Source organism: Dendrobates tinctorius, unplaced genomic scaffold, assembly GCF_039654945.1.
Source record: "Dendrobates tinctorius isolate UK_male_01 unplaced genomic scaffold, ASM3965494v1 ptg000294l, whole genome shotgun sequence".
Taxonomy (NCBI): domain Eukaryota; kingdom Metazoa; phylum Chordata; class Amphibia; order Anura; family Dendrobatidae; genus Dendrobates; species Dendrobates tinctorius.
In genome coordinates this window covers 1,030,886-1,573,371 of record NW_027361961.1, presented here as the reverse complement: position 1 = coordinate 1,573,371, position 542,486 = coordinate 1,030,886, and the positions used below count along the sequence as shown (strand labels likewise).

The following is a 542,486-nucleotide window of genomic DNA, read 5'->3' as shown; positions in this document are numbered from 1 at the left end:
CTCTCATAGGCGTAGCGCCCATATTAATGAGCTTAATGAGCAGTACCATGTGACTGCGCACTCACAAACAGGAAGAACAGCAGCAGGGAACGGACCAAGCCACGACACAGGTGAGCCTGATGGAGAATGAGCAGCAGGGTGGGGGAGAATGAGCCAGGTGGAGAATGAGCGGCGGGGGGGAGAGTGAGCCAGGTGGAGAATGGGCGGCGGGGGGGGAGAATTAGCCAGGTGGAGGGGAGAATGGGCCAGGTGGAGAATGAGCGGCGGGAGGGGAGTGACCCAAGTGGTGAATCAGCAGCGGGGGGGAATGAGTCGGTTGGAGAATGGGGGACGGGGGGAATGAGCGCTGGGGGGGTGGAGAATTAGCGCTGGGGTAGAGAATGAGCGCCGGGGGGAATAAGTGCTGGAGGGGGTTGAGCCGGGTGGAGAATGAGCGGAGCCTGCACTGGGGAGATGGCTGCACTGGGGAAACAGGTGCACTGGGGAAACGGGCGCACTGGGGAGATGGCTGCATTGAGGAGATGGGTGCACTGGGGAGATGGCTGCAATAGGGAGATGGCTGCCCTGGGGAGATGGGTTCACTGAGGAGATGGTTGCACTGAGGAGATGGCTGCTCTGAGGATATGGCTGCACTGGGGAAACGGGTGCACTGGGAAGATGGCTGCACTGAGGAGATGGTTGCACTGGGAAGATGGCTGCACTGAGGAGATGGTTGCACTGGGGAAATGGGTGCACTGGGGAGATGGCTGCAGTGGGGAGATGGCTGCCCTGGGGAAACGGGTGCACTGGGGAGATGGCTGCACTGAAGAGATGGCTGCACTGGGGAATCAGGTGCACTGAGGATATGGCTGCACTAGGGAGATGGCTGCACTAGGGAGATGGGTGCACTGGGGAGATGGCTGCACTGAGGAGATGCCTGCACTGAGGAGATGGCGGCACTGAGGAGATGAGTGCACTGGGGAGATGGCTCCACTGAGGATATAGCTGCACTGGGGAGATGGCTACACTGGGGAGATGGCTGCTCTGGGAAGATGGCTGCACTAGGGAGAAAGACTACTTTCACATCAGCGATTTTTGCCAAAGTGCATTAGTCGTACTCACCAATGGGGGAGGCAGCACTAAAAGTGCCTAGGGCAGCATAAACTCTAAATACGGCCCTGGATGTGTATACATTAGAATGTCTGCCATTCAGTTATCATAATTAGTCTTCATGTGTACTGGCCCTACTTATATAATTTAATCAGGATTGATTATACTACAAGTGTTCCTGAAGCCAGACATTGCCATATGTTATCTCTCAGGAGTACTATATATGGTAGGCCTGGAACATTCAACCAGGTGTTGTCAAATTTCCAACCAAATAATATTGTTTTGCTTATTTATAAACTCATTAACTGTCGGTGGTTGAGCGTCTGGCCAATGTTGTGCAATACTTTTGCGAGCTTGATACAATGTTCGCGAAAGACCTATAGCCATTGGGGATTCAAAACTTCCGTAATCTGTCTTACATCTGCTTCCTATTGTAATGTAGCTGTCAGGGGATGGTCTCCCATGCGAGACTTGTGAGAATTTCTGATAGATGTTTGAAATTAAATCGGTTGTGTGTTTTGCCGCTGCTATTGAGTTTTGTAAATATGTTTTCTGTATATCCGGTGCCGCAGCGCTAATCTGAGTTAGATATGCATGTCTAAGGCCTCTTTCACACATCCGGTTTTTGTAATCCGGCACGATGCGGCAAAATTTTTCATAACCGGATCCAGCACCGGATCCGGTTTTGTCCCATAAGCTTTCATGGTCGCCGCATCGTGCCGGATGGTTATGCATCGTGTCCGGTTGTTGCCGGACACAGCAAAAATTAGCCGTCCGGCATCTGCAAAAATCGTTCTCTGCAACATTTTTTGTCAGCGCTGGACCGACTTTTTCCACAGCGCATGCCCGGACTCTGTGAATGTTAACCCCACAAGTGCCCGGCGAGAGAGAGAGAGATCTCTCTCTGTCACCCGGACACTTGTGAGAGATCTCTCTCGCCAGGCACTTGTGGGGTTAACACTCACAGTGTCTGGGTGAGAGAGAGATCTCTCTGTGGGGTTAACCCCACAAGTGCCCGGCAAGAGAGAGAGATTCTCTCGCCTGGACACTAAGTGTTAACCCCCCATGTCTCTCTCTCCACCCCCCTCTCCTCTCCCCTCCCCTCCTCCCCTCCCCTCACCTCCCTTTCAGCAGCTGTCTCTCAGTGGCTGCCTCTGTCCACCTCCTCCTGCGGCTCCTTTAAATCTTGTCCGAGCCGTATGTCTCGCCGCATACACATCCGGTGTCACGGCTGCAGGCCGGATCCGGCGGCCCGGCTTTTCGCCGCATGCCGCCGGACCCCACACACCGGATGTGTGAAAGTAGCCTAAGTTGTAGGTATTGATAGAAGAGGCCGTGAGGCAATCCAAAGTCTTGTAGTTTGTTAAAGCTTTTAAGTGTCCCATTTCCTACTAACTGATCTAAAGGCTGAATTCCCCTTGATTCCCAACCTCTGAAACCAGTAAATTTGTCAAAGTCCACCACTTGCTGATTTTGCCATAATGGAGTAAAATTTGAATATTCCCTTATCCCCAACAGTCTCTCCTCTATCCCACACATTGTACATCATTGCTAAGGTCAGTCTCACTAGCCTATAGTTGCCTGGGTCCACCTTCTTCCCCTTTTAGAAGATAGAAAAAACATTTGCTCTTCTCCAGTCTTTTGAGACTTCTCCTGATCTTCAAGAATTTTCAAAGATTATGGAGAGTGGTTCAAAAATGTCTTCTGCTGTCTCCTTCAGTACTCTGGGGTGTAATTCATCTGGACCTGGAGACTTGAATTAATTTATGTTAGCTAAGTATTCCCTCACTATCTTTCTGTTTATAGATATCCAGGATTCTTCTATTCCTTTAATAGGACAGTGAAGATCAGTTGATGTTACATTTCCTTTCTGAGAGAAAACAGATGCAAAATAGGAATTTAAAAGTGCAGCCTTCTCAACATCCTTTCTTACCATTTCATCATTTTCATGTTGTAAAAATCCTATAGCATCTTTTACTTTTCTTTTACTTTTGACATATCCCCAAAATCCTTTTTTTAGTGCTTTTGACGTCTCTTGCAAGCCTCAATTCATTGTCAGCTTTAGCTAGTTTGATGCGGCCCCTGCAGGTTCTGCAGACAGCATTATATTCTTCTTTAGATATGCCTCCCTCAATCCATTTGATAAACATTTCTTTCTTCCTTTTTAGCATGTGCTTAAGTTCTGTGTTCATCCATCCTGGTTTCCTAAAATGCTTCCTATTCTTCCCTCTTTTTTGAATTGTTGATTGTGCTTTGAGAATCTCATTTTTCAAAATTTCCCATCCTTCCTGGACATTTGTCCTTAAGGATATCCAGCCATTGGATTCCTACTGAGATCTTGATGCCAAGATCTCCATCTGTGCATGCGCTGCCCCCTGCGGCCATTTTCCCAGAGTCCACCGCACAGGAAACCATGGAACTGCTGGGGGCTCATGCCTTTTCATAAAATGTCGGCGGAGCTCCCCGCAGCAGCGGCACCAGACACCCGCAGCGGCATGCCGTACATCGGAACACCCCCTCATCGCGGCCTGCAGCAATGCTCCACTCTTGCCTCCTCCAGCAGCGACGCTGGGACCCCCACAGCCACCACCCCGGTAAGCAATAAGATGCATGGATTATAAGTACCACATTTTATGAAAAAGTTTTTTTCCTATTTTTCTCCTCAAAATTTGGTGTGCGTCTTATAATCCGAAAAATATGGTAGTCCAGCCTTCAAATATATATAATCTATCAGGATATGAGTTAACAACTGTAGAATCCTCATTATTATCTAAAGGTCTCTCCTTTTGTCCACTTTTTATCCTAAAGATTTTGACCTTTCTCTTAAAGTATTCGTTAGGAAAATGACACTGAAACGACACTTTATTATTTGACAGTGAAAAATCAAAATCCACTCTTCCCAAACAACAGGATAACACTGGATACCATATAGATCTAAGAGGGAAGTCCAATTTTTATCCCACAGAGAATAAGGATCATCACTGTAACACCTTCAATGACCTAGTCTTTAAAAATTTTAAATCTATCACAGAAAATCAGAGGAACAAAATACTGTAAAAACACACAACACATAACGGAGAAAGAGAAGCCCTCTGGTCATTAAGTGAAAACAAAAATATTGTAATAATATTGGCTGATAAGGGTGGTGGTATTGTTATACAGAACTGTGAGGATTATTGTAAGGAAGCACTACGAATCCTCTCGGATAACAACTATTATATTAAAACAACATCTGAAGCAATTACTAATGTAATTCCGGAATATAACTCTCTAATTACCAAAGCGTTTCTGAATGGTGTATTAAGTCAAACTGAGAAGAGATTCCTATCCGTTAAAAATCCATCAACCCCCTATTTATCACCTACCCAAGATCCATAAAAACCTTATTAATCCCCCTGGAGACCAAGGTGTTGGTTCCCTTACAAGCAATCTATCGGAATACACAGATAAATTATGCAAATCCATGTTGTTAACCTTGAAAGTCATTTCAGGGATTCCTCTCATTTAATTCAAATGACTGGCTCTAAGGGCTAGGCTGGCTCGGCTGGGGTGTGAAGCGGTGCTGGGTGCATGCGGTGGCTGGACAAGGCACCACTGTCTTCTCCCTCCAGCCTGCCCCCAGCTGTATGCCCCTCCACCCACCCTGTAGATTCCGTCTGCGAGGGCTTGTGTGTTTGGGGGCCGGGCACGGTCATGGCGGGGGGTCCAGGCGGGCGGCTTCGGCAGGTGCCTCTCCACCGCCCCCTTCCCTTCCTGCCGGTTCATCCCCAGTGGGTGCAGCTGGGGAGATGGGCTGGACGGAAACTCGCCTTGGCCAGGAACCTTGCAGCTGACTTAGAACTGGTGCAGACCAGGGGAATCCAACTGTTTAATTAAAACAAAGCATCGCAAAGGCCTGAGATGTGTGGGTGTTGACATGATGTGAATTCTGCCCAGCTCTGAATGTCAAAGTGAAGAAATTCAATGAAGTGCAGGTAAACGTAACTATGACTCTCTTAAGGTAGCCAAATGCCACATCTAATTTGTGACGCACATGAATGAATGAATGAGATTCCCTCTGTCCCTACCTACTATCTAGCGAAACCACAGCCAAGGGAACAGGCTTGGCGGAATCAGCGGGGAAAGAAGACACTGTTGAGTCTGACTTCTATACCAGGAAAGATCTTTGAACACATTATTAAACATGCATGTACATACAGTACCTGGATAAGAATGAAGTGATTAACCAGAGTCATCATGGGTTTGTAACTAATAAGTCATGTCAGACTAACTTAATTTCCTTCTATGACAGAATCACTGACTGGGTGGACAGGAAAATGCTTTATAGTTTTTCTTGACTTCAGCAAAGCATTTGACAAAGTATCTCACACAATCCTTATTAAAAAATGACTAAGTATGGAATGGACAAGGCATCTGTTAGGGCTCATACTTACTTGCGAGAGACTCCCACGATTCTCCTGCGAGTCTCTCGCATAAAAACCTGGAACTGCCGCCGGCACTCGGACCAGAGTGTGTGGCTACATGTCCCAGTGCCGGCGGCAGTGCCATGTTTTCATGCGAGAGACTCGCATGAGAATCGTGTGACTCTCTCGCTAGTGTGTATGACCCCTTAGGTGGATTCATAAGTGGATAAGTGATTGGACCGAAAGAGTGTTTGTAAATGGCTGCGCATCCAGTTGGAAGAATGTCTCAAGTGGGGTACCACAGGGCTCTGTCCTGGGCCCTGTATTGTTCAACATCTTTATCAACGATTTAGATGAAGGAATTGAGGGTAAACTGATTAAATTTGCTGATGACGCAAAGCTAGGAGGGATAGCTAATACTAGATAAGAGAGAGAGGATTCAAAAAGATAAAAATATACTGGAGCAGTGGGCAGCAACTAACAGAATAGTTTTTAACAGGGAAAAATGCAAAGTGCTACATCTGGGCAATAAAAATGAAAAAAGCATATACGCAATGGGAGGAATAGGGCTAAGCAACAGCACATGTAAAAATGACTTGGGTATACTAATAGATCACAGACTGAACATGAGTCAACAGTGTGATGCAGCAGCAAAAAAGGCAAATACAATTCTATGATGTATTAACAGAAGCATATGGTCTAGATCACGTGAAGTCATTACTGCCCTCTACTCCTCTTTGGTCACACCTCATCTACAATACTGTGTCCAGTTTTGAGCACCACATTTTAAAAAAGACATCAACAAACTGGAGCAAGTTCAGAGAAGAGCGACCAGAATGGTGACCGGTCTGCAAATCATGTCATATGAGGAACGGTTGCAGGATTTGGGAATGTTTAGTTTGCAAAAGAGAAGATTGAGAGGAGACTTAATAGCTGTCTACAAATATCTGAAGGGCTGTCACATTGTAGAAGGATCATCTTTATTTTCATTTGCACAAGGAAAGACTAGAAGCAATGGGATGACACTGAATGGGAGGAGACACAGATTAGATATTAGAAAAAACTTTTTGACAGTTAGGGTGATCAATGAGTGGAACAGGCTGTCACAAGAGGTGGTGAGTTCTACTTCCATGGAAGTCTTCAAACAGACTGGACAGACATCTGTCTGTGATGATTTAGTGAATCCTGCTTTGAGCAGGGGGTTGGAAAAGATGGCCCAGGAGGTCCCTTCCTGTTCTACCATTCTATGATAACTGGAATTTCATGCCGTTGTGTGAAGAGAAATGAAATTGCTCTCTGCCCCGGCGTCCATGCAAGCCACGGCATTGAGAGTAGTCGACCCAAATAACAAAGAAACCCCTAAGCCCAATTTGGAGGACACATCAACTGGAGCCAGTGAGCCTCTCCCTAAAGTCATTGGATGCTGTGACTCCCTCCAATGCTTGGGGCATTTATTAGCATAACTGGTCTGCCTGCGGCAAAAAAGGTCAGCTGAGGAAATACTGAGCTGGTGTTACATTCCGCCTGCAAGATATCCATGGGCTCTACAGGGTCATCAACCTGCGTTAGAGGGTTTGTGGGATTAGCAAAGTTCAGAATCCCAGATCTACTCTGAGCTTGCTCCAATCCCCGTTCAGCATGCTGGAGACCTATGCAACTGGAGATGGATATTAATTCCTCCAGGGTAGTGGGAATCTCTCTATTTGTCAAAGCATCCCTGACATGGTCTGCTTAACTCCTCCAAAAAAATAGGTATCAGAAACTTATCAGGCTACTTCAACTCAGTAGCCAGAGTACAAAACTGAATGACAAACTGACTAACCATGGACAAACACTGAGGTAATGCCAGAAGTTGATGTGTCGTATCATATGTTACTTGTGGCCCCAAAAAGACCTCTTTCAGGGCACCCAAAAAAATGAGGTGTTTAGGATTACTTGGTCACCTCGCTCCCATATCGGCGTAGCCCACTCCAATGCTCTGTCTGAAAAAAGGGAAATTACAAATCCCACCTTGGTTCACTCAGTTGGGAACTGTGCAGCCTGTAACTCCAAGTGTACTGAGCACTGATTAGCGAAACCTCTGCAGGCCTTGCTGTCCCCAGAAAATTTGTTGGGCAGTGGAAAACGTGGTACAGGTGGAACAGATGCTACAGCAGTAACCATAGTAGCGGCTTAGCTGGCTGCTTTTGCTGCTGTCATGGTTAGGACATGGTTAATGTACTGGTTTCTCAGGGTTTATTTTGCTGGCCTCCCTTTGGATCTGGGAAGGGTATTTATACTCACTCCAGACTAGGATTCCCTGTCAGCTATACTGTTTTTTTGGCTGTGTGTCTGACCCCTGGTGTGTTTGTATACTGCATAGCTTGTTTGATTCCCGTGTATGACCCGGTCTGTCCCCTCACGCTGTTCTCTGTCTTACGTTTTGGTATTATTGGCTTCTCCGGTTCTGACCTCCTGGCTTGGCTATCGTTACTCCGTTACCGTTTGCCCCTATTGTACCGTCTATTGCCCTTTCTGGTTTTCTGATCTATTGCTACGTTCTGACTATCTGCTCTGTCTAACCCTTTGGTACTGTCCTGCTATCTCATGCTTTGACCCCAGCTTGATCTGGTTTACGTCCCTTCTAGGAGTTTCCCTGCAGCTCCTAGCTCTGTGAAGTTTAGGTCACGCCCCCAGCAGTCACGTGCTTCAGGTTCTGATAGTCTGAAGCACACATCGTCACCACTGCTGCCCTGCTCCAGAGGTATCTTTGAGCACTGTTTTTGTACTCAGGACACGCGCACTGGCTCAGTGATCAAGTGCAGTGCGGTGTTCCTGACATTATAGCTGACCATTTCAGGTTTTTTTTCCTCTGAAGAAAAAAAAAGTGTGTTATCCTCATGGATCCCATACAAGCTTTGGCTGATCAGGTCAAGCACCTGACCCAAATATTCCATAAACTCAATGTGGAACAGCGCACAATAGCCCATACCCAGCAACAGTTGGTGGTTACTGTGCTGTCGATGCAGGGGCTCCTAGTTCTGGGGGTAGAGATGTGTCATTAGCGTCCCCCGAATCTCCGGCCAAATTGCCAGACCCTTTCTCAGGTGATAAAAAGGAGTTCAGGTCTTTCAGAGAAGGATGCAAGATTTTTTTCTCTAAGGCCCCGCTACTCCGGGGACAAGTTCCAGAGGGTGGGGGGCATTATTTCCCTACTTCGGGGGGCTCAGCAACCATGGGTTTTCTCTCTCTCTTCCTCTGCTACTGAATGGATGTTGGTGAACATGTTCTTTGAGGCTCTGGGGCACATCTATGATGAGCCTGATAGACTGCATCTGGCAGAGGATATGGTGATGAGTGTGACACAGGGGAGGCACTCTGCTGAATGGTTCTGTTCAGAGTTTAGACATTGGACGTCCGAAGTTTCCTGGAACGACGCCGCCCTGAGGGGGTTGTTCCACAGAGGCCTGTCTGACCGTCTGCCGGACGCTCTGGCATTACATCCTCTTCCTGATACCCTGGAGGATGCCATGATGAAGGCAGTCTGTATGGATCAGAGACTCCGTGCTAGAGGAATGATGCAACAAGAGTCTCCTTTATACCCCAAATTGTGTAACACTGCACCTGTATCTGAGCCCATGGAGGTTGGGTAAGTCTCGGTTAAGGAGAAAGAGAGAAGGCACCGTAGAGACAACCTGCTACTATGCTTTTACTGTGGAGCCTCTGGACATTGGAAAAGGAATTGCCCCTCCTGCCCTTCTTCAGAGAAACGACTGGGCAACAATTGAGGAGGTTGTCCAGACTCCCAGGTACATTTTTTTTCACGTACAAAGATGATGCTCCAGGTTGAATTGGAACTTGCTGGCGGTCCTGTTATGACCACCGCCTTTGTTGACTGCGGTTCCTCCATTAATCTGATTGATGCCCAAGTTGTGACTCTTAATAAGATAGGGACAGTAAGGTTAAAAGACCCTGCAAAAATTGTGGCTGTGGATTCATCCCCTCTTACGCGGGATGGAATTTGCTTTATGTCTGAAATTTTTTCTTTGGAAGTGGGTTCCACTCATGTGGAAAAGTTAAGTTGTTTCGTTATGAATAATCTGCCTACAGGACTGGTATTGGGGATGCCCTGGCTGCAACGCCACAATCCTTTCATTGATTGGGTGAAGGGGGATATCATCCGATGGGGATGTAATGATAATGGTTTGTGTGGTGACCTGGTTCCTTTGGTCAATCCGATAAAATCTGTATCTGTGTCGTCTGTCGGTCTGGAGGGTATTCCGGAGCACCTGAGAGACTTTGAAGACGTGTTTTCCGAAAGCGAGGCTGAGGCGCAGGCGCTCCCACCACATAGACCATATGACTGTGCTATCGAATCAATACCTGGAGCCAAATTACTCAAGGCTCGTTTGTTTAATTTGTCCGGGCCTGAGCGCCAAGCTATTAAAGAGTACATTAAAGAGAGCCTTCGCAAGAAGCATATTCGGCCCTCAGTCTCACCCATGGCAGCGGGGTTTTTCTTTGTAAAGAAAAAAGATGGTGGGTTGTGACCGTGCCTCGACTTTCGGGAACTAAACAAAATTACTGTTAAGAACATGTACCCTCTCCCGTTGATTCCTGATCTATGCAACCAACTCACGGGGGCCAAATGGTTTTCTAAGCTCGATCTGCGAGGGGCTTATAACCTTATAAGGATCCGGGAGGGGATGAATGGAAAACAGTGTTCCTGTCAACTGAGGGGCTGTTTGAAAACCTGGTTATGCCCTTTGGCCTCAGTAACGATCCTGCTGTTTTTCAGAATTTCATTAATGTTGGTTTTTCTGACTTGATTGGGCGTTATGTAGTCATTTACCTGGATGATATCTTGATATACTCTGAGGACAGTCAGTCACACTTACATCATCTACGTACGGATCTTATGAGACTCCGGGAGAACCATTTGTATGCTAAGCTGGAGAAGTGCTCATTTTTTATGCAAGAACTATCTTTTCTGGGTGTAATTGTATCCGGGGAGGGATTCCGCATGGATCCAGGGAAGGTTCAGGCCATTATCGATTGGGTGCAGCCTCATGACCTGAAGGGGTTGCAGCGATTTCTGGGCTTCGCTAACTATTATAGGAAGTTCATTAAAGGGTTCTCGCAGGTGGTGAAACCCTTGATGGACCTCACTTTTAAAGGGGCAGATGAAAAAAATTGGTCTGTGGCCGCAAAAGATTCCTTCCTTACATTAAAGAAGTGTTTTATCACAGCCCCTGTGTTGGTACAACCCGATTCGTCAAGACCTTATTGCAGTATTGTCACAGGGCCCCTCTACCCTGACTAACCTCAAACCCTGTGCTTTTTTCTCTAAGAAGTTCTCTTCGGCCGAGAGAAACTATGATGTCGGTAACAGGGAATTGTTAGCGGTTAAATTGGCCTTCGAAGAATGGAGGCATTTTTTTGGAAGGGGCCGCTCATCCCATTACGGTCATCACTGATCATAAAAACCTGGCCTATATCGAGTCTGCTAAGAGATTGACCCCCAGACAGGCTTGGTGGGCACTTTTTTTTTTCTCGATTTCATTTTACCATCACGTTCTGACTAGGGTCTAAAAATGTAAAAGTGGATGCCTTATCCCGAAGTTTTGATTCTGTGTCCCCTCCAGAACCTCCTTCCTCCATTCTTCAACCGTGAGTAGTTTTAGCCGAAATCTCCTCTGAGTTACAGAGAGAGATTCTGGAAGCACAAGCTCCCAGGAATAAACCCCCAGGTAAACTGTTTGTACCCGAACAATTTCGTCTCACACTCCTTGAAGAATTTCATGATTCTGTGTTAAGTGTACACCCTGGTATTGCAGCTACCCGGGGGGCAGTAGCTAGGGGTTTTTGGTGGCCCTCTATGGGTACTGGTATAAAAAGCTTTGTAAATACTTGTGGGGTGTGCGCTCGCTCTAAAAGATCTCAGGTCTGTCCGGCCGGGGAATTGGTGCCTTTGCCAATTCCGCATAAACCATGGACACACCTGTCCATGGACTTTATCACTAATCTTCCATTTTCCAAGGGCAACTCAGTGGTATGGGTAGTGGTTGATAGCTTTTCTAAGCAAGCCCACTTTGTGCCATTACCTGTGTTACCATCTGCTGAAACCTTGGCCCGCTTGTTTATACAGCACATTTTTCGGTTGCATGGAGTGCCTGTGAACATGGTGTCGGACAGGGGTGTGCAATTTGTGGCCAGGTTTTGGAGAGCGTTTTGTATGAAGTTGGGGGTGACGTTGTCATTCTACTCTGCCTATCACCCGGAATCCAACGGACAGACTGAACGCACCAACCAGTCGTTGGAGCAGATTCTGAGATGCCTGGCCTCCTCCAGACAGGAAAACTGGTGTGAGGTATTACCCACGGCAGAATTTGCATTTATCTGTCGTATTAATCAGTCTACCGGAAAGTCTCCCTTTTAGGTCAATTATGGGTTTGTTCCGCAGTTTGGGGAATTTTCCCGTATGGATTCGGATTGCCCTGGTGCCGAGGGGATGGTACAACAGTTAAAAACCCTCTGGAGGAAGGTGCAGGGGAGCATCTCCAAAGCCCAGAAGAGGTACAAACATTTTGCAGACAGGAGGAGGGGGTTGGGTCCTGCGTTAACTGTGGGGGAAAAAGTCTGGTTGTCCACCCGTATCATCAAACTTAAGATACCCTCTATGAAGTTGGGCCCCAAATTTATTGGCCAATACAAGATTGTAGAGGTGATCAACCCGGTGGCATACAGATTACAGTTGCCCACCTCCTTCAAAATATCTAACGTCTTCCACAGGTCCCTATTAAAGCCTGTGGGGACAGTTAGAGAAGATCCCTCATCCGTGGCTCCACCAGTGTTGGTAGAGGGTCAACTGGAGTACGAGGTAGGGCGCATCATTGATTCATGGTGGGTGCGCCGGAGACTTCAGTACCTTATTCATTGGAAGGGATATTCCGTTGAGGATCGGTCATGGGTTCCGGCCAGTTCGGTGCACGCTGATCGACTGGTGCGGGCTTTTCATGCCAGATACCCTGAGAAACCTGAGGGTCCAGTGGCCCCACATTTAGAGGGGGGTACTGTCATGGTTAGGACATGGTTAATGTCCTGGTTTCTCAGGGTTAATTTTACTGGCCTCCCTTTGGATCTGGGAAGGGTATTTATACTCACGCCAGACTAGGAAAACCAAGGAAAACTTGGGTTGCTGAATCGTATAAGAACAAACTTTGGGCTCCTGCCTGGGACTGTGGAGCTGATCGTTAACCAGTTCAGCACATTGAGGAGTGTCCCCTCAGATCTTATACTGGTGACAAGAATGATTTCTACACTGGAAATGACAATGTTATTCTCCTGACATCACGCCAACCTTTCTAGAAAACACCGGCGATTGTCTAAACGCTGCGTCAAACATCATGTCCTCACTATAGCTGAAACTGAACCTGTGAAAGACTGAACTCCTTGTGTTTCCTCCCTCTAATAATGTACCTATACCTGACATTGCCATTTCTGTGTGTGGTTCCACTATTTCTCCCCAGCAACATACCCGCTGTCTTGGGGTCATACTTGACTCCGAGCTTTCCTTTGCTCCCCACATTCGATCACTGGCTCGCTCTTGTCATCTGCACCTCAAAAACATTTCTAGAATTCGACCTTTTCTTACTTTTGACTCTGCAAAAACTCTTACTGTTTCTCTTATTCATTCTTGTCTCAACTATTGTAACTCTCTTCTAATAGGTCTCCTTCTTACCAAACTCTCCCCTCTCCATTCTGTCTAGAATGCTGCTGCCAGAATCATATTGCTCGCCAATCGTTACACCGATGCCTCTACCTTGTGCCAGTCATTACACTGGCTACCCATCCACTCCAGAATTCAGTATAAACGTATTACCCTCACCCACAAAGCTCTCCATGGCTCAGCACCACCATACATCTCCTCCCTTGTTTCAGTATACCACCCTACCCGCGCCCTCCATTCTGCTGATGACCTGAGGTTAGCATCCTCAATAATCAGAACCTCCCACTCCCGTCTCCAAGACTTTACACGTGCTGCGCCAATTCTTTGGAATGCACTTCCCAGGTTAATGCGATTAGTCCCCAATCCCTACAATTTTAAGTGTGGCCTGAAAACGCATTTATTCAGACTGGCCTACCGCCTCAACACATTAATCTAATCTATCCCTGTGTGGCACAACCAAAAGTTTTACCATAACCAGGTTTCCCGCATCATGTTCCCACATGCTTTATGCATCCATTAGCCCTCTGTGTCTGTACTGTTACACACTTAACATTATGGCTGGTCCATACAATCAGGGCAATTGTTACCACCCACCTTTCGTGTCTACCTCTTTCCTCATAGACTGTAAGCTTGCGAGCAGGGCCCTCATTCCTCTTGGTATTTGTTATAATCTATGTGATTATTGTTATGCTGTAATGTCTATTGTCTGTACAAATCCCCTCTGAATGTCAGGATCCTGACAGCACCGGCGTGCAGCCTCCGCTGAGCAGGGACTCACCTGCACTGTAGGGGGCCTGGGGTCAGGTACAGCTGGAAAGTATAGATGCACAGGACCTGTGGACGCTGAAGTTAGCATGCAGTCACAGGACCTACGGTCCTGTGACTGCAAGGGGGCGGGGCTTATCGTCCTGCTTTCAGAGATGGCAGGACACTATACAAAAACTCAGAGTCAGGCAAAACAGAGGTCATACACAGTACGGGCAAGCGAGGTACAAGAGGGATATACAGATGGGAGGTCAGACAAAGCCAAGGGTCATACACAGCACAGGCAAAGCAGGTACAGAGTCAGCAAACCAGAGACGTAAACCGTAACAGAGCAGGGTCAGAATACCAGGCAGACGGACAATGATTGGCGTGACGCACGGACAGAGCAGGATCGGGCACACTCAGATAGGAGTATAAGCCACAGGGACGGCTCTCCCCTGAAGCTATAAAAACCCTCCCCAGATCCACAGGGAGGCACTCAGAGTTAACTCCTTCACCACCTACCCAAAACACACCATGACACTGAAATGTAAAGTGCTGCGGAATATGTCGGCGCTATAGAAATAAAATGTATTATTATTATATATAGAAAACCTTGATATTCGACTCGGATTTTTGCTCCTTTGTTCTTTTCAATCACTGTCTATTGTTCGTTGTTTATTCTTATATGATGTTGAAATATATGTTTATACGATTAAATAATAAATAACTGTAGAAAAGGCGGCGCGGGGTAATTGTGCCAGTAGTGAGGGGGAATAATGGCGGGAATGTCACTGACTGAGGAGAAGTCTCCATGTAGTGTCTGCACTCCGGATATCATGTGACCCCTGACTCCTCCCCTCCTGTGACCTCATCACAGGTCCTGTGCGCACAGAGCAGCCATATATGTGGAGTGCGGCTCTGCGGGTGGAGGTAGGTGCTGGAGATTCCCCATTACTGGGCGCGGTGGACATTAACCCCTTCAACACTGAGACTCTTTTGGGGTTTTTGTGTGGTGTGAACAGTGACGTAACAGCAGGGCTGGACTGGGACTGAATATCATCCCTGGTGCACAAACTAAAGCCGTTTCTGTACAGTTTCTAGGTGAGAACACTAAGGGAATTCAATAAGTGACACATGACAATCTACGTCCCTCTCCTTGGGTGTAAAATTTGGGAGATCCACCCCTCTGTGACTGCGCCTGTGCCCCAGGACCTCGCTGACAATTTTTGGATTTGGAAGGGGAATCAGAATTAGGACTTCTCTGTGTGTCTGGAGCTGCAGGAGGAGCTAAGGTCAGTGCATGCTATCATAATGATCATTTATACACTCGGCCCATCCTCCCACATTGTTACAGGGGTTTTCCACCCAGTGCACATTCTTTTATCAGATAGCACTCAGCCCAATGTTATACTATGTGGCAGAGCAGAGCTGTGATGTATCAGATAGCACTCAGCCCAATGTTATACTATGGGGCAGTGCAGATCTGTGATGTATCAGATAACTCTCAGCCCAATGTTATACTATGGGTCAGTGCAGATCTGTGATGTATCAGATAGCACTCAGCCCAATGTTATACTATGTGGCAGAGCAGATCTGTGATGTATCAGATAGCACTCAGCCCAATATTATACTATGGGTCAGTGCAGATCTGTGATGTATCAGATAGCACTCAGCCCAATGTTATACTATGTGGCAGAGCAGATCTGTGATGTATCAGATAGCACTCAGCCCAATATTATACTATGGGTCAGTGCAGATCTGTGATGTATCAGATAGCACTCAGCCCAATGTTATACTATGGGTCAGTGCAGATCTGTGATGTATCAGATAACACTCAGCCCAATATTATACTATGGGACAGTGCAGATCTGTGATGTGTCAGATAGCACTCAGCCCAATGTTATACTATGGGGCAGAGCAGATCTGTGATGTATCAGATAGCACTCAGCACAATGTTATACTATGGGTCAGTGCAGATCTGTGATGTATCAGATAGCACTCAGCACAATGTTATACTATGGGTCAGTGCAGATCTGTGATGTATCAGATAACACTCAGCCCAATATTATACTATGGGACAGTGCAGATCTGTGATGTGTCAGATAGCACTCAGCACAATGTTATACTATGGGGCAGAGCAGATCTGTGATGTATCAGATAGCACTCAGCACAATGTTATACTATGGGTCAGTGCAGATCTGTGATGTATCAGATAGCACTCAGCCCAATGTTAGGCTATGTGCACATGTTGCGGATGCGCAGCGTTTTTTCCACGTGATTTGCACCAAATCCGCAACGAGGGGCTCAAGCAATGTTAATCAATGGGAATTCAGAATTGGTGTACACATGCTGCAGAAAGTTCCACACTGATTCTCAGCGTTTTATTTTCCGCAGCATGTCAGTTCTTTTTGTGGATCTGCAGCGTTTCTACACTCATTGACTTACATTGTCAGTCAAATCCGCAGCTAAACCCCAGGTGTAAAAAAGTCTGCAGATTAGCTGCCGATTTGTGTGCCAAAAATGCCGCAAATAGTGAGGTGGAAGAGTGTATGGACTGAGAATATATTTGTGGGCAGAGACTATGTGTGAGCGGAGAATATGAGCGTGACTCTGTCTGTCTGCGGGTGTCTTTGTCTGTCTGTTGTTGTCTGTGTGTAGCCAGACATCATCTGATAGGACTACTTCTCCCATCCAGCTATGTCTGGTGTCACATATAACAGTGACAGCATAAGCCGATGATGGGATAGTAGTTCCAGCATCCGGCGAGTGTGTTCAACTGTAAAACAAAATAAACATTCATACTCAAACACCTAATTCCCCGATGCCCTTGATCTCCTGCAACAAAAATAAAATAAACCAACACAAATACTCCCTGGCCTGCCGTAGTCCTAAATAACAAGTGTCCCACGATGATCTCATGTGTAGAGCAGTCACATCAGGATATGTGACCGCTCTACATGGCTTCAGTGATACACTGACAGGAGGTATCTTCCCGCAGTGTATCCCTTCGCCGCCGTCAGAGGTCACTGGAGTTTGTGCTGTCACTTGCGTCACCGCTGTATGAGAAAGTTCTCACACAGCAGTACTGCCATAAAGTGAGAGCACTGGAGTGATGAACTCCGGTGAACTCTCACGGCGGCTCAGTGATACACTGCTGGAGATCTGTTATGAATGGGTCACCGAGGAGGAGAGCGCAATAGGCTATGCCACCAGAATACCAGAGAGGTTGGTCGCTCAGCGGATTGCAGACCCCTGATCTTAACAACACAACTAGCAGTAGCCGTGGAGTGTTCCTACATTGCCCTAGACGCCTCGTCACAGCCGGAGAACTATCTAAGCCTAAAGACAGAAAGGTGAAATCTAAACTGCCCCAGAGCAGATCCCCAAAGGAATAGACAGCCCCCCAAACATATATTGTCGGTGAGACAAGATGAAGCACAAACACAGACAGGAAATAGACTGAGCAAATGATGGGGCCCACACTGACTAGATAGGACACGACAGAAAAGGCACTGTCTGCAATCACGCAAAAACCCTAATAATTCCAACACAACTGAAGTACAAAAATACTGAAGTTTGAATAACCTCGCCCCCAGTATATCAGTACTCAGTTGTGAACTGGCAGCTAGCAACAGGCTAATACAGCAGGAGACTGAGCAAACAAACATAAAAATACAGGACAGGAGCCAGCAGCCCCAGGGGGAGCAAGCTGAGCCCTGACAGCAAGACAAAAACAGATGCAAAGGGTTTAGCAAATGACACTTAGCTGAAAAAATGCATGATCAGGCAGCAGACAGAAATCCTCAGTAAGCAAAGAAAGGAGTATCACCGGCAGTCACTGAGAGAAGTCTGCTCGCTTATTTAGTCTCAGTCTCTACCACCACTCCTCCAATTATCTTCTGCAGCTGTTGGGTTAACATCATGTTGATCAGCACCACTACCAGCAGTATCCACCAGAGGGAGCCTTGCCTCAAAAGTCGGATGAAGAGAGCTCACAACAGTACCCCCCCTTGAGGAGGGGTCACCGAACCCTCATCCACACCACCAAGGCCGATCAGGATGGGCCCGGTGAAAAGCACGAACCAATCTCTCGGCATGAATATCGGAAGCAGAGACCCAAGAATTATCCTCCTGGCCATAACCTTTCCACTTGACTAAGTACTAGAGTCTCGATCTAGCCAGACGAGAGTCCAATATTTTCTCTACCTCATACTCCAAATTACCCTCAACCAATACAGGGTCAGGGGGTGCCGTCACAGCAACTACTGGCTCCACAAACCTTTTCAACAATGATTTGTGAAAAACATTATGAATCTTGAACGTACCTGGAAGAGCCAAACGGAAAGAAACAGGGTTAAGGATTTCCAAAATCTTATAAGGTCCAATGAACCTTGGCTTGAATTTTGCAGACGCAACCTTCATCGGAATATTTTTTGAGGACAACCAAACCATATCACCCACTTTGAACCGGGGACCAAAGGTCCTATGCCGGTTGGAAAACCGTTGGGCCTATTCCTGAGAGTGGGACTACTTGCCCACTACTTGGTCCCAAATCTGCTACATTTTGTCCACCACAGAATCCACACTTGGGCAAGCAGAAGCCTCCACCTGCCCCGAAGAAAATCGAGGATGAAAACCAAAATTACAGAAAAACGGAGACATCAAAGTGGCGGAACTAGCTCTATTGTTTAGAGTGAATTCGGCCAATGGCAGAAATGAGACCCAGTCATCCTGATCAGCAGATATAAAACATCTCAAATAGGATTCCAAACTCTGGTTTTGTTCTCTCAGTTTGGCCATTGGTCTGAGGATGAAATGCAGAGGAGAAAGATAACTGAATTCCCAGTTTAGAGCAAAAGGTCCTCCAAAATCTGGAAACAAACTGGACTCCTCTGTCTGACACAATGTTCTCAGTAATCCCGTGCAAATGAACCACCTGTTGTAAAAACGGGCACCAACTCAGAAGAAGATGGCAACTTCAGGAGTGGTACAAGATGGACCATCTTGGAAAATCTATCACAAATCACCCAGATAAGTCATTCTCTGAGACAGGGAGATCAGAAATAAAATCCATTGAAATATGGGTCCATGGCCTGCTGGGCACCGGCAGGGGCATCAACAAACCACTAAAACGAGAACAGGATTTGGACCTGGAACAAGTTCCACAGGACTGCACAAAGTTCCTTACATCACGAGATAAGGCAGGCCACCAAAAAGACCGACTCACCAAATCTCTGGTACCAAAAATACCCGGATGACCAGCCAGCGCAGAGCAATGAATTTTAGCCATCACTCTTTCCCTCCACTGGTCAGGGACATACAATTTCCCCACAGGGCATCGTTCAGGCTTGTCCTCCTGAAATTCCTCCAGGGCAAGTCTCAAATCAGGTGAAATGGTGGAAAGAACCACACCCTCTTCCAGAATGGTAGTAGGCTCGGTCACATCAAGAGAATCCGCAAAGAAACTCCTAGAAAGGGCGTCCGCCTTAACATTCTTAGTGCCAGGTACAAAGGTGACCACAAAATTAAAACGCGTGAAAAACAAGGCCCACCTAGCTTGTCTAGGATTCAAGCGCTTGGCTGATTCAAGATAAATCAAATTCTTGTGGTCGGTAAGGACCACAGCTTGATGTCTAGCTCCCTCCAACCAATGTCTCCACTCTTCAAATACCCACTTCATGGCCAACAACTCTCGATTCCCCACGTCATAGTTACGTTCAGATGGGGAAAATTTTCGAGAAAAGAAGGCACAGGGATTCATCTTAGAGGTTACCGGATCACTTTGAGACAAAACGGCTCTTGCACCAATCTCAGAAGCATCTACCTCCACCTGAAATGGGAGTGAAACATCAGGTTGCTGCAGAACCGGAGCAGAAGTGAATCTCCACTTAAGCTCCTGAAACGCTGAGACTGCCTCTGGAGGCTAATTCACCACATCAGCGCTTTTTTGGTCAAATCCATCAGTGGTTTAACAATACCAGAAAAATTACTTATAAATTTACGATAGAAATTAGAAAAACCCCAAAACATCTGAAGAGCCTTCAGAGAAGTGGGCTGAATCCAATCATAGATGGCCTGTACCTTGGCCGGGTCCATTTCAATATCAGATGGGGACAAAATGAATCCCAAAAACAAAATCCTCTGTACACCAAAGAGACATTTCGATCCCTTAACATACAGAGTATTTTCTCTCAAGATCTGGAACACAGTCTGAACATGTTCCACATGAGAATCCTAATCACTGGAAAAAATCAAAATATCATCCAGAAAAATGAACAAAAACATATCCACAAAGTCCCGGAAAATATAGTTCATAAAAGACTGGAAGACAGAAGGGGCATTAGTGAGCCCAAAAGGCATCACCAGGTGCTCAAAATGTCCCTCCGGAGTATTAAAAGCCATCTTCCATTCATCCCCGTACTTGATGCGAATACGATTATATGCCCCCCTAAGGTCAAGTTTGGTAAACCAACAAGCACTTTTGACCCTGGAAAATAAATCAGAAATCAGGGGCAACGGGTACTGATATTTAACAGTTATTAAGGGAGCGATAGTCAATACATGGCCTTAATGAGCCATCTTTCTTGGCCACAAAAAAAACAACACCTAAAGGTGAAGAGGATGGTCTTATATGACCCTTCTCCAACGACTCCTTGATATAAGATCGCATAGCATCATGTTCAGGTACCGATAAGTTGAAAAGCCGACCTTTGGGAAATTTACACCCAGGCATCAACTCAATTGCGCAATCATAACTCCTATGAGGAGGCAAAGACTCAGACTTAAGGGGGTTTTACACAAATCGCCAGCAATATCGCTAAAGCATCACCGATTTGGTGACGCAGCAGCAATATCGCTAGCGATATCGCTATGTGTGATACTTACCTCCGACCGGCTCCCCTGCTGTCCATCGCTGATTGCGCGAGATCGCGCAGCTCCACTTCTCGTCGGGCGCTTCCTGCTGGCGCCGACGAGCGACGCATGGACGCGGACGGAGGACGTCAGGAGCGCCGTGTCTGAAAGGTAAGTATCGTCCGCTGTATCGCTGCTGCATCGCTGTGAGATCTTCCTGTGTGGAAGCTCACTAGCGATCATTTAGCGATGCACCAGCGATCCTGACCGGGTCATATCCCTGGTCGGGATCGCTGGTGCATCGCTAAATGTAAAGGGGCCTTTACTCTCACTAAATACATCAGAAAAATCAGCCAAATAGTCAGGAACATCTTGAGACTGGAGAGAGGTGGAGAAAACAGGAGTGTCACCAAGAGCACATTGACAACCCCAACTCACCACAGACACAGATTTCCAATCCAACACAGGATTATGGGTTTGCAACCACGGAAAACCTAGTACAATAATATCATGTAAATTGTGCAACACCAAAAATTTACAATTCTCTTGGTGGTCCGGGGCGACCCGCATAATCACCTGGGTCCAAAACTGGGGTTTATTCTCTGCCAAAGGGGTAGCATCAATACCCCTCAAAGGAATAGGGGTCCGAAGGGGCACCATAGGAAAACTACAATGCTTACCGAAGTCAAAATCCATCAGATTCAAAGCTGCTCCTGAATCCACAAATGCCTTAGTGGAAAATGTAGACAAAGAGCAGATCAAGGTAACAGCCAAAAGGAACTTAGGCTACACACTGCCCATCACAAATGAGTGAGCAAAACGTCTCTCTCGTTTAGGGCAGGCTGAAATAGCATGAGAAGCATCTCCACAAAAGAAGCATAACTTATTACGCCTTCTAAACTCTTGACGTTGCGCCCTAGACAAAACCCTATCACATTGCATGGGTTCAGAGGTTTGTTCGAAAGGCGGCACCACGTCTCGCGTAGTTTTACGTTCTCGTAAACGTCGATCATCTTGAATGGCCAATGACATAGAGTCGTCAAGACCAGAAGGGACAGGGAATCCCACCATAACATCCTTTACGGATTCTGCCAGACCTTTCCGAAAGAGAGCTGCTAGGGCATCATCATTCCATTTAGTAAGGACGTGGGTCGCCCTCACACCCAGGGCTGTGGGGTACTCGGTACCGGGCCCAATGAGCTTCAATGGGAGATGTCACAGCAGCTGGGACCCTGCCTGTGGCCCTGGGTGCCCATTGTAAAAGGGGTTGTTTCAGTGTACTGATGGTAGTGAAAGTTTATAAGTGATTCGTGATGCCACCTGTGGTATTTGGCAATAGAGATGTAAGCCGACGCTGCAGACAGATCCTCTGGGACAGATGGTGTGGTGCAGCAATGATTTTACAGTCCTCCACATGCAGGGCTGTAGTCCAAGGGCAGTGTAGGTGAAGTCACACTTAGATGATGTAGTGTCAGGCGCGAGGGATGTAGCGGTGCTGGGCAGGTTGGCGCAGGAATAAGTGGAGGACACCAGGGCATGTATTTCCAAAGCTTTACTCACAGTCTGTTGTGCAAACAGGTGCCCGCTTCCGTGCCGTGTCCTCCGGGTCAGGGACTCAGTCAACTTCCAGGCCAGATGGAATACTCCCTTCCAACACTCCGCCAACATATGTGCCTTTTCTGAACGTCTCCTCTTCTAGCGCCTTTGAGTGAAGTACTCCTAGTACTGAGTTACACTGGAGTTCCTCCTGTCAGATGTTCCTATGAACTCTTCTTGTATGGCAGACAGCTGTAGCCTGCTTCGGGGACTCCTTGCTATTAAGTCCCGGCTCACTAATATGTTGCTGTTGTGCCCCCAAGTCTTGTGTGGGAATAAAGTTGTCACTACTTCTATTCCTCTGGTGTCTGCTGCAGGACCATTAGTATTCGTACAACCTCGGGGACCAGACCCCGGCCTTGCGCTTAGAACTTGAAAAGGGTTCTCCTCTAACCCTGGCCCTTGTTCTGTTATTCTCCTCACGTTCCTTGCTAATCCTTCTTTCCAATGGAGAATCAAGCTTCCTTCCTCTGTCTCTTTCCTGTGCCAGCAGACCCAGATCACTGTGGCCTGCTGCAGCACTTCCCTCTTCCATCCCTCTCCCGGGGATCTTCTCTGTCTCACACTCTGTCCTTCTACATCTTCACTCCCTCACTGAATGAAAGACTGACTGACTGACTGACTGACTCAACTCTTCCCGCTCTTTTGGTGCAAACTAAAATCCACCCACCTCCCAGCACGTTTCGTGTTCCAAGCAGAGAGCCACCAAGGGGTGCTTTGCTATACTCCAAGCAGGGAGCCGCCAAAGGTGCTTTGCTACACTACTGTGGGGTGCAGGTGTTGGAGTGTGGTCAGGTGTTTCTACCTTACCTAGATGGTGGGGCACCACACCTCAGGAGGAGGTGCCGTACCTCTGTGGCGACTGAGCCTCTGGGGCGCCACAACCGCCCACTTTCGGAATTTTTGACAATATAACTCAGCATCATCTTGACCCTGTTTTATTGCCAATAAGGTTTTCTCTGCTTGATCAATAGCATTAGGCTCATCATACAATAACCCCAGGGCTTGAAAAAAGGCATCTACATTAGCCAGAATAGGATATCCAGGTGTTAGAGAAAAGGCCCAGTCTTGGGGATCGCCGCGCAGCAGGAAAATGACAATTTGAACCTGCTGCACCGAGCTCCCTGAGGAGTTAGGCTTCAAAGCAAGAAATAGTTTACAATTATTCTTAAAGTTCAGAAATGTAGACCAATCCCCAGAAAACACATCTGGAGTAGGGATCTTAGGTTCTACAACAGATGATTGTGCGAGATAAGCAGAAATTCTCCACACTTCAGCAGCGAGCTGCTCAACATGACCAGACAATTGCCTAGTCTCCATTAAAGAAAAAATCCTCCTACGGCCCCAGAGAAAAAAGAGGAAAAATATATATAAAATTCTGACACTTTTTTTTTTTTTTGCAATTCTTTCCTTCTTTTAAGTACCCTAGAATCTACAGTTTGGCCAGTGATTCTGTTATGAATGGGTCACTGAGGAGGAGAGCGCAATAGGCTATGCCACCAGAACACCAGAGAGGTTGGTTGCTCAGCGGATTGCAGACCCCTGATCTTAACAACACAACTAGCATTAGCCGTGGAGCGTTCCTACGTTGCCCTAGATGCCTCGTCACAGCCGGAGGTCTAACTAAGCCTAAAGACAGAAAAATGAAATCTAAACTGCCCCAGAGCAGATCCCCAAAGGAATAGACATCCCCCAAACATATATTGTCGGTGAGACAAGATGAAGCACAAACACAGACAGAAAATAGACTGAGCAAATGATGGGGCCCACACTGACTAGATAGGACAGGACAGAAAAGGCACTGTCTGCAATCGCGCAAAAAACCTAATAATTCCAACATGACTGAAGTACAAAAATACTGAGGTTTGAACAACCTCGCCCCCAGTATATCAGCACTCAGGTGTTAACTGGTGGCTAGCAACAGGCTAATACAGCAGGGGACTGAGCAAACAAGCACAAGATACAAAAAATACAGGGCAGGAGCCAGCAGCCCCAGGGGGAGTAAGCTGAGCCCTGACAGCAAGACAAAAACAGATGCAAAGGGTTTAGCAAATGACACTTAGCTGAAAAAATGCATGATCAGGCAGCAGACAGAAATCCTCAGTAAGCAAAGAAAGGAGTATCACCGGCAGTCACTGAGAGAAGTCTGCTCGCTTATGTAGTCCCAGTTACTACCACCACTCCTCCAATTATCTTCAGCAGCTGTTGGGTTAACATCATGTTGATCAGCACCACTACCAGCAGTATCCACCAGAGGGAGCCTTTCCTCAAAAGTTGGATCAAGAGAGCCCACAACAGAGATCATTGTGGGACACTCGTTATTTAGTACTACAGCGGATCAGGGAGTATTTGTGCTGGTTTATTATTTTACTTTTCTTGCAGGAGATGGAGTAAAGGCCCTTTTACATTTAGCGATGCACCAGTGATCCGACCAGCGATCCGACCTGGTCAGGATCGCTGGTGCATCGTTAAATGATCGCTAGTGAGTTGTCACACAGGCAGACCTCACAGTGATGCAGCAGCGATGCAGCGCACGATACTCTCCTTTCACACACAGCGATCCTGACGTCCTCCCGCCCGCCTCCACACGTCACTCGTCGTCACAGCAGGAAGCCCGAGCAGGAAGCTGACGACGAGAAATGGAGCCGGACATTCTCGCGCGATCAGCGATGGACAGCAGGGGAGCCGGTCGGAGGTAAGTATCACACATAGCGATATCGCTATAATGTCACAAAATCGGTGACGTTATAGCGATATCGCTAGCGATATCGCTATGTGTAAAACCCCCTTAAGTATGGTTAATTAAGATTATTAGAGGACTTTTTCCTGGCTGTGTCTTTATTTACCATACAATTATAGAATTAGTAATGGGGGGAGTCTTATTGATGCCTCTCCATTACTAATCTGTGAGCTTGATATCACCGGACAATACAAAGGTCACATCAACCCCACAAATATTACCCCACTTGTTACTGCTACAGGGCAAATGGGAAGAGCGAGGCTTAGGCCGGGGTCACATTAGCGATTAAAACGGTCGAATGCAATGCGATAAAAAATCGCATTGCATTCGAACCCATGTTATTCTATGGGGCAGCTCACATCATGCGATTTTTTTATCGCATCCGATCCTCGGACCGAGACAATGGCAGCATGCTGCGATTGTCACCGATTTTCGGATCGGATTCCCCAATGCAAGTCTATGGATGCGATAAAAAAAACGCATGGAAAACGCACCACACGTGTGACTTGCGATTAAATCGCACAACTTCTCCAGGTCTACAGGATAGGGCATCAGGCATTGGCATTGGATGTCAATTTGATGCTTAGATGCGATTAAAATTGGTTCCTTGCCGGAAAATGGGATGACAGACGGATATCTGGCCAAGAATTCTTTGTGCGATTTCGTACCGTTAAAATGGGACCGATTTTTTAATGGTTGTGTGTGACTCCAGCCTTAGTGCCAGAATTGGCGCAATATTAATAACAGCCCTCTGCTGGTTATGAAAATTATGCGGGAGCCCACGCAGTTTTTTTTTTGTAATATAAACAGATATTGCGCTTGACACAGATTTTGTGTGTGTGTCTTTTATGTACCATTTTATTAATGAGGGTATCTGGCTGACACATATATACAGCTCTGGCAAAAATTAAGAAACCACTGCAAAATTTTCAGTTTGTCTGATTTTTGTCTTTATAGGTATATTTTTGAGTAAAATGTAAATTGCTCTTTTATTCTATAAACTACTGACAACATGCCTTCAAATTTCCAAGCACTAAATTTTGTATTTATTTTTAGAAAATGAGAAATGCTCAAAATAACCAAAAAATGCAGAGTGCTTGCAGACCTCAAATAATGCTAAGAAAACAAGTTCATAATCATTTAGAAACAACAATACTAATGTTTTAACTCGGGAAGAGTTCAGAAATCAATATTTTGTGGAATAACCATGATATTAATCACGGCGTTCATGCATCTTGGCATACTTTCCACCAGTCTATCACACTACTTTTGAGTGCCCTTATGCCACTCCTGGTACAAAAATGTAAGCAGTTCTTTGTTTGATGGCTTGTGACTATTCATCTTCCTCTTGATTACATTCCAGAGTTTTCAATGGGGTTCAGGTCTGGAGATTGGGCTGGCCATGACAGGGATTTGATGTGGTGGTCCTTCATACACACATTGATTGACTTAGCTGTGTAGCATCGCACATTGTCCTGCTGGAACATTGCCTGAGCAGAAGGAAGCAACTGTTTAACCAGGATAACCTTGTTTGCTCCTTGATTCATATGTCCTTTGCAAAGATTAACCTGCTGAATTCCAGCCTTGCTGAAGCATCTCAGATTATCACCGATTCGCCACCAAAATTCACAGTGGGCGCAAGACACTGTGTCTTGTATGCCTCTCCAGGTCTCTGTCTAACCACTAGATGACCAGGTGTTGGGCAAAGCTGAAAATTAGACTCATCAGAGAAGATTACCTTTCTCCAGTCCACTATGGTCCAATCCTTATGGTCTTTGGCAAACTTCAGCCTGGCTCTTTTTTGCTTCTCATTGATGAAAGGCTTTTTTCTAGCTTTACATGACTTGAGCCCTGCCTCTAGGAGCCTGTTATGATGTTCTTGCCGTGCACTTCACCCCAGCTGCCATTTGCCATTCTGTCATGATCCAGGCCGGGTTTTGTATCCTGTCTCTCTTTCCCAGTCTGATCATGTCAAGGGTTAACTTGTCTCTGCCTCGTTCTGGCTTCAGGCCAGCTATTTCTCTCCACTATATCCTGCAGGCAATGTCAGTTATAGTTTCTACCTACGGCATGTGTAGCTGACTCTGCTTGCCCTGATATGTCCTGCTTCTTTTGCTGACTGTACCCGTGTCTGTTTATTCCCCTCGTCCCATCCCAACTCTGTGTTCCCCTTCTTGTGTTTTGACTCTCTGGTATTTGACTTGGCTTGGACTCTGACCTGCTGTTTTGTCTCTTGACTTTGGCATATCTGCTCCTGACCCGTACTGTCCCTTTTGGCTTGTTTCTGACTCTGTGTTTGCTTATTCCTTTGGTACTGCGCTACAGACTAATATCGACCCGACTTGTTTGACTATTCTGCTGCCACCTGGTAATGACCTTGTTGCTGGTGTGTGCAGTCCTCCCTCCACTCCATTGTCATCTAGTGGAGCTTGCTTCTGCCTGCATTGCAGCAGCGTGACACATTCCTATTGTAGGTCGCTTGATGTCATCCGGTGGTTGCTAACATTTGAATATGACAGTTATCCCCATCAGTGGAGTGTCCTTTTTGCCCTCTGCCGGTCTGTAGCTTTGTTGTCCCCAATGTCTGTGTCATGATCCAGGATGGATCTGACAGATTAAATGCACAAAGTAGCCTTTTTTTTTCCTTTGGCTGTGTGCCAAAGGTGGTTTTGCCCCCGGTGGCCATTGGGGTCGTTGCACTGTGGTGATTTCAGTTGTAGTTTTCCCCCCAGTGGCCATTAGGGTCATTGCACTTTGGTTACTTTTGTTTGTGCACGTAATTATGTAACAGGTGTGATTTCTCTATAAAAGAGTATCGGGTGTGTTAATCACTGTTGGTGATAGTTTCTCATTTGCAAGCAAACCTGGGTGAAGAATGGAGCTGAAGGAGAGTCACGATCAGCTCAGTGTGAGAACTGGAGTGTCAGCTATGGTGTCTGCAAGGAGGGCTGGCATGGCTTGGTGGAGTCGCAGCTATGGTGTCAGCAAGGAGTTCTTGCATGGCTTGGTGGAGTGGCAGCTATGGTATAGAGCTGCACTCAGGATGCTGGATTCGGTTGCTGGAAAGCTGGACTCAAAATGTTGGACTCTTTGGCAGAAAAGCTGGACTCATTTCCTGGACTCTGTTTCTGGACAGCTGCACGCAGGTGGTGGACTCTGTTTGCTCCAAGGCTGCACTATGGTGTTGGATCCGGTCGGAGGAAGAAATGCACGCAGGTGGTGGGCTCTGTTGCTGGGAGCGTAAGCAACAGAGCAAAGCTAAGTGGTGTTCCCCTGTTTTGTCATGTTTCCTTATGTGTGTTTAGTGCAGTGGTGGGATCAGTTTCCGCACCAACCATTTCCCTAGTGAGGGTTTAGGTGCAGGGCGAGCTAGGGATTTTAGGTATCCTGATCGGCGCCCGGTGCAGAACCGGCCTAGGGAACGTTAGGAGTGTAGATACACTGACTCAGGGGAGTGCAGGAGGTCTCCACTTCCCCGTTCCCAATCGCAGGGCCACCATTGTTATTGTTACCCAGGTTTTTCCTATCCCCTTGTCTGGTTGTATTAGTTACCGGCCTGCGGGCCACGTCACACTGGACAATTACACGTGCCGTGTCCTGTTGTATCCGTTACCGGTCTGCTGGCCGTGTCACACAGGACGGGGCACGTGACAGTCTACTGCTTGACCTTGTTGTAATGGACTGCTGTCTTAGAAATTTTAAGGATGGAGGCAACATGACGCTCACTGTATTCCTCTGCTAGTAAAGCCAGAATTGAGCCCTTCTTTTCCTCACTCAAGACTTTTCTTTTCAACGCCTTTGGCATGATTAAAAGCTATTTTTTTCATTCCTATTACTTTTGGGATATTACTAGCACTTGTTTTGCCATCCAGCTTGTCCTATCGCAAGAGGATTGTGAACACCACAGCAGGGTTTTTTGTACTTCTCTTTGTTAAATAAGATTTGGTTCAGGTGATCACCTAATCAGAAGCACATTAAGTAGAATGAGGAGTACTCTGGTTGGAACTCAACTGACACTGGAATGGAATGGTTGCCAGAGCTGTGTATATATACATATATATATATGAACAACGACAAAGCAAAGTCCAGCAATGACGTGAGCAATCCAGGATGCTGTTAAAAAATTTTTTCTTTTTATTCATAAATCCATTAAAATGCAATGGTCCAAGCAGTTCAAAACAGATTCTGGACCGTGAAGAAGGCGGGTTCTACCGCTGAAACGCGTAGTCCTATCTGCACGACTTTCCTGCGTTATTGCTGTTTTGAACTGCTTGGACCATTGCATTTTAATGGATTTATGAATAAAAAGAAAAAATTTTTTAACAGCATCCTGGATTGCTCATGTCATTGCTGGACTTTGCTTTGTCGTTGTTCACATTTGTATGGATGGACTCCTACATCCATATCCGGGCACAACGGAGTTAACCAGGTCAGCTGAGGTTCCAGGCGGTTCACAGGAGTGAGCTGGTCTACATTGTTGGACAGAGATATATACATATATATATATATATATATATATTTATTTACTATGGATACGGAATATAATTCAGACCCCTTTAAATTTTTCACTCTTTGCTTCATTGCTGCCATTTGGTAAATTCAAAAAAGGTAATTTTTTTTCTCATTAACCCCATCCCGACATGCGCCGTACATATACTGCTCTGTGGAAGGTGCATTCCCACAAAGAGCAGTATATGTACGGCAGCGCCATTTCCGATCACCGCGCGGCATCTCGCGGTAATTGGGTTCCAAGGGCTGTTGTCCCTGACAGCAGACGATCCCTGTACTGCCCTCCCCCGCATCAGCGGTCGCTGTGATTGGCTAGTCAATTCTGACCAGCCAATCACAGCAATTTGACAATAAATTTAATTTAAAAAAGCATGTGCCATGCTGTGATCAGTGCTGTGTGACACAGCCCCAATCACAGCCGTCACAATGGGTGGGTGTTCGCAACGTCACTTCATCTGATTATCCCCTATGGCGCCGATTGGCTGAACAATAGGTTCTGGCCAATCAGCACCAGATGGGTTCATCTAAAATAGTGATCACCTTCCTGCGCACCATCTTTATGGCTTGTTTCACACTTGCAATCATGAGGGCTGCAGATGGCTGCCTACTTCCTCCTTTCTTCCTCCCTTTTGCGCTTTTGCATTTGTGTGTAGTCGCCGCACACATCAAATCGCCGCATACAGACACATTCGCATACAACACATGTCCCTGCATACCCAATGTTAAAGGTAGGTACGCAGGGAAATGCAGGACGCATACAGAAGTAGGCGGAGTGTAGGCGGAGCTTCAGGGAGGAAGAAAGGAGGAAATAGGCAGCCATCCGCAGCCCTCCTGAATGCAAATATGAACCTAGCCTACCTCAGATTTGGCATGCAGAGCAGTTCTCCAGCTCCTCTGTGTCACCTGAGTAAAATAATCCATTGGTGGCCAGTGTGATTCTCCCTGCTATCTCCTGCCTCCTGTGCTGCTGCTCCAGAGTCATCCTCCCGTGATCTGACATCTGTACTGTGTGACTTATCTGTGATCACAGCAGCAGCACCTCCCCATCCCTGTTCCAGTACCCCCTCCCCTTCTAATTGAATTTTTAGTGCACTTTTCTGCACTTTTTTTGTGTGCGCGGCATCCTGCGCAGAGCATTCGTGCTCCTCCTGTGTCCGCAGTGCTCTGATCAGTATCGTTTCTGATCAAAGGCTGCACCACGGGACTTTTCTTTTTTTAGTTAGTTAGCGTAGCGGACGTCGCAGCGTTAGTGATGACCGATCTTCTTTTAGAGAAAAAAAAAATATTAGTAGTTACTACATCGTAGTTTTAGACGTAGTATGGTAGCGTAGCCGGCATCACAGTGTAAGTGACAACCAATTGTTTTTTTGTTTTTTTAAAAAAAATAGTTTGTATAGCATAGTTGTAGAGGTGGCGTAGCCGGCGTCACAGCGATAGTGACGACCGATCTTGTTTTAGAGAAAAAAAGGCTAGAGTAGTTTTATAGGTAGGATGGTAGCGTTCTTTTTTATTTTAATGTTGGTGACGCCTGTGAACGTTTGTAATTTTTTTTTTATACATCTGATGTATATTTTCTTTTTTTCTTCTAAGTGTTTCTTCTACATTTTTTCGCTCTACATTTTTTTTCTCTGTTTTTTATAATAAATTGTACCCTATATATACGCCTCACACATTACATGTGTAAAAGCACCACTTACACACACATCCTTAGGGTTTTAATTTTTTTTTTTTTTTTTTAAATGGCCCATTCGTCAAGAAGATGCTATTCACCAGAGGAGACTTACGCCTTCCTTGCATCCCACACAGATTCAGACAGTGAGAAATATCCCATATTCGTCTCCACCTCCTCCTCCTCCTCCTCATCTAATGGGGAAGAACCCCCAGCAAGACGCCCTAGGACCCAGGCAACTCCTGCAGCAATCGATCCCATATGGATTGCACCCCCTGAAAATTATCAGCCTGTCATTCCGGATTTCATCGGAAGCTCAGGAATCCAGTTTGACACCACTGGCCTCACTGAAATTGACTTCTTCAAATTCTTTTTCAGTGAGAAAATAATAAATCTTATGGTAGCCCAGATGAACTTGTATGCCTAACAATTTTTCACCCAAAATACCACGTCGTCATACGCCAGATGAATCACTGTAACTGCAGCAGATATGATAACATTTTGGGGAATTGTGCTGCATATGGGCATAATAAATCACACCTCACCACTTGAGCACTTGACCCTATCCCATCCCACCTCCTCCCCAACATCACCACCACTCTTATCCCATCCCTAACCCACCTCTTCAACCTATCACTAACTTCTGGTACCTTCCCTTCTGCTTTCAAACATGCCACAATCACGCCTATCCTTAAAAAGCCAACCCTCGATCCAACAGCCACGTCCAGCTATCGCCCAATATCGCTGCTTCCATTCGCTTCTAAACTCCTGGAGCAGCATGTCCACGCTGAACTTTCCTCCCACCTCTCATCTAACTTGCTCTTTGACAATCTACAATCTGGCTTCCGCCCCCATCATTCCACTGAGACAGCCCTGACGAAAATTACCAAAGACCTACATACAGCCAAAGCTAACGGACAATACTCTATACTCCTCCTTCTAGACCTGCCCTCTGCTTTCGACACAGTTGACCACTGCCTCCTACTACAGATCCTCTACTCTTTTGGCATCAAAGACCTCGCCCTATCCTGGATCTCATCATACCTTTCCAACCGCACATTCAGTGTCTACCACTCCCACACTACCTCCTCATCTTTTTTCAATCAATCAATCAAATTTATTATCGCCAAGTACATATTACATATATACAAGGAATTCTTTGTGGCAAAGAGGCAACATAATATATAACAACAGATACAACAAGTAACATCTAACAAGACAGATACAGTATATAGTCTACACATGACGATTTAATTGTTGAACAGAGAGTGGATAGAAGCTGTTCATATGGCGGTTGGTACTGCATTTGGGGACTCTGAAGCGACGTCCTGAAGGGAGTAGTTGGAATGAGGAGTGTCCCGGGTGAGAGGGATCGGATGAAATTTTCAATGCGTGGGATCGAATACTCTTATCATAAAGATCCTGGATTTTAGGCAGGGGGGAGCCTATAATTCTCTCTGCTGTTCTGAAAGTCCTTTGTAAGCGGAGTTTGTCATGCGCAGTGGCTCCCCCATACCAGATTATCAGAGAGGAACAAATCACAGATCTGATGACAGCATTAAAGAATAAGATCAGCAGATTCTTAGACAAACCATATCTTTTCCGCTGACGCAGGAAGAACATCCTCTGTTGTGCTTTTCTTATAGCAGCATCCACGTTTTTCCCCCATTTAAGATCATGAGAGATGATAACATGGTTGAGGAGGTAAAAGTGGCTGGGACCCTAGGAGGTAGCGACCATGCTATTTTAGAATTTTGGATAACTAAAGGCGGAAGACCTGTGAAGACTCAGACGTCAAGGTTAGATTTCAGAAAGGCAGATTTTAAGGGATTCAGAAAGAGAATTGGAGGGATCCAATGGCTGGATATCCTTAAAGACAAAAATGTCCAGGAAGGATGGGAAATCTTGAAAAATGAAATTCTCAAAGCACAGTTGTTAACAATTCCGAAAAGAGGGAAGAATAGGAAGCATTTAAGGAAACCAGGATGGATGAACACAGAACTTAAGCACATGCTAAAAAGGAAGCAAAAAATGTTTATAAAATGGAAAGAAGGAGGCATATCTAAAGAAGAATATAATGCTGTCTGCAGAACCTGCAAGGCACAAATCAGATTAGCTAAAGCTGAAAATGAATTGAGGCTTGCAAGAGATGTCAAAAGCAATAATAAAGGATTTTGGGGATATGTCAAAAGTAAAAGAAAAGTCAAAGATGCTATAGGATTTTTACAGGATGAAAATGATGAAATGGTAAGACAGGATGTTGAGAAGGCTGAACTTTTAAATTCCTATTTTGCATCTGTTTTCTCTCAGAAAGGAAATGTAACATCAACTGTTATTCACTGTCCTATTAAGGGAATAGAAGAATCCAGGATATCTATAAGCAGAAAGATAGTGAGGAAACACTTAGCTAACCTAAATGTATTCAAGTCTCCAGGTCCAGATGAATTACACCCCAGAGTACTGAAGGAGATAGCAGAAGAAATTTTTGAACCCCTCTCCATAATCTTTGAAAATTCTTGGAGAACAGGAGAAGTGCCAGAAGACTGGAGAAGAGCAAATGTTGTTCCTATCTTCAAAAAGGGGAAGAAGGTGGACCCAGGCAACTATAGGCCGGTGAGTCTGACTTCTATACCAGGAAAGATCTTTGAACAAATTATTAAACAACATGTATGTCAATACCTGGATAAGAATGAAGTGATTAAACAGAGTCAGCATGGGTTTGTAACTAATAAGTCATGTCAGACTAATTTAATTTCCTTCTATGATGGTATTACTGATTGGGTGGATCAAGGAAATGCTGTAGATATAGTATATCTTGACTTCAGCAAAGCATTTGACAAAGTCTCTCATACAATCCTTATTGAAAAAATGACTAAGTATGGAATGGACAAGGCAACTGTTAGGTGGATTCATAACTGGCTTAGTGATCGGACCCAAAGAGTGGTCGTAAATGGCTGCACATCCAGTTGGAAGAATGTCTCAAGTGGGGTACCACAGGGCTCTGTCCTGGGCCCTGTATTGTTCAACATCTTTATCAACGATTTAGATGAAGGAATTGAGGGTAAACTGATTAAATTTGCTGATGACACAAAGCTAGGAGGGATAGCTAATACTAGAGAAGAGAGAGAGAGGATTCAAAAAGATTTAAATAAACTGGAGAAGTGGGCAGCAACTAACAGAATGGTTTTTAACAGGGAGAAATGCAAAGTACTACATCTGGGCAATAAAAATGAAAAAAGCATATATAGAATGGGAGGAATAGGGCTAAGTGACAGCACATGTGAAAAAGACTTGGGTATACTAATAGATCACAGACTGAATATGAGTCAACAGTGTGATGCAGCAGCAAAAAAGGCAAATGCAATTCTAGGATGTATTAACAGAAGCATACAGTCTAGATCACGTGAAGTAATTATTTCCCTCTACTCCTCTTTGGTCAGACCTCATCTGGAATATTGTGTCCAATTTTGGGCACCACATTTTAAAAAAGACATCAACAAACTGGAGCAAGTTCAGAAAAGAGCGACCAGAATGGTGACCGGTCTGCAAACCCTGTCTTATGAGGAAAGGTTGCAGGATTTGGGAATGTTTAGTTTGCAAAAGAGAAGACTGAGAGGAGACTTAATAGCTGTCTACAAATATCTAAAGGGCTGTCACATTGTAGAAGGATCAACTTTATTCTCATTTGCACAAGGAAAGACTAGAAGCAATGGGATGAAGCTGAATGGGAGGAAACACAGATTAGATATTAGAAAAAACTTTTTGACAGTTAGAGTGATCAATGAGTGGAACAGGTTGCCACGAGAAGTGGTGAGTTCTCCTTCAATGGAAGTCTTCAAACAGAGGCTGGACAGACATCTAACTGGGATGATTTAGCGAATCCTGCTTTGAGCAGGGGGTTGGACCAGATGGCCCAGGAGGTCCCTTCCAACTCTACGATTCTATGATTCTATGATTCTATGAACACCAAGGAATTTGGTCTCTGTGACCCTAAGAACCACTTCGTCGTGGATGTAGATTGGAAGTATCTCATGTTGATCTTTCCTAAAATCCACAACCATCTCAGCAGTTTTTTTAGTGTTGAGTACAAGATTATTGGCTTTACACCAGTCACATATTCTTTCCACCTCACTCCGATACAAGTCTTCAGCATTTCCCCTGATGAGACCAATCAGTGTCAGATCATCGGCAAATTTCAAGATTTTTACTGAGTCTGCTGAAGAGATGCAATCATTCGTATAGAGAGAAAACAGTAACGGGGACAAAACACCCCTGAGGTGCCCCGATGTTTGTGACCAAGGTGTCCGAAGTGAATGGTCCAACTTTTACACTCTGTATCCTGGCTGTCAGGAAGTTATAAATCCACAAGCATAAGTTGAGAGGGACTCCAAGAGCTACCATTTTCTTATGAAGTAAATTCGGATCAATGGTATTGAACGCTGAGCTAAAGTCCATGAAAAGAATCCGGACATATGAGTGCCGTTCATCTGTATGATCCAAAATGTACTTCAGTGCCAGATTGACAGTGTCGTTTGCCGAACGATTCTCCTTATAGGCAAACTGAAGCGGGTCCCATAGCTTCTGCGTGAATTTTATCAGGTGGGACATCATAATTCTTTCGAAGACTTTCATAGCTACAGATGTGAGTGCTACTGGTCTATAGTCGTTCAACTCAGAGGATCCCACTTTCTTGGGGACAGGGATAATTGTGGAATTTTTCCAACACTGAGGTACAACGCACTCTTTCAGTGACACATTGTATATATTTGTCAGTATAGGGGCAAGCTGGGTAGCACATACTTTCAGACACATTGGAGATACACCATCAGGGCCAGGTGCCTTTTTGACCTTAAGTCCCTTCAGGATGCGTATCACCTCTGCCTCGGAGATCACTACTTGGGTGTTGCACAATGAATGATCTTTATATGAACAGACTGAGGAGCTTAGAGATGAATAGCCACTGTGTGTAGAGCTTGCCTCAAATCTGCAGTAGAATTCATTTAACTCTGCTGCCAGACTTCTGCTGGGGTTCACTATAGTGGGGTGGCTTTTATAATTGGTGACCTCTCTTAATCCTCTCCATGCAGATCTAGTATCTTTTGATGAGAACCTTTCCTCCAGAATCTTTGCATACTCGTGTTTGGCTAACTTGATCTCTTTAGATAGCGAGTTCCTAAGTTTCTTGAATTCAGTAATATCGCCTGCTTTATAAGCCTCCTCTTTTCTCTTACGGATCAACCTGACTTTATTTGTAAACCACGGCTTGTTGTTTCCCCGAAAGTGGACAGATTTGGATGGAATAAACGTGTCTTCACAAAAACGGATATATGAGGACACTGCATCAACCCATTCATCCAGACCCGAGCATGTTTCCTGGAATACCTCCCAGTCCGTGCATTCAAAGCATGCTTGCAGTTGCAATTTTGCCTCCTCAGACCATGTCTTCTTTGTATAAACTGTAGGTTTGGATGTTTTCAACCTTTGCCTGTAGGCTGGAATTAAATGAATTAGACAATGATCTGAAAAGCCCACTGCTGCTCTCCTCACTGCCCTGTAGGCCCCTTTTAAGACAGTATAGCAGTGATCAAGCGTATTGTTCTCTCTCGTGAAGCAGTTTATATGTTGAGTAAATTTGGGGAGATCCAGGTTGAGTTTTCCTTTGTTAAAGTCCCCCATTACGATCACAAATGCTTCAGGAGATCCTTTCTCCCATTCTGATATTTTGCAAGCTAATTCACCAATAGCAGCTTTAACAGATGCTTGAGGGGGAATATATACTGCAACCAGAACCATAGATGAAAACTCTCTTGGAGCGTAAAATGGTCTACAATTGAGTGCAAGGTACTCTAGATCTGGAGAGCAACCTTTTCCCAGTATGTTAACATCACAGCACCAGCTAGTGTTGATGTAGAGACATACCCCACCCCCCCTTTGTTTACCTCAAGCTACACAATCACGGTCAGCTCTGTAGATAACAAAACCAGGTAGATCCAGACTACAATCAGGGATGGTGTCATTCAACCAGGTCTCAGTAAAACAAAGAGCAGCTGAATTGGCCATATCAGATCTCATGTTACAAAGTAAGTTCAGTTCCTCCATTTTGTTAGATAAGGAACGGACATTAGCCAAGTGGAGTGAAGGAAGAGCTGTTCTGAACCCTCTCCTCCGAAGGCGTGCCAGGACTCCTCCTCTCCTACCTCTCTTGCAGTACACCTCCACAGGTTTCACAGAAGTAATGGATTTTATGTACTCAATTGTTGAATTAGCAATCATGCTCCAAGAAGGGGAGTCCATGAGAAATTGCGGATGATTCCAGAATAATAAATCGTCCCTTGAAATCATAAGAGTAGGTTTACAGAGTGCAGTGGCCATGACTACACTCAGCTTGTAGCTATAAAGACTGAACAGTCACAGCTTAGCAGAGTTAAATGTACAACTTTCCATAAAGGGTGCTCCCAGCACTGCTGGGGGGGAGGGCATGGGTGCAACAAGACAGGGACATCAGGGGACACGCCAACAGTCAGTCCAAACCTGCCCAGCTCACCCTTTCAGCTCCACCTGGATCACAAGATCTCCAGAACATCTCCAGCACCGCACACTCCACCAGCTTTCCTATCCCGGGATCATCTGCATGCTGGAAATGGGTACAAGGCAGGTAGCCAGCAGCTTCACTCTCTCACAGCTGAAACCAGGCACGGAGCTCCACGAGGACAGAAAGACACCGGTCCCAGCTGGTCGCAGTCTCCACACTACTCCCAGCTCTGCCGAATCCTGTAGCCCTACAGCTCCATGTGGACCACAAGATCTCCAGAACAACTCCAGCACCGCACACTCCACCAGGTTTCCTATCCTGGGATCATCTGCATGCTGGAAATGGGTACAAGGCAGGTAGCCAGCAGCTTCACTCTCTCCCAGCTGAAACCAGGCACGGAGCTCCACGAGGACAGAAAGACAACGGTCCCAGCTGGTCGCAGTCTCCACACTACTCCCAGCTCTGCCGAATCCTGTAGCCCTACAGCTCCATGTGGACCACAAGATCTCCAGAACAACTCCAGCACCGCACACTCCACCAGGTTTCCTATCCTGGGATCATCTGCATGCTGGAAATGGGTACAAGGCAGGTAGCCAGCAGCTTCACTCTCTCCCAGCTGAAACCAGGCACGGAGCTCCACGAGGACAGAAAGACACCGGTCCCAGCTGATCGCAGTCTCCACACTACTCCCAGCTCTGCCGAATCCTGTAGCTACGCAATGGTGAGTGAACCAAAGGGAGAATTAACAATTAAACGGGGTAAAAAACTAAAAAACTCAGGAGCCTCATGCCAGAGCAGCCATCTCTCGGCGCTCCTCCTCCTGAACTATCAGAAGTCTCTCTGTTGGAGTCCCCCAAGGCTCTGTTCTAGGACCCCTACTCTTCTCAATCTACACACTTGGCCTGAGGCAACTCATAAAGTCCCACGGATTCCAGTACCACCTTTATGCCGATGATACTCAGATCTGCCTCTCTGGCCCAGACATCACCGCTCTGCTCTCCAGAATCCCAGAGTGTCTATCAGCCATATCCTCCTTCTTCTCCTCTCGCTTCCTCAAACTCAATGTGGACAAATCTGAACTGATCATCTGTGGCGCCCCTGAGGCTTCTGTCACCACAGAGGTACTGCACCTTCTCCGAAGGTGTAGTGCCCCATCATCCAGGTAGGCTGGGAACTCCTTTCCGCATTCCAACACCTGCACCCCACACACAGGATAGTTCAGCAGGGACCCATCCATGCTTTATGCTGGAAAGGTCAGAGAGTGCCTTTTGTGGTCCCTGGCTTCGTAACACGAGAGGTGCTGGGGAGGCGGGTGGAGTTAGATATAAAAGAGTGGGAAGAGTGAAAGTTAGTGGTTAGTTGGTTAGAGGAGAGAGAGGAGAGAAGATGGGTGCCTGAGGGACGTGCTGCAGCTGGCACGAGAAAGACCAGAGAAAGAGACTGATAAGATTGATAACCTAACCTTCCATAAGAGAGAGAGAACAGATCGGAACGAAGGAGAATAGAAGGACGGTGGGAAGCAGGTTGAGAAAGAGAGAGAACCCTTCCAGTCCAGAGAGCGCAAAGGCTGGGGCCCGGTCCCTGAGGTTGATTGGATCTTTATGTCCGGCAACAGACACCGGAGGAGTAGTGAGCCGCTAACGCCTTGCTCCCATCATAGACTTGGGACACAACAGCAACTGAATAGAGAGCCGGGACGCAGTGAGGAGTCCCCGAAGCAGGCTACAGCTGTCTGTCATACAAGTAAAGACTAGGAACAGCTAGAGAGAGGCATTCCAGAGTAACTAAGTACTGGAGTGCTTCGCACCTAAAGGCGCATTGGAGGAGTCGTTCAGTAAGGTACATATTGGCGGAGTGTGGAAGGGAGAATCCTATCCTGCCTGGAGGTTGGCTGGAGCCGGTACCGAGTACCCCGCTGCCCTGGGTGTGCGACGGCGACCCACATCTTTCCCCCATCCCACAGATCTATCTTACCCGACCTTTCTATAACAATTGACAACATCACGCTTTTCCGCGTACCAGAGGTCCGCTGCCTCGGAGTAACCCTTGACTGCCCTGTCCTTCAAACCGCACATCCAAGCTCTCTCCACCTCCTGTCGCATCCAGCTCAAAAATATTTCCTGAATCCATCCCTTCCTCAACCCTCAATCTACTAAAATGCTTGTGCATGCCCTCATCATCTCCCACCTTGAATATTGCAACATCCTTTTCTGTGGCTTCCCTGCTAACACCCTTGCACCTCTCCAGTCCATCTTCAACTCTGCCGCCCGACTAATTCATCTCTCTCCTCGCTACTTCTCCGCTTCTCCTCTCTGCAAATCTCTTCACTGGCTCCCACTCCCTCAGCGTATCCAATTCACATTACTAATACTGATCTACAAGGCCATCTACAACCTGTCTCCTCCATACATCTCTGAACTAATCTCCCGATACCTTCCCTCACGTAATCTCCGGTCCTCCCAAGATCTCCTTCTGTCCTCCACACTTATTCGCTCCTCACCCAACTGTCTCCAAGACTTCTCTCGAATAGCCCCCATCCTATGGAATTCCCTGCACCAACAAGTCTAGCTATCAACCACACTCGGAACCTGAAAACTCATCTCTTCAGGAAAGCCTACAGCCTGCAATGATTATGCATCTATTAGCCCTCTGCGTCTGTACTGTTACACTCTTAACATTATGGCTGGTCCATACAATCAGGGCAACTGTTACCACCCACCTTTCGTGTCTCTTTTTTTTCCTCATAGATTGTAAGCTTGCGAGCAGGGCCCTCATTCCTCTTGGTATCTGTTATGATCTATGTGATTATTGTTATGCTGTAATGTCTACTGTCTGTACAAGTCCCCTATGAAATGTAAAGTGCTGCAGAATATGTCGGCGCTATAGAAATAAAATTTATTATTATTATTATCCCCGCTGCCTCCTCACCACTACTGAAGCTACCGCCTCACCATCACTGGAGCTGCTGCAACCCCCCAACCTACTGTCTCCTTCCCCACCATCCTGTAGCATGTAAGCCCGAAAGGGCAGGATCCTCTCTCCCCTCTAAATCAGTCTGTGATTGTTAGTTGTGATATCTGTAATTTGTATGTAACCCCTTCTCATGTACAGCACCATGGAACCAGTGGTGCTTTATAAATAAATAATAATAACAGAGATTCGGCATTACTGGAGTACTGATATTCTCTATAGTACACCGGTATTCCATATGGCCATGACAAGGACACCATTTGCGACCATCCAAAAATTTTTGCATTAAAATGGTAATGCGCTGTGTCCTTCCCAAGATGATCCAAACTTGATCGTCTATATAAAATTCGACCAGTGGTTGAACACTTCAGCAGAAAATTTGCTAAGGTGCACACACCCCAGAGGGACATCACTATTGATGATTCTCTGGTTCATTTCAAAGGCAAGCTAAAATTCTGACAATTTTCTGCCCAGTAGAAGGACCAGGTATGGAATAAAACTGTACAAACTGTGCAAGAGTACCTCAGGGTACACCTACAGATTTAGGGTCTACGAGGGTAAGGACACCCAGAGTAACCCCTCTGAATGCCCATCCGTCCTGGGGGTGAGTGGGAAAATTGTGTGTGAATTGCTGCACCCTCTGCTGGATAAGGGTTATGACCTCTACATTGATAACTTCTACACCAGTGTCCTGCTTTTCAAGACCCTCTCTGTCAGAGGTACAGTTGCATTTGGCATTATGCGAAAAAATCATTGAGGCCTGCCTAAGCCGCTAATTGGGCAAACGCCGAGAAAAGGTGAAAGCAGAGCCCAATGCAGCGACAACATGCTTTTGGTCAAGTATAAGGACAAAGGGATGTCCTTATCTTGACCACCATACACTATGACAACAGCTCCATTGTCACTGTTCGGTGGTACCACAACACAAGTCCCAAAGCCAGATTGTGTCATGGATTACAATCGGTACATGGGGTGTGTAGATCTCTCAGATCAGGGCCTCCAACCATACAGTGCTTTGCAAAAAGCCAAAGAATGGTACATAAAATTGCCTGTCCACATTGTACAGATGGCACTGTACAATGATTTGTGCTGTTCTGTTCTGCAGGCAATACTGGCATCTTCCTTCAGTTTCAGGAGTTAGTCATCAAGGCCTTAATGTTTGGCCCTCGGGGAGGTGAGGGTCCCAGTACTTCTGAATCTTAGGTCAACATTTCCCAGGTGAAGTTCCCCAAACAGCAAGGAAAGGACGATCACAAAAACGGTGCAGAGAGTGCTCCAAGAGAGCAATCCGAAAGGACAAAATTTACCATTGTGAAACCTGCCCTGAGAAACCTGGCCTTTGCAGTAAGAATTGCTTCAAAGCATAACACATGTCCACAAAATTAATAAAACTTTGTTTTTACCCTGACATGACACACTTTTATAATATGATGTACCCTGCACAGCTTACACATACCGCCACATTATAAATTCATACACCAGTAAAACCAAAAGCATTATAATCATTACTTTAAAACTATGCCTCTAGATATGTTCCTTCAGAGGTGTAGTTTCCAAAATGTGGTCACTTGTGGCTGATTTCCACTGTTTAGGAACATCAGGAGCTCTGCAAACGAAACATTACACCTGCAGACCATTCCTTCAAAGGCTGCAATCCAAAACATCACTCCTTTCCTTCCGAGTCCTGCTGTGCACCCTGCTGTGCACCTGCTGTACCCCATATGGGGTATCGATGTGCTCAGGAGAAATTGCGAAACAACTTGAGTGGACCATTTTCTCCTGTTACCCTTGTGAAAATAAAATCATTGCTAAAAGATTATTTTTGTGGAAAAAATGTGATATTTTATTTTCATGGCTCTACGTTATAAACTTCTGTGAAACACTTGGGGGTTCAAAGAGCTCATCTCACAGCTAGGTAAGTTCCTTGAAGGGTCTCGTTTCCAAAATAAGGTCACTTGTCAGGGTGTTCCAATATTTAGGTGCATCACGTGCTCTTCAAATGCCACATTGCATCCGCTTTCAATTCCAGCCAAATTTGCGTTCAAAAAGCGACCCAGCCCCCCTGCCAGTGCTGCGTGCACGCCTGACTATGTGCCCACAGGGACTTTCTCCTTTTGTTCCAAGACCTTGATCTCTCTCCCCCCCCTCTCCAAAAAGGAGACTATTGCTACTTATCGTGGCTGCCTTCCATGGACTTTCCATGCTCACATATATCTCCATACCTGTAGTCTGACGAAGGTCTGAGTTATAGACCGAAACGTCATATAATTTTGGGAGAATCTGTTGTACAAATAAATTTCTTCTGCATATACTTCTTTTGAGTGCCGGAATTTCTTATACTATACGTTTTAAGGAGTGGTATCCTTTTCCGTGCACCTCAAAGATGGAGTGACGTGTACTCTATTCCTGTTCGATCAACCAGGAAAAGTGTGAAAGCCTCTGGCTGGGAGGGTGGGATCCGAGTTTTGATCTCCCGGACACCCGTCCAGGGCCCCAGGCCTTGGCAAAAATTCTAGGCATCAACTTCGGCCCGGGGGACTACCTCTAGCAAAATTGGGAGGGCAGACTTAGGATCACCGCCCACATGGACAATGGAAGGGTTGATCCTTAACCCTGAGGGAAAGGGTCAACTTGGCAGTGTCTGCATGTTACCAGAACCTCTTTGGACACGAGTCTATAGCCTGTTCTTCTAACTGTTATGGGGGAACAGGTTTAACCTATGTCAAGAGGGAGGTCACGTACTGCACGAGGATATTAGGAGGATTTGGTATGGTCAACCCATTGGTGTTTCTAGTAAACACCTTTCTTAAAACAAACATCGCGAATCTCTGGTTAGAGGGGGCTCCTCCGTGGGTATTCTCCTGCAGGGGATGGATTCGGTCTTTCTTCCAGGGATGGGCATCTTCCGGCTTATGCTACCTCTGTTCTGAAGGTGATCCGCCAGTGGAGTCTGGGGATGTGGAAGATAAGGACCAAGTCGAGGAAATCCCTTGACAGTAGTGTTCTGTTGAGATGTTAAACTCATCAGGGATACCCTTGAAGTTTTGGTACTTGACTTGGCACTGCTTCCATGGGAAACTGTATGTGAGGGACAACCTGAAGTGCAGGAACTCTGATGACCGTGATTGTCCCTGCGAGGAGTGTGACAACACGATGGAAGCATGTAGCACTTCCTCCTTAAGTGTCTCTTTAATACAGAGGTCTACAACAGGCTGACCTAGGCTAGCGTGCTTTTCCTATGCGGAGTGGGCCTATGGGGCATTCAGGTCGCTGGGTTCTACACGTAGAATGCACGGTGCTTAATGTCAATGCAGCAGAAAGCCCTCCCTCAGAAAGAGGTGGTTAGCAACAACTTGGGTGACCTGGGCAAAATACGTTCTTTGGAGTTTGAGAGGCTGGATGCGGGGAGGGCCTCCCGACTTTGGAGGGGTTTCTCCTTTAATGTACCATAGGGAAAGCTAGTTTTTGATGTGAATGAATGGTAGGATAAGATAAGTGGTGTATTTAGGGTCAGATAGATGTGTAGGGGCAGATAGAGACAGGGAGGGACAGTCTAGGGATAGTAAGGGGTAGATAGGGATAGATAGGGTAAGCTTTTATAGGGGAAGAGGGACAGCTTTATCTAGAGAGGAACAGGGTGCTTGATGTGTGTAGTCAGTGTGGGGGCCTCTTAAAACTCCAGCTACCTGGTGGTGGGCTGTTGTGTGGTGCAACTAGCTTTTTGTTTTGTTGAAAGAATAGGGAGAAAAGAAAAAAAGGTTATGGATTGCGTTCTGACCATAAGCAGCGCTGGCTTCTCCCCTTTATTTGATATTGGTTTGTGGCTGACCACCACCGTTGCCATGGATGCTGGGTTATGTTCGCCGTTCTTCCTGTGTTCATTGTGATTGATCTAGGCTGGTGTGCACACACACAGCAGCCCTGCCCTGCCCCAGGCTCTGTTTGATTGTGCACCTGTGTCTGGGCCTGTATCACCCTTCATCTGTGGTGCTGGTTAGGCAGTGTGGAGGTTAGACCTGAGATGTTTGTGTCCGGACCTGGTCAACCTTTATCTGTGCTCGCCTTTTCTGGCTCCATGGGACTTTTAGTGCATTTAGGAGGCTGTAATGGCACAGCGAATATAAAAAACGTAGAGTAGGACTGCCCCATATGAGAATGCCGTGGCGAGGTGGTTCAAATAATTGATCAATTTTTTGCTAAATGTCTCATTTTGAAATACAGTTAGAAATCAATATGTGATATGCACTTTATGTATTGCGTTCTGACCATAAGCACCGCTGGCTTCTCCCTTTTTTTAATTAAGTAATGGATATTGGGCTTGCAGGTGCCAAACTTGGGTCTGACAGGGTTATGGTTTTTGATATGTCATGTTTATGTTGATAAAGTTTATAGGATAATTGTATTAGTTTTGGTTTTGCTGGTTAGATGTTTGTATATTTTGTCTGTCTTGTATGGTAGCGTGTTGGGGGGGGGTTTAGTTATAGGTTGGGTGGGATGTGTGTGGGTTTTTCGGATGAAAATGGACATCCTGGAGGGAAAAAGAAAAACTTTAACCAGGGGCAAATCGACCCATTAAAGGGAATTAAAAAAAGGCATGATAAACTTTTTTTTTCCATGGACTTGAAAATGGTTTGCAGTGATAGGCATGAACTTTCACCTTTCATGGACCTTAGGTGCGTGATGTGGGGAAAATATAAAAAGAATAAATTAAAAAATGTGTGTATATATATATATATATATATATATATACAGTGGGGCAAAAAAGTATTTAGTCAGTCAGCAATAGTGCAAGTTCCACCACTTAAAAAGATGAGAGGCGTCTGTAATTTACATCATAGGTAGACCTCAACTATGGGAGACAAACTGAGAAAAAAAAATCCAGAAAATCACATTGTCTGTTTTTTTTTCATTTTATTTGCATATTATGGTGGAAAATAAGTATTTGGTCAGAAACAAGCAATCAAGATTTCTGTCTCTCACAGACCTGTAACTTCTTCTTTAAGAGTCTCCTCTTTCCTCCACTCATTACCTGTAGTAATGGCACCTGTTTAAACTTGTTATCAGTATAAAAAGACACCTGTGCACACCCTCAAACAGTCTGACTCCAAACTCCACTATGGTGAAGACCAAAGAGCTGTCAAAGGACACCAGAAACAAAATTGTAGCCCTGCACCAGGCTGGGAAGACTGAATCTGCAATAGCCAACCAGCTTGGAGTGAAGAAATCAACTGTGGGAGCAATAATTAGAAAATGGAAGACATACAAGACCACTGATAATCTCCCTCGATCTGGTGCTCCACGCAAAATCCCACCCCGTGGGGTCAGAATGATCACAAGAACGGTGAGCAAAAATCCCAGAACCACGCGGGGGGACCTAGTGAATGAACTGCAGAGAGCTGGGACCAATGTAACAAGGCCTACCATAAGTAACACACTACGCCACCATGGACTCAGATCCTGCAGTGCCAGACGTGTCCCACTGCTTAAGCCTGTACATGTCCGGGCCCATCTGAAGTTTGCTAGAGAGCATTTGGATGATCCAGAGGAGTTTTGGGAGAATGTCCTATGGTCTGATGAAACCAAACTGGAACTGTTTGGTATAAACACAACTTGTCGTGTTTGGAGGAAAAAGAATACTGAGTTGCATCCATCAAACACCATACCTACTGTAAAGCATGGTGGTGGAAACATCATGCTTTGGGGCTGTTTCTCTGAAAAGGGGCCAGGACGACTGATCCGGGTACATGAAAGAATGAATGGGGCCATGTATCGTGAGATTTTGAGTGCAAACCTCCTTCCATCAGCAAGGGCATTGAATATGAAACGTGGCTGGGTCTTTCAACATGACAATGATCCAAAGCACACCGCCAGGGCAACGAAGGAGTGGCTTCGTAAGAAGCATTTCAAGGTCCTGGCGTGGCCTAGCCAGTCTCCAGATCTCAACCCTATAGAAAACCTTTGGAGGGAGTTGAAAGTCCGTGTTGCCAAGCGAAAAGCCAAAAACATCACTGCTCTAGAGGAGATCTGCATGGAGGAATGGGCCAACATACCAACAACAGTGTGTGGCAACCTTGTGAAGACTTACAGAAAACGTTTGACCTCAGTCATTGCCAACAAAGGATATATCACAAAGTATTGAGATGAAATTTTGTTTCTGACCAAATACTTATTTTCCACCATAATATGCAAATAAAATGAAAAAAAAACAGACAATGTGATTTTCTGGATTTTTTTTTCTCCGTTTGTCTCCCATAGTTGAGGTCTACCTATGATGTAAATTACAGACGCCTCTCAGCTTTTTAAGTGGTGGAACTTGCACTATTGCTGACTGACTAAATACTTTTTTGCCCCACTGTATGTATATATATATATATATATATATATATATATATATATATATATATATATATATATATATATAGAGAGAGAGAGAGAGAGAGAGAGAGAAAAAAACGACCAGCACCTCCTAGTGTGAACACATGCAAGCTACAAAACTACACAATATAGAGAAAAAGAATACAGCAGCACATGTACATGAATCTAGGCCATGTGAAAACACAGAAAAACATTAAAACCATTCAATTTAGATAATAATCCTCAAACATATTTTTTGCAAAAAATATTTTCTTACTTACAGTAAGGTGAAAAATGAAGGTTCTTAGTGCACAAATTGGCCAATTCATGTAAGCCCATCAACCATGGCAAGGTGACCTCCCCCTGATAGGTCCCTGCTCTACCGTACATAAGCCACTTCTGGGCCACCAGCCTATAATTTTGGACAAACATGTCACTACCGGGCTAAGCCTACAATTTATGGGCAGGTAGAGCTGATTGCTGCCACCTGCAAGGCCAAAGGGAGGGGTGCAAGATCAGACTGGAGGCAGCTAGTATCCAGCAACTAAATAGAGAGCGTACGGTAGATTTTTCATCTTACTGCAAGTTAAAAAACATTTCTTGAAAAAAATATTTTTGGGGATTATTATCTAAATTGAATGGTTTTAATGTTTTTCTGTGTTTTCACATGGCCTAGATTCATGTACATGTGCTGCTGTATTCTTTCTCTCTCTCGCTATCTATATATATATATATATATATATATATATGTATATATATATATATATATATATATATATACACTACCGTTCAAAAGTTTGGGGTCACCCAGACAATTTTGTGTTTTCCATGAAAACTCATACCTTTATTAATCAAATGAGTTGTCAAATGAATTTAAAATCTAGTCAAGACATTGACAAGGTTTGAAAAAAAGATTTTTATTTGAAATAATAATTTTCTCCTTCAAACTTTGCTTTGTCAAAGAATGCTCCCTTTTCAGCATTTACAGTATTGCAGACCTTTGGCATTCTAGCAGTTAATTTGCTGAGGTAATCTGGAGAAATTTCACCCCATGCTTCCAGAAGCCCCTCCCACAAGTTGGTTTGGCTTGATGGGCACTTTTTGCGTACCATACGATCAAGCTGCTCCCACAACAGCTCGATGGGGTTGAGATCTGGTGACTGCGCTGACCACTGCATTACAGACAGATAGATTACCAGCTGCCTCCTTCTTCCTTAAATAGTTCTTGCATAATTTGGAGGTTGCTTTGGGTCATTGTCCTCTTGTAGGATGAAATTGGCTCCAATCAAGCGCTATCTACAGGGTATGGCATGGCATTGCAAAATGGAGTGATATCCTTCGATATTCAAAATCCCTTTACCTTGTACAAATCTCCCACTTTACCAGCACCAAAGCAACCCCAGACCATCACATTACCTCCACCATGCTTGACAGATGGCGTCAGGCACTCTTCCAGCATTTTTTCAGTTGTTCTGAGTCTCACAAATGTTCTTCTGTGTGATCCAAACACCTCAAACTTGGATTTGTCTATCCATAACACTTTTTTTTACAATCTTCCTCTGTCCAATGTCTGTGATTTTGCCCATATTAATCTTTTCCTTTTACTAGCCAGTCTCAGATATCGCGTTTTCTTTGCCACTCTGCCCTGAAGACCAGCATCCCGGAGTCGCCTCTTCACTGTAGACGTTGACCCTGGCGTTTTGCGTGTACTATTTAATGAAGCTGCCAGTTGAGGACCTGTGAGGCTTCGATTTATTAAACTACAGACTCTAATGTACTTGTCTTGTTGCTCAGTTGTACAACGGGGCCTCCCACTTCTCTTTCTACTCTGGTTAGAGCCTGTTTGTGCTCTCTTCTGAAGGGAGTAGTACACACCGTTGTAGGAAATCTTCAGTATCTTGGCAATTTCTTGCATGGAATAGCCTTCATTTCTAAGAACAAGAATAGATTGTCGAGTTTCACATGAAAGTTCTTTTTTTCTGGCCATTTTGAGAGTTTAATGGAACCAACAAATGTAATGCTCCAGATTCTCAACTAGCTCAAAGAAGGTCAGGCTTATAGCTTCTCCAATCAGCCAAACTGTTTTCAGCTGTGCTAACATACTTGCACAAGGGTTTTTAAGGGTATTCTAACCATCCATTAGCCTTCTTACACAGTTAGCAAACACAAAGTACCATAAGAACACTGGAAATGGGCCTCTATACACCTATGAAGATATTGCATTACAAACCAGATGCTTGCAGCTAGAATAGTTATTTACCACATTAACAATGTATAGAGTGTATTTCTGAATCATTTAATGTTAGCTTTATTGGAAAAAACTGCTTTTCTTTCAAAAATAAGGAAATTTCTTAGTGACCCTAAACTTTAGAACGGTAGTATGTGTATATATATATATATATTATTATATATATTATGTGTAAAGTAAGTGTGGCTTGCAGTGTTTTTCTTCAATTGTACAGGCAGGTGTGCTATGGCCAAGGGGGCCTTTTTTCTTTTCTCATTTATGGGCGAATGGGCCAGTTTTTTTTTTTGCAGTTTCTTTTTAAGAGGGAAAGTGTGAATGTGGATGAATGTGTGTTGGGTAACAAAAGGAAAAGGAAAGAGACATGGCAAAAGTCCTTGCTGGAGGTTCCTGAAGCTGGAATGTTTTGGACTCTGGTCTATATGATCTCTGGTCTATTTGCTTTTAAGGACTTTTGGATTGTGGTTTTTGTTTGTTTTTCTTGTTTTGTAAAATTGTAATATTTCTGTAAGTTTTGTATTTTTATAATATGAGTTCCATTACTGTCTACTGCTGCTGCCTATTACAGATATTTAGTGTTTATTCATAGCCCCAGGTATTAGTGGCCAGGAATATTTTTTTTGCATCTTAATCCTGATTAAGCAAAACCAGAGCACACGTTTTTTTTTCTCGATTTGCTTGTTGGCACTGCAGAATACAACCAGATCCTTTCCATAGCACAGCGCGAAAATCCAGTTATTTTATACAGGGGTTTGGCCGTCACAGCGATCACATCTGAGTGCGCAGAAAATTCTGCCATTTCTGTGGTACTGTAAATATTTTTTTTAAATTCGTTTATTGAACAAATAAAATGAATAACATACATATTGGCCCATGATAGTAAGCATTATTCAGAGTGTACATATTTCAATATTGATTTATAAGGTACATAGCCTTCCAAGTATACGCAAAGAACAGCTGACTATACATTGTGAAGCATGTATAATCAGTCAAATCTCGCAAGTATTTATCATGTTACTCAAATAATAAAGTGTAATTATAAATTCCTAATCTACAACTGCATCAACTGGTATTTACTACTTCACAGCCTAATATCTTATATCATATTATCTCACATGTGATGTCTCAACCTTGTAAGGTAAGATGAGAGGAATTCCACCTCTCCCAAATCTTTTCAAATTTACCCGGGCAACCCCTATTTTGATATAACGTGCGCTCGTATGGAATAATCAAGTTTACCAGGTCAATCCACATTCTAAGGGAGGGACATGAAGTTCCCATCCACCGTAGTGTCAATACCTTCCGTTCCATAAACAGTGTCTCGTACAGAAAGATCCCGATATAGTGACCCCAAATCTCCTCATCCCATACCCCAAACAAGCAGACCAGTGGCTCAAGAGGAATAGGGACTTGCACCAGGGATGATAAGAGTAACGTCACCTCCTTCCAGTAATGTAAAATAGTGGGACACTGCCATATCATGTGAATAAAATCTGCATCTGGTGAGTGACATCGCGGACATTCTGATGATTGAAATCGACCCATCCTAAAAAGTCGTGTCGGAGTCAAGTATGATTGATTTATTATATACAGCTGTATCATTCTATTATTAATAGATGGTGATACTCCGATCAGAGACTCCAGGATCTCTTCCCACTCCTCTTCCAGCGTATTAGGGATGAGTCTTTCCCATTTCCCTTTAATAGAACTTATGGCAGATTCTGCTCCCACTGACAGCATGTATGTATGTGAAGAGGAGATGAGACCCTGGGGACCTGCGATTTAAGGATTCCTATGAGGTAGAGATGAAATAGTACGGCCTACACCCCTACATCTCGTATGCGATTGAAGAGCCGATCTTAGTTGGAAATAGGGGAAAAATTGGGATATCATGTGTGACCTGTAATTGTTCAAAAGACTTTAAGATCCCTTGGTCATACAAGTTTCCCATCGAAGAGATGTTATGCTGAATCCAAAAATCAGTGGATGGGTGATTTAGCAATTCCGGAAAATAATCATTATTCCACAGGGACATTTCAGCTATAAAATCTTTAAATCCAATCACTTTCTTAATTTGCCTCCATGTTAATCGCGCCAGTCGGAGCAAGGGTAGCAGACGAGGGACATTAGTCCTCTCTAACACAAGGAAACCCAGTAGGCAATCAGTTCGTGCAGCGTGAAGCAGATGATTTTCAGAATTGGGAATGTAATTACCCGGCATCCATTTACTTAAAGCTTTAGCCTGTCCAGCCAAATAATACAGGAAAAAATCTGGTAGCGCCGCCCCACCTCCCTTTTTAGGTCTTTTAAGGGTGGACAATTTAAGTTTGGGCCTAGTTCTCCCCCATATAAAAGATGTGATCTGGGAATTGAGATTCACAAAGAAGGATTTGGGTACCATTACAGCACTGTGCTGAAGGGAGTAGCTAAGCTTGGGAAGTAATATCATTTTAATCAGGTTAATGCGTCCGGCTACAGACAACGGAAGCTTGCTCCAAGTTGCAAATTTAACTTTAACTAGTTCCAGCAGTTGGTGGATATTAAGTTGTGAGTCAAGCGCACTATTATAAGATATGTAGATACCCAAATATTTAAAGCTACTTTAGACACAATAGACAGCGAGGAGAGAGCCTCTAGCTGGGGCATCGGGGCATAGGAAAGGGATAACAGGGCGGACTTCTCCCAATTTATATATAAACCTGAATATTTACTTAATCTATCTATAGTGGCAATTACTTGCGGCAGAGTTTCCTCCGCTTCATCCATAAATATCACCATATCGTCAGCATATAGACCAATGGTATCTACCCGACCTGCTATATTTATACCCTTAATGCCAGGGGAAGACCTTATACGTATTGCCAGTGCCTCAATCGCAAGGGCAAATAGGGCCGGGGAAAGGGGGCACCCTTGACGAGTCCCTCTATGTAATGAAAAAGACTCAGACATGGAATTATTTACTATAATACGGGCTTTGGGCTTCACATATAGCATTTTGACCCATTTTATAAATTTATCACCAAAGCCATATCTTTGCAAGCATGCAGAGAGGAAAGGCCACTCAAGAGAGTCAAAAGCCTTGGCAGCATCTAACGATGCAAGTGCCCATTTGTTATCTGGCATTAGGGAGCTATATTGGACTATTGACTGGACTCGTCTGATGTTAATGGAGGTGCTCTTACCAGGCATAAAGCCCGTTTGATCAGGACGTATAAGGTTCGATACAATTGAATTCAATCTGGTAGCTAGGATCTTAGTAAAAATTTTGTAGTCCACATTTGCTAACGAAATGGGGCGATAGGATCCACATTCCAAAGGGTCCTTCCCCTCTTTCCTAAGCACTATGATATTGGCCTCATAAAAGGATTCAGGCATAGATTTCCATTCCCAAATTCCCCGAAATACCTTTACCAGAAGTGGCGTTAATATATCCCGATATTTCCTGTACAATTTAATAGGGAGTCCATCTGGTCCAGTGGCCTTCCCGGAGGCCATGTCCATCATGGCATTTTCTATCTCCTCCGCAGTGAACTCAGCGTCCATAAGGGCTAGCTGTTCAGGATTTATTATAGGGAATGTTACATCTGACAAGTAGTCTAAACACCCCAAATTATCAAAGTCACTTTTAGATTTATATAATGACCTGTAGTAATCGTAAAAACAGCCCAGTATCTCCTCAGTTGAAGACACCAATAAATCATCTGACTTACGAATCTGTAAAATTGTATTTGAGGTGTTGTGTTGGCGTACCAAATAGGCCAAGAATTTGATGCCTGGTTTCCCAGCTCAAAATAAGATTGACGGGTAAAGAATAGTTTACGCTTAGACTTAGTGTCTATATGCTGTTGATCTCCATGAGTTCATTCATCCTCATTTTTCACAGTCTTCTACTAGGCATTGCTCCTACTGGCCAGTTTCCTACTCCACACTGATGAGGGGCAATAACCCAAAAAAGCTGTCTGTGGATGGATGCCATGTTTTGGCATAGGTGGTTTCCTTCATTGGAGACTGCCCTTCCCGTGGTTGTTCCTTCCCGGGGAAAGACCTGGCTAGTCATTGCTTGCATTGAGAAACATGTGATGGTGTCTCCGCGGCTTGTGTTTTGCATGTTTTTACACATTTCCCATAAGGGATGGAGGCATTGCTCTAGAATCACTGCGTTGAGAAACGTGATGGTGTGTCCGCAGTGTTGGATGTTGATCTCCATGAGTTCATTCATCCTCATTTTTCACAGTCTTCTACTAGGCATTGCTCCTACCGGCCAGTTTCCTACTCCACACTGAAGAGGGGCAATACCCCGAAACAGCTGTCTGTGGATGGATACCATGTTTTGGCATAGGTGGTTTCCTTCATTGGAGACTGCCCTTCCTGTGGTTGTTCCTTCCTGGGGAAAGACCTGGCTGGTCATTGCTTGCGTTGAGAAACACGTGATGGTGTCTCCGCGGCTTCTGTTTTGCAGGTTGTTTTTTAAAGACTCTGCCGATAACCCCCAAAAGGCCATTTGCACCACCTGCCATGCCAGTATTATTATTATTATTTATATAGCGCCATTAATTCCATGGTGCTGTACATGATAAGGGGGTTACATACAAAGTTATAGATATCGTTAACAGTAAGTAAATTTACAATGACAGACTGGTACAGAGGGGAGAGGACCCTGTCCTTGTGGACTTACATTCTATGGGATAGTGGGGAAGAGACAGAAGGTCGGGGGTGCATCAGCTCTGGTGGTTTTGAGGTGGCATCTCGGGCGGTGGTGAGGTGGCAGAATGGTTATTGCAGGCTGTAAGCTTTCCTGAAAAGATGGGTTTTCAGGTTCCGTTTGAAGGATCCGAGCGTGGTGCATAATCGGACGTGTTGAGGCATGGAATTCCAGAGGATAGGGGAGATTTGGGAGAAATCTTGGAGATGGTTGTGTGAGGAACGAATAAGTGTGGAGGAGAGTAGGAGGTCTTGGGAGGATCAAAGATTACATGAGGGAAGATATTGGGAGATTAGTTCAGAGATATAGGGAGGGGATAGGTTGTGGATGGCTTTGTAGGCCAGTGTTAGCAGTTTGAACTGGATTCGTTGGTGAATTGGGTGCCAGTGGAGAGATTTGCAGAGGGGAGAGACAGGGGAGTAGGGAGGAGAGAGGTGGATTAGTCGGGCAGCAGAGTTGAGGACAGATTGGAGTGGTGCAAGAGAGTTAGCAGGGAGGCCACAGAGGAGAGTGTTGCAGTAGTCAAGGCGGGAGATGAGTGCATGTACAAGAGTTTTAGTAGATTGAGGGCTGAGGAAGGGACGAATTCTGGAAATATTTTTGAGTTGGAGGCGACAGGAGGTGGCAAGAGTTTGGACGTGTGGTTTGAAGGAGAGGGCACCTGTCGTTACACACACTCAATTAGCACCATCATCAAGTATGTCCAAGTCCTTGTCCCAGAGCAGTGTTCCGTTGTCCATACCCCAGTCCTTGGAATGCAAGCGCAAATACGCAGCCAATGCCCCACAGGTCACACTACTAAATCCACACATTTCTCATCTGCTTGCGCTCAAAATGTTGCCTTTTAGACTTTTGGAGTCGGAAGCTTTCCGCAACCTGATGGCGGCGGCTCTCACTTGGTACTCGGCCGCCAGCCACCACTATTTCTCCGTCCATCCCCGCATTACACAAGCACGTGTCCCACAACATTAGCCATGCCCTCAACAATGCAGTTACTGGGAAAGTCCACGTAACCACAGACATGTAGACAAGTGCTTCTCGGCAGAGACAATACATCTCACTGACAGCACACTAGGTTAACATAGTGGAAGCTGGGACCCAGTCAGGCCTTGGGATGAAACACGCTCTTCCGACGCCGAGGATTGCAGGCCCTAAGTCAATCAGGGTTGCCCCCACAGTCTACAGTTCCTGCACCTCGTCCTCCTCTTTAGCCTCCATCTCCTAAATGGCCACATCAGTCACAAGCTGGAAGCACTGCAGCACTGCCTCAGCCAAGAGGCAACAGGCTGTGCTGAAGCTAATATGCTTATGTGACAAGTTACACAATGCTGAAGAGATGTGGACACCTATGAAAGAGCATGAAAAATAGATATTGGCGCTTCACTAACGGAGGTGCCAATTGAGGTCTACATGTTCTACCCTCGTAGACCATGTAAAATAAGCATCAATTGCACACTCCTTTTGAATGCAAGCAAGATTACTTTTATTAAAGTTCATGTTAGGAACGGCGGAACGCACTAAATAAAAATAATAATAAATTGCGTTCACCGCTCGGGGTCCACCGTGCAGTAGATGATATGACTGCTGCTAAGTGGTGGCAGGCAAGCAATATGGCGGAAATGCGCACGTGGGTTAAACATCACCCAGGTGCGCAGAGCAATCTCTGTTAAGTCACAGAGGTGCCAACAAAGACAAATACAATAAGGCTGAGCCTGGTGGAGTCACAGTATTCAGAGTAAATGCACACACGGTATCTGGTCACAGGAGCAGAGCCAAAGAAAGCAGAAATGCGTCCGTCTAGACCTACCGTGCGTGCGACGTCGCAACTGCGGACGCCAAGGAGGGCTGCAACTGCAGCGCGGCGTAGGACACTGCCGCTAGACGACAAAGCTAGTACGCAAGCGCAATGTCGGACGCTAGCAACTGTGGATGATGTAGTGGCGCGCTGGCGCTGACTCTAAGCTTAGTCCCTGTCCACATACGTAATATCAGAGGGAAGGGGTTTCAAATGAGTCATTCACCAGAATCATACATCCATCATCATCCACACAGTAGCAACTAGAGACTATACTTGCGCATGGCGGAACGGCCATGCGCGCTTTTTATAGCAGCCGGGACCTTCTGCAAGCTTCCAGATCTCCGAGATGGACCAATGAGATCTGGAGCAGGACCTGAGCACATGACTCCCGATCTCCAATGGGAAATCATCTCATGAGCATGCTCAGTAGGAGGACAGAGGGACTTAGCCCCTGGAGAGATTTGCTGCAAGGCAATCTCCTCTGCGGTAGATAAACAGCAAGAGACCGCATAATGTAAGGGTCTGGATTCCTGCAGAGCAGACGCAGAAACCTGACGCCTAACAGTTCAAAACATAGGAGCAACCATTGAATATCAACGCGTTTCGGTCAAAAATACCTTTTTTCCGACTTAACATAAGTTTATACAATAGTGTAACATGTATCGGTAGTACACATACATATGGGTGATTTATATACATGTATAAAATGCAACAAGATAATACAAAATCAAAATGTACTGTCAAAAGCTTGAGAGCAACATATAGGAGCAACTACAAATCTCTCTTGCTCTCAAGCTTTTGACAGTACATTTTGATAGCTGATTTGATACTCTGAGATATGTATATAATCAAGCAATTGACATTAAGACACTTGTGGTATTATCTTGTTGCAATTGATATTTATTCTACAAGCTCTGAAAGAGCAGGCAGATCTGTGACTGACACCGCTGAACCTACAGCCAGGCATGGTCATGTTTGTGAATTCCCTTTCTGGGCTCCCTCTGGTGGTTGCTGAAGGTAGTGGAGCTGGTCAGATTGACAGAGGTGTTGCGAGTTCTCTTTCTGGGCTCCCTCTGGTTGTTACTGGAGGTAGTGGAGCTGGTCAGATTGACAGAGGCTTGCCACCTGATAATGATGACGATGATTGGAGATCTGGGGTTTCTGACTGAATTATTTAAGACAGCTGACTTCCTTCAATCCCTGCTGGTGCTGGTGATTTTCTTCCTGTGGCTTCTGAGGTCTGATGTCTCCTGCTCTGCTCCTGCATGGTTCAGCTAAGTGGTTCGTTTACTAATCTTTTTACATTTGATCTGGTTTTGTCTATCTCTGTTTTGTGCCGGTCAGCTAACTCCTGCTGGGGCTGTGCTGGATCACTGCCCATATGTTACTGCTTGTGTCAGTTTGTTTTGTCCCCTGTTATATTGGTCTCCTTTTGCTTTGCTTTCAGTATATACCAGAGTGCTGATATAGTGGGGGCGAAGTCGTGTGACTTCAGTGTTTTTGTGCATCAGACGTGTTGGATTTTTCAGGGTTTTTGCGTGATTGCAGACAGTGTCTTTCCTTTCCTGTCCTGTCTAGTCAGTTTGGGCCCCATCGTTTGCTCAGCCTATTTTTCTGCCTGCGTTTGTGTTTTCATCTTGTCTCACCAACAATATATGTTTGGGGGCTGTCTATTCCTTTGGGGTCTGCTCCGGGGCAGTTTAGATTTCACCTTTCTTGCTTTAGGCTGAGTTACTTCTCCGGGTGTGCCGAGGCGTCTAGGGCATCGTAGGTACGCTCTATGGCTACTGCTAGTTGTGTGGATAGGATCAGGGGTCTGCAGTCCGCTTATTTTCCAACCTCTCTGGTTTACTGTGGCTTAGCCTGGGCATGCTATCCTCCTCGGTGACCCATTCATAACAGAATCACCAGCCTTACTGTAGACTCTAGGGTACTCTAAAGAAGGAAAGAATTAAAAAAAAAAAAGAAGTGTCAGAATTTTTTTTTTTATATATTTTTTCCTCTTTTTTCCTTTCTTCTCTGGGGCTGTAGGAGGATATTGTCTAAATGGAGACTAAGCAATTGTCTCATCATGTTGAGCAGCTCGCTGCTGAAGTGTGGGGAATTTCTGCCTATCTCACTCAATCTTCTGCTGTTGAACCAAAAATCCCTACTCCTAATGTGTTTTCTGAGGATCGGTCTAAATTTTTGAATTTTAAGAATAATTGTAAACTATTTTTTGCTTTGAAACCTAACTCATCGGGGAGCTCCGTGCAGCAGGTTAAAATTGTCATCTCCCTGCTGCGCGGCGATCCCCAGGATTGGGCCTTTTCTTTGACACCAGGAGATCCTATTCTGGCTAATATGGACACGTCTTTTCAGGCCTTGGGGTTGTTGTGTGATGAACCTAATGCTATTGATCAAGCTGAGAAAACTTTATTGGCATTGAACCAGGGTCAGGATTCTGCAGAGTTATATTGTTAAAAATTCCGAAAGTGGGCGGTCCTTACTAAATGGAATAACAATGTCCTGGCAGCTCTCTTTCGGAAGGGTTTGGCAGAAACCGTAAAAGATGTTATGGTGGTGGGGTCTGCAATCGGCTTAGTTACAAACCTCTCTGGTTTTCTAGTGGCTTAGCCTGGTCCTGCTATCCTCCTTGGTGACCCATTCATAACAGTCATGTGTGACAATGGCTGGATCCTAGTGGCGGCTTTGAGGTGAGGCGAGCTCACACATGTACCCTGCCTGGCCCTTGTGCTTAACCTCGTTGTTCAATGGTTTCTCAAAAGCTACCCGGAGCTGTCAGTTCTGCTTGTGAAAGTACGCCACCTGTGTGCCCATTTTAGAAAGTCAGCTACAGATTCCGCCACCCTTGCCGTGCTTCAGCAGCGTTTGCAGCTTCCGGCTCACCGACTGTTGTGTGATGTCCCCACGTGTTGGAACTCGAAACTGCAGATGTTGGAAAGGATTTGTGAGCAGAAGAGGGCAGTTGTTGACTACCAGCATCAACAAGGCCGTCGATATTCAGTTCACACTTCACCCTTAAGACCTCAGGAGTGGACATTGATGTCAGACATATATACCATCCTCCAAAACTTTGAGGACTTCACCACGATGGTGAGCGGTGATGATGCCATAATAAGCACCACCATCCCGCTTCTCTGTGTTCTGAAACGCTCTCTGTTCACAAAGAGGATGCATTGCAGGCGGAGCATGATGAGACTGAGCAAGGAACTGTACAGGGTAATTACACACACCCAAGCTTCATCTCATTCCAATGTGGATTGGGAGACAATTAGGAGGAGGAGGAAGAACAGGAGCTACTTTCATGAGCTATAGATGGTACTACAAGCACAACTGTCATACGGTCTGTTTAGAATGGATGGGGAGGATGAGGAGAGCATGGTCAGTCATCCTCTTGGTGAGGACACAGAAGTCTTGCCTCTTAGCAGTCTGGCACGCATGGCTGAGTTTATGTTATGCTGCCTTTCCCATGTTCCTCGTGTTCTCAAAAGTTTGGGTGACAGTCATTACTGGTTGGTGACACTTCTATACCCATGCTACAAGGAGAACTTTATATCTCTTATTCCAGAGGCAGACAGGGGTACTAAAATGGTGAAGTACCAGAGAGTCCTTGTTGCGGAAGTATTAAAAAAATTCCCTTCTGAAAACGGTGGCCGCAGAGGTCACAGTTCGTTGGAAAACCAAGGAGTACAGGCGAGAGACACAACTCAAATCAAGCAGAGGCAGGGGAACACTGGCAAAGTTCTGGGAGAGTTTTCGCTGACCCTCCCATCACAATGGCTCTGAGGCGCGGAGTGCTCTCACAAGGAGTGCAAAGTTTTGGAAGATGCTGAGGGAGTACCTTGCTGACCATACCAACGTCCTCCGTGATTCCTCTGTGCCTTATCTTTATTGGGCATCCAAGCTGGACACGTGTCATGAACTGGCTCTCTACACCTTGGAGGGCCTGCCCTGCCGTTAGCGTTTTATCAGAGCTGGTATTTCGTGCCACTGGTGGAATTATAACTGATAAACACATCCGCCTGCCAACTGAAAATGCTGACAGGTTGACTCATAAAAATGAACAAGGGATGGATTGAGCCAGACTTCTCTACACCACCGAATGATAACAGCGTAACATAAAGTCCAATCCAGTGTCTTTTTTTGGGTGGTTTATTCCCATTCACCCCTTCACACCCACACATAGGTATGCGCTTCCTGATTTGGCATTTTTGCTGTTGTACTTCTCCTTTTCCTCATCATCTACCACCACTAGGTCACCAGGGTGACCATGGTCTGTGATGCAACACCCATGTTATTGTTTTAAAGGGTGTTTATGATGCCTGTAAACACATTTTTTAGACAGTATGTTGATGTATACCCCCAGGGGGAAATGTTTGTCAGCCCATACACTTACTGTATGGGCATTACAATTATAGGAGACCCACTCCTTTGTAATGGGAACAGATTTTAAGGAGGCCCTCCTCCATGTCTCTTCCAAGGGGTATTGGGGTGCGTCCAACTTTGTGGCAGACCTTGCATTTACTGCATAGGCAAACAGTATGGGAAACCCACTTTCTAATCATGTGAACTTTGTTGGTTGGTCAGCTTCAACAATGCAATTCTCCACTGCTGGTTCTTCAGGCTCACCACTGCAATTCACCAATGCATGTTTTTTAGCATCAACACTGCAATTTTCCACTGCTGGTTCTTCATCCTCAACACTGCAATGCTTCACTGCAGGTTCTTCAGTCTCAACACTGCAATTCTCTACTGCTGGGTGTTTAGACTCAACACTGCAATGCTCTGCTGCCAGTTATTCAGCCTCAACACTGCAATTGTCCATTGCAGTTTCTTCAGCCTTAACGATGAAATGCTCCACTCCTGGGTCTTCATCCTCAACACTGAAATTCTCTAATGCTGATTCTTCAGGCTCAGCACTGATATGCTCCACTGCCGGGTGTTCAGCCTCAACACTGCAATGCTACAATTTAGGTTCCTCGGGCTTAACGCTGCAATGCTCCACTGTCAGGTGTTCAGCCTCAACACTGCAATGCTCCACTGCCGGGTCTTCATCCTCAACACTGCAGTTCTCCACTACTGTTTCTTTAGGCTCAACACTGCAATGCTCCACTGCTGGTTCTTCAGGCTCAACATTGCAATTCTCCATTGCTGTTTTTTTAGGCTCAACACTGCAGTGCTCCACTGCCTGGTGTTCAGCCTCAACACTGCAATGCTCCACTGCCGGGTCTTCATCCTTAACACTGAAATTCTCCACTTCTGGTTCTTCAGGCACAACACTGCAATGCTCCACTGCTGGGTGATCAGTTTCAGCACTGCAATGCTACAATTCAAGCTCTTCGGGCTCAACATTGCAATTCACCAATGCAGGTTCTTCATCTTCAACACTACAATTCTCCACTGCAGGTTCTTCAGCCTCAACACTGCAATTGTCCACTGCAGGGTCTTCATCCTCAACACTGCAATTCTCCACTGTCGTGTCTTCATCCTCAACACTGACATTCTCCAATGCAGGTTCTTCAGGCTTAACACTGCAATTCACTGCATAGCCAAATAGTATGGGAGTACAAACTTCCTAATAATGGGAACTTTGGTTTCATGTGGCAATCCTGTATGTCGGTTCAAAGGGTTATTGGGGGGCGTGTAACTTTGGGGCAGGGCAGGCCAATCCTTCAATGCATAGGCAAACAGTATGGGAGTAGCAAAGTACTAATAATGGGAACATTGCTTTCAGGTGGCCATTCTGTATGTGGCTTCAAAGGGGTATTGGGTGTGTCTAAATTTGATGCAGCGCAGGCCTTGCATGCAATGCATAAGCAAACAGTATGGCAGTGCCAAATTACTAATAATGGGAAATTTGGTTTCATGTGGCAATCCAGGACGTCTGTTCAAAGGGTTATTGGGGTGCGTGAAACTTTATGGCAGGGCAGGCCTTGCATTCAATGCATAGGCAAACAGTATGGGAGTACCAAATGAGTAATAATGGGAACATTGCTTTCAGGTGACCCTTGGGTACGTTTCATCAAATGTTTATTGGGGTGCATCGAAATTTGGGGCAGGCAATGCATTCAATGCATAGGCAATAACAGTATAGGAGACCCACTGTTTAATAATGGAAATAACAAAGCATAGCAGGCTGATGACTCCCTAAGATTAGTAAGGACCTACTGCTGGCCCTTTAAAGACTGCCTGATGGCCCTATAAAAAAGACTTTGTAACTTTCAGAGTCCCTCCTTCATAAATGAAACAGGATGTGTCTGATGATGTGTCACACACCAGATGGCCAGATGAGATTGTAAAATGTTCAAATGACATTTCCCAGTGAATGCATTTGTCTTGGTTGAAAGCTATGCTAAAGTTGAAAAATGCATCAAAAATGCTATGTGTGAACATAGCCCAAGTGGTGAAGAAGCATTTTTGTTTTGGGTTATTTATTTTGCCTTACAATCAAATCATTACCCTGGAAAGGATGTTCCTTAACATATTTTCCGGGAAAATTCATTTTGGTTTTGTTTTTGTATATTTTATAGTGGCGTAAGACTGACAACATTGTTCACAGCAGTGACCTGGGGGTCAGAAATTCTTCCAGGGGTCTTCCCCATGATGTTCCCATGTCATTTGAGCACTGTTCCCATTGATTTCTGCCGCATTTAGACCCTAAAAAGACCCGTGGGGGAAGCCATGGTAAAAATGCTCAGGTTTCCCATAGACTTACATTGGGCTCGTTGCTCGGGTCGAGCACCCGAGTATTTCAATATGCTCGACCCGAGCAATGAGCACCCGAGCATTTTAGTGCGCGTCCATCACTATCTATAACCCATCTGTCCTGGAACCTCCGCAATTATCTATATCAAATATTTTTGTGTTTTTGAATTACCGCTTTTTGAATATTGTGCCTTGGATACTATTTTAATCATGATGGAATGAAGTTTGATTCAAATATTTCAATATGAGGAGCTCGAATTTTCCCTTTTTTATTTTGTCCACATTATGCACAACTGGTCGGATAGTGGTTTCCATGCAGACTGGACGTTTCATGGTGAGCTGGCATGCCTCTTTTTCCTTTTTCTCAGAGATCTGTCCCACTACCATCTTACAGATCTTTCCTAACTTAAAAGCCTATGTCAGGTTCTCCTTAATCTGACTAGGTCAAATGGCTTGACACAGTCCACACACTCTTTTATTTTGCATATGCCAGGACCGCTTCCTCCTTCTTTGTGCAAGGAGGAGCAGTGCCAGAGAGAAACAAGAGAAAAAGCAAAACATCCCTCCCTTAGGTGACACTACTCACACTGACCTATTTGTTGATCTCTCGACTAGAGATGACTTTGCCTTTTTTAGGGCCGAGTCGGGTTTCATGAAACCCGACTTTCTCAAAAGTCGAGTCGAATGAAATCGGCCGACTATCGGGAAAAGTCGGAGGTCCGACTGAAACATGAAACCCAATGCAAGACAATGGGGAAGCAAAGTTGGCAGGGAGTGGAGGACAGTAAACATACCTACAGTGCCCATTTCAATGCCAACGACATCAATTCTTATTACTTAAGCTTGTCAACCTTAATTTACTTTATAATAATAGTTACGCATTGAATACTGGGGATTATTTGGCTAAAGTTGTGGGGGGGTAGGGCTGGAACCAGGTTTTCGTGTGGCCCGTGCGAAAGAGGGTCAGTGGGCCCCTGTAACACATACCACAATTCATGATGCTCCGATACGGCAGAGAAATATAGATATAATACAATGACAAATACTTCACTTCTTACATTACGTGACTGATATCTATTTTAAATTCTACAATAGTGCAAAAACCGGACAGTATATTCCTCCATACAGTATTATGGCCACCACATAGTGCGCCATACAGATTAATGAGCCCTATATATTGCTCCATACAGAATAATTGGTCCCATATAATGTTCCATACAGTATATGATGAGCTCCACATAATGCTACAGTATATGATGGTCCCCATATAATGTGCCATACAGTATAGGATGGTCCCCATAGAGTAGACTGAGCCCCACATATAAAGCTCCATACAGTATATGATGGACCCCATATATTGCTCCATACAGAATGGGCTCCATATAATGCTCCATACAGAATAGGCCCCATATGTGCTCCATATAATGCTCCATACACTATATGATGCCCCATAAATAATGAACCCCATATGATGCTCCAGTGTATGATGGGCCCCATGGATGACGCTCCATTGTATGATGGGCCTATATAATGCTCCATCTATAATGGGCCCCATATGATGCTCTAGTATATGATGGGCCCCATATGATGCTCCATTATATGGTGGGCCCCATGGATGATGCTCCATTGTATGATGGGCCCCATATGATGCTGCAGTATATGATGGGCCCCATGGATGATGCTCCAGTGTATGATGGGCCTATACACTGTGTGCAGAATTATAAGGCAAATGAGTATTTTGATCATATCATCCTTTTTATACATGTTGTCCTTCTCCCAGCTGTATAGGCTTAAAAGCCAACTGCCAATTAAGTAAATCAGGTGATTTGCATCTCTGTAATGAGGAGGGGTGTGGTCTAATGACATCAACACCCTATATAAGGTGTGCTTAACCCCTTCACTACCAAGGGTAGTTTGCACGTTAACTCCTGGGCCAATTTTTACAATTCTGACCACCGTCCCTTTATGAGGTAATAACTCTGAAACGCTTCCATGGATCCCGGTGATTCTGACACTGTTTTCTCGTGACATATTTTACTTCATGTTAGTGGTAAAATTTCACTCAAATAACTTGCGTTTATTTGTCAAAAAAATGGAAAAAATGGAAATTTGGCAAAAAATTTTAAAATTTCGCAATTTTCCAACTTTGAATTTTTATGCCCTTAAATCACAGAGATACAGCACACAAAAAACTTAATAAATAACATTTCCCACATGTTTACTTTACATCAGCAAAATTTTGGAACCAAAATTTTTTTTTGTTAGGAAGTTAGAAGGGTTAAAAGTTGACCAGCGATTTCTCATTTTTGCAACATCATTTTATTTTTACGGACCACATCACATTTGAAGCCACTTTGAGGGGTCTATATGATAGAAAATACCCAAAAGTGACACCATTCTAAAAACTGCACCCCTTAAGGTGCTCAAAACCGCATTCAAGAAGTTTATTAACCCTTCAGGTGCGTCACAGGAATTTTTTTGAATATTTAAAAAAATTTGAACATTTAACTTTTTTTCACAAAAAAAATACTTCAGGTTCAATTTTTTTTATTTTACCAAGGGTAACAGGAGAAATTGGACTGGAAAAGTTATTTTGCAATTTGTCCTAAGTACGCTGATACCTGATATGTGGGGGGAACCACTGTTTCGGCGCATGGCAGAGCTCAGAAGGGAAGGAGCACCGTTTGACTTTTTCAATGCAAAATTGGCTAGAATTCAGATCGGACGCCATGTCACGTTTGGAGAGCCCCTGATGTACCTAAACAGTGGAAACCCCCCACAATGACCCCATTTTAGAAACTAGACCCCCCAAGGAACTTATCTAGATATGTGGTGAGAACTTTGAACCCACAAGGGCTTCACAGAAGTTTATAACGTACAGCGGTACAATTAAAAAATCATATTTTTTCCACAAAAATGATCTCTTCACCCCCAATTTTTATTTTCCCAAGGGTAACAGGACCCTAAAAGTTATTGTGCAATTTGTCCTGAGTACGCTGATACCCCACATGTGGGGGTAAACCACTATTTGGGCGCATGGCAGAGCTCGGAAGGGAAGCAGCACCATTTGACGTTTTTGGCTGGAATTGAGATCGGACACCATGTCGCATTTGGAAAGCCCCTGATGTACCAAAACAGTGAAAACCCCCCACAAATGACACCATTTTGGAAACTAGACCCCCCAAGGAACTTATCTAAATGTGTGGTGAGCACTTTGAACCCCCCAGTGCTTCACAGAAGTTTATAACGCCCGGGCGTGAAAATAAAAAAATCGTAGTTTTTCCACAAACATGATCTTTTAGTCACCAAGCTTTTTATTTTTCCAAGGGTACCAGGAGAAATTAGACCCCAAAAGTTGTTGTCCAATTTGTCCTGAGTACGCTGATACCCCATATGTGGGAGAAAACTACTGTATGGGCACATGTCTGGGCTCAAAAGGGAAGTAGTGACGTTTTGGAATGCAGACTTTGATGGAATGGTCTGCGGGTGTCATGTTGCCTTTGGAGAGCCCCTGATGTACCTAAACAGTGGAAACCCCCCACAAATGACCCCATTTTGGAAACGAGACCCCCCAAGGACATTATCTAGATGTGTGGTGAGCACTTTGAACCCCCCAGTGCTTCACAGAAGTTTATAACGACCGGGTGTGAAAATAAAAAAAAATCAAGTGTTTGTCTTGGTCTGAGCGCCCTAATTAGCCGTACTTCTCTTTCCTTATACTCAGGGACATGGCCAAGGTAAGGAAGGCTGGAAAACAACCACCATTGAACAAGAAACATAAGATAAAACGTCAAGACTGGGCCAAGAAATATGTTAAGACAGATTTTTGTAAGGTTTTATGGACTGATGAAATGAGAGTGACTCTTAATGGGCCAGATGGATGGGCCCGAGGCTGGATCAGTAAAGGCCAGAGAGCTCCACTCTGACTCAGACGCCAGCAAGGTGGAGGTAGGGTACTGGTATGGGCTGGTATCATCAAAGATGAACTTGTGGGACCTTTTTGGGTTGAGGATGGAGTGAAGCTCAACTCCCAGACCTACTGTGGTCCCCTCATAAAATGTGAGATCTACAGGGAGTGAAAACATTACACCTCTCGGAACAGTGTCTGGGAGGCTGTGGTGGCTGCTGCACGCAATGTTGATTGTAAACAGATCAAGCAACTGACAGAATCTATGGATAGAAGGCTTTTGACTGTCATCGTAAAGAAATGCTATGATGGTCACTTTTCTTTTTTTGGTTTTGAATGTCGGAAATGTTTATTTCTAAATTTTGTGTTATATTGGTTTACCTGGTGAAAATAAACAAGTGAGATGTGTATATATTTGGTTTTTATTAAGTTGTCTAATAACTCTGCACAGTAATATTTACCTGCACAAGCAGATATCCTCCTAAGATAGCCAAATCTAAAAAAAAAAAACACTCCAACTTCCAAAAATATTAAGCTTTGATATTTATGAGTCTTTTCGGTTGATTGAGAACATAGTTGTTGTTCAATAATAAAAAGAATCCTCTCAAATACAACTTGCCTAATAATAATTATGCAAACAGTGTATAATGCTCCATATATAATGGGCCACATTTATAATGCTCCAGTGTATAATGGGCCCTGTATATGATGCTCCAGTGTATGATGGGCCCCATGGATGATGCTCCAGTGTATGATGGGCTCCATTTATAATGCTCCATATATAATGGGCCTCATATGATGCTCCAGTGTATAATGGGCCATATCTATGATGCTCAAGTGTATGATGGGCCCCATATATAATTCTCCAGTGTATAATGCTCCCCATATATTTCTCCAAACATTAAAAAAAATGAAATACCTCTCCTCGCTGTGCACTGCTCTACTGTAGACTCCTCAGCGTCGCCATCTTACAGTTCTCTGCACTTGGACTGTTCAGGCAGGGGGTGTACAGACGTGACGTCATCGCGCTCTCTGTCCTGAATGTCACTGTCAGGAAACGCGGAAGAGGTCACAGCGGTGGAGCAGGGAGAGGTAAGTATTGCAAGTGCTGGTGCCCTAAGCAAGCATGGGGGGCCCACCCGTGGGCGACGGCACTGGCACAGGGCCCCTCATAGTACGACGGTGTCTCTGACGGCCAGGTATCCATCCACAGACAGAGGGGCAACACCCCGAAACAGCTGTCTGTGGATGTATACCTGGCCTTGGTATTTCACTTGTCATATCTGTAAACTCGTAAAGAGCTGGATATTGACCTAAAGGACCACTTAATATGGTGGTAATGGTGGTTTCCGAAAGGTGCCACCCCTTGGCTGGGTCCTTCCCTGGAGGAAGGTCTGGCTAGTCTCGTGTTTGAGACTCTTAACCCCTTCCCGACCTGTGACACAGTGTATGCATCATGAAAGTCGGTGCCAATCCGAGCCATGACGCATACCCTGTGTCATGACTTCAATGTCCCCCTGCGAGTCAGGTGACCGGGGTCACTGAAAGGTCACCTGACCCGCAGATACAGGGGACTTTGTACTTCACCACAGGGGGCATGGCTTCGCCCGCACGTGGCTATGATTGCTCTGATTGGCTGTTAAAATTGAAACAGCCAATCAGAGCGATAGTAATATTTCATCAATGAAAATTGATGAAATATTAAAAACCCGCCATGGCCGATGCTGCAGTAGCATCGGACATGGCTGGAGACCCAGTTCCGACCCCCCCACGACTCACGGGGCCGATCGACCCCCGATACCGACTGATGGCGGCAATTTGCCGCCGCCGTCATCATCTGCTCCCCTCCCCCATTTCTCCGCTCCCCCACCTTCCGACACCCCCCTCACCCACCCGGTACCTCCGATGTCCCACTCCGGCTCCCGGTGTCCCGCCGTCCTGATTCATGGGCGCCGCCATCTTGGAAAATGGCGGGCACATGCGCAGTGCGCCCGCCTGACTCTGAAAGCACTGCAGATTCATTCATTCATTTTGATTACTATGATATTCTTTCACAGTGATCAAAATAAAAAAATAGTAAATACACCCCCCTTTTATCACCCCCATAGGCAGGCACATATAATAAAATAAAGAAATTATTTTTATTTTTCCATTAGGGTTAGGGTGGGAAATAGGGTTAGGGTTAGAAATAGGGTTAGGGTTGGAACTAGGGTTAAGATTAGAGTTAGGGGTGGGTTGGGGTTGGGATTATGGTTAGGCTTGTGGCTTGAGGTAGAGTTGGGATTAAGGTTAGCGATGTGTTGGGGTTAGGGTTGTGGTTAGGGTTATGATTAGGGTTGGGATTAGGGTTAGCGGTGTGTTGGGGATAGGGTTGGAGTTAGAATTGAGGGGTTTCCACTGTTTAGGCACATCACGGGGTCTCCAAACGTGACATGGCGCCACAATTTATTCCAGCCAATTTTGCGTTTAAAAAGTCAAACAGTGCTCCCTCCATTCCGAGCCCCGACGTGTGCCCAAACAGTGGTTTACCCCCACATATGGGGTATCAGCATACTCAGTAAAAATTGCACAACAATTTCTCCTGTTACCCTCTGGAAAATAAAAAATCGGGGGCTATAAAATTATTTTTGTGGAAAAAAAATTATTTTTAATTTTTACGGCTCTGCATTATAAACTTCAGTGAAGCACTTGGGGGTTCAAAGTGCTCACCACACATCTAGATAAGTTCTTTGGGTGGTTTAGTTTCCAAAATGGGGTCACTTGTGGGGGGTTTCCACTGTTTAGGAACATCAGGGGCTCTGCAAGCGTAACATGATGCCCGCAGACCATTCCATCATGTCGGCATTTCAAAACGTCACTACTTCCCTTCCGAGCCCCGACGTGTGCCCATGCAGTGGTCCCCCCCATGTATGGGGTACCAGTATACTCAGGACAAACTGGACAACAATTTTGGGGTCCAATTTCTCCTGTTACCATTGTAAAAATAAAAAATAGTGGGCTAAGAAATCATTTGAGGAAAAAAAATATTTTTATTTTCACGGCTCTGCATTATAAACTTCTGTGAAGTCTCTGGGGGTTCAAAGTGCTCACTATGCATCTTGATAAGTTCCTTAGGGGGTCTAGTTTCCAAAATAGGGTCATTTGTGGGGGTTTCAACTGTTTACGAACATCAGGGGCTCTGCAAACGTAACATGACGCCCACAGACCATTCCATCAAATCGGCATTGCAAAATGGCGCTCCTTTCCTTCTGAGCTCTCCCATGCACCTAAACAGTGGTTCCCCCCACATATGGAGTATCAGTGTACTCAGGAGAAATTGCACAACGACTTTTGTGGTCCAATTTCTTCTGTTAGCCTTGTGAAAATAAAAAAAGCTGGCTAAAAAATCATTTTTGAGGAAAAAAAATCATTATTTTCACTGCTCTGCGCTATAAATTTCTGTGAAGCACTTGGGGGCTCAAAGTGCACATTACACATCTAGATAAGTTCCTTGGGTGGTCTAGTTTCCAAAATGGGGTCACTTGTGGGGGAGCTCCAATGTTTAGGCACACAGGGGCTCTCCAAACGTGACATGGTGTCTGCTAACGATTGAAGCTAATTTTCCATTCAAAAAGTCAAATGGCGCCCTTTCCCTTCCAGGCCATACCGTGCTCCCAAACAGTGGTTTATGACCACATATGAGGTATCGGTGTACTCAGGAGAAATTGCCCAACAAATTTTAGTATCCATTTTATCCTGTTGCCCATGTGAAAATGAAAAAACTGAGGCTAAAAGAAATTATTTGTGAAAAAAAGTACTTTTTTTTTTATGGATCAATTTGTGAAGCACCTGGGAGTTCAAAGTGCTTACTATGCACCTAGATAAGTTCCTTGGAGGGTCTAGTTTCCAAAATGGGGTCACTTGTGTGGGAGCTCCAATGTTTAGGCACACAGGGGCTCTCCAAACGCGACATGGCAACCGCTAAATATTCCATCATATTTTCAATTCAAAAAGTCAAATGGCGCTCCTTCCCATCTGAGCCCTGCCGTGCACCAAAACAGTGGTTTATGACCACATATGAGGTATTGTTGTACTCAGGAGAAATTGCCCAACAAATTTTATGATCCATTTTATTCTGTTACCCATGTGAAAATGAAAAAATTGATGCTAAAAGAAAATTTTTGTTGGAAAAATTAAAATGTCCATTTTTTCCTTCCACATTGCTTTAGTTCCTGTGAAGCACCTGAAGGGTTCATAAACGTCTTGAATGTGGTTTTGAGTACCTTGAGGGGTGCAGTTTTTAGAATGGTGTCACTTTTGGGTATTTTCTGCCATATAGACCCCTCAAAATGACTTCAAATGTGAGGTGGTCCCTAAAAAAATGGTTTTGTAAATTTTGTTGTAAAAGTGAGAAATCGCTGGTCAACGTTTAACCCTTATAACTTCCTAACAAAAAAAAAATTTTGTTTCCAAAATTGTGCTGATGTAAAGTAGACATGTGGGAAATGTTATTTATTTAACTCTCTGGTTAAAAAGAATAAAAATTCAAAATTTGAAAATTGCAAAATTTTCAAAATTTTCACCAAATTTCAGTTTTTTTCACAAATAAATGCAAAAATTATCGACCTAAATTTACCACTAACATGAAGCCCAATATGTCACGAAAAAACAGTCTCAGAATCGCTAGGATCCGTTGAAGCGTTCCTGAGTTATTACCTCATAAAGGCACACTGGTCAGAATTGTAAAAAATGGCCAGGTCATTAAGGTCAAAATAGGCTGGGTCATGAAGGGGTTAAATGAGGCTCCACGGACTTTATTTGCATATTAGGATTGATCCAGCAGCACTGAAGACTCTTTCTGATAGCACACTACTAGCAGGGCAAGCAAGCTCCTGTAAGGCATATTGTGCCAATTCAGGCCAGGTGTCCAGTTTACAGGCCTAGTAGTCAAAGGGGAATGAACTGTGAGGGAGAACATCGATAGGGGAGGAGAGGTAATTTTGAACCATGGTTGACAACTGCTGTCTCCTGTCTGTTGCAATCGATTCAGTATTAACAGTCGTGTGAGTGGTACTCGAGAAATCAGTCCACAACATGGTCGTGAAACCCCTGTCTCCAACGCCAGTTCGGCTGTGTGCACCACGAACACCTCTTCCATTTGGCCCAGTATGGCTCGTGGTAGAACCTGCACCACTGCTGTGTGCTGGGAATGCCTCTAACAAACCAGAGTTGCTTATTTGTTCACCAATATTAGCTCTAGGTTCTCCTGTGGCATGATGTTCTGTAATTTGCCTTTATAGCGTGGATCGAGGATGCTGGCCAACCAGTAGTCGTCATCCTTCATAATTTTGGCAATGCGGGGGTCCCTTCTTAGGATCCACAATACATAATCACACATGTGGGCCAATGTTCCAGGTGTCAATGATGCACTGACAGTGGTGGGTGGAGGAGCACTTTCTGCCAAATCCACATCCCTCCAGTCATGCACAAACCCTGTACCTGACCTTGGCAAGCCAACATTTTCTCTTGCCCCCCGAGAAGCATCCTCCACCCCAAAATAATCACCCCCCTCATCCTCCTCTTTCTCCACCTCGTCCAGGAAAGTTCCCTGGCTGACTGTCATCAAGGCTTCCCTCCTCCTCCTCCGCTGCAGACGCCTGATCCTTAATGTGCGTCAAAGTTTGCATGAGCAGACGCATAAGTGGGATGCTCATTCTTATGATGATGTCATCTGCGCTTACCAGCCGTGTGCTTTCCTCAAAACACTGAAGGACTTTACAGAGGTCTTTCAGCTCTGACCACTGCACACCCGACAACTCCATGTCTGCCCTCAAACTGCCTGCTCGTGTATCATCCCACAAATGCATTACAGTCTGCCTCTGCTCGCACAGCCTCTCAACCATGTGCATGGTGGAGTTCCACCTTGTTGCAACATCTATGATTAGGCGGTGCTTGGGGAGGGGGAGCGATCGCTGCAGCCTCTGCATACAACTGGAGTCTACGGGCGAGTGACGGATGTGCGAGCACAGTCTTCACACCTTATGGAGCAGGGTTGGTAACTCCAGATAATTATTTATGAAGCACTGCACCACCAGGTTCAAGGTGTGAACCAGGCAAGGTATGTGTCTGAGTTTTGCAAGGGCTATGGCCGCCACAAAATTACGTCCGTTATTATTATTATTATTTATATATATAGCACCATTGATTCCATGGTGCTGTACAGTACACGAGAAGGGGTTACATACGAATTACAGATATCACTTACAGTAAACAAACTAACAATCACAGACTGATATAGAGGGGAGAGATGACCCTGCCCTTTTGGGCTTACATGCTACAGGATGGTGGGGAAGGAGATAGTTATCACTGACTACCTTGCCTGGCTCAAGATGTAGACTGCCCAGCCATGACTCAGTTTCTCGCTGCAAGTAGTCGGTCAGTACCTCTGCGGTGTGTCTGTTGTCGCCCAAAGACATCTTCTTTAAAACAGCCTGCTGATGCTTACCACTAGCTGTTCGATAGTGGGGCACCTCGTGTGCAACACTGGCAGCTGCGGATGGAGTGCTCGTGCGACTGAGCTCTGTCGACGAGCTTACGCTTCTGGAGGAGGAGGAGGGTCGAACGCCTACAGCCAACTGTTTCCTATACCGTGGGCTAGGCAGCACTGTTCCACCGCCGCTGTCCCCTGTGGAGCCTGCATCCACCACATTAACCCAGTGCGCAGTGATGGACACGTGACGGCCCTGGCCATGCCTACTGGCCCATGCATCTGTTGTGAGGTGCACCTTTCCACTCACTGATTGTTGAGTGCATGGACAATGTGGTCTTTCACATGCAGGTGGAGGGCAGGGATGGCTTTTCTAGAAAAGAAGTGCCGACTGGGTAGGTCATAGCGTTGGACAGCGTAGGCCATGAGCTCTTGGAACACTTCGTTTTCAACCAAACGGAAGGGCATCATCTCTAATGAGATCAGTTTGGCAATGTAGGCGTTCAAAGCCAGTGTAAGCAGATGAGAGGTTAAGTACTTTCTTGTCCTACTCAGAGTGTCTGCTAGGGTGAGCTGGACTTGAGAGCTGCATATGGGGGAACTAGCGGTGGATATGACAGACTGAGAGGGGGTTGATGATGGTGGTGGTGGTGTTGATGGCCTAGATTCAGTCTTTCATTGCAAAAACATTGTGATTCCCTGACTGCATTGGCCTTGCGACGACACCTCAACATTTCTTGCTGGTGGTGTGCTTACCGGTGGGCTTACAGTGGGGGAAGCGATGGAGCATTGCTGGCTACCTTCAGTCGGAGCAGGTGCACATGTGCTACCTGAGGTTTTGTAGTCCGTCCACACTTGCAAGTGCATGGTGATTAAATGTCTAAGCATGCAACTGGTATTCAAATTTCGGAGGTTTTTTCCCTCAGCTAAAGGTCCTTCCGCACTTCTTACAAATTACCTTTCCCTCATCAATAGGATTTTGGTCAAAAAAGTGCCACACTGCACTCTTCCTACTATGGTATAAATTTTCAGGGCTTGCACGCTGTGCTAAGGCTGGTTTCACACTTGCATTTTTTTGCGCTGTTTTTTCGCGCAAAAAAAGCATGCTTTTTTTTCCGATTCTTAACATGGGTGCGCATACACATGCGTTTGTATGCGCATGCGTTTTTTTGTAGTGTGCGCTCGGGCGCACAAAATGCACTCTGTTGCATTTTTTGAGCGTCCGACTTGCCCCCAAAAAACGCATGCGCACACAATGCATTTTTTTTCACCCAACCACCCATTATAGTCTATGGGTTCGCTGACGTGCGCATGTTAAAAAAACACGTGCATTTTTTTAAAAAAAACGCGCGCAAAACCGCAAAACAATGCATGATGCGTTTTTTATGTGCGTTTGCACTGCGCACTTTGCGCAACGCAAAAAAACGCAAGTGTGAAGGTAGCCTAATTTGACCATCTGGCCAAGCTGTCCTGTAACTCTTTTTGTGTTTTTACCACGTTTTTGGACAGCTACGGGCCTGCCAGATAACCACTGCTGCGATGTCGATGCCTGCTGCGGATCCTTCTCTTCTGAGCTATTGCCAGAGGCATCCTCTTCCCCCAATGGATGTCAATCCGGGTCAACAACTGGGTCATCCATCACCTCCTCTTCAATTTCATCTGCATCTTCCTCTGTGTCACTGTGTAAGGTGGTATAGTATGCGAGAAGGGGCACCTGAGTTTTATCAGGGTCAGATTCTGGCTCAGTAGACTGTGAGGGCATTGTACGTATTGCTCTGGGTCAATGTACCAGCAGAATCATCTAGCAGTGGCTGTGCATCAGATTTATCTTTGACTGGGGAATTCAGGATTTGACTTGATAACCCAGGCATGGTGTCATGGTCACGTGTGACTGGACACACCGCCTCCAGCAGGGCGAATTTATATGACACGCGTGACCCTGGATACACCGCCTCCAGCAGGGCTAATTTAAATAATAGAACGTGCAGCCAGATACACCGCCTCCAGCAGGCGAATTTCAGTAGTACACGTATGTCTGGATACACCGCCTCCAGCAGGGCGAATTTCAGAATAAAGGGGAAAACCAGGAAAACAATTACAATGGTGGCCCTGCGATAGGGAACGGGGACGTGGAGACCTCCTGCACTCCCCTGGGTCAGTGTCTCTACACTCCTAACGATCCCTAGGCAGGTTCCGCACCGGCGCCGATCAGGATACCTGAAATCCCTAGCTCGCCCTGAATCAAGCCCTTACTAGTGAAGTGGACGGTGCAGAAACTAATACCACCACTGCACTAAAACACACATTGAGGAACGTGACAAACAGGGAAACACCACTTAGCTTTGCTCTGTTGCTAATGGTCCAAGCAACAGAGTCCGACACCTGAGTGCATCTTTTCCTCCAACCGGATCCAACACCTGAGTGCAGCTTTCCAGCAACAGAGTCCCGCATCTGAGTGCAGCTTTACAGCAACAGAGTCCAGCATCCGAGTGCAGCTTTCCAGCAACAGAGTCCAGCATCTGAGTGCAGCTTTCCAGCAACAGAGTCCAGCATCTGAGTGCAGCTCTCTTCCAGCAACAGAGCCCAGTGTTGTGAGTTCATTCTCTGGTTCTCCAGTTGTGAGTCTTCCTTCCAGACTCCCTCTAGTGGTAACAGGAGGTAGTGAGGCTGATTTGATCGGTGGAGATCTGCCACCTGAGAATGAGGATGACGATTGGACCTCAGGAGTCTCAGATTAGATTTAAGACAGCCGACGCCCTATTCAGTTGCTGATGATTCCTTCTGGCTTGTCATCTCTTGGTTTTCAGCTCTGTTCCAGTCATCTAAAGCTAAGTTTTTCTGCTAATGTTCACACTTGATTTTGCTGGTCTAATCAGTTTTTTGTGTGGTCAGACAGCCCCGGCTGGGGGCTGTGCTGAATTTCCACTCTTATTTATCAGTATTTTGCCAATTTTCTTTTTGGCCCTTACTAGTTTGGTCTCTTTTTGCTCTGTCTCAGAATATTTCAGATTGCTGATATAGTTGGAGAAGTCTAGTGACTTCAGGGTTAATTTTGCTATCAGAAGTGTTGGACATTATTTTTGTAGTGTTTTTTGCAGGTTGCAGACAGTGTCTTTCCTTTCCTTTCCTTTCTAGTTAGTTTGGGCCCCATCATTTGCTCAGCCTATTTTCCTGCCTGTGTTTGTGCCTTCATCTTGTTTCACCGTCAATACATGTGTGGGGGCTGTCTATTCCTTTGGGGTCTGCTCTGGGGAAGTTAGTTTTCCCCTTTTCTTGCTTCAGGCTTATTTAGTCCTCCGGCTGTGACGAAGCGTCTAGGAACATCGTAGGTACGCTCCACGGCTGCTACTAGTTGTGTGGTAGGATCAGGGATCTGCAATCTGCATAGTTACCAACCTCTCTGGTTTTCTGTGACTTAGCTTGTTTTGCTTTTTTCTCCTCGGTGACCCATTCATAACAGTCCAGCATCTGAGTGCAGCTTTCACCATAGCTGCCACTCCACCAAGCTTTTCAAGAACTCCTTGCTGACACCATAGCTGCCACTCCACCATGCTTTACAAGAACTCCTCACTGACATAATAGCTGCCACTCTTCCAAGCTTTGCCAGAACTCCTCGCTGACACCATAGCTGACACTCCAGGATTCTGACTGAGCTGCCAGGAACTCTCTCTAGCTCCTTCCTTCACCAAGGATGGTTGGAAAACACCATTATCACCAACAGTGAGTGAAACCACCTGCTACACCTTTATAGGCAGGACCCAAGGAATCACACCTGCTTCATTATCATGTGCAATAACACTAACCACCACCGGGGGCAAGCTAGAACAAAAGCCACCACCGTGCAATAACCCCAATGGCCACTGGGGGCAAAACCAACTCCAAGCAACCAGCTCATAGGAAAAAAAAGGTTACTTATTCAAAACCTGTCATAATCCAGCATGGATAAGTGTAAGGTTATACACATGGGAAGGAGAAACAGATGCTACAATTACTTACTAAATGGGAAATTGCTGGGGAAATCAGACATGGAAAAAAACTTAGGCATCTTAGTCAATAAGAAGCTAAATTGGAGTGCCCAGTGTCAGGCACCTGCCACCAAAGCAAATAGGGTCATGGGATGCAATAGAAGAGGTCTGGGGACACGAGATGAAAACATAATTCTCCCTCTGTACAAATCACTCGTCAGACCACACTTGGAGTATTGTGTGCAATTTTGGACGCCGGTGCTCAAGAAAGACATTACTGAACTTGAAAGGGTTCAAAGGTGGGCTACTAAAATGATAAATGGAGTTAGTTCACTACAATACCCAGAAAGGTTATCAAAATTAGGTCTATTTACTCTAGAAAAGAGAAGACTTAGGGCAGACCTAATATATATGTACAAGTATATCAGAGGGCAATACAGAGATCTCTCCAATGAACTGTTTGTACCAAGGACTGTGACAAGAACAAGGGGGCATTCTCTTCGTTTGGAGGAAAGACAATTTCTGCACCAGCATAGAAGAGGGTTCTTCACGGTAAGAGCAGTGAGGCTCTGGAATTCTCTTCCTGAGGAAGTGGTGATGGCCAACTCACTGAATGAATTTAAGAAAGGAATGGATGCTTTTCTTGTGAGTAACAGTATAGAAGGTTACGAATAACATAATATTATAGGTTGATGGTTGACCCAGCTTAGGGGAAGGAGTTTTTTTCCCTATGGAGAAAATTGGCTTCTACTCTGTGGGTTTTTTGCCATCCCCAGGATCAACAATGCAGAACAGCTGCACCAAAAATAGACTGAACTAGATGGACATAAGGTCTTCCTTCAGCCTTCAAAACTATGTATGTTACTATGATCATGACACATGGTATGTGAAAGAGCTCCATGGAGTAATCTGAAGTGTGGCCTGCTGCATCTTTCACTTTTGGTGGGGGTGAAGGACAAAAGGAAAGGTGTTGTTCCTGACCAGAAGCCTGCACTGACAACTCAGTGCTTGCATTTTTTGAAACTTCAGAAGAGGAGGCGATAGAGCTGGAGGCTGTTTCGGCAATGTAAGCCAAAACCTGTTCCTGATGCTCCGGCTTTAAAAGCGGTTTACCTACTCCCAGAAAAGGGAGCCTTCCAGGCCTTCTTGAGCCAGATGATGACGCAGGCTCAACACCTCCTGCCTTAGGTGCTATTGTGCTTTTGGCACTACCAGCAGATGCACCACCACCACCATCAGTACCAGCTGGCCCCCCCCGCCCACATCCGCGGCCTCTTCCACCATACTTCCTTATGTTTGGGAAAATGTACCAAAAATACCAGCAGATATATGGTACTGTATCAGAAGCGTACAGCTGTGTACGGTGAAGGGGAAAATTGTAAATCTCTGTATATATTTCAGGAGTCACACACAGACGCTCACAGGTTCAGTATGGATTAGACAAGAATATAAAAAGTTGAAAAAGGGTACTGTATCAGAAGATACCAGGTGTATATAGTGTTGGGGTAATTGAAAAATCTCAGTATATATTTCAGGAGTCACACACAGATGCTCTCAGGCTCAGTATGTGTTAGGAGTGGCAGAAGGCACTAAATAAAAAATATAAATGAAGTGCCTTCGCCACCGTGCGGTAGATGGAGAAACCACAGCTAAGTGACGCAGAGCAATCTGGCGGTAAAGTGCGCAGGGTTTAGATAGCACCCAGGTGCACAAAGGAATCTCTGTTAAACGCACAGAGCCAATAAAGAAAATATAACAACGCTGAGCCTGTTCAGAACACAGGAACTCAGCAGTGCATGAGCGGTATATGGTCACCGGAGTAGTTAAAAAACAGCACTCACTCCGCAAGGACCTACCGTACTCTCGTGGAAAACTGCGCTGCAACTGTAGACGCAAATAATGGCTGTTACAGCAACGCAGCGTGAGACTTGCTGCAAGGTAACACCGCAGTAACGCAAGCGCGATGTTAGACGCTAGCAGGTGCAATAGTGGAGCGACGGCGCGCTGGCGCTGACTACTGGCTATAACTCATTCCCTCACACAGCCGTAATATCAAAAGAAGGGGGTTTCAAATGAGTCATTCACCAGTTCATGCATCCATCCACACACACACAGCAGCAGGTATGACTATACTAGCGCATGGCGGAACAGCCATGAGCGCTTTTTATAGCGAACGGGACCTTTCGGAAATCTCCAGGTCTCCAAGAGGAGCCAATGGGATCCGACACAGGACCTGAACACCTGACTTCCAAACTCCAATGGGAGTTTGTCCCAAGAGCATGCTCAGATGCAGGGGTAGAGGACTTAGCCTCTGGAGAGAGTTGCCGCAAGACAATCTCCTCGGCAGTCTCCTCTACAGCAGGTGAAGAGCAGGAGGCTGCAGAATGTGAGGATCTAGATTTCAGCAAAGGAGAGGCAGAAACCTGACTCCTAATAGTATGGATTAGACAAGAATATAAAAAGCTGAAAAAGGGTACTGTATCAGAAGATACCAGGTGTATATAGTGAGAAAACAAAAAACACAAATATCCTGAACTAAAAAGTAAAAAATATACTGCAAATAATGCATAAAGGTAATAATAATAATAAGGGTATTTAGTAAACATAACTTTGATCAAAATAATGTACAAGCCATCCCGCCACATCACGGCAACCCTTGTGGGACAGTCCCTACTCTAGTATTTAAAACCTTTTCACTTGCCAAGTGGCGTGAATGTGAATAAGGGTCGAGCGGCTGAACCACTAGTAACAGCTTAGGCCAGACTGGATGGCTTTCCCAGCTCAGAAAGAGGGCGGTCACACCCATATATGCACTGAATGCACAATGAAATGAATAAAAAACAAATCTGAACTGAGAAAAGTAAGTTAATGTGTATGCACAATGTAAGTGCATATTAACACATGACCATTAATCAGAGAAAACAAAAAACACAAATATCCTGAACTAAAAAGTAAAAAATATACTGCAAATAATGCATAAAGGTAATAATAATAATAATAAGGGTATTTAGTAAACATAATTTTGATCAAAATAATGTACAAGCCATCCCGCCACGTCACGGCAACCCTTGTGGGAGGGTGCAGAATGTGAGGATCTAGATTTCAGCAAAGGAGAGGCAGACATCTGACTCCTAATAGTATGGATTAGACAAGAATATAAAAAGCTGAAAAAGGGTACTGTATCAGAAGATACCAGGTGTATATAGTGTTGAGGTAATTGTAAATCTCCGTATATATTTCAGGAGTCACACACAGATACTCTCAGGCTCAGTATGGATTAGACAAGAATATAAAAAGCTGAAAAAGGGTACTGTATCACAAACGTACAGCTGTATACAGTCTAGGGGTAATTGTAAATCTTCGTATATATTTCCGGAGTCACACACAGATAGTCAGCATGTATTTGTCCGTGATACCAGCCGGTACACGGTAGTGTGTGAGGAGCGTACAGCTCTGTACAGTGTGGGAAAAAATGAACGCTCGCTAAATGTGCAGAAAAAAAGAATAAAAGTATTAGTGCTGTGTACACACAGCAATACAGCTAGCAGGCAGCTTATTAACCAGCTCTTCTGCTGCACAAAAGAAAATTCTCCCCTGTCACTGGCAGGCAGCCTAATAAGCAAAGCCACTGAAGAAGACTCAGGTCTTCAAAAATTCATTTATAACAACAAGCAAAAAGGCAGCAACACTTACCTGCCCAGGTCTCGAACAAATGCACTGCAGGGTGCAGCCAGCCCATATAGCAAGATGTCAGCAACACAGGTGCAAAATACCAGATTAACAGCCACTCTCCACATACCCATTCCTGGAGGGGGTGACTGCCCAGTATACAATTGCACAATGAGGGTCCGCATAGGGTACCGTTCACACAAATTTTTTGCACTACATTTTTCGGGGTGCAGCCGAGCCCAGACACGTTTGGTCTCGTATGAGGGGTGTTCACACTGGGAGGCATTGAGAGGGTGCTGGCCAGCCCGCCTAATCGAATAGTAGGGGCGTTACTAATAGGCTGTGAACCAGACACCATGCAGTTCCCTTGTGTGAACGGTACCCTATGCGGACCCTCATTGTGCAATTGTATACTGGGCAGTCACCCCCTCCAGGAATGGGTATGTGGAGAGTGGCTGTTAATCTGGTATTTTGCACCTGTGTTGCTAACATCTTGCTATATGGGCTGGCTGCACCCTGCAGTGCATTTGTTCTAGACCTGGGCAGGTAAGTGTTGCTGCCTTTTTGCTTGTTGTCAGGCAGCCTAATAACCAGCACTGCTGCACACAAGAAAATCCTCCCCTGTCACTGCACACTAACTCTACAGCACAATTGCTATCAGCACAAGCACAGAATCACTTTTCTTTCCTGCCTAACTCCCTACTGAGAAACAGTGGCAGCAACCTCTCCCTACGCTAAGATCGGCAGAAGTAAAATGGCGGTCGGCGGTCAGGGCTTCTATAGCCACTGTGATGCCACAGAAAGCAAGCCAATCACTGCAATGCCCTTCTCTAAGATGGTGGTGGCCGCTGCCCATGTCATCTCATTGCCCACAGTGTGCGTCCTTGCTCACTAGCTGAGAAAAGGCGCCTGCAAGCATTATGGGAAACGCGACTTTGGAGCTTGGGTCGACGAGCGCATGGCCGACTTCACGCTATGGTCGGGTTTCGCTTGGCGAAACCCGACTTTGGCGAAAGTCGGCGATTTTTTTAATCTGACCGACCTGATTCGCTCAACTCTACTCTCGACTAATAGATTTGAGCAGTTGGAAGCACAGTTCTATAAATACATATGGCATGGAAATCTGCCTCCAGATCTAACTTGGGCTTTTCAGTCTTTAATGTCAAATAAGACCATTACTATCAAGACAGCCAACAAGGGGAGAAACCTTGTTATTTTAGATAATGATCAATACAAGCAGATGTGCCTTAATATACTAAAAGATCGGAAATATTACAAGAAGCTTGACCATGATCCTTTTTGGAGGATTTTCAATAGGAATTGAAATGTTTACTAGAAGTAGCAAGAATGAATGGTTTTGATAAAAATGAACTTGAGTACCTACTACTTGACTATGCACAGGTCCCCACCTTCTACAGTGTTACGCCACCTGCCACCGCGCCGTCCGTCCTCACTGTGCTCCCCCCTGAGTCTCGGCGCACTCACCTCTCCCGGCGCGCTCCCGGAGTGAGCTCGGGGCCCTCGGCTCATTCACTTCTACTGCGGCCGGCTTCGGGCGCTCGCCGGGTGCACCCGCGCACTGCGCTCCATTGACTCTGCAGCGCACTTTCCCTGCCTGTGCTGCAGCCGCTCCACCCCGTCTCTGTGACCCTGGAGGACCCTGACCCAGAAGTCCTGCCAGCATGCCCTATATCAGGTAGCCTCGCCCCCTGCCCTATGCCTGACTATCGTTTGTGTTTCACCTCTGATTCAGGTCCACGCTTCCCTGCGTTATCCCAGCCTTGCACTCTGTCTGGTGTCCTGTGCTTCTGAACCTCCTTGTGACCTTCCTGTGTTCCTCCTTGTGCCCGTCCGTTCCAGCCTGTGCCTGCCACTACCTGTCTCATCAGCTCCTTCCCTCCAGCCACCTCCTTCCGGACCTGCAGCAGATTCCCTGTGGTCTCCGGTTGCTTTCTCCTGCTGTCCAGTCCGTCTAATGCTTGTGTCTCCCTCCATCTGTCCCCGGGTATCAGCTTCAGCGGCGATAGTCTCCCCTGTGCTTGCCCCAGACGCTCCTTGTATAGGGGGTGGTCCACTTGGCCAGCTCGCCCAGGGGAGGTTTGTAGTCGCGGTTCTGCGGGTTCACTTCTGGATCCCCTCAGCCCCACATACAGCCTCCCTCAGATACTTAAGGGCGTTAACAATTGAAATGGATGCCTCACTGTATCTGGGATGATGCGTTTGACACATAACATCAGTGTATTAGTTGAATATTGTGGAACTTTGTCACCAGTTTACCCTCATGTGTCAAAGATAGGACAGATATGCTGAATAAAATGGAAGTTGTTACAATACCATCAAGTACCCTCCTGTTGAGCCTTGATGTGGAGTCTTTGTACAGTTTCTTCCCACAAACAATGGGGTGTGAAGCAGTACAGTATAATCTGAACATGTTTACAGTTTACTGAACATAACAAATTTGTTATTCAGTTGTTGCAATTCATCTTAACCAGAAATGTACTTTCGTTTTGTCATCTTTATCAACAGCAACTTGGGCCTTGTGCTCTGAGTTTTGCCAATCTGTATCTTGGGTGGTGGGAAGACAGGATTGTTTTTGATGACATGGAACAATATATCTCATCCGTCCTATTGTGAGCGAGGTACTGTATATCATTGACGTGTTCATCTTATGGTCTGACCCTGAAAATCAATTTGTTTTGTTTGTGGAACATCTCAATCGGAATTATGTTGGCCTTTATTTCTCCAGCTTAATCCAAAAAGAAAGGCTTAATGTCCTTGATGTTACAATTATTAATAATTTTCATGGCCAGTTGGAGACAACCCTATACTTTACTGTAACCTGACAGTCACTAATAGCCGTCTATCATGGGACAGTTACCATCCTGAGCCACTTTGAAGATTCCAAAGGGCCAGTATTTAAGGTTGAGAAGAAATAGTTCAAACATGGGGGACTATATGGCTAACTCTCAGGAGTTTCAAGATCGCTTCCTTTAACCCCTTAAGCCCCAAGAGTGGTTTGCACGTTCATCACCGGTCCAATTTTTACAATTCTGACCACTGTCCCTTTATGAGGTTATAACTCTGAAACGCTTGATGGATCCCGGTGATTCTGACATTGTTTTCTCGTGACATATTGTACTTCATGTTAGTGGTAAAATTTCATTCATATAACTTGCGTTTATTTGTGAAAAAAACGGAAATTTGGCGAAAATTTTGAAAATTTCGCAGTTTTCCAAATTTGAATTTTTATGCCCTTATATCACAGAGATACGGCACACAAAAAACTTAATAAATAACATTTCCCACATGTTTACTTTACATCAGCACAATTTTGGAACCAAAATTTTTTTTTGTTAGGAAGTTATAAGGGTTAAAAATTGACCAGCGATTTCTCATTTTTGCAACGCCATTTTATTTTTACGGACCACATCACATTTGAAGCCACTTTGAGGGGGCTATATGATAGAAAATACCCAAAAGTGACAACATTCTAAAAACTGCACCCCTTAAGGTGCTTAAAACCACATTCAAGAAGTTTATTAACCCTTTAGGTGCGTCACAGGAATTTTTTGAATATTTAAAAAAAAGAACATTTAACTTTTTTTCACAAAAAAAGTAATTCAGGTTCAATTTTTTTTATTTTACCAAGGGTAACAGGAGAAATTGGACTGCAAAAGTTATTGTGCAATTTGTCCTGAGTACGCTGATACCTGATTTGTGGGGGGGAACCACTGTTTCGGCACCTGACAGACCTCAGAAGGGAAGGAGCGCCGTTTGACTTTTTCAATGCAAAATTGGCTGGAATTCAGATCGGACGCCATGTCGCATTTGGAGAGCCCCTGATGTACCTAAACAGTGGAAACCCCCCACAAGTGACCCCATTTTGGAAACTAGACCCCCCAAGGAACTTATCTAGATATGTGGTGCGAACTTTGAACCCACAAGGGCTTCACAGAAGTTTATAACGTACAGCGCTACAATTAAAAAATCATATTTTTTCCACAAAAATGATCTTTTCACCCCCAATTTTTTATTTTTCCAAGGGTAACAGGACCCTAAAAGTTATTGTCCAATTTGTCCTGAGTACGCTGATACCCCATATGTGGGTGTAAATGACTATTTGGGTGCATGGCAGAGTTCGGAAGGGAAGCAGCGCCATTTGACATTTTTGGCTGGAATTGAGATCGGACACCATGTCGCATTTGGAAAGCCCCTGATGTACCAAAACAGTAGAAACCCCCCACAAATGACACCATTTTGGAAACTAGACCCCCCAAGGAACTTATCTAGATGTATGGTGAGCACTTTGAACCCCCCAGTGCTTCACAGAAGTTTATAACGCCCGGGCGTGAAAATAAATTTTTTTTTTTCCACAAACATGATCTTTTAGTCACCAATTTTTTTATTTTCCCTTAGGGTACAAGGAGAAATTGGACCCCAAAAGTTGTTGTCCAATTTGTCCTGAGTACGCTGATACCCCATATGTGGGAGAAAACTACTGTATGGGCACACGTCGGGGCTCGGAAGGGAAGTAGTGACGTTTTGGAATGCAGACTTTGATGGAATGGTCTGCGGGTGTCATGTTGCTTTTGGAGAGCCCCTGATGTACCTAAACAGTGGAAACCCCCCACAAGTGACCCCATTTTGGAAACTAGACCCCCTAAGAAACTTATCTAGATGTGTGGTGAGCACTTTGAACCCCCATGGGCTTCACAGAAGTTTATAATGCCCAGGCATGAAAATAAAAAAATCGTATTTTTTCCACAAACATGATCAATTAGTCTCCAATTTTTTTATTTTCCCAAGGGTAAAAGGAGAAATTGGACCCCAAAAGTTGTTGTCCAATTTGTCCTGAGTACGCTGACACCTCATATGTGGGAGAAAACTACTGTATGGGCACACGTCAGGGCTCAGAAGGGAAGTAGTGACGTTTTGGAATGCAGACTTTGATGGATTGGTCTGCGGATGTCATGTGCGTTTGGAGAGCCCCTGATGTACCTAAACTATTGAAACTCCCCACAAGTGACCCCGTTTTGGAAACTAGACCCCCCATGGAACTGATCTAGATGTGTGGTGAGCACTTTGAACCCCCAAGTGCTTCACAGATGTTTATAACGCCTGGGCATGAAAATAAAAAAATCATTTTCCACAAAAATGATATTTTTGCCCCCAATTTTTTATTTTCCTAAGGGTAACAGGAAAAATTGGACCCAAAAGTTGTTTTGCAATTTCTCCTGAGTATGCTGATACCCTATATGTGGGGGTAAAACACTGTTTGGGCGCATGGCAGAGCTTGGAAGGGAAGGAGCACCATTTGACTTTTTCAACGCAGAATTGGCTGGAATTGAGATCAGACGCCATGTTGCATTTGGAGAGCACCTGATGTGCCCAAACAGTGGAAAACCCCCAATTATAACTCCAACCCTAACCCCAACACAACCCTAACCCTACTCTCAGCCCTAACCCTAGCCCTAACCCTAACCCTAGCCCTAGCCCTAACCCTAATGGGAAAATGGAAATAAGTACATTTTTTTATTTTATTATTTTTCCCTAACTAAGGGGGTGATAACGGGGTGTTTGATTTACTATTTATGGCGGTTTTTATGTTTGGCGGCTGTCACACGCTAAAAGACGCTTTTTATTGTAAAAATAGTCTTTGCTTCACCACATACTGAGACCTATAATTTTTCCATATTTTGACCCACCGAGTCATGTGAGGTCTTATTTTTTGCGGGACGAGTTGACGTTTTTATTGGTACCATTTTCGGGCACGTGACTTTTTTGATCGCTTTTTATTCCGATTTTTGGGACGCAGAATGAACAAAAACCAGTTTTTCATGAATTTCTTTTGTGGGGGTGCGTTTACACCGTTCCGCGTGCGGTAAAATTGATAAAGTGGTTTTATTCTTCGGGTCAGTGCGGTTACAGCGATACCTCATTTAGATGTTTTTTTTATGTTTTGTCGGTTTTATGCAATGAAAACTATTTTATATAAAAAATAATTATTTTTGCATCGCTTTATTCTGCGAGCTTTAACTTTTTAATTTTTTTGCGGATGACGCTGTATGGCAGCTCGTTTTTTGCGGGACACGCTAACGTTTTCAGCGGTACCATGGATATTTATATGCGTCTTTTTGATCGCGCGTTATTGCACTTTTTGTCCGGTGGTATGATAATAAATCATTATTTTTTGCTTTGTTTTTTATTTTTATTTTTTAAGGGGTTCGCTAAAGGGGTTAACTAATGGGACAGTTTTATAGGGCGGGTCGTTATGGACGCGACGATACCAAATATGTGTACTTTTATTGTTTTTTTCTATTTTCAAAAAATGAATTTATTGGGGAATATTTTTTTTTTTTACTAATTTATTTAGCGATTTTTTTAAAAATTATTTTTACACTTTTTTTTTAACTTTATTACATTGTCCCAGGTGGGACATCACTGTCCTGTGACAAATCGCTGATCTGTCACATCACAGATCACTTATAAAGTAGATATGACAGGCTCAAACCCCAACTTAGGTGCTCTGGGAAAAAAACAAGACTAAAGTATAGGAGTAACCCCGGCACACTAATAACATGAAAGTAAAGTCTTCTCAACGACAGTCTTTAATTGTTGTGATTTTATTGATTGTGAAAAAAAAAAGGGTGGTGTTACAATCCAAAAAAGGGTGGTGTTACAATCCAACGTTTCAGCTCTACATCTCGAGCTTTCATCAGGGATATGACTAGAGCCTTGGTTTTGAGGTGTGTGTATAAGTGGTATAGGTTTGCCTTTGTAATCCAGCTGCTGGAACGGTACCTATAGTAACCACGATGTGTAGGGTCAGCACGTGACTCCCGTCCTTGTGTCCTAAATCTAGTCAGGTGTGGAGGACTAGATTTAGGACACAAGGACGGGAGTCACGTGCTGACCCTACACATCGTGGTTACTATAGGTACCGTTCCAGCAGCTGGATTACAAAGGCAAACCTATACCACTTATACACACACCTCAAAACCAAGGATCTAGTCATATCCCTGATGAAAGCTCGAGATGTAGAGCTGAAACGTTGGATTGTAACACCACCCTTTTTTGGATTGTAACACCACCCTTTTTTTTTTCACAATCAATAAAATCACAACAATTAAAGACTGTCGTTGAGAAGACTTTACTATCACAGATCACTGTGACAGATCAGCGATCTGTCACAAGCACTGCTGCAGACTTCCTCATGCCTGTGCTTTGCAGGCAGTGAGGAAGTCAGCTCCCTACAGGCCCCCCGAAGGTCCCCGTCGCCATCTTGGATCCGGGGGCCTGTAGGGAAAGAGCCCCCCACAGCAGCGCTGCACATTGCGCTGCCGTGGGGGGCTCAGGGAAGCACGAGGGAGCCCCCTCCCTGCTGATGCTTCCCCTTAGCCCCTGGTACACCGCGATCGTGTTTGATCGCGGTGTACAAGGGGTTAACGTGCCGGGTGTCAGCTGTGATAATCAGCTGACACCCGGCCGTGATCAGCGGCGCTCACCACGTGAGCGCCGCTGATCGCTATGACGTACTATCCCGTCCCTGGGAATTAAGTCCCAGGGCACATGGACGGGATAGTATGTCTGATGGCAGAAAGGGGTTAAAAAGGATACCCCAAGCGTTAGCTAGGGGAGGAATACAGACATGTCCTATCACAGAACTGTGAATCCCTATTAATCCGGTAGGCCAACAAGTGGAGTACTAATATGATTCATCTGATTGGTACTTTCAATAATTGTAACCATGAGGTTAGGGATTTGTGGGATATTTTGATGGCTGATTGTGACCTGCCTGGTGTATTACCTGATAAACCTAAGCAAGATATCGAACATTATTATGGTAGGGACTAAGTCAGGGGTGGACACAGACTGTAGTGGGCCCCTGTGCAAGAAATTTTTTGGGCCCTCCCCCCCTACTAGCAGCAGATCTGGCAGACTTCCGCACCTCTGCCGCTTAACGGGCGACTTGTGGCACCATTCCGGCAAGCCTAATTTATTCTCTATTGGGCTTGCGGCCGGCCGAGGCAAGTGCAGATGTGCTAGATCCGCGTTACATGGTGCCACTAAAATATGCAGCGGATATGCTGCATTTTTTAGAGCAGGAAAATCTACACCATGTCAATTTTTGCTGCGGATTTTCCCACCGTAAATGTACTGTATATCTAATATTGAGGCTATGCAGGGCTGGTTATAATATCTGTAGGGTGCTGCTGGGCTGTATTTATTATTTGCCAGTTGCAGCCTCCAAATTATATACACAGGCCAGCACAGCCTCCAAATAAAGCAATATATATAGCCCACTAGCCCAGCATTGCCTCTATTTGTTAATATATGCAGCCCAGCACAGCCTCCAAATAAAATATGGTATACAGCCCAGCTTAGCCTTCAGTTAATATATACAGTCCAGCAACAGCCTTCAGGTAATATATACAGCGCCCAGCACAGACTCCAGGTAATATATACAGCCTAGCACAGCCTCCAGTTAATATATACAGCCCAGCACAGCCTTCAAGTAATATATACAGCCCACCACAGTCTCCAGGTGATATATACAGCCCAGCATAGCCTCCACTCCAGGTAATATATACAGTCCAGCATAGCTTTAAGGTAATAGATACAGTCCAGCATAGCCTTCTAGTAATATATGCAGCCCTAAACAGCCTCCAGGTAATATATACAGCCCAGCATAGCCTCTAAATAACATATATAGCCCAAGACAGCCTCCAGGTAATATATATAGGCACCCCCGTTTCCCTTTGTTTCATAATGCTCTCCCCCATATGCGGTCTACTTTTGGCATAGTGGTTCTCGCCCTATGTGCCCCCCAGTTTATGCTGCTTCTCCCCATGTGGCCCCCCCAGTTTATGCTGCTTCTCACCCTATGTAGGCCGCCCGATTCATGTTTCTCCTCCCTCATGAGCCGCCCCATTCATGAGCAGCCAAGCACCTCCCCCAGGGCCCCTCATTCATGAGCAGCCATGCTTCTCCCCAGGGGCCCCCCATTCATGAGCAGCCAAGGCCATGCTTCTCCCCAGGCCAGGGGCCCCCCATTCTTGAGCAGCCAGGCCATGCTTCAAGTCCTCCCCAGGCCAGGCCCCCCCATTCATGAGCAGCCAGGCCATGCTTCTCCCCAGGCCAGGGGCCCCCCATTCATGAGCCGCCAGGTCATGCTTCAAGTTCTCCCCAGGCCAGGGGCCCCCACATTCATGAACAGCCAGGCCATGCTTCTCCCCAGGCTAGGGCCCCCCCATTCTTGAGCAGCCAGGCTATGCTTCAAGTTCTCCCCAGGTCAGGGGCCCCCACTTTCATGAGCAGTCAGGCCATGCTTCCCTTCTCCCCAGGCAAGGGGCCCCCCATTCATGAGCAGCCAGGCCATGCTTGAGTTCTCCCCCAGGGCCAGGACGGAGCCCCCCCAAATGCCTACCATGCTTCAGTTCTCCCCCAGGAACCCCCAAAATCATGCCTGCCTCGGTCCCAGTCCCTCAGTACTGCTCAGCTCTGGTACTCTTACCTGGAGCAGGCAGGGCAGGCCAGACCAAGAGGATCCATCCACACTGTCCGCACATTCCTGAGGTGCAGCAAGCATGGGCATGGCACATGTGACTTAACACAGACAGACACACACTGACCTGCGGCTGCAACTACCGTCCGGCCGACGCCAAAGGCACAGTGAGAGTGAGTGACAGTAGAGTCTGTCTCCTCCTCTCCTCCCCCACAGCGGCAGCGCAGCACACCACTGACATGGCTGATCTCACCTCAGGGCTGGCTCCTCTGCATCGGCGCTCGCACTCTCAGGTGTCAGACCCGCTCCCGACGTCTCCTGCAGCGCTGCTCTCCTCCTTGCGCCTCGGCTCCACGGCACTCCACATGGACTAGAAATAATTAGCCATGCGGTGCTGGAGGCAAGAGGGGCCCCCTCTCCCCCGGGGCCCCCGTTCAATGAACGGGCTGCACGGGTGGTAGGTTTGCCCCTGGACTAATTATAGGATATTATTTTTGATGATACTGTATTCAGTGTGTGTGGGGGGGGAGGGGGGTCCTGTTACTATGCAGGGCGACACTCGCTTTTTTCTTCATCTGGCATAGTGTAAAAATTGGAGAAAAATTGGGTAAAGTACTCTAGATAAAGGTGTTATTGTTTGCAGAGACGAGTCTGGCTGGAAAAAGTGATGGCGGCCTCTGCTGGATGAAGATGAAGGACTTCAACTAGAGATGTCACCGCTTAGTCATTGTGTTGCCTATACATTGAAACTATACACTGTATACTATACACAGAGGTCTTGTGTATAATGTCACTGGTGATAACTGTATTACCTTTACACTGACAGTATATGCAGAGCTCCTATGTATAATGTCACTGGTGATCACTGTATTACCTGTACACTATATACAGAGCTCCTGTGTATAATATCACCGGGGATCATTTTATTACCTGTACACTGACACTATATACAGAGCTCCTGTGTATAATGTTGTAACAAGGTGGCATGAGGTGGTAGTCCACTATGGCACAGTTAGTGAGCACCCCGGCACCTTGTACATGAAAAGACAGATAAAGTCCTGGTACTGCTATACAGTTGGTTACCTCTATTACTGCAGCTTCTGGCTTCCAGGAAACACCAAAGTCACAGTTCATTTCCAACAGTTGAACTTTACTAAACAGTAAGGCATCCATCACATCAGCAGCACAGTTCACACAGGGCAACATTTCCTGTACTTTCCTTTCCTCTGTCATAAGGGCAGACTCTCTAGATTCTCGCTTTTTCTGTTCCTGGCAATCCCTGCCGTCTCCTTGGACCATCCGGGCCCAACACCTGGCTTTCCTATACCTGTCATCTGGGCAACATCTTTCAACAGTTCTTGTCCCATCTGTAGTTTCAGCATCACCAGCTCTCTGTCAGCCCTTTGTCTGGTTCCAATAGGGAAAGATGCCGGGAACGCCATCTCAGCTGCTCCCACCCCGGTATTAGACCCCGAATCCTTCCTGGGGTTGAGTCCTTTAAGCTAGTGCCTGACTGCACTATTCTCCAGCTGGAGGTCCCCTTATTGCCATCTGCAGACTTATCCCCCACGGCTTGTTACTGTCCACTGCATGCACCTTGCCTTGGGCAAGCTGCCCGGGCATCTGAGACTAAACAAGAAATGCCTTTCCTATATCTTTATGCTCTATGCTGCTCTGTAACCAAATTGAGGATAGAAAACCCATTAAAATAATTGAAACAATTCTATAGCATATACTAATAACTATACTATAGCATGGGTGGATGCATGGATTAATATGGACAATCGCAAAAAACATCCGCATTAACACAAGAAAAAACAAGCGATCAAAAAAAGTCCAAAAGACTAAATTAGTTCCAAAGATAAAAAATTCAATCTTTATTATAACATGACCAGGATATAAGGAAAGGGGATTAAGTCAGACATGACCATGGTAGCACGAAGGCGACCAAGTGGGGCATACAAGGGGCAGACAGACAACAACGGGGAACACAGGTGACTTAAACATGATTATGATGGTAACATTAAATATACATGACACCTAACCCCGATTATGCATGTGAAAACCAAACAAGGTACATGGATATAAACATTAGCACTACAATGAAGTAACCCATAAAAACATCTTTACCTGATGGAATAGTATGTAGAGGTCCACCCGAGTATGACCCCCCCAACGCACGTTTCGGCAAATGCCCTTTCTATGCTGCTCTGCTCTAACTCCTCACAACTAATTAAGCCCTGTGCTGACTATCTCCTAACCTATTCTATAATACTCTCTATCTCTAGTCCTTAACTCTATAATGCCCCCTCTATTCTAATCCCCCTATGGTCCTATGCTGTCCCTAAGGTTACAAACAGCATATAACAAATGCATCACATTAAAGTACACAAACATCAGTAAAAACACATATAAACGTCACATCTCTCATTAATACACCATGAAGTGCCGCATGCTAAGTGTTAACAATGCCCCCGGAAGATGAGGCACGTGAAGGTCTCCGCCTCCTCCTTACAATGTCACCGATGATCACTGTATTATCTGTACTCTGACACTATATACAGAGCTCCTTCATATAATGTCACTGGTGATCCCTGTATTACCTGTACATTGACAATACAGGGTAGGCCATCTATATGGATACACCTAAATAAAATGGGAATGGTTGGTGATATCAACTTCCTGTTTGTGGCACATTAGTCTATGGGAGGGGGGGAACTTTTCAAGATGGGTGGTGACCATGGCAGCCATTATAAATTCGGCCATCCAACTTTATTTTTTGCAATGGGAAGAGGGTCATGTGACACTTCCATCTTATTGAGAATTTCACAAGAAAAGCAATGGTGTGCTTGGTTTTAACGTAACTTAATTCTTTCAAGGGTTATTTACAAGTTTATGGCCACTTATAAAATGTGTTCAAAGTGCTGCCCATTGTGTTGGATTGTCAATGCAACCCTCTTCTCCCACTCTTGACACACTGATAGCAACACCGCAGAAGAAATAAACTGCCACGGGTTTTGTTGCAGCCGCAACTGTGCCATCTCTGCGGTGTACATCCAAAAGAGTTAATATAAAAAACAAATGCTTTCCGTGTTAAAAAATAATAAAATCTGTCTTCTGCTTTTTTATGCTTTTTTTTGTTTTTACAAGAATTGTTGGTTTCAATTTTTTTAAACATTTTAATATCTGCTTTTTTCTGGTGTTTTTCTTGTAATATAGGAAACCTATGGCTAGAAATAAGCCCCATAAAACACTGTACATGGAGACATTGCTGTCAAGTACCATATTTTTGGATAATAAGAAGCACTTTTTTTCCTCCAAAATTTTAGAGAAAAGAATGCGTCTTGTAGTCCAGATGTACCTTATAGTGGCTATGGGCCGGAGGAAGCAGCAGATATGGAGAAGGTTACAGGAGGCAGGAGCCAGCGGCTGCTGCTAACACAGGTCTGCTGTTAAAGAACATGAATATTCACTGCTCCCCACGCCTATAGTCCCTCTCACCTCCATTCACTGAAGCCGGCTCCTAGAGCTAAAAGGGACTATGGGCCTGTGAGCAGTGAATATTCATTCTCTTTAATAGTAGACACACATGATTGCTCAACCACTATTAAATAAAATGAATATTCACTGCTCCCCACTCCCATATTCCCGGGCGTGGGGAGCAGTGAATATTCTGGCAGCTGACCTCGGCGTGTTGAGGCTGCTTACACGTTGTAAAGCCAAAAAAGCGACCATAAATATGATATGTCAACTTCCAACAGATAGTATTAAACCCAAAGAAGGGAAGTGCCAGACAAGATTTAAAATATAAGTGATTTATTCATTAGTTATTTAAAATTGTTACAAATAGATACAAGATTATGCAGAACAAGGCAGAGTGATTTCCCATCAGCACAAATTAAACCATGTGAGCTAGGTACAAAGAAGGTTTAAAGCCCAGAGACAAATACCAAATTAATAGTATTGTAATAACCATGTGATTTATAAAATTATTGAAGGTGCAAGGCTGGACTGAACAATATAGTAGCAGCAATATGACCAAGTGGTTATGAGGTACAAAAAAGTGCAATGTGCCACAGTGCTAAAATATATATATATATACTCATATGTGTGCAATGCATATAGCTAACTAGTGTCCAAAAAGGACAAGGCACATACACATGAGATACAAAAAAGTGCAATGTGCCACAGTGCTAGAAAATATATACACATAAGTGTGTAATGCATACAGCTGAATAGTGTCCAAAAGGACAGGGCACATACAATCGAGTATCAGATGTTGTAGTAAGTGTACAAAATAGCTGCTAACAGTTGTTACCTGGTGGTGCTGATGGGAGAAGGTCCCCGATGCGCGTTTCGCTATAACCGCTTCTTCCAAGTTGGGTGTAAGTGAATGGGGGTGATAGTGCTGTCTATTTATATGCTGCGGTAATGATGGCGCTGATGTCAGCCGTGCAAGGGGTCGGGAGCCGCAGGTCCGGCGTCCCACGTCATCAAACCCCGCCCACCTCCGACACGTCAGAAGGAGGGAGTGATGACGCGACGAGACGCGTTACTACGGCAACCCGATCCAGACACCCGGCACAAGCGCACACCACAGAAGTCATATTAGACGGCATGATGAAACAGGAAGAGAGAAGGGGCAAAATGGATAATGAATTGAAAAGGGATAATAAATGTGGTAAATAAAGAAAATGTGTAAAATAACTGCGGAAGTGATAGAGTTTATGTGTCATTTGAAATACTATCAGCTGCCATAAAAGTGCATGCAGATAATAAATAAACATATAATAGATCATAAATATAAATGGAGATTCAGTGGCGCTTATGTGAGAGATTAGTTCCAGCAGCAGCACTAAGACACCCGTCACAGCAGTGTCAGAAAAAATATGGTTGATATAATAGATCATATACATCAATTAATCAATGATTAATAAGACAAGTATAATAATATTAAATAAATAAGAATAAATACATAGATAAATAAATTGGGGGGAAAAGTGAAATAACCATGGCAGTGAAAATGTGTATGCCAGATAAAAATCAATTAATCACATACAAAGTACAAAGAGCTGCCATAAAGTGCATACAGATAATAAATTACATATAGTGAAACATATAATAGAACATATGCACTAATTTACCCATAATTAACCAATTATAAACACATATAAATAGAAAATTCATACAATAAATATCATGATTAATCAATTAATATAAAGCACAACTAGATATGCTCATATAAAGTGAGGAATGTTGACACGAAGATTGATTAAGCCAACAAGTCCAGAGGAACTAAAGCACAATCAGGTTCCATCACAATGAAAAGAGCTAAAAAATAAAATATACAGTGCCTTGCGAAAGTATTCGGCCCCCTGGAACTTTTCAACCTTTTCCCACATATCATGCTTCAAACATAAAGATACCACATGTAAATTTTTGGTGAAGAATAAACAAGTGGGACACAATTGTGAAGTTGAACTAAATTTATTGGTTATTTGAAATTTTTGTGGAAATTCAAAAACTGAAAAGTGGCGCATGCAATATTATTCGGCCCCTTTAACTTAATACTTTGTTGCGCCACCTTTTGCTGCGATTACAGCTGCAGTCGCTTGGGGTATGTCTCGATCAGTTTTGTACATCGAGAGACTGAAATTCTTGCCCATTCTTCGTTGGCAAACAGCTCGAGCTCAGTGTGGTTTGATGGATATCGTTTGTGAACAGCAGTTTTCAGCTCTTTCCACAGATTCTCGATGGGATTCAGGTCTGGACTTTGACTTGGCCATTCTAACACCTCGATACGTTTATTTGTGAACCATTCCATTGTAGATTTTGCTTTATGTTTGGGATCATTGTCTTGTTGGAAGACAAATCTCCGTCCCAGTCTCAGGTCTTTTGCAGACTCTAACAGGTATTCTTCAAGAATGGTCCTGTATTTTGCTCCATCCATCTTCCCATCAATTTTAACCATCTTCCCTGTCCCTGCTGAAGAAAAGCAGGCCCAAACCATGATGCTGCCACCACCATGTTTGACAGTGGGGATGGTGTGTTCAGGGTGATGAGCTGTGCTGCCTTTACACCAAACATATCGTTTGGCATCGTTGCCAAAAAGTTCAATTTTGGTTTCATCTGACCAGAGCACCTTCTTCCACATGTTTGGTGTGTCTCCCAGGTGGCTTGTTGCAAACTTTAAACACTTTTTATGGATATCTTTGAGAAATGGCTTTCTTCTTGCCACTCTTCTATAAAGGCCAGATTTGTGCAGTGTAGAACTGATTGTTGTCCTATGGACAGACTGTCCCATCTCAGCTGTAGATCTCTGCAGTTCATCCAGAGTGATCATGGGCCTCTTGGCTGCATCTCTGATCTGTCTTCTCCTTGTTTGCGATGAAAGTTTAGAGGGACGGCCGGGTCTTGGTAGATTTGCAGTGGTATGATACGCCTTCCATTTCAATATAATCGCTTGCACAGTGCTCCTTGGGATGTTTAAAGTTTTGGAAATCATTTTGTATCCCAATCCGGCTTTAAACGTATCCACAACAGTATCACAGACCTGCCTGTTGTGTTCTTTGGCCTTCATGATGCTCTCTGTGCTTCAAACAGAACCCAGAGACTATCACAGAGCAGGTGCATTTATACGGAGACTTGATTACACACAGGTGGATTATATTTATCATCATTAGTCATTTCAGACAACATTGGATCATTCAGAGATCCACAATGAACTTCGGGAGTGAGTTTGCTGCACTGAAAGTAAAGGGGCCAAATAATATTTCACGCCCCACTTTTAAGTTTTTGACTTTCCACAAAAATTTAAAATAACCAATAAATTTCGTTCAACTTCACAATTGTGTTCCACTTGTTGTTGATTCTTCACCAAAAATTTACATTTGGTATCTTTATGTTTGAAGCATCATATGTGGGAAAAGGTTGAAAAGTTCCAGGGGGCCGAATACTTTCGCAAGGCACTGTAAATATGCAATACCAGATAAACGCACTATCAGTACAATTTTAAAATGAGAGAAAAGGAGCAAAACTGATTACTTCATTTAGTCCATGAGGTTTCAATGAATCTATTTTAGAGATCCATCTTGTTTCTAACTGTGCCAACTTCATTTTCATATCACCGCCACGTGAATTACTCAAAAGTCGATCAATACCAATAACTCGGAGTAGGCTAGAGTTGCATTCATGGATTTTCTTAAAATGTCGGGGTATTGGCTTCAACAAAGTTAAATCATTGATATCACGGGCATTCACAATGTCACGCACATGTTCTCGGATACGTATCTTTAATTGGCAAGTAGTCATACCCACATATATCCAAGAACAGGGACAAACAGCATAGTAAATAACATGGTCTGTACCGCACGTAATATTGTGAGTGATGTGAAAGGTTTTGTCACCCTGGGCATTTTTAAAAGTCAAGGCCCTATCCATATTGGCACAAGCCAAACAATTCTTGCAGGGGTAAAAAACCCATTTTGGACCCCTAGAGCCCAAATAGTTTTCTTTAATTGCACCTCTATATTGGCTATGGACCAATTCATCTCTTAGATTTTTTGTTCGTCTATACGTAATGGCTGGTGCAATACTGATGTTCTTCACCAAAACAGGATCACTTCTTATGATTGGCCAAAATTTCAACAAGGCTTGCCTCATGGAATTCCATTTTTCGTTATATGTGGATATAAACCTTACCTCAGCAGATTCAGATTTGGATTTCCTAGGTTGTAATAAGTCAATTCTATTTTTACTGCGAGCCTTAGACCATCCATGGTTGATGACCGATTAGAATATCCCCTTTCTGAAAAGCGTTGTCCAAGTTCAGAGAATTGAGTTTCAAAAGAGGAGTCACTTGAACAAATTTTCCTTGTTCATAAAAATTGACTATACGGGATACTGTTTTTCAAAGGTTTGGGATGAGAAGAGGTTGCATGTAAAACTGAATTTACGGCTGTCTGTTTCCCATATACCTCTGTATGTAAGAAACCATCATCTCCCTTGAAAATTCAAGTAGCCAAAAACTCAATACTCGCTTGGCTATAATTACACATTAACTTAATGTTGAGATGGTTATCATTAAATTGTTGAATAAAGAGTAATAAGTCAGTTTCAGACCCCACCCAGATGACAAGAATGTCATCAATAAAACGCATCCAGGTTGATACTTGTTCAATCAATGGAGCACAGTTGGTTGGGAAGATGGTACGTTCCCAAGATCCCAGAAAAAGATTTGCGTATGAGGGCACAAGTGCCGCCCCCATCGCAGTTCCCTGAAGTTGGAGATACAGGGTTTCTTTGAATATAAAGAAATTATGCGTAAGAGCATATTCCAGTAAGGAGATGAGAAACTCACTAAACCCACTCTCAAAATTGGACATATGTAAAAAATGTTTGACTGCTTCGATACCATCCTCATGTCGGATTGATGTATATAACGATTCGACATCAAGGGTGACCAGCCACATATTGTTTTCAAGAGGGATGCCTTCTAATTTCCTAAGTACATCACTAGTATCCTTAATATAAGACGGCAAGGATTCAACCATGGGTTTCAGGTGAAAATCAAGAAATGTATTGATTATTTCACACAGACCACCGCCACCAGAGACGATGGGTCGTCCTGGCGGATTAGTAATAGATTTGTGTACTTTGGGCAATAAATATAGACAGGGGGTTTGTGGTTTTTCAGGGATGAGTCCATTGCTCAATTCTTTAGAGATAATGCCATTCAAAAACGCCTGTTCAGTTAGATCATGTAACTGATTTTGAAAGGAGATGGTAGGGTTAAAAGATAACCTCTTATAGCAATTGGAGTCCCTCAGTTGTCTTAATGCCCTTTCTCGTACATCGAGGATGGCCACAAAACAATATTGCCCCCTTTATCTGTAGGTTTGATTTATATTTTTAAGGAGATTAAGTTCTTTCAAAGCAAGCCTCTGATTCTTTGTGAGATTGTCATTGCGTATTCCATTAGGGATGGAACGATGAATCCAAAGGGAGTTCGTAGCTATATTCCGCGCTGCCGCTTTAGACAAATTCCAGGAGAATGCTGTATGATTGCAGTGGTTTTATTCTACGCGTTTCAGGGGTCTCATGCCCCCTTCATCAGGAAATACCACAAATACATACAGGTATCACAGACATAAATAGGTTTGAAAGGATGCTGGATTTCAAAAAAATGAGTGCCAGCAAGTCAGATGATGCAGTGTCAAAGTTCAATGACACCACATGATTAACAGTTAACCTAAGATATATTACAAAAGAATACGTATTTTAAAAGATTTTTTGATTAAATTTTCGTTTACAAAACAGATAATAAAGTCAAATTTACGATTTAAACAAAAAAAAAAAAATGGGGAAGGGGAAGGGGGGAGTTTATTCCTGTTTAGAGGTGGATACCTTACAAGTGGACTATCGTATGGAAACAGCAAACCGCTTTTTTTTCATTGAAAGCATTGCAATATTTATACAAAAAGGGGAAAAAAGTAAAAACATAATTTTAATTCTTTACCAATTAAAAATATATAATTTTAGTTAAATTCTAAAAAATTAAATATAAAATTATTTTTTAGTATAGAGGAAATGGGTTAAAAAATAATAAAGGATGCTAAAAGCAGCAACACACGAGAAGCTGCACAGCTGTCAGCGCTGCTCAGAATGAGAACGCAAACAGCATGGATTCATTACTTCACTGATACAAAGATCATGGGCAAATTTTAGATTTAACATGAAGCACATAAAAAAAGGGGGTTAATATCAGATGCAGCAACACACAGGACGCTGTGCAGGAGCCAACTACTGCTCAAAGAAAAAACGCAGGATAAAGAGGCAGAGTGAATGGGTGGCTTCATTAATAGATAAGATCGCAGGCAGTTTTTGTGTTCACCCCCTGACACATAAGTCTTTTCACTGTGAAGGAGTGGCAGTAACATTCTTGTACTGTTCACTAATCTCTATGACTAGGCAATATATGCATGGGAGCTGAGTTAAAGGAGAAATAAGATACTATTATCAGCCGGGGTCATTCTTTCATGTCAGACTAGTAGAATTAGTAGCGCTTACCCGGGCTTAATTAAAGAAGAAAAAAAAACTCTTCAAAAAATTCTTCAAAAAATGCAACTAACAGAGATAATGTTTAAGACAGAGGTATGAAAGTGATTGCTCCCAAGGGCAAAAGGAGCTAAACCTGATAGGAGGCTATACAGGATTTTCATATATATAACACTCTTTTAGAGCTAACGCACAAGCAATATTTAAGCAAATACATAATTTTTTTTTTTTTTTTTTTTCATTAGACCAAGGAGGCACAGTATTGTAAAATTAATTATAAATATAAATATAAAATTGCAATTAGGTATTGCATTAAGTGCAAACAAATCTATAAAAAATATATAAAAAACCACAAGGCGGGGACTGCATAACTAAGTTGACATTATCAACAAGGGAAACTGACACAAATAGTGCAAATAAAATTTTAAATTTAAATAGAACAAAGAGAAATTATCGCAAAGAACTCAGAAGCCATCTATACACATGAGGGTTTTTTTTTTTTTTTTTTGTTTTGTTTTTTTTCCCCTTAAGGTTGCAGAGCATGTGAATATAGATATAAACAAAAATTCCACTGTCTAGGTAAAAACCTCAGTTATTTCATTTAGACCCTGTGGTTTCAGACTCCCTAATTTGTAGATCCAATAGGCTTCCTTTCTATTTAGTTTTGTTGATCTGTTCGATGCACATTTAGGTATATGATCGATAGGGCTAATTTTTAATAATTTCGAATTCTTATTATGTACCAAGGCGTAATGTCTGGACAGCCCATGAGTAAGCAGGCCTTTTTTAATATTATGCCGATGGGAGTTCAATCTGAGATGTAGGGGTTGTGTGGTCCTCCCCACATATTGCTTACCACAGGGACATTCAATGACATAAATGACAAAGTCAGAGTTACAATTTAGAACAAAAGGGATCATAAATTTCTCTTTAGTAGAAAATGAAATTATATAATCAGCTTTATGATTTATATTAGAACAGCATAAGCAGTTCCTCGTGCCACATTTAAAGATTCCTTTAGTTGAATTCAGGGTGTAACCGTTAATGGGGCTAGCATGAGCTCTCAGGCGGCTAGGGGCTATTAGATCCTTGATTGTGGGGGCTCTACGGAATGTAACCCCGGGATTCCTAGGAAGGATATTGTTCAGAATGGGATCGTTCAGTAATATATGCCAATTCTTATGAAAAATTCTACGGATTTCATTATGTTCAATGGAGAATTGCGTTATAAAATTCATTGAAAAGTTCTTATCAGTAATAACTTGCTCTTTAGGCTCCAGCAATGCTCTCTGATTTACTTTGAGAGAGTTTTTAAAGGCATTCTTAATTAAATGTGAAGGGTATTTTTGGGCAAAAAATCTTTTCTTTAAAATATTGGACTGATCTTTAAAGTCAGTATCCAATGAGCAGTTTTTTCTAATCCGGTGAAATTGATTGTTAGGAATGTTATTCAACCATTTATTGTAGTGCCCACTATTAAAATGAATGTAGCCATTGGTGTCTACTTTTTTAAAAAATGTTTTGCTACATATTCTGTCTTCTTTAATAAAAAGGTTAATATCTAAAAAAATAATTAAAAGACTGCTGTAAGCTGCTGTAAAAGAAAGATCCCAGTCATTACAATTTATTGTCTGAATAAAAGTTTCAACATTGTTAGTGGAGTTGTCCCAGATAAAAAATAAATCATCAATGAATCTTTTATAAAAAATAATATTTTTGCTCCAATTTTCATTCAAAATAAAGGAATTTTCAAAAATCCCCATGAAAAGGTTAGCGAAAGTAGGTGCTACCTTCGAGCCCATTGCGGTCCCCTTAACTTGTTGATAAAATATTTTTTCAAAGGTAAAAAAATTATTTTTCAATATAAAATCAATACCTTTTAAAATAAAATCCTTTTGAGCCAAAGAAAGTCTAATGTCAGATTTTAAAAAATGATGAAGACAATTCACACCTACATCATGTGGAATATTAGAATAAAGTGCAGTCACATCCATAGAAATGAAAACATATTGTGGTTTCCAAGTGATTTCTTGGAGTAGATACAATAGATGAGTTGAGTCTCTGAGGTGACTTTTTAATTCAAATACATGCGGTAACATAATCCTATCAATGTAATGAGCTAGATTAGAGGTTAGAGAGTTAATACCCGCAATTATCGGTCTGCCAGGAGGATTGCAAAGACCTTTATGTACTTTAGGTAAGTGATAAAAAAAAGGAATGCTTGGGTTTTTAATGCTTAAAAACTTTTTTTCTTTATAATTGAAAATATTCTGGGAAAGACCCTCAATGATTAAAGCATTATAGGCTATAATAGATTTAGAATAATCGCTAAATGAGCTTTTAATGTAGTAGCTAGTATCAGATAAAATTCTATGAGCTTCATTAATGTAGTCACATCGATTTTGGATTACAATCCCACCACCTTTGTCAGCCTGTCTAATCACAATCAAACTGTTAAGAGAAAGGGATTTCAATGCTTGTTTCTCTTGTCTATTAAGATTAGGTTTCTTCCTTTTACTAATGCCCCTCCGTGTTATTTTTTCAAACTCTTTTTGTACAATATCGCTGAAGGCATTAATCTGATGACTTTTGTCCTCAAGGGGATAAAAATTAGATTTATAAGGTACATCGAGATGAAAAAGATCATGAACATCTTCATCCATTTCAGCAGAATCCTTTGTGGTGTTTTTAGCAAAATATCTTTTGAGAGTTAATTTTCTAATAAAAATCTGCAAGTCCAAAAAGAGGTCAAAATCCTTTGATTTATTATTAGGGCAGAAGGATAATCCTTTGGAGAGAAGGGCTGTCTCACTACTGGTAAGATCATAATCTGATAAAATAAAAATATTAGAAGCATGACCCTCCTCACTACTTGTTAAGGTAGTATTTTTCCTTTCTTTTTTTCTCCCACCTCTTGTTCCTCTAAAGCATTTTTTCTTTTTCCTTTTTTTGGAAGAAAGAACTGATCTATTTGAGGTGTGCTCTTGAGAGCACAGGGTAAAAAAGGCACAATACCATTTTTGGAAACATTAGAGTTATCCAGTATAATGGTATTAATAATTTCTGAGGAAGCAATAGCACTTGTTGTGGGAATATTCACAGTATCAAGCTCATTAGTATTGAAAGGTTGAGAGGGTAAAAGCATGCTTGGTGTAGTATCATGTATAGATAAATCTAGTAATGAAATGGGGAGGGGGGAAGATACCGATAGGGAAACATTGCCCCCTTTCGTGGGTGGACAAGAATTTTTGAAGGTGGAGGACATTTTTACTTTTTCCATTTCCTTATCCACAGGGTCTAAATGAAATAACTGAGGTTTTTACCTAGACAGTGGAATTTTTGTTTATATCTATATTCACATGCTCTGCAACCTTAAGGGGAAAAAAAAAAAAAACCCTCATGTGTATAGATGGCTTCTGAGTTCTTTGCGATAATTTCTCTTTGTTCTATTTAAATTTAAAATTTTATTTGCACTATTTGTGTCAGTTTCCCTTGTTGATAATGTCAACTTAGTTATGCAGTCCCCGCCTTGTGGTTTTTTATATATTTTTTATAGATTTGTTTGCACTTAATGCAATACCTAATTGCAATTTTATATTTATATTTATAATTAATTTTACAATACTGTGCCTCCTTGGTCTAATGAAAAAAATATTTGCTTAAATATTGCTTGTGCGTTAGCTCTAAAAGAGTGTTATATATATGAAAATCCTGTATAGCCTCCTATCAGGTTTAGCTCCTTTTGCCCTTGGGAGCAATCACTTTCATACCTCTGTCTTAAACATTATCTCTGTTAGTTGCATTTTTTGAAGAATTTTTTGAAGAGTTTTTTTTTTTTTTTTCTTCTTTAATTAAGCCCGGGTAAGCGCTACTAATTCTACTAGTCTGACATGAAAGAATGACCCCGGCTGATAATAGTATCTTATTTCTCCTTTAACTCAGCTCCCATGCATATATTGCCTAGTCATAGAGATTAGTGAACAGTACAAGAATGTTACTGCCACTCCTTCACAGTGAAAAGACTTATGTGTCAGGGGGTGAACACAAAAACTGCCTGCGATCTTATCTATTAATGAAGCCACCCATTCACTCTGCCTCTTTATCCTGCGTTTTTTCTTTGAGCAGTAGTTGGCTCCTGCACAGCGTCCTGTGTGTTGCTGCATCTGATATTAACCCCCTTTTTTTATGTGCTTCATGTTAAATCTAAAATTTGCCCATGATCTTTGTATCAGTGAAGTAATGAATCCATGCTGTTTGCGTTCTCATTCTGAGCAGCGCTGACAGCTGTGCAGCTTCTCGTGTGTTGCTGCTTTTAGCATCCTTTATTATTTTTTAACCCATTTCCTCTATACTAAAAAATAATTTTATATTTAATTTTTTAGAATTTAACTAAAATTATATATTTTTTATTGGTAAAGAATTAAAATTATGTTTTTACTTTTTTCCCCTTTTTGTATAAATATTGCAATGCTTTCAATGAAAAAAAAGCGGTTTGCTGTTTCCATACGATAGTCCACTTGTAAGGTATCCACCTCTAAACAGGAATAAACTCCCCCCTTCCCCTTTTTTTTTTTTTTGTTTAAATCGTAAATTTGACTTTATTATCTGTTTTGTAAACGAAAATTTAATCAAAAAATCTTTTAAAATACGTATTCTTTTGTAATATATCTTAGGTTAACTGTTAATCATGTGGTGTCATTGAACTTTGACACTGCATCATCTGACTTGCTGGCACTCATTTTTTTGAAATCCAGCATCCTTTCAAACCTATTTATGTCTGTGATACCTGTATGTATTTGTGGTATTTCCTGATGAAGGGGGCATGAGACCCCTGAAACGCGTAGAATAAAACCACTGCAATCATACAGCATTCTCCTGGAATTTGTCTAAAGCGGCAGCGCGGAATATAGCTACGAACTCCCTTTGGATTCATCATTTCTTTGGTCACTGAAGACCTGTGGATCTGCAGCAGCCGCTACCTACACGCTCTTATCTCATCCTAACCAGGTGAGCATATTTCATGATATACTGTCTTTTGTAACGTGGATAAGACCCTATTGCGCTTTTTTGTCTCCCCCTTTTTTTGCAATAGTTATCAACTAGCAGGATCTGGGAAAATCCTCCTGGTTCAAGACTGCACAGCAGCAGAGGGTCCGTTACTTTCTCACCTTTTTTTTTTTTTTTTTTTGACTATGGAATACTTTCAGAATCGACTGGCCTCTAGAGAACGCCTGATTAAACAGACAATTGGTTGTGTTGAACCCAGCTCTGCTGTGGATCTGAATCAACACATATTTACTGATGAAGAAACTAGAAATCTTCGTAAAATATTTTATAGTTTCAAGGAAGCACTTAAAGAAGAACTTCACTTTCATCTGGATGCTCATTTTCTCTCGATTTATTTGAGAGAAAATATCTGCCCCAGAGGTCTCAGAATAATGCATGAATCACCTTTTCCGGATGACTGTGAGTTCACAAATGACTGGAATAATATTGTAAATAATTGCATGTCAGAAATGTTATCTGCCCTCTTTAAAAAGAGGTCCCAGCTTTGCGATATAGCAACAATTAAGATCAAACAAATCTACAATGATCTTTTACCTTTTATAGCGCACCCAGAATATAGGAAAATAAATTCAAATGTGACGACATTTATTATGCAGCTAGAAAATGACACGATAATGAAGAAATCCAAAAAATTACAGAGGGACAGGGAAGATTATAAACGAAAAAACAATAACGAGAATAAGAACTTAAAGAGCAATTGTTTAATTGCCTCTACTAAAAATGATTCTGCTTCACTACAGCCTATTAATAAACAGACCTATACTGTATCTCTTACAGAAATAAAGAAATCAAATGGTGATTCGGGTGGATCTAGCCCACAACCCCTCCATACCAAAACTCCTATTACTAATCTGGACAATAATTCTGTCTCCAGTATCCCCCCAGATAATATGAGTACTCCAAAATCCTCTGGCAAAGCTCTTAATAAGAGTTTTCTTAATCACTCCCAAACCCTGCTTGAAGCAAGGGAACACCTTGAAAAGATTAAAATTCAGATTAACAAAAACATTGCTGATAAGGAAATGGAAAAAGTAAAAATGTCCTCCACCTTCAAAAATTCTTGTCCACCCACGAAAGGGGGCAATGTTTCCCTATCGGTATCTTCCCCCCTTCCCATTTCATTACTGGATTTATCTATACATGATACTACACCAAGCATGCTTTTACCCTCTCAACCTTTCAATACTAATGAGCTTGATACTGTGAATATTCCCACAACAAGTGCTATTGCTTCCTCAGAAATTATTAATACCATTATACTGGATAACTCTAATGTTTCCAAAAATGGTATTGTGCCTTTTTTACCCTGTGCTCTCAAGAGCACACCTCAAATAGATCAGTTCTTTCTTCCAAAAAAAGGAAAAAGAAAAAATGCTTTAGAGGAACAAGAGGTGGGAGAAAAAAAGAAAGGAAAAATACTACCTTAACAAGTAGTGAGGAGGGTCATGCTTCTAATATTTTTATTTTATCAGATTATGATCTTACCAGTAGTGAGACAGCCCTTCTCTCCAAAGGATTATCCTTCTGCCCTAATAATAAATCAAAGGATTTTGACCTCTTTTTGGACTTGCAGATTTTTATTAGAAAATTAACGCTCAAAAGACATTTTGCTAAAAACACCACAAAGGATTCTGCTGAAATGGATGAAGATGTTCATGATCTTTTTCATCTCGATGTACCTTATAAATCTAATTTTTATCCCCTTGAGGACAAAAGTCATCAGATTAATGCCTTCAGCGATATTGTACAAAAAGAGTTTGAAAAAATAACACGGAGGGGCATTAGTAAAAGGAAGAAACCTAATCTTAATAGACAAGAGAAACAAGCATTGAAATCCCTTTCTCTTAACAGTTTGATTGTGATTAGACAGGCTGACAAAGGTGGTGGGATTGTAATCCAAAATCGATGTGACTACATTAATGAAGCTCATAGAATTTTATCTGATACTAGCTACTACATTAAAAGCTCATTTAGCGATTATTCTAAATCTATTATAGCCTATAATGCTTTAATCATCGAGGGTCTTTCCCAGAATATTTTCAATTATAAAGAAAAAAAGTTTTTAAGCATTAAAAACCCAAGCATTCCTTTTTTTTATCACTTACCTAAAGTACATAAAGGTCTTTGCAATCCTCCTGGCAGACCGATAATTGCGGGTATTAACTCTCTAACCTCTAATCTAGCTCATTACATTGATAGGATTATGTTACCGCATGTATTTGAATTAAAAAGTCACCTCAGAGACTCAACTCATCTATTGTATCTACTCCAAGAAATCACTTGGAAACCACAATATGTTTTCATTACTATGGATGTGACTGCACTTTATTCTAATATTCCACATGATGTAGGTGTGAATTGTCTTCATCATTTTTTAAAATCTGACATTAGACTTTCTTTGGCTCAAAAGGATTTTATTTTAAAAGGTATTGATTTTATATTGAAAAATAATTTTTTTACCTTTGAAAAAATATTTTATCAACAAGTTAAGGGGACCGCAATGGGCTCGAAGGTAGCACCTACTTTCGCTAACCTTTTCATGGGGATTTTTGAAAATTCCTTTATTTTGAATGAAAATTGGAGCAAAAATATTATTTTTTATAAAAGATTCATTGATGATTTATTTTTTATCTGGGACAACTCCACTAACAATGTTGAAACTTTTATTCAGACAATAAATTGTAATGACTGGGATCTTTCTTTTACAGCAGCTTACAGCAGTCTTTTAATTATTTTTTTAGATATTAACCTTTTTATTAAAGAAGACAGAATATGTAGCAAAACATTTTTTAAAAAAGTAGACACCAATGGCTACATTCATTTTAATAGTGGGCACTACAATAAATGGTTGAATAACATTCCTAACAATCAATTTCACCGGATTAGAAAAAACTGCTCATTGGATACTGACTTTAAAGATCAGTCCAATATTTTAAAGAAAAGATTTTTTGCCCAAAAATACCCTTCACATTTAATTAAGAATGCCTTTAAAAACTCTCTCAAAGTAAATCAGAGAGCATTGCTGGAGCCTAAAGAGCAAGTTATTACTGATAAGAACTTTTCAATGAATTTTATAACGCAATTCTCCATTGAACATAATGAAATCCGTAGAATTTTTCATAAGAATTGGCATATATTACTGAACGATCCCATTCTGAACAATATCCTTCCTAGGAATCCCGGGGTTACATTCCGTAGAGCCCCCACAATCAAGGATCTAATAGCCCCTAGCCGCCTGAGAGCCCATGCTAGCCCCATTAATGGTTACACCCTGAATTCAACTAAAGGAATCTTTAAATGTGGCACGAGGAACTGCTTATGCTGTTCTAATATAAATCATAAAGCTGATCATATAATTTCATTTTCTACTAAAGAGAAATTTATGATCCCTTTTGTTCTAAATTGTAACTCTGACTTTGTCATTTATGTCATTGAATGTCCCTGTGGTAAGCAATATGTGGGGAGGACCACACAACCCCTACACCTCAGATTGAACTCCCATCGGCATAATATTAAAAAAGGCCTGCTTACTCATGGGCTGTCCAGACATTACGCTTTGGTACATGATAAGAATTCGAAATTATTAAAAATTAGCCCTATCGATCATATACCTAAATGTGCACCGAACAGATCAACGAAACTAAATAGAAAGGAAGCCTATTGGATCTACAAATTAGGGAGTCTGAAACCACAGGGTTTAAATGAAATAACTGAGGTTTTTACCTAGACAGTGGAATTTTTGTTTATATCTATATTCACATGCTCTGCAACCTTAAGGGGAAAAAAAAAAAAAACCCTCATGTGTATAGATGGCTTCTGAGTTCTTTGCGATAATTTCTCTTTGTTCTATTTAAATTTAAAATTTTATTTGCACTATTTGTGTCAGTTTCCCTTGTTGATAATGTCAACTTAGTTATGCAGTCCCCGCCTTGTGGTTTTTTATATATTTTTTATAGATTTGTTTGCACTTAATGCAATACCTAATTGCAATTTTATATTTATATTTATAATTAATTTTACAATACTGTGCCTCCTTGGTCTAATGGAAAAAAAAAAAAAAAAAATTATGTATTTGCTTAAATATTGCTTGTGCGTTAGCTCTAAAAGAGTGTTATATATATGAAAATCCTGTATAGCCTCCTATCAGGTTTAGCTCCTTTTGCCCTTGGGAGCAATCACTTTCATACCTCTGTCTTAAACATTATCTCTGTTAGTTGCATTTTTTGAAGAATTTTTTGAAGAGTTTTGTTTTTTTTTCTTCTTTAATTAAGCCCGGGTAAGCGCTACTAATTCTACTAGTCTGACATGAAAGAATGACCCCGGCTGATAATAGTATCTTATTTCTCCTTTAACTCAGCTCCCATGCATATATTGCCTAGTCATAGAGATTAGTGAACAGTACAAGAATGTTACTGCCACTCCTTCACAGTGAAAAGACTTATGTGTCAGGGGGTGAACACAAAAACTGCCTGTGATCTTATCTATTAATGAAGCCACCCATTCACTCTGCCTCTTTATCCTGCGTTTTTTCTTTGAGCAGTAGTTGGCTCCTGCACAGCGTCCTGTGTGTTGCTGCATCTGATATTAACCCCCTTTTTTATGTGCTTCATGTTAAATCTAAAATTTGCCCATGATCTTTGTATCAGTGAAGTAATGAATCCATGCTGTTTGCGTTCTCATTCTGAGCAGCGCTGACTGCTGTGCAGCTTCTCGTGTGTTGCTGCTTTTAGCATCCTTTATTATTTTTTAACCCATTTCCTCTATACTAAAAAATAATTTTATATTTAATTTTTTAGAATTTAACTAAAATTATATATTTTTTATTGGTAAAGAATTAAAATTATGTTTTTACTTTTTTCCCCTTTTTGTATAAATATTGCAATGCTTTCAATGAAAAAAAAGCGGTTTGCTGTTTCCATACGATAGTCCACTTGTAAGGTATCCACCTCTAAACAGGAATAAACTCCCCCCTTTCCCTTTTTTTTTTTTTTGTTTAAATCGTAAATTTGACTTTATTATCTGTTTTGTAAACGAAAATTTAATCAAAAAATCTTTTAAAATACGTATTCTTTTGTAATATATCTTAGGTTAACTGTTAATCATGTGGTGTCATTGAACTTTGACACTGCATCATCTGACTTGCTGGCACTCATTTTTTTGAAATCCAGCATCCTTTCAAACCTATTTATGTCTGTGATACCTGTATGTATTTGTGGTATTTCCTGATGAAGGGGGCATGAGACCCCTGAAACACGTAGAATAAAACCACTGCAATCATACAGCATTCTCCTGGAATTTGTCTAAAGCGGCAGTGCGGAATATAGCTACGAACTCCCTTTGGATTCATCATTTCTTTGGTCACTGAAGACCTGTGGATCTGCAGCAGCCGCTACCTACACGCTCTTATCTCATCCTAACCAGGTGAGCATATTTCATGATATACTGTCTTTTGTAACGTGGATAAGACCCTATTGCGCTTTTTTGTCTCCCCCTTTTTTTGCAATAATTAGGGATGGAACGAAATTCCTCAGTGACCAATCTAACAAATAATTCAATCTCAGGATAAATATTCAAATGAAGAAATTTTTTGGATTTGGGAACTGGAAACTTACTGACAGTAGATGTTGTAGGTGTTGAATTGCACAATTCCTCCAATATGGCAATCGACTCCTGCTCCTCTGGAGTCCATTCACCTGTTGTGGGGGACTTGTGATGCAACTTCCTCAATACCAACTTTCTTGCAAAAAGATGCGCTGTAAAATAGTCAAAAGGCGCCACAGGGGAAAAGGTTAAACCTAAACTCAGGACATCAACCTGATCCTGGGTCAATTCAATGTCAGATAAATTGATTACCTGTAGTTTGGAGGGCACATTAGAAGACCTTAGGTTACGTTGCTGATATGGACTGTATCTACGATTACCACTTCATCTTCCCCGGTTAATGAGACCTTCTCTTTCAGGCCTTGGTCCAGATATGCTTTCAACAGATGACCCTGATGACATATATGCAGCCCTATCCAAAGAATGGGGCTGGTGCCATTTGTATACATTATTGTTCTGGTAATCATGTAGATCACGTTGGAACTTTTTTGTTTTTGTGTCCTGTATCTCTTTTGCCTAATTAGTAAGTAATTTATTAACTTCACCTTTAAAGGTCTCCATGTCAGTTATAGGGAGGACACCATTCAACTTGGTCTGAATAGACTCAATTTCACCTTCCAAGGATTCCAGAGATTTCTTGTTAATACAAATGAGAATTTCCATAAGAGATTTAGAACAGATAGTACATGTCTCCTCCCATCTATTACGGAGGAGTTGATCACCAACAGGGAAAGATGGGAGAATCCTAACCCTAAGTCCACGAGGTACAAGGCCTTTCGATAAATAATTTTCCAGTGAACCCTTGTTCCACTGTGGGGAAGGTGACTTGACGGACAGACGTGACTGGTAGAAGGAAGGGACGGTTTGTGCACTAGTGACAGAGATTGACAGGTTAGAAAGGTAACAGCAGGGAAAGACAGAAAAGGGAGTGCAGTACCGTGAAATGACCACAAGATGGCAGGGGAGAGTAGTACAGGACTTAACATCAGCTTAGGGCTTAGGAATCCGCTTAGTCATGGGGGGCGGGGAGATAGGAGCCCGGGTGGGAAATTCCCCTGTGAGAGAGGGGATAAATAGAAGAAGGCGGGGCTCCAGGAGAGTTTTGTCCCGGGAGGAGCTCAGAAGAAGACGGAGAAAGTGAGAAGAGCTCGGCCAGGGGGACGGACAAAGGAGAGACAGGGGGGTGGCCCTGACCCGACGGACTGCAGGACAGGCAAGGAGAAGAGGCAGCCAGGGGGGAGACCCTGACTTAACGGACCACAGAACAGACGAGGCCCCGGGGGTACCGATTGGAAGACGACCTCGGGCAGGTGAAGCGCTGGGGGTAGATTGGTCTAGGACGGCCCCCAGTGAAAGATCCGCGAGGTGCGTTACTGCGACTGGAGCTGAAGAATAGGTACCCGGGCATTGCGATACAGTGGTGTAAAGAAGCTGCGGTGCATGTTTGGTGGTCGTCAGGAGGACGAGAAATAAATCCAGAACTGTTACAAGTGGAAGCTGTCTCCGTCTCATCTTTGCCTCGTCTGGTAAGCAGTGGCCCACCCCCCTAGCCCGGCCCCCCTACCACACCACCATATACACGTTCTTTTTCTAGTGAGTTGTTTAAATGTATTTTTCAGTTCAATAATGCTCCCACTCTCATTACCACCACTCTGCACATGTTCTCCTTTAAAGATAGAGTCAATATTAGAGAGCCACGCCTGGTCTCTAGCTTTAATATCCATGGTCAAAAAGTACTGTGAAAACACAGAATAACAGTTAGAAAACCAAAAAAGTGACCATAAATATGATATGTCAACTTCCAACAGATAGTATTAAACCCAAAGAAGGGAAGTGCCAGACAAGATTTAAAATCTAAGTGATTTATTAATTAGTTATTTAAAATTGTAACAAATAGATACAAGATTATGCAGAACAAGGCAGCGAACATTGTGCACTGCTTACACTCTGAAATTAGCTGATGGCATCAAAACGACGCCATGCAGAGGGAAGGTGAGTAAAATTGTTCATTTTTTTATGTGAGCAGCATGATGGGGGCCATATATACGAGGATCAGGTGGCATCTATACCACGATGATAATGAGAGTCGTGTATATCAAGGTGGGAATGGGGGCCATGTATACCAGGACGGGGTGCCATGTAAACCAGGATGGGGTTGGGGGCCAGCCCTATATACCAGGATGATTAACCATGTAAACCAAGATGGGGAAGGGGGACATGTATACCAGGATGAGGGGCCACTTATACCTGGAATGGGGGCCATATATAACTGGATGAGGACATACATCTCATAAATGAGAGCATATATACCTGAATGGAGCCACTTATACCAGGATTGGGACATATATATACCAGGATGGGGGATATATATATACAGACCCTATTACCCCTATAACAATATCAGCAGCAGATCCCCCTCCCATAACAGTGTGTCATGACCACATTTTTTGCTTCAATTTTTTTTCTATTTTCCTCCTCTAAAACCTAGGTGCGTCTTATGGTCTGGTATGTGTTATAGTCCAAAACATTTGGTAATATCTGTCCGTTGTGTTTTTGAAAGCAAAAAAGCTTTTATAACAGCCTCAAACTTCTGTGTGTGACTCAGACCTGAGATCTAACGTGATAGAAGATTACAGTGCGGGGAAGACGGGAAACCTTCATATAGACGGCCGGTGGGGATGGAGTCAGTGACGGACTCTGGCCAAATATGTTTCTAGAGCCGTAGTAGAAGATGAAGATGTCGTCCTCATCATGAAGTAGTTATTTCTCCTGTCCCGTGTAATGAATATCTCCTGCAGTATTGCTAATGCCGATTCCAGTGTCGGGAAATGAGACGAGAATTAGCGTTATGGAAGATGAGTCTATGAGGAACGTATTCAGCTGCCGACTCCGAGGGAGAAACTGCTTGTTGTCTGTGGCCTAAATATATAGGTTTTATTAGATGTCAGGGAAAAAAACAGAATGTTTTAAAATAATAAAAATATAATTGCTGCTTGGGTCCCCGCCGGTCTCTGTATTTTTTGGTTTGTCCTAACGAATTTGTGATTCCTACAGCAAATCAGTTGCCGAAGCAGTGACTAACATAGCCAGTGACTGGGAGCATGGAGGAGATGTGTTAGTCAGCAATTCAACTTATGTTCCAGTCCATAAAAGACTAGAGAATACATCTACACGTTTTATCTTCTGAAATGTTTCCCCTTATTGTCTCCAGTAATTGTATTATTATACGGAATTCTTTATAATGATTCATCGTCTTCCCATTCAGGTCTCTACAATATCAGATCCTGTCAGTGGACATCTTCTATATTAAGAGAATTTTTCTTGACTACCCAAGAATGGATATGGAGAGGGACAAGATGGTGGAGAGGATATTACACCTCACCCTAGAGATCCTCTTCCGGCTTACTGGAGAGGTGAGAGATTCTGATGACGTCACATTACATCATTCTTATCTATGGGAATAACAGATGGACAGAACTGGAGAGGTGAGGACTCTGGAAATGTCTGTAGTAAGATTTATTAATGTGTATTTCCATAACCAGGATTACATAGTAGTGAAGACCTCTAGTGAGCGCTGTAAGGACCCTGTGTCCGAGGGATGGGGAAGACCGCTGAGCCCAATCACTGGGCCTCCACCTCACCCACTGATACATGAGGACATCAATGACCAGAAGATCCTAGAACTCACCTACAAGATGATTGAGCTGCTGACTGGAGAGGTGACACTGCTGGGAATGCTGGGATATTATACAGTAACGCTATGAAGGGATCGGGGGGATGAAGGTACCATTGTATGTGTCAGGTTCCTATAAGGTGTCAGGATGTTGCTGTCTATTTCTCCATGGAGGAGTGGGAGTATTTAGAAGGGCACAAAGATGTGTACAAGGACGTCATGATGGAGGTTCCCCAGCCCCTCACATCACCAGGTAATAGACAGGACTAAATACACACGGCCTATAATTATTTTATGTAAAGAATGAATTCAGTCCCTGTATGTGTTTCCTCCAGATCTATCCAGTAAGAGGACAACACCAGAGAGATGTCCCTGTCCTCTTCTTCCACAGGACTGTAAACAAGAAGATCGCAGTGTTCCTCAGGATCATCAGGTAGATGGAGAGAAGGTGTCAGGAGATCTCCCCTATGATGTGTAGACGGCTGTGAAGGTCTTGTGCTCAGTCTTGTTTTATCCACCAGTATTATATGGTTTATACTTGTGTAATGAGAACGGTGGAGATGGCAGGATTAGAGCTGATCATAGATGGGACTTCTCCATCTGTCGGTGACTTTTACAATATTTGTTTCAGGGTGAAGATCTGACCCATATTAATACTACAGAGACATATGTGAGGGGTGATGAGCGGTGTAAAGAGGAGATTCCCACATATGACTACCCAGGTGAGTAGTAACCACTAAATGCAGAGAAGTCACAGATTCTTCTCAGTCACCGGCTGTGGCTGCTTTATTGGTGGTGTAGTCTGGACGTGTCACAGTCATGTGATCCCCATTTTGCTGGTAGGGCACAACATTCTCCTCCATCCAATGGCTTTGTGAAAGTGTGAAAACCCTTTTGTATAGAGCTTACAACCTGCTGGATCCACCTACACCCGGAGATTAGAACACGCTGACCGTTACCAGCTCAGGTCTGTAAACTTCAAAGCCAAATAACAGCGTATGTAGAATGTGCTGACAGGATGTAATGCAGGGCATCTAAGAGAAAGTGGAGGGTAATGATGCTGTTGGCTTCCTAGATCCCTGATATCTTCTTGGATGAATCTCCCTTCTCTCCCTTCTGTGCTGCTGAATGTGCTCATATGGTCCCTACAAGACCAGGTCCAGTCTTTCTGGCCAAACTTCGCTTTTATGATCGACAACATTGAATGTGCAGTGAGGCCAAGTGTGAATTTCTGGACAATAACAACAGAGTTTCCCTTAATCCTGACATTTAGATTTCTTTTAACACCGACTAATGTCAAACAGGATTGTGATAAACCACATAAAGCACATTACACCTGTGCCATGATATATCTGTAAGCTGTGCGTGGCTGATGGCTGTAATATACATTTATTCACACCTGCAGGAGATGTGCTGGCATGGCTCTAGCCCTGGGTTCATGAATTCACTACACGTCATAAAGTACATCATATTTTCGATCCTAAGGGATTCCGATTACTGCAAAATCTCTGCTGAAATGGGAGCGCTAATACTTTTTCTATTTTTCTGGTCAGGACTTACAGTAGCTCCAATGGTCCGCCATAAACTCCAGTGCCACTCCAGTTTAGTATTGGAGTTCTCCCCTCATGCAGACTTTGTTTTTGGGGATGTAACATAGAACAAAAAAATGTCTTTTTTTTCATGTTTATTCTGGTTGATAGTTTAATTGTGGTAGGATCAGCCTGCCTCAGTTATGTGCAGGGCCGGCGTTAGCACCAGGCAGACCAGGCAGCTGCCTAGGGCCCCCGCTCCCCCAGGGGCCCCCCAGCCAGTGGCATGCCGCTAACAGTGGCATATCACGCAGCCGCTATGGGGCTCTCATGAGTCAGGGGGCCCGCCGGCCGCCAGTGCCGACTCCCCCCCCGGATTCAATTGAGAGTATGGTGACTTTTCTCCAGAAGTGCAGGGGTGAATGAGGAGGGGGTGTGTCTGGACTACATCTCCCGGCATGCACTGGACACGTCACTCCCGGAAGTATAGTGTGGATTGAATGAAGAGACTGGAGCAGGTGAGGAGCGAGCGCCACTGCTGGGGGGAGTAGTCCTCACCTGGGGGGGAGTAGGTCTCTGCCGGTCCATGGTGTGGGCTGCTACTCTCTGGTATCAGCCTCCTGCATTACTGGGATGTTCATTAGTAACTCTGTGTTTCCCCGGGAGGTAATGAGAAGTGTGGGATAATTCACATGCTGCGCTCTTCTGCCTTCTGTGCAGAAGTGGCTCCTCTGGGTGCAGGCTGCTCTCTGTCACCAGCTGCTCCTCAAGATCCGTCTCAGCCATCTCTGGTTATTCAGGCTGAATAAACAGCAGATTTGTTTTCTGTTTCTTTGTTTTATTCTTTGCTTTATTCTTCTTTGTGGCCGAGAGATGAAGAATGAAGCCGATGTTTGTTGTTACGAATGTGCAGTCCCCAAGTCTGCGTTAATTTTGCCTGAAGTTTTTTTTTTTTTAACAAGTGATTTTAGATCTGAGCATTTTGTATTTTTTTTAAACTTGCGGCTGTACATGATCAGCAGGGTGCACAAGGGGTTAATGCGGATGGGGGCAGCAGGACCGGGCACCACAGAGCGTGTCCAGCCCCCGCTGCTGCCACCATGCATGGCATAATGATGCTGTACTGCTGCAGGACGACGCGGCCGCTGGTGGCCCCAAGTAACAGGACACATCCAGCCCCTGTAATATCCCGGCCCACTCCATCACCCTCTAATATTCATTATATAAAATATATCATAATGTGTCACCTGCAGAAGTACAGTTCAAAGCAATGATGGAGGAGAGAGCGTCAGCTGATGCTCCCTCTCCCATTATTCCCTTCTGCCTCTGACACTGCATGTGCGCGATGACGTCACTTCATCGTGCACCCACTGTGTGCTGTGCAGACTGCAGCCACTGAGACCGGAGCCGAGCCGGAAGCAGCGCGGGCAAGAGGAGGAGAGGTGAGGATTTCATTTTTATTTTTTTTTAAATATATCAGTGAGTAGTGGACTGTGGGTCCATTCTCGGGGGGGGGGGGCTACATTATATTCTATGGGGGGCTGTATTATAATCTATGAGGGAGGATTGCATCATACTCATTGATGGGGCTACATTATATACTATGGGGAGGTTGGCTGTATTATATTCTATGGGGGGCTACATTATATTCTATGGGGGGCTGTATTATATTCTATGAGGGAGGATTGTATCATACTCATTCATGGGGCTACATTATATACTATGGGGAGGTTGGCTGTATTATATTCTATGGGGGGGCTACAGTATATTCTATGGGGGGGCTGTATTATATTCTATGAGGGAGGATTGTATCATACTCATTCATGGGGCTACATTATATACTATGGGGAGGTGAGCTGTATTATATTCTATGGGGGGCTACATTATATTCTATGGGGGTTATATTATATTTATTATATTTTATGAGGGGTAAATGCATCATACCCTATGAGGGGGCTACATTGTATTCTATGGGGGCTGCATTATTTCTATAGGGGGGCTAGATTATATTGTATGGGGGCTTCATTATACTCTATGAGGGGGCTACATTATATTCTATGGGGGGCTGCATTATACTATATGAGGAGGGCTACATTGTATTCTGTGGATGGGCTACATTATACTATATAAGGGGGGTGCATTATATTATATGGAGGGGCTGCATTATACTCTATGAGGGGGCTACCATATATTCTATAGAGGGGCTGCATTATACTTTGATGGGGGCTGCATTATATTCTATGGGGGTTACATTATATTGCATGGCGGGGCTGCATTATACACTGAGGGAGCTACATTATATTCTGTGGGGTGGCTGCATTATGCTCTGTGGGGTGGCTGCATTATACTGTATTGAGAACTATAGGGAATACAATATACTATATGAAGAACTATGGGGTGCATTATACTATGGGAAGTGAATTGTAATACATGGATGACTATGGTGGTGCATTATATTATATGGAACACTACGAGGAGTGTATTATACTATATGGAGGACTGAGTGTATTTTAATATATGGAGGGCTATGAGGAGTGTATTATACTATATGGAGGAATATTCTATTCTTCCGACAGGTATGTCCATCCACCCAGCTCTCCTGCTCTCCTGCTGTCTGTCTATGAAGGACACACAGTGCGTCACCCAGCTTTGCACATAGACTTGCCTCTGCACCTAGCATTCACATGGTATGTCCATCCACCCAGCTCTCCTGCTCTCCTGCTGTCTGTCTATGAAGGACACACAGTGCGTCACCCAGCTTTGCACATAGACTTGCCTCTGCACCTAGCATTCACATGGTATGTCCATCCACCCAGCTCTCCTGCTCTCCTGCTGTCTGTCTATGAAGGACACACAGTGCGTCACCCAGCTTTGCACATAGACTTGCCTCTGCACCTAGCATTCACATGGTATGTCCATCCACCCAGCTCTCCTGCTCTCCTGCTGTCTGTCTATGAAGGACACACAGTGCGTCACCCAGCTTTGCACATAGACTTGCCTCTGCACCTAGCATTCACATGGTATGTCCATCCACCCAGCTCTCCTGCTCTCCTGCTGTCTGTCTATGAAGGACACACAGTGCGTCACCCAGCTTTGCACATAGACTTGCCTCTGCACCTAGCATTCACATGGTATGTCCATCCACCCAGCTCTCCTGCTGTCTGTCTATGAAGGACACACAGTGCGTCACCCAGCTTTGCACATAGACTTGCCTCTGCACCTAGCATTCACATGGTATGTCCATCCACCCAGCTCTCCTGCTCTCCTGCTGTCTGTCTATGAAGGACACACAGTGCGTCACCCAGCTTTGCACATAGACTTGCCTCTGCACCTAGCATTCACATGGTATGCCTTTCAGCTAACCCCAGCTTACCCCAGTGTTATTTATGACCTTGTTTACTCTGGCTTGATCATATACATCTGGTCCACTCTTAATTGTCTGGCCAAGATGAGCAGAGACCACTCCTCTCTGCTTCACACCTGACTGCACTTAGTTGTACATATATTGCAGAGTACAAGTCTGCATTGTGATTGCTAGAAGTGTGTGCTAGAAGTGTGAAGATTAATTTAAGAATTAAAACCAGAATTGGAACTGAAGGGAACTGAAGGTAACTGGACACAGTCACTGTAAACAATGTTTCTGTTTGTTTTCACTTTCACCCCAATAATCCTTCACTTTCTGCTAATTCCCCTAATCCCTACTCCTAGTAAGGAACTGTTCATCTCTTCTTCAATCCTCCCCATCCACCTCACCTCCGCCTCAAAACTGTTCCTTAACATACAATCCTCTGTCTCCAAACACAGACAGCCCCCTCATGCCCTCTCCTGCTCCCACCTGCTAACACTTTCTCTGCTCCTTCTCACTGCTGGTGATATCTCTCCAAATCCTGGTCCTCCTCACCACATTCCCACAGTCATTTCTACCTCCCATCCACGCTCTATCACAACCTTCCGTAACCTCTCCAACCTTATACCCATTCACCCAGCCCCCGCTTCCCCAGTCCCACTAACAGGAGCTCTGTGGAACGCTCGCTCTGTCTGCAACAAGCTTTCCTACATCCATGATCTTTTTGTTACTACCAAACTCTCCTTCCTCGCCATCACCGAAACCTGGCTCACCCCTTCTGACACAGCCTCTCCTGCTGCACTTTCGTATGGCGGCTTCCACCTTTCTCACACCCCCCGCCCCAGCAGCAAACATGGTGGAGGAGTTGGTTTTCTCCTGTCAGATACCTGCTCCTTCACCCCAATCCCACTGCCACCCTCTGTTACCCTCCCTTCCTTTGAGGTGCACTCTGTGCGCATCTACTCCCCCTCCAACCTCCAACTGGCTGTCATCTACCGCCCCCCAGGGCCAGCCACCACCTTCTTTGACCACTTCACCACCTGGTTACTTCATTTCCTTTCCGCGGACATCCCTACTATCATCATGGGCGACTTCAACATCCCCATTGACACTTCCCTCTCAGCTGCCACTAAACTTCTATCTCTCACTTCCTCCTTCGGCCTCACTCAATGGTCTTCTACAGCCACCCACAAAGATGGCCACACACTGGACCTCATCTTCACCCGCCTCTGCTCCCTATCTAACCTCTCTAACTCACCTCTTCCTCTCTCTGACCACAACCTGCTCATATTCTCCTCCCTCTTCACTCCATGTCTACAATCCCCACCCCACAAACTTTCACACCCTCGCAGGAATCTTAAACACCTTGACCTACACTCATTCTCCGAATCCCTCCTCCCTCTTACAGATATAAGTTCCTTACACAATGCGGATGACGCTGCCGCTCTATATAACACCACAATAGCTGTAGCTTTGGAATCCACTGCCCCACTTACACATACCAAAACTCGCAAAATCAACAGACAGCCCTGGCACACCAGCCTGACCAAAGAGCTGAGGCGAGCTTCCAGGGCTGCTGAGCGCAGATGGAAAAGATCCCACTCCAACGAGCATTTCATCGCATTCAAACAGTCCCTCACTACTTTCAAGACCACACTCGCCACAGCTAAACAAACCTACTTCTCATCTCTCATATCCTCCCTGTCTCACAACCCTAAACAGTTATTCAACACCTTCAATTCTCTCCTCCGCCCCCCAGCACCTCCTCCCTCCCCACTCATCTCAGCTGAAGACTTTGCCTCATTTTTCAAGCAGAAAATTGATAACATCAGGGACAGTTTTGGTCAACAACCCCCAGAGCCCTTCCTCCCGACTTCCCAGCCCTCCACCTTCAAAACCAACTTCTCCACCATTACAGAAGATCGACTCTCCACTCTACTCTCAAGATCACATCTCACCACCTGTGCACTCGACCCGATCCCATCCCACTTCATCCCAAACCTCACCACAGTCTTCATCCCAACCCTAACCCATCTCTTCAACCTATCACTAACAACTGGTGTTTTCCCCTCAAGCTTTAAACATGCCTCCATCACACCTATCCTCAAAAAGCCCTCTCTTGACCCATCCTCTGTATCTAGCTATCGCCCTATATCACTTCTCCCATACGCCTCCAAGCTACTGGAACAACACGTCTACCTTGAACTGTCCTCCCATCTCTCTTCTTGCTCCCTCTTCGACCGCTTTCAATCTGGCTTCCGGTCACACCACTCCACTGAAACTGCCCTTACTAAGGTCACCAATGACCTCTTAACTGCCAAGAGCAAGCGACACTACTCTGTCCTCCTCCTCCTGGACCTGTCGGCTGCCTTTGACACAGTGGACCATTCCCTATTATTACAGACCCTCTCATCCCTCGGCATCACAGACTTGGCCCTCTCCTGGATCTCATCATACCTAACAGACCGGACATTCAGCGTCTCCCACTCACACACCACCTCCTCACCTCGCCCCCTATCTGTCGGAGTCCCACAAGGTTCAGTCCTAGGGCCCCTGCTGTTCTCTATTTACACCTTTGGCCTGGGACAGCTCATAGAATCTCATGGCTTTCAGTATCATCTTTATGCTGATGACACACAGATCTACATCTCTGGACCAGATATCACCTCCCTACTAACCAGAATCCCTCAATGTCTGTCCACTATTTCATCCTTCTTCTCCACTAGATATCTGAAACTCAACATGGACAAAACAGAATTCATCATCTTTCCCCCATCTCACGTGACCCCCCCTACGAACCTATCAATTACAGTAAATGACTGCCCACTCTCCCCAGTCCCACAAGCTCGCTGCCTCGGAGTAATCCTTGATGCTGATCTCTCCTTCAAACCACATATCCAAACCCTTTCCACTTCCTGCCGACTTCAACTCAAAAATATTTCACGCATCCGTTCATTCCTCACCCAAGAATCTGCAAAAACCCTAGTCCATGCCCTCATCATCTCTCGCCTTGACTACTGCAACCTCATGCTCTGCGGCCTCCCCTCAAACACTCTCGCACCCCTCCAATCTATTCTAAACTCTGCTGCCCGACTAATCCACCTGTCCCCCCGCTATTCCCCAGCTTCTCCCCTCTGTCAATCCCTTCACTGGCTCCCAATTGCCCAGAGACTCCATTACAAAACCCTAACCATGACATACAAAGCCATCCACAACTTGTCTCCTCCATACATCTGTGACCTCGTCTCCCGGTACTTTCCTGCACGCAACCTCCGATCCTCACAAGATCTCCTTCTCTACTCCCCTCTTATCTCCTCTTCCCACAATCGCATACAAGATTTCTCTCGCGCATCACCCCTACTCTGGAACTCTCTACCACAACATATCAGACTCTCACCTACCATCGAAACCTTCAAAAAGAGCCTGAAGACCCACCTCTTCCGACAAGCCTATAACCTGCAGTAACCACCGATCGACCAAACCGCTGCACGACCAGCTCTACCCTCGCCTACTGTATTATCACCCATCCCTTGAAGATTGTGAGCCCTCGCGGGCAGGGTCCTCTCTCCTCCTGTACCAGTTATGACTTGTATTGTTTAAGATTATTGTACTTGTTTTTATGTATACCCCCCTCACATGTAAAGCGCCATGGAATAAATGGCGCTATAACAATAAATAATAATAATAATAATAATAATAATATGGGAAGTGTATAATACTATAGAGGACTGATAAGTGTATTATAATATATGGAGGTCTGAGGACTATAGTGAGTGTATTATACTATATGGGGGACTATAGGGAGTGTATTATACTATATAGAGGACTGGGGAGTGTATTATGCTATATGTGGGACTATAAGGAGTGTATTATACTATATGGAGGACTATAGGGAATGTATACTATATGAAGGACTATGGGGAGTGTATTATACTATATGGAGGGCTATGGGGTGTATTGTACTAAACAAGCACCGAGTGATTGGATTGTTGATGCTGGAACAAAAATCATTGTTCTCAGCAGCACATCACAGGTGTAAACTGTAGAGGTGCTGCTGATGACATGATACTGTATGGGGACAAATTGATCCATTAGTGATTGTTCTGTCCCCATTCTTTCTCCGTTGGTGTAAAGAGGCCAGGAAACAAGTGTGGAACGACTTCAATATTGTCGATCACACTCGTTTAGCGGCCTGAACACAGCGCACGTAAATACAAAATGCTTCTGTGTGATGTGCAATATGTTAGCATTTGGGGCCCCATTTTAAACTTTTGCCTAGGGCCCCACTTTGCCTAAAACCGGCCCTGGTTATGTGAGTAGTTTCTTCTTTTTTTAAGTCTCCATTACCTCTTCCAAATGTGCAAGATCTAAATTGAAGCCCCAGCTCTGCAGTATTATAAAAAGTTCTCTTTTAATGTCTAATATTTTTTCTTGAAACTCATCTAAAAGAAAATATTGGCCCTTATGATAGTTTAGATTGCCAAGAATCAACAAGCCCCGTACTCTAATTCAGTGTTCCCCAACTCCAGTCCTCAAGAGCCACCAACAAGTGAGGTTTTCAGGATTTCCCTTAAGATTGCACAGGTGAGATCTGCTCACCTGCACAGGCAATAATTCCACCACCTGGGCGATACTAGGGAAATACATAAAACCTGAGGACTGGAGTTGGGGAACACTGCTCTAATTACTGCAGAGAGGTTTCACCACTAGTTACTCATATTTTACTGATGAAGACTATTGAATTTGAACATTTCAATAGATGTGTTATTGTCTATAGTCACAGTTTTTGATTACAGTAGTTACTGCCCATAATACTCCCATTTTTCACATCTGACGTGTCGTTTTATGTGGTGATAAATTTGGCATTCTTCACAAAGGATAATAACCATGTATAAGTATATAAGGGGACAATACAAATATCTCTCCGAGGATCTGTTTATACCAAGGAAGGTGACGGTCACAAGGAGGCATTCTCTGTGTCTGGAGGAGAGAATGTCTTTCCACCAACATAGAAGAGGATTCTTTACTGTTAGGGCAGTGAGAATCTGGAATTCCCTGCCTGAGGAGGTCGTGATGGCGAACTCAGTCGAGGGGTTCAAGAGAGGCCTGGATGTCTTCCTGGAGCGTAACAATATTGTATCTTACAGTTATTAGGTTCTTTAGAAGGACGTAGATCTGGGGATTTATTCTGACGGAATATAGGCTGAACTGGATGGACTAATGTCTTTTTTCGGCCTTGCTAACTATGTTACTATGATAATAGGAAACAAATGGACCTCACAGATTATTTTTCAACTTCTCTTGAATCCAATAATACCCTGTACATGGTTATACACTACTGTCTGGGAACATGGCAAGGTTAAGAAGGGAAGGAGCGTCATTTTGCTATTTGAATGCCCATCTTCTTGGAATAGTTTACAGACACAATGTATTGGTTACCTGGCAGCTCAGAATATAGCTACCACGATCAGGCTTGGCACTATCTACTCCGCTTTGCAGATCCCAAGGATTACCTTGCTCATCATCCTTTACGTGGATCTGTTCTTACCCATAGACCCCGAGGCTTGGGCCATGGTGCTACCTGCTGTTCTGTGGAGTGAGGTGGGATGAAGAATAGTCAGGTAGCTGGGTCAGAACCAGGAGGGCAGAGAAAATGCAAAATCAGAAGAACAAGATTAGTCACTAAGGGGTCACAACAGCTGAGCACAGAGAAGACTGAATCAGAGAAGAACAAGGCTGTGTCCGGCATCTTCCTGCAATTTGCTTTGAGCTTTAGTAGGGTGTGGTGCTTTCCAGTTGGTGAAAGCAGAAAGCAGATTACTCCAGATGGACAGCACACACACCCATAATGCCAGACTGGATGATCACAGCATCCCTAATCTAAGTGGCTGAACAGAGCCTGCTCCACCCAGAGCTTCTGGTTCCCACATCTCCATCCCCAGCATTGCCTACTGAATGAATAAGGCCATGCCTGGTGAAAGAAGCAGAGGTGGCAGGTGCAGATCCCAGACAAGATGGTACACACCACTATCACAAGCCTTAATATGACAAAATGCAGAAAACCAGAGCAGTAGAAAACCCCATAAAGTGGCTCCATTGTGGAAATTATAACCCTCAGTGAATTAATCTATAGTAGTGACTATTTTGACTCCACAGCCACTTTCCGGAAATTAGCATGCAGTGGATGTTGGAGATTGAAAAATTGCAAATATTCCATTTTATTATGTACCACATAGTGCCCAGATTGTGCTCCAGGAGACACCGTAAGTTAAGTGGGTTCTTCTCACTATAATAATGACAAATACATGGGTGCTAGTTTTGGTTTGGACACACTGCAAGGTTCAGAAGCGAGAGGAAAATTTGACTTTGTGAATGTGGATATTGCTGGATTGGTATATAGAAGGCATGTTGCTTTTCAAGAGCCTTTGAGCCATTAATAATATGGAAACCTCTGTTCTTCCACAGAGAGATGGTGGACCAGAGTGGGGTAATGTTTTTTGTGCGATTAGTAGAAGTTTTTATTGGTGGTGTTTTTACCTACAAAACGTTGTTTGGTGACTTTTTATTCCATATTTCGGGGGGGGGGAGCTGAATGACAAACAGTTGTACTCCACGCTCTACTGGTTCATCCTATAAGATTTTCTATTAGATTGTGAATGGTCATTGTCTTGATGAATGATTCAAGATTTCATAGAATCATAGAATGGTAGAGTTGGAAGGGACCTCCTCGGTCATCTGATCCAAGTCCCTGCTCAGTGCAGAATTCAGTAAATCATCCCAAACAGATGTCTGTCCATCTTCTATTTGAAGACTTCCATTGAAGGAGAACTCAACACCTCTTGTGGCAGCTTGTGCCACTCATTGATCACCCTCACTGTCAAAAGGTTTTTTCTAATATCTAATCTGTGTGTCTTCCAATTCAGTTTCATCCTATTGCTTCTAGTCTTTCCTTGTGCAAATGAGAATAAATCAATAAAGCTATTTTTACATAATGTAAAAAATAATTGGTTTTATTCTTAGCAGATAACTGTACCAGGAGATCAGAGGGACAGCTGACTTCTTCAATTTTAAAATCAGATGATACTGAGATCACACAGGATACAATTAAAGTGAATGCCACTATTCCAGATATACCATCATCCCTTCACAGCAAAGATCTGTCATCTGATTCACTACCGACTACTAAGGGAAATCAAAGACACAAAAGAGGCATTAAAAAACAAACTGCTCCTAAAACAAGGAAGTCTTTATCATGTTCAGAATGTGGGAAATGTTTTAGTCAGAAGTCAAATCTTGATGGACACAAAAGAACTCACACAGGAGAGAAGCCTTTTCCATGTTCAGAATGTGGGAAATGTTTTAGCTGGAAACATCATCTTGAAAAACACCAACGAACCCACACAGGAGAAAAGCCTTTTTCCTGTACAGAATGTGGAAAATGTTTTGCACAGAAATTTGAACTTGTTAGACACCATAAAGTGCACACAGGGGAGAGACCTTTTTCATGTTCTCAGTGTGGGAAATGTTTTAAACGGAAATCAAATCTTGATTGCCACCATAGAACTCACACAGGGGAGAAACCTTTTTCATGTTCTCAGTGTGGGAAATCTTTTAAGCGGAAATCATATCTTGATAGCCACCGTAGAACTCACAAAAGGGGTAAGCCTTTTTCATGTTTAGAATGTGAGAAATGTTTTGCAGATAAATCACATCTTATCGAACATCAGAGACGGCACACAGGGGAGAAGCCTTTTTCTTGTTCAGAATGTGGAAAATGTTTTGTGAAGAAATCAGATCTTAATAGACACCATACAATCCACACAGGGGAGAAGCCTTTTTCATGTTCTCAATGTGGGAAATGTTTTACCCGGAAATCGAATCTTGATAAACACCAGGGAGATCACACAGGGGAGAAACCTTTTTCATGTTTAGAATGTGGTAGATTTTTTGACTGGAAATTTCAACTTAATAACCACCAAATAATTCACACAGGGGAGAAGCCTTTTTCATGTTCAGAATGTGGGAAATGTTTTAACCGGAAATCGAGTCTTAAAGAACACCAAAGAACCCACACAGGGGAGAAGCCTTTTTCATGTTCAGAATGTGGGAAATGTTTTGTGAAGAAATCACAACTTGTTAGACACCATAGAATCCACACAGGGGAGAAGCCTTTTTCATGTTCAGAATGTGGGAAATGTTTTAACCGGAAATCGATTCTTAATAAACACCAAAGAACCCACACTGGGGAGAAGCCTTTTTCATGTTTAGAATGTGAGAAATGTTTTGCAGAGAAATCACATCTTATCGAACATCAGAGACTCCACACAGGTTAGAAGCCTTTTTCCTGTTCAGAATGTGGAAAATGTTTTGTGAAGAAATCACAACTTGTTAGACACCATAGAATCCACACAGGGGAGAAGCCTTTTCCATGTTATCAGTGTGGGAAATGTTTTAAATGGAAATCAACTTTTATCTTCCTAAAAGGGCTATCCATGAGTAGGACAATCCCTTGTTATTCCTGTTTGGTCTTATTAAAGTAAAAACATTTATACTCTCCTCCTGCTCCAGCGCCATTCAAATTCAAGCAGCTTCAGGACTTGCACTCCTAGAGCTCACATGAGGTTTTTACATCACATGAGCCCTGCACCCAGTCAGCACTGCCGTCACTGTCCCAGCCTTCAGACATATTGAACATCAACATTAAGGCTGCTCTCTGACTTCCTCTTGATGTCCGATTTGTCCGAAGGTGGGGACAGTGATTCAGTACAGACTGGGTGCAGGGCCCAAATGACTTATCAACCTTAAGTGAGCTCCTAGGAATGCAAGTGCTGACACCTCTGGAATGGTGCCAGCATGGTAGGTGACTATAAATATTTTTATTTTAACCCCTTAACGTCCAATGATGGACAGAGTCCATTTTTTCATTACTTTCAATGGTGAAAAAAAACATTCACCATAAATGTAATTTTAACATTTTACTACCTTATCTGGGCATGTGGTGTGACATAGTGAGACACATCCTGTTTAATTCATAGCATACCAAACAAGAAAATAATGACCATATGTCCCATATAAAAATATATATCTTCGTCAGGGGGTCTGACGAAGGCTATAGGCCGAAACGCGCGTTGGGGAGGGGCGGCTATCCTAGGCGGTCAGGAATCTTTATAGCCCGTAAGTTATAATTCTATATAAAACTGTCAGTTTTGTACTTTGTTATTTTTGAGTTTTATACTGCGGGCTTATGTACTTGTCCTGTGCCAGGATACGTCTCATGTAGGCAGACATATGGACGGATATGGTATAGGTGTTTAAACTGGCTTATTTTATATTACATACCTATATGGTGACACCTGTTGGCTGTTCAATATACTGCACAAATTTTTTTGCACTTTCATTGGGATTTTTGCTGGTTATTTTTTATTTATTCTTTATACTGTATGTATCTGCACGATTATTATATTATATTTTTCACATTATCATAATTTTATTAATTGCACTAATATTTTTAGCAGTGTTATTATCCTGTCACTATGTATTTTTCATAAATATACACTGCACATGTGTGTCTGTTGCAGCATGTTTCCCATTATGGGTGTGATTTTACATACTGGTTAGTACCGCCCCCTTTTGTTTGTACTGGATATTAAATTGCATACATACATTGATGCTTTGCAATAATATTTTTATATAAATCCTGTTTTTTATTGTATAATTAATTAAAGATATATATTTTTATATGGGACATATGGTCATTATTTTCTTGTTTGGTATGCTTTGTGTAGTTTTTATGACTGTCCTTTAGAAATATTACATAGTCTGTGGTGAGTTTCAGTTAAATATAGACCATTTGGTTTATAACGATAAGTGAAAAACTGCTCTTTCACTGCATTCTCTTTGTGTGTTCTGTTTAATTCATGAAGAAGGGACTCTGAAAATTACAAATCTTATGCACACAATGCAAGAACTTCCAAAAATTAGAAGGAAGAGGGATTCTGATACATAAAGAACATAAAGGAGGGTCTCATACACATTCCTGTTATGAATGGGTCACCGAGAAGGATAGCAGGCCCAGGCTAAGCCACAGAAAATCAGAACTTCCAAAAATTAGAAGGAAGAGGGACTCTAATACATAAAGGACATAAAGGAGGGTCTCATACACATTCCTTTAAAATTGTTAGAAAGTGGTACTCCTAGACTCATAAAGTCTATGCACTAAGTGCAAAGTCTGAAAATTATTTAAAGGAGGGACTCCAATACACCCTTGATGACATGTAGTGGAGGCCTCAGAAAACCCCTTTTCTTCCCATTGTTAAGATATGTAAAGCCTATGCTCTGAGTGCAAGGTCTAGCAAAAATTTAAATGAGGGTGTGATGACACATCATTTTATCTTAATTAGCCAGATATCTATCTTCAGTAAGCCATGAGGAATAGACGGTTATCTATATGAAGACTTTTGAATTTTGCAATTGTTCTTCAGTTGGTCAAGAATGGTTCACTGTTGTCATGAGTCTTAAACGCTGATTTTTGATAATTTTAAATGGCTAAAGTTTGCCTCTTATATCAGCTCCTACAATTTATTGTCTACTTTCTTTGCAAGACACTGATGCAGGGTCTTTGAACAATGGATGTTTGCTTAATATATTGAATGACCATTGTGTTGGTCTTGTAGCTTGTTGTCTTACAAAACAAAGAAATAAGAACTATGCAAATTGATTAAATAGTCAAACAATACACAATAACCTCATCACGTATTCCTCTTGACCTCTGGATGCTGGCTTGAAGGACAACAATTGTGAGCTATATAAGTGGGATATGCCTCTAACAATATACGTGGAGACAGCTAAGATATTCACAGACACAAAGAACCAGATTCTCTTTACATAACCACAGCCAGGAACACTTTACAGGGTAGCTGCCAGATTTTGGCTCTATCACGAGTGACACAGATCTGACATTCTACAGGATGCCAGCTTAGAGGACCACGGCCCTGGCTGAAAGAATATAAATCTGCTTCATTGACCACCACTGAACCTATGAATACATTTGTGGTAGTCAGGATTTGGAGCTACCAGTCACCGGAGGCCCTTGTTTGTGAAAGCCAGGAATGGAAGTCACCTGGCTCCGTGGAAATGTTCGGAGAAGCCAGGTTGTGACCTTCCCAGCACCTGGCCTTGTATCTCAATGGACTGCCAACTTCCTAAGCTTCTTGTTACCTCTTCTCTGTGCAAGGGAGAGGTGGAGGTAGCTGGCCCTGGAAACTCTGAAGTCACAGCTGCTCTTATCCCAGCGAATCAGTGGGTGATACTGTGATTTGCACCATCTTGGGTATTTTGCTGGTACTGTTTGATGTGTTATTTGCCTGTTTGTGGTTCAATAAAGTATTGCCACACTGTTTAACCTCATCCTGTGTTGTCTGAGTAGTAATATGCACACGGTAAAATGAGAGTGGTTGTCACGCTGCTGCTATGCAGGTAGATGCAAGCTCCAATAGATGGCAATAGAGTGAAGGGAGGACTGCACACAGCAAGAGCAGACCTGCAGTGCAGCAGTGAGGCTGTCACCAGGTGACAGCAGAATAGTCAAACAAGCCAAATCAATATTAGTTTGTAGCGCAGTACCAAAGGAATAAACAAACACAGGACTCTGAAGCAAGCCAAATGGGTCAGTACCGGTCAGGACCAGATATGCCAAAAACAAGAGACAAACAGCAGGTCAGGGTCCAAGCTGAGTCAGGTACCAGGGAGTCCTAAACATGAAAGTAAAACACTGAGTCGGGACAGGGAGTGGGAAACAAACAGATACGGGCAAAGTCAGCAACATCAGGAGGACAAATCAGGGTACTACCAGAGTCAGATACTCATGCCGTAGGCAGAAAATATAACTGACATGGCCTGCAGGATGCAGCAGGGAGAAATAGCAAACCTAAATCCAAAATGAGGCCAAGCAAAGTTAACCCTTGACATGATCAGCCCGGAAAAAGGGCAGACAGGACTCAAAACCCAGACAGGATCATGACAGCGAGCATTCTGTGGGATGAGCTCTGGTTCATGTGGTTTTGGTTAGCGGACTAGAGCCGCCGCTGATCCCCGTGTCTCCAAAGAGGGACTGCAATTTTAAAAATATTGTGAATTTTATAAAGATTGTGATGAGGCCCTCTCCCATGACTACCTCCTTGGGCAACATTACATTTTGCCTTCTTGTGAATGTCTTTTTACAGATGACCACAAACTGCCTAAATTTGTCCAAGAATTCAAGGAAACCATCTGTCTTGATTGTGGAAGAGATTTATGTGACCAAAAGGAACACTCACTTCCATTAGATGATACTGACATGAGACAAAGAGAGAGAATTTTCAAAACAGTGGGACTCCTAGACAGGGCCGGCGATAGGGGCAAGCAAACTAGGCATTTCCCTAGGGCCCCCATCCCCTAAGGGGCCTTTACCACTGGTCAATGATTATCTTTTATTTTCCCATCTGTTTGTACTATATCCAGGGTTGGACTGGGGTACCTAGGGCCCACTAGGGTAATTGACTCTAGGGGCCCACACTACAGCTACCATAAACGGTATTACTACTTGTTAATTTTTCGGCCTTTCTAACATGTGCCTTTTCGCAAACTATACAGTGTGCAAAAGAACTGTAATGTGCACTTCATAATATCAAAAGTTTTTTTGTTAAAATGGAAGAAACGCAGGGTTGGACTGGGGTACCTAGGGCCCACCAGGGGAATTGACTCTAGGGGCCCACACTACAGCTACCATAAACGGTATTACTTGATAATTTTTTGGCCTCTCTCAAGTGTGCCTTTTAGCAAACTATACAGTGTGCAAAAGAACTGGAATGTGCACTGCACAATATCAAAGGTTTTTTTTGTTAAAATGGAAGAAACACAAGATGACTGTCAAACTTCCTTGGTCTGTGGCTCCATGCAAGATCTCGCCTTGTGAGCTAAGGATGACTCTGAGAAATTTCAGCAATCAGCTCAGAACTACATGGGAGGACCTGGTCATTGACTTGAGGAAAGCTGGGACCACAGTCTCAAAAATCACTATTAGTAACACACTACACCTTCATGGATTAAGATCCTGCAGGGCATGCAAGGTCCCACTACTCACACCAGCAAATTTCCAGGCCCATTTGAAGTTTGCCAATGACCATCTGGATGATCCAGATGAGGCATGGGAGAAGGTAAGGTGGACAGATGAGACCAAAATAGAACATTTTGATATAAACATCCCTTGCTGCATTTGGAGGAAGAAAAACAATGAGTACAACCCCAAGAAGACCATGCCAACCATGAAGCATGGTGGGGGAAACATCATACTTTGGGGGTGCTTTTCTGCAAAGGGGACAGGACTACTGCATCGTATTGAAGGGAGGATGGATGGGGTCATATAACGCAAGATTTTGGCTAACAACCTCATTACCTTAGTAAGAGCATTGAAGATGAGTAGTGGCTGGGTCTTCCAGCATGACAATGATCCTACATTTTTCACACCCATCGGGGTAAGTACCTGTATTTTTCTTGTCTTTATTTTTAATTTTATTTTATTGTTTTCCCCTTTTTTTTCTCTATTTTTATTATTATTTCTCATTGTTTCTTTTTATTTTTAATTTCGCTTGTGCATTTTTCCCCTTTTTCACCCTTATTTTTTCTATTTTATTTTTAATTTAATTGTTTTATTTTTCAATTTTTATTTCTTATATTTTTATTTTTCGTTTCTTGTTTTCATTAAATTTCATGTAATTTTTCATTTTTCCTCCCCTTCCCCCTCTTCCTACAATTTTTGATTGTTCATACTTCACTTGGTTTTCCTTTTTTATTTCCTATATTTTTCACCTTATTCTATATCTTATTATATTTATTTTCATTTTTATTCTTTCTTTATTCCCCCTTTTTTTGTCTTCATCATTTTATTTGCAGCTCTATTTCATTTTATCTTTATTTTTTTTAGCTTTATTTTTGTTTTCCATGCCCCCTCCCTTTTTTTCATTCCTTCTTTATTTTCACCTTTCCTCCTCTTTGGGCTTTTTTCCTGTTTTTTTGCATGTATCCCCTTGTCCTCATTGTACATTCTCCCGTTCTTTACCCTATTTCCTACCCTCCCTCCTCCTTTCATTCTCCACAGCTTTATCTGACATTCTCCCCTCTCAGCGCTATTGCACAGGCACCAGGGACGCGTCTTTTCATGCCTTCACTGGGCTCTGCACTGCGCATGCACCCGCCATGATACAGCGCAGGTCCCCCTCAACACACAGCGCATGCGCCCCCACAACAGCGCTCCAAGCCTGGGCTTCAAGGCACAGCTCCAACGCTTCTCCACTGCGCTCACTCCTGCCCGCTCCCCTGACATCTGGTACCCAGGGTACTTTAACCCACTGACCACCAATGCCTCCACACATCACCACAGACGGCGCATTGTGCCCCACGCTTCCAGGTACGCCCCGCAGCACCACTTATTCTGCTGCACATTGTTTAACTATGCAATGCCCACATGATTTTAACTCATGCACCGCCTGTCCTCCCGGCTCATTTCTGGACTCATGCCTGGTCCTGTACCCTGCCAGACTTCCATGTATGGCATTTTAGGTATTCCTCTCTTCTATGGGTCTGTCCTCCAGCTTTGCTGCTCTATGAGCCCACAGAATTTTGCTAAACCTTTCCTATTTCCATTATCAGCCCCTCCTGTATACTCATTCCGCTGTGGCCTCCCCTCTATTCTACTTCATTTTTGCCTTAAGGTCAGTTTTCATGTTAACACTGCCTCAATTATCATGTTGTATCATGTCATATAACTTTCTCTAGCATGCCAGCCTCGCCATAGCCCTGCTCTGTGACTGCATCTATTAACCCACAGTATCGAATTCCTACATTACATGGGCGTGATCTATATTTATATTGAATTTGTATATTATTTCTGACATCAACACACTATTCCTCTGTGGTGTCTTCAATAAAACTTGTTTGCATTGAAAAGCAAAAAAATTTTTTTGAGTGCAGCTGTTTTCTATTTACTTGATGATTTTCAGAACTAAGCTCCAGGTTTAGATTGCACCTGCCAGAGTGCACGCCTTGTCTATACTATGATCCAAAACACACAGTCAGGGTAACTAAGGAGTGGCTCCATAAGAAGCATTTCAAGGTCCTGCAGTGGCCTAGCCAGTCTCCAGAGCTGAGCCTAATAGAAATTCTTTGGAGTGAGCTGAAATTCCATTTTGCCCAGCGACAGCCCTGAAACCTGAAAGATCTCAAGAAATCTGTATCTTCCATCTTTCATCATCCTTTTCTGGCTCTATGAAGCCAGAGCTGTCAATAAAATTAGAGGGAAGAGGTGGATTATTATGAACTGGGGGTGTTTGCCCCCAGTTCGTCAGGGGACTTATTATATCCCACTTCCAGGGGTCCCGGTTTGGAACTTGCAGCTCTCTAGGGCCCTCTCACCCTCTGGTTAGTCAGGGAACTACACCTGGATAAGTAGTTGCCAGGAGAGCTGCCTTGCTGTGTACTGGCTATTGGGCATGCTGCAGTGAGGGCGATAAAACTACTCCCAGTCTCAGGCAGGAAATACACTTATAAATCTTGGTCCGTCACTGCCTGAGTCTACCCAAAAGCCCAGAACACTTTGCTGCCACCAGCTCCTAGTTCTTATGATTAATATCGGGTTAGGAGCCAACCCAATCAGTAGCATTGATTTAGTTCAGAGGATGTGGTAATAAGTTATTAGAGCAAGGAAAACAAAACTAGTAAATATTATCACTTTTACTCCAAAAAAGAAATGGGCAGTATTTACAAAAAGTGTATAAAAGATGTTACAAAGGAGACATTTACAGTATGTACAGGCAATTACAAAGTAAAGATGGATTAAAGATGAGCTTACATGTTTCAGTTACTGGCACGCCATGTGGAGATGGTGGGGGAGGGGAACCGTCTCAGTTCATCAGGTCACAATGCACAGCATCTCATAGCTGGATCCCCGGGCAAAAAACACCCTCTTCATTGGGCTTCATAATCTTATACCTGCTATTCATGACTTCACTGAGTGGGCAGAGCTATGGAATATACTCCCCTTGTCCAACTGCTACTAAAACTCATAGCCGTCAAAACTCGGATGAGAGGCTCGTAGAGTGGCGGCAGAACCATCCAAAGACATACTGATAGGGAATTTAGATTGTGAGCCCCATCGGGGACAGTGATGAAATGTGTGCAAACTGTAAAGCGCTGCGGAATATGTTAGCGCTATATAAAAATAAAGATTATTATTATTATTATTATTATTAACCATCATTTTTCAGAGTAGGAAATTGGTGTTCTTTTAAGTCTGAACATGAAGTGGCTGTATGACCCGTTGAGTGTAAATCCATTTCTCGGATTCTGCTGGTGCCGGAGATTAAAAAAACTCACTGGTGGGTGGTTCTACCGATGCACATGCCAAAAATGTATTTGTCCTACTTCCAGGCCTAATCTGCGTGATCATATACTAGTTTAAAGGAACAAAGAAATCTGAAACCATGAGCTACTACTTTTTACTTTCAGTTTCCCAGCAGTATGCAGGAGGGAGGGGTGAGAGGAAACACCCACACATTACTGAGGGAGGGGGAAAGAGGGAGATAGGATTACACGCAGGCAGGTAGAGAAGGAGGGCTGCAGCTTGTGCAGGGGGGAACTGTAAGGGGGATCATTGCTGCAGCATTTGGACTTTACACAAACCTAATGGGGGGAAGGGCAGCATGTGTGTGTCCCAGTAAATTCAGTGGAAAGTTCTCAAAGTGTACTTAGGATATGAGCATATTCATATTATTGTGACACCTTCCCATTTTGGACTGCGCTACGGAAGCAAGACCTCTCGGTACTACGCCATGCGCACCTCAGCAGGCTCGCCTCAGCAGGACAACCCATCTGCATTGCCATGCTCGTTGCCCCTTTTGTGTTTAACGGTAAAGTCGTACTGTTGGAGGGCAAGGCTCCAGCGTAGCAATCTAACATTAGTACTAGACATGGTGTGCAGCCAGCTCAGGGGGTTGTGGTCGGTCACCACGGTGAAGGTGCATCCATACAGGTAGGGCTGCAAATGTAGCAGGGCCCAAACCATGGCCAGGTACTCCTTCTCTATGGTGGAACAGGCCACTTCCCTTGGCAGAATCTTCTGGGTCAGGTACAACACAGGGTGATCTTGGTTCCCAGAGTCGACATGGCTGAGCACAGCACCGAGGCCAAACTCGCTGGCATCGGTCTGCACCAGGAACAGCCGACTGCTGTCAACTTCCTTTAGCACGGGAGAGTTGCTCAGGGATGTTTTCAAAGCCCAAAAGGCCACCTCACAGCCATCTGTCCAGTCGACTGTTTGGGGTAGCTTCTTCCTGGTGAGGTCCGTCAAGGACTTTGCTAGGCTGGTATAGTCTGGTACAAAGCACCTATAGTACCCAGCAGTGCCCAGGAAGAACATCATCTGTTTCTTGGTCCTGGGGATGGGCCAGGACACGATAGCATCCACTTTCCCAGGCTCTGGCCTCATAAAACCCCTGCCTACCCGATGCAGGTAATGGACCTCTTTTCATGCTCATCTGGCACTATCCTAGCTTGATGGTCAGGCCGGCTAGGTGGATGCACCCGAGCACCTCCTGGAGATGCTGCAGGTGTTCCCAATTGGAGCTAAAAGAAGCAATGTCATCCAGGTTTGCCACTGCATACCTCTCCAGTCCTCGAAGCAGGTGGTTGACCATCCGCTGGAAAGTGGCAGGGTCATTCTTCATGCCAAATGGCATGACTGTGGACTCGTACAGTCCGAAGGGGGTGATAAAGGCGGACTTCTGTGCCTCGGGGCTCAGAGGAATCTGCCAATATCCCTGACTCAAATCCATAATGGATAGATATTGCGCACCAGCTAACCTCTCAAGCAGCTCCTCGATGTGGGGCATTGGGTGCCCCTAAGAGGCAGTGATGGCTCTGTTCCGTACACCTCGTAGACACACGGCTCCGCTCAGTACACCTCGTACACACACGACTCCGCTCCGTACACCTCGTACACACACGGCTCCGCTCCGTACACCTCGTACACACACGGCTCTGCTACGTACACCTCGTACACATGCGGCTCTGCTCCGTACACCTCGTACACACACGGCTCTGCTACGTACACCTCGTACACACACGGCTCCGCTCCGTACACCTTGTACACACACGGCTCCGCTCCGTACACCTCGCGCACACACGGCTCTGCTCCGTACACCTCATACACACACGGCTCTGCTACGTACACCTCGTACACACGTGGCTCCGTACACCTCGCACACACACGGCTCCGCTCCGTTCACCTCGTACACACACGGCTCCGCTCTGTACACCTTGTACACACACGACTCCGCTCCGTACACCTCGCACACATGCGGCTCCGCTCCGTACACCTCGCACACACGCGGCTCCGCTCCGTACACCTCGTACACACGCGGCTCTGCTCCGTACACCTCGTACACACGTGGCTCCACTCCGTACACCTCGTACACACAGCTCTGCTCCGTACACCTCGTACACACACGACTCCGCTCCGTACACCTCGTACACACACGGTTCTGCTCCGTACACCTCGTACACACGCGACTCCGCTCCGTACACCTCGTACACACACGGCTCTGCTCCGTACACCTCGTACACACACGGCTCCGCTCCGTACACCTCGTACACACACGGCTCCGCTCCGTACACCTCGTACACACACGGCTCCGCTCCGTACACCTCGTACACACACGGCTCCGCTCCGTACACCTCGTACACACACGGCTCTGCTCCGTACACCTCGTACACACACGGCTCTGCTCCGTACACCTTGTACACACACGGCTCCGCTCCGTACACCTCGTAAACACATGGCTCTGCTACATCCACTCTGTAAACCCCTCCTGACCCCACACAGAAACTTCCCCTCATCCAGCACCATGACAACCAGCACAGCAGAGTCCTGCATACACTGAGGCCCCTGATCATGTGACCCCTGACTCCTCCCCTCCTGTGACCTCATCCCAGGTCCTGTGCGCACAGAGCGGCCATATATGTGGAGTGCGGCTCTGCGGGTGGAGGCTCCACACCAGGACTGTAGCAGGTAAAGACCCCAATATCCACAGGTGTCCCTTCTAATTGGGGGGAAACTATCCCCTCTAATAATCCTCGGACAGTTCTGACAAACACGAGAAAGTGCCCCTTTATGGATGGGACAGAAAGTCTGTTTAGTCACTTTAGCTCCATAGTATCAGCTCTAATCCAATGGTGAGAGAGCGATTTACCCCGAAGAGTCACAGATTGTGGGGTTGTTATATAATGTTATATTTAGGGGGTTTTGTGTTGTCTCCTTATAAGAATCACAATGGTTTTGTTCCTTTTCCGCTGATAGAAACAAACGACCCAACTATGAAAGACGGGAACCAAGGAAACATGGATTACTCTCCTAGTACGGGGCCTCTAGACACATAATGATTTTCAAGTAACATTTGGAGCCTATGGGAAAATGCCCCCAAAAGCCTCTTATCCAGAGATAAAATCTCTGTACATGGAGACATTGGCCTCAGATATCTCCTGTCTTGTTCTTACAAAAAATCTTTTCTAAAAGCCTCAAACTTCTGTGTGTGACTCAGACCTGAGATCTAACGTGATAGAAGATTACAGTGCGGGAAGACGGGAAACCTTCATATAGACGGCCGGTGGGGATGGAGTCAGTGACGGACTCTGGCCAAATATGTTTCTAGAGCCGTAGTAGAAGATGAAGATGTCGTCCTCATCATGAAGTAGTTATTTCTCCTGTCCCGTGTAATGAATATCTCCTGCAGTATTGCTAATGCCGATTCCAGTGTCGGGAAATGAGACGAGAATTAGCGTTATGGAAGATGAGTCTATGAGGAACGTATTCAGCTGCCGACTCCGAGGGAGAAACTGCTTGTTGTCTGTGGCCTAAATATATAGGTTTTATTAGTAGATGTCATTAAGAAAATAGAATGTTGTAAAATAATAAAAAATACCATTGCTGCTTGGATCCCACGCCGGTCTCTGTATTTCCTGCTCAGTCCCAACGAACTTGTGATTCCTACAGCCAATCAGTCACCGAAGCAGTGAGTAACATAGCCAGTGACTGGGAGCATGGAGGAGATGTGTTAGTCAGAAATTCAATTTATGTTCCAGTCCATACAAGACTACAGAATACAACATCTACACGTTTTATTTCTTCATATGTTTCCCTTATTATCTCCAGTAATTGTATAATTACACAGGATTTTTATGATGTTACATCGGCTCATCTTCTCATTCAGGTCTCTACAATATCGGATCCTCTCAGTGAAGATCTTGTATATAAGATAATTTTCCCAATTTACCCATCAAGGATGGATATGGACAGAGACAAGATGGTGGAGAGGATATTACACCTCACCCTAGAGATCCTCTTCCGGCTTACAGGAGAGGTGAGAGATTCTGATGACGTCACATTCCATCATTCTTATCTATGGGAATAACAGATGGACAGAACTGGAGAGGTGAGGACTCTGGGAATGTCTGTAGTGAGATTTATTAATGTGTCTCTCCATTACCAGGATTACACAGTAGTGAAGAAGACCTCTAGTGAGCGCTGTCAGGACCCTGTGTCTGAGGGATGGAGAAGACCCCTGAGCCCAATCATGGGGCCTCCACCTCACCCCATGATAAATGAGGACATCAATGACCAGAAGATCCTAGAACTCGCCTACAAGATGATTGAGCTGCTGACTGGAGAGGTGACGCTGCTGGGAATGCTGGGACATTATACAGTAATGCTATGAAGGGATCGGGGGATGACGTTATCATTGTATGTGTCAGGTTCCTATAAGGTGTCAGGATGTCGCTGTCTATTTCTCCATGGAGGAGTGGGAGTATTTAGCAGGACACAAAGATCTGTACAAGGACGTCATGATGGAGGTTCCCCAGCCCCTCACATCACCAGGTAATAGACAGGACTAAATACACACGGCCTATAATTATCTGTATGTAAAGAATGAATTCAGTCCCTGTATGTGTTTCCTCCAGATCTATCCAGTAAGAGGACAACACCAGGGAGATGTCCCCGTCCTCTTCTTCCACAGGACTGTAAACAAGAAGATCCCAATGTTCCTCAGGATCATCAGGTAGATGGAGAGAAGGTGTCAGGAGATCTCCCCTATGATGTGTAGACGGCTGTGAAGGTCTTGTGCTCAGTCTTGTTTTATCCACCAGTATTATATGTTTTATACTTGTGTAATGAGAACGGTGGAGATGGCAGGATTAGAGCTGATCATAGATGTGACTTTTCCATCTGTCTGTGACTTTTACAATATTTGTTTCAGGGTGAAGATCTGACCCATATTAATACTACAGAGACATATGTGAGGGGTGAAGAGCGGTGTAAAGAGAAGATTCCTACATATGACTACCCAGGTGAGTAGTAACCACTAAATGCAGAGATATCACAGATTCTTCTCAGTCACCGGCTGTGGCTGCTTTATCGGTGGTGTAGTCCGGCTGCACACTGCCGACACTAAGCTCCGCCCCCTGTCGCGCCTCCTCCGGTAAGCTCCACCTATGGGCGCATGACGCTGCATGCAACCTGCGTCAAAAGGACGCATGCGCTGGCAAACGCATACCTGCGCACGGCCTGCGTACCCAATGCTAAAGATAGGGTACGCAGGTCGCATGCAGCGTCATGCGCCCATAGGCGGAGCTTACCAGACAAGCACGGCAGGGGCCGACGCAGCTCCAAGGAACGCTTGTGTGGAACTAGCCTAAGCTGTGTGTGGCTGATGGCTGTAATATACAATTATTCACACCTGCAGGAGATGTGTTGGCATGGCTTGAGCTCTGGTTTCATGGATTCACTCCATATCATAAATTCCATTATGTTTTTAATCATAAAGAATTCAGATTACTGCACAATCTCTCCTGAAATGGGGGGCGCTAATACTTTCTCCACTCTTCTGCTAAGGACTCGTATTGGCTCCACTGGTTCTCCATAAACGGGTGTAACTCTGGTTTAGCGTTTGAGCTCTCCCCTCATACATACGTTGTTGTTGGGGATAGTTTTATTCCATGTAATTTTTTTTTTCTTTTCAACCTGTTCATCTGTATGATAGTTTGATTGTGGTGGGGTCACCCTGCCTCAGTTACCAGAGTCTGTAACTCCGTGGTATTCAAACAAAAAAGGAAGCGCACTGTAGCGCAAACATGAAATATGAAAAATGAGTTGCATTACTGCATTAAAAGAATGAAAAATTGAGAAAGCTTAGTGCATAAAATGGCCAATTTATGTGTACCTGGAAGCCATGGTAAGGCATTACTTGTTTTCCAGGAGCTGACACTAATTTGGTGAACCCCCCAAATCACTCTCTATACTATGGGGTGTGACACAGACTTTCGGGGTGACTGTGACTCTAAGAAAGGGAGTAAAGTAAGGAAGGGCCCAACAAGGACGGCAAATCCTCCCATCGCCAAAGGCGCAAGTACCACAAAGAAGCTGCCCAAGTGCTGATAATAGAATGTCGTGTGATCCTATTCCATCTGTGGGTTCTCTTTCAGACACGGAGGAGATCAGGAAGGAAGGTGAAGTGTCGTTGCCAGTAGCAACCATTGGGCTGAGACAGATACTGTGCTGTCAGAGGATCTGACACAGTGTAACACCCATGCTCCACAAGACGAAGTCAGGGAGAGGGAACCAGCCAAGAAGATGGTGTGTGTGTCCTCTCCGATTTCTGTGCAAGCAGCTGATGGTCGGTCAGTGGTGGTGCTATGGGAGAAGAAATCCCGGTAAGTGCTGGTGGAGCAGGAGTCCGTGATGCTCAGGAAGAGCAGATCACTGGTGGATTCACCTCTTATTGGGAGCGAAAGCCTTTGAAGGTGACACGGCTGAAACCCAAGAGAGGGCTGAAGATGACACTGCTGAGACACAGGTGAAGGTCGAGGATACAGAAACGGAGGAAGCCACCAAAGAAGTAAGGCCTGAAGCAGGTACCTCTTTGAGTGATGGAAGTTCACCAAGTCCAGAAGATGGAAGAAGCGAGCTAAGGAGACTCAAGGAGACTATACAAGCCAATTTGAAGCAGGAGAAGCTTGGGAAACAGGCTGCTGAGGGCCGAGTGAGTGCGTTGGAACGAGAGGTGTCTCAGCTCAAAGGTTAATACAGCAGCCCTGAAGAAAATGGAACTGCAGATGTCTGTTCTGGCCGAGCGACTCGAAGAGGTGGAAGTTTGGAGAGAGCTGATGCTGGAAACTGAGCCAGGCGATCATCTCGGTGCAGTGGAGAAGGGTGAGACTCCCTTGTTCAAGTGCCTTGTAGAGGTTCCGGAAGATTGTGCCAGAGAGTCGGTGCATGACGACTTTAAGAAGGCCGTGGAAGCCTGTAGGGTGTACTGGTCCCCAGAAGCTAAGCAGCGAATGTGTGTGTCTCTGTGTGTGGGCGGAGAATATGTATGTCTGTGTTTTTCTGTTTGTTTGTACCCATGTAGCCATGTGACATGTGTACCCAGGCATTGTCTGATAGGATCACTACTCCCATCCGGCTACGTCTTTTGTCACATATAACAAAGACAGCATGAACCGATGATGGGAGAATAGTCTCATCATCCGGTGCCTGTGTTCAATTGTAAATCAAAACATTTATATACTTACATACAAAATACATACTCACCAAATCCCTAATCCCCGATGCCCATATCTCCTGCAAACAAAAATAATAAACCAACATATACTCCCTGTCTGCTATAGTCCATTTATTAGAGTGTCCCACGGTGATCTTACGTGTAGAACAGTCACATCGGAAGATGTGACCACTCTACCCGGCCGCAGGCAATACACTGACAGGAGGTAATGGCTCCTGCAGTGTATCACTGAGCCGCAATGAGAGTTCACTGGAGTTCATCAGCTGATCAGTTCCGATGCTTTCACGGCATAGCTGCATGAGAAAGTTCTCACACAGTGGTAGTGCCGTAAGTGAGAGCACTGGAGCTGATGAACTCCAGTGAACACTCACGGCAGCACAGTGATACACTGCGGGAGCTATTACCTCCTGTCAGTTGATCACCAGAGGCCGGGTAGAGCAGTCCATCCTCTGATGTGACTGTTCTACACGTTAGATCGCCGTGGGACACTCGGTATTAAATGGACTACGGTGGACAGGATAGTATTATTTGTTGCTTTATTATTTTTTGATTGTTTGAAGGAAACAAAGGAGTCGGGGATTAGGCATTCAGTAAGTATGGTAAATTTTGTTTCAGTAAAGGAGTCTATGTGATTATTTCAACTAAAGGGCTTTATTCTGGGTGTCTGTGTTTTATACAATATCTCTGTGGGTTTAGTAATGGATAGGTGTCTTGCAGACGCCTCTCCATTACTAACCTGTGGGTTTGATTCCACCTGACAATACATTGGTGACCTCAACCCCACAAATATGAACCCCACTTGCCACCGCTACAGGGCAAGTGGGAAGAGTGAGGCTAAGTGCCAGAATTGGCGCACCTATAAGATGCGCCATTTCTGAGGCGGCTGTGAGCTGATGTTTTTAGCCTGGGGAATGCCAATATCCATGGCCCCTTCCCAGGCTATTAGGGTTTGATTTTATAGGGGGACCCCGTGTCCTTTTTTTCTGGGGTTCCCCTGTAAACTAGCCAGTAAAGGCTAAGCAAACGGCTGTGAGCTGATATTAATAGCCTGGGAAACTTTGGCTATTGGCTCCGTCCCAGAATATTAAATCAGCTGTCGGCTTTCCCTCTCCTGCTTATGAAAATTATGCGGGAGCCCACAATTTTTTTTAAGTTTTTTGAAAGATAAACAAATATTGCATTTCACACATATTTCTGACAATTGTTTTTTTGTTACAGCACATGTAGGTTAATTATGTTAATGCTCCTACATAGGCTGGTGTGTGTGTGTCTTTATTTAATATTAACCCCATCCTGACATCAGACGTACTATCCCTTCCATGGGACCCGGGCCCCTATGCCAATGGACGGGATAGTACAGCTACCGCGATCAGCGGCGCCCACGTGGTGAGCGCCGCTAATCGCGGCCGGGTGTCAGCTGATTATCACAGCTAAGCGCAGGCATGAGGAAGTCTGCGTCTATGCCTGTGACAGATCGCTGATCTGTCACAGGACAGTGATGTCCCACCTGGGACTATGTAATAAAGTTAAAAAAAAAAATGTTAAAATAATTTTAAAAAAAATCGCCAAATAACTTAGAAAAAAAAAAAAAATATTCCCCCAATAAATCCATTTTTTGGAAATAAAAAAAACAAACAAAAGTACACATATTGGGTATCGCCGCGTCCGTAACTACCTGCCCTATAAAACTATCCCATTAGTTAACCCCTTTAGCGAACCCCTTAAAAAATAAAAATAAAAAACGAAGCAAAAAATAATGATTTATTATCATACCGCCAAACAAAAAGTGCAATAACGCGCGATCAAAAAGACGCATATAAATATCCATGGTACCGCTGAAAACGTCATCTTGTCCCGCAAAAAATGAGCCACCAAACAGCATCGTCAGCGAAAAAATAAAAAAATTATAGCTTGCAGAATAAAGCGATGCAAAAATAATTATTTTTTATATAAAATAGTTTTCATTGCATAAAACCGACAAAACATAAAAAAACGACCTAAATGAGGTATCGCTGTAACCGTACTGACCCGAAGAATAAAACCGCTTTATCAATTTTACCGCACGCGGAACGGTGTAAACGCACCCCCCAAAAGATATTCATGAAACGTTGGTTTTTGTTCATTCTGCGTCCCAAAAATCGGAATAAAAAGCGATCAAAAAATGTCACGTGCCCGAAAATGGTACCAATAAAAACGTCAACTTGTCCCGCAAAAAATAAGACCTCATATGACTCGGTGGGTCAAAATACGGAAAAATTATAGCTCTCAATATGTGGTGATGCAAAAACTATTTTTACAATAAAAAGCGTCTTTTAGCGTGCGACAGCCGCCAAAAATAAATACCGCCATAAATAGTAAATTAAACCCCCCGTTATCACCCCCTTAGTAAGGGAAAAATAATAAAATTAAAAGAAAATGTATTTATTTCTATTTTCCCATTAGGGTTAGGGCCAGGGTTAGGGCTAGGGCTAGGGTTAGGGCTGAGATTAGGGTTAGGGGTGTGTTGGCGTTAGGGTTGGAGTTAGAATTGGGGGTTTCCACTGTTTGGGCCCATCAGGTGCTCTCCAAATGCAACATGGCGTCTGATCTCAATTCCAGCCAATTCTGAGTTGAAAAAGTCAAATGGTGCTCCTTCCCTTCCAAGCTCTGCCATGCGCCCAAACAGTGTTTTACCCCCACATGTAGGGTATCAGCCTACTCAGGACAAATTGCAAAACAACTTTTGGGGTCCAATTTCTCTTGTTACCGTTAGGAAAATAAAAAATTGGGGGCAAAAATATCTTTTTTGTGGAAAAAAATGATTTTTTTTTATTTTCACGCCCAGGCGTTATAAACTTCTGTGAAGCACTTGGGGGTTCAAAGTGCTCACCACACATCTAGTTAAGTTCCGTGGGGGGTCTAGTGTCCAAAATGGGGTCACTTGTGGGGAGATGCAATAGTTTAGGTAGATTAGGGGCTCTCCAAACGCACATGACACCCGCAGACCATTCCATCAAAGTCTGCATTACAAAACGTCACTACTTCCCTTCCAAGCCCCGACGTGTGCCCATACAGTAGTTTTCTCCCACAAATGGGGTGTCAGCGTACTCAGGACAAATTGGACAACAACTTTTGGGGTCCAATTTCTCCTGTTACCCTTGGGAAAATAAAAAAATTGGGGACTAATTGATCAAGTTTGTGGAAAAAATACGATTTTTTTATTTTCATGCCCGGGCACTATAAACTTCTGTGAAGCCCTTGGGTGTTCAAAGTGCTAACCACACATCTAAATAAGTTCCTTAGGGGGTCTAGTTTCCAAAATGGGGTCACTTGTGGGGAGTTTCAATAGTTTAGGTACATTAGGGGCTCTCCAAAGACAACATGACACCCGCAGACCATTCCATCAAAGTCTGCATTCCAAAACGTCACTGCTTCCCTTCCGAGCCCCGACATGTTCCCATACAGTAGTTTTCTCCAACATATGGGGTATCAGCGTACTCACGACAAATTGGACAACAACTTTTGGGGTCCAATTTCTCCTGGTACCCTTGGGAAAATAAAAAAATGGTGACTAAATGATCATGTTTGTGGAAAAAATAAGAATTTTTTATTTTCACGCCCGGGCGTTATAAACTTCTGTGAAGCACTGGAGGTGTCAAAGTGCTCACCACACATCTAGATAAGTTCCTTGGGGGTCTAGTTTCCAAAATGGTGTCATTTGTGGGGGGTTTCCACTGTTTTGGTACATAAGGGGCTTTCCAAACGCGACATGGTGTCAGATCTCAATTCCAGCCAAAAACGTCAAATGGCGCTGCTTCCCTTCCGAGCTCTGCCATGCGCCCAAATAGTGGTTTACCCCCAGATGTGGGGTGTCAGCGTACTCAGGACAAATTGCACAATAACTTTTAGGGTCCTGTTACCCTTGGGAAAATAAAAATTGGGGGTGAAAAGATCATTTTTGAGGAAAAAATATGATTTTTTAATTGTACCGCTGTACGTTATAAACTTCTGTGAAGCCCTTGTGGGTTCCAAGTTCTCACCACATATCTAGATAAGTTCCTTGGGGGGTCTAGTTTCCAAAATGGGGTCACTTGTCGGGGGTTTCCACTGTTTAGGTACATCAGGGGCTCTCCAAACGTGACATGGCGTCCGATCTGAATTCTAGCCAATTTTGCATTGAAAAAGTCAAACGGCGCTCCTTCCCTTCTGAGCTCTGCCATGCGCCGAAACAGTGGTTCCCCCCAACGTATCAGGTATCAGCGTACTCAGGACAAATTGCACAATATCTTTTGCAGTCCAATTTGTCCTGTTACCCTTGGTAAAATAAAAAAAATTGAACCTGAAGTATTTTTTTTGTGAAAAAAAGTTAGATATTCATTTTTTTTTTTTTTAAATATTCAAAAAATTCCTGTGACGCACCTAAAGGGTTAATAAACTTCTTGAATGTGGTTTTGAGCACCTTAAGGGGTGCAGTTTTTAGAATGGTGTCACTTTTGGGTATTTTCTATCATATAGACCCCTGTTATGATGAGTCACCGAAGGAGGAAAAAACAAAATACCAGCTAAGTCCAGAAAAACCAGAGAGGTTGGCAGCTATCGGATTGCAGACCCCTGAACCTATCCACAACAACTAGCAGTAGCCGTGGGGGGTTCCTACGGTGCCCTAGACCCCTCGATCACAGCCGGAGAGTTACATAGCCTAAAGACAGAAAGGGGAAAAACTAAACTGCCCCAGAGCAGACCCCAAAGCAATAGGCAGCCCCCAACATATAATGACGGTGAAGCAAGATGAAAACACTAACACAGATAGAAAGATAGGTTGAGCAAATGATGGGGCCCAAGCTAACTACATAGGACAGGATAGGAAAGCTGCTGTCTGCCATCCGCAAAAACCCTATCAAAATGAGCCAACCGACTGATAGGAAAAAGAGGCCCTGAAGTCGCTAGGCTTCAAAAGACTATATCAGCACTCAGGTATATTCTGAAGACAGAGCAAAAGATCAACAGATCAGAGACAAAAATGGAATTCAGCTCACCCCCGGCCGGGGATGGCAGAACTCCCAAAAAACAAGGAAAAAACAAAACTGAAGAGTACAAAGCAGAGCAGAAAAACTTAGCTTTGAGATGCAGGAATCAGACTGGTCTCCAAGAATCCAGCAGGAAATTCACCAGCCAGGAAGAAGGGCGTCGGCAGCCTTATATCCAGTCCTCAATTCCAGCCACCCAGTTATCATCTAGCTGCCCAGTTGTTTGGTAATCAGTCTCACTACCTTCCTTCACCAGAGGAGGGAGTTCATCAGACCTCAATGGTGAAGGGAAAAATGAGCTCACAACAGACCCCTCAAAGTGGCTTCAAATGGGATGTGGTCCGTAAAAATAAAATGGTGTTGCAAAAATGAGAAATCGCTGGTCAATTTTTAACCCTTATAACTTCCTAACAAAAAAAATTTTGGTTCCAAAATTGTGCTGATGTAAAGTAAACATGTGGGAAATGTTACTTATCAAGTTTTTTGTGTGCCGTATCTCTGTGATTTAAGGGCATAAAAATTCAAAGTTGGAAAATTGCGAAATTTTCAAAATTTTCGCCAAATTTCCGTTTTTTTCACAAATAAACGCAAGTTATTTGAATGAAATTTTACCACTATCATGAAGTACAATATGTCAAGAGAAAACATTGTCAGAATCACCGAGATCCATAGAAGCGTTCCAGAGTTATGACCTCAGAAAGGGACAGTGGTCAGAATTGTAAAAATTGGCCCGGTCATGAACGTGCAAACCACCCTTGGGGGTGAAGGGGTTAATGAGGGTATTTGGCTGAAGAGGTTGAACAAGGAAATTACATCACAATTATTATTTTTTTAAAATATATCTTTATTTAGCTCTATGGATTTACAAAAACGCATAAACGCCGTTATTGTCCGCTACGTTTTTCTGCCAATAGATGGCGAAACCTTGCAGAAATTTCTGCAAGCAAATACGCAACACGCGCACACAGCCTTATGAATAATTCTATCTAAAAGTATATTTCTTGTTGAAATTGTGATAGAAAATATTGGCCTTTGACACTGAGACCCATACTCTAATTACCACGAAGAGGTTTTACCATTAATAACCCATTTTTTTTATACTGAAAAAGACTGTTCAGCTTGATTATTTCAGTAGATGTGTTATTGTCTACAGTCACAGTTTCGCACATTATCCTTTAACTTCTTTAACCTTCTACATCTGGACTTATACACAGACCCCTAGGCTTGAGCCATTTTGATACTTGCTTTTCTGTAGTATGAGATGGCAAGAAGTTGGTCTAGCTACAACCGGGATGGCAGAGAAAATGCAAAATCAGAAGTCGCAACAGTAGTCAGTAAACAGCCCGGGGTCACAACAGGAATCAAATACACAAGTTGTGAGCTGAGTACAGAGGACTAAATCAGAGGAGAACCTGTATCTCGCAGCTTCCGGCAATATGTTTCAGGCTTTAGTAGGGTGAGGTGCTTTTCATTTGGCTGAAATACGGAGCAGATTACTCTAGCTGGACAGCGTACACACCCAAACTACCAGAATGGATGGTACCCCTGCCAGAATGGATGGTATCACAGGTCGCAGACATCTTAATCATAGTGGCTGAACAGAGTCTGCGCCCCCACCCAGGGCTTCTGGTTCTAATGTCTCCTCCAATACCAACGCCGCCTACAGAATGAATAAGCAGCCGTCATAGGGGCAGATCCCAGAGAAGATGGGACACCTCATTTGTAGAAGCCCCAATATGACATCATGTCAGAAAACCAGAGCAGTAGAAATCCCCCTAAAGTGACTCTATTTTGGACAGTTTAAACCTCAGAATTAATCTATAGGAGTAGTGACAATTTTGACTCCACAGCCACTTTCCGGTAATTAGCGCGCAGTGGATGTTGGAGAGTGAAAATTGAAATATACCATTTTCTTACCCAACAAATAGCGCCCAGATTGTGCTCCAGAAGACACATGCACCGTAAATTAAGTGGGTTCTTCTCACTATAGTAATGCCAAATACATGGATTCTAAATGTGGTTTGGGCACACTGCAAGGCTCAGAAGCAAGGGGGAAATTTGTCTTTGGGAGAGTGGATTTTGCTAGATTGGTTTATGGAAGCCATGTTGCTTTTCAAGCCACTAATAATGTTGAAAGAAACCTCTGTTTCTCCTTTGACAGATGATGGACCTGAGTGGGGACTTGTTTTTTGTAAAATGAGTAGAACTTTTCATTGGTATTATTTTTGCCTATATAACATTGTTTGGTGACTTTTTAGTCCATATTTGGGAGGCAGAATGAACAACAGTTGAACACCACGCTCAATTGGTTCATTCAATAAGGTTCTCTATTAGACTGTGAGCTGTCTTTTTTTGCTGACTAATTAAAATTGTTTACATAACTTGCCATTTTTAATGACCGTTTAAGTAGAAATGTTTAAAAATGTTAAGTTTGAGGCTATTTCATTGAAAAATAATAATTGTTTTTATTCTTAGCAGATTACTGTACCGGGAGATCAGAGGGACAGCTGACATCTTCAATTTTTAAATTAGATGATCTTGAGTTCACACAGGACACAACTGAAGTGAATGCCATTACTCCAGATATACCATCATCCCTTCACAGCAAAGATCTGTCATCTGATGCTTTGAAACAGGTCCTGTCTTCTGATTCATTACCGACTACTAAGGAAAATCAAAGTCACAAAATTAGCATTAAAAATCAAACTGCTCCTAAATCAAAGAAGCCATTATCACCTTCAGAATATAGAAATATTTTTCCCCTTGAAAATTCTTTTCTTAAAAATAAAACAATTCACGCAGCAGAGAACAGATTTTCTTGTTCAAAGTGTGGGAAATGTTTTAACCAGAAATCAGATTTTGTTTTACACCAGAAAATTCACACAGGGGAGAAGCCTTTCTCCTGTTCAGAATGTGGGAAATGTTTTACCCAGAAAGCGTATCTTGATCACCACCAAAGAACTCACACAGGTGAAAAGCCTTTTTCTTGTTCCGAATGTGGGAAAAGTTTTAACAATAGCTCAGGTTTGGTTAAGCACCAAAGAAGTCACACAGGGGTGAAGCCTTTTTCCTGTTCAGAATGTGGGAAATGTTTTAACCAGAAATCACATCTTGTTATACACCAAAGAACTCACACGGGGGAAAAGCCTTTTTCCTGTTCAGAATGTGGGAAATGTTTTATCAATAAATCACATCTTGTTATACACCAAAGAACTCACACAGGGGAAAAGCCTTTTTCCTGTTCAGAATGTGGGAAATGTTTTAACCAGAAATCGGATTTGCTTAAGCATCAGAGAATTCACACAGGGGAGAAGCCTTTTTCATGTTCAGAATGTGGGAAATGTTTTACCAAGAAATCAAATCTTGTTATGCACCAAAGCAGTCACACAGGGGAGAAGCCTTTTTCCTGTACAGAATGTGGGAAATGTTGTAACCAGAAGTCAGATTTGCTTAAGCACCAGAGAATTCACACAGGGGAGAAGCCTTTTTCATGTTCAGAATGTGGGAAATGTTTTAATACAAAATCACATCTTGTAATGCACCAAAGAACTCACACAGAGAAGCCTTTTTCCTGTTCAAAATGTGAGAAATGTTTCAACCAGAAATCACATCTTGTTATACACCAAAGAACTCACACAGGGGAAAAGCCTTTTTCCTGTTCAGAATGTGGGAAATGTTTTAATCAGAAATCAGATTTGCTTAAGCACCAGAGAATTCACACAGGGGAGAAGCCTTTTTCATGTTTAGAATGTGGGAAATGTTTTAACCAGAAATCAGATTTTGCTATACACCAGAGAACTCATACAGGTGAGAAGCCTTTTTGCTGTTCAGAATGTGGGAAATGTTTTAACCAGAAATCACATCTTGTTATACACCAAAGAACCCACACAGGGGAAAAACCTTTTTCTTGTTCCAAATGTGGGAAAGGTTTTAACAATAGCTCAGGTTTGGTTAAGCACCAAAGAAGTCACTCAGGGGAGAAGCCTTTTTCATGTTCAGAATGTGGGAAATGTTTTAACGAGAAATCACATCTTGTTATACACCAAAGAACTCACACAGGGGAGAAGCCTTTTTTCTGTTCACAATGTGGGAAATATTTTAACCAGAAAGTGCATCTTGATCACCACAAGCGAAGCCACACAGGGGAGAAGCCTTTTTCATGTTCAGAATGTGGGAAATGTTTTACCCGGAAAGATCATCTTGCTCACCACCAGAGAACCCACACAGGGAAGAAGCCTTTTTCATGTTCTTAATCTGAGAAATATTTTAAACAGAAATGGTATTTTCTTACAGGGATTGTCATCATATTTGACCTTGTTAAAATAAAAAGATCATATTCACCTTCCGTGCTGGTGCTGTTCCAGTGGTACCGTCACTCGCGTTCCTGGGGCTCATATGAGGTTGTTGCATCACACAAGCCCTGTGCCCAATCAGCCCCAGCTTCACTGTCTCCGCCCTTAGACGTAGTGAACATCAACAGGAAACCAGGGCTGTGACTTCTCTTTGACATCCTCTTATTGTTCGATTTGTCTGAAGGTGAGAATAGTGAAGCCAGCGCTAACTGGACTCAGGGCTCATATGACATAACAACCTGAGCCCCGAAATGCATGTGCTGACACCGCTGGAACCGTACCAGCATGGGAGGTTTATAGAAGTGTTTTTATTTTAACAGGACCAAATATGAGGAATGAGAAGTCAAAATCCCACACAGAGGAAAATACATTATCTTACCTAGAGTGTGAAAAATGAATGACTGGAAAATAGTATTTTGTTGACCATCAAAAACATATAACAGACAGATGTATAATTGAATGAGAAAGGGAAATTTCTTTAGAAGTTACCATATTTCTTTGACTATAAGACACACTTTTTTATTAGAACATTTTTATTAAGAAAATTACACAATAAAGTTTTTACAAAGAGACATCAGTAGAACAAAGATATTTTGATTTACCTGGTATGATTTACAAAGATATATTATTTATGTGGTATCATGGTATTATATGTTATTGTTATACATAAAATACAATAAAGTTGTCATCTTCTTCCAAGGATCCAATTTTTTTCATTCAAACTAATACATCCTCCCTCCCCCCAATAATACTCCAGGGAAATCTGTATTCATATTATTTTTTTGTGATGTGTATACATTAGAATGTCTGCCATTCAGTTATCATAATTAGTTTGCATGTGTACTGGCCCTAATTATATCATTTAATCTGGATTGGTCATACTACAAGTGTTCCTGAAGCCAAAATATTGCCATGTTATCTCTCAGGAGTACTATATATGGTAGGCCTGGAACATTCAACAAGGTGTTGTCAAATTTCCAACCAAATAATATTGTTTTGCTTATTTATAAACTCCAAAACTCAAGATAAAAAGCGGACGGCACCGCTGTTACCGTGTGACTTCAAATGATGTGCGGCATGCAGAAGCCCAGCAGCTGGGAATCTCGGGTGCCAGACCTAGAAACAGTCAATCCTGGGAATCCATGCAAAGAGAAGAGGTCGCACTCATCGAGATGAAATTTCACTGATTTATTGACATATCTTGAACATGTCAAGTCGGGGGCGTGACATAAGGAGTGTGAGGTAGGCTGACCTCGCACTCCTTATATCACTCCCCCGACTTGACATGTTCAAGATATGTCAATAAATCAGTGAAATTTCATCTCGATGAGTGCGACCTCTTCTCTTTGCATGGATTATTTATAAACTCATTATCTGTCGGTGGTTGAGCATCTGGCCAATGTTGTGCAATAATTTTGCTAGCTTGATACAATGTTCGCGAAAGATCTATAGCCATTGGGGATTCAAAACTTCCATAATCAGTCTCACATCTACTTATTGTAATGTAGCTGTCAGGGGATGGTCTCCCGTGCGAGACTGTGAGAATCTCTGATAGATGTTTGAAATTAAACCGGTAGTGTATTTTGCCACTCCTATTGAGTCTCGTAAATATTTTTTCTGTATATCCGGTGCCGCAGCACTAAACTGAGTTAGATATGCACGTCTAAGGCTGGTTTCACATTAGCGTTTTTGGGTGCAGCGCATCGTGCGCTCTCGGGTGCATGCGCCATGCGTCCCTATGTTTAACATGGCGGGCGCATGGTCTAGCGCTTGCACGCGTTCATGTGCAATTTCTTGCGCATGCGCTTTTTGCTGGTGTGCGCCTAGACGCTACATGTTGCATTTTTTGTTCTGCCCAACCTCGCCAAAAAAGTGCATGCAATCGCGTGCGCATGGAATGCGCCAAAAGAAATTAGTCTATGGCTTCGCAGACGTGCGCTTGGTCACGTGCTCGCCAGCGCTTTTGAGCGCTTGCGCTTTTTGAGTAAACAATGTCTAGACACTGGTTTAAACCACACCCTACACAAGAAACATTGTTTGGGGGGTAGTGTAGATAAAAGAAGGTGTTTGCACTGGCAGAACAATACTCTACAGACAGCCTGCAAGAGACCAGAGCCCTTTCTTGATCTTGCAGCTTTGCTCCAAAAGAATAATGTGAGTATGCTAAAAAACCTAATGTCTGCCTGTCCTTTAAATGTATTATGTACTAATGTCTTTTATTTGTTTTCATTGCAGCATGGCTTCTGGGGATGCATATCGGCCATCCCGTGGTGAACTGGCCCAAGCAGAGCGTGAAGTGAGTATCTTCCTGCCCTACATTTTGGGTAAGTGTTGGCTGCTGCATGTACACATGTGGCAAATTATTTTTTGTTCTTTTTCAGACCTCATCGGCGACGGCAGGTGAGGCCGAACAGCAGGAGCAGCCAGTCCAAGTGCCGGCGGGCTGAAGGGCTGTAAGTATAGACTGACTGAATGTCCTCCCCCCCCTGCCTTTTTTTCTGTCCTGTTTTTATCTTCAATCCTTCTTCTTTTCTGTATCTTTCTCTATCTTTTTCATTTCCTAATCCTTCAAAGATTCTAATGTTTATCTTTATTTTCTAGGCTCCCCAATGGGACGAAGAAATCGCCCTGGACAATGAAGCACTCATAAACCTAGTCCAGGAGTGAGACAGCCGTGATCCGCAGCACGCGGATAATGTGAAAACCTGGCGGCTCTGGAATGAGGTGGCCGCAGTGCTGATGGATGGCTGGGACACCGCCTGTCAAAGGGTCCGCAAGGATTTTCGTGAGTATTTCAATGCTTTGTGATGCCGCACTGACTCTTGGCCGTGATGACACAGGTGTGTGTCATTCTAGATATATTCTAGCATGATACACACTTGTGTTATCATGGTCAACAATGAGTGCATTTTCTATTGTATTGCTGTGTGATGCTGCATTGACTGTTGGCCGTGTTCACACAGGTGTGTGTGATGATAGAGATTTTGCCATCAGTGCATTGTATAATTTTTTTTCTTTGTTTTTCCCACAGTGAGCAAAGTCAGAACCCGTTGGCTCTCGATGAAGGACCGCTTCAACAAGGATGTTCGTGATGAGGGCCAGATTCGCAGTGGTTCAGCGACAAGGACCAGAACAAAATACCGCTATTATGGAGAGTTGGCGTTCCTAAAACTGGTCCTTGCCAACAGAGCGTAAGTATTTTGTTGTATTGTACTGTTTTTTACTCTGTGCTTTTCTGTTCCACAGAAGTTGGCGCTTGTAAATGCATGATCCTGTTTTTCTTTTCTTTTCACAGCACCTGGAGCAGCACCCTGCAACCTGTCCCTGTAGCGGTCCTTCATCGAACGACCTTGGACCCGTCCCAGCTATCCGACAGCCAAGAAGCATCTTGCAGGTCAGCAACACAGACAACTGGAGACCAAGAAGCTGGTATGTCAGGTCTTCCCCTGTCCCAGGTCTCTGCCACTGGTTTTGCAGGCACTTTCCGCCATCGGCAGAGGGCCACGGACAGGAATGGCATGCCCGAGTTCATGCACTTGAGCACGGCCTTTCAGAATAGCCTCAAGGTGCTGGCAGACAGAGTGGAAAGCGGTTTTGCCCTCATGGAACGCGGTTTTAACCACATGGACCACCGCTTCCACTCTGTCGACAGTCGCCTTGAGCGTCTGGAAGCCAACCTCAACAGATGAGCACACCATTTTTTCAACAAATTTGAACGGGCCATGGCGGAACACCTTAGTCCTGATCAACAGCTGAATGTGATGCAGGCCTGCAACAATGTTTTCTTGCAGGCTATGCAGCAGAGTCAGTATGGGCAGCAGTCAGTGGTGTCATTTCCAACTGTGCCACCACTGACTCGCTTCACCACACTACCAACTTCTGCTGCATACCACTGCACGGCCACCTGCATTCCAAGCCGGACACCACTACACAACCCCAAGGCCGAGTGCTGCTGGACACTCCCCCACCACCACCATGGTAAGTGCAGCTCCTGTCTGGAGCACCACTACCGCCACAACTCCTGCTTGGAGCACCGCCGCCGCCACAACTCTTCCTGCTTGGAACATTGTCACAGAAACAACAACTCCTGCTTGGAGCACCGGGGAAAAAACTCATCCTGCTTGGAACACCGCCACCACTCTTAGGAGCACTGCCACCGCTGCTCCTGCTAGGAGCACCACCACCAGCACCACCATCGCCAGAGCTCCTCCTGCTATCCTCCTGCTAGGAGCACCACCAGCGCTCCTCCTTCTAGGAGCACCGCCAGTGCTCCTGCTAGGAGCACCACCTCGAGCATCAGCAGCATTGGGGTGACCCCCATTCCCTTTTTGTGGAAAGCCACCCAAGTTCCACCAGGTCCAGCTGGTCAAGGCGGTCACATAGTGCCAAGAGGTCCAGCAGGAGACTCCAGGACACAAGAAAAAAAAAAGACCAAAAACTTTGTCCCTCCCTCCCTCTCCTACTGTGTCTCACCCTGCCTCTAGTTCCATCCCTGAGCTCCCTTCCCCACTACTTTTGTCGCCCCTTCCCCTAGAACCCCTTCCTCACCTTCCAGCCGTTCCTTTTCTCTCCACACCCCCAAAGTGCCACCATCTTCCCCCAAACGTCGTTCCCAATAAACCTTTTTTTTTTTTTTTTTTTTTCTAATTTTACAATAAATGTAAAATTATGGTTTCCCATAATACTGTTTGGTTATTGTGTCTTTCGCCACCTACACACACTGAGCAGTACACTTTGTGTTTTTGCCACCACATAGCTCCATTACTGACACATGTTTCTTGCGTCATTTCTGGAGATATGTGTAGTCAAAAACACAAATATATGACTTGTATTTTCACCACCATTAGTGTCTTTAGTCTGCTAATATTGCACAGACTGAATAGAGGTTGGTGTTGAGTGCAAGGCTATTGTTACCTTGCCAGGTGTCATATGGAGTGAATTCAGGATGGTGTGTTTTTACCGTCATCATTTCACTTATTGTGACACAAGGCCAGGGAATTTTAGGTATACCTTGTAATTAACCACATCCTCTATTCAGTGTGGTGAATAAACTCAAGAGATGATGGATAAAATGCACGTCATATCTAGAATACCCTGGCCTCGTATCATAACTATCACACCTGGGCAGGTGAATACACATATGAGTTAAGCCGGGGTCACACTGGCGAGGAATATGGACGAGTGAGAGGTGTTAAAAGCACGCATTACACATGGACAAATGATTCTCTATGGGGCAGCTCCCAACAGCCGTATATTTCTCGTCCGTATTCTACGGTCCGTGTCAATCGCAGCATGCTGCGATTGTCAGCGTACTACGCCCATATTACGCCAATGAAAGTCTATGGGTACGCTAAAAATACGCATTACACACGGGCCACACATGTGACTTGCGAGAAATACGCACCCGGTGTCTTTTAGAAAAGCCAGCAATTCAGTGCGCTATACAGTAAACTCACACTGACAGGTTTAATAAAGAAACTAAAGAATAGATATAGACACATAGAATACATACATATATATATACATACATGTCATTGTGACATATATATATACATATATTTATATTTCACAGAGTTCTTCATAGCAGAATAGCCGCTAATTAAATTGCCGGCTTCTATCAAATCATTCCCCAACCCGACATGAAATAACACATGGTTTACATTCATTAAAGCATTTCATTTCATGTTTTTTGATATGTCCCTGACTAATAATTAGATGAGGGTTTGTGTGTAAAATTTGGGAGTTGTAGTTGTTATTTTAAGGGGTTAATTCGTTGTTAAAAAATGCCTGGGCTTCCCATTGCCCTGTAGCGGTGGCGAATGGGTTAATCTAGCAAAGGGTTAATGTCACCTTACAATCGAATGGTGACATTAACCCTTTGTTAGATTAACCCACTCGCCACTACTACAGGGCAATGGGAAGCCCAGGCATTTTTTAACAACGAATTAACCCCTTAAAATAACAACTACAACTCCCAAATTTTACACACAAACCCTCATCTAATTATTAGTCAGGGACATATCAAAAAAACATGAAATGAAATGCTTTAATGAATGTAAACCTTGTGTCATTTCATGTCGGGTTGGGGAATGATTTGATAGAAGCCAGCAATTTAATTAGCGGCTATTCTGCTATGAAGAACTCTGTGAAATATAAATATATATATATATCTCAATAACTTGTGTGTGTGTATATGTATATATATATATATATATATATAATGCATTCTATGTGTCTATATCTATTATTTTGTTTCTGTTAGAAACCCTGTCATAGGGCTCCATTATATGTCCATTTTGCAAGGCTGCGAGAAAACCTCGCCATACGGATGCAGATATGCGCAAAATACGCAACCACACCTTGCTTACGGATGACATACGGAGCACTATTTAGGGGTCATTCATCCGTATTACGCCTGTAAACTACAGACCGTATTTTGCGTCGGTTAGTGTGACCCCGGCCTTAACCTGCAGCGTCGCTTCAGTCTGCATTATCTATTGCAAGCAGACTGGAGCGATGCTGGAGTTTCAATCATGTGTATTCAACTGCCCAGGTGTGCTAATTTCACAATGACAACAGGCCTGGGTATTGTAGAAGTTGTATAAACTTTATCATCGCTATAGTCTGCGTTCATGCTAAAACCACAGTAGAGATCCTATATTAATATTTATTATAACCTGGTCAGGTGTCCTAAACAGTGAAGGATGCTATTGCATCCATAAATCACTATTAACATCAGGCCATGTGATCTCCACCGTCACTGCCCATTGAACACAAACTGTAGAGATGATACAGGTCATACAACTTGTGTGTATATAGACACATGGCCAGGAGGGCGAGTAAATTAATGATGCACAAAACACAGCATCATGAATTCACAAGTACAACTGGGCAGGTGATTATTGTGTTGGAGTGTATAAAAAAAGAGTGCACTAAGAACCGGTATCCAAACAGGTTTTTTATTAATAACATACACACAAGAAAACATTTCTACACCATTTGATCTTGCCATTCCACATGTCCTACATCAGAGATAAAGTAGGCCGCAAATTGGTGCCTCATTTGGCCATCTTCAACTGATGACCCGAGAGGGTGCTGAGTGAATTCAGGCAATGGGTTTGCAGATGGTTCTTCAAGTTCAAAGTTAGGGTGCTCTTTAGCCATAACAAAATTATGAAGAACCACGCAGGCCTTCACCACCTCATCCACTGTTTCCAGCTTTAGATTTATGGCTGTGCCGAGAATGCGCCATCTGGAGACAAGAATCCCAAAAGCACACTCTATAGTTCTTTGGGCCCTGGTCAGTCTGTAATTAAAGATTTTTTTTTGGTGTGGTCCAAGTTACGACTGGAGTAGGGTTTTGGCACATTTGGAATGCCTCATCCCCAACCATTACAAATGGCTGTGGCGGACCTTCAGTGTGGGGAAGAGGCGGTGGCATGGGGAAATTAAAATGGTTGCCATATAACCTACGGCCCATGTCAGAGTTCTTAAAAGTCTGTGAGTCATTCCCACAGCCAAATGCCCCAATGTCCACCGCAACAGACAGTCTGCATCCGCAATGGCCATGAGTACTGTAGAAAAGTACTTTTTATAGTTAGAGTACTCAGAGCCTGTTCTTTTGGGTTTTATTTTCCGGATGTATTTCCCATCCACCGTTCCCAAACAGTTGGGGAAATTGCAGACTGTCCAGAATCTTTCAGCGATTTCCATCCACTTTTCTGTGGTGGGAAGGGGCATAAATTCTGGACAGAGAACGTCCCACAAAGCCTGACAGGTGACCGCAACTATTCCCGACAAGGTGGAGATTCCAAGCCGGTACTGGAAGTGGAGTGAATATAGGGTTTCTCCAGTAGCCAGGAATCTGCGAAACCGAGAAAGAACAAAAATTAATATTTAGGTCTAGGTTTTTTTAAAACAATAACTTAAAAAAGGATTAGTACCTGGCATTACAATAATTCAGCAGGCTTTTGTTTAATACATGGCAGAACGAAAACAATTATGCAGGCATTGGTTTGTAAATATTACGTACCGTAATGTTACCAGGAGCCGTACCTCAGGAGGAATCGCACGATGGAGCTGTATGTCCTGTCTCTGGATGGCTTCTTGAACACGAGCAAGCAAATCCATGAAGCTTTCTTGGGACATCCGGGCATAGTCTGTAAATTTCTCTGGGTTTGCCTGGAGCTCGCTGTAGAGGGTGTGGTACGCTCTACGGCTCTCCCAGAGTTCAATAATCGGATGTATCCACAAACGCTCCCGCTACCGTCTTCGCTGTCTTTCTCTCTTTCTTGCTGGCAAGCAAATGCAAAAGCCTGAGCCAGCGTGATGTCCAAATCCAAGTTGAAGTGAAAATTCTTCCAACGCAGATCCATGTTAACAAAGGAAAAAGCAAGCAAATCTGAAGAATTCAGCTGTAAACAGGGTCTATATAAAAAATTCCCAGGACATACGCCCACTGGTGTCCCATTGGTGGAGTATGTTTTAAGAATTTTTCAAGGATTTTCCACCTGTGAAATGTGACACCTAGACAACGCATGCGCATAAAAAACAAACGCATGCAAAAAAATGCAATCGCATACAAACGCTGCGTTTTTTTGTTATCATGCGCACGCTGATACATCAAAAAAATCGCTGCGTTTGCAAGCGTTTTTTCATTGCATTCCAAGTGTGCACAAAACACTGCACAAAAAAGCGCAAATGTGAAACTAGCATAAGTTGTAGGTATTGATAAAAGAGGCAGTGAGGCAATCCAAAATCTTGTTGTAGTTTGTTAAAGCTTTTAAGTGTTCCATTTCCTACTAACTGATCTAAAGGCTGAATTCCCCTTGATTCCCAACCTCTGAAACCAGTAAATTTGTCAAGTCCACCAGTCGCTGATTTTGCCATAATGGGATAAAATTAGAATATTCCCTTATCCCCAACAGTCTTTCCTCTGTCCCACACATTGTACATCATTGCTAAGGTCAGTCTCAACAGTGTCTTCTTTCCCCACTGATTCCGCTAAGCCTGTTCCCTTGGTTAAGGTTTTGCTAGCTAGTAGGGAGGGACAGTGGAAATCTCATTCATCCATTCATGTGTCACTAATTAGATGAGGCATTTGGCTACCTTAAGAGAGTCATAGTTAGGTTTACCTGCGCTTCATTCAATTTATTCACTTTGACATTCAGAGCACTGGGCAGAAATCACATCATGTCAACACCCATCTCAGGCCTTCACGATGCTTTTTTTTAATTAAACAGTTGGAGTCTCCTGGTCTGCACCAGTTCTATGTCAGCTGCAAGGCTCCTGGCCAAGGCGAGTTTCCGTCTAGCCCATCTCCCCAGCTGCACCCACTGGGGATGAACCCGGCAGGAAGGGAAGGGGGCGGTGGAGAGGCACCTGCCGAAGCCACCCGCCTGGACCCCCCCGGCATGACCGTGCCCGGCCCCCAAACACACAAGACCTCGCAGACGGAATCTACAGGGTGGGTGGAGGAGCATGCAGCTGGGGGCAGGCCAGAGGGAGAAGACAGTGGCGCCTTGTCCAGTCACCGCACGCACCCAGCACCGCTTCACACCCCGGCCGAACCAGCCTAGCCCTTAGAGCCAGTCATTTGAATTAAATGAGAGGAATCCCTGAAATGACTTTCAAGGTTAAGAACATGGATTTGTATAATTTTATCTTTGTATTCTGATAGATTGCTTGTAAGGGAACCAACATCTGAAATAATTGGTCTCCCAGGGGGATTATTAAGGTTTTTATGGATCTTGGGTAGGTGATAAATAGGGGGTTTATGGATTAACAGATAGGAATCTCTTCTCAGCTTGACTTAATACACCATTCAGAAATGCTTTGGTAATTAGAGCGTTGTATTCTGGAATTGCATTAGTAATTGCTTCAGAGGTTGTTTTAACATAATGTTATCCGAGAGGATTCATAGTGCTTCCTTACAATAATCCTCACGGTTCTGTATAACAATACCACCACCCTTATCAGCCGATCTTATTACAATATTTTTGTTTTCACTTATTGACCAGAGGGCTTTGCTTCGTGTTATGTGTTGTGTGTTTTTACAGTATTTTGTTCCTCTGATTTTCTGTGATAAATTTAAATTTATTAAGGACTAGGTTATTGAAGGTGTTACAGTGATGACCTTTATTCTCTGTGGGATAAAAATTGGACTTCCCTCTTAGATCTATATGGTAACCAGTATTATCCCGTTGTATGGGAAGAGTGGATTTTGATTTTTCACTGTCAAATAATAAAGTGTCGTTTCAGTGTCATTTTCAGGTCAAAATCTTTAGGATAAAAAGTGGGACAAAAGGAGAGACCTTTAGATAATAATGAGGATTCTACAGTTGTTAACTTTACTTGTTAAATTACTTCATACAGTATATTGGGCCCCATATATTACTTCGTACAGTATAATGGGCCCCATGGGTTTGTAACTAATAAGTCATGTCAAACTAACTTAATTTCCTTCTATGACGGAATCACTGATTGGGTGGATCAAGGAAATGCTGTAGATATAGTATATCTTGACTTCAGCAAAGCATTTGACAAAGTATCTCATACAATCCTTATTGAAAAAATGACTAAGTATGGAATGGACAAGGCAACTGTTAGGTGGATTCATAACTGGCTTAGTGATCGGACCCAAAGAGTGGTCGTAAATGGCTGCACATCCAGTTGGAAGAATGTGTCAAGTGGGGTACCACAGGGCTCTGTCCTGGGCCCTGTATTGTTCAACATCTTTATCAATGATTTAGATGAAGGAATTGAGGGTAAACTGATTAAATTTGCTGATGACAAAGCTAGGAGGGATAGCTAATACTAGAGAAGAGAGAGAGAGGATTCAAAAAGATATAAATAAACTGGAGAAGTGGGCAGCAACTAACAGAATGGTTTTTAACAGGGAAAAATGCAAAGTACTACATCTGGGCAATAAAAATGAAAAAAGCATATACAGAATGGGAGGAATAGGGCTAAGCAACAGCACATGTGAAAAAGACTTGGGTATACAAATAGATCACAGACTGAATATGAGTCAACAGTGTGATGCAGCAGCAAAAAAGGCAAATGCAATTCTAGGATGTATTAACAGAAGCATACAGTCTAGATCACGTGAAGTCATTATTTCCCTCTACTCCTCATTGGTCAGACCTCATCTGGAATATTGTGTCCAGTTTTGGGCACCACATTTTAAAAAAGACATCAACAAACTGGAGCAAGTTCAGAAAAGAGCGACCAGAATGGTGACCGGTCTGCAAACCCTGTCTTATGAGGAAAGGTTGCAGGATTTGGGAATGTTTAGTTTGAAAAAGAGAAGACTGAGAGGAGACTTAATAGCTGTCTACAAATATCTAAAGGGCTGTCACATTGTAGAAGGATCAACTTTATTCTCATTTGCACAAGGAAAGACTAGAAGCAATGGGATGAAACTGAATGGGAGGAGACACAGATTAGATATTAGAAAAAACTTTTTGACAGTTAGAGTGATCAATGAGTGGAACAGGCTGCCACGAGAAGTGGTGAGTTCTCCTTCAATGGAAGTCTTCAAACAGAGGCTGGACAGACATCTGACTGGGATGATTTAGCGAATCCTGCTTTGAGCAGGGGGTTGGACCAGATGGCCCAGGAGGTCCTTTCCAACTCTACGATTCTATGATTCTATGATTCTATATATTACTTCATACAGTATAATGCTCCATATAGTATAATGGGCCCCATTAATTACTTCATACAGCATATTGGTCCCCATATATTACTTCGTACAGTATAATGGGCCCCATATAATGCTCCATACAGTATAATGGGCCCCATATATTACTTCATACAGAATAATGCTCCATACAGTATAATGGGCCCCATTTATTACTTCATACAGCATATTGGGCCCCATATATTACTTCATACAGTATAATGGGCACCATATATTACTTCATACAGCATAATGGGCACCATATATTACTGCCTACAGTATAATGGGCTGCATATATTACTTCATACAGTATAATGGGCCCCATATATTACTTCATACAGTATAATGGTCCCCATATATTACTTCATACAGCATAATAGGCACCATATATTACTTCATACAGTATAATGGGCCCCATATAATTCTTCTCCCCAAACCCCGCTGCTCTGGTCTCAGTGTATTCTGATCCTCCGCACTGCTTGGCACAGGGACATAATTAACTTTACGTATATAATTGTCCACTTGGACTGATAGTAATAGTGATTTGTTTGTACTCTGTTGTCTGGGGCTGGCCCACTTTATGGGGGTGCGCAGGGCATATGATTATACACCAGTAAAAAGTATGAGAGGCTCAATATGACCAGTGCCACCTAGTTTCCTACCCCTCTTATTCTACTGGTACTGTGGGCACACTGACTGGTACTGAGGAAAAGAAAGAAAGAACAGAGAGAAAAAAACAGAGAAAGAAAGAGGGGAAAGAAAGCAAGACAAGAGAGAAAGAAAGAGGGGAAAGAAAGAAGGAAAGAAACAGAGAAAGAAAAATCCAAGAGAGAGAAAAAAAAGAATGATTAGAGAGATAAAGAAACAGAGAAAGATTCTATAAAGATACTATAGCAGCCCGGCTCCCACTGTAGTGCCCACCTGAGCCTCCCGATGCAGGACATATCACGATCCGCTTACATGGTCGGCAACCCCGAGTCCATGGCGATCCTGCTGTCCACGCTGTTGGAGGAGGACACGGTGATGGATCTGAAACATTCCCTGAAGTGCCTCCATGGTTCCGTCACAATCTCCTCCCGAAATTACCTAATTTCCGTTCAGCTTCTAGCACATCACTTCCGGTAGAACGTCACATGCGAATTTTAAAGTACTCCGCGGGGGTCCGCCGTGTACTCCTGTGTCCGCGGGAAAAGTAAGCTCCCAGCTGGGGCAGTGGGACAGAATCTCTCTCAAAATGAGGACTGTCCAGCTGGGAGGTATGAATGCTCCCCACCATACACCTTGTACACGTATAGCTCTGCACACATCATAAACACACTTCCGCTTTTTATGCCTCGCACACACAGCTCCGCTCTGTACACCTCGCAAGGCTCCGCTCCGTACACACGCACGGCTCCACTCCGTACACCTCGTACACACGCGGCTCTGCTCCTTACACCTCGGACACACAGCTCCGCTCCGTACACCTCGTACACAAGCGACTCTGCTCCTTACACAGGGCCGGGCTGAGACCAAAAAGCAGCCCTGACACACAAAAAAATTCACCAGCCCACATACAATGAATGTCCTCACCCAAATCGTAGAACACTGGCAGGTTGTGCCAACTTTTGCTTTAGCTCACACACACGTACCACACAGCTCACATCTGTAACTCACACGCAGCTCACATGTATCACACACACACAGCTTACACGTATCACACACACACACAGCTCACATGTATCACACACAGCTCACACGTATCGCACACACACACAACGCTCATATGTATCGCACACACAGCTCACACGTATCGCACACACACAGCTCACACGTATCGCACACACACAGCTCACACGTATCGCACACACAGCTCACACGTATCGCACACATACAGCTCACACGTATCACACACACACAGCTCACACGTATCACACACAGATCACACGTATCTCACACACACAGCTCACACATATCACACACCCAGCTCACAAGTATCACACACACACAGGTATCGCACGCACACACACACACAGCTCACACGTATTGCACATACACAGCTCACACGTATCACACACACGCAGCTCACACGTCTCGCACACACAGCTCACACGTATCGCACACACAGCTCACACATATCACACCCAGCTCACACGTATCACACACACACACAGCTCACACGTATCACACACCCAGCTCACACGTATCACACACCCAGCTCACACGTATCACACACACACAGCTCACACGTATCACACACACAGCTCACACGTATCACACACCCAGCTCACACGTATCACACACCCAGCTCACACGTATCACACACACAGCTCACACGTATAACACACACACAGCTCACACGTATCACACACAGCTCACACGTATCGCACGCACACAGCTCACAGTTATCTCACACACACAGTTCACACGTATCACACACACACACAGCTCACATGTATCACACACACAGCTCACACGTATCGCACACACAGCTCACACGTATCGCACACACACAGCTCACACGTATCACACACACACAGCTCACACGTATCTCACACCCAGCTCACATGTATCACATGCAGCTCACAAGTATCACACACACAGCTCACACGTATTACACACACAGACAGCTCACACGTATCACACACACAGTTCACACGTATCGCACACACACAGTTCACACGTATCGCACACACACAGCTCACACGTATCACACACACACAGTTCACACGTATCGCACACACACAGCTCACACGTATCGCACACACAGCTCACACCTATCGCACACACACATCTCACACGTATCGCACACATAAAGCTCACACGTATCACACACACAGCTCACACGTATCGCACACACACAGCTCACACGTATCGCACACACATAGCTCACATGTATCACACACACACAGCTCACACGTATCACACACACAGCTCACACGTATCACACAACCAGCTCACACGTATCACACACCCAGCTCACACGTATCACATACACACAGCTCACACATATCACACACACACAGCTCACACGTATCACACACACACAGCTCACACGTATCACATACACAGCTCACACGTATCACACACACACAGCTCACACGTATCACACACCCAGCTCACACGTATCACACAAACAGCTCACATGTATCACACGCACACAGCTCACACATATCTCACACACACAGTTCACACATATCACACACAGCTCAAACGTATCGCACACACACAGCTCACACGTATCGCACACACACAGATCACACGTATCACACCCAGCTCACACGTATCACACACCCAGCTCACACGTATCACATACAGCTCACAAGTATCACACACAGACAGCTCACACGTATCACACACAGACAGTTCACACGTATCACACACACACAGCTCACACGTATCACACACACACGGCTCACACGTATCACACACACGGCTCACACGTATCACACACAGCTCACACGTACAACACACACACAGCTCACACGTATCACACACACAGCTCACACGTATCGCACACACACAGCTCACACGTATCGCACACACACAGCTCACACGTATCGCACGCACACAGCTCACGTATCACACGCACACAGCTCACACGTATCCCACACACGCAGCTCACACGTATCGCACACACACAGCTCACACGTATCGCACACACACAGCTGACACGTATCGCACACACACAGCTCACATGTATCACATCCAGCTCACACGTATCACACCCAGCTCACACGTATCTCACACCCAGCTCACACGTATCTCACACCCAGCTCACATGTATCACATGCAGCTCACAAGTATCACACACACAGCTCACACGTATCACACACACAGACAGCTCACACGTATCGCACACACAGTTCACACGTATCGCACACACACAGCTCACACGTATCGCACACACACAGCTCACACGTATCGCACACACACAGCTCACACATATCGCACACACACAGCTCACATGTATCGCACACACACAGCTCACACGTATCGCACACACACAGCTCACACGTATCACACACAGCTCACACGTATCACACACACACAGCTCACACGTATCACACACCCAGCTCACACGTATCACACACACAGCTCACATGTATCACACACCCAGCTCACACGTATCACACACACACAGCTCACACGTATCACACACACACAGCTCACACGTATCACACACCCAGCTCACACGTATCACACAACCAGCTCACACGTATCACACACCCAGCTCACACGTATCACACACCCAGCTCACACGTATCACACACACAGCTCACATGTATCACACACACACAGCTCACATATATCACACACACACAGCTCACACATATCACACACCCAGCTCACACGTTTCACACAAACAGCTCACACGTATCAAACACACACAGCTCACACGTATCACACACACACAGCTCACACGTATCGCACACACACAGCTCACACGTATCGCACACACAGCTCACATGTATCACACGCACACAGCTCACACGTATCTCACACAGTTCACACGTATCACACACACACAGCTCACACGTATCGCACTCACACAGCTCACACGTATCGCACACACACAGCTCACACGTATCACACCCAGCTCACACGTATCACACACCCAGCTCACACGTATCTCACACACACAGTTCACACGTATCACACACAGCTCAAACGTATCACACACACACAGCTCACACGTATCGCACACACACAGATCACACGTATCACACACAGCTCACACGTATCACACACCCAGCTCACACGTATCACATACAGCTCACAAGTATCACACACAGACAGCTCACACGTATCACACACAGACAGTTCACACGTATCACACACACACAGCTCACACGTATCACACACACAGCTCACACGTATCACACACACACGGCTCACACGTATCACACACACGGCTCACACGTATCACACACAGCTCACACGTTCAACACACACACAGCTCACACGTATCACACACACAGCTCACACGTATCGCACACACACAGCTCACACGTATCGCACACACACAGCTCACGCGTATCGCACGCACACAGCTCACGTATCACACGCACACAGCTCACACGTATCTCACACACGCAGCTCACACGTATCGCACACACACAGCTCACACGTATCGCACACACACAGCTCACACGTATCGCACACACACAGCTCACACGTATCACACCCAGCTCACACGTATCACACCCAGCTCACACGTATCACACCCAGCTCACACGTATCTCACACCCAGCTCACACGTATCTCACACCCAGCTCACATGTATCACATGCAGCTCACAAGTATCACACACACAGCTCACACGTATCACACACACAGACAGCTCACACGTATCGCACACACAGTTCACACGTATCGCACACACACAGCTCACACGTATCGCACACACACAGCTCACACGTATCGCACACACACAGCTCACACGTATCGCACACACACAGCTCACATGTATCACACACAGCTCACACGTATCACACAGGATGTTGAGAAGGCTGAACTTTTAAATTCCTATTTTGCATCTGTTTTCTCTCAGAAAGGAAATGTAACACCAACTGTTATTCACTGTCCTATTAAGGGAATAGAAGAATCCAGGATATCTATAAACAGAAAGATAGTGAGGAAACACTTAGCTAACCTAAATGAATTCAAGTCTCCAGTGTAACGAACAGCCCACCGCCATTCGTCCAAATACGGAGGCGACTAACGGGGGTCCCGCTGCCACCAAAACGCGACGGACAGCGGACCCTGTGTCACCACTATGTCACAGTCCCACCACTGACACGGGTGTATCAGCGGACGGAGGGACGAGACACAATGCCGGCACACGGCTATCACAGGCACCGTTGGGGCTTATCTTAGTTATCCCACCACTGGCACCATGTGACAAAAATATCCAGCAAGCTAATCTCGCTCTACAATTTGCCGCAGGGGGAGTTTAATTTGGATGCCCCACCACTGCTATCAATCTTCCAAGAACTGCGGGGATTTATGTATATCCCACTTTCTCAGTTCCACTTTGGAACTCGCAGCTCTCCGGCGCCCCCCTTACCCTCAGGTCAGTCAGGGAACTGCACCTAGGATAATTGGTCGCCGGACAGGCTGCCTGTTGTGAACCGGCAATTAGGCTTCTGCAGTAAGGGAATTATCAATGCTGTGGCCGCAGACCCTTATTCAGCTATATAAGACCCTTCTGGACTGCCAGCAAGCCGCAATAGCCGTGCACAACGTGCTGCCACCAGTCACGGTTACTTAATTCACAGTGTTAAATTAAGAGGGTCCGTGGCAAACCCCTTGAATTAGTAGCGATTATCTAACAAAGGCATATAGTTCGATTCTTAGAGCATGGAGACAGATCTAAATAATTATATCATTTATTTTCCGAAAGAGGACAGTGCTTACAGATCAAAGTGGCTATAAAATTGAGACATAAAATATGTACAGTACAGGTATAAAATAAAAGTGGAGAAAACAAAGAGATTACACTCACAGTTCCATATTGTTCCTTAGGCAGACCATGCAGCTTTAAGGGGGGTGGAGGCGGAGCTGCCCGTCTCCGCTCATCGGGGGTCTTTCTAGCACAACGACTTGAGCTGTTCTGCCCTGGTTTTGTCCAGGAAATGCTTTATAGACTTGCTATGTGACATCACGGAGAGATGCATGCTGGGTTAATCCCACCTCTCCCTTTTGGATTTAGAATTACACTAGAAAACTTATACTAATCACAACTCCGTGGGGGCAGCCCGCACAGACACATATAGGGCATCATTGGTTGTGATTTGTTGAGTACAATAATTCAAGACCAAATATGCAGTAGTTCTGATACACCGTTTAGCTGGAACACATATCTCAGGTTCTGAAAGGATTAGGCTTCGCAAGAACCACGGCAGCGATGCTGTGACCGCCCGGATTACAAAAATATGATTTTTATATCTCTAGGGTATATGGTTTTCGCAGGGCAATCTCTCATAGTTTCATTCAAACCTCTTTGTTTCAAACAAAGAGTTTATTTCCCGCACTTTTTTTTCTTCTCTTTCAGCTGAGGCTGAGAGAAGCCAAATGGTGTGGCAGGAAGTTGATTTATAACACCTAAGGGGGGAAAGGAAGCTGCTGCAGGGTGCAATGTAACTGAGACACTGGCAGGCAGCTTCTTACAAAATGGAGGATTTTTTTTAGCACATTGCAACAGAAAACATATCTTGCAGACTGGTACATCACACCTCCCCCCTTAAGAGGGCGCTAAGGAGGCATTACCTCTCGGAAATCGGCCATGCGCACCTCAGCGGGCTCGCCCCGGCGGGACAACCCATCGGCATTGCCGTTTTCACTGCCCTTCCTGTGTTTTACAGTAAAGTCATACTGCTGAAGGGCAAGGCTCCAGCGGAGCAACCTTCCATTGGTTCCGGACACTGTGTGCAACCAGCTCAGAGGGTTGTGGTCAGTTACCACCGTGAAGGCGCGCCCGTACAGGTAGGGCTGCAAACGTTGCAGTGCCCACACCATGGCCAGACACTCCTTCTCGATGGTCGAGTATGCCACTTCCCTCGGCAAAAGTTTCCGGCTCAGGTACAACACGGGGTGCTCTTGGTCCCCCGAGTCGACCTGGCTAAGCACAGCACCGAGGCCAAACTCGCTGGCGTCGGTCTGTACCAGAAACGGGCGACTGCTGTCGACTGCTCTCAACACTGGAGAGTTACACAGGGCTGCTTTCAAAGCTTGGAAAGCCGCCTCACAGTCATCTGTCCAGTTGACTGTTTGGGGTAGCCTCTGCTTGGTGAGGTCAGTCAAGGGTTTGGCAAGGGCGCTATAGTCCTGTACGAACCGCCTATAGTACCCTGCAGTGCCCAAGAAGGACTTCACCTGTTTCTTGGTCCTGGGGGTGGGCCAGGACACGATTGCGTCCACTTTTTCTGGCTCCGGACTCATGGAACCTCCGCCTACCCGGTGCCCCAGGTAGTGCACCTCGCGCATGCCTATCTGGCACTTCCCCGGCTTGATGGTCAGGCCTGCCTGGTGAAGACGCTTGAGCACCTCCTGGAGGTGCTGAAGGTGTTCCTCCCAGGTGGAACTGAAGACGGCAATATCGTCTAAGTACGCCACCGCGTACTCCTCCAGTCCCCGAAGCAGGTGGTTGACCATCCGCTGGAAAGTGGCAGGGGCATTCTTCATGCCGAAGGGCATGACCGTGGACTCGTACAGTCCAAAGGGGGTGATAAAGGCGGATTTCTCGTGCGCCTCCGGGCTCAGGGGAATCTGCCAGTATCCCCGATTCAAATCCATGATGGATATGTAGTTGGCGTTTGTCAACCGCTCGAGCAGATCCTCGATGCGCGGCATCGGGTGGGCATCAGAGGTTGTGATGGCGTTGAGCCCCCTGTAGTCCACGCAGAACCTGGTGGTTCGATCCTTTTTAGGCACGAGGACTACAGGTGAAGCCCACGTGCTTTTTGACCGTCGAATCACCCCCAGCCTTAACATCTCATTGATCTCTTGGCGCATGACTTGTTGCACCGTCTCAGAGATCCGATAGGGTGTTCGCCGTAATGGGGCGTGATTCCCGGTGTCCACCTCATGAACCGCTAACTCCGTCCTCCCCGGTTGGTTGGTGAACACGGGCCGGAAGAGTTCCAGGGTGGCCATCAACTGCAACCGCTGGGACACGGTGAGCGAACCACTTATCTCCATGTCCTCAATGGACCCATTGGCCTTGGCCTGGGCCAGCATGTCCAGGAGGGAATCTTCCTCCCCATCCTCTGGCAGATTGCAGACCGGTAGGACGCAAGCTTCACGTTCGTAGTGCGCCTTCAGCATGTTGACGTGAAAGGCCTTGCGCCTACCCCGAGCATGGTCAAGCGTGACCACGTAGGTGACCGGGTTGAGCTGTTGGTGGACGACGTATGGGCCTTCCCAGGCTGCCTGAAGCTTATCCGTTGGTACGGGGACCAGCACCCAGACCTTTTGACCCACCTGGTAGGTCCGCTCCCGGGCGTTCTGGTCGTACCAGCGCTTCTGGTCAGCCTGAGCCTGCGTCATGTTGTCATGCACCAACTGCGTCAAGGTCTGCATCTTGTCACGGAAGCGCATGACATAATCCACGATGGACACTTCTGTGGGGTTTGGCTCATCTTCCCAGGATTCTCTTATCAACCCAAGGGGTCCCCGGACTCGCCTGCCATACAGGAGCTCGAAGGGGGAGAACCCGGTCGAGGCCTGCGGAACTTCTCTGTAAGCGAACAGCAGGTGTGGGAGGTACCGCTCCCAGTCGCGCCCTTGGGTCTCAACCAGTATGGGGAGCATCTGTTTGAGGGTACCGTTGAAGCATTCACACAAACCATTAGTCTGTGGGTGATACGGACTCGATACCAGGTGCGTCACCTGCATTTTCTCACAGAGAGCCTCCATTAGGCGAGACATGAATTGGGGCCCTTGATCGGTAACATCTCCCTGGGAAATCCTACCCTTGAAAAGATGGTCACCAGTGCGTCAGCCACCTTATCTGCCCTGGTTGAAGACAGAGCTACTGCCTCTGGGTACCGGGTAGCGTAGTCTACCACGGTGAGAATGTATCGCTTTCCGGAGCTGCTGGGGACGGACAGCGGTCCTACAATGTCCACCGCGATTCTCTGGAAAGGCTCCTCTACCACCGGCAAAGGAATAAGGGGAGCCTTAAGAGCAGGCCCCGCCTTACCCACTTTTTGACAGGTGGCACAGGAGCGGCAGTAGTGTGTTACCTCTGTCCCCATCTTGGGCCAATAGAAGTGTTGAGACAGCCGTGCCTTTGTTTTGCTGATCCCCAAGTGTCCAGCGAGTGGAATCTCATGGGCAATCCGCAACAACTCGGTTCTGAACTGATAAGGGACGACCAGCTGTCTTTCCCTCAACCACTCCTTTTTAGGATCTCCGGGTACTGTCTCCCGGTACAACCTTCCTCGTTCCCAGAACACCCACTCCTTATCAGACTTGGAGGTGGGCGTCTCGGCGAGACCTCTCAATTTCTCCAGGCTGGCATCTGAGTGCAGAGCAGCCTGGAACTCCATGCTGGAGGCTGCCAGAAGTGACGTCAGGGTCTCCTCTTTACTGGGACCCTCTGGAACCAGCTCTGAGTTCACCTCTGGTTCAGTCTCTCCTGTAGCAGCAGAGGGTCCAGAAGACAGTGCGTTACCTGCGATCTGGGCACTCTGACTGCGTGTGACAGCTGCTATGTATGCTGTCTCCCTGGGGATTTCTACAGACCCACCAGCCGGTGCTGGCTTGGGCTCTACCCCCCCATCCACCCCCAACACTTCAGGAGCAGGGCTACTTATGGGCCAGTTACCTTCCTCGGTGGCACTGGTCAGCTGCATGGCATTACCTTCCTCATGGTCCCCATGCACCTCCCCATTTCCTTGAGCACCGTTGCTTACTCCTGCCAGGGGTTCCTCAGCCGTCTCACTCCGCAGAGTGACGGGGCTGAGCACTTCGGTACCTGTGGACACATCTACCGCTTCAAAGAAAGGGTTAACGGGTTCAGTCGGCACAGATACATCAACCTCATCATCATCCTTCCTAGGGGAAGAATGGTTATCAGTTTGCTTTGGCACATTCACATCAGCATCAGCATCATACCTGGGGAAAGAATGGTTGTTAGTTGCATCATTACTCATCAAGGCATTAGCAGGTAACACATTCAGTTTCCCGTCATCATCATCATCAGGGTTAACGTTACCCTTATTATCAGTTTGGGGAAGGGTGTCAGGGACGTAGTATGCAACCATCCGCCCCAAGTCAGTCCCCAATAAAACATCAGTGGGCAGGTTTTCAGACACTCCCACCTCCCTCAACCCGCTCCCAGCACCCCAATCGAGATAAACTCGTGCCACTGGCAAGGGACAATGGGTGCCTCCAATCCCGGTGACAGTCAGGGTTTTCCCCTCAACAAAAAAATCTTCAGGGGTCGCCAGTCCAGGACGGATGAGGGTTCGTTCAGCCCCGGTGTCCTTGAGGCCTGTAGCAAGACGGGCCCCCACCTGAACAGGTTGAACGTTGTCGTCAGCCCTCCCAACCACACCTCCCACCAAAAGAACAGAGGCGTTGGGCCCGGGGGCCTTGGCTGGGGGGTTCTTCGGCCTATTCGGACAGGTGTAAAAGAAGTGACCAGGCCGCTGGCAGTGGTGACACAGGCGACTGTCAGTAGCCGGCCTGCTGTTGGCAACAGGGACTGGGCCTACGGAGGGACGGCTAGCTGGGGCACTGGGGTTGGTTGCTGGCTTACCCCCTTTCCAGCTGGTGGCGACTGGCCTCCGCGTCTCGGGCTTCCGGTTGGCCTCGTAGTTGTCGGCGATCTGCGCCGCTTTGTCCGCGTTCGTTGGTTCGCGGTCCAGGATGAACTGTCGGACCTCAGCTGGGCAGAGATGCAGGAACTGGTCTTTGATCATCAGGTCCCGTAGCTGCTCAAAGGTTTCAACGGACAGTCCATGGATCCACTGGTCAAAGTGGGTCCTGAGTCCTTGCACCACATCACTGTAGCTATCGTGTGGGCCACGTTGGAGGTGCCGGAACTTCTTTCGGTATACCTCAGGTGTCAGCTGGTATTTGGCGATCAGCGCCTGCTTTATGGCGTAATAGTCATCATCGGCTTCTGGTGGAAGAGAAGCAAATGCCTCCAGGGCTTTGCCTTTTAGCCCTGGGGTCAAGTACCTTGCCCATTGGTCTCTAGGCAGCTGGTACTGTCTGCAGGCTTTCTCAAAGGCTCGCAGAAACGTGTCCAAGTCCCCGTCCTTTTCCATCACGGGAAAATGCTCTGGCCGGGGTTTAGGAGTCTGGACGCTGCTGGGCTCACGGCTTCGGGCTGTGGGGGCATTCCCACCCTGCTGGAGTACCTCCAGTTCATGGGCCCTCTGCGCCTGGCGCTCGGCTCTCTCAGCCTCAGCTTGGCGCTCAGCTCTCTCCGCCTGCCGCTCGGCTCTCTCCGCCTGCCGCTCGGCTCGCTGCTCTGCTCTCTCTCGAGCTTGCTGGATCAGCCTCACCCGCCCATCACTGTCTTCGGCGGGGAGTTCGACCAAGGCCATTTGCAGATAGGGGTCCACCCCGTTCTGGTTGAATGTGGGGCCAGCGCTCAGGAGTGGAGCCTCTGCTGCAGCCCCATTGCCACTTGGGCCAACTTCTGCGCTCGCTGGATTCTGGTCGTTGTCCAGCTGCACTAGAGCTGCGATCATTTGATATTTGGTTCCGCCTGCGGCGTCTATGCCTCGGTACGTGCATAACCCAGCAAGGGTGTCCTTTTTCTGCTTCTGATACCACTCCACTGTCATCGCCGCCATGGTTGCCAAATAAAAGATAGAAAAAGAAAAACGAAGAAACGGGAGGGGGATACTTGCATGTACACACTAATGTCTCAGGACTAGTAACCACTGAGTCTGTTCTCCAAAACCTATGATGCAGGATTCCCGCAGGAACCGTGCAGGTTTTTAGTGAGAGGAATGATTGCTCAAACCAAATCACTAATGCTCTAGGATTATCCCACCGCTGCCACCAATATGTAACGAACAGCCCACCGCCGTTCGTCCAAATACGGAGGCGACTAACGGGGGTCCCGCTGCCACCAAAACGTGACGGACAGCGGACCCTGTGTCACCACTATGTCACAGTCCCACCACTGACACGGGTGTATCAGCGGACGGAGGGACGAGACACAATGCCGGCACACGGCTATCACAGGCACCGTTGGGGCTTATCTTAGTTATCCCACCACTGGCACCATGTGACAAAAATATCCAGCAAGCTAATCTCGCTCTACAATTTGCCGCAGGGGGAGTTTAATTTGGATGCCCCACCACTGCTATCAATCTTCCAAGAACTGCGGGGATTTATGTATATCCCACTTTCTCAGTTCCACTTTGGAACTCGCAGCTCTCCGGCGCCCCCCTTACCCTCAGGTCAGTCAGGGAACTGCACCTAGGATAATTGGTCGCCGGACGGGCTGCCTGTTGTGAACCGGCAATTAGGCTTCTGCAGTAAGGGAATTATCAATGCTGTGGCCGCAGACCCTTATTCAGCTATATAAGACCCTTCTGGACTGCCAGCAAGCCGCAATAGCCGTGCACAACGTGCTGCCACCAGTCACGGTTACTTAATTCACAGTGTTAAATTAAGAGGGTCCGTGGCAAACCCCTTGAATTAGTAGCGATTATCTAACAAAGGCATATAGTTCGATTCTTAGAGCATGGAGACAGATCTAAATAATTATATCATTTATTTTCCGAAAGAAGACAGTGCTTACAGATCAAAGTTGCTATAAAATTGAGACATAAAATATGTACAGTACAGGTATAAAATAAAAGTGGAGAAAACAAAGAGATTACACTCACAGTTCCATATTGTTCCTTAGGCAGACCATGCAGCTTTAAGGGGGCTGGAGGCGGAGCTGCCCGTCTCCGCTCATCGGGGGTCTTTCTAGCACGACGACTTGAGCTGTTCTGCCCTGGTTTTGTCCAGGAAATGCTTTATAGACTTGCTATGTGACATCACGGAGAGATGCATGCTGGGTTAATCCCACCTCTCCCTTTTGGATTTAGAATTACACTAGAAAACTTATACTAATCACAACTCCGTGGGGGCAGCCCGCACAGACACATATAGGGCATCATTGGTTGTGATTTGTTGAGTACAATAATTCAAGACCAAATATGCAGTAGTTCTGATACACCGTTTAGCTGGAACACATATCTCAGGTTCTGAAAGGATTAGGCTTCGCAAGAACCACGGCAGCGACGCTGTGACCGCCCGGATTACAAAAATATGATTTTTATATCTCTAGGGTATATGGTTTTCGCAGGGCAATCTCTCATAGTTTCATTCAAACCTCTTTGTTTCAAACAAAGAGTTTATTTCCCGCACTTTTTTTTCTTCTCTTTCAGCTGAGGCTGAGAGAAGCCAAATGGTGTGGCAGGAAGTTGATTTATAACACCTAAGGGGGGAAGGGAAGCTGCTGCAGGGTGCAATGTAACTGAGACACTGGCAGGCAGCTTCTTACAAAATGGAGGATTTTTTTTAGCACATTGCAACAGAAAACATATCTTGCAGACTGGTACATCACATCCAGGTCCAGATGAATTACACCCCAGAGTACTGAAGGAGATAGCAGAAGAAATTTTTGAACCCCTCTCCATAATCTTTGAAAATTCTTGGAGAACAGGAGAAGTGCCAGAAGACTGGAGAAGAGCAAATGTTGTTCCTATCTTCAAAAAGGGGAAGAAGGTGGACCCAGGCAACTATAGGCCGGTGAGTCTGACTTCTATACCAGGAAAGATCTTTCAACAAATTATTAAACAACATGTATGTCAATACCTGGATAAGAATGAAGTGATCAAACATAGTCAGCATGGGTTTGTAACTAATAAGTCATGTCAGACTAACTTAATTTCCTTCTATGACGGTATCACTGATTGGGTGGATCAAGGAAATGCTGTAGATATAGTATATCTTGACTTCAGCAAAGCATTTGACAAAGTCTCTCATACAATCCTTATTGAAAAAATGACTAAGTATGGAATGGACAAGGCAACTGTTAGGTGGTTTCATAACTGGCTTAGTGATCGGACCCAAAGAGTGGTCGTAAATGGCTGCACATCCAGTTGGAAGAATGTCTCAAGTGGGGTACCACAGGGCTCTGTCCTGGGCCCTGTATTGTTCAACATCTTTATCAATGATTTAGATGAAGGAATTGAGGGTAAACTGATTAAATTTGCTGATGACACAAAGCTAGGAGGGATAGCTAATACTAGAGAAGAGAGAGAGAGGATTCAAAAAGATTTAAATAAACTGGAGAAGTGGGCAGCAACTAACAGAATGGTTTTTAAAAGGGAGAAATGCAAAGTACTACATCTGGGCAATAAAAATGAAAAAAGCATATATAGAATGGGAGGAATAGGGCTAAGTGACAGCACATGTGAAAAAGACTTGGGTATACTAATAGATCACAGACTGAATATGAGTCAACAGTGTGATGCAGCAGCAAAAAAGGCAAATGCAATTCTAGGATGTATTAACAGAAGCATACAGTCTAGATCACGTGAAGTCATTATTTCCCTCTACTCCTCTTTGGTCAGACCTCATCTGGAATATTGTGTCCAGTTTTGGGCACCACATTTTAAAAAAGACATCAACAAACTGGAGCAAGTTCAGAAAAGAGCGACCAGAATGGTGACCGGTCTGCAAACCCTGTCTTATGAGGAAAGGTTGCAGGATTTGGGAATGTTTAGTTTGCAAAAGAGAAGACTGAGAGGAGACTTAATAGCTGTCTACAAATATCTAAAGGGCTGTCACATTGTAGAAGGATCAACTTTATTCTCATTTGCACAAGGAAAGACTAGAAGCAATGGGATGAAACTGAATGGGAGGAGACACAGATTAGATATTAGAAAAAACTTTTTGACAGTTAGAGTGATCAATGAGTGGAACAGGCTGCCACGAGAAGTGGTGAGTTCTCCTTCAATGGAAGTCTTCAAACAGAGGCTCGACAGACATCTGACTGGGATGATTTAGCGAATCCTGCTTTGAGCAGGGGGTTGGACCAGATGGCCCAGGAGGTCCCTTCCAACTCTACGATTCTATGATTCTATGATTCTATGTATCACACACCCAGCTCACACGTATCACACACCCAGCTCACACGTATCACACACTCAGCTCACACGTATCACACACGCAGCTCACACGTATCACACACACACAGCTCACACGTATCACACACACAGCTCACACGTATCACACACACAGCTCACACGTATCACACACACAGCTCACACGTATCTCACACACACACAGCTCACACGTATCACACACACAGCTCACATGTATCTCACACACACAGCTCACACGTATCTCACACACACAGATCACACGTATCACACACGCAGCTCACACGTATCACACACACACAGCTCACACGTATCACACACGCAGCTCACACGTATCACACACACATCTCACATGTTTCACACACACACAGCTCACACGTATCTCACACACACACAGCTCACACGTTTCAAACACACAGCTCACACGTATCACACACAGACACAGCTCACACGTGTTAGGAGTCAGATTCTTGCCTCTCCTTTACTGAAATCTAGATCCTCACATTCTGCAGTCTCCTGCTCCTCATCTGCTGTAGAGGAGACTGCAGAGGAGATTGCCTTGCGGCAACTCTCTCCAGAGGCTGTCCTCTACTCCTGCGTCTGAGCATGCTCATGGGACGAACTCCCATTGGAGTTTGGGAGTCAGGTGTTCAGGTCCTGTGTCGGATCCCATTGGCTCCTCTTGGAGACCTGGAGATTTCCGGAAGGTCCCGTACGCTATAAAAAGCGCGCATGGCTGTTCCGCCATGCCCTAGTATAGCCATACTGCTGCTGCATGTTTGGTGATGGATGCATGGACTGGTGAATGACTCATTGGAAACCCCTACCCTCTGATACTACGTTTGTGAGAGTGCCTGAGTTATTGCCAGTATCAGCGCCAGCGCGCTATTGCTCCATTGCCTCAGCAGCCTAGCATCAGCATTGCGCCTCCTAGTTAGCAGTGTCATTGCAGCGGCTCCGTTCTTGCCACGCTGCAGTTGCAGCCCTGCGTGCGTTCGTGGTTGCGACGCTCTACACCGGATCCTTGTCGGTAGGTCTTGACGGAGTAAGTACCGCCATCTAGTGCTACTCCTGTGACCAGATACCGCGGGTGCAGCGCTGTAGTTCTGTGTCCTAAACAGACTCAGCGTTTTTGTGTTTATTATTGTTTCTAGGACTGTGAGTTCAACAGAGTCTGTGCAGTGCACATTGGGTGCAGTTAACCATGTGCACACTACCGCCAGATTGCTCTGCCGTCACCTAGCAGCAGTTATTACATCTTCTGCAAGGTGGACCCCGAGTGGCGAAGGCACTTTATTTATATTTTTATTTAGTGCCTTCCGCCACTCCTGACAACACGTATCACACAGACACAGCTCACACGTATCACACACACACAGCTCACATGTATCACACACTCTGTATCACAGCTCACACACAAGTAGCTCACACAGCTCACGCTCGGACGAGTAACTTACACACACGTATCACACAGCTCACGCTCACACACAGCTCACACGTATCACACACACATGTATCACACAACTCACACACAGCTCACACACACATGTATCACACAACTCACACACAGCTCACACACACATGTATCACACAACTCACAGCTCACACGTATCACACACACGTATCACACACACATGTATCACACAACTCACACACGTATCACACACACATGTATCACACAGCTCACACACAGCTCACACGTATCACACACAAATGTATCACATGAGTTGTGTGATACATGTGTGTGTGAGCTGTGTGTGAGTTGTGTGATACATGTGTGTGTGATACGTGTGAGCTGTGTGTGAGTTGTGTGATACATGTGTGTGTGTGTGTGATACGTGTGTGAGTTGTGTGATACATGGGTGTGTGATACGTGTGAGCTGTATGTGAGCTGTGTGTGAGTTGTGTGATACATGCGTGTGTGAGCTGTGTGAGTTGTGTGATACATGTGTGTGTGTGATACATGTGAGCTGTGTGTGAGTTGTGTGATACATGTGTGTGTGATACGTGTGTGAGTTGTGTGATACATGTGTGTGTGATACATGTGAGCTGTGTGTGAGTTGTGTGATACATGTGTGTGATACGTGTGAGCTGTGTGTGAGTTGTGTGATACATGTGTGTGTGATACATGTGAGCTGTGTGTGAGTTCTGTGATACATGTGTGTGTGATACGTGTGTGAGTTGTGTGATACATGTGTGTGTGATACATGTGAGCTGTGTGTGAGTTGTGTGATACATGTGTGTGTGATACGTGTGTGAGTTGTGTGATACATGTGTGTGTGATACATGTGAGCTGTGTGTCAGTTGTGTGATACATGTGTGTGTGTGATACATGTGAGCTGTGTGTGAGTTGTGTGATACATGTGTGTGTGATACGTGTGTGAGTTGTGTGATACATGTGTGTGTGATACATGTGAGCTGTGTGTGAGTTGTGTGATACATGTGTGTGATACGTGTGAGCTGTGTGTGAGTTGTGTGATACATGTGTGTGTGATACGTGTGAGCTGTGTGTGAGTTCTGTGATACATGTGTGTGTGATACGTGTGTGAGTTGTGTGATACATGTGTGTGTGATACATGTGAGCTGTGTGTGAGTTGTGTGATACATGTGTGTGTGATACGTGTGTGAGTTGTGTGATACATGTGTGTGTGATACATGTGAGCTGTGTGTGAGTTGTGTGATACATGTGTGTGATACGTGTGAGCTGTGTGTGAGTTGTGTGATACATGCGTGTGTGAGCTGTGTGTGAGTTGTGTGATACATGTGTGTGAGTTGTGTGATACATGTGTGTGTGATACGTGTGAGCAGTGTGTGAGTTCTGTGATACATGTGTGTGTGATACGTGTGTGAGTTGTGTGATACATGTGTGTGTGTGATACATGTGAGCTGTGTGTGAGTTGTGTGATACATGTGTGTGTGATACATGTGTGAGTTGTGTGATACATGTGTGTGTGATACGTGTGAGCTGTGTGTGAGTTGTGTGATACATGCGTGTGTGAGCTGTGTGTGAGTTGTGTGATACATGCGTGTGTGAGCTGTGTGTGAGTTGTGTGATACATGTGTGTGTGATACGTGTGAGCTGTGTCTGAGTTGTGTGATACATGTGTGTGTGAGCTGTGTGTGAGTTGTGTGATACATGTGTGTGTGACACATGTGAGCTGTGTGTGAGTTGTGTGATACATGCGTGTGTGAGCTGTGTGTGAGTTGTGTGGTACATGTGTGTGATGTGTGTGAGTTGTGTGATACATGTGTGTGTGATACGTGTGTGAGTTGTGTGATACATGTGTGTGTGATACATGTGAGCTGTGTGTGAGTTGTGTGATAAATGTGTGTGATACGTGTGTGAGTTGTGTGATACATGTGTGTGTGATACGTGTGAGCTATGAGTGAGTTGTGTGATACATGCGTGTGTGAGCTGTGTGTGAGTTGTGTGATACATGTGTGTGAGTTGTGTGATACATGTGTGTGTGATACGTGTGAGCTGTGTGTGAGTTGTGTGATACATGTGTGTGATACGTGTGTGAGTTGTGTGATACATGTGTGTGATACATGTGAGCTGTGTGTGAGTTGTGTGATACATGTGTGTGTGATACGTGTGTGAGTTGTGTGATACATGTGTGTGTGATACGTGTGAGCTGTGTGTGAGTTGTGTGATACATGCGTGTGTGAGCTGTGTGTGAGTTGTGTGATACATGTGTGTGTGATACTTGTGAGCTGTGTGTGAGTTGTGTGATACATGCGTGTGTGAGCTGTGTGTGAGTTGTGTGATACATGCATGTGTGAGCTGTGTGTGAGTTGTGTGTGAGTTGTGTGATACATGTGTGTGTGATACGTGTCTGAATTGTGTGATACATGTGTGTGTGAGCTGTGTGTGAGTTGTGTCATACATGTGTGTGATACGTGTAAGCTGTGTGTGAGTTGTGTGATACATGAGTGTGTGAGCTGTGTGTGAGTTGTGTGATACATGTGTGTGTGTGATACGTGTGTGAGTTGTGTGATACATGTGTGTGTGATATGTGTCAGCTGTGTGTGAGTTGTGTGATACATGCGTATGTGAGCTGTGTGTGAGTTGTGTGATACATGTGTGTGTGATACTTGTGAGCTGTGTGTGAGTTGTGTGATACATGCGTGTGTGAGCTGTGTGTGAGTTGTGTGATACATGCGTGTGTGAGCTGTGTGTGAGTTGTGTGATACATGCGTGTGTGATACGTGTCTGAATTGTGTGATCATGTGTGTGTGAGCTGTGTGTGAGTTGTGTCATACATGTGTGTGATACGTGTAAGCTGTGTGTGAGCTGTGTGTGAGTTGTGTGATACATGTGTGTGTGGTACGTGTGAGCTGTGTGTGAGTTGTGTGATACATGTGTGTGTGAGCTGTGTGTGAGTTGTGTGATACATGCGTGTGTGAGCTGTGTGTGAGTTGTGTGATACATGTGTGTGTGATACGTGTGTGAGTTGTGTGATACATGTGTGTGTGATACATGTGAGCTGTGTGTGAGTTGTGTGATACATGCGTGTGTGAGCTGTGTGTGAGTTGTGTGATACATGTGTGTGTGATACTTGTGAGCTGTGTGTGAGTTGTGTGATACATGCGTGTGTGAGCTGTGTGTGAGTTGTGTGATACATGCGTGTATGAGCTGTGTGTGAGTTGTGTGTGAGTTGTGTGATACATGTGTGTGTGATACGTGTCTGAATTGTGTGATACATGTGTGTGTGAGCTGTGTGTGAGTTGTGTCATACATGTGTGTGATACGTGTAAGCTGTGTGTGAGTTGTGTGATACATGAGTGTGTGAGCTGTGTGTGAGTTGTGTGATACATGTGTGTGTGTGACACGTGTGTGAGTTGTGTGATACATGTGTGTGTGATATGTGTGAGCTGTGTGTGAGTTGTGTAATACATGCGTATGTGAGCTGTGTGTGAGTTGTGTGATACATGTGTGTGTGATACTTGTGAGCTGTGTGTGAGTTGTGTGATACATGCGTGTGTGAGCTGTGTGTGAGTTGTGTGATACATGCGTGTGTGAGCTGTGTGTGAGTTGTGTGTGAGTTGTGTGATACATGTGTGTGATACGTGTGTGAGTTGTGTGATACATGTGTGTGTGATACGTGTGAGCTATGAGTGAGTTGTGTGATACATGCGTGTGTGAGCTGTGTGTGAGTTGTGTGATACATGTGTGTGAGTTGTGTGATACATGTGTGTGTGATACGTGTGAGCTGTGTGTGAGTTGTGTGATACATGTGTGTGATACGTGTGTGAGTTGTGTGATACATGTGTGTGATACATGTGAGCTGTGTGTGAGTTGTGTGATACATGTGTGTGTGATACGTGTGTGAGTTGTGTGATACATGTGTGTGTGATACGTGTGAGCTGTGTGTGAGTTGTGTGATACATGCGTGTGTGAGCTGTGTGTGAGTTGTGTGATACATGTGTGTGTGATACTTGTGAGCTGTGTGTGAGTTGTGTGATACATGCGTGTGTGAGCTGTGTGTGAGTTGTGTGATACATGCATGTGTGAGCTGTGTGTGAGTTGTGTGTGAGTTGTGTGATACATGTGTGTGTGATACGTGTCTGAATTGTGTGATACATGTGTGTGTGAGCTGTGTGTGAGTTGTGTCATACATGTGTGTGATACGTGTAAGCTGTGTGTGAGTTGTGTGATACAAGAGTGTGTGAGCTGTGTGTGAGTTGTGTGATACATGTGTGTGTGTGATACGTGTGTGAGTTGTGTGATACATGTGTGTGTGATATGTGTGAGCTGTGTGTGAGTTGTGTGATACATGCGTATGTGAGCTGTGTGTGAGTTGTGTGATACATGTGTGTGTGATACTTGTGAGCTGTGTGTGAGTTGTGTGATACATGCGTGTGTGAGCTGTGTGTGAGTTGTGTGATACATGCGTGTGTGAGCTGTGTGTGAGTTGTGTGATACATGCGTGTGTGATACGTGTCTGAATTGTGTGATCATGTGTGTGTGAGCTGTGTGTGAGTTGTGTCATACATGTGTGTGATACGTGTAAGCTGTGTGTGAGCTGTGTGTGAGTTGTGTGATACATGTGTGTGTGGTACGTGTGAGCTGTGTGTGAGTTGTGTGATACATGTGTGTGTGAGCTGTGTGTGAGTTGTGTGATACATGCGTGTGTGAGCTGTGTGTGAGTTGTGTGATACATGTGTGTGTGATACGTGTGTGAGTTGTGTGATACATGTGTGTGTGATACATGTGAGCTGTGTGTGAGTTGTGTGATACATGCGTGTGTGAGCTGTGTGTGAGTTGTGTGATACATGTGTGTGTGATACTTGTGAGCTGTGTGTGAGTTGTGTGATACATGCGTGTGTGAGCTGTGTGTGAGTTGTGTGATACATGCGTGTGTGAGCTGTGTGTGAGTTGTGTGTGAGTTGTGTGATACATGTGTGTGTGATACGTGTCTGAATTGTGTGATACATGTGTGTGTGAGCTGTGTGTGAGTTGTGTCATACATGTGTGTGATACGTGTAAGCTGTGTGTGAGTTGTGTGATACATGAGTGTGTGAGCTGTGTGTGAGTTGTGTGATACATGTGTGTGTGTGATACGTGTGTGAGTTGTGTGATACATGTGTGTGTGATATGTGTGAGCTGTGTGTGAGTTGTGTAATACATGCGTATGTGAGCTGTGTGTGAGTTGTGTGATACATGTGTGTGTGATACTTGTGAGCTGTGTGTGAGTTGTGTGATACATGCGTGTGTGAGCTGTGTGTGAGTTGTGTGATACATGCGTGTGTGAGCTGTGTGTGAGTTGTGTGTGAGTTGTGTGATACATGTGTGTGTGATACGTGTCTGAATTGTGTGATCATATGTGTGTGAGCTGTGTGTGAGTTGTGTCATACATGTGTGTGATACGTGTAAGCTGTGTGTGAGCTGTGTGTGAGTTGTGTGATACATGTGTGTGTGGTACGTGTGAGCTGTGTGTGAGTTGTGTGATACATGTGTGTGTGAGCTGTGTGTGAGTTGTGTGATACATGCGTGTGTGAGCTGTGTGTGAGTTGTGTGATACATGTGTGTGTGAGCCGTGTGTGAGTTGTGTGATACATGTTTGTGTGATACGTGTCTGAGTTGTGTCATGAATGTGTGTGTGAGCTGTGTGAGAGTTGTGTGATACATGCATGTGTGAGCTGTGTGTGAGTTGAGTGATACATGTGTGTGTGATACGTGTGAGCTGTGTCTGAGATGTGTGATACAGGTGTGTGTGAGTTGTGTGTGAGTTGTGTGATACATGTGTGTGTGACACATGTGAGCTGTGTGTGAGTTGTGTGATACATGCGTGTGTGAGCTGATTGTGAGTTGTGTGATACATGTGTGTGTGATACGTGTGAGCTGTGTCTGAGTTGTGTGATACATGTGTGTGTGAGCTGTGTGTGAGTTGTGTGATACATGTGTGTGTGACACATGTGAGCTGTGTGTGAGTTGTGTGATACATGCGTGTGTGAGCTGTGTGTGAGTTGTGTGGTACATGTGTGTGTGATGTGTGTGAGTTGTGTGATACATGCGTGTGTGAGCTGTGTGTGAGTTGTGTGATACATGTGTGTGTGATACATGTGTGAGTTGTGTGATACATGTGTGTGTGATACATGTGAGCTGTGTGTGAGTTCTGTGATACATGTGTGTGTGATACGTGTGTGAGTTGTGTGATACATGTGTGTGTGATACGTGTGAGCTGTGTGTGAGTTGTGTGATACATGCGTGTGTGAGCTGTGTGTGAGTTGTGTGATACATGTGTGTGTGATACTTGTGAGCTGTGTGTGAGTTGTGTGACACATGCGTGTGTGAGCTGTGTGTGAGTTGTGTGACATGCGTGTGTGAGCTGTTTGTGAGTTGTGTGATACATGTGTGTGTGATACGTGTGAGCTGTGTCTGAGTTGTGTGATACATGTGTGTGTGAGCTGTGTGTGAGTTGTGTGATACATGAGTGTGTGACACATGTGAGCTGTGTGTGAGTTGTGTGATACATGCGTGTGTGAGCTGTGTGTGAGTTGTGTGATACATGTGTGTGTGGTGTGTGTGAGTTGTGTGATACATGTGTGTGTGATACATGTGAGCTGTGTGTGAGTTGTGTGATACATGTGTGTGATACGTGTGTGAGTTGTGTGATACATGTGTGTGTGATACGTGTGAGCTATGTGTGAGTTGTGTGATAAATGCGTGTGTGAGCTGTGTGTGAGTTGTGTGATACATGTGTGTGAGTTGTGTGATACATGTGTGTGTGATACGTGTGAGCTGTGTGTGAGTTGTGTGATACATGTGTCTGTGATACGTGTGTGAGTTGTGTGATACATGTGTGTGTGATACATGTGAGCTGTGTGTGAGTTGTGTGATACATGTGTGTGTGATACGTGTGTGAGTTGTGTGATACATGTGTGTGTGATACGTGTGAGCTGTGTGTGAGTTGTGTGATACATGCGTGTGTGAGCTGTGTGTGAGTTGTGTGATACATGTGTGTGTGATACTTGTGAGCTGTGTGTGAGTTGTGTGATACATGCGTGTGTGAGCTGTGTGTGAGTTGTGTGATACATGCGTGTGTGAGTTGTGTGTGAGTTGTGTGATACATGTGTGTGTGATACTTGTGAGCTGTGTGTGAGTTGTGTGATACATGCGTGTGTGAGCTGTGTGTGAGTTGTGTGATACATGCGTGTGTGAGCTGTGTGTGAGTTGTGTGATACATGTGTGTGTGATACTTGTGAGCTGTGTGTGAGTTGTGTGACACATGCGTGTGTGAGCTGTGTGTGAGTTGTGTGACATGCGTGTGTGAGCTGTTTGTGAGTTGTGTGATACATGTGTGTGTGATACGTGTGAGCTGTGTCTGAGTTGTGTGATACATGTGTGTGTGAGCTGTGTGTGAGTTGTGTGATACATGAGTGTGTGACACATGTGAGCTGTGTGTGAGTTGTGTGATACATGCGTGTGTGAGCTGTGTGTGAGTTGTGTGATACATGTGTGTGTGATGTGTGTGAGTTGTGTGATACATGTGTGTGTGATACGTGTGTGAGTTGTGTGATACATGTGTGTGTGATACATGTGAGCTGTGTGTGAGTTGTGTGATACATGTGTGTGATACGTGTGTGAGTTGTGTGATACATGTGTGTGTGATACGTGTGAGCTATGTGTGAGTTGTGTGATAAATGCGTGTGTGAGCTGTGTGTGAGTTGTGTGATACATGTGTGTGAGTTGTGTGATACATGTGTGTGTGATACGTGTGACCTGTGTGTGAGTTGTGTGATACATGTGTCTGTGATACGTGTGTGAGTTGTGTGATACATGTGTGTGTGATACATGTGAGCTGTGTGTGAGTTGTGTGATACATGTGTGTGTGATATGTGTGTGAGTTGTGTGATACATGTGTGTGTGATACGTGTGAGCTGTGTGTGAGTTGTGTGATACATGCGTGTGTGAGCTGTGTGTGAGTTGTGTGATACATGTGTGTGTGATACTTGTGAGCTGTGTGTGAGTTGTGTGATACATGCGTGTGTGAGCTGTGTGTGAGTTGTGTGATACATGCGTGTGTGAGTTGTGTGTGAGTTGTGTGATACATGTGTGTGTGATACGTGTCTGAATTGTGTGATACATGTGTGTGAGCTGTGTGTGAGTTGTGTCATACATGTGTGTGATACGTGTGAGCTGTGTGTGAGTTGTGTGATACATGCGTGTGTGAGCAGTGTGTGAGTTGTGTGATACATGTGTGTGTGATACGTGTGAGCTGTGTGTGAGTTGTGTGATACATGTGTGTGTGAGCTGTGTGTGAGTTGTGTGATACATGCGTGTGTGAGCTGTGTGTGAGTTGTGTGATACATGTGTGTGTGAGATGTGTGTGAGTTGTGTGATACATGTGTGTGTGATACGTGTCTGAGTTGTGTGATACATGTGTGTGTGAGCTGTGTGTGAGTTGTGTGAAACATGTGTGTGTGACACATGTGAGCTGTTTGTGAGTTGTGTGATACATGTGTGTGTGATACGTGTGAGCTGTGTCTGAGTTGTGTGATACATGTGTGTGTGAGCTGTGTGTGAGTTGTGTGATACATGTGTGTGTGACACATGTGAGCTGTGTGTGAGTTGTGTGATACATGCGTGTGTGAGTTGAGTGTGAGTTGTGTGATACATGTGTGTGTGATACGTGTGTGAGTTGTGTGATACCTGTGTGTGTGATACATGTGAGCTGTTTGTGAGTTGTGTGATACATGTGTGTGATACGTGTGTGAGTTGTGTGATACATGTGTGTGTGAGCTGTGTGTGAGTTGTGTGATACATGTGTGTGTGATACGTGTGAGCTGTGTGATACATGTGTGTGTGTGATACGTGTGTGAGTTGTGTGATACATGCGTGTGTGATATGTGTGAGCTGTATGTGAGCTGTGTGTGATTTGTGTGATACATGCGTGTGTGAGCTGTGTGAGTTGTGTGATACAAGTGTGTGTGATACATGTGAGCTGAGTGTGAGTTGTGTGATACATGCGTGTGTGAGCTGTGTGTGAGTTGTGTGATACAACTGTGTGTGAGCTGTGTGTGAGTAGTGTGATACATGTGTGTGTGATACTTGTGAGCTGTGTGTGTAATACGTGTGAGCTGTGTGTGAGTTGTGTGATACATGCGGGTGTGAGCTGTGTGTGAGTTGTGTGATACATGCGGGTGTGAGCTGTGTGTGAGTTGTGTGATACATGCGTGTGTGAGCTGTGTGTGAGTTGTGTGATACATGCGTGTGTGAGCTGTGTGTGAGTTGTGTGATACATGTGTGTGTGATACGTGTGAGCTGTGTGTGAGTTGTGTGTGAGCTGTGTGTGAGTTGTGTGGTAAATGTGTGTGTGATATGTGTGAGTTGTGTGATACATGTGTGTGTGATACGTGTGTGAGTTGTGTGATACATGTGTGTGTGATACATGTGAGCTGTGTGATACATGTGTGTGATACGTGTGTGAGTTGTGTGATACATGTGTGTGATACGTGTGAGCTGTGTGTGAGTTGTGTGATACATGCGTGTGTGAGCTGTGTGATACATGTGTGTGAGTTGTGTGATACATGTGTGTGTGATACGTGTGAGCTGTGTGTGAGTTGTGTGATACATGTGTGTGTGATACGTGTGTGAGTTGTGTGATACATGTGTGTGTGTGATACATGTGAGCTGTGTGTGAGTTGTGTGATACATGTGTGTGTGATACGTGTGTGAGTTGTGTGATACATGTGTGTGTGCTACATGTGAGCTGTGTGTGAGTTGTATGATACATGCGTGTGTGAGCTGTGTGTGAGTTGTGTGATACATGCGTGTGTGAGCTGTGTGTGAGTTGTGATACATGTGTATGTGATACGTGTGAGCTGTGTCTGAGTTGTGTGATACATGTGTGTGAGCTGTGTGTGAGTTGTGTGATACATGTGTGTGTGACAAATGTGAGCTGTGTGTGAGTTGTGTGATACATGTGTGTGTGAGCTGTGTGTGAGTTGTGTGGTACATGTGTGTGTGATGTGTGTGAGTTGTATGATACATGTGTGTGTGATACGTGTGTGAGTTGTGTGATACATGTGTGTGTGATACATGTGAGCTGTGTGTGAGTTGTGTGATAAATGTGTGTGATACGTGTGTGAGTTGTGTGATACATGTGTGTGTGATACGTGTGTGAGTTGTGTGATACATGTGTGTGTGATACATGTGAGCTGTGTGTGAGTTGTGTGATACATGTGTGTGATACGTGTGTGAGTTGTGTGATACATGTGTGTGTGATACGTGTGAGCTATGTGTGAGTTGTGTGATACATGCGTGTGTGAGCTGTGTGTGAGTTGTGTGATACATGTGTGTGATACGTGTGAGCTGTGTGTGAGTTGTGTGATACATGTGTGTGTGATACGTGTGTGAGTTGTGTGATACATGTGTGTGTGATACATGTGAGCTGTGTGTGAGTTGTGTGATACATGTGTGTGTGATACGTGTGTGAGTTGTGTGATACATGTGTGTGTGATACGTGTGAGCTGTGTGTGAGTTGTGTGATACATGCATGTGTGAGCTGTGTGTGAGTTGTGTGATACATGTGTGTGTGATACTTGTGAGCTGTGTGTGAGTTGTGTGATACATGCGTGTGTGAGCTGTGTGTGAGTTGTGTGATACATGCGTGTGTGAGTTGTGTGATACATGTGTGTGTGATACGTGTCTGAATTGTGTGATACATGTGTGTGTGAGCTGTGTGTGAGTTGTGTCATACATGTGTGTGATACGTGTGAGCTGTGTGTGAGTTGTGTGATACATGCGTGTGTGCGCTGTGTGTGAGTTGTGTGATACATGTGTGTGTCATACGTGTGAGCTGTGTGTGAGTTGTGTGATACATGTGTGTGTGAGCTGTGTGTGAGTTGTGTGATACATGCGTGTGTGAGCTGTGTGTGAGTTGTGTGATACATGTGTGTGTGAGCTGTGTGTGAGTTGTGTGATACATGTGTGTGTGATACGTGTCTGAGTTGTGTGATACATGTGTGTGTGAGCTGTGTGTGAGTTGTGTGATACATGTGTGTGTGACACATGTGAGCTGTGTGTGAGTTCTGTGATACATGCGTGTGTGAGCTGTTTGTGAGTTGTGTGATACATATGTGTGTGATACGTGTGAGCTGTGTGTGAGTTGTGTGATACATGTGTGTGTGAGCTGTGTGTGAGTTGTGTGATACATGTGTGTGTGACACATGTGAGCTGTGTGTGAGTTGTGTGATACATGCATGTGTGAGCTGTGTGTGAGTTGTGTGGTACATGTGTGTGTGATGTGTGTGAGTTGTGTGATACATGTGTGTGTGATACGTGTGTGAGTTGTGTGATACATGTGTGTGATACATGTGAGCTATTTGTGAGTTGTGTGATACATGTGTGTGATACGTGTGTGAGTTGTGTGATACATGTGTGTGTGAGCTGTGTGTGAGTTGTGTGATACATGTGTGTGTGAAACGTGTGAGCTGTGTGTGAGTTGTGTGATACATGTGTGTGTGTGTGTGTGTGATACGTGTGTGAGTTGTGTGATACATGCGTGTGTGATACGTGTGAGCTGTATGTGAGCTGTGTGTGAGTTGTGTGATACATGCGTGTGTGAGCTGTGTGAGTTGTGTGATACATGTGTGTGTGATACATGTGAGCTGTGTGTGAGTTGTGTGATACATGCGTGTGTGAGCCGTGTGTGAGTAGTGTGATACATGTGTGTGTGATACGTGTGAGCTGTGTGTGTAATACGTGTGAGCTGTGTGTGAGTTGTGTGATACATGCGTGTGTGAGCTGTGTGTGAGTTGTGTGATACATGCGTGTGTGAGCTGTGTGTGAGTTGTGTGATACATGTGTGTGTGATACGTGTGAGCTGTGTCTGAGATGTGTGATACATGTGTGTGTGAGCTGTGTGTGAGTTGTGTGATACATGTGTGTGTGACACATGTGAGCTGTGTGTGAGTTGTGTGATACATGCATGTGTGAGCTGTGTGTGAGTTGTGTGGTACATGTGTGTGTGATATGTGTGAGTTGTGTGATACATGTGTGTGTGATACTTGTGTGAGTTGTGTGATACATGTGTGTGTGATACATGTGAGCTGTGTGTGAGTTGTGTGATACATGTGTGTGATACGTGTGTGAGTTGTGTGATACATGTGTGTGATACGTGTGAGCTGTGTTTGAGTTGTGTGATACATGCGTGTGGGAGCTGTGTGTGAGTTGTGTGATACATGTGTGTGAGTTGTGTGATACATGTGTGTGTGATACGTGTGAGCTGTGTGAGTTGTGTGATACATGTGTGTGTGATACGTGTGTGAGTTGTGTGATACATGTGTGTGTGTGATACATGTGAGCTGTGTGTGAGTTGTGTGATACATGTGTGTGTGATACGTGTGTGAGTTGTGTGATACATGTGTGTGTGATACGTTTGAGCTGTGTGTGAGTTGTATGATACATGCGTGTGTGAGCTGTGTGTGAGTTGTGTGATACATGTGTGTGTGAGCTGTGTGTGAGTTGTGTGATACATGTGTGTGTGATACGTGTGAGCTGTGTCTGAGTTGTGTGATACATGTGTGTGTGAGCTGTGTGTGAGTTGTGTGATACATGTGTGTGTGACAAATGTGAGCTGTGTGTGAGTTGTGTGATACATGCGTGTGTGAGCTGTGTGTGAGTTGTGTGTTACATGTGTGTGTGATGTGTGTGAGTTGTGTGATACATGTGTGTGTGATACGTGTGTGAGTTGTGTGATACATGTGTGTGTGATACATGTGAGCTGTGTGTGAGTTGTGTGATAAATGTGTGTGATACGTGTGTGAGTTGTGTGATACATGTGTGTGTGATATGTGTGAGCTATGTGGGAGTTGTGTGATACATGCGTGTGTGAGTTGTGTGTGAGTTGTGTGATACATGTGTGTGAGTTGTGTGATACATGTGTGTGTGATACGTGTGAGCTGTGTGTGAGTTGTGTGATACATGTGTGTGTGATACGTGTGTGAGTTGTGTGATACATGTTGTGACGAACGGCCCAAACCGCCGTTCGTCCAAATATGGGCGACTAACGGGGGGTCCCGCTGCCACCAATATGCGACGGACAGCGGACCCTGTGTCACCACTATGTCACAGTCCCACCACTGACACGGGTGTATCAGCGGATGGAGGGACGAGACACACTGCCGGCACACGGCTATCACAGGCGCAGTGGGGCTTATCTTAGTTATCCCACCACTGGCACCATGTGACCAAAAATATCCAGCAAGCTACTCTCGCTCTACAATTTGCCGCAGGGGGGGTTATTTTGGATGCCCCACCACTGCTATCAACCTTCCAAGTACTGCGGGGATTTATGTATATCCCACTTTCTCAGTTCCACTTTGGAACTCGCAGCTCTCCGGCTCCCCCCTTACCCTCAGGTCTGTCAGGGAACTGCACCTAGGATAATTGGTCGCCGGACGGGCTGCCTGTTGTGAACCGGCAATTAGGCTTCTGCAGTAAGGGAATTATCAATGCTGTGGCCGCAGACCCTTATTCAGCAATATAAGACCCTTCTGTACTGCCAGCAAGCCGCAATAGCCGTGCACAACGCGCTGCCACCAGTCACGGTTACTTAATTCACAGTGTTAAATTAAGAGGGTCCGTGGCAAATCCCTTGAATTAGTAGCGATTATCTATCAAAGGCGTATAGTTCGATTCTTAGAGCATGGAGACAGATCTAAATAATTATTTCATTTATTTTCCGAAAGAGGACAGTGATTACAGATAAAAGTTGCTATAAAATTGAGACCTAAAATATGTACAGTACAGGTATAAAATAAAAGTGGAGAAAACAAAGAGATTACACTCACAGTTCCATATTGTTGTTAGGCATCCCATGTGGTTTTAAGGGGGGTGGAGGCAGAGCTGCGCGTCTCCACTCATCTAAGTTCTTGTCAGCACGGACTCTGCAGCTGTTCTGAGCTGGTTCTGCCAGGGAATGCCTTATAGACTTTCCTATGTGACATCACAGAGAGGTGCATTCTGGGTTGATCCCACCTCTCTTATCCAAGTTATGTTTTGGCTACAAAACTTATATTAGCTATAACTTTATGGGAGAAGCTGGTATGGACTCATCAGTGGTATCATGTTTCCCAGCGTAATGAGCCCCTCAAGAAAACATCAAACATCTATGCGATATGACCGTCCATTTGGGCGGAAATCCTATCTCAGGTTCTGGACAGGGTAGAACTTCGAAAGATACGCGGTATCAAAGCTGGGACCGCTCAGGTTACAAAAATATGATTTCCAAATCTCTACTTGGTACGGTTTTCGCAGGGCAGGCTCTTAAAGGGTTACCTCTAACCTTTATTTCAAACAAAGAGTTTTCCTTTCCTGCACTTTTTTTTCCTCTTTCAGCTGAGGCTGAGAGAAGCCAAATGGGGTGACAGGAAATTGGTTTATGGCACTCGGGGGAAGGGAAGCTGCTGTAGTGTGCAATGTAACTGAGACACTGGCAGGCAGCTTCTCAAAGAAAATGGAGGGTTTGTTAGCACATTGCAACAGAAAACATATCTTGCAGACATTGTACATCACACCTCCCCCTTAAGAGGGCGCTAAGGAGGCATTACCTCTCGGTAATCGGCCATGCGCACCTCAGCGGGTTCGCCCCGGCGGGACAACCCATCGGCATTGCCGTTTTCACTGCCCTTCCTGTGTTTTACAGTAAAATCGTACTGTTGAAGGGCAAGGCTCCAGCGGAGCAATCTTCCATTGGTTCCGGACACTGTGTGCAACCAGCTCAGAGGGTTGTGGTCAGTTACCACCGTGAAGGCGCACCCGTACAGGTAGGGCTGCAAACGCTGCAGTGCCCACACCATGGCCAGACACTCCTTCTCGATGGTCGAGTATGCCACTTCCCTCGGCAAAAGTTTCCGGCTCAGGTACAACACGGGGTGCTCTTGGTCCCCCGAGTCGACCTGGCTAAGCACAGCACCGAGGCCAAACTCGCTGGCGTCGGTCTGTACCAGAAACGGGTGACTGCTGTCGACTGCTCTCAACACTGGAGAGTTGCACAGGGCTGCTTTCAAAGCTTGGAAAGCCGCCTCACAGTCATCTGTCCAGTTGACTGTTTGGGGTAGCCTCTGCTTGGTGAGGTCAGTCAAGGGTTTGGCAAGGGCGCTATAGTCCTGTACGAACCGCCTATAGTACCCTGCAGTGCCCAAGAAGGACTTCACCTGTTTCTTGGTCCTGGGGGTGGGCCAGGACACGATTGCGTCCACTTTTTCTGGCTCCGGACTCATGGAACCCCCGCCTACCCGGTGCCCCAGGTAGTGGACCTTGCGCATGCCTATCTGGCACTTCCCCGGCTTGATGGTCAGGCCTGCCTGGTGAAGATGCTTGAGCACCTCCTGGAGGTGCTGAAGGTGTTCCTCCCAGGTGGAACTGAAGACGGCAATATCGTCTAAGTACGCCACCGCGTACTCCTCCAGTCCCCGAAGCAGGTGGTTGACCATCCGCTGGAAAGTGGCAGGGGCATTCTTCATGCCGAAGGGCATGACCGTGGACTCGTACAGTCCAAAGGGGGTGATTAAGGCGGATTTCTCCTGCGCCTCAGGGCTCAGGGGAATCTGCCACTATCCCCGACTCAAATCCATGATGGATATGTAGTTGGCGTTTGTCAACCGCTCGAGCAGATCCTCGATGCGCGGCATTGGATGGGCATCAGAGGTTGTGATGGCGTTGAGCCCCCTGTAGTCCACGCAGAACCGGGTGGTTCGATCCTTTTTAGGCACAAGGACTACAGGTGAAGCCCACGCGCTTTTTGACCGTCGAATCACCCCCAGCCTTAACATCTCATCGATCTCTTGGCGCATGACTTGTTGCACCGTTTCAGAGATCCGATAAGGTGTTCGCCGTAATGGGGCGTGATTCCCGGTGTCCACCTCATGAACCGCTAACTCCGTCCTCCCAGGACGGTTGGTGAACACGGGCCGGAAGAGTTCCAGGGTGGCCATCAACTGCAACCGCTGGGACACGGTGAGCGAACCACTTATCTCCATGTCCTCAATGGACCCATTGGCCTTGGCCTGGGCCAGCATGTCCAGGAGAGAATCTTCCTCCCCATCCTCTGGCAGATTGCAGACCGGTAGGACGCAAGCTTCACGTTCGTAGTGCGCCTTCAGCATGTTGACGTGAAAGGCCTTGCGCCTACCCCGAGCATGGTCAAGCGTGACCACGTAGGTGACCGGGTTGAGCTGTTGGTGGACGACGTACGGGCCTTCCCAGGCTGCCTGAAGCTTATCCGTTGGTACAGGGACCAGGGCCCACACCTTTTGACCCACCTGGTAGGTCCGCTCCCGGGCGTTTTGGTCGTACCAGCGCTTCTGGTCAGCCTGAGCCTGCGTCATGTTGTCATGCACCAACTGCGTCAAGGTCTGCATCTTGTCACGGAAGCGCATGACATAATCCACGATGGACACTTCTGTGGGGTTTGGCTCATCTTCCCAGGATTCTCTTATCAACCCAAGGGGTCCCCGGACTCGCCTGCCATACAGGAGCTCGAAGGGGGAGAACCCGGTCGAGGCCTGCGGAACTTCTCTGTAAGCGAACAGCAGGTGTGGGAGGTACCGCTCCCAGTCGCGCCCTTGGGTCTCAACCAGTATGCGGAGCATCTGTTTGAGGGTACCGTTGAAACGTTCACACAAACCATTAGTCTGTGGGTGATACGGACTCGATACCAGCTGCATCACCTGCATTTTGTCACAGAGATCCTCCATTAGGCGAGACATGAATTGGGGCCCTTGATCGGTAAGCATCTCCCTGGGAAATCCTACTCTTGAAAAGATGGTCACCAGTGCGTCAGCCACCTTATCTGCCCTGGTTGAAGACAGAGCTACTGCCTCTGGGTACCGGGTAGCGTAGTCTACCACGGTGAGAATGTATCGCTTTCCGGAGCTGCTGGGGACGGACAGCGGTCCTACAATGTCCACCGCGATTCTCTGGAAAGGCTCCTCTATCACCGGCAAAGGAATAAGGGGAGCCTTAAGAGCAGGCCCCGCCTTACCCACTTTTTGACAGGTGGCGCAGGAGCGGCAGTAGTGTGTTACATCTGTCCCCATCTTGGGCCAATAGAAGTGTTGAGACAGCCGTGCCTTTGTTTTGCTGATCCCCAAGTGTCCAGCGAGTGGAATCTCATGGGCAATCCGCAACAACTCGGTTCTGAACTGATAGGGGACGACCAGCTGTCTTTCCCTCAACCATTCATTTTTAGGATCTCCGGGTACTGTCTCCCGGTACAACCTTCCTCGTTCCCAGAACACCCTCTCCTTATCAGACTTGGAGGTGGGCGTCTCGGCGAGACCTCTCAATTTCTCCAGGCTGGCATCTGAGTGCAGAGCAGCCTGGAACTCCATGCTGGAGGCTGCCAGAAGTGACGTCAGGGTCCCCTCTTTACTGGGACCCTCTGGAACCGGCTCTGGGTTCACCTCTGGTTCAGTCTCTCCTGTAGCAGCAGAGGGTCCAGAAGACAGTGCGTTACCTGCGATCTGGGCACTCTGACTGCGTGTGACAGCTGCTATGTATGCTGTCTCCCTGGGGATTTCTACAGACCCACCAGCCGGTGCTGGCTTGGGCTCTACCTCCCCATCCACCCCCAACACTTCAGGAGCAGGGCTACTTATGGGCCAGTTACCTTCCTCGGTGGCACTGGTCAGCTGCATGGCATTACCTTCCTCATGGTCCCCATGCACCTCCCCATTTCCTTGAGCACCGTTGCTTACTCCTGCCAGGGGTTCCTCAGCCGTTTCACTCCGCAGAGTGACGGGACTGAGCACTTCGGTACCTGTGGACACATCTACCGCTTCAAAGAAAGGGTTAACGGGTTCAGTCGGCACAGATACATCAACATCATCATCATCCTTCCTAGGTGAAGAATGGTTATCAGTAGTGTTGAGCATTCCGATACCGCAAGTATCGGGTATCGGCCGATACTTGCTGTATCGGAATTCCGATACCGACTTCCGATATTTTTTCAATATCGGAATTCGGCATCGGAATCGGAAGTTCAAAGTTGATTGACGGCCTGACGTCATCATGATGCGCGGTGTGTGCGCATCATGATGCGCTGTCATTTCGGGCCTTCCGGGGGTCTCTGCCGGCCTGCCGGGGGGCTGTGTGGACTGCCCGGGGTCGGTACCGGCCTGCCGGGGGGCTGTGCCGGCCTGCCGGTGGTCTGTGCACCCTGTGGGGGTCTGTACCGGCCTGCCGGGGGGCTGTGCCGGCCTGCCGGTGGTCTGTGCACCCTGTGGGGGTCTGTACCGGCCTGCCGGGGGGCTGTGCCGGCCTGCCGGGGGGCTGTGCTGATGTCCGGGGGTCTGTGCAAGCATCGTCCGATGGGACTACAAGTCCCATCTGGCGATGCCTGCTACCATGACAGTGATTGACACATTATAATAATAATAATAATAAATTTTATTTTTATAGCGCCGACATATTCCACAGCACTTTACATTTCAGAGGGGATTTGTACAAACAATAGACATTACAGCATAACAATAATCACATACAGTAGATTATAACAAATACCAAGAGGAGTGAGGGCCCTGCTCGCAAGCTTACAGTCTATGAGGAAAGAGGTAGACACGAAAGGTGGGTGGTAACAGTTGCCCTGATTGTACGGACCAGCCATAATGTTAAGTGTGTAACAGTACAGACACAGAGGGCTAATGGATGCATAAAGCATGTGGGAACATGATGCTGGGAACCTGGTTATGGTAAAATTTTTGGCTCTGCCACACAGGGATAGGTTAGGTTAATGTGTTGAGGCGATAGGCCAGTCTGAATAAATGCGTTTTCAGGACACGCTTAAAATTGTGGGGACTGGGGACTAATCGTATTGACCTGGGAAGTGCATTCCAAAGAATTGGCGCGGCACGTGTAAAGTCTTGGAGACGGGAGTGGGAGGTTCTGACTATTGAGGATACTAACCTCAGGTCATCAGCAGAACGGAGGGCGCGGGTAGGGTGGTATACTGAAACAAGGGAGGAGATGTAGGGTGGTGCTGAGCCATGGAGGGCTTTGTGGGTGAGGGTAATAAGTTTATACTGAATTCTGGAGTGGATGGGTAGCCAGTGTAATGACTGGCACAAGGTAGAGGCATCGGTGTAACGATTGGTGAGGAATATGATCCTGGCTGCAGCATTCAAGACAGATTGGAGAGGGGAGAGTTTTGTAAGAGGGAGACCGATTAGAAGAGAGTTACAATAGTCGAGACGAGAATGAATAAGAGAAACAGTAAGAGTTTTTGCAGAGTCAAAAGTAAGAAAAGGTCGAATTCTAGAAATGTTTTTGAGGTGCAGATGACAAGAGCGAGCCAGTGATCGAATGTGGGGGGCAAAGGAAAGCTCGGAATCAAGTATGACCCCAAGACAGCGGGCATGTTGCTGGGGAGTAATAGTGGAACCACAGACGGAAATGGCAATGTCGGGTGTAGGTACATTAGTAGCGGGAGGAAACACAAGGAGTTCAGTCTTTGATAGGTTCAGTTTCAGATATAGTGAGGACATGATATTAGACACAGCGTTTAGACAATCGCCAGTGTTTTCTAGAAAGGCTGGCGTGATGTCAGGAGAAGAAGCGTATAATTGGGTGTCATCAGCATAGAGATGGTACTGGAAACCAAATCTACTGATTGTTTGACCAATAGGGGCAGTGTACAAGGAGAAGAGGAGGGGGCCTAGAACCGATCCTTGAGGAACCCCAACAGTAAGAGGAAGGTGAGAGGAGGAGGAACCGGCAAAAGAAACAGTAAAGGAGCGGTCGGAGAGATAGGAGGAGAACCAGGAGAGAACGGTGTCCTTGAGGCCAATGGCACGGAGCATAGTGAGGAGGAGCTGATGATCCACAGTGTCGAATGCTGCAGAGAGATCCAAGAGAATTAGCATGGAGTAATGACCATTTGATTTAGCTGTTAGCAGATCATTAGAGACTTTAGTGAGGGCAGTTTCAGTGGAGTGTAAAGAGCGGAAACCGGATTGGAGAGGGTCGAGAACAGAGTTTTCTGAGAGATAGCGGATAAGACGGGAGTGGACCAGGCGTTCCAGGAGTTTAGAGATGAAGGGAAGATTAGAGACAGGTCTATAGTTAGCGGCACAATTTTGGTCGAGGGATGGTTTTTTAAGTAGTGGATGTATGATGGCATGCTTAAATGAGGAGGGAAAAATACCAGAAGAGAGAGAGAGGTTAAATATTTTAGTTAGGTGAGGGGTGACAGCAGGGGAAAGGGACTGGAGGAGATGTGACGGAAATGGGTCACTGGTGCAAGTAGTTGGGCGAGAAGATGCAAGGAGCCTGCTTACTTCTTCTTCTGTGACTGGTTCAAAATCAGAGAGTGAGTTAGATGCAGTGGGGGAGGGAGGACAGTGCATGGTATGAGGGGATTTGGAGATAATTTCCTGTCGGATCTGGTCAATTTTTTCTTTGAAGTAATTGGCCAGATCGTCAGCTCGGAGCTCCGTGGTTGGGGCCTGTACTCTTGGATTGAGTAGAGAATGAAAAGTGTCAAAGAGACGTTTCGGGTTATTGGACAGTGAGATGATGAGGGTGTTGAAATAGGTTTGTTTGGAGAGGTGAAGGGCAGTGTTGTATGTTCTAAGCATAAACTTAAAATGGATGAAATCTTCGTGTAGATTGGATTTTCTCCACAGACGTTCGGCGCACCTGGAGCACCGCTGCAGGAAACGTGTTTGCACCGTGTGCCAGGGTTGTCGCCGTCTGCGTTGTGGTGTTCTATTTATAGGGGGTGCAAATTCATCCAGGGCAGTTTGAAGTGTTTCATTGTAATGCTTCAATGCAGAATCAGGACATGAGAGGGAGGAGATAGGGGCCAATGAAGACTGCAAGTTCTTCAGAAGTTTCTGGGTGTTAATGGCCTGTGTGTTTCTATAAGTCTGGACAGTGGGGGTGACCTGAGCAGCCTGGCAGTTCTTTATAGAGAATGAAAGAAGATTGTGGTCAGAGAGCGGGAGAGGGGAGTTTGCAAAATCATCCACTGCACAAAGCCGAGAGAAGACCAAGTCGAGGGAGTTTCCGTCTTCATGCGTTGGAGAATTAGTAAGCTGCGAAAGGCCAAATGAGGAGGTTAGAGATAAAAGGTGAGTAGCAGATGGGGAGAGGGGAAGAGCAATGGGGATGTTGAAATCTCCCATGAGGAGGGTAGGGATGTCACAGGAGAGAAAATGTGGAAGCCAAGTGGCAAAATGATCCAGGAACTGATGGGAGGGGCCGGGAGGACGATATACCACCGCCACTCGCATGGAGAAGGGGGTGTAGAGTCTGACGGCATGGACCTCAAAAGAAGGGAAGACAAGTGAGGGTAGTTGAGGGATAACCTGAAAGGTACATTTTGGTGATAGGAGCAGACCAACGCCTCCACCAGCTCTATTGTCTGATCTTGGGGTATGAGAGAAGTGTAGCCCCCCGTATGAAAGAGCAGCAGCAGCGGTAGTATCTGACTGCTGGATCCAGGTTTCAGTAAGAGCCAGAAGGTTAAGAGAATTAGAAAGGAAGAAGTCATGAATGAAGGAGAGTTTGTTACACACTGAGCGAGAATTCCAAAGTGCACAATTAAGAGAGACAGATGGCATGCAGGGAATATTAATAAGATTAGAGGGGTTTCTGAGTGTAGCAGTGGGGGGGTTTGACTTTCTATAACATGGGGGACCAGGGTTGGGAGCAATGTCTCCTGCAACTAGGAGAAGGAGGATAGAAAGAGTGAGCAGATGGTTAAGTGATTTGTGCGAGCGTCTCTGGTGTTGAATGGTGGGACTGCCTGGATCTGTGCAATTTAACAATGTGAAAAGAGCGTGAGTGCTATACATAGGAGAGGAAAGAAGCGAGGGGCCAATATGGATGGAGTGTAGAGAGTTAATGCCAGGGCGGTGGATGTGTGTGAATGCAGCGGCCAGGATATACATTACACAAATGCATATGGTATATATTTGTTGTACTCCAAATGTACAGAGAGTAGATGTATATAAATGTCTTACCTGTCTCTTGCCCTGTCTAACTGCCATGTTATAACTGCCAGAAGTACTTTGATACATGTACTTAGATTACATGTGCATAAATGCCACCCCTGCATAAATGCTCCCCCTAGCTATGTCTGAATATATAGGAGGTTAAGGCTATGTTTTTTTTTTTGTTTTTTTTTGGCTCTCTCTTCTCGTTAATCATTCACACTAAATTGAGACACCAGGACCCAATAAAATGTTGTGGTCAAATAAACACATGTCCAGCACTACATGGATCATAAAGCACTTTGAAAAGTTTCTTGACCTCACAACATAAGGGGACAAGCAGAGTAAGTTGAAATAACTATATAACAGATATAAGCTTGCAGAGTTGAAAACACATAGATAGCATTCAGGATTAACTGCTTGCTGACATTGAATGGAGACACAGGAGTGGATTCAGAGCAGAGATTGGAAAAGCTGGTTACCAGATATAAGTTTGCAGAGTTGAAAACACATAGATAGCATTCAGGATTAACTGCTTGCTGACATTGAATGGAGACACAGGAGTGGATTCAGAGCAGAGATTGGAAAAGCTGGTTACCAGATATAAGCTTGCAGAGTTGAAAACACATAGATAGCATTCAGGATTAACTGCTTGCTGACATTGAATGGAGACACAGGAGTGGATTCAGAGCAGAGATTGGAAAAGCTGGTTACCTGTATGAAGAGAATAGAGATGCGTGTCACATTCATCCATGTTATAACTGCCAGAAGTACTTTGATACATGTACTTCGATTACATGTGCATAAATGCCACCCCTGCACATTAGCCAATGATGGGACAGTAGTAGTCCCATCATCCGGCTAATGTGTTAAATGTTAAAAAAAAAACAAAAAAAAAAAAACTACATACATACTACATACATACTACATGCTACATACATACTACATATATACTACATACATGCTACATGCTACATACATACTACATACATACTACATACATACTACATGCATGCTACATACATACTACATGCATGCTACATACATACTACATGCATGCTACATACATACTACATGCATGCTACATGCATGCTACATACATAGTACATGCTACATACATACCACATATATACTACATACATACTACATACATGCTACATGCTACATACATACTACATACATACTACATACATACTACATGCATGCTACATACATACTACATGCATGCTACATACATAGTACATGCTACATACATACCACATATATACTACATACATACTACATACATGCTACATGCTACATACATACTACATATATACTACATGCATGCTACATACATACTACATATATACTACATGCATGCTACATACATACTGCATGCTACATGCATGCTACATACATACTACATACATACTACATGCTACATACATACCACATATATACTACATACATACAATACATTCATACAATACATACATAGACATACAGTACATATAACATAGAGTAACATACTTACCAATACTTGTCACATTGTTCCCCGAAGCCATTGTCTTTTCCGGAATAAATATTAACATAACAAACCACAAAAATACTCACCCACGATCCGAAGCAGTCCACGAGTGTGTCCCACGACGATCTTGGATAGAGAACTGCAGCATCAGATGATGCTGCCGTTCTCTACGGGCTGCAGGAATCCAATGACGGAAGGTAGGTATCCTTCCGCACTGTATTCCTCCGCCACTTAAAAAAAAAAAAAGTCCCTAGTCTCACTTTATGCCATTGCTGTGTGGAAATTTCCCACGCAGCAATGGCATAAAGTGAGACTAGGGACTTTTTTTTTTTTAAGTGGCGGAGGAATACAGTGCGGAAGGATACCTACCTTCCGTCATTGGATTCCTGCAGCCCGTAGAGAACGGCAGCAGCATCTGATGCTGCAGTTCTCTACCCAAGATCGTCGTGGGACACACTCGTGGACTGCTTCGGATCGTGGGTGAGTATTTTTGTGGTTTGTTATGTTAATATTTATTCCGGAAAAGACAATGGCTTCGGGGAACAATGTGACAAGTATTGGTAAGTATGTTACTCTATGTTATATGTACTGTATGTCTATGTATGTATTGTATGAATGTATTGTATGTATGTAGTATATATGTGGTATGTATGTAGCATGTATGTATGTAGTATGTATGTAGCATGCATGTAGTATATATGTAGTATGTATGTAGCATGTAGCATGTATGTAGTATGTATGTGGTATGTATGTAGCATGTAGTATGTATGTAGCATGCATGTAGTATATATGTAGTATGTATGTAGCATGTAGTATGTATGTAGTATGTATGTAGCATGCATGTAGCATGCATGTAGTATGTATGTAGCATGCATGTAGCATGCATGTAGTATGTATGTAGCATGCATGTAGTATGTATGTAGTATGTATGTAGTATGTATGTAGCATGTATGTAGTATGTATGTAGTATGTATGTAGTATGTATGTAGTATGTATGTGGTATGTATGTAGCATGTAGTATGTATGTAGCATGCATGTAGCATGTATGTAGCATGCATGTAGCATGCATGTAGTATGTATGTAGTATGTATGTAGTATGTATGTAGTATGTATGTAGCATGCAGTATGTATGTAGCATGCATGTAGCATGCATGTAGTATGTATGTAGTATGTATGTAGTATGTATGTAGCATGCAGTATGTATGTAGCATGTATGTAGTATGTATGTAGTATATATGTAGTATGTATGTAGCATGTAGTATGTATGTAGCATGTAGTATGTATGTAGCATGCATGTAGTATATATGTAGTATGTATGTAGCATGTAGTATGTATGTAGCATGTAGTATGTATGTAGCATGTAGTATGTATGTAGCATGCATGTAGTATGTATGTAGTATTTTTTTTTTTTTTAACATTTAACACATTAGCCGGATGATGGGACTACTACTGTCCCATCATTGGCTAATGTGTCAATCACTGTCATGGTAGCAGGCATCGCCCGATGGGACTTGTAGTCCCATCGGACGATGCCTGCACAGACCCCCGAAGCCTGCACAGCCCCCCAGCAGGCCGGCACAGCCCCCCGGAGCCTGCACAGACCACCGGCAGGCCGGCACAGCCCCCCGGCAGGCCGGCACAGCCCCCCGGAGCCTGCACAGACCACCGGCAGGCCGGCACAGCCCCCCGGCAGGCCGGCACAGCCCACCGGAGCCTGCACAGACCCCCTGGCAGGCCGGCACAGCCCCCCGAAAGGCCCGTACAGACCCCAGAGAGGCTGTACAAGGCAAAAACAGGGTTTTTCTTATTCCGATACCGGAAGTCCCATAGACTTGAATGGGACTTCCGGTATCGGAATCGGCGATACCGATACTTTTTTTAAAGATCGGCCGATCTATTCCGATCCGATACTTTGAAGTATCGGACGGTATCGCTCAACTCTAGTTATCAGTTTGCTTTGGTACATTCACATTAGCATCAGCATCATACCTGGGGAAAGAATGGTTGTTAGTTACATCATTACTCATCAAGGCATTAGCAGGTAACACATTCAGTTTCCCATCATCAACATCATCAGGGTTAACGTTACCCTTATTATCAGTTTGGGGAAGGGTGTCAGGGACATAGTATGCAACCATCCTCCCCAAGTCAGTCCCCAATAAAACATCAGTGGGCAGGTTTTCAGACACTCCCACCTCCCTCAACCCGCTCCCGGCACCCCAATCAAGAAAAACCCGGGCCACTGGCAAGGGACAACGGGTGCCTCCAATCCCGGTGACAGTCAGGGTTTTCCCCTCAACAAACTCTTCAGGGGCCGCCAGTCCAGGACGGATGAGGGTTCGTTCAGCCCCGGTGTCCTTGAGGCCTGTAGCAAGACGGGCCCCCACCTGAACAGGTTGAACGTTGTCGTCAGCCCTCCCAACCACACCTCCCACCAAAAGAACAGAGGCGTTGGGCCCGGGGGCCTTGGCTGGGGGGTTCTTCGGCCTATCCGGACAGGTGTAAGAGAAGTGACCAGGCCGCTTGCAGTGGTGACACAGGCGACTGTCAGTAGCCGGCCTGTTGTTGGCAACAGGGACAGGGCCTCCGGAGGGACGGCTAGCTGGGGCACTGGGGTTGGTTGCAGGCTTACCCCCTCTCCAGCTGGTGGCGACTGGCCTCCGCGTCTCGGGCTTCCGGTTGGCCTCGTAGTTGTCGGCGATCTGCGCCGCTTTGTCCGCGTTCATTGGTTCGCGGTCCAGGATGAACTGTCGGACCTCAGCTGGGCAGACATGCAGGAACTGGTCTTTGATCATCAGGTCCCGTAGCTGCTCAAAGGTTTCAACGGACAGTCCATGGATCCACTGGTCAAAGTGGGTCCTGAGTCCTTGCACCACATCACTGTAGCTATCGTGTGGGCCACGTTGGAGGTGCCGGAACTTTTTTCGGTATACCTCAGGTGTCAGCCGGTATTTGGCGATCAGCGCCTGCTTTATGGCGTCATAGTCGTCATCGGCTTCTGGCGGAAGAGAAGCAAATGCCTCCAGGGCTTTGCCTTTTAGCCCTGGGATCAAGCACCTTGCCCATTGGTCTCTAGGCAGCTGGTACTGTCTGCAGGCTTTCTCAAAGGCTCGCAGAAACGTGTCCAAGTCCCCGTCCTTTTCCATCACGGGAAAATGCTCTGGCCGGGGTTTAGGAGTCTGGATGCTGCTGGGCTCACGGCTTCGGGCTGTGGGGGCATTCCCACCCCGCTGGAGTACCTCCAGTTCATGGGCCCTCTACGCCTGGCGCTCGGCTCTCTCAGCCTCTCTTTGGCGCTCACGTTCGGCTTGGGCCTCCTGCCGATATTGCTGGATCAGCCTCACCCGCCCATCACTGTCTTCGGCGGGGAGTTCGTCCAAGGCCATTTGCAGATAGGGGTCCACCCCGTTCTGGTTGAATGTGGGGCCAGCGCTCAGGAGTGGAGCCTCTGCTGCAGCCCCATTGCCACTTGGGCCAACTTCTGCGCTCGCTGGATTCTGGTCGTTGTCCAGCTGCACTAGAGCCGCGATCATTTGATCTTTGGTTCCGCCTGCGGCGTCTATGCCTTGGTACGTGCATAACCCAGCAAGGGTGTCCTTTTTCTGCTTCTGATACCACTCCACTCTCATCACCGCCATGGTTGCCAAATAAAAAATAGAAAAAGAAAAACGAAGAAACGGGAGGGGGATACTTGCAAGTACACACTAATGTCTCAGGACTAGTAACCACTGAGTCTGTTCTCCAAAACCTATGATGCAGGATTCCCGCAGGAACCGTGCAGGTTTTTAGTGAGAGGAATGATTGCTCAAACCAAATCACTAATGCTCTAGGATTATCCCACCGCTGCCACCAATATGTGACGAACGGCCCAAACCGCCGTTCGTCCAAATACGGGCGACTAACGGGGGGTCCCGCTGCCAGCAATATGCGACGGACAGCGGACCCTGTGTCACCACTATGTCACAGTCCCACCACTGACACGGGTGTATCAGCGGACGGAGGGACGAGACACACTGCCGGCACACGGCTATCACAGGCGCAGTGGGGCTTATCTTAGTTATCCCACCACTGGCACCATGTGACCAAAAATATCCAGCAAGCTACTCTCGCTCTACAATTTGCCGCAGGGGGGGTTATTTTGGATGCCCCACCACTGCTATCAACCTTCCAAGTACTGCGGGGATTTATGTATATCCCACTTTCTCAGTTCCACTTTGGAACTCGCAGCTCTCCGGCGCCCCCTTACCCTCAGGTCAGTCAGGGAACTGCACCTAGGATAATTGGTCGCCGGACGGGCTGCCTGTTGTGAACCGGCAATTAGGCTTCTGCAGTAAGGGAATTATCAATGCTGTGGCCACAGACCCTTATTCAGCAATATAAGACCCTTCTGTACTGCCAGCAAGCCGCAATAGCCGTACACAACGCGCTGCCACCAGTCACGGTTACTTAATTCACAGTGGTAAATTAAGAGGGTCCGTGGCAAATCCCTTGAATTAGTAGCGATTATCTATCAAAGGCGTATAGTTCGATTCTTAGAGCATGGAGACAGATCTAAATAATTATTTCATTTATTTTCCGAAAGAGGACAGTGATTACAGATAAAAGTTGCTATAAAATTGAGACCTAAAATATGTACAGTACAGGTATAAAATAAAAGTGGAGAAAACAAAGAGATTACACTCACAGTTCCATATTGTTGTTAGGCATTCCATGTGGTTTTAAGGGGGGTGGAGGCGGAGCTGCGCATCTCCACTCATCTGAGTTCTTGTCAGCACGGACTCTGCAGCTGTTCTGAGCTGGTTCTGCAAGGGAATGCCTTATAGACTTTCCTATGTGACATCACAGAGAGGTGCATTCTGGGTTGATCCCACCTCTCTTATTCAAGTTATGTTTTGGCTACAAAACTTAGATTAGCTATAACTTTATGGGAGAAGCTGGTATGGACTCATCAGTGGTATCATGTTTCCCAGCGTAATGAGCCTATCAAGAAAACATCAAACATCTATGCGATATGACCGTCCATTTGGGTGGAAATCCTATCTCAGGTTCTGGACAGGGTAGAACTTCGAAAGATACGCGGTATCGAAGATGGGACCGCTCAGGTTACAAAAATATGATTTCCATATCTCTACTTGGTACGGTTTTCGCAGGGCAGGCTCTTAAAGGGTTACCTCTAACCTTTATTTCAAACAAAGAGTTTTCCTTTCCCGCACTTTTTTTTCCTCTTTCAGCTGAGGCTGAGAGAAGCCAAATGGGGTGACAGGAAATTGGTATATGGCACTCGAGGGAAGGGAAGCTGCTGTAGTGTGCAATGTAACTGAGACACTGGCAGGCAGCTTCTCAAAGAAAATGGAGGGTTTGTTAGCACATTGCAACAGAAAACATATCTTGCAGACATTGTACATCACACATGTGTGTGTGATACATGTGAGCTGTGTGTGAGTTGTGTGATACATGTGTGTGTGATACATGTGTGAGTTGTGTGATACATGTGTGTGTGATACGTGTGATCTGTGTGAGTTGTGTGATACATGCGTGTGTGAGCTGTGTGTGAGTTCTGTGATACATGTGTGTGTGATACTTGTGAGCTGTGTGTGAGTTGTGTGATACATGCGTGTGTGAGCTGTGTGTGAGTTGTGTGATACATGCGTGTGTGAGCTGTGTGTGAGTTGTGTGTGAGTTGTGTGATACATGTGTGTGAGATACGTGTCTGAATTGTGTGATACATGTGTGTGTGAGCTGTGTGTGAGTTGTGTCATACATGTGTGTGATACGTGTGAGCTGTGTGTGAGTTGTGTGATACATGAGTGTGTGAGCTGTGTGTGAGTTGTGTGATACATGTGTGTGTGATACGTGTGAGCTGTGTGTGAGTTGTGTGATACATGTGTGTGTGAGCTGTGTGTGAGTTGTGTGATACATGCGTGTGAGCTGTGTGTGAGTTGTGTGATACATGTGTGTGTGAGCTGTGTGTGAGTTGTGTGATACATGTTTGTGTGATACGTGTCTGAGTTGTGTCATACATGTGTGTGTGAGCTGTGTGACGAACAGCCCACGGCCGTTCGTCCACTTACGGGCGACGACTAACGGGGGTCCCGCTGCCACCAAAACGCGACGGACAGCGGACCCTGTGTCACCACTATGTCACGATCCCACCACTGACACGGGTGTATCAGCGGACGGAGGGGCGTGACACAATGCCGGCACACGGCTATCACAGGCGCAGTGGGGCTTATCTTAGTTATCCCAACACTGGCACCATGTGACCAAAAATATCCAGCAAGCTAATCTCGCTCTACAATTTGCCGCAGGGGGAGTTTAATTTGGATGCCCCACCACTGCTATCAATCTTCCAAGTACTGCGGGGATTTATGTATATCCCACTTTCTCAGTTCCACTTTGGAACTCACAGCTCTCCGGCGCCCCCCTTACCCTCAGGTCAGTCAGGGAACTGCACCTAGGATAATTGGTCGCCGGACGGGCTGCCTGTTGTGAACCGGCAATTAGGCTTCTGCAGTAAGGGAATTATCAATGCTGTGGCTGCAGACCCTTATTCAGCAATATAAGACCCTTCTGTACTGCCAGCAAGCCGTAATAGCCGTACACAACGCGCTGCCACCAGTCACGGTTACTTAATTCACAGTGTTAAATTAAGAGGGTCCGTGGCAAACCCTTTGAATTAGTAGCGATTATCTATCAAAGGCGTATAGTTCGAGTCTTAGAGCATAGAGACAGATCTAAATAATTATTTCATTTATTTTCCGAAAGAGGACAGTGATTACAGATAAAAGTTGCTATAAAATTGAGACATAAAATATGTACAGTACAGGTATAAAATAAAAGTGGAGAAAACAAAGAGATTACACTCACAGTTCCATATTGTTCCTTAGGCAGACCATGCGGCTTTAAGGGGGGAGGAGCCACACGTCTCCACTCATCTGGAGTTCTTGTCAGCACGGATTCTGCAGCTGTTCTGAGCTGGTTTGCCCAGGAAATGCCTTATAGACTTTCCTATGTGACATCACGGAGAGGTGCATTCTGGGTTGATCCCACCTCTCTTATCCAAGTTATGTTTTGGCTACAAAACTTAGATTAGCTATAACTTTATGGGAGAAGCTGGTATGGACTCATCAGTGGTATCATGTTTCCCAGCGTAATGAGCCCCTCAAGAAAACATCAAACATCTATGCGATATGACCGTCCATTTGGGCGCAAATCATATCTCAGGTTCTGGACATCCGAGAGTTTTGCAACAGGCACCACAGCGAAGCTGGGTCTGCTCGGATCGCAGAAATATGATTTTTATATCTCTACTGGGTATGGTTTTCGTAATATGACTTTTATGTTTCCCATATACCGGCATACAGCCTGTGTTTTTCCGAACAAAGGGATCCCTTCCCCCTGCTCTTCGAGAGGAAGTTGGTTTAAGGTTTCAGAGCTAGCCCAGGCAGGGGGGCACTGGTCAGTGTGTGAGTGAGCCATGGGCGAAAAGAGGAGGTGGGGGGAAGGTGCTGCATGAGCTGACAGCCTGCATTGGCATAGAGGGCTGGATTTTTCTGGAAAGTTACAACAGAAAACATCATATTTTGTAGACAAAACCCCATACCTCACAGACATTGTACATCACACCTCCCCCCTTAAGAGGGCGCTAAGGAGGCATTACCTCTCGGTAATCGGCCATGCGCACCTCAGCGGGTTCGCCCCGGCGGGACAACCCATCGGCATTGCCGTTTTCGCTGCCCTTCCTGTGTTTTACAGTAAAATCGTACTGTTGAAGGGCAAGGCTCCAGCGGAGCAATCTTCCATTGGTTCCGGACACTGTGTGCAACCAGCTCAGAGGGTTGTGGTCGGTTACCACCGTGAAGGCGCGCCCATACAGGTAGGGCTGCAAACGATGCAGTGCCCACACCATGGCCAGACACTCCTTCTCGATGGTCGAGTATGCCACTTCCCTCGGCAAAAGTTTCCGGCTCAGGTACAACACGGGGTGCTCTTGGTCCCCCGAGTCGACCTGGCTAAGCACAGCACCGAGGCCAAACTCGCTGGCGTCGGTCTGTACCAGAAACGGGCGACTGCTGTCGACTGCTCTCAACACTGGAGAGTTGCACAGGGCTGCTTTCAAAGCTTGGAAAGCCGCCTCACAGTCATCTGTCCAGTTGACTGTTTGGGGTAGCCTCTGCTTGGTGAGGTCAGTCAAGGGTTTGGCAAGGGCGCTATAGTCCTGTACGAACCGCCTATAGTACCCTGCAGTGCCCAAGAAGGACTTCACCTGTTTCTTGGTCCTGGGGGTGGGCCAGGACACGATTGCGTCCACTTTTTCTGGCTCCGGACTCATGGAACCCCCGCCTACCCGGTGCCCCAGGTAGTGGACCTTGCGCATGCCTATCTGGCACTTCCCCGGCTTGATGGTCAGGCCTGCCTGGTGAAGACGCTTGAGCACCTCCTGGAGGTGCTGAAGGTGTTCCTCCCAGGTGGAACTGAAGACGGCAATATCGTCTAAGTACGCCACGGCGTACTCCTCCAGTCCCCGAAGCAGGTGGTTGACCATCCGCTGGAAAGTGGCAGGGGCATTCTTCATGCCGAAGGGCATGACCGTGGACTCGTACAGTCCAAAGGGGGTGATAAAGGCGGATTTCTCCTGCGCCTCAGGGCTCAGGGGAATCTGCCAGTATCCCCGACTCAAATCCATGATGGATATGTAGTTGGCGTTTGTCAACCGCTCGAGCAGATCCTCGATGCGCGGCATCGGGTGGGCATCAGAGGTTGTGATGGCGTTGAGCCCCCTGTAGTCCACGCAGAACCGGGTGGTTCGATCCTTTTTAGGCACGAGGACTACAGGTGAAGCCCACGCACCTTTTGACCGTCGAATCACCCCCAGCCTTAACATCTCATCGATCTCTTGGCGCATGACTTGTTGCACCGTTTCAGAGATCCGATAAGGTGTTCGCCGTAATGGGGCATGATTCCCGGTGTCCACCTCATGAACCGCTAACTCCGTCCTCCCAGGACGGTTGGTGAACACGGGCCGGAAGAGTTCCAGGGTGGCCATCAACTGCAACCGCTGGGACACGGTGAGCGAACCACTTATCTCCATGTCCTCAATGGACCCATTGGCCTTGGCCTGGGCCAGCATGTCCAGGAGGGAATCTTCCTCCCCATCCTCTGGCAGATTGCAGACCGGTAGGACGCAAGCTTCACGTTCGTAGTGCGCCTTCAGCATGTTGACGTGAAAGGCCTTGCGCCTACCCCGAGCATGGTCAAGCGTGACCACGTAGGTGACCGGGTTGAGCTGTTGGTGGACGACGTATGGGCCTTCCCAGGCTGCCTGAAGCTTATCCGTTGGTACAGGGACCAGCGCCCACACCTTTTGACCCACCTGGTAGGTCCGCTCCCGGGCGTTCTGGTCGTACCAGTGCTTCTGGTCAGCCTGAGCCTGCGTCATGTTGTCATGCACCAACTGCGTCAAGGTCTGCATCTTGTCACGGAAGCGCATGACATAATCCACGATGGACACTTCTGTGGGGTTTGGCTCATCTTCCCAGGATTCTCTTATCAACCCAAGGGGTCCCCGGACTCGCCTGCCATACAGGAGCTCGAAGGGGGAGAACCCGGTCGAGGCCTGCGGAACTTCTCTGTAAGCGAACAGCAGGTGTGGGAGGTACCGCTCCCAGTCGCGCCCTTGGGTCTCAACCAGTATGCGGAGCATCTGTTTGAGGGTACCGTTGAAGCGTTCACACAAACCATTAGTCTGTGGGTGATACGGACTCGATACCAGGTGCGTCACCTGCATTTTCTCACAGAGAGCCTCCATTAGGCGAGACATGAATTGGGGCCCTTGATCGGTAAGCATCTCCCTGGGAAATCCTACCCTTGAAAAGATGGTCACCAGTGCGTCAGCCACCTTATCTGCCCTGGTTGAAGACAGAGCTACTGCCTCTGGGTACCGGGTAGCGTAGTCTACCACGGTGAGAATGTATCGCTTTCCGGAGCTGCTGGGGACGGACAGCGGTCCTACAATGTCCACCGCGATTCTCTGGAAAGGCTCCTCTATCACCGGCAAAGGAATAAGGGGAGCCTTAAGAGCAGGCCCCGCCTTACCCACTTTTTGACAGGTGGCACAGGAGCGGCAGTAGTGTGTTACATCTGTCCCCATCTTGGGCCAATAGAAGTGTTGAGACAGCCGTGCCTTTGTTTTGCTGATCCCCAAGTGTCCAGCGAGTGGAATCTCATGGGCAATCCGCAACAACTCAGTTCTGAACTGATAGGGGACGACCAGCTGTCTTTCCCTCAACCACTCCTTTTTAGGATCTCCGGGTACTGTCTCCCGGTACAACCTTCCTCGTTCCCAGAACACCCTCTCCTTATCAGACTTGGAGGTGGGCGTCTCGGCGAGACCTCTCAATTTCTCCAGGCTGGCATCTGAGTGCAGAGCAGCCTGGAACTCCATGCTGGAGGCTGCCAGAAGGGACGTCAGGGTCCCCTCTTTACTGGGACCCTCTGGAACCGGCTCTGGGTTCACCTCTGGTTCAGTCTCTCCTGTAGCAGCAGAGGGTCCCGAAGACAGTGCGTTACCTGCGATCTGGGCACTCTGACTGCGTGTGACAGCTGCTATGTATGCTGTCTCCCTGGGGATTTCTTCAGACCCACCAGCTGGTGCTGCCCTGGGCTCTACCTCCCCATCCACCCCCAACACTTTAGGAGCAGTGCTACTTATGGGCCAGTTACCTTCCTCGGTGGCACTGGTCAGCTGCATGGCATTACCTTCCTCATGGTCCCCATGCACCTCCCCATTCTCTTGAGCACCGTTGCTTGCTCCTGCCAGGGGTTCCTCAGCCGTCTCACTCCGCAGAGTGACGGGGCTGAGCACCTCGGTACCTGTGGACACATCTACCGTTTCAAAGAAAGGGTTAACGGGTTCAGTCGGCACAGATACATCAACATCATCATTCCTAGGAAAAGAATGGTTATCAGTTTGCTTTGGTACAATCACATCAGCATCATACCTTGGGAAAGAATGGTTGTTAGTTGCATCATTACTCATCAAGGCATTAGCAGGTAACACATTCAGTTTCCCATCATCAACATCATCAGGGTTAACGTTACCCTTATTATCAGTTTGGGGAAGGGTGTCAGGGACATAGTATGCAACCATCCTCCCCAAGTCAGTCCCCAATAAAACATCAGTGGGCAAATTTTCAGACACTCCCACCTCCCTCAACCCGCTCCCGGCACCCCAATCAAGAAAAACTCGTGCCACTGGCAAGGGACAACGGGTGCCTCCAATCCCGGTGACAGTCAGGGTTTTCCCCTCAACAAACTCTTCAGGGGCCGCCAGTCCAGGACGGATGAGGGTTCGTTCAGCCCCGGTGTCCTTGAGACCTGTAGCAAGACGGGCCCCCACCTGAACAGGTTGAACGTTGTCGTCAGCCCTCCCAACCACACCTCCCACCAAAAGAACAGAGGCGTTGGGCCCGGGGGCCTTGGCTGGGGGGTTCTTCGGCCTATTCGGACAGGTGTAAGAGAAGTGACCAGGCCGCTGGCAGTGGTGACACAGGCGACTGTCAGTAGCCGGCCTGTTGTTGGCAACAGGGACAGGGCCTCCGGAGGGACGGCCAGCTGGGGCATTGGGGTTGGTTGCTGGCTTACCCCCTTTCCAGCTGGTGGTGACTGGCCTCCGCGTCTCGGGCTTCCGGTTGGCCTCGTGGTTGTCGGCGATCTGCGCCGCTTTGTCCGCGTTCGTTGGTTCGCGGTCCAGGATGAACTGTCGGACCTCAGCTGGGCAGAGATGCAGGAACTGGTCTTTGATCATCAGGTCCCGTAGCTGCTCAAAGGTTTCAACGGACAGTCCATGGATCCACTGGTCAAAGTGGGTCCTGAGTCCTTGCACCACATCACTGTAGCTATCGTGTGGGCCACGTTGGAGGTGCCGGAACTTCTTTCGGTATACCTCAGGTGTCAGCCGGTATTTGGCGATCAGCGCCTGCTTTATGGCGTCATAGTCGTCATCGGCTTCTGGCGGAAGAGAAGCAAATGCCTCCAGGGCTTTGCCTTTTAGCCCTGGGGTCAAGTACCTTGCCCATTGGTCTCTAGGCAGCTGGTACTGTCTGCAGGCTTTCTCAAAGGCTCGCAGGAACGTGTCCAAGTCCCCATCCTTTTCCATCACGGGAAAATGCTCTGGCCGGGGTTTAGGAGTCTGGACGCTGCTGGGCTCACGGCTTCGGGCTGTGGGGGCATTCCACCCCCGCTGGAGCATCTCCAGCTCATGGGCCCTCTGAGCTTCAGCTTGGCGCTCACGTTCGGCTTGGGCCTCCTGCCGATATTGCTGGATCAGCCTCACCCGCCCATCCCTGTCTTCGGCGGGGAGTTCGTCCAAGGCCATTTGCAGATAGGGGTCCACACCGTTCTGGTTGAATGTGGGGCCAGCGCTCAGGAGTGGAGCCTCTGCTGCAGCCCCATGGCAACTTGGGCCAACTTCTGCGCTCGCTGGATTCTGGTCGTTGTCCAGCTGCACTAGAGCCGCGATCATTTGATCTTTGGTTCCTCCTGCGGCGTCTATGCCTCGGTACGTGCATAACCCAGCAAGGGTGTCCTTTTTCTGCTTCTGATACCACTCCACTGTCATCGCCGCCATGGTTGCCAAATAAAAGATAGAAAAAGAAAAACGAAGAAACGGGAGGGGGATACTTGCAAGTACACACTAATGTCTCAGGACTAGTAACCACTGAGTCTGTTCTCCAAAACCTATGATGCAGGATTCCCGCAGGAACCGTGCAGGTCTTTAGTGAGAGGAATGATTGCTCAAACCAAATCACTAATGCTCTAGGATTATCCCACCGCTCTGCCACCAAAATGTGACGAACGGCGGTGGGCTGTTCGTCACAAGCTGTGTGTGAGTTGTGTGATACATGTGTCTGTGATACATGTGAGCTGTGTGAGAGTTGTGTGATACATGCATGTGTGAGCTGTAATAATAATAATAATAATTTTTATTTATATAGCGCCAACATATTCCGCAGCACTTTACAATTAAGCGGGGACATGTACAGACAATAAATTCAATACAAGTTAAGACAATTCAAACAATGACATTAGGAGTGAGGTCCCTGCTCGCAAGCTTACAATCTACAAGGAAATGGGGGGACACAGTAGGTGAGAAATGCTTGTTAATTCAGGTCTGGCAATTATAATAGGGAGCTGTGTGTGAGTTGTGTGATACATGTGTGTGTGATACGTGTGAGCTGTGTCTGAGTTGTGTGATACATGTGTGTGTGAGCTGTGTGTGAGTTGTGTGATACATGTGTGTGTGACACATGTGAGCTGTGTGTGAGTTGTGTGATACATGCGTGTGTGAGCTGTTTGTGAGATGTGTGATACATGTGTGTGTGATACGTGTGAGCTGTGTCTGAGTTGTGTGATACGTGTGTGTGTGAGCTGTGTGTGAGTTGTGTGATACATGTTTGTGTGACACATGTGAGCTGTGTGAGAGTTGTGTGATACATGCGTAAGTGAGCTGTGTGTGAGTTGTGTGGTACATGTGTGTGTGATGTGTGTGAGTTGTGTGATAAGAGTTGTGTGATACATGTGTGTGTGATACGTGTGTGAGTTGTGTGATACATGTGTGTGTGATACATGTGAGCTGTGTGTGAGTTGTGTGATACATGTGTGTGATACGTGTGTGAGTTGTGTGATACATGTGTGTGTGATACGTGTGAGCTGTGTGTGAGTTGTGTGATACATGCGTGTGTGAGCTGTGTGTGAGTTGTGTGATATATGTGTGTGAGTTGTGTGATACATGTGTGTGTGATACGTGTGAGCTGTGTGTGAGTTGTGTGATACATGTGTGTGTGATACGTGTGAGTTGTGTGATACATGTGTGTGTGATACATGTGAGCTGTGTGTCAGTTGTGTGATACATGTGTGTGTGATACGTGTGTGAGTTGTGTGATACATGTGTGTGTGATACGTGTGAGCTGTGTGTGAGTTGTGTGATACATGCGTGTGTGAGCTGTGTGTGAGTTGTGTGATACATGTGTGTGTGATATTTGTGAGCTGTGTGTGAGTTGTGTGACACATGCGTGTGTGAGCTGTTTGTGAGTTGTGTGATACATGTGTGTGTGATACGTGTGAGCTTTGTCTGAGTTGTGTTGTACATGTGTGTGTGAGCTGTGTGTGAGTTGTGTGATACATGTGTGTGACACATGTGAGCTGTGTGTGAGTTGTGTGATACATGCGTGTGTGAGCTGTGTGTGAGTTGTGTGGTACATGTGTGTGATGTGTGTGAGTTGTGTGATACATGTGTGTGTGATACGTGTGTGAGTTGTGTGATACATGTGTGTGTGATACATGTGAGCTGTGTGTGAGTTGTGTGATACATGTGTGTGATACGTGTGTGAGTTGTGTGATACATGTGTGTGTGATACGTGTGAGCTATGTGTGAGTTGTGTGATACATGCGTGTGTGAGCTGTGTGTGAGTTGTGTGATATATGTGTGTGAGTTGTGTGATACATGTGTGTGTGATACGTGTGAGCTGTGTGTGAGTTGTGTGAGTTTTCCTTTCCCGCACTTTTTTTTCCTCTTTCAGCTGAGGCTGAGAGAAGCCAAATGGGGTGACAGGAAATTGGTTTATGGCACTCGAGGGAAGGGAAGCTGCTGTAGTGTGCAATGTAACTGATACACTGGCAGGCAGCTTCTCAAAGAAAATGGAGGGTTTGTTAGCACATTGCAACAGAAAACATATCTTGCAGACATTGTACATCACACATGTGTGTGTGATACATGTGAGCTGTGTGTGAGTTGTGTGATACATGAGTGTGTGATACATGTGTGAGTTGTGTGATACATGTGTGTGTGATACGTGTGAGCTGTGTGTGAGTTGTGTGATACATGCGTGTGTGAGCTGTGTGTGAGTTGTGTGATACATGTGTGTGTGATGCTTGTGAGCTGTGTGTGAGTTGTGTGATACATGCGTGTGTGAGCTGTGTGTGAGTTGTGTGATACATGCGTGTGTGAGCTGTGTGTGAGTTGTGTGTGAGTTGTGTGATACATGTGTGTGTGATACGTGTCTGAATTGTGTGATACATGTGTGTGTGAGCTGTGTGTGAGTTGTGTCATACATGTGTGTGATACGTGTGAGCTGTGTGTGAGTTGTGTGATACATGAGTGTGTGAGCTGTGTGTGAGTTGTGTCATACATGTGTGTGATACGTGTGAGCTGTGTGTGAGTTGTGTGATACATGAGTGTGTGAGCTGTGTGTGAGTTGTGTGATACATGTGTGTGTGATACGTGTGAGCTGTGTGTGAGTTTTGTGATACATGTGTGTGTGAGCTGTGTGTGAGTTGTGTGATACATGCGTGTGTGAGCTGTGTGTGAGTTGTGTGATACATGTGTGTGTGAGCTGTGTGTGAGTTGTGTGATACATGTGTGTGTGAGCTGTGTGTGAGTTGTGTGATACATGTTTGTGTGATACGTGTCTGAGTTGTGTCATACATGTGTGTGTGAGCTGTGTGAGTTGTGTGATACATGTGTCTGTGATACATGTGAGCTGTGTGAGAGTTGTGTGATACATGTGTGTGTGATACATGCATGTGTGAGCTGTGTGTGAGTTGTGTGATACATGTGTGTGTGATACGTGTGAGCTGTGTCTGAGTTGTGTGATACATGTGTGTGTGAGCTGTGTGTGAGTTGTGTGATACATGTGTGTGTGACACATGTGAGCTGTGTGTGAGTTGTGTGATACATGCGTGTGTGAGCTGTTTGTGAGTTGTGTGATACATGTGTGTGTGATACGTGTGAGCTGTGTCTGAGTTGTGTGATACATGTGTGTGTGAGCTGTGTGTGAGTTGTGTGATACATGTGTGTGTGACACATGTGAGCTGTGTGTGAGTTGCGTGATACATGCGTGTGTGAGCTGTGTGTGAGTTGTGTGGTACATGTGTGTGTGATGTGTGTGAGTTGTGTGATACATGTGTGTGTGATACGTGTGTGAGTTGTGTGATACATGTGTGTGTGATACATGTCAGCTGTGTGTGAGTTGTGTGATACATGTGTGTGATACGTGTGTGAGTTGTGTGATACATGTGTGTGTGATACGTGTGATCTGTGTGTGAGTTGTGTGATACATGCGTGTGTGAGCTGTGTGTGAGTTGTGTGATACATGTGTGTGAGTTGTGTGATACATGTGTGTGTGATACGTGTGAGCTGTGTGTGAGTTGTGTGATACATGTGTGTGTGATACGTGTGAGTTGTGTGATACATGTGTGTGTGATACATGTGAGCTGTGTGTGAGTTGTGTGATACATGTGTGTGTGATACGTGTGTGAGTTGTGTGATACATGTGTCTGATACGTGTGAGCTGTGTGTGAGTTGTGTGATACATGCGTGTGTGAGCTGTGTGTGAGTTGTGTGATACATGTGTGTGTGATATTTGTGAGCTGTGTGTGAGTTGTGTGACACATGCGTGTGTGAGCTGTGTGTGAGTTGTGTGATACATGCGTGTGTGAGCTGTTTGTGAGTTGTGTGATACATGTGTGTGTGATACGTGTGAGCTGTGTCTGAGTTGTGTGATACATGTGTGTGTGAGCTGTGTGTGAGTTGTGTGATACATGTGTGTGTGACACATGTGAGCTGTGTGTGAGTTGTGTGATACATGCGTGTGTGAGCTGTGTGTTAGTTGTGTGGTACATGTGTGTGTGATATGTGTGAGTTGTGTGATACATGTGTGTGATACGTGTGTGAGTTGTGTGATACATGTGTGTGTGATACATGTGAGATGTGTGTGAGTTGTGTGATACATGTGTGTGATACGTGTGTGAGTTGTGTGATACATGTGTGTGTGATACGTGTGAGCTATGTGTGAGTTGTGTGATACATGCGTGTGTGAGCTGTGTGTGAGTTGTGTGATACGTGTGTGAGTTGTGTGATACATGTGTGTGTGATACATGTGAGTTGTGCGTGAGTTGTGTGATACATGTGTGTGTGATACGTGTGTGAGTTGTGTGATACATGTGTGTGTGATACGTGTGAGCTGTGTGTGAGTTGTGTGATACATGCGTGTGTGAGTTGTGTGATACATGTGTGTGTGATACGTGTTAGCTGTGTGTGAGTTGTGTGATACATGTGTGTGTGAGCTGTGTGTGAGTTGTGTGATACATGTGTGTGTGAGCTGTGTGTGAGTTGTGTGATACATGTGTGTGTGATACGTGTCTGAGTTGTGTGATACATGTGTGTGTGATACGTATGAGCTGTGTGTGAGTTGTGTGATACATGTGTGTGTGAGCTGTGTGTGAGTTTTGTGATAATTGTGTGTGTGATACGTGTCTGAGTTGTGTGATACATGTGTGTGATACGTATGAGCTGTGCGTGAGTTGTGTGATACATGTGTGTGTGAGCTGTGTGATACATGTGTGTGTGATACGTGTGTGAGGTGTGTGATACGTGTGAGCTGTGTGTGAGTTGTGTCATACATGTGTGTGTGAGCTGTGTGTGAGTTGTGTGATACATGTGTGTGTGATACGTGTGAGCTGTGTGTGAGTTTTGTGATACATGCGTGTGTGAGCTGTGTGTGAGTTGTGTGATACATGCGTGTGTGAGCTGTGTGTGAGTTGTGTGATACATGCGTGTGTGAGCTGTGTGTGAGTTGTGTGATACATGTGTGTGTGAGCTGTGTGTGAGTTGTGTGATACATGTGTGTGTGAGCTGTGTGTGAGTTGTGTGATACATGTGTGTGTGAGCTGTGTGTGAGTTGTGTGATACATGTGTGTGTAATATGTGTGAGCTGTGTGTGAGTTGTGTGATACATGCGTGTGTGAGCTGTGTGTGAGTTGTGTGATACATGCGTGTGTGAGCTGTGTGTGAGTTGTGTGATACATGCGTGTGTGAGCTGTGTGGGAGTTGTGGGATACATGTGTGTGTGAGCTGTGTGTGAGTTGTGTGATACATGTGTGTGTGTGTGTGTGTGTGTGAGCTGTGAGTGAGTTGTGTGATACATGTGTGTGTGATACGTGTGAGCTGTGTGTGAGTTGTGTGATACATGAGTGGTGTGATACATGTGTGTGTGCACGTGTGAGTTGTGTGATACATGTGTGTGTGTGTGATACGTGTGTGAGTTGTGTGATACATGTGACCTGTGTGTGTTGTGTGATACATGTGTGTGTGAGCTGTGTGTGAGTTGTGTGATACATATGTGTGATACGTGTGAGCTGTGTGTGAGTTGTGTGCTACATGTGTGTGTGATACGTGTGAGCTATGTGTGAGTTGTGTGATACATCTGTGTGTGATACATGTGAGCAGTGTGTGAGTTGTGTCATACATGTGTGTGTGAGCTGTGTGTGAGTTGTGTGATACATGTGTGTGTGAGCTGTGTGTGAGTTGTGTGATACATGTGTGTTTGAGCTGTGTGTGAGTTGTGTGATACATGTGTGTGTGATACGTGTGAGCTGTGTGTGAGTTGTGTGATACATGAGTGTGTGAGCTGTGTGTGAGTTGTGTCATACATGTGTGTGATACGTGTGAGCTGTGTGTGAGTTGTGTGATACATGAGTGTGTGAGCTGTGTGTGAGTTGTGTGATACATGTGTGTGTGATACGTGTGAGCTGTGTGTGAGTTTTGTGATACATGTGTGTGTGAGCTGTGTGTGAGTTGTGTGATACATGCGTGTGTGAGCTGTGTGTGAGTTGTGTGATACATGTGTGTGTGAGCTGTGTGTGAGTTGTGTGATACATGTGTGTGTGAGCTGTGTGTGAGTTGTGTGATACATGTTTGTGTGATACGTGTCTGAGTTGTGTCATACATGTGTGTGTGAGCTGTGTGAGTTGTGTGATACATGTGTCTGTGATACATGTGAGCTGTGTGAGAGTTGTGTGATACATGTGTGTGTGATACATGCATGTGTGAGCTGTGTGTGAGTTGTGTGATACATGTGTGTGTGATACGTGTGAGCTGTGTCTGAGTTGTGTGATACCTGTGTGTGTGAGCTGTGTGTGAGTTGTGTGATACATGTGTGTGTGACACATGTGAGCTGTGTGTGAGTTGTGTGATACATGCGTGTGTGAGCTGTTTGTGAGTTGTGTGATACATGTGTGTGTGATACGTGTGAGCTGTGTCTGAGTTGTGTGATACATGTGTGTGTGAGCTGTGTGTGAGTTGTGTGATACATGTGTGTGTGACACATGTGAGCTGTGTGTGAGTTGCGTGATACATGCGTGTGTGAGCTGTGTGTGAGTTGTGTGGTACATGTGTGTGTGATGTGTGTGAGTTGTGTGATACATGTGTGTGTGATACGTGTGTGAGTTGTGTGATACATGTGTGTGTGATACATGTGAGCTCTGTGTGAGTTGTGTGATACATGTGTGTGATACGTGTGTGAGTTGTGTGATACATGTGTGTGTGATACGTGTGATCTGTGTGTGAGTTGTGTGATACATGCGTGTGTGAGCTGTGTGTGAGTTGTGTGATACATGTGTGTGAGTTGTGTGATACATGTGTGTGTGATACGTGTGAGCTGTGTGTGAGTTGTGTGATACATGTGTGTGTGATACGTGTGAGTTGTGTGATACATGTGTGTGTGATACATGTGAGCTGTGTGTGAGTTGTGTGATACATGTGTGTGTGATACGTGTGTGAGTTGTGTGATACATGTGTGTGATACGTGTGAGCTGTGTGTGAGTTGTGTGATACATGCGTGTGTGAGCTGTGTGTGAGTTGTGTGATACATGTGTGTGTGATATTTGTGAGCTGTGTGTGAGTTGTGTGACACATGCGTGTGTGAGCTGTGTGTGAGTTGTGTGATACATGCGTGTGTGAGCTCTTTGTGAGTTGTGTGATACATGTGTGTGTGATACGTGTGAGCTGTGTCTGAGTTGTGTGATACATGTGTGTGTGAGCTGTGTGTGAGTTGTGTGATACATGTGTGTGTGACACATGTGAGCTGTGTGTGAGTTGTGTGATACATGCGTGTGTGAGCTGTGTGTTAGTTGTGTGGTACATGTGTGTGTGATGTGTGTGAGTTGTGTGATACATGTGTGTGTGATACGTGTGTGAGTTGTGTGATACATGTGTGTGTGATACATGTGAGATGTGTGTGAGTTGTGTGATACATGTGTGTGATACGTGTGTGAGTTGTGTGATACATGTGTGTGTGATACGTGTGAGCTATGTGTGAGTTGTGTGATACATGCGTGTGTGAGCTGTGTGTGAGTTGTGTGATACGTGTGTGAGTTGTGTGATACATGTGTGTGTAATACATGTGAGTTGTGCGTGAGTTGTGTGATACATGTGTGTGTGATACGTGTGTGAGTTGTGTGATACATGTGTGTGTGATACGTGTGAGCTGTGTGTGAGTTGTGTGATACATGCGTGTGTGATACGTGTGTGAGTTGTGTGATACATGTGTGTGTGATACGTGTTAGCTGTGTGTGAGTTGTGTGATACATGTGTGTGTGAGCTGTGTGTGAGTTGTGTGATACATGTGTGTGTGAGCTGTGTGTGAGTTGTGTGATACATGTGTGTGTGATACGTGTCTGAATTGTGTGATACATGTGTGTGTGATACGTATGAGCTGTGTGTGAGTTGTGTGATACATGTGTGTGTGAGCTGTGTGTGAGTTTTGTGATAATTGTGTGTGTGATACGTGTCTGAGTTGTGTGATACATGTGTGTGATACGTATGAGCTGTGCGTGAGTTGTGTGATACATGTGTGTGTGAGCTGTGTGATACATGTGTGTGTGATACGTGTGTGAGGTGTGTGATACGTGTGAGCTGTTTGTGAGTTGTGTCATACATGTGTGTGTGAGCTGTGTGTGAGTTGTGTGATACATGTGTGTGTGATACGTGTGAGCTGTGTGTGAGTTTTGTGATACATGCGTGTGTGAGCTGTGTGTGAGTTGTGTGATACATGCGTGTGTGAGCTGTGTGTGAGTTGTGTGATACATGCGTGTGTGAGCTGTGTGTGAGTTGTGTGATACATGTGTGTGTGAGCTGTGTGTGAGTTGTGTGATACATGTGTGTGTGAGCTGTGTGTGAGTTGTGTGATACATGTGTGTGTGAGCTGTGTGTGAGTTGTGTGATACATGTGTGTGTAATATGTGTGAGCTGTGTGTGAGTTGTGTGATACATGCGTGTGTGAGCTGTGTGTGAGTTGTGTGATACATGCGTGTGTGAGCTGTGTGTGAGTTGTGTGATACATGCGTGTGTGAGCTGTGTGGGAGTTGTGGGATACATGTGTGTGTGAGCTGTGTGTGAGTTGTGTGATACATGTGTGTGTGAGCTGTGTGTGAGTTGTGTGATACATGTGTGTGTGATACGTGTGAGCTGTGTGTGAGTTGTGTGATACATGAGTGGTGTGATACATGTGTGTGTGCACGTGTGAGTTGTGTGATACATGTGTGTGTGTGTGATACGTGTGTGAGTTGTGTGATACATGTGACCTGTGTGTGTTGTGTGATACATGTGTGTGTGAGCTGTGTGTGAGTTGTGTGATACATATGTGTGATACGTGTGAGCTGTGTGTGAGTTGTGTGCTACATGTGTGTGTGATACGTGTGAGCTATGTGTGAGTTGTGTGATACATCTGTGTGTGATACATGTGAGCAGTGTGTGAGTTGTGTCATACATGTGTGTGTGAGCTGTGTGTGAGTTGTGTGATACATGTGTGTGTGAGCTGTGTGTGAGTTGTGTGATACATGTGTGTTTGAGCTGTGTGTGAGTTGTGTGATACATGTGTGTGTGATACGTGTGAGCTGTGTGTGAGTTGTGTGATACATGCGTGTGTGAGCTGTGTGTGAGTTGTGTGATGCATGCGTGTGTGAGCTGTGTGTGAGTTGTGTGATACATGTGTGTGTGATACGTTTCTGAGTTGTGTGATACATGTGTGTGTGAACTGTGTGTGAGTTGTGTGATACATGTGTCTGTGATACATGTGAGCTGTGTGAGAGTTGTGTGATACATGTGTGTGTGAGCTGTGTGTGAGTTGTGTGATACATCTGTGTGTGATACATGTGAGCAGTGTGTGAGTTGTGTCACACATGTGTGTGTGAGCTGTGTGTGAGTTGTGTGATACATGTGTGTGTGACCTGTGTGTGTTGTGTGATACATGTGTGTGTGAGCTGTGTGTGAGTTGTGTGATACATGTGTGTGTGGTTCGTGTCTGAATTGTGTGATACATGTGTGTGTGAGCTGTGTGTGAGTTGTGTCATACATGTGTGTGATACGTGTGAGCTGTGTGTGAGTTGTGTGATACATGCATGTGTGAGCTGTGTGTGAGTTGTGTGATACATGTGTGTGAGCTGTGTGTGAGTTGTGTGATACATGTGTGTGTGATACGTTTCTGAGTTGTGTGATACATGTGTGTGTGAGCTGTGTGTGAGTTGTGTGATACATGTGTCTGTGATACATGTGAGCTGTGTGAGAGTTGTGTGATACATGTGTGTGTGAGCTGTGTGTGAGTTGTGTGATACATATGTGTGTGATACAAGTGAGCTGTGTGTGAGTTGTGTGATACATGCGTGTGTGAGCTGTGTGTAAGTTGTGTGATACAGGTGTGTGTGAGCTGTGTGTGAGTTGTGTGATACATGTGTGTGTGATACGTTTGAGCTGTGTGTGAGTTGTGTGATACATGTGTGTGTGATACGTGCCTGAGTTGTGTGATACATGTGTGTGTGATACGTATGAGCTGTGTGTGAGTTGTGTGATGCATGTGTGTGTGAGCTGTGTGTGAGTTGTGTGATACTTGTGTGTGTGATACGTGTCTGAGTTGTGTGATACATGTGTGTGATACGTATGAGCTGTGCGTGAGTTGTGTGATACATGTGTGTGTGATACGTGTGTGAGGTGTGTGATACGTGTGAGCTGTGTGTGAGTTGTGTCATACATGTGTGTGTGAGCTGTGTGTGAGTTGTGTGATACAAGTGTCTGTGATACGTGTGAGCTGTGTGTGAGTTTTGTGATACATGCGTGTGTGAGCTGTGTGTGAGTTGTGTGATACATGCGTGTGTGAGCTGTGTGTGAGTTGTGTGATACATGCGTGTGTGAGCTGTGTGTGAGTTGTGTGATACATGTGTGTGTGAGCTGTGTGTGAGTTGTGTGATACATGTGTGTGTGAGCTGTGTGTGAGTTGTGTGATACATGTGTGTGTGAGCTGTGTGTGAGTTGTGTGATACATGTGTGTGTAATATGTGTGAGCTGTGTGTGAGTTGTGTGATACATGCGTGTGTGAGCTGTGTGTGAGTTGTGTGGTACATGCGTGTGTGAGCTGTGTGTGAGTTGTGTGACACATGCGTGTGTGAGCTGTGTGTGAGTTGTGTGATACATGCGTGTGTGAGCTGTGTGTGAGTTGTGTGATACATGCGTGTGTGAGCTGTGTGGGAGTTGTGGGTTACATGTGTGTGTGAGCTGTGTGTGAGTTGTGTGATACATGTGTGTGTGAGCTGTGTGTGAGTTTTGTGTTACATGTGTGTGTGATACGTGTGAGCTGTGTGTGAGTTGTGTGATACATGTGTGTGTGATACGTGAGTTGTGTGATACATGTGTGTGTGCACGTGTGAGTTGTGTGATACATGTGTGTGTGTGATACGTGTGTGAGTTGTGTGATACATGTGTGTGTGATACGTGTGACCTGTGTGTGTTGTGTGATACATGTGTGTGTGAGCTGTGTGTGAGTTGTGTGATACATGTGTGTGTGATACGTGTGAGCTGTGTGTGAGTTGTGTGATACATCTGTGTGTGATACATGTGAGCAGTGTGTGAGTTGTGTCATACATGTGTGTGTGAGCTGTGTGTGAGTTGTGTGATACATGTGTGTGTGAGCTGTGTGTGAGTTGTGTGATACATGTGTGTGTGAGCTGTGTGTGAGTTGTGTGATACATGTGTGTTTGATACGTGTGAGCTGTGTGTGAGTTGTGTGATACATGCGTGTGTGAGCTTTGTGTGAGTTGTGTGATGCATGCGTGTGTGAGCTGTGTGTGAGTTGTGTGATACATGTGTGTGTGAGCTGTGTGTGAGTTGTGTGATACATGTGTGTGAGCTGTGTGTGAGTTGTGTGATACATGTGTCTGTGATACCTGTGAGCTGTGTGTGAGTTGTGTGATACATGTGTGTGTGATGTGTGTGAGTTGTGTGATACATGTGTGTGTGATACGTGTGTGAGTTGTGTGATACATGTGTGTGTTATACATGTGAGCTGAGTGTGAGTTGTGTGATACATGTGTGTGATACGTGTGTGAGTTGTGTGATACATGTGTGTGTGATACGTGTGAGCTGTGTGTGAGTTGTGTGATACATGCGTGTGTGAGCTGTGTGTGAGTTGTGTGATACATGTGTGTGAGTTGTGTGATACATGTGTGTGTGATACGTGTGAGCTGTGTGTGAGTTGTGTGATACATGTGTGTGTGATACGTGTGTGAGTTGTGTGATACATGTGTGTGTGATACGTGTGAGCTGTGTGTGAGTTGTGTGATACATGCGTGTGTGAGCTGTGTGTGAGTTGTGTGATACATGTGTGTGCGATACTTGTGAGCTGTGTGTGAGTTGTGTGATACATGCGTGTGTGAGCTGTGTGTGAGTTGTGTGATACATGCGTGTGTGAGCTGTGTGTGAGTTGTGTGTGAGTTGTGTGATACATGTGTGTGTGATACATGTGTGTGTGAGCTGTGTGTGAGTTGTGTCATACATGTGTGTGATACGTGTGAGCTGTGTGTGAGTTGTGTGATACATGCATGTGTGAGCTGTGTGTGAGTTGTGTGATACATGTGTGTGAGCTGTGTGTGAGTTGTGTGATACGTTTCTGAGTTGTGTGATACATGTGTGTGTGAGCTGTGTGTGAGTTGTGTGATACATGTGTCTGTGATACATGTGAGCTGTGTGAGAGTTGTGTGATACATGTGTGTGTGAGCTGTGTGTGAGTTGTGTGATACATATGTGTGTGATGCGTGTGAGCTGTGTGTGAGTTGTGTGATACATGCGTGTGTGAGCTGTGTGTAAGTTGTGTGATACATGTGTGTGTGAGCTGTGTGTGAGTTGTGTGATACATGTGTGTGTGATACGTTTGAGCTGTGTGTGAGTTGAGTGATACATGTGTGTGATACGTGTGTGAGTTGTGTGATACATGTGTGTGTGATACGTGTGAGCTGTGTGTGAGTTGTGTGATACATGTGTGTGTGAGCTGTGTGTGAGTTGTGTGATACATGTGTGTGTGATACGAGTCTGAGTTGTGTGATACATGTGTGTGTGATACGTATGAGCTGTGTGTGAGTTGTGTGATACATGTGTGTGTGAGCTGTGTGTGAGTTTTGTGATACTTGTGTGTGTGATATGTGTCTGAGTTGTGTGATACATGTGTGTGATACGTATGAGCTGTGCGTGAGTTGTGTGATACATGTGTGTGTGAGCTGTGTGATACATGTGTGTGTGTGATACGTGTGTGAGGTGTGTGATACGTGTGAGCTGTGTGTGAGTTGTGTCATACATGTGTGTGTGAGCTGTGTGTGAGTTGTGTGATACATGTGTGTGTGATACGTGTGAGCTGTGTGTGAGTTTTGTGATACATGCGTGTTTGAGCTGTGTGTGAGTTGTGTGATACATGCGTGTGTGAGCTGTGTGAGAGTTGTGTGATACATGCGTGTGTGAGCTGTGTGTGAGTTGTGTGATACATGTGTGTGTGAGCTGTGTGTGAGTTGTGTGATACATGTGTGTGTGAGCTGTGTGTGAGTTGTGTGATACATGTGTGTGTGAGCTGTGTGTGAGTTGTGTGATACATGCGTGTGTGAGCTGTGTGTGAGTTGTGTGATACATGCGTGTGTGAGCTGTGTGTGAGTTGTGTGATACATGCGTGTGTGAGCTGTGTGGGAGTTGTGGGATACATGTGTGTGTGAGCTGTGTGTGAGTTGTGTGATACATGTGTGTGTGAGCTGTTTGTGAGTTGTGTGATACATGTGTGTGTGATACGTGTGAGCTGTGTGTGAGTTGTGTGATACATGTGTGTGTGTGATACGTGTGTGAGTTGTGTGATACATGTGTGTGTGCATGTGTGAGTTGTGTGATACATGTGTGTGTGTGTGTGATATGTGTGTGAGTTGAGTGATACATGTGTGTGTGATACGTGTGACCTGTGTGTGTTGTGTGATACATGTGTGTGTGATCTGTGTGTGAGTTGTGTGATACATGTGTGTGATACGTGTGAGCTGTGTGTGAGTTGTGTGATACATGTGTGTGTGATACGTGTGAGCTATGTGTGAGTTGTGTGATACATCTGTGTGTGATACATGTGAGCAGTGTGTGAGTTGTGTCATACATGTGTGTGTGAGCTGTGTGTGAGTTGTGTGATACATGTGTGTGTGAGCTGAGTGTGAGTTGTGTGATACATGTGTGTTTGAGCTGTGTGTGAGTTGTGTGATACATGTGTGTGTGATACGTGTGAGCTGTGTGTGAGTTGGGTGATACATGCGTGTGTGAGCTGTGTGTGAGTTGTGTGATGCATACGTGTGTGAGCTGTGTGTGAGTTGTGTGATACATGTGTGTGTGATACGTTTCTGAGTTGTGTGATACATGTGTGTGTGAGCTGTGTGTGAGTTGTGTGATACATGTGTCTGTGATACATGTGAGCTGTGTGAGAGTTGTGTGATACATGTGTGTGTGAGCTGTGTGTGAGTTGTGTGATACATCTGTGTGTGATACATGTGAGCAGTGTGTGAGTTGTGTCATACATGTGTGTGTGAGCTGTGTGTGAGTTGTGTGATACATGTGTGTGTGACCTGTGTGTGTTGTGTGATACATGTGTGTGTGAGCTGTGTGTGAGTTGTGTGATACATGTGTGTGTGATTCGTGTCTGAATTGTGTGATACATGTGTGTGTGAGCTGTGTGTGAGTTGTCATACATGTGTGTGATACGTGTGAGTTGTGTGATACATGCATGTGTGAGCTGTGTGTGAGTTGTGTGATACATGTGTGTGAGCTGTGTGTGAGTTGTGTGATACATGTGTATGTGATATGTTTCTGAGTTGTGTGATACATGTGTGTGTGAGCTGTGTGTGAGTTGTGTGATACATGTGTCTGTGATACATGTGAGCTGTGTGAGAGTTGTGCGATACATGTGTGTGTGAGCTGTGTGTGAGTTGTGTGATACATATGTGTGTGATACGTGTGAGCTGTGTGTGAGTTGTGTGATACATGCGTGTGTGACCTGTGTGTAAATTGTGTGATACATGTGTGTGTGAGCTGTGTGTGAGTTGTGTGATACGTTTGAGCTGTGTGTCAGTTGAGTGATACATGTGTCTGATACGTGTGTGAGTTGTGTGATACATGTGTGTGTGATACGTGTGAGCTGTGTGTGAGTTGTGTGATACATGTGTGTGTGTGCTGTGTGTGAGTTGTGTGATACATGTGTGTGTGATACATGTGAGCTGTGTGTGAGTTGTGTGATACGTGTGTGAGTTGTGTGATACATGTGTGTGTGATACGTGTGAGCTGTGTGTGAGTTGTGTGATACATGTGTGTGTGAGCTGTGTGTGAGTTGTGTGATATATGTGTGTGTGATACATGTGAGCTGTGTGTGAGTTGTGTGATACGTGTGTGAGTTGTGTGATACATGTGTGTGTGATACGTATGAGCTGTGTGTGAGTTGTGTGATACATGTGTGTGTGAGCTGTGTGTGAGTTGTGTGATACTTGTGTGATATGTGTCTGAGCTGTGTGATACATGTGTGTGATACGTATGAGCTGTGCGTGAGTTGTGTGATACATGTGTGTGTGAGCTGTGTGATACATGTGTGTGTGATACGTGTGTGAGGTGTGTGATACGTGTGTGAGATGTGTGAGAGTTGTGTCATACATGTGTGTGTGAGCTGTGTGTGAGTTGTGTGATACATGTGTGTGTGATACGTGTCAGCTGTGTGTGAGTTTTGTGATACATGCGTGTGTGAGCTGTGTGTGAGTTGTGTGATACATGCGTGTGTGAGCTGTGTGTGAGTTGTGTGATACATGCGTGTGTGAGCTGTGTGTGAGTTGTGTGATACATGTGTGTGTGAGCTGTGTGTGAGTTGTGTGATACATGTGTGTGAGCTGTGTGTGAGTTGTGTGATACATGTGTGTGTGAGTTGTGTGATACATGTGTGTGTAATATGTGTGAGCTGTGTGTGAGTTGTGTGATACATGCATGTGTGAGCTGTGTGTGAGTTGTGTGATACATGCGTGTGTGAGCTGTGTGTGAGTTGTATGATACATGCGTGTGTGAGCTGTGTGGGAGTTGTGGGATACATGTGTGTGTGAGCTGTGTGTGAGTTGTGTGATACATGTGTGTGTGAGCTGTGTGTGAGTTGTGTGATACATGTGTGTGTAATACGTGTGAGCTGTGTTTGAGTTGTGTGATACATGTGTGTGTGATACGTGTGTGAGTTGTGTGATACATGTGTGTGTGCACGTGTGAGTTGTGTGATACATGTGTGTGTGATACGTGTGTGAGTTGTGTGATACATGTGTGTGTGATACGTGTGACCTGTGTGTGTTGTGTGATACATGTGTGTGAGCTGTGTGATACATGTGTGTGATACGTGTGAGCTGTGTGTGAGTTGTGTGATACATGTGTGTGTGATACGTGTGAGCTATGTGTGAGTTGTGTGATACATCTGTGTGTGATACATGTGAGCAGTGTGTGAGTTGTGTGATACATGTGTGTGTGAGCTGTGTGTGAGTTGTGTGATACATGTGTGTGTGAGCTGTGTGTGAGTTGTGTGATACATGTGTGTGTGAGCTATGTGTGAGTTGTGTGATACATGTGTGTGTGATACGTTTCTGAGTTGTGTGATACATGTGTGTGTGGGCTGTGTGTGAGTTGTGTGATACATGTGTCTGTGATACATGTGAGCTGTGTGAGAGTTGTGTGATACATGTGTGTGTGAGCTGTGTGTGAGTTGTGTGATACATCTGTGTCTGATACTCGTGAGCAGTGTGTGAGTTGTGTCATACATGTGTGTGTGAGCTGTGTGTGAGTTGTGTGATACATGTGTGTGTGACCTGTGTGTGTTGTGTGATACATGTGTGTATGAGCTGTGTGTGAGTTGTGTGATACATGTGTGTGTGATACGTGTCTGAATTGTGTGATACATGTGTGTGTGAGCTGTGTGTGAGTTGTGTCATACATGTGTGTGATACGTGTGAGCTGTGTGTGAGTTGTGTGATACATGCATGTGTGAGCTGTGTGTGAGTTGTGTGATACATGTGTGTGAGCTGTGTGTGAGTTGTGTGATACATATGTGTGTGATACGTGTGAGCTGTGTGTGAGTTGTGTGATACATGCGTGTGTGAGCTGTGTGTAAGTTGTGTGATACATGTGTGTGTGATACGTGTGAGCTGTGTGTGAGTTGTGTGATACATGCGTGTGTGAGCTGTGTGTGAGTTGTGTGATACATGTGTGTGTGATACGTTTGAGCTGTGTGAGAGTTGAGTGATACATGTGTGTGATACGTGTGTGAGTTGTGTGATACATGTGTGTGTGATACGTGTGAGCTGTGTATGAGTTGTGTGATACATGTGTGTGAGCTGTGTGTGAGTTGTGTGATACATGTGTGTGTGTGATAAATGTGAGCTGTGTGTGAGTTGTGTGATACGTGTGTGAGTTGTGTGATACATGTGTGTGTGATACGTGTGAGCTGTGTGTGAGTTGTGTGATACATGCGTGTGTGAGCTGTGTGTGAGTTGTGTGATACATGTTTGTGTGAGCTGTGTGTGAGTTGTGTGATACATGTGAGTGTGAGCTGTGTGTGAGTTGTGTGATACATGTGTGTGTGATACGTGTGAGCTGTGTGTGAGTTTTGTGATACATGCGTGTGTGAGCTGTGTGTGTGTTGTGTGATACATGCGTGTGTGAGCTGTGTGTGAGTTGTGTGATACATGCGTGTGTGAGCTGTGTGTGAGTTGTGTGATACATGTGTGTGTGAGCTGTGTGTGAGTTGTGTGATACATGTGTGTGTGTGAGCTGTGAGTTGTGTGATACATGTGTGTGTGATACGTGTCTGAGTTGTGTGATACATGTGTGTGTGATACCTATGAGCTGTGTTTGAGTTGTGTGATACATGTGTGTGAGCTGTGTGTGAGTTGTGTGATACTTGTGTGTGTGATACGTGTCTGAGTTGTGTGATACATGTGTGTGATACGTATGAGCTGTGCGTGAGTTGTGTGATACATGTGTGTGTGAGCTGTGTGATACATGTGTGTGTGATACGTGTGTGAGGTGTGTGATACGTGTGAGCTGTGTGTGAGTTGTGTCATACATGTGTGTGTGAGCTGTGTGTGAGTTGTGTGATACATGTGTGTGTGATACGTGTGAGCTGTGTGTGAGTTTTGTGATACATGCGTGTGTGAGCTGTGTGTGTGTTGTGTGATACATGCGTGTGTGAGCTGTGTGTGAGTTGTGTGATACATGTGTGTGTGAGCTGTGTGTGAGTTGTGTGATACATGTGTGTGTGAGCTGTGTGTGAGTTGTGCGATACATGTGTGTGTGAGCTGTGTGTTAGTTGTGTGATACATGTGTGTGTGATACGTGTGAGCTGTGTGTGAGTTGTGTGATAAATGTGTGTGAGCTGTGTGTTAGTTGTGTGATACATGTGTGTGTAATAAGTGTGAGCTGTGTGTGAGTTGTGTGATACATGCGTGTGTGAGCTGTGTGTCAGTTGTGTGATACATGCGTGTGTGAGCTGTGGATGAGTTGTGTGATACATGTGTGTGTGAGCTGTGTGTGAGTTGTGTGATACATGTGTGTGTGAGCTGTGTGTGAGTTGTGTGATACATGTGTGTGTGATACGTGTGAGCTGTGTGTGAGTTGTGTGATACATGCGTGTGTGATACGTGTGAGCTGTGTGTGAGTTGTGTGATACATGCGTGTGTGAGCTGTGTGTGAGTTGTGTGATACATGCGTGTGTGAGCTGTGTGTGAGTTGTGTGATACATGCGTGTGTGAGCTGTGTGTGAGTTGTGTGATACATGTGTGTGTGAGCTGTGTGTGAGTTGTGTGATACATGTGTGTGTGAGCTGTGTGTGAGTTGTGTGATACATGTGTGTGTGATACGTGTGAGCTGTGTATGAGTTGTGTGATACATGTGTGTGTGATACGTGTGTGAGTTGTGTGATACATGTGTGTGTATACGTGTGAGCTGTGTGTGAGTTGTGTGATACATGTGTGTGTGATACGTGTGTGAGTTGTGTGATACATGTGTGTGTGATACGTGTGAGCTGTGTGTGAGTTGTGTGATACATGTGTGTGTGAGGTGTGTGTGAGTTGTGTGATACATGTGTGTGATATGTGTGAGCTGTGTGTGAGTTGTGTGATACATGTGTGTGTGATACATGTGTGAGTTGTGTGATACATGTGTGTTATCACACACGCATGTATCACACAACTCACACACAGCTCACATGTATCACACACACATGTATCACACAGCTCACACACAGCTCACACACACGTGTATCACACAACTAAGACATGTATCACACACACATGTATCACACAACTCACACACAGCTCACACACACATGTATCACACAACTCACACACAGCTCACACACGCATGTATCACACAACTCACACACAGCTCACACACACTTGTATCACACAACTCACACACAGCTCACACGTATCACACACACATGTATCACAAAACTCACACACAGCTCACACACCATGTATCACACAACTCACACACAGCTCACACGTATCACACACACACATGTATCACACAACTCACACACAGCTCTCACACACACGTATCACACAATTCAGACACGTATCACACACACATGTATCACACAACTCACACACACATGTATCAAACAACTCACACACTGCTCACACACGCATGTATCACACAACTCACACACAGCTCACACACGCATGTATCACACAACTCACACACATCTCACACGTATCACACACACATGTATCACACAACTCACACACGTATCACACACACATGTTTCACACAACTCACACACAGCTCACATGTATCACACACACATGTATCACACAACTCACACACAGCTCACACACACATGTATCACACAACTCACACACAGCTCACACACACATGTATCACACAACTCACACACGTATCACACACACATGTATCACACAACTCACACACAGCTCACACGTATCACACACACATGTACCACACAACTCACACAAAGCTCACACACGCATGTATCACACAACTCACACACAGCTCACATGTATGTGTGATACATGTGTGTGTGAGCTGTTTGTGAGTTGTGTGATACATGCGTGTGTGAGCTGTGTGTGAGTTGTGTGATACTTGCGTGTTTGAGCTGTGTGTGAGTTGTGTGATACTTGCGTGTTTGAGCTGTGTGTGAGTTGTGTGATACTTGTGTGTGTGAGTTGTGTGATACATGTGTGTGTGAGCTGTGTGTGAGTTGTGTGATACATGTGTGTGTGATACGTGTGTGAGTTGTGTGATACATGTGTGTGTGACCTGTGTGTGAGCTATGTGATACATGTGTGTGAGTTGTGTGATACATGTGTGTGTGATACGTGTGAGCTGTGTGTGAGTTGTGTGATACATGTGTGTGTGAGCTGTGTGTGAGTTGTGTGATACATGTGTGTGTGTGTGCGCTGTGTGTGAGTTGTGTGATACATGTGTGTGTGATACGTGTGTGAGTTGTGTGATACATGTGTGTGTGATACGTGTGACCTGTGTGTGAGCTGTGTGATACATGTGTGTGAGTTGTGTGATACATGTGTGTGTGATACGTATGAGCTGTGTGTGAGTTGTGTGATACATGTGTGTGAGCTGTGTGTGAGTTGTGTGATACATGTGTGTGTGATACGTATGAGCTCTGTGTGAGTTGTGTGATACATGTGTGTGTGAGCTGTGTGTGAGTTTTGTGATACATTTGTGTGTGATACGTGTCTGAGTTGTGTGACACATGTGTGTGTGATACGTATGAGTTGTGCGTGAGTAGTGTGATACATGTGTGTGTTTGCTGTGTGATACATGTGTGTGTGATACGTGTGTGATACGTGTGAGCTGTGTGTGAGTTGTGTGATACATGTGTGTGTGAGCTGTGTGTGAGTTGTGTGATACATGTGTGTGTAATAAGTGTGAGCTGTGTGTGATTTGTGTGATACATGCGTGTGTGAGCTGTGTGTCAGTTGTGTGATACATGTGTGTGTGAGCTGTGTGTGAGTTGTGTGATACATGCGTGTGTGAGCTGTGTGTGAGTTGTGTGATACATGTGTGTGTGAGCTGTGTGTGAATTGTGTGATACATGTGTGTGTGAGCTGTGTGTGAGTTGTGTGATATATGTGTGTGTGATACGTGTGAGCTGTGTGTGAGTTGTGTGATGCATGCGTGTGTGAGCTGTGTGTGAGTTTTGTGATAGATGCGTGTTTGAGCTGTGTGTAAGTTGTGTGATACATGCATGTGTGAGCTGTGTGTGAGTTGTGTGATACATGTGTGTGTGAGTTGTGTGATACATGTGTGTGTGAGCTGTGTGTGAGTTGTGTGATACATGTGTGTGTGATACGTGTGAGCTGTGTGTGAGTTGTGTGATACATGCGTGTGTGAGCTGTGTGTGAGTTGTGTGATACATGCGTGTGTGAGCTGTGTGTGAGTTGTGTGATACATGCGTGTGTGAGTTGTATGATACATGTGTGTGTGAGTTGTGTGATAAATGTGTGTGAGCTGTGTGTGAGTTGTGTGATACATGTGTGTGTGATACGTGTGAGCTGTGTGTGAGTTGTGTGATACATGTGTGTGTGATACGTGTGTGAGTTGTGTGATACATGTGTGTGTATCACACACGCATGTATCACACAACTCACACACAGCTCACATGTATCACACACATGTATCACACAACTCACACACAGCTCACACACACATGTATCACACAACTCACACACAGCTCACACACGCATGTATCACACAACTCACACACAGCTCACACACACATGTATCACACAACTCACACACAGCTCACACGTATCACACACACATGTATCACACAACTCACACACAGCTCACACACATATGTATCACACAACTCACACACAGCTCACATGTATCACACACACATGTATCACACAACTCACACACAGCTCTCACACACACGTATCACACAATTCAGACACGTATCACACACACATGTATCACACAACTCACACACAACTCACACACACATGTATCAAACAACTCACACACAGCTCACACATGCATGTATCACACAACTCACACACAGCTCACACACGCATTTATCACACAACTCACACACAGCTCACACGTATCACACACACATGTATCACACAACTCACACACGTATCACACACACATGTTTCACACAACTCACAAACAGCTCACATGTATCACACACACATGCATCACACAACTCACACACGTATCACACACACATGTATCACACAGCTCACACACAGCTCACACACGCATGTATCACACAACTCACACACAGCTCACACGTATCACACACACATGTATCACACAACTCACACACAGCTCACACACACATGTATCACACAACTCACACATAGCTCACACACACATGTATCACACAACTCACACACGTATCACACACACATGTATCACACAACTCACACACAGCTCACACATATCACACACACATGTACCACACAACTCACACACAGCTCACACACGCATGTATCACACAACTCACACACAGCTCACATGTATGTGTGATACATGTGTGTGTGAGCTGTGTGTGAGTTGTGTGATACATGCGTGTGTGAGCTGTGTGTGAGTTGTGTGATACATGCATGTGGGAGCTGTGTGTGAGTTGTGTGATACATGTGTGTGTGAGTTGTGTGATACATGTGTGTGTGAGCTGTGTGTGAGTTGTGTAATACATGTGTGTGTGATACGTGTGTGAGTTGTGTGATACATGTGTGTGTGACCTGTGTGTGAGCTGTGTGATACATGTGTGTGAGTTGTGTGATACATGTGTGTGTGATACGTGTGAGCTGTGTGTGAGTTGTGTGATACATGTGTGTGTGAGCTGTGTGTGAGTTGTGTGATACATGTGTGTGTTCGCTTTGTGTGAGTTGTGTGATACATGTGTGTGGTACGTGTGTGAGTTGTGTGATACATGTGTGTGTGAGCTGTGTGATACATGTGTGTGAGTTGTGTGATACATATGTGTGTGATACGTATGAGCTGTGTGTGATGTGATATACAATGTCTGCAAAATAGGTTTTTCTGTTGGAACTTTCTAGAAAATCCAGCCCTCTATGATAATGCAGGCTGTCAGCTCATGCAGCACCTTCCCCCCTCCTCTTTTCGCCCATGGCTCACTCACACACTGACCAGTGCCCCCCTGCCTGGGCTAGCTCTGAAACCTTAAACCAACTTCCTTTCGAAGAGCAGGGGGAAGGGATCCCTTTGTTCGGAAAAACACAGGCTGTATGCCGGTATATGGGAAACCTAAAAATAAGTCATATTACGAAAACCATACCCAGCAGAGATATAACAATCATATTTTTGTGATCTGCGCGATCCCGGCATCCTTACGGCGCCTGTGGCATAGTTCTCAGACTTACAGAACCTGAAATATGGGTTCCTTCTAAACGGTGTATCAGAACTACTGCATATTTGGTCTTGAATCATTGTGCTCAACAACTCACAACCAATGATGCCCTATATGTGTCTGTGCGGGCTGCCCCCACGGAGTTATGATTAGTATAAGTTTTCTAGTGTAATTCTACATCCAAAAGGGAGAGGTGGGATTAACCCAGCATGCATCTCTCCGTGATTTCACATAGCAAGTCTATAAAGCATTTCCTGGACAAAACCAGAGCAGAACAGCTCAAGTCGTCATGCTAGAAAGACCCCAGATGAGTGGAGACGTGCAGCTCCGCCTCCACCCCCCTTAGCCGCATGGTCTGCCTAAGGAACAATATGGAACTGTGAGTGTAATCTCTTTGTTTTCTCCACTTTTATTTTATACCTGTACTGTACATATTTTATGTCTCAATTTTAAAGCAACTTTGATCTGTAATCACTGTCCTCTTTCGGAAAATAAATGATAAAATTATTTAGTTCTGTCTCTATGCTCTAAGAATCGAACTATACGCCTTTGTTAGATAATCGCTACTAATTCAAGGGGTTTGCCACGGACCCTCTTAATTTAACACTGTGAATTAAGTAACCGTGACTGGTGGCAGCGCGTTGTGCACGGCTATTGCGGCTTGCTGGCAGTCTAGAAGGGTCTTATATTGCTGAATAAGGGTCTGCGGCCACAGCATTGATAATTCCCTTACTGCAGAAGCCTAATTGCCGGTTCACAACAGGCTGCCCGTCCGGCGACCAATTATCCTAGGTGCAGTTCCCTGACTGACCTGAGGGTAAGGGGGGTGCCGGAGAGCTGCGAGTTCCAAAGTGGAACTGAGAAAGTGGGATATACATAAATCCCCGCAGTACTTGGAAGATTGATAGCAGTGGTGGGGCATCCAAAATAAAACCCCCACTGCGGCAAATTGTAGAGCGAGAGTAGCTTGCTGGATATTTTGGTCACATGGTGCCAGTGGCGGGATAACTAAGATAAGCCCCAACTGTGCCTGTGATAGCCATGTGCCGGCAGTGTGTCTCATCCCTCCGTCCGCTGATACACCCGTGTCAGTGGTGGGACTGTGACATAGTGGTGACACAGGGTCCGCTGTCCGTCGCATATTGGTGGCAGCGGGACCCCCCGTTAGTCACCCGTATTTGGACGAACGGCCGTGGGCTGTTCGTCACATATTGGTGGCAGAGCGGTGGGATAATCCTAGAGCATTAGTGATTTGGTTTGAGCAATCATTCCTCTCACTAAAAACCTGCACGGTTCCTGCGGGAATCCTGCATCATAGGTTTTGGAGAACAGACTCAGTTGTTACTAGTCCTGAGACATTAGTGTGTACTTGCAAGTATCCCCCTCCCGTTTCTTCGTTTTTCTTTTTCTATCTTTTATTTGTCAACCATGGCGGCGATGAGAGTGGAGTGGTATCAGAAGCAGAAAAAGGACACCCTTGCTGGGTTATGCACGTACCGAGGCATAGACGCCGCAGGCGGAACCAAAGATCAAATGATCGCGGCTCTAGTGCAGCTGGACAACGACCAAAATCCAGCGAGCGCAGAAGTTGGCCCAAGTGGCAATGGGGCTGCAGCAGAGGCTCCACTCCTGAGCGCTGGCCCCACATTCAACCAGAACGGGGTGGACCCCTATCTGCAAATGGCCTTGGACGAACTCCCCGCCGAAGACAGTGATGGGTGGGTGAGGCTGATCCAGCAATATCGGCAGGAGGCCCAAGCCGAACGTGAGCGCCAAAGAGAGGCTGAGAGAGCCGAGCGCCAGGCGCAGAGGGCCCATGAACTGGAGGTACTCTAGCGGGGTGGGAATGCCCCCACAGCCCGAAGCCGTGAGCCCAGCAGCATCCAGACTCCTAAACCCCGGCCAGAGCATTTTCCCGTGATGGAAAAGGACGGGGACTTGGACACGTTCCTGCGAGCCTTTGAGAAAGCCTGCAGACAGTACCAGCTGCCTAGAGACCAATGGGCAAGGTACTTGACCCCAGGGCTAAAAGGCAAAGCCCTGGAGGCATTTGCTTCTCTTCCGCCAGAAGCCGATGACGACTATGACGCCATAAAGCAGGCGCTGATCGCCAAATACCGGCTGACACCTGAGGTATACCGAAAGAAGTTCCGGCACCTCCAACGTGGCCCACATGATAGCTACAGTGATGTGGTGCAAGGACTCAGGACCCACTTTGACCAGTGGATCCATGGACTGTCCGTTGAAACCTTTGAGCAGCTACGGGACCTGATGATCAAAGACCAGTTCCTGCATCTCTGCCCAGCTGAGGTCCGACAGTTCATCCTGGACCGCGAACCAACGAACGCGGACAAAGCGGCGCAGATCGCCGACAACTACGAGGCCAACCGGAAGCCCGAGATGCGGAGGCCAGTCGCCACCAGCTGGAAAGGGGGTAAGCCAGCAACCAACCCCAGTGCCCCAGCTAGCCGTCCCTCCGGAGGCCCAGTCCCTGTTGCCAACAGCAGGCCGGCTACTGACAGTCGCCTGTGTCACCACTGCCGGCGGCCTGGTCACTTCTTTTACACCTGTCCGAATAGGCCGAAGAACCCCCCAGCCAAGGCCCCCGGGCCCAACGCCTCTGTTCTTTTGGTGGGAGGTGTGGTTGGGAGGGCTGACGACAACGTTCAACCTGTTCAGGTGGGGGCCCGTCTTGCTACAGGCCTCAAGGACACCGGGGCTGAACGAACCCTCATCCGTCCTGGACTGGCGGCCCCTGAAGAGTTTGTTGAGGGGAAAACCCTGACTGTCACCGGGATTGGAGGCACCCCTTGTCCCTTGCCAGTGGCACGAGTTTATCTCGATTGGGGTGCTGGGAGCGGGTTGAGGGAGGTGGGAGTGTCTGAAAACCTGCCCACTGATGTTTTATTGGGGACTGACTTGGGGCGGATGGTTGCATACTACGTCCCTGACACCCTTCCCCAAACTGATAATAAGGGTAACGTTAACCCTGATGATGATGATGATGACGGGAAACTGAATGTGTTACCTGCTAATGCCTTGATGAGTAATGATGCAACTAACAACCATTCTTTCCCCAGGTATGATGCTGATGCTGATGTGAATGTGCCAAAGCAAACTGATAACCATTCTTCCCCTAGGAAGGATTATGATGATGTTGATGTATCTGTGCTGACTGAACCCGTTAACCCTTTCTTTGAAGCGGTAGATGTGTCCACAGGTACCGAAGTGCTCAGCCCCGTCACTCTGCGGAGTGAGACGGCTGAGGAACCCCTGGCAGGAGTAAGCAACGGTGCTCAAGAGAATGGGGAGGTGCATGGGGACCATGAGGAAGGTAATGCCATGCAGCTGACCAGTGCCACCGAGGAAGGTAACTGGCCCATAAGTAGCCTTGCTCCCGAAGTGTTGGGGGTGGATGGGGAGGTAGAGCCCAGGGGAGCACCGGCTGGTGGGTCTGTAGAAATCCCCAGGGAGGAAGCGTACATAGCAGCTGTCACACGCAGTCAGAGTGCCCAGATCGCAGGTAACGCACTGTCTTCTGGACCCTCTGCTGCTACAGGAGAGACTGAACCAGAGGTGAACCCAGAGCCGGTTCCAGAGGGTCCCAGTAAAGAGGGGACCCTGACGTCACTTCTGGCAGCCTCCAGCATGGAGTTCCAGGCTGCTCTGCACTCAGATGCCAGCCTGGAGAAATTGAGAGGTCTCGCCAAGACGCCCACCTCCGAGTCTGATAAGGAGAAGGTGTTCTGGGAACGAGGAAGGTTGTACCGGGAGACAGTACCCGGAGATCCTAAAAAGGAGTGGTTGAGGGAAAGACAGCTGGTCGTCCCCTATCAGTTCAGAACTGAGTTGTTGCGGATTGCCCATGAGATTCCACTCGCTGGACACTTGGGGATCAGTAAAACAAAGGCACGGCTGTCTCAACACTTCTATTGGCCCAAGATGGGGACAGATGTAGCACACTACTGCCGCTCCTGTGCCACCTGTCAAAAAGTGGGTAAGGCAGGGCCTGCTCTTAAGTCTCCCCTTATTCCTTTGCCGGTGATAGAGGAGCCTTTCCAGAGAATAGCGGTGGACATCGTAGGCCCGCTGGCCGTCCCCAGCAGCTCCGGAAAGCGCTACATTCTCACCGTGGTAGACTATGCTACCCGGTACCCAGAGGCAGTAGCTCTGTCTTCAACCAGGGCAGATAAGGTGGCTGACGCACTGGTGACCATCTTTTCAAGGGTAGGATTTCCCAGGGAGATGCTTACCGATCAACGGCCCCAATTCATGTCTCGCCTAATGGAGGCTCTCTGTGAGAAAATGCAGGTGACGCACCTGGTATCGAGTCCGTATCACCCACAGACTAATGGTTTGTGTGAACATTTCAACGGTACCCTCAAACAGATGCTCCGCATACTGGTTGAGACCCAAGGGCACGACTGGGAGCGGTACCTCCCACACCTGCTGTTCGCTTACAGAGAAGTTCCGCAGGCCTCGACCGGGTTCTCCCCCTTCGAGCTCCTGTATGGCAGGCGAGTCCGGGAACCCCTTGGGTTGATAAGAGAAGCCTGGGAAGATGAGCCAAACCCCACAGAAGTGTCCATCGTGGATTATGTCATGCACTTCCGTGACAAGATGCAGACCTTGACGCAGTTGGTGCATGACAACATGACGCAGGCTCAGGCTGACCAGAAGCGCTGGTACGACCAGAACGCCCGGGAGCGGACCTACCAGGTGGGTCAAAAGGTGTGGGCCCTCGTCCCTGTACCAACGGATAAGCTTCAGGCAGCCTGGGAAGGCCCGTACGTCGTCCACCAACAGCTCAACCCGGTCACATACGTGGTCACGCTTGACCATGCTCGGGGTAGGCGCAAGGCCTTTCACGTCAACATGCTGAAGGCGCACTACGAACGTGAAGCTTGCGTCCTACCGGTCTGCAATCTGCCAGAGGATGGGGAGGAAGATCCTCTCCTGGACATGCTGGCCCAGGCCAAGGCCAATGGGTCCATTGAGGACATGGAGATAAGTGGTTCGCTCACCGTGTCCCAGCGGTTGCAGTTGATGGCCACCCTGGAACTCTTCCGGCCCGTGTTCACCAACCGTCCTGGGAGGACGGAGTTAGCGGTTCATGAGGTGGACACCGGGAATCACGCCCCATTACGGCGAACACCTTATCGGATCTCTGAAACGGTGCAACAAGTCATGCGCCAAGAGATCGATGAGATGTTAAGGCTGGGGGTGATTCGACGGTCAAAAAGCGCGTGGGCTTCACCTGTAGTCCTTGTGCCTAAAAAGGATCGAACCACCCGGTTCTGCGTGGACTACAGGGGGCTCAACGCCATCACAACCTCTGATGCCCATCCAATGCCACGCATCGAGGATCTGCTCGAGCGGTTGACAAACGCCAACTACATATCCATCATGGATTTGAGTCGGGGATACTGGCAGATTCCCCTGAGCCCTGAGGCGCAGGAGAAATCCGCCTTTATCACCCCTTTGGACTGTACGAGTCCACGGTCATGCCCTTCGGCATGAAGAATGCCCCTGCCACTTTCCAGCGGGTCAACCACCTGCTTCGGGGACTGGAGGAGTACGCGGTGGCGTACTTAGACGATATTGCCGTCTTCAGTTCCACCTGGGAGGAACACCTTCAGCACCTCCAGGAGGTGCTCAAGCGTCTTCACCAGGCAGGCCTGACCATCAAGCCGGGGAAGTGCCAGATAGGCATGCGCAAGGTCCACTACCTGGGGCACCGGGTAGGCGGGGGTTCCATGAGTCCGGAGCCAGAAAAAGTGGACGCAATCGTGTCCTGGCCCACCCCCAGGACCAAGAAACAGGTGAAGTCCTTCTTGGGCACTGCAGGGTACTATAGGCGGTTCGTACAGGACTATAGCGCCCTTGCCAAACCCTTGACTGACCTCACCAAGCAGAGGCTACCCCAAACAGTCAACTGGACAGATGACTGTGAGGCGGCTTTCCAAGCTTTGAAAGCAGCCCTGTGCAACTCTCCAGTGTTGAGAGCAGTCGACAGCAGTCGCCCGTTTCTGGTACAGACCGACGCCAGCGAGTTTGGCCTCGGTGCTGTGCTTAGCCAGGTCGATTCGGGGGACCAAGAGCACCCCGTGTTGTACCTGAGCCGGAAACTTTTGCCGAGGGAAGTGGCATACTCGACCATCGAGAAGGAGTGTCTGGCCATGGTGTGGGCACTGCAGCGTTTGCAGCCCTACCTGTACGGGCGCGCCTTCACGGTGGTAACTGACCACAACCCTCTGAGCTGGTTGCACACATTGTCCGGAACCAATGGAAGGTTGCTCCGCTGGAGCCTTGCCCTTCAACAGTACGACTTCACTATAAAACACAGGAAGGGCAGTGAAAACGGCAATGCCGATGGGTTGTCCCGCCGGGGCGAACCCGCTGAGGAGCGCATGGCCGATTACCGAGAGGTAATGCCTCCTTAGCGCCCTCTTAAGGGGGGAGGTGTGATATACAATGTCTGCAAAATAGGTTTTTCTGTTGGAACTTTCTAGAAAATCCAGCCCTCTATGATAATGCAGGCTGTCAGCTCATGCAGCACCTTCCCCCCTCCTCTTTTCGCCCATGGCTCACTCACACACTGACCAGTGCCCCCCTGCCTGGGCTAGCTCTGAAACCTTAAACCAACTTCCTTTCGAAGAGCAGGGGGAAGGGATCCCTTTGTTCGGAAAAACACAGGCTGTATGCCGATATATGGGAAACCTAAAAATAAGTCATATTACGAAAACCATACCCAGCAGAGATATAACAATCATATTTTTGTGATCTGCGTGATCCCGGCATCCTTACGGCGCCTGTGGCATAGTTCTCAGACTTACAGAACCTGAAATATGGGTTCCTTCTAAACGGTGTATCAGAACTACTGCATATTTGGTCTTGAATCATTGTACTCAACAACTCACAACCAATGATGCCCTATATGTGTCTGTGCGGGCTGCCCCCACGAAGTTATGATTAGTATAAGTTTTCTAGTGTAATTCTACATCCAAAAGGGAGAGGTGGGATTAACCCAGCATGCATCTCTCCGTGATGTCACATAGCAAGTCTACAAAGCATTTCCTGGACAAAACCAGAGCAGAACAGCTCAAGTCGTCGTGCTAGAAAGACCCCAGATGAGTGGAGACGTGCAGCTCCGCCTCCACCCCCCTTAGCCGCATGGTCTGCCTAAGGAACAATATGGAACTGTGAGTGTAATCTCTTTGTTTTCTCCACTTTTATTTTATACCTGTACTGTACATATTTTATGTCTCAATTTTAAAGCAACTTTGATCTGTAATCACTGTCCTCTTTCGGAAAATAAATGATAAAATTATTTAGTTCTGTCTCTATGCTCTAAGAATCGAACTATACGCCTTTGTTAGATAATCGCTACTAATTCAAGGGGTTTGCCACGGACCCTCTTAATTTAACACTGTGAATTAAGTAACCGTGACTGGTGGCAGCGCGTTGTGCACGGCTATTGCGGCTTGCTGGCAGTCTAGAAGGGTCTTATATTGCTGAATAAGGGTCTGCGGCCACAGCATTGATAATTCCCTTACTGCAGAAGCCTAATTGCCGGTTCACAACAGGCAGCCCGTCCGGCGACCAATTATCCTAGGTGCAGTTCCCTGACTGACCTGAGGGTAAGGGGGGCGCCGGAGAGCTGCGAGTTACAAAGTGGAACTGAGAAAGTGGGATATACATAAATCGCCGCAGTACTTGGAAGATTGATAGCAGTGGTGGGGCATCCAAAATAAAAAACCCCTGCGGCAAATTGTAGAGCGAGAGTAGCTTGCTGGATATTTTGGTCACATGGTGCCAGTGGGGGGATAACTAAGATAAGCCCCAACTGTGCCTGTGATAGCCGTGTGCCGGCAGTGTGTCTCGTCCCTCCGTCCGCTGATACACCCGTGTCAGTGGTGGGACTGTGACATAGTGGTGACACAGGGTCCGCTGTCCGTCGCATATTGGTGGCAGCGGGACCCCCCGTCAGTCGCCCGTATTTGGACGAACGGCCGTGGGCTGTTCGTCACATGTGAGTTGTGTGATACATGTGTGTGAGCTGTGTGTGAGTTGTGTGATACATGTGTGTGTGATACGTATGAGCTGTGTGTGAGTTGTGTGATACATGTGTGTGTGAGCTGTGTGTGAGTTTTGTGATACATTTGTGTGTGATACGTGTCTGAGTTGTGTGATACATGTGTGTGTGATAAGTATGAGCTGTGCGTGAGCAGTGTGATACATGTGTGTGTGAGCTATGTGATACATGTGTGTGTGATACGTGTGTGATACGTGTGAGCTGTGTGTGAGTTGTGTGATACATGTGTGTGTGAGCTGTGTGTGAGTTGTGTGATACATGTGTGTGTAATAAGTGTGAGCTGTGTGTGAGTTGTGTGATACATGCGTGTGTGAGCTGTGTGTCAGTTGTGTGATACATGCGTGTGTGAGCTGTGTGTGAGTTGTGTGATACATGCGTGTGTGAGCTGTGTGTGAGTTGTGTGATACATGTGTGTGTGAGCTGTGTGTGAGTTGTGTGATACATGTGTGTGTGAGCTGTGTGTGAGTTGTGTGATACATGTGTGTGTGATACGTGTGAGCTGTGTGTGAGTTGTGTGATACATGCGTGTGTGAGCTGTGTGTGAGTTGTGTGATACATGCGTGTGTGAGCTGTGTGTGAGTTGTGTGATACATGCGTGTGTGAGCTGTGTGTGAGTTGTGTGATACATGTGTGTGTGAGCTGTGTGTGAGTTGTGTGATACATGTGTGTGCGAGCTGTGTGTGAGTTGTGTGATACATGTGTGTGTGATACTTGTGAGCTGTGTGAGTTGTGTGATACATTTGTGTGTGATACGTGTGTGAGTTGTGTGATACATGTCTGTGTGTACGTGTGAGCTGTGTGTGAGTTGTGTGATACATGTGTGTGTGTGATACGTGTGTGAGTTGTGTGATACATGTGTGTGTGATACGTGTGAGCTGTGTGTGAGTTGTGTGATACATGTGTGTGTGAGCTGTGTGTGAGTTGTGTGATACATGTGTGTGATACGTGTGAGCTGTGTGTGAGTTGTGTGATACATGTGTGTGGGATACGTGTGAGCTGTGTGTGAGTTGAGTGATACATGTGTGTGTGATACATGTGAGCTGTGTGTGAGTTGTGTGATACATGTGTGTGTGATACGTGTGAGCTGTGTGTGAGTTGTGTGACACATGCGTGTGTGAGCTGTGTGTGAGTTGTGTGATACATGCGTGTGTGAGCTGTGTGTGAGTTGTGTGATACATGCGTGTGTGAGTTGTATGATACATGTGTGTGTGAGTTGTGTGATACATGTGTGTGTGAGCTGTGTGTGAGTTGTGTGATACATGTGTGTATGATACGTGTGAGCTGTGTGTGAGTGTGTGTGATACGTGTGTGAGTTGTGTGATACATGTGTGTGTATCACACACGCATGTATCACACAACTCACACACAGCTCACATGTATCACACACACATGTATCACACAACACACACAGCTCACACACGCATGTATCACACAACTCACACACAGCTCACACACACATGTATCACACAACTCACACACAGCTCACACGTATCACACACACATGTATCACACAACTCACACACAGCTCACACACCATGTATCACACAACTCACACACAGCTCACACTTATCACACACACACATGTATCACACAACTCACACACAGCTCTCACACACACGTATCACACAATTCAGACACGTATCACACACACATGTATCACACAACTCACACACAACTCACACACACATGTATCAAACAACTCACACACAGCTCACACACGCATGTATCACACAGCTCACACACGCATGTATCACACAACTCACACACAGCTCACACGTATCACACACATGTATCACACAACTCACACAAGTATCACACACACATGTTTCACACAACTCACACACAGCTCACATGTATCACACACACATGTATCACACAACTCACACACGTATCACACACACATGTATCACACAGCTCACACACAGCACACACACGCATGTATCACACAACTCACAAACAGCTCACACGTATCACACACACATGTATCACACAACTCACACACAGCTCACACACACATGTATCACACAACTCACACACAGCTCACACACACATGTATCACACAACTCACACACGTATCACACACAGCTCACACGTATCACACACACATGTACCACACAACTCACACACAGCTCACACACGCATGTATCACGCAACTCACACACAGCTCACATGTATCACACACATGTATCACACAACTCACACACAGCTCACACACACATGTATCACACAACTCAGACACGTATCACACACACATGTATCACACAACTCACACACAGCTCACACACACATGTATCACACAACTCACACACAGCTCACACACGCATGTATAACACAACTCACACACAGCTCACACACACATGTATCACACAACTCACACACAGCTCACACGTATCACACACGCATGTATCACACAACTCACACACGGCTCACACACGCATGTATCACACAACTCACACACAGCTCACACGTATCACACACATATGTATCACACAACTCACACACAGCTCACACACACATGTATCACACAACTCAGACACGTATCACACACACAAGTATCACACAACTCACACACAGCTCACACACACATGTATCACACAACTCACACACCATGTATCACACAACTCACACACAGCTCACACGTATCACACACACATGTATCACACAACTCACACACAGCTCTCACACACACGTATCACACAATTCAGACACGTATCACACACACATGTATCACACAACTCACACACAACTCACACACACATGTATCAAACAACTCACACACAGCTCACACACATGTATCACACAACTCGCACACAGCTCACACGTATCACACACACATGTATCACACAACTCACAAACGGCTCACATGTATCACACACACATGTATCACACAACTCACACACAGCTCACACACATGTATCACACAACTCACACACAGCTCACACGTATCACACACGCATGTATCACACAACTCACACACAGCTCACACACGCATGTATCACACAACTCACACACAGCTCACACAGGCATGTATCACACAACTCACACACAGCTCACACATATCACACACACATGTATCACACAACTCACACACAGCTCACCCACGCATGTATCACACAACTCACACACAGCTCACACACGCATGTATCACACAACTCAGACACGTATCACACACACAAGTATCACACAACTCACACACAGCTCACACACACATGTATCACACAACTCACACACAGCTCACACACCATGTATCACACAACTCACACACAGCTCACACGTATCACACACACATGTATCACACAACTCACACACAGCTCTCACACACACGTATCACACAATTCAGACACGTATCACACACACATGTATCACACAACTCACACACAACTCACACACACATGTATCAAACAACTCACACACAGCTCACACACATGTATCACACAACTCGCACACAGCTCACACGTATCACACACACATGTATCACACAACTCACAAACGGCTCACATGTATCACACACACATGTATCACACAACTCACACACAGCTCACACACATGTATCACACAACTCACACACAGCTCACACGTATCACACACGCATGTATCACACAACTCACACACAGCTCACACACGCATGTATCACACAACTCACACACAGCTCACACAGGCATGTATCACACAACTCACACACAGCTCACACATATCACACACACATGTATCACACAACTCACACACAGCTCACCCACGCATGTATCACACAACTCACACACAGCTCACACACGCATGTATCACACAACTCACTCACAGCTCACACACACATGTATCACACAACTCACACACAGCTCACACACACATGTATCACACAACTCACACACAGCTCACACGTATCACACACACATGTATCACACAACTCACAAACGTATCACACACACATGTATCACACAACTCACACACAGCTCACACGTATCACACACACATGTATCACACAACTCACACACAGCTCACACACACATGTATCACACAACTCACACACAGCTCGCACACGCATGTATCACACGACTCACACACAGCTCACACACGTATGACACAACTCACACACAGCTCACACGTATCACACAAACATGTATCACACAACTCATACATGTATCACACACACATGTATCACACAACTCACACACAGCTCACATGTATCACACACACATGTATCACACAACTCACACACAGCTCACACACACATGTATCACACAACTCACACACAGCTCACACGTATCACACACACATGTATCACACAACTCACACACGTATCACACACATGTATCACACAACTCACACACAGCTCACACGTATCACACACACATGTATCACACAACTCACACACAGCTCACACACACATGTATCACACAACTCACACACAGCTCACACACGCATGTATCACACAACTCACACACACATGTATGACACAACTCACACACAGCTCACACGTATCACACACACATGTATCACACAACTCACACATATATCACACAACTCACTCACAGCTCACACACACATGTATCACACAACTCAGACATGTATCACACACGTATGTATCACACAACTCACACACAGCTCACACACACATGTATCACACAACTCAGACACGTATCACACACGTATGTATCACACAACTCACACACAGCTCACACGTATCACACACATATGTATCACACAACTCACACACAGCTCACACACACATGTATCACACAACTCAGACACGTATCACACACACATGTATCACACAACTCACACACAGCTCACACACACATGTATCACACAACTCACACACAGCTCACACACGCATGTATCACACAACTCACACACACATGTATGACAACTCACACACAGCTCACACGTATCACACACACATGTATCACACAACTCACACATGTATCACACACACATGTATCACACAACTCACACACAGCTCACATGTATCACACACACATGTATCACACAACTCACACACAGCTCACATGTATCACACACACATGTATCACACAAATCACACACAGCTCACACACACATGTATCACACAACTCACACACAGCTCACACGTATCACACACACATGTATCACACAACTCACACACGTATCACACAACTCACACACAGCTCACACGTATCACACACACATGTATCACACAACTCACACACAGCTCACATGTATCACACACACATGTATCACACAACTCACACACAGCTCACACACATGTATCACACAACTCACACACAGCTCACACGTATCACACACGCATGTATCACACAGCTCACACACGCATGTATCACACAACTCACACACAGCTCACACAGGCATGTATCACACAACTCACACACAGCTCACACATATCACACACACATGTATCACACACCTCACACACAGCTCACCCACGCATGTATCACACAACTCACACACAGCTCACACACGCATGTATCACACAACTCACTCACAGCTCACACACACATGTATCACACAACTCACACACAGCTCACACACACATGTATCACACAACTCACACACAGCTCACACGTATCACACACACATGTATCACACAACTCACAAACGTATCACACACACATGTATCACACAACTCACACACAGCTCACACGTATCACACACACATGTATCACACAACTCACACACGTATCACACACACATGTATCACACAACTCACACACAGCTCACACGTATCACACACACATGTATCACACAACTCACACACAGCTCACACACATGTATCACACAACTCATACACAGCTCACACACGCATGTATCACACAACTCACACACACATGTATGACACAACTCACACACAGCTCACACGTATCACACACACATGTATCACACAACTCACACATGTATCACACAACTCACTCACAGCTCACACACACATGTATCACACAACTCAGACACGTATCACACACGTATGTATCACACAACTCACACACAGCTCACACACACATGTATCACACAACTCAGACACGTATCACACACGTATGTATCACACAACTCACACACAGCTCACACGTATCACACACATATGTATCACACAACTCACACACAGCTCACACACACATGTATCACACAACTCAGACACGTATCACACACACATGTATCACACAACTCACACACAGCTCACACACACATGTATCACACAACTCACACACAGCTCACACACGCATGTATCACACAACTCACACACACATGTATGACAACTCACACACAGCTCACACGTATCACACACATGTATCACACAACTCACACATGTATCACACACACATGTATCACACAACTCACACACAGCTCACATGTATCACACACACATGTATCACACAACTCACACACAGCTCACATGTATCACACACACATGTATCACACAACTCACACACAGCTCACACACACATGTATCACACAACTCACACACAGCTCACACGTATCACACACGCATGTATCACACAACTCACACACAGCTCACACACGCATGTATCACACAACTCACACACAGCTCACACAGGCATGTATCACACAACTCACACACAGCTCACACATATCACACACACATGTATCACACACCTCACACACAGCTCACCCGCGCATGTATCACACAACTCACACACAGCTCACACACGCATGTATCACACAACTCACTCACAGCTCACACACACATGTATCACACAACTCACACACAGCTCACACACACATGTATCACACAACTCACACACAGCTCACACGTATCACACACACATGTATCACACAACTCACAAACGTATCACACACACATGTATCACACAACTCACACACAGCTCACACGTATCACACACACATGTATCACACAACTCACACACGTATCACACACACATGTATCACACAACTCACACACAGCTCACACGTATCACACACACATGTATCACACAACTCACACACAGCTCACACACACATGTATCACACAACTCATACACAGCTCACACACGCATGTATCACACAACTCACACACACATGTATGACACAACTCACACACAGCTCACACGTATCACACACACATGTATCACACAACTCACACATGTATCACACAACTCACTCACAGCTCACACACACATGTATCACACAACTCAGACACGTATCACACACGTATGTATCACACAACTCACACACAGCTCACACACACATGTATCACACAACTCAGACACGTATCACACACGTATGTATCACACAACTCACACAGAGCTCACACGTATCACACACATATGTATCACACAACTCACACACAGCTCACACACACATGTATCACACAACTCAGACACGTATCACACACACATGTATCACACAACTCACACACAGCTCACACACACATGTATCACACAACTCACACACAGCTCACACACGCATGTATCACACAACTCACACACACATGTATGACAACTCACACACAGCTCACACGTATCACACACATGTATCACACAACTCACACATGTATCACACACACATGTATCACACAACTCACACACAGCTCACATGTATCACACACACATGTATCACACAACTCACACACAGCTCACATGTATCACACACACATGTATCACACAACTCACACACAGCTCACACACACATGTATCACACAACTCACACACAGCTCACACGTATCACACACACATGTATCACACAACTCACACACGTATCACACAACTCACACACAGCTCACACGTATCACACACACATGTATCACACAACTCACACACAGCTCACACACGCATGTATCACACAACTCACACACAGCTCACACGTATCACACACACATGTATCACACAACTCACACATAGCTCACACACACATGTATCACACAACTAACACACGCATGTATCACACAACTCACACACAGCTCACACGCACATGTATCACACAACTCGCACACAGCTCACACGTATCACACTCACATGTATTACACAACTCACACACGTATCACACACACATGTATCACACAACTCACAATCGGCTCACATGTATCACACACACATGTATCACACAACTCACACACAGCTCACATGTATCACACATGCATGTATCACACAACTCACACACAGCTCACACACGCATGTATCACACAACTCACACACAGCTCACACACGCATGTATCACACAACTCACACACAGCTCACACATATCACACACACATGTATCACACAACTCACACACAGCTCACACACACATGTATCACACAACTCACACACAGCTCACACACGCATGTATCACACAACTCACACACAGCTCACACTTATCACACACATATGTATCACACAACTCACACATAGCTCACACACACATGTATCACACAACTAACACACGCATGTATCACACAACTCACACACAGCTCACACGCACATGTATCACACAACTCGCACACAGCTCACACGTATCACACACGCATGTATCACACAACTCACACACAGCTCACACACGCATGTATCACACAGCACACACACACACATGTATCACACAACTCACACACAGCTCACACACGCATGTATCACACAACTCACACACAGCTCACACATATCACACACACATGTATCACACAACTCACACACAGCTCACACACACATGTATCACACAACTCACACACAGCTCACACACGCATGTATCACACAACTCACACACAGCTCACACGTATCACACACACATGTATCACACAACTCACACATAGCTCACACACACATGTATCACACAACTAACACACGCATGTATCACACAACTCACACACAGCTCACACGCACATGTATCACACAACTCGCACACAGCTCACACGTATCACACACGCATGTATCACACAACTCACACACAGCTCACACACGCATGTATCACACAGCACACACACACACATGTATCACACAACTCACACACAGCTCACACGCGCATGTATCACACAACTCACACACAGCTCACACATATCACACACACATATATCACACACGCATGTATCACACAACTCACACACAGCTCACACGTATCACACACATATGTAGCACACAACTCACACACACAAGTAGCTCACTCACGATGACAGACAGCACTCCTGCATAAACCAAGGAATGATGCGCACAGGACCAGTGATGAGGTCACAGGAGGGGAGGAGTAATGGGTCACATGATCAGGGGGCCCTGACACCTTCCCTCCTGTGACCGCATCAATTACAGCCTCTTGCACGACCGCAGCATTAGCGTGCAGAGGCTAAATTGTAGGTGCTGTGGGTAGAGGAGCGCATAATGCCGCCCCCTGCTGCCTGCCGCTTGAGCAGCTGGTGCAAATCGCCTCATTATAGGTGCGGCCCTGAGGAGACCCCTAACGCGCAATACATGTTCTTGCTTCTTACGGAGGGGTAAATAAAGACACAGACAGAATAAAGTCCTTTCTTTGAAATAAGACTAATCACAGTTTTCCATTTTTATTTACATGCCTTTTTGATCACGGTATAATGACATAGCATTGTCTTTTGCCTTGTATTTTTTATGGTGTTTACTATAGGGGTTAACTATTGGGACAGTTTTATAGGTTGGTTCGTTGTGGACGCGGCGATACCAAATATGTGTATTTTAATTTAGATTTTTTTTTTTCATTCAAATATTTAGTACTAGAATAAATATTGATGTTTTTATTATTTTTTATTTTTTTAACCCCTTTCTGCCATGTGACGTACTATCCCATCCATGTGCCCTGGGACTTAATTCCCAAGGACGGGATAGTACGTCACAGTGATCACCGGCGCCCACGTGGTGAGCGCCACTGATCGCGGCCGGGTGTCAGCTGATTATCACAGCTGACACCCGGCACAATGTGTCAGGGGTGGTCACAGACCGCCCCTGACACGTTATCCGCTTGCACACCGCGATCAAACACGATCGCGGTGTACCGGGGTTAAAGGGAACCATCGGCAGGGAGGGTGCTCCCTCCGTGCTTCCCTGAGCCCCCCACAGCAGCGCAATGTGCAGCGATGCTGCGGGGGGCTCCTTCCCTGCAGGTCCCCGGATCCAAGATGGCGACGGGGACCTTCGGGGGCCTGCAGGGAGCTGACTTCCTCAGTGCCTGCAAAGCGCAGGCACGAGGAAGCCTGCTGCTCTGCCTGTGACAGATCGCTGATGTGTCACAGTGATCTGTGATGTGACAGATCAGCGATCTGTCACAGGACAGTGATGACCCCACTGGGACAACCTAATAAAGTTAAAAAAAAGTGTAAAAATAATTTTTAAAAAAATCGCTAAATAAATAAAAAAAAAAAAATATTCCCTAATAAATTCATGTTTTGGAAATAAAAAAAAAACAATAAAGGTACACATATTTGGTATCGCCGCGTCCGTAACGACCCGCCCTATAAAACTGTCCCACTAGTTAACCCCTTTAGCGAACCCCTTAAAAAATAAAAATTAAAAACGAAGCAAAAAATAATGTTTTATTATCATACCGCTGAACAAAAAGTGCAATAGCGTGCGATCAAAAAGACAGATATAAATATCCATGGTACCGCTGAAAACGTCATCTTGTTCCGCAAAAAACGAGTTGCCATACAGCGTCATTAGCGGAAAAATAAAAAAGTTATAGCTCGCAGAAAAAAGCGATGCAAAAATAATTATTTTTTATATAAAATTGTTTTTATTGCATAAAAGCGCCAAAACATAAAAAAAGACATAAATGAAATATCGCTGTAACCGTACTGACCCGAAGAATAAAACCGCTTTATCAATTTTACCGCACGCGGAACGGTGTACACACCCCCCCCCAAAAGAAATTCATGAAACGATGGTTTTTGTTCATTCTGCGTTCCAAAAATCAGAATAAAAAGCAATCAAAAAAGTCACGTGCCCGAACATGATACCAATAAAAGCGTCAACTTGTCCCGCAAAAAATAAGACCTCACATGACTCGGTGTGTCAAAATATGGAAAAATTATAGCTCTCAATATGTGGTGATGCAAAAACTATTTTTACAATAAAAAACGTCTTTTAGCGCGTGACAGCCGCCAAACATAAAAACCGCCATAAATAGTAAATCAAACCCCCGTTATCACCCGCTTAGTTAGGGAAAAATAATAAAATTAGAAGAAAATGTATTTATTTCCATTTTCCCATTAGGGTTATGGCTAGGGTTAGGGCTAAGGTTAGGGCTAGGGTTGGGGCTAGGGTTAGGGCTAGGGTTAGGGCTGAGATTAGGGTTAGGAGTGTGTTGGGGTTAGGGTTGGAGTTAGAATTGGGGGGTTTCCACTGTTTGGGCACATCAGGTGCTCTCCAAACGCAACATGGCGTCTGATCTCAATTCCAGCCAATTCTGCGTTGAAAAAGTCAAATGGTGCTCCTTCCCTTCCAAGCTCTGCCATGCGCCCAAACAGTGTTTAACCCCCACATATGGGGTATCAGCCTACTCAGGACAAATTGCAAAACAACTTTTGGGGTCCAATTTCTCCTGTTGCCCTTAGGAAAATAAAAAATTGGGGGCAAAAATATCATTTTTGTGGAAAAAAAATATGATTTTTTTATTTCCACGCCTGGGCGTTATAAACTTCTGTGAAGCACTTGGGGGTTCAAAGTGCTCACCACGCATCTAGATAAGTTCTGTTGGGGGTCTAGTTTCCAAAATGGGGTCACTTGTGGGGAGTTTCAATAGTTTAGGCACATCAGAGGCTTTCCAAACGCACATGACACCCGCAGACTATTCCATCAAAGTCTGCATTCCAAAACATCACTACTTCCCTTCCGAGCCCCGACGTGTGCCCATACAGTAGTTTTCTCCCACATATGATGTATCAGCATACTCAGGACAAATTGGACAACTTTTGGGGTCCAATTTCTCCTGGTACCCTTGGGAAAATAAAAAAATTGGGGACTAAATGATCATGTTTGTGGAAAACTACGATTTTTTTATTTTCACGCCCGGGCATTATAAACTTGTGTGAAGCCCTTGGGGGTTCAAAGTGCTCAGCACACATCTAGATAAGTTCCTTAGGGGGTCTAGTTTCCAAAATGGGGTCACTTGTGGGTGGTTTCCACTGTTTAGGCACATCAGGGGCTCTCCAAAGGCAACATGACACCCGCAGACCATTCCATCAAAGTCTGCATTCCAAAACGTCACTACTTCCCTTCCGAGCCCCGACGTGTGCCCATACAGTAGTTTTCTCCCACATATGGGATATCGGGGTACTCAGGACAAATTGGACAACACCTTTTGGGGTCCATTTTCTCCTGGTACCCTTGGGAAAATAAAAAAATTGGGGACTAAATGATCATGTTTGAGGAAAAAATACAATTTTTTTATTTTCACGCCCAGGCATTATAAACTTCTGTGAAGCACAGGGGGGTTCAAAGTGCTCACCACACATCTAGATAAGTTCCTTAGGGGGTCTAGTTTCCAAAATGGGGTCGCTTGTGGGGGGATTCCACTGTTTAGGTACATCAGGGGCTTTCCAAACACGACATGGTGTCCGATCTCAATTCCAGCCAAAAAAGTCAAATGGCGCTGCTTCCCTTCGAAGCTCTGCCATGCGCCCAAATCGTCATTTACACCCACATATGGGGTATCAGCGTACTCGGGACAAATTGCACAATAACTTTTAGGGTCCTGTTACCCTTGGGAAAATAAAAATTGGTGGTGAAAACATCATTTTTGTGGAAAAAGTATGATTTTTTAATTGTACCGCTGTACTGTCATGGTATGCCTAGGTTACTTTAGGCAAAAACCCCGGGACCCCTGCGATGTCCCTCAGAGTAGGGGAACCCTGTCTGTCCCTCTACCCAGGGTTTACACTGAAGGTGTGCCTGCCTGAGCCTCCACCCTGTCCCTGTCTCCTGTCCAGCCCTAAGCTGAACCCACCACCCTCCACCCAGTGAGGGGACCAGACACCAGACCCCACAAATACGTATGGACAGGGGTAAAAGAAACACCACACAGTTAATACACAAGGGAATACAATAATGTGCAAGGGCAACCAAATATATATATAACAGATTGGAGAAAGAACCACTGAGGGATATACTGCACCAGATATCAGACGCTCCAACACCACCACTGCTGACCGGTATTGCTAGCACTAGGCTAAAGCTATAGTCGGCGACGCCCATAGTCAGGACGAACTATTTAGAGACCAAGGGCGTGGCCCAGCCCTCAGCCAGCATGACAACCTGGTTAACCCTATCCCGACTGGAACAGAATACCCAACAGGGTATTACCGCTGTCTGCCAGACATCCTGGTGTGAACAGTGTCCGACATGACATGTACATTATAAACTTCTGTAAAGCCCTTGTGGGTTCAAAGTTCTCACCACATATCTAGATAAGTTCCTTGGGGGGTCTAGTTTCCAAAATGGGTTCACTTGTGGGGGGTTTCCACTGTTTAGGTACATCAGGGGCTCTCCAAACGTGACATGGCGTCCGATCTGAATTCCAGCCAATTTTGCATTGAAAAAGTCAAACGGCGCTCCTTCCCTTCTGAGCTCTGCCATGCGCCGAAACAGTGGTTCCCCCCCACATATCAGGTATCAGCGTACTCAAGACAAATTGCACAATAACTTTTGCAGTCCAATTTCTCCTTTTACCCTTGGTAAAATAAAAAAAATTGAACCTGAAGTATTTTTTTTGTGAAAAAAAGTTAAATGTTCATTTTTTTTAAATATTCAAAAAATTCCTGTGACGCACCTAAAGGGTTAATAAACTTCTTGAATGTGGTTTTGAGCACCTTAAGGGGTGAAGTTTTTAGAATGGTGTCACTTTTGGGTATTTTCTATCATATAGACCCCTTAAAGTGGCTTCAAATGTGATGTGGTCCGTAAAAATAAAATGGTGTTGCAAAATTGAGAAATCGCTGGTCAATTTTTAACCCTTATAACTTCCTAACAAAATGGTTCCAAAATTGTGCTGATGTAAAGTAAACATGTGAGAAATGTTATTTATTAAGTTTTTTGTGTGCCGTATCTCTGTGATTTAAGGGCATAAAAATTCAAAGTTGGAAAATTGGAAAATTTTATTTTAAGTTATATGAATGAAATTTTACCACTATCATGAAGTACAATATGTCACGAGAAAACAATGTCAGAATCACCGGGATCCATGGAAGTGTTCCAGAGTTATTACCTCATAAAGGGACAGTGGTCAGAATTGTAAAAATTGGCCCGGTCATGTACGTGCAAACCACTCTTGGGGGTTAAGGGGTTAAAGTATTTTACAATTATTTAGAATTTTTTTCTAACTTTTTCCTAAGTTTTTTACTTTGTCCCACTATGGGCCAGTCATTGTTTGCAGGCTGATCGCTTCTGTAGCATGCAGATGAAGCAGCTTCCACATGCCAAAGAAGCTGTCAGCTCTGCACTGACAGACTTGTTGATCATGCACTGCACATGATCAACAAGTTTCCTAGCTCTGGTGGCCCAGATGTCATCACGACGACGGGTTAAAGTGCCGGGAGCGGCCTGTGACCGCTCCTGGCACCTAGTGCCAGTTGTCAGCTGTCAGAATCAGCTGACAACCATCGGCGATCGGTCGCGCACCCCCCGTGAGTGCGGCCGATCGCAATGACGTAATGATCCGACTATGGTCAAATTGGCCCAGGTCACATAAACGGATAATTACGGCTGATGTCAGAACAGGGCTAAACGTAGTTAAAGCATTAAAAGGCGAGGCCTCGTAGCTGATGCATTTCAGGTGTATACACACCCTAAGTCATAGACTAACTGAGGCATAAGTGTAACAATCCAACATATACACAGGGTGGGCCATTTATAAGGTTAGACCTGCGTGGGCCATTTATATGGATACACCTAAATAAAATGGGAATGGTTGGTGGTATCAGCTTCCTGTTTGTGGCACATTAGTATATGGGAGGGGGAAAACTTTTCAAGATGGGTGGTCACCATGGTGGCCATTTTGAAGTCAGCCATTTTGGATACAACTTTATTTTTTCCATTGAGAATTTCACAAGAAAAACAATGGTGTGCTTGGTTTTAACATATCTTTATTCTTTCATGAGTTATTTACAAGTTTATGACCACTTATAAGATGTGTTCAAAGTGCTGCCCATTGTGTTGGATTGTCAATGCAACGTTCTTCTCCTACTCTTGACACACAGACAGCAACACCGCAGAACAAATGCTAGACTAAGGGGTCAGAGTCCTTGTAGGAATGCTCGGACCTGACACCCATAATGTGGTGGTGCACCATCTTGCTGGAAACACTCAGGGAACGTGCCATCTTCAGTGTATAAAGAGGGCAACACATCATGTAGCAATTTCAGATATCCAGTGGTATTGCGCAAAGGAGAAGAGATGACCCGGCAGGGTCCAGTCCAGTCTCTGAAACAGATGAAGCTTCTTTTCATGGTGGGGAAAGCAGCTGTGGCAGTGACCGCAGCCTCTGCCCCCTGATGATGTCCCATGTGAGTACCTCAAAATACACTTGGATTCTCAAACAAAATGTCATTGGATGTAAAAAAACAAACAAAAAACAAGCAGATAGGAAGTTAGAGTAAAGAGGGAAAGGTAGAAATTTTTTAACTGAAATATATTAGAAAAGTGATTAGATTATTTAATTAAATTTAGTAAGAAAGTCACCTTTGGTTTCGGATCACCCTTAATTCTGCATAATATTAATTTCATCACTTTATAAAAAGCAGTTGCTTATGTGATGACTAGAGTTGAGCGAAACGGGTCGAAAAAATTCAAAAGTCGCCGACATTTGGCAAAGTCGGGTTTCATGAAACGAAACCCGACCCTAGGATGAGGTCGGCCACGAGGTCGGCGACTTACGCGCCAAAGTCGCGTTTCAAAAGTTTGTTTTGCGCTCTTTTTCAGCCAATCAGGATCCACGGACACTGTGGGCAACGTGATGACATAGGCACGGGTCACCACCATCTTTCAGAAGGGCATGCAAGTGATTGGCTTGCTTTGGTGGGCGTCACAGGGGGTATAAAAGGGCATGCACGCCGACCGCCATCTTACTTCTGCCGATCTCAGTATAGGGAGAGGTTGCTGCTGATTCTGTAGGGTGAGCGTTAGGCAGGGAAGAAGACCAAAAAACTGCTTCTGCTGCTAGCGATTTGGCCTGCACAACACACCAGTCACTGTGTGTGCAGTGCAAGGGGAGGCTATATAGTGGTGTATCAGTGGTGTTGGTTGTTGGGCTGCCTTCTAAGGCTTCCTGACAGGCTGGCATTGCTGTTTACCCACTGCTCCGCAAACTGCTTTTTTAAAAGCAATCCAATCTCCCTTATCCTCTAGTCACTTTGGTCACAGCTGTGCCATCGAGCCTGTCACATAGCGCTCAGATATTCATTGGGCCTCAAACTGCTTTTTTAAAAGCAATCCCAATTTTTTTTTTTTGTCCTGCTGAGAAGAAAAAAAAACTGCTTCTGCTGCTGATAGCAATTTGGCCTGCACAACGCACCAGTCACTGTGTGCAGTGCAAGGGGAGGCTATATAGTGGTGTATCAGTGGTGTTGGTTGTTGGGCTGCCTTTTAAGGCTTCCTGACAGGCTGGCATTGCTGTTTACCCACTGCTCCACAAACTGCTTTTTTAAAAGCAATCCAATCTCCCTTATCCTCTAGTCACTTAGGTCACAGCTGTGCCATCGAGCTTGTCACATAGCGCTCAGATATTCATTGGGCCTCACACAATCCAAAAGTGTCCAGTGTCCAAAAGTGTGTGCAGAGATTCAAACTCTCACTTATCCTCTAGTCACTTAGGTCACAGCTGTGCCATCGAGCTTGTCACATAGCGCTCAGATATTCATTGGGCCTCACACAATCCAAAAGTGTCCAGTGTCCAAAAGTGTGTGCAGAGATTCAAAATCTCACTTATCCTCTAGTCACTTAGGTCACAGCTGTGCCATCGAGCTTGTCACATAGCGCTCAGATATTCATTGGGCCTCACACAATCCAAAAGTGTCCGGTGTCCAAAAGTGTGTGCAGAGATTCAAAATCTCACTTATTCTCTAGTCACTTAGGTCACAGCTGTGCCATCGAGCTTGTCACATAGCGCTCAGATATTCATTGGGCCTCACACAATCCAAAAGTGTCCAGTGTCCAAAAGTGTGTGCAGAGATTCAAACTCTCACTTATCCTCTAGTCACTTAGGTCACAGCTGTGCCATCGAGCTTGTCACATAGCGCTCAGATATTCATTGGGCCTCACACAATCCAAAAGTGTCCAGTGTCCAAAGGTGTGTGCAGAGATTCAAAATCTCACTTATTCTCTAGTCACTTAAGTCACAGCTGTGCCATCGAGCTTGTCACATAGCGCTCAGATATTCATTGGGCCTCACACAATCCAAAAGTGTCCAGTGTCCAAAAGTGTGTGCAGAGATTCAAACTCTCACTTATCCTCTAGTCACTTAGGTCACAGCTGTGCCATCGAGCTTGTCACATAGCGCTCAGATATTCATTGGGCCTCACACAATCCAAAAGTGTCCAGTGTCCAAAAGTGTGTGCAGAGATTCAAAATCTCACTTATTCTCTAGTCACTTAGGTCACAGCTGTGCCATCGAGCTTGTCACATAGCGCTCAGATATTCATTGGGCCTCACACAATCCAAAAGTGTCCAGTGTCCAAAAGTGTGTGCAGAGATTCAAAATCTCACTTATTCTCTAGTCACTTAGGTCACAGCTGTGCCATCGAGCTTGTCACATAGCGCTCAGATATTCATTGGGCCTCACACAATCCAAAAGTGTCCAGTGTCCAAAAGTGTGTGCAGAGATTCAAACTCTCACTTATCCTCTAGTCACTTAGGTCACAGCTGTGCCATCGAGCTTGTCACATAGCGCTCAGATATTCATTGGGCCTCACACAATCCAAAAGTGTCCAGTGTCCAAAAGTGTGTGCAGAGATTCAAACTCTCACTTATCCTCTAGTCACTTAGGTCACAGCTGTGCCATCGAGCTTGTCACATAGCGCTCAGATATTCATTGGGCCTCACACAATCCAAAAGTGTCCAGTGTCCAAAAGTGTGTGCAGAGATTCAAACTCTCACTTATCCTCTAGTCACTTAGGTCACAGCTGTGCCATCGAGCTTGTCACATAGCGCTCAGATATTCATTGGGCCTCACACAATCCAAAAGTGTCCAGTGTCCAAAAGTGTGTGCAGAGATTCAAACTCTCACTTATCCTCTAGTCACTTAGGTCACAGCTGTGCCATCGAGCTTGTCACATAGCGCTCAGATATTCATTGGGCCTCACACAATCCAAAAGTGTCCAGTGTCCAAAAGTGTGTGCAGAGATTCAAAATCTCACTTATTCTCTAGTCACTTAGGTCACAGCTGTGCCATCGAGCCTGTCACATAGCGCTCAGATATCAGTGGGCCTCACACAATCCAAAAGTGTCCAGTGTCCAAAAGTGTGTGCAGAGATTCAAAATCTCACTTATTCTCTAGTCACTTAGGTCACAGCTGTGCCATCGAGCCTGTCACATAGCGCTCAGATATCAGTGGGCCTCACACAATCCAAAAGTGTCCAGTGTCCAAAAGTGTGTGCAGAAATTCAAAATCTCCCCTGTCCTATAGACACCTTGTTTTACATACTATATAGTTTGTTGGATTTTGTCTACATTTCTACCAAAAATGAGGAAGGCTGGTGGAAGAGGCCGTGGAATTGGGCGGGGGTTGGCAGCTGGTAGTGATGGTGTTGGTGGTGGATCTGATGGTAGTGGCAAGAGCAAAATAGGACCGAATGCAGGAGGTGTTGAGCCTGCGTCATCGTCTGGCTACATAAGGCCTCGAACGCTTAGTTTTCTAGGAGTTGGCAAACCGCTTTTAAAGCCAGAGCATCAGGAAAAAGTTTTATCTTACATTGCTGACTCAGCCTCCAGCTCTATCGCCTCCTCTTCTTCAGTTGTAAAAAGTAAAAGCACTGAGTCGTCATTGGAGGCTCATGTTCATGAACCACACCTTTCCTTGTGTCCTTCACCCCAACCAAGATTGAAGGATGACGCAGGCCATACTACTGATTACTCCATGGAGCTGTTTTCACATACCATGCCTGGATTATCAAGTGAAATGGTGAATTACCCAGGCCAAGATGAATCTGACATGGAGTGCACTGATGCACAGCCGCTGATGGATGATTCTGCTGGTACATTCACTCAGAGCACTACATTGTCCTCGCAGTGTACAGAGCCAGATTCTGACCCTGATGAGACTCAGGTGCCCCTTCCCGCACACTATACCACCATACACGGTGACACAGAGGAAGGTGCACATGACATAGAAGAGGAGGTGATGGATGACCCAGTTGTTGACCCAGATTGGCATCCATTGGGGGAAGAGGGTGCTGCTTCCAATAGCTCAGATGAGGAGCATCCACAGCAGACATCGACATCGCAACAGCTGTTATCTGGCAGGCCCGGAGCACTCCAAAGACAGGTTCCAAACATCAAAAGAGTTGCTGGACAGCTTGTCCAGAGGGTCAAAAGATCACAGCGTGCTAGGCCGCAAAATGTCTGCCAAAGTAGGAAGAGTGCAGTGTGGCACTTTTTTGAACAAAATCCTCATGATCAGGCCAAGGTTATCTGTAAGAAGTGCGCAAAGACCTTTAGCCGAGGGAAAAATCTGAAAAATTTGAATACCAGTTGCATGCTTAGACATTTAACCAGCATGCACTTGCAAGCGTGGACACAACACCAAACCTCAAGTGCCACATGTGCAACTGATCACAACGAAGGTAGTCAGCAACGCTACATTGTTTCCCCCACTGTAAGCCCACCGGTTAGCACAGCAGCAAATGTTGAGGTGTCGTTGCAAGGCCACAGCAGTCAGGGAATCCCACTGTTATATCAACGAAAGACTGATTCTAGGCCATCAAAAAGAACACCAACTCCATCACCATCATCAACCCTCTCTCAGTCCGCCCTGTCCACCGCTACTTCCACCATATGCAGCTCTCAAGTCCAGCTCACCCTCCCAGACACTATGAGTAGGTCAAGAAAGTACTCAGTCTCTCATCCGCGTACACTGGGTTTGAACGCCCACATTGCCAAACTAATCTCGTTTGAGATGATGCCCTATCGGTTGGTGGAAAGCACAGCTTTCCGCGAACTCATGGCCTAAGCAGTACCACGCTATGACCTACCCAGTCGCCACTTCTTCTCTCGCAAAGCCATCCCAGCCCTCCACCATCATGTGAAAGACCGCATTGTCCATGCACTCAAGCAGTCAGTGAGCGGAAAGGTGCACCTCACAACTGATGCATGGTCCAGTCGGCATGGCCAGGGCCGTTACGTGTCCATCACTGCGCACTGGGTTAATGTGGTGGATGCAGGGTCCACAGGGGACAGCGGTGGTGGGACAGTGCTGCCTAGCCCACGGTATAGGAAACAGTTGGCTGTAGGCGTTCGACCCTCCTCCTCCTCCACCTCCTCCAGAAGCGAAAGCTCGTCCACAGAGCGCAGTCGTACGAGCACTCCATCTGCAGCTGCCACTGTTGCACACGATGTGTCCCCCTATCGAGCAGCTAGTGGAAAGCGTCAGCAGGCTGTGTTGCAGATGATGTGTTTGGGCGACAGACACACCGCCAAGGTGCTGGCCGAGTACTTGAAGCGACAAACTGAGTCATGGCTGGGCAGTGTACATCTTGAGGCAGGCAAGGTAGTTAGTGATAACGGCCGTAATTTTGTGGCAGCCATAGCCCTTTCAAAACTCAGCCACATACCTTGCTTGGCTCACACCTTGAACCTGGTGGTGCAGTGCTTCCTCAAAAATTATCCGGAGTTAACAGCCCTGCTCCAGAAGGTGCGAAGACTGTGCGCGCACATCCGCCGGTCACCTGTACACTCCGTTCGTATGCAGAAGCTGCAGCGATTGCTCCACCTTCCCAACCACCGCCTCATTATCGACATTGCAACAAGGTGGAACTCCACCCTGCACATGGTGGAGCGGCTGTGCGAGCAGAGGCAGGCCATAATGCATTTGTGGGAGGATACACAGCCAGGCACTTTGAGAGCAGACATGGAGTTGACAGGTGTGCAGTGGTCGAAGCTGAAAGACCTTTGTAAAGTCCTTCAGTGTTTTGAGGAATGCACACGGCTGGTAAGCGCAGACGACGCCATCCTAAGCATGAGCATCCCACTTATGCGTCTGCTCATGCAAACTTTGACGCACCTTAAGAAGCAGGCGTCTGCAGCCAATGTTGATGAGGAGGAAGAGGAGGAGGGAATCCTTGATGACATTCAGCCATTGTCTGCTCAGGGACCTCTCCTGGACGAGGTGGAGGAAGAAGAAGAGGAGGAGGAGGATGATGGGGATTACTTAGGGGAGGAGGATGCATCTCGTGGGGCAAGTGAAAATGTTGGCGTCGCAAGGTCTGGTACAGGGTTTGTGCGTGACTGGAGGGATGTGGATTTGCCAGAAAGTGCTCCTCCACCCAGCACTCGCAGTGCATCATTGACACCGGGAACATTGGCCCACATGTCAGATTATGCCTTGCAGATCCTAAAAAGGGACCCCCGCATTGCCAAAATGATGAACGATGACGACTACTGGTTGGCCAGCATCCTGGATCCACGCTATAAAGGCAAATTACAAAACATCATGCCACAGGAGAACCTTGACCTAATATTGGCTAATAAACAAGCAACTCTGGTAAATCGGTTGCTTGAGGCATTCCCAGCACACAGCAGCGGTGATGGTTCTCACACGAGCCGTACGGGCCGGGGGCAGCTTGGCAGAGGTGTTCGTGGTGCACACAGCAGAAGTGGCGTTGGAGACAGGGGTTTCATGACAATGTTGTGGACTGATTTTTCAAATACCGCTCACACAACTGGTATTACTGCATCGATGGAAAGTGACAGGAGACAGCAGTTGTCAACTATGGTAACAAACTACTTTTCCTTCCATATCGATGTTCTCCCACACAGGTCATTCCCCTTTGACTATTGGGCCGCTAAACTGGACACCTGGCCTGAATTGGCCCAATATGCCTTACAGGAGCTCGCTTGCCCAGCTGCAAGTGTGCTATCGGAAAGAGTCTTCAGTGCAGCTGGATCAATCCTGACAGAAAAAAGGACCCGTCTGTCAACCCAAAATGTGGATGATCTAACCTTCATTAAAATGAACCACGCATGGGTTTCCAAGGATTTCGTCCCACCTTCCCCTGATGACACATAGGGTGACAGAAAAATGGCTTGCTTTGGTCCACCTCTTCCTGGTACTTCACCTATTTTGCCTTTTGCATCAGCTGAATGTCCAACATCAACATATGCCACTTTCTAAAACTCCCTAACTGTGCTGCCTCCCCCCCCATGGCCGGAGTCACCACCTACCGCACGACACCGTGCGAGTGCCGTTGCCCTGGACAGGTGGGTAGGCCGACTCTTGGGCGCGGGCACTGGCACAGGGTCCCTCATAGTGCAATCAAGTGTCTCTGACGGTGGTGGTGCACACCCGCCGTCAGACACACCGCTGTACTATGAGGGGCCCAGTGCCAGTACCGACGCCCACGAGTGGGCCCCCCTTGCTTGGGCAGGGCCCCAGCATTTGCAATCTTTACCTCTCCCTGCTCCTCCGCTGTGTAATCTGGGCCGTCAAATCCATACTGTGCCTGACACCGTCTGAGCCTGCCTCCTGAGACATATATTTTGAATGTGTACGCTATCCATACATGTTATCCAGGGATACGGTACCCTTTCTAACCTTTGTGCAATCACGTGCAATCCATACTGGGCCTAACACCGTCTGAGCCTGCCTCATGCTGTATAGACATATATTTTGAATGTGTACGCTATCCATACATGTTATCCAGGGATACGGTACCCTTTCTAACCTTTGTGCAATCACGTGCAATCCATACTGGGCCTAACACCGTCTGAGCCTGCCTCATGCTGTATAGACATATATTTTGAATGTGTACGCTATCCATACATGTTATCCAGGGATACGGTACCCTTTCTAACCTTTGTGCAATCACGTGCAATCCATACTGGGCCTAACACCGTCTGAGCCTGCCTCCTGAGACATATATTTTGAATGTGTACGCTATCCATACATGTTATCCAGGGATACGGTACCCTTTCTAACCTTTGTGCAATCACGTGCAATCCATACTGGGCCTAACACCGTCTGAGCCTGCCTCCTGAGACATATATTTTGAATGTGTACGCTATCCATACTTGTTATCCAGGGATACGGTACCCTTTCTAACCTTTGTGCAATCACGTGCGATCCATACTGGACCTAACACCGTCTGAGCCTGCCTCCTGAGACATATATTTTGAATGTGTACGCTATCCATACATGTTATCCAGGGATACGGTACCCTTTCTAACCTTTGTGCAATCACGTGCAATCCATACTGGGCCTAACACCGTCTGAGCCTGCCTCATGCTGTATAGACATATATTTTGAATGTGTACGCTATCCATTCATGTTATCCGGGGATACGGTACCCTTTCTAACCTTTGTTCAATCACGTGCAATCCATACTGGGCCTAACACCGTCTGAGCCTGCCTCCTGAGACATATATTTTGAATGTGTACGCTATCCATACATGTTATCCAGGGATACGGTACCCTTTCTCACCTTTGTGCAATCACGTGTAATCCATACTGGGCGTGAGAACGGCTGGCGAGCTGTTAAGCAAGCTACAGCACCTGTCCAGACAAGTACAGGGATTTCCTAGCGAGGAGACTTATTTGATTGTTTTCAATGTTGGGACAGCAATTTTTGGGGAGCACTATACTCTGGAGAATGATAGATGGGGCCCACCATACACTGGAACATTCCAAAGGTGGACATCAGACACTGGAGCAGCATTTACAGGGCCCATTATACACTAGAGCATTAGAAATGGGGCCCATTATGTTTGGAGCATTATTTGGGCCCATAAGACAGTGGAGCTTCATCCATGGGGACCAACATATACTGTAGCATTATGTGGAGCTCATCATATACTGTTTCAAACATTATATGGGACCAATGATTCTGTATGGAGAAATAGATGGGCCTCGTCATGAGATGTAAAAAGTGAGGTATTTTTCATTGTACTATACCGCTATTTCTTTGCCGTATCGGAGCATGATGAGTTGTGGTATGTGTTAAAGGGGCGCTCTTTTGCCCAGGGCACATGAAAACCTGGAGCCAGCCCTCCCCCCCCACAGTTTGTAGCCAAATAACCTCCATTTTTCAGTGCGTAACTTGTATTATGAAGTTAATTAAGGTTGACAAGCTTAAGAAAGAAGAATTGATGCTTTTGGCATTCAAATGGGCACTGTAGGTGTGTTTCCTGTCCTCCTCTCACTGCCGACTTTTATTCCCCATTGACTTACATTGGGTTTCGTGCAGGGCTGTGGAGTCGGAGTCGGAGTCGTGGAGTCGGAGTCGGAGTCGGTGCTCATTTTGGTGGAGTCGGAGTCGGAGTTGGAGTCGGTATAAAATGGACCGACTCCTAAAATATATAATAAATTGGGTACAGTAATTCAATGCAGGATGTGCTGAATATTTTTTCATAGGAGTTTGGGAAAGTTATGAAATGTCCTATAAATGGCTGTTCTATTCCTGATCTAAGGCTACATTCACACACAGCGTTTTTCCTGTGTTTTTTGAGGATACGTTTTTCAGCTGCAAAAGCTGATCATCTTTTTAAAAAACTGCATCACCTGAAAGGTTTTTGAGCTCATAGATAATGTTTTCAATAGCAAAAGCAGATTAGAAATCTGCTCTATCTATTCATTTATCCATATCTGTCTATCCATATCGTATCTGTACCAAAAAGAATGAAAACCGGGTAGTACACCAATATATATTCTGTTCTATCTAAATATCTTGATTATTGGATCATAAAAATGATTAAATGTCTGAGGTTCACATTGTACTACAATAAATTTTTCATTTAAATATAAGCAATATGTGTGGGAGTCGGAGTCGTGGAGTCGGAGTCGGAGTTGGAGTCGGAGTCGGTGTAAGGGAAATTGAGGAGTCGGAGTCGGAGTCGCAGGTTTGGCTTACCGACTCCACAGCCCTGGTTTCGTGTTTCGGGACGACCCCGACTTTTCCCTATAATCGGACGATCTTGCTCGACCCGACTTTTGGAAAAGTCGGGTTTCACGAAACGAAACGCGACCCTAAAAAAACAAAAGTCGCTCAACTCTAGTGATGACGTTTACATGAGCGTATAAAAAAATCATGATTTTCATCCAGAATGAGACGATTTTCCATCTGTATTGTCATCCGTATGGCATCCATTATTATACATCAGAAGTGAAGAAAATTTAAAAGAAGAAATACAGTGTCCTGTGTTAGTATTGGAAATGTATTCATAAAAATCGGATGCTATACGGATTATTCGTATGGCATCCAATTTTTTTTATTTTTGCACACCCACAGACATCAACAGGCGGAACATGGTAAAAAAGTTATTCTCTCACCTCTAATCCACATGCCGAGATCCACATCACATATGGGCATGAGGTGACAGGCAGGGGGAGGGAATTCTTATTGCAGTCTATGGAGTGGATGTGATAAGCCACAGATCACAGGGGGGAGCACTATGGGGGACATAACCCTTGCCTCTTCTGCACAGAACATACAACAGTACCAGCTGGGAGCAAAGAGGGAGGTAAGGGTTAACCCTCACATACAGAGGTGAGGAGGCAGCAGAGTACATGGTGGGGCAGAAGAGCATTTTTGTGAGCACATAGAATATCCCATCTGCAGGCTGCATGTAGTGGAGGTGAGGGGGCACTTCACTGCTGGACCCTGACTCAGAAGGAATACTCAGCCACAGTGCTTTATCTCCTATCAGCTGCCATGAAGAACCAGGGAGATTTAGTGGCTACTAATAAGCTGCTCTCGCTGAACATAAACTGCAGCCCCACAACTTTCATTCCACAGTGCTACAACCGACTCAGCACAGCAGACACATGATGCTGTCTCCAAGGTGGTATCTGGGCTCCTCTTAGAATCTACTTGCCCATTATCTGCAGCAGATGGGTGTTGTACTCCCTGTTCTCTCCTCCAATGATCACTCTGCCTCCTGCACAGGTTTCAGCAGCTCTGCAAGCCAGGAACTGAGCAGCCCACATCCACCAATGAGAAGAAGGGGGAGGGGCTACAATCGCTTCTGAGAAAGAATCAGAATCATAAATCAGTCCCTCTCCGGCCCTCTGGTTGTGTCAGCGGGCTGCACCGAAACACTCAGGGGGCCGGATGTGGCCCACGGGCCACAGTTTGCCCAGCAAAACCTACAGAAGACAAAATGAGAAAATCCCTGCTGTAATTAAATAAATAAAAAGCAAAAGTGCATTTAAGTAAAGTTTGCCCAGGCCTGGGTTAGAACAAAGTCAAAGCCCATAAGTTGGAATCTGTGGCTGGAGAGAAGAGAGGAACACACATGATGGTAATAGAATAAATGAAATACACACGGTGAAGTGCACATATGATACAAATTAGAATGGCCAGAAGTCAAAAGCATAAAACACATGAAAAGGCACAAAAATGTTTCTACCATATATCAAGGCAATTATTATTAACTAAATAAACATACCGTATTTTCCGGCATATAAGACGACCGGGCGTATAAGACGACCCCCCAACTTTTCCAGTGAAAATAGAAAATCTTCTCAAAAGTCGGGGGGTCTTCATATACGCCGTGTGTCATTTTATACGCCGGGTGCAGAGCAATCTGCATATAGTGGGGGAGTGGTCCCAATGACCAAGGGAGGGGGCGTATCACAGGGAAGATGTAACTGGAGTTATCATCCCCCTTTAACCTCACTGGTGGCAGCGGTGCTATCTGCGGCTCTGTGCTGGGAGTCGGCAGCGGCGGCTGCTCCTCTTTTGTAGCATGGGGGCTCCTCTTTGTGCAGCTGGGGGACGGCGGTGGCTCTATGTCCTGCGTCGGGGCTCCGCCGGCATATGCCCAAAGCCTGGAGGCCCCCGGCAGCTCCATTGCTGCAATGCGGTGGCCTTCGGTAAAATGGCCGCTGGAGCCCGCGCAAGCTCATATTCAGATCTCATCTCCCGGAGCCCCGACGCAGGACATAGAGCCGCCCAACTGCACAAAGAGGATCCGCCACCGACCCCCAGCACAGAGCCCCCATGCTACACAAGAGGAGCCGCTGCCGAGTCGACTTTTAAGAAGATTTTCAGGGGTTAAAAAGTCATCTTATATGCCAGAAAATACGGTACAAACAATAAAAGAAGTGTGAAAAAAAAAACACCCGCAGACTTGGATGAAAAAAAAATGGAGGCTATATTACGATAAAGACCTGGCACTGGAAAACACTAGGTGGAAGCTGGAACGTGAAATATCTACACCACAGGAAATATGGCAAAAGCCTATAAAAATAAATGAATAAAAAATACAAGCTGCAAAAATTGGAAACAAAATTATTCCAAATCCTAGATCAAAATACACTGCTCAAAAAAATTAAGGGAACACTCAAATAACACATCCTAGATCTGAATGAATGAAATATTCTTATTGAATACTTTGTTCTGTACAAAGTTGAATGTGCTGACAACAAAATCACACAAAAATTATCAATGGAAATCAAATTTATTAACCATTGGAGGCCCGGATTTGGAGTCACACACAAAATTAAAGTGGAATGTAATGTCCTTAAAACAAGTCAAAATGGGGCTCAGTAGTGTGTGTGGCCTCCACATGCCTGTATGACTTCCCTACTGTACAATGCCTGGACATGCTCCTGATGAGGTTGCGGATGGTCTCTTGAGGGATCTCCTCCCAGACCTGGACTAAAGCGTCTGTGGTGCAACGTGACGTTGGTGGATAGAGCGAGACATGATGTCCCAGACATGCTCAATCGGATTCAGGTCTGGGTCAGTCCATAGCTTCAATGCCTTCATCTTGCAGGAACTGCTGACACACTCCAGCCACATGAGGCCTGGCATTGTCCTGCATTAGAAGGAACCCAGGACCAACCACACCAGCATATAGTCTCACAAGGGGTCTGAGGATCTCATTTTGGTACCTAATGGCAGTCAGGCTACCTCTGGCGAGCACATGGAGGGCTGTGCGGCCCTCCAAAGAAATGCCACCCCACAGCATTACAGGCCCACTGCCAAACCGGTCATACTGAAGGATGTTGCAGGCAGCAGATCGCTCTCCATGGCGTCTCCAGGCTCTGTCACATCTGTCACATGTGCTCAGTGTGAACCTGCTTTCATCTGTGAAAAGCACAGGGCGCCAGTGGCGAATTTGCCAATCCTGGTGTTCTGTGGCAAATGCCAAGCATCCTGCATGGTGATGGGCTGACCCCCATCTGTGGACGTCGGGCCCTCATACTGTACCATCCTCATGGATTCGGTTTCTATTGTAACCATTTGTGCAGACACATGCACATTTGTGGCCTGCTGGAGGTCATTTTGCAGGGCTCTGGCAGTGCTCCTACTCTTCCTCCTTGCACAAAGGTGGAGGTAACGGTTCTGCTGCTGGGTTTTTGCCCTCCTACGGCCCCCTCCATGTCTCCTTTTGTAATGGCCTATCTCCTGGTAGCGCCTCCAGCCTCTGGACACTACGCTGACAGACACAGCAAACCTTCTTGCCACAGCTCGCATTGATGTGCCATCCTGGATGAGCTGCACTACCTAAGCCACTTGTGTGGGCTGTAGAGTCCATCTCATACTACCACGAGTGTGAAAGCACAACCAACATTCAAAAGTGAACAAAACATCAGCCAGAAAGCATTGGTACTGAGATGTGGTCTGTGGTCCTCAACTAAAGAGCCACTCCTTTACTGAGGGTGTCTTGATAATTGCCAATAATTTCCATCTGTTGTCTATTCCAGTTGCACAACAGCATGCGAAATTGATTATCAATCAGTGTTGCTTCCTAAGTAGACAGTTTGATTTCACAGAAGTGTGATTGACTTGGAGTTACATTGTGTTGATTAAGTGTTCCATTTATTTTTTTGAGCAGTGTATATAAACAAAGTCACAAATTCTAAATGCATTGGTGACCATGCAAACAATGTGCGCTGCCTGCTCTTTTTAGTGAAGAAAACAAACAAATGAATAAATATGGAAAATATAATAATGGTAATAAGGAAAAGGTTGCTTGTATAATTTAAACCTGTAGGATGCTTAGTGTTCAATGTGAGTATCCAGTAAGCCTCCCTAAGAGACAGCTGTTTTTTCCAGTTGCCTCCTCGGATGGATTGATTAACCTTTTCAAGCCCAAAAAAGGAAAGGCTAGAAATGTCTTTCTTGTGAATTGTGACAAAAGGCTTAGTTGCTCCAGAGTAACCAGCATTGCCGTTGACTATATTGGTAAGATGTTCAGTTATACTTTTCTTTAATTTACAGGTGGTGTATCCCATATATTGCAGTTGGCATACGTAGCAAAAAATGCAATAAACTACATGTGTTGCATCACAGTTAGTTATGAGCGAACGTGCTCGCCACTACTCGTTACTCGCCTGAGTATCACGGTACTCGGTGTACTCGGCGAGCACTGAGCATTTCCGGGATTACTCGGTGGAAACTCAGGTCTCCACCCAGCATTTTTGGTGGACTTTAGAGACCCAATCATGATGCAGGGATTGTTTGCCAGGCAATGAAACGCTGCAGCCATCTTTGTTGTGGTCGTGCAGTGATTGGCTGGCCGCACAGCATCGTCAGGGGTATAAGAGACTGGACGCCGCCCTGCTCGGTGCATTCAGCTCCGGATTGAGATAGTGTAGGGAGAGCTGCTGCCGATATAGGGGGCAGAATTGGTGATTTATTAGTTAGTGTGGGGTCTACGATCCTAAACTACACACATCCAGCTAAAGCAACAGTCCTTCTAAGGACTAATTCCGGAGTATACAGGTTCCAGTGTTAGGTAGGCAGGGTAGTGTATGTCGCTCGATACACATCAGTTCAAGGCCTGCAGGCACTGTATGTGTGTATATAGATCATTGCATACATCAAGAGGGTCCATTGCCTTCCTGTGTTCTGGTGCTGCTGCTGCTACCTGTGGGATATATTAACCGTATATAGCTAGCCCCAGGTGTAATTGGAATACAGGCCACACATTTTTTGGTGTGGTATCTCCGTGCTAGCTCATATCTGTGCGTACTCAAAGTTTGGCCAGTTTACGGCGTTTTTATTTTTTTTTACCTGAATGAAACTATACTTATGTACAGCACTATTTAGCCCCCCCCCCCCAAAAAAAAAAGAAACCATAAAACACATTTGTCCTCAGGCCTCCAACACTTAGAACTAACCTCAGTAATATCATTGTACAAACATCATTGTAAATACCTTCTTGTAAATAAACCCCTAAATTTCTTTTATCTCCCCCACCTCATTTTAGATTGTAAGTTGTCATGAGCAGGATTGTTTTGTTTTGGTTTAATTATTGTTATCATTGTTACTTAGTGTACTGTACTGTAGACTGTAAGCTGTCACCAGCAGGGTAGTTTTGTTTTGGTTTAATTATTGGATTATTGTTATTGTTGTTACTTAGGACTGTTGTGTTTGAAACTGTTAAACTGGAAATATGTTTTCTCTCTATCAGAACTCTCAATCTTCAAATTAGAACACAGATAAGCAGGATGGAGACGATTATTATGGTGTCATTGACGCTCACCCTCTTTGTGGATCTGTTAAAGTTTTGGAGGATGGTACATACGTCAGACATCCATATCCACTCCTCACACGTTATGTGTGAAGACACAACGGAATACCGACAACCTTGTTGATGATGTAGACTATTCACCAACTGCCCTCTTCTGATCACAAATCCTTTCCAACGGGGGCGTGGTTTGCAGGGGAAGGGAGCAGACCTGTTCATCAGGAGCTCCTGCAATTCCCCTATTTGAAGCGGCTTAAATCTACTAAAGGTGGAAAATTTTGTGACTTAAAACCTTTAGAACATGCCTGGATCCACCTACAAGAAGAAAGAAGTTGATATTGCTGAGAAAAATCATATGCTGGGACGAGAAAGCAGTGGAAGACCAGGCAGAGGCCTGACTTCAGCCGGAGGTAAACAAGCTGTACCTGCACCTCAAGCCAGACAAGCCTTGGTGAAGTCAGAGCCTTCCAAAGCACCTTGGATTCGTGGGACACCTGTGGGGAAGAAATCCTCCCCTAAAGCAACTCCAGTACTTGAAGACAGACCTAGGAAAGAAAGTCGGGAGATCGCAGTGAGCCCAGGTGCTGGGAGGCAGAAGAGAGGAGCCAGAGATGACTCAGCAGTTCTCACAAAGCCAAGACCTGTTGGTGGATCTACAATCAAGCAGGCAGGAGGATTAAGAGTGGAAGCGCCAGCTTTTGTTCCTTGGACACAAACAAAAAATGGATTTACAACAGAGGATGCGACTAAGGAGGAGCAGGAGACAGTGACAAGCACATGGAACCGGCCTGGGGAATCCCTAGGTCTCCGGACAGAGAGGGAGCCACCTGGAGTGCATTTTGGAGAACGGGAGCAGGAGGGGAGAGCCATGACAACAGGGAAGGAGAAAGCAGGACAAAGGAGTACACAAAAGTCTGAAAAAGTTCAGCAGACAACTGAAGGGGTAAGCAGACTCATACATTTCATTTCTACATCCCCTACTATGAAGTGGAGTACCTCTATTAAATCTTCCCATAAGAGCCCTAAAGTTACAGATCGCGTGGAAAATAGTTATGTATGTAATGAGAAGCCATGCAATAACAAATTTAATAGAGGGGAAGATAGAGGGAATGTTCATAACAAGGAAAAATCACAGCAGTCTCTGATTACATGCTTTAATTCTTGTGAGTCTGGTCTGCAGTTAAATGGGACTAAACCTGCTCCTTCTGCTGATAAGAGTGGAGTACATATGGGACTGTTGGTTGAGGGGGGCTCTACTTCCGATCCCCAAGAATATATGGTACAAGCTAATGTAAAACTTAAAGGGGCACCCCTAAGTAAATCCTCAAAGCACCCGGAATCTTTGGTTGGGAGATCAGATCAATTGGAGGACTCTCTTTATTTATCAGAAGAACTGGAGAGTGTATATTCAGAGAAGAATTTTAAAGGGACAGATTTTTTTGAACTCAGTAAAAGTGATTATTTTAATGATGATTCTGATAAATCTTCATCCACAAATTCCTACTTGGGAGTTGATGATATACGGGGAAACTTAGAGCCTATTGAAAATTCTTTACAACAACTGGACATAGCTAAATTGGATCAGGGGAAACATGGAAAATCCTCTTCCAATTTGATAGACGAGATACCTGCATCTGACGACTATCCAACAGAGGCCTTTATGGTTAGCATGTTTAAAGCTCTTCTTACATCAGTGGAACTTTTGGGGAAAGAAGATAATGCTGATATCATCTGTAATGTATCCTGTGATCCCACTCTTAAAAACATTGACCTTAAGCAATTAAATAAATCCAAAGCCTCTGAGGCTTTCATAAAAAGACTTTTTAGTGATACATTAATGATTTTGACCGACGACACCCATTCAACCTTGTCTAGAGTCTCTGATGGTCCTCTTTGTGGTCGGAAAATGAAGATCCCCTCTAATAATAAAAAATGCGAAATAACGCAACATAGAGATGTTCATATTTCCCCTACATTAAAAGATTCATTAGATAAGATTCGAAAAGATATTGCTTCTCTAGAAATTCATATGGCTAACTTCGAGGACTTTAGAAGAAAAAATAATGTCAAGATCAGAGGGATTTCTGAGTCAATACACTCTTCTCAATTAAAAGATTATATATCCTCAATGATCTCTCACTTGATCCCTGACATTAATGAGAGATGTTTGGTTGAGAGAGCGTTTAGGATACGAAGGCCGCCTTCTCTGCCGCAGGGCTTAACAAGTGATATAATTGTATCCTTTTACCCCAACTGGATAAGAAGTGCGCTCCTGAGTATTTCAAAAGAGCCAAGATTTCTATCTTCCAAATACAGTCATCTGATCTTCCTCAAGGACCTTTCAAGAGAGACTTTACAAAAAAGGAAAGCGTTTGCACACACCACACGTGAACTCCGGCGAGCTGAGATACCATACACCTGGACTCTTTCTTCAACTCTTCAAGTAAAATATGCATCAAGAGTGATTCCTATTTCTTCTCCGGATGAGGGAAAGGACTTCCTCGAGTGCGCTGGAATAAGTACTCAAAAGGTTATCCCGAGACTTTCAACGTCGAAATCGGATCTTCCTCTTGGCTGATGGTCTTGTAATTTATTTGTTGCTGTTCAATCTAGAGTTACATATAGAATTGTATAAAGAAATATTTTCCACTTTTATATAGTTTTTTTTTGAAAGAACCAATTTTTTGCCTCCGCTCAGTCCTAGGGACATCACTGGATGTCCCGGACAGGACAGGCTTTCATATTCTTTATATTCAATTTAATATGATTTTTTTTTAGGTATAGCGGTATCTATGATATACTGTATATAACGTACCTAGCTATTTAAAAATTTTTCTGAAGTATCAGGAATATAATACGTGTATTGATCTTTTTTTTTTTGAGCTACCACAATTGTGTAAAATTTAACACAATATGTGTACTGTTTTTTTTTTCTGACGGCTATTATAAGTATATTGATCTTTGCATTTGTATTGTAATCCTTTCTTCCTACAGGTTTTTTGCAAAAAAAGCAAAAATTGATTAGTACATTCTTACAGACATAGGTACTTAGAGTTGAATAGCATACAATTTGCTTTGCGATTTGTTACACTACTTGTACAACACGTATGTATGCCTGTCTAATTCCCCACTTTGTGGGGTATCCCTGTCTTTACAGGGATTATGTTTTCCCTACCCTAATCCCTTCGTTTTGTTCTGTACCCTTTTCCCCTTCCCTCAAAAAATTCTAAAATTAATAAAAAATATTGAAACACAAATCCTTTCCAACATCTGCAGTATAGAGTTCCAAGGCCTGGGGGCATCACACACCAGTCGTTGAGCCATAAGCTGCAAGCGCTGCTAAATCACGGCAAGGGCGAATGAAGCTGTAGCTGACTTTCTAAAATTGGTATTTCGAGCCTTGCACTTTTCCTAGCAGATCTGCCAGCTCCATGTTGCTTTTCAAAAAACGTTGACCAATTTGGTTAAGCACATGAGCCAGGCATGGCACGTGTGTAAGCTCGACTCGTCACAGAGCAGCCACCAGGTTCCAGCCATTGTCACACAGAACCATGCCTGGCTGTGAGTTCAGCGGTCTCAGCCACCGATCTGCCTGCTCTTTCAGAGCTGTCCAAAACTCTTCAGCATTTTGGGGTTTGTCATAGAAGCATATTAGCTTCAGCACAGCCTGTTCACACTTTCATTTGGCAGTGCTGCAGTGCTTCCAGCTTGTGACTGATGTGCTACCTTTTTTTTTTTTCTCTTTCTGAAGAGGAGGCAAAGGAGGAGGCACAGGTGGACTGTGGGGGCAACCCAGATTGACGTAGGTCCCGCAGTACTCAGGGTTTGTGAAGACGTGCACCATACCAAGGTTGGAGGGTCCCAGCTTCCACTATGTTAACCCATTGTGCCCTCAGTGAAATGTAACGTCCCTGACCACAAGCACTTGTCCATGTGTTTGTGGTTAGGTGGACTTTCCAAGTAACGGCATTGTGGAAGGCACGGATGTTGTGGGACAAGTGCCTGTGTAATGCCAGGATGGCACACCGGGACAAATATTCCCACATGTTCATGCCCTCGGGGTGAGACTCAACTCTGCCCTCTCTTTCAAGCTTAGATCCAAGCCTTGCCTCCTCCTGCCCATTACAACTCAAAAACATTTCCTGAATCTGTACATTCCAATAAAATTAAAAAATGTTTGTGCATGCCCTCATGATCTCCCTCCTCGACTATTGCAACCTTATACTCTCTAGCCTCCCGTCTAGCACTCCTGCCCCACTCAAATCTATCCAAAACTCTGCTGCCAGAATAATCCAACTGTCCCTCCATTATTCCCCAGCCTCTCCTCTCTGCCATGCCCTTCACTGCCTTCCTATTGCCCATAGGCTACAGTTCAAAACCCCAAATATGACATACAAAGCCTTCCACAACCTGTCTCCTCCAAACATCTGTGACATGGTCTTCCAACGTCCGACTGGGTCATGACTTCTTCTACGAAAACCCAGTGTGCAGTCCGCGAGATGTACCGTTCCTGCCCACAAGCACTTGTCCACGGGTCCATTGTAAGGCGCACTTTCCCTGTACCAGCATTGTTGATGGCCCGGGTAATGTTGTGGGACACGTGCTTGCTTGTCTAATGTCATGATGGCAGACCGGAAGAAATAGTGTCGGGTGGGGAACGAGTACCTTGTTACGGTCACCGCCATCAGGTTGCGGAAAGCGTCCGTTTCCCTCGAGCCTAAACATTTGAGTGCAAGCAGATGAGAAATTTGTTAATTTAGTACTGTGGCCTGTGGGGCTTTGGCTGCGTCTTTCCACTTACGGTCCAATGACTAGGGTATGGACAACTAAAGGCTGCACTTGGACAAGGACGTGGACGTGCATGATGATGGTGCTATTTGACTGTGATCAACAGCAGGTGCACGGAAGGAGGCATCTTCGCATGCACTGTGGACAGGGGATTGGCTTGCATGCACAACAGCGGAAGGAGCAGTGGTATCACCCGCAGACACTGTTCATGGAACCTGGTGTTGAACCAACAAAGACTGTTGCTTTGCTGCCATGTGCCTGATCATGCTGGTGGTGGTAAGGCTGGTAGTTTTACTACCCCTGCTGATGCGGTCATGACCGGTGGTGCAAATGTCCTTTTTGGGGTTATCAGCAGAGTCTTTAAAAAACAAGAAGACTGGTAGGGGGACATTCATTGTCTCACCCTACCACACCACCTCCTTACCTCGAAACCTGTCTTTCGTTGTTACCCAAGACTCTGTTCTAGGACCCCTACTCTTCTCCATCTACACCTTCGGCCTAGGCCGCCTGATATAATGGCACAGTTTGCAATATCATCACTACACCAATGACATGCAGATCTACCTATCTGTACCTAACATCACCTCCTAAGGCTACTTTCACACATCAGGTTTTCGGCGTCAGGCGCGATCCGGCGTCGTGCCGGAATGCAGGCAAATGTTTTGTAAAACCTGATGTGCCGGATCCGGTTTTCTGCCGGATCCGTCTTGTTCTTGACAGACAAAACCGGATCCGTCTCATCCGGTTCATCCGTTTTTCTATCCGTTTTTCGACGGATTACGCCGGATCTGGTTTTTAAAATTGACCCTCAAGGCAGAGTACACTGGCAGGATGACAGAGTGTGAAAGATTTGTGCCCTAACCAAACTTGTGTACCTTCTGGACCAACAGTATATACCTTTGCCAACCAAAGTTGGCTATCTTGTCATGGTCTACTATTTTTAGCTTTAGGCCACAGGTGTGTACCTGGTTGTGTTTTATGCAAAGTATTTCACCTTTTAACAAAAGTTGTGTACATTGTTAGGAAATCACCAACAATAAACACAACTTTTTAGGTGAAATACTTTGCTTCAAACACAACCAGGAACACAACTGTGGCAAAAAGCTAAAATTTACCCACAGTTATATACCTGGTTTTGAATACCTTTTTACCTTTGAAATACCCTGTATTTAACCTTTTTTTTAAACATAGTTCGCCGCAGAAAGAAAAGACAGACAACCATTGTGAAACGATAATTTAACTTTTATTTAAAAAATTTTTTTTTTTGTAAAATGTTTTTAAAGTGCAAAAAACTTTTTTAATAAAGGTTTTAAACCCAATGGGCATTTTTATTAAAAAACACACATTACAAATCTGTGTAGTGTGGGGTGGAAATACTGCTGGAGGGGCTGCGGGACACTTCGACACTGGGTGTGTGGAGAGAGGACTGGGATCGTGGTGGGGAAGGAACAGTTAGAGGTGAAGGTGTGGAAAAAGCTACAGAATGGGTGGACATGTGGGAGGCAGAAGAGGTGGTGGGCGGTGGAGTGGAGGGTTGGGAAGGGACTGTAGGAGCAGATGATGTTGATGGAAAGTTGTATGGGGAAGGAGTTTGGTACGGGGAAGGAGTTTGGTACGGGGAAGGAGTTTGGTACGGGGAAGGAGTTTGGTACGGGGCAGGTTGCTGGAAGTGGGGAGATGTCTGGTACTGGGGAGGTTGCTGGTACTGGTGAGGTTGCTGGTATGTAATAGGAGGGGGAGGATGGAAAGAGGCTGGAGGGGGTGCAGATGTAATAGGAGGGGGATGATGGAAAGTGGCTGGAGGGGGTGCAGATGTAATAGGAGGGGGAGGATGGAAAGTGGCTGGAGGGGGTGCAGGTGGAGGAACTACAGTGGTGGGAGGTGGAGGTTGGGAGGTAACCTGCTGTAGAGCACCGTGGCACGAATGCATTACATGCATCTGCTGGGTAGGAGATAGTGTTGCCATGCGCTCCACAACAGACCTGAAAAAGGTGTGGTTTGGCGAAGATCTTGCTTCTGAATGCATGGTTTGCAGAAGTGTCTTCACCTCCAGAATGCTGGAGTTGATCTGCTGAAAGCCTGCGGAGATTTGCTCTGACAAGACTTTTAGACAGTTCTGGAAAGATGCATTCAGATGCAAGAACTCTTGCGCATAACTCTTTTCCTGACCCCTCTGCCGCTGCCGCCCAGTACCCGCAGGTGTACTAGAGGTGGCAGGGGCAGAAGGGTGGGGTAAAGGGAAAGCGATCTCCTCACCAGCAGCTTCATGTAATGTAGGCGGCCACGATGCTCCTGTGCTGGTGGATGGGACAGATGGGTCGAATGTGTGGGAAGGCTGGGAAGGTGCAGATGTACCGGGGCGGTCGAAGTGTCCCTCGGTGCCGGTCTCCTCAGGGATCGCCTCAGAAGGGTCCAATCGTGCAGGCTCCCGAGTGCTGCTCACCGTGCTGTGGAATAAAGAGAAAAAAAAACAATTAAAATACTGACATGGTATGGCCCTGGCTGAAAAAAAAAAGTTACATCTAACATTTTTTTTCACATGTGGTGTGTAATATTTACCTTCTGGTGAGCATTGTTTCCCGGAGGAACGACAGGGCTTGTGCGTACTTGTACTTGCTCCTGCGTCCTCCAGATCCACTCGGGGCCCGCATCTCTTTATTGAACTCCTTCTTGAAACGATCCCTCACAGACCGCCACCGATTCACAATTCTGTTCCCTGAAACGAGAAAGGAGTGGTTAGTATACAACATCAGTGTTTCACAAACTCCAGTCCTCATGGTCCCCAGGGGTCATGTTTTCAGGATTTCCATAGTAAATAGAAATCCTGAACACATGATCCGTGGGGACCACGAGGACTGGAGTTCGGGAAACACTGGTTTACATCAAGCAACCGGTACTGTATATACTTACGCTCTTTAATCTGGGCCCGAACATCGAGGTCCTCCCAGCGGCCCACAAGGAGCGAACAGATTTCCTCCCAGAGTCGTCGGGTAACGATAAGGTCAGCGTGGCGGCGGTCAGCCATATTCCAGAGCGGCTCCCTTTGTCTGACGAGATCGATGAGGTGGTCCACATCGAGTCCTCCATCCTCACCGTCAGAGTCGGGAGCACGCTGTGAAGGCTGTTAAAGAAAAAGACAAAAATAACATTAGCCTCCACAAAAGAAATGAAATAAAAAGTGCAAGAAAACAAAGCAAAAATATTTATACTTACACGCTGGTGACCGCCGCGTTGCTGTCGCCGACGACCCTGGGAGGCACTGCGAGGACCTCTTGGCCGAGCACCAGATTGGGAAGACTAGAGAAAAAAACAAAAAATGTTATGTCTTTGGATGTAGGCATTTGTTTGCTGTGTGTGGTCTGCAGAACATTGTTTTCTATGTGTTGTGTGTAGTGTGATGTTGTGTTTCTGCGTTTGATGCAAAAAACTTACCAATTGTGAGCCCACTCCAAGTGTCTGTCCACCCCTTCCTTCTTCTTCTGGGAGCTCCTCTTCATCTTGTGATTCCTGTTTTGAAATAAAAGGCAATGAATAGACATATATTACAGAGATGATGGATTTTGGAAATAAAAACTTACCGTCAAACGCTGACGATGCGAGGGAGGGCTCCCAGAAGAAGATGTGCTGTCCTGTTGATGGCCAGACTCCATGGCTGTGGGTATTGCTGCTGCTGTAGCTGCTGCCAGTGATGACATTTCTGCTGCTGCTGCTGCTGCATCTCTTTGGCGGCTGTTGAATAAAGAGAAACAAAGGGCCAATGAATATCTTGATATTCCATGGCCCTAGTTTGGAGGAATGGGGGATTTGATAATTACCGTCTCTCATCTGCTGCTGGACTCCCCTCCTCAGCATGTTCCATTTGCTGCTCCATTTGGGGTGGTGCTGATGGTGCTGCTGCTGCAGATGTCTGCTGCCTTCTCCTGCTCCTGGTTCTTGGCTTGGGTGGCATGTTGGGTGTGGCTGAGGGTCCCATTGTCTTGCTTTTATATATCTCCTGTGGGCAGAGCTACTGAGCATGCTCAGACCAAAAAAACGGATCCGGCGCATTGCGGCGCTCATAGGCTTTCATTGTGTGAAAAAGCCGGACGCGCCGGATCCGGCGTGTCCGGCTTTTTCGCCGGAGACAAAAAACGTTACAGTAGCCGTTTTTTCCAGACGCCGGATCGCGACACATTGCCGGATCCGGCGAAAACCGGATGAAATGCATGGCCATCCGGCGCGATCCGGCGCAAATGCAAGTCAATGGGGGGGAAACCGGATCTGGCATTGCATTTCGCCGGATCCGGTTTCTGTCAAAAGCGCCGGATCGCGCCTGACGGCGAAAACCTGATGTGTGAAAGAGGCCTTACTGAGCAAAATCACACGTCTTCCCGAATAATCATCCTTCTTTTCTGCTCACTTTCAAAAAGTGGACATGGACAAATTAGAATACATCATCTTTCGGGCATCTCACGCTGAGTACACCAGAGAGCTGTGTATGCCTCTTTTGGTACCACTATAGTAAGAAATAAACTTTGCCCTAGAGAAAATGATTTTCCAGACATTCACTGCCTTTTTGGAATATTTTTTGCAGCTGTGATCTTCATCTTCTTGGTGTGGATGTGGAAATTTTCTAAGTCATCATCAATACCATCATTGTCCATATGTTGTAAAGAGGAAATCAGGTTTTTCAAAGGGTTGTAGTTATGTAGGTTTTGTGGCATTCCTTTAACAATGTTGGTTACACTCGGACAATTAATTTTAGACTTTGACATTTGTATATTATTGAATGGTAATATGTATGGGTGAAGATGAAGAAGCTTTTGGCACGGGTGTGTTTATAGTTACGGATGGTGCACTCCTCTTTAAACTTAGTTTTTCACGAGCATCCATCAATTTGTTTGGTTTTCCTCCAACACTGATCTACTTTATATAATTCAGCATCTCACAAACATGTTGCACTTTGCCCTTTATACTGACATGTGCGTGTTTGGCAACATATTTGGGATGGGCATTTCTTAGGGATAGTCTCACACGCGCATCTGGTACACCGATCTTCTGACGGGCATGATACCGATTCTGGTAATTGATGGTGGCTAAACGACGAATCATTGTTGGCTGTATCCTGGATGTCATACCTCCCATAGCCACCGCTGTTATTAAGCATGTACTTTCACATTCCCGTCATCACCATGCCCCTTTTCCAGATCACTTCATCCAACGATTCTTCCACCATATTTTTACTAAAAACCTGCACCTTCCCAGCAGCAACTGTGTATGAAACCACATTACAGTTTTGCATGTTGTTTATGATGTCCCCCCCAAAAAAGGCCACACTATGTTGATATCTACCCCCTGGGGGAAATGTTTGCAAGCCCATATACTTAGTGTATGGGTATTCCAAGTCTAGGAGCCCCGCTCCTTTAAATTGGGCATAGTTTTTAATCAGACCTTCCTCCATGTCCCATCATCCGCCACCACTAGATCACCAGCGTTAACATGTTCCTTGCTGCAACAGCCAGTGTCGAATTCCGAACTAGGGTGGGTGGTTTTGCTGGGTGTAAAAGACTTGTTATGGAAAAGGGTGAGGTGTACCCCATAGGGAAAATGTTTGACAGCCAACACACTTAGTGTATGGGCATTACAAGTCTATGAGACCCGCTCCTTTAAATTGGGCATAGTTTTTAATCAGGCCTTCCTCCACGTCTCATCATCCACCGCCAACCGCCACTAGATCACCAGCGTTAACGTGTTCCGTGTGGCAACAGCCAGTGTTGAATTCTGAACTGTTATGCTGCTCTCACCACGTACTTCCAGAGCTCCTGCACATTGCCCGACTTCTTCACTTCAGGTCTCGCGGCCAGTGCTGAGGTCCCATAGGGTGCACGCGCGTGCCGCGCACTCTTAATTCTGCGGCTGCGTGCCCGGTCCCAGGTCCCATCGGGCACGCTTGCACACAACCTGCAGCTCTGACTGCGCCTGCACTGACTCTGACGTCTCTATGGTCCGGTAGGACCTGACCCAGTAGTCCCGGCGTGCATTCCCTATATCAGGCCACCTCTTCCTGTAGGCAGTGCCTGATTATCGCTTTTGCTTCCTTGCTAGGCCTTCTTGGTGCCTGCATGGTGGCTCTCTGTACTCAGGTCCACTACCTTGAACTCTGGCATGCTTCCCAGCACGCGCTCTGCTCTGTCTTGTACTCAGGCATGCTTCCCAGCACGCACTTTGCTCTGTCTTGTACCCAGACGTGCTTCCCAGCACGCGCTCTGCCCTGTCTTGTACCCAGGCGTGCTTCCCAGTACGCATCCTGCACCATCCTGTACCCTGCGTGCCCCCGTGTACACGCTCTATGCACTTCCGTACCCAGCGTGCCCAGAGTACACTCTTTACATATTCCTGTACCCTGCGTGCCCCTGTCTTCCCCCTGCTAAACAAGGTCTCTCGTGCCTCCTTCGAGCCAGCCACCTGGTTCCAGCAGTCTGGGTACTTTATTCCCCTGGGCCTGCCCCTGATGCTCCCTGTATAGGATGCGGTCTTCACTAGGTCAGCTCTCCCGGGGTGGGTTGGTATCACGGCCCAGAGGGTCCACTCCAGGAGTCATTACACGAACAAGGGTGGGTGGTTTTGCTGGGCATAAAATACTTGTTATGGAAAAGGTTGAGGTGTACCCCAAAGGGGAATATGTTTGCCAGCCAACACACTTAGTGTACGGGCATTACAAGTCTAGGAGACCGGCTCCTTTTTAATGGGACATTTTTTATTAAGCGGCCCTCCTCCATGTTTCTTCCAAGGGGGGATTGGGGTTATTGGGATGCATATGACTTGCAGTCAATGCATAAGAAAACAGAATGGGAGTACAAAATAAATAATGTGAAGTGGATTTTCCTGTGCCCATCCAGTATGTGGGTTCAAAGGCTTATTGGGGTGCATATGACTTGGTAGCAGGGCAGACCTTGCAGTCAATGCATAAGAAAACAGAATGGGAGTCCAAAATGAATAATGTGAATTGGATTTTCCTGTGCCCATACAGTACCGGGTTCAAAGGCTTATTGGGGTGCATATCACTTGGCAGCAGGGCAGGCCTTGATGCCAATGCATAAGAAAAGAATATGGGAGTACAAAATGAATAATGTGAAGTAGATTTTCCTGTGTCCATCCAGTATGTGGGTTCAAAGGCTTATTTGGGTGCATATGACTTGGTAGCAGGGCAGGCTTTGCAGTCAATCCATAAGAAAACAGAATGGGAGTAAAAAATGAATGATGTGAAGTGGATTTTCTTGCGCCCATCCAGTTTGTGGGTTCAAAGGCTTATAGGGGTGCATATGACTTGGTAGCAGGGCAGGCCTTGCAATCAATGCAACATTTTTTATGGAAGCCCTCCTGAACCTCTTGTGAAAGGGGTATTTGGGTGCGTCGTAATTCTTGGCAGCCCATCCACTCACTGCATAGGCTATAACAGTTTAGGAGACCCACTGTTTAATAATGGCCCTTTAAGCAGATTAATGCTGATGCCCCTGTAAAAATAGGCTCTGTGACTTTGAGTCCCTCCTTCATAAATGAATCCAGATGTGTCCGCTTATGTGTCACACAGCACATGGCCAGCTAGTGTTGGTAAATGTTACAATGACATTTCCCTGTGAATGCATTTGTTTTGGTTGAAAGCAATGTAAAAGTTAAAAAACACTTCAAAAACGCTGCATCTGAACATAGCCCAAGTGGTGGAGGAACATTTTTGTCTGGCGTTAATTATTTTGCCTTACATACAAGTCATTAACCAGGAAAGGATGTACCTTAACATATTTCCCAGCACAATCGGTTTTGGTTTCGTTTTGGTATATTTCTTGGTGCACAAGTAAAAATGGCATGAAACTCTGACAACATTGTTTAAAGCTGTGAAATAGGACTCAGGACGGCTTCCAGGGGCGAGCCCCAAGATGTCCCCCATGTCATTTGTTTCCATCATTTTCAGACGTTTTAGACCTTAAAAGGACCCCCGGGGGGATCGCGGTAAAAAATGCTCGGGTCTCCCATAGACTAACATTGGGCTTGTTGTTCTGTCCGAGTACCTGAGTATTCCAACTTGCTCGATCCGAACACTGAGCACCAGAGCATTTTAGTGCTCGCCCATCACTATATCGTCTCTCCATCTTTATGTCCTATTTCTCTCTCGCTTTTCGTAGGATAATGTCCTGTCTTTATAGAGTAATATTTTTATCAGTATGGGCCACCAGTCTCAGTCTTGTGGGGACTCTATGAGCTCTTTCAATAGCAAATAATGGAGGGTGTCCCTTTCAAAAGTCTCCAGCAACCATTTTTCAAAGAAGCTGTCTGGCTCATTCCCGTTTTCTCAGGGACCCCTGTCAGCCTGATGTTATTTTGTCACAGCCGATTCTCCAAATCATCCACTTTTTCCATCAGTGCATTAATCACCTGTGTATGATTCTGCATTTCTCTGCATACTGGGGTAAACGCATCTTCCAGCATACTCACTCTGCCTTCCCCTGCTTTTGTGCTTTCTGCCCCTTTCTGCACATCATGGCGTATGGTAGAAATCGACTTCTGTATTTGTCCCAGTAGTTTATTAATACGGAGACTGCTTGTATTCACAGCTTTAAGGAGATCTTGCAGAGAAGGGGAGTCTATTGAAGAAGCCTCTGCAGCATTATCTCCTGCCTCCTCAAAATTCCCCTCCCCACCTCTGCACTCCGTGACAGCATCTCCGTATCTGAGGAGTCTGCGTCTCTCTTCCTCCAGATACAATTCTCTATATCTGGATCTTCCTCCAGCTGCTGCCCCCAGTTCTTGTACTGAGTCCTTTTTGCTGTCATGCTAGTGGAAGCAGATCTCCCTAAGATAATTTTGGAGTTTTGCAGCCACCTCCCCAGACAGGTCTCTCTGCCTCCTCTCTCCAGCCATGTAGGGGCCATCTTGGATTCCAGCCTGCACTACTTCCTCCTCTCTCCCTTGTCTTTTTGATCTTGTCATTGCACCTCCAGCCCCAGATTTCACACCTTAGGTCTCCAGGCAGTCTGTGGAAGCAGGGAATCTGGTTTCTGCCCCTTACTCACAGCTCTAATGGCTTTTACAAGATGTATACGACAGGAGCTCCAAGCAAACGCGACTTACTGCATTCACCTCGTGGCCACGTCCCCATCATTTTCCTCTTTAGACAAAATGTGGGTGCTCTAAGTTTTGTGCATCATTAAACAGAATGTCCTCTTGTCCCTCTTGGAATATGCAGGTTAAGAGGTCACAATCAAGAAATTATGTTGTAAAGCGCTTCTCGGAGTGTTCTAGTATAGGATCACTAATCTCCTGGGACTCAAGATGGAAGGAGATCAGCATGCTAGAAGCATTATCTGCTACCTAACAGACCACCTGTTCAACATTGTTCTGGCTTCAGAAGTAGTGTACCTTACCTTCCTGCAAAGTGGGACAGGAACCTATGTGATGAGGTTGGGCGCGGTTCTTGTGCTTCAGCTATAGGCATAGTCACATCTGTCCCACGTCTTCGGCATCTACGTGCACCATCATTGGCACCTCCACTTCCCTGTTCCTTACTTCACTCATTAAGAATTTTCTAATTGCTTGGTCTCTGGAAACAAAGTTCATTTTTGATTTAAAAAAAATAATTGGTCACCTGCAGCAGTCAAAGCAACAAAGCACATAAAAGTGTATGGATGACAAATTAAATCCCAAGACATTTCTCAACGCTTATTTGGAGTGTTTTACTGTATACCACCGAAATACACCACAAAGCACGTAATACTCTATGGATAAAACTATAGTCTATTTTTTCACCCCGCCTCCCCAAAAAAAGTGGATAACTGCTGCTGCTATATATTTAGCAATGGACTGCAAAGCACTAAGCCCGGCCTAGAGAATGTATTCAGCCAATCCCCTTGCTTATGCAACTGTCCCTCGCTAGGCTAAATGCAAAATGTATGTGATACAAACAACAAAGCACAGGATTAGCCCTTACAAGGACTGTTAATATGATGGTTCAGCTTCAGCACCAGTATCAACACTACAGAACTCTGATTTGTTATACTGTGTACACACAGGCCTGTACAACCACTCTCTTCCTCCAATAAGAACTGTCCCTGAGCTATGCACTGGTGTCAGTCTGCCGAGCATGGCGGCACCTATTCTTTTATAATCCCTGATTATATAATACATCCAGCCAATCACTGTAATGCCACTACTGAGATGGCTACGGCATTACAGTGACTGGCAGGCAATCCCCTGCATGTTTATTGGCTGTGTAACAGACACCAAACATGTGGAGTGGGGATTCGAACTTCAAATCCAAGCAACGGCTAATGTTCACCGAGTAATTCCAAGCACCCAGATACTCAAGTGATCGAGTATCACCGAGCACGTTCCCTCATACATAGTAATTATCCTTTCTCATTTAATTATATGACTATCTGTTATATTTTTGTGCAATTTGTCAATAACATTTGTAATGTCTTAACAGTGAGTAATTTTTGATGGTCAACAAAATATGAATCTCTAGTAATTTATTTTTCACACTCTACTGTAGGTATGATAATGGTTTCTCTCTGTGTGGGATTTTTGATGTTTAAAAGGAATGTCCACTACTTGAACAAACCCTTCTCACTGGATAAGAAAAGATTGATCCAGCTTCTACACTACAAATCCAAGACATGTTTAAAATGATGAATTCTTTATTTTTTCAAATTTAAAATATAGTCGTATCAAAAAGTCTTTTTTTCTTTCTTGGTGAAACATGTAGGAAAAATGTATTTAAAAATCATAGCGAAAAGACTAGAATACCAAATGCGTTTCGAAAGTAAGTGCGTTCTTAAACTTGGTTCACTGTCTCCACTTTTGGTCATATCAAACAATAAAAGTAAGTCAGAGAGCAGCGGTGGCCCTATCTTTTTGTTGAATGTTCAATACATCCGAAGGCACGAACAGTGAAGCCAGCGCTGATTTTGTAATAACCTCACAATAGTCCTGGGAATGTGAGGGCCAAGACCACTGGAACGACACTGGCAAGGAAAGTAAGTATGAATATTTTTATTTGAAAAAGGCCAAACATGAGGAATGACAAGGGGTCAACCCCATTAAGAAATACATTTTTTGGTTAAAACATTTTCCACATTCTGAACATGAAAAAGACTTCACCCCTGTGTGACTTTTCTGATGTTAAAGAGTTGATTTTAGTGTGAAACATTTCCTACATTATGAACATGAAAAAGGCTTCTCCCCTGTGTGAGTTTTTTGGTGTATAACAAGATTCCTTTTAAAGTTAAAACATTTCTCACATTCTGAACAGGAAAAAGGCTTTTCCCCTGTGTGGATTCTCAGGTGGCGATCAAGATTTGCTTTCCGGTTAAAACATTTCCCACATTCTGAACATGAAAAAGGCTTCTCCCCTGTGTGAGTTCTCTGGTGCTTAACCAAAGCTGATTTCGCATTAAAACATTTGCCACATTCTGAACATGAAAAAGATTTCTCCCCTGTGTGGGATCTTTGGTGTATAACAAGATTCCCTTTAAAGTTAAAACATTTCCCACATTCTGAACATGAAAAAGGCTTCTCCACTGCGTGCGTTCTTTGGTGTATAACAAGATTCCCTTTAAAGTTAAAACATTTCCCACATTCTGAACAGGAGAAAGGCTTTTCCCCTGTGTGAGTTCTCTGGTGTATAACCAAATCTGATTTCTGTGTAAAACATTTCCCACATTCTGAACATGAAAAAGGCCTCTCCCCTGTGTGGGTTCTCTGGTGCTTAACCAAACCGGATTTCTCATTAAAACATTTCCCACATTCGGAACAGGAAAAAGGCTTTTCCCCTGTGTGAGTTCTCTGGTGCTTAACCAAATCTGATTTCTGTGTAAAACATTTCCCACATTCTGAACATAAAAAAGGCTTCTCCCCTGTGTGGGTTCTCTGGTGCTTAACCAAAGCTGAATTCTGTGTAAAACATTTCACACATTCTGAACAGGAAAAAGGCTTCTCCCCTGTGTGAGTTCTCTGGTGACTAACATAATGTGATTTGTGTTTAAAACATTTTCCACACTTGGAGCAAGAAAATCTTTTCTCCTCTGTATGAATTTTTGGATGTTTAATGAAAGACTTTTCGATGGGAAAACTTTTTCCATATTCTGAACATGAAAATGGCTTCTTTGATTTAGGATCATTTCCGTTTTTAATGCTTATTTTGTGGCTCTGATTTTCCTTAGTTGTCGCTAATGAATCAGAAGACAGGAAATGTGTCAAAGGATCAGATGAGAGATCTTTGCTGTGAAGGAATGATGGTATATCTGGAGTACTGGCATTAGCTTCAATTGTATCCAGTGGCATCTCAAAATCATCTGATTTAAAAATTGAAGATGTCAGCTGTTCCTCTGATCTCCTGGTACAGTCATCTGCCAAGATATAAAAAAATTATTTTTGAATAAAATATCTTTCAATGTTATTTAACATTTCTACTTAAACTGTCTGTAAAAATGGCAAGTTATGTAAAAATATTGAATTCTTCACCAAGACAATGACAGTTCAGTCGGTGGTCAACTGTTTGTTCATTCTGCCTCCCAAATAAGGAATAAAGAGCCACAAAAAAAAACATTATGTTGACGAACATAATACCAATAAAAACTTCTATTCATCTAACAAAAAACAAGTCCCCACTCAGATACATCATCTGAGATCAACAGAGGTTTCCACATTATTAGTGGCTCAAAGGCTCTTGAAAAGAAACATGGCTTCCATTAACCAATCCAGCAATAAACACTCTCCCAAAGTCAAATTTCCCCCTTGCTTTTGAGCTGTTCAGTGTGCCCAAATCACATGTATTTGTGTTTGTCTCCTGGAGCACAATTAGGACACTATGTGTTGGGTAATAAAATGGCATATTTGAATTTTTTTTCTCCCACATCCACTCTGTGCTAATTTCCAGAAAGTGCCTGTGGAATCAAAAATAGTCACTATTCCAATAGATTAGTTCACTGAGGGTTATAATTTCCAAAATGGAGTTATTTTATGGGGGATTTCTACAGCTCTGATTTTCTGAAATTTTGTCATATTAGGACTTCTGCAGATGGTGTCACATCTCTTCAGGATTCTGCTCCTATGACTTCACCAGGCGTGTCCTTATTCATATAGCAGGCGGGGCTGTTAATGGAGTAGTCATTGGAACCTGAAGATCTAGAAGACATAGGCTCGATTCAGCCAGTAAAATAAGGGTGCCTGGGACAAGTAGTACCAACCAGTCTGGCAGTATGGGTGTATGTTCTGTTGAATTGAAGTAATCTGCTCCCTGATTCAGCCAATTGGATAGAACCATATTCTGCGAAAGCTCGAAGCATATTGAAGGAAGCTGCCAGATACTGCCTTGTTCTCCTCTGCCAGATACTGCCTTGTTCTCCTCTAGTTAAGTCCTCTATGCTCAGCTCATGGCTTGTGTATTTGTTTCCTATTGTCATCCATGCCTTTTTGTGGACTACTCTTACATCTTCAGATTTAGTACTTTCTCTGCCTTACTGATTCAGACCCTGCTACCTGACTATTGTCCTTCCCATTTCACACCATTGAACGGCAGGCAACACTGTGGCTCAAGCCAGGGGGGTCTCTATGCAAGTCCAGATCCATGTAGAGGTGCTGAAGGGTGATAATTAAGACAATCAATAAGGCTATGTGCACACGTAGCGGAACTCTCGCGGAAGTTACTGCGAGAATTCCAGAATTCCATTCCGCGGGAAAATTGCATTTTAAATTCCCGCAATTTGCAAGCGTAATTAGCTTGCAAAATGCTAGCGTTTTCCAAGCGATCTGGAGCATCGCTTGGAGAACTGATTGACAGGTTGGTCACACTCGTCAAACATAGTGTTTGACGAGTGTGACCAACTTTTTACTACTGAGGCTGCTTATGCAGCCTCGGTAGTAAAAGATAAAATTTAAAAAATAATAAAAAAATAAAAAATATTGTAATTCTCACCTTCCGGCGTCCCGCGCAGCCTTCCCGCCTCTCTCCACGCTCCCGGTCCCAGTAATCCTTTGCGCGAATGACCGCGAGACGTCGTGCTCCTGCGACGTCATTGTGAATGACCGCGAGATGTCGCACTTCCGCGAGATCTCGACATCATCGCGGTCATTCTCGCAAAGGATTACTGGGACCGGGAGAGTGGAGAGAGGCGGGAAGGCTGCGCGGGACGCTGGAAGGTGAGATTAACAATATTTTTTATTTTAATTCTATTTTTTTACAGGGATATGGTACCCAAAGCCCGGAGGACAGTCTCCTCTCCTCCGGACTGTGGGTACCATCCGCAAATATTCTGCTTACTTTTCGCATGGTGGGCACAGCCACATGCGGTAAGTAAGCGCAACAATGCAATCCTATGGGTGCGGGATCGCCGCTATTCCGCTAAATTAATGAGCATGCTGCGTTTCTTACCGCAAAGCGATTCCGCCGCGGAAAAAACTGCAGCATTAGTACAGCATTGCGGAATCCCATAGGATTGGATGGGATGCTTATTTTTCACGTTTTCGCGGCAAAATCGCGTTTAAAACCGCCACGAAAACGTGAAAAAACCGCGACGTGTGCACATAGCCTAAATGGAGTAAATAGTGCCAAGCCTGTTCGTGGTGGCCATCTTTTGAGCTGCCAGGTGGCCACAAACACTGCTCCTAATACATTGTGTCTACAAGCAATTCCAGTAAGATGTGGATTCAAATAGCTAAATGGTGCGACTTCCCTTATGAACCCTGAAACGTGCCCAAACAGTAATGTACAGCCGTATATAGGGTTTTATCAGATACAAAAGAAGTTGTTAAATAATTTGTGAGGTCCATCTGTTTGCCATTACCCTTTGTTAATGTGAAAAAATAGAATTAGTCTTACCGGTAATTCAGTTTCTAGGAACCTTCCACAACAGCAGTATCGGAGGATGTCTCCCTGCCCAAATGGGGGACAAGAAACACAAGGAGGGTAAATACCTCTTCCCTTCTTACAACACCAGTGTTTTTTCAGAAACACTAGCATGAATAGTTACCAAAGCGCAGGCATCATCCAATAAGAACATCAGATAGGGAGGGAAATTAGAGCTGTTATGGAAGGTTCCTAGAAACCGAATTATTGGTAAGACTAATTCTATCTTCTCTAGTCACCTTCCATGACAGCAGTATCAGAGTATTACCAACAACTAATTTATTAGGGAGGGACCATATGCTGCAGAACTCGCCTGGCGAATGTTAAATCCCTATTAAAATCTAGTCTGTAGTGTCTGGTAAACATATGGACAGAAGACCAGATGGCGGCTCTGCCTACCTGCTCAGTAGATGCGTCCCCTCTCTCTACCCACGATGCTGATATCGAATGTGTAGAATGAGCCTTCAGTGATGCAGGAGGAGATAAATTCTGTGACGAGTATGCAAGACAGATAGCTTGTTTGATCCAATTGGCGATCGTATTCTTAGCCACCTTCTTGCCCTTTTTCCATTCTGAGGGCTGAATGAATAAGTTTCGGTCAATCCTCCAACCTTCGGTTTGTTGCTGATAGTAGACAACCACCCTACGAACATCGAAGGTGTGAAATGCTTCTTCTTTTGTATTGGAAGGATTTGGACAGAACGAGGGTAGCACAATATCCAGACCTCTATGAAAGTCCGAGACTACCTTAGGCATAAAGGAGGGATCTAAGTGGAGGATAATGCTATCTGCAGTAACTGTTAAATAGGGCTCTTGCATTCACAGGGCCTGCAGCTCTCCTACACGTCTAGCGGTTTTAAGGGTAAGGTTTCTTAAACTCATAGATGATAAAGGTTCAAATGGATTTCTGGTTAAGCTATTAAGCAGAAGATTTATCCCAAGGGGGAATCCGGCTATGAAGTATAGGCCAGATTCTAGCTGCTGAGGTCATGAAACGCTTTATCCAGTGATGACTGGCTAAGTTCTGGTCAAAGAAAGAACTAAGAGCTGACACCTGCACCTTTAAGGTGCTAGGTGTAAGACCTAGATCAAGTCCCTTTTGAAGAAAGTCCAAAATCTGAGCAATGTTAGGATGGAAGGGATCAGGAATGTTTGGAGAATGCCAGGAAGGGAATTTCTTCCAGACCTTGCCATAAATTGCATTGGTCACTGGCTTCCTGCTCTTCTGGAGCATTTGTATCACTTCATCTGAAAGCCCTTTAGTTCTTAGGACTCTGGCTTCAGTAGCCAGGCCGCAAGGTTCAACCTGTGAATGTCCGGATGTAACAGGGGACCTTGGTGAAGGAGGTCATCTCTCTGAGATAGCAGTAGTGGACCTTCCTAGTCCATGTCCATCAAAGCTCTGTACCAACTTCTTCCCGGCCACATGGGAGCGATTAGAATCGTGGTGACCCGACTGGACCGTATCTTCTGTAATGTTTTTGCTAGAATCGGGATCGGTGGGAAGACATAGGCCAGATTGAATCTCCAAGGGTGAGAAAAGGCGTCTATACTCCATCTGTGGGATTAAGGAAGAAGAACGTCTTCATCTTTGCGTTCTGGCCATTGGCAAATAGATCCACATCCGGAATCCCCCATCTTGTCACTAAAGGAAGAAAGATTGCTTGGTCAAGGCACCACTCCCCGGGATGGATGTCCCTTCTGCTGAGGAAGTCCGCATGAACATTGGCGGACCCCTTCAGATGGACTGCTGTGATGTTTCTCTGCCCAGGAAAAAAATTCTTGCTGCAATCGATTTCAATCTGATGTAATTTGTGCCCCCCTGGTGACGGAGGTAGGCCACTGTGGTCATGATGTTGTAATAAACACGTACATGATGACCTTGGACAAAAGTAGATGCGGCTTTCAATGCTTCCTCAACCACCTTCAATTCTGAGGTTTGAGGAACGAGATTTAATGTCTGGGGACCATAAACCCTGGAAGTGGGTTTTCTCTACCATAGTGCCCCAGCCCCTCTGACTGGCGTCTGAAGTGAGTATCTTCAGGGGAAGCGGATCCCAGCTGACCCTCCCACTGGAGGTTCCAGTAGTTTAGCCACCATGCAAGGGACGACTTCACATGACTGGGAAGGGTAACTCTCCTGGTCAGAGAATTTTGATACCTGTCCCAAGATGAGAGAACATGAGCCTGCCAGTGATCCCAGGATTGACAGAGTCCCTCAGGGTAGGAGCCCTCTGATCTCTGAAAAAGATCAAGTTGACCATCTCCGGGCAAGAAGGATGTTCTTTTTTCTGAATTCAGGAGGATTCCAAGGAATTTCTTCCTTGGTGAAGGATGAAGATCCGACTTCTCCAGATTTGGGACCCAGCAGAGGAATTCCAGAATTTTCAAAGTTTTTACCACATTTAGACGGGGAATAGATGGTGCGATGATGAGGAAGTCGTCTAAATATGGAATGATGCAAATCCCCTGAATGAAAATTACTGCTTCTGTCATGATCTTGGTGAATATCCGTGATGCTAATGAAATTCCAAACGGGAGGACATTGAATTGGAAATGGCTGATCCGGTGACCATGAGAAACCTCGAATCTGAGGAACCAAACCGCCGATGATCTGGATAGATTGGTACATAGTAATAGGCATCCTTCAGATCTATCGTAGCCATTACCCAATACTGTCCAATGAGTGGGATTGCTGATTTTATCGATTCCATCTTGAACCGCCTGTAAGTGATCACTTGATTCAGGGGTGTCAGATTGATGATAATTCTGTGCTTCCCGGAGGGCTTCTAGAGTAGGAAGAGGCGAGAATAGTGGCCCCTGCCTATCTCTTGTAGGGGTACTCAAGAGATCACCTTTGCTTGAAGCAGACCTTGAGTGTATTTTTTAGTGAGGTAACTCTCTGGCATTGAGGGGGGAAAACTCTCGAACTCTAGTTTCAATCCATCCCAAATGGTACAGAGGACCCACTGGTTTGTGGAGATGGACTGACACTGTGTGAAGAAACCCGAGAATCGACCCCCGACAGGGGAGCAGTCATTGCGTCTCAGGAGCTTGCTGGTGGTGGGGGACAAGGATATTTTTGCCCTTCCACCTTTTATATAGCTCCAATGACCTGATTTGCCTTTCTCTTTGTATTTCCTCTGGGAAGGCTGATCTCGGGAGGGACGAAAAAACATTTGCTAGGATTTTTCTGTTCAGGGAGCGCTTTCTTTTTGTCCGTAGCTTTCTCCAAGATCCCATCGAGAGCTGGACCGAAAACATAGTGACCCTGAAAGGGAATGGTACAAAGCTTAGCCATAGAGGTGTTCAGAGATTTAGTTTGCGTCGATGCAGTTGCTTGATTTGTGGCTGCTAGACAACCTGAATACATGTGGGGATTCCCTAACAGGCAACCCCCACATGTATTTGGGTCGCCCGCCAGGGCCGTGGTGTACTCGGTACCGGGCCCGTTGGTTTCAATGGGAGATGTCACAGTGGCAGTGACCCGGTCCGTGGCCCTGGGTGTCCATTGTAAAAGGAATGGTGTTAAAAGTGGCTGATTAAAGTTTATAAGTGGATGATTCGTGACGCCACCTGTGGTGTTCGGCAATGAAGGTGTTAAGCCGACACTGCAGACAGATCCCCTGGGACAGATGGTGTGGTGCAGCAACGATGTTGTGGCCCTCCACAGGTAGGGCCGTAGTCGCAGGGCAGTGTAGATGAAGAGCTAGTGAGGAGAGTGTAATGGTGCAGTGTTAAGCACAGAGATGTAGCAGTGCTGAATGGGTTGGCGCAGGAATAAGCAGAGGACACCAGGGCATGTAGTTCCAAAGCTTTACTCAGTCTGTTGTGCATACAGGTGCCCGCCTCGGTGCCGTGTCCTCCAGGTCAGGGGCTCATCCAACCTCCAGGCAAGATGAAGTACTCCATTCCAACACTCCGCCAACATATGCCTTCTCTGAACGTCTCCTTTCTAGCGCTTGTAATGAAGTACTTGTGGCTGTATGTTAAACCCAAGTTCCTCCTTTAAGATGTTCCTTTGCACTCTACTTGTACGGCAGACAGCTGTAGCCTGCTTCGGGGACTCCTTGCTACCAAGTCCCAGCTCACTCACGTTGCTGTTGTGCCCCCAAGTCTTGTGTGGGAATAAAGTGGTGACAACTTCTATTCCTCCGGTGTCTGCTGCAGGACCATTAGTATCCATACAACCTCGGGGACCGGACCCCGGCCATGCGCTTAGAACTTGAGGAAGGGCCCTGCTCTGATCCTAGTCCTTAGTTCTCTTCTTCTCCTCACGTTCCGTACAAATCTTTCTTCCTTATGGAGAATCAGGCTTTCTATATCTCTTTCCAGTGCTAGCAGCTCCAGGTCACAGGAGACTGCTGCAGCACCTCCTTCCATCCATCCCACTCAGGGGATCTCCTCTCACAGACTGACCTAGTCCTAATAATCTCCCGCTCTCTTGTGCAACTAAGCTCCACCCATCTCCCAGCACTCTTCGTGTTCCAAGCAGGGAGCCACCAAAGGTTCTTTGCTACACTACTATGTTGTGTGGGATGCAGGTGTTGGAGTGTGGTCAGGTGTCTCCACCTTACCTGAATGGTGGGGTACCACACCTCAGGAGGAGGTGCAGTAACTCTGTGGCGACTGAACCCTCAGGGGCGCCACATATTCAAACAGTCCAGCAGCTGTAAATCATGCAGTTGCGTCGACACAAAATAAATCTCCGAGCACGTCAAAATACTCGGAAGACACCAGAGCATGCTCGGGAAAACCCAAGCAGTAAACCTGCTCATCACTAGTCACCACTCCATGATTTCAGTCACAGAGCTCTCCTAGCTGAGTTGAGGGGAGGACTGCGGATTTAGCTGCTACACGTACAGATTCTGCAGAAGCATCGGCAAGGAACCCTGTTGCTTTCTGAAGGAGGGGAAGAGTGAGGTGGTGTTCTAATGTACGGAGCCAGCAGAATAGAGATGTTTTTAGCAGATTAGTGGAGGTATCCCAGGATTTTCTTAGCACGCTCTCGATCTTACGATTCATGGGATCTTTGAGCTAAGACGAGTCCTCAAACGGGAGAGTCATCTTTTTGTCACCCTGGATACCTGCACATCTACTTTGGGAATCTCTCATAGAGAACAATCTGTCTAGGGGAAAACGATTTTTTAAATCTGACGGAATGCTAAGCCCTTTCTCGGGGAGGTCTCATTCATGAAGGATAAGGCTCTGGATGTTTTCGTGTATGGGGAAACCCTTGTGTTTTTTAGGTTTCAGCCCCCCAAACATTTTGACCTGCACTGACTGCTTCAATTCTTCCTCCTCAACCCCCATGGTGCTTCTCACCATACTAACCAATTCCTCTATATCCTCGAAGGAAAAATAATGTTTTTTATTATCGGACTTGGGGGTCGAAGTTAAACCCTCATTCTCCCAAACAACCTCCGAACCAGAGGTACGGACTTCACCCGAGTTTGAATCAGACTCCACAGGTGCCATCTTCCTTTTCTTAGGAAGGGGGTTGTGGTACTGGAGCCTGGGAAAAGACGGACATAGAGGATTGCACCTCTTGTTTGATGATGGTTTTAATGCTGTCCAACAGGGAGGGCTGTTCGGCACGCAACACATAGTAAGTGCAGGGCTGGCAAAGCTTCTTCTTATATACTGAGGGAAGCCTGGTAACACATACACCACACTTGTGGCTGGACACTTAGGGGCAGGGACCCTGTCTCCCTAAAGAGAGAGAGAAAGGTGAACTAAGTCTCCCATTAGGACATACCCAGAAAGCAAGGGATCTTCATCCACTACTTACAGTAGGATGGTAAATACTGGGCTCTGCATAAGCAGAAAGGGAGGCTTTGTCACCATTCATGGTCAGTCCATCAGTGGTCACACAAAGACACAAACAATGGACCTTACCTGGAGGCATCCCCCGACCAGGATTAAATAACCTAGGTCCCAGCGTTTGATACTTGTGCTCCTCCTCCCCCAGGTCGCCCGGGGGGAACCCCGGAGGGAACGCCCCAACATGCCAGCAGATCCGAAGCAACCACAACACATGCCGGGAGCGTGTGTGTTCTACCATGGAACACACAGGAAGTGAACCGGAAGTTCGGCCTAACGTCACTTCCGGTAAGCGCTGCATCAGGATTCTGCCGGCATGAGAAGAGGAAGCTGGGGAGCTGCAAGAGGACCCCGGCTGCACATCACTGCCCCGCTTTACCTCCCAAGGAGGCGCAAGAGGGGCAGGAAAAGGTCCCGGGTTGCATGAAGACCATGGAGACGGGAGCAACACATAGAGGAGGGGAGCAGAGCCCCCGACCTCAGCTGCCCGACAATAATTAAGTCTGGATGCCCCAGATCGCCGGCCACAGCAGCACCATCAGGAAACCTCTTCATGCCCCATAGGGGACAGGAAAAACACTGGTGGTTGTAGGAAGGGGAGGGGTATTTAATCTCTTTGTGTTTCCTGTCCCCCATTAGGGCGGGTAGACATCCTCCGATACTGCTGTCGTGGAAGGTGACTAGAGAAAAATTGGGCTTATATTTTGTGAAGAATTCTAAAATTATCACCACATATAGTGACACGTCAGGTATGAAAAATGGGCCCTGACTAGAATCACAAAATTGGCTGCAGGAACTAGAAGAGTATTTTGAGAACTAACTACTGGAGTCAAAAACTGTGACTATAGACAATAACACATCTTCTGAAATGATCAAACTCAACAATCTTCATCAGTAAAAAATTACTAACTAGTGGTGAAACCTCTCTGGAGTAGTTACAGTATGAGGCTTGTTGATTCTTGGCAATCTAAACTATCGTAAGAACCAATATTTTCTGTCAGATGATTTTCAAGAAGAAATATTAGATAGTCAAAGATAAGAGTAGAGAAAGTATTAGCGCCCCCCATTTCAGGAGAGACTGTGCAGTAATCTGAATTCGCCAGGATTGAAAACATAACGGAATTTATGATATGGAGTGATTCCATGAAACCAGGGCTCGAGCCATGCCAACACATCTCCTTGCAGGTGTAAATAAATGTATATTACAGCCATCAGCCACACACAGCTCAGAGCTATATCATGGGACAAGTGTAGTGTTTTTTATGTAGTTTATCAAAATCCTCCTTGAAGTTAGTTGGTTTTAAAAGAAATTGAAAAGTTAGGATATAGGGAAACTCTGTTGCTATTGTACAGAAATTCTCACTTGGCCTCACTGCTCATTTAACCCCTTACCGACTGCCGATAACCTTTTAACAGTGGCAGTTAAGGGTACTTAAACCACAGCTCCACTTTTTAACGGCGCTGAGGAATAAGGGTATAACGCCCCCCCAGAGTCGGAATTTCTTCAGGGCTCAGCTACCGTGAGGTAGTTTAGACCCCTGAGAACATGTTTCAGGTCTGTTTTTACCAACGCCAGTTTTGAGATCACCGTTATTAACGGTATAACAGCGACCTCAAAAAAAAAAGTCTAATTTTCCATTTAATTTCTCTCTCCTCTGATGTGATCGCAGTGATCAAAATAAAAAAAAGTGTAAATCAAACCTCCCCTTTATCACCTCCTTAGTTAGGTAAAAATAATAAATTGAAAAATTGTATTTATTTCCATTTTTCCATTAGGATTAGAGTTGGGATAAAGTGAGTTTGGCTAAAGTTAGGGTTGGGGCTAAAGTTAGGGTTATGGTCAGGATTAGAGTTAGAGGTATGTTGGGGTTAGGGTTGGAGTTAGAATTGGGGGGGGTCTCCAAATGCGACATGGTGCCACCATTGATTCCAGCCAATTTTCCATTCAAAAAGTCAAATGGTGCTCCCTCCCTTCTGAGCCCTGCCATGCACCCAAACAGTGGCTTTTCCCCTCATATTGGGTAACGATGTACTCTGGAGAAATTGCACAACAAATTTTGAGGTCCATTTTCTCCTGAAACCCTTGGGCAAATAAAAAAAAAATTGGTTCCAAAATAATTTTTTTGTGAAAAAAGTAAAAATGTTCATTTTTTTCCCTTCCACATTGCTTTAGTTCTCGTGAAGCACCTGAAGGGTCAATAAACTTCCTGAATGTGGTTTTGCGCACCTTGAAGGGTGCAGTTTTTAGAATAGTGTCACCTTTGGGTATTTTCCATCATATTGACCCCCCAAACTCATTTCAAATGTGAGGTGCTCCCTAAAAAAATGGTTTTGTAAATTTTGTTGGAAAAATAAGAAATCGCTGGTCAACTTTTAACCATTTTAACGTCCTAATAACAAAAAATGATGTTTCCCAAATTGTGCTGATGTAAAGTAGACATGTATAATCAGGTCGCTTTATAAGACGCACCTGATTATAAGACGCACCCCCAAATTTGGTGAAGAAAAAGAGAAAAAAATGTTTTTTTTATGTTAAATGGAGGTGTGTCTTATAATGCCAGTGTCCTCTACTCCTGAAATTGGTAAATGAAGCTTTGTCACCACATTTAATCAATCACATGTGATGATACAGAGGCTCCTGACGAAATATTGGTTTATTCTGGAGGGTGATCCCATACTTTCGGGACATATCCCCATCCGGCCTAGAACAGTTTATAGAAGAAACCGTACCCTCCGCAACCTTGTTGCACCGAGCAATACAACTCTGAACCCTTGTCCCGGATCTGGGGTCGAAACGGCCGTGAACCCTGGATGCTTTGCTTGTAGAACTGCAAAGTACCTGTATTGTTTATCCATTATTAACGGTGCTAAGGAATTTAGATCTAATACCACGGGCATCAGTTATAAAATTAATCATTTTGTCAACTGCCAATCAACTTTCGTAGTATATTTAATAGAATGTGGTTGCAGGCTTTATTATGTAGGCCGCACCATACAAACTATGCACATGCGGTTAAATAAACACCGCCAGAACATTCAGAACGTTTTTTTTACTGCACTGTTTATCCAAACATTTCCTATCCATGCATCAGAAGAAACCAAAATCATTAAAACTGATCATTATTGATTATATACCAGACACTGTATCTGATCGCTACAGTAATTTAATGAATAGAGAAAGCTTTTGGATATTTAGGCTGGGCACATTGGCTCCTGAGGGATTGAATTTGACTATTGAAAAAGTGACGAGATAGTTTTATTCCTTTTACTATTTTAATTTTATATGTTTTTACACAAACCTTTCAATTGGGTTTTATATTTATATTATGTATTTTTATATCATGTTTTTATTGTTTTTTTATTTCATGCTCACATTGTCTTTTGCATTTTTTTTTAATCTTACTTTGTCATTTGACTTATTCTATCATGTGACTTGTTGATTGCATGCATTTTATGATTGGTTCCTTGTTGTATAAATGCCCATTCCTGGCTACTAATAATACACTGCCACCTGATGAAGACTGTGTTACCGTCAAAACGCGTTGTGGGCTATAGAAATACAACCCTGTCCTTGTGTTCCTAGCGCTCCGTCGACCGTTTATTTCAGTTGTCTACTTCACTTCGTTGGAGGCATACGGCTGGAGCTGCGGTGGTTCACTCACTCATATCTAATCCTGAGAGACCGCTTTCCTGGCGCTCCTCAGTGACCGCAACCCCTTCTGGCTTTTAGAATTGTCGAAATTGGCTTGGTCATTAAGTACCAAATTGGCTCTGTCACTAATGGGTTAATGTTGTCAATCATAAAAGTGACGTTTGGCCAGAAAGACTGGACCTGGTCTTGTAGGGACCATATGAGAACATTCAGCAGCACAGAAGGGAGAGAAGGTAGATTCATCCAATAAGATATCAGGGATCTAGGAAGCCAACAGCATCATTACCCTCCGCTTTCTCTTACAGGACCATCATAATGTTTTGCTTCAAGTGATTTTCTAACTTGCCAGCACATTCTACGTCATTTGGCTTTCTAATTTACAGATCTCGGCACCTAACAGTCAGCGTCTTCTAATCCCAGGGGGTAGATGGATACTCTAGGTTGTAAGTTCTATAGAAAAGGATTTAACAGTTTCACAGAGTAACTTCAACATTTCCAAATGGAGCAGAATGTTGTGGTCTAGAGGCAAAATGGTGATCACACGATTGTGATACGACCAGAATAGACAATCGATAAGCAGCCACAGCCGGTGACTAGGAAGAGAATGACTTCTCTGCATTAAGTGGTTACTACTCACCTGGGTAGTCATATGTAGGAATCTCCTCTTTACACCGCTCATCACCCTTCACATATTTCTCTGTAGTATTAATATGGGCCCGATCTTCACCCTGAAACAAATATTCGAAAAGTCACATATGGAGAAGTCACATCTATGATCAGCTCTAATCCTGCCATCTCCACCGTTCTCATTACACAAGTATAAAACATATAATACTGGTGGATAAAACAAGACGGAGCACAAGACCTTCACAGCCGTCTACACATCACAGGGGAGATCTCCTGACTAGAGTTGAGCGACTTTGGTCGGATCGGGTTTCATGAAACAAAATTTGTTTCAGATGAAACTCGTCCGACTAGGGCAAAAAAAGTCGGAGTTTCGTCCGAAACCCGACCCCAATGCAAGTCAATGGGAAATAAAAGTCAGCATTGAGCAGACGAAACTCCGACTTTTTTTGCCCTAGTCGGACGAGTTTCATCTGAAACAAATTTTGTTTCATGAAACCCGATCCGACCAAAGTCGCTCAACTCTACTCCTGACACCTTCTCTCCATCTACCTGATGATCCTGAGGAACACTGGGATCTTCTTGTTTACAGTTCTGTGGAAGAAGAGGACGGGGACATCTCTCTGGTGCTGTCCTCTTACTGGATAGATCTGGAGGAAATACATACAAGGACTGAATTCATTCTTTACATACAGATAATTATAGGCCGGGTGTATTTAGTCCTGTCTATTACCTGGTGATGTGAGGGGCTGGGGAACCTTCATCATGACGTCCTTGTACAGATATCTGTGTCCTTCCAAATACTCCCACTCCTCCATGGAGAAATAGACGGCGAAATTCTGACACCTTATAGGAACCTGACACATACAATGATACAGTCATACCTTCATCCCCCGATCTCTTCATAGCGTTACTGTATAATGTCCCAGCATTCCCAGCAGTGTCACCTCTCCAGTCAGCAGCTCAATCATCTTGTAGGTGAGTTCTAGGATCTTCTGGTCATTGATGTTCTCATATACCAGGGGGTTACATGTAAGCCTTGGGATTTGTTTCAGGGGTCTTCCCCATCCCTCAGACACAGGGTCCTCACAGCGCTCACTAGAGGTCTTCTTCACTACTGTGTAATCCTGGTTATGGAGAGACACATTAATTAATCTCACTACAGACATTTCCAGAGTCCTCACCTCTCCAGTTCTGTCCATCTGTTATTCCCATAGATAAGAATGATGTAATGTGACGCCATCAGAATCTCTCACCTCTCCAGTAAGCTGGAAGAGGATCTCTAGGGTGAGGTGTAATATCCTCTCCGCCATCTTGTCTCTGTCCATATCCATCATTGATGGGTAAATCAGGAAAATTCTCTTATATAGAAGATCTTCACTGAGAGGATCCGATATTGTAGAGATCTGAATGAGAAGATGAGCCGATGTAACATGATAAAAATCCTGTGTAATAATACAATTACTGGAGATAATAAGGGAAACATATGAGGAGATATTCATTACACGGGACAGGAGAAATAACTACTTCATGATGAGGACGACATCTTCATCTCCTACTACGGCTCTAGAAATATATTTGGCCAGAGTCCGTCACTGACTCCATCCCCACCGGCCGTCTATATGAAGGTTTCCCGTCTTCCCCGCACTGTAATCTTCTATCACGTTAGATCTCAGGTCTGAGTCACACACAGAAGTTTGAGGATTTTAGAAAAGATTGTTTGTAAGAACAAGACAGGAGTTATTTGATAACTGTCTCCATGTACAGTGTTTTATTTTCTCTTTATATTATGTTGTTTTTTATTTTAGCATTTTCTTGTAGGCTTCCATATATTACATGAAAAACACCCCCCAAAAATTGGGGAGCGAGGTACTGTGGAAAAATTATACTGTGTGTGGGAACCAAGAAAGTGGCACTGTATGGTATCAAGAATGGAGATAAGTGAGGATTTATTTAGTGTTTTGGGTGGAAGCATATTGTGTGGAGCATCTTGTACTATCATAATGTGTAGGGGAATGGAGGTACTGCGGGAACATTGTGTGTGGGGGCCAAGAAAGGAGCAATTTACTATGAGAGTAATACGTTTCCTTGGTTCCCGTCTTTCATAGTTGGGTCGTTTGTTTCTATCAGGGGAAATGGAACAAACCCATTGTGATTCTTATAAGGAGACAAAACAAAACCCCCTAAATATAACATTATATAACAACCCCACAATCTGTGACTCTTCGGGGTAAATCGCTCTCTCACCATTGGATTAGAGCTGATACTATGGAGCTAAAGTGACTAAACAGACTTTCTGTCCCCTCCATAAAGGGGCACTTTCCCGTGTTTGTCAGAACTGTCCGAGGATTATTAGAGGGGATAGTTTCCCCCCAATTAGAAGGGACACCTGTGGGTATTGGGGTCTTTACCTGCTACAGTCCTGGTGGGAATTACTCAGTAAAGTGCTGAAATCACTTTCTCCCAAAATGGCGTCTGTAACTTCAATGTCTTTCTATGAAGCTTCTTCTCTGAGCTTTCTTCCTCTGGTTTCTGCCGTATTTCTATTATTCTCCGGAATCAGGAATGTGTTGAGTCCTATAGAAACTGCGGAGAAAGAATCATTTCTAATTCTGTGTTTCCAGGATTCTTCTTGTGGGGATTGGCTGCGATATCCCCTGTGCAATAGATTTCTAGTATTAATGTGCCAGATGTGAAGGAAAGTTTGTTAGGATACATCTATCCCTGTATGTGCGGCGTCCGTTCCCAATTAGGCTGAGTATTAGAGCGCTCAAGAATGACACTGCACACCCAGGTGACAGAATAACATTCCATCAATACTGATGCTATTGAGTAACATATGCTTTTATAGCTGCATATAGAAGGGCAGATTAGTTAAGGATCATATGGTCAAGCTTCTCTGGTATTGGTTATCTAAATATATGGAATATTGCGGTTAAGGCATAGCAACAGGCTGATTAAGCAACTAACGTATAAATGTCGCCATTCCTGCAGTTAGGCCAAACTTTGATACATCTGGTGTTTATTTCCTCTTTATCTCTGGAAAGTCCCCAAGGCATTATCTGTATATACACTATAATCAATTGCTTAAAATGGCCGCCACAAACCAGACAATGCCTTGGGACTTTCCAGAGATAAAAGGAACTGAACACCAGATGTCTCAAATTTTGGCCTAACTGCAGGAGAGGTGACAGTTATAAGTTACCTGCACAGTCCATTCCTTGTCCCTTCTAAACTACCTGGCGGAGCAGAAAAGCAAGGTCTCGAACAACAAGTCCAGTGGTGTCAAAAGCAAGTGACTAGGACACTGCATTGCCCACCAGACGAAACATCTAACAGATGACCGGAAGACCACTGTGGAGTCCTCCAACAACTCTAAATGCGTTATAGGCCTTCCTTGGTCTGGTTTCGTATTGCAGAACTTGGAACCCTGATGCCACACTCCCCATAGAGAATAATGGAGCCTCCAGCACCGACCTCCACCCGCAGAGTCGCACTCCACGTAGAGAATAATGGAGCCTCCAGCACAGACCACCACCCGCAGAGCAGCACTCCACATAGAGAATAATGGAGCCTCCAACACCTACCTCCACCCGCAGAGCCGCACTCCACATAGAGAATAATGGAGCCTCCAACACCTACCTCCACCCCCAGAGCCGCACTCCACATAGAGAATAATGGAGCCTCCAGCACCGACCTCCACCCGCAGAGCCACACACCACATAGAGAATAATGGAGCCTCCGGCACCTACCTCCACCCGCAGAGCCGCACTCCACATAGAGATTGGAGCCTCCAGCACCGACCTCCACCCGCAGAGCCGCACTCCACATAGAGAATAATGGAGCCTCCGGCACCTACCTCCACCCGCAGAGCCGCACTCCACATAGAGAATGGAGCCTCCAGCACCGACCTCCACCTGCAGAGCCGCACTCCACATAGAGAATAATGGACCCTCCAGCACCGACCTCCACCCGCAGAGCCGCACTCCACATAGAGAATAATGGAGCCTCCAGCACCTACCTCCACCCGCAGAGCCGCACTCCACATAGAGAATAATGGAGCCTCCAGCACCGATCTCCACCCGCAGAGCCGCACTCCACATAGAGAATAATGGAGCCTCCAGCATCGACCTCCACCCGCAGAGTCGCACTCCACATAGAGAATAATGGAGCCTCCAGCACCGACCTCCACCCCCAGAGCCGCACTCCACATAGAGAATAATGGAGCCTCCAGCACCTACCTCCACCTGCAGAGCCGCACTCCACAGAGAATAATGGAGCCTCCAGCACCGACCTCCGCCCGCAGAGCCGCACTCCACATAGAGAATAGTGGAGCCTCCAGCACTGACCTCCACCCGCAGAGCCTCACTCCACATAGAGAATAATGGAGTCTCCAGCACCGTCCTCCACCAGCAGAGCCGCACTCCACATAGAGAATAATGGAGCCTCCAGCACCGACCTCCACCCTCAGAGCCACACTCCACATAGAGAATGGAGCCTCCAGCACCGACCTCCACCCGCAGAGCGCACTCCACATAGAGAATAATGGAGCCTCCAGCACCAACCTCCACCCGCAGAGTCGCACTCCACATAGAGAATAATGGAGCCTCCAGCACAGACCTCCACCCGCATAGCCGCACTCCACATAGAGAATAATGGAGCCTCCAGCACCAACCTCCACCCGCAGAGTCGCACTCCACATAGAGAATAATGGAGCCTCCAGCACAGACATCCACCCGCAGAGCCGCACTCCACATAGAGAATAATGGAGCCTCCAGCACCTACCTCCACCCGCACAGCCGCACTCCACATAGAGAATAATGGAGCCTCCAGCACCGACCTCCATCCGCAGAGCGGCACTCCACATAGAGAATAGTGGAGCCTCCAGCACCGACCACCACCCGCAAAGCCTCACTCCACATAGAGAATAATGGAGCCTCCAGCACCGACCACCACCCGCAGAGCCGCACTCCACATAGAGAATTATGGAGCCTCCAGCACCGATCTCCACCCGCAGAGCCGCACTCCACATAGAGAATAATGGAGCCTCCAGAACCGACCTCCACCCGCAGAGCCGCACTCCACATATAGAAAATAATGGAGCCTCTGGCACCGACCTCCACCCGCACAGCCGCACTCCACATAGAGAATAGTGGAGTCTCCAGCACCGTCCTCCACCAGCAGAGCCACACTCCACATAGAGAATAATGGAGCCTCCAGCACCGACCTCCACCCTCAGAGCCACACTCCACATAGAGAATAATGGAGCCTCCAGCACCGACCTCCACCCGCAGAGCCGCACTCCACATAGAGAATAATGGAGCCTCCAGCACCAACCTCCACCCGCAGTCGCACTCCACATAGAGAATAATGGAGCCTCCAGCACAGAACTCCACCCCGAGAGCCGCACTCCACATAGAGAATAATGGAGCCTCCAGCACAGACATCCACCCGCAGAGCCGCACTCCACAGAGAATAATGGAGCCTCCAGCACCTACCTCCACCCGCACAGCCGCACTCCACATAGAGAATAGTGGAGCCTCCAGCACCGATCTCCACCCGCAGAGCCGCACTCCACATAGAGAATAATGGAGCCTCCAGCCCCTACCTCCACCCGCAGAGCAGCACTCCACATAGAGAATAATGGAGCCTCCAGAACCGACCTCCACCCGCAGAGCCGCACTCCACATATAGAAAATAATAGAGCCTCTGGCACCGACCTCCACCCGCACAGCCGCACTCCACATAGAGAGTAATGGAGCCTCCGGCACCGACCTCCACCCGCAGAGCCCCACTCCACATAGAGAATAGTGGAGTCTCCAGCACCGTCCTCCACCAGCAGAGCCACACTCCACATAGAGAAAAATGGAGCCTCCAGCACCAACCTCCACATAGAGAATAATGGAGCCTCCAGCACAGACCTCCACCCCCAGAGCCGCACTCCACATAGAGAATGGAGCCTCCAGCACCGACCTCCACCCGCAGAGCCGCACTCCACATAGAGAATAATGGAGCCTCCAGCACCTACCTCCACCCGCACTCCACATAGAGAATAATGGAGCCTCCAGCACCAACCTCCACCCGCACTCCACATAGAGAATAATGGAGCCTCCAGCACCGACCTCCACCCGCAGAGCCGCACTCCACATAGAGAATAATGGAGCCTCCAGCACCGACCTCCACCCGCAGAGCCGCACTCCACATAGAGAATAATGGAGCCTCCAGCACCGACCTCCACCCGCAGAGCCGCACTCCACATATAGAATAATGGAGCCTCCGGCACCGACCTCCACCCGCACTCCACATAGAGAATGGAGCCTCCAGCACAGACCTCCACCCCCAGAGCCGCAATCCACATAGAGAATAATGGAGCCTCCAGCACCGACCTCCACCCGCAGAGCCGCACTCCACATAGAGAATAATGGAGCCTCCAGCACCGACCTCCACCCGCAGAGCCGCACTCCACATATAGAATAATGGAGCCTCCGGCACCGACCTCCACCCGCACTCCACATAGAGAATGGAGCCTCCAGCACAGACCTCCACCCCCAGAGCCGCAATCCACATAGAGAATAATGGAGCCTCCAGCACCGACCTCCACCCGCAGAGCCGCACTCCACATAGAGAATGGAGCCTCCAGCACAGACCTCCACCCCCAGAGCCGCACTCCACATAGAGAATAATGGCGCCTCCAGCACCGACCTCCACCCGCAGAGCCGCACTCCACGTAGAGAATAATGGAGCCTCCGGCACCGACCTCCACCCACAGAGCCGCACTCCGCATAGAGAATAATGGAGCCTCCAGCACCGACCTCCACCCGCAGAGCCGCACTCCACATATAGAATAATGGAGCCTCCAGCACCGACCTCCACCCACAGAGCCGCACTCCACATAGAGAATAATGGAGCCTCCAGCACCGACCTCCACCCACAGAGCCACACTCCATATATATGGCTGTTCTGTTCGCACAGTAGTGATGCGTCGTTAGTGAACAATCCCGGACAAAACGACGGGAGAGGGGGGTTGGCTTACCACTGGGAGCTGAGCCAAATGTTTTTTCCCTGCTGTTTGCTTAAGGTCCCATTACATTTAGCGAGCTGCCAAACAGGCAGATCTCACCAGCGATGCAGCAGCGGTCGGCGGTCGTTACTTACCTGTCAGACGGCAGCTCTGGTGATCACTTCCTCCCGCATCCATGTGTCGCTTGTCGGCGCCAGCAGGAAGCCGACGACGAGAAATGGACCAGGACGATCTCGCGCGATCAGCGATATCCAGCGGGGGGCCGGTCGGAGGTAAGTGTCACATGTAGCGAGATCGCTAGCGATATCGCTGTTGCATCACAAAATCGGTGACGCTTTAGCGATATCGCCAGCGATCTTGCTATGTGTGAAGGGGGCTTTAGCTTCTTCCCTCCTGACTGGGGACCGGGAGGAGTCGAGGATGAGACTTTGAACAGTGTGTACAAGTGGGAAATGATTGGCAATGCTTTGTTGTGATTGGGCTCTTCTCACATGAGCTCATACATTACTGTGATTGGCTGCTTAGTGTAGTGAGTGCACCCATGATCTGTGATTGATGTGAACATGCTGCGGAAAAATCCGAGCGGATTAGCTGCGGGTTTATTTCCGCAGCATGTCAATTCTTTTTGCGGGTCTGCAGCATTTGGAGAGGAGACTGAGATGGCCAACCCAGAAACTTCACTTTGTTCTGCTCTAGCCAATGACAGGTCGACTTGGCCTTATGTTTTGGATTGTTGTCATCTTGTAACGTTCAAGTATGTCCCATACGCAGCTTCAGGGCTGATGAGTGAAAATTTGCCTCCATTAATTGCCGATAACATGCTGCATTCATCTTTCTTTCAACTTTGATCAAGTTTTTTGTGCCTTTGTAGCTCACACATCCCCAAAACATCAGCGATCCAACTCTGTGCTTTACAGTAGGAATGGTGTTCCTTTTATCATAGGCCTTGCTGAACTCTCTCCAAATGTAATGTTTATGGTTGTGGCCAAAAAGTTCAATTTTGGTCTCATGACTCCAAATTATATCTTGTTCCAGAAGTTTTGAGGCTTGTTTGTGCTGTTTTGCGTATTGTAGGCGAGATACTTTGTGACATTTGTGCAGTAATGGCTTTCTTCTGACAACTCGTCCATGCCGCCCATTTTTCTTCAAGTGTCTCCATATTGTGCATCTTGAAACAGCCACATGGCTAGTTTTCAGAGTGTACAGTATTCCAGCTGAAGTTATTTGTGGGTTTTCTTTGCATCTTGAACAATTTTTCTGGCAGTTGTGGACACAATTTTTGTTTATCTACCTGACAGTGGTTTTGTTTTTACAGAGCCCCTGATTTTCCATTTGTTAATCACAGTTTGAACGCTGCTGACTGGCATTATCAATTCCTTGGATATCTTTTTGGATCCCTTTACTGTTTTATACAGTTCAACTACCTTTTCCCATAGATCCATTGACAATTCTTTAGCTTTCCCCATGACTCACAATCCAGAAACGTCAGTGGCTGGATGAAAGATGCAAGAGTCTGTCTGCATCCTAGAAACTCACTCAGCTTTTATACACACACACTGATTACAAGCAAACAGGTCACAGGTGAGGATGCTACCTTTAGTAGCCATTCCAACCCATTTGTGTCAACTTCTGTTCATGTTATCAGACCAAAATCTTCAGGGTATGTAAACTTTTGATCAGGGTCATTTGGATGTTTTGGGTTGTCATTATGATTTAAAAAGAGAAAGTCTTAGTTACTCACCGGTTAACAGTATTTTTCGGAGTCCATGACAGCACCACCTGAGAGAGGGGATCCACCCTTCAGGAACAGGAAACCTACAGATACAAAAGGGCGGCACCTCTCCCACGCATCAGTTGGATTACAGAGCACAAGAGGACCACAATGGTTAATAGCATAATTTATATACAATACTTTACATGATTATTTAAATTACCTGTGTACATATAAGAGGAAGAAGTGCACACCCAAATTTAAACTAAAGGGAAGGAATATACAGGTGCTGTCATGGACTCCGAAAAATACAGTTAACCGGTGAGTAACTAAGACTTTATTATGTCGTCCATGACAGCACCACCTGAGAGAATTACAGAGAGTAATAACTATTTAGGGAGGGACTACAGCCTGCAGCACCCTTATACCAAAAGAGAGGTCTGTGGAAGCACCCAAGTCTAGCCTATAATGACTATAAAAGGTGCTCGGAGAGGACCAAGTAGCCGCCTTACATATCTGATCAATGGAGACTTCTGATTTCTCGGCCCACGAGGTCGCCATGGCTCTGGTGGAATGCGCACTCAGCTTCCCGGGTGGCGACCTGCCTTTTGAGGTGTATGCTATTGAAATCGCCTCTCTAATCCACCTGGCTAGTGTATTTTTTGACACTCTACAACCTTTCCAAGGGCCTTGATGGGAGACAAACAGGGCATTATCTTTTTTTCCAGGGATCGGTAACTGCCAGATATTCTATGAGGCATTTCCTAACATCCAGGGTGCGTAGTTTCTCTTCCTTCTCATTAGCTGGATTAGGGAGGAAGGATGGAAGGACTATTTCCTGTGTCCTGTGAAAGCTAGAAACTACCTTAGGTAAGTACGCCGGATCAGGTCTGAGTATTGCCCTATCGTCCTTAAACTGTATATAAGGAGGACGCCTAGATAATGCCTGGATGTCGCTTACTCTAAGAGCTGAGGTTAGAGCTACCAGGAAGGCTACTTTGAGGGACAGGTTTTTAAGGAAGCCGATGAAATAGGTTCGAATGGAGCTTCTGTCATAGCCGTGAGGACTAGGTTCAAGTCCCACGGCATGAATCTATCCTTCACTATTGGCCTGTATCTACCTGCTGCCTTAATGAATCTACTGATCCAGTAATTACCCGCGATGTTGCAGCTAAAGAGGGCCCCCAAGGCTGATACTTGTAAGATTTGATTTATAGGTGCTGAACCCCCAGCGACTATTCCAGAGTTCTGAAGGAATTTCTTCCAAATTCTGACAGATTTTGGTAGTAATGATTTTTTTTTACTTTTAAGTAGGGTGTTAATCAGGTCTGGGGAGAAGCCTTTCTCTTTTAGCAGTGTCCGTTCAAACTCCACGCCGTCAGATGTAGGCCAGCCACCTGAGGATGAAAGACTGGGCCCTGGGATAGGAGATCCGGGATGTCTGGAAGGACCCAAGGATCGGACACCGACATGGTCCTGAGGCATGAGAACCATGCCCTCCTGGGCCAAAATGGAGCGATAACTATAACCCTATCTCTCCTGATTTTCCTCATCACCAGGGGTAATAGCGATAGGGGAGGGAAGGCGTATGCTAGCCTGAAGTCCCACTTTATCAGAAAGGCATCTACCGCCAGGGGGTTCTCTCTGGGATTTAGGGAGCAGAATTGTCTTAATTTTCTGTTTTCCATGGTGGCAAAGAGATGTAACTCTGGTTGTCCCCACTTTTGTAGAATCAGGTCGAAGATGGAGGTTTTTAGGGACCATTCTCCTTGCTTTAGCAGATTGCGGCTTAAGAAATCTGTCGTGATATTTTCTTTCCCTTTTATGTGTAGAGCTGTTAAAGATAGAAAATGCTGCTCTGCTAGCCGGAACAACCGTTCTGCCACATTCATCAGGGGTTTGGAACGAGTCCCGCCTTGGTGGTTGATATAAGCCACGGTGACCTGATTGTCGGAGAACACTCGCACATGATGGCCCTGTAGATACACAAGTAGCTTCTTAGCTGCCTGTTCTACTGCTGTCAATTCTTTCAGGTTAGATGACATTTCTATCTGATGATGCTCTCATAGGCCCTGGACCAGAATCTCACCCATATGAGCCCCCCAACCGGAAGGGCTAGCATCCGTGGTGATTATGCGGGATATGTCATACTCCCAGGGAACCCCTCTGGATAAATTATCCTTGTCTAGCCACCACTCTAGGGACTCCCTTGTGTTTCGGGACAAGGTTAGTTGGCCCTCTAAGTAACCCCCAAGGATTCTTTGATGCACTAAAACCTCACCCTGTAGTGTTCTTGAATGAAACTGGGCCCACTGGACCGCTGGGATACAGGACGAAAGAGAACCCAGAAGGGACATGGCTTTCCTGAGGGACATGGTAGGGTTATTGGAAGCGTTCAGGACCTGATAGTGTAGGCGAACAAGCTTCTCCGGAGGCAGACGGCATTCCTGTTTCTCAGAATCTAGGATCAGGCCCAAGAATTGTTGGACTCTCACCGGCTGTAACCGAGATTTTTTAATGTTAAGCAGCCATCCTAACCGCTCTAGGGCAGACAATGCCCATTGTAGCTGTTCTGCACAATGTTTTGCAGTTTTCCCTACAATCAGGAAGTCATCTAAGTAGGGGACTACTAGAATGTCTGATTCACGTAGATGGGCCATAACTTCCGCTACCACTTTAGTAAACACTCGGGGAGCGACTGCCACCCCAAAGGGGAGGGCCGCATATTGGAAATGTTGAACTGACCCATCTAACTGAACCGCCACTCTGAGGAAACGCTGATGAGCTGCATGAATGGGTATATGGTAGTAGGCATCTTTTAAATCTAACACTACCATAAAGCAATTTTGAAACAGCAATTTTATTGTTGAATTGTCTCCATTTTGAACGGGCGTATGACCAGGAATTCGTTGAGGGACTTAAGATTTATTATAGTCCTAAAGGAGCTGTTTGGCTTGCAGACCAGGAACAGAGGGGAGTAGAAACCTTTTCCCTCTTTCTCCCTCTGGAATCATAGATAGGACCTTCTTGCGGCAAAGATCATGAACCTTGGCCTCCAGGGTAGCTTGTTCTGATGTGGAAGTCCTGAGTGGGGTGACCTTAAATCGATCATGGGGAACCCGGGTGAATTCTAGTCGTAGACCCACAGCTATCACCCCCAGTATCCAGTTACTACTAGAAATCATAGACCAGGCTGGGTAGAAGGCAGCTAGTCTCCCCCCTACTGGAGCAACTAGTCATTGGGGCGGCTTTTTAGTGTAACGGGCTGGACCTTCCTGGCGCCCCCTCCGAACATGAACCCTGTACCTCTCCTTCTTTTGTCATCCCATCTGCCCTGATCCCTGGACGGCCTTCTACGGAAATATCCTTTCCTGGTAAAGGGACGTCTATAAAAAGGATTCGGCAGACTGGGGAACTTCTTTTTATCATCCCCGGCTTTCTCTAAAAGTTCATCCAAGACGGGGCCAAACAGATATTCCCCCTCACACAGAATGGAGCAGAGTCGTGACCTGGCCTGGATATCTCCTGGCCAGCATTTTAACCAGAGAGCCCTTCGAGCTGCGTTAGATAAACCCGCGGTCCTAGCCGCCATCCTCGCAGAGTCTGCTGAAGCATCAGCCAAAAAAGCAGCAGCACTTTGGATGATCGGTAGAGTTTTTCGAATGGATGCTCTTGAGGCTCCGTCCTTCAGTTGGTAATCCAGTTGATCTAGCCAGACCATCATGGATCTGGCCGTACATGTGGCAGCTATCGCTGGTCTTCGAGCGCCTGCTGACATCTCCCATGTTCCCTTTAGAAAAGAATCCGCTTTTTTATCCAGCGGGTCTTTTAAGGAGGCCATGTCATCGAACGGTATGGAGGATCTTTTGGAGGCTTTGGCTACTGCAGCGTCCAGCTTAGGGGCCTTATCCCATCTGTTTACCACTGGGTCATCAAACGGGTACCTCCGCTTGAAGGCAGGTGGTAAGGAGCCCCTTTTTTCAGGCTCTGGACCTTATTTAATGGAAAGGCCCTGCGCTTTCTGGGATCTAGACCCCCGAACATCACGTCCTGTGCCGAAAGTTCTGGCTTTGCGTCTGCTACCCCCATGGTGGACCTTATTGCTTTAACTAGCTTATCCATTTGGTCTAAGGGGAGGCAGAATCGGCTCGAGTCTTCCTCCGAAGAAGGCGAAGTGGAGGCCGGGGAATCTGAGGAGTCATCTTTCCTAGGGGCGGCCGAGGACTCCGAACCTGAGAAACTAAATTCTCTTCCCCTAGAAGAATCCCTTTTAGATAGGGCCTTCATCTCTGTCCTGATTATCTCCCTCAGGCTTGTGGTGAAGTCCGGCGTTTCTTCCGCTACCTGTATGGACGGGGGAGAGTGTAAGGGCCTGTCAATCTACCCCTGGGCCACCGTCCCCTTCCAACCCCTACCATTTGTCGCACGCATGACTGACATAACTTTTTAGGGTGGCCGTCTGGCAAGGGGCAACTACAGAGGGCACATTCCCTGTGCTTCTGTTTTCCCGTAGCTTTCCTCCCCTGCGAAAAAAACATAAGGGAACACTGCATCAGGGTACATTCACGGAGATCTCTTACCCATGCTCTGTTCGCTCATTCGTTTCTGTTTCTTCTGCTGGCCACTCGCATGAGGCTTTACCGTGGCCTGTTTCTGTGGGCGCTCCTGCGCCTCGTCCTGCTGCTGTATGGGGGCTTCTGTCGTATCCATTGCTGGGCCATCAGAAGCACCCCAGCAGCGTCACCTCCTGCCTTTTAACGCCTCCCTGTCCGGGTCAGCAGGGTTCTGGCGCAGCACCTCCCATCCGGGACCCCCCCGCGACCTCCCCCCTGCATGCTCCGGCAACCCCCCCCCCCGCCCGGGCACTGCGCACCGCCGCGCACACGCGGCGCACTCTGGAAAGCCGGCCGACACCCGACTTCTGGTCTTGGCGTTCCCGGCCCCGCCCCTTCCGGCGCGTCACTTCCGCCGCTCGTCTGAGACCTGCGGGAGCGCGTGGAAAGGAGCCGGCACGGTGTCCCCGGCTCAGGCATGCCCGCAGCACTCACGTGCGCCGACCTGCGCCCGCCGACCGGGCGCAACCGCCGGCCCGGACGGAAGAGAGACCGGACCCCGGAGGGAACGCACCAGGAGGGGCCCGGGGCATACATACCTCCTGGTGCCGGCACTCTGGAGGCGGCTGTCCAACGGACCCTCTGCTCCACCTGCTCTAACCACTGCCATGGCGACCTACCCGGCCCCACCGTGGCGCTTCCAGGGACCCTGAGCTTGACCGAGATAGGAGAACCCCCCGCTACCTGGGTCGGTCAGCCGGCCTGGGAATCCCTCGACGACTCCATGATGGACGATCTGAAGGAAGTCCCGTCCTCTAGGAACAGGAAACCAACTGATGCGTGGGAGAGGTGCTGCCCTTTTGTATCTGTAGGTTTCCTGTTCCTGAAGGGCGGATCCCCTCTCTCAGGTGGTGCTGTCATGGACGACCGAATAAAACACAGTAGTTTGACAATAAATGGCTTCACCCAACCACTAACCATGAGCGGAGAAAAAGTTTTGGTGTTATCATTCATATTCTCTGGAAAAAAGGCAAGAAAGCAAAAATTCTGCCAGGGTATGTAAACTTTTGAGCACAACTGTATATACTTAAAGTGCACGTCAGCAGGATTGTGCACAGTAACCTACAGACAGTGTCAGGTTGGCGCCGTTATACTGATTACAATGATTCCTGGTGATGAAATCTGTCTTGTGGTTGTTGTTTAATCTTTATTTTCAGTTTTGAGTTAATGATCTGCTCTTGCCTCCAGGGTGGCCTGTGAACAGTGATGTGGGGGGTCTTCATGTGCTGCTCTGATTATATATTCATAATGCAGACTGCTGACAGGTCACTGATCCCTCACTGATCTGCCCCCTAGTTTACATAATGAATAATATATATCTCTCTATCTTGGGGAAAAAATCCCCTTCTGCAGGCAGACGCTGGCGGTGGTCCCTGCGCTACGGCATGATCGCATATGTACTGCGTATATAATTCATTTGTTTAAGGTTATCCTGAAATTCATTAAAAAAAAAAAAAATCAATTTGAAAATGGCTCCAGCGGCGCCTGCACAGTAGCAGCTATTATTATTATTATTATGCATTTATATAGCGCCATTTATTCCATGGCACTTTACATGTGAAAAGGGGAAATATAGACAAGTATAATAAACATGTGTAAAACAAGGGACACACAAGTACATAAGGAGAGGGGACCCTGCCCGCGAGGGCTCACAGTCTACAGGTAATCGGTGTATACAAAGGTGATCCGACAGCTGCTACTGCGCAGGCGGCGCCATCTTTGTAGAGAAAAAAATAATTTCCTCCTCCAAGATGGCGCAGCTGATGCCTGCACAGTAGCAGCTATTGGATCTCCTCTATATACACCAATAGCTGCTACTGTGCAGGCGCGGCCAGAGCCATTTTCAAACTGACTTTTTTTTTTAAGAAATTTCAGGATAACATTAGACAAATTATATACAGTATATATATGTATATATATATTCAGTGTGTAAAATAGGGGGCAGTGAGCCCACACTGATGAATACCTAAGCACCACAAGAAGACCCCCACAGGCCGCCCCGGAGCAAGAGGATATCATTAACTCAAAACTAAAAATAAAGATTACACAACAACCACAAGACGGATTTCATCACCAGGTAACATTGTAATCTGTATAACGGCGCCAACCTGACACTGTCTGTAGGTTACTGTGCACAATCCTGCTGACAGGGGCACTTTAATTACGCATTTACATGTGTGTAAATGGGTAAGTAACTGGCTTAGTGATAGAAAGCAGAGGGTGGTTATAAATGGTATATTCTCTAACTGGGCCGCTGTGACCAGTGGGGTACCGCAGGGGTCGGTGTTAGGACCTATTCTCTTCAACATATTTATTAACGATCTGCTAGAAGGTTTGCACAGTAAAATATCGATATTTGCAGCTGATACAAAACTATGTAAAGCAGTCAATACAAGAGAAGATAGTATTCTGCTACAGATGGATCTGGATAAGTTGGAAACTTGGGCCAAAAGGTGGCAGATGGGGTTTAACAATGATAAATGTAAGGTTATATACATGGGAAGAAGGAATAAATATCACCATTACACACTGAACGGTAAACCACTGGGTAAATCTGACATGGAGAAGGACTTGGGGATCCTAGTTATAGATAACTTACCTGGAGCAGCCAGTGCCAGGCAGCAGCTGCCAAGGCAAACAGGATCATGAGGTGCATTAAAAGAGGTCTGGATACACATGATGAGAGCATTATACTGCCTCTGTACAAATCTCTGGTTAGACCGCACATGGAGTACTGTGTACAGTTTTTGGCACTGGTGCTCAGGAAGGATATAATGGAACTAGAGCGAGTACAAAGGAGGGCAACAAAATTAATAAAGGGGATGGGGGAACTACAATAACCAGAGAGATTAGCAAAATTAGGATTATTTAGTCTAGAAAAAAAGACGACTGAGGGGTGATCTAATAACCATGTATAAGTATATAAGGGGGACAATACAAATACAGTGGGGAAAAAAAGTATTTAGTCAGTCAGCAATAGTGCAAGTTCCACCACTTAAAAAGATGAGAGGCGTCTGTAATTTACATCAAAGGTAGACCTCAACTATGGGAGACAAACTGAGAAAAAAAAATCCAGAAAATCACATTGTCTGTTTTTTTCATTTTATTTGCATATTATGGTGGAAAATAAGTATTTGGTCAGAAACAAAATTTCATCTCAATACTTTGTGATATATCCTTTGTTGGCAATGACAGAGGTCAAACGTTTTCTGTAAGTCTTCACAAGGTTGCCACACACTGTTGTTGGTATGGTGGCCCATTCCTCCATGCAGATCTCCTCTAGAGCAGTGATGTTTTTGGCTTTTCACTTGGCAACGCGGACTTTCAACTCCCTCCAAAGGTTTTCTATAGGGTTGAGATCTGGAGACTGGCTAGGCCACTCCAGGACCTTGAAATGCTTCTTACGAAGCCACTCCTTCGTTGCCCTGGCGGTGTGCTTTGGATCATTGTCATGTTGAAAGACCCAGCCACATTTCATCTTCAATGCCCTTGCTGATGGAAGGAGGTTTGCACTCAAAATCTCACGATACATGGCCCCATTCATTCTTTCATGTACCCGGATCAGTCGTCCTGGCCCCTTTGCAGAGAAACAGCCCCAAAGCATGATGTTTCCACCACCATGCTTTACAGTAGGTATGGTGTTTGATGGATGCAACTCAGTATTCTTTTTCCTCCAAACACGACAAGTTGTGTTTCTACCAAACAGTTCCAGTTTGGTTTCATCAGACCATAGGACATTCTCCCAAAACTCCTCTGGATCATCCAAATGCTCTCTAGCAAACTTCAGACGGGCCCGGACATGTACAGGCTTAAGCAGTGGGACACGTCTGGCACTGCAGGATCTGAGTCCATGGTGGCGTAGTGTGTTACTTATGGTAGGCCTTGTTACATTGGTCCCAGCTCTCTGCAGTTCATACACTAGGTCCCCCCGCGTGGTTCTGGGATTTTTGCTCACCGTTCTTGTGATCATTCTGACCCCACGGGGTGGGATTTTGCGTGGAGCACCAGATCGAGGGAGATTATCAGTGGTCTTGTATGTCTTCCATTTTCTAATTATTGCTCCCACAGTTGATTTCTTCACTCCAAGCTGGTTGGCTATTGCAGATTCAGTCTTCCCAGCCAGGTGCAGGGCTACAATTTTGTTTCTGGTGTCCTTTGACAGCTCTTTGGTCTTCACCATAGTGGAGTTTGGAGTCAGACTGTTTGAGGGTGTGCACAGGTGTCTTTTTATACTGATAACAAGTTTAAACAGGTGCCATTACTACAGGTAATGAGTGGAGGAAAGGAGACTCTTAAAGAAGAAGTTACAGGTCTGTGAGAGCCAGAAATCTTGATTGCTTGTTTCTGACCAAATACTTATTTTCCACCATAATATGCAAATAAAATGAAAAAAAAACAGACAATGTGATTTTCTGGATTTTTTTTTCTCAGTTTGTCTCCCATAGTTGAGGTCTACCTATGATGTAAATTACAGACGCCTCTCATCTTTTTAAGTGGTGGAACTTGCACTATTGCTGACTGACTAAATACTTTTTTTCCCCACTGTATCTCTCCGAGGATCTGTTTATACTAAGGAAGGTGACTGTCACAAGGGGGCATTCTCTGCGTCCGGAGGAGAGAAGGTTTTTCCACCAACATAGAAGAGGATTCTTTACAGTTAGAGCAGTGAGAATCTGGAATTCCCTGCCTGAGGAGATGGTGATGGCGAACTCAGCCGACGGGTTCAAGAGAGGCCTGGATGTCTTCCTGGAGCGTAACAATATTGTATCTTACAGTGATTAGGTTCTTTATAAGGACATAGATCTGGGGATTTATTCTGACGGAATATAGGCTGAACTGGATGGACAAATGGCTTTTTTCGGCCTTGCTAACTATGTTACTATGACATGCCGGGGCCGACATGTATCCACCACACAGGACATGTCGGGCTGATGAGTATCCACCAAACGGTACGCGTGTGTGTGTGTATATAACTCATGCATACACACACATTGGAGAAGACAAACACATGCACACTCACCTACACTGCAAAACACACGCACACATTGGAAAACAAACACATGCACGCTAACACGCATGGGAAAACACACATACTCTAACCTGCCATGTTTAATTTATCATTTGTGAAATGTCCCAACCCTCGCTACTTAGGTCAGCAAAAGCTGAGATGGGCTGCTGGAGAGGTTACCTGGAATGCGCAGGTCAGTGTGCACACAGGGCAGTTATCTCACCAAGTCTTGCTGTCCTGTGCTGCTGCTCCGCCCGCTGATGCCCATCCTGGTCCTGGCTGATTGGACATCTGAGACAGGTCTGCTCACAGAAGAGGAGAATGCTGTGTGCGATCACTATGTAAGTAACGCCCCCTCCTCCTCCTCTTCTTAGTTGTGTGCCAGGTAGCGGAGCTGCCCCCTCTTACCACTGCGTGCTCATTGCTGAAATCGGCCATGGTGGCAGCCACATGTGCACGCTATGCATCCTGCCACCTGAGATGGCGCACCACCAGGTGCCTAAAAAATTAAAGGGTCCGGCAGCCGGAAAACAGCCTGGCGGCCCCCAAGAGGTGGCACACCGCGGCCCACGGGGCAAATGCCCAACAGGGCAGATTAGCAATCCGGTCCTGGTTCCCAGCACCAGCAGGGGATAATGATGAGAGTAGTAGTCTGCTCCCACTGTCTCCACCTGTAAAAATAAGGAAAAAAAAATCCTTATACTCAACTGTCCTAAATGTCCCCCACTGTAATCCATATGACCGATCATGCAGAGGAGCCAGGGAGAATGACGCCTGCAGCGAGTGGGCCCCGTACCACTGCTGTGCTTAGCAAACAGTGTCCTGTCACTCACTGAGGTCCATGGCCCGCTCACTGCAGGCATCATTCTCCCCAACTCCTCTGCATGAGCGGTCAAGAGCATTACAGGGAGGACGATTAGGACAGGTGAGTACATGGATTTTTTTATTTCATTCTCATTTTTACAGTTGGATACTGTGGGAGGAGACACTACTCTCATCATGGTCCCCTGCTAGTGCTGATCACAGCAACCCCCAACCTCCACAGCAAGGTAGGGATACTACCAGGCCAAAAAATAGGGTCAGTATCCCAGGTGTCCTTGTATGTGATATGTCTATTTAGCAAACTAGACCCAATTACGGCTTGATCTTAGCAACCAATTCCCCTGATCCCCACTTTCCAAACTATTTGTGAATTGAGTACCTTACTAGATAAGATTTATATCCATTTAGTGTTTCCATCATTATGGCTCACATAAGAGTGTTTTTTTTTCACAGTGGTGCTTTCTTCATTTTTGCAGGGTCTATTAGGGTCAGTGAGGGCAAGTCGACATCCCGTGGAGGTGCCATATCACAGCCAGGTAGGGTAACCACTAGGTCGCCAGTATCCCTATTGCTCACGTGTCTGTCTACCTCTCCGCTCTATCATTTAGAAGCCGCCATGTTTAATTATTTGTGAATTAAAACTGTTGTGTCTAGAGTGGGTGGGTATTCTTTAGTGTTGTTTAATATGCAAATTAGCCTGTACTAGCCCCAGCCTTTCCTGCTGTAATTACACTCTTGTAGGAAAAAACTTTTTTTGATAAGGCAAAATTGGGTCAAATATTACTAAGAACCAACTAGAAAAAGACCCTAAAAAATAACTTTTTCTGCAATTAACTCAAAAGTATGTTAGTATATACAAAATGCTTTAAAAAGGGGACAATAAATGGGTTAACTGTAATATCAGGAACAATAATACGCAAAAGCTGAAAGTCCTTAACCCATTACTGCCATCAGACAGTATAGTACGTCCGATGGAAGTATCCCCCCCACTTTGATATGGACTGTGGCAGTGAGCCCGCATCACAGCCAGGACATGTCAGCTGTTTTGAACAGCTGACATGCGCCCGCAATCCACTCGCACCTATTAACTAGTTAAATGCCACTGTCAAACTCTGACAGCTGCATTTAACGCATGCTGCATTTAACGCACCGCTGACCCCCGTCACGTGATCAGGGGTCATCGGTTTGTCGGCACAACAACCAGAGGTCTCCTGGAGACCTCTATGGCTGTTGATGCCGGATTACTATGAGTGCCACCCTGTTGTCAGCGCTCATAGCAATTCTGCTACAAAGACTCGATCTAAGCATCGCCCCTAAGTAGCAGAGCCGATTGAGCTATGGCAGCTTTCAGCCTCCCATGGAGGCTATTGAAGCATGCCAAAGGTTAAAGAAAAATGTTTTTAAAAATATTAAAAAATAAAAAAAAAACAAAAGTTCAAATCACCCCCCTTTTGCCCCATTCAAAATAAAACAATAAAAAAAAAATCAAACATACACATATTTGGTATTGCCGCATTCAAAATCGCCCGACCTATCAATAAAAAAAGGATTAACCTGATCGCTAAACGGCGTAGCGAGAAAAAAAATCGAAACGCCAGAATTACTTTTTTTGGTAGCCGCGACATTGCATTAAAATGCAATAACAAGCGATCAAAAGATCGTATCTGCACAAAAGTGGGATCATTAAAAACGTCAGCTCGACACGCAAAAAGTAAGCCTTCAACCAACACAAGATCAAAAAATATGGAGACGCTAGGGGTCTCTGAAAATTGTTTGGTGTCTATGAACTCATAATGACCTGGAGAACTATAATGGCAGGTCAGTTTTAGCATTTAATGAACCTAGCAAAAAAGCCAAACAAAAAACAAGTGTGGGATTGCACTGTTTTTGGAATTTCACCGCACTTGGAATTTTTTTCCCGTTTTCGAGTACACGACATGGTAAAACCAATGGTGTCGTTCAAAAAGACAACTCGTCCCGCAAAAAATAAGCCCTCACGTGGCCATATTGACGGAAAAATAAAGTTATGGCTCTGGGAAGAAGGGGAGCGAAAAACGAAAACGCAAAACCAAAAAAAGCTCCAGTCATTAAGGGGTTAATAGGCCCCGTTTACTTAGCTTTCAGCTTTTGTGTATTGTTCCTGATATTACAATTAATCCATTTATATTCCCCTTTTTTTAACCCCTTTCTGACATCGAGCGTACATTTACGCCGATGTCGGACAACCCTCCCTTTGATGCTGGCTCTGGCGGTGAGCCCACTTCTTTCCCGGCACATATCAGCTGTTTTTTGAACAGCTGACATGTGCCCGGAATAGCCGCGGGTGGAATCGTGATCTATCGTGGCTATTAACCCATTAAATGCCGCTGTAAAATGCTGACAGCGGCATTTAACATGTTCTTCCAGCAATCGCGCTGAAATCCGCCCACCGGTGAACCGCGTCACGTGATCGTGGGTCACCGGTTTGTTGGCATGATAACCAGAGGTCTCCAGGAGACCTCTATGGTTGTCAGCGCCGGCTTGCTGTGAGCGCCACCCAGTGGTCGGTGCTCATAGTAAGTGAATAATATAGAGGTGATCTGCTCATCGTCTCTATGTAACAGAGCCCATCAGGTTGTGACAGCTTCTAGTCTCCCATGGAGACTATCGAACCATGCCGAAAGTGAAAAAAAATGTTTTTAAAAATATTAAAACAACTAAAAAAAAATATAAACGTTCATGACCCCCCTTTCGCCTCATTCAAAACAAAACAATAAAAATAAAATCAAACATACACATATTTGGAATCGCCGCGAAAAAAGGAATTAACCTGATCGCTAAACGGCGCAGTGATAAAAAAATGTCAAAACGCCAGAATTAGGTTTATTTGGTCGCCGCGACATTACATTAAAATGCAATAACGGGCATCAAAATGGTATCATTAAAAACGTTAGCTTGGCACGCAAAAAATAACCCCGCACCCAAACCGAGATCACGGAAAATGGAGACGCTACGGGTATCAGAAAATGGCACAATTTTTTTTCACCACTTAGATAAAAAAGAACGTAGACATGAACTTGTAATGACCTGGAGAATCATAATGGTAGGTCAGTTTTAGCATTTAGTGAACCTAGTAAACAAAAAGCAAATAAAAAAACTGTGGGATTGCACTTTTTTTGCAATTTCACCACACTTGGAATTTTTTTTACCTTTTTCTACCTTTTTCCAGTCCACGATATGTTAAAACCAATAGCGTTGTTCAAAAGTACAACTCGTTCCGCAAAAAAATAAGATTTTGACCAAAAAATAAAAAAGTTATGGCTCTGAGAAGAAGGGGAGTGAAATGAAAACGCAAAACCGAAAATACCTCTGGTCAGGAAGGCGTTAATCTGCATGTGTGTGGTGTCAGTTTGTAAGGGCTCATACTCACATGCAGCAGAACGCTCCAAGTGCCAGCGGCAGTGCCAGGTATTGATGTGCAAGACTCGAGCAAGTTTCTCGCATGCGAGTATGAGCCCTTAGAGTGTGGAACATGCATGTCTCCAAGAATTTACTTGTAGGGTATGTTCCCACGGGGGAAGGGGAGAGAGAGAGAATTAGGCTAAGTGCACACGTTGCAGAAATTTTCTGCTCAAAAACCAGAAACCGCACCTATTTTTCCGCTTGCATTTTTGATGCGTTTTTTTTCCGCAGCGGTTTAAAACCGCATGGAAGAGGCCTAGAATGGGGAAAATCCGCAAAATTAATGAGCATGCTGCGTTTTTTACCGCGATGCGTTTTTTTCGCAGTAAAAAACACATCAATGTGCACAAAAAAGTGCAAAATGCAGAGAAATGACTGTGCGGCTTATTTTTAGCGGTTTTATAGCGAAAACCGCAGTAAAAACCGTTAAAAAAATGCTGTGTGTGAACACAGCCTTAGAGAGAGAGAATTTTTACGCCGCTTCCAGAACGCTATTGAGGGTGAAAATGCTTAGCAGAGCAGATCTTCCGGGCATGCGCACTTGCAAATAGCGGTCCGCTGCTACAAAAAAACGTTTCAGAGTCCGTCTACTCCGCCCGGGAGACGATACAATTCAAATGGATCCTTCAAAAAACTGATGCAACGGACGACCGTTAGTTAAAATCCGCACCTAATGCAAGTCTATGGGGGAAAAAAAAACAGATCTGCCAAAAAAGGGGCGGATCCGTTTTTTTCTAAAACTGGCGGATTTTGACTGACTTCAAAAAACTGAAGTGTGAAACAGTTCTATGCGTGCACCGGCATCCGCGGATCATCTGCGGACACGGACATGTGGCGCTTCTTTCCAGACTGAAGCATGTCTAGTTATCTTGTGGCGACGCGACTTTTTAATATATCTATTAACAGTGGCGGATTATAATGAGGTCAATCTGGGCGGTAGCCCAGGGCCCAGTGGTGTGGGGGGGGCCCGCCAGCCCTGGGCAAATTGCCTCATTATAATCCGCCACCATAGTGCCACGGCCCCCCCATGTATCGACCCCATCCTCGCACTCCCAGACAGACCAATGGCCACTGCAGCCCCTCACTTATAAATCCCTGCTCTGTGCGCACAGGACCTGTGATGAGGTCACAGGAGGGGAGGAGTCAGGGGTCACGTGATCAGGGGTCTCCTCAGATGCCCATGATCATATGACCCCTGACTCCTCCCCTCCTGTGACCTCATCACTGGTCCTGTGCGCACAGTGAGCCCTTGATGGATGCAGGACTCTGCTGTGCAGGTTGTCATCGTGCTGAATGAGGGAAGTATGTGTGGGGTCAGGAGGGGTTTACAGCCGCGTGTGTACGAGGTGTACGGAGCGGAGCCGTGTGTACGAGGTGTACAGAGCGGAGCCGCGTGTGTACGAGGTGTATGGAGGGGAGCCGCGCGTGTATGAGGTGTACGGTGCGGAGCCCTGTGTATACAAAGTGTACAGAGCTGAGCCGTGTGTTTACGGAATGGAGCGAAGCCGCCTGTGTACAAGGTGTATGGAGCAAAGCCGCGTGTACAAGGTTTACAGAGCGTGTCCCCGTGTGCGAGGTGTACGGAGCGGAGCCACACGTGTACGAGGTGTACGGAACAGGGCCGCGTGTGTGTTCGAGGTGTACGGAGCGGAGTCGCGTGTGTGTACGAGGTGTACGGAGCGGAGCCCTGTGTGTACAAAGTGTACGGAGCGAAGCTGCATGTGTACAAGGTGTATGGAGCAAAGCCACATGTGTACAAGGTTTACAGAGCGTGGCCGCGTGTGTACAAGGTGTACGGAGCAGAGCCACATGTGTACGAGATTTACGGAGCAGAGCCATGTGTGTACTGAGTGGAGCCATGTGTGTGCGAGGTGTATACAAAGCGGAACCGTGTGTGTATATGAGGTGTGCGGAGCCATGCGCGTACAAGGTGTATGATGGGGAGCACTCATACCTCCCAACCGTCCAAGATTTTGAGAGTCGGCCCCACTGCCCCGACCGGGAGCTTACTTTTCCCGCGGACACAGGAGTACACGGCGGAGCTCCGAGGAGCACTTGAAAACTCACACGTGACGTTCCATTTCGGGAGGAGATTGTGATGGAAACATGGAGGCACTTCAGGGAATGCTTCAGATCATCACCATGTCCTCCTCCGACAGCGTGGACAGCGGGATCGCCTTGGACTTGGGGAGGTTGGCCATGTGAGCGGATCATGATATGTCCTGCATCGGGAGGCTCAGGTGGGCACTACAATGGGAGCCGGGCTGCTATAGTATTTTTATAGAATCTTTCTTTCTGTTTCTTTCTCTCTCTCTGTTCTTTCTTTCTCTGTTCTTTCTTTCTTCCCCTCTTTCTTTCCCTTTCTCTGTTCTTTCTTTCGCTCTGTTATTTCTTTCTTTCCCCTCTTTCTTTCTCTCTCTCTAATCTTTCTTTCTCTCTCTGTTCTTCCTTTCTTTTTCTCTGTTCTTTCTTTTTCTCTGTTCTCTTTCTTTCCCCTCTTTCTCCCTGTTCTTTCTTTCTCTCGATTCTTTCTTTCCCCTCTATCTTTCTCTCCCTCTCTGTTCTTTATTTCCCCTTTTTCTTTCTCTCTGTTCCTTTTTTTCTTTCCCCTCTTTCTTTGCCCCTCTGTTCTTTCTCTCTCTTTTCTCATTCTTTCCCCTCTTTCTTTCTCTGTTCTTTTTTTCTTTCCTTTCTTTTTTTCTTTTTCTCTATGTTCTTTCTTTCCCCTCTTTCTTTCTCTCTGTTCTTTCTTTCTGTTTCTCTCTCTCTCTCCTTTCTTTCTTTTCCTCAGTACCTGTCAGTGTGCCCACAGTACCAGCCACTGTGCCCACAATGCCAGCCACTGTGCCCTCAGTACCAGTCAGTGTGATCAGCAGTGCTAAATAGATGTGGTTGGGTCGTGGATGAAAACTCCGACTTTTTTTGCCCTAGTCGGACCAGTTTCATCTGAAACAAATTTTGCTTCATGAAACCCGATCCGACTAAAGTCGCTCAACTCTAGTCGTGGACATGGGTGTGACTAGTTTTGAAATGAGTGTGGTCGGGCGGCCGGTAACCAATCATCATAGTGGAAGTCGTCTGTTTCCATCAACTTTGTTATATGTGGGCAGTGCGCACCTCTAGTAAGGTGGGCACGAGATGGCGGGTCTTGTCACCTCTGCCTCACACATAAGTTACTATGAGGTGTACTTTATTCCTAACACATTTCTTTCTTGGCCTACTGAGATAAATGTTTCGACCAGTTAAAAGTTGTACAACCAGAGGATTGAGCATGTGTGCACTGCCCGCATGTAGTAATATATGTGTGTGTGTGTATATATATATTTACTCCGACCCCTATATAAACCCTGCCCCTCTGACTGCCATCCACTTTCCCATGCTCCTGTGTCAATCCTGGGGTCTTTTTTGTCCCCCCTTGGTCCTCCACATTCTGAACATCTGGAACATAACTAACATTGCGCAATGTGCGCTTGTTCGTCGCCAGATGCAGCTTCGTGTCCAGTGTGTGAGGTGACGGCGACTGGTCTGTGGCGTTAACCCCTCTGCTGCCATGTTGGGCACAGCCTTTGACGAGTAGCGTCTCTTCCTGTGTATCCGGCCACAGGCTGCACACCAGAGGCTGCTTCTTCTATCTGGGGAAGTTCATGAAGCAGAAGCCTCTGTGTGACTCATGTGAAGTAACTTGTCTGACAGGTCATGGGTCCAGGTCAGCAGGTGATTGCAGACTATTAGCTGGTTTCGATGTTAGGTATAGGTGAGTCAGGACTAGATGTTGGGTGGAAGCCTTCCAGTATTTGTAAGGCCTCTTGCACATGCTGAGTATTTGGTGAGCTTTTACCTCAGTATTTATAAGGCCTCGTGCACACGCTGAGTATTTGGTGAGTTTTTACCTCAGTATTTATAAGGCCTCGTGCACACGCTGAGTATTTGTGAGGCCTCGCGCACACGTTGTCTATTTGCTGAATTTTTTACCTCAGTATTTAACCCCTTCCTGCTCCTTGACGCACCGTATGCGTCCTGAAAACTAGTGACTTCTCGACCTCGTCACGTGACCCCATCACATGACCGAGGGGCCCACAGAGTCTGAACAGCCCGGGGCCCTGGCTACCCTTAATCCACCCCTATCTATTAATGACCTTGTAGGGGGCATAGAGAGTAGTATTTCAATATTTGCAGATGACACTAAACTCTGCAGGGTAATCAATACAGAGGAGGACAATTTTATATTACAGGAGGATTTATGTAAACTAGAAGCTTGGGCTGATAAATGGCAAATGAGCTTTAATGGGGACATAGCTGAACTGGAGCAGGTGCAGAGAAGAGCGACCAAGGTTATTAGGGGACTAGGGGGTCTGCAATACCAAGACAGGTTATTACACTTGGGGTTATTTAGTTTGGAGAATGGAAGGCTTAGGGGTGATCTTATTACAATGTATAAATATATGCGGGGACAGTACAAAGACCTTTCTAATGATCTTTTTACTCTTAGACCTGTGACGGGGACAAGGGGCATCCTCTAAGTCTGGAGGAAAGAAGGTTTAAGCATACTCACAGACGCGGATTCTTTACTGTAAGAGCAGTGAGACTATGGAACTCTCTGCCATATGATGTTGAAATGAGTGATTCCCTACTAAAAGAAGGGACTGGATGCCTTTCTTGAAAAGTATAATATTGCAGGGTATATACACTAGTTTCCTTGATATTGCGTTGATCCAGGGAGCTAGTCTGATTGCCGTATGTGGAGTCGGGAAGGAATTTTTTTCCCCAATGTGGAGCTTAGGCTGGTTTCACATTTGCGTTTTTATGCGCTGCGTTTTTGCGCATACGTGCGCATGCGTTTTTCCCCTATATTTAACATGGGTGCGCATACGTGCGCGTTGGTATGCGCACGTATGCGTTTTTCGTGCGCTGCGTGTCCTAACTTTCCAGACGCTACATGTTGCATTTTTTGGTCCGCCCAACCGCTTAAAAAAACGCATGAGCATGTTTTGCGCAAAAAATTACCATTATTGCCTATGGGTGCGAATCCGTGCGCATTGGCATGCGCATGTATGCGGTTTTTTTGCGCATGCGTTTTTTTTGGTGTCCATTGGTTCGACTAGTTATAAAAATCCCCACCTAAAAAAAAACATGTCTATATAAAAGGAGGTGTCTACCAGCATGTACCATAACTATAGAGAAAGACTGCAAAAGAAGACCCCATTTTGAATTCCAGCTTCAGCGGCAAGAATGTGAGTATTATTACATCTAAAAAATGTATGCCTGTCCTTTTAAATTGTATATGTACTAATGCTTTGTATTATTTTTACATGCAGTATGTCTTCGGAATCGGAATATTCACCATCCCAGCAGGAACTGGCGCAAGCAGACCGTGAGGTGATTATTTTCGTGCGTTTGGTAAGTATATCTGCTGCTTCTCAAAATCTCTAACGTTTGTTGTTTTTTTTCGAGACATCGTCATCTTCAGGGGACGCGACTAGTGAGGGCGAACGGCAGGAGCAGCCAAGTCCCGGTGGTGATACGGAATGTAAGTATCAAATGATTTGTAATGTTCTTTATTTTTTATCTTCTATATTTCCTCTTTTCTGGATCTTTTTTGTAACTTTTTATTCACACAAAATTCGAATACTCTAAAGAATGTGTTTTGTCTAGGTTCCACAATGGGATGAAGACGTCTACCTGGATAATGAGCACCTTATCCGCCTGGTCCAGGAGCGTGTCCCGTTGTGGGACAGCCGTGACCAGTTGTACAAGGACAATGTGGTGACCCGGCGGCTATGGAATGAGGTGGCCGCAGCGTTGATGGATGGCTGGGACAGCGCCACTGCATCCTCCAAAAAGGCGTTTAGTAAGTATTTCCCTGCTCTGTTATGCCGCAGTGACTATTGTCCTTGATGGCACTGTTGGGTTTCCTGCTAGATATATTCTAGCAGGAAACCCAACAGTGTCATCTGGCTCAACAGTGACTGCTTTGGGTATTGTATTGCTGTATTGTGCCACATTGACTCTTGTTTGTGATGGCACTGTTTGGTTTAGTGATAGCATATGTCATGCATCAAACACAATTGTTAAATGTTGTTTGTTTTTCCAACAGTGGACAAAGTCCGAACATGTTGGCGCTCGGTCAAGGACCGCTTCAACAGTGATGTTCGTGCTGAGGGCCAGGTTCGCAGTGGTTCTGCTTCAAGGACAAGAACAAGATACCGTTACTATCAAGTGTTGCAGTTCCTAAGACCGATCCTTGGCACCAGATCATAAGTATTATAATTTTGGGGTTTTTATTTTGTGTTATTCTAATCCACAGCTGATGCTTCTTGTAAAGGCATGATAGTAATGATTTTCCTTTCTTCCACAGCACCTGGAGCAGCACCCTGCAACCTGGCCCTGGAGCGGCCCTTCATCGGACGTCCTCTGACCCGTCTCAGCCATCCGACAGCCAGGAAGCACCGTGCAGGTCAGCCACACACACAGCTGGTGACCAGGAAGCTGGTCCATCAGGTGTTCCCCTGTCCCAGGTCTCTGCCACTGGTTATGTGGGTACTACCCGCCAGCGGAAGAGGGCCTTGGACAGGAATGTCTTGCCCGAGTTTATGCACTTGAGTGAGGCCTTTAATGCCAGCCTCAAGTCGCTGTCAGAGTGGAAAGTGGTTTTTCACTCATGGAACATGGTTTTAACCACATGGAACACCGCTTCCATTCTGTCGAACAGCGCCTTGACCGTCTGAAGCAGGGGTCCTCAAACTACGGCCCGCGGGCCACATGCGGCCCGCCAAGGACTTTTATCCGGCCCCCCGCCAGGCCGACATTGAACTCATGAACTGCACTGCAGTTCAATGCCGGCGGGCCCTGTAATCGTGGGCGGGACGAGGCGCCGAGGAAAGGCGTTACGCAGCCCTCCGTAGGCAGCAGAGCACAGTGCACGCCTGATGACGTCACGCCGCCTGTGTGCCTGTGCAGGAAGAAGACGGAGATGAGCGGGCGCCTCTTCAGAGCAGCGGGGGACATAGGTGAGTACTTTTTTTTTTTTTTTTTTAAATGCCGGGTCCTATTGGGGTCATTTACCTGCCTATTGGAGACCTGTGCTGCCTAATGGGGACCTTTACCTGCCTATTGGGGACCTGTGCTGCCTAATGGGGACCTGTGCTGCCTATTGGGGACATTTACCTGCCTATTGGGGACATCTACCTGCCTATTGGGGACTTGTGCTGCCTAATGGGGACCTGTGCTGCCTAATGGGGACATTTACCTGCCTATTGGGGACCTGTGCTGCCTATTGGGGACATTTACCTGCCTATTGGGGACATCTACCTGCCTCTTGGTTACATCTACCTGCCTATTGGGGACCTGTGCTGCCTTTTGGGGACCTGTGCTGCCTTTTGGGGACCTGTGCTGCATATTGGGGACATTTACCTGCCTATTGGGGACCTGTGCTGCCTATTGGGGACATTTACCTGCCTATTGGGGACCTGTGCTGCCTAATGGGGACCTGTGCTGCCTATTGGGGACCTGTGCTGCCTAATGGGGACCTGTGCTGCCTAATGGGGACATTTACCTGCCTATTGGGGACCTATGCTGCCTATTGGGGACATTTACCTGTCTATTGGGGACCTGTGCTGCCTATTGGGGACATTTACCTGCCTTTTAGGGACCAATGCTGCCTATTGGGGATTCTTGCACCACACCAGTCTGACCCTGAGGTAAAAGTGGAGTTCCACCAATATGGGCACTGGTGAGGCTGCATTGATGGGCACTGATCAGGCTGTATTGATGGGCACTGATCAGGCTGCATTGATGGGCACTGGTGAGGCTGCATTGATGGGCACTGATCAGGCTGCGCTGATGGGCACTGATGAAGCTGCATTGATGGGCACTGATCAGGCTGCATTGATGGGTACTGATCAGGCTGTATTGATGGGCACTGGTGAGGCTGCATTGATGGGCACTGGTGAGGCTGCATTGATGGGCACTGGTGAGGCTGCATTGATGGGCACTGATCAGGCTGTATTGATGGGCACTGATCAGGCTGTATTGATGGGCACTGGTGAGGCTGCATTGATGGGCACTGGTGAGGCTGCATTGATGGGAACTGATCAGGCTGCATTGATGGGCGCTGATCAGACTGCATTGATGGGCGCTGATCAGACTGCATTGATGGGTGCTGATCAGACTGCATTGATGGGCGCTGATCAGACTGCATTGATGGGCGCTGATCAGGCTGCATTGATGGGCACTGATCAGGCCGCATTGATGGGCACTGATCAGGCCGCATTGATGGGCGCTAATCAGGCTGCATTGATGGGCACTGATCAGACTGCATTGATGGGCACTGATCAGGCCGCATTGATGGGCACTGATCAGGCCGCATTGATGGGCGCTGATCAGGCCGCATTGATGGGCGCTGATCAGGCCGCATTGATGGGCGCTGATCAGACTGCATTGATGGGCACTGATCAGGCTGCATTGATGGGCACTGATCAGACCGCATTGATGGGCACTGATCAGGCCGCATTGATGGGCACTGATCAGGCCGCATTGATGGGCACTGATCAGGCCGCATTGATGGGCACTGATCAGGCCGCATTGATGGGCACTGATCAGGCCGCATTGATGGGCACTGATCAGGCCGCATTGATGGGCACTGATCAGGCCGCATTGATGGGCACTGATCAGGCTGCATTGATGGGCACTGATCAGGCCGTATTGATGGGCAGTGCAGTCTGTATGTCTCTGTGTGGGCAATTTTATTGCTGGTATATTGTTTTTGTAGCACTGTATATATGTTGGTATTTTACTAATAGCAATTTTGAATCCCTAGGAAACAATGATATCAAGAAAGAGAAAAAATTGACTCGAAGTGTTGGATATTCGAAGAACCCAAAAAATCTGTAAGTTTGATGATTTAACTTCATTTTTAATATTGTACTTGTTCCTATTTTTGTTTTATTACTTCTAAATAAGATATGTGCAGTGTGCACAGGAATTTATTCATAATTTTTTTTAGACTATATTCCGGCCCTCCAACGGTCCGAGGGACCGTGATCTGGCCCCCTGTTTAAAAAGTTTGAGGACCCCTGGTCTGAAGGCTGACCTCAACAGACCAGCGCACCATTTTTTTAGTAAGATTGAAAAGGGCATGGCGGAACACCTTAGTCCTGAGCAACGGCTGAGTGTGCTGCAGGCCTGCAACAATGCTTTCTTGCAGGCTATGCAGCATAATCGGTACGGGCAGCAGTCAGTGGTGTCATTTCCAACTGTGCCACCATTGACTCTCTTCACCTCACTACCGACTTGTGCTGCATACCACTGCACTGACACCTCTATTCAAAGCCAGGACACCCACCAATACACCACCACAAGTCTGAGTGCAGCTGGTCACTACACCGACACCACCATGGCAAGCGCTGCTCCTGTCTGGAGCACCACCGCCACCCCCATGCATGCTTGGAGCACAGCCACAGTAACCACTCCTCAAATGTGGAACAGCCCTGCCGCAAACACTACAACATGTAGTAGCCCTGCCACCACCACTCCGCAAACCTGGACCATCACTGCCGCCACCAGTCCTCCTGCAAGGACGAGCACTGCCACCGCCACCACAGCATGCACAGCAGCATGCACAGCAGCAGACTGGGGACCCACATTCCTTATTTGCCCAAAGTTCCAGGCGGCGCCAACAATCAAAGCGGGCATTGGGCCCAAGTAGGTCCAGTGCCCGCCAGTTTAAGGAGACAAACAGCTAGGACCACTGTAGCTGAACCTCTGTCCTCTCCTCCTAGTGTGTCTAGTTCCTTTCCCATAACTGGACTCCCTTCCCCCACAAGTTTTGTTGCCCCTTCCCCTAGAACACCTTCATCGACGATAAGCTGTTCATCTTCACTGCACACCCCCAACTTGCTACCATCTGACCCCAAATGCAGAAAAAAATAAAGTTTTTTTATAATTTTTTGGTTAAAAATAAATTTAAATTTCTGGTTCACCATAACAAAGTTTGATTAATGTTTTTGGCGCCGCCTACACACACTGCGCCATACACACAATGCGCCTTAAACTTTGCAAGGTGTCACAAAAAGTGTTTTGAGGATTGGCTGTTTTTACCATCCTCATTTCACTTATTGTGATACTAGGCAAGGTGGATTATTGATATACCTTGTAATTCACAACATACTCTTATTACGTGTTGAATCCACTGATGGGTAAATACACGTCATATGTTAAATACCAAGCACTAGTATAATAACTAGAGTTGACTGACTAGGATCTGGTTTCATGAAACGCAAACTGGTGAAACTCGGGCAAAAAAAAGTCGAGTTTCGTTCAAAACCCTACCACAATGTTAGTTAATGAGAAATAAAAGTCGGCATTGAGCGGATTACATTCATCCACTCAATGCAGACTTTTATTCCCCATTGACTTGCATTGGGGTCGGGTTTTGAACGAAACTCCCGACTTTTTTTCCACTAGACCAGTTTCATTTGAAACGAATTTGGTTTCATGAAACCCGATCCTACCAAAGTCGCTCAACTCTAATAATAACTATTTATCAATCATGGCCTGGTTAATACACATATCATATTTAACCTGCAGCGTTGCTTACATACCAATATATTTCACGCAGACTAGCGATGCTGCAGTTTAACTCATATGTGTATTTACCTGCCCAGGTGTGAGAACATCATGAATTCACAGGTATACATGGGAAGTTTTTTATTTTATTGGAGTGTAAAAAACATAGTGCACTCAGTACTGGTATCAAAACAGGTTTTTTATTAACATACACACACAAAAACATTTTTACACCATTTCATCTTGCCAGTGCACCCGTCCTACATCAGAGATAAAGTAGGCCGCAAATTGGTCCCTCATTTGGCCAACTTCAACGGATGACCTGAGAGGGTGCTGAGTGAATTCAGGCAATGGGTTAGGAGCAGCATCATCGAGTTCAAAGGTCGGGTGCTCTTTAGCGATCACAAAATTATGTAGAACCACACACGCCTTCACCACCTCATCCACTGTTTCAAGTTTAAGATTAATGGCTGTGCCGAGAATTCGCCATCTGGAGACAAGAATCCCAAAAGCACACTCTACAGTTCTTCTGGCCCTGGTCAGCCTGTAATTAAAGATTTTTTTGGTGTGGTCCAAGTCACGGCTGGAGTAGGGTTTCAGTAGGTTTGCGCACATTTGAAAAGCCTCACCCCCAACTATTACAAAGGGCAGTGGCGGAGCTTCGGTGTGATGAAGAGGCCGTGGCATAGGGAAATTAAATTGGTTGCCATACAACCTCCGGCCCATGTCTGAGTTTTTAAAAGCCTGGGAGTCATTACCACGGCCAAATGCTCCAATGTCCACTGCTGCAAACATACATCCGGCATCCGCAATGGCCATGAGTACTACTGAAAAGTACTTTTTGTAATTATAGTACTCCGATCCAGTTCTTTTGGGTTTGATGATCCATATGTGTTTACCATCAACAGCTCCCAAACACTAGTGGAAATTGCAGACTGTCCAGAATTTGTCAGCAATTTCCATCCACTATTCAACGGTGGGCAGGGGCATAAATTCGGGACAAAGAACGTTCCAGAGAGCCCGGCAGGTGTCTGCAACAATTCCAGACAAGGTAGAGATTCCAATACGGTACTGGAAGTGTAGTGAAGATAGGGTCTCTCCAGTCGCCAGGAATCTGCGAAACAGAGAAAGAAGTAAAATTAATATTTCTGTATATGGTTTTTTTAAAACTGTAAAATAAAAAATTAGTACATTAACAAAAAATAATTAGCCCAGGTTTTGAATAGTACATGTAAAAAAAAAAAAAAAACATCACCCCACCCCTTGGTTTTTAAATATTACGTACCGTAATGTCACCAGGAGCCGATCCTCAGGAGGAATCGCACAACGGAGCTGTGTGTCCTGTCTCCGGATGGATTCATGGACATGAGTAAGCAAATCCCTGAAGCTTTCTTGGAACATCTGGATATAATCTGTACATTTCCCAGGGTTTGCGTGTAGCTCACTGTAGAGGGTACGGTACGCCCCACGGCTCTCCCGGAGTTCAACAATCGGATGTATCCACATACGCCGCCGCTGCCGTCTTCGCTGTCTCTCTCTTCCTTTGTTCATAGCAAGCAACTGCATATGCCCTAGCCATCGCGATGTCCAAATCCAAGTTGAAGTGAAAACTCTTCCAGCGCAGATCCATGTTGACACGAGAAAAATCAAGCAAATGTGAAGAATACTGTAGACAGGGTCTATATATTAACATACCACACTGCCACTGACGTCCCATTGGTCGTGTGTGTTGCAAGATTGTTCTAGATTTTGTTTTGGGTGAGGACAAAATATGTGCAAAAAAACGCAAACGCACTAAAAACGCATACAAACGCTGCGTTTTTTTTCCTGCATGCACATAAAAATACTTGAAAAAAACGCAGCGTTTGTATGCGCTTTTTTCATGCGTTTGTGTGCGCAAAAAACGCGCAGCAAAAAGACGCAAGTGTGAAAGTAGCCTTACTGTTTGCCACATGGGTTTTTTTTGCCTTCCTCTGGATCAACATGTTAAAGCATGTTCGTATAATATAAGATATGGAGTGAACTAGATGGACTTAGTCTTCCTTCAACCTTAATTACTGTACTATGTCACTATGTAAGATAAATGTCACCCGTACAATGTATTGGACGTGATTCTTCTGTTTGGTTCAATGAACACGTGCGGATTCACTTGCGTTCAAAAGCCGGAAGCGCTTTGGACAGAGCGGACGGTGCTGCTTCTAAAGAGCTGCCGATTACTGACCGTGTGCACCTACCCTTAAGAATAAGAATCTTCTCCAGCACCGGCCGAGGTCACCGCACTGACTAATGTAGAAACCACATGGACAAATATCAGATATTAGAGGATAACACAAGTCACAATACAGACAGGAGTGAGAGCCTGATCCCAGGAGCTAAAGTCTGAGGAAAGGGTTAAAAAGCCTTCACTAGACCCCTGTACAGCTGTATAATGAGACCCAGGCTTTATAGTGAAGGGACAGGAGTGAGGGCCTGTTCCCAGGAGCTACAGTCTGTGGAAAGGGCTAAAAAGCCTTCACTAGACCCCTGTACAGCTGTATAATGAGGCCCAGGCTTTACAGTGAAGGGACTGGAGTGAGGGCCTGATCCCAGGAGCTACAGTCTGAGGAAAGGGCTAAAGAGCCTTCACTAGACCCCTGTACAGCTGTATAATGAGGCCCAGGCTTTATAGTGAAGGGACAGGAGTGAGGGCCTGATCCCAGGAGCTACAGTCTGAGGAAAGGGCTAAAAAGCCTTCACTAGACCCCTGTACAGCTGTATAATGAGGCCCAGGCATTATAGTGAAGGGACAGGAGTGAGGGCATGTTCCCAGGAGCTACAGTCTGAGGAAAGGGACAAAAAGCCTTCACTAGACCCCTGTACAGCTGTATAATGAGGCCCAGGCTTTATAGTGAAGGGACAGGAGTGAGGGCATGTTCCCAGGAGTTACAGTCTGAGGAAAGGGCTAAAAATCCTTCACTAGACCCCTGTACAGCTGTATAATGAGGCCCAGGCTTTATAGTGAAGGGACAGGAGGGAGAAAAGAGGGAAAAGGAGCCAGAAGAGCCGGACTGCCATCACTAACCTGCAGAGCTGCACTCCCACTCCACATATATGGCTGCTCTGTGCGCACAGGACCTGGGATGAGGTCACAGGAGGGGAGGAGTCAGGGGTCACATGATCAGGGCCCTCAGTGTATGCAGGACTCTGCTGTGCTGGTTGTCATGGTGCTGGATGAGGGGAAGTTTATGTGTGGGGTCAGGAGGGGTTTACAGGGTGGATGTAGCAGAGCCGTGTGTGTACGAGGTGTACGGAGCGGAGCCGTGTGTGTACGGAGCAGAGCCGCGTGTGTATGAGGTGTACAGAGTGGAGCAGTGTATGTACGAGGTCTACGAGATGGAGCCGTGTGTGTACGACATGTACAGAGCGGAGCTGTGTGTGTAGGATGTGTACAAAGCAGAGTTGTGTGTGTACGGAGCTGAACCACGTGTGTACGAGGTGTACGGAGCGGAACTGTGGCTCTAAGGACCAAAGCAGCAGATGTACGAGGTGTACGGAGCAAAGCCGTGTCTGTATGAGGCGTATGGAGCGGAGCCATGTGTGTACGAGGTTTATGGAGCAGAGCCGTGTGTTTGTACGGAGAGAAGTGTGTGTGTACAGACCCCTCAGATTTATTTGCTCCCTGAACTGTCCGTAGATCCTAGTTTGCTCTTCGCTCCCTGAACTGTCCGTAGATCCTAGTTTGCTCTTCGCTTCTTGAACTGTCCGTAGATCCTAGTTTGCTCTTCGCTCCCTGAAATGTCCGTAGATCCTAGTTTGCTCTTCGCTCCCTGAACTGTCCGTAGATCCTAGTTTGCTCTTCGCTCCCTGAACTGTCCGTAGATCCTAGTTTGCTCTTCGCTCCTTGAACTGTCCGTAGATCCTAGTTTGCTCTTCGCTCCCTGAACTGTCCGTAGATCCTAGTTTGCTCTTCGCTTCTTGAACTGTCCGTAGATCCTAGTTTGCTCTTCGCTCCCTGAAATGTCCGTAGATCCTAGTTTGCTCTTCGCTCCCTGAACTGTCCGTAGATCCTAGTTTGCTCTTCGCTCCCTGAACTGTCCGTAGATCCTAGTTTGCTCTTCGCTCCCTGAACTGTCCGTAGATCCTAGTTTGCTCTTCGCTTCCTGAACTGTCCGTAGATCCTAGTTTGCTCTTCGCTTCCTGAACTGTCCGTAGATCCTAATTTGCTCTTCACTTCCTGAACTGTCCGTAGATCCTAGTTTGCTCTTCGCTCCCTGAACTGTCCGTAGATCCTAGTTTGCTCTTGGATGGGCCATGAACAGTAGAGGAGTTAGAGGAGGCAGTGAGTAAACTCCAAAATGAAGAAGCCCCGGGGTCCGATGATTTCCCAGGAGAATCCTAAAAAGAATATGGGGCGATCTTGTTACCAGAATTATTGTTTTTTTTGAGGAGCCGCATCAGTAGGAAGATCGCCCACATCTATGACTGAAGCAATTATTGTCCGGGAGAAAACCCTGAGCCCCCAGACTCGTATCGTCTGATATACCGACTCCCTGCAGATAATGAAATATTAGCTAAAGTACTCACCAATAGGGAAATAAAATGATAGCGGAAGTGATCCATGAAGACAAACAAGATTTATGCCGAACAGCTCTACGGCACCAACATCAGACGGTGATATCTTTGTGATGGCTACGTATGACTGGACACACCGCCTCCAGCAGGGCGAATTTCTCTGACACACGTGACCTGGGATACACCACCTCCAGAAGGGCGAATTTATATAATATAATGTGTAGCTGGATACAACGCCTCCAGCAGGCGAATTTCAGCATTACACGTGTATCTGGATACACCTCCGGCAGGGCGAATTTGAATAATAAAGGGAAACATCAGGGAAACCGATACAATGGAGAGCCCTGCGATAGGGAACGGGGACGTGGAGACCTCCTGCACTCCCTGAGTCAGTGTCTACACTCCTGACAGTCCCTATGCAGGTTCCGCACCTGGCGACGAGCAGGATACCTAAAAACCCTAGCTCGCCCTGCACCTAGCCCTTTCTAGTGAAATGGACGGTGCAGAAACTAATCCCACTACTGCACTGAAACACACAAAAGGAAAGGTACAAACAGGGATAACACCACTTAGCTTTGCTCTTGCTCCCAGCAACAGAGTCCAGCAGCAGAATACAGCTTTCCTCCTGAATAGCTGCTACTTCACCAAGCGTTGTCAGAGCTGCAAGGAACTCCTCACTGTGGCTCCTTCCACACCAGGACTCTGACTGACCTGCAAGGAACTTTCTCTAGCTCCTTCCTCCACCAAGGATGGTTGGAAATGAACAATTTCACCAACAGTGAGTGAGAGCACATGACACACCATTATAGGTAAGCCAGAGCAATCACACCTGTTAGTGATTCCCGTGTAGTAACGCTAACCACCACCGGGGGGCAAACTAGAACAAAAGACACCACTGTGTAATGACCCTAATGGCCACCAGGGGCAAAACTAACTTTAAGCAAAACTAACTTTAAGCAACCAGCTTAAAGAAAAAAAAAGGTTACAAGTGCTTTTATCTGTCACAATCCTACATGGATCATGGCAATCTTACTATACAGATGAGTAATAACGAGGCTGGAAATAGAGCAACAATGTCTGTGACGCTAAGAAAGCTTCCGACAGCGTCCAGTGGATATATGGAAAGTATTGTGCAAAATGGAATTTGGTCATAAGTTGATAAAGTGGGGTAATGTTCTCTACGGGTCACCGTTCACTAGATTGAGAGTAAATGGTCGATTGTCAGGGCTATGTGAGTTGGGCAGGGGTACACAACAGGGGCACCTGCTCTCATCTCTCCTATTTGCATTAGCAATTAGCCGCTGGCATGTAAACTGAGAGATTCCAAGGACTTCTGTTGTGAGTTCATTTTCCCCTCCGTCTCTGAGGCCTGGTGAACTCCCTATCCTAGTGAAGGAAGGTAGTGAGCCTGATTATCAGACACCTGAGACTAATGAAGACGATTGGCTGAGTGGAGTCTCTGACTGGATATAAGGCTGCCTACGCCCTTTCTGCCCTGCGGGTGATTTCTCTGTGGACTCTTGGACACCAGTCTGATGCCTGCTCTCCTAAAGCTAAGTTTTCTGCTTTGCCATTTGCATTTAAGATTTGTTTTTGTTTTTCTTGCTTTTTGGATTCTGCCACTCCCTGCTGGAGTGTGCAGTATTCCTTTAGCTCTGTCCTCTGAAAATACCTGAGTGCTGATTTAGTTTTGAAGCTTAGTTGCTTCAGGGCCATTTTTATATCAGCTGGTTCGCTTTGTCTTTGATAGGGTTTTGGCAGATTGCAGACAGCAGCTTTCCTATCCGTTCCTATCTAGGTAGTTTTTGGGCCCCATCTTTGCTCACTCTGTCTTTCTGTCTGTGTGTTTCCATCTTGCTTCACCGTCATTATATGTGGGGGGCTGCCTATTGCTTTGGGGTCTGCTCTGGGGCAGTTAGATTTCCCCTTTTCTTCTTTAGGCCTATGTATCTCTCCGGCTGTGATCGAGGGGTCTAGGTCATCGTAGGAACTCCCCACGGCTACTGCTAGTTGTGTTGTTAGGTTCAGGGGTCTGCAATCTGATAGTTGCCAACTTCTCCGGTTTTCTGGACTTAGCTAGCATTTCTGTTTTTGCCTCCTGCGGTGACTCAATCATAACAGAATCACCCGCCATACCGCAGATCCTAGGGTACTCTATAGCAGGAAAGAATTGTGTTTTAAAAAAAAAAAAAAAAAAAGTGTGTATTCTCTCCTCTATATCTCTGAGGCCGTAGGGGGAATTTTTTTTTCTCTCAATGGAGATAAAACAAGTGTCTGATCGTGTGGAGCAGCTCGCTGCTGAGGTGCGAGGAATTTCCGCCTATCTTGCTCGTTCACATGCTGTTGAACCAAAGATCCCCACACCTGATGTATTTTTTGGGGATCGATCTAAATTTTTGAGTTTCAAAAATAATTGTAAATTATTTTTTGCTTTGAAGCCTAACTCGTCAGGGAGCTCCGCGCAGCAGGTTAAAATTGTCATCTCTTTGCTGCGCGGCGATCCCCAGGATTGGGCGTTTTCTTTGAAACCAGATGACTCTATTCTGACTAATGTGAACGCATTTTTTCAAGCCTTGGGGTTGCTGTACGACGAACCCAATGCTATTGATCAGGCTGAAAAGACCCTGTTAGCATTGAACCAGGGTCGAGAATCTGCAGAGTTGTACTGTCAAAAGTTCCAAAAGTGGGCGGTCCTTACTACCTGGAATGATAATGCCTTGGCTGCTCTCTTTCGGAAGGGTTTGTCAGAAGCCGTAAAGGATACTATGGTGGGATTTCCTGTTCCCTCTGGTCTGGACGATTCTATGTCTTTAGCCATTCAGGTTGATCGGCGTTTAAGTGAACGCAGGATTACACGAGAGGTGTTGCCGCCGGTTGAACAGACGTCTGAACCTATGCAATGTGATAGAGTTTTGTCTAAGGCGCAACGTCAGGAATTCAGAAGGCGTAATAAGCTGTGTTTCTTCTGTGGAGATGCCTCACATATTATTTCTGTTTGTCCTAAACGTGAGAAACGCTTTGCACACACGTTTTCTGTTGGTGGGGTTCAGCCTAAGTTTCTTTTGGCGATTACTCTGATCTGTTCCCTGTCCACATTTTCCGCCAAGGCTTTTGTGGATTCGGGAGCAGCGCTAAACCTAATGGACTTGGATTTTGCTAAACGTTGTGGATTTCCGTTGACACCTCTGCAGACGCCTATCCCTTTGAGGGGGATTGATGCTACCCCTTTGGCTAAAAATAAACCTCAGTTTTGGACCCAGGTGGTCATGCGGGTCGCCCCAGACCACCAAGAAAATTGCAGATTCTTGGTGTTGCATGGTCTGCATGATGCCGTTGTTCTGGGGTTTCCCTGGTTGCAAATTCATAATCCAGTTTTGGATTGGAAGTCTGTGTCTGTGGTGAGTTGGGGTTGCCGGTGTACCTTTAGTGAGGCTCCGGTTTTTTCCACCTCTCCTCAGTCGCATGAGGTTCCTGACTATTTGGCGGACTTCTATGATGTATTTAGTGAGAATGAGTCTGCGTCCTTGCCTCCTCATAAAAAAGGGGGAGACAGAAGCGCACAATAGGGTCTTATCCAATGATATAAACGTTTCAACAGATATGGATCCACTCACCTGGTTCAGTTGTGTGGAACACAACAACCATAAGCACAAATGGGTAGGATCCGATGAACTGCAGCAATCAGCCGGTCACTAGAATTGCATATATAGGAAGGAGAGAAGTCCGGCTTTCAGGATCGCGCTGTTCCAGTCCAAAGTTCACAAGGAGTTAATCCAAGGACCAAGCAGTGATTATAACTTTCTTTTTATTCCATAAACTCTACGCGTTTCGTGTACACACTGTACACTTCCTCAGGAGCAAAGACTTTGCTCTTGAGGAAGTGTACAGTGTGTACACGAAACGCGTAGAGTTTATGGAATAAAAAGAAAGTTATAATCACTGCTTGGTCCTTGGATTAACTCCTTGTGAACTTTGGACTGGAACAGCGCGATCCTGAAAGCCGGACTTCTCTCCTTCCTATATATGCTTGCCTCCTCATAGGAGTTATGTGCGATTGAACTAAGTCCGGGGTGTAAATTTCCTAAAGGTCGGCTCTTCAATTTATCTGTACCCGAGCACGAGGCTATGCGGTCCCATATTAAGGAGGCGTTGGAGAAGGGTCATATTAGACCATCCTCTTCACCCTTAGGTGCCGTTTTTTTGTGGCCAAGAAGGATGGTTCTTTAAGGCCTTGTATTGATTATCGTGCCCTCAATAAAATTACTATTAAATATCAGTATCCGTTACCCCTGATCTCGGATCTATTCTCTAGAGTTAGAGGTGCTTGCTGGTTTACCAAGCTTGACCTCAGAGGGGCGTATAATCTTATCCGCATTAAACAGGGGGATGAATGGAAGACGGCGTTTAATACTCCGGAGGGACATTTTGAGTACCTGGTGATGCCTTTTGGGCTCACTAATGCCCCTTCTGTCTTCCAGTGCTTCATGAATGATATTTTCCGAGACTTTGTCGATAAATTTTTGATTGTTTATCTGGATGATATTTTGATCTTCTCCAAGGATTGGGATTCTCATGTGGAACATATTCGGACTGTGTTCCGGATCTTGAGAGAGAATTCCCTGTATGTCAAAGGATCGAAATGCCTTTTTGGAGTACAGAAGATTTCTTTTTTGGGATTTATTTTGTCTCCGTCAACTATTGAAATGGACCCGGCCAAGGTACAGGCCATTTATGATTGGGTTCAGCCCACTTCTTTGAAGGCCCTCCAGAAGTTTTTGGGTTTTGCTAATTTTTATCGGAAATTTATAGCAAAATTTTCTAGTATTGCCAAACCATTGACTGACCTGACCAGGAAGGGTGTGGATGTGTTGAATTGGTCTCCGGAGGCTGTTGCCTCCTTTTAGGAGCTGAAGCGTAGATTTACCTCCGCCCCGGTTTTGCGGCAGCCTGATGTCTCACTCCCGTTCCAGGTAGAGGTGGATGCTTCTGAGATTGGTGCAGGAGCGGTTTTGTCCCAAAAGGATCCGGTAACATCTAAAATGAACCCCTGTGCGTTCTTTTCCCGAAAGTTCTCTTCATCTGAACGTAACTATGATGTGGGGAATCGGGAACTGTTGGCCATGAAATGGGCATTTGAGGAGTGGAGACATTGGTTGGAGGGAGCCAAACATCAAGTTGTGGTCCTCACTGACCACAAAAATTTGATTTACCTAGAGTCGGCTAAACGCTTGAACCCTAGACAGGCTAGGTGGGCCTTGTTTTTTACACGTTTTGATTTTGTGGTCTCTTTTCTTCCTGGAACTAAGAATGTCAAGGCAGACGCCCTCTCTAGGAGTTTCGTTGCTGATTCTCCTGTGGTGACCAAGCCTGCTACCATCTTAGGCGAAGGGGTAGTTCTTTCTGCCATCTCGCCCGATTTGAGACTTGCTCTGCAAGAGTTCCAGGAGGACAAACCTGAGCGTTGTCCCAGTGGAATGTTGTATGTTCCTGACCAGTGGAAGAAGAGAGTGATGTCTGAAGTTCATTGCTCTGCATTGGCTGGTCATCCTGGTATTTTTGGTACTAGAGATCTGGTGAGTCGCTCTTTTTGGTGGTCCACCTTGTCTCATGATGTCAGGAATTTTGTGCAGGCCTGTGGGACTTGCTCCCGGTCTAAATCTTGTTCTCGCTCTAGTGGGTTGTTGATGCCTTTGCCGGTCCCCAGGAGGCCATGGACCCATATTTCAATGGATTTCATCTCTGATATGCCAGTCTCTCAAAGAATGACTGTTATTTGGGTGATTTGTGATAGGTTCTCTAAGATGGTTCATCTTGTACCACTCCCTAAGTTGCCATCTTCTTCTGAGTTGGTGCCCCTGTTTTTGCAACAGGTGGTTCGCTTGTACGGGATTCCTGAGAACATTGTATCTGACAGAGGAGTTCAGTTTGTGTCTAAATTTTGGAGGACGTTCTGTTCCAAGTTGGGAATTCAGTTGTCCTTCTCCTCTGCTTTTCACCCTCAGACCAATGGGCAGACAGAGAGAACAAACCAGACCTTGGAGTCGTATTTGAGATGTTTTATTTCCGCTGATCAGGATGATTGGGTTTCATTTTTGCCCTTGGCCGAATTTGCTTTAAATAATAGAGCTAGTTCTGCCACTTTGATGTCACCTTTTTTTTGTAACTTTGGGTTTCATCCCCGATTTTCTTCAGGGCAGATGGAGCCTTCTGCCTGCCCAGGGGTTGACACTGTGGTGGAGAGAATGCACCAGATCTGGGACCAAGTGGTGGATAAGTTATCTCTCTCCCAGGAAAAGGCCCAGCGGTTTTCCAATCGACATAGGACCATTGGTCCCCAGTTTAAGATTGGTGATATGGTGTGGTTATCATCAAAAAATATTGCTATGAAGGTGGCTTCTCCTAAGTTTAAGCCTAGATTTATTGGACCTTACAAGATTTTGGAGATTATTAATCCGGTCTCTTTTCGTTTGGCTCTTCCTGTCACATTTAAGATCCATAATGTGTTCCATAAGTCCTTGTTGAAGAGGTTTGTTGAGCCAGTTGTGCCTGAGGTGGCACCTCCGGACCCTGTATTGGTTGAAGGTAACTTGGAATATGAGGTAGAGAAAATTCTGGATTCCCGTCTGGCTAGACCAGGGGTCCTCAAACTTTGTAAACAGGGGGCCAGATCACGGTCCCTCGGACCATTGGAGGGCCGGAATATAGTTTAAAAAAAATTATGAATAAATTCCTGTGCACACTGCACATATCTTATTTAGAGGTAATAAAGCCTGATCAGTGCCCATCAATGCAGCCTGATCAGTGCCCATCAATGCAGCCTGATCAGTGCCCATCAATGCAGCCTGATCAGTGCCCATCAATGTAGCCTGATCAGTGCACATCAATGCAGTCTGATCAGTGCCCATCAATGCAGCCTGATCAGTGCCCATCAATGCAGTCTGATCAGTGCCCATCAATGCAGCCTGATCAGTGCCCATCAATGCAGCCTGATCAGTGCTCATCAGCGCAGCCTGATCAGTGCACATCAATGCAGTCTGATCAGTGCCCATCAATGCAGCCTGATCAGTGCCTATCAATGCAACCTCACCAGTGCTTATATTGGTGGAACTCCACTTTTACCTCAGGCTCAGACTGGTGTGGTGCAAGAATCCCCAATAGGCAACATTGGTCCCTAAAAGGCAGGTAAATGTCCCCAATAGACAGGTAAATGTCCCCAATAGGCAGCATAGGTCCCCTATAGGCAGGTAAATGTCCCCAATAGGCAGCACAGGTCCCCAATAGGCAGGTAAATGTCCCCAATAGGCAGCAAAGGTCCTCAATAGGCAGGTAAATGTCCCCAATAGGCAGCACAGGTCCCCAATAGGCAGGTAAATGTCCCCATTAGGCAGGTAAATGTCCCCATTAGGCAGCACAGGTCCCCAATAGGCAGGTAAATGTCCCCATTAGGCAGCACAGGTCCCCATTAGGCAGCACAGGTCCCCAATAGGCAGGTAAATGTCCCCAATATGCAGCACAGGTCCCCATTAGGCAGCACAGGTCCCCAATTAGGCAGGTAAATGTCCCCAATAGGCAGGTAAATGTCCCCATTAGGCAGCACAAGTCCCCAATAGGCAGGTAGATGTCCCCATTAGGCAGGTAGATGTCCCCAATAGGCAGGTAAATGTCTCCAATAGGCAGCACAGGTCCCCATTAGGCAGCACAGGTCCCCAATAGGCAGCACAGTCCCCATTAGGCAGCACAGGTCCCCATTAGGCAGGTAAATGTCCCCATTAGGCAGATAAATGTCCCCAATAGGCAGCACAGGTCCCCATTAGGCAGCACATGTCCCCATTAGGCAGGTAAATGACCCCAATAGGACCCGGCGTTAAAAAAAAAAAAAAAAAAAAAAGTACTCACCTATGTCCCCCGCTGCTCTGAAGAGGCGCCCGCTCATCTCAGTCTTCTTCCTGCACAGGCACACAGGCGGTGTGACGTCATCAGGCCGCGCAGGTGGCGTGATGATCAGGCCGTCTGTGTGCACTGTGCTCTGCTGCATACGGAGGGCTGCGTAACGCCTTTCCTCGGCGCCTCGTCCCGCCGGTGATCACAGGGCCCGCCGGCATTGAACTGCAATGCAGTTCATAAGTTCAATGTCGGCCTGGCGGGGGGCCGGATAAAAGTCCTTGGCAGGCCGCATGTGGCCCACGGGCCATAGTTTGAGGACCCCTGGGCTAGACAAGGACTCCAGTATTTGGTTAAGTGGAAGGGTTATGGTCAGGAGGATAATTCCTGGGTCTCTGCCTCTGATATTCATGCCAAAAGATTGGTGCGTGCCTTTCATCGGGCTCACCCTGATCGCCCTGGTAGCGTTGTTGAGGGTTCGGTGACCCCTCCTCAAGGGGGGGGTACTGTTGTGAGTTCATTTTCCCCTCCGTCTCTGAGGCCTGGTGAACTCCCTATCCTAGTGAAGGAAGGTAGTGAGCCTGATTATCAGGCACCTGGGACTAATGAAGACGATTGGCTGAGTGGAGTCTCTGACTGGATATAAGGCTGCCTACGCCCTTTCTGCCCTGCGGGTGATTTCTCTGTGGACTCTTGGACACCAGTCTGATGCCTGCTCTCCTAAAGCTAAGTTTTCTGCTTTGCCATTTGCATTTAAGATTTGTTTTTGTTTTTCTTGCTTTTTGGATTCTGCCACTCCCTGCTGGAGTGTGCAGTATTCCTTTAGCTCTGTCCTCTGAAAATACCTGAGTGCTGATTTAGTTTTGAAGCTTAGTTGCTTCAGGGCCATTTTTATATCAGCTGGTTTGCTTTGTCTTTGATAGGGTTTTGGCAGATTGCAGACAGCAGCTTTCCTATCCGTTCCTATCTAGGTAGTTTTTGGGCCCCATCTTTGCTCACTCTGTCTTTCTGTCTGTGTAAGTGTTTCCATCTTGCTTCACTGTCATTATATGTGGGGGGCTGCCTATTGCTTTGGGGTCTGCTCTGGGGCAGTTAGATTTCCCCTTTCCTTCTTTAGGCCTATGTATCTCTCCGGCTGTGATCGAGGGGTCTAGGTCATCGTAGGAACTCCCCACGGCTACTGCTAGTTGTGTTGTTAGGTTCAGGGGTCTGCAATCTGATAGTTGCCAACTTCTCCGGTTTTCTGGACTTAGCTAGCATTTCTGTTTTTGCCTCCTGCGGTGACTCAATCATAACAGACTTCATTGTGTGTCGATGACACTACTGTATGTGGGCGATATAGAGTCATCTGTGGGCCACTAATGAGAGTTATAAAGTGTAGGGGAACACTTGCTTGGCAGCAGATTAACGTAGTCAGGCACAGGTTTTTTCACACAAATCAGTCCATAGGGTTTATTTAAACAACATAATCCGCACCGTAAGCCAGGATTCACATCACCAGCTTTCACACAGTCCATTACTTCATCACGTTTGGCTTTACAAGGGATTCACTAGTCACGATGGATTCTCTCCAGTCACCGGGTGACTGCACAGTTCAGTAACAGGCCATTGTGCATTGACAAAGTTCTTTCCCCATACCCGGGGGTTACCTCTCAGGAGCTCCTGCTCCACAGGCTGACTCCTCGTCAGTCCAATATCCTCAACAGGATAGTGTCTCAGTGTTGGGCCATCCCAGGCTCCGCACACACATGTGGCCTGTCTGGGTGCTATTCAGGACACTTGTCCAACACCCAGGCCACCAGGTCCAAGGTCTCATCACATGTTCCAGGAATCCGATCCTACTCCCAGGATCTTCCAACACAGACCTTCCAGGACCTTACACCCTGAACTATTCGGTTACACACACTCTGTCCATGTGACCAGACCTCAGTCACATTAAATGGTTGTAACCACCCCCATGGATGGACGGTACATGTGTGGCTAGTCAATTCCCGCCCAGCTCTCTGACTAGCCCTATAAGCCACCCTTATAAGTAATACACAACAAATACTTGTGAAACTACAGTATGTCCCAGCATATCCATATCATTTTTGGCTCACAGCGCAGTGAACCTCTGCGACACATACCGGCCATTTACAATAATGCCAGCCCCTAATTTACCATCATAATTATGCCTCCAAGCGCGTCCTGAAGTGCATACACAGCGCCCCCTAGCTGTAACAGAGGTTACCGCATACACAGCGCCCCCTAGCTGTAACAGAGGTTACTGCATCACATACCCTGCCCCCTGTTCAAACTTGTGAGGTTGAACATTTGTCACACACTATGTGCCTCCAGACAGCGTACCCATTGTCACCTTGCCCTACAAGTCAGTCTGTTTTGGGCGTTATTCAGCATCATATCTTTGTTAGGCCTCCCCCGCCCCCAGCGGTCAGTATATCGGCCTTGGGCTTTGGCCCTCAAGTCACAGTCCGCCTGCTTCACCAGACCCTTTTTAGTCTCCACACTTTGCCAGCACAGCACCGTCACCCGACTTTTCTCTCCACGGCTGCCTCCCCGGTTGCTGCGGTCATAAGTCCCACTTAGGCTAGCTTCACACTGGCGTTTTGGCCCACTGCGCATGGCCGCCGCTAAGCCCCGCCCCCTGCCGAGCCACCTCCGGTCATCTCCTCTTAGTATCGCACATCGCTGCATGCGATCTGCACACTCTATCTTTAACATAGGGTGCGCAGACCGTTCGCTGGCCGTGTGCTAGTAGGATTTTGCGTGCGCTGCGCCCTTTTGACGGTGCTCCGAGCGCACCAAAATGCAACATGGTGCGTTCGGCGCATAGTCAAAAGGGAGCAGCGCACGGCCAGTGCATGGTCTGCGCACCCTATGCAAAAGATAGGGTGTGCAGATCGCATGCAGCGATGTGCGATACTGAAAGGAGATGACCGGAGGGGGCGTGGCAGGGGCGGGGCTTAGCGGCGGCCGTGCGCTGCTGGCCAAAACGTTAGTGTGAAGCTAGCTTTACAGTCAAGCCCACTGTCTGTTCTGAGTCTGACTCATCTAGTACATCACAGGAGCTACTGTCCAGGTCTCTCAGTCTCATACTGAGAGTAGAACTGCCACTTGTTCTCGACGTTCTTGTCTTGCTGAAAGTCTTCGGCTAACTGCCATTTCATTATTTGGAGGGTACCTTCATGTTCCGCAACTGTTTACTAATCTGCAGTCAGTCGAGTCTTAGCTGCTCTATCTCCCTCAGGTATGTTACCCAATATTCCAGGAGCATTCGGATGTTCCTAAGGCTTTTCACAGAGCCAACAACAATGCATGGAACCATGCCATCTTCACCAGCTACCTGGATTTCACCATCAGGTGGGATCCTCACCCTCGCCACACCGGATCTATTCAAAAGCTCTTGCATCACTTTTCCAAGCCTTCCAATGACTTTCCCCACCAGACGTCTGGGTACCGGAATTACTTCTTCCACAAAGCCCAGCCGATTTTTAGCTTCCCTTGCAAGTTCCAGACGTTGAGCGGCTTTCATATTACTCAACATGATCATCTGTTTCGTGCGGAGACATTGTAGATGCATATCCCTCAAGACAGCCACCCGCTTCATTGTGTCTTCCCTGGTTGACAGTACTGCTGAGTCTCAGGTGCCCAGTGCAACCTACACACTTCGACCGCCTTTTTAAAAGCCTCATGCACACCCTCACTGGTACAGGCTTCTTGCACATCTTCGGGTACCTCTATCACGTACTTGAAGATCGAGGGCTCACTCTCTTCATGGATGGAAGACTCTCGCTTTGCCACAGACTTTTCCATCAAGACATCTACAATGACCGGGTGATTGCCTTGTTCCGTTCTCAGCGCACACTCTTCCTTAGTGTTACACGCTTCAGGCCCCTTTGCTAAGATGGGCATTTGTAGCTCTGCCTTGTTATCCCTCGGAAACGGGCGCTGTAATTCTACTACCACCAACTTCTCTTCTTGCAGAAGACCTCTTACGGCTTCCCTGAGCACTTCCACATCTTCCCTTAAGGCCTCATTTACACTTTGCCACATTGACAGGTGACCTCTGAACTCAGAGACTTCCTTTTCCAGCTCATCCACTCAGTGCTCATCAGCTTATCTCAGAGCCTTTTCTTGTTCGATATGCTCTTTTATTGTCTTTAATTCAGCCTGTAAACCTGCCACCTTTTGCTTCTTATGAGACCACACTTTAACAAGGTCCTGGAACCAGCGGACCCTATTTCTAACACACCTTTGGTCACCTCTGCCAAGTCTCATAGTTGGTCAGACCCACACTCCCGTCTGGTCATACGTTCTGGTATAGCTACTACCGTCATCCTGACTTCACCTTGTGGAGCACTGTCATTCCACTGTGTCCGAGCTTCTGTCTGCATAACATTGTACTCAGCCTTAGTGGTTTCTACTGGCAATAACATGTCATGGTCACCCCCGGAGTCTGTGTCACACCCTCAAGTTGCTCTCTATCTGGGTGTAAGGGTACTGTCACACTTAGCGATGTACCAGCGATCCCGACCAGCGATATGACGCTGTCAGGATCGCTGGTACATCGCTAAGTGGTCGCTAGTGAGCTGCCACACAGGCAGATCTCACTAGCGACATCGCTGGGGATGGGGGTCGCTACTTACCTGTCACACCAGGCGATCCTGCTTCCTCCCACCCGGCTCCACGCGTCGCTCGTCGTCACAGCAGGAAGCGCCGCAGGAAGCTGACGACGAGAAACAGTCCAGCCTGTTCTCGCGCGATCAGCGATAACCAGCGGGGGAGCCGGTCGTAGGTAAGTATCACACACAGCGATATCGCTAGCAATATCGCTATAACGTCACTAGTTATAGCGATATTGCTAGCGATATCTCTTAGTGTGACATGCCCTTAAGTTCTGCTCTTTTTATCTACCACATCATTATCAGTCACACTGTGGTAGCCTTCAGGTGACATCAGGTCAGTAAATTGGGCAGATGCACCCTTTCCTCCGGTTACCCCAGAGTCTGACCCGTCAATTTCAGGGATCACATTCTCCTCATTTTTACCACCTATACATATTACCTCTACAGACACTTTACAGTTTTCCACCAGTCCCACAGGGCTTCCAAGTCCTGACCTATCACCATAACATACCGTAAGTCCAGGACCACCCCCACTTCATGATATGTGGACTCCTAGCTGCGTTAATGTAGAGGTAGGCTGTCAAAGGTGCTTTATGACCTGCCCGGAGCCATTCACTCTCGGCCCCGTCCCGGGTGACACAGAACATTCAGGAAGGGTCCTCCACACAGACACTCCACTCCCCGGGTCTACCAGCCCCAACACCCATTCTCCATTCAACCGGAAGGAGCACTGTAGAGAGTTCCCTGACCAGGCCACACATAGCACAGCATGGATCTGCATGGCAGGAACTTCGACAAACCAACGGAGCATTCGCCGCCATCCTTTTTTCTTTTCACCACCCCAATTTGGGTTACCGCCCCCTTTTGGGACTTCACACCTTTTCAGGCGACTACTCCTTTTTAGGCAACTACTCCCTTTTGGGATACCGCTCTCTTTTGGGACTCCACCCCTTTTTTGGCAACCATCGCTGTTTGGGTTACCGCCCCCTTTTTGGGACACCACCCCATTTAGAGGTAACACCCCCTCCCTGGGGTACAACCCGTGTACTCCACATGGTACTCTCAGGTCCACTTCACACAGAACACATAAGTCTCTCTGGGCTTGTACCGGCCCTTTAAGAGGTTGTCCGCACTGGACCTCCTATGTCCTTTTATGGACACCCCACCAGCTCCTGCTGGCACTGCCACAGCTCCTGCTGTAGCCACAAACCCGCTGGCACCCCCGGCTGCCGATCACAAGTGGCTGCTGGTGTCACTGCAGCTGCTGCTGCAGAACCTCTTGCTGCAACTGTAACTGCAGCTCCTTCTACCACAAGGCCCTGCACGCTTCTGCTGCACCGTCTTCGTGGACCCGCCGATCCACAGCAACCTTCGTAACCCCGCCGAGTTACAGCCAGACACTTGTCACCTTCGTGGCCCCGCCGAGTAACAGCAAGCTGACTTGAGAAAAAAAAACTTTGTGATCCCGCCGAGCCACAGCAAACACCTCACACGTGCTTTCTGAACCATTGCCCGCAGTCTCGCAACAAATGTGCTTTAGCGCCTACTATGTGTGTTGGGGAATACTCGCTTGGCAGCAGATTAAGGTAGTCAGATAACTCAGTCCATATGGTTTATTTAAACGTCATAAACCGCACCATAAGCCAGGTGTTAGGAGTCAGATTTCTTCCTCTCCTATGATGAAATCTAGACCCTTACATTCTGCAGTCTCCTGCGCTTCATCTGCTGCAGAGGAGATTGCAGAGGAGAGTGCCTTGCGGCAACTCTCTCCAGAGGATAAGTCCTTTGTTCCCTCAACTGAGCATGCTCATGGGACGAACTCCCATTGGAGTTCGGGGGTCAGGTGCTCAGGTCCTGTGTCGAATCCTATTGGCTCCTCCTGGAGCCTTGGAGATTTCCGGAAGGTCCCGTTTGGTATAAAAAGCGCGCATGGCTGTTCCGCCATGCGCTAGTATTTTTCATACTTGCTGCTGTATGTATGTTGATGGATGCTTGGACTGGTGACTGACTTATTAAGAAACAGCAGACGACATGGCTCCCAAACCATCACTGATTGTGGAAACTTCACACTAGACCTTGGAAATAAGATCCCAGAGCCTGGAGGAAGAGTGGAGAGACAGACAATCCAAGCTGCTTGAGGTCTAGTGTGAAGTTTCCACAATCAGTGATGGTTTGGGGAGCCATGTCATCTGCTGGTGTAGGTCCACTGTGTTTTATCAAGACCAAAGTCAATGCAGCCGTCTATAAGGAAATTTTAGAGCGCTTCATGCTTCCCTCTGCCGACAAGCTTTTTGAAGATGGAAATTTCATTCTCTAGCAGGACTTGGCACCTGCCCTCACTGCCAAAAGTACCAATACATGGTTTAAAAACAACAGTATCATTGTGCTTGATTGGCCAGCAAGGTCACCTGACCTTAACCCCATAGAGAATCTATGGGGCATTGTAGAGTGCAAGATGAGAGACACCAGACCACACAATGCAGACAAGCTGAAGGCTGCTATCAATGCAACCTGGGCTTCCATAACACCTCAGCAGTGCCACAGGCTGATCGCCTCCATGCCACGCCACATTGATGCAGTAATTGATGCCAAAGGAGCCCCGACCAAGTATTGAGTGCATTTACTGAATATACATTTCAGCAGGCCAACATTTCAGATAAACAAGTGAAATTGATCACTCTGTCTGTAATGACTATGTGATATATGAGTTTCACTTTTAGTATTGAAGAAATGAAATAAATGGCTGTAAGCCATAATCATCAACATTAACAGAAATAAACACGTGAAATAGATCACTCTGTTTGTAATGACTCTATATAATATATGAGTTTCACTTTTTGAAATTGAAGAACTGAAATAAATTAACTATTTGATGATATTCTAATTTTGTGAGATTCACCTGTACATTACCACACTGACCCTCTCCCACATATGGAAACAATTGCACGAGCTCAGACACAAGTGGTTGAACAGATTAAATATCTCAGTGTGGTAGTCGGTTCTAATATTACAGGCTATATAGCTTTAAACATTAACCCCTTACTAGAGAGATTTACATAAAAAATAACTGCATGGTGTAAATTTCCTCTGTCTGTAATAGGTCGGGGGAATCTCATTACAATGTTGTTGATGCTACAATTTTTGTATTTTCTTCACAATTCCCCATGTTGGATCCCTCCTCCCATATTCCAAAAGGTGCAGTCATTGTTCAGAGAACTGATATGGTGCAAGCGAAACGCAAGGATGAAACTTCAAAGGGACAAAACAGAGTGCGGCCTGGAGATTCCAGATTCATGGATCTATTTCATAGCTTCGCAGATTCTCATTTTTCTCACCCATGAAAATGTTGCGAGTCTGGGCAAGAATGGTAGTCTTGTCCTCCAAGACAAAAAAATGTGTGTTACCCATATAGTACTGGAGGTGGGCACTAAGCACACAGATAGAGGCCGACCCTAGCAATGATGTACAAGGTATGGGATGGGGGGGGGGGGAGACTGTTCGGGATTAGGGAATACTCTAATTTTACCCCATTATGGCAAAATCAGTGACTGGTGGAGGTTGACAAGTTGACTGATTTCGGAGGTTGGGAATCAAGGGGAAATCAGACTTTAGATCAGTTATTAGGAAATCGAACACTTAAAAGCTTTAACAAACTACTACAAGAGTGTGGATTGCCTCTCGGCCTCTTCTTTTTTTTTTTTTTTTTTGTAGAGTTGGAAGGGACCTCCTGGGCCATCTGGTCCAACCCCCTGCTCAAAGCAGGATTCACTAAATCATCCCAGTCAGATGTCTGTCCAGCCTCTGTTTGAAGACTTCCATTGAAGGAGAACTCACCACTTCTCGTGGCAGCCTGTTCCACTCATTGATCACTCTAACTGTCAAAAAGTTTTTTCTAATATCTAATCTGTGTCTCCTCCCATTCAGTTTCATCCCATTGCTTCTAGTCTTTCCTTGTGCAAATGAGAATAAAGTTGATCCTTCTACAATGTGACAGCCCTTTAGATATTTGTAGACAGCTATTAAGTCTCCTCTCAGTCTTCTCTTTTGCAAACTAAACATTCCCAAATCCTGCAACCTTTCCTCATAAGACAGGGTTTGCAGACCGGTCACCATTCTGGTCGCTCTTTTCTGAACTTGCTCCAGTTTGTTGATGTCTTTTTTAAAATGTGGTGCCCAAAACTGGACACAATATTCCAGATGAGGTCTAACCAAAGAGGAGTAGAGGGAAATAATGACTTCACGTGATCTAGACTGTATGCTTCTGTTAATACATCCTAGAATTGCATTTGCCTTTTTTGCTGCTGCATCACACTGTTGACTCATATTCAGTCTGTGATCTATTAGTATACCCAAGTCTTTTTCACATGTGCTGTCACTTAGCCCTATTCCTCCCATTCTATATATGCTTTTTCCATTTTTATTGCCCAGATGTAGTACTTTGCATTTCTCCCTGTTAAAAACCATTCTGTTTGTTGCTGCCCACTTCTCCAGTTTATTTAAATCTTTTTGAATCCTCTCTCTCTCTTCTCTAGTATTAGCTATCCCTCCTAGCTTTGTGTCATCAGCAAATTTAATCAGTTTACCCTCAATGCCTTCATCTAAATCGTTGATAAAGATGTTGAACAATACAGGGCCCAGGACAGAGCCCTGTGGTACCCCACTTGAGACATTCTTCCAACTGGATGTGCAGCCATTTACGACCACTCTTTGGGTCCGATCACTAAGCCAGTTATGAATCCACCTAACAGTTGCCTTGTCCATTCCATACTTAATCATTTTTTCAATAAGGATTGTATGAGAGACTTTGTCAAATGCTTTGCTGAAGTCAAGATATACTATATCTACAGCATTTCCTTGATCCACCCAATCAGTGATACCGTCATAGAAGGAAATTAAGTTAGTCTGACATGACTTATTAGTTACAAACCCATGCTGACTCTGTTTAATCACTTCATTCTTATCCAGGTATTGACATACATGTTGTTTAATAATTTGTTCAAAGATCTTTCCTGGTATAGAAGTCAGACTCACCGGCCTATAGTTACCTGGGTCCACCTTCTTCCCCTTTTTGAAGATAGGAACAACATTTGCTCTTCTCCAGTCTTCTGGCACTTCTCCTGTTCTCCAAGAATTTTCAAAGATTATAGAGAGGGGTTCAAAAATTTCTTCTGCTATCTCCTTCAGTACTCTGGGGTGTAATTCATCTGGACCTGGAGACTTGAATTCATTTAGGCTAGCTAAGTGTTTCCTCACTATCTTTCTGTTTATAGATATCCTGGATTCTTCTATTCCCTTAATAGGACAGTGAATAACAGTTGATGTTACATTTCCTTTCTGAGAGAAAACAGATGCAAAATAGGAATTTAAAAGTTCAGCCTTCTCAACATCCTGTCTTACCATTGCATCATTTTCATCCTGTAAAAATCCTATAGCATCTTTGACTTTTCTTTTACTTTTGACATATCCCCAAAATCCTTTATTATTGCTTTTGACATCTCTTGCAAGCCTCAATTCATTTTCAGCTTTAGCTAATCTGATTTGTGCCCTGCAGGTTCTGCAGACAGCATTATATTCTTCTTTAGATATGCCTCCCTCTTTCCATTTTATAAACATTTTTTTCTTCCTTTTTAGCATGTGCTTAAGTTCTGTGTTCATCCATCCTGGTTTCCTTAACTGCTTCCTATTCTTCCCTCTTTTCGGAATTGTTAACAACTGTGCTTTGAGAATTTCATTTTTCAAGATTTCCCATCCTTCCTGGACATTTTTGTCTTTAAGGATATCCAGCCATTGGATCCCTCCAATTCTCTTTCTGAATCCCTTAAAATCTGCCTTTCTGAAATCTAACCTTGACGTCTGAGTCTTCACAGGTCTTCCGCCTCTAGTTATCCAAAATTCTAAAATAGCATGGTCGCTACCTCCTAGGGTCCCAGCCACTTTTACCTCCTCAACCATTTCCTCCCTGTTTATAAGGATTAGATCCAAGGTAGCAGTTCCCCTTGTTTTCTCCCTTACCTTTTGGAAGATAAAGTTGTCAGCAAGAGAGGATAAGAATTTCCTTGACCTGTTAGTTTTGCCTGAGAGAGATTCCCAACAAATGTCTGGATAGTTGAAATCTCCCATGACAACTATGTCATATTTTTTGGAGAACTTGGCCATTTGATGCATAAAGAGTTCATCCATAGCTTCAGCTTGCACAGGCGGCCTGTAGTAAATGCCTACAATGGTGTCCTTTCCATTGTTCTGTCCTTGTATTCTTACCCAAACAGTTTCCACAGAACTCCCAGTCTCTGAAGCTTCAATCTCTGTGCAGATATACGCGTTTCTAACATACAATGCGACACCTCCTCCTCGTTTATCAAGTCTGTTTCTTGCAAATAAGTTGTATCCTTCTAGTCTTGTATTCCAATCATGTGTATTGTCCCACCAAGTTTCAGTGATTCCAATGACATCATATTTCTTTTCCTGTGTTAGTAGTTCCAATTCTCCTTGTTTGTTGCCCATGCTTTGTGCATTAGTATAGAAACATTTTAGTTTGTGATTGGTTTCTCTTTCTCCAATATTTTTATTAATTAGATTCTTTCGTCTTTGTTCTTCCTTTCCACTTCTAATAGCAGAGTTCTCAATAGCATTTGTCAGGTGTATGGCTTTTTCTGGTCTTTTGCTTCCCTTCCCATGTTGTTCTAGTTTAAAGCTCTCCTTACAAGTGTAGCAAGGCGACTTCCAAATACATGCGACTTCTTTCGATACCTACAACTTAGGCATGCTTATCTGACTCAATTTAAAGCTGCACCACCGGATATACGGAAAAAAATATTTACCAGTATCAATAGCGGAAGCAAAATACACAACAGGTTAATTTTGAACATCTATCAGCAACCCTTACAGTCTGGCATGGGAGACCATCCCGACAGCTACATTAAAATGGGAAGCAGATGTGGGGTGGATTACGGAAGAACAGTGGAAAGAGGTGTTAGAACTCACTCCTAGACTGTCCCCAGGTGAATCTCAGAGGCTCTCCCAGATGTACCTTGTTCAGAGTATATAGAACACTGAGCTTTCTTTTTCTAGAATTGGGGTATGTCCAAATGTAGATTGTCCGAGATGTGGAACAGGAGATGCGTGTTTGTTACAAATGTTCTGGGAGTCCAGGAGATTGGGCTCCAACTGGAAAACACAATATCTTTAATAAAACGGGTATTTGGTGAATTCTCTGGAGTGTTATTTTTGTATTACTGTAATTTGCACCCCAAATTTTAAAGAGAAAAAAATGAGTAAAAAAAAGTTTTTTTTTAATAAAATGGTGGTGCTTCTTATAATCCATGCACCTTATTGTTCACCAGGGGTGGTGGCTGTGGTGAAGCGGGGTCCCAGGATTGCTGCTGGTGGAGACAGGAGGGGGGAGATGCTTCAGACCCCAGACTGGGAGAAAGGGGTGTTCAGATGTGCAACGCTGCGGGTGGTCTGTGGTGCGGGGGCTCCGCTGACATTTTGTGAAAGCCTGGAGCCCCTGGGGCTCCATGGTTTACTATGCGATGGACTCGAGAAAATGGCTGCAAGAAACAGTGCATGCACAGACTGAGATCTTGGCGCTGAGATCTCCATCTGTGCATGCGCCGCCCCCAGCAGCCATTTTCCCGGAGTCCATCGCATAGTAAACCATGGAGCCCCAGGGGCTCCAGGCTTTCACAAAATGTCAGCGGAGCCCCCGCATGACCGAACACCCACAGTGTCGCACATCCGAACACCCCCTCATCCCAGTCTGCGGCCTCCAGCAGCACTCCACTCTTGCCTCTTCCAGCAGTGACCCTAGGATCCTGCTCCACCGCAGCCAGTACGGTATATCTGCATTATAAGACATACCCCCATTTTCTCCCCAAATTTTTTGGGGAAAAAGTGCGTCTTATAATCCAAAAGATATGGTAATTTGTTTGAAAGAAAAAAAAAATTGAATCCTTGGAAGAAGATGACAACTTTATTGTATTTTATGTATAACAATAATTTATAATGATACCAGGTAACATTGAAAATATCTTTGTTCCACTGATGTCTCTTTGTAAAAACTTTATTGTGTAATTTTCTTAACAAAAATGAACTAATTAAAAAAAGTGTGTATTCTAGTCCAAGAAATATGGTAAGTTCTGAACTAATTTCCCTTTATCATTTAACTATACATCTGTCTGTTATATGTTTTTGAACAATTTGCTAATAACATACAGTTGTGGCCAAAAGTATTGACACCCCTGCAATTTTGTCAGATAATACTCAGTTTCTTACTGAAAATGATTGCAATCACAAATTCTTTGGGATTATTATCATCATTTAATTTGTCTTAAATGAAAAAACACAAAAGAGAATGAAGCAAAAAGCAAAACATTGATCATTTCACATAAAACTCCAAAAATGGGCCAGACAAAAGTATTGGCACCCTCAGCCTAATACTTGGTTGCACAACCTTTAGCCAAAATAACTGCGACCAACCGCTTCCGGTAACCATCAATGAGTTTCTTACAATGCTCTGCTGGAATTTTAGACCATTCTTCTTTGGCAAACTGCTCCAGGTCCCTGATATTAGAAGGGTGCCTTCTCCAAACTGCCATTTTTAGATCTCTCCACAGGTGTTCTATGGGATTCAGGTCTGGGACTCATTGCTGGCCACCTTAGAAGTCTCCAGTGCTTTCTCTCAAACCATTTTCTAGTGCTTTTTGAAGTGTGTTTTGGGTCAATGTCCTGCTGGAAGACCCATGACCTCTGAGGGAGACCCAGCTTTCTCACACTGGGCCCTACATTATGCTGCAAAATTTGTTGGTAGTCTTCAGACTTCATAATGCCATGCACACGGTCAAGCAGTCCAGTGCCAGAGGCAGCAAAGCAACCCCAAAACATCAGGGAACCTCCGCCATGTTTGACTGTAGGGACCGTGTTTTTTTCTTTGAATGCCTCTTTTTTTCTCCTGTAAACTCTATGTTGATGCCTTTGCACAAAAAGCTCTACTTTTGTGTCATCTGACCAGAGAACAGTCTTCCAAAACATTTTAGGCTTTTTCAGGTAAATTTTGGCAAACTCCAGCCTGGCTTTTTTATGTCTCGAGGTAAGAAGTGGGGTCTTCCTGGGTCTCCAACCATACAGTCCCTTTTCATTCAGACGCTGACGGATAGTACAGGTTGACACTGTTGTACTCTCGGACTGCAGGGCAGCTTGAACTTGTTTGGATGTTAGTCGAGGTTCTTTATCCAACATCCGCACAATCTTGCGTTGAAATCTCTTGTCAATTTTTCTTTTCCGTCCACATCTAGGGAGGTTAGCCACAGTGCCATGGGCTTTAAACTTCTTGATGACACTGCGCACGGTAGACACAGGAACATTCAGGTCTTTGGAGATGGACTTGTAGCCTTGAGATTGCTCATGCTTCCTCACAATTTGGTTTCTCAAGTCCTCAGACAGTTCTTTGGTCTTCTTTCTTTTCTCCATGCTCAATGTGGTACACACAAGGACACAGGACAGAGGTTGAGTCAACTTTAATCCATGTCAACTGGCTGCAAGTGTGATTTAGTTATCGCCAACACCTGTTAGGTGCCACAGGTAAGTTACAGGTGCTGTTAGTTACACAAATTAGAGAAGCATCAAATGATTTTTCGAACAGTGCCAATACTTTTGTCCACCCTCTTTTTTATGTTTGGTGTGGAATTATATCCAATTTGGCTTTAGGACAATTCTTTTTGTGTTTTTTCATTTAAGACAAATTAAATGAAGATAATAATACCAAATAATTTGTGTTTTCAATAATTTTCAGGCAGAAACTGAGTATTATCTGACAAAATTGCAGGTGTGTCAATACTTTTGGCCACAACTGTATAGTTTTTTCCCATCTGAGTTATTTCTGATGGTCAACAAAATACGATTTTCCTGTAATTCGCCAGTAATTAACTTCTCATTCCTCATGTTTTGTCCTGTTAAAATAAAAACACTTACATAAACCTCCCATACTTGCGCAGCTCCAGCGGTGTGAGCACTTGCGTTTCAGGGACTCATATAAGATTGTTATGTAATGTGAGCCCTGAGTCCAATTAGTGCTGTGCTCACCTTCAGAAAAATCGAGCAATAAGGGGAAGCCAAAGAGACGCCGCAGCCCTGGCTTCCTGTTGATGTTCAATACGTCTGAGGGTGGGGACAGTGAAGCTGGGGCTGATTAGGCACAGGGCTCATGAGATGTAACAACCTCATATGAGCCCCAGGAACGCAAGTGCCAATACCACTGGAACAGCATCGGCACTGAAGGTGAATATGATTTTTTTTTTATTTTAATGAGGCCAAACATGATGACAACCCCTTTAAGAAAATACAGTTTCCATTTAAACATTTCCCACATTAAGAACAAGAAAAAGGCTTCTCCCCTGTGTGGGTTTTCTGGTGGTGATCAAGATGCGCTTTCCGGGTAAAACATCTTCCACATTCTGAACATGAAAAAGGCTTCTCCCCTGTGTGGGTTCTCTGGTGTATAACAAGGTTCCCTTTGCGTTTAAAACATTTCCCACATTCTGAACAGGAAAAAGGTTTCTCCCCTGTGTGAATTCTCTGGTGCCTAACCAAATCTGACTTATGGGAAAAACATTTCTCACATTCTGAACAAGAAAAAGGCTTCTCCCCTGTGTGAAGTCTCTGGTGCGTACCCAAATCTGATTTATAGGAAAAACATTTCTCCCATTCTGAACAAGAAAAAGGCTTCTCCCCTGTGTGGGTTCTCTGGTGGTGATCAAGATGTGCTTTCCGTGTAAAACATCTCCCACATTCTGAACATGAAAAAGGCTTCTCCCCTGTGTGGGTTCTCTGGTGTATAACAAGGGTCCCTTTGTGTGTAAAACATTTCCCACATTCTGAACAGGAAAAAGGTTTCTCCCCTGTGTGATTTCTCTGGTGCCTAACCAAATCTGATTTTTGGTAAAAACATTTCTCACATTCTGAACAAGAAAAAGGCTTCTCCCCTGTGTGAATTCTCTGGTGCATAACCAAATCTGATTTTTGGTAAAAACATTTCTCACATTCTGAACAAGAAAAAGACTTCTCCCCTGTGTGAATTATCTGGTGTCTAACAAGATTCCCTTTTAGTTTAAAAAAATTCCCACATTCTGAACAAGAAAAAGGCTTCTCCCCTGTGTGGGTTCTTTGGTGCCTAACAAGATCTGATTTCAGGTTAAAACATTTCCCACACTTGGAACAAGAAAATCTATTCTCTGCTGTGAGAACTTTTTGATGTTTAAGAAAAGACTTTTCAAAGGGAAAACTATTTCCATATTCTGAACATAAAAATGTCTTCTTTGCTTCAGTAGCAGTTTGTTTTTTAAGGCTTATTTTGTGACTATGATTTTCCTTAGCAGTTGGAAATGAGTCAGAAGACAGGACCTGTTTGAAAGGATCAGATGGCAGATCTTTGCGGTCAACAGATGATGGTATATCTGGAGTACTGGCTTTCACTTCAATTGTATCCTGTCGGAGCTCATGATCATCTGATTTATTAAATGAAGATGTCAGCTGTCCCGCTGATCTAGTATAGTCATCTGGTAAGAACAAAATCAATTATTAGTTTTTAAATATAAAATTCGAGGATATTTTATTAAGATTTTTACTTAAACTGTCAGTAAAAATGGCAAGTTAAGTAATAATATAGAATCATTCAACAAGACAATGACAGTTGACAGTAGAATAGAAAAGTTTATAGCATGAACTAGTGGAGCGTGGTGTTCAACTGTTTGTTCATTTTGCCTCTCAAACATGGAATAAAAAGCCATCAAACAATGTTATGTAGGCGAAAATGTTACCAATAAAAACTTCTACTCATCTTACATAAAAAACAAGTCACCACTCTATCATTTGTCAGTGGAAAAATACAGTTTTCCACATTATTAGTGGCTCAAAGTCCCTTTACCCTGAGGGTGGTTTGCATGTTAAAGATCGGACCAATTTTTACAATTCTGACCACTGTCCCTTTATGAGGTCATAACTCTGGAACACTTCCATGGATCTCGGTGATTCTGACAATGTTTTCTCATGATATGACTTGCGTTTATTTGTAAAAAAAATGGAAATTTGGTGAAAAATGTTTAAATTTCACAATTTTCCAACTTTGAATTTTCATGCCCTTAAATCAGAGATATTCTAGAAATCACAGGAAGTTGGGATGTCGTCACGGACAGAAGGCAGATCAAGAGTTAACAGGTTTATTAACAACAAGTATACTCCGCGCTGGGAGTGTCAGGTAACGGGGGTTGTGTTAGAGAGAAGGGCAGAACTGGGAGAAGGACGTGGGAAAGGCAGGGATGTATGAAAGTTCATTAGGAGGAAAAGACAAAAAAACCCCTTATCAGTCTGTAGTCTTCTTGATTGCAACATCTCGGTTCTCCAATGGCAGCACCGACAACAGCAGCACGTTACGTCTCAGAGGTGTCTGTGAAGGACGGGGTTCCAATCCACGAAGTGGGTGATGAGTCTTTGCAGGGTGTGGAGGATTCCTGCACTCAAGAACGCCAAACACTGTGTTCAGTCTGGTAAGAGAGACCGCTGGAACGAGGCTTCGCTCCACGGTGTATACAGGTATCTGGATACGAGGCTCTGGCCTAGTCACCTGCTTCTCTCTGCACAGCACACCCGTTGCAATCTCTGGTTTCAACTGTGAATCACCTCCCGATACGGAAGATGGAGGGTACCTGGCATTCTGTCGTCCACCTACGGTGGACCGATACACAAAAGATCTATCAAGTTAGCCAGCGCCCAATGGATGCTCTGCTTTCACAGCCAACACTGCACCCGAATGCCGGCTTAGTTTTCCCGCCTCGACTCTGCCCCTTTTTAACCCGGACCCGCCAACCGCAGCAACATGCAAGGGTCGGTCCTTGTCTGGGAAACTTCCCCTTTGCAGCATTGGTGACAGTCCCGGTAGTTCCGGAACCGGTGCGAGAAAGGTATATCCGTTCTTGTCTTTCCTCTTACAATATGACACACAAAATACTTAAAGTAACATTTCCCACATGTCTACAACAGTGCAGTTTTGGAGCCAAAATTTGGGCTACTGTTGGGCACACGGCAGGGCTCGGAAGGGAATAAGCGTCATTTGACTTTTTGAATGTAAAATTTCCTGGAATCATTAGCAGATGTCATGTCCCATTTGGAAAGTCCCTAATGTACTTAAACAGTAGAACCCCACCCCCCCACAAGTGACCCCATTTTGGAAACTAGACCCCTCAAGGAATGTACTTAGATGCATGGTGGGCACCTTGAGCACCCAGGTACTTCGCAGAAATTTATAACGTTAAGCCGGGAAAATAATAAAATCACATTTTCCTCACAAAAATGTTATTTTAGCCCCAAATTTTGCATTTTCATAAGCGTAACAGGACAAATTGCACAATAAAATTTGTTGTGCAATATCTCCTGAATCCACCGATACCCCATATGTAGGGGAATACTACTTTTGAGGCACACTGCAAAGCCCAGAAGGGAAGAAGCACCATATTGGAGTTCAGATTTTACTGGAATGGTTTGAGGGTGCCGTCACATTGGCAGAGCCCCTGAGGTGCCAGGACAACATAAACCCCTATATGTGTTCTCATTTAAAGAACTACACTCCCCAATGAATTCATCTAGGGGTGCAGGGATCATATTAACACCACATGTGCCTCACAGAGTTTTATACCACTGAGCGGTGAAGAAAGAATAAATTACATTTTTACCACTAAAATGTTTTATCCCCAAGTTTTTAATTTTTCTCAGCACTAATAGGAATTTTTTTTTCAGAACTAACTGAGGTTCATTTTTTCCTGAGTGCGCCAATACCCTACATGTAATCGGGAAATATTTTTCAGGCACAGTGCAAAGCTCAGAAGGCTCGGAGCGCCAGATTTTACTGTTATAGTTTGCAAGGTGTCAAGGCCCATGAACAGCAGAATCCCCCATAAGTGACCCCATTTTACAAACTACACCTCTGAATTAATTCACCTAGGGGTGCAGTGATCATATTGACACAATGAGTGTGGCACAGAATTTTATACCATTGACCAGTGAAGACAAAATAACTACATTTTTACCACTAAAATTTTGTTTTAGCCAAAGATTTTACATTTTCACCCAAGAAGTGGGTGAAAATGGCACCAAACTTTGTACCACAATTTCTACTGTACGTGGCGGGAGGAACGGAGCACTATTTGCCTCCCAGAGCGCAGATTTTCGTAGAACAGTTTGCGGACTCCAGAACTCCAGAAGAGCAGAAACCCCCCTCAAATGACCCTATTTGGAAAAATACACCCATTGGGAATTTATCTACAGGTGTAGTGACGATTTTGACTCCATGGCTATTTTCCAGAAACAATCAGTAATGAATGATGCAGAGTGAAAATTGCAAACTGCCGTTGTAGTGACCAGTACACTACAGTCACCAGTACATTATGCCCAACCCTTTCTTCTGGAGGCATGCACCCGTAAATTAGGCGGGCTCTTGTCACTACAGAAATGCCAAACGTGGATGCAAGAAGGGAGTGGGGCATTCTACAGCATGGTGTAGAAACTGTCAGCTCTGCACTGACAGACAAACTTGCTCATCTTGCACTGGGCAGGATCAGCAAGTTTCCTAGGTCTGGTGACTCGAATGTCATCATGACATCAGGTCAACATGGCAACGATCGGGACCCCGCTGTGACGAACAGCCCACGGCCGTTCGTCCACTTACGGGCGACGACTAACGGGGGTCCCGCTGCCACCAAAACGCGACGGACAGCGGACCCTGTGTCACCACTATGTCACAATCCCACCACTGACACCGGTGTATCAGCGGACGGAGGGACGTGACACAATGCCGGCACACGGCTATCACAGGCGCAGTGGGGCTTATCTTAGTTATCCCACCACTGGCACCATGTGACAAAAATATCCAGCAAGCTAATCTCGCTCTACAATTTGCCGCAGGGGGAGTTTAATTTGGATGCCCCACCACTGCTATCAATCTTCCAAGTACTGCGGGGATTTGTGTATACCCCACTTTCTCAGTTCCACCTTGGAACTCGCAGCTCTCCGGCGCCCCCCTTACCCTCAGGTCAGTCAGGGAACTGCACCTAGGATAATTGGTCGCCGGACGGGCTGCCTGTTGTGAACCGGCAATTAGGCTTCTGCAGTAAGGGAATTATCAATGCTGTGGCCGCAGACCCTTATTCAGCAATATAAGACCCTTCTGTACTGCCAGCAAGCCGTAATAGCCGTACACAACGCGCTGCCACCAGTCACGGTTACTTAATTCACAGTGTTAAATTAAGAGGGTCCGTGGCAAACCCCTTGAATTAGTAGCGATTATCTATCAAAGGCGTATAGTTCGAGTCTTAGAGCATAGAGACAGATCTAAATAATTATTTCATTTATTTTCCGAAAGAGGACAGTGATTACAGATAAAAGTTGCTATAAAATTGAGACATAAAATATGTACAGTACAGGTATAAAATAAAAGTGGAGAAAACAAAGAGATTACACTCACAGTTCCATATTGTTCCTTAGGCAGACCATGCGGCTAAGGTGGGTGGAGGCGGAGCTGCACTTCTCCGCTCATCTGAGTTCTTGTCAGCACGGACTCTGCAGCTGTTCTCAGCTGGTTCTGCCAGGGAATGCCTTATAGACTTTCCTATGTGACATCACAGAGAGGTGCATTCTGGGTTGATCCCACCTCTCTTATCCAAGTTATGTTTTGGCTACAAAACTTAGATTAGCTATAACTTTATGGGAGAAGCTGGTATGGACTCATCAGTGGTATCATGTTTCCCAGCGTAATGAGCCTATCAAGAAAACATCAAACATCTATGCGATATGACCATCCATTTGGGCGCAAATCCTATCTCCTGTTCTGGACAGGGTAGAACTTCGAAACATACGCGGTCTCGAAGCTGGGACCGCTCAGGTTACAAAAATATGATTTTCATATCTCTACTTGGTACGGTTTTCGCAGGGCAGGCTCTTAAAGTTTTATTTCAAACAAAGACCTTTAGTTCCCGCACTTTTTTTCTCTTTCAGCTGAGAGAAGCCAAATGGTGTGAGGAAGATGGTCTAGCTAATTAACATTCCTGCTCTTCCAGAGGAAGTGGCAGGGTTGATAAAACCTGGGGGGAAGGAATTCCTACTACTGACAGTTTACAATGTCCTAGGATGGAGGATTTGTTAGCACATTGCAACAGAAAACATATCTTGCCGACATTGTACATCACACCTCCCCCCTTAAGAGGGCGCTAAGGAGGCATTACCTCTCGGTAATCGGCCATGCGCACCTCAGCGGGTTCGCCCCGGCGGGACAACCCATCGGCATTGCCGTTTTCACTGCCCTTCCTGTGTTTTACAGTAAAATCGTACTGTTGAAGGGCAAGGCTCCAGCGGAGCAATCTTCCATTGGTTCCGGACACTGTGTGCAACCAGCTCAGAGGGTTGTGGTCGGTTACCACCGTGAAGGCGCGCCCATACAGGTAGGGCTGCAAACGCTGCAGTGCCCACACCATGGCCAGACACTCCTTCTCGATGGTCGAGTATGCCACTTCCCTCGGCAAAAGTTTCCGGCTCAGGTACAACACGGGGTGCTCTTGGTCCCCCGAGTCGACCTGGCTAAGCACAGCACCGAGGCCAAACTCGCTGGCGTCGGTCTGTACCAGAAACGGGCGACTGCTGTCGACTGCTCTCAACACTGGAGAGTTGCACAGGGCTGCTTTCAAAGCTTGGAAAGCCGCCTCACAGTCATCTGTCCAGTTGACTGTTTGGGGTAGCCTCTGCTTGGTGAGGTCAGTCAAGGGTTTGGCAAGGGCGCTATAGTCCTGTACGAACCGCCTATAGTACCCTGCAGTGCCCAAGAAGGACTTCACCTGTTTCTTGGTCCTGGGGGTAGGCCAGGACACGATTGCGTCCACTTTTTCTGGCTCCGGACTCATGGAACCCCCGCCTACCCGGTGCCCCAGGTAGTGGACCTTGTGCATGCCTATCTGGCACTTCCCTGGCTTGATGGTCAGGCCTGCCTGGTGAAGACGCTTGAGCACCTCCTGGAGGTGCTGAAGGTGTTCCTCCCAGGTGGAACTGAAGACGGCAATATCGTCTAAGTACGCCACCGCGTACTCCTCCAGTCCCCGAAGCAGGTGGTTGACCATCCGCTGGAAAGTGGCAGGGGCATTCTTCATGCCGAAGGGCATGACCGTGGACTCGTACAGTCCAAAGGGGGTGATAAAGGCGGATTTCTCCTGCGCCTCAGGGCTCAGGGGAATCTGCCAGTATCCCCGACTCAAATCCATGATGGATATGTAGTTGGCGTTTGTCAACCGCTTGAGCAAATCCTCGATGCGCGGCATTGGGTGGGCATCAGAGGTTGTGATGGCGTTGAGCCCCCTGTAGTCCACGCAGAACCGGGTGGTTCGATCCTTTTTAGGAACGAGGACTACAGGTGAAGCCCACGCACCTTTTGACCGTCGAATCACTCCCAGCCTTAACATCTCATCGACCTCTCGGCGCATGACTTGTTGCACCGTTTCAGAGATCCGATAAGGTGTTCGCCGTAATGGGGCATGATTCCCGGTGTCCACCTCATGAACCGCTAACTCCGTCCTCCCAGGACGGTTGGTGAACACGGGCCGGAAGAGTTCCAGGGTGGCCATCAACTGCAACCGCTGGGACACGGTGAGCGAACCACTTATCTCCATGTCCTCAATGGACCCATCGGCCTTGGCCTGGGCCAGCATGTCCAGGAGGGGATCTTCCTCCCCATCCTCTGGCAGATTGCAGACCGGTAGGACGCAAGCTTCACGTTCGTAGTGCGCCTTCAGCATGTTGACGTGAAAGGCCTTGCGCCTACCCCGAGCATGGTCAAGCGTGACCACGTAGGTGACCGGGTTGAGCTGTTGGTGGACGACGTACGGGCCTTCCCAGGCTGCCTGAAGCTTATCCGTTGGTACAGGGACCAGCGCCCACACCTTTTGACCCACCTGGTAGGTCCGCTCCCGGGCGTTCTGGTCGTACCAGTGCTTCTGGTCAGCCTGAGCCTGCGTCATGTTGTCATGCATCAACTGCGTCAAGGTCTGCATCTTGTCACGGAAGCGCATGACATAATCCACGATGGACACTTCTGTGGGGTTTGGCTCATCTTCCCAGGATTCTCTTATCAACCCAAGGGGTCCCCGGACTCGCCTGCCATACAGGAGCTCGAAGGGGGAGAACCCGGTCGAGGCCTGCGGAACTTCTCTGTAAGCGAACAGCAGGTGTGGGAGGTACCGCTCCCAGTCGCGCCCTTGGGTCTCAACCAGTATGCGGAGCATCTGTTTGAGGGTACCGTTGAAACGTTCACACAAACCGTTAGTCTGTGGGTGATACGGACTCGATACCAGCTGCGTCACCTGCATTTTCTCACAGAGAGCCTCCATTAGGCGAGACATGAATTGGGGCCCTTGATCGGTAAGCATCTCCCTGGGAAATCCTACTCTTGAAAAGATGGTCACCAGTGCGTCAGCCACCTTATCTGCCCTGGTTGAAGACAGAGCTACTGCCTCTGGGTACCGGGTAGCGTAGTCTACCACGGTGAGAATGTATCGCTTTCCGGAGCTGCTGGGGACGGACAGCGGTCCTACAATGTCCACCGCGATTCTCTGGAAAGGCTCCTCTATCACCGGCAAAGGAATAAGGGGAGCCTTAAGAGCAGGCCCCGCCTTACCCACTTTTTGACAGGTGGCGCAGGAGCGGCAGTAGTGTGTTACATCTGTCCCCATCTTGGGCCAATAGAAGTGTTGAGACAGCCGTGCCTTTGTTTTGCTGATCCCCAAGTGTCCAGCGAGTGGAATCTCATGGGCAATCCGCAACAACTCGGTTCTGAACTGATAGGGGACGACCAGCTGTCTTTCCCTCAACCACTCCTTTTTAGGATCTCCGGGTACTGTCTCCCGGTACAACCTTCCTCGTTCCCAGAACACCCTCTCCTTATCAGGCTTGGAGGTGGGCGTCTCGGCGAGACCTCTCAATTTCTCCAGGCTGGCATCTGAGTGCAGAGCAGCCTGGAACTCCATGCTGGAGGCTGCCAGAAGTGACGTCAGGGTACCTCCTTTATTGGGACCCTCTGGAACCGACTCTGGGTTCACCTCTGGTTCAGTCTCTCCTGTAGAAGCAGAGGGTCCAGAAGACAGTGCGTTACCTGCGATCTGGGCACTCTGACTGCGTGTGACAGCTGCTATGTATGCTGTCTCCCTGGGGATTTCTACAGACCCATCAGCCGGTGCTGCCCTGGGCTCTCCCTCCCCATCCACCCCCAACACTTTAGGAGCAGTGCTACTTATGGGCCAGTTACCTTCCTCGGTGGCACTGGTCAGCTGCATGGCATTACCTTCCTCATGGTCCCCATGCACCTCCCCATTCTCTTGAGCACCGTTGCTTGCTCCTGCCAGGGGTTCCTCAGCCGTCTCACTCCGCAGAGTGACGGGGCTGAGCACCTCGGTACCTGTGGACACATCTACCGTTTCAAAGAAAGGGTTAACGGGTTCAGTCGGCACAGATACATCAACATCATCATTCCTAGGAAAAGAATGGTTATCAGTTTGCTTTGGTACATTCACATCAGCATCAGCATCGTACCTGGGGAAAGAATGGTTGTTAGTTGCATCATTACTCATCAAGGCATTAGCAGGTAACACATTCAGTTTCCCGTCATCATCATCATCATCAGGGTTAACGTTACCCTTATTATCAGTTTGGGGAAGGGTGTCAGGGACATAGTATGCAACCATCCTCCCCAAGTCAGTCCCCAATAAAACATCAGTGGGCAAATTTTCAGACACTCCCACCTCCCTCAACCCGCTCCCGGCACCCCAATCAAGAAAAACTCGTGCCACTGGCAAGGGACAACGGGTGCCTCCAATCCCGGTGACAGTCAAGGTTTTCCCCTCAACAAACTCTTCAGGGGCCGCCAGTCCAGGACGGATGAGGGTTCGTTCAGCCCCGGTGTCCTTGAGGCCTGTAGCAAGACGGGCCCCGACCTGAACAGGTTGAACGTTGTCGTCAGCCCTCCCAACCACACCTCCCACCAAAAGAACAGAGGCGTTGGGCCCGGGGGCCTTGGCTGGGGGGTTCTTCGGCCTATCCGGACAGGTGTAAGAGAAGTGACCAGGCCGCTTGCAGTGGTGACACAGGCGACTGTCAGTAGCCGGCCTGTTGTTGGCAACAGGGACAGGGCCTCCGGAGGGACGGCTAGCTGGGGCATTGGGGTTGGTTGCTGGCTTACCCCCTTTCCAGCTGGTGGCGACTGGCCTCCGCGTCTCGGGCTTCCGGTTGGCCTCGTGGTTGTCGGCGATCTGCGCCGCTTTGTCCGCGTTCGTTGGTTCGCGGTCCAGGATGAACTGTCGGACCTCAGCTGGGCAGAGATGCAGGAACTGGTCTTTGATCATCAGGTCCCGTAGCTGCTCAAAGGTTTCAACGGACAGTCCATGGATCCACTGGTCAAAGTGGGTCCTGAGTCCTTGCACCACATCACTGTAGCTATCGTGTGGGCCACGTTGGAGGTGCCGGAACTTCTTTCGGTATACCTCAGGTGTCAGCCGGTATTTGGCGATCAGCGCCTGCTTTATGGCGTCATAGTCGTCATCGGCTTCTGGCGGAAGAGAAGCAAATGCCTCCAGGGCTTTGCCTTTTAGCCCTGGGGTCAAGTACCTTGCCCATTGGTCTCTAGGCAGCTGGTACTGTCTGCAGGCTTTCTCAAAGGCTCGCAGAAATGTGTCCAAGTCCCCATCCTTTTCCATCACGGGAAAATGCTCTGGCCGGGGTTTAGGAGTCTGGACGCTGCTGGGCTCACTGCTTCGGGCTGTGGGGGCATTCCCACCCCGCTGGAGTACCTCCAGTTCATGGGCCCTCTGCGCCTGGTGCTCGGCTCTCTCAGCCTCAGCTTGGCGCTCACGTTCGGCTTGGGCCTCCTGCCGATATTGCTGGATCAGCCTCACCCGCCCATCCCTGTCTTCGGCGGGGAGTTCGTCCAAGGCCATTTGCAGATAGGGGTCCACCCCGTTCTGGTTGAATGTGGGGCCAGCGCTCAGGAGTGGAGCCTCTGCTGCAGCCCCATTGCCACTTGGGCCAACTTCTGCGCTCGCTGGATTCTGGTCGTTGTCCAGCTGCACTAGAGCCGCGATCATTTGAGCTCTGTTTTTGTTCGTGGCGTCAAGGCCTTGGTACGTGCATAACCCAGCAAGAACTTCCTTTTTCTGCTTCTGATACCACTCCACTGTCATCGCCGCCATGGTTGCCAAATAAAAGATAGAAAAAGAAAAACGAAGAAACGGGAGGGGGATACTTGCAAGTACACACTAATGTCTCAGGACTAGTAACCACTGAGTCTGTTCTCCAAAACCTATGATGCAGGATTCCCGCAGGAACCGTGCAGGTCTTTAGTGAGAGGAATGATTGCTCAAACCAAATCACTAATGCTCTAGGATTATCCCACCGCTCTGCCACCAATATGTGACGGACAGCCCACGGCCGTTCGTCCACTTACGGGCGACGACTAACGGGGGTCCCGCTGCCACCAAAACGCGACGGACAGCGGACCCTGTGTCACCACTATGTCACAATCCCACCACTGACACCGGTGTATCAGCGGACGGAGGGACGTGACACAATGCCGGCACACGGCTATCACAGGCGCAGTGGGGCTTATCTTAGTTATCCCACCACTGGCACCATGTGACAAAAATATCCAGCAAGCTAATCTCGCTCTACAATTTGCCGCAGGGGGAGTTTAATTTGGATGCCCCACCACTGCTATCAATCTTCCAAGTACTGCGGGGATTTGTGTATATCCCACTTTCTCAGTTCCACCTTGGAACTCGCAGCTCTCCGGCGCCCCCCTTACCCTCAGGTCAGTCAGGGAACTGCACCTAGGATAATTGGTCGCCGGACGGGCTGCCTGTTGTGAACCGGCAATTAGGCTTCTGCAGTAAGGGAATTATCAATGCTGTGGCCGCAGACCCTTATTCAGCAATATAAGACCCTTCTGTACTGCCAGCAAGCCGTAATAGCCGTACACAACGCGCTGCCACCAGTCACGGTTACTTAATTCACAGTGTTAAATTAAGAGGGTCCGTGGCAAACCCCTTGAATTAGTAGCGATTATCTATCAAAGGCGTATAGTTCGAGTCTTAGAGCATAGAGACAGATCTAAATAATTATTTCATTTATTTTCCGAAAGAGGACAGTGATTACAGATAAAAGTTGCTATAAAATTGAGACATAAAATATGTACAGTACAGGTATAAAATAAAAGTGGAGAAAACAAAGAGATTACACTCACAGTTCCATATTGTTCCTTAGGCAGACCATGCGGCTAAGGTGGGTGGAGGCGGAGCTGCACTTCTCCGCTCATCTGAGTTCTTGTCAGCACGGACTCTGCAGCTGTTCTCAGCTGGTTCTGCCAGGGAATGCCTTATAGACTTTCCTATGTGACATCACAGAGAGGTGCATTCTGGGTTGATCCCACCTCTCTTATCCAAGTTATGTTTTGGCTACAAAACTTAGATTAGCTATAACTTTATGGGAGAAGCTGGTATGGACTCATCAGTGGTATCATGTTTCCCAGCGTAATGAGCCTATCAAGAAAACATCAAACATCTATGCGATATGACCATCCATTTGGGCGCAAATCCTATCTCCTGTTCTGGACAGGGTAGAACTTCGAAACATACGCGGTCTCGAAGCTGGGACCGCTCAGGTTACAAAAATATGATTTTCATATCTCTACTTGGTACGGTTTTCGCAGGGCAGGCTCTTAAAGTTTTATTTCAAACAAAGACCTTTAGTTCCCGCACTTTTTTTCTCTTTCAGCTGAGAGAAGCCAAATGGTGTGAGGAAGATGGTCTAGCTAATTAACATTCCTGCTCTTCCAGAGGAAGTGGCAGGGTTGATAAAACCTGGGGGGAAGGAATTCCTACTACTGACAGTTTACAATGTCCTAGGATGGAGGATTTGTTAGCACATTGCAACAGAAAACATATCTTGCCGACATTGTACATCACACCCGCGTCACGCCGTATGGTCTCCGATCCAAAGGCAGAGGGGCTGCCAGCCCTCTGCTGGCTCTCAGAATGCTGCAATCGCGTTCGGTCGCAGCATTTCGCAGGTTAAAATGCTGGTAGCAGTCTGAGACAGCTCCTGGCACTTAGTGCCGGGGGTCAGCTGTCAGAATCAGCTGATACTCGGTGGCGGGGGGGGTGCACAGGTGATCACAATCACGTAATAATCTGTCCCTGGTCAAATAAGCCCGGGGCACAGGGACGGATTATTACATTTAATGTCAGAAAGGGGTTAAAAGAGACATGGCTTCCATAAACCAATTCAGCAAAATCCACACTCCCAAAGTCAAATCTCCCCCTAGCTTCTGAGCCTTGTACTGTGCCCAAACCCCATCGCTTTATGTGTGGATTTCTCCTGCTCTGGTTTTCTGCCATTTTGTCATATTAGTGCATCTACAAATGACGTGTCACATCTCCTCTGGGATCTGCTTCTGTCACCACGCGCCGCCTTATTCATCCTGCAGGCGGTGCTGGGAATGGAGGAAACATCGGAACCAGAAGCTTTGGGGCGGCCCAGACTCTGTCCAGCCACTAAAATTAAGGTGCCTGCAACCTGTGGTACCATCCAGTCTGGCAGTATGGGTTTGTGTGTTGTCCAGCTGTAGTAATCTGCTCCCTGCTTTAGCCAATTGGAGAGCACCACACCCTCCTTGGTGGGATTCGAACCCAGGACTCCAGCGCTGCAAGGCTGCAACGCGAACCACTGAGCCACTGAGACTTTTTTTTTAAAGACTACCACAGAGTTACAGACCCAGATAAGTGAGGCAGACCAATCCCACCACAATCAAACTATAGATGAACATGTAAAAAAAAAAAAAAAGACATAAAATAAAAAAATGTTACATTTCCGACAACAACGTATGTTTTGGGGACAGCTCCAACACTATATCAGAGTTGCACTCATTTATGGTGGACCCTTGGAGCTACTATGAGTCCTGACCAGAGGAATAGAGAAAGTATTAGCGCCCCCATTTCAGGAGAGATTGTGCAGTAATCTGAACTCTTTATGATTGAAAACATAATGGAATTTATCATGTGGAGTGACTCCATGAAACCAGGGCTCGAGCCATGCCAACGCATCTCCTGCAGGCATGAATAACTGTATATTACAACCATCAGCCATGCACAGCTTGGGCTAGTTTCACACTAGCGTTACCGGGCGTAGCGCAGGGCGGCCGCTAAGCTCCGCCCCGGCCACGCCCCTTCTGGTCAGCTCCTCCTATGATCACATGACGCTGCATGCGATCAGCGTACCCTATATTTAGCGTTGGGTACGCTGGTCGTGCGCTGGTACACTTTTGCTGGCTCCCAGGACGAAGCTAAGGCGAAACGCGCGTCGGGGACTGCGGTATCACAGGTCATATGCTCGTTTCTTACTTCTTAGGGGTTGCTGTAACACACTTGGGACTGGGGGACTTGCCATGTGAGCACCAATGTTGATCTCTATGTGTATTGTTCTGGAAGCATTTAACTCTGAGCACACACTATATGCTCTTTGCTCATAATCTATTTAGTTATACAGATTGAATCTAATGAGATGCTTACATAGATTGCAGAGAGGCTTTCTATCTTTTATTTAATGTTTATTGCTCTGGCGATATTTGACTCTCAAAACACACTGTGTTATACTTTTTGATGCCATTAGAGCACTCTGGCCCAGCATTATTGCCAATGCAGTGCATTATATCCTCTCTGAATACGATTCATTTATTTATATATCTCCATGCTGGTGACATACATGTCGGTAATATTTGTTGCAGTGCACACCTTGCATAGGTTATATGTTTTTTGTGCCCCTTATGTCCTATACTAGGTGCATTATACTATGACTTTGCGATATATGGTCTGTACCCCTTGGTGTATTTTTAATACTTTATGAAGACATATGTGCCTGTGATATCTATTTGGTTATCCATCTCTTTTTATAATTGTCTGTGTCTTTTGTACGTATTTCAATAAAGCAATGTGTATTTTATGGCAATATGCTTCCTTGATCTGTTTGGTTTGTATATTACAACCATCAGCCACACACAGCTTGGGCTAGTTTCACACTAGCGTTACCGGGCGTAGCGCAGGGCCGCTGCTAAGCTCCGCCCCCGTCCGCGCCCCTTCCGGTCAGCTCCTCCTATGATCGCATGACGCTGCATGCGATCAGCATACCCTATATTTAGCGTTGGGTACGCTGGTCGTGCGCTCGTACACTTTTGCTGGCGCATCCGCCCTTTTGGCACTGCGCCGAAGACACAAAAATGCAACACAGTGCGTTTGGCGCACGTCGGCGCAGCACCAAAAGGGAGGATGCGCCGGCAAAAGTGTACCAACGCACCCAACGTGGAATATACGGTACGCTGATCGCATGCAGCATCATGTGAACATAGAAGGAGCTGACCGAAGGGGTCGCGGCCGGGGGCGGAGCTTAGTGGTGGCCCTGCGCTGCGCCCGGTAACGCTAGTGTGAAACTAGCCTTAGAGATATATCATGGCACAGGTGTAATGGTTTTTATGTAGTTTACCACAACCTTTCTTGAAGTTATTTTGTTTTAAAGAAATTGAAAAGTCAGGATAAAGGGAAACTTTGCTGTTATTGTCCAGAAATTCACACTTTACCTCACTGCACATTTAATGTTAGTGATCATAAAAGTGACGTTTGGCCAGAAAGACTGGACCTGGTCTTGTAGGGACCATATGGGCACATTCAGCAGCACAAAGGGAGAGAAGGGAGATTCACCCAATAAGATATCTGTCATGCCGCTCTCACCGAAGGCCAGGACTCCGCGTCTGACGTCACCACTCCCGGAGCCGCGGCTGCTCCAGGGATTCCGCACTTGATCCTATGGCCGCACTGTGTTGCTAAGCGCGCATGCGCTCTCCTCTATGCCCTGACTGCAGCCACGCCATCTCTATGGTCCTGGAGGACCTGACCCAGAAGTCACAGCGCTCATGCCCTATATCAGGCTACCTCTTCCTCTTGCCCATCATAATATTTTTATTCAAGTGATTTTCTAACTTGTCAGCACATTCTACGTATGCCATCATTTGGCTTTGTTGTTTACAGATCTGGGAAGGTAAAGATCAGCATCTTCTAATCCCAGTGTGTAGGTGGATCCTCCAGGTTGTATGTTCTATAGAAAAGGGCATTCAATACCTGAGGTCATGTGAACAGTTTTGGGTGGACGAGAATTTTGTGGTAGAGGCAAAATGGTGATCACACGATTGCAATACAGCTGGACTACACCACCGATAAAGCCGCCACAGCTGGTGACTGAGAAGAATCTGTGATTTCTCTGCATTTAGTGATTACTACTCACCTGGGTAGTCATATGTAGGAATCTCCTCTTTACACCGCTCATCACCCCTCACATATGTCTCTGTAGTATTAATATGGGTCAGATCTTCACCCTGAAACAAATATTGTAAAAGTCACAGACAGATGGAGAAGTCACATCTATGATCAGCTCTAATCCTGCCATCTCCACCGTTCTCATTACACAAGTATAAAACATATAATACTGGTGGATAAAACAAGACTGAGCACAAGACCTTCACAGCTGTCTACACATCATAGGGGAGATCTCATGACACCTTCTCTCCAACTACATGATGATCCACAGGAACATTGGAATCTTCTTCTTTACAGTCCTGTGGAAGAAGAGGATGGGGACATCTCTCTGGTATCATCTTATTGGATAGATCTGAAAAAAAAACACATACAGGGACTTAATTCTTTTCATACAGATAATTATAGGCCGTGTGTATTCAGCCCTATCTATTACCTGTTGATGTGAGGGGCTGGGGAACCTCCATCATGACATCATTGTACAAATCTTTGTGTCCTTTTAAATAATCCCACTCCTCCATGGAGAAATAGACGGCGACATCCTGACACCTTATAGGAACCTGACACATACAATGATAAAGTCATCCCCCCTGATACCTTCATAGCATTACTGTATACACTGTGTTCCAAATTATTATGCAAAAAGAGTTTAGGAGTGATAAGGTTAGAATTGTTTTGTTTGTCATTTAAACTCATTGATGGTGATGTGTGTCAGGGCTCTTTATATCACTGAAAGCAATTGCAGATACCTGTGGAAATTAGTTTGGCAGGTGTGTCCAAATAAAGGCAAGACTACTTAAGAAGGCTGTTCCACATTATTAAGCAGCCTACATTTTTTGCCAAAATGGGAAAGAAAAAGGATGTGTCGGCTGCTGAGAAGCAACAAATTGTGGAGTATTTAGGCCAAGGCATGACTACAATCAACATTGCCAAGACACTTCATCATGATCATCGCACAAGAAGTATGTCGCTGATTCCCAGCACACACGTGTGCATGCTGATAAGGAAAAATTGAGGACTCTTTCCAACAGGCAATTGTGTCAGGTTAAAAGAGCAGCTGCAAAAATGCCTTGTCATAGCAGCAGACAAGTTTTTGAAGCTGCTGGTGCCTCCAACGTCCCCCGAACAACAAGATGCAGGGTCCTTCAGAGGTTTGCAGCTGTGCGTAAGCCATCCTGTCGACCACCTCTATCCACTGCACACAAGCAGGAACGGCTCCAGTGGGCCAAACGATACATGAAGACTGACTTCCAAACTGTTTTGTTTACCGATGAGTGCTGTGCAACGCTCGATGGTCCAGATGGATGGAGTGGAGGATAGCTGGTTGACGGACACCCCATGAAAACACGGCTAAGGCGCCAACAAGGAGGAGGTGGAGTAATGTTTTGGGCTGGAATCATGGGGAGAGAGATTGTCGGCCCCTTTGGGAACCCTGAAGGGGTAATAATAATAATTAATAATTTTTATTTATATAGCGCCAGCATATTCCGCAGCACTTTACAATTAAGGGGTAAAGATGAACTCCATAATCTATGTGGAGTTTCTAAAACAGCACTTCCTGCCATGGTTCAAGAAGAAGAACTGTGCTTTCCGCAGCAAGATCATTTTCATGCATGATAATGCACCGTCTCATGCTGAAAATAACACAACTGCATCTCTGGCTGCTATGGGAGGACAAACTTATGGTGTGGCCACCATCTTCCCCTGACCTCAACCCCATTGAGAACCTCTGGAGCATCATCAAAAGGAGTGTCTATGATGGCGGGAGGCAGTTCACAACTAAGCAACAGCTCTGGGAGGGTATTCTGTCCACATGCAAAACAATTGAAGCATAAACCATACAAAAACTGACAAATTCAATGGACGAGAGAGTTCAGAAGCTTCTTTCGAACAAGGGGTCCTATGTGCAAATGTAACATCACCTAGAATAAAGTTTTGACTTGAAAACTGTTTGATTTCATTTTGTAATAAGCTGATAATGCTTATAATTTCACAATTGACCATTTTTTTGTTCAAAATAAAAATAAAAAGGATGAAAACTCTGCTGTGCATAATAATTTGGAACATGCATTTTGAGTGTTTCTTATTTTTAAAAATATACTGTTTTCATAGGCAGTTTGTTCAAAAACATTGCAATTATACTAGAATATTAGATGACTGGAAAATAACAATGACTGCAATTCATATAGGTAATTTAGAGAAAATATGAGGAAATATTTTTTGCATAATAATTTGGAACACAGTGTAATGTCCCAGTATTCCCAGCAGTGTCACCTCTCCAGTCAGCAGCTCAATCATCTTGTAGGTGATTACTAGGATCTTCTGGTCATTGATGTCCTCATGTATTATGGGGTGAGGTGGAGGCTCCGTGATTGGGCTCAGGGGTCTTCCCCATTCCTCAGACACAGGGTCCTGACAGCGCTCACTAGAGGTCTTCTTCACTACTGTGTAATCCTGGTTATGGAGAGACACATTAATAAATCTCACTACAGACATTTCCAGAGTCCTCACCTCTCCAGTTCTGTCCATCTGTTATTCCCATAGATAAGAATGATGGAATGTGACATCATCAGAATCTCTCACCTCTCCAGTAAGCCGGAAGAGGATCTCTAGGGTGAGGTGTAATATTCTCTCCACCATCTTCTCTCTGTCCATATCTATTCTTGATCGGTAAATCAGGAAAATTCTGTTATATAGAAGATCTTCAATGAGAGGATCCAATATTGTAGAGACCTGAATGAGAAGAAGATGAGCCGATGTAACATCATAAAATCCTGTGTAATAATACAATTACTGGAGATAATAAGGGAAATATATGAGGAGATTTACTATTTTACAGTATTTAGTTTTGTTCTTTACATCTACTAATAAAACCTATATATTTAGGCCACAGACAACAAGCAGTTTCCTCCTCGGAGTCGGCAGCTGAATACGTTTCTCATAGACTCATCTCCCATAACGCTAATTCTCGTCTCATTTACCGACACTGGAATCGGCATTAGCAATACTGCAGGAGATATTCATTACACGTGACAGGAGAAATAACTACTTCATGATGAGAATGTAGTAATTGCAGGCACGCGGGATGCAGTGACGAGGCGGGAGACGGGAGGAACTTTAAGATGTAACATATATATATATATATGCCTATAGGGGCTACCTCGCGCAACCAAACAAGTTAACAGCAGTTTTCCTCACAGGGATCAACACAAGAATACACTAGTAACACAAACACGACTAACCCGGCAAAGACCGGTCACTATAGGGTCGCGGTATGGCCGACTACGGCTCCAGAATGTCAACTATAAAGTGTCACTTATCCTCTCTGATGTCCGGCAGAGCGATGGTTGATGATACTTCGGCGTATCAGCCGCTGGGCCCAGCCGACGAGGATTTGGCGGAGACTTCGGGCGTTCCTACGCCCCGGCAAAGTGGTGGCACAGCAGGCCCCTAAAGAGATCCTCTGCGTCGCACCTCCCGGCGGAGGTGGGACGGCGTAGGCCGCAGCCGGAGCCGAGCTGCGGGGGCTGCAGTTGGCAACAGACAGGCCGCAACTGCGGGCTGTAGTGGAGCGGCGTCGGCTGAGGGCGGCAGCAGATGGGCCGCACCCGCGGGGTGGAGTCGGGCGTCGGCTGCCGAGGGCAGGAGTGGTCGGGACGCACCCGCGGGGCGGAGCTGGGCGTTGTCTCTCAGTTGGACGGCTCGGAGCCGTCTCCCTTCTGTTAGCGGTGAGTCTCCCTTCAGTCTCTCCCGTCGCTGTCCTGCTCTCCTTGCGCTGGTTCTGGCTCTTGCTTTGGCTCTCTGGCGCCCTCTAGCTACCTCTCTTCTCCTCTCCTGGTGCGTCGACTGACTCCTGCTGCTGTCCTCACCCCCTTTTATATTAGCTCCTCCCCCAACCTTTCTAGAAGTCTCTGCGGTCCGTCCCCCAATTGTGTCTCCTGGAAACAGTCTCCCTTGGAACCTTGGTGACGGTCCCCTCGGTTCCGGCCCGGATACACAGCGGGGACTCCTCCTCCTACACTCCCCCATCCTGTATGCTCACCAGTCCTCGGGCGAGGGTTTGGGGAGGCCTGGGTCGGTGTCTTGAGACGAAAGTTTCCTTTGCCATACGAACTGATCCTGTTTGTAGCGTTTGGGGGTTTGCCAGCTGTTGACCGCTTGGAGCGTCTTGGTTCAACCGTGATGGAGTCTTCTGGGGTGGTGGAAGGTGGCAGGTCAGTCGGGCCTGGTGGGTCGACTGGGTCTGCTTGGATATTATTCCTTGAAGTGTCCGTTTGTACTGCTGGGAGGTCTTCCTCGTCGTCCTCATCCCATACTGATGGCAGATGTTCTGAGACCTGAGGCGTGGTCTCGGGTCGTGTGAGGTTGGTGGAAGTACAGGGCCATAACATATTACAGTGCACGGTACGGGTAAGGAGATCCCCGTCTTTCTCAGGTTGTATTTCGTACACTGGCCCCTTGGGTCTTACTCGGCGCAACACTCGATATGGACTCTCTTCTCAGCAGGGTTCCAGCTTGCTCTGAGGGAGCTGATCTCGTACGAGTACCCGATCCCCGGCCTGGAGGTCGATGAGTTGAGGCAGAGTCCCCCCTGGATGTTCCAGGTCCTGGAGTTTTGTGTGGACGATTTGGTGCTGGGTTTGCAGCCGATGCCCGTGGTTCCAGACCCACGACGAGACCCCTGTCCACGGTTGTTGCTCTTCTGGATTTAATTCCACCTCCGTGATCCCCTTGCATTCCCGACCAAATAGCAGTGAGTAAGGGGTGTAACCGGTGACTCGGTGAACCCGGTGTTATGAGCTCATTTTCTGCTTCACCAGCTGGGAGATCTCCTTCCATTCTCCATCTGGTAGTGACAGGAGGTAGTGAGGTTAGTTTAATTGGTAATGGTCTGCCACCTGACGAGGAGGATAGTGATTGGATCTCCGGAGTATCAGACTGGATATAAGACGCCCTATCCTATTGCTGGTGATTCAGTCTGTTTCTCAGGTCTTGGACTTCAGCTCTTCTCCAGTCATCTCAAGTTAAGTTTGTTTTTTGCTAATGTTCACACTTGCTCTTGTTGGTCATCTCAGTTTTTGTGTGGTAAGCCAGCTCGCCTGGGCTGTGCTGAATTTCCACTCTTATTTATCTGTATTTGCCAATTTGCCTTTTTGTCCTTTATTAGATTGGAATATTCTGAGACAGAGCAAAAAGATGCCAGAGTGCTGATATAGTGGGAGAAGTCTAGTGACTTCAGGGTTAATTTTGTTATCAGAAGCGTTGGACATTATTTTTGGTAGGGTTTTTTGGCAGATTGCAGACAGTATCTTTCCTTTCCTGTCCGTTCAAGTAAGTTTGGCCCCATCGTTTGCTCAACCTATTTTTCTGCCGTTGTTTGTGTTTTCATCTTGCTTCACCGTCAATACATGTGGGGGGCTGTCTTTCCTTTGGGGTCTGCTCTGGGGAGTTAGTTTTCCTCTTTTCTTACTTTAGGCTTATTTAGCTCTCTGGTTGTGACGAGGCGTCCAGGACCACCGTAGGCACGCTCCACGACTGCTTCTAGTTGTGTGTTAAGATCAGGGCTCTGCAGTCTGCATAGTTACCAACCTCTCTGGTTTTCTAAGACTTAGCGTGTGGAACGCTAGCGATGGGAAGTCTGGCACTCAGGTTTGTGCCGATAATTTTGATAGGCTATTGATCTTTGGCACCTGATAAGGAAATATAATCATTGGCTGAGGTGGTTGGTTGTTGACACTTTATGTATGTATGTTGGTTATTGGTGCTGGGGTTGCTAGGTGATATGGGAATACTAACATCCCTTTGGTCGCCGTTTGTTTGTTTATTTTCACCATGTGCTAACATTCTGTACAATTCTTTTTAAATGTTACATGGTTGTATTTGTACTTTATTACTATGTATGTATAATGTAATTTATATGCTCTATTTGTATTTTTTATGCTATTTTCATATAAAGTGGGCGGATACTTGTTATTGATTGGCCATATTGGCCTATTTAAGACCGCCATATCCTGCTGTATGTTATGCTTGAAAAAGACCATGTGATGGTCGAAACGTCGCATTCTGTCATGGCACAATGTTTATATACTCTTCACCCGGATGAGATGCTGTTCTTCTTCATCTTTTGGATTCTGTGTCCAGCTGGGTCTTTGGACTTTGAACGTGCCTCTCTTGGATCAATGAGTTGCTGTCAGCCATTTTTTCTTTTGTACTGATTAATTTGGACCCTGGCAGACTTGCACCGGATCTCCAATATGGATATTGCTACTCCAGAGGTGGGTGAACTGGACAATGCCATGACTTTTTCTTATACTGAAGATGATGCTTTACGGATCCTTTCTGGATCCCAAACAGATATGTCATTTTTGAATAAACCGACTGCAGATATGCTTAAGAAAAGATTTGAGAATGAGAAAAGGAAATTCATCTCTTTTGAGCTGCATGTAACAACCCTCTGTGAATATTATAGGTTACATAGAATTCCACGTGGGTTGAGACCTCATTTACGTCCGACTCTACTTGCGGACAATGCACTTTTCTGCAACAGGTTTGAGTCAATTACAAATAAATATGCATTTGACTTAATGCTTCTTAATATTGAGTTTCTCCGACTAGAGATGGAAGTGGTCAGAAAATCAATTATGGACCTTGAACAGCAATTATTGACACAGATGACGACACAGGAGGTGGAACTCTATAAGACCCAGTTGGATGAAAAACTATTGAAATATCGTGCTGATATTGAAAGGACGAAGAGGACTAAGTGGTTTCGTGATGCAGAGGACTATAGAGTGGGCCGTATTTTTTCGTGGCAAGTGGTGGCTGGTGCTCCTTCTTATTATAGGAGGGATAGGCCGAGACAAACACGTAACCGGAAGAAACCACATGATAAGCGACAACAGAACTTCGGTTTTACTACAGCTGAGTCAGACTCCACTGATGACTCCAATATTGGAGCTTCTTCTTCCTCTCTTTTTTTAGGGAAGGACACAGTCGACAGAGTTACGGGAAGAGAAGGAACCGGAGAGGTGGCAGGAAACATAGGAGAAAGAAGGGCTGTATACAAGCAGGGGAAGACTTATATCCCCCCAATGAAAACTCGCCATATGGAGGGGAAGAAGAAGGGCCCATAGGACATGATAATTTGGTGGTAAATATTTCATCCTGTGAATTGACTGAAGTTGATTATGATGTTCTTTCCAAGGGATTGTCTTTTTGTCCTGTGAATTCCCCTAATTGGTTTGAGATTGAATGCGATTTATTTGCATTCTTTAGGAGATTACGTTTGACATCTTATTCTTCTGATAAACACCAGACTTCTAGTGCACTACCGGAGGGTGGTGTATCTATGTTTACACTTCATGGTGTGGGTCTATATGCTAAAAGTAATTTTCAGCCCCCTGTTAAAAATAGCTTTGTGGAGTCTTACATACAGCTTGTAGAGAGGGACATTACACTATTGAGGAAAAATACATGTTTTACAGTTAAAGGTAACCTTAGCCTTGTTGAGAGACAAGCTATACAGCAATTATCTGATAACACAGCCCTCACAATTAAGAGTGCGGATAAGGGTGGTGCTGTAGTTGTTATGGATACTGATAGGTACAAGGCTGAGATTATGACCCAACTAACCGATAGTGATGTCTATTTGAAACTGGCTGGTGATCCCACCTCAGGTTTTCTTTCAGAGTTGCGACTTCTGGTAAATGAGGCCCATGTGAATGGGCTCATAGATCAGAAGTTGTCTGATTTTTTGATTGTGGATAATCCAGTAACACCTATTCTGTATACTTTGCCAAAGATCCACAAAGATCTTTTTAACCCTCCCGGACGGCCTATTGTATCCGGGAGGGGTTCACTTTTTAATAAAGTAGCTATTTTTTTGGATAAGATCTTACGACGATTTGCAACAACAGCACGATCCTACATTCTAGATACGAATGATTTCCTTGACAAGATCAAGGACATTCAGGTTAATTCTAGTACAGTGTTAGCCTCTTTTGATATGGCTTCACTGTATACCTCCATCCAACACGAGAGGGGTCTTGAGGCTGTCGATGTGATGCTATCGGGCTCGGACGTGGCCCCAGAATGTGCACAGATGATCCTTTCCCTGTTGGATTTCATCCTTAGGAAGAATTATTTTCTTTTTGGGGATGATTACTTCCTGCAGGTGAGGGGTACCGCCATGGGGTCCAATGTGGCCCCAAACTTACGCTAACATCTATATGGCGGTATTCGAGGATCGTTATGTGTACAAATCCATCTACTGGGGCTCCGTCCGCGCCTGGTGGCGTTACATTGACGATGTCTTCTGTGTTTGGGATGGTAGTGTGGAGGACTTTTATAAATTTCATACTGAGTTAAATGGTGTTTATCCAGCGTTGAAGTTTACTCTAATGGAATCCTTAACTCAAGTTCAATTTCTAGACACATTGGTATATAAAGAAGGGAATATGCTAATTACGGATCTCTATGTGAAGGAAACAGACAGAAATAGTCTACTGCTATATAACAGCAACCATCCCAGGAGGATGGTGGAAACATTACCTTGGAGTCAGATGTTGAGAGTGCGGAGGATAGTTAAAGATGAGAACAAACTGGTTAACAGACTTGATGAAATGTGCCATAAGTTTATTAATAGGGGCTATCCTGTGGAAAAAGTTACACAGTTCAAAGAGAGGGCCATTAATTTGACTGATGGAGCTCTTCATTGTAAACGTGATAAAATTGCTAACAAGCAGATTCCGTTTGTATCAACTTTTTGTCCCATTAGTAATAAAGTTGGTGGTATTTTGAATAAGCACTGGGGTCTACTGCGGAAGGGGTTACCAGAGGTCCCTGAATTTACTAACAGACCTATTTTGTCTTATAGACGTGGGGCTAACTTGAAGGATAAATTAGCTAAAGCGGATGTTGGACCTAGTAAGATTCTACGACAGCTGACATTAGGCCCTTTGAGGTGTGGTAGTTTTCCGTGCCTTGGCTGTGCATGTTGTGGTAATATGATCAAGGGAGATAGTTTTTATCACCCACATACTGGTAAGAGATTCTTGATAAAGGAATATTACACTTGTACCTCCAGTTTTGTCATTTATGTGATCACTTGTCCATGTAGATTGCTGTATGTGGGCGAGACAACTATGGAGGTCAAAGCTTGCATCAGTAAACACAAGAGTACAATTAGAACACAACTTCTTGATTTACCGATACCGAAGCATTTTGTAGAATTTAGACATTCTGTGAATCAGTTGCGTTTTAGGGTGATAGATGGGGTTCCTGTGCTGAGACGAGGTGGAGATAGGATGTTATTGTTGAAAAGAAAGGAGCTGAAGTGGATCTCTACTCTTGATACACTACAGCCGAAAGGTTTGAATCTTGAATACAACCTACAAATTTGCACTAATTGATCCATAGTAGCCTCAACAGCGTCATTCTTCTGGTTTTTGGATAGCGATTTTGATTTTGATTTTTTGTTTTGTTTTTTTAGGTTGGTGCCTTGGTATGACCGGGGGACATGGGGACTGAATTGTCCTGAAATTCTGTGGACATGGGGACTGGATTGTCCTGAAATTCTGTGGATTGTGATTGAATTGACATATATGTTCCTTGGTTCATTCCCCGTGCCCTCTTGTCTGTACACTTTGGTGTTAATAAAGTTATTTCTTTTTTCTGTCGTTTTGTTTATATTTTTATACAGGTCTTTGATAATTTATATTATATTTTTTTTGATAGCATGAATCTAGGATAGATTGAGGATCTAGACCATTGGATTATGGTAGCTAGACGCTCTTTTGTGGACATCATTATATTGGCCTCTATAAGATCTCCTTTTGGGAGTTACTTATTACTATATATATTTGAATATGGTCATGTTACTATGAGTGAATTTTGGATTCTGCCGATTTGGTAGAATCTTTTCTTATTTATAGCTATGTTACTACCAACATTATGGCAACATGACTGATTATATATTTAGATTTATTGGGGGTCATATATCTTTGTTCCCTCATGAGTTTTGCAGTGAGTATGTTAAGTGCCCGTTTGAATCGCTATGTATACATTGGATATGATTTCTTTCTTATATGTGGATGCATATATTTGAAATTCGGGGAATGCGGTCATGTGATTTCGCCATGGGACCGCTCTGTGTTGCGGTTGGTGGAGATGTGACCAGGTGATTAATCACGTGACCGTCTGCAGTGGATTGTGGGTACCCTGGAATGTAGACTGTGTCACTATGGAGCTCCAATGCGCATGTGCGATCCCCTGATGCGATATCGCGAGAGTGAGGTGCATCATTTTCTATGCGACAGCGGGTGACGTCACTTGATCACTCTGAGGGCGATGATATGGAACACTAGCGATGGGAAGTCTGGCACTCAGGTTTGTGCCGATAATTTTGATAGGCAATTGATCTTTGGCGCCTGATAAGGAAATATAATCATTGGCTGAGGTGGTTGGTTGTTGACACTTTATGTATGTATGTTGGTTATTGGTGCTGGGGTTGCTAGGTGATATGGGAATACTAACATCCCTTTGGTCGCCGTTTGTTTGTTTATTTTCACCATATGCTAACATTCTGTACAATTCTTTTTAAATGTTTCATGGTTGTATTTGTACTTTATTACTATGTATGTATAATGTAATTTATATGCTCTATTTGTATTTTTTATGTTATTTTCATATAAAGTGGGCGGATACTTGTTATTGATTGGCCATATTGGCCTATTTAAGACCGCCATATCCTGCTGTATGTTATGCTTGAAAAAGACCATGTGATGGTCAAAACGTCGCATTTTGTCATGGCACAATAAATGTTTATATACTCTTCACCCGGATGAGATGCTGTTCTTCTTCATCTTTTGGATTCTGTGTCCAGCTGGGTCTTTGGACTTTGAACGTGCCTCTCTTGGATCAATGAGTTGCTGTCAGCCATTTTTTCTTTTGTACAGAAATAATATGTGAGGCATCTCCACAAAAAAAACACAGCTTATTATGCCTTCTGAACTCCTGACGTTGCGCCCTGGACAAAATTCTATCACATTGCATAGGTTCAGACATTTGTTCAACAGGTGGCAACACCTCCCGTGTGGTCTTGCGTTCACGCAAACGCCGATCAACCTGAATGGCTAATGACATAGAATCGTCAAGACCAGAGGGAACAGGAAATCCCACCATAGTATCTTTTACGGTTTCTGACAAACCTTTACAAAAGAGAGCTGCCAAGGCATCATCATTCCAGGTAGTAAGGACCGCCTACTTTCGGAATTTTTGACAGTACAACTCTGCAGAATCCCGACCTTGGCTCAATGCCAACAGGGCCTTTTCAGCCTGATCAATAGCATTAGGTTCATCATACAACAACCCCTTGAAAAAATGCATCCACATTATTTAGAATAGGATCATCAGGTTTCAAAGAAAACGCCCAATCCTGGGGATCGCCGCGCAGCAAAGAGATGACAATTTTAACCCGCTGCGTGGAGCTCCCCGACGAGTTATACTTCAAGGCAAAAAATAATTTACAATAATTCTTGAAATTCAAAAATTTAGACCGATCCCCAAAAAACAGATCAGGAGTAGGGATCTTTGGTTCAGCAGCATGTGAATGAGTAAGATAGGCGGAAATTCCCCGCACTTCCGCAGCGAGCTGCTCCACATGATCAGACAATTGCTTCATCTCCATTGAGAGAAAAAATTCCCCCTACGGCCTCAGAGATATAGAGGAAAAAATATACACAAAGAAATTCTGACACTTTTTTTTTTTTTTTTTTTTTACAATTCTTTCCTGCTATTGAGTACCCTAGGATCTGCGGTATGGCTGGTGATTCTGTTATGGATGAGTCACCGAAGGAGGAAAAAACAAAAATAATAGCTAAGTCCAGAAAACCAGAGAAGTTGGCAGCTATCGGATTGCAGACCCCTGAACCTATCCACAACAACTAGCAGTAGCCGTGGGGGGTTCCTACGGTGCCCTAGTCCCCTCGATCACAGCCGGAGAACTAAATTAGCCTAAAGACAGAAAGGGGAAATCTAAACTGCCCCAGAGTAGACCCCAAAGCAATAGGCAGCCCCCAACCTATAATGACTGTGAAGCAAGATGAAAAACACTAACACAGATAGAAAGATAGGTTGAGCAAATGATGGGGCCCAAGCTAACTAAATAGGACAGGATAGAAAAGCGGCTGTCTGCAATCCGCAAAAACCCTATCGAAAAATGTACCAACAGACTGATAGGAAAAACAGGCCCTGAAGTTGCTAGGCTTCAAAAAAACTATATCAGCACTCAGGTATATTCTGAAGACAGTGCCAGAGATCAACAGATCAGAGACAAAAATGGAATTCAGCTCACCCCCAGCCGGGGATGGCTGAACTCCAAAAAACAAGGCAAACAAAACCAGAACTAAAGTGTACAAAAAGCAGAGCAAAACTTAGCTTTGAGAAGCAGAAATCAGACTGGTCTCCAAGAATCCAGCAGGAAAATCACCAGCAAGGCAGCAGGGCGTCGGCTGCCTTATATCCAGTCATCAGTTCCTGTGACCCAGTCATCATCTACCTGCTCAGCTGTTTGGTAATCAGCCTCACTACCGTCCTTCACCAGAAGAGGGAGTTCATCAGACCTCACTGGTGAAGGGAAAAATGAACTCACAACAGTAACCACTGAAATGTCTTTTGAGCCCCGAAATGAGCCCCTTTTTCATGGGCCTCTCTAACTAGTTCACCAAGTTGGGCTCCCAGCATGACTACCTGCCAAGCTGTTGCTGATGTCATCCGCGATACTGCCTTGCGGTACAATAGTCCCCTTCTGATCACTAATTTCTCCCATTGGCGCAGCATTAACAACGTGTCCTGAGTCAATGTCTGCCTCTGAGAGTCATTAGGTATTTTGCCGGTGGCCAACCATTGAAGTAGGGGTCGAATTTCTCCATCTTCCTGCTGTTGCTGGATCCACTTATCACGGGGTTGTTCTAGCATGCCTCTTTGGGGCTCCATATGGGATTGTTCTCGCGTGGTGGCCGTCAGTCTGGCGGAGGCCAGAGCGAACGGCGTTTCCTTTCCTTCCAGTTCGTCATCTCAACTTTGCCCTGGGGTTGTACGCCGGATCCTGGAGAGGGCGTCGGCATGCACATTCTCCGCTCCCCTTTTATAGATGATTTTGTACTTGAATCTGGCCATCCGGGCCACCTGTCGTTACTCCATAGCCCCTAATTTGGCATTTTCGAGGTGGGCCAGTGGGTTATTGTCAGTTCGTACCACCACCTCGGAGCCCGCCAGGTACTCTGCGAACCGCTCCGTTATAGCCCACACTACTGCAAGGAGTTCGAGCTTAAAGGAGCTGTAATTGTCGGGATTACATTCGGAGTCGTGGAGTGATCGACTGCCGTAAGTGATCACTCTTTCCCGGCCGTCTTGGACTTGGGACAATACAGCTCCTAGCCCGTGTAGGCTCCCGTCAGTGTGCAGTATGAACGGCTGCGAGAAATCCCTATACACTAACACCGGGGCATCCGAGTGGGCGGCTTTGAGATCTTGGAAGGCCTCTTCTTGCGGTTCGCGCCACTGAATCTTCCATCCATTGGCTCCGGCTGGGGCCCCTTTCAGCAGGTCTTGCAGGGCTCGAGCGCTTCGTGCAAAGTTCTTTACGAAGCGACGGTAATATCCGGCCAGCCCCAGGAAGGCCGGTACATCTTTTACCATCTCGGGAGTAGGCCACCCTTGGATCGCGGTGACCTTTTCCATGGATGGTCTAACGCCTTCAGCGGAGACGGTATGCCCCAGGTATTTGATCTGTGTACGAAACAAGTGGCATTTCTGGGGCTTTACCTTCAACCCGTACTTCTGCAGCTGCCTGAGCACCTGCCCCAACCGCCGCAGGTGGTCCTAAAATGTGGCGGCATAGATGATGATGTCGTCCAGGTATATCAATGTGGCCCCGAAGTTGAGATCACCCAGACACCGCTCCATCAGCCATTGGAAGGTTCCAGGGGGCGTTGGCCAACCCGAACGGCATACGATTAAATTCGAACAGTCCCATGGGGAGAATGAATGCGGTCTTGGCACGGTCTTCCTCTGACATTGGCACCTGCCAGTACCTACTGGCCAGATCTAAAGTCGAGAAGTATGTCGCCTTCCCCAGGGCGGATAGGGACTCCTTTATCCGAGGCAGCGGGTATGAGTCTTTGATGGTACAAGTGTTCAATTCCGACAGTCCACACAGAACTGCAAGGTGCCATCCTTCTTGCGGACTAACACGATGGGGGCCACCCAGAGACTCTGGCTTTCTCGGATAACTCCTTTCCGCAGCATTTGGCCCAGCAAAGTTTTCACCTCCTGATATAGTTGCATGGGAATCTGCCGATACCGCTCTCTGATGGGAGTCGTTCCTGCCGTGGGAATGCCGTGCGTAATGGCTGTGGTACATCCAAAATCATCCTCATGGTTGGCGAATACCTCCTAGTGCTGGCCCAAAAGTGTTTCTACCTGGAGAATCTGGGCCGGGGTAAGGCCAGAGAGTTCTGCTCGCACTCTCTCCAGGATGGCTCGGCCCTTTTCTTCGGTCGAGGTCCCGGTGGTCTGAAGAGACCGGATAGACACAGCTCAAGGATCCCCGGCCTGCACTTTTAGTTGGGACGCAGGGGTCGGAAGCACCTCTTCCAAAGGGCTCAACAGCTTCGCCATTTCGGCTCGTGGCTTCAGCACGATGTCTTGGTCTTCTAGGTTGATTCAGCGCACCAGGACGGTCCCTTTCCGCACAGTGGCTACGGTGCGGGCCACCAGGACTCCAGAGGCTAGGCGTTCCGAGAAGCACGGCTCCACCTGCATCTCTACTCCCTCCAGGAGCACAGAGGTCCGGATAGGCAAGGCCACTACTATCTGCCCAGGCGGCAGCATGAGTGGAGGAGCCGCCGGCGCAATCACCTTCCCCAGTACCTCGTCCTCCTGGCAGTTCTGGAGGACTTGCGCTCCCTGCACCAACTGCTGGAAGACCCGCCCTTGGGGCGTGCGGGAGCCCCACTGGCTCAGAGTCTCTTGCGTGGGCTCATTGAGGAGGAGGTTGCCGAACTCCTGCAGTATGTTCATACCCAGGGTAACCGGATGTTTGTTGTTTGCATCTCCCTGTGTCAGTACCACTCCCCGGTGGCTGAGTGATTTGCCGCTTAGCGAAATCTGCATCCAGACTACTCAGACAACAGGAACCGGTAGCTGGTTGGCAGCTACCAACTTTATCACGGACCCCCACTGAGGTCTCACTGCTTCGGGAAAATGCGACCCCGCATCTACTAGACATCGTACAGCACGGCCTTCGACCTCTACCCATACCACTGGACACTGCGCGACCAGGTCTTTGTGACTTCCACCACCCCGTGTGTTGGGCTCTCACCCCGAGCGACGTCCCCCCAGCTCAGGGTCCTCTGATATTATTGGTCAGTGAGTCAGGTTCCTCCTGCAACGTGGGCACTCTCGGTTGGAGTGTCCCAATCCTCCACAATCGTAACAGGCGAATGGTCATGGGAACCGACTCTGGTGAGGGCCACGATGGTTCATGCCTTCTCTGCCCGGCCTTAGCTGACTTCTTGTGGCCTCTTTTTTCGCTTTGGCCAATTCGCATTTAATACTTTGTATTTCTTGTACCCAGGGGGGTTCACCCAGTGCGCTTACGGATGCTTCGATACTCCAAGCCATCCACACAGGGACCGTCACCCCTTGCTCCCGTTCCCGAACATGTGTCTCCTTTCCTATTTCTGAAAAGGTCAGATGCGGGTCCATTCGCACCCGCTTTCCAGAGCCTGTTTCATCAGGGTGTCTCTTAGCCCGCTCACTAAAAGGTCACGTAATGTTACGTCCACGGTCCCCATGCTGACCCCATCCTTCCTTTCAATAGCTACAAACAATTCCTGCAAAACATTCATATATTGCGAACTGTTTTCCCCTCTTTCTGCATGTAATTAAACATCCGCGTTCTCAGTTCTCCCACATCAGTTGTGTCCCCATGGGTCTCCGCTAAGATTTGTAACACCCTAACGAAGGTGTTTCGCTGCACCAGGGCCTCAACATTACGGAATCCCGGGCCTCCCCGTCCAACACCATTAGGGCCACTTCTGCCTCTAGGTCAGGGGTCAGCGGATGCATCCTAAATAGCCCATGCATTCGCTCCGTCCAGTTCCACAGCATAGTATTGCTGCCGGAGAACCTGGGTAGATTGCTCAGCATAGCCCCCAAGGATAGGCTGGGCCGGGGACCACCGTTGCCCCCCTGGCCCACACTATCTCCGCTCGGAGACTGCATCCTGCCGACTACGCCAAATGTAGTAATCGCAGGTATGCGGGATGCAGTGACAAGGCGGGAGACGGGAGGAACTTTAAGATGTAACTTTTATATATATATATATATATATATATATATATATATATATGCATGCCTATGGGGCTATCTCGCGCAACCAAACAAGTTAACAGCAGTTATCCTCACAGGGATCAACACAAGAATACACTAGTAACACAAACACGACTAATCTGGCAAAGACCGGTAACTATAGGGTCGCGATATGGCCGACTACAGGTCCAGAATGTTAACTACAACGTGTCACTTATCCTCTCTGACATCCGGCAGAGCGATGGTCAATGATGCTTTGGCGCATCAGCTGCTGGGCCCAGCCGACGAGGATTTGGCGGAGACTTCGGGCGCTCCTACGCCCCGACGAAGTGGGGGCACAGTCGCACCTCCCGGCGTTGCCCGGGGTCCGGATGGCGTAGGCCGCAGCCGCGGGCCAGAGCCGAACTGCGGGGGCCGCAGGTGGCAGCAGACAGGTTGCAACTGCGGGCTGGGGTGGAGCGGCATCGGCCACGGGCGGCAGAGGATGGGCCGCACCCGCGGGGTGGAGTTGGGCGTCGGCTTTTGCGGGCAGGCCGCACCCGCGGGGTGGAGTCGGGCGTCGGCTGCCACGGGTGGGAGCGGTCGGGCCGCACCCATGGAGTGGAGTCGGGCAGCGGCTGCTGCAGACAGGAGCGGTTGGGCTGCACCCGCGGGATGGAGTCGGGCGTCAGCTGCCGTGGACGGGAGCGGTCTGGCAGCACCCGCGGGGTGGAGTCGGGTGTCGGCTGCCACGGGCGGGAGTGGTCGGGCCGCACCCACAGGGCGGAGCCGGGCGGTGTCTCTCCGTTGGACGGCTCGGTGCCGTCTCCCTTCTGTTAGTGGTGAGTCTCCCTTCAGTCTCTCCCGTCGCTGTTCTGCTCTCCTTGCTCTGGTTCTGGCTCTCTGGCGCCCTCTAGCTTGCTCTCTTCTCCTCTCCTGCTGTGTCGACTGACTCCTGCTGGCATCCTTAGACCCTTTTATAGTAGCTCCTCACCCAACCTTTCTAGAAGTCTCTGCAGTCCGTCCGGAAACAGTCTCCCTAGAAACCTTGGTGACGGCCCCCTTGGTTCCGGCCCGGATACACAGTGGGGACTCCTCCTCCTACAAGGATGACATCTTCATCTTCTACTACGGCTCTAGAAACATATTTGGCCGGAGACTGTCACTGACTCCACCACCGGCCGCCTATGTCAGTGTTTCCCAAACTCAAGTCCTCGCGGCCCCCACGGGTCATGTTTTCAGGAATTTCAGAATTGCACAGATGGTGGAAGTATAATCATTGCATCAGGAATTCTCTCTCCTGTGCAACACTATGGAAATCCTGAAAACATGACCCGTGGGGGCCGCGAGGACTGGAGTTTGGGAAACACTGGTCTATGTGAATGTTTCCCAACAATACTGTGGGAACATTATACTGTGTGGAGGCCCCATACTAGGAGAGTAATACATGTTTCCTTGGTTCCCGTCTTTCATAGTTGGGTCGTTTGTATCTATCAGCAGAAAAGGAACAAAACCATTGTGATTCTTATAAGGAGACAACACAAAAAAACCCCTAAATATAACATTACATAACAACCCCACAATCTGTGACTCTTCAGGGTAAATCGCTCTCTCACCATTGGATTAGAGCTGATACTATGAAGCTAAAGTGACTAAACAGACTTTATGTCACCTCCATAAAGGGGCACTTTTCCGTGTTTGTCAGAACTGTCCGAGGATTATTAGAGGTGATAGTTTCCCCCCCAATTAGAAGGGACACCTGTGGATATTGGGGTCTTTACCTGCTACAGTCCTGGTGTGGAGCCTCCACCCGCAGAGCCGCACTCCACATAGAGAATAATGGAGCCTCCAGCACCGACCTCCACCCGCAGAGCCACACTCCACATAGAGAATAATGGAGCCTCCAGCACAGACCTCCACCCGCAGAGCCGCACTCCACATAGAGAATAATGGAGCCTCCGGCACCGACCTCCACCCGCAGAGCCGCACTCCACATAGAGAATAATGGAGCCTCCGGCACCGACCTCCACCCGCAGAGCTGCACTCCACATAGAGAATAATGGAGCCTCCAGCACCGACCTCCACCCGCAGAGTCACACTCCACATAGAGAATAATGGAGCCTCCGGCACCGAACTCCACCTGCAGAGCCGCACTCCACATAGAGAATAATGGAGCCTCCGGCACCGATCTCCACCCGCAGAGCCGCACTCCACATAGAGAATAATGGAGCCTCCAGCACCGATCTCCGCCCACAGAGCCACACTCCACATAGAGAATAATGGAGCCTCCGGCACCGACCTCCACCCGCAGAGCTGCACTCCACATAGAGAATAATGGAGCCTCCAGCACCGACCTCCACCCGCAGAGTCACACTCCACATAGAGAATAATGGAGCCTCCGGCACCGAACTCCACCTGCAGAGTCACACTCCACATAGAGAATAATGGAGCCTCCGGCACCGACCTCCACCCGCAGAGCCGCACTCCACATAGAGAATAATGGAGCCTCCAGCACCGATCTCCGCCCACAGAGCCACACTCCACATAGAGAATAATGGAGCCTCCAGCACCGACCTCCACCCGCAGAGCCGCACTCTACATATAGAAAATAATGGAGCCTCTGGCACCGACCTCCACCCGCAGAGCCGCACTCCACATAGAGAATAATGGAGCCTCCAGCACCGACCTCCACCCGCAGAGTCACACTCCACATAGAGAATAATGGAGCCTCCGGCACCGACCTCCACCCGCAGAGCCACACTCCACATTGAGAATAATGGAGCCTCCAGCACCTACCTCCACCTGCAGAGCCGCACTCCACATTATGGCGCCTCCAGCACCGACCTCCACCCGCAGAGCGCACTCCACATAGAGAATAATGGAGCCTCCGGCACCTACCTCCAACCGCAGAGCCGCACTCCACATAGAGAATAATGGAGCCTCCAGCACCTACCTCCACCCGCAGAGCCGCACTCCACATAGAGAATAATGGAGCCTCCGGCACCTACCTCCACCCGCAGAGCCGCACTCCACATAGAGAATAATGGAGCCTCCGGCACCGACCTCCACCCGCAGAGCTGCACTCCACATAGAGAATAATGGAGCCTCCGGCACCGACCTCCAACCGCAGAGCCGCACTCCACATAGAGAATAATGGAGCCTCCAGCACCGACCTCCACCCGCAGAGCCACACTCCACATAGAGAATAATGGAGCTTCCAGCACCGACCTCCACCCGCAGAGCCGCACTCCACATAGAGAATAATGGAGCCTCCAGCACCGACCTCCACCCGCAGAGCCACACTCCACATAGAGAATAATGGAGCCTACGGCACCGACCTCCACCCACAGATCCCGGTATGTGTAAAATAATAGTATAAGAAGTCAGCAGCACTGACTCACACACACGGCCTCTATAACCCCTTACATGTGCAATCATGGAATGCTACCTTTTTTTTTTATTATTTCTGCTCTTTCATTTTTCCCTCCCCTTCTTCTAAGAGTTGTAAAAAATGTTGGTGGGCTTGTGTGTTTTTTTATTTTATTGGGGTGAAAAAAATTGAAATTACACAATAACCACAAGACGGATTTCATCACCAGGTATGATTGTAATCAGTATAACGGCGCCGACCTGACAATGTCTGTAGGTTACTGTGCACAATCCTGCTGACAGGGGCACTTTAATTACATATTTACATGTGTGTAAATGGGTAAGTAACTGGCTTAGTGATAGAAAGCAGAGGGTGGTTATAAATGGTATATTCTCTAACTGGGACGCTGTGACCAGTGGGGTACCGCAGGGGTCGGTGTTGGGACCTATTCTCTTCAACATATTTATTAATGATCTGGTAGAAGGTAGTAAAATATCGATATTTGCAGATAGGCACACATGCACGCTCTCACACACATAGGAAACACACATGCACGCTCACACGCATGGGAAAACACATGCACGATCACACACATGGGAAAACACATGCACGCTCACACGCATGGGAAAACACATGCACGCTCACACGAATGGGAAAACACATGCACGCTCACACGAATGGGAAAACACATGTACGCTCACACGCATGGGAAAACACATGTACGCTCACACGCATGGGAAAACACATGTACGCTCACACGCATGGGAAAACACACATGTACGCTCATACACATAGGTTAGAGTATGTGTGTTTTCCTATCATGTTTAATTTATCATTTGTCAAATATCGCAACCCCCGCTACTTATCTCAGCACAGCAAAAGCTGAAACAGGCAGCTGGACATGTTACCTGGAGTGTGCAGGGCAGTTATCTCACCAAGTCTTGCTGTCCTGTGCTGCTGCTCCGCACGATGACGCCCCTCCTGGTCCTGGCTGATCGGACATCAGAGACAGATCTGCACACAGAAGAAGAGGATGCTGCGTGCGATCATTATGTAAGTAAAGCATCCTCCTCCTCTTCTTAGTTGTGTGCCAGGTAGCGGAGCTGCCCCCTTACCACTGCGTGCTCATTGCGGAAGCTGGACATGGCTGCAGCCACATGTGCACGCTATGCACCCTGCCACCTGAGATGCCGCACCACCAGGTGCCTGAAAAATTAAAGGGGCCGGCAGCCGGAAAACAGTCTGGTGGCCCCCTAAGAGGTGGCACACCGCGGCCCTCCAGGCAAATGCCCAACAGGGCAGATTAGCAATCCAGGCCTGTTTCCCAGCCCCAGCAGGGGATAATGATGAGAGTAGTGTCTGCTCCCACTGTCTCCACCTGTAAAAATAAGGATACAATAAAAAAAAAAATCCTCATACTCACCTGTCCTAAATGTCCCCCACTGCAATCCATGCGATCATGCAGAGGAGCCGGGGAGAATGACGTCTGCAGCGAGCGGACCCCGTACCACTGCTGTGCTTAGCAAATGGTGTCCTGTCACTAACTGAGGTCCAGGGCCCGCTCACTGCAGACATCATTCTCCCCAACTCCTCTACATGAGCGGTCAAGAGCATTACAGGGGGGATGATTAGGACAGGTGAGTACATGGATTTTTTTAATTTTATTTTTACAGTTGGATACTGTGGGAGCAGACACTACTCTCATCATGGTCCCCTGCTGGTGCTCATCACAGCAACCCCGAACCTCCGGGGCAAGGCAGGGATACTACCAGGCCCAAAAATAGGATCAGTATCCCAGGTGTCCTTGTATGTGATATGTCTATTTGACACACTAGACCCAGTTACGGCTTGCTCTTAGCAACCAATACCCCTGACCCCCCACTGTTCAAACTATTTGTGAATTGAGTACCTTACTAGATATGATTTACATCCATTTGGTGTCTCCATCATTATGGCTCTTTGTGGGCACATATAAGTGTTTTTTTTCCACAGTGGTGTTTTCTCTATTTTTACAGAGTCTATTAGGGTCAGTGAGGGCAAGCCGACATCGCATGGAGGTGCCATATCACAGCCAGGTAGGGTAACCACTAGGTCGCCAGTATCCCTATTGCTCACGTGTCTGTCTCCTCTCTGCTCTGTCATTTAATATAGTGAGTGGGTCGTCTTTAGTGTTGTTTAATATGCAAATTAGACTGTACTAGTCCCAGCCTCTCCTGCTTACACTCTTGTAAGACAAAACTTTTTTTGATAAGGTAAAATGGGGTCAAATATTAATGAGAACCAACTAGAAAAAGACCCTAAAAAATAACTTTTTCTGCAATTAATTCAAAAGTATGTTAGTATATACAAAATGCTTTAAAAAGGGGACGATAAATGGGTTAACTGTAATATCAGGAACAATAATACACAAAAGCTGAAAGTCCTTAACCCCTTACTGCCATCAGACAGTATAGTACGTCCGATGGCAGTATCCCCCCCGCTTTGATATGGGCTGTGGCGGTGAGCCCACATCAAAGCCAGGACATGTCAGCTGTTTTGAACAGCTGACATGTGCCTGCAATGGGCGCGGGTGGAATCGCGATCCATCCGCGCCTATTAACTAGTTAAAAGCCGCTGTCAATCTCTGACAGCTGCATTTAACGTGTGCTTCTGGCCAACAGGCTGGAAATACATGAACTGCTGACCCCCGTCACGTCATCAAGGGTCATCAGTTCGTCGGCATAACAACCAGAGGTCAGCGCTCATAGCAATGCAGTAATTCTGATACAAAGACTCGATCTAAGCATCGACCCTAAGTAGCAGAGCCGATCGAGCTATGGCAGCTTTTAGGCTCCCATGGAGGCTATTGAAGCATGCCAAAAGTTAAAGAAAAATGTTTTTAAAAATATTAAAAAATTTAAAAAAAAGTTCAAGTCACCCCCCTTTTGCCCCATTCAAAATAACACAATCAAAAAAATCAAACCTACACATATTTGGTATCGCCGCGTTCAAAATCGCCCAATCTATCAATAAAAAAAAGATTAACCTGATCGCTAAATGGCGTAGCAAGAAAAAAAATCGAAACGCCAGAATTACTTTTTTTGGTCACCGCGACATTGCATTAAAATGCAACGGGCGATCAAAAGATCGTATCTGCACAAAAGTGGTTATCATTAAAAACGTCAACTCCACAAGCAAAAAATAAGCCCTCAACCAACACAAGATCACAAAAAAATGGAGACGCTAGGGGTCTCAGAAAATTGTTTGGTGTCTATGAACTCATAATGCAAATATATAAGCCGCGGAGACACCATCACATGTTTCTCAACGCAGGCAGTGACTAGCCAGGTCTTTCACCGGGAAGGACCAACCACAGGAAGGGCAGTCTCCAATGAAGGAAACCACCTATGCCAAAACATGGTATCCATCCACAGACAGCTGTTTCGGGGTATTGCCCCTCATCAGTGTGGAGTAGGAAACTGGCTAGTGAGAGCAATGCCTAGTAACAGACCATGAAAAAAGGAGGATGATTGACCTCATGGAGATCAACATCCGACACTGCGGAGACACCATCACGTGTTTCTCAACGCAGTGATTCTAGAGCACTGCTCCCATCCCTTTTTTTATGAACTCATAATGACCTGGAGAATCATAATGTCAGGTCAGTTTTAGCATTTAGTGAACCTAGCAAAAAAGCCAAACAAAAAACAAGTGTGGGATTGCAATTTTTTAGCAATTTCACCGCACTTGGAATTTTTTTTATCATTTTCGAGTACACGACATGCTAAAACCAATGGTGTTGTTCAAAAGTACAACTCATCCTGCAAAAAATAAGCCCTCACATGGCCATATTGACGGAAAATTAAAGTTATGGCTCTGGAAAAAAGGGGAGCGAAAAACGAAAATTGTTGTGTCCCACGAATGGGAACAACCTGTAATGCATATTTCTCTTTGTTTTGTTCTTCCTCCAATCAGCAAAATTCCCTGTTGCTGCTAGGTAGAATTAGACTGTGTGAAAATTGTCCCTATGTCCCTCCTGTAGTTGAGCTCTGTATTAGGTTTCTCCTCCCTTCTTCTTCAGTTTAGCCTACAGCAGCCATTACTCAAGACGCATGTGTACTCCCCTGTACAAATGACCCCTTTTTACCTACTGTCCATTGTAAACTAATGCAAGATTTTGGAAGAAATCAGCATCGTTTCTCCTGGTCTTTCTACAGTCGCATTGCCAGTGGAGTTAAAACTATCTAGGGACGTCTGGTTTTGTGAGTACAAGTTATACAATTATCTAAGAAGCTGATAGTTAGAACACTTGGGACTCGCAGTCATCAGGAGTTAGAATAGTAAAAAGGGGGTTGCTGTGACCAGGAACAGTACACAGCTGTAATCCGAGAAGAGGATTGTTTAACATAAGGCTAATGTAAAGCCACAACAGCAACAGCTTACATGGCTGCAGACATTCTGTGCTCTTCACTTCAGAAAACTGCACAGTGAAGGATTTATCCTGTTACTAAGAACAGTTCACAGCCTGTAATCCAGAGAAAGGATCCATCTATAAGCTATTGAGAAGCTGCAGTTTACATAGACTTGTATCATTCTGTGCTCTCCAGCTCAGGCTTGTTGCAACTTTGTATTGGTCTCCTTGACAACCAGGAGCAGAACAGCCCCCACCCTTCACTGCAGAGACTGTAGCTTTTTGCAGCTCATATTATCCAGATCTCATCTGCCTGTGAGTTACAATGGCTGAAGGAAAGTCTGCAATATCTTTATATGAGGACTCAGCCACTAACAGACCCAGGCACTCTGCTAAGCCGTCACTGAAAGCTATAGAGAACCTTGAAATCATTAAACATGAACTTTCTTGTAATATATCCATCTTATGGCAAAGACTGCAGAGTCTCATTAACAGCATCTCCCAGTATGCCTCTCATGAGTTACCACCAGAGGGAGCCATTGAACAATTGTACTCTGCATACCAGGCTTATAAAGACACTCGTAAAAAATACATCTCAACGCTACGGAAATTAAATACGCCAGAATCGCTAAAAGAATGCGAGGTCTTCCAACAGCTCAATGCCGAATGAGATAGCATCGTGCGCGACATTGTGAACAAAACAGAAGCAAAATTCCCACAAATGTCAGAAGTGACATCGCACAGATCCAGGTCTGCTAGGAGCTCAAAACACTCAATCAAGGGGGCGTGGCCTGCTTGCTAATGGCACCGGTCACTTAGCTGCTGAGCTCCAGCCACTTCGACTCCTAATCGGCTCATTGCGGCTCGCCAGTGGCACCAATCTCTCTGCACACGGGGGGGGAGTGCTGCGGAGGTATCCAGGATCGTAGCAAGCCAAGGGGAAAATCCCAGAAGAAGCCGTCCCCGGCGAAAGTTACAGACTTCTTCTCCAGCACGGGGCGAGGGAAAATGGCGGTAGCATCCTCCTCCACAGCTTCCTCACGCTCATCCAGGAGGGGATCCACAGCAGGCCCAGACTTGGACACAGACGCTGCAGATATACCGCTTACCAAAGGTACAATGCAGAAACTGCTCAGTGCCCTCCGCTCATCACTGCAGCAGGATTGGAAAGATATGGTGGCTGAGCTGAGGGGAGATATCACTGCCATAGGCAGCCGTACAGCACATATTGAATCTAAAATGGGGGAGCTGACAAAGTCACACAATAGCCTCATTGATGCCAATGCAGCACTGGAGGAACAAGTGCAAAAGCTCCATACCAAGGTCTTGGATTTAGAGGACAGGTCCCGCCGAAATAATATAAGAATCAGAGGAATTCCAGAGGCCATACCAGACAAGGGGCTGCAAAGTTTTCTGGGCTCCTTGCTGCAGGAGCTGCTCCCAGACCTGACTGCAACTGATTTCCTGGTGGACAGAATACACAGAGTTCCTAAGCCTAAATCCCTCAGTGCTGATGTCCCTCGGGACACTTTAGCTCGCCTGCACTTTTACAAGACCAAAGAAGCCCTGCTGCAAGCCCTGAGAAAGAGACCCCCTCTGTCTGAGCAATTCCGGCACCTGTCCATTTTTCCAGATCTGTCTGCAGGAACCGTGGCAAAAAGGAGGGAATTTGCTCCTTATACCAAAGTTCTCAGGGATGAAGCTATATCCTATAGATGGGGTTTCCCTGTAAAGATCCTGCTTTTCCGAGCAGGAAATACCCACACCTGCCATTCCCCACAGCAGTTGGCAAAGCTCCTATTCTCATGGAACTTGGCAAATCTCCCGGCCAGATCTCCAAGAGCTACATGATCATCCCAACAGGATAAAGTGAATGAAGATTGGTCCGTCGTGTGAGTTATGTGATATGTTTGAGTCGCGGCTGAGACTTAGTTGCTACTTTTAAGGTCCGCTGGTTCTGTTCAACCAGGACCCTGAATCCCCATGGCGGTAAATTTCCACCATACCGCAGGCCCCTTTTTTGGGCTTTTTTCTTTGTGGACTGATGCTCCCTACATCAGTAATGTTAGTGATGTCAATATTGTTAGTGTTATCTCTTTCCTGCCTAACCTTCCTTTCCCCCCTGCAGCTCTAGGCAAGAGACTTTTTTTTCATGTACAATGGTACTGAACTGTATGTCTATAAATGTTAGGGGTCTGAACTCGCCAGCCAAGAGATCGATGTTTTGGCGGGAAGTGGTTAAATCCAAATGTGATGTAATATGTGGTCAGGAGTCTCATCTCCTCCAAGGGGACTCGCACAGGTTAAATAATGCTAAATTTCCTTTCATACTGCTGGCTTGTGGAAAAAAAAAAAAGGCTGGAGTATTCATTTGTGTAAAAAATACTGTTGCGTTCACACTACATTCACAACATTTAGACCCTGACGGTAGATACGCCATTATTAATTGCTCCATAAATGGATCTAAGTATACTATTGCAACCGTTTACGCCCCCAACTCTGGTCAGATCAGCTTTTTGCGGAGGTTTCTTTCCAAGCTTTCATCCGTTAAAGAGGGTAAGCAAATAATCTGCGGGGATTTTAACATGGTAATGTCCAGCACTCTGGATTGCTCCAATACTGCTGTAAAGAGGAAGGAGATGAGCACAATAATTTCAGAAAGGCATCTCCATGATATATGGAGATACCAACATGCAAATGAGAGGGACTACACATTCTTCTCGCCTCGGTTCACCTCTTACAGCAGATTGGACTACTTTCTGGTTGATAGCTCACTTATTATGGATTGCGCAGATTCAAAAATTGGACTTATAGCTTGGTCGGACCACGCCCCCATATACCTGACAGTTCAGGAGCAAAACCGCGCACCTGTTTTTGCCCGGTGGCGCATGAATGACTCCCTCCTAGCCTGTAGACAAATCTCTGAGGAGTTGCAGGCCGACCTCGCAGAGTTTTTTAACTTTAATGATAACAAGGAGGTGACAGAGGAAACGATTTGGTCTGCACACAAGGCCTATATTAGGGGGTCATTCATCAAAATTGCCACTAGGGAGAAAAGGAGGCGTCAGGCAACTTACAAAGCTCTACTGTCCCACATAGTACTTTTGGAAGCCCACAATAAATCTGCCCCAAACTTGTCGACATCTGACGAACTCAGGAAACTAAGAACACAGCTCCGCCAGGTGTTGATGGCAGACTATGAGAAAAACTTAAGATCCCTCAAACAGCGGTACTATGTGATGGGTGACAGGGCGGGTGCCTTACTAGCCAGGAGGGTTAAAAAACGAGAAATGCAAAATAAAATTGAATACCTCGTGACGGGTTCTAATGCCACAATACGCAACCCAACGGAAATATCCAACGCATTCGCTGACTTTTACCAGTCTCTCTACAACCTTAAAAATGACCCCACTGCCCCAAAGCCTACCCAAACGGCAATTAATTCCTTCTTAAACAATATTAATCTTCCTCGGTTATCTGCAGTACAGCTGGAGCAACTAAATTCCCCTTTTTCTCTGGAAGAGGTTCGCCAGGCGGTGACCACAGCCAAAAGAAATTCAGCTCCAGGCCCAGACGGCCTCACTAACTCCTATTATAGGCAATTCACTGAAACCCTGTCTCCTTTCCTCCTGAGACTTTCCTCCTCTTGGCGAGCCACAGCAGATATTTCACCAAATAATCTAGAGGCCATTATAACTACCCTGCCAAAACCAGGAAAACCCCCTATTTCACCAGGAAACTTCAGGCCAATATCCCTCCTAAACTGCGACTTAAAATTGTACGCCAAAATAATCTCAGCTAGAATACATAAAGTTCTTCCATCACTGATTTCCCCGGATCAAGTGGGGTTTGTGGCGGGGAGGCAGGCGAAAGATGGGACGAGACGAATGCTGGATCTGATTGCGGTGGCTGAGGGGAGGAAAATCCCCAGTGTATTCCTGTCCCTGGACGCAGAGAAGGCGTTCGACAGGGTGCACTGGGGATATCTGAAATCTGTTCTGGCCAAGTTTGGTTTCAAAGGCCCCATACTTAATGCCATAATGGCGCTGTACTCTAACCCTAACGCCAAAGTTCTGGCATCCGGATTTATATCTCGGAGTTTTGAATTAACCAATGGGACACGCCAGGGGTGTCCGCTCTCCCCTATCATCTATGCCCTTGCTATAGAGCCTCTGGCGCAGACTATCCGTGAATGCCCTCGGATCTCGGGGATTCGAGTGGGGAGTATAAATCATGTGGTCAGTCTATATGCAGATGACGTGATTTTATCTTGCACTAATGTAGAGGTGTCCCTACAACACGTAATGGAGATCCTGTCCTCCTTCGCTCAAGTCTCGTATTACAAGCTTAATATTACCAAGTCCTTAATTTTTCCGCTCTTCTTGCCAGCCTCTACCAGAGCCACTCTTTCTCATCTTTACCCTTTCAAATGGGAAGACGAGGGAATCCCCTACCTGGGTATTATACTGGCCCCGCTACACTCCGTGATCCGGAAAAATCTGCTGACCCTGCACACCTCATTGGATAAAGAACTTACTCGCCTTTCTCTTCTCCCGCTCTCTTGGGTGGCGAGAATGCAGACTTTTAAAATGATCTGTCTCCCAAAAATTATCTACTTACTTCGGTGCCTGCCCCTAACAATTCCGCAACGGTATCTCACCAAAATTCATTCGCTAATGAGTAAATTTATATGGGCTGGGAAAAAGCCTAGAATAGCCCTGAGATGTATGCATGCCCCGTTCAGTGGTGGAGGAATGGGTATTCCTAATATTCTAACATATCACAGAGCTGCTATCCTGGAACCGGCTCGAGATTGGTGGAAGAATGATTCAGACTTGAGATGGTTACAGATTGAGTACACCTGGGCACAGGCCCACTCCCCTAAACAATTCATAGACTCCCTGCTCCTAACCCCTTCGCCTCCCGGCGATCTTCTACCCACCACAGCAGCTCTAAAGAAAGCTTGGTCCTTATGGAGCAAGCCAGTGTCACAGGCTCTAGGTCCCAGCCTTCCCCTTAGATCGCTGGAAGCCTTCATTCCGAATTTGAATCTTGCCGCCTGGACACGTGGAGGTCCAATTACCCTAGCAGATCTCTATAGAGAAGGCGTCCTACTCCCGTACTCAGAAATGTGTGTTAAATTTAACCTCCCCCGACACAGTTTATTCCAGTTTTTTCAAATACGTCACTTCCTTCAGTCCGCTCCTCACCTACTGGTTCCCACAACAGCCGACCACGCCGCAATTAAAAAATTCTTTCAAAATAGCAAAATCAAAGGCCTTTCATACATCCATAACCTGCTAAACTCCCCGGAACCGGACAAACAATTGCCGTATATGCTCAAATGGGAAAAAGATCTAGCCTCTCAGCATCCGTCGCAAGAATGGTTCGCGGCCTCAAAATGGATCCACAAATTCTCTTCATGTCTCAATCACATAGAGCAATTAAAAAAGGTTCATCTGCGGTGGTACAACTCCCCTACTAAACTGGCTTCTTTTTCCCCACATATGTCACCTTTGTGCTGGAGGGGATGCAACCACAGGGGCACCTTGTGTCATATGTGGTGGTTTTGCCCTAAGTTATCTAACTTCTGGCAGGAGGTGTTCAATCTAATCCATGAGGTTACTAGTCTCCGTCTTTCCCCAAACCCAACCTTAGCGGTGCTACACATTGGCCTAGATGGGATCCCGGATCTTTTAAAAAATATCATTTCTCACATTCTCATAGCCGGCAGGTACTGTGTGGCATACAAGTGGAGGTCGGTGAGCCCCCCTATAAAAACAGAACTAATTGAGAGGACCAACCTACACTGGCTATACGAAACCAACTTGACCCCCAATCTAGAGAAGAGAACGGTGAGACTTAAACAATGGCATCGGGGGCGTGGCCTGCACGCTGATGGCGACGGCTGCTTGAAAGGAGAGCTCTGTGCTTCAGCAGGATAAACCAGCTCTTATCAGCTCACAGATAACAGGATTACCAGCTACAGGAGGTGTGAGTAACCCCAGCCCTTAGCGATGCCTAAGTTGAGACCTAAAAAAACTGGCACTCCAGCCAAGCTGACAGACTTTTACCCCCGGGATAGGGAAGTCTCCTCACCTAGCAAGATGGTGCTGGCTTCCCACTCAGCTTCTTCCCACTCCTCACAAGGAGATACAGGCTGCGTGAGAGGCAATACAGGCATTCCTCTGACAGAGGAAACAATGCAATCTCTGCTGAAAACGCTGAGGGCTTCCCTACAGGGTGATCTCAGAGAAATAGTCAGAGAGCTGAAGGAAGAAATCAGGTCTCTGGGTGATCGCACATAGCATGTAGAAACTAAAATGGCTGAATTTGCAACATCACATAACAATCTGATAGATGCTAACACAGCTTTGGAAAAGGAGGTGGAGGCATTAAAACTTAAAATCAGTGATATAGAGGACAGATCCCGAAGAAATAACCTAAAAATCAGAGGGATTCCCTCATCTGTCGCAGATAAAGAGCTCCATGAATACTTCCACAAGTTTCTGCAGCTTATACTCCCTGGATGGGACGCCAGAGACCTGATAGTGGACAGAATTCATAGAGTCCCTAAATCCAAAGGCATAGATCCAGCTCTGCCTAAAGATGTCCTGGCTAGACTTCATTTCTATAAAACAAAAGAAGCTGTGCTGTACACACTGAGGGAAAGTCCAGCCCTGCCAGACACTTTCATGGGACTAAAAATCTTCCCAGATCTTTCTGCTACAACTCTTAATAAAAGAAGAGAATTCGCCCACCTTTCTAAACTCCTTAGAGATCAAGACATCAAGTACAAGTGGGGTTTTCCGGTGAGGATGATAATTTTCAAAGATGGAGGCACTTACATATGTCATACTCCTTCTCAGCTGGGCAAATTGCTGGATGACTGGGGAATAGCCCACCCACCAAACCCTGGCGGGCGGGAGAATCAAAGAAGATCTCCAGACAAGATTAACCCTGAATGGTCAGCAACTTAGCTGGGACTCCTTCCTGCTTATGGCACCTGCTGTCCTTGCTCCTGTGACACGGGATGTCACGTAGCCCCCCTGATGTTCTTGCCTATGGCGAGCGGTTATACTCCGGTCACCCTACTCGGGGCAAACCGGTGTTGATGGAACTTTTTTGTTTTTGTTCTTCTTCTCAAAAATGTTCTTTAATTTTTTTCAGAAATTTCTTTCAATTCCTTGTTGGTCTAACCCTTCTCATCCCTGATGGCGTTCCTAGGAATTCAACCCCCCCTGCGGCTCCAATATGAAAATTAAGATATTGTCTATTAATGTGAACGGACTCAACTCCCCAGCAAAAAGGTCAATGATGTGGAGAGAGGTGATGGCATCTAACTGTGATATAGCGTGCATTCAGGAGACCCACCTTCTTTCCACAGATAATAAACGGCTACTTCATCCCAGGTTTCAACACGCCTTTTTTGCTAATGACTTAAAAAAAAGAGGAGGAGTGGCCATTTTAATAAAGAACTCAGTGGCCTTTAAATTGATAAATGTCAGTTATGGAGCGGATGGAAGATATATTATTTTGTCTTGTTATATTAACAGTGTCCCTTATAAATTGGCAACGGTCTACTCCACCAATTTCATCGCAATTAACCTTTGCTAGGAAATTTTTCCAAGCATTCAAGGATACTGCCACAGGGGCGGAAATCATCTGTGGAGATTTTAATATACCTGTTATACGCTCCATGGATTGCTCCAACATCAACATCTCACATGCTAAGGAACTTAAGCATCTCATCAATGAATTCCATTTTCATGACATCTGGAGATATTTACATGCATCAGAAAGAGACTATACATTCTTCTCTTCCAGGCATCGCTCATACAGTAGAATTGATTTCTTTTTGGTCGACAGCAAATCTATAAGTAATTGTGTTGCAGCTGATATTGGTTTAATCACTTGGACAGATCATGCGCCGATCTCTTTGTCTGTTCAGGGTGGCTTTAATGTTCTAAATTCCCCCAGGTGGAGATTGAATACTAGCTTGCTTGGTAGGCAGAAGGTACATGATGAAGTAGAGTCAGTGTTAACAGAATATTTCAAACTTAATAATAATGGGGAAATTTCTGACGAGACCCTGTGGGCTGCTCATAAAGCAGTAGTCAGGGGGCAGTTCATAAAACTGGCCTCCATCCAAAAACGGCAAAAAGACGCAGATATTAAATATATATTAACCCGTATTCATCACCTTGAATCCCTGAATAAAGCCAAAGCAACCCCTAACTTGACTAAAGAAATTGTAACCCATAGATTTCAACTAAGATCCCTACTCCTGCAAAATTACGAACATAATCTAAAAAAAAATAGATCGACATTTTATGCTATGGGGGATAGAGCGGGGTCCTTATTGGCAAGAAGGACGAAAAAACGTGAGATTCAATCTAAAATAGAATTCCTGAGGGACCCAAATGGAACAATCACTAGACATCCCATTGAAATAGCAGAAGCATTTGCGAAATATTATGAGGCCCTGTATAATCTAAAAAATGATTCCAACACGTCACAGCCGACTCAAGTGGATATACAGGGCTTTCTAGACACCCTGGATCTTCCCCGGGTCTCAGATGAGCAATTAGAGGAACTTAATCTTCCCTTTACTACACATGAAATCCTAGGTGCCATCAAAATGACTAAGTCTAACTCTGCCCCGGGCCCCGATGGGCTGCCATACGAATATTACAAACAATTTACATCCACTCTGTCCCCCTTTATGTTAAAAACCTTCAATTTTTGGCAAAATAAAGGGTCAATTTCCCCAGACAACTTGGAAGCGATTATTATCACGCTACCCAAGCCAGGGAAACCTGCAGACACCCCGGGTAATTTTAGGCCAATTTCACTCCTAAATTGTGATGTTAAAATTTATGCCAAACTAGTGGCGGATAGACTTCATAAAGTGATCCCGGCCTTAGTGGCCCCAGACCAAGTTGGTTTTGTGACAGGCAGGCAATCTAAGGATGGCACCAGACGGATGCTTGACTTGATTGGACTGGTGGAGATATCGGGTGAACCCAGTGCATTCCTGTCTCTTGATGCTGAAAAAGCCTTTGACAGGGTGCACTGGGGATACCTGGAGAGAGTTCTAACAAAATTTGGGTTCTTGGGAAAAATTAAGTCATCCATTCTAGCTCTCTACTCTTACCCAAATGCGTCAGTGTTGGCATCGGGGTTTCTGTCATCTAAATTTCAAATAAGTAATGGCACTCGCCAGGGGTGTCCATTGTCTCCCACTATTTTTGCTTTAGTGGTAGAACCTCTGGCGGAAGCTATACGAAAAAACATAGCCATTTCTGGTATAAGAGTTGGGGAATTTGAACATAAACTTGGTTTATACGCAGATGATGTGATAATTTCCTGTTCTAACCCTGTAGTTTCGATTCCAGCAGTGGTGAACACATTATCGAACTTTTCTACAGTGTCGTATTATAAGCTTAATGCGGCAAAGTCTTTGATATTGCCGTTTAATGTACCGGTGGAAGCCAGGAGTGTGCTGGAGGGGGCCTTTCAATTCAAATGGTGCGACAGGGGGATACCTTATTTAGGTGTTAAGCTGACACCATCGCAGATGTTAGTTAAAGAAAATTTGGAACCTCTGATCCAAAATTTAGAAAAGGAATTGGGAAGGTATGAAAAAATATCGTTGTCCTGGATGGCCAGGATACAGTCCTTTAAAATGGTTTTCTTACCCAAAATATTGTATGTACTCAGATGCTTACCCATCAAAATTTCTCACAAAACCCTGATGAAACTTCAATCGTTGACTAACAAATTTGTCTGGGGTAATAAAAGGGCCAGGGTCGCAGGTAAAGTGTTATATCCCCCATATGACTCAGGGGGACTGGGCACCCCAAACATATCGGCATATTATAAAGCCTTACTAATTGAATCACTAAAGGAATGGTGGCGTCCAGGTAATTCACATAGATGGGCTCAGATTGAAAATTTCCTGTCCCGCCAGGGCTCGGTCAGAAGAATGATGGAAGCAGAATATTTGAGCCGTTCACGGTTCTCCCCGTGTGTTCCCACCATGTCAGCTTCCCTGGAGGTCTGGCGAAATGACTTGATTCATAAGATTCAGATTCCTCTTTCAGAGATTTCCCTCAAGTCGTTGGAATCTCAAATCCCCTTTTTGAATCTAGCCAGGTGGGAGGGATCGGGCATTACAGTGCTGGCGGATCTATACTCTGATTTGGGTGTTAACCCCTTTAATGAAATAGTACGGAAACACCCCTCTTTAAAGGGTTGTTTCTATCAACACATCCAAATTAGTCATTTTCTGGCCTCTAAATTTCCTCTAAAGTCGAATCCTCTGTTACCTACAACAAAGGCTTTGGTATTTAAAAAGATAATTAAATCCAAAGGTATCTCCTCAACATACAAATGGCTCAATAACCCCCCCGAAGAGCAAAAATCTCCTTATATGAATAAATGGGACGTGGAGTTGAATGTTTCTACCTCTCCTTCAAACTGGCACTCGGCTTCAGCAAATATCCAAAAATATTCCAAGTGCATAAATCATCTGGAGCAACTGAAAAAAGTACACCTGCGATGGTATCGGTCCCCAGCCAACTTAGCACAGTTCCTCCCAAATTATTCGCCACATTGTTGGAAGGGCTGCCTCCAAAGGGGTACTCTTGGTCACTGCTGGTGGGCTTGTCCCAAGGTTTTCTCGTTCTGGCTGGAGGTGTTTGGCCTGATGGGTGAGCTGACAGGCAATACTATTAATCCGAATCCGGGTCTGGCAGTGCTAAACGTGGGTATAGAGGAGTTCTCTTGGGAATCCAGGGGATTATTGGTTCACATTCTAGTTGCTGCCAGATATTGCATAAGTAGCTATTGGAAATCCCCAAAGACACCTACATTAGCTGAACTATATAACCGAATTAATCTCCATTGCCAATACGAGTTCTGTCTGGCTCACTCCATCCGCGCCAAAAACAAAATACTTCAGACTTGGGACACGTGGCTAAACTCTGTATATGCATCCCCTGTCAGGCATCTGTTTCCAGGGCAAACTGTCTGAGATTAATAAAATGGGTCAAATAGGGTCAAAGAGAGTGTTACGCAGAGAGTTCATCCGTACCACATGTCAATATTCAAGGTGTTTATATCTATGTTGTTGTTACTGCTCGGGCTACCCCGGAACGCCATCTAATTCCCTAGCTCCCCCCCCCTCCCTGGTTGCCTCTTTGCAACCATCCATGGTTCTCCCCCCCCCACCTCTTCCTCCCTTCCCCTTTCTTATCTTCCTATCTTACTCTCTGGTTCTGGTTGTTTGAAACCCTCGTTTTGAGGATTAAAGAGTAAATGGTAGGTTGACTTTATACGTATTAGGTGTTGATTAACCAAAAAACAAAAAGTTGTAACTTGTATCAGACATGATTGTTGGTGGTGTGATGGGAAATGTGAATCATAATCAAAAGATATACTACCACGTGTTACAGCGTTGTTCTCTTTGTGTATTAATGCCATTGATACCTGAATTTTTTCCCTTTTCTAATGTAACTTCCTACAATAAAAAAAAAAAAAAAAAAAAATTGATTGGAAAAAAAAACAAAAAACAATGGCATCCGTGGGCCACTTCCCTTTATGCAACGGCCCTCCCCCAGATACAGACACCTACACCATAAATAAATTGATTGTGCCTAAGAATGCCATGCATGTAGAGCTGCTTCCCCTTCCCCCTCCCCCCCCTCTCCCCGCTTCTATGTTCAAGTTGTTGTTGGAAGGGGTAATTAATGTCCCAGATTGATATTCTAATAATGGCTCGAGGTTATTCCACCTCTTGCTACTCATTGCTCCTGTTCTTGATGTTTTTGTATGAGAAGTTTGTATTTTTTCTGAAAACTCAATAAAAACCTTTATGATAAAAAAAAAACAAAACACTCAATCAAGTCAAGCTCATCAAGGTACTCAACCCTCAGTGAACAACTCATAAGAGCGCGTGCCGAAGCAGAATCTACGAAAGTGCAAGCCATTTTCGCCCAAAAGAAAGCAGAGAAGGAAACAGTATCTGCACACAAGAAAGCAGAGATGGAAGCTGAATCTGCACGCAAGAAAGCAGAGATGGAAGCTGAATCCGCACGCAAGAAAGCAGAGATGGAAGCTGAATCCGCATGCAAGAAAGCAGAGATGGAAGCTGAATCCGCACGCAAGAAAGCAGAGATGGAAGCTGAATCCGCACGCAAGAAAGCAGAGATGGAAGCTGAATCCGCACGCAAGAAAGCAGAGATGGAAGCTGAATCCGCACGCAAGAAAGCAGAGATGGAAGCTGAATCCGCACGCAAGAAATCAGAGATGGAAGCTGAATCCACACGCAAGAAAGAGATGGAAGCCGAATCTGCACGTGAGAAGGCGGAAATAGAAGTCATGCAGGTGGAAATAGAAGTCCTGCAGAAGGAATATGAACATGCAGCAGCCGTGGCAAAGCTAAAGGTCTTCGAGCAGGCTCTAGGTGGGAGCCAAGGAGGCAGCCTCAATTCATACAAACTCGACACAGAAGACCCACTTAAGCGCACGAGAAATTACGTGCTGAGCCAAACCAACGAAACCCTGAACATCAACAACCTTCCCGTCAGCACCGACCTCTCTCTAGAGCATCAGGACATTGATCCGCCTGCAGCTTCCAGCTTTCAAGGTCAGTCCAATGGACCACAAACATTCAAACCTGAACCTCCTTCATGTGTCAATACGCTGCCTGACCCTACACCTCACCAAATGCCATACGCCAACGTCTACATGCAACCTAACATGCCATCAAGGCACTGTGCCCCTGATAACTATGTGGTTCCAGTCCCGCATACAACAGAGACCATATGTCACAAACCGGTTGCTGGTCTAAATGCCTACGCCACTCCATATCTTCCCATGTTCTTGAACCAAAAAGCTAATACCCACGCTAACAGCATCACTCAGCCAGCAAATGTTTCTCCACAGTCAGAAAGAACAGACATGGCCGATTTTGCGAGGCTCATGATACGCCGAGAACTCACCAACACCGGTCTCACAAGGTTCGACGACCAGCCTGAGAATTACAGAAGTTGGAAATATACCTTTAAAGCCGCAATTGGCATCACTGCTGCTGAAGAGCTGGATCTGCTAATCAGGTGGCTCGGACCTCAATCCACGGAGCGGGTCAAGAGGCTCAGATCCGTCCACATCAGTAATTCAGCAGCTGGACTCAGCTGCATGGGAAAGACTGGAACGTAGCTTCGGCAGTCCTGAAGCCATAGAGAATGCACTGTTTAAGCGTCTGCAGGATTTCCCCAAAATATCTGGCAAGGAGAGTTCAAAATTCCTAGAGCTCAGTGACCTACTCATAGAGCTCCAGTTAGCCAAGGCAGACACGCACCTACCTGGTCTCAGCTATCTGGACACCGCTTGGGGCGTTAACGCGATAGTTTCTAAGCTGCCATACAACATACAAGAGAAGTGGGCCACTATTGGGTCAAAGTACAAAAAAGCCAATCAAGTCACTTTTCCTCCATTTTCCTCCTTCTGTGACTTCATCAAGGAAATTGCAGAGTGCAAAACTGACCCCAGCTTCTGCTATGAAGAACCTAGCGGCTTTGCACCATTCCCTAAGTACAAGAGTTCGTGCTCTCATGACAGCAACCGCAGTGGTCTGGTGTCTGCAAAAAAGACAGAAGTTCTGCCTACACCGACATCAGCGCCAGACAAAGGCAGTGAAGGTGAGAAGGTTGAAAATCCGAACCGCCAGTGTCCAATTCACAAACTGCCACATCCCCTAAAGAAGTGCATCGGCTTCAGGAAGAAACCCCTTCAAGAACGAAAGGAGCTCTTGAAGAAGTTTGGAGTATGCTTCATGTGCTGTGCCTCTACTGAACATCTTGAGGACTGTGTCATCGCCATCAAGTGTCTAGAGTGCGACAGCAAAGACCGTGTACAAGCGCTCCATCCATCACAGCACGACTTTGCATCTGCACCTTCTCCCACCACAAGCCATGGCGGGGAGAGTTCAGACCAAGTGACAAGCCAAGTTGCGGTATCTTCCACATGCACCGAAGTCTGCGGAGAAGGTCTTCGAGACAAGTCCTGCGCGAAGATTTGCCTAGCAAGGGTGTATCCCAAGGGTCATCCAGAGAAGGCAGTCAAGGCGTACGTTAGTCTGGACGACCAGAGCAACTAATCACTGGCCAGGTCAGAACTCTTCGACTTGTTCGACTTAAAAGGAGACGTCTATCCTTACACTTTGGGCACCTGCAGCGGCGTTATAAAAACCTCTGGAAGAAGGGCCGGTGGCCTCATAGTAACTTCTCTTGGGAAGGACGCCATGTAGATACCACTACCCACGCTTGTTGAGTGTAACCAAATTCCATTCAACAGGGAGGAAATCCCAACGCCAGAAGTCGCTCTTCAGCATCCTCACCTCAGAATGATAGCCATAGAGATGCCACCCCTGGACGACAAGGCAGACATCCTAATTCTCCTCGGCAGAGACATTATACGACTGCACAAGATGCGTCAACAAATCCAAGGACTACTCAATGAACCGTATGCTCAGCGCCTCGAGCTAGGCTGGGTTATCATCGGCAATGTCTGTAGCGACCAGACACAGGATCCTAGCAACATCTCCTCTTACAAAACGCTTATCACGTCAGATCACCATGACTTGTCCCCCCTGCCAGACCCAGGCCATTACTGGACGAAGGAGAAATCAAATGACACTAAATGTCAGCAACAACCATCTGATAATTCAAGTCTGCGTTATCTTCGAGACTACAACCTTGAGAGAACAACACTCGGTCCTACAACAAAGGACAACTCATCACCAACAGAGGAAGACAAGGTGATCATCAGGGTCACGAGCATCAAGCCCACCAATGTCAACTATAACAGCTGGGTAACTCCCTCACCTTCACTTCCCACAAAGACTGAGTTGCCAAAGAATTCACAGCAAGTATCTGCTGAGTTCTCAACCTTTGACGCCTATCTCCATCACAAACCTGGTCAAGCCGAATCCATGCTAGACTTCAGTGCTCAGAGTGAAAGCCCCTCTCTCAACAGCCTTCCTCTTACCGATGGTGCTAGCATTTGCCCCACGCAATGCAGCTTCAGCATACTGCCGGATGTCGAACAAGACACGTTCACTTCCCAAGCATCACCCTGTGTTGAACTTCCTATCGAACGAGGAGCCTCGCCTGTTCAAAACAGCATCCACGGTCCTCTGGGGTTCAAAACACCCATTGCATTTCAAGGCAGGGCATCACTGAGACAGCTCGATACTCGGGGCATCAACAGGAACACTATGTTACCATCTCAGAGACAGCAAAGGTGGGAGATGGGGAAGAAGTCCCTAAAGGCCTTACAGCAACCCCAAGTCCTGCACCGTAGTTCTTTAAAGATTCTTTCAACCGTCATCAAGAGACAAGTCTACGTTTCTTACGATGCATCTATGAAGACTACAGCTGCAGGAACCTCTCCAAGTGCTTCAGTTTGCTGGCTCCTTCGAACAGGAGTCACATGAATGTATCTTAGTCACTGGACTTTGCCACGGCGGGGAGCATACCTTTGCATGCTGTGCTAGGACACAGGATTATCAGAACCCAACTGAACTTTAACTTCCCCTTATGGACTGGAACGTCTACTGTTGGGTTGGTGGAAGAGTTGGCATGTTGCGGCTTCCCCAATCCGAAGATGAGCTTCTATTGGACTCATTTTTCATTTTTTATTCAAACTCTACATTTTTACTACAAGTATGGACTTGATTTCTGCATGGTGTTGCATTGTTTTTCTTTTCTCCTCTCATTGCAGGTTTCAAAATGTCGAGGGATAGATTCTCCTTATCTTGCACAAGGACTTATGAAATCTGACGATTTCAGACAGGGAGTGTTGTGTCCCACGAATGGGAACAACCTGTAATGCATATTTCTCTTTGTTTTGTTCTTCCTCCAATCAGCAAAATTCCCTGTTGTTGCTAGGTAGAATTAGACTGTGTGAAAATTGTCCCTATGTCCCTCCTGTAGTTGAGCTCTGTATTAGGTTCCTCCTCCCTTCTTCTTCAGTTTAGCCTACAGCAGCCATTACTCAAGACACATGTGTACTCCCCTGTACAAATTACCCTTTCTACCTACTGTCCATTGTAAACTAATACAAGATTTTGGAAGAAATCAGCATTGCTTCTCCTGGTCTTTCTACAGTTGCATTGCCAGTGGAGTTAAAACTATCTGAGGACGTCTGGATTTGTGAGTACAAGTTATACAATTATCTAAGAAGCTGATAGTTGGAACACTTGGGACTCGCAATCATCAGGAGGAGTCAGAACAAAAACGCAAAACCGAAAAAAGCTCTGGTCATTAAGGGGTTAATAGGTCCCAATTACCTAGCTTTCAGCTTCTGTGTATTGTTCATGACAGTACAATTAACCCATTTACAGTGCCTTGTGAAAGTACTCAGCCCCCTGGAACTTTAGCTCTGGTCATTCAGGGGTTAATAGGTCCCGATTACCTAGCTTTCAGCTTCTGTGTATTGTTCATGACAGTACAATTAACCCATTTACAGTGCCTTGTGAAAGTATTCAGCCCCCTGGAACTTTTCAACCTTTTCCCACATATCATGCTTCAAACATAAAGACACCAAATGTAAATTTTTGGTGAAGAATCAACAAGTGGGACATAATTGTGAACTTGAACAAAATTTATTGGTTATTTTAAATTTATGTGGAAAGTCAAAAACTGAAAAGTGGGGCGTGCGATATTATTCGGCCCCTTTATTTTCAGTTAAGCCAACTCACTCCAGAAGTTCATTGTGGATCTCTGAATGATCCAATGTTGTCCTAAAGGACTAATGATGATAAATATAATCCACCTGTGAGTAATCAAGTCACCGTATAAATGCACCTGCTCTGTGATAGTCTCAGGGTTCTGTTTAATGCACAGGAAGCATCATGAAGACCAAGGAACACAATAGACCGGTCCATGATACTGTGGTGGAGAAGTTTAAAACCGGATTTGGATACTAAATGATTCCTAAAACTTTAAACATCCCAAGGAGCACTGTGCAAGCGATTATATTGAAATGGAAGGAGTATCATACCACTGCAAATCTACCAAGACCCGGATGTCCCTCTAAACTTTCATCTCAAGCAAGGAGAAGACCGATAAGAGATGCAGCCAAGAGGCCCATGATCACTCTGGATGAACTGCAAAGATCTACAGCTGAGGTGGGACACTCTGTCCATAGGACAACAATCAATTGTACACTGCACAAATCTGGTCTCCATTTCTCATAGATATCCATAAAAAGTGTTGTTTAAAGTTTGCAACAAGCCACCTGGGAGACACACCAAACATGTGGAAGAAGGTGCTCTGGTCAGATGAAACCAAAATCGAACTTTTTGGCAACAATGCCAAATGATATGCTTGGCGTAAAGGCAACACAGCTCATTACCCTGAACACACCATCCCCACTGTCAAACATGGTGGAGGCAGCATCATGGTTTGGGCCTGCTTTTCTTCAGCAGGGACAGAGAAGATGGCTAAAATTGATAGGAAGATGGATGGAGCCAAATACAGGACCATTCTTGAAGAAAACCTGTTAGAGTCTGCAAAAGACCTGAGACTGGGACGGAGATTTGTCTTCCAACAAGACAATGATCCCAAACATAAAGCAAAATCTACAATGGAATGGATCACAAATAAACGTATCGAGGTGTTAGAATGGCCAAGTCAAAGTCCAGACCTGAATCCAATCGAGAATCTGTGAAAAGAGCTGAAAACTGCTGTTCACAAACGATCTCCATCAAACCTCACTGAGCTCGAGCTGTTTGCCAAGGAAGAATGGGCAAGAATTTCAGTCTCTCGATGTACAAAACTGATAGAGACATACCCCAAGCGACTTGCAGCTGTAATCGCAGCAAAAGGTGGCGCAACAAAGTATTAAGTTAAAGGGGCCGAATAATATTGCACGCCCCACTTTTCAGTTTTTGACTTTCCACAAAAATTTAAAATAACCAATACATTTTGTTCAACTTCACAATTGTGTCCCACTTGTTTATTCTTCACCAAAAATTTACATTTGGTATCTTTATGTTTGAAGCATGATATGTGGGAAAAGGTTGAAAAGTTCCAGGGGGCCAAATATTTTGCAAGACACTGTATATTCCCCTTTTTTGTAACCCCTGACATTGGGCGTACATTTACGCCGATGTCGGACACCCTCCCTTTGATGCTGGGTCCGGCGGTGAGCCCACATCTTTCCAGGCACATATCAGCTGTTTTGAACAGCTGACATGTGCCTGGAATAGCCGCGGGTGGAATAGCGATCCACCCGTGGCCATTAACCCATTAAATGCCGCTGTAAAATGCTGACAGGGGCTTTTAACATGTGTTTCCAGCAATCATGCTGGAAATCCACCCACTGATGAACCGCCTCACGTGATCGTAGGTCACCGGTTTGTTGACATGATAACCAGAGGTCTCCAGGAGACCTCTATGGTTGTCAGCGCTGGCTTGCTGTGAGCGCCACCCGGTGGTCGGTGTTCATAGTAAGTGAATAATATAGAGGTGATCTGCTCATCGCCTCTATGTAGCAGAGCCAATCAGGTTGTGACAGCTTCTAGTCTCTCATGGAGACTATCGAAGCATGCCAAAAGTGAAAAAAAATGTTTTAAAAAATATTTAAAAAATTAAAAACAAATATAAAAGTTGAAATGACCCCCTTTCGAAACAAAACAATAAAAATAAAATCAAACATACACATATTTGGAGTCGCCCGATCAAAAAAAAAAATAAATGAACCTGATCGCTAAATGGCGTAGTGATAAAAAAAAGTCAAAACGCCAGAATTACATTTATTTGGTCACCACAACATTACATTAAAATGCAATAACGGGCGATCAAAAGATCGTATCTGCACCAAAATGGTGTCATTAAAAACGTTAGCTTGGCACACAAAAAATAAGCCTGCACCCAAACCGAGATCACAGAAAAAGCAGACGCTACGAGTATCAGAAAATTGAGCAATTTTTTTCACCACTTAGATAAAAAAGAATGTAGACATGAACTTGTAATGACCTGGAGAATCATAATGGTAGGTCAGTTTTAGCATTTAGTGAACCTAGCAAAAAAAAGGAAAACAAAAAACTGTGGGATTGCACTTTTTTTTTGCAGTTTCACCGCACTTGGAATTTTTTTTACCTTTCTCCAGTACACAATATGTTAAAACATGGCCATTTTGACCAAAAAATAAAAAAGTTATAGCTCTGGGAAGAAGGGGAGCGAAAAATGAAAATGCAAAACCGAAAATACCTCTGGTCATGAAGGGGTTAATCTGCATGTGTGTGGTGTCACTTAATTTGTAAGGGCTCATACTCACATGCGATATACTCACACGAGTCTCTCACGTCAATACCTGGCACTGCCGCCGGCACTCGGATCAGTGTTCAGCTGCAGAAGGCTCCGAGTGCCGGCGGCAGTGCTGGGTATTGACGTGAGAGACTCGTGCAAGTTTCTCCCATGTGAGTATGAGCCCTTACAGCGTGGAAAATGTCTCCAAGAATTTACTTTTAGGGTATGTTCCCACGGTCTGTAAACGCTGCCGATTGGATGCTACGTACATCCGCAGCGTCCAGATGTTACAGCATAGTGGTTGGGATTTAAAAAAACCCCATACCCACTATGCGTGCACCGGCATCCGCGGATCATGTGCGGAGACGGACATGCGGCGCTTCTTTCCAGACTGCAGCATGTCTATTAATTTTGTGGAGACGTGACTTTTTAATATATTTATTAATGACCTTGTAGGGGGCATAGAGAGTAAAATTTCAATATTTGCAGATGACCCTAAACTCTGCAGGGTAATCAATACAGAGGAGGACAATTTTATATTACAGGAGGATTTATGTAAACTAGAAGCTTGGGCTGATAAATGGCAAATGAGCTTTAATGGGGATAAATGTAAGGTCATGCACTTGGGTAGAACGAATAAGTTGTATAATTATGTGCTTAATTGTAAAACACTGGGAAAAACTGTCACTGAAAAAGACCTGGGTGTATGGGTGGACGACAAACTCACATTTAGTGGCCAATGTCAGGCAGCTGCTGCAAAGGCAAATAAAATAATGGGATGCATTAAAAGAGGCATAGATGCTCATGAGGAGAACCCCTGTACAGCTGAATAATGAGGCCCAGGCTTTATAGTGAAGGGACAGGAGTGAGGGCCTGATCCCAGGAGCTACAGTCTGAGGAAAGGGCTAAAAAGCCTTCACTAGACCCCTGCACAGCCATATAATGAGGCCCAGACTTTATAGTGAAGGGACAGGAGTGAGGGCCTGTTCCCAGGAGCTACAGTCAGAGGAAAGGGCTAAAAAGCCTTCACTAGACCCCTGTACAGCTGTATAATGAGGCCCAGGCTTTATAGTGAAGGGACAGGAGTGAGGGCCTGATACCAGGAGCTACAGTCTGAGGAAAGGGCCAAAAAGCCTTCACTAGACCCATGTACAGCTGTATATTGAGCCCCAGGCTTTATAGTGAAGGGACAGGAGTGAGGGCCTGTTCCCAGGAGCTACAGTCAGAGGAAAGGGCCAAAAAGCCTTCACTAGACCCCTGTACAGCTGTATAATGAGGCCCAGGCTTTATAGTGAAGGGACAGGAGTGAGGGCCTGATCCCAGGAGCTACAGTCTGAGGAAAGGGCCAAAAAGCCTTCACTAGACCCCTGTACAGCTGTATAATGAGGCCCAGGCTTTATAGTGAAGAGACAGGATGGAGAAAAGAGGAGAAAGGAGCAAGAAGAGCCGGACTGCCCATCACTAACCTGCAGAGCTGCACTCCACATATATGGCTGCTCTGTGCGCACAGGACCTGTGATGAGGTCACAGGAGGGGAGGAGTCAGGGGTCACATGATCAGGGCCCTCAGTGTATGCAGGACTCTGCTGTGCTGGTTGTCATGGTGCTGGATGAGGGGAAGTCTATGTGTGGGGTCAGAAGGGTTTAAAGGGTAGATGTAGCAGAGCCGCGTGTGTACGAGATGTACAGAGCGGAGCCGCATGTCTACGAGGTGTACGGAGCGGAGCCGCATGTCTACGAGGTGTACGGAGCGAAGCCGTGTGTGTACGAGGTGTACGGAGCGGAGCCGTGTGTGTACGAGGTGTACGGAGCGGAGCCGTGTGTGTACGAGGTGTACGGAGCGGAGCCGTGTGTGTACGAGGTGTACGGAGCAGAGCAATGTGTGTACGAGGTGTACAGAGCAGAGCCGTGTGTGTACGAGGTGTACGGAGCGGAGCCGTGTGTGTACGAGGTGTACGGAGCGGAGCCGTGTGTGTACGAGGTGTACGGAGCGGAGCCGTGTGTGTACGAGATGTACGGAGCGGAGCCGTGTGTGTACGAGGTGTACGGAGCGGAGCCGTGTGTGTACGAGGTGTACGGAGCAGAGCCGTGTGTGTACGAGGTGTACGGAGCGGAGCCGCATGTCTACAGAGCGGAGCAGTGTATGTACGAGGTCTACGAGGTGGAGCCGTATGTTTACGACATGTATGGAGCAGAGCCGTGTGTGTATGGAGCGGAACCACCTGTTTACAAGGTGTACAGAGCAGAGCTGCAGGTGTACGGCGCAGAGCTCTGTATGTATGAGGCATACGGAACTGAGCCATGTGTGTACTGGGTGTACGGTGAGAAGCCGTTTGTGTACAATGTGTACAGAGCAGAGTTGCGTGTGTACGGAGAGGAACCACGTATGTACGAGGTGTACGGAGCGGAACTGTGGGTCTAAGGAGCGAAGCCGCAGGTGTTCGAGGTGTACGGAACAAAGCTATGTGTGTATGAGGCGTATGGAGCGGAGCTGTGTGTGTACGACGTGTATGGAGCGGAGCCGTGTGTGTACAGAGCAGAGCCGTGTATGTACGACGAAGCGGAGCCGTGTGTGTACAGAGCAGAGCCGTGTATGTACGATGTGTACGGAGCAGAGCCGTATGTGTATGGAGCAGAGCCTTGTGTTTGTACAGAGAGAAGTTGGGTGTACAGACCCCTCAGATATATTTGCTCCTTGAACTCTCTGTAGATCCTAGTTTGCTCTTCACTCCCTGAACTGTCCGTAGATCCTAGTTTGCTCTTTGCTCCCTGAACTGTCCGTAGATCCTAGTTTGCTCTTCACTCCTTGAACTGTCCATAGATCCTAGTTTGCTCTTCACTCCCTGAACTGTCCGTAGATCCTAGTTTGCTCTTCGCTCCTTGAACTGTCCGTAGATCCTAGTTTGCTCTTCGCTCCCTGAACTGTCTGCAGATCCTAGTTTGCTCTTCACTCCCTGAACTGTCCGTAGATCCTAGTTTGCTCTTCGCTCCTTGAACTATCCGTAGATCCTAGTTTGCTCTTTGCTCCCTGAACTGTCCGTAGATCCTAGTTTGCTCTTCGCTCCTTGAACTGTCCGTAGATCCTAGTTTGCTCTTCGCTCCCTGAACTGTCCGTAGATCCTAGTTTGCTCTTCGCTCCTTGAACTGTCCATAGATCCTAGTTTGCTCTTCGCTCCCTGAACTGTCCATAGATCCTTGTTTGCTCTTCGCTCCCTGAACTGTCCGTAGATCCTAGTTTGCTCTTCGCTCCCTGAACCGTCCGTAGATCCTAGTTTGCTCTTCGCTCCTTGAACTGTCCGTAGATCCTAGTTTGCTCTTCGCTCCCTGAACTGTCCATAGATCCTTGTTTGCTCTTCGCTCCCTGAACTGTCCGTAGATCCTAGTTTGCTCTTCGCTCCCTGAACTGTCCGTAGATCCTAGTTTGCTCTTCGCTCCCTGAACTGTCCGTAGATCCTAGTTTGCTCTTCGCTCCCTGAACTGTCCGTAGATCCTAGTTTGCTCTTCGCTCCTTGAACTGTCTGTAGATCCTAGTTTGCTCTTCACTCCCTGAGCTGTCCATAGATCCTAGTTTGCTCTTCGCTCCCCGAACTGTCCGTAGATCGTAGTTTGCTCTTGGATGGGCCATGAACAGTAGAGGAGTTAGAGGAGGCAGTGAGTAAACTCCAAAATGAAGAAGCCCCGGGATCCAATGATTTCCCAGGAGAATCCTATAAAGAATATGGGGCGATCTTGTTTCCAGAATTATTGGGGTTTTTTTGAGGAGCCACATCAGTAGGAAGATCGCCCACATCTATGACTGAAGCAATTATTGTCCGGGAGAAAACCCTGAGCCCCCAGCCTCGTATCATCTGATATACCGACTCCCTGCAGATAATGAAGTATTACCCAAAGTCCTCACCAATAGGGAAATAAAATGATAGCGGAAGTGATCAATGAAGACAAACAAAATTTATGCCGAACAGCTCTACGGCACCAACATCAGACAGTGATATCTTACTGTACAGATGAGTAATAACGAGGCTGGCAATTTAGCAATAATGTCCGTGACGATATGAAAGCTTCCGACAGTGTCCAGTGGAATTATTTATGGAAAGTATTGGGCAAAATGGGATTTGGTCATAAGTTTATAAATTGGGGTAATGTTCTCTACTGGTCACCGTTCGCCAGATTGAGAGTAAATGGTCGATTGTCAGGACCATGTGAGTTGGGCAGGAATACACGACAGGGGCGTACGCTCTCACCTCTCCTATTTGCATTAGCAATTAGCTGCTGGCATGTAAAATGAGAGATTCCAAGGCCTTCATTGTGTGCCAATGACGCTACTGTATGTGGGCGATATAGAGTCATCTGTGGGCCACTAATGAGAGATATAAAGGAGTTTGGTGTGAGGTCAGGCCTAAATATCAATTGGGATAAGTCATCTACAGGTGCATCTCACAAAGGTAGAATATCATCAAAAAGTTAATTTATTTCAGTTCTTCAATGCAAAAAGTGAAACATTATTGTGGCGTAGCGCCTACTATGTGCGTTGAGGAACACTTGCTTGGCAGCGAGTTAACATAGTCAGGCACAGGTTTTTTCACACAAATCAGTCCATAGGGTTTATTTAAACAACATAAACCGCACCGTAAGCCAGGTTTCACATCATCAGTTTACACACAGTCCATTACTTTACAAAGCATTCACTAGTCACGATGGATTCTCTCCAGTCACCGGGTGATTGCACAGTTCAGTAACAGGCCATTGTGCATTGACAAAGTTCTTTCCCCATACCCGGGGTTACCTCTTAGGAGCTCCTGCTCCACAGGCTGACTCCTCGTCAGTCCAAGGTCCTCAACAGGACAGCGTCTTTCTCAGTGTGGGGCCGTCCCAGGCTCCGCACACACGTGGCCTGTCCAGGTGCTATTCAGGACACTTGTCAAATACCCAGTCACCAGGTCCAAAGTCTCATCACATGCTCCAGGAATCCGTTCCTACTCCCAGTATCTTCCAACACCGACCTTCCAGGACCTTGCACCCTGAACCATTCAGGTACACACACTCTGTCCATGTGACCAGACCTCAGTCATATTTTATGGTTGTAACCACCCCCATGGATGGGCGGTACATGTGTGGTTAGTCAATTCCCGCCCAGCTCTCTGACTAACCCTATAAGCCACCCTTATAAGTAATACACAACAAATACTTATGAAACTATGTCCCAGCATAACCATATCACAGCGCAGAGAACCTCTGCGACACATACCGGCCATTTACAATAATGCCAGTCCCTAAGTTACCATCATAATTATGCCTCCAAGCGCATCCTGAAGCGCATACACAGCGCCCCCTAGCTGCAACAGATGTTACCGCATACACAGGGCCCCCTCGCTGTAACAGAGGTTACTGCATCACATTATGTAGAGTCATTACAGAGTGATCTATTTCAAGTGTTTACTTCTGTTATTGTTGATTATGGCTTACCGCCAATGAAAACCCAAAAGTCATTATCTCAGTAAATTAGAATACTTTATAACTTCAGCTTGAAAAAACTTAAACCAGGAATTGGTACTTTTAGCAGTGTGGACAGATGCCAAGTCCTGCTTGAGACTGACATTTCCATCTCCAATAAGCTTGTCGGCAGAGGGAAGCAGGAAGTGCTCTAAAATTTCCCGGGAGACGGCTGCGCTGACTTTGGTCTTGATAAAAACCCATTGGAACTACACCAGCAGACGACAGGGCTCCCAAAACCATCACTGATTGTGGAAACTTAACACTAGACCTTGGAAATAAGGTCCCAGAGTCTGGAGGAAGAGTGGAGAGACACACAATCCAAGCTGCTTGAGGTCTAGTGTGAAGTGTCCACAATCAGTGATGGTTTGGGGAGCAATGTCATCTGCTGGTGTAGGTCCACTGTGTTTTATCAAGACCAAAGTCAATGCAGCCGTCTATAAGGAAATTTTAGAGCACTTCATGCTTCCCTCTGCCGACAAGCTTTCTGAAGATGGAAATTTCATTCTCTAGCAGGACTTGGCAGACAAGCTGAAGGCTGCTATCAAAGCAACCTGGGCTTCCATAACAGCTCAGCAGTGCCACAGGTTGATCGCCTCCATGCCATGCCACATTGATGTAGTAATTGATGCCAAAGGATCCCCGACCAATTATTGAGTGCATTTATTGAACATACATTTCAGTAGGCCAACATTTCAGATTTTAAAATCATTTTTTCAAGCTGGTGTTAAGTATTCTAATTTACTGAGATAATGACTTTTGGGTTTTCATTGGCTGTAAGCCATAATCATCAACATTAACAGAAATAAACACGTGAAATAGATCACTCTGTCTGTAATGACTATGTAATATATGAGTTTCACTTTTTACATTGAAGAACTGAAATAAATTAACTCTGATGATAGTCTAATTTTGTGAGATTCACCTGTATATTACCACACTGACCCTCTCCCACATATAGAAACAATTGCACCAGCTCGGACACAAGTGGTTGAGCAGATTAAATATCTCAGTGTGGTGGTCGGTTCTAATATTACAGGCTATATAGCGTTAAACATTAACCTCTTGTTAGAGAGATTTACATCCAAAATAACTGTGTGGAGTAAATTTCCTCTGTCTGTAATAGGTCGGGGGAATCTCATTACAATGATGTTGATGCTACAATTTTTGTATTTTCTTGACAATTCCCCATGTTGGATCCCTCCTCCCATATTCCAAAAGGTGCAGTCATTGTTCAGAGAACTGATATGGTGCAAGCGAAACGCAAGGATGAAACTGGCGTCACTTCAAAGGGACAAAACTGAGAGCGGTCTGGAGATTCCGGATCCATGGATCTATTTCATAGCTTCACAGATTCTCATTTTTCTCACCCATGAAAATGTTGTGAGTATGAACAAGAATGGTAGTCTTGTCCTCCAAGACAAAAAATGTGTGTTACCCATATAGTACTGGAGGTGGGCACTAAGTACACCGATAGAGGCCGACCTTAGCAATGATGTACAAGGTATGGGATGGGGGGAGAGACTGTTCGGGATTCTGGAATATTCTAATTTTACCCCATTATCGCAAAATCAGCGACTGGTGGAGTTGACAAGTTTACTGATTTCGGAGGTTGGGAATCAAGGGGAATTCAGACTTTAGATCAGTTATTAGGAAATCGAACACTTAAAAGCTTTAACAAACTACTACAAGAGTGTGGATTGTCTCACGGCTTCTTCTTTCGATACCTACAACTTAGGCATGCTTATCTGACTCAATTTAAAGCTGCGGCACCGGATATACGGAAAAAAATATTTACCAGTCTCAATAGCGGAAGCAAAATACACAGTTTAATTTTGAACATCTATCAGCAACTCTTAAGGTACTGTCACACTTAGCGATGCACCAGCGATCCCAACCAGCGATATAACGCGGTCAGGATCGCTGGTGAGCTGCCACACAGGCAGATCTCACCAGCGACATCGCTGGGGACGGGGGTCGCTACTTACCTGTCACACCAGGCGATCCTGCGTCCTCCCGCCCGGCTCCACGCGTCGCTCGTCTCTCCACAGGAAGCGCCGCAGGAAGCTGACGACGAGAAACGGTCCAGGACGTACTCGCGCGATCAGCGATAACCAGCGGGGGAGCGGGTCGTAGGTAAGTATCAGACACAGCGATATCGCTACCAATATCGCTATAACGTCACTAGTTATAGCGATATTGCTAGCGATATCACTTAGTGTGACAGTACCTTTACAGTCTGGCATGGGAGACCATCCCCTGACAGCTACATTAAAATGGGAAGCAGATGTGGGGTGGATTACGGAAGAACAGTGGAAAGAGGTGTTAGAACTCACTCCTAGACTGTCCCCAGGTGAATCTCAGAGGCTCTCCCAGATATACCTTGTTCAGAGTATATAGAACACCGAGCTTTCTTTTTCTAGAATTGGGGTATGTCCAAATGTAGATTGTCCGAAATGTGGAATAGGAGATGCGTGTTTGTTACAAATGTTCTGGGAGTCCAGGAGATTGGGCTCCAACTGGAAAACACAATATCTTTAATAAAACGGGTATTTGGTGATTTCTCTGGAGTGTTATTTTTGTATTACTGCAATTTGCACCCCAAATTTTAAAGAAAAAAAATGAGTAAAAAAGTTTTTTTTTAATAAAATGGTGGTGCTTCATATAATCCATGCACCTTATTGTTCACTAGGGATGGTGGCTGTGGTGAAGGGGGGTCCCAGGGTTGCTGCTGGTGGAGGTAGGAGGGGGGAGATGCTTCAGACCCCAGACTGGGAGAAAGGGGTGTTCAGATGTGTGACGCTGTGGGTGGTCTGTGGTGCGGGGGCTCCGCGACATTTTGTGAAAGCCTGGAGCCCCTGGGGCTCCATGGTTTACTATGCAATGGACTCGAGAAAATGGCTGCAAGGAACAGTGCATGCACAGACGGAGATCTTGGCGCTGAGATCTCCATCTGTGCATGCGCCGCCCCCAGCAGCCATTTTCCCGGAGTCCATCGCATAATAAACCATGGAGCCCCAGGAGCTCCGAGCTTTCACAAAATGTCAGCGGAGCCCCCGCATGACCGAACACCCACAGTTTCGCACATCTGAACAACCCCTCATCCCAGTCTGCGGCCTCCAGCAGCGCTCCACTCTTGCCTCTTCCAGCAGTGACCCTAGGATCCTGCTCCACCGCAGCCAGTAAGGTATATCTGCATTATAAGACATACCCCCATTTTCCCCCCAAATTTGGGGAGAAAAAAGTGCGTCTTATAATCCAAAAGATATGGTAATTTGTTTGAAAGAAAAAAAAAATTGAATCCTTGGAACATGACAACTTTATTGTATTTTATATATAACAATAATTTATAATGATACCTTGAAACATTGAAAATATCTTTGTTCCACTGATGTCTCTTTGTAAAAACTTTATTGTGTAATTTTCTTAACAAAAATGATCTAATTAAAAAAAGTGTGTCTTCTAGTCCAAGAAATATGGTAAGTTCTGAACTAATTTCCCTTTCTCATTTAATTATACGTCTGTCTGTTATATGTTTTTATACAATTTGTCAATAACGTATATAGTTTTTTCCCATCTGAGTTATTTCTGATGGTCAACAAAATACGATTTTCCAGTAATTCGCCAGTAATTGACTTTTCATTCCTCATGTTTTGTCCTGTTAAAATAAACACTTACATAAACTTCCCATACTTGCGCAGCTCCAGCGTTGTGAGCATTTGCATTTCAGGGACTCATATAAGATTGTTATGTAATGTGAGCCCTGCATCCAACTAGCGCTGTTCTCACCTTCGGAAAAATCGAGCAATAAGAGGAAGTCAAAGAGAAGCCGCAGCCCTGGCTTCCTGTTGATGTTCAATACGTCTGAGGGTGGGGACAGTGAAGCTGGGGCTGATTAGGCACAGGGCTCATGAGATGTAACAACCTCATATGAGCCCCAGGAACGCGAGTGCCAATACCGCTGGAACAGCACCGGCACTGAAGGTGAATATGATTTTTTATTATTTTAATGAAGCCAAACATGATGACAACCCCTTTCAGAAAATACAGTTTCCATTTAAACATTTCCCACATTAAGAACAAGAAAAAGGCTTCTCCCCTGTGTGGGTTCTCTGGTGGTGATCAAGATACGCTTTCCGGGTAAAACATCTTCCACATTCTGAACATGAAAAAGGCTTCTCCCCTGTGTGGGTTCTCTGGTGTATAACAAGGTTCCCTTTGTGTTTAAAACATTTCCCACATTCTGAACAGGAAAAAGGGTTCTCCCCTGTGTGAATTCTCTGGTGCCTAACCAAATCTGATTTATGGGAAAAACATTTCTCACATTCTGAACAAGAAAAAGGCTTCTCCCCTGTGTGAAATCTCTGGTGCATAACCAAATCTGATTTATGGGAAAAACATTTCTCCCATTCTGAACAAGAAAAAGGCTTCTCCCCTGTGTGGGTTCTCTGGTGGTGATCAAGATGTGCTTTCCGGGTAAAACATCTCCCACATTCTGAACATGAAAAAGGCTTCTCCCCTGTGTGGGTTCTCTGGTGTATAACAAGGGTCCCTTTGTGTTTAAAACATTTACCACATTCTGAACAGGAAAAAGGTTTCTCCCCTGTGTGATTTCTCTGGTGCCTAACCAAATCTGATTTTTGGTAAAAACATTTCTCACATTCTGAACAAGAAAAAGGCTTCTTCCCTGTGTGAATTCTCTGGTGCGTAACCAAATCTGATTTATGGTAAAAACATTTCTCACATTCTGAACAAGAAAAAGGCTTCTCCCCTGTGTGAATTATCTTGTGTCTAACAAGATTCCCTTTTAGTTGAAAAAACTTACCACATTCTGAACAAGAAAAAGGCTTCTCCCCTGTGTGGGTTCTATGGTGCCTAACAAGATCTGATTTCAGGTTAAAACATTTCCCACACTTGGAACAAGAAAATCTATTCTCTGCTGTGTGAACTTTTTGATGTTTAAGAAAAGACTTTTCAAAGGGAAGGCTATTTCCATATTCTGAACATAAAAATGTCTTCTTTGCTTCAGTAGCAGTTTGTTTTTTAATGCTTATTTTGTGACTATGATTTTCCTTAGCAGTTGGAAATGAGTCAGAAGACAGGACCTGTTTGAAAGGATCAGATGGCAGATCTTTGCGGTCAACGGATGATGGTATTTTTGGAGTACTGGCTTTCACTTCAATTGTATCCTGTCGGAGCTCATGATCATCTGATTTAATAAATGAAGATGTCAGCTGTCCCGCTGATCTCCTAGTATAGTGATCTGCTAAGAACAAAACCAATTATTAGTTTTTAAATATAAAATTCGAGGATATTTTATTTAGATTTTTACTTAAACTGTCAGTAAAAATGGCAAGTTAAGTAATAATATAGAATCATTCAACAAGACAATGACAGTTGACAGTAGAATAGAAAAGTTTATAGCATGAACTAGTGGAGCGTGGTGTTCAACTGTTAGTTCATTTTGCCTCTCAAACATGGAATAAAAAGCCATCAAACAATATTATGTAGGCGAAAACGTTACCAATAAAAACTTCTACTCATCTTACAAAAAAAACAAGTCAGATTTTTATGGAATAAATTCATGGACTTCAGTGCGCTGCTTGACAAATTCACGAACCCAGGTTATGAGAAAAGATTAACTGTTTTATTTCCCACAGGAAATAAAACAGTTAATCTTTTCTCATAACCTGGGTTCGTGAATTTGTCAAGCAGCGCACTGAAGTCCATGAATTTATTCCATAAAAATCTGAAGTTCTGGCGGTCACGGAGCTGACCTTTGGACGTGCAGCAAGCTGACTATGGATCTTACATGCCTGAACTCCTCCTGGAAAGGGTGAGTGAATTTTCATTTATTTGTTTAATTATAACTCGGGTAAGACCCTATTGTGCTTTCTGTTCCTATAGTTTATTTGCAAAAAAAACAAGTCACCACTCCATCATTTGTCAGTGGAAAAATACAGTTTTCCACATTATTAGTGGCTCAAAGTCTCTTTAACCCCTTTACCCCGAGGGTGGTTTGCATGTTAAAGACCGGACCACTGTAACACGTCCATGGATCCCGGTGATTCTGACAATGTTTTCTCATGATATGACTTGCGTTTATTTGTGAAAAAAATGGAAATTTGGTGAAAAATTTCACAATTTTCCAACTTTGAGTTTTCATGCCCTTAAATCACAGAGATATTCTAGAAATTGCAGGATCGTGGGATGTCGTCACGGACAGGAGGCAGATCAAGAGTTAACAGGTTTATTAACAACAAGTATACTCCGCGCTGGGAGTGGCAGGTAACGGGGATTGTGTTAGGGAGATGGGCAGAACTGGGAGTAGGACGTGGGAAAGGCAGGGATGTATGAAAGTTCATTAGGAGGAAAAGGCAAAAAAAACCTTATCAGTCTGTAGTCTTCTTGATTGCAACATCTCGGTTCTCCAATGGCAGCACCGACAACAGCATCACGTTACGTCTCAGAGGTGTGTGTGAAGGACGGGGTTCCAATCAACGAAGTGGGTGATGAGTCTTTGCAGGGTGTGAAGGATTCCTGCACTCAAGAACGCCAAACACTGTGTTCAGTCTGGTAAGAGAGACCGCCGGAACGAGGCTTCGCTCCACAGTGTATACAGGTATCGGGATACGAGGCTCTGACCTAGTCACCTGCTTCTCTCTGCACAGCACACCCGTTGCAATCTCTGGTTTCAACTGTGAATCACCTCCCGATACGGAGGGTGGCGGGTATCTGGCATTCTGTCGTCCACCTACGGTGGACAGATACACAAGGGATCTATCAAGTTACCCAGCGCCCAATGGATGTTCTGCATTCACAGCCAACACTGCACCCGAATGCCCGCTTAGTTTTCCCGCCTCGACTCTGCCCCTTTTTAACCCGGACCCGCCAACCGCAGCAACATGCAAGGGTCGGTCCTTGTCTGGGAAACTTCCCCTCTGCAGCATTGGTGACAGCCCTGGTAGTTCCGGAACCGGTGCGAGAAAGGTATATCCGTTCTTGTCTTTCCTCTTACAATATGACACACAAAATACTTAATAAGTAACATTTCCCACATGTCTACAACAGTGCAGTTTTGGAGCCAAAATTTGGGCTACTGTTTGGGCACACGGCAGGGCTCGGAAGGGAATAAGCGTCATTTGACTTTTTGAATGTAAAATTTCCTGGAATCATTAGCAGATGTCATGTCCCATTTGGAGAGTCCCTGATGTACTTAAACAGTAGAACCCCCCTCTCACAAGTGACCCCATTTTGGAAAATAGACCCCTCAAGGAAAGTACTTAGATGCATGGAGGGCACCTTCAGCACCCAGGTACTTCGCAGAAATTTATAACGTTAAGCCGGGAAAATAATAAAATCACATTTTCCTCACAAAAAGGTTATTTTAGCCCCAAATTTTGAATTTTCATAAGCGTAACAGGAGAAATTGCACAATAAAATTTGTTGTGCAATATCTCCTGAATCCACCGATACCCCATATGTAGGAGAATACTACTTTTGAGTCACAGTGCAAAGCTCGGAAGGGAAGAAGCACCATATTGGAGTTCAGATTTTACTGAAATGGTTTGAGGGTGCCATGTCACATTGGCAGAGCCCCTGAGGTGCCAGGACAACATATACCCCTATATGTGACCTCATTTAAAGAACTACACTCCCCAATGAATTCATCTAGGGGTGCAGGGATCATATTAACACCACATGTGCCTCACAGAGTTTTATACCACTGAGCGGTGAAGAAAGAATAAATTACATTTTTACCACTAAAATGTTTTATCCCCAAGTTTTTAATTTTTCTCAGCACTAATAGGAATTTTTTTTTCAGAACTAACTGAGGTCCATTTTTTCCTGGGTGCGCCAATACCCTACATGTAATCGGGAAATATTTTTCAGGCACAGTGCAAAGCTCAGAAGGCTCGGAGCGCCAGATTTTACTGTTATGGTTTGCAAGGTGTCAAGGCCCATGAACAGCAGAATCCCCCATAAGTGACCCCATTTTACAAACTACACCTCTGAATTAATTCACCTAGGGGTGCAGGGATCATATTGACACAATGTACAGAATTTTATACCATTGACCAGTGAAGATAAAATAACTACATTTTTACCACCAAAATTTTGTTTTAGCCAAAGATTTTACATTTTCACACAAGAAGTGGGTAAAAATGGCACCAAACTTTGTACCACAATTTCTACTGTACGTGGCGGGAGGAACGGAGCACTATTTGCCTCCCAGAGCGCAGATTTTCGTAGAACAGTTAGCGGACTCCAGAACTCCAGAAGAGCAGAAACCCCCCTCAAGTGACCCTATTTGGAAAAATACACCCATTGGGAATTTATCTACAGGTGTAGTGACGATTTTGACTCCATGGCTATTTTCCAGAAACAATCAGTAATGAATGATGCAGAGTGAAAATTGCAAACTGCCGTTGTAGTGACCAGTACACTACAGTCACCAGTACATTATGCCCAACCCTTTCTTCTGGAGGCATGCACCCGTAAATTAGGCGGGCTCTTGTCACTACAGAAATGCCAAACGTGGATGCAAGAAGGGAGTGGGGCATTCTACAGCATGGTGTAGAAACTGTCAGCTCTGCACTGACAGACAAACTTGCTCATCTTGCACTGGGCAGGATCAGCAAGTTTCCTAGGTCTGGTGACTCGAATGTCATCATGACATCAGGTCAACATGGCAACGATCGGGACCCCGCGTCACGCTGTAAGGTCTCCGATACAAAGGCAGAGGGGCTGTCAGCCCTCTGCTGGCTCTCAGAATGCTGCAATCGCGTTCGGCCGCAGCATTTCGCAGGTTAAAATTCTGGTAGCAGTCTGAGACAGCTCCTGGCACTTAGTGCCGGGGGTTAGCTGTCAGAATCAGCTGACACTCGGTGGAGGGGGGGGTGCACAGGCGATCACAATCACGTAATAATCTGTCCCTGGTCAAATAAGCCCGGGGCACAGGGACGGATTATTACATTTAATGTCAGAAAGGGGTTAAAAAAGACATGGCTTCCATAAACCAATTCAGCAAAATCCACTCTCCCAATGTCAAATCTCCCCCTCGCTTCTGAGCCTTGTACTGTGCCCAAACCCCATCGCTTTGTGTGTGGATTTCTACTGCTCTGGTTTTCTGCCATTTTGTCATATTAGTGCATCTACAAATGACGTGTCACATCTCCTCTGGGATCTGCTCCAATGACGTCTGCTTCTGTCACCACGCGCCGCCTTATTCATCCTGCAGGCGGTGCTGGGAATGGAGGAAACATCGGAACCAGAAGCTTTGGGGCGGCCCAGACTCTGTCCAGCCACTAAAATTAAGGTGCCTGCAACCTGTGGTACCATCCAGTCTGGCAGAATGGGTTTGTGTGTTGTCCAGCTGGAGTAATCTGCTCCCTGCCTCAGCCAATTGGACAGCACCACACCCTACTAAACCTCAACGCATATAGCCTGAAGCTGCCAGATACAGCCTTGGTCTCCTCTGGTTCAGTCCTCTGTGCTCAGCTCTTGGCTTGTGTATTTGTTTCCTGTTGTGACCCCGGTTACTGACAACTTTTGTGTCTTCTGATTTTGTATTTCCTCTTCCTTCCCGGTTGTGACCAGACTACCTGACTGTTCTTCTGGCCTTCTCATAGTGCAGTAAGGCAAGTATCAACGTGGCCCAACCTAGGGGTCTGTGTGTAAGTCCAGATCCATGAATAGGGGTTAAAGAGGTTAAAGGGTGATGGGCAAAACAGTAACTAGATTTAGACTTTTAAAGAGAACTATTTATAATAGTGCAGAGCTGAGGTGTCATAAATATAGATCTTGAGCATTTGGAAGATGTAATGGAGACTTAAAAATAATCTTTATTTTTTTTATATAGCGCTAACATATTCTGCAGCGCTTTACAGTTTTCACGCATTATCATCACTGTCCCTGATGGGGCTCACAATCTAAATTCCCTATCAGTATGTCTTTGGAGTGTGGGAGGAAACCGGAGTACCTGGAGGAAACCCACGCAAACACGGGGAGAACATACAACCTCCTTGCAGATGTTGTCCTTGGTGGGATTCGAACCCAGGACCCCAGCGCTGCAATGCGAACCACTGAGCCACCGAGACTTTTTTTTTTAAAAGACTACCATAGAGTTACAGACCCAGATAAGTGAGGCAGACCAATCCCACCACAAACTATAGATGAACATGTAAAAAAAAAAAAAAAATAAAAAAATGTTACATTCCCAACAACAACGTATGTTTTGGGGACAGCTCCAACACTATATCAGAGTTGCACTCATTTATGGTGGACCCTTGGAGCTACTCTGAGTCCTGACCAGAGGAATAGAGAAAGTATTAGCGCTCCCATTTCAGGAGAGATTTTGCAGTAATCTGAATTCTTTATGATTGAAAACATAATGGAATTTATGACGTGGAGTGAATCCATGAAACCAGGGCTCGAGCCATGCCAACACATCTCCTGCAGGCGTGAATAACTGTATATTTCAGCCATCAGCTACGCACAGCTTGGGCTAGTTTCACACTAGCGTTACCGGGCATAGCGCAGGGCCGACGCTAAGCTCTGCCCCCGGCTGCGCCCCTTCTGGTCAGCTCCTCCTATGATCGCATGACGCTGCATGCGATCAGCATACCCTATATTTAGCGTTGGGTACGCTGGTCATGCGCTGGTACACTTTTGCTTGCGCATTCGCCCTTTTGGCGCTGCGCCGAACACACAAAAATGCAACACAGTGCGTTTGGCGCACGTCGGCGCAGCGCCAAAAGGGAGGATGCGCCGGCAAAAGTGTACCAACGCACCCAACGCTAAATATAGGGTACGCTGATTGCATGCAGCGTCATGTAAACATAGGAGGAGCTGACTGGAGGGGTCGCGGCCGGGGCGGAGCTTAGCGGCGGCCCTGCGCTGCGCCAGGAAATGCTAGTGTGAAACTAGCCTTAGAGATATATCATGGCACAGGTGTAATGGTTTTTATGTAGTTTACCACAACCTTTCTTGAAGTTATTTTGTTTTAAAGAAATTGAAAAGTCAGGATAAAGGGAAACTTTGCTGTTATTGTCCAGAAATTCACACTTTACCTCACTGCACATTTAATGTTAGTGATCATAAAAGTGACGTTTGGCCAGAAAGACTGGACCTGGTCTTGTAGGGACCATATGAGCACATTCAGCAGCAGAGAAGGGGGAGGAGGTAGATTCATCCAATAAGATATCTGTCATGCCGCTCTCACCGAGGGCCGGGACTCCGCGCCCGACGTCACCACTTCCGGTGCCGCGGCCGCTGCAGGGATACCGCACTTGATCTTATGGCCGCACTGTGTTGCTAAGCGCGCATGCGCTCTCCTCTCTGCCCTGACTGCAGCCACGCCATCTCTATGGTCCTGGAGGACCTGACCCAGAAGTCACAGCACTCATGCCCTATATCAGGCTACCTCTTCCTCTTGCCCATCATAATATTTTTATTCAAGTGATTTTCTAACTTGTCAGCACATTCTACGTATTCCATCATTTGGCTTTGTTGTTTACAGATCTGGGAAGGTAACGATCAGCATCTTCTAATCCCAGGGGGTAGGTGGATCCTCCAGGTTGTAAGTTCTATAGAAAAGGACATTCAATACCTGAGGTCATGTGAACAGTTTTGGGTGGACGAGAATTTTGTGGTGGAGGCAAAATGGTGATCACACGATTGCAATACAGCTGGACTACACCACCGATAATGCCGCCACAGCTGGTGACTGAGAAGAATCTGTGATTTCTCTACATTTAGTGGTTACTACTCACCTGGGTAGTCATATGTAGGAATCTCCTCTTTACACCGCTCATCACCCCTCACATATTTCTCTGTAGTATTAATATGGGTCAGTTCTTCACCCTGAAACAAATATTGTAATAGTCACCGACAGATGGAGAAGTCACATCTATGATCAGCTCTAATCCTGCCATCTCCACCGTTCTCATTACACAAGTATAAAACATATAATACTGGTGGATAAAACAAGACTGAGCACAAGACCTTCACCGCCGTCTACACATCATAGGGGAGATCTCATGACACCTTCTCTCCACCTACCTGATGATCCTGAGGAACATTGGGATCTTCTTGTTTACAGTCCCGTGGAAGAAGAGGACGGGGACATCTCTCTGGTGTTGTCCTCTTACTGGATAGATCTGGAGGAAACACATATAGGGACTGAATTCATTCTTTTCATACAGATAATTATAGGCCGTGTGTATTTAGTCCTGTCTATTACCTGGTGATGTGAGGGGCTGGGGAACCTCCATCATGACATCATTGTACAATTCTTTGTGTCCTTTTAAATAATCCCACTCCTCCATGGAGAAATAGACGGTGACATCCTGACTCCTTATAGGAACCTGACACATACAATGATACCGTCATCCCCCTGATACCTTCATAGCGTTACTGTATAATGTCCCAGCATTCCCAGCAGTGTCACCTCTCCAGTCAGCAGCTCAATCATCTTGTAGGTGAGTTCTAGGATCTTCTGGTCATTGATGTCCTTATGTATCAGGGGGTGAGGCGGAGGCCCCGTGATTGGGCTCAGGGGTCTTCCCCATCCCTCAGACACAGGGTCCTGACAGCGATCACTAGAGGTCTTCTTCACTACTGTGTAATCCTGGTTATGGAGAGACACATTAATAAATCTCACTACAGACATTTCCAGAGTCCTCAGCTCTCCAGTTCTGTCCATCTGTTATTCCCATAGATAAGAGTGATGTAATGTGACGTCATCAGAATCTCTCACCTCTCCAGTAAGCCGGAAGAGGATCTCTATGGTGAGGTGTAATATCCTCTCCACCATCTTGTCTCTGTCCATATCCATTCTTGATCGGTAAATCAGGAAAATTCTGTTATATAGAAGATCTTCACTGAGAGGATCTGTTAAATATTAATAATTTGGTTGTTAATTTCTTATTACACTCAGTTCTGTACATTGCTTTAGCTGACACTACATAGGTTATTCTTGGAAGTTTAGCTCATGTTAAATGTCAACTCCATATATAGAGATCACGTGCTTTAACCCCTTCCTGACATCAGACGTACTATCCTGTCCATGGGACCCGGGCCCCTATGCCCATGGACGGGATAGTACGTCTACCGCGATCAGCGGCGCCCACGTGGTGAGCGCCGCTGATCGCGGCCGGGTGTCAGCTGATTATCACAGCTGACACCCGGCACAATGTGTCAGGGGCGGTCACGGACCGCCCCCGACACGTTAACCCCTTGCACACCGCGATCAAACATGATCGCGGTGTACCGGGGGTTAAAGGGAAGCATCGGCAGGGAGGGGGCTCCCTCCGTGCTTCCCTGAGCTCCCCACGGCAGCGCAATGTGCAGCGCTGCTGCCGGGGGCTCCTTTCCTGCAGGCCCCCGAATCCAAGATGGCGACGGGGGCCTTCGGGGGCCTGCAGGAAGCTGGCTTCCTCAGTGCCTGCAAAGCGCAGGCATGAGGAAGCCTTGTGCACTGCCTGTGACAGATCGCTGATCTGTCACAGTGATCTGTGATGTGACAGATCAGCGATCTGTCACAGAACAGTGATGTCCCTCCTGGGACTATTTAATAAAGTAAAAAAAAAATAAATAAAAAAAAAGTGCTAAAATAATTTTTAAAAAAATCGCCAAATAAATTACAAAAAAAAAAAAAATATTCCCCCAAATAAATCCATTTTTTGAAAATAAAAAAAAAAAAACCAATAAAAGTACACATATTAGGTATCACCGCGTCCGTAACGACCCGCCCTATAAAACTGTCCCATTAGTTAACCCCTTTAGTGAACCCCTTAAAAAATAAAAATAAAAAACGAAGCAAAGAATAATGATTTATTATCATACCGCCAAACAAAAAGTGTAATAACGCGCGATCAAAAAAACGCATATAAATATCCATGGCACCGCTGAAAACGTGATCTTGTCCCGCAAAAAACGAGCTGCCACACAGCATCATCAGCGAAAAAATAAAAAAGTTATAGCTCGCAGAATAAAGCGATGCAAAAATAATTATTTTTTATATAAAAGTTTTCATTGCATAAAACCGACAAAACATAAAAAAACGACCTAAATCGAGGTATCGCTGTAACCGTACTGACCCGAAGAATAAAACCGCTTTATCAATTTTACCGCACGCGGAACGGTGTAAACGCACTCCCCCAAAAGAAATTCATGAAACGCTGGTTTTTGTTCATTCTGCGTCCCAAAAATCGGAATAAAAAGCGATCAAAAAATGTCACGTGCCCGAAAATGCGCCCAAATAGTGGTTTACCCCCACATGTGGGGTATCAGCGTACTCAGGACAAATTGCACAATAACTTTTAGGGTCCTGTTACCCTTGGGAAAATAAAAATTGGGGTGAAAAGATCATTTTTGTGGAAAAAATATGATTTTTTAATTGTACCGCTGTACGTTATAAACTTCTGTAAAGCCCTTGTGGGTTCAAAGTTCTCACCACATATCTAGATAAGTTCCTTGGGGGGTCTAGTTTCCAAAATTGGGTCACTTGTAGGGGGTTTCCACTGTTTAGGTACATCAGGGACTCTCCAAACGTGACATGGCGTCCGATCTGAATTCAAGACAATTTTGCATTGAAAAAGTCAAACGGCGCTCCTTCCATTCTGAGCTCTGCCATGCGCCGAAACAGTCGTTCCCCCCCACATATCAGGTATCAGCGTACTCAGGACAAATTGCACAATAACTTTTGCAGTCCAATTTCTCCTGTTACCCTTGGTAAAATAAAAAAAATTGAACCTGAAGTATTTTTTTTGTGAAAAAAAGCTAGATGTTCATTTTTTTTTAAATATTCAAAAAAAATTCCTATGACTCACCTAAAGGGTTAACAAACTTCTTGAATGTGGTTTTGAGCACCTTAAGGGGTGCAGTTTTTAAGAATGGTGTCACTTTTGGGTATTTTCTATCATACAGACCCCTCAAAGTGGCTTCAAATGTGATGTGGTCCGTAAAAATAAAATGGTGTTGTAAAAATGAGAAATCGCTGGTCAACTTTTAACCCTTATAACTTCCTAACAAAAAAAAATTTTGGTTCCAAAATTGTGCTGATGTAAAGTAAACATGTGGGAAATGTTAGTTATCAAGTTTTTTGGGTGCCATATCTCTGTGATTTAAGGGCATAAAAATTCAAAGTTGGAAAATTGTGAAATTTTCAAAATTTTTGCCAAATTTCCGTTTTTCTCACAAATAAATGCAAGTTATTTGAATGAAATTTTACCACTAACATGAAGTACAATATGTCACGAGAAAACAATGTCAGAATCACCGGGATCCATGGAAGCGTTCCAGAGTTATGACCTCATAAAGGTACAGTGGTCAGAATTGTAAAAATTGGCCCGGTCATGAACGTGCAAACCACCCTTGGGGGTGAAGGGATTAATAGACGTATATAATTCATGGCTAACTCTAGAGGTGGTTCTTGCTCCCTCCCCATCATGAGACACAGACGCGAGGATGTCATCTCTGCAAGGACATAGCATTGAATGGACAGACAGCTGATATGTAACTTTACTATGTAAGAAGCCTAAGAGAGACAGACGCCATTTGCCATGTGAGATCCCAGAGAAAGAAGAATACATGCTATGAACTAATGGACAAACTCTTTATAATCATGCACCTATTTTTATGTTTTTCTGTAATAATCTTTTCTTTGATGGAAGAATTCAAATAAACCACTACATTTTTATCTGGTAACTAGTCCTAAGTATTTTACAAGAGTACGCATTATTTTACAGGATCCGATATTGTAGAGACCTGAATGAGAAGATGAGCCAATGTAACATCATAAAATTCCTGTGTAATAATACAATTACTGGAGATAATAAGGGAAATATATGAGATTTATTATTTTACAGTATTTAGTTTTCTACACCGACTAATAAAACCTATATATTTTAGGCTAGAGACAACAAGCAGTTTCTCCCTCGGAGTCGGCAGCTGAATACGTTCCTCATAGACTCATCTCCCATAACACTAATTCTCGTCTCATTTACCGACACTGGAATCGGCATTAGCAATACTGCAGGAGATATTCATTACACGTGACTGGAGAAATAACTACTTCATGATGAGAATGTAGTAATTGCAGGTACGCGGGATGCAGTGACGAGGCGGGAGACGGGAGGAACTTTAAGATGTAACATATATATATGCCTATAGGGGCTACCTCGCGCAACCAAACAAGTTAACAGCAGTTATTCTCACAGGGATCAACACAAGAATACACTAGTAACACAAACACGACTAACCCGGCAAAGACCGGTCACTAAAGGGCCGCGGTATGGCCGACAACGGGTCCAGAATGTTAACTACCACGTGTCACTTATCCTCTCTGACGTCCGGCAGAGCGATGGTTGATGATGCTTCGGCGTATCAGCCGCTGGGCCCAGCCGACGAGGATTTGGCGGAGACTTTGGGCGTTCCTACGCCTCGGAAAAGTGGCACAGCAGGCTCCTGAAGAGTTCCTCTGCGTCGCACCACCCGGCGGAGGTGGGACAGCGTAGGCTGCAGCCGGAACCGAGCTACGGGGGCCGCAGGTGGCAGCAGACAGGCCGCAACTGCGGGCTGTAGTGGAGCGGCGTCGGCTGCGGGAGGCAGCAGATGGGCCAAACCCGCGGGGTGGTCGGGCGTCGGCTGCCGAGGGCAGGAGTGGTCGGGCCGCACCCATGGGGCGGAGCCGGGTGGTGTCTCTCCGTTGGACGGTTCGGAGCCGTCTCCCTTCTGTTAGCGGTGAGTTTCCCTTCAGTCTCTCCCGTCGCTGTTCTGCTCTCCTTGCTCTTGTTCTGGCTCGCTCTCTGGCGCCCTCTAGCTTCCTCTCTTCTCTCCTGCTGCGTCGACTGACTACTGTTAGCATCCTCACCCCCTTTTATATTAGCTCCTCCCCCCAACTTTTCTAGAAGTCTCTGCGGTCCGTCCCCCAATTATGTCCCCTGGAAACAGTCTCCCTAAGAACCTTGGTGACGGCCCCCTCAGTTCCAGCCCGGATACACAGCGGGGACTGCTCCTCCTACACTCCCCCATCCTGTATGCTCACCAGTCCTCGGGCGAGGGCTTGGGGAGGCCTGAGTCGGTGTCTTGAGACGAAAGTTACCTTTGCCATACGAACTGATCCTGTTCGTAGCGTTCGGGGGGGTTCGCCAGCTGTTGACCGCTTGAAGCGTCTTGGTTCGACTGTGATGGAGTCTTCTGGGGTGGTGGAAGGCGGCGGGTCAGTCGGGCCTGGTGGGTCGAATGGGTCCGCTTGGATATTATTTTTTGAAGTGTCTGTTTGTACTGCTAGGAGGTCTTCCTCGTCTTCCTCATCCCATACTGATGGCAGATGTTCTGAGACCTGAGGCGTGGTCTCGGGTCGTGAGGGGTCGGTGGAAGTACAGGGCCATAACATATTACAGCGCACGGTACGGGTAGGGAGATCCCCATCTTTCTCAGGTTGTATTTCGTACACTGGCCCGTCGGGGCTTAAACGACGCAACACTCGATATGGACTCTCTTCCCAGCGGGGTTCCAGCTTGCTCTGAGGGCGCTGATCTCGTACGAGTACCCGATCCCCGGCCCGGAGGTCGATGGGTTGAGGCAGAGTCCCCCCTGGATGTTCCAGGTCCTGGAGTTTTGTGTTGACGATTTGGTGCTTGGTTTGTAGCCGATGCCCTTGGTTCCGGACCCACGACGAGACCCTTGTCCACGGTTGTTGCTCTTCTGGATTTAATTCCACCTCCGTGATCCCCTTGCATTCCCGACCAAATAGCAGCGAGTAAGGGGTGTAACCGGTGACTCGGCGTACCCGGCTGTTATATACCCACACCAGTTCAGGGATGTACTCAGGCCAGCGGGCCTTCTGGTCGCTCTCCAAAGTGTGTAACATTTGAATTAGCATTCGATTAAATCGTTCGCAGACCCCATTCCCCTGCGGGTGGTACGGAGTGGTCCGGGACTTATCGATACCATATAGACGGTGTAGCTCTTCCATGACCTTTCCCAGGAAACACGCCCCCTGATCTGAATGTATTCGTTGGGGGCAGCCGTATACTTGGATAAAGTTTTTGCAAATTGCGTAGGCGGCCGACTCTGCAGTTTGATCTCGGTAGGGGTTACCACGGAGAATTTGGTGAAATGGTCCACTATGACGAGACTATGTTCATACCCCTGGTGCGCGGGGCCAATGGTCAAATAGTCAATCATCAAGAGTTCGAGGGGTGCTGATGTTACTATTGTTTGTACTGGGGCCCTCTGTGCGGGTGGTTTAGCTAGCTCGCATAGGCTGCACGACCGGCAAGCCTCTTCCACTGCAGTTTGTAAGCGAGGATGGTACGCCATTTGCTGTAACCACTGAAAAGTCTTGAGCCCCGAAATGAGCCCCTTTTTCATGGGCCTCTCGAACTAGTTCACCAAGTTGGGCTCCCAGCACGACTACCTGCCAAGCTGTTGCTGATGTCATCCGCGATACTGCCTTGCGGTACAATAGTCCCTTTCTGATCACTAATTTCTCCCATTGGCGCAGCATTAACAACGTGTCCTGAGTCAATGTCTGCCTCTGGGAGTCGTTAGGTATTTTGTCGGTGGCCACCCATTGATATAGGGGTCGAATTTCTCCATCTTCCTGCTGTTGCTGGATACACTTATCACGGGGTTGTTCTAGCATGCCTCTTGGGGGCTCCATATGGGATTGTTCTCACGTGGTGGCCGTGAGTCTGGCGGGGGGCCAGAGCAAACAGCGTTTCCTCTCCTTCCAGTTCGTCATCTCGACTTTGCCCTGTGGTTGTACGCCGGATCCTGGAGAGGGCGTCGGCATGCACATTCTCCGCTTCCCTTTTATAGATGACTTTGTACTTTAATTTTGCCATCCGGGCCACCCGTCGTTGCTCCAGAGCCCCTAGTTTGGCATTTTCGAGGTGGGTCAGTGGGTTACTGTAAGTTCGTACCACCACCTCGGAGCCCGCCAGGTAGTCTGCGAACCGCTCCGTCATAGCCCACACTACTGCAAGGAGTTCGAGCTTAAAGGAGCTGTAATTGTCGGGATTACGTTCGGAGTCGTGGAGTGCTCGACTGCCGTAAGCGATCACTCTTTCCCGGCCGTCTTGGACTTGGGACAATACAGCTCCTAGCCCGTGTAGGCTCCCGTCAGTGTGCAGTATGAACGGCTGTGAGAAATACGCAAACGCTAACACCGGGGCGTCCGAAAGGGCGGCTTTGAGATCTTGGAAGGCCTCTTCTTGCGGTTCGCGCCACTGAATCTTCCATTCATTCGCTCCGGCAGGGGCCCCTTTCAGCAGGTCTTGCTGGACTCGAGCCCTTCGGGCAAAGTTCTTTACGAAGCAACGGTAATATCCGGCCAGCCCCAGGAAGGCTCATACATCTTTTACCGTCTCGGAAGTAGGCGACCCTTGGATCGCGGTGTGTTGTGAGTTCATTTTCCCCTTCTTCACTGAGGTCTGGGGAACTCCCTATTCTGGTAAAGGAAGGTAATGAGCCTGATTATCAGGCACCTGAGTCTAATGAGGATGACTGGCTGAGTGGAGTCACTGACTGGATATAAGGCTGCCGACGCCCTCCTGCCCTGCGGGTGATTTCTCTGTGGACTTCTAGGACTCCAGTCTGATTCCTGCTTCCCTAAAGCTAAGTTTCTGCTTTGCCTGTTTGTATTTATGTTTTGTGTTTGTTTTCCTTGCTTTTCTGGATTCTTCCATTCCCTGCTGGGATGAGCTGAATCTCCTTTTGCCGGTTGCTCTGTCTTCAGAATATTCCTGAGTACTGACATAGCTTTTTTGACGCCTAGCGCCTTCAGGGCCTTTTTCACTGTCAGTCTGTTGGCTCTTATTTTCATAGGGTTTTTCACGGATTGCAGACAGCAGCCTTCCTGTCCTTTCCTATCTAGGTAGTTTTGGGCCCCGACTTTGCTCAGTCTATCTTTCTGTCTGTGTTAGTGTTTTCATCTTGCTTCACCGTCATTATATGTTGGGGGCTGCCTATTGCTTTGGGGTCTGCTCTGGGGCAGTTTAGATTTCCCCATTCTTTCTTTAGGCCTATTTAATTCTCCGGCTGTGATAGAGGGGTCTAGGGCATCGTAGAAACCCCCCACGGCTACTGTTAGTTGCTGTGATAGGATCAGGGGTCTGCAATCCGATAGCTGCCAACCTCTCTGGTTTTCTGGACTTAGCTAGCATTTTTGTTTTTGCCTCCTACGGTGACTCAATCATAACAGAATCACCCGCCATAAGGGAGATCCTAGGGTACTCAATAGCAGGAAAGAATTGTGTTTAAAAAAAAAAAAAAGTGTGTGTATATTCTTTCCTCTATATCTCTGAGGCCGTAGGGGGAATTTTTTTTTCTCTCAATGGAGATAAAGCAATTGTCTGATCGTGTGGAGCAGCTCGCTGCGGAAGTGCGGGGAATTTCCGCCTACCTTGCTCGTTCGCATGCTGTTGAACCAAAGATCCCTACACCTGATGTATTTTTTGGGGATCGATCTAAATTTTTGAGTTTCAAAAATAATTGTAAATTATTTTTTGCCTTGAAGCCTAACTAGTCAGGGAGCTCCACGCAGCAGGTTAAAATTGTCATCTCTTTGCTGCATGGCGATCCCCAGGATTGGGCGTTTTCTTTGAAACCAGATGATCCTATTCTGACTAATGTGAACGCATTCTTTCAAGCTTTGGGGTTGTTGTATGACGAACCTAATGCTATTGATCAGGCTGAAAAGACCCTGTTGGCATTAAACCAGGGTCGAGATTCTGCAGAGTTGTACTGTCAAAAGTTCCAAAAGTGGGCGGTCCTTACTACCTGGAATGATAATGCCTTGGCTGCTCTCTTTCGGAAGGGTTTGTCAGAAGCCGTAAAAGATACTATGGTGGGATTTCCTGTTCCCTCTGGTCTGGACGATTCTATGTCATTAGCCATTCAGGTTGATCAGCGCTTACGTGAACGCAGGATTGCACGAGAGGTGTTGCCACCGGTTGAACTGACGTCTGAACCTATGCAATGTGATAGAGTTTTGTCTAAGGCGCAATGTCAGGAGTTCAGCAGGCGTAATAAGCTGTGTTTTTTCTGTGGAGATGCCTCGCATATTATTTCTGTTTGTCCTAAACGAGAGAAACGCTTTACACACACGTTTTCTGTTGGTGGTGTTCAACCTAAGTTTCTTCTGGCAATTACGCTGATCTGCTCCCTGTCCACATTTTCCGCCAAGGCTTTTGTGGATTCGGGAGCAGCGCTAAACCTAATGGACTTGGATTTTGCTAAACGTTGTGGATTTCCGATGACACCTCTGCAGACGCCTATCCCTTTGAGGGGGATTGATGCTACTCCTTTGGCTAAAAATAAACCTCAGTTTTGGAGCTAGGTGGTCATGCGGGTCGCCCCAGACCATCAAGAAAATTGTAGATTTTTGGTGTTGCATGGTCTGCATGATGCCGTTGTTCTGGGGTTTCCCTGGTTGCAAATTCATAATCCAGTTTTGGATTGGAAGTCTGTGTCTGTGGTGAGTTGGGGTTGTCGGTGTGCCTTTAGTGAGGCTCCGGTTTTTTCCACCTCTCCTCAGTCGCATGATGTTCCTGACTATTTGGCGGACTTTTATGATGTATTTAGTGAGAATGAGTCTGCGTCCTTGCCTCCTCATAGGAGTTATGACTGTGCAATTGAACTAAGCCCGGGGTGTAAATTTCCCAAGGGTCGGCTCTTCAATTTATCTGTACCCGAGCACGAGGCTATGCGGTCCTATATTAAGGAGGCATTGGAGAAGGGTCATATTAGACCATCCTCTTCACCCTTAGGTGCCGGTTTTTTTTTTGTGGCCAAAAAGGATGGTTCTTTAAGGCCTTGTATTGATTATCGTGCCCTCAATAAAATTACTATTACTATATATCAGTATCCGTTACCCCTGATTTCGGATCTATTCTCTAGAGTTAAAGGTGCTTGCTGGTTTACCAAGCTTGACCTCAGGGGGGCGTATAATCTTATCCACATTAAGCAGGGGGATGAATGGAAGACGGCGTTTAATACTCCGGAGGGACATTTTGAGTTCATGGTGCTCAAGTAGTATTGCCAAGCCATTGACTGATCTGACTAAGAAGGGTGCTGATGTGTTGAATTGGTCTCCGGAGGCTGTTGCTTCCTTTCAGGAGCTGAAGCGAAGATTTACCTCCGCCCCGGTTTTGCGGCAACCGGATGTCTCACTCCCGTTCCAGGTAGAGGTGGATGCTTCTGAGATTGGTGCAGGAGCTGTTTTGTCCCAAAAGGATCCTGTAACATCTAAAATGAATCCCTGTGCTTTCTTTTCCCGAAAGTTCTCTCCATCTGAACGTAACTATGATGTGGGGAATCGGGAACTGTTGGCCATGAAATGGGCATTTGAGGAGTGGAGACATTGGTTGGAGGGAGCTAAACATCAAGTTGTGGTCCTCACTGACCACAAGAATTTGATTTACCTAGAGTCGGCTAAACGCTTGAACCCTAGACAGGCTAGGTGGGCCTTGTTTTTTACACGTTTTGATTTTGTGGTTTCTTTTCTTCCTGGAACTAAGAATGTCAAGGCAGACGCCCTCTCTAGGAGTTTCTTTGCTGATTCTCCTGTGGTGACCAAGCCTGCTACCATCTTAGGCGAAGGGGTAGTTCTTTCTGCCATCTCGCCCGATTTGAGACTTGCTCTGCAAGAGTTCCAGGAGGACAAACCTGAGCGTTGTCCCAGTGGAAAGTTGTATGTTCCTGACCAGTGGAAGAAGAGAGTGATGTCTGAAGTTCATTGCTCTGCATTGGCTGGTCATCCAGGTATTTTTGGTACTAGAGATCTGGTGAGTCGCTCTTTTTGGTGGCCCACCTTGTCTCATGATGTCAGGAATTTTGTGCAGTCCTGTGGGACTTGCTCCCGGTCTAAATCTTGTTCTCGCTCTAGTGGGTTGTTGATGCCTTTGCCGGTCCCCAGGAGGCCATGGACCCATATTTCAATGGATTTCATCTCTGATATGCCGGTCTCTCAAAGAATGACTGTTATTTGGGTGATTTGTGATAGGTTCTCTAAGATGGTTCATCTTGTACCACTCCCTAAGTTGCCATCTGCCTCTGAGTTGGTGCCCCTGTTTTTGCAACAGGTGGTTCGCTTGCACGGGATTCCTGAGAACATTGTATCTGACAGAGGAGTTCAGTTTGTGTCTAGATTTTGGAGGACTTTCTGTTCCAAGCTGGGAATTCAGTTGGCCTTCTCCTCTGCTTTTCACCCTCAGACCAATGGGCAGACAGAGAGAACAAACCAGACCTTGGAGTCGTATTTGAGATGTTTTATTTCCACTGATCAGGATGATTGGGTTTCATTTTTGCCCTTGGCTGAATTTGCTTTAAATAATAGAGCTAGTTCTGCCACTTTGATGTCACCTTTTTTTGTAACTTTGGGTTTCATCCTCGATTTTCTTCAGGGCAGGTGGAGACTTCTGCCTGCCCAGGTGTTGACACTGTGGTGGAGAGAATGCACCAGATCTGGGACCAAGTGGTGGATAAGTTATCTCTCTCCCAGGAAAAGGCCCAGCGGTTTTCCAATCGACATAGGACCATTGGTCCCCAGTTTAAGATTGGTGATATGGTGTGGTTATCTGAAAAAAATATTGCTATGAAGGTGGCTTCTCCTAAGTTTAAGCTTAGATTTATTGGACCTTACAAGATTTTGGAGATTATTAATCCGGTCTCTTTTCGTTTGGCTCTTCCTGTCACATTTAAAATCCATAATGTGTTCCATAAGTCCTTGTTGAAGAGGTTTGTCTTTTTTCGCTTTGGCCAATTCGCATTTAATTCTTTGTATCTCTTGCTTCATGTCTTGTACCCAGGGGGGTTCACCCAGGGCGCTTACGGATGTTTCGATACTCCAAGCCATCCCCACAGGGACCGTCACCCCTGGCTCATGTTCCCGAACACGTGCCTCCTTTCCTATCTCTGAAAAGGTCAGATGCGGGTCCACTCTAACCCGCTCTCGCAGAGCCTGTTTCGTCAGGGTGTCTTTTAGCCCGGTCACTAAAAGGTCACGTAATGTTACGTCCACGGTCCCCATGCTGACCCCATCCTTCCTTTCAATGGCTACAAACAATTCCTGCAAAATATTCATATATTGCGCCTCTGTTTCCCCCTCTTTCCGCATGCGACTAAACATCCGGGTTCTCAGTTCTCCCTCATCAGTCGGGTCCCCATAGGTCTCCTCTAAGATCTGTAACACCCTGACGAAGGTGTTTCGCTTCCCCGGGGCCTCAACATTACGGAATCCCGGGCCTCCCCGTCCAACGCCATTAGGGCCACTTCTGCCTCTAGGTCAGGGGTTAGCAGATGCATCCTAAATAGCCCATGCATTCGCTCCGTCCAGTTCCACAGCATAGTATTGCTGCCGGACAACCTGGGTAGATTGTTCAGCCTAGCCTCCGCTCGGAGACTGCATCCTGCCGACTACGCCAAATGTAGTAATCGCAGGTACGCGGGATGAAGTGACGAGGCGGGAGACGGGAGGAACTTTAAGATTTAACTTATATATATATATGCCTATAGGGGCTCTCTCGCGCAACCAAACAAGTTAACAGCAGTTAGCCTCACAGGGATCAACACAAGAATACACTAGTAACACAAACACGACTAATCCGGCAAAGACCGGTCACTATAGGTTCGCGGTATGGCTGACTACGAGTCCAGAATGTTACTACAACGTCTCACTTATCCTCTCTGACGTCCGGCAGAGCGATGGTCAATGATGCTTTGGCATATCAGCCGCTGGGCCCAGCCGATGAGGATTTGGGGGAGACTTCGGTCGCTCCTATGCCCCGGCGAAGTGGGGGCAAAGTCGCACCTCCCGGCGTTGCCTGGGGTCCTGATGGCATAGGCCGCAGCCGCGGGTCGGAGCCGAGCTGCGGGGGCCACATGTGGAAGCAGACAGGCCGCAACTGCAGGCTGGGGTGGAGCGGAATCGGCCACGGGCGGTAGAGGATTGGCCGCACCCCCGGGGTGGAGTTGGGCGTCGGCTTTCACGGGCGGGACGCACCCGCGGGCTGGAGTCGGGCGGCGGCCGTGAGCGGACGGGCCGCACCCGCAGATGGAGTCGGGCGTTGGCTACCACGGGTGGGAGCGGTCGGAGAACACCCATGGGGCGGAGTCGAGCAGCGGCTGCTGCGGACAGGAGCGGTTGGGCCGCACCCGCGGGGTGGAGTCGGGCGTCAGGTGCCACGGGGAGGAGCGGTCGGGCCGCACCCACGGGGCGGAGTCTCTCCGTTGGATGGCTCGGTGCCGTCTCCCTTCTGTTAGTGGTAAGTCTCCCTTCAGTCTCTCCCGTCGCTGTTCTGCTCTCCTTGCTCTGGTTCTGGCTCTCTGGCGCTCTCTAGCTTCCTCTCTTCTCCTCTCCTGCTGTCGACTGACTCGTGCTGGCGTCCTCAGAATCTTTTATAGTAGCTCCTCACCCAACCTTTCTAGAATTCTCTGCAGTCCATCTCCCAATTGTGTCCCCCGGAAACAGTCTCCCTAGAAACCTTGGTGACGGCCCCCTTGGTTCCGGCCCGGATACACAGTAGGGCTCCTCCTCCTACAAGGATGACATCTTCATCTTCTACTACGGCTCTAGAAATATTTGGCCGGAGACCGTCACTGACTCCACCACCGGCGGTCTATGTCAGTGTTTCCCAAACTCCAGTCCTCGTGGCCCCCACGGGTCATGTCTTCAGGATTTCCATAGAATTGCACAGATGGTGGAAGTATCATCATTGCATCAGGAATTCTCTCTCCTGTGCAACACTGTGGAAATCCTGAAAACATGACTAGTAGGGGCCGCGAGGACTGGAGTTTGGGAAACATTGGTCTATGTGAATGTTTCCCGACAATACTGTGGAAACATTATACTGTGTGGAGGCCCCATACTAGGAGAGTAATACATGTTTCCTTGGTTCCCGTCTTTCATAGTTGGGTCGTTTGTATCTATCAGCAGAAAAGGAACAAAACCATTGTGATTTTTATAAGGAGACAACACAATAAAACCCCTAAATATAACATTACATAACAACGCCACAATCTGTGACTCTTCAGGGTAAATCGCTCTCTCACCATTGGATTAGAGCTGATACTATGAAGCTAAAGTGACTAAACAGACTTTCTGTCACCTCCATAAAGGGGCACTTTTCCGTGTTTGTCAGAACTGTCCAAGGATTATTAGAGATGATAGTTTCCCCCCAATGAGAAGGGACACCTGTGGATATTGGGGTCTTTACCTGCTACAGTCCTGGTGTGGAGCCTCCACCTGCAGAACCGCACTCCACATAGAGAATAATGGAGCCTCCAGCACGTATCTCCACCCGCAGAGCCGCACTCCACATAGAGAATAATGGAGCCTCCAGCACCTACCTCCACCTACAGAGCGGCACTTCACATAGAGAATAATGGAGCATCCGGCACCTACCTCCACCCGCAGAGCCGCACTCCACAGAGAATAATGGAGCCTCCAGCACCGACCTCCACCTGCAGAGCCACACTCCACATAGATAATGGAGCCTCAAGCACCGACCTCCACCCGTAGAGCCGCACTCCACATAGAGAATAATGGAGCCTCCAGCACCTACCTCCACCCGCAGAGCTGCACTCAACATAGAGAATAATCGAGCCTCCAGCACCGACCTCCACCCGCAGAGCCGCACTCCACATAGAGAATAATGGAGCCTCCACCACCGACCTCCACCCGCAGAGCCGCACTCCACATAGAGAACAATGGAGCCTCCAGTACCGACCTCCACCCGCAGAGCCGGAACTCCACATAGAGAATAATGGAGCCTCCAGCACCGACCTCCACCCGCAGAGCAGCACTCCACATAGAGAACAATGGAGCCTCCGGAACCTACCTCCACCCGCAGAGCCGCACTCCACATAGAGAATAATGGAGCCTCCAGCACCGACCTCCACCCGCAGAGCCGCACTCCACATAGAGAATAATGGAGCCTCCAGCACCGACCTCCACCCGCAGAGCTGCACTCTACATAGAGAACAATGGAGCCTCCGGCACCTACCTCCGCCCGCAGAGTCGAACTCCACATAGAGAATAATGGAGCCTCCAGCACCGACCTCCAGCTGCAGAGCCGCACTACACATAGAGAATAATGGAGCTTCCAGCACAGACCTCTACCCGCAGAGCCGCACTCCACAGAGAATAATGGAGCCTCCAGCACCGACCTCCACCCGCAGAACCGCACTCCACATAGAGAATAATGGAGCCTCCAGCACCGACCTCCACCTGCAGAGCCACACTCCACATAGAGAATAATGGAGCCTCCAGCACCGACCTCCACCTGCAGAGCCGCACTCCACATAGAGAATAATGGAGCCTCCGACACCGACCTCCACCCGCAGAGCCGCACTCCACATAGAGAATAATGGAGCCTCCGGCACCAACCTCCACCCGCAGAGCCGCACTCCACATAGAGAATAATGGAGCCTCCAGCATCTACCTTCACCCGCAGAGCCGCACTCCACATAGAGAATAATGGAGCCTCCAGCACCGACCTCCACCCGCAGAGCCGCACTCCACATAGAGAATAATGGAGCCTCCAGCACCGACCTCCACCCGCAGAGCCACACTCCACATAGAGAATAATGGAGCCTCTAGCACCGACCTCCACCCGCAGAGTGGCACTCCACATAGAGAATAATGGAGCCTCCAGCACCGACCTCCACCCGCAGAGCCACACTCCACATAGAGAATAATGGAGCCTCCAGCACCGACCTCCACCCGCAGAGCCGCACTCCACATAGAGAATAATGGAACCTCCACCCGCAGAGCCACACTCCACATAGAGAATAATGGAGCCTCTAGTACCGACCTCCACCCGCAGAGCCACACTCCACATAGAGAATAATGGAGCCTACGGCACTGACCTCCGCCCGCAGATCCCGGTATGTGTAAAATAATAGTATAAGAAGTCAGCAGCACTGACTCACACACACGGCCTCTATAACCCCTTACATGTGCAATCATGGAATGCTACCTTTTTTTTTATTATTTCTGCTCTTTCATTTTTCCCTCCCCTTCTTCTAAGAATTGTAACTTTGACTTTGTCAGTGGGAAAATAAAAAATGTTGGTGGGCTTGTGTGTTTTTTTTATTTTATTTTATTGGGGTGAAAAAAATTGAGATTACACAATAACCACAAGACGGATTTCATCACCAGGTATGATTGTAATCAGTATAACGGCGCCGACCTGACACTGTCTGTAGTTACTGAGCACAATCCTGCTGACAGGGGCACTTTAATTACGTATTTACATGTGTGTAAATGGGTAAGTAACTGGCTTAGTGATAGAAAACAGAGGGTGGTTATAACTGGTATATTCTCTAACTGGGTCGCTGTGACCAGTGGGGACCGCAGGGGCGGTGTTGGGACCTATTCTCTTCAACATATTTATTAATGATCTGGTAGGTTTACACAGTAAAATATCGATATTTGCAGATACGCACACATGCACGCTCACACACAAACACGGAAATACACATGCACGCTCATACACATAGCAAAACACATGCACACATTGGAAAATTCACACACATGCACGCTCATACACATAGCAAAACACATGCACACATTGAAAAATACACACATGCACGCACACACACGGAAACACACATGCACGCATAAACACATAGAAAAACAAATGCACACATTGGAAAACACACATGCACACTCACACGCATGGGAAACCACACATGCGCGCTCACACGCATAGGAAAACACACATGCATGCTCATACACATAGGAAAACACACATACTCTAACCTGCCATGTTTAATTTATCATTTGTCAAATATCGCAACCCTCGCTACTTATCTCAGCACAGCAAAAGCTGAGACAGGCAGCTGGAGATGTTACCTGGAGTGTGCAGGGCAGTGTGCACACAGGGCAGTTATCTCACCATGTCTTGCTGTCCTGTGCTGCTTTTCCGCACGCTGACGCCCCTCCTGGTCCTGGCTCATCGGACATCGGAGACAGATCTGCACACAGAAGAGGAGGATGCTGCGTGCGATCATTATTTAAGTAACGCCCCCTCCTCCTCCTCTTCTTAGTTGTGTGGCAGGTAGTGGAGCTAACTGCGGGCTTATTGCGGAAGCTGGACATGGTTGCAGCCACATGTGCACGCTATGCGTCCTGCCACCCGAGATGCCGCACTACCAGGTGCCTGAAAAATTAAAGGGGCCGGCAGCTAGAAAACAGGCTGGCGGCCCCCTAAGAGGTGGCACACCGCAGCCCTCCAGGCAAATGCCCAGTAGGGCAGATTAGCAATCCAGGCCTGTTTCGCAGCACCAGCAGGGGATAATGATGAGAGTAGTGTCTGCTCCCACTGTCTCCACCTGTAAAAATAAGGATACAATAAAAAAAAAAAATCCTTATACTCACCTGTCCTAAATGTCCCCCACTGTAATCCATGCGACCGATCATGCAGAGGAGCCGGGGAGAATGACACCTGCAACGAGCGGACCCCGTACCACTGCTGTGCTTAGCGAGCGGTGTCCTGTTGTAGGTAACAGCAGGTTCGCGGGATGCAGTGACGAGACTGAGTGTTGTTTTGGAAAATAATGTTTATGAACTGGAGCCGCTAGGGCTATACTGAGCAACCAAAAAGGGGTAACTCTAATTGTCCTCGCAGGGACTCAACAACAATAACAACGCTTTTCTTTAACGAGAATGTGACTGGCCCAGCAAGGCCAGCTATTATGGGGCCACGAAACGGCCAACTACGGGTCCTTATTTCTTAAAGTCAACTTATCCTTCCTGATGTCCCTCGGTGTCGCTAGTGTGGCTGCTTTGGTGTCGCTGATGTGGCTGCTTTGATGTCGTAGCCGTTGGGCCCAGCTGTTGAGGAACTGTCATAGTCTTCAGATGTCCAGCACCCAGGAGAGAAGTTGAGGCACAACAGGCCCTAAGGGAGTCTATCGTTGCGGTAACCCCCTGTAGCCACAGCAGGGTCCCGTTCGTTAGCGAGTCCACGGGGACTCCAGTACCCTCAAGCAGGGTAGTAACGTAGTCTGGAAAAGTGGCGGTTGGTAGGCCACGCGCACGGACTGGGACTGTGCAACGAGTCTCTCCGTAGGCGAGGAGCAGGCCCCAACTGCCAATTGTAGCGGGGTAATGGCAGCCCTGGGCGGTGATGCACAGGCCGCAACTGCGGACTGTAGTGGGGCGGCAGTGAGCAGGCCGCCACTGCGGGCAGGATTGAAGCGGTGGCGGACAGGCCGCAACGGGCTGGAGCACAGCGGTACCGGCTGCGGACGACCGTGGGCAGGTCGTGTCCCCGACTTGGTGGGGGGTGACAGTCTCTGGTCGGTAAGTTCAGTACCTCCTCTCTGACGGGCACTGAGAATCTCCTCTCTGCTGCCGTTCGCCCCTCTGGTCACCGTTGGCCGCTCTAGCTCTCTCACAGTCCCACAGCCTCTTGTTCAGTGTCTGGCGTGCCACCAACTGTCTCCCCTGCGCGCTCCCTGCTCCTTTTATGCTCATCCCTCCCCTTGCTGCCCAGTCACTCTCAGTCATCTGCTCTCCTCCTTTGGTCCCCGGGTACTGTTTCCGTAGCAACCTATGGGGGTCCTCCTCCCTACACTCCCCCACCCTGTAAGCTCGCCAGTCCTCGGGTGAGGGTTTCAGTGTACTTGAGTTGATCTGCGGAGGTGCCAGTTTTTGTAGCCATATGAACTGGTCTTGTTCGTATCGTTCTGTGGGTTTGCCGACTGTTGACCGCTCGGAGCGTCTTAATTCGACTGGGGTGGAGTCTTCTGGGGTAGTGGACAGTGGCGAGATAACTAGTTCAGGCAGGTTAATTGTGTCAGTTGGTTCGTCATTGAGTAGAGAGCCCCTGGTTATTGGGGAAAAGTCTTCTTCGTCGTCCGGGTCCCAGAACACAGGCCGAAGGGGCAAGTTCAGGTTGTTCCGGGTCGATCGAGATACATGGACGTAACATATTACGGTGCACAATGCGAGTGGACAGCGTTCCATCTTTCTTGGGTTGTATTTCGTACACAGGTCCCTCAGGATTTATACGGCGTAGGACCCGATAGGGGCTCTCTTCCCAGCGTGGCTCTAATTTGTTCTGGGGGCGTTGATCTAGTACGAGTACTCGGTCTCTGCTTTGGAGGTTGAGAGGTGAAGTTGTATTCTTTCCTGGATGTTCTAAGTCTTGGAGTTTGGTATGTACGATTCGATGAAGAGTTTGCAGCCGGTGTCGATGATTTCGGACCCATGAAGATACTCCGGTCCCAGTGGGGCTCCTCCGGGTCCAACTCTACCTCCGTGATCCCTTTGCCCTCTCGTCCGAACAACAGAGAGTAGGGGGTGTAGCCATTAACTCGATGTACTCGGTTGTTATAGACCCATACTAATTCAGGGACATATTCGGGCCAACGGGCCTTCTTGTCACTCTCCAGAGTACGCAACATTTGGATTAATGTCCGATTAAATCGTTCACAGGCCTCGTTTCCCTGTGGGTGATACGGCATGGTCCGGGATTTGTCAATACCATAGAGACGGTGTAGTTCCTCCATAACTTTTCCCAAAAAGCATGCTCCTTGATCTGAATGTATCCATTGAGGACACCCGTAAACTTGTATGAAGTTTCTGCAAATTGCGGAGGCGGCCGACTCCGCGGTCTGATCTCGAGTGGGGGTGAACACAGCGAACTTAGTAAAATGCTCCACCATGACGAGGCAGTGTTCGTACCCCTGGAATGTGGGACCAATGGTCAGGTAATCCACCGTCAGAAGCTCGAGGGGCGCTGAGGTCACAATTGCTTGTACTTAGGCTCGCTGTGCGGGCGGTTTAGCTAATTCACATGGGCGACAGGTCCGGCAAGTCTCGTCCACAACAGCCTGTAAGCGTGGATGGTAAATTTTCTGTTGTAACCATTGCAAAGTCTTTTGAGCCCCGAAATGAGCCCCTTTTTCGTGCGCTTGTCGATCCAGTTTGTGGAGTAGGGCTCCGGGCGAAACAACCTGCCAGATTGTCATATAGGTTGTTCGTGCTGTCTTTTTACGATACAATAGTCCCTTTCAGATTAACAGCCACTCCCATTGTCGTAACATTAGCGACATGTCCTGAGTCAAAGTTTGTCTCTGGGTGTCAGTGGGCAATTTGCCAGTAGCGACCCACGTCCGGAGAAGTCTAATTTCTTCGTCTTCTTGCTGCTGCTGGATCCACTCGTCCCGGGATTGTTCCAACATGCCTCTTTGGGTCTCCGAGAGAGATACTTTCTGGGTGGCAGCTGTGAGGACGGCAGCGGTGAGGGCGAACGATATCTCTTCCCCTTCTAGTTCATCGTCTCGACTCTTCTCTGGGGTTGTATGTCGATTTCTGGAGAGGTGTATTGCCAACTGTTTAGCAATAAGGTTCGGATACGGCTTTAAAGGCACCACTTGGATATGACACAATGTTATTATACAATGATTAATTTAAATGATAAAACACCAAATTAATGGAATGGCAGATATAATATTACCCTGTTTTGTTAATTAATTACATGTGAATCATACAATTTAAAATGAGTTATAGTACATAGAGAAATAAGCATCATTACTATACATTAGCAAGTATTATAGCATCACTTCTCCACTGGAGGGACCACAGTGTCAGCGAGAAGGAAATACTCTGGTCTTGTCATCACAGAAACCGTGCACCCACGAAACCTTCTGGAAAATGTCCCTACCTCACTGACACAAGGTCCACCTTTTTATACACAAAACTCCCAGATCCGCCCCCTAATACATCTGTGCAGTATCTTTAGGCTGTATCATCATCAGAATCTTGAAATTGCACAGTACGTTGTTGTCTTGATAACAGCACAAGACTTCAAGGTCTGTTTGTTATAGACTACTACAATCTTAGTTTGTTTGCACCAACCAGAGATTCGTTTGCCATTAGCAAGTCTCAACAATAGCACAATGCATCAGGGTTGTTTTGCTACTGATTATAACCCAAGGTCTGTTTGCCTCTGACAATCAATGTTGCCTGTCCAGGTCCAACATATGTTGCTTGTTACAAAGTTAACTCTTCATGCTCATAGCATAATGCTCTAAGATGGTAGCATATGGGCAGCATGACTTCCATAATCACCTATTCTGAAAACTGGATACCTATCGTAACCCAGGCACACACGCATACTTGTCTCATGTGTATCACAGTCGCTCCTTGATTATTGATGTCATGCATGACAATTGCTACATGAGACCATCCAAGCATTTTGGTCTCCATTGTCTTCGAGCATCATACTATTATTGAACACAAGACTTCCTTGTTCAAGCAGCATAAATATTCATTAAAGATATTACACTGTAGTATATGCAATATATAGTGTTTGGATTCAAACAACCATATTTCATATTTGCAATACATTCCACCCTTGGTCTAATGACCACACTATATCAAAGCATATAAACAATATATTACAATATGTAGGCAATAAGATATCCATATATTTATTAGCACCACAAGAGGGCGTCAGCATGTACATTCTTGGCCCCTCTTTTATAGATGATTTTATAGTTGAATTTCGCCATCCGGCCACCCATCTTTGTTCCAGAGCTCCAAGTTTGGCATTTTCCAAATGAGCCAGCGAGTTGTCGGTCCGCACCACTACTTCGGAGCCCGCCAGATACTCTGCGAACCGCTCCGTCATGGCCCACACCACTGCGAGGAGCTCGAGCTTAGAGGAGCTGTAATTGTCAGGGTTGCGCTCGGAATCATGGAGTGAGCGGCTTCCATACGTGATCACTCTCTCCCGGCTGTCTTGAACCTGTCACAACACAGCCCCCAGCATATGAAGACTCTCGTCAGTGTGTAGGATGAACAGTAGCAAGAAATCCGTATACGCCAACATCGGGGCATCCGAGAGCGCAGCCTTAAGGTCTTGGAAGGCCTCTTCTTGAGGTTGTTGCCACTGGATTTTCCATCCTTTTGCCCCAGTGGGAGCCCCCTTCAGCAGGTCGTGCAGGGCTCGAGATGCAAAATTTTTTACGAAACGACGGTAGTATCCGGCCAACCCCAGGAAGGCCCGCACGTCTTTTATCGTCTCGGGGGTAGGCCACCCCTGAATAACAGCAACCTTTTCCCGAGACTGCCTCACGCCCTCTGCCGAGACGACATGGCCCAGATACTCAATCTGGGAGCGAAATAGGTGGCATTTTTGGGGTTTTACCTTCAACCCGTACTTTTGCAACCGGCCGAGCACCTGCCCCAACCACTTTAGGTGGTCCGCGAATGTGGCAGCATAGACGATGATATCGTCCAGGTATATCAACGTGGCCTCAAAATTGAGATCTCCCAGACACCGCTCCATCAAACGCTGAAAGGTCCCCGGGGCGTTAGCCAGTCCGAACGGCATTCAATTGAACACAAACAGTCCCATAGGCAGTATGAACGCCGTCTTGGCCATATCTTCTTCTGACATGGGCACCTACCAGTACTCACTGGCCAGGTCCAAAGTAGAAAAGTACGTCGCCTTCCCCAGAGCGGACAAGGACTCTTCTATGCGGGGCAGTGGGTATGAGTCTTTAATAGTACAAGCATTCAGCTTTCGATAATCCACACAGAATCGTAAGTTACCATCCTTTTTACGGACCAGCACAATGGGGGCCGCCCAGGGGATTTGGTTTTCCCGTATCATCCCCTTTCGCAACATTTGGGCCAACAGAGTTTTCACCTATTGTTAGAGTTGTGGAGAAATCTGTCGATATCGTTCTCGGCTGGGAGCCGCCCCTGCCGTGGGAATTGCATGAGTGATGGCGGTGGTACATCCAAAATCTTCCTCGTGACTAGCAAATACTTCATGGTACTGTCCGAGCAGTGTTTTTATCTGGGAGAGCTGGGCTGGAGTTAGTCCAGAGAGCTTGGCCCGCATCTGTGCAAGGATGTTTCGACCCTTCTCCTGAGCCGAGATTTCGGTGGCCTGCAGAGTCTGAATCGTTACTTCCCAAAGATCCTCGGATTGCACTCTCAATTGAACCCCGGGAGCTGGCAACACTTTTTCTAAAGGCCTTACTAGTTTGGCCAGTTCGGTCCGAACTTTCAGGACGATGTCTCGGTCTTCGAGTTTGACGCAGGGCACCAGGACGGTCTCTTTTTGCACTGTAGTTTGGGAAAGGGCCACCAGTATGCCAGGAGGTAAATGCTCCGAGTAGCATGGCTCCACCTGCATCTCTACGCCCTTCAAGGGCATCGAGGCTCGAATTGGCAGGGCCATCACCGTCTGCCCAGGAGGCAGTACAAGCAGTGGAGCCGCTGGGGCGATGACTTTGCCCAGAACCTCACCTTCCCGGCAGTCCTGATGTACTCGCGCCTCCCGTACCAACTGCTGGAATACCTGTCCCTGGGCTGTGTGGGAACCCCACTGCTTCAGGACCTTATGCGTGGGATCATTGAGGAGCAGATTGCCGAACTCTCGTAGTATGTTCATGCCCAGAATAACTGGGTGCTGCTTATCGGTTTCTCCTTGCATCAGTACCACTCCTCTGCGACCAAGGGATTTACCGCACGTTACCTGCACCCAGACCACAGGGACCGGTAGTTGATTGGCGGCTACTAGTCTGATCATGGGTCCCAACTGGGGCCGCGCTGCCTTGGGGAAATTTTGCCGGAAATAAGTTGCAGGCATAGTTGTCACTTGTGACCCCGTGTCCACCAGGCACCGGATGGCCCGGCCCTCCACTTCTGCCCAAACCACCGGACATTTTGCGACCAAAGCTTCTGGGACTTCCACCACCAGTTATGGTTTTTGGCTCCGAGCGGCGTCCTCCCAGCCCGAAGCCCTCTAGTTTAATGGCCGCCGGGGTGGGTATTTCCCACTTCGCGGACACTCTCGGGCGAAGTGGCCTGGTTCTCCGCACTCATAACACCGGGCCTGCGGAGACCGACCACCCCACGGGGAGCGGGACCCCCAGGGACCGGGATTAAAACTAGGCCGTCCAGTCCTGGACTCGGTCCTTCTCTTCACTTCGGCTAACTCGCCCTTAATGTTCTTCAACTCTTGTTTCATCTCTTCCACCCATTGAGGCTCCTCGACTGCGTTCACGGAAGCCTCCACACTCCGGACCTTCCCCACGGGAGCCGCTTGCTCTCGAGCCCGTGCTTGACTTCCCACCTCTGAAAAGTCTATATGGGGATTGATTCTGATCTGCTCCCGTAATGCCTGTTTTATTACTGGGTCTCGCAGTCCAGTCACCAGTAGGTCGCATAGGGTAATGTCAATAGGTCCTACCCCTACTCCGTCCTTTCTTTCAATAGCCGTATGCAATTCTTGGAGGACATTCATATACTATGTGATAGTCTCTCCCTCTCCCTGCATTCGACTGAACAACCGGGTCCTTAATTCTCCCACATTAGTTGGGTCCCCATGGGTCTGTTCTACTATCTGCAAAACTTTATCAAAGGTGTTGCGGTGTCCCGGGGGCCTCAACATCATTGACCTCCGAACCTCCCCGTCTAATGCCATGAGAGCTACTTCGGCTTAAAGGTCAGGAGTCATTGGGTGCATCCGAAAAAGCCCCCGCATCCGCTCTGTCCAGCTCCATAGCATAGTATTGGAGCCGGAAAACCTATGCAGGTTGTTCAGCATAGCCCCCAACGAAATGCTGGAACGGAGGCCCTCATTATCTTCTGTAGAGATCACAGCCCTGCCCTGGTCTAGGGCACCATTGTCCTCGCTCGGAGACTGCATCCTGCCGACTACGCCAAATGTAGGTAACAGCAGGTTCGCAGGAAGCAGTGACGAGACACGAGACTGAGTATTGTTTTGGAAAATAACGTTTATGAACTGGAGCCGCTAGGGCTATACTGAACAACCAAAAAGGGGTAACACTAATTGTCCTCGCAGGGACTCAACAACAATAACAACGCTTTTCTTTAACGAGAATGTGACTGGCCCAGCAAGGCCAGCTATTATGGGGCCACGAAATGGCCAACTACGGGTCCTTATTTAACTAAAGTCAACTTATCCTTCCTGACGTCCCTCAGTGTTGCTGGTGTGGCTGCTTTGATGTCGCTGATGTGGCTGCTTTGACGTCGCAGCCGCTGGGCCCAGCTGTTGAGGAACTGTCGTAGTCTTCAGGTGTCCAGCACCCATGAGAAGTTGGGGCACAACAGGCCCTAAGGGAGTCTTTCGTTGTGGTAACCCCCTGTAGCCACAGCAGGGTCCCGTTCGTTAGCGAGTAAACGGTGACTCCAGTCTCCCCAAGCAGGGTAGTGACGTAGTCTGGAAGAGTGGCGGTTGGTAGGCCACGCGCACAGATTGGGCTTGGGCAACGAGTCTCTCCGTAGGCAAGGAGCAGACCCCAACTGCCAACTGTAGCGAGGTAATGGCAGCCCTGGGCGGTGATGCACAGGCCGCAACTGCGGACTGTAGTGGGGCGGCAGCGAGCAGGCCGCCACTGCGGGCAGGATTGAAGCGGCGGCGGCCGCAGGAGACAGCGGACAGGCCGCAACGGGCTGGAGCACAGCGGTACCAGCTGCGGACGACCATGGGCAAGTCCTGTCCCCGATTTGGCGGGGGGGTGACAGTCTCTGGTCGGTAAGTTCGGTACCTCCTCTCTGACGGGCACTGAGAATCTCCTCTCTGCTGCCGTTCTCCCCTCTGGTCACCGTCGGCCGCTCTAGCTCTCTCACAGTCCCACAGCCTCTTGTTCAGTGTCTGGCGTGCCACCAACTGTCTCCCCTGCGCACCTCCTGCTCCTTTTATACTCGCCCCTACCCTTGCTGCCCAGTCACACTCAGTCATCTGCTCTCCTCCTTTGTTCCCCAGGTACTGTTTTCCTAGGAACCCAGATGGCGGTTCCCTTGGTTCCGGCCCAGACAACCTATTGTAACGATCAACGTGTGACTGGACACAGCGCCTCCAGCAGGGCGAATTTATGGCACAAGTGACCCTGGATACACCGCCTCCAGCAAGGTAAATTTAAATAATAATGGAACGTGCAGCCGGATACACCGCCTCCAGCTGGCGAATTTAAGAAGTACACGTAAAACTGGATACCCCACCTCCAGCTGGCGAATTTAAATAATAAGGGTAAACACAGGGAACAATTACAGTGTTGGGCCCTGCACTAGGGAATGGGGACGTGGAGACCTCCTGCACTCCCCTGAGCCAGTGACCCTGCACTCCTCAACAGTCCCTATGCCGGTTCCGCACCGGGCGCCGATCGGAAACCTAGAAACCCTGACTCACCCTGCACCTAGTACCTCACTAGGGAATTGGTCGGTGCGGAAACTAATCCCACCACTGTACTAGAACACACATAAGGAAAGTCACAAACAGGGATAAAGAAACACTTAGCTCTCTCTGTGCTAATGCTCCAGCACAGAGTCCACCACCAGAATGCAGCTCTCGTCTTGAAATGCTGCTACCAAGCTCTGTCAGAGCTGCAAGGAAATCCCTTCTGACTACTTCCACAACAGGGCTCAGACCGTGCTGCAAGGAGCTCTCTCCAGCTCCTTCCTCCACCAAGGTTGGTTGCAAATGAACAACTATCACCAACTCTGATTGCAACACCCGTGACTCTTTTATAGCAGAGCCAGCAATCACACCTGCATGATAAATGTGCACTTTAACTAAAGTGTAATACCACTAACCACCACCGGGGTAACTTAGACCAAACGACGCCAAGTGTAATGACACTAATGGCCACCGGGGGCAATCAACCCCCTTTGGCACCAAGCCAAAGGAAAAAAAGTTCACTATATACATTAAATCTGTCAGATCAAACTCAGATCATGACAACTATGGGGGGTCCTCCTACACTGTTACTGAGGTCCAGGACCCGCTCACTGCAGGCATCATTCTCCCCAACTCTTCTACATGAGCGGTCAAGAACATTACAGGGGGGGACGATTAGGACAGGTGAGTACATGGATTTTTTTAGATTATTCTTATTTTTACAGTTGGATACTGCAGGAGCAGACACTACTCTCATCATGGTCCCCTGCTGGTGCTGATCACAGCAACCCCCAACCTCCTGGCAAGGCAGGGATACTACCAGGCCAAAAAATAGGGTCAGTATCCCAGGTGTCCTTGTATGTGATATGTCTATTTGACAAACTAGACCCAATTACGGCTTGCTCTTAGCAACCAATACCCCTGATCCCCACTATTCAAACTATTTGTGAATTGAGTACCTTACTAGATAAGATTTACATCCATTTAGTGTCTCCATTATTATGGCTCTTTGTGGACACATATAAGTGTTTTTTTTCCACAGTGGTGCTTTCTCTATTTTTACAGAGTCTATTAGGGTCAGTGAGGGCAAGCCGACATCGCATGGGGGTGCCATATCACAGCCAGGTAGGGTAACCACTAGGTCGCCAGTATCCCTATTGCTCACGTGTCTGTCTCCTCTCCGCTCTGTCATTTAGAAGCCGCCATGTTTAATTATTTGTGAATTAAAGCTGTTGTGTCTATAGTGGGTGGGTATTCTTTAGTGTTAATATGCAAATTAGCCTGTACTAGCCCCAGCCTTTCCTGCTGTAATTACACTCTTGTAGGAGAAAACTTTTTTGATAAGGCAAAATGGGGTCAAATATTAATGAGAACCAACTAGAAAAAGACCCTAAAAATAACTTTTTCTGCAATTAACTCAAAAGTATGTTAGTATATACAAAATGCTTTAAAAAGGGGACGATAAATGGGTTAACTGTTATATCAGGAACAATAATACACAAAAGCTGAAAGCCCTTAACCCATTACTGCTATCAGACAGTATAGTACGACCAATGGCAGTATTTCCCCGCTTTGATATGGGCTGTGGCGGTGAGCCCGCATCAAAGCCAGGACATGTCAGCTGTTTTGAACAGCTGACTTGTGCCTGCAATGGGCGCGGCTAGAATCGCGATCCACCCGCGCCTATTAACCAGTTAAAAGCCGCTGTCAATCTCTGACAGCTGCATTTAACGTGTGCTTCTGGCCATCAGGCTGGAAATACATGAACTGCTGACCCTGGAGAATCATAATGGCAGGTCAGTTTTAGCATTTAGTGAACCTAGCAAAAAAGCCAAACAAAAAACAAGTGTGGGATTGCACTTTTTTTTGCAATTTCACCGCACTTGGAATTTTTTTTTATCATTTTCGAGTACACGACATGCTAAAACCAAAGGTGTCGTTCAAAAGTACAACTCATCCTGCAAAAAATAAGCCCTCACATGGCAATATTGACGGAAAATTAAAGTTATGGCTCTGGAAAAAAGGGGAGCGAAAACGCAAAACCGAAAAAAGCTCTGGTCATTAAGGGGTTAATAGGTCCCGATTACCTAGCTTTCAGCTTCTGTGTATTGTTCCTGACAACACAATTAACCCATTTACAGTGCCTTGTGAAAGTATTCAGCCCCCTGGAACTTTTCAACCTTTTCCCACATATCATGCTTCAAACATAAAGATACCAAATGTAAATTTTTGGTGAAGAATCAGCAAGTGGGACATAATTGTGAAGTTGAACAAAATTTATTGGTTATTTTAAATTTATGTGGAAAGTCAAAAACTGAAAAGTGGGGCGTGCAATATAATTCGGCCCCTTTACTTTCAGTGCAGCAAACTCACTCCAGAAGTTCATTGTGGATCTCTGAATGATCCAATGTTGTCCTAAATGACTAATGATGATAAATATAATTCACCTGTGTGTAATCAAGTCTCCGTATAAATGCACCTGCTCTGTGATAGTCTCAGGGTTCTGTTTGAAGCACACAGAGCATCATGAAGACCAAAGAACACAACAGGCAGGTCCGTGATACTGTTGTGGAGAAGTTTAAAACCGGATTTGGATACAAAATGATTCCTATAACTTTAAACATCCCAAGGAGCACTGTGCAAGCGATTATATTGAAATGGAAGGAGTATCATACCACTGCAAATCTACCAAGACCCGGCCGTCCCTCTAAACTTTCATCTCAAGCAAGGACAAGACTGATCAGAGATGCAGCCAAGAGGCCCATGATCACTCTGGATGAACTGCAAAGATCTACAGCTGAGGTGGGACGCTCTGTCCATAGGACAACAATCAATTGTACACTGCACAAATCTGGTCTTTATGGAAGAGTGGCAAGAAGAAAGCCATTTCTCATAGATATCCATAAAAAGTGTTGTTTAAAGTTTGCAACAAGCCACCTGGGAGACACACCAAACATGTGGAAGAAGGTGCTCTGGTCAGATGAAACCAAAATCGAACTTTTTGGCAACAATGTCAAATGATATGCTTGGCGTAAAGGCAACACAGCTCATCACCCTGAACACACCATCCCCACTGTCAAACAAGGTGGTGGCGGCATCATGGTTTGGGCCTGCTTTTTTTCAGCATGGACAGAGAAGATGGCTAAAATTGATGGGATGAAGGATGGAGCCAAATACAGGACCATTCTTGAAGAAAACCTGTTGGAGTCTGCAAAAGACCTGAGACTGGGACGGAGCTTTGTCTTCCGACAAGACAATGATCCCAAACATAAAGCAAAATCTACAATGGAATGGTTCACAAATAAACGTATGCAGGTGTTAGAATGGCCAAGTCAAAGTCCAGACCTGATCCCAATCGAGAATCTGTGGAAAGGGCTGAAAACTGCTGTTCACAAACGATCTCCATCAAACCTCACTGAGCTCGAGCTGTTTGCCAAGGAAGAATGGACAAGAATTTCAGTCTCTCGATGTACAAAACTGATAGAGACATACCCCAAGCGACTTCCAGCTGTAATCGCAGCAAAAGGTGGCGCAACAAAGTATTAAGTTAAAGGGGCCGAATAATATTGCACGCCCCACTTTTCAGTTTTTGACTTTCCACAAAAATTTAAAATAACCAATACATTTTGTTCAACTTCACAATTGTGTCCGTCTTGTTTATTTTTCACCAAAAATTTGGTATCTTTATGTTTGAAGCATGATATGTGGAAAAAGGTTGAAAAGTTCCAGGGGGCCGAATATTTCGCAAGACACTGTATATTCCCCTTTTTTGTAACCCCTTTCTGACATTGGGCGTACATTTACGCCGATGTCGGACACCCTCCCTTTGATGCTGGGTCCGGCGGTGAGCCCACATCTTTCCAGGCCCATATCAGCTGTTTTGAACAGCTGGTATGTGCCTGGAATAGCCGCGGGTGGAATAGCGATCCACCCGTGGCCATTAACCCGTAAAATGCTGACAGGGGCTTTTAACATGTGTGTCCAGCAATCATGCCGGAAATCCGCCCACCGATGAACCGCCTCACGTGATCGTAGGTCACCGGTTTGTTGACACGATAACCAGAGGTCTCCAGGAGACCTCTATGGTTGTCAGCGCCGGCTTGCTGTGAGCGCCACCCGGTGGTCGGTGTTCATAGAAAGTAATATATAGGTGATCTGCTCGTCGCCTCTATGTAGCAGAGCCGATCAGGTTGTGACAGCTTCTAGGGTCCCATGGAGACTATCGAACCATGCCAAAAGTGAAAAAAAAATGTTTTTAAAAATATTAAAAAAAAACTAAAAAAAATTTGAAAGTTCAAATGACCCCCCTTTCGCCCCATTTGAAGCAAAACAATAAAAATAAAATCAAACATACACATATTTGGAATCGCCGTGTTCAGAATCGCCCAATCAAAAAAAAAGGAATTAACCTGATCGCTAAATGGCGTAGTGATGAAAAAAAGTCAAAACGCCAGAATTACGTTTATTTGGTCACCATGACATTACATTAAAATGCAATAACGGGCGATCAAAAGATCGTATCTGCACCAAAATGGTATCATTAAAAACGTTAGCTTGGCACACAAAAAATAACCCCCCACCCAAACCGAGATCACGGAAAATGGAGACGCTACGGGTGTCAGAAAATGGCGCATTTTTTATTTCACTACTTAGATAAAAAAAGAACGTAGACATGAACTTGTAATGACCTGGAGAATCATAATGGTAGGTCAGTTTTAGCATTTAGTGAACCTAGTTAAAAAAAAGGAAAACAAAAAACTGTGGGATTGCACTTTTTTTTGCAATTTCACCGCACTTGGAATTTTTTTTTTACCTTTTTCCATTACACGATATGTTAAAACATGGCCATTTTGACCAAAAAATAAAAAAGTTATAGGTCTGGGAACAAGGGGAGCAAAAAATGAAAATGCAAAACCGAAAATACCTCTGGTCATGAAGGAGTTAATCTGCATGTGTGTGGTGTCACTTAATTTGTAAGGGCTCATACTCACATGCGATATACTCACACGTCAATACCTGGCACTGCCACCGGCACTCGGATTGGAGTGTTCAGCTGCATAGAAATACATGCAGCAGAACGCTCCGAGTGCCGGCGGCAGTGCTGGGTATTGATGTGTGAGACTCGTGTGAATATATCGCATGTGAGTATGAGCCCTTACAGCGTGGAATGTCTCCAAGAATTTACTTTTAGGGTATGTTCCCACGGTCAGTAAACGCTGCCGATTGGATGCTACGTACATCCGCAGCGTCCAGATGTTACAGCATAGTGGTTGGGAATTAAAAAAAAACATACCCACTATGCGTGCACCGGCATCCGCGGATCATCTGCGGAGACGGACATGCGGCGCTTCTTTCCAGACTGCAGCATGTCTATTTATCTCGTGTAGACGTGACTTTTTAATATATTTATTAATGACCTTGTAGGGGGCATAGAGAGTAGAATTTCAATATTTGCAAATTGTCATGATTTGACAGTTTTAAATTGCACTGGGTGAACTTTTTTTTCTGGGTGGTCTTGAGGGTCCAGAGGCCCCTCATTAAGGAGGGGGTACTGTCATGATCTGACAGTTTTAAATTGCACTGGGTGAACTTTTTTTACTTTGGAAAGTTCCAAGGTGTCTTGACTGTCCCCGGTGGTGGTTAGTGGTATTGCACTTTAGGTTTTTGTGCACTTAATTATGGATCAGGTGTGACACCCTATAAAGGTGTGCTAGGGGTGTGCAATCACTGCCTGTGATAATGTCATGGTCACGTGTGTCAGGACGCAGATGTTTCCACAAGGCGAACCCATGTGACACACGTGACCCTGGATACACCGCCTCCAGTGGGGCGCATTTAAATAATAAAACGTGCAGGTGGATACGCCGCCTCCACCTGGCGAATTTGGGAATTACACGTTATACATAAATTCTGGAAACCCCGCCTCCAGTAAGGTGAATTTAAATAATAAAGGGGGAACCTGGGAAACTTTAACAATGGTGGGCCCTGCGATAGGGAATGCGGGACGTGGAGACCTCCTAAGCTCCCCTGAGCCAGTGTCCCTGCACTCCTTACATTCCCTATACAGGCTCCGCACCTGTCGCCGCACGCGTACCTTAACGCCCTTGCTCACCCTGACCCTAAACCCTCACTAGGGAATGGGTCGGTGCGGAGACTAATCCCACCACTGCACTAATAACACACATGAGGAAAGAGACAATACAGGGGAACCACCACTTAGCTTTATGCTCTGTTGCGTGCGCTCCTAGCAACAAAGCCCACCACCTGCGTGCGTCTTCTCCTCCACCCGGATCCATCACCATAACAGGATCCTTTACCTTAGTGCAGCCTTGGAGCAGAGTCCACCACCAGTTGCAGCTGCTCAGCAACAGAGTCCCAAGGATGAGTTCAGCTTCTGACACGAAGTCAAGCATGCTTGAGTCCAGCTCAGCAGCCAAGTCCCACATGGTGAGTGCCACTCTCCATAGTAGCCACTCCACCAGACCATGCAGACACTTCCCGCTGACACCATCACTGCGACCCCACCACGCCATGCCAGCCCTTCGTCCAGACACCATCGCTGACACTCTTCCCTCCTGGCTAAGCTGCGCAGGACTCCTCTTCAGCTCCATCCTTCCACCAGGCTCTCCAACTCAGAGTGAACACCATCTCACAATATCACAGGCAGTGATTGCACACCCCTAGCACACCTTTATAGGGTGTCACACCTGATCCATAATTAAGTGCACAAAAACCTAAAGTGCAATACCACTAACCACCACCGGGGACAGTCAAGACACCTTGGAACTTTCCAAAGTAAAAAAAGTTCACCCAGTGCAATTTAAAACTGTCAGATCATGACACAAATGACACTAAACTCTGCAGGGTAATCAATACAGAGGAGGACAATTTTATATTAGAGGAGGATTTATGTAAACTAGAAGCTTGGGCTGATAAATGGCAAATGAGCTTTAATGGGGATAAATGTAAGGTCATGCACTTGGGTAGAACGAGCAAGATGTATAATTATGTGCTTAATTGTAAAACACTGGGCAAAACTGTCACTGAAAAAGACCTGGGTGTATGGGTGGACGACAAACTCACATTTAGTGGCCAGTGTCAGGCAGCTGCTGCAAAGGCAAATAAAATAATGGGATGCATTAAACGAGGCATAGATGCTCAGGAGGAGAACATAATTTTACCTCTATACAAGTCACTAGTGCGACCACACTTAGAATACTGTGTACAGTTCTGGTCTCCGGTGTATAAGACAGACATAGCTGAACTGGAGTGGGTACAGAGAAGAGCGACCAAGGTTATTAGGGAACTAGGGGGTCTGCAATACCAAGACAGGTTATTACTCTTGGGGTTATTTAGTTTGGAAAATCGAAGGCTTAGGGGTGATCTTATTACAATGTATAAATATATGCGGGGACAATACCAAGAACTTTCTAATGATCTATTTACTCTTAGACCAGTGACGGGGACAAGGGGGCATCCTCTACGTCTGGAGGAAAGAAGGTTTAACCCCTTAGCAACAGAGCCAGTTTGCAGCTTAATGACCAGGCCAATTTTTACAATTCTGACCACTGTCCCTTTATGAGGTTATAACTCTGGAACGCTTTAATGGATCCCGCTGATTCTGAGACTGGTTTTTCGTGACATATTGTACTTCACGTTAGTGGTAAAATTTCTTTGATAAGTCTTGTGTTTATTTATGAAAAAAATGGAAACATGGCGAAAATTTTGAAAATTTTGCAATTTTAAAACTTTAAATTTTATGCCCTTGAATCAGAGAGATGTGTCACAAAAACTTCTTAATAAATAACATTTCCCACATGTCTACTTTACATCACCACAATTTTGGAAGCAAAATTTTTTTTGTTAGGAAGTTATAAGGGTTAAAAGTTGACCAGAGATTTCTCATTTTTACAACAAAATTTACAAAACCATTTTTTTTTAGGGACCACATCATATTTAAAGTCATTTTGAGGGGTGTACATGACAGAAAATACCCAAAAGTGGCACCATTCTAAAAACTAGACCACTCAAGGTGCGCAAAACCACATTCAAGAAGTTTATTAACGCTTTAAGTGCTTCACAGGAACTAAAGCAATGTGGAAGGAAAAAATTAACATTTAACTTTTTTTTACAAAAAATGTACTTCAGAACCAATTTTTTTTATTTTCACAAGTGTTAAAAGAGAAAATCAACCACAAAATTTATTGTACAATTTCTCCTGAATACGCCGATACCCCATATGTGGCGGTAAACCACTTTTTCAGCACATGGCAGAGCTCGCAAGGGATGGAGTGCCGTTTGAATTTTTCAACGCAGAATTGGCTGGAATTGAGATCGGATGCCATGTTGCGTTCGGAGAGCAATTAATGTGCCTAAACAGTGGAAACCTCCAACAAGTGACCCCATTTTGGAAACTAGACCCCCCAAGGAACTTATCTAGATGTGTGGTGAGCACTTTGAATCCCCAAGGGCTTCACAGAAGTTTGTAACGTAGAGTCGTGAAAATGAAAAATCCATTTTTTTTCCACAAAAATGATCTTTTCAGCCCAAATTTTTTATTTTTAAAAGGGTAACAGGAGGAATCATACCCCCACAGTTGTTGTGCGATTTGTCCTGAGTATGCCGATACCCCTTATGTGGAGGGAACAACTGTTTGGGCGCATGGGAGAGCTCGGAAGGGACGGAGTGCCATTTTGGAATGCAGACTTTGATGGAATGGTCTGCGGGCGTCATGTTGTGTTTGCAGAGCCCCAGATGGGCCTAAACAGTGGAAACCCCCCACAAGTGACCCCATTTTGGAAATTAGACCCCCTAAGGAACTTATCTAGATGTGTGGTGAGCACTTTGAACCCCCAAGCGCTTCAAAGAAGTTTATAAACGCAGAGCCGTGAAAATAAAGTCTTTTTTATTTCCACAAAAGTGATTTTTTTAGACCCATATTTTAGACCCCCAAAGTTGGTAAATAGTGGAAACCCCTCAATTCTTGCTCCAACTCTAACCCTAACACACCCCTAACCCTAACCTTAATCCCAACCCTAATCCCTAATTCTAACCCTAATCCTAGTTCGCCCTAACCCTAATTCTAACCCTAGCCCTAACCCTAGCCCAACCCCAACCCTAATGGAAAACTGAAAAAAAAAAATTTTCTTTATTTCGTTATGTTGGCCTAACTAAGGGGGGTGATAAACGGGGGGTTATGTACTATTTTGTTTATTTTGATCACGATGATAGTTTATCATTGTGATCAAAATGAATGAATGGATGGAATCTGCCAGCCGGAGCCGGCAGATTCCCGGCAGGCGCATGTGCAGTGCCATTTTCCCCGGATCCAAGATGGCGACGCCCACCGAAGGACGTCGGCGGGACCCAGGACCACCGGGAGGGGACAAAGGACCACGGAGAGGTACCGGGGGGATCGGGGACCCTCTTTCTCTCTCCTCTGATGTGGGATCACATCAGAGGAAAGAGAAATTAAAAGTAAAATCGCGGCTTTTTTTTTTTTTTTGCGGTCGCCGTTATAGGGTTAATAACGGCGATCACAAAAGCGGGGTCGGTAAAAACCGACCGATTCATGTTCTCTGGGGTCTCGGCTACCCCCGGCAGCCGAGACCCCGGAGAAAATCCGACACTGGGGGGCGCTATTCACTTTCTCCACAGCGCCGTGAATTAGCAGCGCTGTGGTTTTAGTACAGATAAATACCACCGTTAAAAGGCGTATCGGCGGTCGCTAAGGGGTTAAGCATAATCACAGACGTGGATTCTTTACTGTAAGAGCAGTGAGACTGTGGAACTCTCTGCCGTATGATGTTGTAATGAGTGATTCCCTACTAACATTTAAGAAGGGACTGGATGCCTTTCTTGAAAAATATATTACAGGGTATATACACTAGTTTCCTTAATATTGCGTTGATCCAGGGAACTAATCTGATTGCCGTATGTGGAGTCGGGAAGGAATTTTTTTCCCCAATGTGGAGCTTGCTGTTTGCCACATGGGTTTTTTTTGCCTTCCTCAGGATCAACACGTTAGGGCAGGTTAGGATAGGATATGGGGTGAACTAGATTGACTTAAAGTCTCCCTTCAACCTTAATTACTATGTAAGATATATATCACCCGTACAATGTATTGGACGTGATTCTTCTGTCTGGTTCAATGAACACGTGCAGATTTACCTGCGTTCAAAAGCCGGCAGCGCTTTGGACAGAGCGGACGTGTGCTGCTTCTAAAGAGCTGCCGATTACTGACCGTGTGCACCTACCCTTAAGAATAAAAATCTTCTCCAGCACCGGCCGAGGTCACCGCACTGACTAATGTAGAAACCACATGGACAAATATCAGATATTAGAGGATAACACAAGTCACAATACAGACAGGAGTGAGGTCCTGATCCCAGGAGCTACAGTCTGAGGAAAGGGTTAAAAAGCCTTCACTAGACCCCTGTACAGCTGTATAATGAGACCCAGGCTTTATAGTGAAGGGACAGGAGTGAGGGCCTGATCCCAGGAGCTACAGTCTGAGGAAAGGGCCAAAAAGCCTTCACTAGACCCGTGTACAGCTGTATAATGAGGCCCAGGCATTATAGTGAAGGGACAGGAGTGAGGGCCTGATCCCAGGAGCTACAGTCTGAGGAAAGGGCTAGAAAGCCTTCACTAGACCCCTGTACAGCTGTATAATGAGGCCCAGGCTTTATAGTGAAGTGACAGGAGTGAGGGCCTGATACCAGGAGCTACACTCTGAGGAAAGAGCTAAAAAGCCTTCACTAGACCCCTGTACAGCTGTATAATGAGGCCCAGGCTTTATAGTGAAGGGACTGGAGTGAGGGCCTGTTCCCAGGAGCTACAGTCTGAGGAAAGGGCCAAAAAGCCTTCACTAGACCCCTGTACAGCTGTATAATGAGGCCCAGGCTTTATAGTGAAGGGACAGGAGTGAGGGCCTGTTCCCAGGAGCTACAGTCTGAGGAAAGGGCTAAAAAGCATTCACTAGACCCCTGCACAGCTGTATAATGAGGCCCAGGCTTTATAGTGAAGGGACAGGAGTGAGGGCCTGATACCAGGAGCTACACTCTGAGGAAAGGGCCAAAAAGCCTTCACTAGACCCCTGTACAGCTGTATAATGAGGCCCAGGCTTTATAGTGAAGGGACAGGAGTGAGGGCCTGATACCAGGAGCTACACTCTGAGGAAAGGGCCAAAAAGCCTTCACTAGACCCCTGTACAGCTGTATAATGAGGCCCAGGCTTTATAGTGAAGGGACAGGAGTGAGGGCCTGATACCAGGAGCTACACTCTGAGGAAAGGGCCAAAAAGCCTTCACTAGACCCCTGTACAGCTGTATAATGAGACCCAGGCTTTATAGTGAAGGGACTGGAGTGAGAAAAGAGGGAAAAGGAGCAAGAAGAGCCAGAATGCCCATCACTAACCTGCAGAGCCGCACTCCACATATATGGCTGCTCTGTGCGCACAGGACCTGTGATGAGGTCACAGGAGGGGAGGAGTCAGGGGTCACATGATCAGGGGCCTCAGTGTATGCAGGACTCTGCTGTGCTGGTTGTCATGGTGCTGGATGAGGGGAAGTTTATGTGTGAGGTCAGGAGGGGTTTACAGGGGGGATGTAGCAGAGCCGTGTGTGTACGACATGTACGGAGCGGAGCCGTGCGTGTACGAGGTGTACGGAGCGGAGCTGTGTGTGTACGAGGTGTACGGAGCGGAGCCGTGTGTACGAGGTGTACGGAGCGGAGCTGTGTGTGTAGGAGGTGTACGGAGCGGAGCTGTGTGTGTAGGAGGTGTACGGAGCGGAGCTGTGTGTGTACGACGTACGGAGCGGAGCTGTGTGTGTAGGATGTGTACGGAACAAAGCCGTGTGTGTATGAGGTGTATGGAGTGGAGATGTGTGTACTAGGTGTACAGAGCAGAGCCGTGTATGTACGACGGAGCACAGCCGTATGTATATGGAGCAGAGCCGTGTGTTTATACGGCGAGGAGTTGGGTGTACAGACCCCTCAGATATATTTGCTCCCTGAACTGTCCGTAGATCCTAGTAGTGTCCAGTGTCCACTAGTGTGTGCAGAAATTCAAAATCTCCCTTATCCTCTAGTCACTTTGGTCACAGCTGTGCCATCGAGCCTGTCACATAGCGCTCAGATATCAGTGGGCCTCACACAATCCAAAAGTGTCCAGTGTCAACTAGTGTGTGCAGAAATTCAAAATCTCCCCTGTCCTATAGACACCTCGTACCTTGTTTTACATTACTATATAGTTTGTTGGATTTTGTCTACATTTCTACCAAAAATGAGGAAGGCTGGTGGAAGAGGCCGTGGAATTGGGCAGGGGTTGGCAGCTGGTAATGATGGTGTTGGTGGTGGATCTGATGGTAGTGGCAAAAGCAAAATAGGACCGAATGCAGGAGGTGTTGAGCCTGCGTCATCGTCTGGCTCCACACGGCCTCGAAGGCTTAGTTTTCTAGGAGTTGGCAAACCGCTTTTAAAGCCAGAGCTTCAGGAAAAAGTTTTGTCTTACATTGCTGACTCAGCCTCCAGCTCTATCGCCTCCTCTTCTTCAGTTGTAAAAAGTAAAAGCACTGAGTCGTCATTGGAGGCTCATGTTCATGAACCACACCTTTCCTTGTGTCCTTCACCCCAACCAAGATTGAAGGATGACACAGGCCATACTACTGATTACTCCATGGAGCTGTTTTCACATACCATGCCTGGATTATCAAGTGAAATGGTGAATTACCCAGGCCAAGATGAATCTGACATGGAGTGCACTGATGCACAGCCGCTGATGGATGATTCTGCTGGTACATTCACTCAGAGCACTACATTGTCCTCGCAGTGTACAGAGCCAGATTCTGACCCTGATGAGACTCAGGTGCCCCTTCCCGCACACTATACCACCATACACGGTGACACAGAGGAAGGTGCACATGACATTGAAGAGGAGGTGATGGATGACCCAGTTGTTGACCCAGATTGGCATCCATTGGGGGAAGAGGGTGCTGCTTCCAATAGCTCAGATGAGGAGCATCCACAGCAGACATCGACATCGCAACAGCTGTTATCTGGCAGGCCCGGAGCACTCCAAAGACAGGTTCCAAAAATCAAAAGAGTTGCTGGACAGCTTGTCCAGAGGGTCAAAAGATCACAGCGTGCTAGGCCGCAAAATGTCTGCCAAAGTAGGAAGAGTGCAGTGTGGCACTTTTTTGAACAAAATCCTCATGATCAGGCCAAGGTTATCTGTAAGAAGTGCGCAAAGACCTTTAGCCGAGGGAAAAATCTGAAAAATTTGAATACCAGTTGCATGCTTAGACATTTAACCACCATGCACTTGCAAGCGTGGACACAACACCAAACCTCAAGCGCCACATGTGCAACTGATCACAAAGAAGGTAGTCAGCAACGCTACATTGTTTCCCCCACTGTAAGCCCACCGGTTAGCACAGCAGCAAATGTTGAGGTGTCGTTGCAAGGCCACAGCAGTCAGGGAATCCCACTATTATATCACCGAAATACTGAATCTAGGCCATCAGAAAGAACACCAACTCCATCACCATCATCAACCCTCTCTCAGTCCGCCCTGTCCACCGCTACTTCCACCATATGCAGCTCTCAAGTCCAGCTCACCCTCCCAGACACTATGAGTAGGTCAAGAAAGTACTCAGTCTCTCATCCGCGTACACTGGGTTTGAACGCCCACATTGCCAAACTAATCTCATTTGAGATGATGCCCTATCGGTTGGTGGAAAGCGCAGCTTTCCGCGAACTCATGGCCTATGCAGTACCACGCTATGACCTACCCAGTCGCCACTTCTTCTCTCGCAAAGCCATCCCAGCCCTCCACCATCATGTAAAAGACCGCATTGTCCATGCACTCAAGCAGTCAGTGAGTGGAAAGGTGCACCTCACAACTGATGCATGGTCCAGTCGGCATGGCCAGGGCCGTTACGTGTCCATCACTGCGCACTGGGTTAATGTGGTGGATGCAGGGTCCACAGGGGACAGCGGTGGTGGGACAGTGCTGCCTAGCCCACGGTATAGGAAACAGTTGGCTGTAGGCGTTCGACCCTCCTCCTCCTCCAGAAGCGAAAACTCGTCCACAGAGCGCAGTCGTACGAGCACTCCATCTGCAGCTGCCACTGTTGCACACGAGGTGTCCCCCTATCGAGCAGCTAGTGGAAAGCGTCAGCAGGCTGTGTTGCAGATGATGTGTTTGGGCGACAGACACACCGCCGAGGTGCTGGCCGAGTACTTGAAGCGACAAACTGAGTCATGGCTGGGCAGTGTACATCTTGAGGCAGGCAAGGTAGTTAGTGATAACGGCCGTAGTTTTGTGGCAGCCATAGCCTTTTCAAAACTCAGCCACATACCTTGCTTGGCTCACACCTTGAACCTGGTGGTGCAGTGCTTCCTCAAAAATTATCCGGAGTTAACAGCCCTGCTCCAGAAGGTGCGAAGACTGTGCGCGCACATCCGCCGGTCGCCTGTACACTCCGTTCATATGCAGAAGCTGCAGCGATTGCTCCACCTTCCCAACCACCGCCTCAATATCGACATTGCAACAAGGTGGAACTCCCCCCTTACATGGTGGAGCGGCTGTGTGAGCAGAGGCAGGCCATAATGCATTTGTGGGAGGATACACGGCCAGGCACTTTGAGAGCAGACATGGAGTTGACAGGTGTGCAGTGGTCGAAGCTGAAAGACCTCTGTAAAGTCCTTCAATGTTTTGAGGAATGCACACGGCTGGTAAGCGCAGACGACGCCATCCTAAGCATGAGCATCCCACTTATGCGTCTGCTCATGCAAACTTTGACGCACCTTAAGGAGCAGGCGTCTGCAGCCAATGTTGACGAGGAGGAAGAGGTGGAGGGAATCCTTGATGACATTCAGCCATTGTCTGCTCAGGGACCTCTCCTGGACGAGGTGGAGGAAGAAGAGCAGGAGGAGGATGATGATGGGGATGATTACTTAGGGGAGGAGGATGCATCTCGTGGGGCAAGTGAAAATGTTGGCGTGGCAAGGTCTGGTACAGGGTTTGTGCATGACTGGAGGGATGTGGATTTGCCAGAAAGTGCTCCTCCAACCAGCACTCGCAGTGCATCATTGACACCGGGAACATTGGCCCACATGTCAGATTATGCCTTGCGGATCCTAAAAAGGGACCCCCGCATTGCCAAAATGATGAACGATGACGACTACTGGTTGGCCAGCATCCTGGATCCACGCTATAAAGGCAAATTACAAAACATCATGCCACAGGAGAACCTTGACCTAATATTGGCTAATAAACAAGCAACTCTGGTAAATCGGTTGCTTGAGGCATTCCCAGCACACAGCAGCGGTGATGGTTCTCACACGAGCCATACGGGCCGGGGGCAGCTTGGCAGAGGTGTTCATGGTGCACACAGCAGAAGTGGCGTTGGAGACAGGGGTTTCATGACAATGTTGTGGACTGATTTTTCAAGTACCGCTCACACAACTGGTAATACTGCATCGATGGAAAGTGACAGGAAACAGCAGTTGTCAACTATCGTTACAAACTACTTTTCCTCCCATATCGATGTTCTCCCACACAGGTCATTCCCCTTTGACTATTGGGCTGCTAAACTGGACACCTGGCCTGAATTGGCACAATATGCCTTACAGGAGCTCGCTTGCCCAGCTGCAAGTGTGCTATCGGAAAGAGTCTTCAGTGCAGCTGGATCAATCCTGGCAGAAAAAAGGACCCGTCTGTCAACCCAAAATGTGGATGATCTAACCTTCATTAAAATGAACCATGCATGGGTTTCCAAGGATTTTGTCCCACCTTCCCCTGATGACACATAGGGTGACAGAAAAATGGCTTGCTTTGGTCCACCTCTTCCTGGGACTTGACCTATTTCGCCTTTTGCATCAGCTGAATGTCCAACATCAACATATGCCACTTTCTAAAACTCCCTAACTGTGCTGCCTCCCCCCCCATGGCCGGGGTCACCACCTAGCGCACGACACCGTGCGAGTGCCGTTGCCCTGGACAGGTGGGTAGGCTGACTCTTGGGAGCGGGCACTGGCACAGGGTCCCTCATAGTGCAATCAAGTGTCTCTGACGGTGGTGGTGCACACCCGCCGTCAAACACACCGCCGTACTATGAGGGGCCCAGTGCCAGTACCGACGCCCACGAGTGGGCCCCCCTTGCTTGGGCAGGGCCCCAGCATTTGCAATCTTTACCTCTCCTTGCTCCTCCGCTGTGTAGTCTGGGCCGTCAAATCCATACTGTGCCTGACACCGTCTGAGCCTGCCTCCTGATGTATAGACATATATTTTGAATGTGTACGCTATCCATACATGTTATCCTGGATTACGGTACCCTTTCTCACCTTTGTGCAATCACGTGCAATCCATACTGGGCCTAACACCGTCTGAGCCTGCCTCCTGATGTATAGACATATATTTTGAATGTGTACGCTATCCATACATGTTATCCTGGGATACGGTACCCTTTCTCACCTTTGTGCAATCACGTGCAATCCATACTGGGCCTAACACCGTCTGAGCCTGCCTCCTGATGTATAGACATATATTTTGAATGTGTACGCTATCCATACATGTTATCCGGGGATACGGTACCCTTTCTCACCTTTGTGCAATCACGTGCAAGCCATACTGGGCCTAACACCATCTGAGCCTGCCTCCTGATATATAGACATATATTTTGAATGTGTACGCTATCCATACATGTTATCCTGGGATACGGTACCCTTTCTCACCTTTGTGCAATCACGTGCAAGCCATACTGGACCTAACACCGTCTGAGCCTGCCTCCTGATATATAGACATATATTTTGAATGTGTACGCTATCCATACATGTTATCCGGGGATACGGTACCCTTTCTCACCTTTGTGCAATCACGTGTAATCCATACTGGGCGTGAGAACGGCTGGCGAGCTGTTAAGCAAGCTACAGCACCTGTGGTTTGCACACGTAAGTTTTTCATTTTTTCAGGAATGACGGTTAGGCCTAATTCCGGAACTGCGGTTGACCTGCACTTACTGGGAAATCATCGTTCGCGGGTAATAATTGTAATCAGTGATCCCCATCACTAACGTTGTTCAGCGGGTTATCTGCACCTGTAAGCGACAAACGCTGGCCTTTTCAGTGTAGCGCACATGCAGCCACGGACATGTAAGGGCATGACACACCAGTTATTGGCCAATCTCATGTGCCAGAGCCTCACGTGTCCCTCTAGTAAGCCGGACTCGGACCGCGGGGCATGACGGAGTCTCGTTCGTTAACGGAATTAAGCTTGCAATGTGTGCATCTGTTCTGTAGCTGGCATGGTTGAGGTTTCCCAGGTGGAGTCGAATTTAACCGTAGGCTCCACTCCTAGTGGTGCCCTTCTGGACATTCCTTTAAGGTTCAGCTTTGCAACCATACTGCCCACGTAAAACAAACACTTTGCCTTCATGAACGCTGTTTGGAGGGTCATGACTCGTGGGAATAACGCCGCCCAATCAGTTAACCTGCTAGAGAGATCCTTAGTTGCTCCCAAGCATGACATCACACTCCCTAGGAGGAAGGTAATGCCACTGTGGCGACCGTACTCCTGGGGGCGACACAAGTGCACTGATGCCCAGCCACTGCTCGATGAATCTGCTGGTACATTGACCCAGACCACTACATTCCCCTCGCACGCTACACGGCCTGAATCTGACCCTGATGAAACTCAGGTTACCCTTCCCATATACAGTTCCATCTTACACGGTGACAAAGAGGAAGCTGCAGATGAAAGTGCAGGTTCGGCCCACCCGCCATTAGACACACCACCGTACTATCAGGTGCCCTGTGCCAGTGCCGTCGCCAACGAGTGGGCCCCCCCTGCTTGTTCAGGATCACAGCACTTGCAAGGTTGAAATACTGTGCAGTGAGATGGAAGATGGGGACGACGAGTCCAGACTAGTACAGGGATTCCCTAGCGAGGAGACTTATTTGATTGTTTTCAATGTTGGGACAGCAATTTTTGGGGAGCACTATACTCAGGAGAATGATAGATGGGGCCCACCATACACTGGAACATTCCAAAGGTGGACATCAGACACTGGAGCAGCATTTACAGGGCCCATTACACACTAGAGCATTAGAAATGGGGCCCATTATGTTTGGAGCATTATTTGGGCCCATAAGACAGTGGAGCTTCATCCATGGGGGCCAACATATACTGTAGCATTATGTGGAGCTCATCATATACTGTTTCAAACATTATATGGGACCAATGATTCTGTATGGAGAAATAGATGGGCCTCGTCATGAGATGTAAAAAGTGAAGTATTTTTCATTGTACTATACCGCTATTTCTCTGCCATATCGGAGCATGATGAGTTGTGGTATGTGTTAAAGGGGCGCTCTTTCGTCCAGGGCACATGAAAACCTGGAGCCAGCCCTACCCCTCCACAACTTTAGCCAAATAACCCCCATTTTTCAGTGCGTAACTTGTATTATGAAGTTAATTAAGGTTGACAAGCTTAAGTAAGAAGAATTGATGCTTTTGGCATTCAAATGAGCACTGTAGGTGTTTCCTGTCCTCCTCTCACTGCCGACTTTTATTCCCCATTGACTTACATTGGGTTTCGTGTTTCGGGACGACCCCGACTTTTCCCTATAATCGGCCGATCTTGCTCGACCCAACTTTTGGAAAAGTCGGGTTTCACGAAACGAAACTCGACCCTAAAAAACCAAAAGTCGCTCAACTCTACTCTGCTCTTTTTATCTACCACATCATTATCAGTCACACTGTGGTAGCCTTCAGGTGACATCAGGTCAGTAAATTGGGCAGACGCATCCTTTCCTCCGGTTACCCCAGAGTCTGACACATCAATTTCAGGGATCGCATTCTCCCCATTTTTACCACCTATACATATTACCGCTACAGACACTTTACAGTTTTCCACCAGTCCCACAGGGCTTCCAAATCCTGACCTACCACCATAAAATACTGTAAGTCTGGAACCACCACCACTTCATGATATGTGGACTCCTCAGCTGCGTTAATATAGAGGTAGGCTGTCAAAGGTGCTTTAACGACCTGCCCGGAGCCATTCAGTCTCGGCCCCGTCCCGGGTGACACAGAACGTTCAGGAAGATTCCTCCACGCAGACACTCCACTCCCTGGCTCTATCAGCCCCAACACCCATTCAACCGGAAGGAGCACTGTAGAGTTCCCTGACCGGGCCACACATAGCACAGCATGGATATGCACGACAGGAACTTCGACAAACCAACGGCGCATTTGCCGCCGCCTTTTTTCTTTTCACCACCCCAATTTGGGATACCGCCCCCTTTTGGGACACCACCCCGTTTAGAGACACCACCCCTTCCCTGGTGTACAACCCATGGACTCCGCATGGTACTCTCAGGTCCACTTCACACAGAACACATGTCTCTCTGGGCTTGTACCAGCCCTTTAAGAGGTTGTCCGCACTGGACCTCTGATGCCCTTTTACGGACACCCCACCAGCTCCTGCTGGCACTGCCACAGCTCCTGCTGTAGCCACAAACCCGTCGGCACCCCCGGCTGCCGATCACAAGCGGCTGCTGGTGTCACTGCAGCTGCTGCAGAACCTCTTGCTGCAACTGTAACTGTAGCTCCTGCTACCACAAGGCCCTGCACACTTCTGCTGCGCCGTCTTCGTGGACCCACCGATCCACAGCAACCTTCGTAACCCTGCCGAGTTACAGCCAGACACTTGTCACCTTCATGACCCCGCCGAGTCACAGCAAGCTGACTTGAGAAAAATAAACTTTGTGATCCCGGCGAGCCACAGCAAACACCTCACACGTGCTTTCTGAACCATTGCCCGCAGTCTTGCACCAAATGTGGCGTAGCGCCTACTATGTGTGTTGGGGAATACTCGCTTGGCAGCGGATTAATGTAGTCAGGCACAGGTTTTTTCAGACAAATCAGTCCATATGGTTTATTTAAACGTCATAAAGCGCACCGTAAGCCAGTTTTCGCATCACCAGCTTACACAGAGTCCATTACTTCGTCACGTGTGGCTTTACAAAGCATTCACTAGTCACGCCGGACTCTCTCCAGTGACTGCACAGTTCAGTAACAGACCATTGTCAATGCACAATGTTCTTTCTCCATACCCGGGGTTACCTCTCAGGAGCTCCTGCTCCACAGGCTGACTCCTCGTCAGTCCAAGGTCCTCAACAGGATAAAATCTTTCTAAGGCTGGTTTCACATTAGCGTTGAAACAACTCCGCGCACTGCGTCGGTAAGCCCGCCCCGATCCGGCTTCCTGCCCACCCCATCCGGGATCACCGCCTACTTTCGCATTTGCACGCATGCGATCGGCGCACCCTATCTTTAGCATAGGGTGTGCAGATCATGCGCTGCCAGTGTGAAAGTAGCGTGCTGCGCACTTTTGACATACACAGCGCCCCCTAGCTGTAACAGATGTTACCGCATACACAGCGCCCCCTAGCTGTAACAGAGGTTACTGCATCACATTATATAGAGTCATTACAAAAAGAGTGATCTATTTCAAGTGTTTAATTCTGTTATTGTTGATTATGGTTTACCGCCAATGAAAACCCAGAAGTCATTATCTCAGTAAATTAGAATACTTTATAACTTCAGCTTAAAAAACTTAAACCAGGAATTGGTACTTTTAGCAGTGTGAACAGATGCCAAGTCCTGCTTGAGACTGACATTTCCATCTCCAATAAGCTTGTCGGCTGAGGGAAGCAGGAAGTGCTCTAACATTTCCCGGGAGACGGCTGCGCTGACTTTGGTCTTGATAAAAACCCATTGGAACTACACCAGCAGACGACATGGCTCCCAAAACCATCACTGATTGTGGAAACTTCACACTAGACCTTGGAAATAAGGTCCCAGAGTCTGGAGGAAGAGTACAGAGACACACAATCCAAGCTGCTTGAGGTCTAGTGTGAAGTGTCCACAATCAGTGATGGTTTGGGGAGCAATGTCATCTGCTGGTGTAGGTCCACTGTGTTTTATCAAGACCAAAGTCAATGCAGCCGTCTATAAGGAAATTTTAAAGCACTTCATGCTTCCCTCTGCCGACAAGCTTTTTGAAGATGGAAATTTCATTCTCTAGCAGGACTTGGCCCCTGTCCACACTGCCAAAAGTACCAATACCTGGTTTAAAAACAACAGGATCATTGTGCTTGATTGGCCAGCAAAGACACCTGACCTTAACCCCATAGAGAATCTATGGGGCATTGTAGAGCGCAAGATGAGAGACACCAGACCCCACAATGCAGACAAGCTGAATGCTGCTATCAATGCAACGTGGGCTTCCATAACACCTCAGCAGTGCCACAGGCTGATCGCCTCCACGCCACGCCACATTGATGTAGTAATTGATGCCAAAGGAGCCCCGACCAAGTATTGAGCGCATTTATTGAACATATATTTCAGTAGGCCAACATTTCAGATTTTAAAATCATTTTTTCAAGCTGGTATTATTAAGTATTCTAATTTACTGAGATAATGACTTTTGGGTTTTCATTGGCTGTAAGCCATAATCATCAACATTAACAGAAATAAACACGTGAAATAGATCACTCTGTCTGTAATGACTATGTAATATATGAGTTTCACTTTTTGTATTGAAGAACTGAAATAGATTAACTTTTTGATGATATTCTAATTTTGTGAAAGGCACCTGTATATTACCACACTGACCTTCTCCCACATATAGAAACAATTGCACCAGCTCGGACACAAGTGGTTGAACAGATTAAATATCTCAGTGTGGTGGTCGGTTCTAATATTACAGGCTATATAGCGTTAAACATTAATCTCTTGTTAGAGAGATTTACATCCAAAATAACTGCGTGGAGTAAATTTCCTCTGTAATAGGTCGGGGGAATCTCAGTACAATGTTGTAGATGCTACAATTTTTGTATTTTCTTCACAATTCCCCATGTTGGATGCCTCCTCCCATATTCCAAAAGGTGCAGTCATTGTTCAGAGAACTGATATGATACAAGCGAAACGCAAGGATGAAACTGGCGTCACTTCAAAGGGACAAAACAGAGAGCGGTCTGGAGATTCCAGATTCATGGATCTATTTCATAGCTTCGCAGATTCTCATTTTTCTCACCCATGAAAATGTTGTGAGTATGGACAAGAATGGTAGTCTTGTCCTCCAAGACAAAAAATGTGTGTTACCCATATAGTACTGGAGGTGGGCACTAAGCACACAGATAGAGGTCGACCTTAGCAATGATGTACAAGGTGTGGGATGGGGGGGGGGAGACTGTTCGGGATTAGGGAATACTCTAATTTTACCCCATTATGGCAAAATCAGTGACTGGTGGAGGTTGACAAGTTTACTGATTTCGGAGGTTGGGAATCAAGGGGAATTCAGACTTTAGATCAGTTATTAGGAAATCGAACACTTAAAAGCTTTAACAAACTACTACAAGAGTGTGGATTGTCTCACGGCCTCTTCTTTCTATACCTACAACTTAGGCATGCTTATCTGACTCAATTTAAAGCTGCACCACCGGATTTACGGAAAAAAATATTTACCAGTCTCAATGGCGGAAGCAAAATACACAACAGGTTAATTTCGAACATCTATCAGCAACTCTTACAGTCTGGCATGGGAGACCATCCCAACAGCTACATTAAAATGGGAAGCAGATGTGGGGTGGATTACGGAAGAACAGTGGAAAGAGGTGTTAGAACTCACTCCTAGACTGTCCCCAGGCGAATCTCAGAGGCTCTCCCAGATATACCTTGTTCAGAGGATATAGAACACCGATCTTTCTTTTTCTAGAATTGGGGTATGTCCAAATGTAGATTGTCCGAGATGTGGAACAGGAGATGCATGTTTGTTACAAATGTTCTGGGAGTGCAGGAGATTGGGCTACAACTGGAAAACACAATATCTTTAATAAAACAGGTATTTGGTGATTTCTCTGGAGTGTTATTTTTGTATTACTGTAATTTGCAGTTTATAAGACGCACCCCAAATTTTGAAGAGAAAAAATAGGAAAAAATTTTTTTTTAATAAAATGGTGGTGCTTCTTATAATCCATACAGCTTATTGCTTACTGGGGGTGGTGGCTGCGGTGAAGCGGGGTCCCAGGGTTGCTGCTGGTGGAGACAGGAGTGGAAAGATGCTTCAGACCCCAGACTAGGAGAAAGGGGTGTTCAGATGTGCGACGCTGTGGGTGGTCTGTGGTGCGGGGGCTCCGCTGACATTTTGTGAAAGCCCGGAGCCCCTGGGGCTCCATGGATTACTATGCGATGGACTCCGGGAAAATGGCTAAAAGGGACAGTGCATGCACAGACGGAGATCTTGGCGCTGAAATCTCCATCTGTGCATGCGCTGCCCCCAGCAGCTATTTTCCCAGAGTCCATCGCATAGTAAACCATGGAGCTCCAGGCTTTCACAAAATGTCAGCGGAGCCCCCGCATGACCGAACACCCACAGTGTCGCACATCCGAACACCCCCTCATCCCAGCAGCCTGCGGCCTGCAGCAACGCTCCACTCTTGCCTCCTCCAGCAGTGACCCTGGGATCCTGCTCCACTGCAGCCAATAAGGTATATCTGCATTATAAGACATACCCCCATTTTCCCCCCAAATTTGGGGAGAAAAAAGTGCGTCTTATAATCCAAAAGATATGGTAGTTTGTTTGAAAGGAAAAAAAAAATTGAATCCTTGGAAGATGACAACTTTATTGTATTTTATGTATAACAATAATTTAAAATGATACCATGTAACATTGAAAATATCTTTGTTCCACTGATGTCTCTTTGTAAAAACTTTGTGTAAGTTTCTTAATAAAAATGATCTAATTAAAAAAAGTGTGTCTTCTAGTCCAAGAAATATGGTAAGTTTTGAACTAATTTCCCTTTCTCATTTCCAAAAAGAGGGAAGAATAGGAAGCATTTAAGGAAACCAGGATGGATGAACACAGAACTTAAGCACATGCTAAAAAGGAAGAAAAAAAAGTTTATAAAATGGAAAGAGGGAGGCATATCTAAAGAAGAATATAATGCTGTCTGCAGAATCTGCAGGGCACAAATCAGATTATCTAAAGCTGAAAATGAATTGAGGCTTGCAAGAGATGTCAAAAGCAATAATAAAGGATTTTGGGGATATGTCAAAAGTAAAAGAAAAGTCAAAGATGCTATAGGATTTTTACAGGATGAAAATGATGAAATGGTAAGACAGGATGTTGAGAAGGCTGAACTTTTAAATTCCTATTTTGCATCTGTTTTCTCTCAGAAAAGAAATGTAACATCAACTGTTATTCACTGTCCTATTAAAGGAATAGAAGAATCCAGGATATCTATAAACAGAAAGATAGTGAGGAAACACTTAGCTAACCTAAATGAATTCAAGTCTCCAGGTCCAGATGAATTACACCCCAGAGTACTGAAGGAGATAGCAGAAGAAATTTTTGAACCCCTCTCAATAATTTTTGAAAATTCTTGGAGAACAGGAGAAGTGCCAGAAGACTGGAGAAGAGCAAATGTTGTTCCTATCTTCAAAAAGGGGAAGAAGGTGGACCCAGGCAACTATAGGCCGGTGAGTCTGACTTCTATACCAGGAAAGATCTTTGAACAAATTATTAAACAACATGTATGTCAGTACCTGGATAAGAATGAAGTGATTAAACAGAGTCAGCATGGGTTTGTAGCTAATAAGTCATGTCAGACTAATTTAATTTCCTTCTATGACGGTATTACTGATTGGGTGGATCAAGGAAATGCTGTAGATATAGTATATCTTGACTTCAGCAAAGCATTTGACAAAGTCTCTCATACAATCCTTATTGAAAAAATGACTAAGTATGGAATGGACAAGGCAACTGTTAGGTGGATTCATAACTGGCTTAGTGATCGGACCCAAAGAGTGGTCGTAAATGGCTGCACATCCAGTTCTAAGAATGTCTCAAGTGGGGTACCACAGGGCTCTGTCCTGGGCCCTGTATTGTTCAACATCTTTATCAACGATTTAGATGAAGGAATTGAGGGTAAACTGATTAAATTTGCTGATGACACAAAGCTAGGAGGGATAGCTAATACTAGAGAAGAGAGAGAGAGGATTCAAAAAGATTTAAATAAACTGGAGAAGTGGGCAGCAACTAACAGAATGGTTTTTAACAGGGAGAAATGCAAAGTACTACATCTGGGCAATAAAAATGAAAAAAGCATATATAGAATGGGAGGAATAGGGCCAAGCAACAGTACATGTGAAAAAGACTTGGGTATACTAATAGATCACAGACTGAATATGAGTCAACAGTGTGATGCAGCAGCAAAAAAGGCAAATGCAATTCTAGGATGTATTAACAGAAGCATACAGTCTAGATCACGTGAAGTCATTATTTCCCTCTACTCCTCTTTGGTCAGACCTCATCTGGAATATTGTGTCCAGTTTTGGGCACCACATTTTAAAAAAGACATCAACAAACTGGAGCAAGTTCAGAAAAGAGCGACCAGAATGGTGACTGGTCTGCAAACCCTGTCTTATGAGGAAAGGTTGCAGGATTTGGGAATGTTTAGTTTGCAAAAGAGAAGACTGAGAGGAGACTTAATAGCTGTCTACAAATATCTAAAGGGCTGTCACATTGTAGAAGGATCAACTTTATTCTCATTTGCACAAGGAAAGACTAGAAGCAATGGGATGAAACTGAATGGGAGGAGACACAGATTAGATATTAAAAAAACTTTTTGACAGTTAGAGTGATCAATGAGTGGAACAGGCTGCCACGAGAAGTGGTGAGTTCTCCTTCAATGGAAGTCTTCAAACAGAGGCTGGACAGACATCTGACTGGGATGATTTAGCGAATCCTGCTTTGAGCAGGGGGTTGGACCAGATGGCCCAGGAGGTCCCTTCCAACTCTACGATTCTATGATTCTATGATTTTAATTATACGTCTGTCTGTTATATGTTTTTATACAATTTGTCAATAACGTATATAGTTTTTTGCCATCTGAGTTATTTCTGATGGTCAACAAAATAAGATTTTCCAGTAATTAGCCAGTAATTGACTTCTCATTCCTCATGTTTTGTCCTGTTAAAATAAAAACACTTACATAAACCTCCCATAGTTGCGCAGCTCCAGCGGAGTGAGCACTCGCGTTTCAGGGACTCATATAAGATTGTTATGTAATGTGAGCCCTGCGTCCAATTAGCGCTGTTCTCACCTTCGGAAAAATCGAGCCCCAGGAACGCAAGTGCCAACACCGCTGGAACAGCACCGGCACTGAAGGTGAATATGATTTTTTTTTATTTTAATGAAGCCAAACATGATGACAACCCCTTTAAGAAAATACAGTTTCCATTTAAAACATTTCCCACATTAAGAACATGAAAAAGGCTTCTCCCCTGTGTGGGTTATCTCGTGGTAATCAAGATGTGATCTCAGTGTAAAACATTTCCCACATACTGAACATTCAAAAGGCTTCTCCCTTGTGTGGGTTAACTGGTGGTAATCAAGATGCGATTTCTGGGTAAAACATCTCCCACATTCTGAACATGAAAAAGGTTTCTCCCCTGTGTGGATTCTCTGGTGTATAACAAGACTCCCTTTAATGGTAAAACATTTCTCACATTCTGAACAGGAAAAAGGCTTCTCCCCTGTGTGGGTTCTTTCGTGCCTAAAAAGATCTGATTTCTTGTTAAAACATTTCCCACACTTGGAACAAGAAAATCTATTCTCTGCTGTGTGAATATTTTGATGTTTAAGAAAAGACTTTTCAAAGCGAAAACTATTTCCACATTCTGAACATAAAAATGTCTTCTTTGCTTCAGTAGCAGTTTGTTTTTTAAGGCTTATTTTGTGACTTTGATTTTCCTTAGTAGTTGGAAATGAGTCAGAAGACAGGACCTGTTTGAAAGGATCAGATGGCAGATCTTTGCTGTCAATGGATGATGGTATATCTGGAGTACTGGCTTTCACTTCAATTGTATCCTGTCGGTGCTCATGATCATCTGATTTAATAAATGAAGATGTCAGCTGTCCCGCTGATCTCCTAGTATAGTCATCTGCTAAGAACAAAACCAATTATTAGTTTTTAATAAAATATCCTCGAATTTTATATTTAACATTTTTACTTAAACTGTCAGTAAAAATGGCAAGTTATGTAATAATATAGAATCATTCAACAAGACAATGACAGTTGACAGAATAGAAAAGTTTATAGCATGAACTAGTGGAGCGTGGTGTTCAACTGTTTGTTCATTTTGCCTCTCCAACATGGAATAAAAAGCCACCAAACAATGTTATGTAGGCGAAAATGTTACCAATAAAAACTTCTACTCATCTTACAAAAAAAACTAGTCACCACTCCATCATCTGTCGGTGGAAAAATACAGTTTTCCACATTATCAGTGGCTCAAAGTCTCTTTAACCTCTTGACCCTGAGGGTGGTTTGCAAGACCAGACCAATTTTTACAATTCTGACCACTGTCCCTTTATGGGGTCATAACTCTGGAACCCTTCCATGGATCCCGCTGATTCTGACATTGTTTTCTCGTGATATGACTTGCGTTTATATGTGAAAAAAATGGAAATTTGGTGAAAAATTTTTAAATTTCACAATTATCCAACTTTGAATTTTCATGCCCTTAAATCACAGAGATATTCTAGAAATCGCAGGAACGTGGGATGTCGTCACGGACAGGAGGCAGATCAAGAGTTAACAGGTTTATTAACAAGTATACTTCGCACAGAGAGAGGCAGGTCACAGGGGTTGTGTTAGGGAGAAGGGCAGAACTGGGAGTAGGACGTGGGAAAGGCAGGGATGTATGAAAGTTCATTAGGAGGAAAAGGCAAAAAAACCTTATCAGTCTGTAGTCTTCTTGATTGCAACATCTCGGTTCTCCAATGGCAGCACCGACAACAGCAGCACGTTACGTCTGGGAGGTGTCTGTGAAGGACGGGGTTCCAATCCACGAAGTGGGTGACGAGTCTTTGCAGGGTGTGGAGGATTCCTGCACTCAAGAACGCCAAACACTGTGTTCAGTCTGGTAAGAGAGACCGCCGGAAAGAGGCTTCGCTCTACGGTGTATACCGGTATCGGGATACGAGGCTCTGGCCTAGTCACCTGCTTCTCTCTGCGCAGCACACCCGTTGCAATCTCTGGTTTCAACTGTGAATCACCTCCCGATACGGAGGATGGCGGGAACCTGGCATTCTGTCGTCCACCTACGGTGGACCGATACACAAGGGATCTGTCAAGTTAGCCAGAGCCCAATGGATGTTCTGCTTTCACAGCCAGCACTGCACCCGAATACCCACTTAGTTTTCCCGCCTCCACTCTGCCCCTTTTTAACCCTTACCCGCCAACCGCAGCAACATGCCAGGGTCGGTCCTTGTCTGGGAAACTTCCCCTCTGCAGCATTGGTGACAGCCCCGGTAGTTCCGGAACCGGTGCGAGAAAGGTATATCCGTTCTTGTCTTTCCTCTTACAATATGACACACAAAATACTTAATAAGTAAAATTTCCCACATGTTTACTTTACAACAGTGCGGTTTTGGAGCAAAAATTTTTTTTGTTCGAAAGTTATAAGGGCTAAAAGTTGACCATCGATTTCTCAATTTTACAACACCATTGCTTTTTTAGGGGCAACATCACACTTGAAGTCACTTTGATTGGTATATATGATAGAAGATACCCAAAAGTGGCACCATTCTAAAAACTGCACCCTCAAGGTGCTCAAAACCACATTCAAGAAGTTTATTAACCCTTCAGGTGCTTCACAAAAATTTTTGGAATGTGGAAAAAAAAAAATGAACATTTAACTTTTTTTCACAAAAAATTTTTTTACTTCAGATCTAAAAGTTTTTATTTAGACTAGGGTAGCAGGAGAAAATGGACCCAAAAATTTGTTGAGTAATTTCTACTGAGCATCCCAATTTCCGATATGAGAGACAAAACCACTGTTTGGGCACATGGTAGAGCTCGGAAGGAAAGGAGCGCCATTTGACTTTTTTAATGCAAAATTTGCTGGAACAATTGGTGGACGCCATGTCGCGTTTGGAGAGCCTATGATGTGCCTAAACAGTGAAAATCCCCCACAAGTGACACCATTTTGGAAACTAGACCCCTCAGGGAACTGATCTAGATATGTGGTGAACACATTGATCTCTCAGGTGCTTCACAGAAGTTTATAACGTTGAGCCGTAAAAATAAAAAAATTAACATTTTCCCGGCAAATATGTTTTTAGCCCAAAATATTGCATTTTCATAAGGGAACAGAAGAAATTGCATCATACAATTTGTTGTGCAATTTCTCCAGAGTCACGCCGAGACCCAATATGAGGGAGAAAACTACTGTTTGGGCACACGGCAGGGCTCGGAAAAGAATAAGCGTCATTTGACTTTTTGAATGTAAAATTTCCTGGAATCATTTAGCAGATGTCATGTCCCATTTGGAGAGTCCCTGATGTACTTAAACAGTAGAACCCCCCCCACAAGTGACCCCATTTTGGAAACGAGACCGCTCAAGAAATATATTTACATGCATAGTGGGCACCTTGAGCACCTAGGTACTTCGCAGAAATTTATAACGTTAAGCCGTAAAAATAATAAAATCACATTTTCCTCACAAAAATGTTATTTTAGCTCCAAATTTTACTTTTTCATAAGCGTAACAGGAGAAATTGCACAATAAAATTTGTTGTGCAATATCTCCTGAGTCCACCGATACGCCATATGTAGGGGAATACTACTTTTGAGTCACAGTGCAAAGCTCAGAAGGGAAGAGGCACCATATTGGAGTTCAGATTTTACTGGAATGGTTTGAGGGTGCCATGTCACATTGGCAGAGCCCCTGAGGTGCCAGAACAACATAAACCCCTATATGTGACCTCATTTAAGAAACTAGACTCCCCAATAAATTCATTTAGGGGTGCAGGGATCATATTGACATAATGGGTGTTTAACTACATTTTTACCACCAAAATTTTGCTTTAGCCAAAGATTTTACATTTTCACACAAGAAGTGGGTGAAAATGGCATCAAACTTTGTACCACAATTTCTACTGAACGTGGCAGGAGGAACGGAGCACTATTTGCCTTCCGGAGCGCACATTTTTGTAGAACCGTTTACGGACTCCAGAAGAGCAGAAACCCCCCTTAAGTGACCCTATTTGGAAAACTATACCCCTTGGGAATTTATCTACAGACGTAGTAACAATTTTGACTCCATGGCTATTTTCCAGAAACAGAGTGATGCAGAGTGAAAATTGCAAACTGCCATTGTAGTGACCAGTACACTATAGTCACCACTACGTTATGCCCAACCCCTTTATTCTGGAGGCATGCACCCGTAAATTAGGCGGGCTCTCATCGCTTCAGAAATGCCAAACGTGGATGCAAGAAGGGAGTGGGGCATTCTAAATTCTACAGCATGTTGTAGAAACTGTCAGCTCTGCACTGACAGACAAACTTGCTCATCGTGCACTGGGCAGGATCAGAAGATTTCCTAGGTCTGCTAACCCGAATGTCATCATGACATCAGGTCAACATGGCAACGATTCGGACCCCGCGTCATGCCGGAAGGTCTCCAATCCAAAGGCAGAAAGGGCTGTCAGCCCTCTGCCAGCTCCCGGAATGCTGCAATCGCGTTCGGTCACAGCATTTTGCAGGTTAAAATGCTGGTAGCAGTCTGAGACAGCTCCTGGCACTAAGTGCCAGGGGTCAGCTGTCAGAATCAGCTGACACTCGGTTGTGGGGGGGTGCATAGGCGATCACAATCACGTAATAATCTGTCCCTGGTCAAATAAGCCCGGGGCACAGGGATGAATTATTACATTTAATGTCAGAAAGGGGTTAAAAGAGACATGGCTTCCATAAACCAATTCAGCAAAATCCACTCTCCCAATGTCAAATCTCCCCCTCACTTCTGAGCCTTGTACTGTGCCCAAACCCCATCGCTTTGTGTGTGGATTTCTACTGCTCTGGTTTTTTGCCATTTTGTCATATTAGTGCATCTACAAATGACGTGTCACATCTCCTCTGGGATCTGCTCCAATGACGTCTGCTTCAGTCACCAGGCACCGCCTTATTCATCCTGCAGGCGGTGCTGGGAATGGAGGAAACATCGGAACCAGAAGCTTTGGGGCGGCCCAGACTCTGTCCAGCCACTAAAATTAAGGTGCCTGCAACCTGTGGTACCATCCAGTCAGGCAGTATGGGTTTGTGTGTTGTCCAGCTGGAGTAATCTGCTCCCTGCCTCAGCCAATTGGACAGCACCACACCCTACTAAACCTCAACGCATATAGCCTGAAGCTGCCAGATACAGCCTTGGTCTCCTCTGGTTCAGTCCTCTGTGCTCAGCTCTTGGCTTGTGTATTTGTTTCCTGTTGTGACCCCGGTTACTGACAACTTTTGTGTCTTCTGATTTTGTATTTCCTCTTCCTTCCCGGTTGTGACCAGACTACCTGACTGTTCTTCTGGCCTTCTCATAGTACAGTAAGGCAAGTACCAACGTGGCCCAACCTAGGGGTCTGTGTGTAAGTCCAGATCCATGAATAGGGGTTAAAGAAGTTAAAGGGTGATGAGCAAAACTGTGACTATAGACAATAACGCATCTACTGGAATGATCAAACTGAACTGAACTTTTTCAGTATAAAAAAAAAATGAGTAACTAATGGTGATATCTCTCTGGGGTATTTAGAGTAAGGGGCTCGTGGCTCTTGGCAATCTAAACTATCGTAAAGGCCAATATTTTACATCACTTGGGTTTCAAGAAGAAATATTAGACTTTTAAAGAACTATTTATAATAGTGCAGAGCTGAGGTGTCATAAATATAGATCTTGAGCATTTGGAAGAGGTAATGGGAGACTTTTTTTAAAGACTACCACAGAGTTACAGACCCAGATAAGTGAGGCAGGCCAATCCCACCACAATCAAACTATAGATGAACATGTAAAAAAAGAAAAAAAGAAAAAAAAGACATAAAATAAAAAATATGTTACATTCCCAACAACAACGTATGTTTTGGGGACAGCTCCAACACTAAATCAGAGTTGCACTCATTTATGGTGGACCCTTGGAGCTACTATGAGTCCTGACCAGAGGAATAGAGAAAGTATTAGCGCTCCCCATTTCAGGAGAGATTGTGCAGTAATCTGAATTCTTTATGATTGAAAACATAATGTAATTTATGACGTGGAGTGACTCCATGAAACCAGGGCTGGAGCCATGCCAACACATCTCCTGCAGGCGTGAATAACTGTATATTACAGCCATCAGCCACACACAGTTTGGGCTAGTTTCACACTAGCGTTACCGGGCGCAGCACAGGGTGGCCGCTAAGCGCCGTCCACGGCCGCGCCCCTTCAGGTCAGCTCCTCCTATGATCGCAGGATGCAGCGTGATCAGAGTACCCTATATTTAGCGTTGGGTATGATGGTCGTGCACTGGTACACTTTTGGCGCTGCGCCGAATGCACAAAAATGCAACACAGTGCGTTTGGCGCACGTCGGTGCAGCGCCAAAAGGGAGGATGTGCCGGCAAAAGTGTACCAACGCACCCAACGCTAAGTATAGGGTACGCCGATTGCATGCAGCGTCATGTGATCATAGGAGGAGCTGACCGGAGGGGTCGCGGCCGGGGGCGGAGCTTAGCGGCGGCCCTGCGCTGTGCCCGGTAACGCTAGTGTGAAACTAGCCTTAGAGGTATATCATGGCACAGATGTAATGGTTTTTATGTTGTTTACCACAACCTTTCTTGAAGTTATTTTGTTTTAAAGAAATTGAAAAGTCAGGATAAAGGGAAACTTTGCTGTTATTGTACAGAAATTCACACTTGGCTTCATTGCACATTTAATGTTGTCGATCATAAAAGCGACGTTTGGCCAGAAAGACTGGAACTGGTCTTGTAGGGACCATATGAGCACATTCAGCAGCACAGAGGGAGAGAAGGTAGATTCATCCAATAAGATATCTGACATGCCGCTCTCACCGGGGGTCGGGACTCCGCGCATGACGTCACCACTTTGGGTGCTGCGGCCGCTCCGGGGATCCCGCACTTGATCCTATGGCCGCACTGTGTTGCTAAGCGCGCATGCGCTCTCCTCTCTGCCCTGACTGCAGCCACGTCATCTTCATGGTCCTGGAGGACCTGACCCAGAAGTCACAGCGCTCATACCCTATATCACGCTACCTCTTCCTCTTTCCCATCATCATATTTTTATTCAAGTGATTTTCTAACTTGTCAGCACATTCTACGTATGCCATCATTTGGCTTTGTTGTTTACAGATCTGGGAAGGTAACGATCAGCATCTTCTAATCCCAGGGGGTAGGTGGATCCTCCAGGTTGTATGTTCTATAGAAAAGGTTATATGAACAGTTTTGGGTGGAGGAGAATTTTGTGGTGGAGGCAAAATGGTGATCACACGATTGCAATACAGCTGGACTACACCGCCGATAAAGCAGCCACAGCCGGTGACTGAGAAGAATCTGTGATATCTCTGCATTTAGTGGTTACTACTCACCTGGGTAGTCATATGTAGGAATCTCCTCTTTACACCGATCATCACCCCTCACATATGTCTCTGTAGTATTAATATGGGTCAGATCTTCACCCTGAAACAAATATTGTAAAAGTCACAGACAGATGGAGAAGTCACATCTATGATCAGCTCTAATCCTGCCATCTCCACCATTCTCATTACACAAGTATAAAACATATAATACTGGTGGATAAAACAAGACTGAGCACAAGACCTTCACAGCCGTCTACACATCATAGGGGAGATCTCCTGACACCTTCTCTCCATCTACCTGGTGATCCGGAGGAACATTGGGATCTTCTTGTTTACAGTCCCATGGACGAAGAGGATGGGGACATCTCTCTGGTTTTGTCCTCTTACTGGATAGATCTGGAGGAAACACATGCAGGGACTGAATTCATTCTTTTCATACAGATAATTATAGGCCGTGTGTATTTAGTCCTATTACCTGGTGATGTGAGGGGCTGGGGAACCTCCATCATGACATCATTGTACAAATCTTTGTGTCCTTCTAAATACTCCCACTCCTCCATGGAGAAATAGATGGCAACATCCTGACTTCTTATAGGAATCTGACACATACAATGATAAAGTCATCCCCCCTGATACCTTCATAGCATTACTGTATAATGTCCCAGCATTCCCAGCAGTGTCACCTCTCCAGTCAGCAGCTCAATCATCTTGTAGGTGAGTTCTAGGATCTTCTGGTCATTGATGTCCTTATGTATCAGGGGGTGAGGCGGAGGCCCCGTGATTGGGCTCAGGGGTCTTCCCCATCCCTCAGACACAGGGCCCTGACAGCACTCACTAGAGGTCTTCTTCACTACTGTGTAATCCTGGTTATGGAGAGACACATTAATAAATCTCACTACAGACATTTCCAGAGTCCTCACCTCTCCAGTTCTGTCCATCTGTTATTCCCATAGATAAGAATGATGTAATGTGACGTCATCAGAATCTCTCACCTCTCCAGTAAGCCGGAAGAGGATCTCTAGGGTGAGGTGTAATATCCTCTCCGCCATCTTGTCTCTGTCCATATCCATCATTGATGGGTAAATCAGGAAAATTCTCTTATACAGAAGATCTTCACTGAGAGGATCCGATATTGTAGAGACCTGAATGAGAAGATGAGCCGATGTAACATCATAAAAATCCTGTGTAATAATACAATTACTGGAGATAATAAGGGAAACATATGAGGAGATTTATTATTTTACAATATTTAGTTTTCCTCTTTACACCTACTAATACAACCCATATATTTAGGCCACAGACAACAAGCAGTTTCTCCCTCGGAGTCGGCAGCTGAATACGTTCCTCATAGACTCATCTTCCATAACGCTAATTCTTGCCTCATTTACCGACACTGGAATCGGCATTAGCAATACTGCAGGAGATATTCATTACACGGGACAGGAGAAATAACTACTTCATGATGAGAATGTAGTAATCGCAGGTACGCGGGATGCAGTGACGAGGCATGAGACGGGAGGTACTTTAAGATGTAACTTTTATATATATATATATATATATATATATATATATATATATATATATATATACACACCTATAGGGGCTATCTCGCGCAACCAAACAAGTTAACAGCAGTTATCCTCACAGGGATCAACACAAGAATACACTAGTAACACAAACACGACTAACCCAGCAAAGACCGGTCACTATAGGGCCGTGGTATGGCCGACTTCGGGTCCAGAATGTTAACTACAACGTGTCAGTTATCCTCTCTGAAGTCCAGCAGACCGATGGTCGATGATGCTTCGGCGTATCAGCCGCTGGGCTCAGCCGACAAGGATTTGGCAAAGACTTCGGGTGTTCGTACGCCCCGGCAAGTGGGGGAACAGCCGGCCCCTGAAGAGTTCCTCTGCGTCGCACCTCCCAGCGGAGGTGGGACGGCGTTGCCCGGGGTCCGGACGGCGTAGGCCGCAGCCGTGGCCCGGAGCCAAGCTACGGGGGCCGCAGGTGGCAGCAGACAGGCCGCAACTGCGGGCTGGAGTGGAGCAGCGTCGGCCACGGGTGGCAGCGGTTGGGCCACACCCGCGGGGTGGAGTCGGGCGTCGGCTGCCACAGGCGGGAGCGGTCGGACCACACCCATGGGGCGGAGCTGGGCAGTGTCTCTCTGTTGGACGGCTCGGTGCCGTCTCCCTTCTGTTAGCGGTGAGTCTCCCTTCAGTCTCTCCAGTCGCTGTTCTGCTCTCCTTGCTCTGGTTCTGGCTCTCACTCTGGCTCTCTGGCACCCTCTTCTCCTCTCCTGCTGCGTCGACTGACTCCTGCTGGTGTCTTCAGCCCCTTTTATAATAGCTCCTCCCCCAACCTTTCTAGAAGTCTCTGCGGTCCGTCCCCCAATTGTGTCCCCCGGAAACAGTCTCCATAGGAACCTTGGTGACGGCCCCCTTGGTTCCGGCCCGGATACACAGCGGGGACTCCTCCTCCTACACTCCCCCATCCTGTATGCTCGCCAGTCCTCGGGCGAGGGCTTGGGGAGGCCTGGGTCGGTGTCTTGATACGAAAGTTTCCTTTGCCATACGAACTGATCCTGTTCATAGCGTTCGGGGGGTTTGCCAGCTGTTGACCGCTTGGAGCGTCTTAGTTCGACTGTGGTGGAGTCTTCTGGGGTGGTGGAAGGCGGCGGGTCAGTCGGGCCTAGTGGGTCGACTGGGTCCGCTTGGATATTATTCCTTGAAGTGTCCGTTTGTACTGCTGGGAGGTCTTCCTCGTCATCCTCATCCCATACTGCTGGCAGAGGTTCTGAGACCTGAGGCGTGGTCTCGGGTCGTGTGGGGTCGGTGGAAGTACAGGGCCATAACATATTACGGTGCACGGTATGGGTAGGGAGATACCAGTCTTTCTCAGGTTGTATTTCGCACACTGGCCTGTCGGGGCTTACTCGGCGCAACACTTGATATGGACTCTCTTCCCAGCGGGGTTCCAGCTTGTTCTGAGGGCGCTGATCTCGTACGAGTACCCGATCCCCGGCCTGGAGATTGATGGGTTGAGGCAGAGTCCCCCCTGGATGCAGGTCCTGGATGTCATGGTCCAGTCCGGAGTTTATCTTCTGCTGTCTTCACTCCGGACTGGTCATGCGGGGGTTAATCTCCTCAGCCTCGTTCTGGAGCTAGCTGGGCTATTTCAATCCCTCACAGCCTGCTGACCAGTGTTAGTGATAGCTCAAGCTTGCAGTTTAGAGCCGCTGACCCTTGTACCCTGGTGATCCTCCTGCCTTTGACTGATATTCACGTGTATGACCCGGACTGATTTCTGACCCCGTCTCTTGGTATTCATCTCTGCTGTTACGTTCCCTCTCTGGCATCTGACTCCCTGGCTTGTACCCCGACCACGTATTTCGTCTCACGTTTTGGACCCCGTGCTCATGTTCTGGCTTTCTGACTCTCGGCTTTGGTATTTTGACTACGCGTATTGCTGCTCCTTCTGGTACGTCTGCTCCTGCTAGTTTCTGACTCGGTTCGCCTGACTATTCTCTCTCACCTGTGGCACCTGTGCTGTTCTCAGGGTTGCTGCTCTTAGTGTGTAACCTCTCTTCCCTCACCAGCTCCCCCTGGTGGAGGTTTCACTACATTATCACTAACCTCACATTTAAATGGGATTTTGCATTTTTTTTCTTTGGCCATGGATCTGCTGCATAACTTGGCAGATCAAGTGTCCAGTTTGACGCAGATGGCGCAGGACTTTTCTGTGAATCATCAGTCCCTTGTCATGTCTCAGACCCACTTACAGAAAGAACTGACTGAGACTATTAAGACCATGCAGGGAAACACCTCTCATATTGTTTGTCCACCAGGTGACTCTGTAGATGTTATTTTGCACTCTCCTGAACCCTCAGTTAAAACTTCCTGACACATTTTCTGGCGAAAAAGATAAATTTCATATATTCAAGGAGAGTTGTAAATTATGGTTTTCTCTTAGACCCCGATCGTCTGGGGATGAAACTCAGCGGGTGGGGATTGTTATCTCCTTACTTAGGGAGGGTCCCCAATCCTGGGCTTTTTCGTTGCCCCCTACTGCCCCTGAACGGATGTCGGTAGATAAGTCCTAGGGCCTCGAAGAACCTATCTATGACGAACCGGACCATGTTAGGGTGGCAGAGGACACTATTTTGGGTCTGGGGCAAGGGAAGCACTCAGCCGAATGGTACAGCTCCGAATTCCGTCGATGGTCCACTGAGGTGTCCTGGGACGACTCTGCACTGAGATGTCTGTTCAGGAAGGGACTGTCGGATTGCTTGAAGGACGCTCTGGCTCTCCATCCACCTCCCAGCTCATTGGAAGAGGCTATGACTCAGGCTATCCGTATGGATCGGAGACTGCGGGAGAAAGGTGTTACTCAGCGAGGGTTTCCGTTTCTCTGCTAACCCTGATGTTTTGCTTCTATCTGAACCTATGGAGGTGGGAGCCACCAACCCCCAGGAGAAAGAGAGGAGACGGCGACGTGATGGAAAATTGTGTTTTTACTGCGGAGATCCCGGACATTGGAAAAAAGACTGCCCCTCCTGTCCTCCGACTAACAAGCGGCTGAGTCTGGGTGATAATCGTGGAGGTCACCCAGACTCTCAGGTACCTTTTTCTTCCTTTTCAAGAGTACTGCTAAAGGTGGAACTTGGTGTTGAGAACGGCTTTTTCCATACTTCGGCTTTTGTAGACTGTGGGTCATCCCTGAACCTGATTGACTCTAAGCTGATGGCTCGCTGTAGATTAGGGACAGTTAGGTTGGGGACTCCCTTAAAAATTGTGGCTATTGATTCTACACCTCTCACTAAGGATGGTCTCCATTTCAGTTCTAAAGAATTTACCCTCAGGGTGGGGGCCCTACACCAGGAGCGCATGTCATGCTTTGTTTTGGATAACCTCCCTGCTGACCTGGTGTTAGGGTTTCCCTGGTTGCAACGGCATAACCCAGTTATTGACTGGGGGTCCCGGGATATTGTTAAATGGGGACCTGGGTGTTCTGAAAATTGTCTTGCTACTGTGTCTATGTCATCCGTCAACCTGGAGGGTATTCCGGAGTACCTAAAGGGTTTTAAGGATGTGTTCTCCGAAAAGGAGGCTGAGGTTCTACCACCACACCGCCCATTCGATTGTGCCGTGGATCTTGTTCCCGGTGCCAAATTGCCCAAAGCCCGGCTGTACAATCTCTCCGGCCCTGAGCGGGCTGCTATGAAGGAGTATATCTCTGAGAGCCTCCGTAAAGGGCATATACGGCCATCTGTCTCTCCCGTGGCAGCGGGGTTGTTTTTTGTAAAAAAGAAGGATGGTGGTTTACACCCATGCCTCGATTTTCGAGAACTGAATAAAATAACCATAAGAAACGCTTACCCTCTCCCACTGATACCTGATTTGTACAATCAATTGTCGGGGGCCAGGTGGTTCTCTAAGTTGGACCTCAGGGGAGCATACAATCTCATCCGTATGCGGGAGGGGGATGAATGGAAAACTGCGTTTCTCACCTCTGAGGGTCTGTTTGAAAATTTAGTTATGCCCTTCGGTTTGACTACCGCATCAGCGGTATTCCAGAATTTCATTAACCATGGTTTTTCTGATTTTATTGGACGTTTTGTAGTTGTTTATCTTGACGATATACTTATATATTCTTCTGATAGACAAAGTCATATGGGTCATCTTCATGTGGTTCTCCAGAGGCTCAGGGAGAACTCACTCTTTGCCAAATTGGAGAAGTGTTCATTTTTTACTCAAGAAGTGTCCTTTCTAGGGGTCATCCTGTCCGCTGAGGGGTTTCGTATGGACCCTAGGAAGGTACAGGTCATTGTGGATTGGGTGCAACCCAGAGATCTCAAGGGTCTTCAGCGATTTCTGGGTTTCGCCAATTATTACAGAAAATTCATCAAGGGGTTCTCTCAAGTGGTCAAACCCCTCACTGATCTCACCCAAAAGGGAGCGGATCTTAAAAACTGGTCAGCTCCAGCTGTGGCGGTGTTTTCTTTGTTAAAAAGAACGTTTCATGACTGCTCCGGTACTGGTGCAACCTGACTTGTCTAAACCATTCATCGTAGAAGTGGATGCCTCTGAGGTGGGAGTGGGGGCTGTGTTGTCCCAGGGGCCCACCACATTAACTAACTTAAGACCCTGTGCCTTCTTTTCTAAAAAATTTTCCTCTGCTGAAAGGAATTATGATGTGGGTAACCGAGAGTTGTTGGCCATTAAATTGGTTTTGAAGAATGGAGGCATTGTTTGGAGGGGGCTGTCCATCGTATCACTGTCATTACAGATAACAAGAATCTGTCTTACATCGAATCCGCCAAACGTCTGACTCCGAGACAGGCAAGGTGGTCACTTTTTTTTTCCCGATTTCAGTTTTCCATCACTTTCAGACCAGGTTCCAAGAATGTGAAGGCGGATGCCTTGTCTCGCAGCCTAGATCCGGTATCGCCTCCGGAGCCTCCTTCCTCCATTCTTCAGCGCGGGGTGGTGGTGGCTTTGGTGTCCCAGAGATTGGAGCAGCAGATTCGTAAGGCCCAATCTCTTGCTCCCCCGTCCATACCTGAAAATAAGCTCTTTGTGCCTGTCCAGTATCGGTTAAGGGTGCTTCGGGAGTTCCACGACTCAGCTCTGAGTGGGCATCCAGGAATCTCGGCCACTCATAAAGCCATCACTAGGCTGTTCTGGTGGCCCTCATTGACTTCTGACGTCACTGGTTTTGTGTCCTCCTGTGAAACTTGTGCCAGCGCTAAAGCCTCCCACAACCGGCCGGCCGGGGAATTGGTGCCACTGCCAATTCCGGATAGACCGTGGACTCACCTGTCCATGGATTTTATCACTGATCTCCCACCCTCTAAAGGCAAAACTGTGATCTGGGTAGTTGTGGATAGGTTCAGTAAACAAGCACATTTTGTACCCTTAACGGGCCTTCCTAATGCTGAGACTCCATCTAAGCTATTCATTGAGCATGTGATTCGGTTGCATGGTGTGCCTGTCAGTGTGGTGTCTGATAGAGGGGTGCAATTCGTGTCAAAATTCTGGAGAGCTTTTTGTAAAAGGCTGGGCATCAGTCTGACCTTTTCATCGGCCTACCATCCCGAGACCAATGGTCAGACTGAAAGGACCAATCAGCCTTTAGAGCAGATCCTGCGGTGTCTTGTCACATCCAGACAGGATGATTGGTGCTCTGTGATACCCATGGCGGAATTCGCCTTCAATAATCGTGTCAATCAGTCTACTGGTACTTCTCCTTTCTTCTGCAACTATGGGTTTCACCCTCATTTTGGTGAATGCTCCAGACTAGATTCGGAGTGTCCAGGGGCTGATTCAGCCTTTTTGCGGTTGGAGGAGGTTTGGAGGGAAGTTCAGAGAAACATTGGGGAGGCTCAGGGCAAATATAAGTTTTTTGCGGATAAACGACGCTCGGTGGGGCCCGACTTATCAGGTGGGGGATAAGGTATGGTTATCCACCAAAAACATAAGGCTGAGAATTCCCTCTGCTAAGTTGGGTCCCAAGTTTATTGGTCCGTATGAGATTTTAGAGGTGATTAATCCTGTGGTCTTTCGCCTGTGGTTGCCTCCGTCATTACGGATTCCTAATGTGTTCCATAAAGCGCTTCTGAAGCCGTCGGTGCCTTCTTCTGACGAGTCTCCCTCGCACCCGCCGCCTGTTATGGTAGATGGGCAGACCGAGGTGGAACAGGTGGTGGATTCTCGTATGCTCCGTCGTTCACTTCAGTACTTGGTCCACTGGAAAAGATACGATCATGAGGATCGGTCATGGGTGCCGGCGCGTTCGGTCCATGCGGACCGGTTGGTCCGGGCCTTTCACGCTCGTCATCCAGGGAAGCCTGGGGGTCCAGTGGCCCCCCATTGAGAGGGGGGTACTGTCATGGTCCAGTCCGGAGTTTATCTTCTGCTGTCTTCACTCCGGACTGGTCATGCGGGGGTTAATCTCCTCAGCCTCGTTCTGGAGCTAGCTGGGCTATTTCAATCCCTCACAGCCTGCTGACCAGTGTTAGTGATAGCTCAAGCTTGCAGTTTAGAGCCGCTGACCCTTGTACCCTGGTGATCCTCCTGCCTTTGACTGATATTCACGTGTATGACCCGGACTGATTTCTGACCCCGTCTCTTGGTATTCGTCTCTGCTGTTACGTTCCCTCTCTGGCATCTGACTCCCTGGCTTGTACCCCGACCACGTATTTCGTCTCACGTTTTGGACCCCGTGCTCATGTTCTGGCTTTCTGACTCTCGGCTTTGGTATTTTGACTACGCGTATTGCTGCTCCTTCTGGTACGTCTGCTCCTGCTAGTTTCTGACTCGGTTCGCCTGACTATTCTCTCTCACCTGTGGCACCTGTGCTGTTCTCAGGGTTGCTGCTCTTAGTGTGTAACCTCTCTTCCCTCACCAGCTCCCCCTGGTGGAGGTTTCACTACACTGGAGTTTTGTGTGGACAATTCGGTGCAGGGTTTGTAGCCGATGCCGGTGGTTCCGGACCCACGACGAGACTCCTGTCCACGGTTGTTGCTCTTTTCCGGATTTAATTCCACCTCCGTGATCCCCTTGCCTTCCCGGCCAAATAGCAGCGAGTAAGGGGTGTAACCGGTGACTCGGTGTACCCGGTTGTTATATACCCACTCCAGTTCAGGGATGTATTCAGGCCAGCGGGCCTTCCGGTCAGTCTCCAGAGTGCGTAACATTTGAATTAGCGTTCGATTAAATCGTTTGCAGGTCCCACTCCCCTGCGGGTGGTACAAAGTGGTCCGGGACTTATCGCTACCATATAGACAGTGTAGCTCTTCCATGACCTTTGCCAGGAAACACGCCCTCTGATCTGAGTGTATTCGTTGGGGGCAGCCGTATATTTGGATAAAGTTTTTGCAAATCGCATAGGCGGCAGACTCTGCAGTTTGATCTCGGTTAGGGGTTACCACGGCAAATTTGGTCCACCATGACGAGATAATGTTCATACCCCTGGTGCGCGTGGCCAATGGTCAAATAGTCAATCATCAAGAGTTCGAGGGGTGCTGATGTTACTATTGTTTGTACTGGGGCCCGCTGTGCGGGTGGTTTAGCTAGCTCACATAGGCGGCACGCCCGGCAAGCCTCTTCCACTGCAGTTTGTAAGCGAGGATGGTACGCCATTTGCTGTAACCACTGAAAAGTCATTGGAGCCCCGAAATGAGCCCCTTTTTCATGGGCCTCTCGAACTAGTTCACCAAGTTGGGCTCCCAACACGACTACCTGCCAAGCTGTTGCTGATGTCATCCGCGATACTGCCTTGCGGTACAATAGTCCCTTTCTGATCACTAATTTCTCCCATTGGCGCAGCATTAACAACATGTCCTGAGTCAAGGTCTGCCTCTGGGAGTCGTTAGGTATTTTGCCGGTGGCCACCCATTGATGTAGGGGTCCAATTTCTCCATCTTCCTACTGTTGCTGGATCCACTTATCACGGGGTTGTTCTAGCATGCCTCTTGGGGGCTCCATATGGGATTGTCTCGTGTGGTGGCCGTGAGTCTGGCGGGGGCCAGAGCGAACGGCGTTTCCTCTCCTTCCAGTTCGTCATCTCGACTTTGCCCTGGGGTTGTACGCCAGATCCTGGAGAGGGCGTCGGCATGCACATTCTCCGCTCCCCTTTTATAGATGGTTTTGTACTTGAATTTGGCCATCCGGGCCACCCATCATTGTTCCAGAGCCCCTAATTTAGCATTTTCGAGGTGGGCCAGCGGGTTATTGTCAGTTCGTACCACCACCTCGGATCCCGCCAGGTACTCTGCGAACCGCTCCGCCATAGCCCACACTACTGCGAGGTGTTCGAGCTTAAGGGAGCTGCAATTGTCAGGATTACGTTCGGAGTCGTGGAGTGATCGACTGCCGTAAGCGATCACTCTTTCCTGGCCATCTTGGACTTGGGACAATACAGCTCCTAGCCTGTGTAGGCTCCCGTCAGTGTGCAGTTTGAACAGCTGCGAGAAATCTGCATACGCTAACACCGGGGCGTCCGAGAGGGCGGCTTTGAGATCTCGGAAGGCCTCTTCTTGCGGTTCGCGCCACTGAATCTTCCATTCATTCGCTCCGGCAGGGGCCCCTTTCAGCAGGTCTTGCAGGGCTCGAGTGCGTCATGCAAAGTTCTTTACGAAGCGACGGTAATATCTGGCCAGCCCCAGGAAGGCTCTTACATCTTTTACCATCTTGGGAGTAGGCCACCCTTGGATCGCGGCGACCTTTTCCATGGATGGTCTAACGCCTTTGGTGGAGACGTTATGCCCCAGGTATTCGATCTGTGTACAAAACAAGTAAAATTTCTGGGGCTTTACCTTCAACCCGTACTTCTGCAACCACCCGAGCACCTGCCCCAACCGCCGTAGGTGGTCCTCAAATGTGGTGGCATAGATGATGATGTCGTCCAGGTATATCAATGTGGCCTCGAAGTTGAGATCTCCCAGACACCGCTCCATCAGCCGTTGGAAGGTCCCGGGGGCGTTGGCCAGCCCGAACGGCATACAATTAAATTCGAACAGTCCCATGGGGAGAATGAACGCGGTCTTGGCACGGTCTTCCTCTGACATTGGCACCTGCCAGTACCCACTGGCCAGATCTAAAGTCGAGAAGTATGTCGCCTTCTCCAGGGCGGATAGGGACTCCTCTATCCGAGGCAGCGGGTATGAGTCTTTGATGGTACAAGCATTCAAATTCCGATAGTCCACACAGAACAGCAAGGTGCCATCCTTCTTGCGGACTAACACGATGGGGGCCGCCCAGGGACTCTGGCTTTCTCGAATAACTCATTTCAGCAGCATTTGGCCCAGCAAAGTTTTCACCTCCTGATATAGTTGCGGGGGAATCTGCCAATACCGCTCTCTGATGGGAGCCGCTCCTGCTGTGGGAATGCCGTGCGTAATGGCTGTGGTACATCCAAAATCGTCCTTAAGGTTGGCGAATACCTCCTGGTACTGGCCCAAAAGCGTTTCTACCTGGAGAATTTGGGCCGGGGTAAGGCCAGAGAGTTCTGCTCGCATTCTCTCCAGGATGGCTCGGCCCTTTTATTCGGGCGAGTTTACCACTCTTTCTGCATGCGACTAAACATTCTCAGTTCTCCCACATCAGTCGGGTCCCATGGGTCTCCTCTAAGATCTGTAACACCCTGTTGAAGGTGTTTCGCTGCCCCGGGGGCCTCAACATTACGGAATCCCGGGCCTCCCCGTCCAACGCCATTAGGGCCACTTCTGCCTCTAGGTCAGGGGTCAACGGATGCATCCTAAATAGCCCACACATTCGCTCCGTCCAGTTCCAGAGCCTCCAATAATGGAGCCTCCAACACCGACCTCAACCCGCAGAGCCGCACTCCACATAGAGAATAATGGAGCCTCTGGCATCAACCTCCATCCACAGAGCCGCACTCCACATAGAGAATAATGGAGCCTCCAGCACCGACCTCCACCCGCAGAGCCACACTCCACATAGAGAATAATGGAGCCTCCGGCACCGACCTCCACCCGCAGAGCCGCACTCCACATAGAGAATAATGGAGCCTCCGGCACCGACCTCCACCCGCAGAGCCGCACTCCACACAGAGAATAATGGAGCCTCCAGCACCGACCTCCACCCGCAGAGCCACACTCCACATAGAGAATAATGGAGCAACCAGCACCGACCTCCACCCGCAGAGCCGCACTCCACATAGAGAACAATGTAACCTCCGGAATCAATCTCCACCTGCAGAGCCGCACGCCACATAGAGAATAATGGAGCCTCCAGCATCGACCTCCACCCGCAGAGCCACACTGCACATAGAGAATAATGGAGCCTCCAGCACCTACCTCCACCCACAGAGCCGTACTCCACGTAGAGAATAATGGGGCCTCCAACACCTACCTCCACCTGCACTCCACATAGAGAATAATGGAGCCTCCAGCACCAACCTCCACCCGCAGAGCTGCACTCCACATAGAGAATAACGGAGCCTCCAGCACCGACCTCCACCTGCAGAGCCGCACTCCACATAGAGAATAATGGAGCCTCCAGCACCGACCTCCACCCGCAGAGCCAAACTCTACATAGAGAATAATGGAGCCTCCAGCACCGACCTCCATCCACAGAGCCACACTCCACATAGAGAATAATGGAGCCTCCGGCACCGACCTCCACCCGCAGAGCCACACTCCACATAGAGAATAATGGAGCCTCCAGCACCAACCTCCACTCGCAGAGCCGCACTCCACATAGAGAATAATGGAGCCTCCAGCAGCGACCTCCACCCGCAGAGCCGCACTCCACATAGAGAACAATGTAGCCTCCGGCATCAACCTCCATCCACAGAGCCACACTCCACATAGAGAATAATGGAGCCTCCAGCACCAACCTCCACCCGCAGAGCCACACTCCACATAGAGAATAATGGAGCCTCCAGCACCAACCTCCACCCGCAGAGCCGCACTCCACATAGAGAATAATGGAGCCTCCAGCACCGACCTCCACCCGCACTCCACATAGAGAATAATGGAGCCTCCGGCACCTACCTCCACCCGCAGAGCCACACTCCACATAGAGAAAAATGGAGCCTCCAGCACCAACTTCCACCCGCAGAGCCGCACTCCACATAGAGAATAATGGAGCCTCCAGCACCAACCTCCACCCGCAGAGCCGCACTGCACATAGAGAATAATGGAGCCTTCAGCACCAACCTCCACCCGCAGAGCCGCACTCCACATAGAGAATAATGGAGCCTCCAGCACCAACCACCACCTGCAGAGCCGCACTCCACATAGAGAATAATGGAGCCTCTGGCACCGACCTCCACCCGCAGAGCCGCACTCCACATAGAGAATAATGGAGCCTCCAGCACCGACCTCCACCCACAGAGCCTCACTCCACATAGAGAATAATGGAGCCTCCAGCACCGACCTCCACCAGCAGAGCCGCACTCCACATAGAGAATAATGGAGCCTCCAGCACCGACCTCCACCCGCAGAGCCACACTCCACATAGAGAATAATTGAGCCTCCTGCACAGACCTCCACCCGCAGAGCCGTACTCCACATAGAGAATAATGGAGCCTCTGGCACCGACCTCCACCCGCAGAGCCACACTCCACATAGAGAATAAAGGAGCCTCCGGCACCGACCTCCACCCCCAGAGCCGCACTCCACATAGAGAATAATGGAGCCTCCAGCACCGACCTCCACCAGCAGAGCCGCCCTCCACATAGAGAATAATGGACCCTCCGGCACCGACCTCCACCCCCAGAGCCGCACTCCACATAGAGAATAATGGACCCTCCAGCACCGACCTCCACCTGCAGAGCCACACTCCACATAGAGAATAATGGAGCCTCCGGCACCTACCTCCACCCGCAGAGCCGCACTCCACATAGAGAATAATGGAGCCTCCAGCACCGACCTCCACCCGCAGAGCCGCACTCCACATAGAGAATAATGGAGCCTCCAACACCGACCTCAACCCGCAGAGCCGCACTCCACATAGAGAATAATGGAGCCTCCAGCACCGACCTCCACCCGCAGAGCCGCCCTCCACATAGAGAATAATGGAGCCTCCAACACCGACCTCAACCCGCAGAGCCGCACTCCACATAGAGAATAATGGAGTCTCCGGCACCGACCTCCACCCGCAGAGCCCGCACTCCACATAGAGAATAATGGAGCCTCCGGCACCGACCTCCACCTGCAGAGTCACACTCCACATAGAGAATAATGGGGCCTCCAGCACCGACCTCCACCCGCACTCCACATAGAGAATAATTGAGCCTACGGCACCGAACTCCACCCACAGATCCCGGTATGTGTAAAATAATAGTATAAGAAGTCAGCAGCACTGACTCACACACACGGCCTCTATAACCCCTTACATGTGCAATCATGGAATGCTACCTTTTTTTTATTTATTATTTCTGCTCTTTCATTTTTCCCTCCCCTTCTTCTAAGAGTTGTAACTTTGACTTTGTCAGTGGGAAAATAAAAAATGTTGGTGGGCTTGTGTGTTTTTTTTATTTTATTGGGGTGAAAAACATTGAGATTACACAATAACCACAAGACGGATTTCATCACCAGGTATGATTGTAATCAGTATAACGGCGCCAACCTGACACTGTCTGTAGTTACTGTGCACAATCCTGCTGACAGGGGCACTTTAATTACGTATTTACATGTGTGTAAATGGGTAAGTAACTGGCTTAGTGATAGAAAACAGAGGGTGGTTATAAATGGTATATTCTCTAACTGGGTCGCTGTGACCAGTGGGGACCGCAGGGGCGGTGTTGGGACCTATTCTCTTCAACATATTTATTAATGATCTGGTAGAAGGTTTACACAGTAAAATATCAATATTTGCAGATACGCACACATGCACGCTCACACACACACGGAAACACACACGCACGCTCATACACATAGCAAAACACATGCACACATTGGAAAATTCACACACATGCACACTCATACACATAGCAAAACACATGCACACATTGAAAAATACACACATGCACGCACACACACGGAAACACACATGCACACAAACATATAGAAAAACAAATGCACACATTGGAAAACACACATGCACACTCACACGCATGGGAAAACACATGCATGCTCACATGCATGGGAAACCACACATGCGCGCTCACACGCATAGGAAAACACACATGCATGCTCATACATATAGGAAAACACACATACTCTAACCTACCATGTTTAATTTATCATTTGTCAAATATCGCAACCCTCGCTACTTATCTCAGCACAGCAAAAGCTGAGACAGGCAGCTGGAGATGTTACCTGGAGTGTGCAGGGCAGTGTGCACACAGGGCAGTTATCTCACCATGTCTTGCTGTCCTGTGCTGCTTTTGCGCACGCTGACGCCCCTCCTGGTCCTGGCTGATCGGACATCCGAGACAGATCTGCACACAGAAGAGGAGGATGCTGCGTGCGATCATTATTTAAGTAACGCACCCTTCTCCTCCTCTTCTTAGTTGTGTGCCAGGTAGCGGAACTAAGTGCGTGTACATTGCTGAAGCTGGACATGGCTGCAGCCACATGTGCATGCTATGCGTCCTGCCACCCGAGATGCCACACCACCAGGTGCCTGAAAAATTAAAGGGGCCGGCAGCTAGAAAACAGGTTGGCGGCCCCATAAGAGGTGGCACACCGCAGCCCTCCAGGCAAATGCCCAGTAGGGCAGATTAGCAATCCAGGCCTGTTTCGCAGCACCAGCAGGGGATAATGATGAGAGTAGTGTCTGCTCGCACTGTCTCCACCTGTAAAAATAAGGATACAATAAAAAAAAAAAAATCCTTATACTCACCTGTCCCCAATGTAATCCATGCGACCGATCATGCAGAGGAGCCGGGGAGAATGACACCTGCAACGAGAGGACCCCGTACTACTGCTGTGCTTAGTAAGCGGTGTCCTGTTGTAGGTAACAGCAGGTTCGCGGGATGCAGTGACGAGAATGAGTGTTGTTTTGGAAAATAATGTTTATGAACTGGAGCCGCTAGGGCTATACTGAGCAACCAAAAAGGGGTAACTCTAATTGTCCTCGCAGGGACTCAACAACAATAACAACGCTTTTCTTTAACGAGAATGTGACTGGCCCAGCAAGGCCAGCTATTATGGGGCCACGAAACGGCCAACTACGGGTCCTTATTTCCTAAAGTCAACTTATCCTTCCTGATGTCCCTCGGTGTCGCTTGTGTGGCTGCTTTGGTGTCGCTGATGTGGCTGCTTTGATGTCGTAGCCGCTGGGCCCAGCTGTTGAGGAACTGTCATAGTCTTCAGGTGTCCAGCACCCAGGAGAGAAGTTGAGGCACAACAGGCCCTAAGGGAGTCTATCGTTGCGGTAACCCCCTGTAGTCACAGCAGGGTCCCGTTCGTTAGCGAGTCCACGGGGACTCCAGTCCCCCCAAGCAGGGTAGTGACGTAGTCTGGAAAAGTGGCGGTTGGTAGGCCACGCGCACGGACTGGGCCTGTGCAACGAGTCTCTCCGTAGGCGAGGAGCAGGCCCCAACTGCCAATTGCAGCAGGGTAATGGCAGCCCTGGGCGGTGATGCACAGGCCGCAACTGCGGATTGTAGTGGGGCGGCAGCGAGCAGGCCGCCACTGCGGGCAGGATTGATGCGGCGGCCGCGAGAGACAGCGGACAGGCCGCAACGGGCTGGAGCACAGCGGTAGCGGCTGCGGACGACTGTGGGCAGGTCGTGTCCCCGACTTGGTGGGGGTGACAGTCTCTGGTCGGTAAGTTCAGTACCTCCTCTCTGACGGGCACTGAGAATCTCCTCTCTGTTACCGTTCGCCCCTCTGGTCACCGTTGGCCGCTCTAGCTCTCTCACAGTCCCACAGCCTCATCTTCAGTATCTGGCGTGCCACCAACTGTCTCCCCTGCGCTCCCACTGCTCCTTTTATGCTCGCCCCTCCCCTTGCTGCCCAGTCACACTCAGTCATCTGCTCTCCTCCTTTGTTCCCCGGGTACTGTTTCCCTAGGAACCCAGATGGCGGTTCCCTTGGTTCCGGCACAGACAACCTATGGGGGTCCTCCTCCCTACACTCCCCCACCCTGTAAGCTCGCCAGTCCTCGGGTGAGGGCTTCAGTGTACTTGAGTTGATCTGCGGAGGTGCCAGTTTTTGTTGCCATATGAAATGGTCTTGTTCGTATCGTTCTGTGGGTTTGCCGACTGTTGACCGCTCGGAGCGTCTTAATTCGACTGGGGTGGAGTCTTCTGGGGTGGTGGACGGTGGCAAGATAACTAGTTCAGGCAGGTTAATTGTGTCAGTTGGTACGTCATTGAGTAGAGAGCCCCTGGTTATTGGGGAAAAGTCTTCTTCGTCGTCCGGGTCCCAGAACACAGGCAACGGTTCAGAGACTGGAGGGGCAAGTTCAGGTTGTTCCGGGTCGATCGAGATACATGGACGTAACATATTACGGTGCACAATGCGAGTGGACAGCGTTCCATCTTTCTTGGGTTGTATTTCGTACACAGGTCCCTCAGGATTTATATGGCGTAGGACCCGATAGGGGCTCTCTTCCCAGCGTGGCTCTAATTTGTTCTGGGGGCGTTGATCTAGTACGAGTACTCGGTCTCTGCTTTGGAGGTTGAGAGGTGAAGTTGTATTCTTTCCTGGATGTTCTAAGTCTTGGAGTTTGGTATGTACGATTCGATGAAGAGTTTGCAGCCGGTGTCGATGATTTTGGACCCATGAAGATACTCCGGTCCAGGGCTGGGGGTCCTCCGGGTCCAACTCTACCTCCGTGATACCTTTGCCCTCTCGTCCGAACAACTGAGAGTAGGGGGTGTAGCCAGTAACTCGATGTACTCGGTTGTTATAGACCCATACTAATTCAGGGACATATTCGGGCCAACGGGCCTTCTTGTCACTCTCCAGTGTACGCAACATTTGGATTAATGTCCGATTAAATCGTTCGCAGGTCTCGTTTCCCTGTGGGTGATACGGCATGGTCCGGGATTTGTCAATACCATAGAGACGGTGTAGTTCCTCCATAACTTTTCCCAAAAAGCATGATCCTTGATCTGAATGTATCCGTTGAGGACACCCGTAAACTTGTATGAAGTTTCTGCAAATTGCGGAGGCGGCCGACTCCGCGGTCTGATCTCGAGTGGGGGTGACCACAGCGAACTTAGTGAAATGCTCCACCATGACGAGGCAGTGTTCGTACCCCTGGAATGCGGGACCAAAGGTCAGGTAATCCGTCAGAAGCTCGAGGGGCGCTGAGGTCACAATTGTTTGTACTTAGGCTCGCTGTGCGGGCGGTTTAGCTAATTCACATGGGCGACAGGTCCGGCAAGTCTCGTCCACAACAGCCTGTAAGCGTGGATGGTAAATTTTCTGTTGTAACCATTGCAAAGTCTTTTGAGCCCCGAAATGAGCCCCTTTTTCGTGGGCTTGTCGATCCAGTTTGTGGAGTAGGGCTCCGGGCGTAACTACCTGCCAGATTGTCATATAGGTTGTTCGTGATGTCTTTTTACGATACAATAGTCCCTTTCAGATTAACAGCCTCTCCCATTGTCGTAACATTAGCGACATGTCCTGAGTCAAAGTTCGTCTCTGGGGGTCAGTGGGCAATTTGCCAGTGGCGACCCACGTCCGGAGAAGTCTAATTTCTTCGTCTTCTTGCTGCTGCTGGATCCACTCGTCCCGGGATTGTTCCAACATGCCTCTTTGGGTCTCCGAGAGAGATACTTTCTGGGTGGCAGCTGTGAGGACGGCAGCGGTGAGGGCGAACGGTATCTCTTCCCCTTCTAGTTTATCATCTCGACTCTTCTCTGGGGTTGTATGTCGAATTCTGGAGAGGTGTATTGCCAACTGTTTAGCAATAAGGTTCGGATACGGCTTTAAAGGCACCACTTGGATATGACACAATTTTATTATACAATGATTAATTTAAATGATAAAACACCAAATTAATGGAATGGCAGATATAATATTACCCCGTTTTGTTAATTAATTACATGTGAATCATACAATTTAAAATGAATTATAGTACATAGAGAAAGAAGCATCATTACTATACATTAGCAAGTATTGTAGCATCACTTCTCCACTGGAGGGACCACAGTGTCAGCGAGAAGGAAATACTCTGGTTTTATCATCACAGAAACCGTGCACCCACGAAACCTTCTGGAAAATGTCCCTACCTCACTGACACAAGGTCCACCTTTTTATACACAAAACTCCCAGATCCTCCCCTATTACATCTGTGCAGTATCTTTAGGCTGTATCATCATCAGAATCTTGAAATTGCACAGTACGTTGTTGTCTTGATAACAGCACAAGACTTCAAGGTCTGTTTGTTATAGACTACTACAATCTTAGTTTGTTTGCACCAACCAGAGATTCGTTTGCCATTAGCATGTCTCAACAATAGCACAATGCATCAGGGTTGTTTTACTACTGATTATAACCCAAGGTCTGTTTGCCTCTGACAATCAATGTTGCCTGTCCAGGTCCAACATATGTTGCTTGTTACAAAGTTAACTCTTCATGCTCATAGCATAACGCTCTAAGATGGTAGCATATGGGCAGCATGACTTCCATTATCACCTATTCTGAAAACTGGATACCTATCGTAACCCAGGCACACACGCATACTTGTCTCATGTGTATCACAGTCGCTCCTTGATTATTGATGTCATGCATGATCATTGCTACATGAGACCATCCAAACATTTTGGTCTCCCTTGTCTTCGAGCATTATACTATTATTGAACACAAGACTTGCTTGTTCAAGCAGCATAAATATTAATTAAAGATATTACACCGTAGTATATGCAATATATAGTGTTTGGATTCAAACAACCATATTTCATATTTGCAATACATTCCACCCTTGGTCTAATGACCACACTATATCAAAGCATATAAACAATATATTACAATATGTAGGCTATAAGATATCCATATTTTTATTAGCAGCACGAGAGGGCGTCAGCATGTACATTCTCGGCCCCTCTTTTATAGATGATTTTATAGTTGAATTTCGCCATCCGGGCCACCCATCTTTGTTCCAGAGCTCCCAGCTTGGCATTTTCCAAATGAGCCAGCGGGTTGTCGGTCCGCACCACTACTTCGGAGCCCGCCAGGTACTCTGTGAACCGCTCCGTCATGGCCCACACCACTGCGAGGAGCTCGAGCTTAAAGGAGCTGTAATTGTCAGGGTTGCGCTCAGAATCATGGAGTGAGCGGCTTCCATACGTGATCACTCTCTCCCGGCTGTCTTGAACCTGTCACAACACAGCCCCCAGCATGTGAAGACTCCCGTCAGTGTGTAGGATGAACAGTAGCAAGAAATCCGCATACGCCAACACCGGGGCATCCGAGAGCGCAGCCTTAAGGTCTTGGAAGGCCTCTTCTTGAGGTTGTTGCCACTGGATTTTCCATCCTTTTGCTCAAGTGGGAGCCCCCTTCAGCAGGTCGTGCAGGGCTCGAGATGCAAAATTTTTTACGAAACAACGGTAGTATCCGGCCAACCCCAGGAAGGCCCGCACGTCTTATCGTCTCGGGTGTAGGCCACCCCTGAATGACAGCAACCTTTTCCCGAGACTGCCTCACGCCCTCTGCTGAGACGACATGGCCCAGATACTCAATCTGGGAGCGAAATAGGTGGCATTTTTGGGGTTTTACCTTCAACCCGTACTTTTGCAACCGGCCGAGCACCTGCCCCAACCGCTTTAGGTGGTCCGTGAATGTGGCAGCATAGACGATGATATCGTCCAGGTATATCAACGTGGCCTCAAAATTGAGATCTCCCAGATACCGCTCCATCAAACGCTGAAAGGTCCCCGGGGCGTTGGCCACTCCGAACGGCATTCGATTGAACTCAAATAGTCCCATAGGCAGTATGAACGCCGTCTTGGCCATATCTTCTACTGACATGGGCACCTACCAGTACCCACTGGCCAGGTCCACAGTAGAAAAGTACGTCGCCTTCCCCAGAGCGGACAAGGACTCTTCTATGCGGGGCAGTGGGTATGAGTCTTTAATAGTACAAGCATTCAGCTTTCGATAATCCACACAAAATCGTAAGGTACCATCCTTTTTACGGACCAGCACAATGGGGGCCCCCAGGAGATTTGGTTTTCCCGTATCACCCCCTTTCGCAACATTTGGGCCAACAGAGTTTTCACCTATTGTTAGAGTTGTGGAGAAATCTGTCGATATCGTTCTCGGCTGGGAGCCGCCCCTGCCGTGGGAATTTCATGAGTGATGGCGGTGGTACATCCAAAATCTTCCTCGTGACTAGCAAATACTTCATGGTACTGTCCGAGCAGTGTTTTTATCTGGGAGAGCTGGGCTGGAGTTAGTCCAGAGAGCTCGGCCCACATCTGTTCAAGGATGTTTCGACCCTTCTACTGAGCCGAGATTTCGGTGGCCTGCAGAGTCTGAATCGTTACTTCCCAAGGATCCTCGGATTGCACTCTCAATTGAACCGCAGGAGCTGGCAGCACTTTTTCTAAAGGCCTTACTAGTTTGGCCAGTTCGGTCCGAGCTTTCAGGACGATGTCTCGGTCTTCGAGTTTGACGCAGGGCACCAGGACGGTCCCTTTTTGCACTGTAGTTCGGGAAAGGGCCACCAGTATGCCAGGTGGTAAGTGCTCCGAGTAGCATGGCTCCACCTGCATCTCTACGCCCTTCAAGGGCATCGAGGCTCTAATTGGCAGGGCCATCACAGTCTGCCCAGGAGGCAGTACAAGCAGGGGAGCCGCTGGGGCGATGACTTTGCCCAGAACCTCACCTTCCCAGCAGTCCTGATGTACTCGCGCCTCCCGTACCAACTGCTGGAATACCTGTCCCTGGGCTGTGTGGGAACCCCACTGCTTCAGGACCTTATGCGTGGGATCATTGAGGAGCAGATTGCCGAACTCTCGTATGTTCATGCCCAGAATAACTGGGTGCTGCTTATCGGTTTCTCCTTGCATCAGTACCACTCCTCTGCGACCAAGGGATTTACCGCACAACGTTACCTGCACCCAGACCACCCCGACAACAGGGACCGGTAGTTGATTGGCGGCTACTAGTCTGATCATGGGTCCCAACTGGGGCCTCGCTGCCTTGGGGAAATTTTGCCAGAAATAAGTTGCAGGCATAGTTGTCACTTGTGACCCCGTGTCCACCAGGCACCGGATGGCCCGGCCCTCCACTTCTGCCCAAACCACAGGACATTTTGCGACCAAAGCTTCTGGGACTTCCACCACAAGTTATGGTTTTTGGCTCCGAGCAGCGTCCCCCCAGCCAGAAGCCCTCTAGTTTAATGGCCGCCGGGGTGGGTATTTCCCACTTCGCGGACACTCTCCGGCGAAGTGGCCTGGTTCTCCGCACTCATAACACCGGGCCTGCGCAGACCGACCACCCCGCGGGGAGCGGGACCCCCAGGGGCCGGGATTAAAACTAGGGAGTCCAGTCCTGGACTCGGTCCTTCTCTTCACTTCGGCTAACTCGCCCTTAATGTTCTTCAACTCTTGTTTCATCTCTTCCACCCATTGAGGCTCCTCGACTGCGTTCACGGAAGCCTCCACACTCCGGACCTTCCCCACGGGAGCCGCTTGCTCTCGAGCCCGTGCTTGACTTCCCACCTCTGAAAAGTCTATATGGGGATTGATTCTGATCTGCTTCCGTAATGCCTGTTTTATTAACGGGTCTCGCAGTCCAGTCACCAGTAGGTCGCATAGGGTAATGTCAATAGGTCTTACCCCTACTCCGTCCTCTCTTTCAATAGCCGTATGTAATTCTTGGAGGACATTCATATACTAGGTGATAGTCTCCCCCTCTCCCTGCATTCGACTGAACAACCGGGTCCTTAATTCTCCCACATTAGTTGGGTCCCTATGGGTCTGTTCTACTATCTGCAAAAATTTATCAAAGGTGTTGCGGTGTCCCGGGGGCCTCAACATCACTGACCTCCGAACCTCCCCGTCTAATGCCATGAGAGCTACTTCGGCTTACAGGTCAGGAGTCATTGGGTGCATCCGAAAAAGCCCCCGCATCCGCTCTGTCCAGCTCCATAGCATAGTATTGGAGCCGGAAAACCTAGGCAGGTTGTTCAGCATAGCCCCCAACGAAATGCTGGAACGGAGGCCCTCATTATCTTCTGTAGAGATCACAGCCCTGCCCTGGTCTGGGGCACAATTGTCCTCGCTCGGAGACTGCATCCTGCCGACTACGCCAAATGTAGGTAACAGCAGGTTGGCAGGAAGCAGTGATGAGAAACGAGACTGAGTATTGTTTTGGAAAATAAAGTTTATGAACTGGAGCCGCTAGGGCTATACTGAACAACCAAAAAGGGGTAACACTAATTGTCCTCGCAGGGACTCAACAACAATAACAATGCTTTTCTTTAACGAGAATGTGACTGGCCCAGCAAGGCCAGCTATTATGGGGCCACGAAATGGCCAACTACGGGTCCTTATTTCCTAAAGTCAACTTATCCTTCCTGACGTCCCTCAGTGTTGCTGGTGTGGCTGCTTTGATGTCGCTGATGTGGCTGCTTTGACGTCGCAGCCGCTGGGCCCAGCTGTTGAGGAACTGTCGTAGTCTTCAGGTGTCCAGCACCCATGAGAAGTTGGGGCACAACAGGCCCTAAGGGAGTCGTTCGTTGTGGTAACCCCCTGTAGCCACAGCAGGGTCCCGTTCGTTAGCGAGTCCACGGGGACTCCAGTCTCCCCAAGCAGGGAAGTGACGTAGTCTGGAAGAGTGGCGGTTGGTAGGCCACGCGCACAGATTGGGCTTGGGCAACGAGTCTCTCCGCAGGCAAGGAGCAGACCCCAACTGCCAACTGTAGCGAGGTAATGGCAGCCCTGGGCGGTGATGCACAGGCCGCAACTGCGGACTGTAGTGGGGCAGCAGCGAGCAGACCGCCACTGTGGGCAGGATGGAAGCGGCGGCGGCCGCAGGAGACAGCGGACAGGCCGCAACGGGCTGGAGCACAGCGGTACCAGCTGCGGACGACCATGGGCAGGTCGTGTCCCCGACTTGGCGGGGGGGGTGACAGTCTCTGGTCGGTAAGTTTGGTACCTCCTCTCTGACGGGCACTGAGAATCTCCTCTCTGCTGCCGTTCTCCCCTCTGGTCACCGTCGGCCGCTCTAGCTCTCTCACAGTCCCACAGCCTCTTGTTCAGTGTCTGGCGTGCCACCAACTGTCTCCCCTGCGCACCCCCTGCTCCTTTTATACTCGCCCCTACCCTTGCTGCCCAGTCACGCTCAGTCATCTGCTCTCCTCCTTTGTTCCCCAGGTACTGTTTCCCTAGGAACCCAGATGGCGGTTCCCTTGGTTCCGGCCCAACCTATTGTAACGATCAACGTGTGACTGGACACAGCGCCTCCAGCAGGGCGAATTTATGGCACACGTGACCCTGGATACACCGCCTCCAGCTAGGTGAATTTAAATAATAATGGAACGTGCAGCCGGATACACCGCCTCCAGCTGTCAAATTTACGAAGTACATGTAAAACTGGATACCCCACCTCCAGCTGGCGAATTTAAATAATAAGGGTAAACAGGGAACAATTACAGTGTTGGGCCCTGCACTAGGGAATGGGGACGTGGAGACCTCCTGCACTCCCCTGAGCCAGTGACCCTGCACTCCTCAACAGTCCCTATGCTGGTTCCGCACCGGGCGCCGATCGGAAACCTAGAAACCCTGACTCACCCTGCACCTAGTACCTCACTAGGGAATTGGTCGGTGCGGAAACTAATCCCACCACTGTACTAGAACACACATAAGGAATGTCACAAACAGGGATAAAGAAACACTTAGCTCTCTCTGTGCTAATGCTCCAGCACAGAGTCCACCACCAGAATGCAGCTCTCGTCTTGAAATGCTGCTACCAAGCTCTGTCAGAGCTGCAAGGAAATCCCCTCTGACTACTTCCACAACAGGGCTCAGACCGTGCTGCAAGGAGCTCTCTCCAGCTCCTTCCTCCATCAAGGTTGGTTGCAAATGAACAACTATCACCAACTCTGATTGCAACACCTGTGACTCTTTTATAGCAGAGCCAGCAATCACACCTGCATGATAAATGTGCACTTTAACTAAAGTGTAATACCATTAACCACCACCGGGGTAACTTAGACCAAACGACACCAAGTGTAATGACACTAATGGCCACTGGGGGCAATCAACCCCCTTTGGCACCAAGCCAAAGGAAAAAAAGTTCACTATATACATTAAATCTGTCAGATCAAACTCAGATCATGACACCTATGGGGGGTCCTCCTACACAGTTACTGAGGTCCAGGCCCGCTCACTGCAGGCATCATTCTCCCCAACTCCTCTACATGAGCGGTCAAGAACATTACAGGGGGGGGACGATTATGACAGGTGAGTACATGGATTTTTTTAGATTATTCTTATTTTTACAGTTGGATACTGCGGGAGCAGACACTACTCTCATCATGGTCCCCTGCAGGTGCTGATCATAGCAACCCCCAACCTCCATGGTAAGGCAGCGATACTACCAGGCCAAAAAATAGGGTCAGTATCCCACGTGTCCTTGTATGTGATATGTCTATTTGACAAACTAGACCCAATTACGGCTTGCTCTTAGCAACCAATACCCCTGATCCCCACTATTCAAACTATTTGTGAATTGAGTACCTTACTAGATAAGATTTACATCCATTTAGTGTCTCCATTATTATGGCTCTTTATGGACACATATAAGTGTTTTTTTCCACAGTGGTGCTTTCTCTAATTTTACAGAGTCTATTAGGGTCAGTGAGGGCAAGCCGACATCGCGTGGGGGTGCCATATCACAGCCAGGTAGGGTAACCACTAGGTCGCCAGTATCCCTATTGCTCACGTGTCTGTCTCCTCTCCGCTCTGTCATTTAGAAGCCGCCATGTTTAATTATTTGTGAATTAAAGCTGTTGTGTCTATAGTGGGTGGGTATTCTTTAGTGTTAATATGCAAATTAGCCTGTACTAGCCCCAGCCTTTCCTGCTGTAATTACACTCTTGTAGGAGAAAACTTTTTTTGATAAGGCAAAATGGGGTCAAATATTAATGAGAACCAACTAGAAAAAGACCCTAATAACTTTTTCTGCAATTAATTCAAAAGTATGTTAGTATATACAAAATGCTTTAAAAAGGGGACGATAAATGGGTTAACTGTTATATCAGGAACAATAATACACAAAAGCTGAAAGTCCTTAACCCATTACTGCTATCAGACAGTATAGTACGACCAATGGCAGTATCCCCCCCGCTTTGATATGGGCTGTGGCGGTGAGCCCGCATCAAAGCCAGGACATGTCAGCTGTTTTGAACAGCTGACATGTGCCTGCAATGGGAGCGGGTAGAATCGCGATCCACCCGCGCCTATTAACCAGTTAAAAGCCGCTGTCAATCTCTGACATCTGCATTTAACGTGTGCTTCTGGCCATCAGGCTGGAAATACATGAACTGCTGACCCTGGAGAATCATAATGGCAGGTCAGTTTTAGCATTTAGTGAACCTAGCAAAAAAAAAGCCAAACAAAAAACAAGTTGTGGGATTGCACTTTTTTTTGCAATTTCACCGCACTTGGAATTTTTTTTATCATTTTCGAGTACACGACATGCTAAAACCAATGGTGTCGTTCAAAAGTACAACTCATCCTGCAAAAAATAAGCCCTCACATGGCCACATTGACGGAAAATTAAAGTTATGGCTCTGGAAAAAAGGGGAGCGAAAAGCGAAAACGCAAAACCGAAAAAAGCTCTGGTCATTAAGGGATTAATAGGTCCCGATTACCTAGCTTTCAGCTTCTATGTATTGTTCCTGACAACACAATTAACCCATTTACAGTGCCTTGTGAAAGTATTCAGCCCCCTGGAACTTTTCAACCTTTTCCCACATATCATGCTTCAAACATAAAGATACCAAATGTAAATTTTTGGTGAAGAATCAGCAAGTGGGACACAATTGTGAAGTTGAACAAAATTTATTGGTTATTTTAAATTTATGTGGAAAGTCAAAAACTGAAAAGTGGGGCGTGCAATATTATTCGGCCCCTTTACTTTCAGTGCAGCAAACTCACTCCAGAAGTTCATTGTGGATCTCTGAATGATCCAATGTTGTCCTAAATGACTAATGATGATAAATATAATTCACCTGTGTGTATTCAAGTCTCCGTATAAATGCACCTGCTCTGTGATAGTCTCAGGGTTCTGTTTAATGCACAGAGAGCATCATGAAGACCAAGGAACACAACAGGCAGGTCCGTGATACTGTTGTGGAGAAGTTTAAAACCAGATTTGGATACAAAATGATTCCTAAAACTTTAAACATCCCAAGGAGCACTGTGCAAACAATCATATTGAAATGGAAGGAGTATCATACCACTGCAAATCTACCAAGACCCGGCAGTCCCTCTAAACTTTCATCTCAAGCAAGGACAAGACTGATCAGAGATGCAGCCAAGAGGCCCATGATCACTCTGGATGAACTGCAGAGATCTACAGCTGAGGTGGGACGCTCTGTCCATAGGACAACAATCAATCATACACTGCACAAATCTGGCCTTTATGGAAGAGTGGCAAGAAGAAAGCCATTTCTCATAGCTATCCATAAAAAGTGTCATTTAAAGTTTGCAACAAGCCACCTGGGAGACACACCAAACATGTGAAAGAAGGTGCTCTGGTCAGATGAAACCAAAATCGAACTTTTTGGCAACAATGTCAAATGATATGCTTGGCGTAAAGGCAACAGAGGTCATCACCCTGAACACACCATCCCCACTGTCAAACAAGGTGGTGGTGGCAGCATGGTTTGGGCCTGCTTTTTTTCAGCATGGACAGAGAAGATGGCTAAAATTGATGGGATGAAGGATGGAGCCAAATACAGGACCATTCTTGAAGAAAACCTGTTGGAGTCTGCAAAAGACCTGAGACTGGGACGGAGCTTTGTCTTCCAACAAGACAATGATCCCAAACATAAAGCAAAATCTACAATGGAATGGTTCACAAATAAATGTATCGAGGTGTTAGAATGGCCAAGTCAAAGTCCAGACCTGATTCCAATCGAGAATCTGTGGAAAGGGCTGAAAACTGCTGTTCACAAACGATCTCCATCAAACCTCACTGAGCTCGAGATGTTTGCCAAGGAAGAATGGGCAAGAATTTCAGTCTCTTGATGTAGAAAACTGATAGAGACATACCCCAAGCGACTTGCAGCTGTAATCGCAGCAAAAGGTGGCGCAAAAAAGTATTAAGTTAAAGGGGACGAATAATATTGCACGCCCCACTTTTCAGCTTTTGACTTTCCACAAAAATTTAAAATAACCAATACATTTTGTTCAACTTCACAATTGTGTCCCACTTGTTTATTCTTCACCAAAAAGTTACATTTGGTATCTTTATGTTTGAAGCATGATATGTGGAAAAAAGTTGAAAAGTTCCAGGGGGCCGAATATTTCGCAAGGCACTGTATATTCCCCTTTTTTGTAACCCCATTCTGACATTGGGCGTACATTTACGCCGATGTCGGACACCCTCCCTTTGATGCTGGGTCCGGCGGTGAGCCCACATCTTTCCAGGCACATATCAGCTGTTTTGAACAGCTGACATGTGCCTGGAATAGCCGCGGGTGGAATAGCGATCCACCCATGGCCATTAACCTGTAAAATGCTGACAGGGGCTTTTAACATGTGTGTCCAGCAATCATGCCGGAAATCCACCCACCGATAAACCGCCTCACGTGATCGTAGGTCACCGGTTTGTTAACACGATAACCAGAGGTCTCCAGGAGACCTCTATGGTTGTCAGCGCCGGCTTGCTGTGAGCGCCACCCGGTGGTCGGTGTTCATAGAAAGTGAGTAATATATAGGTGATCTGCTCGTCGCCTCTATGTAGCAGAGCCGATCAGGTTGTGACAGCTTCTAGTGTCCCATGGAGACTATCGAACCATGCCAAAAGTGAAAAAAAAATGTTTTTAAAAATATTAAAAAAACTAAAAAAAATTTGAAAGTTCAAATGACCCCCTTTCGCCCCATTCGAAACAAAACAATAAAAATAAAACCAAACATACACATATTTGGAATCGCCGTGTTCAGAATCGCCCAATCAAAAAAAAGGAGTTAACCTGATCGCTAAATGGCATAGTGATAAAAAAAAGTCAAAACGCCAGAATTACGTTTATTTGGTCACCATGACATTACATTAAAATGCAATAACGGGCGATCAAAAGATCGTATCTGCACCAAAATGGTATCATTAAAAACGTTAGCTTGGCACACAAAAAATAACCCCGCACCCAAACCGAGATCACGGAAAATGGAGACGCTACGGGTGTCAGAAAATGGCGCAATTTTTATTTCACCACTTAGATAAAAAAGAACGTAGACATGAACTTGTAATGACCTGGAGAATCATAATGGTAGGTAAGTTTTAGCATTTAGTGAACCTAGTTAAAAAAAAGGAAAACAAAAAACTGTGGGATTGCACTTTTTTTACAATTTCACCGCACTTGGAATTTTTTTTTTACCTTTTTCCAGTACACGATATGTTAAAACATGGCCATTTTGACCAAAAAATAAAAAAGTTATAGCTCTGGGAAGAAGGGGAGCGAAAAATGAAAATGCAAAACTGAAAATACCTCTGGTCATGAAGGGGTTAATCTGCATGTGTGTGGTGTCACTTAATTTGTAAGGGCTCATACTCACATGCGATATACTCACACGAGTCTCGCACGTCAATACCCAGCACTGCCGCCGGCACTCGGATCGGAGTGTTCAGCTGCAGAACGCTCCGAGTGCCGGCGGCAGTGCTGGGTATTGACGTGTGAGACTCGTGTGAGTATATCGCATGTGAGTATGAGCCCTTACAGCGTGGAAAATGTCTCCAAGAATTTACTTTTAGGGTATGCTCCCACGGTCAGTAAACGCTGCCGATCGGATGCTACGTACATCCGCAGCGTCCAGATGTTACAGCATAGTGGTTGAGATTTAAAAAAAAACCCATACCCACTATGCGTGCACCGGCATCCGCGGATCATCTGCGGAGACGGACATGCGACGCTTCTTTCCAGACTGCAGCGTGTCTATTTATCTCGTGTAGACGTGACTTTTTAATATATTTATTAATGACCTTGTAGGGGGCATAGAGAGTAGAATTTCAATATTTGCAGATGACACTAAACTCTGCAGAGTAATCAATACAGAGGAAGACAATTTTATATTACAGGAGGATTTATGTTAACTAGAAGCTTGGGCTGATAAATGGCAAATGAGCTTTAATGGGGATAAATGTAAGGTCATGCACTTGGGTAGAACGAACAAGATGTATAATTATGTGCTTAATTGTAAAACACTGGGAAAAACTGTCACTGAAAAAGACCTGGGTGTATGGGTGGACGACAAACTCACATTTAGTGGCCAGTGTCAGGCAGCTGCTGCAAAGGCAAATAAAATAATGGGATGCATTAAAAGAGGCATAGATGCTCATGAGGAGAACATAATTTTACCTCTATATAAGTCACTAGTGTGACCACATTTAGAATACTGTGCACAGTTCTGGTCTCCGGTGCATAAGAAAGACATAGCTGAACTGGAGCGGGTGCAGAGAAGAGCGACCAAGGTTATTAGGGAACTAGGGGGTCTGCAATACCAAGACAGGTTATTACACTTGGGGTTATTTAGTTTGGAAAATCGAAGGCTTAGGGGTGATCTTATTACAATGTATAAATATATGCGGGGACAGTACAAAGACCTTTCTAATGATCTTTTTACTCTTAGACCAGTGACGGGGACAAGGAGGTATCCTCTACGTCTGGAGGAAAGAAGGTTTAACCCCTTAGCGACAGAGCCAGTTTGCAGCTTAATGACCAGGCCAATTTTTACAATTCTGACCACTGTCCCTTTATGAGGTTATAACTCTGGAACGCTTTAATGGATCCCGCTAATTCTGAGATTTGTTTTTCGTGACATATTGTACTTCATGTTAGTGGTAAAATTTCTTCGATAAGTCTTGTGTTTATTTATGAAAAAAATGGAAATATGGCGAAAATTTTGAAAATTTTGCAATTTTAAAACTTTACATTTTTATGCCCTTGAATCAGAGACATGTGTCACAAAAACTTCTTAATAAATAACATTTCCCACATGTCTACTTTACATCACCACAATTTTGGAAGCAAAATTTTTTTTGTTAGGAAGTTATAAGGGTTAAAAGTTGACCAGAGAAACAAAATTTACAAAACCATTTTTTTTCAGGGACCACATCATATTTAAAGTCATTTTGAGGGGTGTACATGACAGAAAATACCCAAAAGTGGCACCATTCTAAAAACTAGACCCCTCAAGGTGCTCAAAACCACATTCAAGAAGTTTATTAACGCTTTAAGTGCTTCACAGGAACTAAAGCAATGTGGAAGGAAAAAATTAACATTTAACTTTTTTTTGCAAAAAATTTACTTCAGAACCAATTTTTTTTATTTTCACAAGTGTTAAAAGAGAAAATCAACCACAAAATTTGTTGTACAATTTCTCCTGAATACGCCGATACCCCATATGTGGGGGTAAACTACTTTTTCAGCACATGGCAGAGCTCGCAAGAGATGGAGTGCCGTTTGAATTTTTCAACACAGAATTGGCTGGAATTGAGATCGGATGCCATGTTGCGTTCGGAGAGCCCCTGATGTGCCTAAACAGTGGAAACCTCCAACAAGTGACCCCATTTTGGAAACTAGACCCCCCTAGGAACTTATCTAGATGTGTGGTGAGCACTTTGAACCCCCAAGGGCTTCACAGAAGTTTATAACGTAGAGTCGTGAAAATGAAAAATCCATTTTTTTTCTACAAAAATGATCTTTTCAACCCAAATTTTTTATTTTTAAAAGGGTAACAGGAGAAATCATACCCCCACAGTTGTTGTGCGATTTGTCCTGAGTACGCCGATACCCCTTATGTGGGGGGGAACCACTGTTTGGGCGCATGGGAGAACTCGGAAGGGAAGGAGTGCCATTTTGGAATGCAGACTTTGATGGAATGGTCTGCGGGCGTCATGTTGTGTTTGCAGAGCCCCTGATGGCCCTAAACAGTGGAAACCCCCCACAAGTGACCCCATTTTGGAAATTAGACCCCCTAAGGAACTTATCTAGATGTGTGGTGAGCACTTTGAACCCCCAAGCGCTTCAAAGAAGTTTATAAACGCAGAGCCATAAAAATAAAGTCTTTTTTATTTCCACAAAAGTGATTTTTTTAGACCCATATTTTAGACCCCCAAAGTTGGTAAATAGTGGAAACCCCTCAATTCTTGCTCCAACTCTAACCCCAACACACCCCTAACCCTAACCTTAATCCCAACCCTAATCCCTAATCCTAATTCTAACCCTAATCCTAATTCGCCCTAACCCTAATTCTAACCCTAGCCCTAACCCTAGCCTAACCCTAATGGAAAACTGAAAAAAAATTTTTTCTTTATTTCGTTATGTTGGCCTAACTAAGGGGGGTGATAAACGGGGGTTATGTACTATTTTGTTTATTTTGATCACGATGATAGTTTAAAATTGTGATCAAAATGAATAAATGGAATCTGCCAGCCGGAGGCGGCAGATTCCCGGCGGGCGCATGTGCAGTGCCATTTTCCCAGGATCCAAGATGGCGACGCCCACCGGAGGACGTCGGCGGGACCCAGGACCACCGGGAGGGGACAAAGGACCACGGAGAGGTACCGGGGGGGATCGGGGACCCTCTTTCTCTCTCCTCTGATGTGCAATCACATCAGAGGAAAGAGAAATTAAAAGTAAAATCGCGGCTTTTTTTTTTTTTTTTGCGGTCGCCGTTATAGGGTTAATAACGGCAATCGCAAAAGCGGGGTCGGTCAAAACCGACCGATTCATGTTCTCTGGGGTCTCGGCTACCCCCGACAGCCGAAACCCCGAAGAAAATCCGACACTGGGGGCGCTATTCACTTCCTCCACTGCGCCGTGAATTAGCGGCGCTGTGGTTTTAGTACAGATAAATATCGCCGTTAAAAGGCGTATCGGCGGTCGCTAAGGGGTTAAGCATAATCACAGACGTGGATTCTTTACTGTAAGAGCAGTGAGACTATGGAACTCTCTGCCGTATGATGTTGTAATGAGCGATTCCCTACTAACATTTAAGAAGGGACTGGATGCCTTTCTTGAAAAGCATATTACAGGGTATATACACTAGTTTCCTTAATATTGCGTTGATCCAGGGAACTAATCTGATTGCCGTATGTGGAGTCGGGAAGGAACCTTTTTCCCCAATGTGGAGCTTACTGTTTGCCACATGGGTTTTTTTGCCTTCCTCTGGATCAACACGTTAGGACAGGATAAGATATGTGGTGAACTAGATGGACTTAAAGTCTCCTTCAACCATAATTATTATGTCACTATGTAAGATATATATCACCCGTACAATGTATTGGATGTGATTATTCTGTCTGGTTCAATGAACACATGTGGATTTACCTGCGTTCAAAAGCCGGCAGCGCTTTGGACAGAGCGGACGTGTGCTGCTTCTAAAGAGCTGCCGATTACTGACGGTGTGCACTTACCCTTAAGAATAAGAATCTTCTCCAGCACCGGCCGATGTCACCGCTCTGACTAATGTAGAAACCACATGGACAAATATCAGATATTAGAGGATAACACAAGTCACAATACAAACAGGAGTGAGGGCCTGATCCCAGGAGCTACAGTCTGAGGAAAGGGTTAAAAAGCCTTCACTAGACCCCTGTACAGCTGTATAATGAGGCCCAGGCTTTATAGTGAAGGGACAGGAGTGAGGGCCTGATCCCAGGAGCTACAGTCTGAGGAAAGGGCCAAAAAGCCTTCACTAGACCCTGTACAGCTGTATAATGAGGCCCAGGCTTTATAGTGAAGGGACAGGAGTGAGGGCCTGATCCCAGGAGCTACAGTCTGAGGAAAGGGCTAAAAAGCCTTCACTAGACCCCTGTACAGCAGTATAATGAGGCCCAGGCTTTATAGTGAAGGGACAGGAGTGAGGGCCTGATCCCAGGAGCTACAGTCTGAGGAAAGGGTTAAAAAGCCTTCACTAGACCCCTGTACAGCTGTATAATGAGGCCCAGGCTTTATAGTGAAGGGACAGGAGTGAGGGCCTGATCCCAGGAGCTACAGTCTGAGGAAAGGGCCAAAAAGCCTTCACTAGACCCTGTACAGCTGTATAATGAGGCCCAGGCTTTATAGTGAAGGGACAGGAGTGAGGGCCTGATCCCAGGAGCTACAGTCTGAGGAAAGGGCTAAAAAGCCTTCACTAGACCCCTGTACAGCTGTATAATGAGGCCCAGGCTTTATAGTGAAGGGACAGGAGTGAGGGCCTGATCCCAGGAGCTACAGTCTGAGGAAAGGGCCAAAAAGCCTTCACTAGACCCTGTACAGCTGTATAATGAGGCCCAGGCTTTATAGTGAAGGGACAGGAGTGAGGGCCTGATCCCAGGAGCTACAGTCTGAGGAAAGGGCTAAAAAGCCTTCACTAGACCCCTGTACAGCTGTATAATGAGGCCCAGGCTTTATAGTGAAGGGACAGGAGTGAGGGCCTGATCCCAGGAGCTACAGTCTGAGGAAAGGGCTAAAAAGCCTTCACTAGACCCCTGTACAGCTGTATAATGAGACCCAGGCTTTATAGTGAAGGGACTGGAGTGAGGGCCTGATCCCAGGAGCTACAGTCTGAGGAAAGGACTAAAAAGCCTTCACTAGACCCCTGTACAGCTGTATAATGAGGCCCAGGCTTTATAGTGAAGGGACAGGAGTGAGGGCCTGATCCCAGGAGCTACAGTCTGAAGAAAGGGCCAAAAAGCCTTCACTAGACCCCTGTACAGCTGTATAATGAGGCCCAGGCTTTATAGTGAAGGGACAGGAGTGAGGGCCTGATCCCAGGAGCTACAGTCTGAGGAAAGGGCCAAAAAGCCTTCACTAGACCCTGTACAGCTGTATAATGAGGCCCAGGCTTTATAGTGAAGGGACAGGAGTGAGGGCCTGATCCCAGGAGCTACAGTCTGAGGAAAGGGCTAAAAAGCCTTCACTAGACCCCTGTACAGCAGTATAATGAGGCCCAGGCTTTATAGTGAAGGGACAGGAGTGAGGGCCTGATCCCAGGAGCTACAGTCTGAGGAAAGGGTTAAAAAGCCTTCACTAGACCCCTGTACAGCTGTATAATGAGGCCCAGGCTTTATAGTGAAGGGACAGGAGTGAGGGCCTGATCCCAGGAGCTACAGTCTGAGGAAAGGGCCAAAAAGCCTTCACTAGACCCTGTACAGCTGTATAATGAGGCCCAGGCTTTATAGTGAAGGGACAGGAGTGAGAGCCTGATCCCAGGAGCTACAGTCTGAGGAAAGGGCTAAAAAGCCTTCACTAGACCCCTGTACAGCTGTATAATGAGGCCCAGGCTTTATAGTGAAGGGACAGGAGTGAGGGCCTGATCCCAGGAGCTACAGTCTGAGGAAAGGGCCAAAAAGCCTTCACTAGACCCTGTACAGCTGTATAATGAGGCCCAGGCTTTATAGTGAAGGGACAGGAGTGAGGGCCTGATCCCAGGAGCTACAGTCTGAGGAAAGGGCTAAAAAGCCTTCACTAGACCCCTGTACAGCTGTATAATGAGGCCCAGGCTTTATAGTGAAGGGACAGGAGTGAGGGCCTGATCCCAGGAGCTACAGTCTGAGGAAAGGGCTAAAAAGCCTTCACTAGACCCCTGTACAGCTGTATAATGAGACCCAGGCTTTATAGTGAAGGGACTGGAGTGAGGGCCTGATCCCAGGAGCTACAGTCTGAGGAAAGGGCTAAAAAGCCTTCACTAGACCCCTGTACAGCTGTACAATGAGGCCCAGGCTTTATAGTGAAGGGACACGAGTGAGGGCCTGATCCCAGGAGCTACAGTCTGAGGAAAGGACTAAAAAGCCTTCACTAGACCCCTGTACAGCTGTATAATGAGGCCCAGGCTTTATAGTGAAGGGACAGGAGTGAGGGCCTGATTCCAGGAGCTACAGTCTGAAGAAAGGGCCAAAAAGCCTTCACTAGACCCCTGTACAGCTGTACAATGAGGCCCAGGCTTTATAGTGAAGGGACAGGAGTGAGAAAAGAGGGAAAAGGAGCAAGAAGAGCCAGAATGCCCATCACTAACCTGCAGAGCCGCACTCCACATATATGGCTGCTCTGTGCGCACAGGACCTGGGATGAGGTCACAGGAGGGGAGGAGTCAGGGGTCACATGATCAGGGGCCTCAGTGTATGCAGGACTCTGCTGTGCTGGTTGTCATGGTGCTGGATGAGGGGAAGTTTCTGTGTGGGGTTAGGAGGGGTTTACAGTGTGGATGTAGCAGAGCCGCGTGTGTACGAGGTGTACGGAGTGGAGCTGTGGGTCTAAGGAGCGAAGCCGCAGGTGTACGGAACAAAGCTGTGTGTGTATGAGGCGTATGGAGCGGAGCTGTGTGTACTAGGTGTACACAGCAGAGCCGTGTTATGTACGATGGAGCAGAGCCGTGTATGTACGATGTGTACGGAGCACAGCCGTATGTATATGGAGCAGAACCGTGTGTTTATACGGCGAGGAGTTGGGTGTACAGACCCCTCAGATATATTTGCTCCTTGAACTGTCCGTAGATCCTAGTTTGCTCTTCGCTCCTTGAACTGTTTGCTCTTCACTCCTTGAACTGTCCGTAGATCCTAGTTTGCTCTTCGCTCCTTGAACTGTCCGTAGATCCTAGTTTGCTCTTCGCTCCTTGAACTGTCCGTAGATCCTAGTTTGCTCTTCGCTCCCTGAACTGTCCGTAGATCCTAGTTTGCTCTTCGCTCCTTGAACTGTCCGTAGATCCTAGTTTGCTCTTCGCTCCTTGAACTGTCCGTAGATCCTAGTTTGCTCTTCGCTCCCTGAGCTGTCCGTAGATCCTAGTTTGCTCTTCGCTCCCTGAACTGTCCGTAGATCCTAGTTTGCTCTTCGCTCCTTGAACTGTCCGTAGATCCTAGTTTGCTCTTCGCTCCTTGAACTGTCCGTAGATCCTAGTTTGCTCTTCGCTCCCTGAACTGTCCGTAGATCCTAGTTTGCTCTTCGCTCCCTGAGCTGTCCGTAGATCCTAGTTTGCTCTTCGCTCCCTGAACTGTCCGTAGATCCTAGTTTGCTCTTCGCTCCCTGAACTGTCCGTAGATCCTA

At 46.2% G+C, this 542,486-nt stretch overlaps 3 protein-coding genes across 3 annotated transcripts; 1 reads left to right on the top strand and 2 right to left on the bottom strand.

Moving 5' to 3' along the window:
• The first annotated feature begins 14,894 nt into the window (after positions 1-14,894).
• LOC141072978 (uncharacterized) lies at positions 14,895-153,111 on the top strand. Its single transcript, XM_073560244.1, is given in 12 exon segments — positions 14,895-15,239; positions 114,124-114,271; positions 114,401-114,577; positions 114,661-114,784; positions 114,867-114,964; positions 115,163-115,253; positions 126,427-127,931; positions 130,463-130,651; positions 140,251-140,368; positions 140,452-140,549; positions 140,748-140,838; positions 150,533-153,111. Coding segments are annotated over 11 exon segments (4,347 nt in total). The 5' UTR covers positions 14,895-15,239; positions 114,124-114,193; the 3' UTR covers positions 152,311-153,111.
• A 141,546-nt stretch (positions 153,112-294,657) lies between these two features.
• Positions 294,658-539,237, bottom strand: LOC141072977 (uncharacterized). The gene is given in 18 exon segments (XM_073560243.1): positions 294,658-296,027; positions 308,638-308,728; positions 309,177-309,274; positions 309,358-309,481; positions 309,572-309,751; positions 309,881-310,030; positions 344,038-344,086; positions 344,865-344,986; positions 357,971-358,134; positions 369,201-369,775; positions 435,562-435,566; positions 438,419-439,476; positions 445,985-446,075; positions 446,274-446,371; positions 446,455-446,578; positions 446,662-446,841; positions 506,853-507,002; positions 538,880-539,237. Coding segments are annotated over 17 exon segments (4,545 nt in total). The 5' UTR covers positions 506,934-507,002; positions 538,880-539,237; the 3' UTR covers positions 294,658-294,672.
• On the bottom strand, positions 385,499-389,595 carry LOC141073016 (uncharacterized). Its single transcript, XM_073560292.1, has 5 exons — positions 389,329-389,595; positions 387,870-388,019; positions 387,561-387,740; positions 385,723-385,846; positions 385,499-385,641 (listed from the first exon to the last, which is right to left on the bottom strand). Exons 1-5 carry the CDS (start codon positions 389,593-389,595, stop codon positions 385,523-385,525), a joined length of 840 nt encoding a protein of 279 aa, XP_073416393.1. The 3' UTR covers positions 385,499-385,522.
• Positions 539,238-542,486: the final 3,249 nt, after the last annotated feature.

Bases quoted from the DNA above. Each gene is read 5' to 3' on its own strand.
- LOC141073016 (XM_073560292.1), bottom strand. From the start codon at position 389,595: ATGAGGACGACGAGGAAGACCTCCCAGCAGTACAAACGGACACTTCAA. The intron at 388,020-389,328 runs GTGAGCATACAG...CTTCTCATTCAG, and splicing joins AAACCCTCGCCCGAGGACTG to GTCTCTACAATATTGGATCC. The intron at 385,642-385,722 runs GTAATAGATAGG...TTTTTTTTTCAG, and splicing joins CCAGCCCCTCACATCAACAG to ATCTATCCAATAAGATGATA.